The 576,716-nt window shown below is 42.3% G+C and overlaps 12 protein-coding genes and 2 long non-coding RNA genes across 34 annotated transcripts; 4 read left to right on the forward strand and 10 right to left on the reverse strand.

Moving 5' to 3' along the window:
- Positions 1-615: 615 nt before the first annotated feature.
- LOC309352519 (splicing factor C9orf78-like) lies at positions 616-38,493 on the reverse strand. 8 transcript variants are annotated; one of them, XM_081881076.1, is made up of 5 exons: positions 38,392-38,493; positions 13,695-13,789; positions 10,474-10,554; positions 5,290-5,490; positions 616-2,217 (listed from the first exon to the last, which is right to left on the reverse strand). In XM_081881076.1, exons 4-5 carry the CDS (start codon positions 5,298-5,300, stop codon positions 1,287-1,289), a joined length of 942 nt encoding a protein of 313 aa, XP_081737202.1. In that variant the 5' UTR covers positions 5,301-5,490; positions 10,474-10,554; positions 13,695-13,789; positions 38,392-38,493; the 3' UTR covers positions 616-1,286. The 8 variants fall into 8 exon arrangements, 7 of the variants coding, with proteins under 7 accessions (XP_081737202.1, XP_081737204.1, XP_081737205.1 ...); XM_081881078.1 differs by lacking the exon at positions 10,474-10,554; XM_081881080.1 differs by lacking the exon at positions 5,290-5,490 and having other exon boundaries at positions 617-2,217.
- A 10,182-nt stretch (positions 38,494-48,675) lies between these two features.
- Positions 48,676-86,312, reverse strand: RASEF (RAS and EF-hand domain containing). Of its 2 annotated transcripts, XM_081880980.1 has the most exons (18): positions 85,796-86,312; positions 73,919-73,939; positions 72,223-72,369; positions 70,241-70,331; positions 67,995-68,090; positions 66,922-66,999; positions 65,989-66,104; positions 65,816-65,884; positions 64,979-65,063; positions 63,548-63,639; positions 62,146-62,380; positions 60,534-60,671; positions 59,615-59,762; positions 57,078-57,159; positions 55,676-55,790; positions 54,652-54,771; positions 54,176-54,252; positions 48,676-52,027 (listed from the first exon to the last, which is right to left on the reverse strand). In XM_081880980.1, the coding sequence occupies exons 1-18, from the start codon at positions 86,236-86,238 to the stop codon at positions 51,922-51,924; spliced, it is 2,259 nt and encodes a 752-aa protein (XP_081737106.1). In that variant the 5' UTR covers positions 86,239-86,312; the 3' UTR covers positions 48,676-51,921. The 2 variants fall into 2 exon arrangements, with proteins under 2 accessions (XP_081737106.1, XP_081737107.1); XM_081880981.1 differs by lacking the exon at positions 73,919-73,939.
- A 3,934-nt stretch (positions 86,313-90,246) lies between these two features.
- Positions 90,247-137,529, reverse strand: LOC309352470 (uncharacterized protein). Of its 2 annotated transcripts, XM_081880936.1 has the most exons (15): positions 137,434-137,529; positions 131,707-133,829; positions 129,879-129,993; positions 128,318-128,400; positions 127,854-127,979; positions 125,752-125,810; positions 125,304-125,454; positions 116,531-116,700; positions 111,498-111,652; positions 110,923-111,000; positions 99,588-99,777; positions 98,398-98,525; positions 96,128-96,244; positions 93,079-93,189; positions 90,247-90,806 (listed from the first exon to the last, which is right to left on the reverse strand). In XM_081880936.1, the coding sequence occupies exons 2-15, from the start codon at positions 133,712-133,714 to the stop codon at positions 90,686-90,688; spliced, it is 3,612 nt and encodes a 1,203-aa protein (XP_081737062.1). In that variant the 5' UTR covers positions 133,715-133,829; positions 137,434-137,529; the 3' UTR covers positions 90,247-90,685. The 2 variants fall into 2 exon arrangements, with proteins under 2 accessions (XP_081737062.1, XP_081737063.1); XM_081880937.1 differs by lacking the exons at positions 90,247-90,806; positions 137,434-137,529 and adding an exon at positions 91,512-92,104 and having other exon boundaries at positions 131,707-134,487.
- A 5,771-nt stretch (positions 137,530-143,300) lies between these two features.
- Positions 143,301-286,877, reverse strand: FRMD3 (FERM domain containing 3). 2 transcript variants are annotated; one of them, XM_081880996.1, is made up of 15 exons: positions 286,580-286,877; positions 220,033-220,137; positions 208,776-208,818; positions 199,493-199,571; positions 192,225-192,322; positions 190,519-190,642; positions 173,238-173,325; positions 170,512-170,600; positions 165,831-165,894; positions 164,990-165,078; positions 163,169-163,243; positions 161,717-161,785; positions 160,422-160,543; positions 158,647-158,790; positions 143,301-147,276 (listed from the first exon to the last, which is right to left on the reverse strand). In XM_081880996.1, the coding sequence occupies exons 1-15, from the start codon at positions 286,727-286,729 to the stop codon at positions 146,678-146,680; spliced, it is 1,938 nt and encodes a 645-aa protein (XP_081737122.1). In that variant the 5' UTR covers positions 286,730-286,877; the 3' UTR covers positions 143,301-146,677. The 2 variants fall into 2 exon arrangements, with proteins under 2 accessions (XP_081737122.1, XP_081737123.1); XM_081880997.1 differs by lacking the exon at positions 158,647-158,790.
- Positions 182,111-208,765, forward strand: LOC309352556. 3 transcript variants are annotated; one of them, XR_014161368.1, is made up of 4 exons: positions 182,111-182,540; positions 183,598-183,796; positions 183,994-184,094; positions 208,574-208,765. It is a non-coding gene; the product is annotated as an uncharacterized lncRNA (long non-coding RNA). The 3 variants fall into 3 exon arrangements; XR_014161369.1 differs by lacking the exon at positions 208,574-208,765 and having other exon boundaries at positions 182,111-182,773; positions 183,994-184,873; XR_014161370.1 differs by lacking the exon at positions 208,574-208,765 and having other exon boundaries at positions 183,994-184,873.
- Positions 286,878-302,479: 15,602 nt separating the features above from the next.
- Positions 302,480-314,284, forward strand: IDNK (IDNK gluconokinase). The gene is made up of 5 exons (XM_081881106.1): positions 302,480-302,595; positions 310,037-310,067; positions 310,689-310,775; positions 312,908-312,951; positions 313,791-314,284. Exons 1-5 carry the CDS (start codon positions 302,552-302,554, stop codon positions 314,140-314,142), a joined length of 558 nt encoding a protein of 185 aa, XP_081737232.1. The 5' UTR covers positions 302,480-302,551; the 3' UTR covers positions 314,143-314,284.
- Positions 314,285-316,251: 1,967 nt separating this feature from the next.
- Positions 316,252-340,846, reverse strand: UBQLN1 (ubiquilin 1). The gene is made up of 11 exons (XM_081880998.1): positions 340,389-340,846; positions 334,244-334,395; positions 326,896-327,005; positions 324,584-324,846; positions 323,305-323,463; positions 321,642-321,882; positions 321,229-321,371; positions 318,858-318,941; positions 318,494-318,609; positions 318,020-318,218; positions 316,252-317,390 (listed from the first exon to the last, which is right to left on the reverse strand). Exons 1-11 carry the CDS (start codon positions 340,551-340,553, stop codon positions 317,235-317,237), a joined length of 1,788 nt encoding a protein of 595 aa, XP_081737124.1. The 5' UTR covers positions 340,554-340,846; the 3' UTR covers positions 316,252-317,234.
- Positions 340,847-343,211: 2,365 nt separating this feature from the next.
- Positions 343,212-360,633, reverse strand: GKAP1 (G kinase anchoring protein 1). 2 transcript variants are annotated; one of them, XM_081881063.1, is made up of 12 exons: positions 360,399-360,633; positions 357,401-357,667; positions 355,141-355,284; positions 354,499-354,576; positions 353,760-353,892; positions 352,912-352,934; positions 351,797-351,946; positions 347,486-347,587; positions 345,888-345,951; positions 345,549-345,619; positions 345,034-345,111; positions 343,212-343,526 (listed from the first exon to the last, which is right to left on the reverse strand). In XM_081881063.1, exons 2-12 carry the CDS (start codon positions 357,617-357,619, stop codon positions 343,479-343,481), a joined length of 1,110 nt encoding a protein of 369 aa, XP_081737189.1. In that variant the 5' UTR covers positions 357,620-357,667; positions 360,399-360,633; the 3' UTR covers positions 343,212-343,478. The 2 variants fall into 2 exon arrangements, with proteins under 2 accessions (XP_081737189.1, XP_081737190.1); XM_081881064.1 differs by having other exon boundaries at positions 357,401-357,663; positions 360,395-360,633.
- A 1,523-nt stretch (positions 360,634-362,156) lies between these two features.
- On the forward strand, positions 362,157-364,452 carry LOC309352548. Its single transcript, XR_014161360.1, has 2 exons — positions 362,157-362,750; positions 364,313-364,452. It is a non-coding gene; the product is annotated as an uncharacterized lncRNA (long non-coding RNA).
- Positions 362,529-393,241, reverse strand: KIF27 (kinesin family member 27). The gene is made up of 18 exons (XM_081881114.1): positions 393,224-393,241; positions 391,680-392,072; positions 389,259-389,459; positions 385,709-386,691; positions 384,268-384,411; positions 383,286-383,486; positions 381,676-381,851; positions 380,877-381,001; positions 379,753-379,908; positions 378,945-379,150; positions 378,137-378,334; positions 376,155-376,262; positions 373,781-373,957; positions 371,348-371,563; positions 369,169-369,375; positions 367,697-367,895; positions 366,725-366,883; positions 362,529-366,092 (listed from the first exon to the last, which is right to left on the reverse strand). Exons 2-18 carry the CDS (start codon positions 391,975-391,977, stop codon positions 365,656-365,658), a joined length of 4,191 nt encoding a protein of 1,396 aa, XP_081737240.1. The 5' UTR covers positions 391,978-392,072; positions 393,224-393,241; the 3' UTR covers positions 362,529-365,655.
- Positions 393,242-397,435: 4,194 nt separating this feature from the next.
- On the reverse strand, positions 397,436-410,579 carry QNG1 (Q-nucleotide N-glycosylase 1). 2 transcript variants are annotated; one of them, XM_081881070.1, is made up of 5 exons: positions 410,460-410,579; positions 407,964-408,315; positions 406,088-406,347; positions 399,569-399,764; positions 397,436-398,142 (listed from the first exon to the last, which is right to left on the reverse strand). In XM_081881070.1, exons 2-5 carry the CDS (start codon positions 408,298-408,300, stop codon positions 397,910-397,912), a joined length of 1,026 nt encoding a protein of 341 aa, XP_081737196.1. In that variant the 5' UTR covers positions 408,301-408,315; positions 410,460-410,579; the 3' UTR covers positions 397,436-397,909. The 2 variants fall into 2 exon arrangements, with proteins under 2 accessions (XP_081737196.1, XP_081737197.1); XM_081881071.1 differs by lacking the exon at positions 397,436-398,142 and adding an exon at positions 398,579-398,624 and having other exon boundaries at positions 399,538-399,764.
- A 3,789-nt stretch (positions 410,580-414,368) lies between these two features.
- Positions 414,369-432,259, reverse strand: HNRNPK (heterogeneous nuclear ribonucleoprotein K). 5 transcript variants are annotated; one of them, XM_081881054.1, is made up of 16 exons: positions 431,852-431,988; positions 429,935-429,998; positions 429,759-429,831; positions 428,857-428,954; positions 428,156-428,212; positions 426,830-426,873; positions 425,875-425,947; positions 424,742-424,855; positions 421,795-421,923; positions 421,305-421,606; positions 420,938-420,992; positions 418,759-418,809; positions 416,813-416,834; positions 416,651-416,733; positions 416,186-416,355; positions 414,369-415,383 (listed from the first exon to the last, which is right to left on the reverse strand). In XM_081881054.1, exons 3-16 carry the CDS (start codon positions 429,805-429,807, stop codon positions 415,353-415,355), a joined length of 1,278 nt encoding a protein of 425 aa, XP_081737180.1. In that variant the 5' UTR covers positions 429,808-429,831; positions 429,935-429,998; positions 431,852-431,988; the 3' UTR covers positions 414,369-415,352. The 5 variants fall into 5 exon arrangements, with proteins under 5 accessions (XP_081737180.1, XP_081737181.1, XP_081737178.1 ...); XM_081881052.1 differs by lacking the exon at positions 431,852-431,988 and adding an exon at positions 432,185-432,259 and having other exon boundaries at positions 414,916-415,443; XM_081881051.1 differs by having other exon boundaries at positions 414,916-415,443.
- Positions 432,260-432,340: 81 nt separating this feature from the next.
- RMI1 (RecQ mediated genome instability 1) lies at positions 432,341-436,311 on the forward strand. Its single transcript, XM_081881000.1, has 2 exons — positions 432,341-432,498; positions 433,900-436,311. Exon 2 carries the CDS (start codon positions 433,934-433,936, stop codon positions 435,656-435,658), a length of 1,725 nt encoding a protein of 574 aa, XP_081737126.1. The 5' UTR covers positions 432,341-432,498; positions 433,900-433,933; the 3' UTR covers positions 435,659-436,311.
- Positions 436,312-489,567: 53,256 nt separating this feature from the next.
- Positions 489,568-542,309, reverse strand: SLC28A3 (solute carrier family 28 member 3). 3 transcript variants are annotated; one of them, XM_081880991.1, is made up of 18 exons: positions 542,137-542,309; positions 531,972-532,064; positions 530,173-530,255; positions 529,361-529,452; positions 523,562-523,751; positions 520,740-520,884; positions 518,749-518,862; positions 514,174-514,251; positions 511,603-511,683; positions 509,204-509,284; positions 506,950-507,075; positions 506,113-506,243; positions 499,683-499,851; positions 498,187-498,384; positions 496,358-496,439; positions 494,933-495,031; positions 493,185-493,293; positions 489,568-491,704 (listed from the first exon to the last, which is right to left on the reverse strand). In XM_081880991.1, exons 1-18 carry the CDS (start codon positions 542,194-542,196, stop codon positions 491,584-491,586), a joined length of 2,052 nt encoding a protein of 683 aa, XP_081737117.1. In that variant the 5' UTR covers positions 542,197-542,309; the 3' UTR covers positions 489,568-491,583. The 3 variants fall into 3 exon arrangements, with proteins under 3 accessions (XP_081737117.1, XP_081737118.1, XP_081737119.1); XM_081880992.1 differs by lacking the exon at positions 518,749-518,862; XM_081880993.1 differs by lacking the exons at positions 489,568-491,704; positions 493,185-493,293; positions 494,933-495,031 and adding an exon at positions 495,038-495,178.
- Positions 542,310-576,716: the final 34,407 nt, after the last annotated feature.

Raw genomic sequence — 576,716 nt, forward strand, 5'->3', positions numbered from 1 at the left:
AAACTACACAGCTGTCCAAGCAATTAAGATATGATTTTGGGAATTCTCTCGTAAAAATTTGCTAACAGAGCTTCCACTTGTGAAAGTGACATTCTTCTTTATCAGTAAAGTGCATTTCATTACGGTAATGCAATTTCATCTAGCTTAATAGTAGGAACTGCTTTAACCTTATGGCGAGAGTACATAAACATCATAAAATTAATGTCACCCCCATGCATTGTGGGAATAGATCTGCACCATTTGACAGCAGTGATCAAGGGATGAAGAATCTGAACTGCACCTCCCACTTTGATATTTCAGAGATTGGGTCACAATCAGCTATGTGAGCTTGTTGGCTTCCTAGTGGACTCACAGTTAAGATGTTAAAGGCAACAACAGCACAATTCAATTTTCCAACGTCATAGCCAATGGAAATATCGCTCCATTTTAAGCTATGTTGGAAGTTATGCATCAGACCAAAGAAATCTCCAAGGACGAATGAAGAAAGTGATGCAAACCCTTCCTGGTAGATGCTATTTTTATCTTGTGAATCATACAGAATCGCTGGGCATTTTCATTAATGCAATTTAAAACTTTGTTAGCTGAACTCAAGAAAGCCCAAGTTGTTGCTTGCTCCATCATAGTAGTCTATGAATATTCACTAGGATTTAACTACGCACATAAGAAATGCCTGGTGGATTGGGCCAATGGCCCATCTAGTCCAGCATCCTTTTCTCAGGGGCCACCCAGATGCCTTTGGGAAACCCACAAGCTGACTAGAGCCCTCTCACTTCTTGTGGTTGCCAGCAACTGGTACTCAGAGAAGGTACTGCCTCCAGCTGTGGAGACAGAACAACTGGAGAGGATTATTCAATTAGGCATTACACTAGGTGGAACATTGGCAAATTGGCAAGACCAGGGCGAGGAAACTGTGGCACTCCAGAGGCTGCTGGACGACAAATCATATCCTCCTCAAGCACTGGCCATGCTGGCTGGGAATGATGGAAGTTGGAGGGCCACAATTTACACAGCCCTGTAGTACAATACCCTTACCCACTACAGCCACAATGTGGGGCTACAACCTCAATCTTCTTGAATTAGATTATCTATAAAGCCTACCTTTTATAAGAGTTGGTTTAATTTCTTAAAACTTACACACTGCTTGAGTGCAAAGACATCAAAGCTGTTTACAAAAAAAGTTCCCCGTTGCAGGGATGATTCTAAGTGAACCACCACATTCTCAAAGTCCCCTGTGCATTTGCCGTTAATGTCTGAAGAGGAATTTTTGCCTTCCGGAAAAGTCAGCCTCAGTACCGCCGGTTCATCTTCTTGAACTTCTCATAGTGATAGTCGTCAGTTGCCTTCTCATCTGGGAACCTCTCAGGTTCTGGTTTCTCAGTGTCTCCCACCCTGAGGGGATGGGCTTTGGGCTCTTCTTTGTTTCTCCATACTGGTGCATTCAGCTCTTCGTGATAAACTCTGTTGTGCTGGACGTAGTTGACGGCCAGGTTCATTGGGACAAAGGAGGTTCTGCTGTCTTTCTTTTTGTTCTGCTGCTCAGCCAGCAATCGCGCGTTGGCCTCCTCGGTAGAAATGATGTTTTTTATCTTAGCTTCAATTCCGAGGTCCACCTCTGGAATACCACTCAGCATCTGACTGGACAACATCTCCTCAGTCTTCTTAGCTGAAGAGACCTGAATGTTCTCAGGCAGCTCATACAGACAGTCCTCTGGGTTCTTCTGCTTCACTTTCTGTTCCTCATTTTCCACAATTCCCTTCCTTCTCTTCAGCTCGGTTTCAATGTACTTCATCATATCCGCATCTTCATCCCTCCTGTTGGTCTCTGCAGCAAAAGAAGTCCCAAGGTTGAGGTCCTCTTCTTTGCTGATCCTGGCCCTGCCCCGTTCTTTCAGTTTCTTCATGTCCACCTTTCCACCGGTCTTTATTTTAAAGGGATCATCCACCAGAGTCGTTTCTTCTTGTAGTTTCTCCCCCATGAGTACAGCAGCAGCACTCACTCCATTTGGCCTCCCCCTTAGACACTGCACTTCTTTTGCTTCCTCTAGTTTTAGCCAGACCTCCTCGGTGACCTGTGCATCTTCATCATCATCCTCAGGGTCCACCTTCCTCCGACGGAAAGCCTTTCCCGCAGGCATGTCCCCAATTGCGTTGGCAGCAGACCCTTTCCCCCCCATTGCTTGCGGGAGGAACAATAGAAGCAGAATCAAATTCCTTTCCCTGTTAGACAAAAGAGCAACAAAATATTACCACTACTAGTCCACTAATAATATATTGTTTGCCATTCCCCAATTTTCTGGCGATTGCCCGAATGGGAAGATTTAGAAATTTAAGGTTCAGTCTGAAATTGGCCCAATTAACATTGTTAACTTATAGCAAACTATAGGTGACATTAAGTGCATGACTGATTCATGCATGCATGCTTTTTCTTGATTAAATAGCAGCCAATGGCAGCTTCTCTCCCAGGGCAAATCCAGCCACAGAGGCCCTGAGGCACACTGGGACCATGGCAGGGGTTAAGGGTAAAGACACCCTTTCCTCCATGCCCTAGTCTTGGTCCAGGTTGAGGTGGTGGCAGCTGGGAAAGGCTGTGCTTTAGTATAGAAAGGACAAGCATGCTAGGGCCAGTCGCTGGAATAACATCACATCTAGCTTGACCCTTTTCTGGCAGTTTTGTGCATGTTAGCAAGCACTGTGGTGGTTCAACGTGTGCCCAGACTGTGACACAATGAGACCAAAAATATGGGTTGAGCCAGGCTGTGCTGTACCATGGTCAGTCAAAGTACATGCATATCCATGCGAAGTGTCAACTCCTGTTGACTTCATCCAGGTAAAACCAAATGGGATGTGAAATGAGATTCTTACTAAGGAACTGAGAGAGGAGCCCCTGTATTTTCAGTTTCTTCACCGCATGGTGGTCATGATGAGGGCTGTCCGAAAACATTTTGCTAACCGATATACAGAACCCCTTGTGTGTCCCCCAGAAGCCAGCTGGACTAGAAGTTAAGGTTTATTTCAATAGTGGCAATGGGCTTCCCCAACAGCACTAGGGGTCAGCAGGCTAGTCTAGTGGGTAGAGACGGCTGTGTGGCACACAGAGCTCGACCCTCCAACAGAGGGGAACAGCTAAGGGGTTCCAGATAAATGGCGGGGCAATGTCATCATCCCCCCCCACCAAACAGACCAGCATCTACTGTCTGATGTGGCTGCCTCACTCTGTCCAAGTGTCAGTGCTGCCACCGGTGATTGCTATATGCAACCAGTTCACATGCAAATATGGCTGCTGTGTGCTGAGATAAATGGTCATCTCAGAGTACGGTGATATCTGGGGGGGGAAAGGGGGGGTAGAGATGTTGCTGCCACACTATGAGATTGAAAGAAGCTATGGTGACCTTCTGTGATGTCTGAATCTTCCCTGGTCATCTGGTTTTCACACAGCACAGCAGAATTAAAACTGTGGGGCCTTTATTTTGAAGCAAGCCCTTCTGCATTCTGTGACTTATGGCCTCTCGTGACCAAAGAAAACTGTGCTTTTGAGTTCACCTCTAAGAGAAATTTCTGCCATTTGCTTTCAGTCATAGCACACTGTTAAAGCTATATTTCAGCATCAACCAGTTATACAAGGTATCAGTCTGCCTCTTCTCCAATAAATCTACACAAAACATTTTTCTGTCATTAGAAGAAGAAATGAGGACCACTTAATGTTTCGGGCTGACAAGATAGTGCCAGGAATTTTCCCAAAGGGTTTGACAATGCTCTGTTAAGTGTCATCTTAAAATTCACTGAGGAAATATTGTGCAATTTCCAATTCTCCACAGTAACATTTTCTTTATGCATTTTTCACAACTACTTTCCCAATGCATAAAAAAGATAAGTGTCCAAAATTACTCAATTTAAAGTCTTTACGCAGGTAGAAAACTGTCCTCAATAAATGTCCTATCCTGTTTATTGTTTTATTAAAAATGGAGGAAAGATGACTGTAAGAGTGGGTGGATACGAGAGAGAATTTCACAAAATGGTTGGGCATTCCTGCTGGGAAGGCAGAGCCTTGGCAATGGCTACCCCTTTACAGTGGTACCTCTGGTTACGAACTTAATTCATTCCGGAGGTCCGTTCTTAAGCTAAAACCATCCTTATCCTAAGGCGCACTTTCGCTAATGGGGCCTCCCACTGTACGCGCACCTCTGGCACACGATTTCCATTCACATCCTGGGGCAAAGTTCACAACCAGGAGCAGCTACTTCCGGGTTAGCGGAGCTCGTAACCTGAAGCATTCGTAACCAGAAGTGTTCATAACCAGAGGTACCATTGTGTAGTGTTTTCAGGGAGTGATACAAGTGTTCCCTTTTCTCCCCCTTTCCCCTTGAGTGGGGTTAGCAGGAGAGCATTCTGGGATACGTCTCCCAGAGCATCAACATAGCATCACATTCCAGATCACAACAGGTGCAGGAGTAAAAACTTGCTTTCTCCGGAACAAAACGTTGCTGAGTTCCCTGACAATCCCATTTCTCACAGCATCAGCACAGTCTCTAGGCCTGGGATCAGCAAACTTTTTCAGCAGGGGGCAGCAGCACTGTCCCTCAAACCTTGTTGGGGGGGCGGACTATATTTTGAAGGGGGGAAATCAATGAATTCCTATGCCCCACAAATAATCCAGAGAGGCATTTTAAATAAAAGCACACATTCTACTCATGTAAAAACATGCTGATTCCTGGCCCGTCCGTGGGCCGAATCCAGCCCCTGGGCCTTAGGTTGCCTACCCATGCTTTAGGCAAATAGATCTGAACCCTAACCCTTGCAACGACTTACTCATCCCAACTCTGCACCGGTACTACATATTATGAGTAGATGAAACCAGTAGGTTTATTGTACCCGAAAACCTTTGTGCATTCCTGCTTGCATACTCCAAATTACAATTGTTAATACTTATTACTGTTTACAGTGGTGCCTCGCAAGATGAAAATAACCCATTCCGCAAGTCTCTTCGTCTAGCGGTTTTTTCATCTTGCGAAGCATCCCTATTAGCAGCTTAGCAGATTAGCGCTATTAGCGGCTTAGCGGCTATTAGCGGCTTAGCGGCTTAGAAAAAGGGGGGGAACTCGCAAGACTTGCAAGACGTTTTCGTCTTGTGAAGCAAGCCCATAGGGAAATTCGTCTTGCGAAGCACCTCGAAAAACAGAAAACCCTTTCGTCTAGCGGGTTTTTCGTCTTGCGAGGCATTCGTCTTGCGGGCAACACTGTATATTTATGCTGTTTAAAAAACCTCAAAGTGACTTGCAAAACAAATCTTACTGCAAAGACATGATGATCAGCCAGCACAAACATCAAGCACAAACACTATGGGCTGGATCCCAAGATGCTCTTTGATGATGGGACTGCAGTCCAGTAGAGGCTCCTGTTGGAGGAAAAGAGTAGAGCCAACTTTCCCACCATCTTCCTGCAGCTTTCAACCCCACGTCCTGCACTCTTCTAGGTGGTTTACCAACACAGGAGCTGCAACGGAAAGTAAAATCAGCAAGAGCCATTTCCTCCCATTTCCTCCAGTTGGGATGTCCTATGACAGGCATAGGCAAACTCGGCCCTCCAGAAGGTTTGAGACTACAATTCCCATCATCCCTGGACACTGGTCTTCTTAGCTAGGGATGATGGGAATTGTAGTCCCAAAACATCTGGCGGGCCAAGTTTGCCTATGCCTGTCTTATGAGCTAACTCCACTCATGGGAACTCTAGATCCAAGCCCATGAAAGGCATTAGTTTATGGATTTGGGGCAGGGGCAGCTTCCACACAGGATTTGGGGTCATTTAACCTTAGACAATCAGGAGGCAGATGAGTGTGAAGAAATGCAGCAGAATATACCTGTAGCACCTGCCAAAATGGCCAATGTAAGTAAGCCAAGCCACATGCCAAGTTATTTCCAACTGTCTATAATATAACTAAAGCACAGTATCACCCTTCTTTATAATACTGATGCTCAGAAACAGTGTACTATCACCCAATCACCAGTTTTTTTGGGCTACATATGCTACATCACATCTTTACATTCTGCATTAAACCAGAATAATACGATCATTTCTGGGACCATTCAATGATTATTTTTTTTCCTTCCTAGGATGGAAAAGCAAATGGTCACCACACCCCACTCGGGCAAGGAATGCAAAGTTATTTTGGTACCTGGGGCACAAAATCCAGCAAGCACCCACCCACTTCCCAGACGCAAAAGAAGTACAACTATTATTAATATAAATAAATAAATAAATAAATAAATAAATAAATAAATAAATAAATAAATAACTGCACTTTCCTGACACACAAAGTCAGCTGCCTGAGGTGTGCAACTCACACTGCCTACTGGAAGGACTGATCCTACCAGAACAGTTCATATACAAAATTATGAATAGATATTGGAATCTCCAATTCACAAAACAGCGGCAAGAGTCTTGATAGCACAAGGATGGAAGAATGAGGAAATCCCAACGAAAGAACAGTGGCAAGAAAAACTGATGAGTTATGCAGAGTTGGCTAAATTTTCATATAAATTGTGAGACATGGACAAGTGTGACTTTAAGGAAGAATGGGAGCTTTTTACAAATTATCTAAAAAGACAACAAAATGAACCGGACTCCTTGGCAGGTTTTGAATAAACATACACAAATTTATTGGTTGGTAACATGTTAGATAGATAATGTAAGGATATGTACAATTTTATAACATGCAGAGAATAATATGTGCTGAGAAATCAGAGAGAGGAGATGAGGGAAGTCCTTGGGGGGGGAGGATGGAAGGGAGGGGGGAAATTAATGTAAGCGATTATATGGTTTGATAATTTGTTATGTTGAAACTGCTAATAAAAATATTTTATAAATAAATAAATCTCCAACTCACCCATTTGAACGCATGTGGTTTTTAAATCCACACTTTTCATCATTCTACTTGATGGTTTAACTAGGCTATCTATTAACCAGAAGGTTAATAGATAGCCTAGTTAAAACAAAACCAAAAGCACAGGCCACGTGCTAACCTTTGTTTTAAAAAAGGCTTTGTGGTTGAGTTTCCTCAGACTTCCTCAACTAGTTTCTTTCTGGAAACACTTGTGATGAAAAACCTTAATTGTTTTCCTTACCATACCTCAGAAGGTCACACACGGGCAAGAAGCAGGGACATGCCCCGGATTTCTATCAACTCCAGCATTGGAGTGCTGGGGAGAACCCAGGTTGTTGCTTTCAACTCTCTAATGGAGCCACAGAAGGGAGGAGGCAGGGGGGGAAACAATTAATACATCAGAACTCTCTGCCAGGCTTTTATGGCATTACAGGCTTTTTCCGCTATAAAGGAACATATTGAATCTTTAGAGCACAGCCCATTCTTCACTGTTTCAGTTGTCTCCTTTTGTTTACATGTCCCTGCCATCCTTCTTTGTGAATTGAATGCTAAACTATCTCTAGGGAGATGTTAGATTGCTTACAGAATGCCTCAGCAGATGGTGGTTCCTGTTGCAACAGAAGGCTGTGATTACACCTGAACTCTGCAAGAACTCGAAACTTAAACAGAAAAACAAGATAAATGAGGAATCCTTAAAGTTCTCTTTCCTCTCCACGGCGCCTGCAGCAGGGGAGAAAAATAATCCATAGGGTTTATAATAATAATTTTGAAAAGGGACAAGATCCCATCCTTCAGAGTTTGTTCATTACATTACAGGGCTCTCATTATAGAATTGTATTAGTGGCGCATTTCACCATTGGACCTTCTGTTATCAGCAATGTTGGGTAGCTCTTCATCAAGACAGTGAAAGGGACTCCCTTGGGAGGTGGTGGTCTCCCCTTCCTTGGAGATTTTTAAGCAGAGGTTGGATGGCCATCTCTCAGGGATGCTTTAGCTGAGATTCCTGCAATCTAGGGGATTGGACTAGATTACCCTCAGGATCCCTTCCAATTGTACGATTCTGAGGAGATTTCACCCCTCCCATATCCAAGAATCTCCTGACAAGTCTGCTGATTCTCCAGAGAGGAGGAGCAGTGTTCTGCTTTCTACTTATTCAGCTCCAGCACCAAGTCAGTCAGTCAGTCAGTCAGTGTGTTGGAGAGAGAGAAACTGAGTGTTAGAGATCGTGTGTAGAGATAACGTTGCTGCTAAGAGCAGCTGCAGACACTCACTGCAGCATTCATTTATGCTTAGACCTATTTAGCTCTGTATATAGTTTTGTATTATAGTTGTAGTTATAGAATAAAAGAAGATATTCTACAGAGCTGCTCTCCGAGTCGTTTATACACTGCTAGACTCTGCTATACTCTGCTGTGCGACGACTGTATTGTGGAAGTGAATCCGGTGCTCACAACTCAAAGCTGTGAGTCCACAGCACTTTGACCTGTTCCTGTGTAGAAGGTGGTCTCTGGAAGTGCTACCCAGCTTGCCTAGCCCAGTCGGGTTTGAAGTGCATGAGTCCAGTTGGTGACACTGGCTCAAGGGCGATGCTGACAGATTCTACGATTCTATTATTTATTCAAGATCCAGGAGTATTTACTGCACAGAATGATTCTACCACCTCCAAATAAACGTTTTCTGGCTCTGTATGTTCTGGTTTTGTCAAGCACACTTCATCTGTCACTACAGACACAAAAACATTCCTAGGGCCTGAAATCTCCCCAAATAGACATTAGAAATCTCACTGGAGTAGTAAAAATACACACAAAAACCTGTTAGTGTAATTTTTTTGGTTAAGACTGAATGGAGGTTAAAGTGCAACAACATTCTTTATTGTTTATGAATTTCATCATTCATAAACAATAATAGGAAAGACAAATTAAACTTCCTGTCCCCTAAATACTTCTCTGTGTTCCTCTAAAGCATCTCTTGGGAGTTGTATCCTATAACAACAACAAAATTCCTGGACACTTTCGCCATTTGGGGAGGCATAAATCAAAGGCACAGACCTATTCATACGTCAGCTGGCAGCGGATGTTTTATTGTACAGCCCAAGAGGACTGAAAATAGGTAGATCCAATATGGATTTAACATTTCTTGCACTTTGCAGTAACTAGATCTATAAATTAAGAGGGGGGAAAGTGCAAGACAAAGCACTATAGCTGAACACACTCCATTACTCAACTTTGGTAGAAGCACTGAGCTCAGGTTGTTCTCAGCCTATCAAAAAGGAGCCTGTATTTGAAAAGAGAATTGTCCAGGATGACATCATGTGGCTGGTCCAGAAACAAGAGGAAACATCTTTTCCCCTCTAGCTCTTAACACAATTTCATAGCAAAGAGTTATGGGCAAAGCATTACATCCGCTGAAAGGTTTGTTGCTTTCCATGGCAAAGTACATGAAAAACAAGACTAATAAATGACACAGGAATAGAACTTCCTGAACTTCTTTAAAACAGATTATTATTATTATTATTATTTTCTTTGTCCATGTAGCCCCTTAAACCCATGTTGCTGTAGTTAAAAGTGTGGGATGTAAAACTGCAGTCAAGAACAACATTCCTACAGTGGACATGTTAGGGGATGTTTTGTACCACTCAGAAGAAGACCTCCTGTTTCCTCCTAAGCTGGGACAGACTTCCACTACATGTGACTTGAAGAGGAGGTGGTCTGTTGTACTAGCATGGAGGAACACATGGCCTCCATGGTCTGATCAGTGTGTGTTCTCCATTTTGTATGTTGCTGTGTGTTTGAAGAAGTGACTGCTTAGTCGCAATCACTTGGGCCTAATTTCTTTATGGAATAGTACTAGCTGTTGTGGAATAGTACTAGTTGGGGACGCGGGTGGCACTGTGGGTTAAACCACAGAGCCTAGGACTTGCCGATCAGAAGGTCGGCAGTTCGAATCCCCGCAACGGAGTGAGCTCCTGTTGCTCGGTCCCTGCTCCTGCCAACCTAGCAGTTTGAAAGCACGTTGAAGTGCAAGTAGATAAATAGGTACTGCTCCGGCGGGAAGGTAAAACGGCATTTCTGTGTGCTGCTCTGGTTCGCCAGAAGCGGCTTACTCATGCTGGCCACATGACCCGGAAGCTGTACGCCGGCTCTCTCGGCCAATAAAGCGAGATGAGCACAGCAACCCTAGAGTCGTCCACGACTGGACCTAATGGTCAGGGGTCCCTTTACCTTTACTAGTTGTTATGTAACCTAAGCCTGCCTTCAGGTATAGTGTATGTCTGTGAACCTGAATGCATCTGTCAGTAAACTACTTTTATATTAACGCTAATAAGATTCTTGTGTTTTTAAGAGGGATTAGAAGGGATTTTATCAGGAAGGAATCTTTAATAGTAAGACTCAGATGAGTCAGCAACAAGCTGCTCGCTGCGTAATTTAAAAGGGGGGGATGTTTGGAACTCTGCTAGAATATGGAACTTGCTAGCACAAGTTAGGAAGGATATCATTAAATAATATATCCTCTCCTGCCTCCCTAATCATCCCCACAAAATGAGGTTTTTAAAGTTGCAAATTCATGAAGGATAAGACTATCTCTAGCTACTAAACATTTCTGTCAGAGGCAGTGCTGGAAACCCTGGAAGGAAGAGTGCTGTTGCTGTTGAGAAAGATGCTGGACTTGATGGGCTACTGGCCTGTTCTAAGAAACTTTTCTTATATTCTTAGAGTGTCTGTGCTAATTTTTGTTTAAATATTGAGCCAAGTCTTATGACTTTATCCGCAGAATCCTAGCACGAACACACATTTTTGTAGTACTTGAAGTACTGTGCAAACAAGCATATTTCAAATATTACTTACATCAAAGCTGTACATATTTTGTTCTTATTTGCTTTAGATAATAACACATTTCAGGATTTTGAAAGGAAGAAAAAGCACAGCAACACCAGACCACCTTTCAAGATATAAGGTATTATTCCAGGAATCCTTGTCTTAAGTTCTTTCGTCTGATACCTGCAAACAGCAACTGCACACAACATTGTAATGTGGAACATTACAAACAAAAAAGTTCATTTTCTGCAAGTACTGCTTCTTAAGGTTGTCGCGTCTGTCACTTGTATTCATAAAGACATACGTGGAACACAAAAAAGCTTCCATTTGGACATTACGTATATAAGAACTGATCTATTTGTATTTCCTGTCCAAAATGTTGGTCTTTAATTGCTTCTCCTTAATTTGATAATGTGAAAAGAGGTATGTTTATTGGATGTATTAAAAATTCATATAGTTAAACACAGCCAGTTACATTGTAGGTGTTATTGTTAGTCGGATTTACGTAACTAAAGGATTGATAGTGTTGTGCATGAGTTATTCTGGCATGTATTATGGCCAGAATCCTTTTGCGTGCTGTTGAGGGCCCATAGTTTGTGTGTAACTTTCTCATTTGCTAATATGCAATGAGAGTTACTTTCCCATTTCTGGAGCTATCTGAAAAGAAGAAGATGCATGAATGTTAAGAATCTGCATGTTTGGAATTTAGCTCCTGCAACTAGATCGAGAAAATAGGAAGATAAGTTACACTTAAGAAAAAGTTGAAATTTAAGGTTATTATATTTTTTTATTTTAAGGCATAAATATTAGATAGAAGGCACCTTAAAATTAGAAGTAAAATATTTTGAAAGATATAAATAAGATACGAAACAAGGTAATAATTTGCTGATATGTTTTATTGTAAAGAATGCAGGGTGAGGGAGGTGTGGGGAAGTCCAGCTAACAATTTAAAAATGTATTTTGAAAGTTGGAGTATTATTTATTTTTCTTCTTTTTTCTTCTGTAAACTGAAAATGCAATAAAAATGTTTTTTAAAAAATGAAAAGAAGAAGATGCAAGAACGCATGAAGAGCTCGCAGGATTAGGCCAATGGCCCATCTAGTTCAGCATCCTATTCTCACAGTAGCCAACCAGATGCCAGTGGAAAACCTGTAAGCAGAACCTAAGCACAAGCTTGGTGGCGTTAGGAGCATCTTCCATGAGCATGAGTGGCTTGTGGGTAAGACACATCCAGCATGCTCTGCAAATGGGCCAAGGCATGGAAAAACCAAGCAATCATGCTGTTTTGCTTCTGAGGATGAAATGACCAGCCCCTGTTCTCTTAAGATGGTTGTCTGCATCTTGATTTGTATTTTTATAAGTAAAGAAATTTCATTTGTCTCCAGCGCACTCTACCTTCCTCCCTACCCACAAGAAAATAGACTGTGCACTGTACTTACAGCTCAGGCAAAGGGCAGGTTCTACCCACAAAGCCATTTATCACTCTGTTGCAGATTGATCAATCTGCAAACACCTACACCTACAACTCTGCTGTGGAATAACTGCTTGCATCAGGATGATAACGAGTATAATTTTAAAATTTATGTCTCATTATTCTGTTCATAGAAGGGATGAACCACGGAGCCTAGGACTTGCCAATCAGAAGGTCGGCGGTTCGAATCCCCGCAATGGGGTGAGCTCCCGTTGCTCGGTCCCTGCTCCTGCCAACCTAGCAGTTCGAAAGCACGTCAAAGTGCAAGTAGATAAATAGGTACCACTCCGGCGGGAAGGTAAACGGTGTTTCCGTGCACTGTTCTGGTTCACCAGAAGTGGCTTAGTCATGCTGGCCACATGACCCGGAAGCTGTACGTCGGCTCCCTCAGCCAATCAAGCGAGATGAGCGCCGCAACCCCAGAGTCGTCCGTGACTGGACCTAATGGTCAGGGGTCCCTTTACCTTTTATTCTGTTCACACAGCAACCAGAGTAGCTTAACCACAAAAGAGAACTACCATCATGGTGCTAAGTCTATTGTTACATCAGCGCAAGGATATACATTTGTACCACAGAACATTGTCCCCTCATGCACTCCCTAAATCTGTTCCAGGGGCTCCCCCTGACCCTCTGGAGCAGATTTGAGGACAGGGCAGAGAAAGGGAGGCTCCATTACATACATACATGGAAATTCTTGTGCAAATGGGAGAAGATAGTTGAAGTCTGCCCTAATTTTTTGTATTGCAAAAAAATGCAAACAATTAAGAGCATCAGTTACTTAGAAGTCAAATAAAAATCAGCAGCAGAGTGAAACTTTAAAAGGAGGGCCTGGACAAGACCTGCCAAGGAAAATAAAGAACTTATTTATGTCTGCTACAACAGCGGCAAGAGTCTTGATAGCACAAGGATGGAAGAATGAGGAAACCCCGACAAAAGAACAGTGGCAAGAGAAATTGATGAACTATGCTGAACTGGCCAAACTGACATACAAACTGCGAGATAAGGACAACTGTGACTTTAAAGAAGAATGGGAACCTTTTACAAACTATTTAAAAAGACAACAAAATGAACTGGACTCCTTGGCAGGTTTTGAATAAACATACACAAATTTATTGGGTTAATATAGTGAATAGATAATATAAGGATGTATACAATTTTACAATATGCAGAGAACAATATGAGTTGAGAAATGAGAGAGAGGAGCTGAGAGAAGTCTTGGGGGGAAGGGGGAGGGTTTGTTGGGGAGGTGGGAGGGAAAAAAAGGGGTGAATAATGAATATGATTTGTTTTGATAATTTGTTATGTTGAAATTGTTAATTTAAAAAAAAAAAAAATCTTTAAAAGGCGGGCCAGCCCTACTATTAGACAGAATGAGGCAGTCGCCTCAGGTGGGAGATCCTGGGGGTGAGCAACAGCTATGAGCTGTTTGAGAACAGAGCTGTGTGCTTTACTGCCTACCTTGCACCATTAAGCCTCCCTGCTGCCCAGAAGATGCTGTTCGGTCAGCAGTGCTAAAATAAGGTTTAGCTACCAGTCGAGTTGGCTCTGAAACACAGAGTCGAGAGGGTGTCATCTTGGCCTTCGTCAATGGAAGCAAAACTTCTTGGGTTGGCCCTGATGAAGAGCCTGAGGAAATAAAAGCATTCTCCATTTATTTCTAACAGATAGTAAAGAGCAAGGCTGATGAATCTCCACAGGGAGAGTATACCAGAACTTCAGTGCCTTCAGCAAAAACGCTTGGCAAATATTTTACTGCAGATTTCAGGATTGGAAAGGAACAAAGTATCTTTCAAGTGTTCAAATTCAAAACGACCTCAATGGATCAAGAAAGGAACTATATCTTGTTTTTAACTCCACATTTTAGGATATGTGAAAGAAGATTTTATTTTTAAAAATTCAGGAATCTATCTTAGGATATGATGTTGCATTAGTAGAAGCGATGTAACCTGATCCTGTTATAATAAATATATCTTACATTTCGTGCCACCAGTACACTGTGGCACTACACAATACCGTCTCACCCAGTCACACAGCATGTTCACCTTTAAAGGACTAGTTGCAAAAAACAGAAAATGCTGGATTTCAGGACATTGGTAGAACAGCTGGACATGGCACAAATTAACCAGAAGAACCATGGGACATTCTTCCTGGAAGTCTGCATTTTCAAGCAGGAAGAGAAAGATTGTAAAACAGTTGTCATGTGTGGCAACAAACAACAACTCATATTAAATCTGAGAACAAACAGAAAAGCAGAGCTGCAAAAGTAAAAATGCAGGCATGAAGCTGTGTGTAAATAAAGATATTGCTTAGTACCATCACATCCATTTTCCTGCTTAACCACATAGACTAGGGGTCAGCAACCTTCAGCCTTAGAGCCATATGCAGCCCTTGGCCTAATTAGATGCAGCTGGCAAGGAGAGGGGAAAGGGAGAGGGAAGAGAGTGCCAGAAAGAGAAAAAAAGGGTGACAGCCAGGAGAGAGAAGGGGGTAGTCCCTTTGGGTCTGAGCACCACCCAATTTGGGAGTCCTAACACCCCCCACTTTTGACTCCAGGCCTGCCTACTTTTGATTCCAGTCCCAGTATTCAGCCTCTAAGGTACTGCAGCATTCAACTTTTTTTTTTTTTTTTAAGGCTGCCCACCCCTGATATAAGCAATGCGGGTTTCAAATTCAGAATTGCCTGGGCTCATTAAAACTGTAGCAATATATTTCAGTGGGGATGGATTTCAATCTAGCCCGAGTAAATTTATTTTTGTGTATTCAAGAGAGGGTTGCATTCAAGCAGCAATTTGGTTTTCTCCCCCTAAGTTAAAAAAAAAATAATGGAAACTGTTAATTACCGAAATAGAAGAGATTTTAGAAGAAGACAGAAAAAAGCTCTCCTTGTTACACCATGGAGCCTGCTAATAGCTCTTTTAGTGACACCTAGTGCAGTCGGTGGAGATGAGGCACTATTAAACGCTGTGGCTGAGACACACTGCCTTGTTAATGTTACTTTGATTTCCAATAAAATGAGCTAACTCAATAGTGCTGAAAGGCAACCATTTCTTTTAGGCTCCAATTTGCATGCATATTCTAATTCACATTTGAATCTTTGAAAGAAAAAAAGGCAGCTAAGCTTATGGACCATACTGTCTGCTCAGTTCGTCACTTAACTGTTAGAACCACTGGGTCATTAATATCAATAATGAGAGAGAACTGCAATTAGGATCCAAATGAAATATGCCATGCCTCAGTTGATTTATTAGAATGTTTGTCAGTACAAAATGCCGTGGCACAGTAGACAAGGCTGCTGTGCTTGGATTGCTGCCTTCTCTCTAAATAGGAATCAAGAAAAATATTCACAGGGGCGATCATTCCATTACTGAATGGGAATTCAGAATATAAAGCTGAACTTTCTTTTTTTTTAAAAAAAAAAAAAAGCAGCAGTGCCTTGCTAACTCATATTAATGTTGGGAGGCGTATTACCAATTATTGAGTGTTGTCAATTAGCGAGTAATTATTTTCTTGCTGCTGATCTGACCCTTTCACTCTTTCCATTGAACACCTCCCATTGGCTCCTCTTTGCACGGTTAATCAAATCTAAACTACTTGCCATTATTTTCAAGGGCTGGTGGTACTCAATCTCTGACTTACATTTCAGATGGTTTCCCTAATCCCATTTCCTCAAGCAGACTCTCTGCCAGGGAGGACAGACTCATCCATCCATTTAGTTAGAAATTATAGCTAGTGGGTGGGGGAGTCAAAATGGCTGGCAGGAACAAATTTTATACCCAAGGTAATTGGAACAAACTACTGAGGGAAGTGGTGTGTTCTTCCCTGCATGCAGCGTTCATATCAAGGTCCACCCCCACCCCCAGCAGATATGACACATCAGGCAGCCAAATCACTTTAAAGTCACATCCATTTCAGAAAGGAAGAGATAAACACATGCTTATCCAATCCAGTCTACTGTATAGAAGTGGGATATCTGATGCAAGATCTATTTATTTATTCATCTTTATTACATTTTGCGTGGACAGGTGGAAACCCCCCGAACCCCAGGCAACCCCCGGGCAGAATAATGACACCCGACAATGTTTCAAAGCACAATTCAAAGTGTTGGTGCTGACATTTAAAGTCCTAAATGGCCTCGGTCCAGTATACCTGAAGGAGCGTCTCCACCCCCATCGTTCTGCCCGGACACCGAGATCCAGTGCCGAGGGCCTTCTGGCGGTTCCCTCGCTACGAGAAGCCAAGTTACAGGGAACCAGGCAGAGGGCCTTCTCGGTAGTGGCGCCCGCCCTGTGGAATGCCCTCCCACCAGATGTCAAAGAGAAAAACAACTACCAGACTTTTAGAAGAATTGCTTTTTGTTTTGCTTTTAATTAGTTTCTATTGCTTTATACAGTTTGTATTTGGGTTTTTTAAGGGGAGCGGGTCAGGGCTGCCTGGGAGTGGGCAGGTTCCATGTGGGGGGGGGGATGCACTGGGACACCCGATCTCAGTGATCACGGGTAGGAGGAGGAGTTATGCTATGACCAGGCCATGTCATTACCAAGGAGGCAGGTTTAATCGTTGTTTGAAGATTATCCCTGCCTCCGAGTCTGGTCTGGACCGGATGGATACTGGAATCAACAAGGGAGACCCACATGACCTGAAGGTGCTCTTGTGCAATGCCAGGTCAATGATTCATAACACTACTGCCATTCACAACTTGATCATGGATGGAGGACTTGACCTGGCACGTGTGACAGAGACTTGGTTGGATGGAGCAGATGGGCCTGTCCTTTCCACTGCTTGTCCACCAGGTTTCTCGTATGCACAGCAACCCAGGTCATATGGGCGGGGAAGGGGGTTGCTGTGAATTTTAGGAAGTCACTAGCTTACATCGGATGTCCTATTGGGAAGACCCAGTTTTCTGAGTGTATGTTCTGAAAGTTGGGCAATAGGGGCAGTACAGGATTCCTTCTGGTGTACTGACCTCCCCACTGCACCAAGGATCCCCTGCCCGAGCTGCTTCAGGTCATGGCAGATGTTCTCCTGGAGACACCTAGCTAATTCCTCTCTTTTAAAAAAATTGGGGTTATTTTATAATTTAAAAAGTAAATTTCTTAATACAGAAAATAACATCACCAGGGATTCCCCTTTATATATTTGTTTTCTACTCAAGGGTAAGACTAGGCATATCAATGAAGGTGAAGGTTCACAGAAAGTTGTGTGTAGATTGTCCATTGTTTGTGTTGCAGTGTTAGGGTATTATTAACCTTTGTTCATCTCCAGAGAGTTGTTGCGTATGCAGTCAGAGGACAGGAACAGCTGTCATTCGAGACAAGTTCACCTGCTTAATAAGTTCTGCTTGCCATGCAGCAATAAAAGGCACAAAGTGATATTGGGATGTTTTAGAGAAGGTTTTTGCTTTAAAGGTGGTCTTGAGGATAATTTTAGTGGAGAAGAGGGAAAACTTGGCGAAGAGGTAAAATACAGGAGAACTTAAGAACTGACTAAGAGGGGAGAAGGAAAAAGCGTAATTCCATTACTTTTGACTTTAATTTGTTGTTATTCCTTGTAATCTGATAACAATCTAAATCTGAACTAGAGTTATACATAAATGGAGATTTTACATTACAAACTGAATTTGATCATAGTGGGGGGGGGGGTTAAAATAGATGTTCTTTAAATGTGTTGGCAGTTTCATATCTGTTTATTTATTGTTGTCAAGTGTAAATTACCAAATGCCTTAAACTCCCACTTATTAAATATTGTCAGAGTTCCAATAATGCTTGTCAAATACTAAATCCATTCAATGTCAGCTATAAAATGCTATACTGCATGTCAGCTATCAATTTCTGTCAGTTAGAGCTGCAAACTTAAATCATTTTAAGCAGTAGATTAATTATCTAAAACTTTAGCCTCTAATCCTACACACATTTATCAGGGAATCGCTGTTGAATTAAAGGGGATTTGCTTCTGAGTAGACATGGATGGAATTTCACTCTTAGTTGATTAATCAGGTGGGCCCGATGAAGGCCAATTTTAATTGAAAGGGCCAACAGCTTGAAGTGTGCTTGTTGTTGTTTTTGGCATTATTTTGACTGTGGTATTAATTTGACTGTGGTATGTTATTGTAACAGAGAATGGAAGACAAAATATTTAAAATGATGGTACCTTCTGACAATGCAAAACTGTGCAAAGAAATATATGGTTTACTGGGCAATATAAAATGACAGTGTAAATTAAATAAATAAATTAATAGTAGCTTTGTGTATTAAATAGCAAATTATCTCACTCTGCCATTACTGTCTCAGAAAGGTGAATATACTGGGGTTATGGTAATAGGAATTTTTATTTAAGAGATTAATCAGGGGAAATATTCTATACATAACTGACAATTCTACAAATATTCAAGAGTGGATTCCAACATAAAAAATCATTGGATTTCAAATAAAAGGTTGACTAGTCAGACACATGAGTAAATCTTATCTTTCATGCCTTCTTAGGTATCCACAATAGTCCATCATGTGCAAATCCCCATGTATCATTTTTTTCATAGGACAGCCAACAAATAATAATAAAAAAGAAACAGTACCATCAGCTACTTTTGCAATACATTCCAAACAGGAAACAATTTTCAAACATTTCACCTAGACCCAATCCTTTGTATCGTAACCTATCAGTTAATTTGGCTGATTTAACAGGCAACACTGTTAAGGAATTATTTGGGTTGAAATCAAATCAGGGATATCGGTCCATAACATATATGTCATTCCTCTACTGCAAGGTATGCAATGTGAAGAAAGAGTCGTCAGCTATGTTGTACATGAATGTCATGGTTTGCCTCTGGCTTCTTGCCATTTACCCTCAGTGATTTTCTACTCGGAAAGGTCAAAATATCTCAGGTGCTATTCTATGGCCACTGGATAATTCATACGGAGAGGGTGTTTTTATGCTTCGTCTTGTATATTCGGTGTTTATATTTAAAATCAACATTGCATAATGGCCTCCACCACTAGCTGTGTTAGAAGAACCATCAACGTTGGCCAGACAGATCTGAGCATTCTTTTCATGTAACCACCAGGAATGTTCTGCTGCTTATCAAGTTATATTCACTTTTAAAAGTGGTAACCTAGGCTTTATTTTAAAATCAATTTGGTTTATTTTAAGCATTTCTACTCAGGACAGCCTCTGAGACATGTTGTAAACGAGCAGAACAATTCAGTCGATAGTTACCATACGTAATGTGAGTTATCTTAGCATCAGGAGTATTGCTATGTCCTTAAAAAACTCAAAGCAGAGGCGCATGACAGAATTTTCCACAGAACTTCCATACATTATTATTGTTACTATTATTTGTTGTGTTAATACATGATAAAATTTCAATATAAATTGAAAAAAATTAAAGGACATGAATTGGCTAAAACTACTCATCCTGAGATGATGGACTTTTCGGAGCTAGCTGACCTGACTAGAAGAATCCGCGACCAGAAAGAAGAGGAGCTTCAAGAGGACTGGAGGAAATTCAAGGACTATTTGAACAAATATTGTAATATAAAAAATTAGAAATTACTTGAAAGAAACAAATAAGCCTAGGACAAATTAAGTTATAATTAAATAAATGGGATTCAGAATGTCAAGAAAAGATGACTATTATTGGAAATAATGAATATAAAGTGAAAGCCTTTGCAGATGATCTGGTAATAACAATTGAAGATCCAACAGAAGGTGTAATCGAAGTATTGAAGGAGATGGAGCAATTTGGAATGGTAGCAGGGTTTAGACTAAATAAAAAGAAAACCAAAATAATAGCGAAAAATATGGACCAAAATATGATAGAAATAATGCAAGAAAAAAACAGAGATAGATGTGGTGAAAAAGGTAAAATATTTGGGAATCTGGCTAACTCCCAAAAACATTGACTTATTTCAAAACAATTATATTCTGGTGTGGAACGAAATAAGGAAAGACCTGGAAGTATGGGGCAGACTGAAACTATCCTTTTGGGGTAGAATTTCTTCTATAAAGATGAGCCTCCTTCCTAAGATGTTATTCTTGTTTCAGACTATCCCCATAATAAAGGGGGTATCAATCTTTACAGAGTGGCAAAGAGTGATATCAAGGTATATCTGGCAGGGCAAGAAGCCGAGAATTAAATTTAAGTTATTAACAGATGTGAAGGAAAGAGAAGGCTTCGCCCTACCAGATTTGAAACTGTACTATGAAGCAGCCTGTCTCTGTTGGTTGAAAGAATGGATAAAATTAGAAAGTAAGGAATTATTAGACCTTGAAGGTTTTGATAACAGATTTGGATGGCACGCGTATTTATGGTGTGAGAAGAAGAAAATACATAAAGGGTTTGGGAGCCACATATTCCGAGGTTCATTAATAGAAGTATGGGATAGGTATAAAAACCTATTAGAACTAAGAGTTCCACATTGGTTATCTCCGTTAGAGATTATGTCTGTGAAGAAAGTAAATATGAGAAGTAATTGGATTACATATGGAGACTTAATAATTAAAGAAGGAAGTAAATGGAAGATAAAACCATATGAACAAGTTAAGGAACATGTTTATGACTGGTTGCATTATTTTCAGGTTAATGAAATGCTTAAAAAAGATATTAAAGAAAGTGGTTACACGGAAAAAGATTCAAAGTTTCAAACAGTTATAATAAATAATGATTGTAAAATTCTGTTAAAAATGTATAAGATATTGTTAGATTGGTATACGAAAGATGAAGAAGTTAAAACGGTAATGGTACAATGGGCCAGAGATTTTGGATATAATATACAATTTGATGATTGGGAAAAATTATGGAAGGAAAACTTAAGATTTACTGCTTGTACTGCGTTAAAAGAAAACGTCATGAAAATGTTTTACAGATGGTATATTACACTGGTAAAATTAGCAAAAATGTATAAAACCTGTAATAAATGCTGGAAGTGTAAAGAAAAATAAGGAACGTTTTATCATATGTGGTGGGAGTGTAAGAAAGTGAAGGGCTTCTGGGAGATGATATATAATGAGATGAAAAAAATGTTGAAGTATACTTTTGTTAAGAAACCAGAAGCCCTACTTTTAGGCATTACAGGAAAGGAAATAAGAAGGAAGGATTATAAGCTTTTTCAATACGCAGTTACAGCAGCAAGAATTCTACTGGCTCAGAAGTGGAAACAAGAGGAAATACCGACGAAAGAGGAATGGAGGATGAAATTAACAGACTATGCAGAACTGGACAAGTTAACAGGGAAAGTTAGATATCTTCGAGACCAAAAGTTCATCGAGGACTGGGGAAAATTTGTGGAATATCTGAAAAGTACATGTGAAGTACAAACAACGCTAGTGGGGTTTAAAGAAGCACTGTAAAAACTGAGGTATATTGTTAAATGAAAATGGATGATTGGAGGGGGGACTAATGGCAATAGAGAGCAGAAGAAATGCGTAAGCAAGAGTTAAATATGGATGATTGTCAGAGAACTTGAAGGAAGTCCAAAAGTATGGAATTTGTGAAAATTTGGATTAAAACTGTATATTTATGTTAAAAAATTAATAAAAAGTATTATAAAAAAGGAAATTGTTTTAGTTTAATAATGATATTGGAAAGCTGTTACTTTTAAATTACAAGGAAACTCAGAATGGAGGGATTTGACAAAGTCAATCAAGATGTTTAAAAAGTTGGATTTGTGAAGAATTAAGTTTGTTATTATTGTCTATTTGTTTATTGTGTCCCCCCCCATTTCCCCTCCCTTTTTTTCCTTTTTTTTCTCTTCTTCTCTTTTTCCTTTTCTGTTTTTGTGTATTAATTTGCTTTGTGGTTTGTGTTATTATGGTGGAAATTTATTTTTTTAAAAAAGAAAGTACTCATCCTGCAATGACATATAAAGGACAAATCCTACACCACTTCTGTGTGCTATTTTGGGGGTTCTCCTGTCCCCTCAGAGTAGATTTGGGGGTCACAGGAGAGGAGAGGAGAGAAATCACCATTGCACTAGCAGGACTCATTGTGCTGGCTTCCACTAGAGCAACTCTTAAAATGAATAATGCCCATTATTAGGCTATATTTTATCATTTCATTATCTAAAAATGGTATAATATGTTTTGTAATAATAATAGCAACTAATACCTAGTAAAGCACTGGCTTAATATGAAAACAATTTATCACAAAGCTTAGCTCTATCAGCCATACTACAGTTGTGGGTAATCTTTAATAGGTAGGTATTAACAGATATTAATTCTAAATTAATTAGGTACTAATGGATACTAATGAAGGGGTTTACATGCAGTCTCAAGCCCCTTCCAGGAAAAGCAACATTGAAATTTATGGATATCAAAATCTTAGTAACATCCTCTTCCCTAGTCATATTTTCCTCTAACTTTGGTAGAAAAGTGTTATGAATAGAAAACCTCTTATATGTATTTGTTATCACAATAAATTATTGTGTTATTGCTATTGCTATAGTAGTTATATGCTGCCTTTTTCCCTGACAGGGACTCAAGGCAGCTTACAGATAAAATAAAAAGAACTAAAAAGGAGAACTACAATGCCATTAATGATTACTTTGACATTTGAGGGCTTGTAAGTTTCAATAATGTATTGCTTATTTCCATTTAAAGCCATTTTATATAAAATCTGCAGGCAACATTATTGAGCAAAGGTGGTTGTTTTTGGTTTGTTTGTTTGTTTGTTTGTTTTTAAAAATGCTAAACAATGTTTGAAATCATTAACTGGGCAGGAGTGAGGTCTTATATGAGTAACAAATGTCTTCAACCTGGCTTTGGAATCAAGATTGGTAGGAAGGTACGGCCAAACCTCACCCTGAATGTGGATGGCTTCTGAATATTTCAAGTATGTGATTAATTCTTTTGAAGACTAACTCTTGAAGATGGGGAGGGGGCATATTTTCCTTTGTTCTTCCTAGTCAATAGCAGCTACACACCGTCTGTTAATGTGGGCCGCATGATGTTAACCAAGCAGAGAATTCTATTCTGGGGCTAAATCGAAACATTGTAGCCATAGAAGGCCTTTTTGATCAGAGTTAGCAAAACATTGTGCCTTCTCCATTCCCCCACTGTCCCTCCCTTCCATTCTTTCTCAGAGACTCTGCCAAGCATGTCAGATCATTCATGTTAAATTATTCTTGATGGCATTGAGATGTGCAGTACTGTCATCCAAAGACTGGCTTGTGCAGCTGTCACATCCGTTTTCTTCCCGAATCTTGTGCAAGAACCCAGCCATGTTCCAAGCTAGGCTTATCTGCTAATTTATCACGAAAACCCAAACAGACAGGCCTGACAAAGCAAAACAAAGAGAGTCAGAATCAAGGGTTGGAGAGGGAAGGATATTAACCCAAGCTTCCCATCGACAAATGTCTCAGTGCTGTCTAGTGACCTATTGGTGAACCTGTCCACTGAAATAATTTGCCCAGCTTTAGGTTCTTCCTGTGAACAGCCCCAGCCCCATTGGTATAATCTTCATTATTGCATGCATATTAGTGTCATGACCCCCTGGCCTCAGGCGGCCTGTAGTGATGCGGCTCAGGAAGAAGCTGCTTTGGGAACTCCCAGACCCTCCAAGCTCATTGAAACCAGTCGGACGGGGAATAGCCTACACAGCTCCTGAAACAGAAGGCCTCTCTTTGACCCTGAGTCAAATGAGCTGGACCTGGCTAACCCAGAGTTTGCACACTCTTTTCATCTCAGTGCACAAATACGCTTGGCTCCTTCCTTCCCCTGTTAGGCTCTGCTTGATTTGGCATGCAGGAGCCACATGGTAGCATCAAAGTTCAAGGCTCCAAATCAAGAGGTTGCCTCTTTAAGACCCTGTCAGCTGAAGTACTGGCTGGGCAGGCCTATATCAAGATTTATGGAAAGGCTGCAGAACTCCAACTCCCTTCACCCTGGACCATTAACTATGCTGGCTAGAGCTAATGGGAATTGGAGTCCAGCAACCAACGGAGGCCAATTTGTTTTCTGTTCCAAAGTCTGGCCACCCTCTGATACAATGCCTATGTGTTGCCAGCGCAGCACCTATGGGCACACAGGCACTGGGAGGAGCCCTCCCTGGTGCCTACAGGGTCTCAATCCCTGGATGATGAAATCAGGCTTTAAAAAATAGAATGACCACTATAATTGAGGACTGGGGTGGGGGGAGGAAAAGTGAGCACATTGAGGACTGGGGTGGGGGGAGGACAAGTGAGCACAGTTGCATGTGTGCATAATTGCAGTGTGCATGATGCCCACCATAGCTGTCAACGTTTTCCTTTTTTTAAGGGAAATTCCCTTATTCTGAATAGGATTTCTCGCAAGAAAAGGGGAAAGTTGACAGCTATGGTGCCCACAACAGTTTATCCAGTTTCCAAATGGTCAATCCTTCTGAAGAGCTGTCCCAGGTGCTGAAGAGCATTTCTCTGCCTTCACTGCTAGACTGTCATGGGCTAATTACTACCTTGCTCAGCACTGCAAAGGTCAAGAATCCGCCTAAAACATGGGTGGCTAACCTTTTTTTGGCCTGAGGGTTGCCAATGCCCTTAGCCAACATGCCAGGTGTGTGTATGGCAAAAAGTGGGTGTGGTCACCCCCTGCTTTCTCTCTCACGCTCTTGTACAGGCACACACATATGCGGTTGCACTGCCTCCCCAGCTGATTGGTGCAGATCACCTGAGGAAGAGGGTTATTGCCCTATCTGCTCATTAAATGATCAGTCTCATGACTAGGGAAGGAGCAGTTTGCATGCTCATCACAGCACTAGACTCCACTCTTCCCAGTGTTGTGTCTTTCCTTTTTCCCTACCACTGGGGAACCTTTGGAGAGACAGAAAAATGCTTGCGGGTGAAGCAGATCAGGCCCCTGAACTAGGGGTGTGTGTGTGTGTGTGTGGGTGTGGGTGTGTGTGTGTGTGTGTGTGTTAGAACAAGGCAATTCTGCTTTGCCACACTTTTGGTACTTTTTAATTTATGTATACAAGGAAATATGTTGGCAATTGGCATTTGTTTCCGTCTGTTTTCCACTCTCTACATCATACTAAAAACAACCAAGAGTGAACCAGTCATTGATGCCTGCTCAGGAGTAAGTCCCATTGTTCTCAAAATGTACATAGAACTGCAGCCTAACCCTTGTAATAAAGAGATAGTATTTATTTCAAGTTAATTAATCCCCTGCAATGCAGGACTTATACTTGGATATCACCCATCCCTTTGTCTTTCTGGAATAAATACATAAATACAAGCATACAAACGGATAGATATCCACACACACACATTAAAAGCTTTATAGCTATTTGTGTAAATACTTTCCTGAATCAGTGCTAACTCTTTTCCCTCCGACTTGCCACTCAGTCCAATCCGCACACAGATGGAACGGAATCATTTCCAGGTTTTCCCCTGCTCATGTCCCCTCCGCCCATCCTTTGACCGGCAGGCAAATGAAGCCATTCAAATATTTGCCTATCTTGTCATCTGTTCTCATCAGACCTTGCAATTCCTGTCATGCCCCACATGTCATTTTAAAGCATAACGTCATTAATACCTAGAGTGCACTAATGGATGCTTCACACATGAACGCATTAATGAAATGTGTTATTGTTTTCCCTCACAGGACATTAACAATCTCACACACGTCGAGCCCCCAAAGCCCCGCAGTGCTGCTGAAAACCACTAGCTATCAAATGAACCCTCAGTTACACCTCAGTAAGTTTAAGTTCAAGTTTATCACTGAAGCGTCACTCATGTGAAGAGAGGATACAAGCCTCTGAGGGCTTTGGGGTCCAACTTCAATTACCATAAAGAGAAACAGGAGGCAATAGCCAGGGGTGGGAGGAAGAAAAGCAACACAGCAGAAACAAAATCCTGTCAAGATAAAATAGGAAAGATCTGGGTGTCACTGTAGTGATTTGTTTCTTTGTTTCTCCCTTTTGTCTATGGGCTGATGGTTTGAATAATGAAGAGAGGATTGGTTTTCTCTTGTAGTATACAAACATGGGTGGTCTCGTTTTCTGCTAGCATAGCTGACATATTAAGCAAGATTAAAGATTCTCCGGCAAGGCAGCATTTGAATTGGGTTTCTTAAACCTAAAGAAATGTATATGCACAGGCAGAATTGTAAAATGAACCCCCTGGCCAAAAGTAATATAAAATTGCAGTCCTCTCAGGACAGGTAGGGCTTTGATAAATTGGCAGCACTTTGTATTTGGTGTTTCAGGATGCTGGTGGCTTGGCTGAAAGGGAAATAGGATCCCAGTTGTTGTTTTTTTATTTTTTACAAAAGCTTTCTTTAATGACTTGAGCTGAAGTTACCTATACTGTATTGCAAGACAAATATGCATCAAGGCTATTGCTAATTTGTGGGTGGGTTTCAATTCCATAGTGGCAAAGTCAGGTTGTGTGATGAAGGTGAATTTAGCACTCATGCACAATAAACATGCTTTAAAAAAAAACAAGTTTTTGGTGGTAAAGAAAGTTATGGAGAGCTGCACTGGGAAGTATAGAATGACAATTGCTTGATGCAACATTGTATTCTCTCCCCACAAACAAATATTCAATAAACAGTGGAAACTGCATAACACACACACACACACACACACCTGAAATGTTGTGCAAACAAATCCAGATGAATTTTGAGTAATCCTTCAGGAGTCTCCATTTTGTCCTACGCTTTTTATTCCTGGTAATGCACCCACAGGTCACTTTGAGGACAAAAATCATACTTAAATGTGGGTTTAATTTACACATAAGTCAGATACACCAAGACATCAGTTCAAAGTGTTGATGCTGACCTTTAAAGCCCTAAATGGCCTCGGCCCAGTATACCTGAAGGAGCGTCTCCACCCCATCATTCACTGAGGTCCAGCTCCAAGGGCCTTCTGGCAGTTTCCTCACTGCAAGAAGTGAGATTACAGGGAACCAGGCAGAGGGCCTTCTCGGTGGAGGCGCCTGCCCTGTGGAATGTCTTCCCACCAGGTGTCAAGGAAATAAACAACTACAGTAGCTGACTTTTAGAAGACATCTAACAGGCAGCCCTGTTTATGGGAGTTTTTAATGTTTGGAGTATTACTCTGTTTAATATTCTGTTGGGAGCCATCTAGAATGGCGGGAAAAACCCAGCCAGATGGGCGGGATATAAATTAATAAATAATCATAATCATAATAATCAGTGTCCACATGGCAGGGCAGAGTGAATGTGTGTTTGAAGCATTGTAGAGGCTGGCAGCCACTCCAAGCTTGCTTTACTGCAGAGTCAAATAGCATCCAAGAATGGCTATGCTTGGGGTTTATTTATATATTCACCAAAGCTATCTTTATATCACCATTTTGTAGTAATATGACAACCTCTCTTTTGTGCAATAAATGTGCAGTATCACTTTTGTTGCAGACGAAACAAAATTAAAAAAAATTCCTTCCAGAACTGCTAGAGCCCAATACTAAGAACTTGTCTAGAATGTATAATTTGCTGCTAAAATGGAATACACAGGATGAAACGGTTAAATCAGCAATGATTAAGTGGGCACAGGACATTGGACATGATATTATGTTTGCTGATTGGGAGCAGTTATGGACCACAGGCATTAAGTTTACGGCATGTACTGCCTTAAAAGAGAATATAATGAAAATGATCTATAGGTGGTACATGACCCCAGTCAAGCTTGCAAAGATATATCATTTGCCCAATAACAAGTGTTGGAAATGTAATGAATGTGAAGGAACTTTTTATCATCTTTGGTGGACCTGCCCTAAGATTAAGGCTTACTGGGAAATGATCTATAATGAAATTAAGAAAATCCTTAAATGGACTTTTGTAAAGAAACCGGAGGCCTTTCTCTTGGGCATGGTTGGCCAAACAATTCCAAAGAAAGATAGAACCTTTTTTATGTATGCAACTACAGCAGCAAGAATCCTCCTGGCAAAGTATTGGAAGACGCAAGAACTACCTACTCTGGAAGAATGGCAGACCAAGGTGACTGAATTTATGGGGTTGGCGGAGATGACCGGCAGAATTCGAGACCAGAGGAGAAAGTCGGTGGAAGAGGACTGGGAAAAATTTAAAATTTATCTTAAGGACGTTTGTAATATTATGGAATGCTAAGATGTCAAGGGATTAGACACAAGGAATTACAGTTGTAAAATTTGAATTTGATAAACTTTAATAAGAAAGATATTTAAGAATTGGATGAAAGAATGCTAAAAAATTGATAAAATAAGGATGCAGCGAAGGGGAGGTTTGGGGAAGTCAGTTTATATGTTTTTGTTTGTACTTTTGTTTGTCGAAAATTAATAAAAATTATTTAAAAAAATAAAAAATAAAAAAAATTCCTTCCAGTAGCACCTTAAAAAAGGTAAAGGTAAAGGTACCCCTGCCCGTACGGGCCAGCCGTGTCCGACTCTAGGGTTGTGTGCTCATCTCACTTAAGAGGCCGGGAACCAGCGCTGTCCAGAGACACTTCTGGGTCACGTGGCCAGCGTGACGAAGCTGCTCTGGCCAGCACCAGCGCAGCACATGGAAACGGTAGCACCTTAGAGACCAACTAAGTTTGTTATTGGTATGAGCTTTCGTGTGCATGCACACTTCTTGTAGAGATATCAGTTTCCCCTACACCTGCAGAGCTACTGTCAGGTTCTTTTGGAAGAAGTGGTCCCTCGGCAGCCCTTGACCTCTGCTTTCTCTCTGGAATTGATTCACCTGTACCAGCACCACCAGAGACCTCATGCACTCACACATTCGTAAATATGTGTCATGAAAGGCTACGCATTCCCCTGTAAGAATCCCCCCACAATAGCCCACACTTTTTCCATTCCCTGAAACATGACAATCCCCTCTGGAGTAAGGACAACCTTTCTTCCATCGCTTTGGAACTGGGTGTTGGCACTGGAACTAATTGCACTGGATCCAAATGAAATTGCCTGCTTTTGTTACGGAAATGGCCGCCATGGTGCCTGAAATAGAGATCACAGCTCCTGATACAGAAAGTGTTAGGATCATGGCAGCGTGGGGGAAATTAAACTACTCCTCCCTACCCCACACCCCAGGGTTTCCAGGTTGCTATGTAAATAACAGCAAAAAGGAAGAAAAAGAAAAGGGCACATGCATCAATTGTATTCACACATGTCTAGTTTGGCCCTGAGTTCCTGCAATGTTTTTTGTCATATGTAGAGGTCTGAAGTTGAGACAGACTTTCTGTTTCCTGCAGAGCCACATAAGAGCACAAAAAGGATCCAACGTCCCTTCGAGTCCAGCATCCTATTCTCACAGTGACCAATGAGATGCCTCAGGGAAGTCCACTGTACACAGGGCATGAAGCCAATGTCCTCCTCAGAACTGGCATTCAGAGGTGCTGACACTTGAGGTAGTATGTGTCCATCATGGCCTTTGGTAGGTTTATTAAGGTATTCAGATACATTAATGTATCTGAACCCATTTTAAAGTCATCCAAATTCATGGCCATCAATACATCTCATAAATTGGTGCCAACACATATATCCTTCCTTCCTCTTATAGGCTCAGTTGTTCTAGAACAGGCATAGGCAAACTCGGCCCTCTAGATGTTTTGGGACTACAACTCCCATCATCCCTGACCACTGGTCCTGTTAGCTAGGGACAATGGGAGTTGTAGTCCCAAAACATCTGGAGCGCCGAATTTGCCTATGCCTGTTCTAGAAACTGATCCTTCTCAAGAACTTGCAAATTGGCAGTGGAGCACAATTCTTTCTGGTTCAGGTAGCCAACTCTTTTCTGCAACATCATGAACTTTGCCTTTCCTTGCTATTAGCTAATCAATACAGACCATAAACCTGTGACTACCTTCTGCTATTACATGAGTTCCTCAACATAATTTCTTCATGTTTCCAGCCAAGAGTTTTTCATCACTTAGCCCTTTCTATCTCTTCTGAATTAATGGCAGTGTCAGCAGCATGGAGCTACATTTGCAAAAAAAATCACCTTAAATTGGCATGTCTTCTCCATCTCTATTTCTTCCTAAGGACAAGTACATATAGACTTTTTAAGGGATTGTGTGGGCTTTGTCAGCACTCTGAATTTTCACATTATGAGAGTAAAGGAAGCTGCTATCATGCCACACACAAACACACCCCGTTCTATCAGGATCTGGCATGTTTTGGCAGCCGCAGTTGAAAGTGGAGGAAGGAGAAGAAGCTGGGAGGGCTGGGAAAGCCATCTGCTTGTCTCCTTGGAGACCCACTGCCAGTCAGGGTGAACAACACCAGGTTTTGTGGACAAATTAACTGAGTTTGGATCAGGCAGTTTCATTCATACGGTGAAATATGATGCATGAGAGACAATTTATGAGGTGCCACTCATCCCAAACATAACCTATATAACATGCATACTTTTTCAGACCCACAGCTCTGTGGCCTATTGCATTGGGCTATGCCTTTTCTAATGTCTTCTACAAATGCTTCTTCTGTTCCACTGCCAAACAGGAACTGAAAAGCTCTTTTTGTGTCTGTTACATTTTATATTTAATACCTGAAAATTACTACCAGCCCAAATTTAGGAACAGTTCTGAGATGTACACAACTGCTTCCAGCATTCCTGCTTGATTAGCAACTTCATGCCACAAAATACAGCTCTTGGGTTCCACCCCCCCCTCCCAATCTCCAAATTTATGAGCAACTTCACACTTTTACAATTCTCTTTTCCCTTTGGATGGGGAATGCCGTTCTTTTCTGCAGCAGTGGCCTGAAGCTATTCCATTCACAATGTCTTTAGCCAGAGCAGCAGCATCTAGCCAACGTTTTCATTGGAACAATGCCCAGTTGTGCCTCATTTATTCAGGAAACTATCTTTTGCTAGAGAGCATTTAGAGATTATTACCCATGAACCCTGCAGTGCAATATATATTGCTCAAAACGTACCACGTTTCGGCTGATTATGGCTTTACATCACTGACACTGGAGCTGTGAAGCCAGAATTATTTTTACTAGCCAAGAGAGATTCAAGAGGGCAGGCACTTTTTGGTTTCCAAAGGGTATAACAACATCTAGTCATGCTCTTAAGACTGTCATTTGCAAATGTTTTAACTATGTTCAATAGATACAAAGATGTCAGGAGGACAGAGCAGGTCATCTGGGGACTTGGAACCATTTGTTTCTCCAGAGCACTGCTTCTTGCTCTGGAACTAAAGTTGTGCATCTGGGGAAACAAAACCACAGCATCCCACACATGCACATGTACATAGGACCTCTCCTCACACATGCAAATCAGTTCACCCAATACCCTAAGTGTGCTTGTAGCAGAAAACAGCAGTTGCGTTCCACTTCAAATTCTATAGGCCCCATCTATATCAAAGGCTTAAACTGGCTTGATAGGCATTGCATCTTCTGAAAGAACACAGGGCCAATAATGTCTAAGGGAACCAGGCAGAGGGCCTTCTCGGTAGTGGCGCCCGCCCTGTGGAACACCCTCCCACCAGATATCAAAGAGATAAACAACTACCTGACATTTAGAAGACATCTGAAGGCAGCCCTGCTTAGGGAAGTTTTTAATGTATTTTGATGTGTTTTTAATCTTTGTTGGAAGCCGCCCAGCGCAGCTGGGGAAACTCAGCCAGATGGGCAGGGTACAAATAAATTATTATTATTATTATTATTATTATTATTATTATTATTATTATTATTATTGGAAATAAATACTCAGCACTCTCAACAAATGACAGTTCTCAATATTAACTTCCAAGAGAGTGGTCTTATGCTGTTACATAATGGTTACGTATGGTTTTATACCATAAATAAGGCCACAGAATAAACATTTCATCTATCTCATTTTATCTCCAGCCCAAGCTACACATTTCACAGGAGATCCATGACTGGATCTCCCAGTGATTTAATTTTTACTTGTTGTTTTTTTTAAATAATATTTATTAAGAGTTTAAAGATTACAAAAAGAAAGAAAAAGAATTAAACAAATCAATATAATACAATACAAAAACAGAAACAAAAACACTACATAAAACATTAAATTAACAAAACAAAACAAGAACAATTAAAAACACTTCCAATATTTTCAAGCTTATCTTTTATTCACTTGTTTCATTGACTTCCTCACGCCTCCCTTTTTGTATTCCACTTCAATTAACTGTTTCAGCAACTCCTTTCCATCTTCCTCTGTTTTCTGTCCTGTAATTAGTCTTAACATATTCTAACCTTGTTTTTTCCCTTTAATACATTAACAGTCTATCTGTACCTAGTTCCTTATAACATTTCTGCCAAAGCCATATAACTTCATTCCACCATTTTTCTAAAGCTCATTGTGATGAGATATGGGGCTACTTGTGTGTGAGCGCTTACACTCTCAGAGTCTTGTAATCAGTTTCAAAACTGTCCCTCTCCGCGCAGCCATCGGTGCATGGCTGCCTTAATCGCTGGCAGAATCTGTCAGTGGGCGTTTCCGGAATTTCTTCCAACATAAGAGTTCTTTGACAGAAACTCTACGCCTTGATTCTCTACGTGACAGCTTCCTGCGCAAAGTGGGCGTCCCAAGGGGAGGTCCTGAGCTCTCCCCACTGTTCTCACTGGAAGCGTCTCGGAGCTGTTCCTCCGACTCTGTTTCTGCTGAAACTCCCTCTCCCCCTGCTGGTTCCCTCCTCAGCATCCGAGGGTCTCCTAGCATCCTGGAGCCCCTCCACCACTTGGAGCTCCGATGGCAGTTCCCTGACATCCACCTCCCCTCCAGGACCCCCCTCACCCCCCGTTCTCCCCCCTTCTCTGGGTGGTGAAGCTGGGAACCCCCGGAAAGAATTTCCCCCATCTTCGGATGACTCGAAAACTGCCCTCCACCTACTACTATCCCTTCTTCCCGAATAATCTTCCCCATCTGATTCTTCTTCCTCTTCCTGTCCTGATTCCGGGAACCCCTCAAACTCCTCTTCCTCGTCGGTGGTGCCGAATTGCTCCTCCCAGAACCTAGCTACTGGCTGGGGCTTCCTTGGGAACCTGCGGTGAAACTCTCCTACAATCACCTCATCCTGGACGGTTTCTGTGGGTACCCAAGCATTCTCGGACTCCGGTTCCCCTTTCCATGCCACTAAGTACTCCACCTGTCTACCCTTCCACCGAGAGTCGAGTATTTCTGCTACATGACTGCTGCGCTCCCTCTCTTCTACTTGTGGTGCCGCGGGAACTTCACCTTCTCTTCCCCAAATTTCCCGCCCTTCCCTGTGTGGTGACAGTAATGACCTATGAAATATTGGATGTAGTTTCATGTTGTCTGGCAGTCTGAGCCTGAAGGCCACCGGATTGACCTGTTGTGTAACTTCGAAGGGTCCCAGTCGCCTTGGCCTTAATTTCTTGCAACCTCCCTTGAATGGTAACCCTTGTGTTGACAACCACACCCGGTCCCCCACCCTTATAGTCTCTCCTTCCCTTCTGCTCCTATCTGCCTGCCTCTTGTATTCTTCCTTAGCCCTATCTAAACTCAATTTCAGCTGTTGATGTATTGCTTCCATTTCTTCCACAAAATGTTCCGCCACTGGTACGCTCCATCTGTCCTCCCCTTCCCCTGGAAAGGCCCTAGGGTGACACCCATAATTGGCCATGAATGGACTCATGCCCGTGGACACATTTTCTGCGTTATTGTAGGCGAACTCTGCCAGGGCTAATTTCTCTACCCAGTCATTCTCTCGGTCATTTACATAACACCTCAGATATTGTTGCAAAATACTGTTTGCCCTTTCCGCCTGCCCATTGGTTTCTGGGTGCCTGGCGGTCGAGAAATTGACCTCCACGTGCAGTAGGCTCATGAGCTTCCTCCAGAACCGGGACGTAAATTGTTTTCCTCTATCAGAGACTACCCTCAAGGGGGCGCCATGCAACCTAAAAATGTGTTTTACAAACAACCTGGCGGTTTCTTCCGCCGTTACCGCATGTGAGCAAGCTATAAAGTGGCACATCTTGGTTAACAAGTCCACTACTATCATGACCGCTGTTTTCCCCTTGGATTTGGGCAAATCCGTCATAAAATCGATGGACACTGCTTGCCATGGCCGTTCTGGTGTGGGTAATGGTTCCAGCAACCCCGCCGGTGCCGCCCTCTCCCCTTTGGCTCTCTGGCAGCGGTCGCACCCCCTTATATATTCTCGTACATCTTCCCTCACCTTTGGCCTCCAGAACTGCCTGGTGACTAACAACATTGTCTTGTGTTGCCCAAAGTGCCCAGCGGTGGGGCTGTCGTGCAGTTGTTTGAGTACCCTACTCCTCAATTCCCCCTCTGGTATGTACAAAGCCCCCTTGTAGTACAGTGCCCCGTTTCTTTCCTCAAACCCCCCGGGGTTCTCCCCTGCTCTCCGGAGCTCTCTGAGCTTATTTTGGGCGTATTCATTGCTCTCAGTCCCCTCTACCAGTTCTCGTTGTCCCACCAGTGCTGCCCCACACACCCAGTGGTCCTCGGGTATCACATGTGCTTCTTCCGGCGCTCCCTCCCCCTCCATATATTCTGGTTTCCGGGAGAGAGCGTCCACCCTTACGTTTTCTTCCCCCGGTACCTTCCTTGCAATGGGGGTGGGTTTCCCCTGTGCATCCTGAGCTCTCCTTTCATCAAGCCGCGCCGTTAGCAGAGCCAGCTGGCGTTCCAGATCTCTGTTTCTCTCCTCCAGAGTTGGTTCTCCTCCAGCTCCTCCGGCTCCGGTTGGGTTGCTCATGATGCCTTCCTTCGCACAAGTAGCGTCAGGGACTGACGGATTGCTGTGATGAGATATGGGGCTACTTGTGTGTGAGCGCTTACACTCTCAGAGTCTTGTAATCAGTTTCAAAACTGTCCCTCTCTGCGCAGCCATCGGTGCATGGCTGCCTTAATCGCTGGCAGAATCCGTCAGTGGGCGTTTCCGGAATTTCTTCCAACATAAGAGTTCTTTGACAGAAACTCTACGCCTTGATTCTCTACGTGACAGCTTCCTGCACAGAGTAGGCGTCCCAAGGGGAGGTCCTGAGCTCTCCCCGCTGTTCTCACTGGAAGCGTCTCGGAGCCGTTCCTCCGACTCTGTTTCTGCTGAAACTCTCCCTCTCCCCCTGCTGGTTCCCTCCTCAGCATCCGAGGGTCTCCTAGCATCCTGGAGCCCCTCCACCACTTGGAGCTCCGATGGCAGTTCCCTGACACTCATTAATTTTACAATATTTCTGTAAATAATCTTTACATTTTTTCCAATCTTCTTCCACCGACTCTTCTCCCTGGTCTCGGATTCTGCCAGTCATTTCCACCAATTCCCTATAGTCCATCAACTTCATCGGCCATTCTTCTTTAATTTTTACTTGAAAGATGGAAGTATACATCGCGGTGGGATGAAGAGTCTTCATGTGCCCAAGGAAAGGCAGACAAACAATCCAGAGTAGTGTGCTTTTATTTTAAAAACTTGTAGTACCAATACAAATAATTATAACAATTATTATTATTATTATTATTATTATTATTATTACCCCACCCATCTGGCTTGGTTTCCCCAGCCACTCTGGGTGATTTCCAACAAAATATTAAAATACAATAGTCCTTCAGATATTAAAAGCTTCCATAAACAGGGCTGCCTTCAGATGTCTTCTAAAAGTCTGGTAGTTGTTTTTCTCTTTGACATCTGGTGGGAGGGCATTCCACAGGGCGGGCGCCACTACCGAGAAGGCCCTCTGCCTACTGCAATCTTGTGCAGAAAGGGAAAATCTGAAGTAAAACCTGGGCTGGAACCAGCGGCGTAGCGTGGGTTATCAGCACCCGGGGCAAGGCAAGTAATTTGCGCCCCCCAACCCGGGGCAAGGCAAATAATTTGCGCCCCCTAACCCGGGGCAAGGCAAGTACAGTAATTTACTCTCCCAAGCAGCAGCAGCAGCGAGGCTTCTCTCCTTAATTGATTCCCCCTCCACACCGCGTCGTTTCCTGGCTGCTCCCCCCCCTTCCCCTCTCTCTCCTCCTCGCTCTGCTTGCCTTGCCCTGCCCTGCCTGAGGGCACCCTGAGGAGACTCCGCTCTCCTTTTTGACCAGGCGAGGTGGGAAAAAGGGGGGAAAGTCTCTTCCCGCCCCCTCGCCAGACTCCCTGCTCCGCTCGGCTCACTACCCAGGCGGCCAGTGGAAAGAGAGACGCAATTACCTCTCCCTCCGCTTCGCCAAGCTGTCAAAGCCCGGCAGCAGCGGCAACGGCAGCAGCAGGCGCAGCCAGACCCCCGCCAGCCAGCCAGCCCGCCCACCCGCTCGGCTTCTCCTTTTTTTGCCAGCGGCAGAAGGCTTTGCTCTCCCCCTTCTGCGACCTCCTCGCCAAGCCGAGCGAGCGCGGGCTCCCTAACCAGTGGATTTTAGTAGGGGCAGAGAGCTGCTAGTGCGAGTGCGCCCCTGCCCAAGTTGCGCCCGGTGCGGCCGGCACCCCTGGCACCCCCACGCTACGCCACTGGCTGGAACCACATCAGACTCTTGTAAGTTGGAACCATTAGAAAAACCAGTGGCATTCCAAACATTTCAGGGGGCTTCAAAAATGAGGCGCTAGAGAAAGGGGCGTTTAACCCCTTTCCCCCTGTGCCACTTCCCTGACCTAAACCGCATCCTCAGATAGGAGGAAATACAACTGAAGCGAAAGGGCTAAACACACCACGAGATTCACTCACAGGTCCTCAACGTAACATATATTTAGGTTCTTGGAATTCAAAATAACCTCTTACCTGTGCTGTGGCCCTCTTAGGCATTCTAACAACTTTACACCAAGGAGATGACTTCCAGTGAACTTCTGATCACACATCTGAAATTCTCACAACATCCTTCTCCTATGCCAGGTTTAAGATGCGCAACATGTATTACTCACTCCAATAATTCCTCTGCTGTTATCTGAGAAAGAACGAGTCTCCCCGGGATCAGGATCATAATTACAAATAGCTAGAAGGATCCGTTCTAAGAAAATGAGATATTTTCTTCAGGTAGGACAATCAAAAATCAATTAGGGCTTAAACACAAGGCAGCATTGCCAGGCCCTGGAGGTGTAATAAGTAGCACTTGGCTTGCCTCTTCATTACCAAGATAATCAAGAATGACACTGCTTAATTATTTGCAATGATCCTACATAATTTGTTTCTGAAGTGTTATGCTGAGTTAGGTCGCCTTGGTATGCAGCCACCAACATTTCCATTTCCACACTGTTTCTTCTAATAATAAACTGAAAGCATAAATCACATCTTTTGAAAGTTTCCAAACAATCCTGCCAAGAGGCAAAACGGACAATTCAAGGCATTGGGTTTCTTTGTTTTCCTGTCTGAGTGAAACTTTGCCAGGGTGCATTCTAGTACAGTGGTACCTTGGGTTAAGAACTTAATTCGTTCTGGAGGTCCGTTCTTAACCTGAAACTGTTCTTAACCTGAGGTACCACTTTAGCTAATGGGGCCTCCAGCCACCACCACGCGATTTCTGTTCTCACCCTGAAGCAAAGTTCTTAACCCGAGGTACTATTTCTGGGTTAGCGGAGTCTGTAACCTGAAGCGTCTGTAACCTGAAGCATATGTAACCCAAGGTACCACTGTATCTGCAGGAACCCAAAGATCTCCAAGACTCTTAGAGACCAAGAACCGTAAGATTTGTAAGAATGCCTTATTCCATATTGACCAGCCCCTCCTTTAAGAATGGTAAGAAAAGCCTCCTATCTGTGGTAGCTCCTCACATATTGAACCCACTCCCTCCTAAGGTGCATTTGGCCTCATCTCATTACAATATTCTGGGAGGCTTTTCATTAAACAAATATATGAGCTGCTGCTACAATTAGTAATTTCTCTTTAGTGATTTGTTATGAGTTGTGCTGTTATTTTTAAGGATTGTACCTTTTTATGGATTTTTATGTAGGCTTTTGGCTGCCCTTTGCAGAGTTCAGTGAGCCCTTTAGGTCCAATGGATGCTGGCCGAGCACCACGTCTTGCCGACAGGGAAAGACTGTCACTCAATGACAGAGCACCATTCCTGACTTGAACTGACCAACTGGCCACTAGCGTGAGGATGCAATACAAGAAAACCTCCATTTTATGTCCACAATGCTAAAGAGGGAGATGTTGTGCAAATGTTTTTAAGCCATCCCTAGTGATTAAGGCTGTGTACACAACTGGGCCATTAAAGCACATTTGAAGCTCTTTCTTTCCCTCAAATAATTTTGAGCACTGTAGTTTACACCTCACAGAGTTACAATTTCCAGCAACCCTTAATAAACTTCAGAATATCTTTTCTTATATCTATGCTCCTGGGACAGGTTCAAGGTTCTTGTGTTAATTCAAAAAGCCCCAGACGACTTGGGCCTAACGCACCTGATTCCTTATGCTGCACCTCAATCACTGTGATCTTTTCATTGGCCCCTAAGGCTCAGTCTACCCCCACCAGGGGCCAAGCCATTAGTGCAACAGGTCCTGCCCTGTGGAACTCCTTGCCAATTGAAGTCTGGCAGGAGTCATCCCTGCTTTCTTTTAGATGTCTTTTAAAAGTGGACTTTTCAGACAGACTTTGGAATGTGATTTTTTGGGGGAAAAAACCCACCTGTATTTACAAAGGCTTTTTGTTGAGGTGATATATCACCTTGTTTTATTTTTGATGAATATGCAGTTTCTAAATATTTAAATAAATAAAATAAATAACTCTATCTAGTTCCCCCTTTGCAGGCAGATAGTTGCTGATTGTCCAGCCATCAGGCCTACTCATGTCTAGCCCCAATATCTGGCCTTCCCATCCTGAATTGGGTTAATTCTATTCTTATTCAGTGATCTCAATTAAAAAAAAAACTCCATTTATGATGCAAGCAGTAAACTTTATGATAACGGTTTATTAATACTTGACTGCATACTCCCCCAATTACAAATTTTGGAGTTGTTTTTAACAGCGCTAAAGCCAGCATTATCTGTATAATGCATTTGTTTATTTACCATGAATATTTATACACAGTAAACTCTCAATAAATCGGCAGTGTTAACGCCAGCACCAACTGTAAATCGCTACATAGAAATTTACGGTTAATTTGCTAGAATCTGATGCACAGGCAAATGCAGTAAATTAAATGTTATAATCTAAACTAGGTTTATGACTTGCAGTCTTCTAATAGATGTATTTTTAGAATGGAGATTCTTGTTGGGAAGGCAGACGAAGAACACAAAGTCCATAAATAAAAGCATTGGACGCAAAAGGGGGCGGGGGGGGAGAAACAGAGAGGAAATCAAGAGGATTAAAATTAAACGAAGGCCAGTGGGGCTAATGGCAGGAACACAGTGCTAAGTTTGGAGGAGGAGATTGCAGTAATTAGTTAATTACTCTGAAGTGCTTTGAACATGAAAAGTGCCGTATAAATGCTAAGTGTCATTAATAATCAGTTTTATGATTTCCCTGCAGTGCCAACAATATTTTCAAACTCATTCGCGATTCAAGATCTCTTCCCCTTTCTCAACTTCTGCAAAAGGAGGGTGTCTAATTGCCGTATCGAGTACATTTCTCAGATTCTGCAGTCTGTCATTATTTCAGCCGCTGTTTCCCTATCTGGCCTCCAGAAAGGGCAACAAAAACACTGCAATGCTTCAGTCTGCACTTGCCCTCAGAATTGCCGTTCTGACCCAGCTGGCCCAGGTCTATGTCTCCAACAGTGACTGGCAAGATGGCCCTGCTAGAGCACTTGCAAGCAGAGCAAGGGGGTGATTACCATCTCAGCTGTTTGCCCCAGTGCCTGACAAATAAATAGAAGCAGGCCAACTGACTACTGTATTAGGGCTGTGTCCCAGAGTGATGTATGGAAGTGAGAGCTGGACCATAAAGAAGGCTGATCGCCGAAGAATTGATGCTTTTGAATTATGGTGCTGGAGGAGACTCTTGAGAGTCCCATGGACTGCAAGAAGATCAAACCTATTCATTCTTAAGGAAATCAGCCCTGAGTGCTCACTGGAAGGACAGATTGTGAAGCTGAGACTCCAATACTTTGGCCACCTCATGAGAAGAGAAGACTCCCTGGAAAAGACCCTGATGTTGGGAAAGATGGAGGGCACAAGGAGAAGGGGACGACAGAGGACGAGATGGTTGGACAGTGTTCTCGAGGCTACCAGCGTGAGTTTGACCAAACTGCGGGAGGCAGTGGAGGATAGGAGTGCCTGGCGTGCTCTGGTCTATGGGGTCACGAAGAGTCGGACACAACAAAATAACTAAACAACAACAACAGGAGCCACCCCTCCCAATCCACCCTGAGCTAGCAGTCTCCAGTCAGGCTGACCCAACCTAGGGCAACCCAGGGACCACCTACTGCACCCTTGCTTGCAAAGGAGAGCTCTGCACCAGCCCTGCATCAATGCCTCCACTGAGACGGCCATTGATCCTGATTGGTGATGCTTCAAGGATAGGCCTGAAGCAGGAAGAGAGAGCCAATAGCCAGCTCCTCTCAAGAAGATGCAGCCAGCAGTCAGGGGAGATCTTGGCCTTTTGACAGGCTCTCCTGCTAGATGTTTGTCTCGCCAGAGTGGTGCATGCTCTAGTTATCTCCCGCTTGGACTACTGCAATGCGCTCTATGTGGGGCTACCTTTGAAGGTGACCCGGAAACTACAACTAATCCAGAATGTGGCAGCTAGACTGGTGACTGGGAGCGGCCACCGAGACCACATAACACCCGTCTTGAAGGACCTACACTGGCTCCCAGTACATTTCCGAGCACAATTCAAAGTTTTGGTTTGACCTTTAAAGCCCTAAACGGCCTCAGTCCTGTATACCTGAAGGAGCATCTCCACCTCCATCGTTCTACCCGGACGCTTCTATCCAGCACCGAGGGCCTTCTGGCGGTTCCCTCACTGCGAGAAGCCAAGTTACAGGGAACCAGACAGAGGGTCTTCTCAGTAGTGGCACCCGCCCTGTGGAACGCCCTCCCACCAGATGTCAAAGTGAACAACAACTACCAGACTTTTAGAAGACATCTGAAGGCAGCCCTGTTTAGGGAAGCTTTTAATGTTTAATAGACTATTGTATTTTAGTGTTCTGTTGGGGGCCGCCCAGAGTGGCCGGGGATGATGATGATGATGATGATGATGATGATGATGATGATGATGTTTGGCTTTTCTCCCACCCTGACAGCCATAGATTGCTCCTGGCCATCCAGCCCAACTTTGGATGGTTCGTGGCTGTCCATCCCTGACTCTGATTCCCAAGTCCCAAGAATGGCAAAACTCTGAGTTTGTAGAAATGGCAAAATTGACGGCAATTATTAGCAGCCACTCAAATCAGAGAATAATTAGAGAGTGGGATGGAGCGAAGGAATACATGAAAAAACACGGTTCCGGAATTGAAATATTAATAGAGAATGTGTAAAAGTGCAGGGGTAAGCAAGAAAATAATAACAGAATCAATTGAATAATAATTAAATTATAACAACACAACAAAATGGAAGAAGTAAAATATTGAGATCACACATGGGTGAAGGGGAGTGGGGGGTATATGGGAACCTATAATATCATTTATAATGTAATTTGTTAATTGCGTTGTATTTACATATAGCAAAGGGAAGCCTAGAGCAATTAGATATATTTTAATTTAGGTAATCTATGTAATAGTCTTATGTCAGAAAATGAATATGGATTTTGAATTTGATGTTTATAAATTTTTTTGGTTTTGAAATAATATTTTTAAAAAATAAATAAATAAATAAATAAGGTCCAATTTGGCTCAGGGCTCAGCTGAATCTGGGGCACCACTCTACTTACTGTGGAAGCTCCAGTCCTCAGTCACGATGTCTAGCTGATTAGGAAATCAGCTTGTGTTGAGCATGGGTGGGAAACCTGAGGCCATCGCAATATTACAGGGACTCCCAGCTCCCATCAGCTCCAGCTACTATGGCCAGTGGTCAGGAATGATGGACGTTGGAGGCCAGCAACATCTCAAGGGCCACAGGTTCCCGCAACCCTATGCCAGAGCCTTACTTTTTGCCCTCTGACAACTTCTGCCATCCAAATGTGAACAGTTACCCTTTGCCTGTTTGATCCAGCCCTGTGGAATCTTTTCAAGGTGCCAGCAAAGTTATGCATAGAATTAGCAATCCAGAGGCCAAATCTTGCCACTGAAATTAACACTCTTTTTGTGAACGCTTTCAAAGCAAAAAGGCATCATTATTGAATTTTTCTCCATATTTGTTTGCCAATAATTCGCGTTTCAGACACATGACGACGTTTCCACGTAAACAAGATGGTTCAGACTCATATAATTTTATACATTAAAGTGAAAGCCTAATTAGCCTCCAAGTCAAGCCGATTATGTCTTGTTTGCTGTAATATTCATCCAGATACATAAAATATACTAAGCAGTGTTCCATCTGAATCCTATCAAGCAAAGTTACTGAAGCATGAGGCCTGTGCAGGCACTGAAGCAGAAGACCATGCTATTACATGGATAAATGCTCCAGAGTTACTGAAGCAATGCAAAAACAATCACAGAACATGGCTTTTTGAGGTCTCCCATGCAACTCATTTTTTAAAAATAGAGAAACAGGAAAAAGCCATTCACTACCCAGAGGCCTCTGACTGCCCCCATTGCTAAAGAGGAAAAAGCAATTTTCCTTCTTTAAAAATTAAAAAATAATAATCAAGAAGAAGAGCGACAATTAGAAACAAAAGATGCATAGGGATTTTTCTTTGGTCTAGACCAATTGTTCATGGCATACGGTAATAAACCAAGCCCAGACTATGTGCCGAAAAGCAAGCGCAAAACCCGAGGGCGTGCAAATGAAGCTGAAAAATGAATCATTAATTTCAGCTGACGATTCCGCTTGCCAGCACATTCAGGCATTTTCGCAAACAATAGAACGGTCTATAGCCTCTCAACCACAATGTAGGAGATGTTAAATTCTATTGAGGGCTTGGCAGGAAGTGCCTAATACCATAGGGGTCTACCTGATGCTTTAGGCCCTGCTGAGTGTAGCTCAGTGTTTGATGCAGGGTCTTCTTGGTGTCAGCACCAGTATTAAGTGTGTCACTGACAGGGATCCACCAGCTACTTCCATTAGGTATTTTAGTAGAGGCCTTCCCAACCACTCTTAAGTGAATTATTGGCAAGGCTGCTGGTCCGTTTTCAATAATTGCTGCTTGCTGTTTGGCTGTTCCATTTGTTGATTCAGCCGTTGCTTTTCAACCTATTGTAATTGATCTTATTTTCAAGTTGCAGTCCAATTTGGGTCATATATATTAAAAATAATAATAACTGGTCTGTACTTTTTATCAGTTAACAAAGCTTAATATTTGCAATTAATGCAAATACTGTACGTGTGCAGTTATTGCTTGAGAGGTGCCTATGAATGAAAACCTTAGTCATCTTTTACTTAAAGACACCACAAAACAAAGCACAACTGCTATAACAAGGTTGGCCAACAGATCAGCTCATCATACAACTATTGTCTGATCACTATAAAAGATACACACACACACACACACAACCCTCACACACTGCTATACACAGTGCAAAAATGATACTTGTAATCAGTGCTATTTTTCTCGGAAAAGAGGTGCCCAAAACTGACAATGAATGCCTCCCTTGTTCTCTTAATACTGTAATGGCAATGGCACCCACCTGAGTTTCTGCTGGAAAAAAGCCCTGCTTTTAACAGAAAATAAGTGAGAATAGTGACCCCTGGTGGCAAGGAGTTGGGCTCTGCTTTGAGCAGCAAAATGCTTTGGCAGTGCAATCCTCAAAACAGATGCAGAGAATTTGTGCAGATGACTTTCCAGTAATTCATGAAAATACCCTAAAGGTTGATCATTTCAGTTCTCAGTGCTCTACATGCAATTAAAATGAAAAGCAGCCGAGCAGCAGAGATTGGTCAGTTGCGCTACAAGTGACCAGATTTAATTAAAGCAACCTATCAACACTGCCACAATAAGGGTTTTATTATTATTATTAACAGGAATGATTTAACTAAGAAGCCATTACCACATATTACCGACAAGCTACCGTTACTGGGCAATGTGCTTGCAATGTGGAGGCACAGTCAACCACAAGTTGGAACACAGTAGCATTTTTCCTCCAGGGTACCTCCAGATTCATTGCACATTCGTCCTTGAGAGGCTAGGCAAGGTTGGTTGTTTAATGAGCATTCATTCTGATTTGTCTGCAGGGAGGTTAGACGACTTGTCAAAACAAGGGCATTATCCCGCATTTTCCAGTGCACCTTCCTGTCACTTTACCTAAAGCAAAAAGTGAATTTGTTGTTCAAGGCCTGCCAATAAACTTTGCAACCTGATTTTTTGGGGACGTGATTGAATGCCACCCCAAAATAATGAAAGTCTGGAAGTGCCCCCAGCTTCATTAGCGATTCGTCTTCTCACTCCAATATTCAAATGGCTGAACAACAAACAGTTACAACAGCAGTCTGTCCACAGTGTTTTTAAAGCAAAACATGAAAATGCACATTCGATTTCTCTAATCACCCAAGCAACCTGATCAAACAGGGTTACAATAACTACTCTAAGGTTAATATATTATGTGCCAGGCTTTGCCTAGAGCAAAATGTAATTTTTATTTTTAATGTCAAATGGTTAAACAAAAATATCCTCCAGAAGGAGTGCCTGGCAAGACTTTTAGCTTGAAACATTCCTCTGCAATAACCTAGTTTTTTTTTAATAAAAAACGTATATTTTTAATGATTATTTTCCTTTATGCCTATCTGTCCTGAGGTATTATCTTTGTTGGAAAAGAAGGGGTTCAGTTGGGCAATGCTGCCCTCATGTGGTAGCATTTTTATATACTATATTTAAAAATGCACACGCTTTTATTCCATTGAAATTCCTTGGTTGTCATTTGCAGAATTCAGTTCTTTTGGACCACAGGACAACTTCTCTATATCTAAAATTTGAAGGGAGTTTTAGCTTGTATGAGTTTTAAAGGAAGCAAAATCTGCAAATCTGACTAAAACCATGGCAGCAATGTGAAACCAGAGTAAGTGAGCGACACTGCAAGTTGGTCTGTATTTCACAGAATGATGCTAGGAGCTCCTTGTAGGAGCCAAAAGCATATCTCTCTCTCTCTCTCTCTCTCTCTCTCTCTCTCTCTCTCTCTCTCTCTCTCTCTCTCTCTCTGCATGGCTATTTTCATTACAAGCCCTGCAAGGTGAGATTTGAAAGGTTTGATGTGCTGCCTGCATCGCAATGACAGAAAATCATTCTGAATTGATTGCTCTGAAAGGCTGAATTACTCCATGTGGTCGTATATTTGATTGTAAAAGGAGAAAAGAGTTTGTCGCAGGGTGGGGCGAGCAACACAGAAGAAACTGCGTGGCTGAAGATAGCTAAAGATTCGCAAAGCATCTGGGTCGAAAAGAAATTATTTAAGAAAGCATGGAGGGTTGCAAAGACAAACGGGGAAGTGGGAGAATCTGCAAATATCAGTGGCCTGGACCAGCCCACACATGAGGCAAGATGAGGCAGTCGCCTTGGGCAACAGGATTCACAGCTGCAGCAGCTGGAGTGACAACAACACTCCATGGAGGCCGGACCTTCCACCTTCTCTGCAGTCCCCACCCCCAATTCTGCTTCTCCAGGGGCTTCTCTGTAAATAGGAGGCACTGCTGTTTTCCTCCCATCCCTAGAGAAGAAATGGTTGGGGCAGCCCTCTGGGGTCTCCTGGACTTTGCACCCACCCACTGTGGTTCTGACAGCAGCCTTTGATTGTGAGCGGAGGCCCCACTCCGCGCTCCGTGATGAAATAAGACACACAAGTATTTTAGGTTAATGGGCTAAAAAGGGCCACAGCTTTATTGGTTACAGAATGTGAGTGGTATTAGCTTAGGCACTGGATCCGAACAGAATATACTTGACTCCTGCCCGCTCTGCAGGGAGTCACACGAGGGTTAACAACCTGTAGGGGGAGCTTGTTGGTGCAAATCAACTGGAAGCTTTCCCCTAGAGTCACCGGAGGGTCGTGCTATGGCCCTAGCCACCACCTGGGCATCAGACAGGAACCACAACCACTGGATTCCTTTAACGGAATAGCCTTCAAAGGGAGGGGTAGGTGATGGTCACATCCTCTCCTCCGACACACAATGCCATTTCCAATGCCTAACCACCAAACCTTACAAAGTTGTGATTTGCTATGAGGTAGGCGAAAAACCGGGACGCGGGTGGCGCTGTGGGTTAAAGCACAGAGCCTAGGACTTGCCAATCAGAAGGTCGGTGGTTCAAGTCCCCGTGACGGAGTGAGCTCCCATTGCTCAGTCCCTGCTCCTGCCAACCTAGCAGTTCGAAAGCACGTCAAAGTGCAAGTAGATAAATAGGTACCACTTCAGCGGGAAGGTAAACGGCGTTTCCGTGCACTGCTCTGGTTTGCCAGAAGCGGCTTAGTCATGCTGGCCACATGACCCAGAAGCTGTACGCCGGCTCCCTTGGCTAATAAAGCGAGATGAGTGCCGCAACCCCAGAGTTGGTCACAACTGGACTTAATCGTCAGGGGTCCCTTTACCTTTACCTTTAGGCAAAAAACCAAATGGCTGGAGCCAATCTGCCAAGTGGAACAAATTCGTACCAGGCCCCTTGGGCAACTAAGGCGACCAACCGAGGTCCATAGCAAGGTCAGGTGCTGAAGCAAAGCCTAAAGGGCAAGTGGGTGATCTGAGGAGGCCGGGAGCAAGGAGTAGCTCGTAGGGCCTGAGGCCGTTTGAAATGGCTAAACCATGCCCACCAACCCGCCGGATTGGCTTGCTGGAGTGCGACGCAGGCCCAGGACTCCAATGACGCAGGGCGGGCGGCCACGCCCCCACCCCCACAGACATGGGAAGCGATTCCCACTCACACCACCTCCCCTCCGGGAAGAGGAGAGACTTCCCCACTTTCCCACAAACTGTTGATTTGCCCCCTTGTTCCCAGTGTAGGTCTTCACCCACTTATCCCTTCTTTCCTGGCTGGGTGGGGGTGCCATTTTGTGGTTTGCCTCAGCTGCCAAAATATCTTGAGCAGGCCTTGCCAATGAACAAAGGGTCCATTTTGGATTGGGCATCTGTATTTTGAAAGGAGTGGCACCTCTGTGTGCAGTGTGTGTATTTGGGTAAGGAAAGAGCCTTCATGAGGAAGGAAAAAACCTGTCAATTTATTTCCCACCCCACCCCGCCACCCCGCAAAAAAAAGTGCACTGCATAGTACTGGAGAGGACAAAATGCAGTTTAAAAAAGAAAAAATGCCATTTAAAAAAACTTTCTGCTCTGAAACATGAAGCCATTTAGATTCAGAATTATGTCTGTATTGATAATTTTAGTAGGGATAAAAAAATTGCAAGGAGAGAAAAATTGGGAGCAGCCCTGCCTTTAGTTTCTTTGTTCACTCAGGTCAGATTGCCAACTGGTATTTTGTAGTGATTGCTAATAAGTTTTTTAAAGAATATACGCAAGAGGGGGAGAGGGCCAGGGTCACAGGCAACTTAAATCTGCATTCACTGTAGATCAAGATGCCAATCCTCACTCACACATTCGGGTGCATACCCCAACCCACCCAGGGTGTGTTTGTATGTGTGTGTATGTACATGGGATGAGATAGAGGAAAGATAATCACCCTCTTTCTCTCACACACCTCTCCATCCATCCATCTGTGCACACATTGTGAACGAATGAGCAGGACATGTGGAAATATGGTTTGTGGAGGATGAACCGATTCACAGGGACTCCTCCACCTCCAATCCATCCACACAGCTGAGCAGTGAGGAAACAGCTGAGTGTTGGGGAAGAAGGGCTGTGGCAGATTCATGCTATGGCGCAGAGGGGTGGGGTGCTGTTGCCCTCAAGCGGGACTGCTGAGAGGAACCAAGCCACCTGCCAGGTGCCGGCAAAGCTTCTTCAGATGTGTAATAGAGGGAGACCCTCCGCCATCTTATACTTAAAGAAACAAGCACCCTCCTAATTCTCTTGCCCACCCCTCTCAGAAGTCACTGAGCATCCATACACAGAGATACAACTTTGTTGGGGGAGGGGGGAAATATACGGTCCTGTAAAAGTGAAATGAATCCTAATTCATTATTTAAATGAATGAATGAATAAGTGCAAAGACATACACTTAGAATGAAAGAATTTTTAGCTCAGGAATTTGTTCTGAGCACCAGAAGTAGACTGAACTCACAGTCCTATACCAGATAGATAGATGATAGATAGATAGATAGACAGACAGATAGATAGATAGATAGATAGATAGATAGAGATAGATAGATAGATAGATAGATAGATGATAGAGATAGATAATCAATCAATCAATCAATCAATCAATCCATTCCTGATTAATATGTTCCAGCTTCTTCTGTGGTGGGGAGGTCATCTGTTGTCATCATGGTTAAACAATTAGGAGCCAGAAACCAGTGCCAATATACTTCAAATCAACTAGGAAATCCTAGTTGAGATTCTGCTCACCTCTGACTTACAGAACAGAGTTTCACATGGTTTAATTAGGCATGCTTACTAAGATGGCATGCTTACTAGACTGGAGCAAGTCCCATTGAACGCTTAAGAGGATTTAACTTCTGCGTGGGCAAAAACATAGGATCGCAATGTTTGCAACTACCTAACAGAACCATATTAGAAAGACTTCAAAAATGACATTTTCAATAAAGAGAGTGCTCATTCATGTTTTATAGAGCATTTTAATTCTAAGACATTTTGGTGCGGCATATTTTGGCTCATAAAAACTATTGGCATGTGTTTAAAGGCCAGCTACCAAAGCACTTTGCTAGCAGATCAATTATCTAAGGCGGCCAAAACACAAAGATCATTGGCTTTAAAAACAGCATAGTATGTGTTAACATTTCAGAAGCTAAAGACAGTAAGTGACAGACAATGGTATTTAAGTGCTAAATGCATAAAAATAAATCTTATGTACATAATTTATGAGAAACAAAATCATATAAAGATTTTCCATCGAAAATAAATATACATGTGTATGGTAACATGGTCACTAAATAAATAAAGGCTACTTTTGCAGTTAAGACTACATACACTACAAGTACTCAATAAATCAAGAAAATTAGCTGTACAAAGTGGCTGAGCTCTGCTAACCAAACATATGGGCACAAACATATTCAGGACTGACATGTCCCAGTCCAGTGTCCCACATTGTGCAATGAGTTGCTGTGAGTGGAGGAAAAGACCTCCTTGCACTCCAGCAGGGATGGGGGAACCCGCGTCCTCCGGTGTTATTGGCCTCCAACTCCCATCGGCCCCAGCCAGCAAGGGCAACAGTCAGGGATGGAAAGAGTGGTAGTCCAACAACATCTGGAGGGACACAGATTCTTAACAATCCTGTACTACTTTTCATGGCATGAATGGAACCGCCCTTTCCATTGAAATAGACAGGGACTTCTTGGCACGTGGCAGGATTCGTATTTGCACCGCTCCAATCTATAAAGGATGATTTGCTAGGAAGTTGGCAACTTCAGAAATAGAAACTAAAGTTGCAAAAGTGCAATAATGCTGGTTTAAACTGCTGGCTGTTGTCGAGGTAACAAAACCAGTACTTGGGTTTGGCGGCCCCTGCTACTGCACAGGCATTTCACAGACTTACATAAGCCCTGATGCTGAGTAGTTTATACTTATTTTAACACTTCAATTTTTGTTTGCATATCAGACTTGTAACCCATAACCATGAATGCTTCAAGATTACTGCCACTGGTGCTTTAAAATAACACCTAGAAATCTTTAAAATAAATCAACCTGCGAAAACTGGAAATTCTGGGCTAGATTGTTAGGATTTGAGTATAAATGTATGTATAAAAGGAGAACATGCAAATCACTTACGGTGCCCTACTCAGCACAGATTTGCATCCGAGTTGGCTGAATTACAAACATTTGTATTTCCATTTCACCCCAATTTTAAACATTTCCACTGATACATCTGCTTTGAAATATAAGAGTTTTGGTGGTATTTAAGTGTCCCCAATTCTCTGTTTGCAGTTTTTCCTTGGATACATTGCTTAAACCAAGATGGAGCACCTGTCGCCCTCCAAAGGTTGCTATCTTTGGCTACTGGCTGTGGCTGAAGGGAACAGAAGTCCAACAGCATCCCAAGTACCACAGGTTAGCTACTCCTGAACTACAAGTAAACCAGTGCACCCACCCACCCCTCACAACCCAGGCAGTTCTATTGAAACTTGCAGAATTTAGACTAGTTTTCTAGGTTGCTGTAAGTTTCACAGACATGAACAGCTAACAAATGCTTCAATTGCAAACACTTTCCTCACTATGATAAAGCATGGGAAAGCAAAATAAAATCTATACATCTATAAAAATAGACTAGTTTTTATAAATTAGTTATAAGGAAAAAGATATGAACCTATAAATGCAATAAAATATTTAACATGTATATAAAAGAGCCCAAGTTTCTTAGCTCAGTCAACGAACTTTTGCATGTACAAATCTCCACCAACTTCCCGTTCCACAGGTCAAGAAAAAGTCCTCGCTCCAGGTAGTAGTTATCAGTAACAGAGATCAGAATCAACCCTCTAATTTTGTATGTGAGAGCTTTTGTTCTCCATTGTTTTATCTGTTGGGGGCCTTTCCCTTTCTTTCCCTTTAGATTGTTTGAACTCAGGCCCACTGCAAAGTTAACCATTTCCAGAAGAGATGCAGAGGCTTGGATCAGCTGTTTGCCTAAGCTGAGTACAGACTACTTAGGGTGCAGCCTGTGAAAGCTGCTGATCTAAATCAGTTAGCATTAGAGCTCATTATTTTGAAGGTGGGAAGAAAACACCCATATTTAACTCCACTGCATTATGAGACTACTGGCATGTGGGGAGCAGGTCTTTCAACAAAGGGCACATGACAGACAATTCTCACCAGGGTCATGAGCCTGTGCTTGGGCTATACCTCTCGAGATGTGGGATGCACACAAATTAACTCTCTTCAATAACAAAAATTGGACTATATCCATGGTTAGTCCTCACAGTAGTCATTGAAACTGACAGGCATGACTAACTTCCACCCATGAATTTCAGTGGCTCCACTCTGAGTAGAACTTAGTTGGATTTTCTCCACCCAGAACACAAGGTGCCTGAGGGGAAAAGAGGTTTTAGCTTAGCCTTCTTCAAAACCTGCTTAATTTACATTTTACACACACATCCCCTGCAACTGGGAGCACTCCAAAGCTGTACAGCCCAGACACGGGTTTATCACCACAGTGACAGCTAAGACACATTTCATTTATCCTGGTCAACTGACATGTATGGCTTCCAAAAGGAGAAGCAAGCTTGAATGGTTAATTCTTCCCCAAAGTTCCTAAATGACGCCAGGGATACATGACTAGTTTAGCTTCTGACACAGCCACGTTTTCCTTTCCAATGCAGGTTCATTTGCCTAGAAGTTGACTGCCGCCATGTTTCCTTGAGAACCCAATGCAGCACAGAATGCAGCGGGAAGTTAAGAACTGCAGAACTCCACTCAAAATAGACATGGGGCAAGTTTCAGGTCAGGGATGAAATTGCACGAACAGCAGCAAATGTCTCCCAGGAGGTCAGAGAATGAGCTTACATATTTACATGTATATTTCGAGTAAGGAGGATGCCTTGCTTCAACATTTCTTGGGCAGGTTGTCTTTAAAAGGCACAGGCGGTTTGCAACTGGTTCTTGCACACAGGAACCAATGTCTCAGGAGTGTCTGGCTCTGCTTCTGGACTGAAGGTCCCAGATTCCCTGGCTTGGTTTTGCTCAACAGGCTTCCAAAGCACCTGAAGCTGCTGAATGGACGTGGCAACTCAAGAGTAATGGTTCTCAGGTTCTTCTCTACAGAACACTCTATGCCTAAATCCTTCATTACTCCTTTTCTGCCCCAGTCACAGGAATCTGTTTCTTTGGGGCAAAAAGAGGGCTGGATTTTCTCTAAACACCACAGCAGTTTTTGGTGAGAGACGGCTTCTTTAATGATGTCCCAGTCAGGTTTGTCACAGACTTGTCCTCCTCTTTGTCACTCCTTTTTCGCACTTCTCTGAAAAATAATAGTTTGGTATGATTACTAGTAGATCTGACTACAACCCAAAATCTGCATACTCAACCGAGCCAAGTTTGAGTTTGCTAGCTGCCTTTCACATGCCATGGATTCACTATCAGCCAGGATTTTCTCTTCGCCTCTCTCCCCTTGTTGTTTACTATCTAGCCTCATAAAAAGTTCTGGAAAACTCCAACACTTGCACACTATTTTGTGACATTCTGGTTGGCCTAATACAAGGTACTGCTCTAACATGTAGTTGGGTTACCTTTACTTTCTGCAGTCCTGTGAATGGCTTGCTATATTGGGTCTACTTGCTCTTGGTAATATAGGAAGCAGGCTTACACCAGGTCAGACTATTTATCCATCTAGCCTGGCAATGTTTGCTCCAGGGATAGGGAACCCCTTTACCCCTGACCACTGGCCATGTCCAGCAACATCTGGAGGAACCACAAATGCCCCATTCATGTTCCCCATTCATTCCCTGTTCAGCTCTCACGGTCTCAGAGAGAGATGAGCCTCTCTCAATACCTGCTATCTGAGATACTTTCAGCAAGAGAACTCAAAAGATTGAATCTGGGACATTACATGTACAATGGCCCTTGCCGCAGATCTATGGTCCTTCACCATGTAAAAGTAGAGAAATTAAAATGCAGTGTTATAATCTACATGCTCAAGAGGTTGTGGCAGAGGTAACCAATGTTGTGCCTCACAGATCTTGCTGGTACAGTGGTACCTCGGGTTAAGTACTTAATTCGTTCCGGAGGTCTGTTCTTAACCTGAAACTGTTTTTAACCTGAAGCACCACTTTAGCTAATGGGGCCTCCTGCTGCCGCTGCGCCGCTGGAGCCTAATTTCTGTTCTCATCCTGAAGCAAAGTTCTTAACCCGAGGTACTATTTCTGGGTTAGCGGAGTCTATAACCTGAAGCGTATGTAACCTGAAGCGTATGTAACCCGAGGTACCACTGTATTCCAATTCTAATCATGGCTGACATTGGCCATGCTGACTGGAGCCAATGGGAGTTGGTCCAACAATATCTGGAGGAGTCCTTCTCGGCTTCCCCTGGAAACATTATTGGAGCAAGCAAATTATTTTCTTCAGTTTGGAAGCAGTCAGGAAAGATCAACACTAAAGCACCTCTAGAGTTTTGGAGTATGTTTGTTCATGGTCCGCAACCTCTCTCAGATATAACCCCCAGAAAACAGGTTTCCCACTCTAGGATGAACAAAATGGTTAAAATCTCCATTTTGTCATAAAGAGGAGAACATTTCAGGTCTCGAATAATTCATTTAGTAGTCTGAAAATTAGAACTAAGAGGTCTGTTTTCCATCAACTGTTTGGGTTATATAATTGCTCTGTACTTGCTCCCTGGAAATCTCTAATGCACTGCGCTATTTAAAGGGTAGCGCCTGAAAATTCCTGGAAATGAAACATACCACAAGGCAACAATTAACTTTGAATTGATACTTCCAGATAAGTGGATTGTTACACCTCTGCTGCACCTGTTGCCATTGGAAGATAAGGGTTTTTCCGCTGTGCTCCGAATGAACAAGCAGCTTTGCCTCTTTCCAGGAATCCCATACTTATTTTTATTTATTCAAGAAGGGCTTTTGAAAACAAAACAGCTTGCCATAAAATGTAGAAAAATGATTCCAGAAATCCCCTAATTTTTTCATTTGAAAGGCCATATATTTCAAGCAGCATAGGGACAAATAATTTATGTTTGGGTACTGAAACAAACAGCATTTGTTACCATTTGGAAGACAATTATTAAGAGGCTTAGGGTACAGTGTGTTCCTTTGCTTAAGGTTTCAAAAGCCCTTTGAGGCTGCTTCCTAAGTTACAAAGTTCCTGCACAGAAAGCAATTCCACACAGGAATGCATGAGAAAACAGTGTATCACTCAGCACATGAAACAAGAGCACACAGGTATTTCGCACTTGACGTCCTCCTGGGAAGCAGTTCTCCGGGAGACGCCATCGCATGGAATGCAAGGTTCATGTTCATTTTACACAGAAAGAACATCTGTGCAGATTTTTATGTTTTTAAGACGTGACATGCCATTTAGCAGATCTGACTCCCCTCGCCCAAAAAGAGAAACAGCGCAAATGGGGTTAAGAAAAAGTAATTCATATCTTTCAACCTACCGAGCGAGATGAAGTACGGCCTCCACAATATTAGATCCATCTTTAGCACTTGTTTCACAGAACAATGCACTGTAGGTCTAGGTGGAAAAACAAAAGCAGAAGATGCTTATGCACATATGCATGGAAGTTTTCCTTCCAACAAATTCATTAAAAGGCATCAGAACACCGGAGAAGAAGCTAAACTACAGGAGGTGCAGTTCACTTTGTTTCTGCATGCTTTGAGGTACCTATTTGAATAAAGGCTGCCAAAACATGAGCCAGCGACAAACCATAAATTTTCAGCAAGTTTCAAACTAAGCACTTATTAAGTGTCATCCAATACCAATGTTTTTAAGTGAATTACAATCTCAGTTCTTTATGACTTGACTCTCATAAATCTAAGATCTGACACTATCATTTTAATACATTCATCCAATCCTCCACTTCCTACTGCCAAGTCTTTCTCGATTGTGAGCGATGGGTTCTGTAGTTCTTACCATGGCCAGCTTCTCTCCATAGTTTATCGGCACACACTTCTGTCCTTGCTCAGCAAGCACCTGGCGAAGATCGGCTTTGTTTCCTACCATCATGATTGGAATGTTTTCATGAGTTGCATCCTGCAAGAACACAGTTTGTTTTCGGTTTTAGGGGTTGCTGGAGCTTGAGACACTAAGCTCCAATTAAACATTTAAACTTCTGCTGTCAAAAAGTACAAGGTCAAATTTCAATGGACGTCAGTTAGATTATACAGGCACATTTGTCAAGCTATATTGAATAAGGTAGCCACACTGAAATGGAACTATCTGATTATAACATTTAAAAACAAAGGGAGTTTCCATTTTAAAAAGCAGAAAAGAACATCCCACCTTGAACCCTCTGGGTCAATGTTTTATTTAGCCTTTATTAATGAAAGCAAGTGCTTGCCCTACATTGGTCAAGTCAATACATGAATTGGCTGTTTATCCACGGAAGCGAAAGACATTTCCTGTGACTCACAATGGCTCAGAGCAATGCTTGCAGTTACCTGTGTATCAAATCCCTCTTACAACCTAAACCAGGGGTGAGGAACCATGCCCACTTGTCCCACTCCTGATGTCAGGTGTGATTTGAGGTAGAAGCAGGTGTGGCCACAGCTGTGAAGGAACTGATGGCACTGACAGGAATCCCCACTGGGGTCAGTTGAGCATGTTTGCTTTCTCCATTTGGGAGAAGCAGTTTGAATCCCAACCACTTACTCTACAAAGGAGCTTTTCCACCCTCTGCAGACATCAGCAGAGGAGAAAACGTTGCATCTGAGGAAAGTAGTTTGAATCATAGCTACTTCCTCCAGACTTCAAAGGGGCTCCCTGAAATTGCCAATCAGCTTATTGGCTGTTCCAGTGACTTCCTTTGAATTTGGTCAGGTGTCAGTCTACAAATAAATACAGCACTCCAGAAGAAGCTCACTGGATTTAAGTGGGAATCTTATGTACACCGAGTTGGAAGCATGCTCCACAGGTTTCACATGGGCAAAATCCTTACCGCAATCATATCCACCCATTCTCGTACATTCAGGAAACTCTTCTCACAGGTCACGTCGTATAGCAGAAGTACCCCATCTGCTCTTCTGAAGTACGATTTAGCAATACTTCGGAACCTTTTAAGAGAAAGTTACATTTAAAGCCACACTAGGTTTTACCACACTAATAATAACTCTTTTGTTGTTATTTTTTCCAGTCTGATCTGCACACAAGTTCAATGAACTCAGTAGACCAGACCCAGAGACCTGAATCCATTTGTTGTGCAGGCAGGAGAAATATTGGCTCTCATGAGGAAGTCCAATCTGTGGCCAAGTCTTCTAAGATAAGAACCTGCCTCCAAGGAAACAGAAAGCAAAGCATCCCAGTGTCTGGACCCCTGAATGCTGATGGGTAGCAAGAATTCGGTTTGGATACTATTAGCATCACCATTACTGACCTAGTGCAAGATGTACAAACTTTTGTGCTAACTTTTAAACTTAAGGAAGGTGGCACCTCATTTTTTTAAAAAATGCAGATTGTATAAGCTGCAGTTATTAGGCATTGAAAGTAATGGCACGATTCAAACATTGTTGATGGGGAGCCCAGGACCTGGGTGGACTTTAAAGGCTAACATGCCAGAATTATCCTTAAATCGTACAGATAAAAAACCTGAATGGGAAATATATGTGCCCATTTATATTGTTATATAGTTAAGGCTATACTGAAAGCTTCCTGAGTTGGTGCAGAGATGCCATCCTGTCTAAAAATGACTTAGTTATTAATACACCTCCACGGAGTCATATGTGTGATTAATTTGGGGGTCTCCTTCCCTCCCTGAAACATGCCACCACTCATGTTTTATGTATAAATGTATTGCATGGAATGAATATCCTGCGTTGTACAAAATAGTTTTAATATAATGGAAAAGGAAAATTGATGAAAACCACGGCACGTTGCCTCAAGGCATTCAGCATCCAAGGCTGAAGGATTTCAATATAAATGTACTATGATGCACTAGGAAGCCTTTCTGTACATAACTTTCGAGAAATATGGTAGAAATGGCGGAAAAAGGAAATTTGCAAAAATATAATGAATTATATTGATCTTATTGGTTTCCCACCTCCAGATCCTCATAGTAATACACAAGTGGGAAAATGTTTATAGAAAACTTGCAATCTCCCTGTCCATACTGCTAAATTAATAACAATCCCAATTCATTTCAGCTTACCTACTAATGCATTTTTCATATCGCATGGTTATCTTCAACCAGATTCACTGCACAGCAGCAAACTCAATCCACTTTTATGAAAGTACCGGTCAAGACTGAGGCTTGCGTTTTCACAGATTTGAGCTTAATTATTGCTTCTCCCTTTGAAATTTGGTATGAGATCTAACCCCAAGGCACAACCCCAGGTCATACTAACCTCTCTTGTCCTGCCGTGTCCCACAACTGCAGCACTGTAGGTTCCCCATCAACAATGAGCCTCTTCATTTGAAAATCAACACCTTAAAAAAAAAAATACAGAATCCATTATATCCTTTAACAGAGTAGAAGTAAACGAAGGCAGAGGAATAACTTAGTGCACCTTTCCCCAACCTCCAAATATTGTTGGACTCCCAAGTCCCCATCACCCTTGACCGCAGGCCATGCCATCTTGGAGTCTAATAATATCTGGAAGACACTCTGACACAACCCTATGACAATTGTGATGTCAATATTTAATTTAAGTTGAGGTTAGCATCATGGTGTCCTCCAGGTGCTGCTTAACTACAATTCCCATCACCCCTGTCCATGGGTCATGTTGTCTGAGTCTGATGGAGTCTAGAACAGCTGGAGAGGCCCATGTTGGCTACACCTGATTACTTTCCCATTAATAACTATTAAAAGATATACAGAAATAATTACATTAACTACATTTTTCAATACTTGGCACAGGTATGACACCATTTCCATATATTGATGGTACTTATATTTAACATAACTTTTAAGAGAAAGAAACATACAAAAAGCCACTGGCATTTTCAGATTGCATAGATCAGGCACATCCAGCTCCCAAGAGACTGCGATTTACTCACAGTACAAAAAGGCTGCAGAGACCTAGCCATTTATTTATTTAGTTCCAAAGATCGACCAGGGGCACCCCACGATTGACCAGTAGGTTGCAATCGACCTGTTGGACATGCCTGGCATAGATTAAAAACTGCATCACTGATGCAATTACAAGTGAATAATAGAAGGTGGTTTTAGCAAAGTCAATGTTAAGTGCCCCGCCCAAACACTTACTGGTTGACAGGAATGCTGTCTTCCAGCAGTGACTCAAATGAGATTCTCCATTAACAGACCGTAAGTGCATTTTATCATCTTTACAAAATCCACGTGCACAGAATACAGATAACAGAGTAGAAATGCACACCACCTGCAGCAGTTAAAGAAGGACCGGAGTACAGTGGTACCTCTGGTTAAGAACTTATTTCATTCTGGAGGTCCGTTCTTAAACTGAAACTGTTCTTAACCTGAGGTACCACTTTAGCTAATGGGGCCTCCTGCTGCCTCATGATTTCTGTTCTCATCCTGAAGCAAAGTTCTTAACCCGAGGTACTATTTCTGGGTTAGCGGAGTCTCTAACCAAGTGTCTGTAACCTGAAGCGTCTGTAACCCAAGGTTCCACTGTACAGTGGTGCCTCGCAAGACGAAATTAATCTGTTCCGTGAGGCTCTTCGTATAGCGGTTTTTTTGTCTTGCGAAGCAAGCCCATTGACAGCTTAGCGGATTAGCGCTATTAGCGGTTTAGCGGCTTTTAGCGGCTTTTAGCGGATCAGCTGATAAGCGGCTTAGGGTTTAGGAAAAGGGGGGGGGGAAAGGGGAAAACCCCCGCAGGAACTCGCAAGACATTTTTGTCTTGCGAAGCAAGCCTATAGGGAAATTCGTTTTGCGAAGTGCCTCCAAAACGGAAAACCCTTTCGTCTAGCGGGTTTTCCGTCTTGCGAGGCGTTCGTCTTGCGGGGCACCACTGTATATAAATAGTGCCTTTCCCCTTCACAATACAATTAGCCCACAGGGCTGAGAGTGGGGAAGCCTTTATTCATGTGGAAGTCTCACAATATTTGTCTAATGGCAAGTTACTGAGAGGCTTCATTCCCCATCCCCATTCCAACCATGGTTTCTTCAAGTGGTTTTTGCCTCCTGGATGGCTGCCATTTTCCTCCTCTCTCTCTGCTATAGGACAAAGGGTCCAAACTGTGCCTCTTCCTTTCACAATAATGGCACTGTATAGCAGGCGAAATAAAAATACTCTCACTGTATAGCAGGCGAAATAAAAATAAAAAATTGTCCAGTAGCACCTTATAGACCAAGTAAGTTTGTTCTGGAATAAGCTTTCGTGTGCAAGCACACTTCTTCAGATATATATATCAGGCAGCTGTGTACATCAGAGATAGGGAAACTCGGCCCTCCAGATGTTTTGGGACTACAACTCCCATCATCCCTAGCTAACAGGACCGGTGGTCAGGGATGATGGGAACTGTAGTCCCAAAACATCTGGAGGGCCGAGTTTGCCTATGCCTGCATTACATTGTTCTTCCTTAACTGGTGTAGCAGAGCCTGATTCCCTAACATATGTAGCAGGCAGCTACGTTGTACCTTGTTTTTTCTTAACTAACTGAAGGGACAGGGAGCCCAATTTTCACTATAAAGGCAGCATGTCAGGAAGAGAAATTATTTACAGAGTCGAACCCCCTGCTAGTGATTAGAATGGAGGTTGCCATTCTAAGATAGGGAGCTGCCTGCTACATATTACACACATATCTACTGTCTCCATCGGGAGCAGAACACACCCACTGCTGCTTATATTTTAAACCTAGGGTTTGGGCTCAAGCCTCCTTCAAAAGTGATACAATATCACTCCAGTCTGTTGTGACCAGGGTGCTGACACCCCAGAAGGGGAAAGTCCGACGAACATACCTAGAGTTGCGCTGGTGTTCCCTCGAAATTCGTTTTTGCAAAGCCTCATAAGGAAACTAGATTTTCCAACAGCTGCGTCCCCAGCAAGAACTATCTTGTAAGCTTTCTCTGAGCTTGGGTATCTGGAGCTGCAGTCTGGAGAGTCCGACTAAGGGCAAACAAACACACGTAAGATTGACATTCATGAAGTGTACAAACCGCCTCTCGTCTACAGTCAACAATCTCATTCCTACGGCGCCTTGCATCCTCAATAGACAAAAGCACATGTCTATTCCAAACCATCCAATGAAGTGTCGGACTTGTCTTTCTTAAACAGCTGCCCTTCATGTCACCTGGCAAATGTCTTTAGAAACCGAGCATGAGTTTTTAAATTTCATGAGGTAGCAGCGTGACAGGAAGGAAACCTGCCATTTAAAGGAATACTAGTCAAATATTACACTGTTCAAGCCCTTAAAGGTAAAGGGACCCCTGACCATTAGGTCCAGTCGCGGACGACTCTGGGGTTGTGGTGCTCATCTCGCTTTATTGGCCGAGGGAGCCGGTGTACAGCTTCCGGGTCATGTGGCCAGCATGACTAAGCCGCTTCTGGCAAAACCAGAGCAGTGCACGGAAACGCCTTTTACCTTCCCGCTGGAGTGGTACCTATTTATCATCTTGCACTTTGACGTGCTTTCAAACTGCTAGGTTGGCAGGAGCAGGGACCGAGCAACAGGAGCTCACCCCGTTGCGGGGATTCGAATCGCCGACCTTCTGACTGGCAAGTCCTAGGCTCTGTGGTTTAATCCACAGTTCCACCCGCGTCCCAGTTCAAGCCCTTAGATATGTCTAAAGCTGAAAGGGGGGTCTTCAGGCTAAAAATTTCTCCACCCCAGGTCAAAAGTATCAATATGGCTTTCAGGTGAAACCTGTGGAGACATACCTGTGGAGACATGACAGGGAGACATTTCCTTATAGAAGCTCCAGAGCTGCTTCGACTGACTGGTTGGGTGGGCTTCCAGTCCAAGACGGTGCCGACGTCATCAGGACTATATACCTCTTCATCTCGGATATCTGGGACCTGCAGAGACCAGCAAGGGTTACCAACTTCCACAATGACCTCAAATTAGCCTTAGGAAGGGCAGAGGTGGATCAAAGCATACAGCAGTGTCTCTTTTTTGGAAATAACTTCACATTGCATTTTCAACAGAGACAGGATATAAACATTGCAGCATTTTGAAACCAGTGGGGCAAGCCGCACCAGGGGAAGCAGAGCAAGATTTCAGGCAGGGGGTGGTGTGTGAGAGAGGGTTTCCCCCAAAATACGTACAATGCAAGTAGCAATAATTAAAAGTCACACTATTTCAATCATTTTGAAAATCCAAATGAAACAATTAGGGGAGCCAGGTTCTAAGGGGTCATGGAATTTTTGTTGGCTAAAAGGGGGCAAGGGTTTAAGAAAGACTGAGAAACACTGACACAGAGGTAAAATATTAGCAGAGCAGGGAAGGCTATTTTCTGCCTGCCCTCTGATGTCCAGGGCTTGCAACTTATGGATGGCCTTTTCTGCTCAATATAATATATTATTATTATTATTATTATTATTATTATTATTATTATTATTATATTTTTATTAATAATAATATATTTTTATTTATACCCCACCCTCCCTGGCCAGAGCCGGGCTCAGGGCAGCTAACACCAATAAAATTACAATAAAACAAAATAGGGGGGGGGGGGACAAACAAACAAACAAAAAACAGTTTATTAAAATACGTGTTAAAATACAATTTAAAATGCAGCCTCATTTTAATAGAAGCCCATAAATCAAAACCATAAGGGGAGGGAAAAATAAGGATCAGACTGAGTCCAAACCAAAGGCCAGGCGGAACCGCTCTGTCTTGCAGGCCCTGCGGAAAGATGTCAAGTCCCACAGGGCCCTAGTCTCTTGTGACAGAGCGTTCCACCAAGTCGGGGCCAGTACTGAAAAGAACTGGCCAAACAACCATACTCAATGAATGGAGATGAGGGGAGGGCGAGAGACACAGGGCCAAGGAGCTACCTGATCTATGGGATGGGGCACAGTACAGCACCCTTCCCCTTCCATATGGTGTATCCTTCAAACATATGAAGAAGGCTTGCATAATACCTAAGAAGTGGCTTCCACAATCTTGATTTTTGGGTGTCTTTGCGAATTACCATAGATGGTTATCATTCTCTCTGATATGTGGGCCTTGAGCAGATCACTGCCATATCAAACATGCTGTCCTTTGTGGATTAGCATACATTTCATTCATGAATTTTATTTTATTTTAATCAGGTCTCGACAAAAAACATTCTGTGTGCTCACAAATCAGATGTGTGAGCAAACATTCCACAAAATAAACCTCACAGCCGCCACATATTGATTCCTCCCCCTTCTGGTCTGTGCATACACAGTAATAACTCAGACCCAGTGCTTTATTTCTTACTTATATGAAACTGTTGGGTTCGCTCAACAGGTAGCAAATAGTAATTTTGTCTCTTTTTAAAATGCAGCTAAGTCTGGAGCTTACATCTGTATCAGAAGCGTCACCCGTAAAGCTTTCACGCAGACCCTGTGGCCTCTGAGAAATCCTTTGGTGTTTCGATTCCACTTCTGAATCATAATCATTTGAATCTCTCAAGGTAGACAAGCCACTGTCAAAGCAGCTTTCGGGCAGGCTGTCAACCTCGCAGTTTGTCCTCTGCATAGGGTCACAAAGGGCCAGGGAATCGTAGTCTTCATCCATATAGGACGAATGGTATGACCTGAATGGAGAAACAACATTCCGTAACATTGGCTGACAAAGTTCTTTATCTACAGCCAAATAATACTGGTGTGCCCAAGAGCCACAAGACACACATTGTATGCCATTTTTCTGCCTTTCCAGAACAGCCCAACTACAAGTCCTGCTTCCATTTCCCCCACTAATCCTACTCAGACACACACACACAGTCACTCAAGGTGGGCCACTGTTTCGTGTTCTCACTCTGCTACCTTGGAGTCTCTGCTACCACCACCCTCTCATTTTCCCTTCCTCATCACCTCTTAGTTCAAATCTAATGCACATGGTTAATCGTCTCCTAATTTTGAATCACAGAATGGTAGAGTTGGAAGATCGTTTCCAAATTCCCTGAGATACACTTTGCTAAGGAGACATTAAAGAAAGCATAATGGTAAACCACTGGAGGACTGATTAATGTTTTGGCTTCCTGCAGATATGAAAAAGTTATTCCAATTCTTCACTGAACAGGGAACAATGAACGTTCAAGAAAAGAATGTTGCAAGGACCTTGCTCTGAAGTTCAATGAGCATTTACTGTCCTTGAAGCTGCCGCATGATATTCTAGAAACTCTTGCAGTGCCAACCCCAAGTTTGCAAAATTATTCATCAGGGTAGAAATGCCGAGAACAGTTAGTGTATGGGAAGTGCTAACTTTACTCTGGATGGAATCCAAACGAGTTGTTCCTAATAGCTGGCAGAAGCATGTCCCTTGTTGCTCGCTGATCATTAACTCCACTAGAGAGCGGCATGGGGTAAGGCAGCCAATCAATGCGTCTGGATCTACCAGCAACTTTAATCACTTAAAACAGAAGATTAGGGATGTGAGTCTGTGCTCTTTACATGTCTCAAAAAGGCATTAAGCAGTCCTCCTAGATTTAAATAGGGCAAGTTCCAATGAACAGTGGCTTCCCCCATCACACACAAACACAGAATTGATACAGAGGGAAGACGCTTAGCTCTAACTTTTTTCCAACTGTGATGCTTTGCTGGCATTGCAGGCCTCGAAACACAGTAGCTTAGAACCAAGTCTCATCAATTTCAGCGAAAAGTATTTTCAGAAAGTGCTTGTGTTTACAGGATCACTGCCTGAAAGGTCATCTTTAAATTGCTAAGATCTGAAAAAAATAAAGTAACACCTGGATCAGTTCTACCTGTCATATCGTGGATTTTGGGGAGATTGGCCGCCGCTGCATTTGGGACTGCTTCTGGCGAGAGTATTCCCTGGAGAAGTGTTTGTCAGACGCTGAAAAACATAGGTAAAGAAAGCTTTTCAGAACACCTGGCTTATAACATACAGTGGTATCTTGGTTTAAGAACAGCTTAGTTTATGAACAACTTGGATTAACGCTGCAAACCAGGAGGTAGGTGTTTTGGTTTGTGAACTTTGCCTTGGAATATGAACATGTTTCACTTCCTGTTGAGTGTGTTCCATTTGTAAATTGAGTCCCCCACTGCTGTGGGAAAGCACACCTTGGTTTAAGAAGGCTTTGGTTTAAGAACAGACTTCCGGAACGGATTAAGTTCGTAAACCAAGGTACCACTGTACTCTTTAGCTAACAAATGGTAGTCTTGATCCTGGACATTTATTTTTTTGTTATTTTGGAATGTTCAAAACCAAAGGGTAGTATTGAACATTGGGCAGGTAGGGAAACAATCTCCCCCACCCCGAAACTGATTTTGAGGCTGCACAGAGGGCTGTGGGGTGAAGAGAAGAAGGTAACATCCTGCTTTGCAAGCAGAAGTCTGGTCCACTTTGACACTAGATAAAACGCAAAGCAAGAGCTACACTAGCTGAACAGCAGTCAGCCCCTTTTCTGTAGTCCAATCAGGGGCAAAATAGTGTAAATGAAGGATTTCCATGTGAGGGGTTTTTGTTTGTTTTTTGCCCACCAGTTTTTCCTTATGTGACTGAAACATAATTTAACCTATATGGAGAAAAGTTCCAGTACATTAGCTTTGCAGAAGAGAACAACATATACTCTCTGGTGGCAACCATAATTCCTAATTTACCAGGGAGTAAGCTTCATTTAAGGGACGCGGGTGGCGCTGTGGGTTAAACCACAGAGCCTAGGACTTGCCGATCAGAAGGTCGGTGGTTCAAATCCCCGCAACGGGGTGAGCTCCCGTTGCTCGGTCCCTGCTCCTGCCATCCTAGCAGTTCGAAAGCACGTCAAAGTGCAAGCAGATAAATAGGTACTGCTTCAGCAGGAAGGTAAACGGCGTTTCTGTGCGCTGCTCTGGTTCACCAGAAGTGGCTTAGTCATGCTGGCCACATGACCCGGAAACTGTACACCAGCTCCCTTGGCCAATAAAGCGAGATGAGCGCCGCAACCCCAGAGTAGGCCACGACTGGACCTAATGGTCAGGGGTCCCTTTACCTTTTTAAGCTTCATTTAACTTGATGGGACTTGCTTTTGAGTAAAAGTGCACAAGATCACACTGTGAGTTACTTTGGCATCAAACCAGAATGATTACATTATTTCCATCACTATCTTACGGCTTATATTGGTATAACCAAGAGCAAATATTTATATTACTGCACAATTATTTAAACATATTGCTTATGCAATGTCACTGCCTACCAGCGATCTGTTGTACATGCTCCAGCTATTCTCTAATGCACTTCTTAAGCCATCGTTGCTGTCGTGAAGTTTCCTGTTAGCTGACCTAAAAAACAAGCCAGGACAAACAAAATTATTCACATTCAGAAGGTATCAGAATTAGATTGTAGAGTTTCAATCATCTGTCATTTTGAAAGCAACAGATAGCATGGCGTTTAATAAGGTGACCTTGACTTTTGTGATAGTGGCACAATGGATCACTATAAATCATTGCATCAAAGACAGCATAAGGAATCACATTAATGCCATTTAGACTCTTACAGTAACCCCAAAGTAGGGGAGGAGATTTTCCTATATCACGTAATGCTCCCTGAATGGTCCTACAATGGGGGGGGGGGGTTGACTGTTCTGTTATTTTTCTGGGTCTAGCTTGTTCATTTTAACTTTGCAAGTTCCTTTGGCAGGTGGTGCAGCAGCTGATATAAAGGCATTAACCTGTCAGCAATTCGCTAAATTCAAAGCCAAAGCTGATTTCGAGTTGAAAGCAGAAAGGCATAATTAAGATACTGCAGGTCTGAGAGACCCCATAAATGTAAAAAAAAAACCCACAAAACCACCAAATAACTAACTAAATCAATGATTTCTTGATATGTGAACAAACAGCCTTCAAGGAATGCAGTCCAAAGGCTTAACCGTCTGGCCATAATATTTAATATATCAAATGGGAGGGCAGAAATGCAGGTTAGGGAACCAGCAAAACTTTTCATTACAGCCAAGTACATCTGCTTTTCTCTCATTTTATTATGGGTGCTCAAGTATAAAAGTCCATAAATAAAAAGTGATTTATTGTCAGCTTACTGTAGAATGTCTATTTGCCTCTCCAGACTATCTCTGTCTTCCGTGTATTCTCTGATCATTTCTAGTTCTCTGCAAAACAAAAATTTGCACAATTACTTTTCTTTACTGACCAGAGTATACACAGGGAACTAAATAACCAATTTTCTACAAATATGACTACTGAAGACTCTTACCTTTCTGAACTCAAGCTCTGATCTGCAAGATCGCTTTTCAAAGTATCTAACTCGCTCTGAAGGAAAGCGATATTTGTCTGTGCTTCCATAAGATCTTTCTTAAGTTTCTGGTTTTCCTGAAAATAAACCAGGGGAAAACAATATTACTGATTAAAAATCGCTTGTTACATATGTAATTCACGTTCAAAAATACCTAAAAATAAAATATTCACTGCTACTAACTATGAAATGATAATATGAAAATGCTTGATGTGCAAACTCATAGCCCATTTAAAGTGCATAAATGCCTCAAGGCCAGTCTACATGTTACAGTCCTACATGGAGACTCCTCCACAAACATCTGTAGAGAAGACATACCATATAATGCCACTAAGACATGAAAATGTCTTCAGTCACTGCTGTAAGTTCCCATGTCTGCTAATGGTGATGGCAGCATGGAAATTTCATGAAATGAAAAGTAAACACAACATGCACTTTCCAATTAGGTTTCCAATATGAAGAGGTGACTACACGGAAGTTATTCTAGCCGGCCCCAGATCAGTTAATATTAACCCAACCTCACTTAAAGAGCTTGAGGCAATATTTGTTAAGAAACTGGGTCGACAGAACAGAACAGGCCAAAAATATTTTCCGTGAGAAAGAAATGAGAAAGTTATTCTTACTTTGAAAAGCCAGAGTCCTGTAATACCTATACATTCTCCATTGCTAATGTGTGAAAATGACACCCAAGCATGATATACGCAGCTTAAACAGTATAATTTCTTCCCCCTCTGAAATGCCAGTCATCCTTCTTTACAACCTCAACAATTTTCAAGAAAATGCCATCGCCCAACAAGCTACTTAAATATGATGGGGGGTAAAGATACTGATCATATCGAAACGCGACAGGCGCAATGATCACCCCGAGTAGGAAAATTATAATGCAGCTCATACCAAGGTCAGATCATGTATCCTGTTCTTTAATGCCACCAAATCTTCTTTGTGATGAATGTTTTTAGATTGCTCTTCAAGCTGAAACAGTAAAGACAGTGTGATTGATGTAACAAAATAACTTTGATGGACACATTAGAATGCATGAAGAGCAGTAGAAAGGGATCAAGCAGTACAGTGGGGGTTTAAAAAAAAACCAAAAACAGACAAACTACAAAGCATTTCAGTACAGCCTTGAAAATAAGTCAAAAACGACTATCACAAAAACAGTTCCTTGCCAGCTTGCCTGCTCTTAGCAACTTTAGCCCAATTGTGGAACATGGGAAGCTGCCTTCTACTGAGTCAAACCACTGGCCTAGAATCATAGAGTTGGAAGAGACCACAAGGGCCATCGAGTCCAACCCCCTGCCAAGCCTACCTACCTCATTAGTGTCTACACAGACTGGCAGCTGTTCCCCAAATTTTCAGGACAGGGGACATTCCCAGAACTACCTGGAGATACTGGGGAATGAAGCTGGAATCTTCTGCATGTGAAGCTGATACTCGGCCTCTAAGCTACAGTGGTGTGCCAATAACCTACAAAGGCAAGGAACTGAGTGCTTTTCCATTTATGAAAGGAACGTCTCCCCACCTGATTAGCTAAAGAGGATTCACACTCATCACAAGCAGTAGGTGGGTGGCTATTTAAAGTTTGCTTTAGTAACTGTGAACATGAATAATTTTATGTAGTTATTTGGATAATATAAAACAGTAATTCTCAAACAGTTCTCCACACACAGGTGCAGTCTTGAGTGAAGTGAAACCCTTACTGAGACCTGACATCATCGTTTATGAAAGCACTCTGAAAGCAACTGGTTTCTTCCTTTCTCAGAAAGCATGGCTTTGCAGCCCTTCTTCTCCTTCAACTCATAGACTTCAATCTTACAAACAACCTTCCAGCAAGATGAAGTTCCAGGCTCATCCTCTGAAGTGTGATATGCCCTTAATTACTTCAAAGATAGCAGTGAACGTATCAGAGGATCGAGTCCCAATAAATTTGTCACAAATGCCAGACCACAAAAGTCAGTGCAACTTACCATTTTAAGTTTTTTTATTGTCACTTGGAGCTCATCCACTTCAGCTTCGTATTGGCGCTTGAGGTCATTCAGAGCCTCTTCTGTTTTCCGCTTCTCCTACAGGCATGATATATTTGTTAAATTACAAATGGCAGGCTTAAGCAATGTACCATCGCATGTCTGGGAGGCATCTCTTCCCATTACAGTGCAACAAAAATATTTTGGGCTACCCTTAATGTTTCTACACATGGCTATGCATGTGTGAGAGTTGGGCATATGCTTAGGGATCCATGTTTGTGCAACCCACAATATGAAAAGAAGTGCAGGGAAATCCCATGGCACTGACAAGCAAGCACACAACATACAAGGTGACTGTGTCATAAGTCAGCCTTGCATCAGTAATAACTGTGTACATGGTTACCATTAAAATTTATAGTTCGGTACTAACCCACAAAGTAAATATCACCGAAGGAGTGCATTTACATTTGGGGTGTCATGCGTCTTAAAATTGCGAGCAGCAGTGAATGAAGGACAGAGTAAAGAATGATAAGTGAAATAAGTCATCACCAGGCCAGCCTTGCTATTTCTATCTAGGTGGTAAATTGACTGATACTTGGCAAGATGCTTATCAACTCAGACATTCCATTGTGTGTGTGCGCGCTTAGGGGGAAATACTGATACTTTTATAAGGTGGGTTCAAAGTCCATGGTAAGGCCAGTGCTCAGAGATCTGTGGGATCAGCTGTGAATTACCATCTGCGGACTGGACTTCACAAAGAACAGCCTCCACCCCACTGCACCCCCCCCCAAATAATTCAAATGCTTCAGAGCCTCAGGGACATTTTAGAAGTCACATGTGGTCAGGTGTGTAGCCCTGCCATTCCATCGCTGCACACACACAAGCTCTTAGGGCAGGCCTGCACAACTTCTACACTAATGTCTTCTACACTACACACATCGAAAGAGAAAGGTAGTCTGCTACTCAGGTAGTGGGCCCTAACTAGATGCTTAACAAACCCCCCATGTGAAGTTCCTGGAAGACAGCAAAAGGAGGAGGTTTATCAACACCTTGGTATGCATGGCCAGTGGGGTCAATTGCCTAAGCGAGTCACAACTTGGGCCAGCTTGCCTTAGGCTTGGGGTAGGGAACCTGTGGCCCACCATATGTTGCTAGACTTCAACGCCCCTCATCCCTGACTACTGGTCATGCAGATGGGAACTGGAGCTGAGCAGTAACTGAAGAGCCCAATGTTCATCACCTGCGCCTTAGGCGCAACTGAGAAAGCCCTCTCGATTGTGGACACAACCTTTGACAACTCAGAGGCTCCTTCAATGAGTAACTAAGCAATCGAAATGGGTGGGAGGAAGAGTCGCTTGCATGCAGTTTAAAGAACCTGTGCTCTGTTGAATGTGCAGTCTGGAGGTACCGTATTTTTCGCTCTGTAAGATGCACTTTTCCCCTCCTAAGAAGTAAGGGGAAATGTGTGTGCGTCTTATGGAGGGAATACAGGCTGCGCAGCTATCCCAGAAGCCAGAACATCAAGAGGGATCGCTGCTTTCGCTGCGCAGCAATCCCTCTTGCTGTTCTGGCTTCTAGGATTCAGAATTTTTTTTTTCTTGTTTTCCTCCTCCAAAAACTAGGTGTGTCTTATGGTCTGGTGTGTCTTATAGAGTGAAAAATATGGTACTTAGGAATGAAACACAGAAATGCAGCAGCTTAAAACTTCTATATTACTACTAGTCAGAAAGCAACTAGTTCTAATTCTTCTATTAGGGCCTGTTTTAGAGCCACCACATTCAAGGGAACTGTATGCTGACTGCTGCTATACAGCAGGCAAGTTGCGTGCCCATCACATGGATCAGGCAATTTCTCAAAAAAGTCACACACACAAAAGCTGAGCTAAAAGAAAACTCTTGGTATAGATACAACCAGATACAACCAAAAATGTGCATTTAAGAAAAGAAAAGTTCCAATTAAAATGCACATCAGCCTCTATCTGGCCTAAAAAATGTTTCTCACAGGCACTGAAAACAGCACCACCCCAGCCACCCTTTCCTTATTAATGCTCCCCACCCAAAAACTGAGGTGGAGAAAGCTCTGACCTTCATACCTTTCACATCCATGGCAAATTGGGAGGAGAAAGAATGCAGAGAAAGGTTTCATGTATGAAGCCTCAGGCACAGAAGCCAGAATCTCTTCACTAATTTTCTTAAGCAGAGAAGCCAGTTCTAAAAGAAATATTAGGGCTATAAACATCAACTATTCACCTCCTTCTTGATTTTATGCTCTGCAGCCTGTATTCTCTGGTCCATCTCCTCTTCTAGTTCACCAAGCTGCATTGCTGCTTTATCTTGTGCTCTAAAATGTAAGCATTCACACAAGGCCATCTTGAGAAACTTCAAAGAAAATTGAGAATACATGGTTTGTTCCATCCCTAACCTGAATCGGTGGCTCAAGATGTTCCAAGTCAGGCATTTGGGAAAAGGTGAACAAAGACCTTGGTCTCATCTGCAAAGCAGCATCATTCCACTTTACACAATAACAGCTCCCCCCAATGCATTCTGGGGACTGTAGTTTGTAAAGAGTGCTTGAAGTTTGAGATCCCTATGCCAGTAATAGAGCTACAATCTACAGCAGTGGAGTCCAAACTTTCTTCAAAGAGGGCCAGATTTGATGAAGTGAAGGGCCGTAAGGGCTGACCAAAGGGATAACCAAAGTTGTTGAGCTTTTTTAGGGTTGAAGTTGTTGAGGTTGTTTTAGGATTTTACCCCAGGAAATAAACTGCCACAAGGGCTGCATTAAACTGACTGGTGGACCTGATTAGGCCCCCAAAATGGACTTTGGACATGCCTGATCTACAGAGTAGTTCATCAGACAGTACCTCTTTCCAGGAAATTCTGGGAATCACAGCACTTTGGAAAGAACAGAAGGTTTCCTAACAACTCCCAGCACCTCTTACGAATTGCAGTTCTCAGGCAGGAAGCCGTGGCTGTTTAAAGTGGTATGATACTGCTTTAAATATATAGTGCAGATCGGCAACTCCAAATTAAAGTCACCTGATTCTCATTACTGTCATTAAAAGCAACCGAATTATCTTAGCATGGTACATGCTACACAGATATCCCAAGCATTGTAACTGCTTAGGACATCCAATTACCAAGGCTGTGACTGCAAATGATGTGCAGAACTGTATGTGAAGTGGTTTTTCACACACCATTCTGAACATCTTCTAATGGCAGCACAAAGAAGGCAGCTTCATTTTCCGCTTCCCTTTCTGCTGCCAACTTCCTATGATGTGTTACCACAAAAAGGTAGATCAGCTGGGACCTAAAACTGTTGCTTCTCATGGAATAATATTGGATATATACCATCAGCAACAAAAAGTTCAAACGCATTTCACCAGTCCCATCGGCCTGGATGGCATGCTTGAACAGTCCATAACTGATAACTATTTCCTTTTTACATATGTGTGTTCAAAGCTATAACTTTAAAGTAAAACAGACTTCTGAGAGGACATTTTTTTAAAAGTTACAATCCTGATTCCATAAGGAAGGAATTTTGGTTGTGTCCAGCCACGTTACACTCACTGAAATGAATGAACTTAAGTTGGTTGTGTCCATTCATTTCAGTGGGTCTGCTCTGCGGATATAACCCCATGGTTGCAAGGAGAAAACATAGCATGAAAAAGAAAGATATTAGCCTTTGGATCTTAAGCATTTCATTCAGCTTCTCAGAGACTCCAGGATAACCGATGCTAATTTTGACTTCTCACACCCACCAGCCTCATCCAACTCACAATGAAATTTTGGCAGTTGAATGCTGCCATTAACATTATCATGTGACTTTAAACAACACCATGTACTGCAGACAAAAATGGTACAGTGGTGCCCCGCAAGACGAACGCCTCGCAAGACGGAAAACCCGCTAGACGAAAGGGTTTTCCGTTTTGGAGGCGCTTCGCAAAACGAATTTCCCTATGGGCTTGCTTCGCAAGACGAAAATGTCTTGCGAGTTCCTGCGGGGTTTTTTCCCCTTTTCCCCCCCTTTTCCTAAGCCCTAAGCCGCTTATCAGCTGATCCGCTAAAAACCGCTAAACCGCTAATAGCGCTAATCCGCTAAGCTGTCAATGGGCTTGCTTCGCAAGACAAAAAAACCGCTATACGAAGAGCCTCACGGAACGGATTAATTTCGTCTTGTGAGGCACCACTGTAATTGTTTCACTGTGAAGTACAAAACATTTGACTCTTACCTTTTTACAGCTATGGCTAAGTTTTCCATCTCTGCACTCTGAAGCTTGATCTCTCGAATAAAGTTCTTAATAACATGCTCATAAGGTTGAATTAATCGTGGTTCCACGATATTGATGTTCTGATACAGAACACTGACCTGTTCTTGCCTGGAAGAGGAAAAAAATTACCAATTAAAGCATATGCAGATTTTCTCACAAATAATCAGTTTATATCTCATGCAGAGATAGCTGTTGAAATGGCGAAGGAAAAAGCACTCCTATTCAGTTTTCGCGGGTTAGGCTTTTGTACCACGAATCAATTATATTTAACCCTTACAAAATTGTTAGCATTTCTTTGGTTAATGGCATCAACTCAGAAGAGATTTGGATATCTTCAAAACAATATTACAAAATGTTTTGTAAACAGTGTAATTGCACAATAATTAATGCTTTTACTGTGGGGACAGAGGCAACTTCTGCACAACTTTCTGAGGGTCACATGCCAGTGGGAAGGTGAGGTCAGAAGCAAAAGTAGGTGGAGCAACAAATGTAATTCTTTGCCTTTGTACCGAAGGCTAGTTTCTACTCAGACGCATCTCTATCTTCCATCCAGATAAGCAAGAGGTCTAATGGGAGTTCAAAGGCAAATTGCAGCCAGACAAACACTCTTTGGGGTGCAAAGCAGGGCCTGTGAGTGGTGTGGCCTGGGGAGAGTTTGGAGGGCCAAACAGAAAGGCCTGGAGGGCCATATCTGGCTCCCGAGGCCTGAGGTTCCTCACCACTGGCTCATGTAAACTTGGTAGAAAACGGTTTGCTCCATGTAAATGCCAACTATGATACTGGTTTTGTGCCCAGGCATGTGCTGGGATAGCTTAGTTCAGAGGTCGGCAAGGTTTACCTCGCCTGGGCTGGTTCACTCCAGCAGAGATCCCTCCGTGGTCTGGATTGTGCGCGTGCAATTGCCGGCGTCTGCGCATGCACAGGCGCGATTTCCGGCGCCGCGGAAGCAAGTCCCCGCGCCACACTGGGCCGGTTTAGCACAGTGCACAGGGAATCACCAAGCGGGCGGCTCAGTTCGGGGACAGCTTGTGGGCCAGTTAAACGACCCCCATGGGCCGTTTGTGGCCCATGGGCCTTAGGTTGCCAACCCCTGGCTTAGTTGGTAGAGCGGGAGACTCTTAATCTCAGAGTCGTGGGTTTGAGACCCACATTGGACAAAATTCCTGCACTGCAGGGGGCTGGACTAAATGATCCTCGTGGACCCTTCCAACTCTAGAATTCTCTGATTCTCTGTTGATGGCCCCACCTCCTAGGCAGCCATGTGTGGGACCAGATACCTGCTTTTGTGAAGCCTTTGGGTGAGCAGCTCCTTGCTCATAGGCTTCCATGCAAGTGGCTCTCCTCATCACATGGTTGGCCTCCTTGTGTAGAAGACCACACACCCAGCAGCTGCTTCAGCACGGGCTTTGCCAGTTCAGATGTGTGCCCCAATGCATAGGCGCCTAGGGAGGGCCAGGGCCAAAGGGGCCAGCTCTGCTCCCCAATAATTGTGTGAAGAATATATATAGTGCAAGGTTTTAGATGCAGGATAAACTTTAGAGAAGTGGACAGAAACCAGCAAGCACACGCCCATGCACTGTTAGTAAGAAAGGCAGCACGATAAAAGCTTTTCTAGGATGCTGTAACAAAAATTAACTTAACTCAACCGATAACCTACCATTGGATGCCACTGGCGTTCCTGTTGGGATAATTAAAGATAGTCAATATATATGATCTAGGAACTGCAACCAAAATACTCATTGGAATTGGTGGTGGATGAATCGGGCCAAACTGAGGCCAACTTTCATGGCTAATAATAATAATAATAATAATAATAATAATAATAATAATAATAATATACTTATACCCCGCCCATCTGGCTGGGTTTCCTCAGCCACTCTCGGCAGCTTCCAACAAAATATTAAAATACAATAGTCCATCAAACATTAAAAGCTTCCCTAAACAGGGCTGCCTTCAGATGTCTTCTAAAAGTCTGGTAGCTGTTTTTCTCTTTGACATCTGCTGGGAGGGCGTTCCACAGGGCGGGTGCCCAATTTCATTTTTACAGAAAGGTAAGCAAATTTTCAGTGCACCTTCCGTAAAATTGTCCAGACATGTAGCTGTCTTAGTTGGCTGCCGCAAAAACAAAACAAAAACCGTCTTACGTCATCTTAAAAACTAACAGATTTATCATGGCATAAAATTCTGTGGACTAGGGCCAACCTTGTCAGGTGCATGAACTGTTCTCCTCAGTTGGCAAGTATGCACAATGGGAACGGGGGGGGGGTATAAACAGTGGTGCAAAACAACAGCGAGAAGCCCAGTCTGAGACAATTGTATGCAACGTTCAAATGTATATAAGATAAGCAAAGTGGCAATTCACTATGGCAGTACGTTAACTCACCCCTGTAGTGAGAGGGGATGCCATTGTCTCTATTCAAGGCTAAATAAATAGAATCAAATTCCCCGATAAATTCTAGTCCAACAACTTCACACTGTGGTCTCCCTTTGAAGTTCCTTTGTTTTAGACTGACAACTGCCAGCTCAGTGAGCAGAGTGTCCTGGGAGACTGAAATGTTCGCCCACTTGTTGAGTGAATGTTGCCGTTTCTTTATGTCAGATCCGTTTCCCATTTGCTCCTTTGTGCAGAGACTGACTTGCTTGTCCTGCGTTGACCACAGAAGAGCAATGCTGACAAGGACACACTGCACTGGGGAATGACCCTGGATGGTGTGGCTGATATTATGAAGGAGAATAGCAGTGTGGCCTGAGGAGATATGCGAAAAGAACTGGCACCTGGGCTGGATGCAGCAGAGTCTGGCCAAGGCGTTTGGCTCGGCTATTGGGCCTGTTGATACCTTTCTGAATGCTCTGAATAATCAGAGAAAGTGTCTGTGCAGCTTCCCTCACACACTGGTGGACAGGCAATCTCCTGGGCACAACATCCTTCTGGGGATACTGTCTTCCAGACTGGCCTTGTAAGGGGCATCAAATATCCTGACATATCATTTTCAACAAGCAGAGCAGGAAGGTGGGTTCACTTAAAAAAAATAAATCCACACTTTCCTTTTGTTTTTAACAACCTACTTGCATAAAAATCACCACAGCCTTGATTCTGTCCAAGTTATTAGGTACATAAGACTGAATCTCAGGAGGGATAAGGGTCTTTTAGGGGGTTGAGTGCCAAGCTGAGATTCAAAAAAGAGGCTTCCACTTCATAGCTCTGAAATGTTCAGCCTTTGGCAACCTAGGTCCTGGAAGATGTTCTGAATTGCAATAGTGCGCTGTAGCCCAAAATACCTGGAAAGCATCAGGCCAATTTAATGATGATGGCATATAAAAGTTTTGTTTGTTTGTTTGTTTACCACCTGCTGTCAGGCATGTTTAAGCCGCTTTGTGGGTCAAATGCTTTTTATAGATTTTTCTCAGGGGGGAGCAACAGGTTTTGTTTCTGCATAATGGCCCACTGGATGCATGCATCAGAGCTTGTTACTTTATTTATTTATTCTACACCCCACCATCTCAACTTCACAATACACATCTCCCCACAGCCCTGCCCCCTCCCTTTCCATAGAGCCCTTGTAAACCTATCTTCAGGAGCTGAGAAGCCGGCTTCGTGGCCCTATTCTGACAGTGCTACCTTTTGTTCTGGTTCTCAAGCACGTCACAGCTGCTGTTCTTGGAGATTTTTCAGCTTCAAAGATTAAACAAACAAGGAGCCTGAAAGAAGGGAGGTTGAAAGCTTAAGGCTCAACCCCCCCCCCCCCCCGCCCCCAGCCATACTGTTCAGTCTGCGCCTGCTGAGCTCGGCTAGGAAGAGCCGCTGCTGTCACAAACATATGGCGGCAATTGCGGGAGTTTGCTCAGCTTATTTGATCTCAAAAACCACAATATGGTTTCGTTGTTCCTCGCTGGCCCAATTACAACTGTCAAAAGAGCTTGATTCAGCAGACTCCGGCGGCCTACATTTATGCCGTGCCAGTCAGGTGCAAGGAGCGAGAAAACACACCACAGGCAAGCGCAACAGCGCAACTCTCTCCGAAAGCACCGGGAGTCACAAGGAGGCGATGGGGTCTTTTTAAATTAGAGGCGACAGCAGGCACTCATCTGAATGCTTATATACAAAAAGGCTGAATGAGATTTGAAATTAAAAGCATGCGTTGGCAACTGCTACCACCAGCCCCAGAGCCATTTTGGACACAGAGAAGTTTTTTAACTACGGAACTACGGTCAGCTGGGAAGGCAAAGACATCCTTAATCTTCAGTGAAGGGCAACACCACCACTTAAAGGCTTCTGCGAGGTGGCGGCATTGTATGGGCCATTCAACAGGAGCTCCACAGCACCTTTACAGAGGCACAGGGTACCAGAAATAGAGATTTACAAAGCAATAGAGAAATATAGATTAACAAGCAGCCCAGTCTTCAACTGGGTTGGGTCCCACTTTCAGATTGTGGCCTGATCTAAGGTCAGTCACAACAGTAGCACCAGACAAATATATGAAAGAAAGGAAAAGAGTTGGGTTCCCAAATGCATGTTTGGATTAAAGCAAGCATAGGCAAACTTGGCCCTCCTGATGTTTTGGGACTACAACTCCCATCATCTCTGCCCACTGGTCCTGTTAGCTAGGGATGATGGGAGTTGTAGTCCCAAAACATCTGGAGGGCTGAGTTTGCCTATGCCTGGATTAAAGGCAGGTGCTCAAAAATGCTGAAGACTACTGCTCTGCTAGCTAGTCCATGAAATTGCATGGGGCATTTAGAGGAAGGGGCATGTGGAAATCATTCTTCCCTCCTGCAGTTTGTATCCAAGTAGGTTCTTCTCAGAGTAGAACCACGGAAATTAATGGACTTAAGTTAATCATGTCCATTAACTTCAATGTGTCTACTGCTAGTATGACCAAGACAGGATATAACCCCATGTTTCAGATCACTTGAGATTATTGTTTCAGAGCAACCTCTACCCCTGATTATCATTACCTCTTACTGTAGCTCAACTGATTGAAACGGCACCCTGGTAACCTAAAGACTGCAATATTCCAGGAGAAATATGTGCAAGTTGGTTCATCAATGCTGCCGCCAAATATTGTGACCATTTGTTGAAAATGAATTATTAAGGAGCAAAATATTGTGTTCAAAATTCCCATTAACTTTGTCCTTTGCTTCTGCATCAGAGACGAGTCAGAAACAAAATCCAAATACCCCAGAATCACTTAAAGGAATTTCTGATCCACATACACTCAAATACATTTCCAGGTAATGAAATGATAATGAGAAATCTACATTCAGCAGTCAGACCTGAAGCTTGAGTCACCCAAGCTTGAAGAAGCGCATTAAGATTTGGAGTTCCACTTGTGGCTGGAGGACAAAGTCATTTTAAAAGCTGTCCCAAGCAAAGTTCCCAGCCGTCATGGTGGAGTGAGGAGTGGCACTGAGATGGTGAATGACAGAGCCGTGTGCCACGTGACCACTTCTGAGTCCCCTAAGCTAGTCTGTTACCCTCCAGTGCAGGAGAAAACCAAGTTTCGTTGCCAGAGTTAAAACAAGATCCAGCTACCAGCTCAGTCAGCTTCTGGACACGGAATGGGAGCTTGTCATCTTGTTCTTCACCTTAGGCTACAAGCATCTTGGACTAGTCCTGCTGCACTTTTATACAGAAAAAGGACTCAAAACTATGACTAAGCATCCGTGCATCTGCCCCCATTGTTACTACTCTGTGCACAGCCCACACCCAAGGAAGTAGGAGGTGAGCATGTTTGGCTGAAGACAACAAGCAATCCTTTCCCCTCACGTGGGATAGTGAACCTGAGTCCAGATTAGACTGCTTTGCACCACCAAGTACCTAACTTTGTCATGTGTCTCGATTCAGCTCAGCTATCCCATTTTGACCATCACAAACGGGTGGCGCTGTGGTGCAAACCGCAGAGCCTAGGGCTTGCCAATCAGAAGGTCGGAGGTTCGAATCCCTGCCACAGGGTGAGCTCCCGTTGCTCGGTCCTGCCAACCTAGCAGTTCGAAAGCACGTCAAACTGCAAGTAGATAAATAGGTACCACTCTGGGAAGGTAAGCGGCGCTTCCGTGCGCTGCTCTGGTTCGCCAGAAGCGGCTTGGTCATGCTGGCCACATGACCCAGAAGCTGTACGCTGGCTCCCTCAGCCGGTAAAGCGAGATGAGCGCTGCAACCCCAGAGCCGGTCACGACTGGACCTAATGGTCAGGGGTCCCTTTACCTTTACCTTTAGAAGCAAACCACACTCTGCACTGTCACGCCGAACAAAGCTATGGCAATTCACTCTAACACCCTATTAAGCAGCTGGACTGCATTAAAAGTGCTATGACAAACATTGTATCCATGGCATTGCGATAAGGACTAGCTGCTGAAAAGGAGGCAGATGCTTACACAAACTCTCTTTGCACATGCCTCATTCCACCACCAACTCAGCAGTCTGCTATACCTGAGCAGCCTTTGTTTGGCATCTTAGAAAAATAAGAAAAAATTTCCTTTCAGAAAGCAAGACAAATCAAGGACTCCCTTCCAAGTTTAAAAAGCACCTATTCTGCAAACCTTTCTGGTTATGTTGTTTTAAAGATAACACACCCACACAATCTATATATTTAAAAAAAACATACATATATATTTAAGTGAAGACTTTAGGGATTTCCAATCTTTTTTAAAAATAATGTTATAACAATTTTGTAAGATACTGAATAGATAAATGAACAGCCTACAAAGTTCTTGATCATCTGAATTATTCTACATAAGCCCAATATCTCAAATGGGCAACTGCAATCTATATTCAGTTAATATTTTCAATACAGGAGTTTCTGATGCAATAAAACGGAAATATAAATTATGCAGCTCTTGCAAGTTCATATTAGAATCATTACAGGCTACAAAGAGCTATGGCAATACTTCAGTGCTTATCTAACTAGAAGCAGTGCCTAGAACCCTCTAGCCTTTTTATTCAGAAATATAAAGGAAAAGACAAGCTACAGTGTTCTAGTTGATTGGTCAGTAAGAATGAAATCTGAACCAATCTTCCAATCTCCTAACCAATGGTCGCAAAGCTACTGAAATGACAGACAAGTGTGCCGGCAATTACAGCAGCAAGAATATTATTGGCACAAAAATGGAAGTAAGAAGAATTACCGACAAAAGAAGAATGGAGGATGAAATTGATGGACTATGCAGAACTGGATAAACTAACCAGAAGAATTCGAAACCTGAGAGACCAGAGATTCACAGAAGACTGGTGTAAATTTACAGACTATTTGAAAAGTAATTGTGATGACCAGATTATGTTTGTAGGTTTGCAAGAAGTTTTGTGAGGTAAATTATTTGAATTATTGCAAAAAATGGTTAAAGTGGTGGATTGTGAGTTAAGATAATTAAAGGCAATAGGAATTTAAGAAATGCAGAAGAAATGATAAAAATGGTGGATCATCAGAGGTGCTGATGGAAGTCCAAAAAGATTGTATAAGATGTGAAGCTCTGTGGAACGTATACCGTATTTTTCGCTCTATAAGACGCACCAGACCACAAGACGCACCTAATTTTTGGAGGAGGAAAACAAGAAAAAAAATATTCTGAATCTCAGAAGCACAGTGAAAGCAGCAATCCCTCTTGCAGTCCTGGCTTCTGTGATAGCTGCGCAGCTTGCATTCGCTCCATAAGATGCACACACATTTCCCTTTACGTTTTAGGAAGGAAAAAGTGAGTCTTATAGAACAAAAAATACGGTAATAATTGGTATGTTGAAATTAATAAAAATTATATATATATATATAAAAGAAATGACAGACAAGTGTAAGCAGCTTATTTTAAATATTTATATGGCAAATGCATACTAAGCTTAATTAGATTCTTGTTGTATCATGTAGATTCATTCCCAGTGTACTCTTGAGTCCCCTTCACTGCATTTCTAGCACTGAGCATTGCTTGTTGCACATTCACCACTAAAGGTTACTGTTCTTTAGATGGAAGCATAACTTTCTTTGCATCCCTTCCAACAGCCTCCTGGTAGATAATTTGCACTCTCACACTTCATGCCAAAGGAGCATCTTGAACTAGGGGAAACGGTGTTCTAATGTGATTCTGTATGAAAGAGCCAGGGCCTTCTTAAGCCCACTCAGAACACCATGGAAATCAATACATGGATCAAGTTACAGACTCGAGTGTCAAAGTGAACAACAGCAGTGCAATGATCCCCTTTTCCTATGTTCCAGAAAATCAATGATAATTTTTACCTTTGCTTGAAAATCTGACATCTTGGTTCCTTTTCATAATCAACTGCCCCCTCAGCAGCCTCATATAACCAACATGCTTAAATGTAATTAATGCATGAAGGGGTTAAAACCATAGAGTCAGCTGTCCTGCCAGGTTTAGCTAGGTCACACCCTCTCACCTCTTCCACCATGTGAATCCGACTAGTAAGGCTGTCTAAGATGGATTTTCCAAGCTTAGACAACACTGCTTTAGCAAACCATCTTTGTGTTTTTATACAAATAATTTAGAAACTCTTACAATTTTTTAAGCTAAGTTTTAAGCTAAGTACTGCCTCCTTTTTCTTGCTGCTGTCTGGAAAAGCACATAAATCTGACCTTTGATGCCTGGAGATGCCAGGGATTGAACTCAGGACCCTCTGCATGCAGATAATATGCTCTGTCACTGAGCTATGGCTCTTAAATAAAGGAGGCAACAACTATCCAAAGCAGGATATTGGGCCACATCAGGACTGACTAACCCTTTGGCCCTGTTGATCCTGCTCGACTCCCCAACCAGCGGCCATGATGGGAAGTGGAACCCAATATGACAGGTTACCTGCCCATGGCCTAGATCAGCCTTACTCAACTTGTGGGTCCCCAGATGTTGTTGAACTACAACTCCCATCACCTCTAGCTAGCAAGGCCAGAGCTCAGGGATGATGGGAGTTGTAGTCCAACAACATCTGGGGACCCACAGGTTGAGAACCGCTGGCCTAGATGGAGCCTTAATCGAAACCTAAACATCCCTTCCTATGTGGCTAATTAAAATTCTTTAATTGATTGTGTTTTATTTATCTATTAAGAACACTTCTAAGTCTCTCCTTTAGCCTAAAATTCCAGGGTACAGTACAATGATCAATACATAAATAATTCCAATATTATTAAAAGAGCAGGTAAAACAAATCCTTAAAACCACAGTCCATAAAACCACTTAGAGCCACTCACTGACTCCTAAACTGAAGCTCCATACTAGCTATAGTATCCTACAGAAGCCCAGGCAAACAGCTTTACCTGCTGCCAAAAAGGGGAAAAGCTTTTGGGATATATGGAAGGAAGTGCAGTATAAATTATTATATACAGTTGGAAAGAAAGCCCATCTTTGCTGTTCTCTGTCATACAAAGCTCAATAGTACAGCAGAAGCAAAAATGGCCTTTGAAATCTGACAGAAGAGACCTTACTCCACTCACAGAAAATAATCTACTCAGAACAGCAAGCCCATCATAAGCAAAATGATGGTAACCAATTATTGCAGATGAAAGAAGCTTGCAATGCAGAAATGCACAGGGTGGCATTTCTTTAGCATGACCACTCCCTCCTCTGGCATCCCAGGGTGTCACCGTTACTATTTGGTCACTGAGCCTTTCACGTCACAGCATGGTTGGGCGAAATGGCTATCATAGATCAGCTATCACAAACAGAGCCTTCTTACTGCGCAAACACAGGGCCCATCCATAAAGGCAAACACGGAATGTGATATGCTTGTCACAAGACAATTTATCACCTCACAGGACTATGAATGCTAAGCCTAAACCCTCGTTCTTGACAATATCTGTTGCAGGCCCAGATAGTCCACTTCCTATGCGTGTTTGTTATTCAGAAGGAGAGCCCACCAAGTTTAATGGGCCTGAGGATGCAATCCTGTACATAGTTACCTGGAAGTAAGCTCTGCTGAACTCTGCAGGACTCACTTGAGTTGACATGCGCAGGATTGCATTAATAGTCCCAGGATCCCACAGGAGCATAAGAAGCTGCCTCATAGTGAGTCAGACCATTGCTCCATCTATCTCAGTACAGTGGTACCTTGGATAAAGAACTTAATTCGTTCTGGAGGTCCGTTCTTAACCTGAAACTGTTCTTAACCTGAGGTACCACTTTAGCTAATGGGGCCTCCTGCTGCCACTGCACTGCCGGAGCACGATTTCTGTTCTCATCCTGAAGCAAAGTTCTTAACCCGAGGTAATATTTCTGGGTTAGCGGAGTCTGTAACCTGAAGTGTATTTAACCTGAGGTACCACTGTACTGTTTACACAGAGTGGCAGCGTCTCTCCCAGCCTTACCTGCCACTGCCGGGGATTGAACTTGTAACCTTCTGCATGAAAGGCAGATGTTCTACCACCGAGCTATGCCCTTTCCACAAACTGAACTGCAATTCAAGTTGAATGGAAACCTGTGTTATTGTCATACATTTGGGGAGAGGGAGAGAACACAAACCTAAGAAGAGCCTGCTGGGTTGCCAATGGCCCATGTAGATTCCATCCTGTTCTCGCAGTAGCCAACCAAAAGTCTGTGGGAAACCAGATGTAGGGCCCAAGAACAAAAGCACATTTCCCTCCTGTGGCTTCTAAAAACTGGAATTCAGAAGTCTGACTGCCTCCAATTTAAACCATCCATGAGACAGAGAGGAACCTTTGGGTGCTTTGATCATTTCAAAGTTATTTCTGGCCGATAACCTGTACATGTGTGCATTAAAACAGTTACAAAATTCTGATTTCACTGCTCTGCAGAGTGAAGGAATTTGCCTTTATACCAGTGTTAGAAACTTGAGACATGAAAGTTGTAGCTAAATGGCACCTTAAACCGAGGTTATGGGCGCAACAATGGAATGTCTAGGTGCACTTTTTTTATATAGCAAGAATACAAAGCTGAAAATGAATGAACTGTGGCTAAAATATTATGTTCGTTTTCCACATGGTCCAGTCCTTCCCCTGCCCACCCCCCTAATATTCTTAAGAGGGTCTCTTCTTCAGACTTCAGAGAGTAGCTGGAAGTGGAGACACAGAAAAAGGTCCTCCTTTCCTTCCACTCTGCAGTTTTGATCTGAAATCTTAGGCCACGGGTAGGCAAACTAAGGCCTGGGGGCCGGATCCGGCCCAACCGCCTTCTAAATTTGGCCCGCAGATGGTCCAGGAATCTGCATGTTTTTACATGAGTAGAATGTGTGTTTTTATTTAAAATGCATCTCTTGGTGATTTGTGGGCCTGCCTGGTGTTTTTACATGAGTAAAATGTGTCCTTTTATTTAAAATTCATCTCTGGGTTATTTGTGGGGCATAGGAATTTGTTCATCCCCCCCCCCAAAAAATATATATATATAATCCGGCGCCTCACAAGGTCTGAGGGACAGTGCAGTATTGCGCACAGAGTTCATAAACTTCTCACACTAATGAAACTCTGTCACAAAATGTGCCTAGAACAATAGGAGTTTTGAACACTTCTTTATACCAAATTCGACCCTTTCTTTCTGACTGCTTTTCAGCCTCTGCTTTGAAGTCGTAGGAAGTGGCATATCCAGTCTCAAAAAAGGACGCGGAGTGTGGCGTGAGAAGAGCCTGTTCCAAAACTGCTCCTACCCCAGTGCAGAGGGCTGCCATTTGGACAGGCTTGCTATAGCAGATGGATCATCTACAGATGGGGAAGGGGCAGTATTTTCACAAGAGCCAAAGCAGCACAAGGGCAAACTTCCTGCCCTGCCTTAAATAGCCACACAACTCCCCTTGCTATTCCAGCTGTAAATGGAGCCCCAACACTAAACAGGAACAGATGCAATAAAAGATAACGATTTATTTGGTCATTTGTTTGTGTTCAATATTTTCCTTGTAAGCTGCGCAGCAACTGCCCACTCCAAAAATAGGGAGGGAGTGGCAAGGTACACTTTCTTCTTCTTCGCAATGTGTTCTGCAAACTTTTACAGAATTGGGATGCCTTCAGATAACCACTGCTGCTTGCTTTGGGGTTTCTTAAGCAGTAAGAGAAAAGACCTGAAACCCACAAAGAGAGTAGCGTCGTCTGCCTGCAGTAATGGACAAAAAGGAGTCCAGAAGCGACGTGGCAACTTGCAGACTTGTAGCACAGGATATTTCAAAGATATGGATTGCATCATAAAATATTCTCTTAAGGGCCTCTATTATTATTGGTCCCCCCCCCCCTCTCCCATCCCAAAGTCCTATTGCAGCCTGACTGGATTGCCACTGCCTAATGTTTTATCTCAAACAATGCGGGGCAGAGAAAAGGGTGTGTGTTTGTGTGTGTGTGTGTTTTCTTTTCTTTTAAAAAACACACACATAAAATTGTTTATGTGGACAGAAAATGCATCTAGAGTGAGCCGTTGCCACCAGTTAATTTCTGAAATTGCAAGAGGATGCCTAGAAACTAAATGCTTTGACTTACAAGCTTTGTCTCTTTATCCCTTTTTCTTAGAGACAGTGTTGTTCAGTGGCTAGTGCCAAATGAGGAATCCCAGGTTGAAAGGTCCACTAGAATAACTAACTTGGGTCAGTCACACTTTTTCTCCTCACTGAGCCACTGTCACGATAAAATGGGGGGGGGGGAACGACTCTGACTGTTGCCTTGAGCTCCTCAGAGGAAGTGAGGTGTGGGAGGACACACAAATAAAGAACTAATAAATACCGTACTTTTCTGTGTATAAGACTAGGGGTTGTTTTACTAAAAAATAATGTTAAAAGGGGGGTAATCTTATACACGGGGGCAATCTCCTCCCATTTTCTTAATTTTGAGTCCCCCAAAATAGGAGGCATCTTATACACGGGGGTGTGTTATACATGGAAAAATATGGTACATCACAAGCTGATCCCTGACAAAAGGTAAACTGCCTTTAGGGATGCTCCTTTGTTCCAAGCAGGATGTCCCTGTGCACCCTTAAGGTGGGGGAATCTACAGCCCTCCAGATGTTGTTGGGCTACAGCTCTCTGTATCCCTGAGCACTAGCCCTGCTGACGGGGCTGAGAGGCTTTGGGAGTCCACCAGCTTCTGGAGGACCACAGGCTCCCCATCACTCCATCATTCTTGAAAGGCGGACAAGTTTTCCAGGTGCATAGGAATCCCTACCGTTGTCTGCTTTGTAATGAGTCGCTGGCAGAGAGGAAAAGGCCGGCAACGCTACTCGGCACATGCTCAGAGGCCCTTTTACCATTCATAACACCCCAGTGGCGTAGCGTGGGGGGTGCAACGGAGGCCGGCCGCACCGGGCGCAACATCTGGGGGTTAGGGTTAGGGGGCGCAAATCCACGGGTTAGGGGGCGCAAATCCACGGGTTAGGGGGCGCAAATCCACGGGTTAGGGGGTGCAAATTACTTGCCTTGCCCCGGGTGCTGACAACCCACGCTACGCCACTGTAACCCCCCTGCACACCCCAGATGTTCTGGCATGTCGGGCGCCCAGGCGGGTTGCGCCTGCCTGCCTGCCTGCCTGCCTGCCTGCCTGCCTGCCTGCCTTCCTCCCCGCGGTTTTCTCCTCGCTCGCCCCCCAGTCCGGCAGGGGACGACGGCGGGGGTTACCTGGGGATGAAGCCGGCCTCGTCCCCGAGCCGCTGCTCGAACTCCCGCCAAGCCTGGCTCGGCTCCATCGCCGCCGCCGCCGCCGCCGCCTGGCTCAAGACGTCGCGGGCATCTGGCAGCCCCGGCTCGTCCGCCCCGTCCTCGGTCGCCTCCTGCGCGCTGTCCCGCCGCCGCTGCTGCTGCCGCCTCCGGCGCTGCGTGGCGCCGCGGAAGCCGCGGAAGCCGCGGGCGAACTCGGCGAAGGTGATGGCGCCGTCGCGGTCGCTGTCGAGGCGCTGGAAGATGGCCTCGGCCTCGGCCGGCCGGACCCGCAGCTCGGCGCACAGCGCGCCGAAGTCGTCGCGCTCGATCCGGCCCGAGCCGTTCACGTCGCAGGCCACGAAGAGCGAGCGGAGCCAGGACGCGTCGTCCAGGGGCCCCTGCTCTCCCCCGGGGGAGCCCATCCGGCACCCGGAGGCTGGATCCGGCTCGGAAGGGCGATCGCAAGCGGGACGGGCAGCACCCGCCACCCAGCCCAGCCACCCTGCCCGCGCCCAGCAGCCGCGGGGGCCGGTTCCCTTCGGCGCCGCCCCTTCGGCGCTCCACCCCTTCAGCCAAGAAAGTTTCTTCCGAGAGCCCAGCGCCATTCGCCGCGCCCGCCCCGTCCCACCTGGAGCGCCGCGTTTGGCCGTGGAGAGGCGGCCGCGCCGTCGACGCCTCCCAAGAGCAGCGCAGGGCCGGGAGGAGGGAGCGGTGCGCCCGGGGCTATTCCGTCGGAGCGCACGCCTCCGACTCTCTCTTTTTCTTTTCCTCTCGATTTTAGGACTAGCCAAGGGTGCAGAGCACACTGCGGGGACTAGACGCCAAGGCGTGGATTTCAGGGTTTGCTGAAACCGCTTAATCCGGACTAAGCAGCCTGCGGCCATAGATGTAGTCCGTAGGGAATATAAGAAGTAGCCCGCCTAATAGCACGTCCACGGTTGGCCTCTTAAAGCACAGGCTACCTCGTTCCTCTTAGCCAGGGGTCAGGAAACTTTTTCTGCAGGGGGCCGGTCCACTGTCCCTAAGACCTTGTGGGGGGCCGGACTATATTTTGAAGGAAAAAAGGAACGGATTCCTATGCCCCACAAATAACCCAGAGATGCATTTGAAACAAAAGCACACATTCTACTCATATGTAAAAACACCAGGCAGGCACCACAAATAACCCAGAGATGCATTTGAAATAAAAACACACATTCTACTCATATAAAAACACACTGATTCCCGGACCATCTGCGGGCCAGATTTAGAAGGCGATTGGGCCGGATCCAGCCCCCAGGCCTTAGGTTGCCTACCCATGCTCTTAGCTGAAAGTACCAGGAGTTAAACATGGGACCTTGAGCTTTATCACTGAGCAATGGTCTTATAGCACTCCAGCTTAATTTATAAGGATTCTATCCAAAACTTTTCTTGCCCAGGGAGGTTTTTCTGCCTATATAGAGATGGTTTCTTTGAGAATCTCTTTATCTGGGCCAAAAATCACTTACCTGTTTACTGCTTCCTATAAAGCCACCCGTGGAAAACCCCTTCAATGGCGCAAATACACAATGGGCGTTATTTCTCTTGCATACCTGAGGCTGCCGTTCTGCGCTCACTTACCCAGGAGTAAGTCCAATTGCATATGAGACTCACTTCCAAATAAACTCGCAGAGGGATGTGCTGTAAGTTATTTCAGTTGCTTAGCTAAGGCAGCAGACATGTTTTTGTTTGCAGCAATCCTAAGCAAGTTGAACTTACTTCTGAGTAAATACATTTAGGATTATATTGCAAGTGAGGCTTGCTCATACCCAAATAGGCATACATAGGACTGCAGCCTACTCGGGCTTCTTCTACTTAAAATCACTTACTCAGAACTAAGTCCCATTGGGAGTGTGTTAAATACTGGGAGTGTGTTAAAATTGCATGGAATTTTCACCATGAGGCATCTTTTCCATGGAAACATTCTTTTTCCTCCCTTATCTCACTTGCATTTCAGCATTTTGTATTTGTTAAGAGACAGTTTCCTTATAGATATGTATGTGGAGAGTCTATCTAAATAGGTGTGTGTGAAATAGAATTACCTTCTTATGAAAAAAGGACCTGTGGTCCTGCTGCTGCTACTGGACTACAACTCCCATAATTCCTGACTGGGTTCTGCTGCTGGGAGTTTCTGCGTACACCATGCATTTAAAGCACCTGACTTCCCCAAAGAATCCAGGGCACTGTAGTTTACCCCCTCCAGAGCTACAGTTCCCAGCACCCTTAACAAACTACAGTTCCCAGGATTCTTTGGGGGAAGGCATGTGCATGCATCCTGGGGGCCAAAAATGCATGGAAGGCTACAAGCAAAATGCTAAAGGAGCTGCCTTTTAATTCTGTGGCTGACCATTGGTCTAACTAGCCACAGTTTGTAAGTTCTCATATATATTTCCTTTTTATCCTGTAGTCTGAAATCTTTTAGTTGCCTTGGTCAAAAACTTGGTCAAAGGACCTAGTAGACCTTTCCATGTGTTGTGCCACTAAACTCTGATCTTGTATGGATTATTGCTGAATAGAAGGGAAAACTGAAAAGAATCCAGTCTCTATTCCTTAATATAAGGGGTCCTTTCGAAGACTAACTAGTCTAGACTTTACAAGTGTGTGGCTTCTAAACATTAAACACACTGACCTTTCTGCTTGCAGAACAGTGTGCTCAAAATAGATTACCTGAGAACCAGAGAAAGGAAGTGGCATAGACTTGCAACACTGGTTTTGCCAGGTTGGGATTCGCTAAGAAAGGGCTCACTTGCTGAACAGGTTTCTTTGCTCAAACTACAGTTAACAGATATCACTTAGATTGTATTGCCTACATATATCACAAGGACAGAAACCGACTAGGTGTCTGTTGAAACAGAAAGTGTGCCAATGTATTTTCTGAAATATGAGTCCTTAATCAAAATAGAATCATGATTGACTTATTATCTTCACATAATGCTGCTGCTCCCTGTGATTTTGGTTTCTATTCACCTATAGAACAGTTGTGATTTTTTTGCTTCAAGGAACAGGCAAAATAAAGGTCTTAAACCTGCAGGCTTACATTAACAGTAGATGGGCTGGTGAGGGCAGCTGTGGGTGCCCTCTAAGAAAGAGTCTTGGATTCAAAAATGGAACTTGAGAGACATGGGGAGATGTGTTCAATAGCTAGATGAACAGCCCCCACAACCACTCAGGCCAACATACTGCATGTGCAGCACTGGCAAAATGCAGGATTGTGAGGTGGTGTGGTGGCACACAGGGCAGTCTTAAGCATATCCGGCGCCATTGTGCAAAGCTTCCTCCAGCACACTCCCCCGTTTCCCAGAGTTTTTTAGGGAGGACAGCACTGCCGGCGGGGCTGGAGGAGGCGGGCAGTGGCTGGAGTGCGGCTCCTGCAGCAGAGAAGAGGCGGAGGCTCAGCTGGATGCTTTGTGCTGCAGTGGCCATGGCAGAGAGGCTCTGGGCATGGCGCTGCTTCAGCGTGGCATGGCGGAGGCAGGCAAGGCCAGCAAGCTGATGCCAGGAGGTGCCACGTTCAGCCTCCACCTCTTCCCTGGCACCCTCCAGAACTTGGCGGCTTGGCGTCCCACGCCTGTAGCCTCTCTGGGTAAGACGTCCCTGGTGACACATCTTTTGGCACACTCCAACCAAGTTTCAGGAATGGGCTGAAAGAGGGTTACAAACGGATTGAATACATCCTGTCCCAACCATTCAGGCCCTTTCCCTTGGCTCTCTTCTTAAGATCAAATATGACGTCACTGAGCACTGTCACAGAGATGTAACCTGTAAAATGGATAGCACTGGTTGTATTCATTCAGGCTGCCAATGTCCACCTATGAAGGCTTGGCACCACCCAGCCTATTCAAGCAACTGGCAGAAAAGCCACCCAACAAAAGATGATTTATTTTTATGAGCAGTAAGAGTGGGCGTTGGGAGACGCAGCTCTCAGCACGAAAAGAGAAAACAAAGCTTTGTTCCGATATGTCTTATACATTTTTGGGGCGGGGAGGGGGAAGGACAAGAGATAGCAGTTTGAATGCAACCCCAATTAAAATTACTGTAAATGTTAAAAATGTGTCAGATTTGGTCTCTAGTCTACATAGTGCCCTCTTTGAATTCAATGACTGAGGACGAGATGGTTGGGCAGTGTTCTCGAAGCTACAAACATGAGTCTGAACAAACTGCGGGAGGCAGTGGAAGACAGGGGTGCCTGGCGTGCTCTGGTCCATGGGGTCACAAAGAGTCGGACACGACTAAACGACTAAACAACAACAACAATTTAAAATAGTTCTATCACACTTTTCTTTGCACAGAAAGAAATGCAGCTAACGTGAAAGTCATTATTTATTTATTAACCAGGGTGTCAGAGGGTGTGTGTGTGTAAATATTATAATTATAATTAATATAATATAATATAATTAATATAAATGAGTGCATCAACAGAGAAAGCCTTTTCCTTTGTTGAAGCCAAATGTCAGTTTGGAAGAAAGTAGGACCTCTGTAGTATGTGGCAGGCTCATATGTGTCTAGATAGCTTTTCCATTCCTCATATTTCTTCTACACATACTTTTAAATAAAAAATAAAATATGAATTAAGTCAAACGCTTTAAGCACAATTTATGTTTATTGTTTATTGTACTTTTTCAAATTATGTTAAATTGTATCTCTTGAAACAGCCTTGTGCTCCTTATTTCACAGATATTGAAGATACAGTAGCAGCAGAGATAGTATCTGGATTAAAGCTAAGTTAGAGGTAGATTCTATACCTTGCCCAAGTATAAATTTGTACAAGTCTTCTTAATAAAACTCTGAGCAGGAAAAACTAATGTAATATCTCTTTGCTGAATCAAAATTGGGGTTTTTTTGTGAAGTTCCTCATTCAGATGACAATTTAGTAGCTGTCATGTCATGCAGCACTTCAACGTTTTTATTGATTCTTTTAATGGAGTCCAGATCAGGCACAAAGTGGCAACCATATAAATGAAGTATCTTCAGTCTGGGGGGAAAAAACATCATTTGTAAATAGTTCATTAATTTGTTTTACTAGTCATCTGGCAGCCACAGAATAAGTCCCCGAAAATATGTTGCTTCCTTGTAAAAAACGCCAGAGGGCCGTTCCTGTAAGATGCTCTGCAGATAGTAGGATGAATGTGCATTACGCGCCACTGAAACCTCTACCAAGTAGCTGTTGACTTTCTGGGAGTTTATAGAGTTTTATCATCTGTTAATGGGGTTGTCTTGGTTGGGGTGGTGACAGAACGAGTAGACCACAGGCTTTTCATGCCAAAGGTCCAGGTTCAGTCCTCGGCATCTCTAGGTACAGCTGTAAAAGACCCATGAAAAGCTGCGGCTGGTCAGTAAACAGTGGTGCCTCGCAAGACAAAAAGAATCCGTTCCGCGAGTCTCTTTGTCTAGCGGTTTTTTCATCTTGCGAAGCAAGCCCATTGACGGCTTAGCGGATTAGCACTATTAGCGGTTTAGCGGCTTTTAGCGGCTTAGCGGATAACCGGTTTAGCGGCTTAGAAAAAGGGGGGGAAAGGGGAAAAACCCCACAGGAACTCGCAAAACATTTTCGTCTTGTGAAGCAAGCCCATAGGAAATTTGTTTTGCGAAGCACCTCCAAAACGGAAAACCCTTTCGTCTAGCGGGTTTTCCGTCTTGCGAGGCATTCGTCTTGCGGGGCACCACCGTACATGTCCTTTCTCTGACCTGATGCCCTCTAGATGTTTTGTACTACAACTCCCATCATCCCTGATGACTGGCTACACTGGCTGGAGCTGATGGAGGTTGTACCCTATAACATCTAGAGAGTACAATCTGATTTGATTTAAGGCAGCATTCTATGTTCCCTAACAGCTAGGCATATTTTCCTGATGGACTAGGATTCGGCCTTCACTGGGTAATAACTAACAGAGCTAGGAGAGATGGCAGAGACACAGTTTGAAGCCAGTTTGGCAGTTATGAATTTGGAAAGAGAAAACTAACGGGGAGCAGAGGGAAGGAGGCAAGCTCTCTTTCTTCCCTAACAACATAAATGTTTAAAAGGTGCTCACAGAGCGAGCCCAATATCTCTGGAGAAACAAATGTGCTAACTCCTTGCAAATCCAGTGACAGGAGCCTGAACTATTCCTGCTTGAAGGCTGCCAGCACTTTTTGGAATTCTCAAGCTATCACCTTGAGAGATGTCAAACTCTATCCACAAAAAAACTAAAATTTGATTGTCATTCTTGTTGCCAGGTCTCCTTCTGTACTAACAGCTCTTCTTCCGCTGGTAATAAAAACTTACTTGAAGCACTGCAAAAACTAAGAGGTATTTCTACGACCGAATAATATCAAAACCACCTAAATTGTCCTGATCCCCAGCCAGCCAGCAAATAGCCAAACAACAGCAACAAGTGAAAAATAAAAAGGCAGGATAGCATTACGGTATCTCTAAAGAATTTGTTAAATGAGGAAATGTTTAATGGAGGTTTCACCATTCATTTACCTCAAAGGAGACTAAGGTTACTCACACTACAAAATAAAACAAACAATAAAGGTCTGGAATGCAAATTGCTCTGGAATGCAATATGACACCACACTCACTGCCTTTAATCTTAACTACAGGGCATTAAAATCTGCACACACACACACATGAATTCTTCCTAATGCAGGTTTGAATAAACTGAACATTGTTTTGGATCCTTCCTTTGACCATGCCTCTCCCTCAGCAACTTCACATTTGTTTGAATGCATGAAATGGGCCCCTACATGCATATGGCCATACACAGTCTGAAAAGTCCAATTGTATGGAGTTCCTGCTTACATGAACATCAAGGGGCACAAAGCCCTAGGGGTGGATTACATCTCCACTGCCTGCTCATATTGTCACTGAAAATGACAGCTACAGATGGATCAAAAGATCGTCAAATCTACCATTCTGTTTCGGACAGCAATTTCTGGCGACCAGTGGGGCATGAATCTGATAGCACTACTGCTGTCCTACATCAACTGGTATTCATTCTGCCTCTGCACAGGGAGGCTCCATTTAGCCATTATGGCAAACCATTATGCCATTATGGCAAACAAGTGGAACCTATGATAAAACAGTGCAATGGCTTTCTGCTCCAGTCAAGCCATGCCCTCCTCCAGGATACTCCATCCTTCTCTCCAAATACCAAAACCTTTCCTCGTAATTTAGTTCCAGTAGGGTCCTATTGTTGATCCCTTTACTATTAAGTCAATGAAATCATCAATACCTGGATTGTATTAGAGGAAGTCACACTCACCTTTTGCAATTTTTGCATAATTTCACAACTGCATCCAGGGAGATATTCTTGCAGAAACTCAGCTTCACACATTCCAAAGTCCTGAAGCAGAAGCTAGCCAACAGGGAAACCCTGAAGCCCATAAACAAGACACAAGCTACAAGTTAAGTTCTGCTTTTGAAGTAAGATTTGAAAAGCAATTTTGCTCTATGAAGTCACTTCTCGGATTAAGTACACCTATTCCTGATAGACACAGTACTAGGTGAAAAACTATTTCATGCTTTAAAGACCAGCTACTTATTTGCAAGATGATTCAGACATTTTGGGGGTATATGTATTCTACAGGATGTGATACATTTGCACTCCTTAAATCAGCAATGAAGGGCTTTGCTGTAGGAGAAGCCACATTTCACATTTTCTTAACTTTGTTTCATGCTTCTCCATAAAGTATTTATTTTGTCGTTCATTTCTGAAGGTCACATACAAGAGGTTAGCTTCTACACCAGGGTTACCAACCTTTATGGACCAGTTGGTACATTTTGAATTCTGGGAGAGTGTTGTGGGTGCCAGTCACAAAAGAGTTGGCATGGGGGGCATGGCATAACACAGAATTAGAGAGCATTGTCATTGCTGCTTCTACCACCTCAAGAACCTCATGTTTATCATAGGAAGTCAGTTATATCCTGCTGGTGCTGATTGTAGACATACAGCTGTTAAAGTCACAAATGCTCTGCTTTCCCTAATGCCAATCCTAAACCAAAAGCTCAGCTGTCCTCCTGTGCCCAGTTTCCAGGGACTATTCCCCATTAAACCTAAGGAGATTTATTTCTGAAGTAAACAATGCATACCATTGTACCGTAACTTACAGTGACTTCTTAAGGAGTGCAGGGACATCACTTCATGTACAGTAGGAGATATCCCTGATTCTTGTTGCAAAGTTTTCACATTTTGCACTTGCCATTTGGGGAAAGTCCTCTTTTAACATCCATCCACCCATACTTACTGTGTACTAGTATTTGCAAAAAGACAAAAACTTCCAAAGAGTACCTGATCTCAGTCAAAAGCACCACAGGAAAAGTACATCCTGGTTGTCAGGAAAAAGGGAAAGGAAATCATGGAGATTCCAAGGTCTGCTAAAAAAATAAGATGGAAGCAGGGAAAGCATACTAATGGGGAGCAGAAAATAGAAGCTCTTATGACCATAGGCGCCGACTCCATGGGGCCTGAGGGGGCCCGAGCCCCCTCAAAAATTCGTTTGGGGGGGCTCTGCCCCCCCAATAATTTAAGAAAATTATTAGTTATATTATGCTTTGTAAAATCACAAAATTATGTTGGTATTTTTTATTTTCCTTGTTTGACGATAGTTACCTTTTAAAATACATTCAGTAATGAGTTAAAACAAAGCCACTACCGATCTAGAGAGGGGGTGGGGTTGCGGGCTCTCGACCCATCAACAATCTTGCGGGGCTGGTGTCAGCCCCGCGAGAAGCGGGGATTCCCCCTAGCTCATTAATATTCACCGCCCACGGCGGTAGCCAATCGGCTGCCGCAAAGGGCAGGCCCTCACAGGTTCACTTAAGGTCGGGGCAGCCCGGGGCTCGCCCCTTTCGTTCCCCCAGCAGCAGCGGTTTGGAGGTCTTGGGCCCCCCCAATATTTTTTATAAGTCGGTATGGGCCCCCGCCCCCCCAATATTTTTTATAAGTCGGCGCCCCTGCTTATGACCCCAGGGATTTCTACTGTCTGGTATCCAAACAACTCACTTAGCTCTGACTCCACTCATTTGCTTAAAAACACTGACAGATGGGAACAGCCAGACCAGCTCATTTTACCTAAATTGCTTAGAAATTGTTTAGAAGGGCACCTGCACATTTCACCTCATAGCTTTCTTTCCAGGAGGGCTAGTTTAGAGTCTGAGAGCCTAGCCTAGAGGCCCCAGTGAAGGTCTTCATGGCACCCAGAGGATTAAATGTCCAAAACATTCATTAACCATCAGCTTCAATATACTTAACAAGGATGCAGCTTGGGTGGGGAGAGGGGGTTATTGGTTTATTTTTGTTCTTTTTTATTATGCATTTTGTGTGGTTTTGTATCCTGAGATTTACAGATGAGATTTAATAAATTAATAAAAATAATATTATTCAAGTATTTCAGAGCCTGTTGCTAACAAGATACTGATCTGCTTGCAGCCAGTGGGAGTGGAGGGCAATGCAATCAAGAAAGTCCATCAATATTTTTACAGCAATTTAGCTGAATGTGCTGCAGTCTGAATAACTGCAAGGAGGACATGTTCCAGTGCTGTGACATTTAAATCCACTTAGTTCATAGAAGAAAAATAGCTATATGAGAATCAGCTGGAAACATTTCTGAAAATAATGGAATCAAAAAGTTAAAGAGAGCAGACCAATCAGATGAAGCCCGGATAGTCCAGCAGTGCTAGAATGCGTCTAAAGAACATAACGCACTTATACTTATATAGCTGTTGCCATAGCTACCTATGAAACAGTCTTAATGCTCTGCAAATCAGAATGGGAAATTGAAGGGTTCGGGGAAAAGCTCTTAGGTTATTTTGTCTACTCTCCACTCTGGATCTTAATTAGCAGATCCTCAGCTTCTGGGGGTGAAAATCCAGTCATGATGAAAAGGGAGATTACAAATTGCACCTACTGGTAACAACTGGAGCTTAGTAGCCGCTGATGCACACCAGGTTACTTTAGCAACCACAAAAACCACTCTCCTTTTTAAATGTAGATAATAAACTAATCAGAAATAGTCTTTATGCTCTACAACAGCCATATATCTGATAGCCTGTGTCAGGAGCACAAGGTACGTAGCCTGAAAGGGAGATAGTGAAACTCCAAATTTTGCCTGAAAATAAATCAGTTCAAACCACAAATTTGGAGCTGAACTGTCCCGCCCTGCCTCATTCCCCAGGCAGGCTGCAGAAACATAGGTGTCAGGAGGGCAGCTCCACCGTACCATTACTGGCTGCTACTGTTTGAAGGTCAGATTACATTTTTATTGCATATTTCCTTGAACACGTCACTTGCAAAATGTCCTCAAACACCCTACCCTCTTTTGCTGGTTGCAGTGGAACTTAAATCAAGGAAAGAAAGCTTCCGGCATCTCCCCGCCAAAGCTTGAACTCCAATGTCAGTGACCTCTTTACAGCCACTAACATCCAGGTACCTGCAGCAATTAAAAAAAAAAAGAAAAAAGAAAAAACCAGCATCCATATATAGCCATCAGCTGATTATGTAGATCAGAGGTAAGTGTTTAGAGTAGTTACGGCAGCTCCATTTAGTACATGGTTGGTTTTTATGATCCAACCTTGTAGCAGATTAAACTAGAAGTACGCACATAAGGATACTGATTGTGTCATGACATTGTGTCAGGGCAGTTCCTGACAATATTTATAAGTGGTTACAGAGGAATAACTTGAGCTTCCCTTTGTAACACTTCCCAGGTAACATGGGAAGCAAGAATTTGCACAGATGTGCACAGATCTTACACATTTCACCAAAGAGGAGATTCACAAGTTCATGTTTCTTGTGTCACCACTTGTAACACTGAAAATTATTTTTATACTATGAAACTCTCATTTCTTGCAAAAAGGAAATGGGAAAAAAGAGAAAGTTAAATTAAAGTACATTTGTTTCATTTGTGGTCATTGAACAAGCAAATCTCCAAACTTGGCTTTTGATTCTCTTGTCTGCAGTATTAATTTAAACAATTTCATATCGCAAGGTAAAATTATAAAGCTGTAATAAAACACTCTGCTGTAAAGCATCTTGTAAATAATCCATAATGGTTTTAGAAAAGCTTTCTACTTTATCTCTGCCACATGGTATGTTGGACAACTAATTAACCAATTAGGAGATGATGCATAAATTAATTATGATGGTGTGTCTTCAGTCCAAATAAATATATTGAATGAGTTATCAAATAAGAGCACTGTATAAAATAAAACAATGAACTATGAGTACAAGCCAGTTTTATCTGCCCTTCAAACTTATCAACATGAACTCATGAAATTAAAGGCAATCTAAGAATACAACTGGTCGTCAGCCAGGAAAAAGCCAATCTTTCAAGGATTAAGTGGTAATAATGCTGACAAAATTCCATGCTGCTCAGATAACTGACTAACTCTGTCTGTTTTAGAAACAAGATAAATGGTTCCTTAAAAAGTCACTCTACACACACCAATCACCATCTTTGGGCTTTCCAAAGACTGCCATTATTGGGGAATCACTTTTCACCAAAGTCAGTTGAGGAATGGGCTTTGTTATCATATGCTCCATCCTAATCTCTCTCACAAATTTCCCTTGTTAGGCCCCAGCTGCACTATATGTTTAAAGCTGTACCATGGGACATTAAATAATGCTGGGAACCCTAACTGCAGTGCAGATTTCACTCTCAAGTAGCACTCCAACTTGAACACTATAATGAGATTTCCTTTTCAAAAGCTAGCATTTAGAATCTAAGATGCCCTGAAATACTTTTTTAAATCATTAATAATTTTATATTGCCATGCATTTCCAAGTGTCATGCAAACGTGCAGTGTTTTGTTTGGCTACTACAAAATGGCATGCTTCTCTGTAAAATGAATATTTTTATTTTACGGTTGCGTTTTGAGCGTATATGGCATCCACCACAAACACTGAATCATGCCATGCTCCTGTAAGCAGGGACACCACATCACCTAAAGGGTTAAAAATGACAGTGTGGTTGAAAACACCTGAGAACAGTAATGATGCCGCCAGGGCAGGACTTTGCAGGAGAGGTCTGGTGCCCCAGTCAGCAAATTGAGAAGGAGGACCCCCAAACGCAGCAGGGCTGACTTACCACATTTAAAAAAGAAGTGAAGTACAGTGGTGCCTCGCAAGACGAAATTAATCCGTTCCGCGATTCTCTTCGTATAGCGGTTTTTTCGTCTTGTGAAGCAAGCCCATTGACAGCTTAGCGGATTAGCGCTATTAGCGGTTTAGCGGCTTATCAGCGGATCAGCTGATAAGCAGTTTAGGGCCTAGGAAAAGGGGGGGAGGGGAAAAAAACCCGCAGGAATTCGCAAGACATTTCATCTTGCGAAGCAAGCCCATAGGGAAATTCGTTTTGCGAAGTGCCTCCAAAACGGAAAACCCTTTCGTCTACCGGGTTTTCTGTCTTGCGAGGCGTTCGTCTTGCGGGGCACCACTGCAGGATCCAGTATTATAAAAGGATTCTTCATTAGACTATTAAATCTGGTGTGTTGGTGGCCTGTAAGACCTTTAAGCCCAGAATTGAAAGATTGCTCGCGCCATTGAATAACAAATGCATTTACAATAGTTAGTCTCCAAACATACCTGATTGCTGGTAAGCCAATGCTGATTTCTAAAAGGCTTATATCAGTTACTTGGGAGCATGAATTGAGAACCAAACTTTCCAGTTTAGGACATTTCTTCACAATTAAATGTACAACACAATCCCTCACCTGCAGCCCAACAGGAGAGAGAAAAAGGAAACACAACTCTTCATCCTTATTGCCACTGACATGCAGGCCTCTCTATTGCAGTTTCGACCAATTGAAAAGGAAGGAATGCATCAATATATAATAGTCACAGGCCAGCAGACTGGCCAGTTGGCTATGCTAGTTGTGACAGTCTTATCAACCACCGTAGTCCTACGCAAAACAAGAGGCACTTTTCCTGAGTCACTTCAAGATTTGTTCTGCTGCGAAATAAAAACCACCTACTCAAAAAACGTACTCGCATAAGATGGCAAAATAGCAGCTGTTAAAAAAACAAATACTGAGAATACACAGCCATATGGCAATAAACTTTTATATAGCTCACTGCTGTTTTTCTCCTCCGCAGTTCTGACACAATCACAGACAACATGAAATATATATATCAACATGACTTTTGCATTATAGTAATAATTATAATAAACCACCACATCTATCTTCCCTCTGTAGTTTCTTCAACAGACGGAGTCCTCATGCTGAAATACTTCATCCGTCAGCAGGCAAGTTAAATGCAATTAGCCTAATTTGCACTCCATGCGCATGAACATGGTTGATGCTATATCACAGTTGGACAATATGGTGTATTTAATAATAAATCAGCGTTGTGCTGGAATTAACTCAACTTGTGGTGGCAAACTTTGATTTAAACCATTCACAGTTTGCCACAAGCAAATTTCAGTCACTGCTGAATATAGTCACAAGCATAATTCCAATGAAAACTGTTATATCCCATTTGTGGCCCATTTGTTTTTTTAACTCACCCTCTGGTTTAGAAGTCTCCGCCCACCTTGCTATCACCATTTTCTAACCTAACTTCAAAACACTGAAAACTAGAACTTTTTGAAAAGTGCTAAGTGGGATTTCAGATTTCCAGTAAGAACTTGTAACCTGTACATGTGAGCCTTGAATTCATGAATACCCGTGATTCATGTCTTTCTTTTGCCCACACTCAGCACATACATAACAATTTATTCCACACAAATGAAGACAGGGGAACAAGCGGGGGGAGGGGGGGGACTACCTGCTTACCATATTGAGCCCCGTAAGGTTAACACTAGTTAGCTTTTGCATAGAGCTTATGAGTTTCGCCAAGCACTCCTCAGTAATCTTGTGAATTCTGCCAATGTTCAGCACCTCTAGATCTGGACACTTCACAGCCACTGATCTCAAGCATTTGTCAGTAAGAGCATGGCATCCAAATATTTCCAGTTTCTTAAGGCTAGAAAAGACACGATAGAGAAAAGTAACATGGTTTTCTAATACTATCAGTTCAATGATCATTAAAACCACCACTGTTTAAAAAACTTGTCCAGAATGTTTATATATTTTAAAAAATAAGGATGCATATGGGTATCATAACTGTATTGATTCCACAACTCCAACATGAAACAGCTTAAGGAAGTAGTTGATAAAACTACTAACGAAGTTGTATCTCAAATGCTCTAAATAGGTTCATTTGTGCAATTTCACAAATTGGAAGTGCTATAAAAAGAATAACCCTGTGTTCACACCAAGATCAGCAACACCAGCTATTACATTTTTGATGCCATAAAAGTATGAGGCATCCTATGCTATTAAATATACAATATAGAAGGCTTATGTTATATGTTTAGTATATTTTTCCTCATTTATTATTAATAAAAACAATGGTCATAATTACACTTCCAGAAAATGGGGGGAAAGAAGAAATTTAAACAGAATATCTGCAGAATTGCAATTACAAAATGTCTGTGAAATTAAATACAATACTGAATTCTATTTCAAAAGGAATTAACCACGATGAAAAAGGAGGGAGTGAGAGAATCTGTGTCATAACCCTTTCAATAACAGAATAAATCTTAACCAGCCTCACCAAACCTGACTTCAAAACAGAGTAAAACCGCAGTATATTTTCATTAACCCCAAATCCTTGCTAAAGTCAATAAATGGCTGCCCATTTGATTAACATGATCAGGATTTGAAGCAGCTTAGAATGTTAACTGGTGGCAGACCCAAGTATTGGGGTACAGATTGACTGCAGTATTTCAATACCACAAAAATACTCTGCAAAGATTAAACTTCAAGGGGGAGACATTTTAGAACATTAGGGTGGGATGGAATGACGTGTAATGATGTAAAGGGTGTGTTTGGTTTAACCAGGAAAAAAAAATATTTGCTTCCACCTAAACACAGCAGGTTGGCAGGTAAATGTTAGCATAAATAGAGGGAAGGAGGTGAGGGCTAACTCGGGGTGCGGACAACTAGCTTAGGCACCTAGGCAGCAAGAGTTATGAGATGGCACAACAGGATCAGGAGGTTCCAGGGACTGGGTGAAAGCCCAGGCAAGTGCCCAAAGATGCTGTATAGCCAATGCCAGCCCTGCTCAAGGACACGGTTAGTGGGAAAGCAACCTTTACCCTTTAACTATGCCAATGGTTCCCAAACTGTGATCCACAAGCTTCACTCAGGTGGCCCACAGCATGTCTGTGAAGAACGACAGGAGTTGCCACTGCAAACCATGCGTGTGGTTGTTGCTCCTTTGCTCAAGGAACTTGGCAGCCCACCCACAAGGTGAGCAGAATGGAGTAGAAGTGAAAGGAGGAGGGGGGAATCAACTGGAAAGGAGCAGAGGGGAGTAGGAGCACGAGAAACAGAGCAAGAGGAAGGGAATAAAGAAAAACAAATAGAAGAAGCAATCAAAACACAATTGAAATCATACAGCATCTTAGCGCAATTGCTACAGCGGGTGGACAAGTCATCAAGTGGTCTGCCAAGGCCCTCAGCAGATGTCAAGTGGTCCATGAGGGAGAAAGTCTGGGAGCCACTGGATTTATTGAACCAAGCATGGGAAATGACTGTACATTACAGTCATGTGGCTTAGTATCCAAGTTCTGATGTTACAACATAAACATTTTGGTCAAAGCAAGAGCAGGGAGGCAAACAGAAATATTATATCTTTTAACCAAGGGACTCTGAATGAACTCTGGCTTTGCTAATTTGTAAAAAGGTACAACAGTTCATAGTTCATTACTTGAAGGGAGCATCACTTCAGGACTAAAATTAGGAGGCAGCAATAAATGAAAATCATAGCTGCAAACTGTAGCTTCAAAACTTCAGATCTCACAACTTTCTGTGCTTGTGGCCTGTCCCCATATCAGTAAACATATCTGATCAGTGAAAGCTCAGCTGGGCATTTTCCCTCCAGACTTTTGCACTTCAGTGAATATGTGCATTTGCAGTAGAAAACTGGTCAAGGCAGTCCAAATTTCAAGTTTTGTTCTTCCGACCCACAGTTCAGAATTTCCTCTGGTAAAAATGATCTTGATGTGGGTGAAGACATATAACATGGTAGATAACTAACACTGTTTGCCTATCTTCATGAAATTCCAATTATAATATGCTTTGGTAACTTGGACCTTTATCAACAAGAATACTGATTAGCAGAGCAATCAGCTTCATATTTACTTAGAAGTCTCACCATTTTCAATAAGGTTTGCACCTTAATGAATATTACAACTGTGACACCTTTTTCCCCAAACTGAGGCATCCCAATAACTGGACCAACACAGAGACAATAATTTTTTACAAGCTAGATTTTCACCATCATTCATTGACTTGCCAAACACCATGATATAGAAAACCCTGAAAATATCCTCATTTGAAGCTAGAGTCAGGCAGCATGGTATAAGCTGGGCAGAACTGAGACAGTTAAGCTCCCTAACAGTAAATAGCTTGTGTGACATATTTGTTACATGTGCAGCGCCATGAACTTCAGAACAGATATATTAAATCATGGAGCACATGGGGAAAACTGCATCCTATTCAACATCCTACAAAGTGCCAATGACAGCTTTTCTCTCTGGTTGAATAACAACTTTGGGAGGGGGCCATTTTTACCAAAATCAACATGCACAGGACTAACCCACCCCTCCCAACACATCATACTTCTAATTCTGAGTAGTTGCTGTTTATTTACTTTAAAAACCAGATACATAAAATGCATTCACACATTTTACATATTGTCTAGCTTGGCCCTCAGGTGACAGACTGTGGGTTCTGTTAAAAGTGGTAGATTAATGTGAGAACATGTACAGTTAAGCAATTCAGATATGCTGAAATAACGCTTCCAGTTGGGGCTTAATTTGCAAACTGAAATATTGCAAGTGATTGGTTGTCAACAGGTTTTTTTAAAAAAATATTTTTATTAGATTTACCTCAAAGAGGTTAAATCCAGATTAAATGGGTGGGGGGAGAATACAGCCTGACATTTTGATGCCAACAACACCGTGTGGCTACTTTTTAAAAAAAATGTATCTGGGGGAGATCCTGCAATAAACAACTTCCTGGAAGGGCCCAAAGTATGAACCAGCTTTTCACCAGAGAGAAATCCATGTAGGCTGGGACTTCCGGGTTAGCGCCTCTGGTAATGGCGGAATTCCTCTGATCGGGAGGAATTTACTCCGTGGAAACAGGGTCTGGCCGCCACGGCGAAGGCGCAGACCCACTAAAAATCACAGGCGGGAGAAGCCTGTGAACCTGGGATTCGGCTGGCACCTTTTACGCCTCCCCTGCTCGCGGGGAGACCCGGTTTCGGGGATCCGGAGCGACGTGGGGTGAGCGGCACGGTGCTTCGAACTGATTGCTTCTTTCACGGAGTAAAGCCGCATTGCTGTTGCCAGAGAGCGCTGACTTTTTTCTGTGGACAATTCAATTTTAAACAACTACCCATGAGTAGAACGGAAAATTGGACCTATAAATGTTTTAATTTGGCACCGAAACGGGAAGGTTTTAAACAGGAAGTCCGCCTTCCCCTTTTGTAAATAGATTGAAGCAAAGACGCTGCAAGCTAAGGTCTTGGAAAGTCTTCTGTAAAGGATTAAACTTCCATCGATTAAAACTATTAAACCCCCCTTGGAAGCAGGAGAAGAGGGGGGAAATTTTGGATCGCGCAAGCCTGCAGGAGAGAGTGTTGAAAATTAAATCACCACTGCTCCGAAAAGGGTTCTGCCAGTAAGATTGACGTTTTGAAGTTCATTGGCTGTGAATAGAACGTATCTTGACAGTTAACTAAACAAGAGAAATATATTGTTTCCATTGTCCTCTTCTGCATTTAAAAAGGAGGAAAAGTAACTGAAAATTGAAACTATATTTACTGTTTGAACTGTGCTTAAAAGGATTGATACAAATAGAAACTGTTTCCCTCTAGAGGGAGCTTTTGAAACTGTTATAAGAGCTGAGCTGGGGGAACCAGCTGCAAGATAAGAGACTGTGAGAATCAGGGATTGACCTTGGACTATTTGAGAATGTCGACAGAAGAAGCTTTAGTGATTGCATTATGCAAGATAAGTCACTCGTTGGAACAACTCCACAAGAAGACAGATGTCATGACTACTAAAATTGATAACTTGGGGCAAAAAGTGACTAACTTGGGACAAAAAGTGGCTATCAATACAGAAATTATTCAGGATCTGATACAGGAATCTACTTTGACAGGGCAAATTGTTGTGAAGGCGAAGGAGAAAGTTGCTGTTGCTGAACCTAAAGTAATACAAGTGGGAGTCCCAGCCTTACAGAGGCAAATTGAGGACTATAAGTTGAGGCCTTTTATGATTGATCCTAGAAAAAGTCAGATTTTGAGGATCGGAGCCCTGCCTGGACTGGAGAAGGAAAGTTGGACAGATCCCTTCATGCAGGGATTTACTGACTTTTAGGATTTGGACTTGGGTCATGAGGAGATTGGAGCTGTGGAGGCCTTTGGATTTGGAGGAATTTTGAAACATGTCCTGAAATACCTCATGGATTTTAGATTTAACCATGGAGATTTGGTTGACCTGTCGAGAAGGAATAAAAGCATTGCGAGGTTGGAGCTTCCCCGAGATCTGCTCTTCAGTATCAAAGGAAGGAAAATAAGAACAAGATCAGTAGAAGACAAAGTAACGTGCATGTATAAATATGAAGAAGACCTACAGAAGGGACTTGGAAAAGAGTTAAGAGCCTCAGACAGAAGATCACCAGGTTGATGGACTATTTGGAATTGACGAATGACTGGCAGTATCCGAAACCAGGGAGAAGAGATGGTGGAAGAAGATTGGGAAAAAGTTTTAAAGTTTATTTTCAGAAATAGAAATATTGTAAAATTATTGAGTGTTAGAAAAATGTTGGAATGAAATCTTATGGCTTTAGTTGAAATGTTATAAGGAGTTAAGCATAAATAAGCATTATAGTATTAATGGAAAATAAGGGTAAAAATAAGTTAAGATATTTAAATGACAGAAAATAGAGAAAGATGGAAAGGAATTGCTGAAACAATTAATAGAAGTGGAATACAAAAAGGGAGGTGAGAGGAGGTCGATGAAACAAGGGTATGAAAGATAGACTACTGAAATGGTACAATGTATGTTTTTACATTGTTTTTGTTTTGTTTTGTTAGGTTAATGTTGTGTTTTGTATTGTTTATATATTGTATTGTATTGTTCTTTCCTTTTCTTGTTGTTGTTTTTTTTCTTTTTTTCTTTTTTCTTCTTTTTCCTTTTTGTAAGTTTTAAAAGTAATAAATATTTAAAAAAGAGAGAGAGAGAGAAATCCATGTAGGCTGTACCCACAAAGGAAGTTAAAAATATTTTTCATAAAGTGAAAACCTAAGGAAACTCTGGTTAAACAGTAAGAAAAACAAATGTGCGACAGCAAATCAGGCAGGCGACATTCTGATTTATTTATCAGTAGCTCCTGGCTGTGTTGCTCCTGCCATGTCTTAAGCGGCTCTGTTATATTTTCCTGCACTATCGCAGATGTTCTTCGCAGTCATACTTGCACTCTGTGCTGAAACACAAATTCATCGTATGCTTTTATTGCACTCAGCTGGAGTATTCCATATCATTAAAGTGCATCTGCCATGTGTAAACACATCAGCAAGAAGAATCATCGCACTACGCCATGCTCTGAAATTTTGCAATAAAAAGAACAGTCAAATTATGATGGGGAAAGAAGCCCTTGTTGAAATCAGTCATTGTATGAGAGCATCTTTTTAACAATCAAGGCAAGAAGCCAATACTGATTAAGCCACTTAAAATAAGGTATTTTGTGTCTTGTTTGTTCTGCTCTAATTTTACAGCCCTGACAATCAAAACGTAACTTCTCAGCAGATTATATTCATGTAAATCTGACGCTGGAGATATCAAGGAAAACTCGTTTTGGCTCTATGTCACTTCACATAGCTGCTGGTGCCATGTTAGGTCTGAAGTCAGGTGCTACAGTATTAGAAGGGACCAGTGTCTTCCCTAACATTGGGCCCTGGGGTTCTGGTTGCCTGACCCTATGACTACTGGCACAATGGCTTAAATGGCAAAGTCAGTGCTGTTTTTCTAGAAAAAGAGGTGCCGGAACTCACCATGAACGCCTACCTTGTTCTCTTATGGTGGAAATGGCGCCCACCTGAGAGGTGCTGGAACTGAGTTCCAGTGAGTTCCTGCTGGGGGAAGCCCTGTGCAAAGTAATGGTTGAACAGAGGCAAAACTAGGCTTCATTTTACATAGGTCAAAGACCTCCCTTACACATTTGTGTACACACATACACAGGCTGGGAGCCTTAATGGCACCCCTCTGGAGGCTTTACCTGGGGCAAAAAACCTGGCTAGTCCCGTCCCCCGTCGCTACAGCTTGAACCAGACATAACATATTCAAAACATCTTTACATTTAATGTGAATTTTAAAAATGAATATAGTAGCTGCTGAGGGGGGGTTATAATTATCAAGATTGTAGCAGGCATTGATGGAGCATTTAATTTTTCCCTCCCCTGCTGTGGTCCTGATGAAAATCGCTCTTCTAAGAGCTGCTATTTGCATTGGGTTGAAAGCTCCCATTCCTCAGTTTTGAAATACCTTCTTCTTTAATTTAAAAAGATAAACCTCCCGTATTTTGTTTTGTTGTTGTCTTTGCTATCAGTTGCAGTGAGTAGGTTTTTAAAAATAGGAACTGTTACTCACAGGAAAAAAAAAATACAATTCTTTAAGCATAAATTATCCAAAGTGGAAAAAAGAGCCAGCATTCTGAAAATATTGAAGGAATTAGAGCAAATCAGTACAGATTAGACAGAGAAGTACAAAAAGCAATTCCCAGACAGTCCTGTACAGAGTCTCAAATAAACAGCCCGGAACATCAAGTCCAAAGGCTTCAACAACAAAAGAATCTCTTGGATTCAGATACGTCATACATATTAAGCAGAATGAACCACCTAAGTAGAATGACCCATCTAAATTAAGATGCCTCTTAATGGAAAGAAATGGGGTTTTGGTTTTTTTCTAATGCAGAAGTATACGTGGGCATGATCTCATACAACAAATAATTGGAGCAGCCAGATCTTTACAGACTGTGTATAATGATGGTTTTGTTTCTAACCATTATGAAAAAACTACTATGTACCTAAGATATAATGAAAGACAAACAAGCTAGAATTACGTGGGGGAGGAGGGATGGGCCCACAACTCGTATTTCTTTATTTATGCACATATATACAATAGCCTAATAGTCCAGCCTTGGCATGTCTTATCTTCCAGATTTCACGGTATAGGATGGGTTATTCCTTATTGATTTGTTACTGAACCTGCTGGGAGTTGCACCTTCATGCAAATACTAAATGTTTCTATTTTTGGATGCCATAGACGATAACATAAATCCTGTAATTCATGGACCCAATTACACATGCAGGACTGCCAAGTAACTGGAAACAGAATTCTCCCACCGTGACTTTGCCAACATGATTTTGAAGAACACCTGAATAGGGCTCATATGATGACAAACATAGGCGTAGGAATGATTTGAAGGCCAGAGGTTAATACTAAGGGAAATATTTATTGCACATTCTCTTTAAAGTTCCAAGACAGCACTGGGTGAGGCATAAAGTAAAAGGGATTGTAAGAAAATTGTAATTACAGAATATAGATCCTGACTAGCTTAAAACTGGCAAAATGAACAGAGGTTGAAGAGAGAAAGAAATAAGCAAAGCTTTGACAAACGGTGGCTACCATTTGTTAACAATGGTTTTGCATTGTATTCATTTCCCATGATATTACATGCCTTTTAATAAGTTTATTGTCTTCATTTGTCTTGTTAGCACACCTTGGATAAAATGCATCATAGGGGTAAAATTAATTTTAAAGCATTAACCACTAAACTTTTTGTTGCCCTGGGCAGACACCTGCTGTATAGGAGTCGTAGCCAGCCTGAGACAGACAGTATTTATTGACTAAAACTTTCTAGGCAAACACACAAGCAAATGAAAACTGTACCTGAGAAGTTAGCATGAATTTTTTAAAAAAGAAATCCTGTCTTTTTCATTTTTATAACTAAATACAGGTTCAGAACCCCAAAACCTTGTACATACTTTCAGCTTTAATAATTTGGCATTGAATTAATAATAATAATAATAATAAATTTTATTTATATCCCGCCCTCCCCAGCCGAAGCTGGGCTCAGGGCGGCTAACAACACTAAAACAGTACAACATTATAAAACATTATAAAAATGAATTAAAATCAAAATTGATGGCAACCATAAACTAAAGTTTTGTAAAGATTGCCAAAGGAGGGAGTCAGGCTGCGCCCTGACCAAAGGCCAGGTGGAACAGCTCTGTCTTGCAGGCCCTGCGGAAAGATGTCAAGTCCTGCAGGGCCCTTGTCTCTTGTGACAGAGCGTTCCACCAGGTTGGAGCCGCAGCCGAAAAAGCCCTGGCTCTAGTTGAGGCCAGCCTAACCTCTCTGTGGCTTGGGACCTTCAAGGTGTTTTTATTTGAAGATCGTAAGTTCCTCTGTGGGGCATACCAGGAGAGGCAGTCCCGTAGGTACGAGGGCCCTAGGCCGTATAGGGCTTTGAAGGTTAAAACCAGCACCTTAAACCTGATCCTGTACTCCACCGGGAGCCAGTGCAGCTGGTATAGCACCGGATGAATGTGATCTCTAAGCAAAGACCCCGTAAGGAGTCTCGCTGCGGCATTTTGCACCCGCTGGAGTTTCTGGGTCAGTCTCAAGGGCAGCCCCACGTAGAGCGAGTTACAATAATCCAGTCTGGAGGTGACCGTCGCGTGGATCACAGTGGCTAGGTCAGGGCGAGAGAGGTAAGGAGCCAACTGCTTAGCTTGGCGGAGATGAAAGAATGCCGCCTTTGTTATAGCCGCCTTTATTATAGCTGCAATCTGCGCCTCCATGGAGAGGGAGGTATCGAAGATTACACCCAAACTCTTAACGGACGGTGCTGGCACTAATTGCACCCCCGCAAGAGATGGGAGTTGCCCCCTCAGCCCCATGTCGTCCCGTCCCAGCCAGAGGACCTCTGTCTTCGAAGGATTTAACTTCAACCGGCTCCCACGTAACCATCCAGCCACAGCCTCCAAGCATCTGATCAGTGTGTCTGGGGCCGAGTCCGGGTGGCCGTCCATCAACAGATAGAGTTGGGTGTCATCAGCATACTGATGGCAGCCCAGCCCAAAACTCCGGACAAGCTGGGCGAGGGGGCGCATAAAGATGTTAAAAAGCATCGGGGAGAGTATTGCACCCTGGGGCACACCACACACCAAGGAGTGGCGGGATGACAATTCCCCCCCAAGCGCCACCCTCTGTCCCCGACCAGAGAGAAACGAGCGCAGCCATTGAAGGACTGTGCCCTGGATCCCCACGTCGGCAAGGCGGTGGTCCAGGAGTTCGTGATCGACCATGTCGAAGGCTGCTGACAGGTCTAGAAGAATCAGCAGCCCCAACCCGCCTCGATCCAGCTGCCTGCGGAGATCATCTGTTAGGGCGACCAGAGCCGTCTCAGTCCCATGACCAGCGCGGAAGCCAGACTGGAATGGATCCAGAGCCGATGTTTCATCCAGAAACCTACCAAGCTGTTCAGCAACCGCTCTCTCAATCACCTTACCCAGGAATGGAAGATTCGAAACCGGGCGGTAAACCGAAACCGGGCGGAAACCGAAATTGGCTGCCAAATGACTATTTCAAAGGAATAGCTCAAAGCAAAATGTAAAAAGCGGTTACTTTTGCAACTGAAAGTTTGTGCTAATTTAAGGCACCAGCCCTCAATAATGCAACACTGTTCTGAGGGCAATTAGAAAAAGGGTATGAGGGAATGTGATGCTAACAGCCAACACCAAGATGAAGGTCTACCAGGCTTTGCGCGTTGAGCACACTGTTTTATGGAAGTGAGTCATGGGCAACTTACAACTGTCAGGGGTGATGCCTCAGATGTGCTGCGTCAGGAAAATTTTGGGCATCACATGGCAGGACAGAGTTTCAAACAAAGCTGTGTTCTCCCAAGCCCACTGCTGGTCATGTCCAAAGAATGGAAGATGGCAGAATCCTCAAGGATGTGTTCTATGAGGAGCTGGCTTCAGGCACTGGGCTAATTGGCAGACCAAGTGTGCAACACAAAGATGACATGACATGGAAGCTGGCAACACGAACCTTGCCATGTTGCAATCCCCTGCAGATGACCTTTATGCCTGAAGACAGACAGCCCAGGCATGTATTTATAGCAGTGACCAGAGGAGGAAGGAGTGCTGGAAGGAGTGCAGATACAGTGTATCTGTATCAGCACAACCAGAAGCCTTCACCTGCCACAGCTGCAACAAAGCATGTCTCTACAATATCAGCTGCTTCTTTGATAACGATTTGTAAATTATGGCATGCTATTGCACTCATGCCTGTTGTCTTTGTCCATGGAGTTTTCTTGGCAGGGATACTGGAGTGGCTTGCCAGTTCCTACTCCAGGTAGATCACGTTTGGTCAAAACTCTCCACTATGACCTGTCCGTCTTGGGTGGCCCTGCACGGCATAGCTCATAGCTTCTCTGAGTTATTGAAGCCCCTTCGCCACGGCAAGGCAGTGATCCATGAAGGCTCCAATACTTTGGCCACCTCATGAGAAGAGAAGACTCCCTGGAAAAGACCCTGATGTTGGGAAAGATTGAGGGCACAAGGAGAAGGGGATGAAAGAGGACGAGATGGTTGGACAGTGTTCTCAAACTGAGTTTGACCAAACTGCGGGAGGCAGTGGAAGACAGGAGTGCCGGGCGTGCTCTGGCGTGCTCTGGTCCATGGGGTCACGAAGAGTCGGCCACGACTAAATGACTAAACAACAACAACATTGCACTCATATTCTATTTTGAGCCATCAACATCTGGTTGGCTACTGCAGGAACAATATGCTGGACTAGATAGGTCTTGGTCTGATCCAGCAAGGCCCATTTATGTTCTTATATATGCCAACAACAGCAAATAAATAAAATGCAGTGTTTTCAGAGAGAAAATGCACAACCTTGTGAACCATATATAGCTATGGTGATGAGACAAGCACTGAATACTCGTATTGTGGTGCAGTTACTGCTGGTATATGAATTACCTTTTCCCATGCTTTTCAATCAAGGCAGTTACTGCATCATCTGTAATCCGGCATCCATTAGTAGAAAGGCACTGCAATCTAAAAACAGAGAGCAACAGCAATTCTCTTCTTTTATTTGAGCTATTAAGCAATATGCAGCCCAGATTTAAGCTTATGTTATGATTTCTCTACACAGATATTCTACCTACATAGGAAGACACCTGAAAGCATGAAAGGTAGTATAGATCACGGGCAAATGGTAGACTAGTAGATTTCTCAAAGACCTGAAATAGATAGACAGGGTTTCTGACTCCCAACAGTTTAACAACAGCAAGTAACAACAACAACAAAACATTTACTATGGCTGGCATTTAGTTAACTAATTATTTGCTATGGCTAGTCATGTATTTCTCAGCCTCCATGTTCCATCCTCACCTGTTAAATGCAAAATATGTTGCAATATACACCCTCCAAAAAAAACCCCTAGTCTGGAGGACCCCTTAATCTCCTTGTTTCTACAGATCCATTCTACAGAATGGTACCCAATTGTGCACAACAGTATGAAGAACAACAAATGTTTCGGTTTTTAATTGTACCTTATAGATGATGCTACTAAGGCAATGAGTCCTGAATCAGTAGCTCCTGTCCAGCTAATATCTACAGTTGTCAGGTTATGGCAAAAGGTGCTTGCATGAAGCAGAACTTTGTCCCCTCTAAATCCAGGACCACTGCAGTTTTTTATATTCAGTTCCTATGTGCAAAAGAAAATTCCAAGTGTGGGTTCATTAAAATGACTTTTCTTCTTTGATATTATTATTATTTATTATTATTATTATTATTATGCTTTTTAATATTGTCATAACATTTTCAAGCAACCTCATTTAGGGGTTAGGAATGTCAGAATCAAATAAATAAAAGAGGGGGTGGTATTCAGCCCCTACTGGTATTCAGCCTCCTACTGACAGAGAGTTCTATCAACAGAAGAGGGAGGCAAGCCATTTTAATTCATCCCCTTCTCCCCACTGCACCTCCCACATTGTTCCAAAGAGCCTCAGTTCTCTGAAGCATATTTGTGAGAGATGTGGTTGGGCTACAGGAGTGAAGGGGAAATTGGCACACGCATACGCACAGATTCCCAACCCAACACGGGCCTCCAGGTCCGACTGATGGAAGCCTTCATTGGATATCAAAGTGCCTTCCATCAGTATAGGGACATACTGGATGTAACCCAACATATTTTATACAGCACATTTTCCTTTTAACCCTAACCCTAGGCAAAGCTTTTATGAAATCAGGCTTTATTTGTTTATATAATGCTACCAAGGTAGAATACATAGGGTTCCTAGTTTGTCGCCACTGACCAGCTCTATACCTGCTTAGTTTCAGAAAGGTAGCTGTATCATGTGCCTTCAGACCGTGGCCTTATTATAAATGAGATGTCTGCAAGGTCAATGAATATTACTGAGATTCCTACTGCACTAATTTCAGCCTCAACTCTGAGTTGCAGCAAATATTCAGCACTTTCATGGCTCTTCAGATTTCACAGAAAACAAAGTAATCTTGTTGGCTTGCATATCAAATTGTTATCTCCTGCTCTGCTTCGGTCATGGTTCATTTAGATGTTTCCACTACAGACGCATGCAAACACACTCCTTGCCCTCATTTGAGCTAACAATAAATAATTCTTATGTTACGGATCAGGAAAATACTATATTGTAAAAAGCATAAGAAAATACAAAACTGGGATCCTTCCAATCAAGAAGTAAAACATCATTTCCTTTGGTTTGCTTTTATGCTAGCTGGAGCTTCACTCATTTCTTAGCAGGCAGCTGTGGATCCAGTGATTTCACTGTCAGTAGGGATGGATGAATCTGTCCACTTTGGTTTTTCTCATTTTCCCATTATTTTTAAAATAATAATTATGGAAATTAATCAGCACAAATTTATCCCAATATACACATTTTTGCAAAGCATATTTTTTCTAATATTTCTAAAATGAATTTTTGTATGTGATTTTCACTAATAAATGCAGTAGTCTGCACACTTTACCTTAGTCACATGCCACCCTGGGTTCTTTTGTAAGGAAAGGGAGGATACAAATCTAATAAATAATATAAATAGCTTATGCATTTTCTACACATTTTCTTGGCTGCAGAACTATACTGCCAAATTCAGATAACTGCAAATTTTGAAGGATATGTTTTGGTTAGTTTATTGTTCTGGAAATTAAGTAAATTTGCTTTTAAATGCAAACTTAACCAAATTTCTCCCCTAGTGTTAGCTAATAGTAATGTTTCCTTAATGAAGGGTATTAGGCTCTAACTTTTAATAGCTAAACCAATATTCATAAAACTTCAGAGTGCTTATGGTGGAAATCTGTGTGGCTACAAATGAGTCAACTTTAAAACTTTTAAAATTTACAAGTAAACATCTATGGCACGACCAGTATAAAATCTACAACTTTAAAAATATATGATAGAAAATATCCACATTGAGCTTTGCATTCATAAAAAACAAAAAGTGTGTTATGAAATGTTGCCATTCATTTTTTTATATTCCTTCAGGTGTCCCTATGTCAGTTTTGACATGCCAGCAGCCTTGCAAGTTACATCAAGGTGTTTTTGCCAAAATTGGTTTCTATTTCCAACTATTGTTTTAATGCAGATGTAAATTCATGCAGATTTAATAAATTAACTAAACTCCTTTTGTTACTCAGCTACACTTTTTAAGCAAGTGAGGTGCCCAATTACTAATATTATTATCTATGGTTTCAGACCAACAGGGCAACATCTAACAATGCTTTTAAGTGGTATATATTGTGGGGAGTGAAGAGCTGTTTCTGGAATCTACATTTTCAGTAACTTCTTCATTTACAATCGGGGTGGGGGGTCAGAGACAAAATGAGGCCAGGTTCAAAGGCACAACAAAGTAGGCTAAGCAGATGATTCTTACATTTGTACAGTAGGCTACATTCTAGCTGTAAAAGTCATAGGTTAGGGTTTAAAAATACATTTTTAAAAACCCCACATTATTTACTTAGAACAGCAACAACAACTAGACCCCCACACAGCACAAAGTTGTAAGTAAAATGGACATTACTCAATCCTATGAATTACTCAGCTGTATGTGGAGCGTACATATTTTGCTCAATTAATATGAAGAGTTTATGTACAGTATTATCTATCATATGGCATTATGAGCTCCCTCTTGTGGGCCCTTTTCATTCTCTTTCTCAATTTCTCTCTTAAAGTATTCAAATGAGAATTGGATTCATTCAGTAAAAAACAGAATTAATCATTTTGATTTTTCAAAAACTGAACAATATATTAATTGTTCATTAATCTGTAGATATAAGCAGCCCACACATCTCATTATAATGCATTTGCTTAAAATCTACACCACCTTTCCTCCCTCTGGGATACCACTTCTAGGCTCAGTAGGAGATGGCCTGTTCCTGCAGTTCCTCTTTTGTCTAATCCCACCTCCCAATTTCGAGTCTGCTTTAATTGCCTGTCCAGTGCACCTGCTTCTGTGCTCATTTCCACAGATCTCACAGAGTCCTTGGATTCAGCTTGTATCAAGATTTGCTCAACTAAACCTTTATTTTATTCACTACTGTATGAATACGGGACACGGGTGGCGCTGTGGGTTAAACCACAGAGCCTAGGGCTTGCCGATCAGAAGGTTGGCGGTTCGAATCCCTGTGACGGGGTGAGCTCCCGTTGCTCGGTCCCAGCTCCTGCCAACCTAGCAGTTCAAAAGCACATCAACGTGCAAGTAGATAAATGGGTACCGCTCCGACGGGAAGGTAAACGGCTTTTCCGTGCGCTGCTCTGGTTCGCCGGCTCCCTCGGCCAATAAAGCGAGATGAGCGCCGCAACCCCAGAGTCGGCCACGACTGGACCTAATGGTCAGGGGTCCCTTTACCTTTATCTAATGTAGCATAAAGTATGGCTTTTCTGATTATTTGCCTTGTCAAGTGAGTATCCAGAATGTGGCTTTGTTTTTCTAAACTGAAGCAGTAAATATTTTACAGAAACTAAACTTCAGAGCTGTAGAATATTTTGTCCTCTCTGATATAACTCCCAAATATGATGGAATATGCGAAGTGCCTGGAGTGATATCCTTTGTCCTACTGCCAAATATTTGTAAACTGTAACTACTTATTGAATGTAAGGATGCAACTGTGTATATTCAACAGGGAATATTATGTATTCCCTTACTATGTAAGATGCTGTCACACTCTGCAGTTAGTGTCACCGCCAACATGCAGCCATGCCAGCTACAACATGAGGGACAGCAGGAAAGACCAGGGAGAAGAGTCGGTGGAGGAAGATTGGAGGAAATTTAAAGACTATTTACAGAAACATTGTAAAATTAATATCTGTTAGAAGGATGTTGGAAAAATATCATATGATTTTAGCAGGAATGATATAAAGGATTTGGGAATAACTGACTGTTAATTGGTGAAAGGAGGAAAAGTAAAGTTACATTATATTAAGACAATTTACAGGACAGAAATTTTAAAAGAGGGAAAGGATTTGCTGAAATGGATAATTGACCTAGAATACAAAAAAGGGAGGTGTGAGGAGGTCAAGGAAATAAGCTAATGAAAGATTAGTAATGAGGAGATCTGATTTTTTGTGTGTGTGGTTCTTGTTTTTGTTTAATGGGTTTCATTTCTCTGTTTTTTTCTTTTTTTATATTGTGATGTGTTGTTTTGTTTTTGTTTAATGTGGTATTGTTACTTTTTCTTTCTGTAATTTTTAAAACTTTAATAAATATTATTTTTTTTAAAAAAAGCAGGAAGGACCAGACAAGCTATTTAATGGAGGGTGGGGAGGCATTTCTTACAGCATTTCAGCAAGCCACTGTGTGGAGGACCTCTTGCCCCTCCGGGAAAACATGCCTTTAAAATGTGGTGGGGCTTCCATTAGCCCCGCCAGCCTGACTAATCGTCAGGGATGATGGCAGCTGTAGTGCAGCAACATCTGGGGGGCCTCTGGTACCCTACTTTTGATGTAAATAATAATAATAATAATAATAATAATAATAATAATAATAATAATAATTTATTTATACCCTGCCCATCTGGCTGAGTTTCCCCAGCCACTCTGGGCAGCTTCCAATCATGTACAGTGGTGCCTCGCAAGACGAAAAGAATCCGTTCCACGAGTCTCTTCGTCTAGCGGTTTTTTCGTCTTGCGAAGCAACCCTATTAGCGGCTTAGCGGATTAGTGCTATTAGCGGCTTAGCGGCTATTAGTGGCTTAGCGGCAAAGCGGCAAAGTGGCTAAGCGGCTATTAGTGGCTTATTAGTGGCTTAGCGGCTTAGGAAAAGGGGGGCGCAAGCGGGAAAAAATCAAGCCCATAGGGAAATTCGTCTTGCAAAGTGCTTCGAAAACGGAAAACCCTTTCGTCTAGCGGGTTTTTTGTCTTGCAAGGCATTCATCTTGCGGGGCACCACTGTATAGGTTCTTATTTCTAAAGGTTTTTAAAATTAAGTTCACATAGAAGTGCCCAGTCCAAACTCTTAGTAAAATACTACTAATAATAAAATGTTATTCATTAGTAACGTTTTACGGCAATTGCAGAGACAAAATGACGTTTCTCCAAAAGCAGAGTGCTACCTTAAGAGATTCTCCACAGTGCTGGAAGAACTGCTTTAATCCCACATCAGTAATTCTCTGGGCTTCATCGTGGCAATGATCAAGAGTGAAACATTGGGGGTGGCGACTCCCCAAACTGATCAACCACTCATCATTCAAGCAGTGGCAGTTCGTCAGGTGGGTCTCCTTCCCTGGGGACAGAGAAGCCAGGTTTTTTAATCTGCATACTGATACTTATAGCATTTTATTATTATTACTTTTTAACTAAACAACAGAAATAATATTGAGGCAAACAAAGGCTTTGCCCCGAAAGTGAAAATTAAAGACAAGTCAAGAGTTAAGTATGTCTAGAAGAATAATGTGTTCCTGGAATATGCTATCAATAGTACAGTACTTACTATTTAGTCAAGTAGCCTCCAATGCCAAATCTTATTACTCCTAAGGATTTAGGATCAATGGCAAATACACAATCACATCATATGTTCAGAAGCATAGCCACAACAGCTTGATTTTTAATTCTACTTTGCTCCAGCACATAGATTCAAGCTAGTTTGAAAACCTTAAGAGGGCTACACACTAGCATGCTGATTTAAATCAAAACAGAGGTTCTCACAGTGCTAAAGTTGATGCCAAAGGCCTTTGTTTGTGGTGGTAGTGCAGATGAGCAGAGGATACAGAACTGTGGAAAGCACTCCTGGAATTGTGGAGAAGCATAGGGAATCATCCCTACGGATAACCTGCCCCTTTGCATGGGATACACTACAGCAACAAGGTGAGGTAAAGGTAAAGGGACCCCTGACCATTAGGTCCAGTCGTAACCAACTCTGGGGTTGCGACGCTCATCTCGCTTTATTGGCCGAGGGAGCCGGCCAACAGCTTCCGGGTCATGTGGCCAGCATGACTAAGCTGCTTCTGGCGAACCAGAGCAGCGCACGGAAACGCTGTTTACCTTCCCACCAGAGTGGTACCTATTTATTTACTTGCACCTTGATGTGCTTTTGAACTGCTAGGTTGGCAGGAGCAGGGACTGAGCAATGGGAGCTCACCCCGTCGCAGGGATTCGAACCGCCAACCTTCTGATTGGCAAGTCCTAGGCTCTGTGGTTTAACCCACAGCACCACCTGCGTCCCTTAACAAGGTGGGGAGGGGAGAATAAAAAAGGGACAGAAGGTATGAAAGGAGACGTACGCCATCCTATGTGATCCATTATTCATTCATTCATTCATTCATTCATTCATTCATTCATTCATTCGATGTTTGAGACCCTTTTTATACATAAAAATGGATAAACCAATGAAAATAGTTTTTGAAAAGCACAACATCTAGCAGAGAGAGAGCAGACAAGCCATACCTATCGTAGAAACTTAACAGAAAGCACGTGGGGGAAACAAAAGTCTTGGGCGAGGAGGAAATTCTAGTGAATGCATTTTAAATATAATAGGCAGCAGTGTAAGAATGCAACAATATACATTTTGTCATAATAAAAAGAGATTCTCTACTCCAGATAAAATGCCATAAACAAAACAAAGTAGCATATGAGGACCAATGACTCCAGGATATAAGATAATATGAAATATAACTAGCAAACATACGGAGCCTACCTGGTCTCAAACCCAGGAATTAGGAAATGAATTCCCAACCTTAGCAGCTCATATTATTAGGGAAGGGGGAGAAATTCTTAACTAATTCTTACTTCCCATAACAATCTGCTACCTGAGATGCATCTATTCTTCAAAATTCACATTTATCTGAATTTTGTGGTGCAGTTCTCAGACAAAATGTGTACAGAAATTCATATACTAGGGGAAATGTCCATAGCAATAACAAGCACACAAAATATATTAACATTAGGGAATTATTTGAAGAAATGTGCTTATTAAGAAAAAGTGCAAACTAAAGTTTATTTGAACAATTGTGCACTAAAATGCTAGTGAAGTTTTGTGAAGGCTTTAAAAAAAAGTTGATATGGAAATGTAGCAATATGAACTTAACACTGGAAAAGTAAGAAACAAAAACTGAGGAATTCTTACTTTGTACATATTAATGGTCTTTCCCCTATGCCACCACTGTTTTCACATGAGGACCAATACATCTTAAGAGCATTAAAACATTTTCTTTATTACATTTTACTGCTGCTTCTAAAATTCTTCTGTTTTTGCATGTTGTGGCTTACATTGTTTTATTGTAAACTAGTCTGGAATCTGTTTGATGAAGGCTGGTATATAAGTTTGTCAATGAAGTAGATAAATAAAAAAAGGTGAAGTGTCCAATTAGTACAATAGCTACCTTTGTTTCCAGCCTAACAGACTAATCAGATTTGAGGAACTTGAGGACCACTGCTCACAACTAGGTCCAGCCTTGCATGAAGAATAGCTGAGCCGTCGGTCATGCCCGGTTTCATTCCCAGAATCAGATTGTGCCGTTCAGCTCCCTTGTATCAACTTCCTCCAGCAACAGCGCTGATGATGTCAGCTAATTAGTTCTGCACTGCTTGACTCTGTGCGCAAGACCCAGCTTATTAGCCCCAGCATTAAAAAAACCCATTAACATCCAAAGAAAAGAAAAGAATAAGCACCTGAAATTATATGCACATATTCACGTAGCCTCAGGCTTGTTAAAAGCCCAGCATTTCTGCCAAATACAATCCTGGCAGTATCCAAAAGTGTTTGTCTCCAAGCCTTCCCCTGCCCACCACCCTTCTTGGGGGAAACAGCTTTTAATCCTCAACTGGTGAAAATGATTTTGTTCCCTGTGGTTCACTCCCAGCTGATACCTCCTTTGTTAGTTCCCTGGTCTCTTTCTTGTGTTTAAGAACCCAGCTCCTTCCGTCAGGATATGTTAAGCTACAGGTGACTGACTAGCAGCCCCCACATGTGCTGTGGCCAAGGAAAGAGAGATAAAAGTCTCAGGCCTTAGCATCCCTAGCATGAAGCGGAAAGAGCTAAACACTTTGTTTTAATGAAACTGCTTTAATGTGTGTGGGGCAGGGAGCCATTTGATTCCTGTTGTCAGCAGTACTGTGGGAAGAGGTTCTCAAGAACTGAGTAAGTCATCTAGATGTATTTGCAAGGAAAGGGCTCTTTGAAGGGTTTGACTCTCCTCCTGTGTGTCCTGTTATCGTCACTCACTAGTGTACATAGCAACGGAATTAGCATTCAGCTGTTGGGTAAACTGTTAAGGAGACTTGGCCAAGAAACAGTGCAAGGCGGTAGCAAAAGTTTGATGAAAATCGCTACGTACCCTACACATTTAAAAACTCATAGATCAGTTTCCAACATGGATGTAGCTAAGGGGGGACGGGGGCGGGGAGCTGCCTTCTCTAGAGCAAGAAAAACAATAGAAATACTTAACTAACTGACCAATCACGTCAGTTCTGTCCCCCCCAACAAAAGTCCTGGCTACACCCATGCTTCCCAACAGTGACTAATCACCCGGCACAGCATTTGACCCTGTCTATTTCAAAAAAGGAAAAAAGATAGATGTTTTATATATTCATAAATAAATTGAATATGAATCCCAGGGTTACTGGTATGGATTGGTACAAATAATAATAATAATAATAATAATAATAATAATAATAATAATAATTTATTATTTGTACCCTGCCCATCTGGCTGGGTTTCCCCAGCGACTCTGGGCTGCTTCCAACAAAGACCCAAAAATATACCAAGATATCACACATTAAAAACTTCCCTGAACAGGGCTGCCTTCAGATGTCTTCTGAATGTCAGGTAGTTGTTTATCTCTTTGACATCTGATGGGAGGGCGTTCCACAGGGCAGGTGCCACTACCGAGAAGGCCCTCTGCCTGGTTCCCTGTAGCTTTGCTTCTTGCAATGAGGGAACTGCCAGAAGGCCCTCGGCGCTGAACCTCAGTGTCTGGGCAGAACGATGGGGGTGAAGACGCTCCTTCAGGTATACTGGGCTGAGGCTGTTTAGCGCTTTAAAGATAAAATGGTTTGGTAATATGCAGTTTGAGATTAAACCATTTTCTGTATATTTTTATGTTCAGGAACCCAGTTTGGAGCCTTGAAACTGGCTCTTTTCAAGAGCTGGGACAGAGCCGTGTTATTTTGGCAATGGTCTCCCATATATCATGTATCTTATTGGCTCCCCCTCAAAGCCTCAACAGCTCTTAATTTATCCATCTTCACCCTTCCTGGTGTGTGGCTGATCACACTACCATATAAACACCCCAGGAGCAGCTGTGGCTCTACAAAGGGATGCGGACTCTCCACTGAAGTTAGGATGTTTTAATATCACCCTTCATCCAAGCTCAGAGACAGCATTCATAGTTTTTCACTGTCCTTATTTTCTCCTCTTAACAATCCTGTGAGGTAGGTGAGGCTGGAGTGAACATCTCAAGTTTACCCAGTGAGCTTCACAGCAGAGTGGGGATTCGAATGCAGGTCTTCCTCTTCCCAGTTCAACACTTTAACTACTCCATCACACTGGCTCATAAAACCTGGTTCAGCTTGACCTCTAGGATGGTCATGCATCCTCAGTACTCTGTTTCAATGGCTACCTGGTCTAAGTCCAGTCTAAAGATAAATAACTATAAGAAGGAAGAGCAGGGGCCTTGAAGTTGTCCATAAATAATTAACAGTTTGACAAGTGCATTAGCATATACAACATTTGTAAAAATTTATGCCTTCATTCTGATGTTGCATTCCTCTCTCTTTTTTTCTTTATTGTGCGATATTTATAAACTGGCTCTCCAAATGACTTTCCACGTGTCCCTAGAGGAGAGGCAATTTAGAGCAATAGTGAAATGCTGATGTTTCTCGACAACAGATGTGTTTAACCTGCGGCTTGCAGCTGTTGTTGGGCAACAACTCCCATCATCCCTGGCCATTGGCCATATTGGCTAGGAGCGGGAAGTCCAGTAACATATGGAGGGCCACAGGTTAGTCACCTCTCCTCTACAGGAAGCAAAGATAAATACAGCAGTCTAAATAAGGATAATACCACCACCACTGCCAATGAACACAGAGAAATTTCAAATACTCACTGCATGAATGAACATTATTCTATGAGAATCAGTACCATTTTTAGGGCTGCAAATCATGCATCTTCCTGTGTTCAAGAGTGTTTTACTTAGGGGTGAAGTTTTGCTTGGCACAAACAGCTCACAGATCAAGTGCTCTTTCAAAGCAGAGTCATCTGTTATAAGCTGTGCAAACAAACTGTTACCGATTTATTAGTTTAACTTTTCCAAAACAAGAAAAGATGAAGAAGGGAAGGTATTCAGTCCAGTCTTAGTGTGGAAGGTGGAATCAGGGGACATTTTTTGTACACTAGCACCCGCACCCTCTGAACACCCATGTATGACAGTTTGGGGGTCCTTCGGTTTTTTTATATGGTCTTCAACTCATAGTAGCCTCCTCCTTTTCCTGTCCCATTTATGGCTGTTTCCAGCACTGCTTTTTTCCATGGTAGAGTGCTCCCCAAAGCTTCTCTTTGGCCCCACTCCTAGCCCATGAAAGCACAAGCAACCCTCTGTACAGTAGCCTGTCCATTGCCTTGGCTGTTACTGCTAACATTTTATGTTCTGTGAAAACATTCAGAATCTGTTAATCAAGATTCACTTGTTAGAAAGAAGAGTGCTGTTTTAGGTACAATTTAGGCCACATGTGCAAGGGACACAGGTGGCGCTGTGGGTTAAACCACAGAGCCTAGGACCTGCTGATCAGAATGTTAGTGGTTTGAATCCCCGCGATGGGGTGAGCTCCCGTTGCTTGGTCCCAGCTCCTGCCAACCTAGCAGTTCGAAAGCACGTCAAAGTGCAAGTAGATAAATAGGTACCACTCTGGTGGGAAGGTAAACAGTGTTTCTGTGCACTGCTCTGGTTCACCAGAAGCGGCTCAGTCATGCTGGCCACATGACCTGGAAGCTGTACGCCAGCTCCCTTGGCCAATAAAGTGAGATGAGCGCCGCAACCCCAGAGTCGGTCACGACTGGACCTAATGGTCAGGGGTCCCTTTACCTTTACCTTTAGGCCACATCATCTGCACCACACATATAAAACAGTATTACACTACTTTAACAATCATGGCTTCCCTATTCCCCTCACAGAGCTACCATTTCCAGACTGGTTTAAAAACTGATCCGTCTTCCCATGGAACTCTGGGAACTGTAGCTCTGTGAGAGTAATACAGGTCCCCTATCAACTCTCAGCATCCTCAACAAACTACAGTTCTCAGGATTCTTCACGGAAAGCTGTAACTATTGGAGTAGTATAATAGCGTTTTAAATGCATGGTGCCACTTTGGCCTCAATCTGAATGCCCCACCAAAAGTGGTGAGTGTTCAAGAAGGTAAGGCTCAGCATGTATTCCCAGCTTCACGTCAGCCTCTTTGGATCCTGGTAATCATATTGCTTGAAAGTTATATCCTTGTTTCCTCCTGCTCAATCATTATTTCCTTCAATTTTCTTCCCATAAAGTTTAAACCTTGTTTGCAACACCAACCATGCAGAAAGCATTCACTTCAGAAAATCAAAAGAAATAAAAGATATGTCGGGCAATCCTGGCTGAATCCAAGTCACCGGAAAGTTCACCACAAAGGTCACCACAAAGAACTCTGCATTACCTGCCCTCTAGGAAATCAAACTTATTTTATTGTTGGCTTATTTACTGAAGTTCATACATAAGTTCACCAATTCCCTCCCCTTACTGAAACTTTTGCCACAAATTTGCTCTTTTCTCTCTTGTTTGCAAGCTGCTTCAACCACAAAACAAACCAGAAGTTTTCTGTAAAGATTCAAAGATCAGGCATAACGCTAACCTTGGTTATTAAAAACAAAGCACAAAAAGGCAGGAAGGCATTCACTTCTACAACATTTATGCAGCATTAGTGAATTGCAGCACTTGGCTTTGTCTAATTGCCCACCTTTGTTTGCCCAAGGTGTTCAGTATTTGCTTTGGAATTCAGTGTGGGAATGTGACACAAGCGCAAGTGTACCTGCTACAGCAGTTGACCTTCAGTTTGTTTTCCTCCCTAGCCACAGCACTAAGCACGCTCCTTTTCTCAGAAATTTGCCAGAAGGAGCTGGCCCACTTTCATGCAATGGGATCTGGCACTTTAAACAAACATCGTTTTGTTTTTGTTTTTCCTATTTAAGGAAGGAAGTAGTAAAATGAGAAGCTTAATTTCTCTGTAGAAAAATTACAAGGCCCCTTCATTATCCAAAGATAAGAAGTCATGGCTCTGTAGCCAGAAGTGGCTCATACAGTGGGGGCAGAGCTGCTCCTTCCTAGCTTCTGAGAAGGAAAGTTGCTCTTGCCTACCAGTAGCAGCAAGCGGTAAAGTGGCAGGAAGACTGGCACAGTGCAAACACACCAGCAGGAGTGCTGGATTGGCTTCATCAGTGCATTTGCACCACTCCAACCTCACCCCCTGCCTCCTTGGATGCAGTAGCAACCCACCTGTCCAGAAGGTAGTATAGCAGCTCTGCCCCACGTGGCAGGTTGGATCCAGACCTTCTGTAAGCAGAAGGCCTCCTTCTGTTCATAGAAGTGACTTGGATCCATCAAAGGATTCTGCTGGATTCTTTGATGATAGGTAGACGATAGATAGACGTGGATTTACTATTTTGTGAGGCAGGAAAACATACACAATATGTATAACTGGCTGTATCACAGTGCTAATTCTTTTCAGAGTAAACCCACTGAAATTAATAGACCTAAGCTAATCATGTCGATTAATTTCAATGGGCTCACTCTGAGTATGACTGACAATGGATGCAATGCAACAGGTTCCAGCAGGTATCACAAGCATTGCTCTACTAATGCGATGCCTGCTCACACCATTACAGTATGTGTTCCAAATTGGCAGAGAGCAAGCACCAGGAAGAGGCAATGGGGTGGAGGAGGACACAGAGCTGTGTGCACCATGTAGGCTGCCTGGCACCCTGAAAGCAAGCCTTCTGCCCTCAGATGTCTCATCATCACCACTGAAGTAATTTTCATCTGCCCATACAGTCAGTTTCTGTGTGTAGAATTGGGAGGGGGGATTTTTCTGGACCAACAGGCATATATGAAATTTTGAGGGTGTGGAGGCGCCAGTCAAAAAATAGCTGCTATGTGGGGATGTGACATAACAAAATGGCTGCCAGGGAGTGTGTGGTGTAAGACAAAATTAGACAAGACAGCCTCCCTGACAATCTTATGCTTTCCGTACTAAGTCAGCTATGTCCTACTGGTCCTGATCATTGACTGGTCCTGAATATTGATTTAAACAAACATACACTGATGCTGTTGCTATCTAATAGCAGCAAGGAACATTCCTCAGAACTAGTACAAGATGCCCATACATGATCTCATTTCATAGAAATTGCTTAGAAGGTGCTTTCACATTTTGCTCAATAACTTTCTTTTTAGGAGGACTATAGAATCATAGAATTATAGAGTTGGAAGAGACCACAAGGGCCATCGAGTCCAACCCCCTGCCAAGCAGGAAACACCATCAGAGCACTCCTGACATATGGTTGTCACGCCTCTGCTTAAAGACCTCCAAAGAAGGAGACTCCACCACACTCATTGGCAGCAAATTCTACTGTCAAACAGCTCTTACTGTCAGGAAGTTCTTCCTAATGTTTAGGTGGAATGTTCTTTCTTGTAGTTTGGATCCATTGCTCCGTGTCCACTTTTCTGGAGCGGGACTCCCCGCTCCCCATGAAACCTCAGAACCTGGGTCACCCGCCCAGGGCACCAGTGAAAGGCTTTGCAGGCACCATGGTGCCTGAATTTGCCAGGCTGGTTACCTTAGGATTTATCCATTCCCAAAGGTACTTACAGAAGGACTCATCTCCTGCAAGCCGATGAAAACGTTGACAAACTTGGGAAACCCGAGTAATATCTTTATGAGTCAGCAGCGAGAAGATGCAAAGCCACAATTCATCAGGAAGAAGGAGCCATGGTAAGAGCTTGCTGTCACTATGCCATTCCTAAAAATCAAAAAGATTCCTGTGTGTTGTGCCAAATAATTGGGGGGGGGGTAGGAGGTGGAAGAAAGCCAATCAACTTCAAAGTAATGGCACACACCTGAGCAAGACAGCAAGGAAATAAAACTCAGTTGATCCAATTTCAAAATTGTTTTTTCTTTGTCTCACTAGCAACTGTGAGGAGCCTATTCTTGATGGGACAGAAACACGTCAGTCTCCCATCTTAAAAAATTGTTTCCAAAACTTCTAACTTCTATGTTATTCAGCACACAAAATATACTTACCATAAAATATACTTACTGTATTTATTTCATCATATTCTTTAACAGCAGTTTCATGCTCCTGTCTGAGTTCTATCCCTGTAGAAGCAAAAAGATTTTACTTGGGATCCCCTAAAGTTGCACTAATTCGACAAACCTTTCAGAATCCTTTCGATCAAAATATTGCATAACTTGACCTTATCTGAATTTCATTGTGTCTCAAAAAATCTGTAGCCTGAATATTTTTTAATACCAGCCTATAACAGACATAAGTCTATAAGAATTACTGCATAGAAATGGGTTCCGCTATAACTGCAAATAGTGAAGCTCTCTTAAAAAATCCCGGTATTCAAATGGGATCACGTCATTTTTTGCATCATGACTATATATACACCGTATTTTTCGCCCTATAGGACACACTTTTTCTCCTCCAACAATGAAGGGGAAATGTGTGTGCGTCCTATGGGGCCAATGCAGGCTTTTGCTGAAGCCTGGAGAGCGAGGGGGGTCGGTGCGCACCGACCCCTCTCGCTCTCCAGGCTTCAGGAAGCTATCCGCTAGCCGTGGGAGACCCAGCTCTCCCAGGGCTAGCGGAGAGCTTGCCTGCACCCAGAAGCTTGGGGCGCGCTGAGCTAAGCATGCCCCAAGCTTCGGGAATAGCGCAGCGCACCTGGGGGGGGGGATAAAAATTGTTTCCTTTATTTCCCCCCCAAAAAACTAGGTGCGTCCTATGGGCCAGTGCGTCCTATGGGGCGAAAAATACGGTAGTTCATCTATTGACAAAACAAAATAAAAAAATTCCTTCCAGTAGCACCTTAAAGACCAACTGAGTTAGTTCTAGGTATGAGCTTTCGTGTGCATGCACACTTCTTCAGATACGACTATTCATCTATTGAATTACCTGCATTGGCCCCATAGGACGCACACACATTTCCCCTTCATTGTTGGAGGAGAAAAAGTAATTCATCTATTGAATTACCCTGTGAGGAAAAGAATAAAATTGTAAGCCTTTTATCTAAAGAGAGGTTTGGGTGTTGTTGTTTTTCACATGACGCCTTCTGCTTGCTTCAGGAGCTCATTGGCAGATCAACTCGGCTCTGGAAAGCAAGGAGGAGGAGGAACTGACAAGCTCCAAATCAATCAATAAATAATCAATTAATCAATGGAAGTGCTGGATGCAAAAACACCCTCGTGCTCCACATTTGTCTCCATTTAATTCTCCATGCAGAATTGAGGATCACAGAATAATATTCTGCAAGTATGTCACCCACTTCCACAAAATGCTCAATGGTAGAGCACTTACTGGATTTTGCATACCCCAGGTTCAAACCATGGCATCTTCGGGTAAGATGGAGAAAGGAAGATTCGTGTTCAAATTCCTGGATGGCTGCTGACTGTCAACAGACCACATGAGCTAGATAGACCCTTCATCTTGGTATAAGATGGCTTTTCATGTTCCTGTCCCCAGAGTGCAGCTTCTCAGCCTCACCCTGAAACCTTTGTACATGTATGCCCAGTGCTTTTTTCCTAAAAGAAATTTTTAGGGGTACTCTCATTTTCCAACATCTACCTCAATACACAAAAAAGGAAATTGTGATGCCACAATTCAGATATTTCTTACGGGCACAGAAGCTGAGATGTGCATACAAAGTTTTCCTATCTAATTCATTGGAAATAAGTAAAATTCCCCATTGAAATAAATGGAGGAGCTTGCACAAGCAAGAGAGCTATGAGGGCAGGCAAGTGTTTTTTCTTTGGACTGTAGATTTTCTGAATGCAGTTACTCTTCCAGAGAAATTAGAAAATACACACTCATCATATTTTCAACAGATCAAAAGGCACTTTACTTGTCCAACTGATTCACACATATACATCTTCCTTTTCACTAAAGTGGACAGTGCAGATTGCCCAATGATGGATATCACATGCTAAATGTATTAGGACCAAAATCTACTGAGTTGTTTTAGGTGAGGCCCAGAAGACTATGCATACCCAATTGGGGTTTGGTTTTTTTTCATGTATACACTTGGTTTCTCTTCTATGAAAAAACAAGAGATATGCCCCCCCCCAAAAAAAGAAACCCACAGAATGATTGACAGCTATATCTCAGTTCACAATATATATATATAGGCATTAACTTACATGCATTTGCATTTTTAAGAAAACTTTTCCTTGTCTTCTGATTATTAGATGTTTTCTTCTGATCTTTACATGGTACAGTTGTTTCAGAGACGGAATGCATACTGGTCTGTTTACAAGGGTTGCAGCCTATATTAAAGCAGAAATGTGTAACTGGGGGGCAGGGAAGCTTATTGGAGCAATATATCCTATTCTACAAACATTTAGGTACAAGATTAAGAAAAATATTCTGAGCCAAATCATCCAGGATGTCTGACATCATCTGCAGAAATTACAGCAGACACATGTCTTCCTGCCACTCATTCTGAAGCCTCCCACAATGCAAAGCATGAGGAAACAGGGTGGGGGCAGCTCTCATTTCTTGCAAAGACAGTGCCAACTGCCACAATCCTGTACCCCTTTCACATGGAAACAAATATGAGAAGAGAGGCTTTGACACCAAGTAGGTCACTCCAGATTTCACACACCTGAAGACGGATGGCTCTGAGACTTATAACTTCCTTTCCTTGTTCTTTCACTGGTCTGTGCTGGTCTTTGAGTATGTTGTGATCTATTGAAAGAAAAACAAACAAAATTAAATGGGGGAAAAATACTCCACAAGAGCCAATATGGATGGATGGAGTGTTTGACTTAGAAAAGTATTCCCCATGCCTGGGACCCTCTAAATATTTTGCACTTCAACTCTCATAAACCACAGCCAGCATAGCCAGTAGTCAGGATGATGGGAGATGTAGTACAAAATGAATATGGAGGGCACCAGGTTGGGGAAAGATGACATCTATGTTGGATATATGGCTTCAATTCCTTTCTCATTCTTGGGTAAGACAGTGACACAGTTCAGACATAAACCATGGCTTATCATTTGCTATCAGTCAAAGAATGAGCTATATCATCACATCCCCCTTCCTTGTTCCTTCCTATATGAGTCTATTCTTGCTTCTCACATCCAAACCAAGAAACCATGGTTTAGTTGGGACTTACAAACCAGAAGATAAAACCAGGTTCAGAAGTTACAGGAAACTGTAATCAAGAGATAGACGTGCCAAAGCAAAGTACTGTTTTATTGTTAAAATGATGGTTGTTTTTTTAATTGTGTGTGTAGGTCACCCGGACACATTCAAATTAGGCAACAATGAATATGCAGGAGAGGATGGAACACACAAGCACATGGCCAATAAATCAAAGTTTAATCAGCTCAAAATTATCATGCCTAAACTGAGCCACTGTCCCCTCTAAACTATCTAAAAGGAAAGAATAATAGCAACCTTTCTCACAATATTTTTGTGGAGAAGGACTTTCAGTTGGGCAAACTACAGATTAAGAACACACATGTTTATCTTTGAGGGGTTATTAAATTTTATAAGAAAATAACAAAATATTAAACATAGCTTTGCATAGTAACAGGGATTAGATTGTAAGTAGATACTTTACACATCCTTAATGATGGCAAAAGACACCCAATATTGCTGTTTTGGTAAAACACAAACTTATTTAAATTATAATTAATCAGTTAAAAGGCAAATAATGTATTTTAATTGCTTAAATTAATTCACACAAAAGATATTCCAAAAGAAAAAAAAATCAGCTAATTTCTCCCTATGTAAGCACAAAACATGATGAATAAATTCATCACTGATGAAACCCATACATTTTGATAACACATAATTATGATGCTGAAAAAATGTACACATAGGTGCAGAAAGTGATTACAACTATTATTAGGGTTTCTTGTATCAGCTCTAATGAAACTCTTTCCCAATTAGCCTTTTAAATTAAATGAGAAGAGGCCTGCAGGGAAAACCACAATAAATCAAAGTTCTCTTAAAGACATAAACCATTGTTTTTTAAGGGATGGTCTATTAGTTTCTTTGTAAAACTTTAATCTTGACATCATGGGAAATTAACACAGACATTTTACTTAGGCTACCTGCAGGGAATCAGGGAAACTCATCCTTCTTTCAAAAGCCAACAAAATACATTCAATAACACATCACTGGATGGTAAATATTAAAATATAAAAGGGCAAACCTTGGCTTCAGCTCTCTCTGTGTGAAAGATGCACATACAGTGCTAGATCTCTCAGAACACCTCTTAAAACCAACCGTATCTGTGCCAATTTTCATGGCCCCCAAAAGCTTCTTGCCTACAAAAGACAATGCAGTCACAGGTAGTTCCATAGTCATAACAATAAAAGCAGACTCAAGGGTTATGACATAATCATCTACAAACATGGATGCCAAAACAGATATGGTCTGTGAGATCCATAGTCAGTTCTCCCAATATTTTCATAAAACAAATTAGAAGGTCAAGCTCAAAAACAGCTGTGGATGCTTTGATTTTGACAGCAGAGGTGGTGCTAGGGAGATAATGTTTAACTCTTCTCCCCTACTTCCACAATCAATCTCCCCTCTCCCAACTGCTATTAGCTCTGCTTGGGAGCTGAAAACAGGCATGATAAAGGGAGTTGAAGAGAGATTCAGTCACAAAATCACCACAGAAAGGGAAAGGGTAAACTGTACTGTACTCCCTTAGAGGTCACCTTCTGTTCCAATCGAAATTAGAGCTCTGATCCAGATGCTTTTTGATTATGATGAAGTGTTGGAAGAACAGACCATAGAGTTCCCACATCACACTTGTTTTGGTCCAGGAAACGTAGAGCAGTGTCACATGCTGAGCTTCTCCTTACATGAGTGACCAGAAGAGGACTTCCACCCCTACTCTGTTATCAAGAGCAGTGTCATAGCAATTAGACCAAGCAATAACCTGTCTGGCTTGAAACCAGCCTTCCTATGCTTTATGTTGATCAATGTAAACAGTTGTTTTGGCCATGCACTCCTGCTTGTTCTTTGCCTTCTTTTTCTGCCCAGGCATTATTGCAGAAGCATAGGAGCCATATCCATTATGTGGATGAACATAGAGCTGGCAGTGCCATCTGGTTCACCCCACCCAATATTGGTTTCACGTTATAAACATTACTAGAATCGCATGGGACCAGGTCACTCAGAATTCTTCTAATGTTATTAAGTAGAATCATAACAAATATCTAATATATTGGGAAAGATATTCATTCATAATTCCTGGCATTTCCTAGCCTTTTGCTAGGAATGGATGCATCAGTCTATTTACAGTGTGTCTCAGTTCTGCATGTGTCTCAGTTCTCCATATTATTGGTTGTTTCTGAAAATCCACATAAAAATGTTGAATTTTAAATATTCTTCCATTATTATGAGGTGGTCAAAGGGCTGCCTTTTTTAATGTTCTCCATCTTTTTTGTGAAGGTCCAAGCCACTCCAAGTGGCCAGAAAGCCTGGGAGCTGGTGAGTACATTAACAGGCAGGCATCTCTTCCTCCATACAAAGTCCCTGAGAAAGGAGGCACGTCATCATTAGAGCAATTTTCAAACTCATTTTGCACACACATAGTAGCCTCTGGGTGCTACAGAAGCTTAACTGAAGGCACTTAAAAGTTTGACGTGCAACATATGAAAAGTGCAATCCTATATACATCTTCTCAGAAGTGTCACTGTCTTCAGTGGTGCATGCACTCACGTAAGTGCAGCCTAGGTTGTTTAATACAAGCCTTTGCATTGGTGCAGGCTATGAGTTTTAAAACAATAAATCATATTCTGTGTGTTTATGGGTTTACAAACGGGCTGAAGGCTATGTTCGTAACACAGAAAACTGAGACCCCACAGCCTGTATAGAAATAAAGCCATTTCCATGAAATTTGGCAGATATCTACTTATATTCCATGTTCACAACAATGTAGCTATTTTGACACATTATTTTATGCAAAAGGGGGGGGGAATCATATATATACATCACAATCCTGCTAGACAACATCAGTCTATTTTTACCTTTCAAAATGTGTCCATTCTCCAATTGTTTCTTTTCCATCAGTAATAGACTAGATAAATGTTCAGGGCTGTTACATGAAAAAGAAGACTTTGATTCCTGTTTTTCAAGAAGGCTTTGCTGTTTTATAACCTCAGAACTTTTATCCTCACAGTAGCTTACATCATTGTTCGTATATTCAGTAGCCTTAGGCTCATACATATTACCACCCTTATGGTAGTCGAGTGCGGATATTTTTTCTTCTTTAGAAATTCCAAAATGTTGTTGACAAGAGAGAAGATTGCCACCAACCTCTTGCTGAAGCCTTTTGGACTTATTGAGATAACTCAAATAGAAGTAATATTTTGCCAAAACGCTATCACTGTGGTTGGAATCGAACTGGGATTTGTCATTCCAAAATAGCTTCTCATCACCATCAGCTTTTATTCTTGGGACAAGAAATTCTTCTGTATTCTTTTTAGAACCTACTACTGATTTTGCAACACCCTCAGAAACATTTTCATGAATATCACCGTGCACATATACTGGAACTGTATTGGACTTATGTTCTACACTATCAGTAAACTGGAGAAGCATGTCTAACAAAACGCAGTCACTACTACTGCCCAAGCAAGTGCTTTTATAACTGTGATTCAAATAGACTGAAGTACTGTTTTCTGAAGGGTTCAATAATGTGTTTCCACAGAAACTCTTAATTTGCATGGCTGGATCTTTCATCAGGAATTTAAATTCTGTTTCCCTTTCTTCTCTGTTACATTGGTTTCCATTAGATGTACTATTTGCTTGTTCTTCTGTGATATTCTTCCTTTCTAGAGTTTTAACCATCCCTAGCATATGCTCAGATTTAAATGCATTTCTCTGATCGATGCCTTTCTTTAGAGGCTGGAAGTCTGAACTCCCATCCCTTAATGCATCTTTTTTTACTTTGAGATGAAAAGGGATGTTTCTGTCTGTAGTCTCTCCAACATCATTGGTCCCACTGGAAGCTTTAGGCTTGAGAGTCCACATGAAATCTTTGCATTTGTTTTCTTTGATCTCCAAGAGCTTTTCTGTTCCTGGATTCCATTTTTCACAGATGTCAGAACTTTTTGTGAAGGAGTGTCTGCCTTCCAGCACAGATAAATCAATGAGTTTAATATTTTCTGCCTCAACATCACTGTTAAGAGGGCTTGTGTGTTCCTTGCTCTCTGGTAGTTTTAGACAATCAATCTTCACATCTGCAAATTCCTCATCTGAACTATCATTGAGAGGAGGCCAAAAAAATGTTTCATTTTTGTGCAGGTCCACTGTAATTGTACATGAATCATCTACATTATGAGCATTTAAAGAACTGGCTTCTCTTGTGCTACTATGCATGTCATCCTCAACTTCACATTCTTCTGAAATGTTGGTGGAAAGCATAATATCCCTTCCTTCTCTCTCAGGCTTAGTTGCTTGAGCAGAACTCTTGCAAGGATGAGGTGACGTATTACAACATAAAAAAACAGGAGGAGTACATCTTTCAGCACGCGCCAAGCTATTTTTAGAGGCTATGAAAGGATTTAAAACATGTGCATGTAATAACTTCATTTCCAAATCGTCAGCATTTTTATTTATGGCATCTTCACCACTGCTATTTTGAACCACTGTATCATAATCCAAGGTAGATTTTCCAGTTTCCAGCAGGTTGTCCCAAACAACAGATGTATCATGAAACAATTCTGCCCAGCTTGCAACCATTCTCAGTTTCTGTGTCTCAGGAATTCTTGCATCCTCAAGTAGTTGATTATCCAATTTTGATATGTAGGTACTGCTTAAACATTTTCTGTGTGGTGGTTCATTTGTGTTACTTGTTTCTTGTTCCGTTCTTGGATAGCTCACGCTAGAGAGTCTCTGAATTGAATGATTTCCTCTGCTTAGCGACTTGTTGGGCTGCTGAAAGCCCATGCTAGCACCAGCTACAGAATGTAATGGGATACCTTTGGCCTTGACTGAATTTGGGCTATTAGCATCACCAACAGTGCCAGACATTGTCCTTCCATAGAAAGTTAGCCGCTTAAGTCGTGAGAATGTCAGATTCTGTGTATATGCCGTATCAATTTCACTTCCAGCAGAGTGATTCTACCTTAGGAGACAGATGCGCAATCTGCTGAAACAAACACAGTTACACATGAAAGCTATTCTAATTATTTATTGGCAGTGCAAACAGGATAGTCCACATGAGTAAAATGTCTATTCTGTCATAAATTTTACATTCAGGGCCACCTTCTTAACCTTTGCATTTGTCTAACAGGTAGGGATCACCAACAAGATTGTAGCAAAAACCAGCCCACTGAAGTGTCAAGCAAAATCAGGTTAATATAAGAACAAAAATTTGTTGTTTATGCATTTCAAATGGTTTTAATATCTTGTAGTGAGATGTCTTAAAAACATAGTTATAAGATGGCTTATCAATACCATGCATGAAAAAACGAACAATATGGTGGGAAAGGGCCTAATAAATTATTTGTACAAATGTTGTGGTTTTGCTGAAGCTAAGCAGATCTAGTCCTAATTCTTACCTCTATAGCCTCAACTGCTATCTATATTGCTGGAACCCCATGGGTCTTTATTGGACTGCGGGGTGTGTGTGTGTGTGTGTGTGTGTGTGTATTTGTTGGGAGACTCCTTAGATATGCAGAATTCTCTGCTACTGAGTTTCACTGCTAAATGTATAGGCACTCAGCCACCAAAGATCGTTATTAGAAGGAGCAAGTAGGCATGAAACAAAATGTTTCACTGAGTCACCTATTGAATAGTATAAGCTAAGAGGAACCAGGACATTCCACTATTGTCTCTCCCCTCCCCACATTTTCTTTTCTAGCTGACAGTCACATTCTGGGGCAAGTGAGCATGACCAGTTCTCAATGGTGGGTTTGGTTTTTGTATAAGGGAGGCTTTGGGGGGGCCTTCAGAGGTTTCTCCAAAAATATTTCTGTCCTTTTCCAAGAATCAGGAATTCCCAAACAACTCTGTATCTCCCTCTTGATTCCTAGTAGTCCCGATTCTGTTACAATCTTGTCAGCATTCAGCACCTGAGCTCACTACTAGAAAGGGTATGATAAAAACACTGTATAGGCTGGCTGCAACATGAAAGCTTCATATCTGAACACACCTTTTTCAAGATGTGAGGCCCAAAAATTATTTCAAAGAAAACTAAGCTACTTCAACCACATAATCAAGAAGAGAAAGACATCAGTACGGTGCAGTGGCAATTTGAGCTATGTGGAAGCTAAGTTCAGTTATGCACTTGGCCACAAAGCCAACTGGGTCATCTTGGGCAGGTCATTATCTCCCAGTTTAACTGACTAATTAAGGCTGGTTGCCTTGACCTAAAGCACAGGTCTCCTTTTCTTGAATAAAGAAAAGGTGGGCTGTAACAAATCAAAACTGGACACATGTCTCTCATGTCAAATATAGTAATTACAGATGAACAAAATTGTGTATTCATTTTCAAAATAAAATATAGTCTCAAGCTGCCACCTAAAGGTGTAACTTGATTGTACTCTTGTTTTAATATAATATTGTAGACAGGATATTAATTCAGTTCACTTTCAATATTGCTTCAATATTGAGAAGGGCAGCCCATATGGGAAATAAATGTTAAGTCTAGGAGGAAGAGACAAAGATGAGGAAACAAAGGCATCAAGGGGTGATTTGGAGAAGACAGGCAAAAAATAATGCATACAGCTTGTTTTTTCATTTCCCAGAAGGCACCAGTGACTTTTCAAAAAGAGGGTTAGATGAACTCATGTTGTCGTGATTGCCTTACGCTAATTAACAACCGAAGGCAATGAGTCCACTGTTACTTGGATCTTAAGACAGAGGGGAAAACATGTCTCACAGCATCAAAATTCCCTGGCAATGAGGCCATTGTGTGCTGTGTAAAGCCTTTCCATATGCCAACATGCTGCTGTGTGAGGTTATATATATAAATACAATATGCTGCAACTCCATAACATATAAACAGGGGGTTTTTTTAGAGCCGGAGCTCACTGGAGCTCAGCTCTGCCATTCAAAGAGAACAAGGGAGAAGTTTGTGGCCAAATCCAGCACCTCTTTTTCTAGAAAAAGAGCACTGTGGTGCACAAATATATCAAAGTTCAGCGAATGCACTCAGGCAGGGCCGGATTTTGGTTTGATGAGGCCCTGAGCTACTGAAGGTAATGGGGCCCTTTATATGTCCAGCTGCCCTTTGTCAACAACAAATTGTCGCTGCTTTTTGTGTTGAATATATGCTATATAGCAGGCATGTCCAAAGTCCATTTGGGGGGCCTAATCCGGCCCGCTGGTCGTTTTAATCCGGTCCCTGTGGCAGTTTATTTCCTGGGGGAAAATCCTAAAAAAAAAACCTCAACAACTTCAATCCTAAGAAAAGCTCAACAACTTTGGGGTAAAATCATAAAAAAGCGCAACAACTTCATGGCCCTTCACTTCATCAAATCTGGCCCTCTTTGAAAAAAGTTTGGACACCCCTGCAGATGGTAATTTATGGACCTAATAGCCATTTGCACATAACAAAATATGTATTTTATTAAAGTAATTGTTGAACTGAAATAAAAATTAAGAAGTTGTTTTTTATCTTATATTTTGGAAACATACATCCAGGTCCCCCCCCCCCCGTTAAATTTTATACATAAATCCAGCACTGTTTGTTATTTAAAGGCATATATAAAATCCTGTTTGTTATTTAAAGGCAGCGTTTCTAGGTCTCAGGCCCAGAAGACCCGATCTGGCCCCACGCGGGTCTCCCTCGCCGAGTTCACCCCTTCACAAAACCCGTGAATTTCTGGTGAGGCGTGAGAGACTCCCGCCCAGAAAATGCTCGGGGCTTATGGGAGGTTTATTTCTCTTTTTACTGTACAGTGGTGCCCCGCAAGACGAACGCCTCGCAAGACGGAAAACCCGCTAGACGAAAGGGTTTCCGTTTTGGAGGCGCTTCGCAAGACGAATTTCCCTATGGGCTTGCTTCACAAGACGACAGCCCATAGGGAAATCTCCGGGACAGTGGGGAAGCGCAGCTCGTCTTCCCCGCTGTCCTCGGACCTCCTCCAAAGCCTGGCGGCGGGGCGGGGACACCTCCTCCCGCCGCCGGGCTTCGGAAGGATGCCCCGATGCCGGGCGGCGAGGCAGGGAACGCCTCCCCCCGCCGCCCGGCATCGGAACGATGTCCCGAAGCCGGGCGGCGGGGCCGCGAAGCCTGAGGAGCGCTCCCGCTGCTTGCGGAGAGGTCCGCGAAGCCTGTCCTGGACCTCTTCTGAAGGCAGGCGGGGGCAAAAGTCTTTGTCCCCCCTGCTTGCCTTCCCAGGAGCTTTTAAATCGCCCGGACAGCGGAGAAGTCCTCCGCTGTCCCGGGCGATTTTAAAATGCCGCCCGCCAGAAGAGGTCGGGGGAAGGCGGTTTCCATAGGAACGCATTAATTGATTTTCAATGCATTCCTATGGAAAACCGTGCATCGCAAGACGAAAAACTCGCAAGACGAAGAGACTTGCAGAACGAATTAATTTCGTCTTGCGAGGCACCACTGTACACGAAAGGGTCGAGATCCGCGGAAGGAAAGGCCCGCTCGCCTCAGCAAGTGCCCGAGAGCGGGACGAGCGAAGGCGGGACGAAGCGGGACGATGCCAGGGCTGCACCCGGGGCTTCTCCTCTGAGGAGAAAAACCTCGAGCCAGCCGCGTCCCCGACGGGGAGCTGCGAGTGGAAACGCACCTCCTCACCCAGAGGCAGAGGCCAGACTCCCGGGGCCGCGTCTGGGAAGAGCGGGATGCTCCTTGTCGGCGCGGGGAGAAGGGCGCCCCGGTTCGCCCCGTCCCGCGCGGCGCCTCTCCAGCCCGGACCCGCAGGAGTGGCGCCTCAGCCGCCTCCTTCTGCCTCCGGCGCGGGGCTCTTGTCCCCGTGGAAACCGGCCGCTGGGGGTGGAGTCGGCAAAGCGGGCGGGGAGGCGGCTTGGCCTCCGGAGAGGGACGTCGGGTTTTCCCCCTCAGCGCTTCTCGTTTCAGGGGCGCCAAGCGGCTCTCCTCGTTACTCCCCGCGCCGGTTTCGTGCGGTCGCCAGCTCGAGCCCGCTCCGGAAAGGGGGTCCAGCTGCCTTGGCATAGGGCGCAGGGGAGCCGCCGCCGCCGCCTCCGCCGCCGCCGGGCGTCCTGTCGCTTCCCTGCCGCCGGGGCGCCGCCAAATTCCCTGGGAAGACATTGGACTTTCTGGCGAGTTCGACGCGCTGAGGAGATGGAGGCTCGAGGGGCTTCGAGGAAAGGGAACAAAAACCGGCCCAGGCCTGCTGGCTCCACTAGGAGGCGCCGTGACCCTGACGAAGAAAATGAGCTTTCTTCTTCCACTTCGTTATCGGTCATAGCAGTTGGGTGAGAAAGTTACAATACGATAGGATAAGGCAGTGGGCGATTTTACTTTCTCGGGCTCCATGATCACTGCAGATGGTGACAGCAGCCACGAAATTAAAAGACACCTGCTCCTTGGGAGAAAGGCAAACCTAGACAGCATCTTGAAAAGCAGAGACATCACCTTGCCAACAAAGGTCCGTATAGTAAAAGCCATGGTTTTCCCGGTAGTGATGTATGGAAGTGAGAGCTGGACCATCAAGAAGGCTGATCATCGAAGAATGGATGCTTTTGAATTCTGGTGCTGGAGGAGACTCTTGAGAGTCCCATGGACTGCAAGAAGATCAAACCTCTCCATTCTGAAGGAAATCAGCCCTGAGTGCTCACTGGAAGGACAGATCCTGAAGCTGAGGCTCCAAGACTTTGGCCACCTCATGAGAAGAGAAGACTCCCTGGAAAAGACCCTGATGTTAGGAAAGATGGAGGGCACAAGGAGAAGGGGACGACAGAGGACAAGATGGTGGGACAGTGTTCTTGAAGTTACGGACATGAGTTTGACCAAACTGCGGGAGGCAGTGGAAGACAGAGGTGCCTGGCGTGCTCTGGTCCAGGGGGTCATGAAGAGTCGGACACGACTAAACGACTAAACAACAACAACAACAATCATTATTGTCATTGTCCCATACAGAACAACGAAATTGGAAAAATCTACATCGGACATTCAAAAACCCACCAGCCTGCTATCCCAGCCTGGTCAGCCCCTAAAAACTCTGATACCCCATAATTGAATACAATATACTCACATAAAGACTACCTTACCCTGCGTTTAAAACCAAAATCGCATTTGGATAGAAACTGTTTCTCAGGCATCTAGTCCTGGTCTTTATAATCCTGGACCTTCTTCCAGAAGGCAGAAGCTGAAAGAGGTAATTTCCGGGGTGTGCACTTTCCTGCGCTATCTCTGCAGCTTTCTTATGGCACCTGGAAGCATAGATTTGATCCAAGGTGGGAAGAGTGCACCCAATTATTTGCTCTGCAGTCTTTACAACCCTGGACAGCATTGTTTCCCCCCTGGCCGTGCAGCTCCCAAACCACACACAGAGACCATATGTTAATACACTTTCCACAGTACAGTGGTGCCTCGCAAGACGAAAAGAATCCGTTCTGCGAGTCTCTTCGTCTAGCGGTTTTTTCGTCTTGCAAAGCAAGCCCATTGAAGGCTTAGCGGATTAGTGCTATTAGCGCTATTAGCGGCTTTTAGCGGCTTATTGGCTTAGCGGATAAGCGGCTTAGCGGCTTAGAAAAAGGGGGGGAAAGGGGGGAAAAACCGCAGGAACTCGCAAGACATTTTCGTCTTGCAAAGCAAGCCCATAGGAAATTCGTTTTGCGAAGCACCTCCAAAATGTAAAACTCTTTCGTTTAGCGAGTTTTCCGTCTTGCAAGGCATTCGTCTTGTGGGGCACCACTGTACAATGGTAAAATGCCATCAACAGGTCCTTTGAGAGATTATTTTTCCAGAAGATTCTCAGAAAATATAACCTCTGCTGTGCTCCCTTCATCTTTTACGCCTTGCATAACTTGTCTCCACCTGTAACACGTGCGCACACACCCCAACTAAAAAGCCCCCAATGCCTCAACCCTTCATCTAACACCTTGAGTATTTTGCTTACCCTGTTCTGAACCTTTTCCAGCTCTCTGGGCAAGGCAACCAGAACTGGACATGGTTTTGTTGCACCATTGACTTGCATATCGGCAGTATGAGATGGAGAGCTTTTATTTTCGGTCTTGCCCCTGTAAGACTTCGTCTAATATCTCCAAATTATTAGGAAGCATGAATGGGAGAGGTGCTCAGAGTGGCTCAGTTTTTTTTTTACCTTTGATTGCCATTACCCCGCGGTGGGGTGCGCTCCCGTCGCTCGGTCCCAGCGCCTGCCAACCTAGCAGTTCGAAAGCACCCCCAGGTGCAAGTAGATAAATAGGGACCGCTTACCAGCAGGAAGGTAAACAGCGTTCCGTGTGCTGCGCTGGCTCACCAGATGCAGCTTGTCATGCTGGCCACGTGACCTGGAAGTGTCTGCGGACAGCGCTGGCCCCTGGGCAATAGAGTGAGATGAGCGCACAACCCTAGAGTCTGGCAAGACTGGCCCGTATGGGCAGGGGTACCTTTACCTTTTACTGTCAGAAATGCCTCCATAGACGGCTGTGCTTCTTCATTTTGAACCCAAGGGCCCTGGAGTCCTGTATAAAGACTGGCTGCAGTAGTGCACAAATACTTAAATTAATTAACAGGGCTAAGTTAAGTCTGTTAATTTCACGGGGTCTCTTCTGAACAAGCCTTAGCTGAACACCCCTCTCCAGTTTCTGTTTATTTCTTATGTGGGAGTTCAAGCTTCAGCTCAAATCCCAAAACAAGTATTTTAGTATTTTCCTCTGACTTTATATAGTCTACTATAGACTAAGTAATCTGTGTGTCCAATATTTCCACAGTAAGATTACCCTTTGCAATTTAAGCCATTGTTGCTAGTTGTCCCAGCATCAAGCTATTTTACTTTAGTTGTTCCACAGGCATTTCAGTTGCGTATTTCTTTTACAATCCTGGAGTGGTCTCTCTGTGTGTGTTTGTTTTCTGCCTTTTTAAAAGCTTGTTTCAAAATAATGTTGGGGCGGGTAGCTTTGTTTTTCTCTTACTTTTCTAAGTGGAGAGGACCCATCACTCAGGGGTTCAGCCCATGTTTTGCATATAGGTTTCCCAGTCAACCCCTGCATTTCCAGTTAAAAGGATCACAGGCTGCAGGCCTGGAGAGATTTCTGCTTGGGTCCCTGTGAAAGCCTCCTTGAGCACAGGCAAGACTGGGCTGGACTGACCCGCTGTCCCTGTTTAAGGCAGTTTCATGTTCCGTACTATCACTGGACAATGTTTTAAGTGTGTTAAAAGTGTGGCACTTCACGGTGAGTACCGGCACCGTTTTTTCTTTAAAAAAAGCACTGATGGTCAGTAGCAAATTCCATATGTGCTGCAGCTTTTGTGACTACGATGGTACCTCTGGTTAAGAACTTAATTCGTTCCGGAGGTCAGTTCGTAACCTGAAACTGTTCTTAACCTGAAGCACCATTTTAGCTAATGGGGCCTCCTGCTGCTGCTGCTGTACCACTGCTGCACGATTTCTGTTCTCATCCTGAAGCAAAGTTCTTAACCCGAGGTAATATTTCTGGGTTAGCGGAGTCTGTAACCTGAAGCGTATGTAACCCAAGGTACCACTGTACGCCAATTGCTGCTGACCAACTGCAGTTGCCCAGTTCATGCATTACACTTGTTCATATCAGCCAGTGCTTCTTTTTTTTAAAAAAAAAAAATAATGTTTAGGGGTACTCTCATTTTCCTACTCATATTGAAATACTGCCTCTCAATGAGGCCAAACTTAGATTCACAATGTTTAGGGGTATGCGTATCCCTGTGTCCCCCCCGCCCCAAAAAGCACTGATATCAGCACATATTTATGCATGCTTAGAGCCGATCCTGCAGAGAAAAATGTGTTGTACGAATTAACTCCAAAATATAAAATGTCAAAATTGTATGTGTACCAAATGACTAAACAGAGGGAGACCAAACTCCAGTTCAGAGACATTAAGGCTACAAAACTATACCCACTTGGGAATAATTGATCTCAACGGGAATTTCATTTAGAATAGACATGAATAGGATTGCAGTTAGCTTATTATGGTTGCCTAGTACTGGGTGATCTGGACTGCCTCTGTTCCATCCCTTGCCTTATCCCTATCACCGTTGCGAAGCCGAGGGAAGGGTCACAGTTTATTGGTGGAGCATCTGATTTGCATGCAGGAGGTCCTGGGTTCAATCCCTGACATCTCCATCAAAAATCATCCAAATCCTAATTTTCAAATTAGCCATTCTTTTTTATTAAGGGTTTCCAATTGCCTAATATATTAACCCAGGATGGTTCTTGGTACTGTATTCATAATGGATGTTATGTTAGTCCTGTGACTGTGATCTGTTATACCCTGCCCTGGAACCTGCTGGTGAAGGCTGGGTAATAAATGTAATCAGCATCCATTAGACAAGGATTATGCTAAAAGGTCAGAAGATGGCACTGACTCATCATTGTTTGGTTTCACTTACCATCTGTGTGATGCTTTCATGAAACAAAATTCCTGAAGTGGAACCATCCCCATTTTACAAAGACATATTCTCTTGATTTTTCTCTAAACTTTTTAAGTATGATAAGTAAAACCATGAGTGGTTCATTGTTAGGATGCCATTGCCAAGTATACCTAACTCTCAAATACATATTCCTTTTAGCATATTTTCTCCTAAGGCACCAAAGATCGACGGGAGGATAGAATGCATGCTATTTAGAAGAAAGTCTGGATGTAATAAATATAAATAGGTATCTACTATATATTTTGGAAAGTGTTGTTTCTTTGCCTGTTCCCGGTGGATTTTCACACCTCTTAAGCTATCAAGCAAGTTTTGCATGATAGTTCCTGAGATCAAGGAGCAGGTTTTTGTCATTGTTTGGATGCCATTTTGCATCAAGATGATGGACTGAACCTTTAAGAGCTGCACAGATTTTAACCACTGGTTTCAAAATTGCACTGATTTTCTTTCTTGTTAGAATTCCCAAGCAATGCTGGCCACTGTCTATTAGTTATAAATAAAGAAGGTACCAAAGCGAGTTCCTCTTACATGCTATACATAGGGCCAGCCCCAACATCAGAAGCTCTGTGCAAAGATTTCCATTTGCGCAATTGAGTTTTCCTTCCTCTGCTCCCCCCACCAGCCCCTCACAGCCCCCCAAATTGGCTAGGGGTGTGTGTCAGAGGAACCCCCAAAGGAACACAGGGGGAGGAGAGGGGGAATCATTCTACCTGGAAAGCGCTGATGGAATGATTCGAAGAAGTTGGGTGGCTGTTTCTGAAATATAGTAAACATAATTGCAGTGAATAATATGGTGTGAGTTTAATTTCATTTAGGTGTAGATTTATTACGGTCTCACTCTAAATACTGCTGTTGTATCTTCCAGTAGTGACATCATTACATGGGCTGTTACAACTGTCAGCACACCTAATCCTATGCCCTATGCTAGCATATCAAGTCTGAGGACTGTGCCATTAATGTGTTTTCCCCTCTAAATGTGATGATTATGATGTAAGCAATAATAACGCAGCGACTCTCCTTCTGCAAAGAACTTTATTGCACAATAAGGAGCATAACATTGAAGAATGGCTTTTTCAACATACTTTTATTAGGGAGTCCTGTCATTATAGTAACATATAAAACAATCAAGATGTTGACATAGAAATGTGAACTTTACAAAGATAAGGCCCAAGTTTACAGGTACATTTCCCCCTAGATTTTTTGTGTGTGTTTGCATTTAACGAAATAAACCCTATTTAATTCTTCCCAGAGTTGCGTTTATAAATATTAGACAAATCACAAAATAGATTTCAAGTACATAACGTTTTACAATATATTCCAAGCACAGACAGAAATACACAATACTGTACCTATGGACTCTTCATATGCCAGACACTTCCAGTACTGGAGACAAGACTTTGCTTCGGTCTATGCAGTACATGCTGTTGATTATATACACACTCTCTCCCAGCTTCTCGGTTCTCTCTGTTATGTAGAAAAGGTGTGTCCATTAATTCTGTAGAATTCACCTGGGAAAGCTCTACAGGATCAAGGATGTGTATATACATCTAGACATCCATGTACATGCACTTGCATCTTAACCCTACATGTACCCTTATTGCACAGTCCATTCTCCGAGGTAATCTGTTCCTCATGCAACCCAACCCTTCCCTAATTAAATCATACAAACAAATGTTTCTAATGTTCCTGGAGCTCTATGACATCAACAAGACTACATTTTAGAAGCCAGGAACCTAAGTGATTATAATTAAGGGGCTCAGTAAATTTATATATCTGTAGGACTCAGAATAGAACTTGGTTTTATTTTAGTACACAATATGCAAAGTCTGTATTGCCTAATTCTATCATCATAGTGCCTAAAATGCAGGTGTCTGTTATCTTTGTTTTGGGAACCAAAGGCAGATGTGTCCTAAGTGGATTTATGTTTCAATTGAAAGGATTCAGCTAGGAGTTGTTAAAGAATTAAATATGCAATAAAAACTATTGATCAGCAACTGTTTGCAAGGGAACTGACGGTTTAAGAGAGGCAGAGAACAGCAGATAGTTACTGTTGAGAAAAGGTTATTCTAAAAAGATATCTGGTACCTTTTAAAGGGATAGGAGGCAAGCAAATGTAAATTGCCCCCCCCCCCAATTCTAAATTAGCCAACTGCTCAAAAAGAGGAAACAAATTGCAGTTTTACCTCCTGATCCAACAGCTACTTACATTCTCTAGAGCTAGAGAATATACATGAAGCTTCACCAGAGTGCCTGATGTTTCCCCAGGAAAGAATTGCTAAGCCTTCATTGGGCAAATTACAGACACAATCTGATGTGCAGTTGAGCATCTATGGGTTGCAGATGAATAAGAAGGGCTTAATCACGTTCAGTTGTGACTTAGATTGTGCTGCTTTCACATGTTAAACATGATTCACACTCCTCATGGATGAAACACTATGAAGGCTCAACTGGTTAAATGATACACAACAACCTTATAACCTTACCACGATAGGTTGTTGTGAGGGGAAATGTTTTTTTTAAAAAATTGAGTACTTTATACACTGATAAATTCCATAAAAATCATAAATAGCAGCAATTCTTACAGCAATAATGGAACGAATGTTGTGTTTTTCATACTGGCAGAAAATCAGTCTATTGGCTTTAAGAGTCCTGCAGTTGATACAGTTAGATACAGGGGGAGAATAATCCTGTGTCAGGAAATCCAAACTGGAGAATACAAAGTATTTTTGTTTTGTTTTTTCCCAAAGTTGGGCACTGGGACTTACTGATCTTTTCTACACACGTGAGGTTTTATGCATTTATAGCCTCTTAGAAGTACTTGGAGCTACACAGGCACAAAACCTCCAGCACATCAAAGACAACAAAGATAACCACACACCACTGTCATAGGGACACATTTATGAGCGAACTATGTGCATCCATTGTCACTTATATTAGGTAAGAGAGTTAGCATGCACAAGAAATAATAACATAAAACGGTGACTCAGGATTTATCATGATGAAACAGTAATGAGTGGAATCAAGAACTAAGAAACTCTGGGATACATCATGATGAAATAGTAATAAAAGGTATCAAGAACTAAGAAAATCATCTTTAGATACTTGGGATTCAGGGGGTAGGATGCATTTCATAAAGTCTGTCTCTGTTTTTAGAGACCAGTGTATTTTTAAGTTCTATATATTTAAGTAGGCCTACCTAGACTTTTTGTTTTTTATATCTGCATGTTTCTATGTTATGTACAACAATCTACAGTTAATCCGAAAACCTCTTACAGAACCGTACTTCCACTGCCCTGCAAAGACCTTTCATTACCATTGAGTCAAGTGGTGAACCACAGGAATAGCTGAACTGTCATCTTATGAAAAGTACTCACCTCTCTTCAGCTTTAGAACTGCCAGGACAGAACTACACATTATATGTCATGCATTTGGAAAGCCAAAATATCTGGCAGTTGACGTGATTGCAGGGGCGATAGAGATTTGCTGGGCAGGATCAATGAACAGAAAGAAGAGCTTAATTAAAGATTCTTTCCTGCATATTTCCCCTCTAGGCTGTTTTCCCATACAGCTGGGCATCTCTAAGTCTTGGAGCCTACCAAGGTGGGAGAGCATTGGAAAATGACCATGGTAAAAGAGAGAACAGTTGGGCACAAGAAGGCTTAAGCACTTCTTTCTGCCAGTTAATTCAACCCTGCAAGAAACCCCTACATCACCATTGTAAGGGAATTCCATGTTTGCTTTGCAATGTGTAGTTTGGACCTTAGAAACATGGTATTGTCATTTCAACTCTTATCTAGCAGACCCTGCCTAATTTCCCCCTCATCTACTCACCATCTTGTGCAGATGTCTGAGAACCCCATTCTTCAATCTTTAAAAAAAACTTTACTAAAACATTTTAAAAAACCAAGACATGCCTTTGTGCATTTATTTTAGTAATCTGTACACTTCAGAAGTTGACTTTGCTAAAAATTTACCAAAATTTTGTAAACACATAAAAATATTGTTATTTTTTTAATGAAAATTCAAACCAAGAAAGAAAACCTCAGCAATCAACATTGCTTGTATAGGCATTGGTTAGTGGAGATTGTTTCACTAAGGAGTATATTCAAACGCATCACCCTCTTTTTGTTGCCAATTAAATTTAGTACCGGTACATCATGGCTTGTAATGGTAGAGATGATAAATTTCTGTTCTATTCAGTCATTGATAAAAACAAGCAAGCAAGAAAAAAATAACTGCTTTTTGGTTACTGAAAGGCCACCATGTAGCTAAATCAATAATTCAATTATGAAAAGGAAACTTAAGAACTTCATAGGTCCATTATGGATTAAAAATGAAGAACTACTTGCTGATGGCCTTAAATATGTTTATGAGCACCTAGCACTGACTGAAATTCACTAGTTTTGAATATAGCCCTTAGTCATGTCGCATATTCTTAATTTTTAGGAGCTGCCTAGCAAATGGCTAACAAAGTCTACTTTGCAGGCCACCCACTGCCTAAGAGGACAGTAATATTCAATGTGAAACTGCCGAAACTCTGGAGTCTGGCGGATTTCATGGAGGAAGGAGATATCAAGATCTGATTCCAAGAGCACAAGTAGAAGAGGGAAAACAACCAGCATTATTCCAAGCCCAACAAGAAGAAGTCTGGAAAAACTCTTCAGGACAGCATTTATCTTCATGTTGCCCATCAAAAAGTTATAGCTCCACCTAAGTGCTTTCCTGGCTTCTTTCAGCTCCTCCTCTTCTGCAACCAAAAAGGCATTTTCATCTGCCTCCAGTTCCTCAAATGAATCTGTATCTTCTTTTTCATGATCTGCCCTTGGGGAGGTTTGAAAAAGCAGATCAATCTCCTCATCATTAACAGGAGTGGGGAGCAAGCTGCTGCTTGGATTGTACATCAATTCTGATATTGTTAAAGGCTCTTCCTTGATTTTCTCATCCTCCTCGATAGAGAGATCTGAACTATCATCTGCTTCCTTAGCAGGAGAGTTAGATATCATAGGTATTGATACATCATCTTCTTTGGGCAGCTGGATACCTATAAAATAGATTTAAAATACACTATTTAAGCTCTCAGTGAAACATTTCAAAGAGATATTAACAAAATAGTACAAGAAAGGTTCCAGAAACAAGTGCTCATAAAATGAAAAATTACTGAACTCAAAATTCAAACTGACATGAATGGAACTTCTTAACTTTTCAACTCAATCTATTGTGATATGTATATATTAGTATATTAAAAAAATTAAAATGCAAATCTACATTTTGCAAACTTTGAAGGTAATGTTAAGTTACTGCACAGTTTGCAGCAACCATAGTTTTGAAATCAAGCGGTTCTTTGTATTGTCAGATACATTCAACATGTATCTGCTGAAAAATGTGTAATAATATGCAGCATTAGTTTAACATCTGTTGGTTACAATATATACATATAAAAATAGATATTCTCCCACCTTTTGATACTGTTTCTTAGGATAGAATAATAAATCACTGTTCCATGTGACAAGATACTACATAATACAGTGTTGTGTGCAATAAAATATTAAGGTCGTACTTCTGTCTTTTAACTTCAAACCTGACTGAAAAGAGTTTTATGAGTAAGGGATCTGATAAAAAGGCTATTAAAAAACTTCTTCCCTCTTATAAGATTATTATAAGACTATTGTTAGGAGAGTACCTTAAACATGAAAAAAAGATGAATCAAAATATGACATACCGGTATATTTTTCTTAAAGAACACATGTATGAATGAATGTAAACCTGAACTCTGACTGAACTTTGAAGGAGCAAACACTGTTTTCTGTATTTGGCCACCGAAGAAGAATGTGTCTGCCAATCTGTTTTAATCCACAGTGCTTACATTTCAGTGTGATCTGTAATCCTGCTAGCAATGTTTAAAATGCAGCAATACACCTCTGCTGCAAGAGTTTTACGGCAAATTATTTGTTTATAATTTTGTAAATATTTCAGTAATTGTGAATTTAAATAAATCTTTATAGAACTATTTGATATCGACACATTTTGGTTATTTTTCATTTTGGCTTTTACATTTCCCCCTTCAACATTGTGTCTGCATCATGTCTTAGCTATTTTCATTAGTACCATGAAAATAGTAAAGGTAAAGGTACCCCTGCCCATACGGGCCAGTCGTGTCCGACTCTAGGGTTGCGTGCTCATCTCGCTCTAGAGGCAGGGAGCCGGTGCCGTCCGAAGACACTTCCGGGTCACGTGGCCAGCGTGACGAAGCTGCATCTGGTGAGCCAGCACCAGCGCCGCACACGGAAACGCCGTTTACCTTCCCACTATAAAGCGGTCCCTATTTATCTACTTGCACTTAGGGGTGCTTTTGAACTGCTACGTGGGCAGGAGCTGGGACCGAACAACGGGAGCTCACTCCGTCGTGGGGATTTGAACCGCCGACCTTACAATCAGCAAGTCCTAGGCACTGAGGTTTTACCCACAGCGCCACCGGCGTCCCGATGAAAATAGTACTCATCCCATATACCTTCCCACCCCCATCATGCCCTCTTGCACATTAGGTTATACAATAGAAAAGAAGAAGAAAGCTCAAAGGCAAAGTTCAAGAAATCAAAATTCATTGAAAGCTCTGTTTTTGGTATCAAACTTCATAACACTGCTCCATTTGAATTAATTATGTAAGAGAAACATTAAACTCAGATAAGCACTAATAGAAAGCACACCCAAAGCAATTAAAAATCTCAGCTTGTATTATCTACATTCATTCACTAGTCATGAACTGCAGAAACACTGTCCCAATCTCAGCTTCTGCAAAAGAAGTATTTAGACTCCAACTGCGGAAAACAGGATTTTTTTCAGATGGAACTGAAGTGAAGCAACTGCATGACCAACTATGTTGTGCACAAATTTGGCAGAATTCCTAGATCCTATCATCAGTTACCATTCCTAAATGATTAACATGAGATTAAGGTTACAAATGTGCCCCCACATAAACATGATGAATTATTGTTCTTCCAAATCAGTTATCTGAGTATGCACAGCACAATGCAGGGGAATAATTATTTTCTGTTTTGTTAGGCTCAGAATGCCACTTATACAAACGCAGCTATTTAGATGGCGAAAGAGGAGAATGGATAGTGAAACAAATAAACTATATGTGAGATGTTGCAGCTCCTAAGTCAAAATCACACATTCTTTTTCAAGTACTTAATGGTCACTTGAGAACGTTTTCTCAATGTACAAAAGCTATGCTTTTCAACTGTTTCTACATTTTCTTCAGCTGTAAGAAGAGAAAGCACACTTGTCTTCCGTATTGCCCTGTGACCAAAACAAATCATGAAACTTTGGTTACAGCTCATGGTTTGTCTGGATTGAGATAAACCACAAGCCAGGGTTCCGTGAGTGCACTATGCCAAACCATGGCTTAAAGCACAGCACCAAACACATTGCAATGTGACCACACGCTTCTCCCTGAAGCCTACACATTCATGCTAAATCATGGCTTGGTTTAGTGTTATGCGCAAACTGGTTCAGTGTGTATCACCCTTTCTATACTACCAGCCCACTCTTCTCCTTGCCATTTCCCTCACTGTCCTTCCACTCTAGTCTCTGGGGTGGAGACAACTGTCAATTTCATTCATGTTCTTCTTTGACCTGTGGGTGAAACTGGCAAACTCCAAAGAAAGCCTCATCAGCGTTTTCCCCCAAAAGGATAGAAATATGTATACCAGTGTCAGTGTGAATATATAGGCCCACATGTCCATTTCAAGGGCAAAAACACACTGCTACAAATGATAATAATTTTTTCCAACCACATTGGTTTCAGGAGACCAGAGCAAGGGAGAGTGAAGGAAATAACTGATGTATTTAAAGCATATAACTGATGCTTTCCAATGACGTGTCAAATTTACAGAGCCACAGCTTTCCCCAAATGTATACAGTTCTATATGGAGAAAGAAGCAGAGAACTAATAAAGCATTTCAGGCAGAATGCATCTGTTCAAAGGTAAAACTGCAGTAGGAAGATTGAAGTGGAACCGTACATGCATTTTTCTACCTGCAATACCATAAATTAAAATATTGTGCAGAGTCATTGAGAATTGCATTTCTGTCTTACACACACTACAAATTCATCAATCATTTAAATGGCACATGTGAAACTGAACTTATAAATTATCTCAGAATGGCTGCTGACCTAGATGTAAATTCTCCTGCTATCATTACATCTTCTCATTGTCTAAAACATTTTCTGTAGTCACACTGGTACTTGGTGCAGCAACAGTTTCATTTGGCTTTCATCTTGAGATTTCAATCTTTTCTGTATCTGATAAAGGCATATATGCATTCTCAGCTGTTTCAGCTGTGCAGCGAACCAGCAATTCTTAATTCCCTGCATAGTAACATAGTTGATGAAGTATTAATAACCACCATGAAGTGCATTCTACCACCAACACTGCTTTTCCGTAGATGAATTAGCAGAATCGTGCTTATCCAAACACCATTTCCTATCAGTTGAATCCCGACTTAGCATGCATGATAGTCCACCTCCTTATGGGGATGTGAGATACTGGCGCTGAGTGGGCAACGTTCTCCATCAGCAACCAGCAGTAGTGTAGCATCAGAATTCTCCATCTTTCTTACCTTATCTAAGGTGTGAGTGGGAAGCAATTTACTGCTGGCAGTATATGTGAACGGGACCTTAGCTAGAGATCTTTTCTAAAGAGATACTGACAGCTGCAATAGGATGCCATGTGTACTTGCTTGACTCATGCAACCCCAGTAACTGTACAGTGGTGCCTCGCAAGACAAAAAGAATCCGTTCCGCGATTCTCTTCGTCTAGCGGTTTTTTCGTCTTGCGAAGCAAGCCCATTGACGGCTTAGCGGATTAGCGCTATTAGCGGTTTAGCGGCTTAGCGGATAAGCGGATAAGCGACTTAGCGGCTTTAAAAAAGGGGGGAAGGGGAAAAAACCCGCAGGAACTCGCAAGACATTTTCGTCTTGCGAAGCAAGCCCATAGGAAATTCGTTTTGCGAAGCACCTCCAAAACGGAAAACTCTTTCGTCTAGCGAGTTTTCCGTCTTGCGAGGCATTCGTCTTGCGGGGCACCACTGTATATGCTTTGATGGGGCCAGATATCAGATGCTGGAAATACCTGTGTGATTTTTAGTCAACAGCAATGGATGGATAGAGGATTCTAGACACAGAAACTGAAGAAGAGGCTAGCTCCATCTGACACCCCAGACATCTTCCCATCAGAGCAGCTCTGCCCAACTTCCACTCATTGAGTCCTTTCTGCCTGGGATCTTCTCTCAGCAACTGATGCTTTGCTTTCGACTTTGATGATCTCTCTAAAACAGGCATAGGCAAACTCAGCCTTCCAGTTATTTTGGGACTACAATTCCCATCATCCCTGACCACTGGTCCTGTTAGCTAGGGATGGGGGGAGTTGTAGTCCCAAAACAGCTGGAGGGCCAAGTTTGGCCATGACTGCTCTAAAAGGAGCTTGAGTTCTGGGACCCAAACTGAATTGCCCTCCCTAAACTGGCCTTCAGAGCGTCAGCACTGAATATGTTTAGGCACTGTTAAGAGCCCTGCTTATATTGTAGCCTTTAGAGAGAGTTGAGGATTGCTTGGTTGTGCCTTCTCTTTTGATATTATTATTATTATTATTATTATTATTATTATTATTATTCCCCTCCCGCTTTGCTCAAATGTTGTTTCCTTTACTTGGAGTGCTGCTGCTGTTGTTTTTATTATTTCAAATATGCTTTTATTGTTGTAATATGGTTCTGTGTTACTGTAAACTAATCTGGGTTCTGTCTTAAGAAGCAGCAGGTGGATTTTATTTAGTTCATAATAAACAATATTTACAACCCTGATATTTTAGGCTGCAATTCAAACCTCCCCAGCCTGGGTTTATGGGATGGCGCCCTGCCACTCATGGAAACAGAGGCAGATGGCGGGGGCAGTAAGACTGCTAAGACAGTCTAGAGCTGGTGCAACAATCAGATGGGCTTAATGCTGTCATGTGATGGCAGTGAGACTAGTTTGGCTCCTCCCCACCTTCAAAATGCCGTTTCAAGATCTTCTGCTGATAAATATCTAGTGGGCATCTCACTGACGGCACTCCTGCCTGCATGTTTCGTGGGCCAAAAGGGGAGTGCAACTCTGTCAGTGATATAGGGATTGATCCAGAAGAACTGGAGGAACACCTCCAACCAATCTAATATCAACACCCCTAGCCTGCTGCAAAGGAGGCTGGATTACATAATAACAAGAAAGAGCACCAGTGCTTTAATTTGACCTGCAAATTTGTTGGGTTGGATTTTTTAAAAAATAAAAATGTGTTGCAATTAATTAATTAATTAATTAATTAATACTTTCTTTCTAAAATATCTATTAGCTTTGGTGAACTACATTTGACAAAATCTGAATTTTGACTAAGATCATGAGCTGCCTTTTTTTTTTAACAAAAAAGTAAAACATCACAGTGATTTTAATATTGTTCCATGGAGAATAAAACATCCTAGAATTCATCACAGTGCTGTATTTTTTCCACACAGAGACTGTAATGTTTTTGAAAATATTTCTCAACTCAAAACTGTCTTCTCAATGTCATGCAGTTTTAAGAAAAGTTAGTATTAATTAATGCTTTCAGTGAGAGTTTTGTTTTCAGCACAAAATTAAAGTTTATAACTCTTTGTGCTTGGTTGTACATAATTCCAAGGCTAAACATTAAATGCCATGGGAGTGAACCATCTGTAGTTCATAGTTTGTTGAATTCAGTTTCTTAGATTCATAGTTCTGTATGTAAATTTCAGAAATAACTTTTTTAAAAAAACCAAAACTTTACATCAATAGTTTCTTTTCCTTTGTCAACTCAAGCAGTTGGATGGAATGATGATTTCATTTACTCCTGAATCGCCTCACTGAGAAGCAATTACTTCTGAAACTTTTGGGCGATATTTTAAGTCAATTGATTTCAATGTGTCTACTCTGAGTATGACTTTTATATCACCCTTCCCCACCCCCTACTTCTCCTGTCCTATTCTGTGTCAGGGGTTTTTTTTGGGGGGAGGGGGGTGACTGTTCAGATATTAATACTATAGCTTACTGCACACAAAATGTGGACCTTTATTAGTATGACAAACTGAAAGCAGACCTTTCTGTCCATAAAACAACTAAGCAAAATCGCACTTTAACTTACCAGCAGTTGTAGCTGTGATCCTAGACCCATGTCTCAGCAGGCGAATGCACACATCTTTGCTACAATGGTTAACCATTCGCAAATGAATACTTCTCCTGGTCTGGATTTTTACTAGGCATTTCACCATATTGAATAATTGCTGTTATTTTTCTGTGGCAGCCGTATGAACTAGTCACCCATACTGGCTGTGACCTTTCCTAAGTTTCCACTGCGTTCAGCCTGGGAGAGTCCTGCTGAATGAATCAAATAACAGGCTTCGAACACAGCCAATAGAAATAGCCCACCAGAGAACAGAGTAGAAGGCTATTTTTAGAGCTTTCCAACTGTCTTATAATACACAATACAATTAACTTCAAATACCAACCATTTCCTTAGCAGTTGCTAGTAAACAGCTGCACCGCACATCAAGCCTTTAAACTAGTTTACTGCACAATCATGCAGAGTAGCGGATCAACAGGCAGTAGAACAACTCTCATATTTAAGTAAAAGCAAATTGTATTGACCTCTCAAGCATTCTAACTAAGCAGCAGGCTCTTCCTTCTCTTCAATTCTTACTTCAAGCTTCTAGTGGTAAGGTATAACGAACGAAGAAATTAAAAGGTTGCATTTAATCACTAAAATGTCAGAGAAACAATTGTGACTTGAATATTTGCAGGTTTTCCATTGTTGTGATTTTCGGCACAGTAACCATATTTAAGGGTTTAGAGTGGGGTGTGCAGTGTTGACTGTTTACTAGCAACTGCTAAAGAAAAGGCTGGCACCTGAAGTTTATTATATTGTGCAAAGCCAAGAGTGATAGCAAAGCACATGGGACATGGCTGCAACATCTGCTACATTTCCTAGAGCAAACCCATTCGGCATTGTAGAGAAAGAACTAATCTGCAACAGACAGAATTCTGCTCTAGTTCTTGTTGTCAGGCCAAACTATTGACCACAAAGGGGTTGGATATGTAAAAGTAAAGTAAACGTAAAGGACCCATGGATGGTTAAATCCAGTCAAACTTGACAATGGGGTGTGGCGCTCATCTCGCTTTCAGGCCAAGGGAGCCGGCGTTTGTCCACAGACAGCTTTCCGGGTCATGTGGCCAGCAGGACTAAACCACTTCTGGCGCAGCGGGACACCATGACGTGTGCCAGAGCACATGGAAACACTGTTTACTGATATGAACATCTCTTCAGCATGTGACACTCTATATGTGAAACTAACACACAAAGAGTGACAAGCACACCAAATTCCAAACTGCACAAGTTGGAGGGTGAGGTTCTGAAGGTAATCATTACCAGAGGACCTCTGGTAATCACGGATGTTCCCTGTGTGATTAAGAACGCTGGGCTCCAAATCTCTATGGGCAAGGGTTCTTCGACCCTCCCAACAAAATATTTGAACCCCCCCCCCCCCGCAAAAAAAGTTGATGGGCATTGCTATTCAAATACTGTGTGTGCACTGCATCATGTGATTGATTATGGGGGAAAGGCTTACCTGCCCCCCTCCAATATTTTATTCAAGTTGGCACCCCTGGTTGTGAGGATGAGGGAGAACCATGTATGCCACCTTAAGTTCCCATGAAGAAAAGTGGAACATATAAGCAAATAATAAAATAATAAATAAATAAAAGTTTGACAAAAGATAAGACATTAGGAAGAAAGCACACTCTGAAGAGTTGATGCTTCTTGAATAGCTGAAGGCAAAAATCTGGCCGGGGTAAAATACAGCAGAATCTGGGGCGATCTGTGTGTCCCATCTGTCAATTGTTATGCTGAGTCGTTGAGAGTTTTGGGAAAATGCAACTAAGAGTGCAAAAAGAACAGAATGAGCCTCCTGGAGAGGATTACAGCCCCATGATAGGATACAGGTGTTGTGCGTAGGGATGGGGGAGGAATTTGAACCTACCTAATTTACACTTTCCAAAACAATATGCAAACCGAAATGCAGCCATCCTTCAAGATTCACACTTTTTTGAATTTTGCAGTGCAGATTTCCAGCCAAGTAATGCGTGCAAAAATGCATGTACTAGGGTAAACAATAGATAAAAATGCATATATTAGTAATATTTAAAATGTGTTACATTAGGAGATATTGCCTGGTAAAAAAAAAAAATGCAGAGCAGGCAGAATTGCTTTGAAAAAAATGTGTATATTAGGAGGAATTTGCTGAAGTGTTTTCACAAGGACTTTAAAAGAAACTGCAATCTTACATGGAAATGTGAAGAGCCAAACTTAAGGTTCTAAAAATGAAAATCTTGCCCATCTCTAGCTTCATGCAGAAAGTCTGGGGTGTAATCACTAGAATCTCCTGAAGAAACTAGAGATAAAACCTAGAGAGCCACTCCCAAATAGTTTAACAGGACAATGCCAGCTTGGAATGTGGCAGCTTCCTATGTTCTTATGAACGATTCTATCTCAAAAGAAAAGTTAATAAGGGTCAGGTTGGATGTAGAATGAGGAGAGGTGGTTAATGTTGGACTCAAAATTATCATGCTGTCCACAATGCATCAGACAGAACCAATGCCATTTTTGCAAGTCAGCAGAAGACATGTTGACTCCCACAAATGGCAATTTTGTTTACTATGCATACCATGTTCCATTGGAACCTCTGTTTCTACTAGGGAACCTTATAAGTAAAGGCACAGACAAATTTCAGAGTGTACATGAGCAATTATGTTGATTTCATTTCCCACTCGAGCATTTCAGTGGATTCTCCATTAACTGTCTCTTTCTGGGGAAGAGGAACAACTGCTTTGGACTGTTGTGTCATATTTTCAGACACAGCATCCCTGTGTCATCCTCTGATGCAAAATACACCCCTTGGAGCAGTTTCCAGGATATAAAAAGCAAGCTTCTAACTGCCAACAAGTGGTGCTGATGTGCTATTTTTATAATGCATAAAATCATAAGGGCCTCACCAAGTTATTAACATGTTCCCTAATTCATAGACAAGCCTCCCGAGGTGAGCAAATGAATCGATGAAGGTGGTGAATTATGTTCAAGGTCAACAGATACACTTGTGTAAAATAAATAAATAAATCGCATCATATTACATGGAAAAACCCACATATGGAGGGCTGAAACGTATAGCCTGAAATCATACAGCTGAGTCAGCCACACACATTCATAGCCATTAAATCAAACTGTCTACAAGCAAGAAACAGATCCTTTCTCTTCACAAATGCACTCCTTGTGTTGAAAATCATTACTGCGGTCAGGTGTCAAAGACATTTCTGGTGACTGAATTCCAGCCGTCATCTGCGTTCAGGCCTGGTTGCTTCAGTGACACCAAACATACAGAAAACAATCCTCACTGAAGCCACGGAGCTAAAATAACCTTAGCTCTCATTCAGAAACAACAGCCAACAAATCTGTTGTTTTAGCCTGTCTCTTTGGAAGATGTGGGCCTCTGTTTTTAGTTAATGCTTGTTAATGATTTCTCCCACTTTCTCTCTCTATTTTTGGAAAATTCATATTTTTGAAAATTCACTGCTATTGGCACATGCATGTGTCTGCATGCGCACACATGCACACACCTATAATTTTGCTCCCTTCAGCAACTGGTATGCAGAGGCATATTGCTTTGGAACATTTCTGCTCCATTTAGCTATTGAAAGGCTTGCCTTAGTATCTTGCTGGTTAAATGTGGCTTCTTTGCAGCGGAAGTGCTTGCTTTGCTGAATACATATAGAGCTCTCCATAATGCAAGCTCTATTTTTGTGAATGTCATCTAGATCCTTAACAACAACTGCATTAAACCAAGGCTACACGAGCACCAACTTGCAGCAATGCCTACTATTTCAAGAACATTTCCTTATGTGTATTGATGGTTGGGGGTGTCCTTTGAAATACACACTTTGCTCCCACTCTCCAGAATTAGAAGTGCACACCTTCGCTTTTTAGAAGAGGCAAAGGCTATTCCTATTGCTGCAAGGCATCCCAAGGCATCTGTACAATTAACTACCACTTTACTTTTGCAAGAGTGGGGCTAACCCACCATATAACTGAGAAGGGGCGGGGGTACTGCATATCTATGCTATGGACCAGCAACAAAGTCCCTGTCATCAGGACAGCAACCTTTTATAAGGAACATGAGATCACAGAGATCCAAGGTGATTCCAGCAGCTTCGTGTGGACTGTATTAATAGTTCATGACTCACAGAATCCTCTTGGATAGAGATTTCAAAAGCACCAAGCCCTTCACGAATCTAATGACTAAGGGAGAATATACTGCCAATTTATTCATGGCAGTCTGCAGAAGTCGATATGGGAACATAGGAAGTTGCCTCCTACTGAGTCAAACCCATCAGCTCCATCAGCTCAGCAATGACTGGCAGCAGGTCTTCAAGGTTTCAGACAGGTTTCTCTCCCAGCCTTAGCAGGAGATGCTGGGGGATGAACCTGGGGGTCTTCTGCATACGAGGCAGATGCTTCACCACTGAGTTATAGCCCTCCCCTCTGGACCAAACTGGAATAAGCGTGATAGCAAGGCCAGAATGCAGTATGCCAAAAATACTGTACTACTCTTATTCCTCAAATGACCAGGGTTTAAACCCAAGGAGCAATCTTCAGAGAAAGGTTCAAGGTTCTGGAAAATGCCACTGTGAGTAATCCATAAACCCAGTCCCCAAATACTACTACTACTACTAATAATAATAATAATTATTATTATTATTATTATTTATTTATACCCCACCCATTTGGCTGGGCTTCCAACAAAATATTAAAATACAGTAATGCATCAAACATTAAAAGCATCCCTAAACAGGGCTGCCTTCAGATGTCTTCTAAAAGTCTGGTAGTTGTTTTTCTCTTTCACATCTGGTGGGAGGGTGTTCCACAGGGCGGGTGCCACTACCAAGAAGGCCCTCTGCCTGGTTCCCTGTAACTTGGCTTCTCGCAGTGAGGGAACCACCAGAAGGCCCTCGGTGCTGGACCTCAGTGTCCGGGTAGAACGATGGGGGTGGAGACGCTCCTTGAGGTATACTGGGCTGAGGCTATTTAGGGCTTTAAAGGTCAGCACCGACACTTTGAATTGTGCTTGGAAATGTGACCATGTTTCAATGAGGAAGACAGTGTACACTATGTCTGCCTGATTCTTCATCTATCACACAAACAAATGCATTTTTTAACCCAGTAGTCACACACATATATAAACCTGCAATATATATACAGTAGTTATTTAGCCAGCCCTCCTCTAGCCACCAAATGCCCAAGACACCCCAAAGCATCACTCACCGAGACACCTGGGGGCACGAACACAGGAGGGAGGATCATGCGGTACGGAGAAGGAGCCAGATTCCCAAGCTGCCAGGCTTCCAGGGAGGAACACAGGGATGGGGTCATGCTGGACCAGGTGAGAACTGATGGCAGGGTCTTCCCCTGCCAGAGTATAAAAGGAGCAGCAGCAGTGAGAGCAAGATCCCAGCTGGAGAAGCTTCTCAGCCACCCAGCTAAAGAAGCTGAAGACTTTTTAAAGTTTAGGAAGGTCTATGGAACCAGTAAAAGAAAAAAGCCAAGGAGGCTTTCAGGATAGAAATAATATCAGCTGCATGCTCTGAAGGAACACATTAAAAAGAAAACATGAGCTTTCGTTAAACTGTGCATTTCATGTAGGGACAAAGGTAGAAGATTGGGGAGAAAGGAGGGAGGACATCATGAAAGCTGGAAATAGGGGATGTTGCCCAGGAATAACAAAATAATGGGAGAACTGTGAAGTTAGCACAATAATATCACCACCTATACCACCCTGTGAAACAAATAAGTTTAGATGTTGCAGCTCCCCATTAAAGAAAGAGAAAGAGATTGAACAGCACAGTTCCACTCTGATGGTGCTTAGTTAATATCAGTTCACATACAAACCTTCCTCCCCGACCATCTTCAGTAGCCTATGCAAACTCCTATTGCTGCTTCTATCACACGCTTACTAAAGTAGCCCTAACTCTTTCTTCCTAACAAACTAATAGTAGCTTTCCTTTGATACTGCAAACAAAAGAACTTAAGAAGAGCCTGCTGAATCAGGCCAGTGGCGCATCTGGCCAGCACCTGGTTTTCACAGTAGCAAACAATATGCCCATGGAAGCAAACAGGAGCCCAACACAAGTGGTTTCCAGCATCTCGTACTCAGAACTAGACAGCCTCCAACAAAAGGAAGACACTCTTGTGCCACCTGATATTCCAATGGACTTTCCCAATTCCACCTGGGCCTATTAGGTTTCTAAACAGAATCCACTTAAAAGTACACAAAATCCAGGCTATTTGTAACCATATGAGTAAATGTGGTTATACTGCACTCTCACCATGAGGCTTTCAACAAGAAAAGTCAATGCGTTCACTGGACAATGGAAGTCTCAGATTCTGGGTTCAAATCCCAGTTCAGTCATGAGACTCAATGGGAAGCCTTGTACAATTTGTAATCCCTCAACCTAAGTGCTGCCTCTGTAGAATGAGGGTTCTACTTCACAAGATTATGATACAAATGAAGGAGTCCCAGTTCCTACTCTTCATGTTAGGCCTGCAGCAGCATCTAATATAAGCAAAAATAGCTGAAATGTTTCATTTTCAAACACAGAATACTAATTTTATGTCAGGTTCCTGTTGGAAGACCGGACAAATGCTAGAACATTAGCAGTGGCAAAGTTTTTATCGGTGTTTGCAAGAACCAATGATCCCTATATTCTGAACAAAATGCTTGTTTAACCTGGAGGTAGGCTGTATGAATTGTGTATTGCTTTGTAACGATTTATTGGGTCTCTGGACCGTAATAAAGATTGTTGTTGTTGTGATTTTAAAAGTGGTGCTGCTGTTTCCTGTTACTCCAAATGAAAAGGATCCTTCAGGATTGCTGTACATCTCTCAAAAGTTAAATTAGAATTCTATGCACAAAATCTGGTTTGGACTATTTTTTGTTTGCTCTGTATGTGTGTGTGTGTGTGAGAGAGAGAGAAAGAGAGCGAACAAACAAACAAACAAACAAACAAACAAACAAGAAGCTGCATCAGGAACAGACTTGCCTTCATCAGAGAGGACATTTTCCTGATCATTTGAGGCTGGAAGGAGAGGTTGCAAAGGCTCCATGTTAATTATGAGCTGTTTGTTCAAAGAGTGAGAGCTGCGACTCTGAGTAATGTTGGTTCTGAGAAGAAGCGGGGAATGAGACCTTATTCACCAATAAACACTTGACAATAAATAAAACCCCAATATTTCAAAGCATATAACAAAGGCATGGCAGGGCCAGTTGGTGCCAGTCTATTGTCTTCATAGCGTTTCTTTGTTCAGAAACACTTTAAGAGCATTTAGTAAAGGTCTACCTTTCCTTATTTTACACAGTCCCTAGAATATTATTGTGTGATATTTGGTCAGCAGGAAAATGAGGTATGTAAAATGTGAAATAATGAAAAGCAAGGAAATAGCAATTGGGGGGGGGGATTCAATGGTGAGCCCAGTCTTCACTGTATAGATTGTAGTGAGATCAACTATGCTCACCTTATTTTTACACCTTCCGAGCCCAGGCAGTAAAGAGGTTTATGTCTAGATTCATTTCACCACCTTCTGGCCAATGCAGTGTTTATAGAGGCCAATGATTGTGGCTCTGCTCAATTATTATTTTCTTGTTTGGGGAGAATTGGGATTTTCTGAAATAGAAGCTGGGCTTCCAAGTTACGAGGTTGTGCTTCCTTTGCAGGCATGGGCCAGAAAACAGAAAAAGAAACCTTATAGTTGCTTTCTGCTTTCCTTACAACTTCCTACCCAATGAGTCAGCAAACTTGTGAGAAGCCAAGTTACAGGGAACCAAGCAGAGGGCCTTCTCAGTAGTGGCACCCACCCTGTGGAACGCCCTCCCATCAGATGTCAAGGAAATAAACAACTACCAGACATCTGAAGGCAGCCCTGTTTAGGGAAGCTTTTAATGTTTAATAGATTATTGTATTTTAATATTCTGTTGGAGGCTGCCCAGAGTGGCTGGGGAAACCCAGCCACATGGGCGGGGTATAAATAAATTATTATTATTATTATTATTATTATTATTATTATTATTATTATTATTGTTGTTGTTGTTGTTGTTGTTGTTATCATCATCATCATCATCATCATCATCATCATCATCAAATATACACTGTGTGACTTCTTCATTTGGGAATACCTGTCAATTTTACTTTAGTTCTTTGGTCTAGAAGGTATAGGTGACATTGGCAATGCTGGCATGAACTAGGATGATGACCAATTTGGCAGCCAAGAGCAAGAGCTCTAAGGGCTTCTCTGGACATTCACAGTCATTTTTGCTAGTGGAATTTAGATGACAAAGTACCTGTTCACTTCCGGTGGCTCCCTCCGAATTTTAGAACTTGCTTCAACAACCTCTTTTGCAACTTTCCCACTATAACAAAACACAAAGTTTAACATATGAGCTATTTGAAAGACTGAGATGTTATGTGCAGTAAGGTAACTGAATACTTCAACCAATCAATATCTATATTTAAAGGATATTAGCCTATACAGTTGTACCTCGGGTTAAATGCGCTTCAGGTTACATACGCTTCAGGTTATAGACTCCGCTAACCCAGAAATAGTACCTCAGGTTAAGAACTTTGCTTCAGGATGAGAACAGAAATCACATGACGGCGGCGCGGCGGCAGCAAGAGGCTCCATTAGCTAAAGTGGTGCTTCAGGTTAAGAACAGTTTCAGGTTAAGAACGGACCTCCGTAACGAATTACTGTAAGTACGTAACCAGAGGTACCACTGTATAATGGTGATCTATATTTAAAAATTAATTCAACTCATTTGAAAGAATTGCAGCTAAAATCCCAGCTTTATTTACAAGAAGAATATGGAAACTTCAGCCTTCCAAATGCTGTTGGACTCCCCACTTTGATCACCCCCAGTGAGAGTGGCCAGTGGTTCAGGGAGTTGCTGACCAGGAAGATTTAGAAGACCACAGCTTACTGATTTCTGATTTACAGCAGAGGTTCTATCTGTGGTTGGTTCCAATATGGCCCTTGCCCACTAAAGACAATGTGCCTTCATCTTCTCAAACATTTCATATGAATAATTGGTGAAGGAATGTTTCCTCAGAAGCAAGTCTCTCTGAGTCCAGCAGAACTTAAAGTAAAGGGTAAAGGGACCCCTGACCATTAGGTCCAGTCATGGCCGACTCTGGGGTTGCGGCGCTCATCTCGCTTTATTGGCCGAGGGAGCCGGCGTACAGCTTCCAGGTCCTGTGGCCAGCATGACTAAGCCGCTTCTTGCAAACCAGAGCAGCGCACGGAAGTGCCGTTTACCTTTCCGCCGGAGCGGTACCTATTTATGTACTTGCACTTTGACGTGCTTTCAAACTGCTAGGTTGGCAGGAGCTGGGACTGAACAACGGGAGCTCACCCCGTCGCGGGGATTCGAACTGCCGACCTTCTGATCGGCAAATCCTAGGCTCTGTGGTTTAACCCACAGCGCCACCCACGTCCCGCCAACAGAACTTACTCCCAAGTAAATGTGTGTAGAATCACAGTCTTGGTCTCCAAGTTCACTCCCCCCTTCCAATATTTATATCATCCTTCAATCATCTCCCTAAGGCAGTTTACAAAAAGGAATAAAGCAACTAAAATGTAAATGCCTCCAAAGCATAGGTAAGGTAAGTTAGGGTAACTTACCCTAACTAAGGTAAGGAAGATCACAGATGGAGAAAGTTTCCCATCATATCACTGGCAGTTCCCATTGCCCCATCATTGCCCCGAGACATTGCTACAAGGATAAGAAAACACTTACTTGTATCGAAATCTGCTGCCTTTAAAAAATATTTTGCTGCTTGACACCGTCTTGATTTGGCTTGATTTTGCATACCTTCAGGGGAGGAAAAGCAAAGCAGATGCAGTTACATTTCCAGGAAGATGGGGGGAAAGGGATGCATTAATACACAAATGTTAGCACTATCACTTGCAAACTCCTTGCTATGTTGTTTCAATTTCCAGAGAGGTAAGAAAATCAAAGCAACCTTTACAGAGTACATGTGCTTTGAATGATGTTTAATAATATGTTTCATTATAAACATGCAAGTTGCCACCTCCCTGCCCCCCATTATTAGAGGGAGGGGTATATAAAAGCCAGCATGCAGACAGTCTAGTTCGAGTTCAATTCCTGTTCTGCCTTTCAAAATTGGGTTCAGTCCTCTGTCAACCAAATCCACTCCATGCACTCAAACATTCCAGTTTCAGAGTCATTACATGCATTTCCTAAGTGGAAGGTCTTTAGAAAGAACAGCCTTGTCTCTTGGTGGTTAATAGTGACTTCTTGCTCAGGTACGTTGCTCAGTTACTTTTTGCAAAGATACACATGCATTTACAGTCAGGACATATGTAATTCCATGTAGGTATGATGTCCGCAAGCCTGGGGAGCCCGGCAGGAGTTCCTGCGGGCTCCCAAAGCTTGCGGATAGCAGCCTCCAAACCCGACCTGGTTTGGAGGCTGGCGGTGGGGAAAGCAGTGCTTTTCCCCACCGCTAGCCCCACAAGCTCGGGGGACAGCGGCCGCCTTCCTGCTTTTCCCCGACCTGGTCTTTGGGGCTGGCGGTGGGGGAAAGCAGCGCTCCCCCCCCCCCGCCAGCCCTAAAGAGCAGGTCGAAAGGAACCCAAAGCCTCCAGAGCCCAGCAGGTGAACGCACCTTGAACGCACAGAACGCACCTTGACTTAGAGGGGGAGAACAAGGGAGAATTTTTTTTTTTCCTGTTCTCCCCCTCCTATGGTCCGGTGCGTCCAATAGAGCGAAAAATAATAAGGAACTGAGGTTACACAAACCAGAAGGTATGGTTTGCATCCCAGAAACTTGAAATGGCCAGTGGCCCACTGGTTTCCCAGGCTGCACCACATTTGAGGAGAAAACCATGTCTCTGCTTTGCTCATTTCAACTGCATGACTTACAACAGTATATCTCATAACTGTCAGACTTCCTTGTACTGACTTCATTTATAGGCACAATGGATCTTTAGGCAGAGACTGGTGGTGCTTTGAGGCAATGTACAAATGCCAAGCCTAGTATTTCTTGTATTTTGTGTAAATACTGCTTAGCCGTCTCCTGTCTCCAATGATTTCCTTGCTTTGATTATCTCCTTTTTACCCTTTCCCATGCTAATGTGTGCCATAAATCCCCTTTTTCCCAGAGTTTCAGACACAGAACAGCACTGTGACAGTTCTGGGTGGCAAATGCTAAATTGTTGCATGTGTGAGGTGATCCTTTAAAAATATCGCTTTTTTATAAAAACGAAAACTTATTCTGCTTTGTGTCTAAAGAACATGGACTGAACATGGACTGAATATACCTATTCTGCTTTGTGTCTAAAGAACATGGACTGAATTTACCTAATCAAACTTTAGGTTATTTGAAAGGAATTTCTTCACTTCCAACATCAAAGCCACCGTACCAATTGATGTAGATATCACCTGAGGCTGGACCATCACTAAGCTGATGTGCAAAACAGTCAAAGTGCTTTTTGTTATTATAGCATGGTCACTGAACATGAAAGGAATCTCTCACTGCTCTCTGCTCATCTACACATTCTGCATTATAACCTGGGATTACATAGATTTGCTTACTTGTAAAAAGCCTGGTTCTCCACTCCACACTTCCAGAGATGTTTGCAGGCTGCTGGTGTAGAGGTATGGAATGACAACATAGCCTTTTTCTATGTGTTCAAAGAAAAATTAAACAAAAGTAGATAAACAGTTGACTTCTTCAAGCTGGGGAAGGGCCTACAACTTAGAAAATTTGAAGTGTGGGCTCTCTGATCCACTAGGTCTCTTCTCTCCCCCCCGCCCAAGTCTCCAAATCTAAGAGTTCCATGATCTATACCACAGACTGCTGATGCCTTTCAATCTTGCCTCCATGTTTACCCAACATGGAGCCTGGTTGCCTTCTGCTTTTTCTAGACCCGCTTCCTAGAGCAGGTCTAGGGTATATCTTGGTAAGCCCCTGGCCTCCTGCTGTGTCACTTTGTATACATTTCCCAGTTGGGATTATTGAAACACATAAAAAGTCCAGATACAGAAACTTTGAATCGGCAAATTTGTAATACTGCTGACATGGTTTCATTTCTGAAGATTTGCTACTAATAAGATTATTGTCCCAACTCTTCTTATATGAAGTGTAAGTTAAGTAATGAATATGCATAAAAATAAACAATAAAGAAGAATCCTTTGCAACAGGCTATATAGATTTCCTAAGTTTTTTTCAGTTGAATTTTTCTCTGTCTAAAACTAGGCTACATTTTATAAGAGGAAATTCTATATTTAATTAAAAGCATAAGTTGACTGCTTCACATATGCAAGGTAAAAGCTTATTTTGTAAGATCAAGAACAAACATGCTTGCTATCCATTAGAAATGCACAAATGTTAAATTAAAATATTTTAGTATTCAGGGAACTTAAAATATCCAACCTCTTTCTGAATTCCAATCACATAGAAGGTCTTTCCTTCAAACTTTAATTTGCAGACATCACACCTATAAAAAGAAAGCACTTTAAATAAGGAAAATACATTACTTTTTTTTTTTACAATTGGCAGTTTCATGAAACTATAGCCAATTCATAAACATTCAGAATAAGCTGCTGTGAAATGAATTATTTTCAGGGGGTTGGACTCGATGGCTCTTGTGGTCTCTTCCAACTCTATGATTCTATGATTCTGTGACAGCTTATTAAAACCCATAGCATAAGACAAACTGAACAGTTCAATATATTTCTTAATGCTGTGCATTCAATAAATTGGATTGAAAACTTGTGAGTAGGGGCATTATTTTTAATTTTTGAATGGTTCCAAGGAGAATAATATCTATAGTGGCTTATATCTAACCCTGCACAGAGTTCTGCTTGCATAACTAAACTTCCCCATATGCCCCCAAAAGCTGCTCCAGGGGGGCCCTAAACCACCTAAAACAGATGTTTAAGGTGTGCAGTGGGCTGCAGGGAAGAGAAGGGGGCGATCTTCATTGTAGAAGCAGAACAGCAGCAGCACTGGCTACAACTCGAAAAGAAATAATACATGGGAGAAATGAAACCAAAAAAGAGCAAGCAGGGTTGGGGAACCTTTTAAAGGGACATATTCTGGGGGTGGTCAGTGCCAAAGGCAAAAGTGGGTGGAACAATAGATGTGGCTCTTAACCTTTGTACATTAGGCTAAATCCCAGCCATGCAAAAGTCAGAAGGTTCTACACACATGTACATCGCTCTATCCTCCCTCCAGGCAAGGAAGAAGCATTGTCACAATCAAGCACTCTAGGAGGAAGAGCAGAGCGTTGCCAGTGGAGAGTCCCAAGGGCCTTATGAAGAGGCCTGGAGGGCCACATTTGGTCTCTTCTGGTTTTGAAGAGATTAATTTGGGGAACAGCAAAATATGTTAATAAGGTGCTCTTCCCACATCAGGATATTTTTAATTCTTGGGAGGCAGATAGTTGGAAAACGAGAAGTAATGTATTATTTGGAAGCAGATGGTGCACAGACAGGTATAATACCCTTAAAACATTCAATTACAGATCTCTTGTATTGGTTAAAGCTTTATACTTAAAAATGGATAGAAGAGCATGCCTGTGTTGGGTTTGGTATTTTCAGTCCAAATATGGACAAGTCATCAGAAATTTCATGGACTTACTAATAAGCCTGACCTGCTGAGTTCACTGAGACTTAATCACAGGTACAATGGAAGCCTCATTACTTAATTAAGTGTATATCCATATTTCATTTGCTGTATATCCACATTTCAGACAGAAGATTGAAATCAACCAGAGATAAAGGAAAATTACAGAATTTGCACCTAATTAATAAATTGCCCTACTGCCCTTGTTTACAAACTTTCACACCAATGCATCGTATTTATTTGTACAAATCATGAAGTCATAACTAAGTTATATATTTTTATTAGCACACTTCAGCTTTAATAGCTCATGCTTCAGGACCCTTAAATGCATGGAATAAAACATTAAAATAATAATATTAATAAAAAAATATTATTTATACCCTGCCCAAACTGGCTGAGTTTCCTCAGTCACTCTGGGTGGCCTACAGTACACATAAAAACATAGGCAATTAGTGCATTTTAACAAAGAAGGTGTGCTACAGTATATTTGAAACAGGGTAGAATCATTAGTGATGCAATCTAATAATTAGTGATGCAATCAAATGCTTGAATCGTATTCAACTCAATGAGGGTTCTATATAAAGAGGTAGCACGTGTAATTGAAGGCAAGGATTGCATTTGCATCAAAGTTGTGTCTAACTGCAGTATCGTTGGAAAAACCAGGTTTGCAGTCATAAAAGTGAACCTGCCACCTTTTAGGTTTGCAGAGAGGGTGCAACCACACTGATGTTGTGTTGCATTTGTTGCTGGATTCATGCTGTAGATCTGTCATGGGGTGCAACTGCTAAAGTACTGTATGCATTATGATTTGGCTTGGCATTATTGGGAAGAATGTAGCTTTATATACACGCACACCAAAGAAGAAAAAGAAATATCTGGGGATGAACCAGGAGGCTAAGGAGGAATTGTGTAGGTTGTACAACCTGGAACTGATGCTACTTGCACTATCCCCTGGGTTGGAGGCCGCACTTCTACAGGACTGAGAGGCAGAAAGAGAATACCTGTCAGTTTTGTAGGAGTGGACTAGATTTACTGACATTATTGATGTGGAGAGTTTAATTATTATTGAGTTTTGGCCGCTTTATAATTGTTATTATGGCTGATGTGTTATGTTGTTGTTGTTGTTTAGTCGTTTAGTTGTGTCTGACTCTTCATGACCCCCTGGACCAGAGCACGCCAGGCACTCCTGTCTTCCACTGCCTCCCGCAGTTTGGTCAAACTCATGTTGGTGGCTTCGAGAACACTGTCCCACCATCTCGTCCTCTGTCGTCCCCTTCTCCTTGTGCCCTCCATCTTTCCCAACATCAGGGTCTTTTCCAGGGAGTCTTCTCTTTTCATGAGGTGGCCAAAGTATTGGAGTCTCAGCTTCAGGATCTGTCCTTCCAATGTGTTATAAAACATTGAAATAAAGCCCTCGTAATGGTTGTGTATGTGGGTGAGAGTGTTTGATGAAAATGACAGGTTGTGACAGCCATGATGTGAGTAGGATGTTTTTGAAAGCTAGATTATACACATTTTCTCTTTTTTAGAATTTATATTATTGTTAAATATATGTTAGATCTATTGACTTAGATTTTCTCTTTTCTTAAACAGTTGCGCATATATTTACTGCATACTTGTGTACCAGGATGTATTTATTTTTTATGTAAACCACTTTGATTGTAAGTGGCCTATAAAGCATTCAAATAAATAAAAGGAAATCACTGAAATATTGTTCAGAATACAACTTCCGTGTACTTCAGTCCTGTGCCGTGGCTCCATTTGTACAGCAAGGTCACTTTCACAAGCAGAAATTAAGACGAAGCCACTTCAGTGCTTAATCTGAGAACGGATTTGCCGGGGCAGTAAATTGGAATCAGCTTCAAAAGCTAGCATAATGTTGCACTCAATCTAGTATGAGTCTTGGGCATCTCCTTCCCCTGGAGTAATGCCTGATCCATATTTGAGTCACATTTTTAAAATAAAGGATTTCCTTGTTGTAGAGAAACCCATTCTTTCTGGGGATGAGTCTGGAAGTCAGGGAGAAATTATGTTTGTATATGTAGTACTACTTCTCAGTGTAAGAGATATGAAAGATCTTAAGACTTGTGGCATGTTGATACAGACTCTCCTCCCTGGAAGAGAGGGGAGTGGTTGTGGGCGGGAGCCCGAGCACCGCCCCTAGCAGGGGGCGTTAGCCCCCTGCCTCCACCTCACCTGGCTGGCGCCCACGCCCCTCTGTAGGCATCCAACCAGGTGCCACAGAGTGGGCATGTTCGGCAGCCTTTTGCTGCAGCGCCAGCCTCTCCCCAGCCTCATTCTTTGCCGTCGTCTCGTCGCGAGTCACCCACCCTCCACTCCCTTTGAGTTAGGGTTAGGTTATTGGCCTTGCTATGGACCTTAGGTTGGTGACCCTGGTTGCCCAGGGGGCCTGGTAGGAGTTTTTCCATTTGGCATTAGGCTTTTTGGTTTTTTCGCCTACCTCGTAGCAATCGTCACAACTTTTGTGGTATTGGTGAGTAGGTTAGGCATTGGAATAATGTGTTGTGGTGTGTCAACTATGCCTTCAATTTTTGGGTATTCCGTTAAAGGAATCTGGCGGTCGTGTATTCTGTCCGATGCCTGCTTGGCGGGAGGCCATGGCACGACCCTCGGTGACATCATGGGTGAGCCTATAGTTGGATTAGCATCAACAGGCTCCACCTACTGATGAATGAACCCACTTGTTTTAGAGATCCAATGCCTAAGCCAATACCTTTTCACTGCTGTAATCAATAAAGTTGTGGCCTTTCCTTGCCCATTAACCTTATATCACGTGTCCTTGTGTCTTCATTTCACATTGCGGGGGTCGGGTCCTCGAACCACAATTAAAAGTAATGCTTTAACAAACCCTGAATCTCACCCGATACATCAGGCATGTCCAGCTCCCAAGAGACTGCGATCTAGTCCCACTATAAAAAAACTGGCAGTGATCTAAATATTGGACTGACCAAAGTTGTTGACCTTTTTTGGAGGAGAATTCACCAAAGCTCTTGAGGTTTTTTTGGGGGGGGCGATCAATCAGGATCACGCAATCGACAAGGATCAAGCAGGGACGCCCCGCAATCAACTGGTAGATCACAATTGACTGGTTTGACATGACTGTTATACATGCATGAAGTCTGGAGATGTAAGTGCTTCTCTGAATGTATGGAAAGTGTCCGTTTCTTTTTGCTTAGCTCCCACAACGTGGATGACCTCCTTCTATCTCTCCTGGCGCTGAGTTTTGGAAAGGCTCTGGCAGGGTCCTAGAGAACTCCCACCTCCTTCTCAAATGTTGCCAAGAACCACCAAAAAAATGGATCACATGGTTTAAATGTGGACTAATAATCCTGGTTCTCTAAAAGCGCTTTACAATGAATATATAGAAAAAATAGCAAGACTTTCCAACATACGTTTTTGGAAGGGAAGAAACCAAGACATGTTAGAACATTAAAAATCATATTCAGTTAACCATTTTTCAGCTCACCATTTTAGCAAATGTATCCTTTTATTTCCCTGGAAAACAACAAAACCTGTGGCTGTGAATCCTAAAAATGTTGTGGTCCCTGTTGAATCCTTGAAAGAAATGGAAAAAAGATAAAACAAATTAAAAACTGTAGGGGGGGTGTTCAAACATGCAGAAAATTCAATATTTGGCTACATATATTTCCTCATATTGTAGAAGATCCTATGAATTTGTTTTTAAGCTGGCGTTCCAGCTGTTTAAGAAAGCCAGCTTGTCGCAGTTTGCCAGAATATAATCAGGTTTAGTGGGCAGCACAGGAGGATTAACATAATGGTCATGTATAATTGTTAGCATAAAAATGTAATCTAAGTACATTTAAATGATAGTCCCTCTTGCTAAGTTTTATAGTTTATACCAGTGCAAGACACTTTTGTAGCAATGGAGAGACACATAATACTGAAGAATGTTTCAAATTTTACCGAGGCACTACACTATTATGCAAAAATAACAGAGCAATTTCTCCCCTAACTTCAAACCCAAGCATGGGTGTAGCCAGAATTTATGTTAGGGGGGCAGGATATATCTTGGGGGTCAGAACTGAGCTATCTATGTTGTCATTGGTCAGTTAGTTTTTCTATTTCTTTACTTGATGCGGGGGGCAGCTGCCCTGCTGCCCCCCCCTTCACTACGCCCATGAGCCCAAGGTAGTACTGTACTATATTCCTAATCAGCTCCACTTGGTCTATTCAGGAACCTGTTTTTGAACCTTTCCTGTCATTTTCCATGTTGACATCCAGCTTACATCAGTTTGGACTCCAACTGAGGTAGGTTTTAGATGCACTGGGAGCTGCTTTTAAGTGATGCACTCCTCACTTACCTGAGGGTCATCTCAGTTGTTGCATGCTGATGTCATTTCACTCAGTCAAATATTGGCGCAGAATGCTGATCTGCTGATTCTGGCTTTTGAATGAGTGCTAGGTCTTATTAGGAAATAAGAAGGGACCCCTGAGTGTTAGGTTCAGTTGCGAACGACTCTGGGGTTGCGACGCTCATCTCGCTTTATTGGCTGAGGGAGCCGGTGTACAGCTTCCGGGTCATGTGGCCAGCATGACTAAGCCGCTTCTGGCGAACCAGAGCAGCGCACGGAAATGCCGTTTACCTTCCTGCTGGAGCGGTACCTATTTATCTACTTGCACTTTGACGTGCTTTCGAACTGCTAGGTTGGCAGGAGCAGGGACCGAGCAATGGGAGCTCAACCCATTGCGGGGATTCGAACTGCTGACCTTCTGATTGGCAAGCCCTAGGCTCTTTAACCCACAGTGCCACCCGCATCCCTGGTCTTCTTATTAGACCTACATCAATGTCAGTAGTTTCCTTTGCTGAAATGGGCTCAGTACCAATTTTATAGTCTACTTCGGAGGGCTACTCGCAAGAGGGCATTTGCAGGAGAGTAGAGGAGGGCTTATGCACATTGCTCCTACCCACAGATTTTCCCCTGCAAATTTCTACCCAGCCCCCAAATTAGAATGGCAAGGAATAGTCTATGTTGGCCATTAGACTGCAACTTGAAACACAATTTGCAGATAGATAGATAGATAGATAGATAGATAGATAGATAGATAGATAGATATAGATAGATAATGTCTGGTACTATGTAATTTTTGTGGGATAAACAAACCACTTAAACTAACACTCAAACTGGCTTAGTAACATTGAAATTGATAGGACCAAACTGGCCTTTGTTGTCCGACGCCAAGTATGCATTTTTAATGCCTTCATACGGTTTGCCTTTAAAAGCAGTTTGGAAATATATGAAGCAAAACACAGTAAGATAAATGCTACAATTTCTTTCCCAGCGCTTCTGTCCTGTAGAAGACACCTTACAGTTACAATGAAAGATAAGTTTAAGTGTACTCTGTTATCATACAGAAAGAGAAAATGCTTAACGTACTGCATTGCGCAATGTATTGCATACATTTCTTTGTTAAATTTGTATATTGCCCTTCATCTGAAGATCACAGGGTGGTTCACAACATAAAAACACACAACGAGAATGCAAATTACATAACAACAACAATACACAAAAGTAAACCAGTGCCCTCCTCTCACAAATACATTTAAAAGGCAATACATGGCTCTTTATTTACTATTATAATGATGATCAGGCTCCCAAATTGTGCTTGACTGCAAGTGGAGGTACCTACCACTGACGACTGGCATTTTTACCATATATAGAGAGCTCCACCCATGGTAAAAAAGGTAAAGGTAAAGGACCCCTGACAGTTAAGTACAGTTGCGAACGACTCTGGGGTTGCGGCGCTCATCTCGCTTTACTGGCCAAGGGAGCCGACATTTGTCTGCAGACAGTTTTTCCGGGTCATGTGGCCAGCATGACTAAGCCGCTTCTGGCGAACCAGAGCAGTGCACGGAAACGCCGTTTACCTTCCTGCCGGAGTGGTACCTATTTATCTACTTGCACTTTGACGTGCTTTTGAACTGCTAGGTGGGCAGGAGCTGGGACTGAGCAACGGGAGCTCACTCCATCACGGGGATTCGAACCGCCGACCTTCCGATCGGCAAGCCCAAGGCTTAGTCTTTTACACCACAGTGCCACCCGAGTCCCATAGTAGGGGACCCATCCATGGTAGGCCAGTACGTATTTAATGGCATAGATAGGGGAGGGATTGAACAGGCACTAAATATGGAAAATGCTAATTGTGATTAAAACAATAAAATAAATACATTACCTTGCAAGGGTGGGGATCAACACCATAGGTTTCTAAAGAATGTGCTTTCAATAATAAATTAAACTCAGCAACAGCTGGACTCTGACCCCTAAAAAAAAAAAATAATGAAAAAAAAATTAAAAATACAAAAAAATTGAGCCAAAGGTATCTATCATGAGAGGGGAAATAGGAGATCTTTCATATGATTCAGCTTGTACTCTCTCACAGCACCTAATCCCTTTGGATTAAGCCTAGATGCTCTTGACATATTCTCGGGACTCCAGTGAGCTGTGCAGTTAATCAGGGGCTATCAAGTATCTTTCAAATATTTGCTCTCTCCTGGTGCACATGGGACAGTTGGAGCTTAGTGAGAAATAAGCTGCAGTCTTGGTTTCCAATGACCTATTTCCTAAATTCATTTTAAAGAAGCACTCCTATTAAGATGTGTTTCTTTCCTGCTCTGGAAATAAACAAGCAAATAAACAAGGGTATTTTGGTCATGGCTGCCTCTCCAGGCCTAGACTTGAATTCTTGTGGAACACTCCACTTTACGATGCGTGCATCCAAATCACGAACATGATCCAAATGATAAACCATGTCATGCATACCTGCTGATCTGGCACCAAGGTAGTGTGTTTTTCCAAGCAGCAAGGATTTACATACATACTTCAGATAAATCTACTGCACAGAGTGTCTGCATAAATGCTTTGTGGCGGTGTGAATATTATCAAAAGCCGTTAGCATTAGCCATAATTAAGGCTATGCTGTGCAGTAATCCATGATCCATGCACAGAGAGCAGAGGCGTTTGTAACCTCCAGCCTCCTGACAAACCCACGGGGAAGGAATCCCCTAATATGCCCCATCAGCGGAAGTCCTGCACCATCTTCCCCCTGCCCCATCTTTTCCTCCCATGCCCTGAGTGTGTGGGGATGGGGTGGGATCATGGGGAAGGGATAATTCCACCTGGGAAGCTCCCCTCCACACGCCATGAGACCCAGCAGTGTGGCAAGATCATTAAAATTAATGGTAGGAATGAGTTTGATCCTGCAGAACTGGTTTGGCCCCCTCATCTCTGGTTTCCTTTACTGCGCGACCTTCAGCTTTTTGCCCTGGGGCAGGTGGAAGTGAATCTATGAGATGGAAGTTTCTCCTTCATTTTGCTCTCAGTGAGCAAAATGCTTAATTAAGCCGTGCTTAATTTCAAAGTTATTTTTCGTTTTGCTCTTCTTCTCCCTGGGACAGAGTGACCTCTTTATGGATTTGCATTGGGGAATAGGATATTGGGGAAAGCATGGGTCCCTTCTCCTTCCATGCTAAACTATCTAAAGTAGGCAAAAAAACTACTTTTTCAATGTGTGAGATATTAAACCCCATCTGCTTCCCACCTACAGTTTAACTGAATTGTAAATCAGAACAAAGGTAAGTCTTTCCCAATTCCCATCAGCCCCAGTCAGCAAGCTCAACAGTCAGGGATGATGGGAGCTGTTGTCCACCAGTATCTAGAGGAAACCATACAGATCACTCCTGGCTTTGCAGAATGATTCACCAATATGCAGCACAGCATTTGTGCAGAGCAACTGCAGGCAGATGGGCCCAGATTTACAAAGCACGGATCGACATGGATCCTCGGGATTTTTGCATTGGGCCATCCCAAATTCATCACCAAATCACATAGCATTTCTATGGCTACAGCCTGCCCCCCAAAAACCATGCATCCACTGTTTCATGGGGCCACAATGGTGCAAAAATGTGGTTACAAAGCACAGATCCACATGGATTCTCAGGATTTTTGCACTGGGCTACCCCAAACTCACCGTCAAATCACATGTCTGTGACAACAGCATGAACCACAAAAATCATACATCCACTGTTTCGTTCAGAATTTTTTTCCTCTTGTTTTCCTCCTCTAAAAACTAGGTTCGTCTTATTGAGTGAAAAATAATGCAATTGCAGGATCTGCAACTGAGAAAAAAATTGTGCCCCCAAACTAAGAAATGTCTTCTGAACCTCTGGAGACTCACTGCCAGTCAGAATGATCTGTATGTTTTAGTAGAACGTATTTATATATTATTAATGTTAAACTGTTTTTAATAATAGCTTTTTTTCCTATGTTTGTAGCTGCTTCTCTTTTATCTGTAAGTCCCCTAAGTCCCTGTCAGGGAAAAAGGGTGGGATATAAATACTACTACTAGACTAGTTGAGCCAATAGTCTAAACTCAATATTAGGTAAAGGTAAAGGGACCCCTGACCATTAGGTCCAGTTGTGACCGGCTCTGGGGTTGCGGCGCTCATCTCGCTTTACTGGCCGAGGGAGCCTGCATACAGCTTCCGGATCATGTGGCCAGCATGACTAAGCCGCTTCTGGCGAACCAGAGCAGCGCACGGAAATGCTGTTTACCTTCCTGCCGGAGCGGTCCCTATTTATCTACTTGCACTTTGATGTGCTTTCAAACTGCTAGGTTGGCAGGAGCAGGAACCGAGCAACGGGAGCTCCCCCGTCGTGGGGATTTGAACCGCCGACCTTCTGATCGGCAAGTCCTAGGCTCTGTGGTTTAACCCACAGTGCCACCCGCGTCCCAAAACTCAATATTAAGTAGCAGTCAAATATAGAATTATCAGTTTAACAGTAGTAGATAGAATTTATGTTATGCATTTGCACTGTTTTAAAGTAGTCATGCCTCCCAGATTTGGAAATGGAATGGGGAGAAAGCCAAGAAAATGAAAATATATTAGTAATTATTAGTTTTGGATTTAGAACAACTAAAACATTTTAACCAAGGCAAACTGTAAAGAAATTGGCCACTTCACAAGCAATGTCACATGTTCATGTCACAAATGAGAAAAGGAGTCTGGCAGAATCCGGGACCAGGGAGAAGAGTCGGTAGAAGAAGATTGGAAGAAATTTAAAGACTATTTACAGAAACACTGTAAAATTAAGGAATGTTAGAAGGATGCGGGAATGAAGTTATGTGGTTTTAGCAGTAATGTTATAGAATTAGGTAAAATTGGATTATGAATAGGTAAGAATGTAAAGTTATAATATATTAAGATAAATTATTAAGATAAAAGCAAAAATGGAAAGGATTTGCTGAAACTGCTAATTGAATTAGAATACAAAAAAGGGAGGTGTGAGGAGGTCAGGGAAACAAGTAAATGAAAGACAAGACATGGAAAGATTGAAATGTTTTTAATTGTTTTTATTTTTCTGTATTTTGTATTTTTTATATATATATAAATATTTATTAAGATTTTAAATACAAATGCAAAAATAATAAACAATGTAACATATATCATAACATAGTTTCATAGCTTCTTTGGACTCCCTCACGTCTCCCGTTCCCACTTACATCATTATAGATTTTTACCAGCAATTTATCATCTTGTTTGCGTTCTTATGTCCCGCTCATTTAAATATAATCTAATAATTCTCCAAAAAAATTATATTTTCCTCAATCTCACTTGTCATCCTAATTCCATCTAATTTAGTGGTGCTCAATTATTTATGATCTGGCATCCTTCTTAACATTCAACCAAATTACAGTATTTTTGTAAATAAATCTTGAATTTCTTCCAGTCTTCTTCAACCTTCTCCTCTCCCAGGTCTCGGATTCTGCTGGTCATCTCAGCCAGTTCCATATAGTCTATCAGTTGCATCTGCCATTCTTCCAGTGTGGGTAGATCTTGAGTTTTCCAATGCTTGGCGATGAGTATCCTTGCTGCCGTTGTTGCATACAGGAAAAGAGTTCTGTCCTTCTTTATCACCCTCTGGTCGACAATACCCAGGAGGAAGGCCTCTGGTTTCTTAGGGAAGGTATACTTAAATACCTTTTTCAACTCATTATATATCATTTCCCAGAAGGCCTTCACTCTAGGGCACGTCCACCAGAGGTGAAAGAATGTTCCTTCATTTCCTTTACATTTCCAGCATTTGTTGTCAGACAAATGGTATATTTTAGCAAGTTTAACTGGGGTCATGTACCATCTATATATCATTTTCATTACATTTTCCTTCAAAGCATTACATGCAGTGAAGTTCAACCCAGTGGTCCACAACCTTTCCCAGTCCTCAAACATGATATTATACCCAATATCCTGTGCCCACTTTATCATAGCCGATTTAACCATTTCATCTTGTGTATTCCATTTTAACAGCAAGTTATACATTCTTGAAAGTACCTTAGTCTTAGGTTCTAACAGTTCTGTTTCCAATTTCGATTTCTCCACCTGGAACCCTAACTTTCTGTCATTTTTAAAAACTTCTTTAATCTGAGCGTAGTGTAACCAGTCTCGCACTTTATCCTTCATTTTCTCCAAACTCTGCAATTTCCAATTGTCTCCATCTTTTTCTAGTATTTCCCAATATTTTGGCCATTTGGCCTCCATATTGGGTCTTTTTCGGGCCTTAGCTTCCAGAGGTGAAAGCCACCTTGGAGTTTTGTTTTCCAATAAGTCTTTATATTTTGTCCAGACATTAAACACTGCTTTTCTGACAATATGGTTCTTAAAGGCCTTATTGATCTTAACCTTGTCATACCATAAGTATGCATGCCAACCAAAAGCATTGTTAAAGCCTTCCAGATCCAGTACATCAGTGTCTTCGAGAAGTAGCCAATCTTTTAGCCAGCAGAAAGCTGCGGCCTCATAGTACAACTTTAGGTCTGGCAGGGCAAAGCCCCCTCTTTCTTTCGCATCAGTTAATATCTTAAATTTAATTCTGGGCTTTTTGCCCTGCCAGACAAATTTAGAGATGTCTCTCTGCCACTTCCGGAAGCACTCCGTCTTGTCCACAATCTGTAGTGTTTGAAACAAAAACAACATTTTTGGCAATACATTCATCTTGATAGCAGCAATTCGGCCTAACAAAGAAAGTTTCAATTTTGTCCAACTGTCTAAGTCTCTCTTGATTTCTGACCAACATTTTTCATAGTTGTCCTTAAATAGACTCAGATTTTTTGCTGTTATGTTTACCCCTAGGTACTTTACTTTTTTAACCACATTTAATTCTGTCTCTCTCTGAAACCGTCCTGACTCTGTATCTGTCAATTTTTTTCCCAATACCTTGGTTTTCTGTTTGTTTAATTTAAATCCCGCCACCCGACCAAAGTCATGAATCAATTGTAATACTCTTTTCATACTAGATTCTGGCTCCTGCAGGGTCAAAACTAGGTCATCTGCAAAAGCTTTAAGTTTATATTGTTTCGCTCCGACCTGAATTCCTTCCACCAACCGGTCCCCTCTAATCATATTCAAGAGCACCTCCAGAACCGAAATAAATAGCAGAGGGGAAATAGGGCAGCCTTGTCGTGTTCCTTTTTCGATTTTAAACTCTTCTGTAACCACATTGTTGACTATCAATTTAGCCTTTTGTTCTGAGTATATTGCATCAATCCCATTCTCAAAACCCCGTCCCACTCCCATTTCTTTTAAATTTCCCTTCATAAATTTCCAGGAGATATTATCAAAGGCCTTCTCCGCATCTATAAAAATTAACACTGCTTTTGTATTTATATCTGTTTGCAAAAGTTCCAAAATGTCAATAATGTTCCTTGTATTAGCAAACAAGTGTCTACCTGGGAGAAAGCCTGCCTGGTCCTTGTGGATTACTTCATTTCAAACTTTTTTAAATCTACTTGCCAAAATGTCTGCAAATATTTTGTAATCCACATTTAAGAGAGAGATGGGACGATAGTTCTTAAGTTGTGTCTTTTCAGCTTCCGATTTTGGTATCAATGTGATAAAGGCTTCCTTCCACGATTCCGGCGCCCTCTTCCCCTCCATAATTTCATTGCTAACCTCCATCAGTGGTTGTATCAAATAGTCTTTTAATGTCTTATAATACTTGGAGGTCAGCCCATGTATTTTGTATTTTTTATTTTCTTTTTCATTTTCATTTTTGTAACATTTTTGAAACTTTAATAAATATTATTTTTTAAAAAAGAGAGAGAAAAGGAGTGAGGACAGTAATAGAAGAAGACATTAAATAAAGGAGGGAGTCGTTTCTGAAATTCTTAGAGAGAAAAATACAAATCTGCCTTTGTACCAGGGAGGGCTGCACTAACAATGTGGAGGAAAGAGAAGAAAAGTAAATCTGCAAACTCCACTAACTCTCAAGACAAAAAAACCCCCACACCCCACCCAATTAAAAAAATGCAGTAAAACATAGAACTGAATGTGGGTGGGGAAAGAATTCTGATGCTGGTTTACATCACACAGTGCTTTTTTCTGGGGGTACGCAAGGGCAGCACGTTAAATTGGGCTATTAGATTGTATTCTTGTCAAACTAAGCAAAACAAGAACCAACAAAAGCACCAAGTAGACTAATTGATTTTCATCTAATAGCCCAATTGAACAAGCTACCTCATTAAAGCACTGACTTATGGGATCAGTCATGCAGATGCCTGTCCTGGTGTGTGTGGGGGGGTGTTAATTTACTCACATGCGCGGAACCTAAATCCAGTAAAATTTCTTTTTCAGTGGAACTCATGGAATACTCTCCAACCTCCCTCAGATGAAAATAGGGGCATTTCTCACTCCCCACCCAACTGACCCTCCTCAAACCTCCTCAAGGTTAGACACGGCTGCACAAAGCATTTTATTATTTTTACAAGACTCCTTGCTCTCTGCTCCGCTCTCGCTTTCTTCGCAACCAGGGTAGCCCTGCTCTCTGCCTGCACTTCTGAGATGGTGCGTCACACAAGGCTGGGCTCGGCAGCGACAGCAACAGCCTCTCCTCCTCTTCACCTGCTCTCCAGCAGCCACTACAAGTTGCCCAAGCTCGGTGGCGGTGGCACTGGCAGGGAGAAATGGGCACATTCTTGGATCAAATCAGAATCTGGGATGGGTTTCGTAATTCCAAGACTGTCCCCGGAAAATAGGGACACTTGGAGGGTATTTCATGGATATTGTGGCAATAGAGCACTTTCCCTGCTCTCTTTGAAGTATCACTGCACAATACTACAGGGAACTTTGGGTGGCCCTATGGCGATCACACAGGGTCCCTGGACGTTTCACCGTCTATTGATCCCTGTGCCACCATTTTATTTCTCGCTGCCACCACCCAGGCCCTACCTGGTACAATACTGAGTCCAGTCAGGGTTAAATTGGAACATAAATTAGAACATTTATTTATTGCAGTTTAACAAGCGTGTGGTTTCATAAACGGTATCGGTCAATTACATTCATGGGGTGCCTATCCAGACCTATAACTTCCGCTACTTGCTCTCACTCACTAAACCACCTCTCAGATATTTACTCGTCTTCCTAGCCCCTAACTGTTCCTGACTCAGCTTATTCGCTACACTAACTCAACCTACCCACAGACTCTATCCCAATCCACTCCCACTCCAACCGACCACCCAACTCCCAACGAAGTCTTCCTCTCCGCCCTTCCCAGAGCTGGTTTTATAGTCCCTCTGACTCCACTCCCCTGGGTTCTGATTGGGTAACCTGATTAACTATTTCACCTCCAGCATTCCCATATGTTAACGTCACAGACCCCTTCAAGACCACTCCACTCCCCTGGGTTCTGATTGGGTAACCTGATTAACTATGTCACCTCCAGCATTCCCATATGTTAACGTCACAGACCCCTTCAAGACAGCTTATTGAAATTGAAATTGAGATTGAAATTGATGGACTTTGCAGAACTGGATAAACTAACAGGGAAGATTCAATATTTGCGAGATCAGAGGACTGGGGAAAATTTACAGATTATCTGAAAAGTATATGTGATGAACAGGCAATGCTTGTAGGCTTTCAAGAGGTTCTGTGAAAATATGAGGAATATTGTAAAAAAGGGAATAAGATTGGGGAGGTTATATATTAAAGGCAATATTAAAATCAGAAAATGTGTGAATAAATAAACAAAACGGAAGATTGGCAGAGAAACTGCGGGAAGTAAAAAAGAAAGAAGATTATGTGATAAATTCTGATATTGGTTAAATAAATTTGTATTTGAAAATGAATAAAAATATTATAAAAAAGACAGCTCAACATCTAAAGGTAGTTTTAAAGGCCCAAAGATGGAAACAGCTAAACAGCCTTGAACTATTGTTGCTGGAAGCAAAGGAATTTGCAGGTAAGTCTGGAAGAGCAGAATGCCTTTGCCCACTTAATAATAATAATAATAATAATAATAATAATTTTTTATTTATACCCTGCCCTCCTCAGCCAGGGCCAGGCTCAGGGAGGCTAACACTGAATATAAATTACAATAAAATGTAATAGGAAAAAAGAAAAAAGAAAAAAAACAGTTAATTAAAATACGGCTTAAAATACAGCTTAAAATACAGCCTCATTTTAGTAGTAGCCCATAAATCAAGACCATAAAGGGAGGAAATATCAGCTATTCACCCGAGTCAGCTATCCATGCTGGTCCTACATGGGCCAGCAAAAAAACCAAGGGAAAATTTATATACCAAGTCCCATATAAGGGGTCAGAGTGAGTCCAAGCCAAAGGCCCGGTGGAACAGCTCCATCTTGCAGGTCCTGCGGAAAGACGTCAAATCCCACAGGGCCCTAGTCTCTTGGGACAGAGCGTTCCACCAAGTTGGAGACAGTGCTGAAAAGGCCCTGGCCCTAGTTGAGACCAAGCTAACTTCCTTGAGGCTCAGGACCTCCAAAGTGTTGTTATTTATGGACCTTAAGGTCTTCCGCAGGGCATACCAGGAGATGCAGTCCCATAGGTCCTTGCAGGGGTTAAGGCATAATTTTACTTACTGCAGTGTCAAGTAGTTATGGCACTGGAACAACTATTGCCTGTGCATCTCATTTGTACCAGCTTGATGCCAGCAGCATACGGGCTACCCGTGTATTGGGAGCCAACTTGTGTAGCAAGCAAGAGCAACATGGCACAATAGTAGGTGATGGAACTGCTATAAGAAGGTGCCACTACAGAGACACACAAACAGCCATGAGAAATTTCCCCCCGCCCCTCATTTCTAGGGGAATATCCCTAGGAAACCATTCAAGTAACGTGAAAAGGACAGAAAGTTATTATCTTGTCAGCGTGAGTCATTGTTAAGCCAGACCTTGATTCAAATGATTTCAAACTAATACAATGAAAAGATTTCCCCTAGGTCATGGGAGGGTCTAAGCAATTCAGTCCAAAAGCTAGATTTAATATCATGCTTGCTTATAGCTCCACTGAGGGGCCAGCGGCTGAGCAATGATCTTAAGTGTGTCATAATAGTGTGAGAGGGGAAATTCTGTACAGTCTTTGCTGACGGGCTTGGAATCTGGGACAGCTGCTGGTCTCACACTTGAATTAAAAACAAATGTAGAAGTTGCAAGGATCAAAGCAGAAGAGCTGCAATCAAACCCGGGTAAGTGGAATTTTGAGGAGCGGTTGTAGCTACTATGGACTGCTTAAATAGCACACCATCCCAATACGTACTCTTCACATTAAGTACATCTTGCTGAGAGTATGAACTTTGCAGAGATATTTTTCGAGAAGGATAAGCAGAATTTCAACAAGCTGAAATTACAGAACCTCCACGTTGATCAGTAAAAAAGAAACGCCATTTTACAATCTGTACAGCAAGCTACTACAGAAGAGGTAGGAGGACTAATTTCTCACAACCCAAGTTACAAATTGGGGTCATTATCTGTAGAAAGAGACATTCTAGACTTAACACCGCTATTTTTCAAATGGCATTTGTAAATTTATCAAACCTTAAAACAGAGAATACAGCAGGACTCTAAACAACTTAGGAACAAAAATCCTTTTCATATTTATTGACACCTTCAAATTTAACACCCTCTTTCACATCTCCTCAGCAGGAAAGAGACATTATAAACCAATAGCTGGATCGCAGATCTAGAAAGAAAGTCCACATTATTTAAAATGTGCGCTTTTAATACTAAATGACTCTAATGTTCCAATGTGTATCCAGAAAATAAAACCAGGATTTTCAAAGCACTTACTGTACACTTGGTGACTAGTAGCCAAGTGTATGAGCTGACTATATTGAAAAGCATTGTGTGAAGCGAACAATCTGTCTGAAGTTAGATATGTGATGGCCCATGTACACATTGCTGCTACTAATACAATTGTAAGGATTTCTATCCGTCTCTTCTAACGAGTCAGACAATGCTCTGTAAAGAATCCCAGAAGTGGTTGAAACCATGCCATGCAATAGTAGACAAATGTGTTAGCCTTCCATATGACTCCTATGTTTGTTGAACAGACAGTGATGGACTAGGACAGGGCAGGCCTTCGCTCAGCCATGAAGCTCACCAGATGCCTTTGAGCCACTCACTCTTTCTCAGTCCAACCAATTTCATAGGGCTGCTGTAGGGTTAAAATGGGAGGGAAGAATGGGTTGTACCTCAAGATCGCCTAGGTTAAAGTTTTCTCCTCTCATCCCCCTGGTAACACAGCCCAGGTTGTTTAGCATAGACCCCAGATCGTCTGGAAAATATTGAAATGGAGCCGCTGGGGTGAGAAAAGGAAACATTGTTGTAGGATCGAACCGCCTATCTCTGCCTTGAGCTTCTTGGAGGTAAAAATGAATGAAATACATATGAAGGTTCATCCCTACGAGCAAAACTACATTAGAACCAGCATTTAGCCACTATGGTATGTATGTATGTATGTATGTTTGCTCCCTAAAATTGCTGTTGAATAAACGTGAATTGTACTTTCTTTCTGATAAAAGTTTAAGGTGGTGCATTTAAAAGAACGACAAGAAGCACCTCTAGAAAGCACAGCTAGAAATCTGACATCTACTTCAGACAGAACAGCCTTCAGACACCAATTCTGTTTGCTTTTCACAGAGATTATGCTCCACATTTTGATAGATCTTCATGAGGAAGAAAACGGCAAATGTTCTTAGACCTGAAAAAGATGCCTCTTCCCCACTTTGGCACCTGTCACTGTGAGTCACCATTTCCCTAGCAGCTCATGCATGTGATATGGAGTTTGTTCACTGATAATTTGTTTTGCCCTGCTGTATCCAAGGGCCCCATGACAAATTGTTATCCTAATGCTGCCACAGGAGGTTTCTACAGTATGTTCAATTAGCAGAAAGAAATTTAGTACCTGGGATTTTTTTGACCACCAGAATTAAATACTACATTATATTATATCATTCTACTGAGTCTTAATTCACGGCACTCGACTATTTATTTCAACAGCTGGTTACTGATTTGCTCTTTTCACTCTGTCACAGATATGTCATACTTCTTAAGGCAACATGAAAACTAGTAATGCTGAATATCTGCTTAAAACTTCCCTCATCACACAGAAATTTAGCACCTGGTAGTTTCTAAGTCAATTAGAGTAGCATCCCCTTTGTTCACTATGGTGGACAAACTGATGAAAAGCTTACAAGGCTTAATCACTGTCCTCTAAAGCTACCATGCCTTCTGTCAGCACCTTCTTAGGAGATTCCGTTGCAGTCAGGCTCAGAGATCAGCATTTCCATAAAACTCAACCATTGCAATGATGGTAAAGGTAAAGGACCCCTGACACTTAAGTCCAGTCGTGAACGACTCTGGGGTTGCGGCGCTCATCTCGCTTTACTGGCTGAGGGAGCCGACGTTTGTCCGCAGACAGTTTTTCTGGGTCATGTGGCCAGCATGACTAAGCCGCTTCTGGCGAAACCAGAGCAGTGCATGGAAATGCCATTTACCTTCCTGCAGGAGTGGTACCTATTTATCTACTTGTACTTTGATGTGCTTTCGAACTGCTAGGTTGGCAGGAGCTGGGACTAAGCAATGGGAGCTCACCCCATTGCAGGGATTCGAACTGCCAACCTTCCGATCAGCAAACCCTAGTCTCAGTGGTTTAGACCACAGCGCCACCTGCGTCCCTTGCTGTGATGGTATTCAGGGTTAATTCTTTTAAAAATACATTGAGTATCATCACTGAATTGTTAGAATGCTGCCATAAACAAGCACTGAAAATGTGCATAAGACAATTTTTAATCATTCATTAGCCACCTGAAACATGTTACCAACAGCACGTTAAGAGTAATTAATATACAGAAATGAAGGATATTGAAACTGCACTCTGTAGCGTGGACTGATAATTCTAATTTGTGATAGGATTTTGAACAGAGAGAAAGATAGGATGACAGTATTTACTAATGTGTATTGACTAATGTGGAATAAAAGAGTGAGATCTTGCAAATGTTCTCAGAGACACTTTATGCTAATTTAATATGGCACAGTGCGCTGAACAAACAAAAATCACCAGCAGTGAAATAACATCTGAAAAATGTTTTGAGCTGGCAAGACCCCATGACAGTCTTTCTAAACTCACAGAGGATAGAAGATGGAAGCAATATTTTATCTGCCAGTAATGAGTATGTGGCAATATTACAAATACAGTACTGAACATTTAATTCAGGCTTTGAAGTGTAGAATATGTGACAGTTATACTAAGCACCTATGGATCCCCTGCGGAACTAGAATTAAGCATCCTGTATTAAGTAAAAATGTTTCTATGCCCCTTCTACCAATCACAGGATTTACCTTTGGACTACCTGCAGTCTGATGTGACTTCACTTGCTGTTTTGTGCAGCTTGTTTTCATTTTCATTTACTATTTCCTGAAATATATGCTTATCTATAGCACTACACAGATTGTCTTGCTTTCACCTGCCTATCAGTCAGTCTTGCAATGAGACAAATATCAGCTTCCATTCCAGGGGTAGCGTCAGCTTTGGGGACGGGTGCATTTTCAACAGGACTATGACGCAGAGGGAAAGCATTACCCCTCCTTGCATAGCACAATCCTGATCCTAAATCCCAACCCCAAACAGGCAGCTGTTTTTTAAAAAATAAAAACACGTTAGGTAAAGGTAAAGGTACCCCTGCCCATACGGGCCAGTCTTGCCAGACTCTAGGGTTGTGCGCTCATCTCACTCTATAGGCCGGGAGCCAGCGCTGTCCGCAGACACTTCCGGGTCACGTGGCCAGCATGACAAGCTGCATCTGGCGAGCCAGCGCAGCACACGGAACGCCGTTTACCTTCCCGCTGGTAAGCGGTCCCTATTTATCTACTTGAACGCAGGGGTGCTTTTGAGTTGCTAGGTTGGCAGGCGCTGGGACCGAACGACGGGAGCGCACCCTGCCGCGGGGATTCGAACCGCCGACCATGCGATCGGCAAGTCCTAGGCGCTGAGGTTTTACCCACAGCGCCACCCGCGAACACACTCAAACATTTATTGTATCAACTTGTCTGGCTCCATAGTTCCTTTTTTAAAATTCACTTTTCCCACTTGCTCAATTTTACCCAGACATTATTTGTGTGTGGGGGGGTGTCCCCTGAAGTAGTACCTGAAGAGATCATAAGCAACCTATTTACACTTAACAGAAGCTGACAGATTTGTGTGCATATGTGTCATGGTACTGACGGAGAATGAAGGGGAGGAGGAAAGACAGGCAGAGGAGGGGGGGCAGGAAGTGGCGATGGAGGAAAGAAGGGAAAGGCAGGAGGAGGGACAGTTCACAGATGTTGGACCAGAGCCTCAACACCGCACAGGAAGTTCTGGCACAGACAGTGAAACAATGCCTGTTCCATATGCCAAGGAAAGGAGAGTGTTAAAGAGGAGGGGACAGAGACATCGCGTGAAAATTCCACGCCTTTTCTGTTGGAGAAGGGGCGGGCATAAGGCACTCCAAGAATCTGAGCCGGAGGATTCGGATGCATGATTGTAACGTGCTGTTTGTACATATGTGAAATGTACAAGACTGTATATATGTATCTCTGTACATATGTGAAATGTACAAGACTGTATATATGTATCTCTGAGTGAGCAGAGGCATTTCTTGCGGAGAGCATTCACAAGCCATCACAATATGTTCCCTAGGAACACAGGACTATAGCAAGCTGCCTCACATTGAAACTTACCACTGGCCTGTCTGACTCAATACTTCTCTATACGGAATGGCGGTGGCTTAGGCTGGTGACTTCCAAGCCCTACCTAGAGAGGCCCAGGATTGAAAACCTGGGATCTTCTGCATTGAAAGCAAGATGCACAACCACAGAGGCAGTTGCCCTATGCCTGGAATTTCCTGCTGGAAATATCGTCTGGGGGAATTTTAGCAAAATGCCTGGGATTTTGAAACAAAGCTCAACTTGGTTTTTCCTTTAAAAAAGCTCATCGGCTGTGGCAACCCTAGTTGTGTACCTATATCACAGAGACCAAGCTTGTCATTTTGTGCAAAGCCCATCCTGCAAAAATGCACACTAACAGGCGCTTTCTCATGCTGCAGATACTGTTCCCTGCATGGTCTTGTGCTGGCCCATTGCCTTCGGATACTGCATTCTGTTTGTTGTTGTTTAGTCGTTTAGTCGTGTCCGACTCTTCGTGACCCCATGGACCAGAGCATGCCAGGCACTCCTGTCTTCCACTGCCTCCCACAGTTTGGTCAAACTCATGCTGGTAGCTTCGAGAACACTATCCAACCATCTCGTCCTCTGTCGTCCCCTTCTCCTTGTGCCCTCCATCTTTCCTAACATCAGGGTCTTTTCCAGGGAGTCTTCTCTTCTCATGAGGTGGCCAAAGTATTGGAGCCTCAACTTCAGGATCTGTCCTTCCAGTGAGCACTCAGGGCTGATTTCCTTAAGAATGGATGCGTTTGATCTTCTTGCAGTCCATGGGACTCTCAAGAGTCTCTCCCAGCACCATAATTCAAAAGCATCAATTCTTCGGCGATCAGCCTTCTTGATGGTCCAGCTCTCACTTCCATACATCACTACTGGGAAAACCATAGCGTTAACTATACGGTCCTTTGTTGGCAAGGTGATGTCTCTGCTTTTTAAGACGCTGTCTAGGTTTGCCATCGCCTTTCTCCCAAGGAGCAGGCGTCTTTTAATTCTGTGACTGCTGTCACCATCTGCAGTGATCATGGAGCCCAAGAAAGTAAAATCGCTCACTGCCTCCATTTCTTCCCCTTCTATTTGCCAGGAGGTGATGGGCCCAGTGGCCATGATCTTCGTTTTTTTGATGTTGAGCTTCAGACCATATTTTGCGCTCTCCTCTTTCACCCTCATTAAAAGGTTCTTTAATTCCTCCTCACTTTCTGCCATCAAAGATGTGTCATCTGCATATCTGAGGTTGTTGATTTTTCTTCCGGCGATCTTAATTCTGGCTTGGGATTCATCCAGCCCAGCCTTTCGCATGATGAATTCTGCATATAAGTTGATGAATTCCCTGCATATAAGCAGGGAGACAATATACAGCCTTGCTGTACTCCTTTCCCAATTTTGAACCAGTCAGTTGTTCGATATCCAGTTCTAACTGTAGCTTCTTGTCCCACATAGAGATTTCTCAGGAGACAGATGAGGTGATCAGGCACTCCCATTTCTTTAAGAACTTGCCATAGTTTGCTGTGGTCGACACAGTCAAAGGCTTTTGCATAGTCAATGAAGCAGAAGTAGATGTCTTTCTGGAACTCTCTAGCTTTCTCCATAATCCAGCGCATGTTTGCAATTTGGTCTCTGGTTCCTCTGCCCCTTCTAAATCCAGCTTGCACTTCTGGGAGTTCTCGGTCCACATACTGCTTAAGCCTGCCTTGTAGAATTTTAAGCATAACCTTGCTAGCGTGTGAAATGAGTGCAGATGTGCGGTAGTTGGAGCATTCTTTGGCATTGCCCTTCTTTGGGATTGGGATGTAGACTGATCTTCTCCAATCCTCTGGCCACTGCTGAGTTTTCCAAATTTGCTGGCATATTGAGTGTAGCACCTTAACAGCTAGCACAGTTTATCTCTCCCTAAATGAACTTCTGACTACTTCTAGGTCTTGGAATCTGCTGGTAATTGCAAGTGTTACATAAACAAAGCCAATGGTTTTCTAGCAACATTCCATGACACTTTTCACATCGACTGCAGGATAATTTAAATTATGCTCTTAATTCTTCAGTTGAAAAGTATGCCTGAAGGGGGCAGCCTTTCCCAAAACAACGTTTATCTCCAAAATAATAAGATGCCGCAAATGTCTATAGAAAGAGAGAAATGATTTGTCCTCTCTATTCTGTTTTGTTATCAAATAATATGTCAATGGAGAGAAATGTTCTACATATATATGATGATGATGATGATAAACTATTAATATTCATTACATTTATAAGTTGTTTTACATTGGAACAGTCTCAAAGGAACTAGAATAGAAATTCAAACTAATAAAAACCAAACAACAATGTTTACAAACTGTAATGTACATTAAAAGTGCTCATCCAACAGTAATAAGAAAATATCCTTCAAAGGATAATTACCACAAAATCAACAGAATGGCAATTGAAATGAAAGCAGTAACGAAACCTCTCATATTATTTTCTTCTAGAAAGAGAACTATAATCAAAGTAGACTTTTAAAAATAGAATTGGGGGGGGGAATTATTGACTATTTGAAGACATATTGTAAACAAATTAAAACATTAGCAGGACTGATATAAACATGTGCAGTAAGAGACAATTAAGGGGAAGATTTGGGAAAATTTGTTAATATATTTGAATTGGAAATGCCGTAATAAAAATATATGAAATAAGTAACTGCAGAAAACAGCAGAGGGAAGTCAAGGGGAAGGTAATTTAGATTTGTAAAGATTTTGTTTTTCTTGTCAAAATATTTGTAAAATCTGAAAATGAAAAATAAAATTATTATTTTTGAAAAAAAAACAAAGAGGTAGACCCTTGCCTGTGAATATGTTGCAGTAATAAACAAGTTAGCTTTTACTGCAAGGCACCACAAACTAACATAGCTGCTCTTTAGGAAATGGTAAAATGTTTAACCAGAAAGTAACTGAACACCAAAGTATGTTCTAAACCTTTAGATAGCAACCATGTTCTTTTTTTTAAAATTCACCACAAAATCAAAATTACCGCTTGTCAGTAGCAGTGACATTCATATACGCTAGCTCAGTATTTGCTACATCCAGGTAAAAAATAGAGAAATATAAAACACTATGTATGTTGTGATTATATGTTACTTGTTGATCTTTTGAGAATTTATACTGTGGTACCTTGGTTTACAAACTTAATTCATTCCGGAAGTCCGTTCTTAAACCAAAGTGTTTTTAAACCAATCAGATATGGAGTTGCATCTGTGTTAGCTCACTGAAATCAATGAGCTTAATTGTGGCCTTACCATGGTATCTGCTCAGTTTTGGATCATAACATATTGAGCAGATCTGTTGACTTGCAAAATTTTATATTGCATTATCATCTACTGACCCCTTTAAAATACAGATTTTTATTTTCTACCTGTGCAAGTTACAACCTGCAGAAAGCACTAGCAAATAATAGTTAAATAATCCTCTTTTAATACATCTTTTAATCAGCTTTCAAAATTACCTGAATTCGTTTTTATGTATATCAAGTATTTTTCTCTCCAGCTTTTGGGATTGTTTGGGGAAAATCTTAAACTCGCTGACATAATTGTCCAAGTGTTCATCAGGATCATAGTCACCAAACTCAGCTGCACATATAAAAATGCAAAGAAAGATTAGGGAAGAAGTACCAAATATGTGAGCAGTTAGCTAAATTGAATCCCTAGTCACAAAAAATAAACTGGCAGTGAATTATTTGTAATTAATATATGAATAGACCTCCACATATAATATTGAGACACTGGTGCTTACCTTTAAAGCCCTATATAGTTTGTGACTCAGGTGTCTGAATGGTTCTTTCTCCTGTTAAATGTCATTCAGAAAGCCTTTCTCTGGCAGTTTCAAATCTTAAGCAGATGACTACTGAAGGCACGGCCTTTTTGGTTGTGGTACCTATGGAACGCCCTCTCCAAAGAGAAACAGAAAAAGCTACACGCAGCCTGTTATTTCAGCTACATATTTATTTATAATTTGGATGGCTCCAGAGTAAGCCTGTCATGCGTAAGTCCCACCGAAATTAATGGGGCAAGTTTGTCAGGATGCATTTTAATCTAGTTTTTAGCTTATCGTTTATTATTTTCTTTTAAATAATCTTATTATTTCATTCTGTCAGAAATCTGCTTTGAGCTTTTATTTCAATGAAACAGTACACAAGTTCTGTGAAAAATAAACAAACGAATGAATAATATCTAGCTGGCAGAGCTGCAATGGTTTCTGCAGTGGATGCCACTGCTTCCTGGTACAGTGGTACCTCGGGTTACAAACACCTTGGGTTACAAACACTTCGGGTTACAGACTCCGCTAACCCGGAAGTCGTACCCCAGGTTAAGAACTTTATGTCAGGATGAGAACAGAAATCGCACGGCGGCAGCAGCAGTGGGAGGCCCCATTAGCTAAACTGGAACCTCAGGTTAAGAACAGTTTCAGGTTAAGAACGGACCTCTGGAATGAATTAAGTTCTTAACCAGAGGTACCACTGTACTGAGATAGGGTGGGACAGTGTGAAATCGCAAGTGGCCTTATTCCAAGTGGCCTTATTCCACCCCAGCAAATGTAACACTGCCATTGCCAGGAGGAGACTGCGCCCACATAAGGAAAGGTAAAGGACCCCTGGACGGTTAAATCCAGTCAAAGGCAACTATGGGGTTGTGACACTCATCTTGCTTTCTGGTCAAGGAGCCGGCGTTTGTCCATAGATAACTTTCCAAGTCATGTGGCCAGCAGGACTAAGCCGCTTCTGGCACAATGGGACACCTTGACGGAAGCCACAGCACATGGAAACACTGTTTACCTTCCCACCACAGAGGTACCTATTTATCTACTTGCACTGGCCTGCTTTTGAACTGCTAGGTTGGCAGGAGCTGGGACAGAACAATGGGAGCTCACCCCGTCATGGGGATTCGAACCGCCGACCTTCCATTCGGCAAGCCCTAGCCTCAGTGGTTTGTACCACAGCGCCACCCGCATCTCTGCTCCCACATACAGCCCCAGCAGCTGCCGCTATTGCTAACTAAGATCACATCAATTTCAATGGGACTAAACTATGACTAACTAAATCTGGACCCAAACCCAATTAGTCTATAAAATTTTCATAAAATTTTTGATATTGCAATATGTATATCTGGTCAGGATTCTGAGAAAAGGTCTGAAGATGCTGTTGTCTACACTTACCTTGGACAATGCATGCGCCCAGGAAGGCAGCGTCAGAAAATGAACACAGCAAGCGGCCATGGAAAATGTCTCTTTTGATTTGTAGGTATAAAAGGTACCTGCATGGTGTAAGGAAAAATACTATATATAACACACATAGAATCATAGAGTTGGATGGGACCCTATCTTATGAAGATTCTGTTTCTATATTTATTTTGCCTTTATTCTCATTTAATCAATGTACATCACAACATTAGCTAATGTAATTGGCCAGAGAGCCAATGCAGAAGTAAAAATCAGGTTGCTGGTACGAATATATTTTCTCCTTTCTAGCAACCGGGCCATGTGTTGAAAAAGAAAGAATGACATTAAGCATGCTGCTTATGAACAAAGCTGAGATGCAATATTTAATTTATACTCCTTTTATCACAACTGTGCCTTTAAAAGATTCCAATATATTCTTGGTTCTCAGGACGACAGCAAATGCATTCATCCCCCCCCCCATGTATAAATCTACACAGGGTGGTATTTTACTCAAAGTAGACCAATTGGAATAAATGACTAGGTTGGGTTCATTTACTTCATTGGGTCTACTCTTGAGTCAAACCATGCTCAGTGTTTCTGTTCCAGCCATCAGACTAAGGCATTCAAGTGGAAGTTTGCCATGCAATTCTAATCAAAATGCTAAGAAAAAGTGCAAGGAGAGAAAACACATTTTCTAATAATAATAATAATAATAATAATAATAATAATAATAATAATAAATTTTTATTTATACCCCGCCCTCCCCAGCCAAGGCCGGGCTCAGGGTGGCTAACAAGCAATAATAAAAACAAGTTGAATGTTTACAACTTAAAACAAAATTAAAATACAACATTAAAATATTGAAACATAAAAATATTAAAATGCCTCATGAAAATGCCTCATCGCAGGAGAAGGAAAAGAAAAAAGAGAGGGAGGGAATCAAATTGGCTCCAAGTCAAAGGCCAGGAAGAACAACTCTGTCTTACAGGCCCTGCGGAAAAAAATCAGATCCCGCAGGGCCCTGGTCTCATGAGGCAGAGCGTTCCACCAGGCTGGAGCCAGTGTTGAAAAGGCCCTGGCTCTGGTTGAGGCTAATCTAACTTCCTTAGGGCCCGGGACCACTAGGGTGTTGCTGTTTATGGACCTTGAGGCTCTCTGTGGGGCATACCGGGAGAGGTGGTCCCGTAGGTACAAGGGTCCTAGGCCGTGAAGGGCTTTAAAGGTCAAAACCAGCACCTTAAATCTGACCCTGTACTCCACCGGGAGCCAGTGCAGCTTGAAAAGCACTGGGTGAATATGCTCCCATGGCAGAGACCCCGTGAGGAGCCTCGCTGCAGCATTCTGCACCCGCTGGAGTTTCTGGGACAGCTTCAAGGGCAGCCCCGCGTAGAGCGAATTACAGTAGTCAAGCCTGGAGATGACCGTCGCATGGATCACTGTGGCCAAGTCAGGGCGGGAAAGGTAGGGGACCAACTGCTTGATGCGGCGAAGGTGGAAAAATGTCGCCTTGGCTGTTGCTGTAACTTGCGCCTCCATGGAAAGGGAGGCGTCAAGGATTACACCCAAACTCTTGATGGAAGGCAATGGCACTAATTGGGCCCCCACAAGAGAAGGGAGTTGGTCCCTCATCCCCATGCCATCCCGACCCAGCCATAGGACCTCTGTCTTCGAAGGATTTAGTTTCAATATGTGGCTGGACCCACTTCATGTTCAGATATCATGTTCCATGACTTTTTTTTTAACCAAAAGCAGGTGAATCTTGGGAGGCTGAATCTTAAATAAAAGACTAGGAGAGGGAAGAAATGGGCTGCTTGACCTTTTGCCCTCTGGCCATTTTCCAACTCAGAATCATTCTCCCAGCCGCTTTCTTCTCCCCTTGCGGGAAAAGGTAGGGGCATCTGTATGTTTTTTCTCCACAAGTGGAAAAAGGAGTTTGGGGGAAGGGACTGTTTTGTGAGCGAAGTGACTGGAAAGGCAAGGGTTAAGCAGCCTCCTTTTCTTAATGGTCTTCTGCTCAAGATTTCTGCCTCCTGTGGTTACTAAAAACACACAAGAAAATATATTTGCAACTGTGCACCACATACATTTTTTCATAGGTTATTAGAAAACTACATCCCTAGACTAGGATCTGAAGATCTGTGTAACTATTTCCACACACATACAGTGGTGCCTCGCAAGACGAAATTAATTCATTCCGCGAGTTTTTTCGTCTTGCGATTTTTTCATCTTGCGAAGCACGGACTTTGGAAAAGCTTCAAAAATCACCAAAGTCTTCGAAAACCTCAGAAAAGGCTACCACACCACGTGCTATGAGTTGCTCCTCGAAGTGAATGCACGGTTTTAAGAAAAAGGAAAGAAACTTGCAAGACAAAGGAAACAAACTTGCAAGACGTTTCCGTCTTGCGAAGCAAGCCCATAGGGAAATCCGTCTTGCGAAGCAACTCAAAAAACGAAAAACCCTTTCGTTTTGCGAGTTTTTCATCTTACGAGGCATTTGTCTTGCGAGGTACCACTGTAATGGGGAAGTTTTGGACGTTTGTTTCTCGACAAAACAACAACAACCCACACCCAGTCCTCTAGTAATTTGGATCCCAGCTCTACTCTGAAATCCAGGGATCTTTAATCGTTCAAAAAGTTGTTTGGGCGTGGGGTCCAATAAGGAAGGTTACTGCAGAATTCATTATTGTTGTGCTTCATTCATAATTGCCCTTTTTGTGGCATCTTCCTAATGTAATCTTTGGCCTGTCACAGTTCATTCAACTCCTTTGAAAAATTCACATTACATAAGTGCTACTGGTTCTCGAGAGAGAAAATTTGTTCCACTATAGTGAACAGATACAAAAAGTCTTACTTCACAAGGCAATGTGCTAAATAAGTCCACAGTATGATTATACACTAGCCTCTAAATGAGGGGGGGGGTTTAATAACACTTCCTAGTTGTGTAAATCAGTTTGCACTACCTTGGGAATTTGCTCTGGCTAAAGAGCACATTTGGGGAACTGTTTGCATTCTGGTGAGAACTGATACGAATTCCACAGAGAGGAATTTAATGTTTTCATCTCAGTACAGCGGTACCTCGGGTTAAGTACTTAATTCGTTCCGGAGATCCGTACTTAACCTGAAACTGTTCTTAACCTGAAGCACCACTTTAGCTAATGGGGCCTCTTGCTGCTGCTGCGCCGCCGGAGCACGATTTCTGTTCTCATCCTGAAGCAAAGTTCTTAACCTGAAGCACTATTTCTGGTTTAGCAGAGTGTGTAACCTGAAGCGTATGTAACCCGAGGTACCACTGTACATACTACGCTGTTCTATAAAGAATATACATTGGATTCCCCTATCACTATAAGTTGATGTTTTCAAAGGCTGAAAGAAAGGATCAAGTGTGAGATAGGTTTTTAGGAAGAGATCAGTAGTGGTGACATAATCATTTAGTGTTGCCTGTTTCCAAAACCAAATTCTTATCAGATGACAGCTCATATTTGTATACAATTTGAACCATAAGTTGGACAGTATGCCTACATCTATTTCCTGAAGCACACTTTGTCCTTCATCTTCACTCACAAATGAAGGCAAACATACCCATATTCCCTCACAACAGAAATCACCCACAATTCAAAAAGTATATTCATTCAGCATTTAATGCACTGCAAAACACAGTAGTGTGATGAGTATCTACATTTTATTAATAGTAGTAGTAGTAGTACTGCAGCAGCTCATTTTGAAACATTAAAAATGCATATTATGCATATAATAAATGGAAAAACAACAACATATCTGAAGAAGTGTGCATGCACATGAAAGCTCATACCAATAACAAACTTAGTTGGTCTCTAAGGTGCTACTAGAAGGATTTTTTTATATTTTGTTTCAACAACATATGTATAACATCTTATATGAATTGAATCTATTTCCCTAAATTGCAGGTTTTACCTCCAAAATAGACAGGAACAGCAGTCCAATCCTTTAACAGTTGCTTTCCATGTGCAATTAGCATGCAAAATGCATGGATTACTATCTGAAGTGGGTCATTCATCATAACTGTTGCTTCAACCTGCCGTTAGCTTTTAAAACCTTTTGTTGCCTCTCAGTAAGTACCGTATTTTTTGCACCATAACACTCACTTTTTTCCTCCTAGAAAGTAAGGGGAAATGTCTGTGCGTGTTATGAAGGGAATGCCTACGGGTGGCGGGGGGATCTGCTGCAGTCGTGAGCAGAGGATCCATGGTTTCCCTTCCTTCCCTCCTCCGTGGCTCGCTTTGAAACAGCAAAGCGGGAGAAGAGCCGCTGAGTGGGGAGGAGAGACGGACAGAGAGCCTGCTTCTTTAAAGGAGCAAAGCGGGAGAGGAGAGGAGCCGCTTACACGAGTGTAAGTGGCTCCTGTCCGGTTGGCTCCTTTAAAGCAAGCAGGGTCTCTGTCCCTCTGTCCTCCCCACTCAGCTCGCTACATAGCAGCAAAGTTTTTCAGCTCGCTAAGCCGGGGATGAGCGGGGAGGAGGGAGAAAAGCAGAGCCTGCTTGCTTTAAAGGAGCAAAGTGGCCACAGCATGAACCACAAAACTCATACATCCACTGTTTCGTTTAGAATATTTTTTTTCTTGTTTTCCTCCTCTAAAAACTATGTGCGTGTTATGGTCGGGTGCGTGTTATAGAGTGAAAAATACGGTAATTGCTTTGAAGGCTATTATAGCAGCATTTTGGATTCATTTTTATGTTTGCTGTACATTTTTCTAGCATCCATCGGATGAAGAGCAGTTTAGAAATGTTTCTCTTAATAATGATAATACTAGGCATGTATGCTGGTATTAATTTCCGAGTCCCAAATAAAAATGTAGTATACAAAGCAGCCCCCTGTGTTAAAAGGTTTCCCTTGCTTATCTGACTGCTCCAAAATTTACTTTGCCAATGTCTCATCATTACGACTTTAGGGACAACTAGAAAGCTGGGAACAAAGGATTCTTCAGTAACAAATTCCAAAAGAACATTCCCAAAAACTGATAGAACACACTAGCTCTGTAAAGGATTTTGCACACTTTTAAGCTTCGCCAGCAATGCTGCATACAGTGCAAAAAAAGAGGAGAGAGAGAGAGAGATAAAAATTAAGGTGATTTTGATTTTGCTAAATTTGTGACTTTACCATAGCTTTGCTCCCAGGTGTTTAACTATTTCCCCCATTGCTCAGTGAAAGATCTTTACAACCTATGGAGGAAAACACTTAATTGGCAATGTCAGCCAACAGAGCAAATTGCTACACACAGTGCGCTGTCAAAATAAACAAACATCATTTTCACACAGCCGAGTCTCCCTAGGGTTGTCAATGTTTTCTTTTCCCAGACAGACTGACGTTATTTCAAATATTTATGCCGCTGACAAAAATAATTTATAATGCCTCCTGCCAATTCGTAGTGTTGTATTTTTTAATAAACTACATTTTCATTTATGAATAATTTGAACTGCTCAAAATAAACAATTACCAGTTTGCAATGGGCAGCATCTAAAAACATTCATCAACATGAAGGTACCATGGGCATAGCCAAGGGGGGGCAGGGGGGCAGCTGTCCCCCTTAGATCAAGTAAAACAATAGAAATACTTAACTAACTGACCAATCACATCAGTTCTGTCCCCCATAACAAAAAATCCTGGCTATGCCCATGGAAGGCACAGCAGAAAAATGAGGGCAAAATTAGGGTTCTCCGCTCACTGCCATGATGGAAATCTACTTGCACAGTGAGACTTCTCCCCACCGCCCCGCCCCAGTTACACACACTTTGCCAAAATGTGTCTGGGGGTGTCTCCCAGCCCTCTGGAATGCAGGAAGCATCTACCAGCCCCCCCCCACTTGTGCAAGCAGATCTCACTCTGTTTTTAGCAGAGAGAAATTAGGGATTGAAAGATGTAGGGAAGCGCGTCTTCCAGAGTTTTCCACAGATTGGTGTCCTCCAAATATTTTGGAATACAATTCCCAGCAGACCCAGGTAGCACAAGTCTCATGGCTACGGCTCTTGGGAGTTGTAAAACTTCCGTAAAACATCCCAGGAAGATCCCAGTCTGGGCAAGGCTTTTTTACTGCAAAGATCTACTGTTGTGTTTACTTAGCTCCATAATTTCAGCTATAAAGCAAGTGTTCCTATGAAGCACAACTTGGTAAAAAACAAAAAACGCAAAAACCAGTTCTCACCGTGGCCATTTTCATTTTGGCTTTTTGTTTCTGTTGGCGGCCACAGTTTAATTATTATTTGTTTTTTACTTTTTTTTACAAAGTTAGCACTTTCAGGTTGTTCATAGGCAGGGCTGGCAGGCTTGCTACAGAACCTAGAGAAGCGGTCAGCAAACTTTTTCAGCAGGGGGTCAGTCCACTGTCCCTCAGACCTTGTGGGGGCCGGACTGAGGGACAGTGGACCGGACTATATTGGGGGGGGGGAATGAACAAATTCCTATGCCCCACAAATAACCCAGAGATGCATTTTAAATAAAAGGACACATTCTACTCATGTAAAAACACGCTGATTCCTGGATCATCCGCAGGCAGGATTTAGAAGGTGATTGGGCCAGATCCGGCCCCTGGCCCTTAGCTTGCCTACCCATGACCTAGAGCTTTTATTTCTATGTACTCTGGAACTGTCCAAACCCATAGCTCTTTTTTGAAACAGATGAATACATTGAACTGCGGGTTGTATGCAACTATGTCACCCCCCCCCCCCAGATACAAGGGCTTCCACCTGTGCAATGGGGCTTCCTTGCCCTCTCCTCTCTCTGCGGCCCCCACGCCCATCTGCCCCAGAGAGTTGTAGGGAGCACACAGGGCACACAGGGAAAGGAGAGGAGATCCCATTGCACAGGTGGGTGTCCTTGCCCCAACAGGATGAAACTATGAACATTTATGTGGGTGTGAAGCCTACTGAACCCAGTGGGACTTACACCTGAGTAAGTATGCCACAGATTAACCCTGCAGGAATTTCAAAAGCAGCAGATCACAAGAGGCCTACTAGGCTAGAGGAGAAGAAAAGGAGCCCAGGAATCTAGATTCACATCCCAATTTCTACCAGTGCCTCACCATCAAGTGCTTCATATAAACACATTTACTCTGTTACTAATCACCGGTGACCCAATTTTAGCTCCCATAAGCAGTTTTTAAAATTTCCAGCATATGAGTGGACAATTTTAGTTAGCTAAAGTGTAGAAGGTTAGCATATCATAGGTGACGATAAGAGTTAGCCATGCTCCCAAAATATTGACTAAATGAACAGACAGGGATAAAAAAAAAATACCTGGTGAGCTCTTCTTTAATCTTCAGTGGTTCATGTGGGTAGAATTTCACTCTAAAGCACATGGTATATGGTGGATGAGCTGAAACATTATAAAGAAAAAGCATGAGAAGAGCAGCATAAAACATGGCCTCTCTTGCACTGCAGGAAATGTTACCATTGGTTTCTCAGGATAGCTGTGCAGCAAATTAAGAAGAGAAACAAGCAAAAAGCAGATCTAATGTGTGATAAGCACAATATAGTCAGTCTAAACTAGAGAGGTGTACCATGTCATTTTTTAATTAAAGAAAAAAAGCCAGAGAAATTCCACCATAAAGATTTTTTAAAAATCCTAATTATTGGTTGTATCTGGGCTGGACCAGGGGCTGTGCAATGAGCCGTATATGAATAATGTGGTTTATAACATATGTTTCTGTAGTCTAGAGACATTCAGTAGGCAGAAAGTTCTGTTTTGTTGTGCGGAGAAGGACAGAAGGCTAGGCTCTCAGTACTTAGACAGCCCTTGCCACTCCAGAGATTTCAGATGATATTGCTTAGGAATTACTTGTCCCAGCAACCTGTAGCACCTGTAAATTCACACACCAGTTTTGCAACTATATCATGAGAGCAGGGGCACCAGCTCCTAGGGGCCAAGCCCTTTTTCAAACACACACACCCCAATATTTTTGTGGTTTTGGCTGCCCCACTATGTATAAAAAGCACAAAGGTGAATTGTGGAGCTGAGCATGGCATGGCTCCAGCGGCCAGCTCCTTCTCCTCTTCCTGCTGCTGTGGAGAGGAAGGAGGGTCGAACCAGCCCCCCACTGGTGGCAGTGTCAGGAGGAGGAGGAGGAAGCCACTGAAGTCACATGGCTGCTGTGTTCAACTCCACCCCCAGCTCCGCATGATGTCAGGACATTGACATCACACATGACATCATGCACACAACGTTGGCTCCCCCCAATTGCCCTCACAAGCTGGCACCTCTGCAGATTTACCGTATTTTTCCGTCTCTAAGTTGCCCCCATGTATAAGATGCCCCTTATTTTGGGGGACACAGATTTAAGAAAATGGGGGGAGATGTATCCGTGCATAAAACGCCCCCTAATTTTTAACATTATTTTTTAGGGTGGTCTTATACACGGAAAAATATGGTACTTCATGTGTAGCGTAATCTAGACATGCAGGTAGGAAAGACATGGGAAATAAAAGACTGCTTGCATTATTTATTTACGTAATTGTCTTTAGTGGTAGAGAAGAATGTAGGTTGCGATGGAATGAGAAATGCAAGGTACTTTCTCAAGCGGCAATAAAATTCCTGGTGTCACTGTGTCTTACTGGGAGGGGGAGGGGCAAGGTGGTGATGAGGTTGGGGTCGTGCAGACACACCTGTGGACCTCCCCCGACACCCCTGCCGCTACGCCCTTGCAGCCGCGTCCTCGCCAATGCCTCCCCTCCCCCACCCGGTAAACAGCAGCTCCTGCTGTAATTTATAACATGCAGGTTTGTTCAGAAGCAAGTCTCTGAATGAACGGGCACTGAATAAACTGGCAGGACCAGCACCGTTATGGGCGCCACATAATACCTTTTCCACATTTGCAAAACATCAATCCTCTGCATATTGACACCAGGCAGTGCCATTACTATAGTTTTTCCCGGCGCCTGCTAAAAACGCTTTTGTTTAGACAAGCCTGCCCAGATATGTAGACTGTTTATATGTGTTTTCTGTTTTTGGTTCATTCCTGATTATTAAAAACGTGTTAAATGATTGTTTTGAACTGTTTTTACTGATAATTTTATTGCTTTATTCTCTTTGTTAACTGCTTTGAGATTTTATTATATTTACTTGATCTTGGAAACTTGTGGCTTCTTGTTCCCAGGAACTGGTACAGTCTTATAATGTAATCCTAAGCATGCATACTCAAAAGTCTTGTTGCATTCAGTGGAGAAAATGTATGTAGGAGGACTGCAATTTTATGTCTACTTTATTCCACATAAGCCTCGGAGATTGAATAAGCATTCATAACAGGATTGTGCTATTAATTAAATATATTCTCTGTCAAGCCATCCCTCACCATAATAAAACACAACATCCAGGCTCTTCTCATAGGGGCAAAGCTTCTTCTTTTATTCTTTTGTATTTTTATGTTTCACTGTGATATGCATCATATGCATTCAAGTTTAAGTATTTCTATGAAGAAACTGTAAGTCTTAAATACATTGACAGTCAAACAATGATTGGGTGGGTCAATATGGCATCATTACACATAATTTAAAAACCAGTTAGGCAGCTCTTGTGAAACCAGCAATGTTTCTTATAAAGTTCTCAGTTTCATCTTTTGAGGACCCGACTTACTGTTATGAAGCAAATAATTGACAAATTGTAAAATGGACAATGGAGGAGGGTTAAGGAAAAACAGTGCAAAGCGGGGAGGGTGGGAAGCAGAGTGTGAAAGTCAGCCGCAAATGGATAAATAAGATGAAGGAAGCAAGTGGCTGAAGAAAGAAAAAACAATGTAATGTATTCAGACTGTTGTGTAAATTTTAATTCATTTTGCTAGGTCAGTTCATTAGGTACAGAAATACTGTTATGTACCAGTTCTCACCCTGGACCAGCAAGGGGATACTGTAGATAATTATGCAAATAAGGGATCGAAAGTGACGTTCAGTGATTGGATTAGTTTTAGAAAATTGTTACAGTTACAGTACTGGAGCTCTATATAAGCAGGCTGACTGAACCCTTCAGTTCAGTTCTGTCCTGGCTTGTGAATAAACAAGAGCTGTTTGAAGAATCACTGTGTCGTCTGATATGTTCACCCACAACTTAACAAATACGACAGTATGTTTCGGATCACTGGTTCCCTTGGTATTGGCCAAGGATACCTCAATGTATGAATATCCATGTTACTTGATCCTAAACCAGGTCTAAGACTATTAAAGTGTATGGAAAGACTCATCTGGTTTTAAGAACCAGCTCCCAGCTGTCAATGAAAAATCGCTTTCTGTCAAGGGCAATTATGGTTCACTTGAAAAGGGCAAGTCACTATATTTTTGAATTGTTATAATCTACTGGGAGGCGAGAAGTGGACAGATTAATGGTATCAGCTTCTTAGGTACAACAATCCTCTCTCTGACCCTCTATCCCTTTCAATAAACATTATCTGGACTTTGCAAACATGGCAGATCCTTTAACACTCAACACATGACATCAGAGCCACTCTTGCATATTTTTAATCTCTCTATTCTCACAGTAAGGATCACTTGCTCGGAAACTCCTTACACAGAAGGAAGGGAGCGGGGAAGGGAAGGAGGGAGGGGGTGTTGATTTCCTTTCACATTTCTGAAGCTCTTTTCCACTGTCTGCATGTTAAATTGACTATAATCATTAACTTGTAATTAAAAAGCATAACAATATTTACTAGAACAAATACTCTCACACTTATATTGTTGTATAGTAGCATCTCAGACATATTCAACAATATTTAATATACTATGTTCCCAAGAAGGCATATATAGTGCCAACATTTTAGTATTTTAGAATATTTATGGTTCAGTTTGCTTTTTAGTTTACAGGTTTTCATTTGTTTTTGCCTATTTTCATTTTGGAAAAAGCTGTCAATTGAACAGAAATTTAGTAAGTCATAAGAGCCAGAGGAAAATAAACTGAAGCTATACTCTATCATATCAGACCCTGGCACAGATGTCAACTTTCCCCTTTTCTTGCGAGGAATCCTATTCGGAATAAGAGAATTTCCCTTTAAAAAGGGGAAACGTTGACAGCTATGGCCCCTGGGGATTGTGGACCACATGGTCATGTTCTTCATGGTAAGACCAGTACAACAGGTAACATGATAGAGGTTTTATAGTTTTGTGCTAATTCAATGGATGATTTTTGTTTTGTTTTGTTTCTAAAAAACCTGGGACAGGTAAGGCCAAGCACACATTTGCAAGAATGAAGAAATGAGTTAATGAAGCTGTGTGGTGAAATTTTGCAGACAGGCATTGTTGGGAAAGCCAAAGTTTCCATGGGATTCTCAGGTTTAGCAGATGAAAGAGAATATTTCTGGAATAGAAAAACCATCTTGAGGTGTAAGATTTATAGAAGAAAATGGTGGGAATACGTAATAAATCATTGGTCTCATTTCAATCTCAGACCAAACTGCTGTAGACATACCAAATACAATATTATCTGCTTGTTCTGATTTTTGGAGTAGATCGCAATAAGCTAGTTGGACAAGGATATAATGGTTGTTCAGTAATGGCAGGAAAAGAAGGGAGGACTCAAGCACAAATCAGGACACTCAGTCCTCAGGCAACCTTTGTCCACTGCTCATCCCATAGACTTAATCTAACTGTAAATTATCTGAATAGTGTAATCATGTGTGTAATACAGTTGGCACAATTAGAGCCATTATAAAGGTTTTTTTCCATTAGAGCATCTAAAGATGGCATCCAAAACCTAACGTACCAATGAAATGTGAAACACAGTAGACTCAACAATACACAAGTATCCCTATGTTTGCATAAAGTTACCCAAGTGTTGTCTTGCATCTCAAACAATAAGCAGGATCAAGTAACACCAAGACAAGACAACTTTTGTACCACTTATTGTGTGCATCATGGACATCTATTTTAATTGTTCATCTTGTGACCATAAGCAAATATTCTTCAATGCTAGAACCAGACATCCAGTTTCAGTAATCTAATCAGTTAGATGTAATAGAAATGAAAGCACATACACAACAGTTTTGGAGAACAATGGAACAGCACAGGGAAGCTAAAGAGGAGACATTTAGCACAATAATAGAGAAATTGACAGATGAAGTGAACGTAGAACTTAAAGCACTTGGACAAACCAAACAACAGAAAAAGCCATGCCAAATATCCCAGCTAATCCACAGAAGAGTTCTACCAGTGCATCAACATTCCCTACCTGAATTCACTTATTACCTCACTGAGAACTTGTTTCAGGGATGAAATGATGAAAACCAACCAACTCACAGTTTACTGAAACTACTTCCATCTTACCTCTACCACACTGTAGAAAAAAACCTTTCAAGCCCATGTCAGTTTTAAAAAATTGAAAGCTTTGAGGATGAATCTGTTACTTGGCATGAGTTGTGGGCAAAAAGGCATACCAAAGATATTAAAATACTGTAGCTATATTATATTACTATAATATAGAGTGTTTGACCAGCACTGTGGGTAAGGCACTAAAATGACCTATCAATTCCGTTTGTCCATTGAACAACAGTAATGTAGGATCCTAAAACAAAACAAAACAAAAACTCTAACGCTGAATTTCACACCTTTTACACAGAATATGCCTTGGCTTTGGTGAATGCCAGGCATAAGAGCTGAAAGCAGTCAGGCTTTTTTGTTAATGGTTGCCCATCCATAACATAAAGGGAAATATAATACACTCTTTAAACAAAAACTGGAGTCTTCAGGGGTCTTGACCAGAACAGGCAATAACCTTTTCTATAAATTTCTCATTGGGATAGCCTTTTCTCTATGGACACTCAACAAACACAAGCCATTATCGAACATGGCCTTGTCTTCACCCTGCATAAAGTACTAAAGGATCATTCAGTTGTGCATGTTGTAATTAGGACGGAAAGTGCTGCAAGGATTGCCATTTTAATAGCAGGGGACAATAGTCCAATAGTTCAGTAGTCCTATTGCATATGTTTAGTGGACTTCATTATGAAGGGTTTGAAATTTTTAATGCAGCACTGTGGCACAAGACTATGGAACAATAAACAAAGGTTAGTGACTCATGAGAATGGCCTCAGCCCAGTATATCTGAAGGAGCGTCTCCTCCCCCATTGTTCTGCCCGGACACTGAGGTCCAGCTCCGAAGGCCTTCTGGCGGTTCCCTCACTGCGAGAGGACAAGTTACAGGGAACCAGGCAGAGGGCCTTCTCGGTAGTGGCGCCCGCCCTGTGGAATGCCCTCCCATCAGATGTCAAAGCGATAAACAACTACCTGACATTCAGAAGACATCTGAAGGCGGCCCTGTACAGGGAAGTTTTTAATATGTGACATTTTAGTGTATTTTTCATCTTTGTTGGAAGCCGCCCAGAGTGGCTGGGGAAACCCAGCCAGATGGGTGGGGTACAAATAATAAATTATTATTATTATTATTATTATTATTATTATTATTATTATTATTAGAAAAACTGCACTGGCCAGTAAATTACACACATATACACAATGCAACAGACCTATTGCCTAGCAGTCACTCAAAGAACTGAAAAGGAAAACTGGAACAGGAAAAGAAAAATAAGATGTCATTTTGGTTAAAGGATTCTCATGCAAAAGAAGCATAAATAATCAAGTTTATTGTAGCAGTGAGTCCTTCCTTTCAGAACAGCCTCTTTATCTGTCAGATAAGGCCCAGCTGGTAGACTGGAGGGCCCAAGATTTGTCACAGGCTTTCCTGTCATCTGAGGCACAGCTCTTTTGCTGAAATGGATTCATAATCATAATCGTTTAAAAGGATTTTACACACCATGCCATGAATTCAGTGCAGCATCTTTAAAGTGATGCTAATAACTCGCTGGCTTACGCACCAAGAGTATTCAAGAGACAAAGGGAAGGGAAAGATAAAAGCTTCCTATAAGATGCCGATGTCAGCCCCCCCCCCCCCCCCCCCCGCTCTGCCAAGAACTGGCATGGCTTAGTAGCCCCTGACGGAAGAGGAGGAAGACGAAGGAGCAGGTGGAGGGCTGGGAGGATGGCACCCAAGGTGGGAGGATGAAGGAAGATGTCAGAGAGGGGGAAGCAGATCTGCTAACTCTCTCCATCACCCCTTCTGTGGAGTGCAGAGCCTCATCAGGGAGAAGGGAGAACTTCAGCCAGAGGGAGATGCTGAACCAAAGGAGGGAGTGGCAGAACTGGAGGCAGAAAGGCAGGAAATTTTTATCTCCAAGAATCAGGCATCACCTTCATAGGTGGGCTCAGATCCACAGGGTGAGAGAGTCTTATGAGTCAGCTCCTCCTCCCTCATCTTTAAAAGCTTGCTGGAAGGACTGTGTCAACTATCAGGACATCTTTGTAATTTCCATTCAGTTATGAACCTCTTGTCTTGCTCTTACAAGTTGGAGTCTTGACTTCTGGACCTTGCGCATGTAATATTACCCCAAATAAAGATCTCTTCCTTACTCTCAAGTAAGAGTCACTGCAATCGTATTTTGGGATGGTAGCCTGACCGCCATACACAAACTGTTAACGGCAAGGAATCCCACGTACAAGGGCACCACACATTAGAGGGGTTCGTAATATGTTCAACAGAATTGAATTGCCACTGAATATGAAAAAAGCTGGTTCAGGATATGAATTTGAGCATCCCATAAAGCTTGAATATTCTCTGACCCAGAGCCATTTTTCAGCCGGGTTCACCAGTACTTGGAAGGATATTCCCCCATTTCACATTTCTGTTAAACTTTATGGGCTTTCGCTTCTGGTTCTATCATTCTCTTTGCTACGACAGTGGCATTTATTTATCAGTTTGCTTATTTAACTTCACTCTTGCTTCTCCTTCAGAACGCTAAGAGCAGATTGCACAGGTTTCTTTGTGAGGGGTCACCTAGAGACTGATAACATCTATTCACACTTAATTTCAACAAATTATAGCTAATCAAACAGAATTCATGAAAGCCACTAAAAACAGAAAACCTTCTTTTAAAAGAAATATCATCATACTGTACTAGAAGGCCATCAGGAAAATTGTGGGCAGACCCCCCCCCCCTTTGTATAATGGATATATGTGACACATTGGCCTTCTTATGTTGTCTTTGTCTCTTGTGCACCTTGTTTTAAAATTATGGGTTTATACCTTTACCTTTTTAAGGAAATGAGGAGAGCATTGAAGACTCCTCTGCACAACTAAAAATAGATAGTTCAATTCTATACGACGCGGGTGGCGCTGTGGTCTAAACCACAGAGCCTAGGGCTTGCCGATCGGAAGGTCGGCAGTTTGAATCCCCGCGACGGGGTGAGCTCCTGTTGCTTGGTCCCAGCTCCTGCCCACCTAGCAGTTCGAAAGCACGTCAAAGTGCAAGTAGATACCTTCCAGTGGGAAGGTAAACGGCGTTTCCGTGTGCGGCTCTGGTTCGCCAGAAGTGGCTTAGTCATGACCTGGAAGCTGTCTGTGGACAAACGCCAGCTCCCTTGGCCTAAAGAGAGAGATGAGTGCCGCAACCCCAGAGTCGTCCGCAGCTGGACCTAACAGTCAGGGGTACCTTTACCTTTACCTAAGTGAGTATAAGATTGCAACCTCAATTTTATTCATTCTGATATACATGTCTAAATTCTGTCATACACTGCTAGCTGCTGAATCACTTATGCTTCTATTGAAAATGTACAATGCTACTAAAGGGACAGAACTTCCCTCCTTTTCATAAATTAACCATGTTGACAACAACCTACATAAGTAAAACAAGCAGCAGATCTCACTATCTAAAGTCAAGTCTTAAGATACTGCAAACTGAGCTTTCGTCTCAGGCATCATATCAAATCACTAACAAATGACAGTAGTTGCGGCCATTTAGGAGGGAAGGAAGGAAGGAAGGAAGGAAGGAAGGAAGGAAGGAAGGAAGGAAGGAAGGAAGGAAATATTTAAATAGAATCACACAACTTTTATCCTTTACAACCGGCTTCCTCAACCTCGGCCCTCCAGATGTTTTTGGCCTACAACTCCTATGATCCCTAGCTAGCAGGACCAGTAGTCAGGGATGATGGGAGTTGTAGTTTCAAGACATCTGGAGGGCCGAATTTGAGGAAGCCTGCTTTACAATCTACAACACAATCCGATATACCTTCTCTAGCCTGCTGTCTTCCAGATGTTTTGGAATGGAACCTAAGAGCCTGCTAGATCAGGCTGCAGCCTATCTAATCCCACATCCCATTCTCTCAGTGGCCAATCAGCTGCTTTTAGGAAGCCACACCTTTGGGCTAGACCAGAAACTGCACAGCTCTTTCTTGAAACTGGGCAATATTTCCCAGTAAGTCACTTTTAGCACTTGCATAAAGTTTGTGAATACCAAAACAAAAGGGTAGGAATATGGCGCTCATTTCTGTATTTTACTCAACACTTCACAGCTCTCTATGAATGAACTGAGGTGCTCCTTTGGATCTGGGTTCAAAATGACTACAGTCACGTGAAATGGCCCGAGAAATCCAGCAAGAGTATAGCAGGTATAAAGAAACCATCTCGTACAGTGGGGAAGGGGATAGAAACATACTACTACATGGCATTTTTAAATTAGCCCGCCACATTTTAAACTCAGCTATCAACACTTACATTTCATTTGCTTGGAGATAGCCTTGTTGGGCTCTAGCCAGTGCTGAAGGAAAGAGAGGCAGAGATAAATGGTTAGAGCGTTGCAAAGACATCACTTTTATTTACTGCCACAAGGTCATAATAAACTGACAAGCCGTTTTCATAACAGCTGTGATTTCTATTGTGTTTTGTGTCAAAGAGCTTCAAAGGGATGCTTATACTGGTGGAAGGATAATGAAAAAGAATCAGTTGAACGTGAAAGGCATAGCTAATGCAGTAAGAGTATACACAATGGGCGTATTTATGTTTGTTCAAAGTCTGGACCTTGGGGACAGGAATGGGAAGAAGTGAATCAACTATGAAGCAAGCAGGGGTTTTCAGTAGTGGAACAGAAATATATTTATAGGGTAGCATTCAACTAAGTTAGATAAACAAATTAGACCCATTTATATTAATGGACCTAACTTAGTCAATTCAATTATTCTACTCTGAGTAAATACCACCCACAACTTGTTAATACAGGGAGCTAGAGAAGGCTCCTTAGAACAAACTTAAACCTCTAGATATTATTATTTCTTATACACCATAGCTTCCTCCAAGCAACTCTCGAATGGTTTACAGGTTCTTTCTCTCTCATTTTATCCTCAAAAATAACCCTGTAAGAGAGGCTAGGATGAGAGCGAGAAACTACTGTATTTTTCAGTGTATAAGACTAGGTTTTTTCCCCTAAAAAACAATGTCAAAAATTAGGGGGCATCTTATACACGGATAGTGCTGAGGGTGAATTGGCAGTTGGTGAGTCCCCCAAAATAGGGGACGTCTTATACATGGCGGTGTCTTATAAACGAAAAATATGGTATATTTGCTAAGAAGTATCTCTACAGCAAATTGTGGTTGCTGGTGGTAAGTGTGCATAAGATTGGTGGCTTTGGAGAGGGTGAGGTGTGGGTGAGAGATTGTCGGCAATCCCCCCCCCAAAAAAGCTTAACAACTATGGGCAATCTCCCACCCCCCATTTTTTTAATTTGGAGACCCAAAAAATAGGGATCATCTTATACACAGGGGTGTGTTATGCATGGGAAAATATGATATATTCTGATTTTATCATGTGAACCGCTCTGAGACCTACGCGTTTGGGAGGCATACAAATTTAATAAATAAAAATAATAGAATAAAATAAATTAGCAGGAAACTAGGAAACCGTTTTCCCATTTAAATTTGATGTCACTTCTAAATCCCCGCTGTGAAAGTTAGTCAAGGCTGATTTATAGCAGTATTTTCAGAAGACAAATATTTAATGTAAAAAGGTAAGCTGTGCTATATTTACACTGCATGAAATAGAAATATAATTCTTATAATTGCTTATATATACTGCAAATTCCCACCAACTATGCATTTCCAGAAAGTCAGACAGATTGTAAATTGTTCACAAAGGAAACAGAAGTTTTAGCATAAGCAAACAAACAATCAAATAAAAATTTGCTGATGGTAATAATGTTGGTGATTAGATTTCACAAAGCCATGTCTAAAGAGGTCTGCTTTCCGCTGAAAGCCAGGTTAAAAAAAATAGCTGCCTCATACAACCACAGACATAATCAAATACGCCAGCGTAGCTAACGCAATACCCTCCAGATTTCTGGCCAGCAGCTCCCATCAAGCCCAGCCAGCAATAGTCAGCAACAGCAGGAAGTGCAGTCCATTCTGCAAAACACTATGCCTGTCCAAAGGAGTGAGTCCAAAGGAATGTGAGCAAAGAACAATTTTTGCATGATCCACTTACAACGTTTCTATTATCATTACATTTGTTACTGTTTTTCCCTCAAAGAAGCTTCAGGGCAGCATGGATGCTTCTCTTCTCACCTATTTCATCTAACCTTGTGAAATAGATTAGGATCCCCAACGCAATGCCATGATGCCCCCACCCCCAACCATCTCCTGGTTGCCCATCAAGGCCCTCTGTCACTCCTTCCCCCCAAAAAAACTTTACTGAAAAATTTAAAAACTGACACCAAAAACCCCTTTTAAAAAATCAAAACAAGATGGAGGGTGCCTTGAGCTCATTTGTTTTATAATATAATATAATATAATTAATATAATATAATATAATAAATATAATATAATATAATATAATATAATATAATATAATATAATATAATATAATATAATATTTTATATCCTGCCCATCTGGCTGGGTTTCCCCAGCCACTCTGGGTGGCTTCCAACAAAATATTAAAATACAATAGTCCATTAAACATTAAAAGCTTCTCTAAACAGGGCTGCCTTCAGATGTCTTCTAAAAGTCTGGTAGTTGTTTTTCTCTTTGACATCTGGTGGGAGGGCATTCCACAGGGCGGGTGTCACTACCGAGAAGGCCCTCTGCCTAGTTCCCTGTAGCTTGGCTTCTCGCAGCAAGGGAACTGCCAGAAGGCCCTTGGCCCTGGACCTCAGCGTCTGGGCAGAACGATGGGGGTGGAGATGCTCCTTTTTACCTTGTGCAATGACTATGCTCACTGGAAAGTGAAGAGCAGGCCTCCAGCCACGACAGTCTCTTCCATTCTTTTCCACAGAGTGTTTCTGGTTGCCATGTAGACCCAGAGCCATCTTTCATAGGCTGGAAGAGGACAGGGCAGCTAAAACTGCCAGATGTGCCAGGAGGCAGTGAGGGGGGAGAAGCTGGCAGGCATTTGGGTTTTTTTGAAGGGGATATTTGGATATTTTTTCAGTTGGTTTTGAGGTGCCTATGTGTGGTGTTTATTTGTGTTTCTCTGAACGCCACCAGTTTTCCTTTTGCAAAATGCTTAGTTTGTTATGCACTGGTGAGAGGATAGCGGTTTGGTATTTGGAACTCAGACCCAACCTCTGCCTGCTACTGAATTTCATGGACAAGTTATTTGCATCTTGTGACTACTTGCTAGGCCATCACTTTGTCACTAGACAAGCTCCCCATGGCAACCATTTTGTGGCAGTGCACACAATAGCTTCACAGATCTCCTCCAAATGATCTCCCAGGTGAAAATAGTTAGGGATTTCTGGATTAGGCATGTGACTGACCAAGATCACCCAGCAAACTATGAGGCTTGGCATTGATTCAAACCTGGGACTACACTCAACCACTGCAATCTGTCCTCTTTTGTCCTAGCTTCTGGCAAAAGAGGTTATATTCATTTCACTTATTATTTATTACAACTGTCCCAGAGAAGCTGGAATTTTGCTTTTGGGGTATGTGATAAAAAACTGGAATCTTTCTATCACTTCCGCTTAATAATTCATTAAAATGCTTATTAATTCATTCCTATGAAGTTTCTCCTACTATCAATCTGCACTCATCTCTTCTTCAAATACAAATTTAGCAAAATTGAAATGCATGAGCAGGCAAATTAAATTATTAGAATTTAATTAAATTATAGCAACAAATGTAAAAGGTGAAAATGAGTATCACTGACAGGGATCAATACATTATCTGCTATATTAACAAGCATGGAACCAAAACCTTCATATGCTGAAGTGATTTGAAAATGTCAGGTTTGCATCCTGGCTCAATTAATTAACCATGGTGTTTACGGTCAGAGTGGACAAAATCAAACGGCATAAATGCAGTATTATGAGCTAATTTCACTATCTGTGAAGGTGTCAGACTGAAAATATTTAGAGAAGTGTTTTTTAATTGCTAAAGCAATGTGACCTCTCTATCTTCTTTTCCTAGGGAGGCAACTGCACCTGCAATATGGTATCCCATTGCTTGTTGTGCGCTGACCTGTAATGTTCTTCACTTTCTAAGCACTGTATTAATCCTGGATCAGCATTTTGATGTCCCTGAGTCGCCATTTCCCAGGCCAGGTGCCCTTATCCACAATGCTGAGTAGGCCTATATGTTATGCATGGCTCCACGGCAAAAAAAGCGTCCGTGTTGGAAAGGTCATTTCACAAAGCTCAAAATACATTTAAAGGGGGGGAAACCCAAGTATTCTTTACCAATATTGTCAAATGGCCACTTCTCCGTATGTGCCTTTATATGCTATCTTGGCATCTAAATTAGTCATACTTTGGGTTGTTCCTGTCGCTTACATACAGGTGAAACTCAAAAAATTAGAATATTGTGGAAAAGTTCATTTATTTCAGTAATTCAACTTAAAAGGTGAAACTAATATATGAGACAGACTCATGACATGCAAAGCGAGATATGTCAAGCCTATTGTGATGTTTATGGTGTACAGCTGATGAAAACCCCAAATTAACAATCTCAGAAAATTAGAATATTAAATGAAATCAGCAAAACAAAGACTGCAAATAGAGCAATATTGCACCTCTGAGAAGTAGAAGCATGCATATGTACTCAGTACTTGGTTTGGGCCCCTTTTGCATCAATTACTGCCTCAATGCGGTGTGGCATGGATACTATCAGCCTGTGGCACTGCTGAGGTGTTATGGAAGACCAGGAAGCTTCAATAGCAGCCTTCAGCTCTTCAGCAGACAATCTGCATCATCGTTGCCTCATCAGAAACTAATCCGGGGGGTGGGGGGATATACATGGATATTTTTGTGTCTGGTTACAGACTATTTAGATTCCATCAGCATATATGTGAAGATTACACTGATGTCGCTGATGTGCAGCACTGTGTACCTAATGTGGAATATCATCTGCCATTTTGCTATCTAGTCAGCCAGTTTGGGCAGAACCTTTTGGAAATCTTGAGTCTGCTTGAAAAGTTACTTTCCTGAATCATTTTGTTTCACCTCCAGGCTTTGCTACCTCACTAATTTACAGATCTCTTAAGTAGCACCAGACCCCCTAAAATAGATCTTCTATTTGTTTCCCTGCTTTATCATCACTGTTTGTTTAATCCTGTCTTCTCACCTGTTATTATTCATAAGAGGACCCATTTCATATCCCATAATAGATAGGCTCATTTCAATTAAAATGTATTTGTTTTGTAGAAGTTGTTTCTTCCTAGTTTTTAGGGGGTAGCAGTGAGGCTGAACATGGCTTCATCTCTCCTTTCAATAAGGAGGTGAGATGTTACCACTTCTCCCTTAAGAGAATGGGGAGCAAGAATTTCCTAGCTGAACTGTAACTGAATATAGAATCACAGAGTCATAGAATTGTACAATTGGAAGGCTTATCTTCCAAGGGTCAACTCCCTGCAATACAGGAATCTCAACTAAAGCACACAAGACAGATGGCCAGCCAATCTCTGCTTTAAAATCTTTAACGAGGGAGGGTCCACAACCTAATGGGATCCTCCTTAATGAGGGTCCTGGTTGCACGTGGACCCCTAAGGCACCCCCACTGAGAGAGTTGTGGCTGGGCATGGCCCAAGCCTTAACCATTGGGCCCCAGGGTCGTGCCAGGCTGTTTGGGCCGATCAGGGTGGTTGGCGCGATTCCTGGGGCCTATAAAAGTGGCAATGCGGCGTAACTGGGGGAACTTGCATAATGCTGGCGAACACCCACCCTCCCTCCCTAATTTTAGGTGGTGGTGCTTTGGCCTTGCTTTGGACTGGGTCGCCTGCTTTGGAGCAGGGGCTGGGTAGGAATTTTTTCCATTTGGCAGAATGGATGTAGCCACTTGGTTTTCGCCTACCCCCTTAGCAATCGTCACAACTTTGTAAGGTTTGGCGGTGAGGCATTGGCTTATTGAAGTGTGTGGGAGGGGAGGTGCGGCATCACCTGCCCCTCCATGAATAAGGGTATTCCGGTAAAGGAATCTGGGGGTCCTGAATCTCTTCCAAAGTCCGCTTGAGGGGCTAGGGCCATGCCAGGACCACAGGAACCCCGGGGTGAGCTTCATCGATGTAGCTCCCTCATTTGGTGTTTACCCTTTCGGACTTCCAGCCAGAGAGGCAGGAGTCAGTTATAGTCTGTTGCCAATGCCTAAGCCAACACCTCTCCATTCTTAAGGAAATCAGCCCTGAGTGCTCACTGGAAGGACAGATTGTGAAGCTGAGGCTCCAGTACTTTGGCCACCTCATGAGAAGAGAAGACTCCCTGGAGAAGACCCTGATGTTGGGAAAGATGGAGGGCACAAGGAGAAGGGGACGACAGAGGATGAGATGGTTGGATAGTGTTTTCGAGGTTACCAGCATGAGTTTGACCAAACTGCGGGAGGCAGTGGAGGACAGAGGTGCCTGGCGTGCTCTGGTCCATGGGGTCACGAAGAGTCGGACACGACTAAATGATTAAAGAACAACAACAACAACAACAAAGCCAACACCGCTCACTTTGCTGTAATCAATAAAGTTGTGACCTAAATTTCGCCCAATAACTTAAACTAAAATTACGTGGCAGTGTAAAGTTATTTTCAGGGAAGGGGTTGCTCGAAGCGCAACCAAGAGATTCCATTCCACTGTCAAACAGCTCTTACTGTCAAAAAGTTCTTCCTGATGTTTAGCATGATTTAGACAACTGGATTACTAGATACAGGATGAGCAAATAAAGATGCATAGTGGTTGGTTCAGCTGAACGAACACCTGCATGGTGTGTGGTGCAATCCAACAATGTCTGCCAGCAGAACAGCCACCCTTGGCAGAATGAACACTTCACTGAGTGGCCTTGGGCCCATAATCAGCCTAACCCACAGGGTACAAGGGAAGTACATAACTCTGTAAAAGCTTGCAGAAAATCCAGGTATACGGTTTCTGCTCAGTCGCCACATCTACAGTTTTGTTGACACCTCCAGAGAATTCTGCATTGTCAGCACATATGTACCAAATGTGCTTTGGTGTTATGCAAAAGGTGCTGTGTGGCATGAATCATATGAAGATAACAAATATAGTAAAAAAAAACTCCATTGCTTAACCTTCCATTCATGTTTCATTTTCAAAGATACAAGTTCTATATTAAATAAATTTCGAAGTGCCAGAATGTTGCAGTGCTGAATGATTTGTTTCAATATTCAGTCAAATAAAATGGGGTGGGGGTGGTTGTTTCAGGAAGGTTTGCTACAACTGCAAACAATGAGATAGACTTTTATGGCAGAAGTCTTAAGATTTGCTGGGATTAAATGGAATGACTTTTAAAATTCTTTAAAATTATATTGTTCCTGTCATTTCATGCAGTCAGAAAATTTGTTTGCTTTGTTTGTAAAGCTCTAAACATAGCTAAGTACCTAAAGAGGTTTCTGAACATCTAAGAGTGCTACCCACCTCCAAATTAGAAAACACAAAATAAACTGAATTTCAAAATGTTCCCTAGACCCAGGAATGCGGAAGCTATGCAGAAATACTAGCACTATTTTTCAGAAGCGAAACATGCTTTAAGCCATGAGAGGGTGCATTATAGAAGCAAGGAAATCCCAGCGTACCAACTTAACAGCCATCATAATAGATTTGCCACTTGGTGGGAACTAAATATTTAAAAGCCTTGTTTATTACTGCCAGACTTACTTGAAATATTGCCAGCATTACTCACAGGCAATGCCACTCACAATCTGCTTTGCACTGTGCCCTTTCAACAGAAACACACACACACACACACAGTTGCTCAACTATAGCTCTCATCATCCCTGACCATTGGTCATGCTGGCTGTGGCTGATAGGACATGCAGTCTAACAGCACCTGCAAGACCACTGGTTTCCCACCCCTAATTTAAACAGAGTCTTATAGCCTCTTGGATATGAATAGATGTATTGTAACATAGGCTGTCATGGACCAGAACCCACTTCCGATATATGTGTCTGATGAAGACTCTGGTCCACAAAAAAATTGGCCTTTGTTTGGAAGACCATGTGACCTACTTTACAGAGGACACACCTCTATTTTAGGGTCAGTTGCTCCAAGCTCAGTTTCAGGAGGAAGAATCATAAAAAGGAGATCAGGCCTTGAAGTTCCCCATCCACAACTAGCATTTGGACAGCAGACTGAACAGGAACAACACACACCTCCTGGTTGTAGTTTTTCCTGCTACAGTGAGATGCCTTGTATTTATGTTTAAACTACATGCCTTCTAAAACAATGCTTTCTGAATTTGCATCTATACAAATAAATCGGCATATGCAAATTTTATATTAGTCTGCACCCTCTTTCTACCTCCTTTTTGGTGACTTCTTTCATTCTGTCCTTCCTTTCTTCCTTTCTCTCCCCCTGCCTCTTTTTTGGGGAGGGACATGTGTAAATGGTTACCTTAACCACAGGACATTTTTTTAGATGTTTACTTTAAAAGTTTCTTTAGAATTGCTAAAGTCATCCTCAACTACTAGCCAATCTGGCAAAGTGATGGCCCAAGCAAATACACACTACAAGGGAAATTTGGGGTGAGGGAGAGAGAGAATCTTCTACATGGTGCCCATTGTGATAGCCTACAATTCCAGCAGCACTTCCTTTGTGGCTACAATTTGTAGGTGTTCTTTTCATTTGGGAAACTGGTAAAAGAAGTAAGATTGTTTGCTCATAGACAGAAATCCGGTGTTCTCACTTCTGTTTTCTGCAGACTATTCTCCTTTCTTCCTTCTAGCTACTCTGCAGGAGTCTTCCAAAATTACTGGTTTGGGGAAATTGCACATGCTGTCATTTCATCCTTAACAGTGCCACAACTGCTGCGTAAAAGCAGATAACGCATCAGTTGACTACATAAATTCAAAAGCTATCCCTCCAAAAGGTTTGGTCCAGATATAGGTCACAAACAAATACTTTTCACATTGTAAGCTGTTTTGAAGTCAGCTGTGCAGGTGAGAAAGCAAGTCGTTCAAGTTATTACCAGTCAGTGCAACAGTGCAAAGGATTATTTTCCTGGGCTCCTGTGTGCATAATTCTGTAGGGGTTTTTGTCAATTTTACTCCAAACCAAGACATTCTTTTGTATGAATTTCATAAGGAAAAACGGACAAACCGTAAGAAAAAAGAGGCAAACTGGACGAGAAATAAAGCTCTGACAGAAATCAATTCAAAAGAATAAATGTTGCCAATGATATAAAAATATTATTGAGAGGCAATGCTATCCAACCAAGTGTGCTTGTTAGCTCTTCCATTTGAAGATCCTTGACTTTTGTGCAATTCAGCAAACAACTAATGCACTCATAAACATGATGAGTCCTTTAATATGAGCAATAAATCTGAGTTTGAGCCACATGGTTCTGGAAGCAGAAGCAGCTGCACAGACTGCAATTAAGCAAACTCGGTTGTATGCAAAACTCAGGCAGCAGAAATCAGAGATGGTGGGCAGGCTGGCGGGGGCATCAAACTACTGAACCAGCAAAAAACTTTAGTAGCCTCAGGAGACACTACCAGTGTGTTTAAAAATCTGTTTTTAAATTTGCCGCTCATCTCAATAATATCACCAGTTGCTTCTGTAGTGATCATTTAAAGGAAGGCAAGGGATATGAGTCTTTGTCACCTAAAGCATGCATGTACATCTCCGTGTATTGTTTATAATGTTTATTGGCATGGGGGCCTCTGAATCATCTTGACAAGCATATTGCTTTCAACCCAATATGCATAGCCATTGCCATAGCTCAATGTATTTTTGCCTTTTTTAAAAAACAGAACAATGCATTCCTAATGCTATCTTTATTCATCTATTTACAAATTTATATCCCACTTTCACCATGTTGGTCTCAAAGCTGCTTACAGCAGTAAAATATACATTTCCAAAGAGTAGTTAATATAGTGTTCAACATACAATGGGAATTTAAGCGCATAATGTATGCAAAACCAAGCGACAAAGTCCACACGTGTAAACCTCTTAAGTTCATTTCCCAAGGCGGGGAGGTAAAAAGTGTTTCCAACTAGCAGTGATTGATATGTGTTATGGTTTGAGGTAGACAGATGTAATGGACATCAAAACCCTATACAGAAGATTTAAAAATTTACTTTTGCAAAATCATTAAAAATTGAAGTAATTTTATTTCTTCATTTAAAATGAATAGGATGTTAAGCATGAGAAGATGGAGTTTTTCTATTGCTATTTTAAATCCTTAGCAGGAAGGGTGCATCAACTTCTGTGATGCACAACAGTAACACTCAGTTAGAATTTTCCCACTCACACAGTATAAAACTAAATGTTTGCCTATTAATACACAATATTAATAGTCATTTACTGAGGTCACTGGTAAACAGCTCCCATTGTTATAATTCTAAACTAGGAGGCTTCCTTCGCTGGAAGATTTATAGTTTTGAAAAAGGCTTTGAAAGCTTTTCTAAGGATTCTATTGTTTGCAAGTTGAAGACTTGCAACAGCCACTTGCCAGCCACATCTTCCAGCCTTATTGTTCCTGTGATTTATTTGCAGTCACAAATCTTGCATTACATTTACAAGCTTCTAGGATGTAGCTTCTCAGAACACAATTTATATATTCATAACCCCACTATTATAATCTAAGAAGATTAACCCAGAGCAGTGGGGAGGGAATGATTTGATTTAAAATGTGGAGCAATATGCAAAACTTAAATTCTTTAATTCACTAATTCTTTGAATGTATATTTTTAAACCATTATCTTAGTTTCAAAGGTACCCAAATACCAATGTGGCTCTAACGGTATGAACTATAGTGAAAACAACAATAATAAGACTCCTATATTTATATAGGAGGCTGGATTTAGGTCTGATGAGGCCCTAAGCTACCGAAGGTAATGGGGCCCTTTATATGTCCAGCTGCCCTTTGTCAACAACAAATTGTCACTGTTTTTTGTGTTGAATTTATGGACCTAATAGGTATCTAAAGCAATTTGCACATAACAAAATATGTATTTTATCAAAGTAATTGTTGAACTGAAATACAATTAAGAAGACGTATATTAATAGTGAAATGGGGGGGGGGGAGTGGGGCCCTAAGCTATAGCTTGTTTAGCTTATACGTAAATCTGGCACTGTTTATATATGTTCCAGACCATGAAAAGGCTAGCATCAAAACACTGTGGTACAATGTGGAAGTGGATCTTCAGCTTCTACAGTTGTGGTTCCCCTGGTCATGCTATAAAAAGGGTTGACAGATCAACAGGGAAGAGATACAGCTAGGCTACACATTGTAGCCACCACAGGGATACCGATCCCCATGGCAACTGTAGTATGTATCTCAGCTCAGAGACTGGCAGGGTCCTAACCATCCCACACAGGAGAACTCTTGCACTTGTCCTAGTATATTGCAGATTGCTCATCAGCTCAATAAATGGGGATTTAACACTTACCCCTGACCCTTACGACATCACAATTTGAGGAAGCTATACTAGGGCAATGAAAGACCAGATAGAAAATGAGAAGAAATTCTTGGTTCTGCTTGCCAGCTTAGAAGTTTTACAGACCTGACACAAATTGACAAATGCACTCTGTTCAGAGTTCATATACATACCCGCTGTTTTTCAGGATCCACATAGCGAATGCCAAAGTAGTCTTTCTCCAGCAAACTGTAATGATTGCAAACATGATCTATGAGAAACTGGCCTTTGGTCTCTCTCTGAAAAGGAAAAAGGACATATATATATAGTAAGGCTATAGGTTATTTCTACATAATTATTATGCCTAGCTTTTGAAATTAATGTTTAAACACACTTTAGTATATTAATTATGTTGCTTCATGAAGTGGGGATTCTATTCCATTAGAAATATCTATTCTCTCCTTCAATCAGCACCACAGTTTCACTAGTCTAAAGTCCTTCTCAGGCATTACAAAGTTTTAAGAGTGAATGGAGTGTACGGCTGTACACACTGATTCTGTCCCTTCCACCTCCCATCTTGTTGGGTACAGACACAAGGTCTGAAAAGGGCTTGAATGTGTGTTTGCTTAAGATCATAAGAATGTGAATAGCCTGCTGCATCCACCATTGTGAAAAACATTTTAGCAAAGTGTCCAATTATTAAATTAGCTAAGAAGCTAAAAAGTCCTAGAAGGAAAGTATCATTTTTAACCAAACATCTTACAAGCACAACACCTGGAAACGGCATTTCTATTACAAAAAAAGATAAGCATGAAGCCAAGAACAACAGCGTTCAAGGATTTACCCTCTAATCCATTCATTTTATTGGATTATCAATCTTCCTGATCCCTATACACAGAGTGCTTGAGTTAATTAGTACCTGATCAAAGGCTGAATAATGCAATCATTTTATTCAAACCAACACCAAAGCTCTTCTTCTAAACCAAAAGCTATACGCCGGGACCACATAACACCGGTTCTGAGAGATCTGCATTGGCTCCCAGTACGTTTCCGAGCACGATTCAAAGTGTTGGTGCTGACCTTTAAAGCCCTAAACGGCCTCAGTCCTGTATACCTGAAGGAGCGTCTCCACCCCCATCGTTCAGCCCGGACACTGAGATCCAGCGCCGAGGGCCTTCTGGCGGTTCCCTCATTGCGAGAAGTGAGGCTACAGGGAACCAGACAGAGGGCCTTCTCGGTAGTGGCGCCCGCCCTGTGGAACGCCCTCCCATCAGATGTCAAAGAGATAAAGAATTACCTGATGTTCAGAAGACATCTTAAGGCAGCCCTGTTCAGGGATGTTTTTAATATGTAATGCTGTATTGTTTTTAATACTGATTGGGAGCCGCCCAGAGTGGCTGGGGAAACTCAGCCAGATGGGCGGGGTATAAATAATAAATTATTATTATATTATTATTACTAAATAGGTACATGAGCAACAGACGAGTTTGAACAAAAGATACGATGACCGAGATGCAAGTTTGTTAGTATCACTCATTTTGAGAATCTCATTCAGTGGAAATGAAGTTGGTATATACAGTAACCAGTACCTGGATCTATAAGCAGCTAGGCAGAAATGAAATCAGATAGCTCCTTTACGCTCAAGTACAGGGGTAGCCAACGTGGAGCCCTTCAGATCATCTTGTTGAACTATCAACCACAGATGGCCAATGGTCTATTGCAACTATAGTCCATAATAATAATAATAATAATAATAATAATAATAATAATAATTTCTTATCTGTACCCCGCCCACCTCTGGGCAGCTTCCACAGAGACCAAACATGCACTAAAATGTCACACATTAAAAACTTCCCTGAACAGGGCTACCTTCAGATGTCTTCTGAATGTCAGGTAGTTGTTTATCTCTTTGACATCTGATGGGAGGGCGTTCCACAGGGTGGGCGCCACTACCGAGAAGGCCCTCTGCCTGGTTCCCTGTAGCTTTGCTTCTCGCAATGAGGGAACCGCTAGAAGGCCCTCAGCACTGGACCTCAGCGTCCAGGCAGAACGATGGGGGTGGATCAAGAGGCCAATGCAGCTATAGTCCAACAACATCAAGAGGACAACATGCTGGCTGCCCCTGCTCAAGTACGCATTTGAAGAGCTATATGAGCTTTGGCGTTTAACTCATGTCTGGTTGCTTGTGGCAGGCAACTGAATGCCCCCAATTCCTCAGCAGCAGAGTTGTGATCGGGCCATACAGTGCTGCCCTGTGATGCACTGCTATGTGAGCTGCCTGTCTGGTACTATGTCAGTCACAAGAGATGATCATGACAGATAAGGTTCACTAGCAGCAACCACAGTATACGGATGGTGAGGGGGGAAAGAAGCAGAGTGAAGCAAAGACTGGAAGACCTTTCCTCACAAAGTCATAGCCACATCCAAGATGCTTAGTAGATGTTCAAAGTCTCTTGGTAAGGTATGGTATGTACATCTTTCTTAACTTAGGAAGTTCCCCACAGCAGCAGTTTTTAAAAAATATGTCTAAAATGAGCAGCCTTATACCTGGTGTTGCTCTGAAATTATAAGAAACAAACAAAGAAAACTGTGCAATTTTGAAATCGGTAGTTAAAATCAGTGCAGTTTTAAACGGTTCAGTCTACCATCTTGGTTCAAAATGGTACATAATTAAAAACTGCTCCTTGATCTCAGGCATCACCACGCAAAATGGTGTCCAAATGCGTAGCAAAAAGGCAATCAAGAAACTTTCCCAAACACACAATAGACTAGTTGAATCAGTACACAGTGTTGGCCAGCAATTCTAAGGAACCAAAAATAAATTTTAAAAAATTGAGATTTAGAAATAAATACTGCACTCTGTTAGTTTTATGGCTGTGCACAGTCCAGCCCCCAGACCCAGGGATCCAGCCTGACCCAGGGAACTCCTGACCCACAATCAAGCCCCAAACCACCACAGGAACCCTCATGTCAAATTGGGTGGAAATATCTCAAAAAGCATCCAGATTCCCAGAGAACAAACAACTTTCCAGAATATATAGTAGATACATGTAGGTATGTATATCCTGCATCTACATCAGCTCTCAATAGACTCCATCTCAGATTATTAAGCAGATCCATACTTGATTAGCTTCTGTAATGCTACAGCATCTTGTGTTCTAAGACCACTCACTGGACCCCTCCTCAGAACATTTGAGAACCTTAGCTCTAAAGCAAAAATCACCAATATTGAGCCACAGGTAGGGAGTAAAAGTAAGAAATGTTTTCTTCTTTGGATAACTATTATGAAATTTCCTCTCTCTCTTTCGGTAAAAAGTGTTGAGAGATAAAAGTTTTTAATCTGCTTTATGGAAACTGTTATTCAGAGTAACCTTTACGTCCATTACAATATGAAGTCATTTCTTTTGCATTTACATTTACATTACTTCAGTTTAGGATTAAAATACAGCATGCTTCCAAGCAAGCATAATTAAAGAGTGAACTGAAATATGTTTTCCCAGAGGTTCATAAGCACACAGGCAATTTCAGTTATAGATCACCATTTCAAGTAATGCCAATAGATGACCCCTAACATCTGCTCCTCACCAATTTCCTGTGAGATACTTGTTTACACATGGGAGCAGTAGAGGCAGGCGGGTTAATTGCATTTCTTGAATAATCTCACTGAGTCAGTTGAGTGAGATTATTCCTAAGTGAATAATTCCATAAAACCAAGCCATTGGTGCTCTTCAGTTTCTATGGTCACCAGTTCACTGACTAAATCCTGCTTTCAAGCCAGAAGTTTGCTTGAACTTTCAGAGCTTGCTTTGAACTTTCAGAGCTTGCTTTGAAAAAACAACACCACGATTTTGCACAAGAGAAAACTTTTACAAACTTAAGTCTTTTCATAAAATCCCTTCTATACATTTCTTTTGGTTCCCCTAGATCAGGAGTAAAGGAACCTCTGGTCCTTCAAATGTTACTGAATTCCATCAGTCTCAAACAAACACAGCTTATGGACAGAGATTTGTTATCCAGCAAAATCTGGAGGGCCTCAAGTTCCTCATCTCGCCTCGCATATTGTAGTAAACAGCCCAACCTTGACATGCTGCTTAGTGAATTTAATGCCAAAGAAAACAAAATCTTTTTGTCCCATGGCAGTGAATGGGTAGGAGCTTTTCACAGATGTAAAGGTGGGACGATTGAGATTTGCTTGGCATGGTAAACCTGTTCATTGGGGGGGGGGTTTACTCCTGGCATAAATGAAAAGATGCTCCTCATGTCACATAGGACCTATGTTCAGCTCATTTGTGTATTGTCTTCCTCACCCACTTGCAGGCAATTTAATGTTGCTAACTTAAAAAGGAAATGGCTGAGTGTTTGTTCTAAAGTGTCATCCCTCATGAGGCAGCTTGGAAAAAATATGGATTTTTTTTCCTAATGCGTCATTCCTCGGGAGACTGCTCTGAAAGTATATGAGGTATATACAGTTTCTTCCCACAACAAAGTGCCTCATCTCATAGATTTGCATCTACAAATCAACAATAGAGAAATAATTCCTTTATTCCCCATGTTGGAGTTGAGCTGTACAATTTTAAAGGAACGCTTCCAATTCAGAAAATACATTTTTAAATAATCCAGCTAGGGCTGGGAACCCTAGTCCAAAACCCTGGAGAGATGCTGTCAGTAGTGTAGATGACAGTGAGCGAGAAGAACCAAGAGACTGACTCCGTAGAAGGCAGTTTCCTACATTCCTATAAAATGAAAGAGGGGGTGAGGAAGAGGGAGAGGCATGAAAGTAAAGAAAGCCTTCCTCATTAAACAAAGAAGGGAAGTAGAACTCTTAAGAGTTCTAATTCAAATCCAGTCAGAATGAAGCTCTTCATTATAACGCAGGGTGCACAAAACCCAGTCCACTTAAAACGGATGATATAGTTAGCTCAGTAGCAAAAAGTATCTTTAGTTGAGCTTCTTCATCATCTGAACATACGCAGATAAAGCGCATATCAATCTACTCAGAAGAAAGTCCCATTGAATTTAATGGAGCTAATTCCCAGGTTAAGTGGGAATCGCAGCTTCACACACTATTGTTTATTAAAATGTCAGAATGCCACCTTTCCATCAAACGCTTTAGGCATAATGCAGATGCATGCATGAGCACAATTAGGCTTTTAGCACCAAACAACAGATCCATATGCCCTACAACAAATTTTGAAACTCTCCCAAGCTGCTGCATGGTGAGGGGTGCTGTTGTTCAACAGAAGATGAGGAAGGATGAAATGTCTGCATTGCATTCCTATGTCCTTTGAATCTTGACTAGGCGCTCTGGGTCACACTTTCTGCAGTCCATTTTAGTATGGTTGCAATGTTAAGAAATACGGGTGGCACTGTGGGTTAAACCACAGAGCCTAGGACTTGCCGATCAGAAGGTCGGCGGTTTGAATCCCCGTGACGGGGTGAGCTCCCATTGCTTGGTCCCTGCTCCTGCCAACCTAGCAGTTCGAAAGCATGTCAAAGTGCAAGTAGATAAATAGGTACCACTCTGGCAGGAAGGTAAACGGCATTTCTGTGCGCTGCTCTGGTTCGCCAGAAGCGGCTTAGTCCTGCTGGCCACATGACCCGGAAGCTGTACGCCGGCTCCCTCGGCCAATAAAGCGAGATGAGCGCCGCAACCCCAGAGTCATCCGCGAGTGGACCTAATGGTTAGGGGTCCCTTTACCTTTAATGTTAAGAAACTCAGTTCTGTGTTAAAATGAAAAAAAGGGCCAAAGCTTGCTTGCTTGCTTGCTTACTTACTTACTTTGCATAACTGGTTGTACAATGGACAGAAGAAAAGAAAATGTTCGGGAAACCCGTTAAGGACCAACAGCTCCTCACAGTACAAAGTAACAGCTTTGCTCTGGCTTTGATGTATTAAATTGTGAATATGACTAAGGGGCCCAAGGAGAATGATTGGAGTTTCAGTTGATATAATGAAGGATAGAGAGGAAGAGGAAACTCAAACTATGTCCCAGTCAACTTTTAATGAGAAGAGCCTGCAGGTGAAATCGGGGGGGGGGGGGGCTCAAGGGAACTGTCAATGGGATAAGGACTCTGTGGCAGAAGAGTGGGCAGAAGAATGAGACACAAGAGGAATAGAATGTTGGGCTGAGTTACAGTGAGTGACAGGTAAACAATGGTTGGCCTAAAAGGCATTGTCCCATTAGGGGCTTTGAAAAAGACAGTGGCTGCAAGAGACAGAGGGAATGCAATGAGAAAGTTAAAGAAAGCATATGTAAAGGAGTTAGCATGGTTGTGAAGAAGAAGACTTAGGAATGAGCATTCTGTATACAGTGACTACTTGTTATGGATGTTATGTTCCTTAATTAGATGTTTATGTTTTAACTAGATGCAGTCTTGATAGTGCACTTTGAGGAAGCTCTGTAGAGGTTCATCAACCATTCTGTCCAAACCTGAATGGAGTTTGGCCTCCCCACCAGCCTGATGAAGACCAACATTTTTGTTTTGTTTTGTTTTTTAATAATTTTTATTCATTTTCCAAACAAATTTTATACAGTCAACAAATTATTTTGCACTCATTCTTCAATTTTTGACTTCCCTCAGTTTCTCTGTCAATCTTTCATAAAATTTCTATTTATTAACGCATTTCTAAACATAATATTGCCTTTCCCAACTCCTTTTTCTCTTACTCTCTTTTTTGCAGTATTTCTTACTATCTCACAGAGTCTCTTCAAAACCAACAAGCCTTGTCTGTACATCACATATATTTTTCAGATATTCTGTAAATTTCCCCCTGTCCTCAATAAACTTTTGGTCTTTCTGATATCGAATCTTCCCAGTCAATTTGTCCAATTCTGCATATTCAGTCAATTTCCTTCTCCATTCTTCCACTGTTGGAATTTCTTCCTGCTTCCATCTTTGGGCCAGAAGTATCCTTGCGGCAGTCACTGCATATTGAAACAGTTTACAGTCTCTCTTATTAATTTTGTTTCCTACCATTCCTAATAGAAAAGCCTCTGGTTTATTAACAAACGTATATTTCAACATTTTTTTCAATTCATTGTATATCATTTCCCAGAAGTCTTTCACCCTTTTACACTCCCACCACATGGGATAGAAAGTACCTTCTTTTTCTTTACATTTCCAACACTTATTGCATGTTTTATACATTTTAGCCAGTTTAACTGGCGTTATATACCATCTGTAAACCATTTTCATTACATTTTCTTTCAACGCAGTACATGCCGTAAATTTTAACCTTTCATTCCATAATTTCATCCAATCATCATACTGTATATTATAACCAAAGTCTCTTGCCCAATGTATCATTACTGCTTTTACCTCTTCATCTTTTGTATGATGAAGAGAAGACCAACATTTTTGGTCAGGACATCACCAGCATCAGCATTGCTGACCACATACTTGAGGTGGTAGACAATTTTGTCTGCCTGGGCTCCACCATAACCAGCAACCTTTCTATTGACACTGAGCTGGGCAAGCCTATTAGTAAGGCAGCTACGGAAATAGCTTGCCTCTTGAAAAGGCTATACAATAATGTGATGCTAATGACCAATACCAAGATGAAGGTCTATCAGGCGTGTGTGTTGAGCACACTGCTTTATGGAAGTGAGTCATGGGCAACATATACCCGCCAGGAGCAAAGCCTCAATGTTTTCCATATGCGTCAGGAAGATTTGGGGCATCACGTGGCAGGACAATCTCAAACAAAGATGTGCTCTTCCTAGCCCACATGTTCACACGTCTGTCCCAGTCTACGTTGACATGGGAAAGGGCCATAGCTTAGTGATAGAGCATCTGTCTTGCATGCAGAAGATCCCAGGTTTAATTCCCAGCACCTCCAAGTAGGGCTGGGAAAGACTTCAGCCTAAAACCCTGGAGAGCTACTTCCAGTCCGTGTAGACAATACTGAGCTAGATGGACCAATAGGATAAAACACCTTCCTGTGTTCCTATGATCCTCCTATTGTTCCAGGTACTGAGTTGTGTCAGAAGTGGAAGAAAAATCACAAAAAGTATCAAACTGCTATGATATTTCACTTTATACAATGGAAGAAGAATGATATATGCAATATGAATTCAAAGGGCATGCAATGCAATATCCCTGTCTCCCATTTTGCCATCTTATGTAGTTTATCCACTTTGCTAATACAAGATGCCGAAGAACAGTCATGGCTTCCCCAAATAATTTTGGGAACTGAAATGTGATGAAGGGCTGAGTTTTCTAGTCCTCTGCCCAGAACTATGGTTGATATAACCTCAGTCTCCAAATTTTTTCCTTTCTGTGACAGTTATAAGAGAGTTGCTTACAGCCTGGCAAAATAGGGATGGGTAAATCCAGTCCATTTCTATTGAATGCCAGTTTTGCATCAGTTAATACATAAGTTCACTATGTGTGTTCATGCTTAAAAAAATCAAATCCATCAATCACATTCAAGTCCTCGAAATCAGTGGTGAAATAGTATTCTGTTAATGATTCTATCAGACCATTCAGCAGCTAGAAAACACAGCACACTTTAGTCCCAAACAGAATTCATGTGGTTAAAATCCTCTTTAAATTAATTGCATTCATATAAAAAGGAGAGTCTGTTGACCTCGAAAGTACCAGATTATATTTCTTCCCATCTGTAACATTTAATCCAAATTACATAAACTAAATGTGGTCGCTATTTTAAGATCTAGCAGTGAAAACCAAAGTCCGTTTGGGTTCTAATTCAATACACATTTACTTGGGAGTAAGTCCCACTGAACTCAGTGGGATTTACTTCTGAATAGATACACAAAAGAATGTTGCTCAAGAGAATGACCATTTTTATCCAGGTAAGAAAATGGAAATAATATCAAAATTTTATTCGAAGTCCACATAAGTTATCAGCACAAGACATAGACATCTTGATATGTCAGCCAGGCAGCATAAACCTGGAGTAGTCATTTGTGAGAGCCTGAAAGAAGACGATTGAATTATTTCATTGTACAAGAGTTACCGTATTTTTCGCCCCATAGGGCGCACCGCCCCATAGGACACACCTAGTTTTTTTTGGGGGGGGGAAATAAAGAAAAAAATATTATTTCCCTCCCAGGCGCGGGGCTGGCGCGGGGGAAGCCCGAGCTTCCCCCAATCCCAGCCCCGGGAACAGCCTGCTATCCGCAAGCCTAGGGAGGCCAGCAGTAAGTCGTGCCGGTCTCCCCAGGTTTCGGAATGCAGGCAGCTCGCCCCAGGACAGCAGGCAGCTCTGTGCAGCCATCGGGAGGCGGGCGTGACTTTGCGCCCCGCTCCGGATGGCTGCGCAGAGCTGCGCTCGCCCCGGGACTGCAGGCAGCTCTGCGTTCGCCCCATAGGACGCACACACATTCCCCCTTCATTTTTGGAGGGGAAAAAGTGCGTCCTATAGGGTGAAAAATACGGTACCTTTCCTGGCCATCTGTAGGCTATGAATCTTACTCCACAAATGAGCAGATATGTGTCCGTTTTGAACTAATATCATGACTATATCCTCTGGCTCTCATAAGCTGTAAAGTAATTGGTTTGATTTATCAAGACATGACACCTTTTGTGAGGCAAGAGAAACATGCTAGTATATGACATGCCATCTGAATTCCTACTAAAACACCTTTAACTGCTACAATATCTTAGGTGTACTGAGTTGCACTGAGACATTTAGGAATTCCTAAATGATGAATACAGTATTTTCAGTCAGTGAGAGCTTTGTAGTGGACAAGGTTTCCTATGTGGAGATAGCCTCTGTGTAACGGGGAAGGGTTGGGGTTTTTTTTACAAATCTGAAAGTCAATCAGAAAACATTTGAAACTTGTTCAGAAATCACCCTCATGCTCCCATTCTGCTTTACAGAATACATTCATTTTTTCTAGCATGAAAAATATTAAGACTGGACCTTAGTAAAAGCATTCAAAAGAAACTATATAATGAAGATGGTATGCAGTTATCTGTAGAACAATATTCTGAAGACCACGTCATGTGACATCTATTATTTTTAAAGCCGCTTCCATAAGAAAAACACCAGTACTAATGGAACTGAACTATTTTTCCAAAACTGAACATTATAAAAAAAAATTCATTTGGAAATTTACAAACACTCAAAAATGTTATTTTCTAGGCACCTCTTTGGAACTGATGGGGCCTGACAGCTGTTGTACACATAAACCACATGTAGGAACATATTGGCAGCTGTTTTCCAGTGGTCCATCTATCTCAGCACTGCCTAAACTGACTCACAATGGCTCTCCAGAGTTTAAGATGGGGGGCTTTCCCAATCGTACATGAATAAGCCAGGGATTGAACCTAAAATCTTCTGCATGAAAAGCAAATATGCCCTTTCCCTGCTTCAAATCACTATACTGTATCCTTAAACTATGCCTGTTCACTGCACCCAAAAGATTTTTCACACAATATTGTAAAACCTTCTAGAATAAACTTCTGTTCTGCATTTTCTTTACTGATGGTGAACCATTAAAAGTGTACCAGAGAAAAATACCATATTTTTCGCACCATAGGGCGCACCGGACCATAGGGCGCACCCAGTTTTTTGGGGGGGAAATAAAGGGGAAAAAATTATTTTCCCCCCGGGCGCGGGGCTGGGGCGGGGGAAGCTCGAGCTTCCCCCGACCCCAGCCCCCAAACAGGCAGCTCTCTGCAAGCCGTGGGAGCGCTCCCGCTGCTTGCGGAGAGGTCCGCGAAGCCTGGGCGCACTGATCTCAGCGCGCGCAGGCTTCGGCATGCTGGCAACTCTCCGCAAGCATCGGGAGCCCAGCACTGGCCTCCCGCTGCTTGCGGAGAGGTGTGGGAAGCCTGGAGAGCGTGAGGGGTCGGTGCGCACCGACCCCTCTCACTCTCCAAGCTTCAGCGAAAGCCTGCATTCGCACCATAGGACGCACACACATTTCCCCTTCATTTTTGGAGGGGAAAAAGTGCGTCCTATGGTGCGAAAAATACGGTAATTAACTATGCCCACTTGAGATCTGTAGAGCTTATAATGCTCTATTCTTGGAAGTTACAGATAGGTAGCCGTGTTGGTCTGCCATAGTGAAAACAAAACAAAGGAAGGAATGCTACTGGAAGGAATTTGTTTTGTTTATTCTTGGAAGAACTACTTAGGAAAGGAGCCATGAAGACTTATGTAATAACATATTCCACACACAACTTTACAGAAGCCAGTAGAAAAGCTGAAGTGTCCTAAACATCTAAGGAATTTTGAAGGGACTAGATTTGAGAAGCCAATGCTACGTAGCTTTAACTCCAGATGATAATTGCCAGAACTGTTTATATTTTCTGCTCACAAGAGTTGGGGCAATATTGATGAAATAATACCTTTTTCTTTCTGTCTTTCAGGTCCTCAGTATCATGTTGGTTATAAAACATTTGTAAGATCAAGCATTTGAGCTTAAGATAAAACATTTTATCTTTTCCATAGTCCATTTTGCACTGGGTGAAAATGACAGCTAAGGAAGCGGAGCTGGGATGAAAGGCCTCCCAAATCGCTCACCTGTAACGACGATGCAGCGGGGAAAACTGATTTGTTTCCTGACTTATCAGGAATATTTGATGCTATGGAGTAATAGAGCGACGGGGGGGGGGCTGGGGACTTTCGTTCCATTGCTTTTCACTGCCACCAATCAGCATTCAGTAGGTATACAATTGGTGCCACCCCAGAGTTTGGCGCCCATGTGCCCTGCACCCCTTGCACCCCCAGGTAAAGACGGCCCTGGGTACGCAACCAATGTATCAGAGGCGTTGCAGGGTCTTGAAGCAAAGTACACACATGGATACACAGCGAACCCATTCAAACCCTCAGGAATTAATGTCTACAACCATCTTACCAGAATAAGTCAAGGAAACTCCATTTTCTGAAATATAGAAATTCACCCAAAATAGCTGAATAAATCGTTTCATTTAGTTGTAAAGGTAATAAAGATGCTGTACACAGGTAAAGGGGAGAAGACCTGGGTAGCCATGGGGGTGTTGGTTTCTGCTCTCTTCACTGTGCAGCGAAATGCTTGTCACAAGACAATGTTTACATTCCACAGTCAATTGCTGTTGGAGTTTTTCCCACGGGAAAGGGAGACTGGATGTGACGTACACTGGTTTCCTGTTTTTCACTGTTCTTTGCAGTTCAGTGTGTGTTGTTCTCTCCGTACTTTAGAGGAGAGAGGATGCTTTTCTCTGCTCCGGCAGAGGCAAGATGTTTTTCTGTAACATACTAGCTTTGAAGTGTAAATAAAGCAATATAGAGTATGTGGCACGTACTCCTCATCCTTCCGCTGTGCACGGGACACTGCATATCACCAACATTTGGTTCCGGGCCCAGAAAAACGCAGTCATCTTAAGAATGGGCTCCAGACAGTCGAATCGGAGTGCCGGCAAAGGATCGGAATGCAGAGGGACGGATCGGACGATATCTCTGCGCATCAAGATGATTGATGAGGTATGTGCTACTGCTCCGGGCAGCCTGCCAGCTTCTAATTAATGGCTTTATGGTTGGACTTTGAACTTTTAAAGCCGTTTGCCGGGCAAAGTTACTATGCGGGGAAATCGAAAGTAACTTTTAAAAGTGCTCTTGGAGTAAAGCAGCTGCAATAGTGACGCAGCATGGATCTAAGGCAGCATAGAGAAAGCACTTTAGAACTTTCCTTTTGAACTTGCCTTTGGAATAAGGTTTGAAGCAGCTGCAGATAAGCAGAGTGGCACAGGCTCACAGGCACAGGCTGTTTTGAACTTGCCTTTGGAATGAAGCAGCACAGACGCAGCTTGTATAAAGCAGCATGATTTAAAGCAGCAGAGATGACGCAGAAGGCTAATGCCAGAGTCATGATGGCTAGCTGCAGAAGGCTGGCTGAGGCAAGTGGGGAATTTGATACCACTGATCAGCCAAATGCTCAACTCACAGTAGCCAGTGATACTGCCATGATTCAGAATGAAGCAGATCGCCGGGGTGCTAGCTGCATGGGCAAGGGGGAGACTTCACAGACGTCATCCCATAGTGCAGTGGAACCACCAGATGGCGCCAAAGCTTTGAAGGCAGTGAAATGCTACTCGTGTGGACGTCTAGGCCATATGAAGAGGGAATGCAAATATCCCAGGGCCAAGACAGAGCAGCGCAGCGGAAGCTCATCGCGTGGAAAAGGCCGAGGCAAAGGCAAAGGTCCGGTGTCCAGGACAATGCAGCACAAGGCAATGGTCTCACGCTTCACTCCAAAAGTTGCAGAGGTCCAGAAGACGTCTAGATCTTTCTTCGTTGTTGATTCAGCGGCGACCCACCACATGTGCAACGATAAGCGACTGTTCGTGTCTTTTACACCGCAGGAAGGTGCGATTCACCAGGCGGATGACCACACAATCCCCAGTAAAGGCTACGGAACTGTTGTTCTTCACAGTTTGGACTTATCGATACAGAATGTGCTTTATGTGCCGGATGCCAAACATAATCTGCTCAGCATTGGACAGCTGAATGAGCGGAATATTGACGTTTCCTTTAAGAACAAAAGGTGCATCATCACAAAGAAAAATGATTATGTATTGTATGCTGAATATGTTGATCGTTTATATGTTTTGTATTATGATGATATTGTGCAGGATGACACTTGTTGCATTGCAGGTACTAACAAAAGTTTGCATGCAGAATGTATTCATGATTTTCACAGGAAATTTGGTCATTTGCATTTTGAGGCAGTATCTAAGATGCCTGCCTTGGTTGAAGGTATGACTATTAAACCCTGCAGGTACCACATGAAGTGCAAGGCATGCGCAGCAAACAAGGTGAAAATGGCTGCGAAAGGTAAGGTGTCTAGTAGGCAAGCTACAGAACCATACCAAATTGTTCATGCTGATTTGGTTGGACCACTAGCACCCTCTTTGGGTGGAAACAGGTACTTCATGGTTCTCATTGATGCATTTTCCAGGTATATTTATGTGTACAATCTCAAGCAGAAATCAGAGGCTTTTCCTAGGTTCAAGGAATTCTGTGCTTGGTTGGAAAATGTGCATGGTAAGAAGGTAAAGACTCTTTTCAGTGATCGCGGGGGAGAATTCACTTCTCAGCAGTTTGAAGCTTTTCTGACTGAGAAAGGAATTCAACACGATTTGTCTAGTCCTCGCTCGCCATGGCAGAATGGACTTGCGGAACGAGCAAACCAGACTTTGCTTCAAGGGTTAAAAACCTTGCTGCATGATGCTAATCTTCCAGAGAGTTATTGGGCCGAAGCTCTCTCATGTTTCACTTACAGTTATAATCGCAGGTTATCTTCAGCGATTGGTTGTACCCCCTATGAGAAGATGTTTGGCAAGAAGCCATACATCAAACACATGAAAATTTTTGGTTCTGACATGTGGGTTCACTAACCACAAAACTCCAAGTTAGACAAGCGTGGATTGCATGGTATCTTTCTAGGTTATCAGAAAGGTTCTTACAGAATAATGATGACTGACTCAAAGGCAATTAAGCTCACAAGAAGTGTTGAGTACAATGCCAAGTGGGGGGAGAATGTGGGAATTTTCCAATGTTATCCTGAAGACAGTGATGAGACTGAGGATAGTCAACAACAAAAGCATCCGCAACAACCCACACCCACTGATGAAGGTTCTGATTCTGAGTCTGAAACTGAATCGGGTGATTCAGAGGATTTCAAGAGTGCGAAAGCCTCTATGCGACCCTCTGAAAGCTCTGATCAAGAATTGGAAGAACCATTGTTCACAATAGGTCACTTTTCTCCTAAGAAGGAAGAGGAGAGTGTTGAAGACCTAAGGCTAATTCGCAGGTCACAAAGAGCCACAAAAGGCAGACCTCCAAAGAGATTTGCTGATGAATTTGCTAAGATAGCAGTAACAGCTGTTAAAAGCTCCAAGAAGGTATTTGAACCTTCAAGTTTCCAAGAAATCCAGGATTTGGATTCAAAGGAAGCTGAGCCATGGTTAAATGCAATGAAGGCTGAGCTTGATTCCTTGGAAAGGAACAAAACATGGGACCTAGTTCCAGTAGTTCCAGGAATGAAATTGCTTGGAAGCAAATGGGTCTTCAAAGCGAAGACTGATCAAAATGGCAAGATAGTCAGACACAAAGCCAGATTGGTAGCCAGAGGTTTTGCACAAGTACCAGGTGAAGACTATCACGAGACCTACTCACCCACAGTGAGGTATGAGAGCATTAGGCTTATGCTCAAGCTAGCTGCAGAGGAAAATCTACACATTAGTCACCATGATGTGAATACAGCTTTTCTGTACGGATCTCTAGATGAATCACTTTATATGCTTCCACCTGATGGCGTACAGGTAAAACAGGGATTTGTTTGTGCTCTGAAGAAGTCCCTTTATGGTCTCAAACAAAGTGCAAGGTGTTGGCACACAAAACTCACTGAAGTATTGTTTTCTCTAGGTTTTAAGCAAGGGAAAGCTGATCCATGTGTATTTGTCAAAGAGGAGGGGCAAAAGAAACTGTATTGTTTGTTTTATGTTGATGATCTTTTATTCTTTTGGAAGGATGTCACAATGTACAATAACGCCCTAGCTCAACTGAAAGAGCACTTTGACATGAAAGATCTTGGTGAGGTAAACAACTACCTATCTCTGGAAATAGAGAGAGATCAAGATGGTAACATTCTAGTACACCAGTCACGGAAAATTGCTGATGTGTTAAGCAAACTAAACCTGATGGATGCTAACCCTGTAGACACACCAATGACAACAGGTTATCAGGTAGATGACACTGAAGAAGCATTTTCTGACACTACACTGTACAGAAGTGTGCTAGGCAAGCTAAACTTCATTGCCAGATGTTCAAGACCAGACATTGCTGTTAGCTGTAATTTGCTAAGCAGACAAGTCAACAATCCTACTGTTAAGGATTGGAAAGCTCTGAAACGCATAGCGCGGTATTTGAAAGGCACTATGCATTACAGACTGAGATTTAACAATCAGAAGTCTGGTGGTCTTGAAATATTTGCAGATGCAAGTTTTGGAAGTGACACTACAGACAGGAAAAGTACGTCTGGAGTTTGCTACATGTACAATCAGGGTCTATTTGATTGGTCATGCAAGAAGCAAACAACAGTTAGCTTAAGTACTTGTGAAGCTGAACTGAATGCACTGTCTTATTCACTTAAAGATTGTGAATGGTTGTTACAATTGTGCAAAGACATGAAAATTCCTGTCAAATGTCCAATCCAGGTTTACCAGGACAACAAAGCATGTTTGGCTTTGCTGAATTCTGAAGGTTGTAAGCAAAGCACGAAGCACTTGCAATTGAAGTTGCAACATGCTAGGGAACGTATTCAGAAGGGACTCGTAACGGTGTCCTATATGCCAGGTGATGAAATTCCTGCTGATGTATTGTCCAAGATTGTATCAAGGGATCAACACTGTACCTATGTGCAGAAGTTGGGTTTGTACTGATATTGTACGAACACGCTGCCCAGTGATGTTCACAGAAAGGGGGAGGATGTTGGTTTCTGCTCTCTTCACTGTGCAGCGAAATGCTTGTCACAAGACAATGTTTACATTCCACAGTCAATTGCTGTTGGAGTTTTTCCCACGGGAAAGGGAGACTGGATGTGACGTACACTGGTTTCCTGTTTTTCACTGTTCTTTGCAGTTCAGTGTGTGTTGTTCTCTCCGTACTTTAGAGGAGAGAGGATGCTTTTCTCTGCTCCGGCAGAGGCAAGATGTTTTTCTGTAACATACTAGCTTTGAAGTGTAAATAAAGCATTATAGAGTATGTGGCACGTACTCCTCATCCTTCCGCTGTGCACGGGACACTGCATATCACCAACAGGGGGTGGGTCAGGGTGAGACATAATCACCAAATCCCCCTCCTGATGGGCAGATTGGGCAATATCACACATGACAAAGAGCCAGACAGAAGCCCATCAGACTCACAATAAATGTACAGAACCCATCTCAGGATAGGTGCATCAAGAATAGATGATGTCAACTGATTCAAGATCAAGGAAACTGCAAACACTTTCTTTAGAAGATGAAAGACAGGTGTATAATCACTGCCTTGAGTGACGAGGGGCATGCATGGGACTCAGATTTCTACCTGTCATCGACATGTTTCTGACATTTTTATGATGCTTCTTGAAATGTATTGTGGGAAATTGTGGTTGTTTTTAAAAAGTTGTTGCAGCCTTTGTTCTGGCTTCTTCTTCTTTGCTTGCTTAGGAGTTGAAACATTGTTGTGACAATTAACCATCAGGCTTAACAGCTGCTCTTTTGCTCTTTAACTTGGCTGCCGTCTCTTCTTGAATCTGACAGTTTTTGGACCCACAGAACCAGATCCTAACAAAGTTGGGAAACCCTTTAAGTAGGGTACTCCAATTTTTGTTTTCTCCTTAACAGTTGTAAAAGAAATAAGCTATGCCTGTGCAAAGGTACAGCAACCCCCTGTTTCTTAGCAATGTTTATTTACAACAAATAAAGAAGAAAATAAACAAAACAGTTTATTTAATTCATGGATTCAGTTGAGGAGAGGGGAAGAACTATCTCCTTATCCTTGAAAATCTGTGAGAGAGCATTTGTCCTGATCTCCTTGTAACTTGGCAGATTGTGGTTTGTTTCCCCACCAAAATCTTCATCCAGAAAAGCCTCAAAGAAAATGCCCAAAAATCTCATTAAAGTTACAGATGGGCCTGTGGCATATTTAAATCTGTCAGTGCAAAAACTCTGGGCATCTTTGCTTCAATAGTTCTTATTTCAGTTTTAAATCTTTTCAATACTAAATTCCTCCTTCAGAAAAGACAGGTTTTTCTTATATACTGTGTACAGCAAGTACATCATATTGTAAGGTTCTGCTTTTGCCCTCTTGTGGGAAGGAAGAGGTCTACAGTGACAAAATTCTCAACACAAAAGAGACATCTGCATTGCAAAAACTCGCATAGAGTTGCACACTATTTACATGTCGCTTCATATGCTTTTTGTAAACAGGAAAATGCAGGCAACTTAAAAAGGAAAAAGCATCAAATCTCACTATTACATACAGATGCTGTCCTCATTTAACATTTGTTAACAAGTTTGTTCATAGGTTGCTTTTTTAGGTGCAGGAAAGCAGATTTCTTTATTTTGGTATTCAGTATATCTGCATCCAAAAAAGTTATTAAGAGAACATAGCAACATCTTTAAGAGATGGAATCCATTTGAGCTGCAAGAATTGTTCTGTGTACAAAGGTCGCAAAAGTATATTTATCTTGGTCACCTTTGCAAGAGGTTAGAAGGGCATATGCACTGTAACTGAGTATCTGGCATATTCAGCAAAATATCTGCCATTGCAGAGAACTGAATCAGGTACTTATGCAATGGCACTTGTGAAGGGTGCAGAAAGAACAGGGAAAGAGATAAGACATTCAAGATGTGGCTCTATCATAAAAGGTAGAGGCAGGGTACAGGGATTCTGTAGGTTTTATAAAGAGCATTATCTTAAGATATTGCCCACCACTGATTCAGCTTCCCTATCCTATCTAATATTTTAGTTAACCTAGAAATGTGAGGCTTCATAAATGTATGTTGGTCAGGAAGTAGTTATTCCTTGTTGTTATTGTTGTTGTTGTTGTTTAGTCGTTTAGTCGTGTCCGACTCTTCGTGACCCCCTGGACCAGAGCACGCCAGGCACTCCTGTCTTCCACTGCCTCCTGCAGTTTGGTCAAACTCATGTTAGTAGCTTCGAGAACACTGTCCCACCATCTCGTCTTCTGTCGTCCCCTTCTCCTTGTGCCCTCAATCTTTCCCAACATCAGGGTCATTTCCAGGGAGTCTTCTCTTCTCATGATGTGGCCAAAGTATTGGAGTCTCAGCTTCAGGATCTGTCCTTCCAGTGAGAACTCAGGGCTGATTTCCTTCAGAATGGAGAGGTTTGATCTTCTTGCAGTCCATGGGACTCTCAAGAGTCTCCTCCAGCACCATAATTCAAAAGTATCAATTCTTCAGCCTTCTTTATGGTCCAGCTCTCACTTCCATACATCACTACTGGGAAAAGTAGCTTTAACTATACGGACCTTTGTCAGCAATGTGGTGTCTCTGCTTTTTACTCCTTAGAAAAGACAAACATTGACTTATACACTGACTGTCAACAGCAATAGCAACAACAAACTCACTTTGTATGAAATGTGTTCATGCAAACCATCTCCTAAATGCATTTAAGGCCTAAAAAGTTTTAATCATTACTTTAGAAAAAATTACATGCAGCAGTTGTCAGACTTTGTCAAAGTGGGATAATCTCAGCAGCTGGAAATACCACACTTCAAAACAATACATGGGTTAGATTTTTGTTATTAGAACTTCTAAAACTAATTTGGACTGTGTTGTGTAAAACAACACCAGTAATAAATTTTAGATGAGGAAGAGTGATTTGCAGAATATCAAAACACAAGGAACTCCAAGGACTACCTTGTATTAAATATTAATTTTGTTACCTAGCTACATGAAGAAAATTGAAGAAAATTCTGAATCCTGTTACTATTCAAATATTGAAGATATATGTGGCTCATAATTAATTGGACAGTTTTCTTTTTAACTAAAGTGTGAAAAATAGGGGGGAAGCCAATTAAATGCTTCTTGCCATCTGTGGCAAACTTTATTAATTCGGAATTTAAATAAATACACTTCATGAAATTAATATACAGTTATCAGTGAAAAACCAGTTTAGATGAAAAGAGCATTAACAGCTAAGGCCAAGATTTTCTGTCACATTGTATAATTAATTCATATTAATGGGAAAGTTTGCCTTGAAGATACGTTCTGCTCTTATTTAGCTGGTCCCAGTTCTTATCTTAAATTTAACACTCTGAAATAATTTCCCATGACTGCAGTGACTCAGAGAAAAGGGTGAGGGGAGATGCACAAGCTTATTACTATGAATAGTTGTGCTTTGGCTTCTTTATGAGAGTGTTTTAAACAAGTTTTCTAAAGCTCGTTTTTTTTAAAGAGAGAGAAAGCTTTTCATTCTGCTGTTTCCCTTCTTATTTCAATTGCACATTGCCACTATGATAGTAATGTGCATTCCTCCACATGGGATAGCCTGGTTTATGTGACTGACCAGCAACTGCTGCAATTTCTCACCTAACAGAAAGGTTGCATTAAATTGCTGCCGCATCTGAAACTGTCTTGTCATGTGTAAACACCACATGCCTCTGCAGGCAAATTTATCAATTGACAAATATGAGAAATTTATCAAGTAGCAAATAGCTTCTTTGCTAAGGCTGCCTTAGGATGGGAGTAAATTCCATTGACCTCAACTGGACTTACTTCCGTGTAAGAATGCAGAAGATTGCACTATAAAGCATCAGACTAAATCCATGCAAAGAAATCATTTAATTAGTCCACTAAACCAGTTCCTAGCTCATGCTATTTGCGGAGACATGCACCATACTTCAGCCTTGGTTGAATAATATTACCCCAGTGGCAAAATTATTTTTACAAAGAGGAAACCATTTCAAAATTACAGTCCCTTTCCAGCCATCAAATGCAGAACTGGTATCTTAAAATATATATATATATATATAGAAACCACATTTAGCAGGTCAACATCTAGAAATTTCAGAACAGTTTTAAAGGAAACAGTTTTAATGGACAAAAACATAATGGTTTGCGGGTATGGGCTTGTTTGGGTAGGAAAATTAGCTCTCATTTAATAGTTTTAGCATGCTTTTTCTGAAGAGTTAATGTTGGTGTTGTAAAGACAGAGGGTGCCTTTGTGGCCTTCCTACTCTCCGTCTTCTTTTGGATACTTTTTCAAAACACATTTTGAACAAGATATGATGTTACTTTAAATGAGGGGCTTTTCATATTCTTATGCTTATTAAATTACTGGAGATATTTGCTACACTGAATTCGGAGCTTCTTCTATGTATTTTTTTTCCTACAGAAACAAGCTTATATAAATGCATTGTTTATTCCTGGCCAAAGGGACCATGAGACCTTAGTTATGCTACTGATTATTATTATGTGCTGTTTATGCAAATTCATCTCTTTCTCCTTATCACAGTGGCCAGTTCAGCAGAAGGGTTTTGGATTTGGATTAAGTCTTTTATCTGAAATGCTGGCACAAGAGTTAATACACCAGAGGCTAGAGTGGCTTGAAGCTCAGGTGGTGGGGGGGGGGGGAATGTTGTATATTTTCCTCTTATATCCACTTTTCAGATCATATATGATTCCCCAGTGTCTCTAATGTCAGTTTCAAGCTTAGAAAAAAAACAGGAGGAAATGGCTGTGACTACTCTCACGTACACTTGGTTTATCCCAGAGGCTATGAACTCAATCACAGAAGTGCCTTCTCCAGTCTTCTATAAATTAGGAAGGGGAATTTACCCTCACTTCAGAGACCCTTGTTTGCACACCTGCCCTGGTAGTCAGGAATTGCAAAAGTTGCAGCATATTCTCCTTCCTAAAAAGAGAAATCATTTTATTATGAAGTTACCTACTGTTATCCCCTAATAGACACCATCCTTAACATTGCTGAATGTTTTTAGTGTTAAAGGTGAAGCTATGGGTTTATTTTAAATTTTTAATTAAAAATTAGGGAAATGCAGCAAAACTACTCAATCTCTAGAAAGGAATTGCTTAAGCAAATTCATAAACTGCCAAGATTGCAAAATAATCACACTAGAGGGGTTCATGAAAGGCTAAGATATATTAGATGCATTTAGTCATATTTTAGTTACATTATTATTTCAAGACATCTTGACTTATTTTAATGCTTTAAGAATACATCAGGATTAGGAAAACTGGATACTGGATAGCGGATTTAACAGAGCTGCAATCCTTACCTGGAAGTAAGCCCCATAGAACTCTTTGGGGCCTACTTTGTAAGATTGCACTCTGAGCAATAAATTCTAACGCTAATTTACAATTTAATGGTGTGAACTATCTCATTTCCCCCACATTTACTCAACAGCTTGCCAAACTAGAATATCATCCTATTTACAGAGTAACAATAAGAAGCAGCTGATTAGGTAAATATCAGCCTTGAACCAAAGGCAGAGAATTTCACACTGTCCGAAACAGAGGCAAGTCACAGTGCAGGGTATATCTCCATGCCTTCTGTTAAATGATGTTACTGACTACAGTAGTGCAATCAGAAGATTTGGTACATGTCATTTGGCACATGTCTTGATTTGGTACCTGTCTTGGCCTCAGTCTAACTGACTAAGATATTAGGCAAGTACATTTAAGTTCCATTCAGTTTCTACCAATGTTGGGGAGCTGTCCTGGGTCCTGCAGTTCATACTTACAACTCTGTTACCAGCAAGCAGCTACAGCACCTCCTACTTGCAAAGGCTGCCAGCCAACTCCATTATTCCCAATCAGTGCCCACAGGTCATTGCCTGGCACTCTCACTTCAGGGTAGACCAGTGCCCAGTATGAACAGGATGCCAAAATATGATTGCTGCTCATTTGTACCAACTAATACATTATCCTGGAGCAAAACCTGCAAATATAATCATTTAGGTAAGGAAATCCTAGGTTGCATGGCTTAGTAAAATGTATTATAAGTGTTTGTGGTTCGAGGACCCGAACCCCGCGCAGTGGAATGAAACACAAGGACACGTGATATAAGGTTAATGGGCAAGAAAAGGCCACAACTTTATTGATTACAGCAAATGAAAAGGTATTGGCTTAGGCATTGGATTACGTCAGCTGACTCCACCCACTTGGAGAGGGGTGAGTCTAAAAAACAAAGGGGGGTTTATTCACCAGTAGGTGGAGCCTGTTGATGCTAATCCAACTATAGGCTCTCCCCTGATGTCACCGAGGATCGTGCCATGGCCTCCCGCCAAGCAGGCATCGGACAGAATACACAACCGCCGGATTCCTTTAAGGGAATAACCAAAAAATTGAAGGCGTTGGCCACACCAAGCCCTTCGACACCACAACACATTATTCCAATGCCTAACCTACCCACCAATACCACGAAAGTTGTGACGATTGCTACGAGGTAGGCGAAAAAACCAAAAAGCCTAATGCCAAATGGAAAAATTCCTACCAGGCCCCCTGGACAACCAGGTCGACCAACCTAAGGTCCATAGCAAGGCCAAAAGAAAACTGGAAACCCTGCTCTAAGGGAGTGGAGGGTGGGTGACTCGCGACGGGACGACAAAAAGTGAGGGCTGGAGGCTGGCGCCGCAGCAATTTAGGCTGCTGTACACGCCCCCTTGAAGGCACCTGGTTGGGTGCCTGGCCGAGGGCGTGGGCGCCAGCCAGGTGAGTGGGAGGCAGGGGGCAACGCCCCCCTGCTTGAGGCGGAGTCCGGCTCCCGGCCACAACCACTCCCCTCTCTTGCAGGGAGGAGAGTCTTTTCCAGTATATACTCAGTACTTGAAATAACATTACACACACACACACACTCTCTCTCTCAAATGTACTGGGTATGTAATACTGTTCTGTTAAAGACACATTCACACCAAACATTTAAAGCACTGTTATACCGTTATACCACTTTAACAGTCATGCCCCCCCCAAAAAACCCCTAATCATTGGAACTTCAGTTTGTTACACATGCTGAGAGTTATCAGGAGTTTCCTATTCCCTTTTCAGAGTTACAATTTTCAGAGTGGTTTACGAACCAATCCCTCTCCAAATGGAACTCTAAGGCTCATGTGTACATGTAGCAATTTTACCAGATTTAAATATCACATCACAATTACCTGATTTTCTTGGTTGCTAACCACTGTTTTCTCTATTCTTCAAACCAATGGGGCATGGTTGGGTGGCACCTTGGAGATCTCTGTGAAAGCAAAGTGCTACAACAAAAAGTGGAGGCTGGCCGAGGTCATATAAGTCCTCCTGCCCCAATCACAACATACATTACATTACATTATATGACATCCATACGATAAAGCACATTGCTTTCCTTCAAATAATCATAGGAAGCTGTAGTTTGTTAGGAGTACTTAACAAACTAATTGTAGCTCTGTGAGTTCCCAGGATTCTTTGGGTAAAGCCAAGTGCTTTAAATATGCTATAAATTGTATGGAGTGAGTGTGAGGAGTGTGCCTTTTTAAAGGGGTATCCTCTGGCCTGGAGGTGACTGCCTCTATACCCTTTGTTTCTGAGAAATTGTTGTAGATCAGAGTTTCCTAAAATATTATGTGTTACTCATTGTGAAGCCCTGAATGAATGCAAGCCTCTTTTTTCCACTCTGAAACCCTTTTTTAATGTCATGTGCATAATCTGAGTTGCATAATGTATCTAAAAATGAATATAAACAGCAGGGAGATGAATATGAGGGGAGGAGAATAATATGTAGTACATCATCATTCCTTGCACAGCTCTGTTGTTTCAGGAAATATCTGCTGAGGGAATCTCACAACGGTTTCACCTCCCAGATTCAGGCACATCGCATGGTTTATCCATTGCTACATGCAGGCTGCTGAATGAGGCTTCTTGAAACAGTAGCAAAACCACTGAAACATTTCCAATGAATTACTACTACAAACACAGCAGGGAATGCTCTGTTCCACTGATTGAAAGAAGGGAAGAAACAAAAGCAAAATTACAGAGCTGATTTTTTAAAATCGCTCTTATTCATGCAGCAAGCATCCATTTGATTTCAGCGTATGTCTAGTGCTACCTGTCAAGATAAAAGCTTGCTGAGAAATGTCACAAAGTTATTAAAGAGACTCTTCCCCAAAACAAGTTGATTAGAGAACTACCCATTTATGAAAAATCCTCAAGGGTAAGAAAGAAAAATGTACTTTGAGAAAATTGTTGAGAAATATGACCATTTCCTATATATAAGAAAAATGCTGTCTTGCTATATATTTCTATAATTGCTTACTAGAACAAGATAGGAGAGACAGAACAGCTTACAAATGTTTGCTAAAAACATTTCCATTCAAATGGTTCATATTTAATAGTTTTTTTCAAAAAGAACAACTTTACCAGCAAATAAAGCATGCTCAGAAAATTAGGCCTCAGTACAAATGACATCAGGTGGGATTTTCAGATTTGCAAACTTGTGTGGCATCGAGATGCACTCACATCATTTAATGTGTAGACTGTGCCAATTACATAATTCCGTGGGCTAGAAACTATGTGTAAGCCTCGAAGCTGGCTCAAGACTTTTTGCTGCCCATCCATCCTAATATCCCTTTGCAGCTTGCAAATGACAGAGAGCAATTCCCAAATTATGCATGATCCGATTGGGCATGATCCGATTAGTGTAGTCTACTCCTGAGTTTTACATATCACATTGTGTGACTATGTAAGCAGGAATCCAAATATTGCCATCCTGGCCAACTGCTTTGGATTCTTGTACAGTTGGGCTCATCCTGACAAGTCCCACTGACACGTGTAAGAAAAGTACAATGTGAATTGCCAACAAACAATGTCATTTATTTCCATGGGCTAAAGTGTGCTTCACTCTGATGTGGATTGTGGCCCAAATCTTCAAGTTAAATTGCACAAATGTACAAAGCTGTCTCGAAAGATAAAAACTCCCCTGTTGTTTTGGACCCCAGCAGAGAGATACACAATGCAAGAATTTGGGTCAACAGCTGTGACAAACTGTGAACAAACAGCTCACCTTTAAAAAAACAACAACCCTGCAACACTCTAGAAAGCATATGGTCTCGCTTTAACTATGGAAAATAATGAGAATACCTCCATCACAGACAATGTATCCCTCTTTTATAACCGCAAGACAAATTTATGTATTAATTGTAGTTTGGCTCCAAGGCAGGAAGACAGCCTACGGCTACAACACACAATTTTCCCTGATGGAAAGATGGTAGGAAGATCCAGACTTGGTTCCTCAGTGTTTATACTGAGAAAAATTAGAAAGCTTTTTCAACTTACTGAACAAAGCATATAATAAGGCAGGCACGGGTAAACAGCAAACCATTTCAACTCAGTATATCCAATAAATTATACCCCCAAAAAATCTTATGTAAGAAATACTTGGCAAAAGAATAAGGCTGTGTCACATTGTCATATGACAGAGCCAGTCATATGTTCAGTGTAAAATATTTAATGCATGCAAAAGAATACATAAATATAAGCATTCGACTTAGTTTTGTTCTTGCTACTGATACTGGGTCGCAAGCTGGAAAACCACATTAAATTCTATACCTTTTGTAGAGGTTGGTAGCATCTGGAAAAACAATTTGGCAGTGTACCAGGGGAAATGGCCATTAAAAAAATAATCACTGGTATACATACATAGATGTAGCATACTTAAAGTAGCTATCTGGCTTGTGGTAGCAAGAAGGAGTAAAAAAAAAACCCACATTTATTCACGAGTGGTCTGCTGAGCAAGTGGAAATAGCTGTAAAGCCTAGAGTCTAAAAATGTATCTTTTCAGCATGAAAATTTATTATTATTATTATTCATTTCAGTTCTATACCACTCTAATTTTTTGTAAGAAAAAATCTCAAAGTGGTTTACAGCACATTAAAACATCAAATAGAACAACCCAGAATGAAACATTACTGAAGAAAGTAAAATATAAAGTATACAACCAAAGCAACCTAATAATGAAAATGGTGTCACAGAGAAAAGCCAATAGATGCCCATTCATACAATTGGATTCCATATGCTCATCCTAACTGCTTTATAACTATTAGCTGACTGGATGAATTGTATCTTTTGCAGTAATCGCACATTGACATCTGAGTGCTGTGAACATGTAACATCCAAACAACAGACGCTTGGGTTTGCATGACTATCTATCACCAAATGCGCTCCCTACCCCTCAGCGAAGCGGCCCTATATACTCTGTAGCAGTGGACTAGAGTGAAGCCTTGCTCCCTCTAGTCCATCACTGAAACCCTGCTTTCCCAAAAGGCCACTATTGGTCCATTTGATTTACAGTGGTGCCTCGCAAGACGAAAAGAATCCGTTCCACGAGTCTCTTCGTCTTGCGGTTTTTTCGTCTTGTGAAGCAACCCTATTAGCGGCTTAGCGGATTAGCGCTATTAGCGGCAAAGCGGCTATTAGCGGCAAAGCGGCTAAGCGGCTATTAGCGGCTTAGAAAAAGGGAGAAAAAAAGCGAAAAAAATCACAAGACTCGCAAGACGTTTTTGTCTTGCGAAGCAAGCCCATAGGGAAATTCGTCTTGCGAAGCGCCTCGAAAAACGGAAAACCCTTTCGTCTAGCGGGTTTTTCGTCTTGCGAGGCATTCGTCTTGCGGGGCACCACTGTACATTTTTGGTTGGTCATTCCAGTTCTCCCCTGCAGCTGGCTGAGGCTGGAGGCAACAAGACCTGGGCTGGGCTGCAACCATCACCCACCCTTGGAATGAGTGAGCAATCTTTATAATTAAGCAACTAAAAAAACCAACCTTTCCATAGTTCTACCCAACTGCAGGTGCTGCTTCACACTTTATACCAAGGAAATTATTCCTTTGCACATGTCATTTATGATGGGAACATATGTAAATAAATCATGCTTTTATCTGCCGAATGCATGCAAGGCTTCACCTTTAAAAAATGACATTTTACATGCCTATTTTGTAACATCTGAAGCAGCCCCCCTACAGCAAGGCAACATCCAGCATATAGATTAGTGAGGTGTTATTCTCTGTTTCTTTTTCTAGCGTGTGGCATTGCTAAAGATATGTGTTTTTTGCTTTGACAAGGGAAGGCTACAATAATTTCTAAATCATGTCTTCAGAAACAAAAAAACCCTTATGACTAGGTTCAGAGGCGGATTTAAGGTAAGGTTACCAGACGTCCCCATTTCCCGGGGACAGTCCCTGGATTTACAAATCAGTCCCCGTACAAAATCCATTGAAGTTGAAAAGTGTCCCCGGATTCGAGACTTCCGGGATAGCGCGAACGGGTAATGGCGGATTCCCTCCGAGCTCCGGAGGGAATCGGCTCCGTCGAGGACGGGTCTTGCCGTGCCGGCGACACGGGGACCCTTAAAAACCGCAAGCGCGGAAGCTTGCGGACCTGGTAACTCGGTGGGCACCTCAAGCGCCCTCCCCGACCCGCGAAGAGCCTTTTTAAAGGCTGCGGAGTGGACTGGGGAGCGGCGTGGTGCTGAGAGTTCAGCGCTACCTCGGCGGAGCGAAGCCGCGAGCCATGACCGTAGAGCGCCGTCTTTCTTCCTGAAATTGGGACTGAAAAAAGCAACCCGTGAGTAGAAGGAAATTTTGGCACTAAAAGTTTTTATTCCTGAATTCGAGTACGATCGGGGGACGTGTCAAAAAGGAAGTCCACACTCCCCCCCCCACCAAAAGACTTAAAGTAAGGAGAGGAACACTAAGTCGGAAAAACTGTGGTGTTTAAAGAAAAAGCTTTCATAAATTGGATTAAAAAGTTAATTGTGCTGGAGTGAAGAGAGGGGAATTTTAGAGGGTTTTTTTCTTTTGTTTTCTCTGGCTGACCCCCCCCCCCCCGAACCCGGGCAGCGCCCTGTGTGTGAACCCGAGAGAAAGAATAAGGAGTTTGACAGCTGTCAAAAGAGCTGTCAAACGGATAGTTAAAACCTGGAACTGTGCTACAAATATATTTTTGGATTAAAAGTGTTACATTAAATTCACTGGAAACAAACTAATTTTGAACAACAAAGTAACGGACTGTTGGAAAAGAACCATGATGGAAATCCCCCTGGAGGGAACTAAAGACATTGCAATGGCGGCTGAAGGAAAATTACTGGCAGAGATAAAAAAAATGTTTTTTTTGGTGGGAGCTCTGCAAGAACAGAGCTCGGCTATGAGTGAACAATTGATGACCTTCAATCTTAAACTAAGCAACTCTGTTGATGGAATTAACCGGATGGAAAAAGAACCTGCAGCTGCAGAAGAAGAGATAACTTTAGAACTGGGGGAAAAAGAAGAAGGAGAAGAGGGAGTTCAGGAGGAAGAGAGTAATCAAAAGTCTGTAACTTTTGGGAACAAAAGAAATGAAGAAGACAACCAAAGGATTACAAATCTGCAAAGAAAGATGGAAGTCCCTGGAATAACTGGAATATCGAGCTATAAAAGAATGAACAAGTTTGATGGGGACTTATTCTTTAAGCTGCAACAGGGGAGATTTGTTGATCCTGGACAGAAACTGTTTCTGTTTGATTTGGAAGGAGGAAAATATGAGGAACTGGGGACAGAATTCCTCCGAGAAGAGAAGACCAACAAAAAGGACTATAAACAAAATTGGTGGAAAGAGACTAATTGGGGCCTAAGGGCCTCCGATGTGAGAAATCCGGGTTAAAAATATGGGAAGGGGCAAAAACCGGGGTAGGGGAGGGAGGGGAGTGTAGGGTGGTAAGACTCTGGGATCTAGAACTGAAATATTATGATTTTTGGTTCAATATATGATTTTTGGTTTAATATAAAGACCGAGGAATTTGTGGGAGAGAAATTAGGCCGACCTTAGAGAAAGGATTCAATGTATATAATGGGATATGATAAGTAAAAATGGAAAAATGATAAATTTTAAGAAAGATATGAACAATATTTAAGAGAAATGAACAAATAACTTGCTGAGATACTTAATGAAATTGGAAGGTGGGTAGGGGGGTGTGGGGAAGTCACTGAAAGAAGGTAATGAATGTAAGACTATGAAATTACAGATGTTTTGTTTTGTGTTTGTTTTATATGTGTGTGTTTGTCTGAAAAAGCTGAAAACCCAATAAAAATTTAAAAAAAAAAAAAGAAAAGTGTCCCCGGATTCATTGGAAAAAAATCTGGTAACCTTAATTTAAGGGAACGCAACCAGTTTGGTCAGCTATGATGCAGAATGGATGGCAAAAAGCTGGGAGTGCTGAATTTGGGAATCACACAGGGTGCTGTTGAAATTTGAGACCCCAAAGACCACCAATGCTAGGTTCTTTTAAGCCAATATTACGCTTTTTTGTGTTCTCATGTACTTACCTATGTGAATCTGTACATCACTATTTCCACACTGCAATGAGCTTGAGGATATTGTCTATTTCAGCTCACCCATCCCTAGGCAGGAAAGAAGCCGATAGAGCTAAGCTGTCCAATTTACTTAAGTCTATGGAAGCATCATGGGAGTGTCAGAACTAAGAGTCCAGACCAAGTGATGGAAAAATTAAAAATACATCAAATCAAAAACTCAAGTGATAAGATCAAAGATATATCTTTTTGTTTTCATTTATATTCACAGAGGGGGTCCCAAGATACTTTCAATATGTCAAGCCTTGTGCATGTTGTGATTTAATGAATATTTATTTCTTGCAAACATGGAAATGAAGCATACGTGTATACAAGCCCTGAGGCACAAACAAGTCCTCTGAGGAAGCTGTGGAGATGTCACACCAGGACTCCTCCATCCAAAGTGTACATTTAATTCCCTACCAACGGAAACTGGGGAAGCTTAAGAATTCATCTGTGCTGATGCCAAGAGTGGTGTGCTATGAAAACACCCTCATTTTCTGTATGGGGTTGTTTAATTTAAAAACATAAGGAGAGACCTGCTAGATCCAGGCCAAGGACCCATTTAACCCAGTATCCTGTTCCCACTAGAAGCCTGAGTGCAGCAGCACATTCAGGCCACGGATCGAGGGCATAATTTATCTCTCTACTTGTTTGTACCTGTGGCAAAGATGAAGAGAAGAGCGAAATACAGGACAGCAGAAATTGCTTACTGACAGATAAAAACAGACTGGCAATGGATTATACACTAAGTACGTAGATCCATTAAAAGCAAACTGACAATAGCAAAACTGAGTGAGCAGAAATAAATAGGAAGAGGCATTTGATATACCTGACTGGGTTCAGATCAGCTGCTGAAATTGAGCCGTGTCTCTTGTCAAATTCTAAACCTGAGCCAGATAACATGATACCTCCTGGGACAGCATTGAACTATAGACACTGTAGAGAGGAGTGTGCTAAAGAGCACAGGGAAGCATATGGAATTTAAAGGCTGCAAGAAGAGCCCCCCCCCCCCCGGAGCAATGCTGCTAGAAAGAACAACAAAGGAAAAAGGAGTGCAAGGTATTAAAGGATTTGGTGACGGAAAGTGAGATGAGGCACTTATTGATGCCGGCCAACCACCAGCACTTCCATTAAGCAAGGAGGCTGAAGTAAGCAGATGATGTAATACAGGAAAGAAAGTGGGGACTCATCATCCAGAGAGAACATATGAAAAATAAGATTAAGTTTCTGGTCAGTTCAGAAACATATTGTATCTCTGCTGGCTATGCCTCTTCGAAGGGAGGAGAAATAATAGCAGAGTTTGCACATACACAAAATACTCTTACAGCAGTTTAAAAGCACAAAGGAAAATGCATACACAGAAAAGCAAACATGAAATATGTGTACAGTGGTACCTCAGGTTAAGTACTTAATTCGTTCTGAAGGTCCGTACTTAACCTGAAACTGTTCTTAACCTGAAGCACCACTTTAGCTAATGGGGCCTCCTGCTGCCGCTGCGCCGCCAGAGCACAATTTCTGTTCTTATCCTGAAGAAAAGTTCTTAACCTGAAGCACTATTTCTGGGTTAGTGGAGTCTGTAACCTGAAGCATATGTAACCTGAAGCGTATGTAACCCGAGGTACCACTGTATCTGTTATTTGCATTATAGTATCTGTTGTTAACAGGACCCATGGTTGCCATTTTAAAGATGTCATATAAGATTTTGGATAGGTTTCCCCCCAGAAAGCATTCCTAAATTAAATTGTCTTGTAGGAACTGCAGTAAGAAAGCAAATAGGATGCTGAATCAGTAATTTGTCCTATGGTTTATATATTAGTTATAATTATATCACTTCATATAATAAAAAAATTCTCTAAGTGGTTTACAGAAAAATACAAAAAAATCAATAAAATATCCTAAAAGCAAGATAAAAATGAGACAAAAATAAAACACGTGTATATAACAAATAAAATTTGAGTAGTGTACAAAACAAGAATTAAAAATTGAGGGTCAGAGTCCAGGAAAGCTTCAATAAACTGTGTTTAAAAATCATTACAATCTCCACTTATAAATTACCCAAGGGAGGGCATTTCAGAGGGTGAGTACTATCACTGAAAAAGCCTACTTCTGTGTTGTCACTAAGTGATAATCTTCTGGTTATGTAAAGCTGGATATCCTCGGAAGACCTTAAAGATTGGTTTGGTCTGTACTGGAAGTATCCTGGCAATATCTGGTCCCAAATTGTTTAGGGCTTCAGATGTTAATAAACAAAAACCTTGAACATGGCTTGATAGCTGATAGACAGCCATAGCAGATCTTTCAGCATGAGTAACTTGACACAATCAGGAGTTGGAAGGGTCTTGTAGGCCATCTACTCTAAGATGCCTGTCCAGCCTCTGACTGAAGATCTTCAGCAAAAGGAGAACCTGGTTCCACTGTTGAACTGCTATTATTGTCAAGAAGTTTCTCCCGATCTTCAACTGACACCAACCTTTCTGTAACTTAAGCCTAGCTGATTTAGTCCTGCCCTGTGGGGCAGCACAGAAGTCTTTGCCCTCTTCTATCTGATGGCCCCTTGGGTATTTGAAGAGGCCTGTCATGCAGCCCCTCTGACTACTAACAAGTACATCCTCTTGCTCCCTGTGTTGGGACCCGATCCGCCTTTTTGTTCCTACTTTGTAAAAAGTCATGTAAAGAGCTACAGAGTGACTACAACCATAGAAGAGCTGGTAATCTCCAGCATCCAGCCACACAGTGAAGCTAGTTTTATCCTGTCTCCATGATATGCAACCTTGGGTTTTACAGTAAAAATTCTGGCCTCCACTGGAGACAAGTGCAAGGCTGGGTGGGCATGAGGCATCAGACACAGAAAAGCAATTCTTATGTTTTTAACTGAAGCATTTAGAGATTATATACTGTTATTTGTTCAGGTCCCAGAATTGGTGGGTGCAAAGGCATCCATAATTCCTAGAGTTAGCAAATGTCAGAGATTATTGAATATTTGGGATTACTAAATGCTGGGAGTCTTCACCTGGGTGCCAGACGATGTAACAGTGTAAGAATACAGGCAGAGCCTCTGGACTGAGGCATTGCCTAGGAGATAAGCCATTCAGAGGAACAAGGGAAGAGTTTTGGGGGGAAGTTTCCAAGGTTACAATGGTCAATGATATAGGCTGTAGGAAAAATTGTGGTCTTTTGCAAGAGGCTTGAAAAGCAGGGGAGAAGGAGGAGAGCTGAGGAGATAAGCTGAGGCAGAGACACAATGATGGCATTTTGGCTACCCTAGAATACAGTGCTGCACTCCTACAGGAAGCAAGCCCTTCTTGAGATGTGACTGCTCTGAACTCTCTCCAGATTCAGGTGTATATATGGTGTAAATAAAACCATATATCTTAAAGACACTACAGTCTCCGCTGTGCACCTTTCCCCCCCCCCCAAAGGAAACACAGATCCCAGGGTTACAAGCCATCTGCAATCTCTGACAAGTGGTGACAAGATTCCAGGGAGTTCCAGAAGTTCACCCTAGGGTTTGTGTTTCCTTTGGAAATTAGGCACAGCGGAGACTGCAGTGTCTTTATGAAATATGGTTTATTTCCATATATTTACAACCTGCGTCTAGATGAAGAGAGTTCAGAGCACTGACATCTCCAGAGGGGCTTGCTCCCTGTATCAGCACAGCAAAGAATTCAAAGGCATCCCAAGCGCCAATCTCCATCTCTCTGTCCCAACAGAAATTTGACAGAATTACAAGCCTGGTAGATGAAGGGAACGCAGTGGATGTAGCCTACCTTGATTTCAGCAAGGCATTTGACAAGGTGCCCCATGATATTCTTGTAAAGAAGCTGGTAAAATGCGGTCTTGACTATGCTACCACTCAGTGGATTTGTAACTGGCTGACTGACCGAACCCAAAAGGTGCTCATCAACGGTTCCTCTTCATCCTGGAGAAGAGTGACTAGTGGGGTGCCACAGGGTTCTGTCTTGGGCCCGGTCTTATTCAACATCTTTATCAACAACTTGGATGATGGACTCAAGGGCATCCTGATCAGATTTGCAGATGACACCAAACTGGGAGGGGTGGCCAACACCCCAGATGACAGGATCACACTTCAAAACGACCTTGACAGATTAGAGAACTGGGCCAAAACAAACAAGATGAATTTTAACAGGGAGAAATGTAAAGTATTGCACTTGGGCAAAAAAAATGAGAGGCACAAATACAAGATGGGTAACACCTGGCTTGAGAGCAGTACATGTGAAAAGGATCTAGGAGTCTTGGTTGACCACAAACTTGACATGAGTCAACAGTGTGACGCGGCAGCTAAAAAAGCCAATGCAATTCTGGGCTACATCAATAGGAGTATAGCATCTAGATCAAGGGAAGTAATAGTGTCACTGTATTCTGCTCTGGTCAGACCTCACCTGGAGTACTGTGTCCAGTTCTGGGCACCACAGTTCAAGAAGGACACTGACAAACTGGAACGTGTCCAGAGGAGGGCAACCAAAATGGTCAAAGGCCTGGAAACGATGCCTTATGAGGAACGGCTAAGGGAGCTGGGCATGTTTAGCCTGGAGAAGAGGAGGTTAAGGGGTGATATGATAGCCATGTTCAAATATATAAAAGGATGTCACATAGAGGAGGGAGAAAGGTTGTTTTCTGCTGCTCCAGAGAAGCGGACACGGAGCAATGGTTCCAAACTACAAGAAAGAAGATTCCACCTAAACATTAGGAAGAACTTCCTGACAGTAAGAGCTGTTTGACAGTGGAATTTGCTGCCAAGGAGTGTGGTGGAGTCTCCTTCTTTGGAGGTCTTTAAGCAGAGGCTTGACAACCATATGTCAGGAGTGCTCTGATGGTGTTTCCTGCTTGGCAGGGGGTTGGACTCGATGGCCCTTGTGGTCTCTTCCAACTCTATGATTCTATGATTCTATGATTCTATGAACCTGTCACAGCTAGCTTGCCAAGAGTTCTGCTGGCCCCCTGCTCCTCTGCTTTTCAAGTCTCAATTTTTCCTGCCTCCGATGTCATTGCCCACTGAAACCCTGGCATTGCCTGATCTTTCCCTGATGGACTGACTGCCCATCAGTACCTTTGTTCTTCTTAATGGCTTCTCTCCCAGGAAAAACAGCTTAGCCTGCATTTTTACACTACTCTTTTGCACCCAGGTGAAGACTCCAAGCATTTAGTAGCATTTACTAACTCTAGGAATTATGGGGAGAATCAAGTACCCAAACTCATAACAATGTTTAACTGCTAAGCACTAGTAGGCACTTAGGGAAAAGAAGATTTACAAATAAATGGGTGCAAATTTTGGCAGCAATTTGTAAGGACTGAACATGACAATCAAGGTTTTTCTTAAGCTCTAATCTGATGTTCTTTATAATAACAAACAGGAAAAATCTGAAAGCAAATTACTGCTCAAGATCTCATAATAAGCTAGAAGATGTACTTTGTATCTTCCACGAGGCAATGACTAAGATAAATTCCTATCTAGAGCATGCCCTTGGATGATGTGTTTACTAAAAGGGAAAAAAATAAGAGTTCATGCCAAATACTGCCTTCTTTGTTTGGTGAACTAACAGTTGCTAGCTCCTTTAAGGCTTAGTTATGCATGACAATTCTAGTCAGGGAATCCTATTCTTCATGTCACAATTCCAGTCTCCACTATCTTCTCATACATATTTTTGATGGGCAAACATCACCTGCCTTAATTCTAATTCCCACCGCAAAGTGTTTGCATGCAACTGTGTGTGCTGAATGAAGTGTGCTGAACAGTTATTTCCCTTCACCAAATGTACATGCCTTGCCAGCTTTATAATACAGTACTGCTCTGTATCAACTCTATTGACATCAGAGTCAGATGGAAAGAGATTCAAAGGTTTCCAATGCTTCAACTGAGCATTAAAAACCAGCTAAAATTCTGCCCAGTCATCCAAAGCTAAAACAGGAAAACGGAGATAAAACAATGGGCAGAATATGACCTCAGCTTGTACTAAAATAATTAGACATTAGCCAACCTAGAAATTAGGAGAATGCATAACTGCCACCAAATAGTTTGAATGTCTAGGTCCTCCTTACCCTTCATAATGTGACTAGGGTTGGGGCAGGAATTCATTCAGTCCACTTTTCAGAGCAGACCAACCCAATCTGATGTTCCTGAACTTGCTTGTGGATTGGAATGCAACTATCAGTAAGATGGGACGCGGGTGGCGCTGTGGGTTAAACCACAGAGCCTAGGACTTGCCGATCAGAAGGTCGGCGGTTCGAATCCCCGCGACGGGGTGAGCTTCCATTGCTCGGTCCCTGCTCCTGCCAACCTAGCAGTTCGAAAACACGTCAAAGTGCAAGTAGATAAATAGGTACTACTCCAGCAGGAAGATAAACGGCTTTTCTGTGCGCTGCTCTGGTTCACCAGAAGTGGCTTAGTCATGCTGGCCACATGACCCGGAAGCTGTACGCCGGCCAATAAAGCGAGATGAGCATCGCAACCCCAGAGTCGGCCACGACTGGACCTAATGTCAGGGGTCCCTTTACCTTTATCAGTAAGATACCACACTTCTCTGGATTTGAGCCAGCTTTGGTCCCAGATAGTGCCTCTCAAAAATAATACTTTATTTTAAAATGCATATAAAACATGAACTTTAAGGGGTAACTGCATGGAAATATGTACAACGGAGATGTGTATTTTAAGTAACAAGTACACACTAAATGTGTCCAATTTACAAGCATATCTTTCAGGCATTCTCCAAGTCAGTAAAAAGGGATGGACTGGATCTATAATTCAGAGCCAGTGAACTTGACACAGAATGGACTTAGACTGGTCAGTCCATCTCTTGCTGTGACATCAGAATGTTCTACATAGATAAGGCTAGGAAATATAAATTGAGGGAAATCCTGTTAGACATTATGGATGAGAAGATAAAATGAGCAGAACAGCAGCTTGAGGGAAGGGATAAAGCAATATTTATCATAATTCAGTGATAGGGGATTTGTGGCCCTCAATATGTTATTGGAATACAACTCCCATCATTTCTGACCATTGGCCATGTTGACAGGGGCTGGTACAAACTGGATTACCACAGCATCTGGAGATCACAAATCCTCCACAGACATCCACAAAATTATGTAAGAACAATCTCACTTTTGCAGGATATGATGTTTAATACTACAGTGAAATAAGTATCTGCTTACAGACAAGGTATGGTATATTTCATACTTCTTAAATCTCCACATTGAGGCACACTTTGACCTGTAAATAGCCCCTAGTTATGTATATAACAGTAATTACCATTACTAAATAACAAACTGGGACTTTTTTTAGGTTCCAGAACTTCTTTGCAATTTTAACTTAGCTCTCTTCCACAGGAAGATATTAACCTTGATGTAAACCCAATCATAAATTTCTAAGCAGTTCAGTAAAACATAAATGATGTATAATTGGTGCTTGACAACAATCTTTTGACTGAAAAAGGGGGGGAAACTAATCAAAAAGATCTGTTATCCACTAGTAATGTGCTTCGGCTGTTGACTATTTCTTGACTCTTTTGTACCATTTTTATTCTTTTAAAATCAGCATGGACTTGTTATATTATACAATGTAGAGATGAACTCTAGTAACAAATTTGAGCAGAAAGTAAAAAAGCTGAACTTGGAGAATGAAGACATGAGACACTTTCTTCTTCTAATCTGTAGACTTCACTCATTTTTAATACACATTAAATTGGCTCTTCATCACTAAATTCATTTAATCATACATACAATCCTTCAGATTTATGTTAGTTATCCCTAAATAATCAACTCATTATTTTTTCTTCATGAATGCTAATTTCAGTGGGAGAAATGCCAACAAATAAATAACAAGTGACAGTTTTGAATCTCAAATTGAGATAACTTGATCAAAATATGCTGTATGACTCAACCAAATTTGTTGCTTAAAATGAAGGGAAGGTAAGCTTAAGACAAAATGTTATATTATTGTGATAGATATATCACTTCACAGAAGGGGTGGACTTAAGAGAAACTGGCAGAGCAATATGTCATGTTACCTGCAGACACACCAGGCAGTGAGAAGCACCACATAGGCCACCTGAACCTCAAGCAACACCTCTGTACCCTCCCAATTTGTGTGCCCTCTCCTTCAAAGGGACTGTAATCCCATCAAGAGAAAGCCATCTCCCATCTGTGCAGTCTAGGGAACCACTCACTAACAGTACCTCAGTCTTATCTAGACTGAGCTCTAGTTATTGGCTCTTATCCAGTCCATTACTGAGGCAAAACAATGGTCCAGTACATCTACTGCCACACCTGCAAATGTAAAGAAGTAGAGCTGTGTGCCATCGGCACATTGATGACAACATACTCCAAAATTCTGGATGATCCAACTCACTGATTTCTTGTAGATGTTAAACATCATGGGGGAATAAAATCAGACCCTGAGGAGTACCATGCTGAAGGCTCCATGGGGCCAAAGAGCATTCCCCAAGCAAATGATCCCAACGATCACCCAAGTAGGGCAGGAACCACTACAAAGCAGTGCTATGCACCCCTAAAATGGACAGCCACTCCAGAAGGATACCATGGTCAATAGTACTGAAAGCTACTGAGAGGTAGAGGAGAATTAACAATAACACATTTCCCTTGGTTCTCCCCCAACAGAGGTCACCATAAAGGATAGAGGTGCCAGCCTGAAAGGGTGATGGGGGGGATGTCACAGGCATGACGTCAGGACATTGGGAGCAGCCAGGAGCAGAGCTGAACATGGCGGCCACACCATGGTCAGAGGCTCCTCCACCACATCCTCTTAGTGACGCCACTGGCAGGAGGCTGCTTTGATCCTCCTTCTTCTCCATGGCAGGAGGGGAAGGAGTTGGCCACTGGAGCTGTGCCACAATCAGCTCTGCACTTCACCTCTGTGCTCTTTGAACACTGGGGGGCCTGGCTCCTGCCCAAAAAATATTGGGGAAAGGGCTAAGCCCCCAGAATACAGGCCAACCAAAGCCATTTCTGTGCCAAAACTGATCCTAAACCCTGATTGAAATGGATTTAGAAAATCAGTTTCCTCCAAGAGCCCCTGGATCTGGTCCACAATTGCCTGTTCTGGAACCTTGCCTGAGAAGGGGAAACTGGCAACTGGCCAGTAATTAGTTAAGATTTTCCAAATCCAGGGAGGGTTTCTTGAGCAGTGATCCCACCACTGCCTCTCACAAGGAGGCATTAATCACTCCACTGACCCAGACAGCTGTCCCTTCCTCTGCTAGTTTTTATTAGCCAAGAGGGACAAGGGTCCAGAGCCCAAGTGGTCGTCCAGACAGATCCAAGCACCTGGTCCGCATCCTCGAGCCTTACTAACTGAAACTCATCCAACATAACAGGCAGGGGTGCCAACTTGAATAAAATATTGGGAGGGGCAGTTAAGTATAATTGATTACATGATATGGCACATACACACCATTTGAATGGCAATGCCCATCAGCATTGGAGGGTGGCCCCCTCAAATATTTTATTGGAGACCCCAAAGACCCCCAGCCCCTAGGAGTTGACTGTGCTCTGGACACCCCTTGAGATTCATCTGCCGTAACAGTGGAGTCAAGGTCCCAGCACACACAAGTAATTTTATCCTCAAAATGCTTTGCAGACAAGTCACAACAAGCTACCATCTGTCACCTCCATTGGGCCAGACTGTAAAAGGCCCCACAGTACCCAGAAAGTTTTTGCCAGACAGCACAATTAGAATGCAATGGAGGCAGGAAAATATGCATTCTTTGCTGCTTTTATTGCCACTACGTAGGCTCAGTTTGACTGGAATTTTTCTCCATTCATGTTTGAGCATCTCTCAGCCTTTTTCCTCATAAGCTCTGGAGGCCTGAGCCATTCAGATGTTCCAGGTTGGCCAGGGCTTCAACAGGAACACCAGTCATGTCACCAGTCCTACACATGAGCAAGTCAAATTCTGCTCTCTCTCTTAGCTTCCAGTTTCTACATTCCAACTGTTATGTACTGAGTTGAATAGGATCCAAAATGCAGCAGTCTGATTGGTCCTGGAACAATAGGATTCAGAATACAGCAGTCTGATTGGTCCTAGAACAATGCAGCAGTATGACTGGTCCGCAGGAGCCACCCAATCCAGCTCCAGGTGGAAGTGAATCCACAACCTGATTGGCCTACAGGAGAATCCCAGAATTAGCCAATCACGTGCAGCCCATTGTGTAAATAATGTATATAAAGCAGATATTGTGGGGGAACTTCCATTCCTCCTCACCACTATGAGCTGAATAAAGAGCATGAAATCCACTCTCGACTAAGAGTATATTTCACTAACCATTAAAATATTCTCCATTGTCACGTGTTTTCTTTGGCTTTCAGTTATGCTAACATGCCATGCCACCCCCTTCCTGACTGCAAAAAAGAAGTGCAAATCATGGGAAGGTGCTGGTAGTTGACCGCGTATTTTTGTTAAAAATTGTATAATTGAATACTGTATCCAATCTCACTGGGAAAGTTGACCCAATTATTCTGCGGGCGTATTATTTGATTAGTAACTTTGTTATCTTCTAACCCTTGGCATATTCATTTAGTATGCTGTGAGCTAGCTTGTTGGTAACAATGTACCACAAAAGTCTGTGTAATGAATTCTTTTGCATTTTTAGGAGAGAGTTGCTGATTTTCTTTAATCAGAAAATTGCCATCTCAGACATAGTACTTGACTAGCAAGCTCTGATTTGCTGCTTTAGGCAGAGTGAATCAAGTGTTATGTGTCTTACAATTAAAGAAACCAAGCTATTGCTCTTGCAGTAGCATTCATTCCTTTAATGATTTTTCTTTTCTTACCCCAACAGCACATTTTAACCTGCAGTTGATTTGCTCAGAGTGCCTCATCTCATTTCAAAGGTTTTCACTAATATCTGTCAAAAGAGATTTCACTATATCATATGCTCTTTGTTTGGAAATGATTCTCATTCAAATGCCACAATTATTAAATATAGGCAAGGTTTGCATATGTGTGCAAATAGATTGTTGGACACAAAAGGAAGTAGAAAAGGCAAACACTCCAACAAACCTCAAGCGCTAGAACAACTATATACTACACCCCTGCATGTTATTTCTTGCAGCTGTTTCTGTGAATTAGGGATAATACCCATTTTAACACAAAAGGCTTGAAAAGTGAAGTGGTATGAGTCAAGTCCAAAGAACAAGCCCAACTGTAAAATAAATGATAGTAGATATCCAGCATTCCTATACTCCCACGTTGTGTTCTAACAGTCAGACTGCAGTCCAGGCAACACAGAGTGACCTCAAAATAATGTCAGTTAGTGTAACTGTAATTATACTGCAACAGACCAAGCACTTCATGAAGAATTATTTCTCAACCTCTTATGGCTTGCCCCCATTCCCACTTGTCTCATGCTTTCTAAGCACGGGTCGAATAGGTTTTTTGTTTGCCCTGTTGCTTTCTCCTGTTCACTGCTGAATCATAACAAATGTCAATCAGGTTTTCTGCAAATTGAAGTTTGTTCTGACTCTGTGGTAAGCAGTGGGGTTTCCCAGGGGAAATGGTGGAGCAAAAGAAAAAGCTCTTGAAAGCACAGGACAAGCAGAAGAAAGTGTGGGACAAGTGCAAGTGTGAATGAGCCATTTCTTTAAGTGGAAGGCACCAAAAATAGGATACCCTTCTCAAGTCTGTTTCTTGCAGCTTCTAAGGTCTCTTTCCCAGCCTGATGCACACTATTTACTAAGATAGTTTACAGAGTTTGACTAACATAAAACTGCCAAATATATTTCCTTTATCGTGGAAGAACAAAATAAGCAAAGCAGTAGAAAGTAAATTATTGTGTGCCTCCTTGCCACTCAAGTAATATGCTGGGGGTGGGGATACTGCAGTAGTCTATAGAGCGGGCCCTTCAGCAAGCCATCCATGAGTCAGAACTCGCAATTTAAAAATGACTGGATTAAAGCAACGCTGCATCCTCTTAACACACAGGTGAGCAGAAGGCAGATCCTAGGGTGATTTTCAGTAGATTACCAAGGGTTTCTGTCTTCCACTTATTTAACAATAACATCAATACTTTTCCCACCTAAGTTGGGCTGCCAAAGTGAAGAAATTGAATCAGTAGTTGGCTTTGGGGTGAAATAACTGTAAACTCATTAGTCCAGTTCTGATACTGGAAACAAATTGCTAGGCTCAGAAGGTGCTCAGAAGAATCCTGTTCTTTAATGCTGTCTTTTGCACCTTACTCTAGTTCAGCCTTTCCCAACCATGGGTCCCCAGATGTTCTTGAACTACAGCTCCCATCATCCTTGATGACTAGCCATACTGGCTAGCAATGATGGGACTTGTAGTCGAACAACATCTGGGAACCCAAGGTTGAGAAGGGATACTCTAGTTGATAGATAAAAAAGTAGATGCAACATGACTGAAGTCTGGCCACCCATATCTTCACAGCTACTTGGTTTTTTTTACAGCTTTTAACAGCTACACCCATCACAGCATAACTAATAGCGAGTGTGCCAATTTTCAGGATGTAAAACATGTTAGAGCACTAAGATTTATTCTTGGCAGGTTTCTACATGATGCAGAGAAAGTTCAAATTAATCACCTATACAATACTTTAAAGTTGATCCAAAATATATTTCCAAACAGTTTCTTAAACATGGAGTCTCTGTAAAGTGCCTGCTGTAGTTCTGAAGCCAGCAAAATATGCAAATAGATTTTTTTATAGTTACGCTTTTAGATCAGATTTCTGAGTTACTTTTGCCATGCCATTTTATAGTAACAGGCTACCTTAATATCTATAACAAGACAGAAAAGAGATCCACTTAGTACAACAGACCTGACATGCACTGCTTATTATGTACTGACATTGCTCTGAGCAGATGCAACTGCACCTTAGTTTTGGATAACTTATTGAGCTGGAAGAATTAAATAGCCTGTATGTATTGCTTCACTTTTATTTTTATTTTAAATGGTAGCTATACCCCAGATTTTCATTTGCAATGCAGATCATCTTCAACTAAAAACACTACAGGCCAAATTTTAACTTGGTAAAATATTTTTACATTTCACCCTCTCATTATATGACAGGCAGTATATATTTCAGGTGAAGAGAAATGGTGGTTCTTGCTAAAAATAAGCAGTTCGCTAAATATCTGTTTGCTTTGTTGGAAGCAGTATAGACCACTGGATTGTTCAGATGTTTCCACATGCAAATGTTGTTTCCTCCCAGCTATTTTATTTTGTAGAGGGATGGGGGCAGATGTGTCAGGAATGCTTCACAAACAGCTTTTTTTCTTTTTTTGAACTAAGATATGATCGGCCCTGCATACAGTGTCAACTCCAGAGGCAAAATCTAACATTCATTCTAAGGTGTCTCGACGTCATTCAAGAATATTTTCCCATTTCAGTAACTGCATATCAACACCATTCACAGCTTAAAAGTTTCCCCACTTTATATATCACACATTCCAGCTAAAGTGAGAGAGAAAAGTGTCCCTCCACTTGCCTGCCTTAGATGTTGGCCCAATCTGCCCTGCACCGAAGGCCAGCAAGGAGTAAGTGATGATGTGTAACCACCTCTCTGCCTGTCTACGTTGTCTCCCTCTGCCAATATCTTCTCCATCCTTCCTCCACTCCACCCCCCACTTGCTTCTGGTACTAGAGGTCCTGGATAAACTCCTTGTCTGTTTCTCTTCTCTCATGACCAGCTTCTCCATTTACGACCGAGGTAGGAGCAACTCCTTGCCAGTTTATTTTTTAATTAAAATATTGCTGGGTGTGTCATTAAAGCTGATATGCATGCTCTTTTGAAGGAAAATATAGTCACAACTGCGGGACGTGGGTGGCACTGTGGGTTAAACCACAAAGCCTAGGACTTGCTGATCAGAAGGTTGCAGTTTGAATCCCCAAGACGGGGTGAGCTCCTGTTGCTCAGTCCCTGCTCCTGCCAACCTAGCAGTTTGAAAGCACGTCGCAGTGCAAGTAGATAAATAGGTACCGCTCCAGCGGGAAGGTAAACGGCATTTCTGTGCGCTGCTCTGGTTCGCCAGAAGCAGCTTAGTCATGCTGACCACATGACCCAGAAGCTGTCTGTGGACAAACGCCGGCTCCCTCGGCCTATAGAGCGAAATGAGCGCCGCAACCCCACAGTCGGCCACGATTGGACCTAATGGTCATGGGTCCCTTTACCTTTACCTATAGTCACAACTATAGGAGAACACACACACACACACACACACACAATAGCCAATAAATCCAAAGTAGTCCAGTGCCTTGGAAAAAGAAGCTGGCTAGGAATGCCCTAGGTCCAGGCAACTGCAAAATGCTATGCTGGGTGGAACACTTGAAACCATTAAGCTTCCTTCCTTCAGACTGGCACTTACTCCTTCACCAACTTATCTATGTCTGTTTGTATGGCATTTCCACTGGAGACTGTTTGTCCATATATTTTGTAGGAAGGTGCAAGTGCCATCTGTCCTGGATTTTGGACTGCAGGTCTGACAAAGTAAAGCTACGATCCCAGCTACTCCACCTTCCTAAAAGGTTTTATAGCTTCATTTTCCTCCCTAGGCGTTTGTAATCCCGCCTCAGGCTAAGCAAGTGTATGCTCCAGTTCCCACAGCTGTTGGGAAGCAAATAACAGGTTTGTGGCACTGTGTTTGGTTTGTGCTTCCAACATAACCGTCAGGTGTTGGCAATTAAACTAATGTTATTTCAGATTTCTGGACCAAACACCACCTAAAAGCATTTCCATTCGATTAAAGTGCCGTTCTTGTTAATGGTGCAAAGACCTTGTGCTGGTACATCTGGTCCACTGTAATTCTTTTCGGGGGGAGGCAACATTCCTACATCTTAAAAGCTATTGTACTCACTTAGAGTTCTGAGTATCCTGAAGATTTTCATTTGGCAATGAATGCTTGCTCAGGTTTTCATGTTCACTTCTGGTGATATAGATCAGTCAGTAAAGCTATGGGAGAATCTCTTGCAAATAAGCAAATTGCTTTCATAATTCATGAATGCCACATTAAATTTAATACATAGTATCCTAGAGTGGGATATGAATAATGGAACAAGCAGGAAACCAATTCCCTTTATATTTTTGATCTCTGGGATTCAATCTGGTAGCATTCTTGTCCTTAATCATATTAAACTATGCTTTTAAAAATCAACTGTAAAAGTTTCATTAAAAAACATTTACATTCCTCTGCTCATTAAATGTCTAATAGGGAAGATTTACTATACTGTACTGTATTACACAGAAATCGTTTATTTCTCTTTTAGCTCCAAGTTGGTAAACCTTTTCTTCCTTTGTGCACTTGTCTAATTTTGGAAACTGCTGCTATAAAAGACATTTTTTAAACAACATTTCTTATTTTCTCTCTTCTGCCCAAATCTATCTACTTCCTGACCTCAGCTGAAAAGAGAGATATTTCCCCATGCTGTCAGTCTGCTTCATTTGCCCTACAATTTCATTCCAAACAAACAAATTCAAAACTGAGCATGTTTGATAGCTGCCAATTGTTCTCTATTTTTACTCCTAGAAACTATGTTTACAGAACCCTTCTTTCCCAAGAAATTTGTCAACAGACTAAGCAATGACACCTATTCAGAGCATTAGGAACTTTTAAACCAACACCCTTACAACCTTCACTTCTTATTGTGCAGTGAGTCAGCACTTGGCTGGTCAGGACTGAACAGTAAGAATCAAAAGTGTTTCCAGGATCCAATTTAAATTACACTTTCCCGCTACAGCAGATTTTTAACAATAACTTTTTAAACATCCTTTTTTCTTTTTTCTTTTTAAATAAATTTTTATTAAGATTTTAAAGGTTACATGATATATATATATATATATATATATATATATAACAAAAAAACCACCAAACTAAGCAAAGAAAAGAAAACAAGACAATGCCTAAAAACAAATCGCATCCAAAAAAAAATAAGAGAAGAAAACAAACAAAGAAGAAAAAAAGATACATAAAATTAAAAAAGAACAAATCAAACCTTTACATAACTTTCTTTCCTTAGCTCATTTCCTTGACCTCCTCACACCTCCCTTTTTTGTATTCTAGTTCAATTAAATATTTCAGCAAATCCTTCATCTTTGTTTTTATCCTAATAGCTTATCTTAATATACTGTAATTTTACATTCTCTTCTTTCACCAATTAACAATCCATTTTTACTTTATTTAATCTTATTTCTCATTAAAACTAATATATTTGAACTTAATCTCTTAAGACATTTCCCCTAGGGTCATAAAATTTCATTCCACGATTTTTCCATCCCTCATTAAATTTTTAAAGTCTCCATATATGCACTTTAAATTCCCAGTCTTCTTCCACCATCACCTCTCCCTGGTCTCGGCCCCTGCCATCACTTCCATCAACCCCCAACAGTCCATCAACCTTTTAAACATCCTTTTTCCATGCTTTAAATGGTAATGTTCACACCAGAATTGTTGTACTTTCCAGTAATTTTAAAGCAAATTCATGGAAGAGCTCAAGGGACTTGAAAGCAGATTGGGGCCAAATATTCCCTCGTCCCATCTGGGCATGGTCATTAAGTGTAAACGTTTTTACTGACGAAAAATGAGTTTTTGTGGAGTCTGCTGATAGTTATTTAAGACAAGGCACCAGACAGCGTTGCCCTTTAAAAAAAAAAATAAGTAAAAGCTTTGCTGCCACTGAAGGGGCCACACTCAAAGCAGTGTATCCTCATTTACCACACCTGTGTATCCTCATTTACCACACCTGTAACATCATTTCCAAGGCTGGTGGTGCTGACAGTCCTGGGGGGGGGTGCTCACACCCCCAGGCTGGGGGCGTGATCTGCAGGTGCATCTGTTTCGCGGCCAACCCTTCCTAAAAAAAAGCTCAACAACTCTGGGCAACATTCCCAAAAATTGCAATATGGGGGAGGGGTTAGCAAAACTTGTTCCCTTCAGATATTTAAAGAGGGCCGTTATATCTCCTCTCAGTCTCCTCTTTTCCAACGTAAACATATCCAGCTCCTTTAATTGTTCCTCATAAGGTTTGGTTTCCAAACCTTTCATCATCTTGGTTGCCCTCCTGCACATGTTCCAGCTTGTCAACATCCTTCTAAAATTAAACCAAGGAAGTTGGGTTCCCCCAGCCCCCCTAAACAGCAACCCCCCTCTCCCAAATGCTGCATGCCAAAAATACTTTTGCAAGTGAGAAGTTCTTTGTGTGAACCTAAATGAAGTGAGATTCTCCTCTGCTGTATTGTTTGTTTGCTTCATATAATTTATGTACCACTTGATTGAAAAAACAAAACAAAAACTCAAAGCGATTTACAAAAGATAAAACAGTAAAATAAGGGAAAACCCACAGCCCTACTTTCAAAACATACAAAAGGTTTTTTGTTGTTGTTGCTTTTTAAGAAATTCCCTCAACTTTCTAAGCATCTGGGTAGATCTCTCTAAACATGAATGTTTTTAGCAGCTGCTGAAAAAGAGTACATATTAGCAATGTTATTTTACAAAGATGAACTTTGCCATTTCCTAACATTCATCTGAATAGAACATCCGTTACGATGTCATGCGTGTTTTATGTCTTTATCCAAGGTAAATGAGCCAGTAATGTCTGAGCATTACTTCCAGACTTTAAAATAAGCGCTGTTCCTTAAATGCGAAATGTGTGGTTTTTATTATGTTACGATAACGATCATTTAAAAGCTAGGAAGTCAGTATCACAAATGGCGCACTTTAAGAAGTTCCTATTTAATCAGGAAACATTTTGGAATATGTTACAGATAGGTAGCCGTGTTGGTCTGCCATAGTCAAAACAAAATAAAAAAATTCCTTCCAGTAGCACCTTAAAGACCAACTAAGTTAGTTCTTGGTAAGAGCTTTTGTGTGCATGCACACTTCTTCAGATACACTGAAACAGAAGTCACCAGACCCTTCTATATAGTGAGAAGGTGGGGAGGGGTATTACTCAGGAGGGTGGTGGGAATGGGTGATTGGCAGATAGCTGTGATGAGCCTGTTGACGACTCTTAACGACTGCAATAGGTCTTACAGGAAAAAGCAATCACCTCACCCCTTGCTTTTTCCTGTAAGACCTATTGCAGTCGTTAAGAGTCGTCAACAGGCTCATCACAGCTATCTGCCATTCACCTTCTGCCCCACCTTCTCACTATATAGAAGGGTCTGTGACTTCTGTTTCAGTGTATCTGAAGAAGTGTGCATGCACACGAAAGCTCATACCTAGAACTAACTTAGTTGCTCTTTAAGGTGCTACTGGAAGGAATTTTTTTATTTTGTTTTGATTTTGGAATATGTTAGACCTCCATGGAATCCAAGCTTTTAGCACTCTGGAAACATCACTAAGTGGCAAGAGAGAGCAGTGCGTTGAAAGAGAGTCTACAGCACCATTAGCGGAAAGGCATCATAATGACTCTGCTTTATGTATTTATGCCATCTGTGGCCCTGCTCTTCGTGCAGACGTGTTCCGGGTGGATGCAAGGAACAGGTCCCTTTGGATGGTGGCTCCGTGGTGACGGAATGCCTTTCCCAGAGAGGCACACCAGGCACCTACATTGTGGTCTGTTTGGCACCAGGCAAAGGCATGTTATTTTTCCAGCCTTTTGAATCTTAAAATCTTCTCCTGCCTTTTAATTATGTTATTTTCTGCCGCTAATTTTGTTTGGATTTTGCTGTCTTTATGATGTTTTAGATGTCATGTTTACTAATTAACTTTGTATCTTACGGATTTTATTTTTACTTGTAAACTGCTCAGAGAACTGTCATATGAATATAAATACTGTAAATAAGATAAGATAAACAAAGCTATGTAGAGCTGGTAAGTCTAAGGTTATTAGCAACTGTGTGGTTATAGCATTAAGCAATGAGTTGTGGTTCAGAGCATGCAAGTGTCCCTGTTTTCCAGCGACAGTCCCAGATTTACAGAAGCTGTCCCGGTTTCTGATTTGATCCACTTTTCCACTTTTCCTTAGGATGTCCCTATTATCATTGGAGAAATGTTGTAGGGTATGGAGTTATGTGACACCCCCCCCCCCCGCCAAGGCTATACAACCTTTAGAAGACATCTGAAGGCAGCCCTGTATAGGGAGGGTTTTTTTAATGTTTAATGTTTTATACTATTACAGTGGTACCTCGGGTTACATACACTTCAGGTTACATACGCTTCAGGTTACAGACACCACTAACCCAGAAATAGTACCTTGGGTTAAGAACTTTGCTTCAGGATGAGAACAGAAATCGTGCTCCGGCAGCGCAGCGGCAGTGGGAGGCCCCATTAGCTAAAGTGGTGCTTCAGGTTAAGAACAGTTTCAGGTTAAGAACAGACCTCCAGAACGAATTAAGTTCTTAACCAGAGGTACAACTGTATTTATATGTTGGAAGCCTCCCAGCGTGGCTGGGGCAACCCAGTCAGATGGGTGGAGTATAAGATAATATAAAAATAAAAATAAAATCATAGGACGTCCCTATTTTCATTGGAGAAATTGATAAACATAGAAAGCAATGATATGTGCTATAGTGTCCACTAATGGAAAGTAGAGAAAGTTGAAACTATCTAGAAACCTTTGTTAATATTCACCTTCAACTATCTTGTAACTATGAATGGGAGCTGAGAACTCGACTATAGTGGGTATAACACAAATTTTAAAGAAAAAACCCCAAAGCAAAGCTAAAGGACAGTACTATAAAACACTAACTGGACCCAAAGATCTGTTGGAGAGGCCCTGTAAGATGAGTGTGTGATCCTAACCCTACCCTTGTTGGTTACATCAGTGAAGGATGTATTTAATCTTATCTATGATGAGGGTGGCGCTGTGGGTTAAACCACTGAGCCTAGGGCTTGCTGATCAATCCTCGCAACAGAGTGAGCTCCCGTTGTTCAGTCCCAGCTCCTGCCAACCTAGCAGTTCAAAAGCACACCAGTGCAAGTAGATAAATAGGTACCACTCCAGTGAGAAGGTGAACAGCGTTTCTGTGCACTGCTCTGGTTTCGCCAGAAGCGGCTTAGTCATGCTGGCCACATGACCCAGAAAAACTGTCTGAGGAAGCGGACAAATGCCAGCTCCCTTGGCCAGTAAAGCAAGATGAGCGCCACAACCCCAGAGTTGTTCGAAAAGAATCCGTTCCGCGAGTCTCTTCGTCTAGTGGTTTTTTCGTCTTGCGAAGCAAGCCCATTGACGGCTTAGCGGATTAGCGCTATTAGCGGTTTAGCGGCTTTTAGCAGCTTTTAGCGGCTTATCGGCTTAGCGGATAAGCGGCTTAGAAAAGGGGGGGGAGGGGGGAAACCCGCAGGAACTCGCAAGACATTTTCGTCTTGCGAAGCAAGCCCATAGGAAATTCGTTTTGCAAAGCACCTCCAAAACGGAAAACTCTTTCGTCTAGCGAGTTTTCCGTCTTGCGAGGCATTCGTCTTGCGGGGCACCACTGTATATTGATTATCAGGTGCCATGCAACCTGGTCTTGAGTTTAACACTGCCGCTACACATGCAAGTTGTCGTCACATTGTTAAGTTTTGTTCTCTTTTAGGAACACACAGTCTGGATTGGGTAGCTTGATTTATGAGGAGCTGATGAAGGGCAAACAGCGCCCCCCCCCACCCCCACATTGGGATCAAACAGCTAGAGCAGTGATGGCAAATCTTTTAGAGACCAAGTGCCCAAACCGAAAAGCAAAACCCACTTATTTATCGCAAAGTGCCAACACGGCAATTTAACCTGTATATCTCATTTTTTCTGTGTGTTTCTCGTTTCTTCTTTATGACTGCTGTTGTAATAAATATTCCTTCATAAAAGTTATTGCATTGCATTCTTCATTAAATTATCCTTCCATTGATATATAATTTTATGGTATAACTCAGTGCTTTTTTTCTAAAAAAATGTTTAGGGGTACTCTCATTTTGACTCAAGAAAATCGCCACCGGGGGGAAATAAATACAGTTCAAATCAGGAAAAATAAATATAGTGAATTTCTTGTCCCGTTAAATTCACAATGTTTAAGGGTCTGCGCCCCCACAGAAAAAAATCACTGGTATTACTCGAAAAGAAAGTAATGTTATCAGCCATCAAACCTTGGAAATATATTTTTTCCAGCAAGTTCCACAATTCTGGCCACTAGTGTACATTGGAGGGCTGTACTAAGAGCCACCCTCTCCCAATTTTTAATATGAGATAATAATGATTGCATGCACACATACATATAAATATAAAGAAATAAATAAACTTAGCCAGATGGGTGGGGTATTATTATTAATAATAATAATTATTTTGTTGTTGTTGTTGTTGTTGTTGTTGTTATATTTTGCCATTTCTTTGGCTGCTGTTTGTTCACAGCCTCCACGGAATGAATTTCTCTGTTGGCTTGCCGTCTTTATATGCTTACTGACCTGGGAGTTAAGGCCTGCTGAACTCAAGGCGACTTGCTCCTGAGTAGGAAAAAGAGACTGGCGGGAGGCCCTGGCGCATCGAAAGTCAATGCCTGCTCAGCCCCTTGATGCTCGACAGGCTCTGGTGCCGCAGGCTTTGGACAGCGTGCACGAGCCTTCCTCTCCTCCCCCTCCCACCCCTGTCATGGAAGCTATGGCCCTGCTTGGGCGATGGCGCACGTGCCCACAAAGAGGGTTCTGAGTGCCCTCTCTGGTACGTGTGCCATAGGTTCGCCACCACTGAGCTAGACTCACTAACTACCTGGCCTCTTCCAGTCAAATGATCCTATCACGTTGACACGTCCTATGACCCAACCTCTCTGCTTATAACAAGAAGTGTTTAACTTTTCTCTTCACTGGGCTGCTTCAAAAATGGCACAATTACGCTCTGAAACACATCTCTAATTCCCAGCAAAAGACGCTGACAAATCCTTTGGAAAGAAACAAGCAAGAAGGCAAAACAATCAGAGCCTTGGCAGTTCTCAATGTTCTAACGAAGGAAACTCTTTGTCTCATATCAACAGGAAGGACAGCATGATAAAATAATGATTAGCACTATCAAATAATAAATATTTCATTAAAACTACAAGTATCCAGCCAATCAAATTGAATTGCTGGCAACCATTTCCCAGTCTGTGTGAGGCTGCTTCAGCATGAAGATTGCTTGTCAGACTAAGACATATTGCAACACTTTGCATTAGAGTCGCAACCGCCTGTAAAGTTCCCATTCACTGGACTGGATTTCACAAGCTGATATTCCACCATTTAAATCCAATGAAGTCGGGGGGAGTTTCTCAGTGGACAAGCCACACTTGGCAGGGAGGAGAAAGGGAACCTGTTTTTGTATCACAGCATAACCGGTTAGAGAAATCATTAGTTGTTTATCATTTACTCAGCCCTAGATACAGTGGTACCTCAGGTTTCATACGCTTCAGGTTAAAGACTCTGCTAACACAGAAATATTACCTCGGGTTAAGAACTTTGCTTCAGGATGAGAACAGAAATCGTGCTCTGGCGGCAAGGCAGCAGCAGGAGGCCCCATTAGCTAAAGTGGTGCTTCAGGTTAAGAACAACTTCAGGTTAAGAATGGACCTCCGGAACGAATTAAGTACTTAACCTGAGGTACCACTGTATTGTTACAAATTCTGATTTGTGGGTTGTGTGGAAGGAGAGTTGATTCACTGGAGGGCTGGGACTTGGCAATGCTCACTCTCATCATTTTCAGCACGTGTGAAAACCAGATTCTCAAATAGGCCTTGTCAAGAAATGTTATAAATTCTGACTGTCTGTGTTCCTCTCTTAGGACTCCCCCTGTACCACCTGAAGGGGCAGTCCGGCTGGGCAGATTTCTCTTACTGCAGATAGGACATCATTCATGCTTACAGACTCTCTGAGGGCTTGCAAGCTATCAGCTGGTCTGAATCACCATAGGAGCCTATACCCTTTGTCAATAGTGATCTTTTTTCTGTAAAAAGCGGGACTTGGGTGTCTCAGGAAGTTCAGTTCTCTCTTTCTCTCTCTCAAATCAAGCTTTTCCTTCTGATACCTAGGTAAAGCGTATGGTTTGCTTGAAGAATCAGAGAACAAAAGTACTCCTGGAGCAATGGAAGTTTTGAGTGCCCTGCTTGATGTTTCATCATTACCAGCCAATGCAGGAAGACACTTGGCTAAAAGAACCTTGCTCTTTTTCTATTTTTCACATGTTTCGGTCAGTTTTAGAAGCATCTTCTTCCTTTCCTTTTCCACTGCCATGTGATCTCTGATTTCCTGTAAAACAAATTAATTTATCTCTCTTTCTTCTTTGATTTTCAGCACTGTTTTTCAGATGCATACTGTCTTGAAGCTCATCTCCATTGCAACTCTGCTCAAATTATGCTACTGGTGCCCACATAATTAGGGGATTTTTTTAAAAAAGAATATTTATTAAGGTTTCCTAATTAATACAAAAACAAGAAAAAACACAAAAAATAACAAAAATACAAAAATACAAAATTAAAAACGATTAAAACAAATACAATTTCCATTACTTATTTCCATTAACTTGTTTCCCAGACCTCCTCTCACCTCCCCCTTTTGTATTCCAGTTCAAATTATTAACTCAGCAAATTCTTATTATAACTTATTATAACTTATTTCTCAACCTTTACATTACAGCTGATAACCACTTAATTTCTGTCCAACATCATTCTAATGTCCGTTAATTTTACAATGCCTCTGCAGATAGTCTTTAAATTTCTTCCAGTCTTCTTCCGCCGACTCTTTTCCCTGGTCTCGGATTCTGCCGGTCATTTCTGCTAGTTCCATATAGTCTATCACCTTCATCTGCCATTCTTCCAGAGTGGGTAGTTCTTGTGTCTTCCAATACTTCTCAATGAGTATTCTTGCTGCTGTTGTTGCATACATAAAAAATGTTCTATCCTTCTTTGGCACCAATTGGCCGACCATGCCCAGGAGAAAGGCCATAATTAGGGGATTTTGAAAGAGAATCAAGACGTCCCCAACTGCATATAGGTTTTATAAATTCTCAGACCTGGGTAGGGTTCATATAGGAGAAGCCACCACTTTGGACACCCAGCTTCCACTTTCTTTAGGGATTTAAAGTTCAAATCCAGTTCTTTCAATTGTGCCTAGGAATATATTTCTAGTCAGTGAAGCAGTGGAGTCTCATTATCCTAATAACTCACCCAGCTGAAGCTTCCGAACACTCATCAAAGGCATTCTTACACAGACCATGTTACAGTAATCCAGAAGACATGTTCTACTATGGCTGGGTATGATAATTCAAGGGATGGGCAAGCCTCAGCTGTACTGCTGTAACCTGGGCATCCAAACTCAAAGTTGGATGCAGAAGCACACATAAGTTGTGAACCTGTCTTCAAAGGAAGTGGAACTCCACTGAAGGCAATGTCAGTCCTTTGGGTTGTTACCTTAAGGAAGGAGCAAAAGCTCAGTGGTAAAACACACTGAACGTTAAAGATCCTGAAGGCTGGGGTGTACTTTTGTAAGCCAAGGAAATCTTTAATAAAAACATTTTTAGAAAAAAGAAAAAAAAGAAAAGGATGTGATTGTGAGCTGAAGAGCTCTACCCGTCTGGTTGACAGTACTGAATGGTTGACCATGAAACACAATGCGAAGCAATTTCCTATATTCTTACAATAACCAAAGTGATAGAAGCTGGATTTCCAAAAGAAATTTCATGGTGACGTAAGGACAACAGAACGGCATATAATCAAATAGAATGTACTCTAGTCGCCTCTCTTGCACCTGCAATATAATGAATTTGACTACGAGAGGTTTTTGTTGCTCCTAAGAAGAATTAAACCGGTGAGAAGGTTCATTTTTAAAACTGATTGAGACTGAATGCTCTGCAACTATGCAATTTACACTTCACATTTCACTTAGCTATTCTGCCTCTTTTTCTCTAGGGATATTGTTATGCTCAGCTGGGTAGGTTTTGTTTAACTTTGAACTGATTACTCTTATCCTTCAAACCTCAGCAGCCCCCAGAGTTGTCTCTGCGATACAAATAGTCATACCAAGAATGAAAATTAATTCAAGGATTCAGGTGAAGTAATTAAGTTTTCCAGCGAAAGTATAAAAGAATCTGAACACAGAGAAAGCAGCTGAACTGTGGTGGGAATGTATATCCAGTTTTATGTTACTATGAAAGTCTCAGAATATATGAGATTAACAAATCTATCAAAGCAACAACAACAAAAATAAAGAGGTTGGTACCCACTAGCAAGAAAACCAAAAAAGGAAGGCACAAATTACACTGAAGGGGGGAGGGATAAAATATCAAGGATGCACCAAAATGAAAAATAAATTGGCCCAATACAAACAAATATAGTTCACGAAATCACATAGTGATGTGCTTCTTAAGTGTCCAAGAAGAATAATTTTAATTCAAAGTGTGCTGGCCCCAAACAGTGCTATTTTTCTAGAAGAAGAGGTGTCAGAACCGATAATGAACACCTCCTTTGTTCTCTTATAATGGCAATGGCACCCACTTGAGAGGTGCTGGAACTGAGTTCCAGTGAGTTCTGGCTAAAAAAAGGGCTCTGGCCCCCAAAATCTTCTTTCCTGTCCACTTTCGGGATTTCATCCTCCCAATTTATTCCCCAGACATCAGCATGAGTCAGAAAACAAACAATGTTATACTTGATTGTACAGTGGTACCTCAGGTTAAGTACTTAATTCGTTCTGGAGGTCCGTTCTTAACCTGAAACTGTTCTTAATGTGAAGCACCACTTTAGCTAATGGGGCCTCCTGCTGCTGCCGCACCGCCGGAACACGAGTTCTGTTCTCATCCTGAAGCAAAGTTCTTAACCTGAAGCACTATTTCTAGGTTAGCGGAGTCTGTAACCTGAAGCGTATGTAACCCAAAGTACCACTGTACATGATTAGATAGCTGTATTTCACAGGAAAAGTCCCATATTCCAGACCTGAAAGCATAGCAAGTCCACCTGACATTCAAAACAATAGGCAAGTCAGTTTGAGAATAAAATCAAACAGTAATAAATTAAAATAAACGTATTTAGCAAAAAAGATATCTTGAAACAATGCATATTTTAACGTCCAATACAGTAGACCAACTTCAGTCCTTATTTAAACAGGACACTTGCCTGTCTAGGTGTTCCCCATGACCAGTTTTTCACTTAAAATTTATTCAGATTGCTTATCACACCTGCAGACCAATCCATGGGAACAGTAAGCAAACCAGCAGATGCACCACTGGAACAACAACAATTCCTCTGCAAACTTAGCATCTCCACCAGCACCATTTCCTTATTTCTTTACATATCAAATTTTGGGCCAAAGGCCCCCAAAGCAGCAGAAAATATATTAAAACAAAATATTCAATAAAATGCCATTTATTGAATTACATTTATAGCCTGCCTTTCCTCCTGAAGGAACCCAGGGTGGGGAGAGAGAGAGAGAGAGAGAGAGAGAGAGAGAGAGAGAGAGAGAGAGAGAGAAACAACACAACCTATGGGCACTATATTTTTCAGAGCTCAAGAATTTTTTTCTCACTGGCTCTGGGACATTTTCAGCTTGACCAATTCATCCTAAAATATGGCCTCATGTGGAGCATCCTGTTGATAAATATAAGTTATAAACATGCAGGCACTAAAGCTGGACAAGAGGAAATGCTGTACTCCGTCTGCTGTTTGAGAAAAAAAGTGGGGTCTGAATTCACAGAGTCTAGCAAAACATGCATCAGCAGAAATCTTTAAATATGTCCACTCTAGGTTCTTATATTGCTACTATTTATGAGCTAACTGTCACAGCAGATCAGAGCTCTTGTTTATCGAGGTTCTGACATCACTTGCAGGATAAATATAAATTCACTAAATCTCCTGCCTGCTGTGCTGTCTGCATAATCCTTTAACCTTTTGTTTCCCATGTCCAAGGCACTTTTCTGCACACATACCCATGGGCCCCATAGGTCTCTATTCCCATTATTGTCCTCCTATTCTTTCTTGATTCTCAAGCTGTCACCTCTTGACAGTGGGGTTCATCTCCCAGCCCCCACTGGCCCTGTGCCTCAAGGCTGCCGTCAACATATGCTGCAATGAAGCATCACAAGGGGAGAAACTTTAAATAAGAGATTCTGGAGAAAGGGAACTAATTTTAAAGAGAACCTATCCATAAGATACGAAGCCTAGCACATACTACTAAATATATATTTTTTTAAAGAGCATATAACATGAATGCTGAAGGTCGGGGAAGGGGGAGAGACTGGGAGTCAAGAAATGACACAATTATTGACCATCTGAATAGGTGATTACAATACTGTAGTAACTTTGCAGATGAAAATGATAGAAGTCAACTGTGTCATTGCCTGCATCTTGCCCGTTGCAGTAAAGGGCTCACGGAACACACGTAATAAGAAGTTCCGTTTTGCAGATAAATAACTTGGCTTTTGAGTGAACTCTTCAAAGGTACACTAATGTCAGAAACAGAGTTCGATGCCACCAAAGGTCATCATATTCTACATTTGCCTCCAAAATAGTTTCCTGCCCAGTAGGATACCCTGCAAGCTGAAAAGATCAGTCTATGTGCAATTCAGAGCACAGTGTACAAGCAGATATCAGGTGCACTGTTTACAGGAAATGGTTCTGAAAATGTACCATCAAATGTAATTGATTATATGATTTGTGTTTTTTTTAAAAAAATGAACATTTAAACAATTAAAATCTGTGTAGAAAAGATAATATTGGCACATAACTGCATAAAACCAATAGAAAACTAGTTAATCTCACATTAATTGTACAATAACTGGCAGTATATCAAAACAATATCCTACATTTTCATTTTTTACACCATAGGTTGCTCCTAAGGGAAAACAATTTAAAAATACAATCACAGCAGAATGAGTAGAAATAACCTATAATGAACCTATAAGAATGTTAAATACTACTGCATTATATATATGAAAGCACAACTCTGGTGCAACATCTCCTACTGAAGGAGGTCAAGAGAGTTTTTACGTGTGTTTTACAACTAGGCTGGCATACATAAACCAGGCAACCTACCTCAGCACACAGAATAATTGCTACAAATAATCAAGCAAGAAATAAAGTTAGGCTTCAATATAAACATTGAAAACATGATCTATGATGATTTAATAAAATCTGATTTCACCACCACCACCAAGAGTCTTACAAAAATGCCCTGCTCTCTGTAAATCAGTCAGAGTCACTTCTTAACTTACTTCAGTTAGCCTTGGAAAAACTCACACACACACACACACACACACACACACACACCCCCCAAAGAAAACCCCTTTCATTGAAGTATTACTTTTAGTAGATATTTTCATTAGAAAATGCAGGTTTCACACCCTGGCATGGAACACAGACCTGAATGAGAAACTAGAGGAGGAAGTCTGGAAAAAAGAGCTGGGTGGTGAATGCCAAGAGGCTGATCTGCATGAAGAATTGCCAGAACGAGCTGCTAAACCACTGGTATACAACACCTGTCAGACTGCACATAATCAAAAAGACATTAAGTCCCCTTTGTTGGAAAGTGAGTAGGCAGATTGGATCACTCTACCATCTGTGATGGGAATTCCCTACAGTCCAGATTTTCTGGAGCAAATTTATTAACTACTGTGAGGACATCCTCCATTGCCAGATGAAATGTGATCACAACAGGGCTTATTCTCCTGAACCACAGATACTAATGGTGCTTTCGAATTCCTTAAGAACCTCTATTTCAAATTTGGTGATGGCAGCTAAGCTGTGCATTCCCAAAACAAAACAAAACTTTTCTTCGCACACAGCCATAAGACGATAGTTTAAATTAAGTATACAAAATGAGAGAGGAAAAGGAAAGAAAACTGAATTGCAGTCCTACAATGCAAAAAGCTACATGATTTTGAATTATTTATATGCATGGCTGTGTGCATTTTGCAGTTCTGGATCCCTTCATAAACACAGAAGTTGGTACTGACATGGAATTTAACTTTCTGAAAATCACAGCTTTTATTTAAAAACAAACAAGGCGGTGTTCTTGAAAGTGTGTTGGACGGGGCTCATGAAATCTCAGAAGCCTTTCCCTGAGATTCAGCAGCAGCTGATTAAGTTGTGCAGAACAAGCAAACATGGTCACATTTTCTTAATCTGGGTAATGAATATAAACCACAAAATTGAGCTTTGAGGGTACCGTTGTGATATTTTTAAAGTGCAGAATCTACACAGCTCTGTTGTAATTTCTAAAGTGCATTCCTCACATCCCTCCAAAAAATAGGGCAACATTAAACACCAAGCACTGAAAGCTTTACATTTAGTTTGGTGTTCTTTGATATTAAACTACATGCTAAGAATTTGCCCTCCTTCACTGTCAATGTCAGGATCCCTTCTTGGCTGGCCTTAGTGGTGGGACAAAGGGCAGGAACTCTTCAAAAGAGCAGTGAGACTCAAGGGCACTCCCAGACTGCCACTTTTGGGGGGTAAGATTGAGTCACAAATTCAGGTTGATTGGGAGGACATGCACAACAAACACGCTTCCCCCAAAAGTCAGAATTTTGTGATAAGAAAAGTGATGGGGGGTGCAGTGGAAAGTGTGGGATAACACTTGCTTTGATTTAACAAGGTCTTGCCTTCCTGCAAACAAATCAGACTGAATGTTCACTAAATCATCAACCTTGTCTAATCTCCCTGCAAACAAATCAGGACGAATGCTCAATAAGCAAGTCTTCGACCTGGAAGCGAACTAAGTATTTAGTCCAAATCTAAATTAAAAGCCCCAGGAAAACGAGTAGAATGACTGTAAACTGTGGTACTAAAAACAAATTCCTGGGCTAAGCACGCAGAATATCATAGCACAGAATCATGGCCAGAGGCATTCTGTTTCTTAATTCTAAGTGTACGCCTGTACCCATACCTGGTGTACCAGCTGGGGGGGGGGGATGAAGCATTTTGCCCCCCCCCCCACCGTTCTTAAGGAGAGGACTGAGAACCCCTCAATTTTCAGTGGTGATGTCAGCACTTCTCACAATGTCACGTGACATCACCCCCCTCCATAGCGTCTTTGGCACACACACCAATTACTGCCGTGCACCTGGTTCTAGTTGGCAGACTTTGGGCCACCATTTTATTTTTATTTTTAAAAAGAAAAAGATCCTACAAGTTTGAAGACTGCCCACACTAGATTAAGGTCTTTATATTACAGGCACTGAAATATATGTATTCTCCATGGGTTTGGCAAACTTACCATCCAGGTATGGGGCAGTATATAAATTCAATTAAGAAGAAGAAGAAGAAGTCTCTGATTTGTTTTTCTATAATTCCTGTATTTGCAGACATGGACTATCTATCTGCCAACCTGACTGGAAAAAATCCTCCACTGCTTTAAGCTACGTCTGTCTACAATTGCTCTTTAAATCTTCACTGAAATCCTTTCAGCTTTGCGTTTGGTCAGGCAGGTCAACCATCTTGTACAAAGAGTCTGCGTGTTACAGACTGTGGCCGTTATGATTTCAGGTTATTTTCCATTCTACTTGTCTCCTTTTTCTGCTGTGCCATTGCAGTTTTACTCAACGATGCTGCAAAGCAGCTGAGTCCCAAGGGGGGGGGGGTTAAGAAATAAATCAAACACCAGGGCAACTATGTCATCAGAAAGACTGCTTATGTCTTGCCATGGGTCTTGACCCTTTCCACTGCCACTTGCCTGGTTCACCTAATTGCTAATCATCAAGTCTCATGTATGAAAAAACAGCATATTGAATGTTGACCTTTGTTCATGAAATCTAGCCCTAAGCCATGCAATAACCTATATGATAATGCTTCTGCCTTTTAACCAGCTGTTTAGAATCTGTAATAGCCTGATTCATTTGAGACATTCCTCAGCCCACTCAATGATTCCACAAAGGGAGTTCTCATCACCCGTGTTAGGCACTACGTTCCTTTTTGAGTGCCTAAGATACAATTTTCAAAGAACATTAGCATTCCAGTGCTAGTGCTACTTTCACAGGAACACTAAAAAAATTACACCGGGGAAAGAGGGCAAACTATTGTTGCTGCTTTTCAAAAAAAGAATAAACTAAAGACATCCCACGTAACCAATAATGTCCTTTCTGGTGTGTTTAATAGCCTGCTACTTTGATTTTATATTAGAAACATAGAATTGTAGAATTGGAAGAGACCACAAGAGTCATCTAGTCCAACACAGGAATATTTTGTTCAACTTAGGACTCAAACCCATGACTCTCTAAGATCCAGAGTTTCATACTCTACCAACTGAGCTATACCTCCTTATGCTGCTGTAACACTTTCTGTAATGTTGGAGAGGGATTGTTTTGAATAAGTGTTTATCTGGAACTTCACATGCACTACAAATAAGAGTCATTGCAGATGTTTGGTTTGAAAGATTATTGGTATAGAATGCTAAACGACAGCATAAGGGTGCTTTGGAAGTTAGTCGTTTGTGGTGCTTCTGGTTGGAACGGGTAAATCAAAATCTTAAAAGGGAAGTATACTCTGAAGCAGCTATTGGCTGCTGTCCCTAGGTTATCGCAGAGGCTTTGAAGGGCACCTGAAAGCAGACTGGGTAATTCAGAATATTTCTAACCAAAGAGCACCATGTACTATAATATCAGGTTTCACAGCTCTCCTGCTTCTTCTCTTTTTAAAATGACTTTGTGACTGTGAAAGTAACAGTTTTCTATATTTAACAACACACACATCTAAGCAAGATGTGCATAGGGATAATATAAGTCTGCACTGGATGGAAGCCAGTCACTTCATGCTCATTTCAGCATATGTCTCCCTTCGCAGCTCCCAGAGACCAAATCCCATATTCTCTATGTGCATCAACATGAATTTGCCCACAGTCTAGTCATATGCAATGCCAAACAAGCACAGCTGAAAAGCTGGTTTCAAATCCTATACTTAGAGACTGCTTTACTTTATTTTTCTAATAATGCTTCATTTAATGGCATTATGGAGGAGACATTAATGCTCACTTTCTCATGTAAGCTTTGAGATCATCACTATAACATTCCATTATGAAATAATTGTTGATATACATACAATGTCTCAGAGACTGTTCCTCCTATTGCTTGGCATTCCACTAAACCTGAGGCAGGTTCCATACTCATTTAGCCTCTTGGCAGCCTGTCAGTGAACACATGCCAGCGCATGATGCTTCACGGCACTATCTGCAGAGAATTTAGTCCACATGGAACAGAACCAGCTGGAGCTACAAGAACATGAACCTCCTAAAGTACATGTCTTTTCTTCTAGCATAAAATGTCAGGAAGTGTCCTCAAATGACTCCACTAAGGTCATTAGATTCATACGGGCAGCGTAAAGAGTGGATGTTTACACAAGCCTCCATGGTTGTTTTATCAATAGCAGCACACAAAAAGTGGCTTACAAAAAGAATAAAACAACAAGATTATTAGTAACAACAATTAAAACGTTCAAAGAATTAAAAACTAGCAATAAACTAAAAACACATCAGCATTCTAAACATCTGGGTAGGCTGGTAGAAACAAAAATAGTTTTAGCAGTTTTAGAATAAAGTGAAGACACCTGCCTGACGTCAATACGCATGGAGTTCCAAAGTGTAGTTTCTGCCACATTAAAAGATCGATGTCTTACGACTGCAGAACAGGTATTACGTGGCACCTGTAACAGTGCCAGTTTCACAGAGCAAAAGGGTGTGAGGCAATCTCGCAGACAGATGGGTCCCAAGTTTTTAAGGGCTTTACATACCAATACTAACCCTCTGAACTTGACCCAGTGCAAATCAGCAACCAGTGCAAATCTCAGAGCGCGGGTGCTACATGCTGACAAGATCTCGCTCCTGTCAGCAATCGTGCTGCAGTATTCTGCACTAACTGCAGCTTCCGGATCAATAATAGTAATAATAATAATAATAATAATAATAATAATAATAATAATAATAATAATTTATTATTTATACCCCGCCCATCTGGCTGGGCCTCCCCAGCCACTCTGGGCGGATTCCATAGAAACCAAAAATACACTAAAATATCACAGATTAAAAACGTCCCTGAACTGGGCTGCCTTAAGATGTCTTCTGAATGTCAGGTAGTTGTTTATCGCTTTGACATCTGCTGGAAAGGCGTTCCACAGGGCGGGTGCCACTACCGAGAAGGCCCTCTGCCTGGTTCCCTGTAGCTTTGCTTCTCGCAATGAGGGAAACGCCAGAAGGCCCTCGGCGCTGGACCTCAGTGTCCGGGCAGAATGGGGGTGGAGACGCTCCTTCAGGTATACTGGACCGAGGCCGTTTAGGGCAAGGGAAGCTCCACATAGAGCACATTACACTAATTCAGTCTTAAGGTAACCAGTGCATGAACTACTGTGGCCAAGCCTTCCGGGTCTAAGCAATGGGTGAAGCTGTTGTACCAACTGTAGTTGGTAAGAGGCACTTCTAGCCACTGAGGGTACCTGAGACTCCAGTGACAAAGCTGGATCCAGAATCACCGAGAACTGCAAACCTGCTCCTTCAAGCGGAGTGCAGCTGCATTCAGGATAGGCAGTTGACTAAGTTCCCAAACACAGGAACTACTGACCCACGGTGCCTTCAACTGGTGAGGAGTCAAGCTCAGCTTATTTTTCCTCATCCATCCCACCACCATTGGCCCAGGCACTGCACAGCCTCACCTGATTTGGATGTTATGGAGAAATAGAGCTGAGTGTCATCAGCCTACTGGTACCACCTTGCCCCATAACTCCTCCTGCTAGCAATCTAATAGAAACAACTTTTACACTCAGAGTAACCAGTAAGCATTCAACTGGTATCAGAAGCCAACCAAAGCTGCATCCCATTAGCTTTGTTGGCCCAACACCAGACGCAGGTCCTCAAATCCTGCCCCAGGGTTGAGAAGTGTTCTGGCAAAGGAGAATGAAGTTCCATGGTTATGTCTTCCTGGCCATTGCTGCTGTACCAAGTACCCAGGCTGGGTCATCCACTCCACCATGTTATGAGCATGACCCAGATTCTACCCCATATTTATAGATATCATGGTGCAGAATGACAACAAATATGAATAGGAGTATATGCTTTGACTCCCGCCTCTCAACTAGGCGTAGTGTACAGATAGAAGCCCATTTGCTGCTGTATCACATAAATATGATTCCTGACTGGCCATAGCAAAGTATTGATTGCATACCTCAACCAGAGTGTCCAGCAACCAAGGCTATTCCTGCCTGCAGTGTGTACAGTAATTAGTCCACTGGCAGTCTAAGCAATTGGGGGTTGGTTTGTGTGAGGAAGGGATACTGCAGGTTCATAGACCTGATTGGGGCCAAAGCTGAGCAGAGATTGATGCATGTGGGTGTGTACTTTGGCCAGCCAGTGTAGACTCTGGACTGCAGGTCAATATATCCTCACCCACTTCTCCATCATCCAGAATAGGGTCTTCTTGGCCTCCTATACTTGATCATCCAACTGTGATGAGGAAACCTAGGAATGGTCCATTCCTTGCAGTTAAGCCCATCTTTATGTACAAAGGACCGGATCAAAGCCTATGCTTTGGCATCAGCTTCTTGGGTCAGTACAACAGTTGATAGCCCCCTCCCAATCAGTGTACTCAGCTTTCTTTTATTTGATGTACTAAGAAAACTCCAAGGTGCTAACTGTTACTTATCTGCTATAAGTAAATTTGCTGTCATAACTGCAAATTCTTTCTTTTCTGCCCTATGAAAAAAATGCTATCAAACATAGACATTTATATATACTCACAAAAACAAAAGTTAGTGATTTAAGTTATATTGCCTCACCTACTTAATATCTCCAAACCTTTGCAAGTAACAAAGAAACAACTATCTCTTTCAAAATATTCTTCCGTGGAAGCAGAAAGACTTATTCAAACTGCTTCAAGTATCCACTTGTGCTAAACCATCTTGAACATTATCAGATTTGTACTCTGTTATTAAATGACCAATATATCAACAACTCCACCACTTCATGTTACAATTCCCTGGCAATCTATCAAATCAACATTTCTGTAGTAAACATATATCAAATGAATGTTTTCCTACTACAGGTAAATAAATTCCTCTACACCACACACACACACACTCAGTCAACCATTTCTATATAGTGCATAGTGGTTCACTAATCTTTTCCCCCCTTGGGGAACTAGATAGTAGCTTTCATATTCAATAGATTTCAGCCATTCCTGTATTAAATGAAGCCTGCTACTAAATCCTCCAGTTAAAAGCCATTGGGGTGTGTTAACAGTACAACATACTGGAACAAAATTCCTGGCAGTTGGAAATAAAGAGAGAGGAAGAGGTTAATAGATTCTTAATTGTATTGTCCATCTCCACTTGTCAGAGAGGCATTGAAAAATGCAGTCTACCAACCACTCTCAGCAGAGGTTATGTTTTTCATACATTCCTTCTAGAATAGGACCGAAATCTTTCAGCAGTTAGGCTAGCAGATTAATCAACTGAATGTTTTGTTGATTAATAAGGGATAATTAGTTTTAATTTGCTGGGATATTTATTTTTCCATGCTATTTTGGTTTTCATGTAAGAGCTCATGAAAATGAGAAAACTAAAAATGGCCCTTGCACAGCGAGTGTTGGCTTTCCTTATGTTTATTAATTAATAAGCTGTACAGTATTGTACTCCTTTCAATATCTCAAAAAGGAATAATATTCAAAATTTATTTCCATGTGATCAATTCATTAATTGATTTAACCTGCCAGGAATCAACTATACATTCTCTGTCTGGTTGCCAGCCCTGATCATTCTTTTTGTTTAAGTCCCACAAACAGCATAAATATTTTTCTATTACCCAACACAGCTAGAACTGCTGCCCGGGGGTTCCCTAGCTCCTAATTCAGTTGCTGGATTGTGTATTGGTCTGAGATTTATTTATTTTTAACCACACAGGAAAAAGAGAAAGCTGCTGCACATACTGTTAAGCATCCTGATATACAGATGCAAAATGTAAATATAAGTAAGCATCTAAAGGCTGAGGATTTTTGTGCTGCAATATACCTAGTGACACCATACATAGATACCAAGAGCCTTGTTTTTCTGAAACCTCCTCTGCAACAGGACCAGCCAACCAGCACCCGGTTGAATTCTATGTCCCTAGAAATACCATACACTATTCTGGAGCATATAAGGAAAGTATAACAGCAAGAGTCCACCTCTATCCATAACAGCCTGTTTTCAATGAGCAAAAATTGTCGGCACACTGTTTCATCACCAGAATACTTTAGTCTTCACTTGTGGTGCTTACGTTTTATTTATGTCTTTCTTTCAAAGGACTACATGACCACTCCCGAACAGTATTTGAACAACACAGTAAAGCAGTGCTCAACTCTTAAAAAATAAAAAGTGCTGACCGCCCTGACTCAGAATCATCAGTACCACCCAGACAGACCATGAGTCAAATTCAACATGCACAAGTTTCTTATAGTAGAAAACACAGCACAACTAATAAATGGTGAAGAAAAGTTGCTTCTCCTGTCATCTGCATTGTCACGGGCATCACCCAACCAGAGCTGTGCCACCCATGCTATCCAGAGAGCACCCCAACTCACAATGGCCCCTCTGAGTGGGAAAAAGGATCGCATCCCCTCCCCTCCCCTTCCCCAAAAGCAACGATATCATGCAGCTTTTGCTATTGCGGAGCTGCAGCCTCTGCAAAGCAGAAAGGCTTTCTCGAGGAAGCACGTCTGGATGGCACGCAAGGAATGCGCAGCAGCTCTGGAACCGCTGCGCTGCAAAGCAGTAGTAGCCTGGGAAGGCCCTTCCTTGGTTAACTTCCCAGGTTTTGAGCACCAGTTTTCCATTTCTAAGCGCGGCTCTCCCACCCACCCACCCACCTGGTGGTACCCAGCCCTTCGCCTGCCAGCAAGTTCTCCCTGCGCTGATGCGCTCGGGGGAATTGCGCGCGGGAGAGGGAGAGTTTGCGCGGCGCCAGCCAGCCCCCTTTTTTGCAATGGGCGCAATGGGCGCAAGGGGGTGCCTGCCCCAGAGCCCCTTCCTCGCAGCCCAGCCGGGTAGAAGCACCTGGATGTGGCAGGAGATCTCGGAGTCGTCCAGCAGCCGGATGGTGCACTTCATCTCCTGGCTCAAAGACCTGATGCTCGAGCTCCGGAACCGGATCATTTTCATGGTCCTCCGGCCGCCTCGCCTCACGCACTCGCAGGGCGCGAACATGCACCGCAGTCCGGAGCGGGGGGGCGGCCCGGCGACCAGCCCTGCTGCCTCGGCCCCTCCTGGCCGGGAGGGGAGATGGACGGGGAGGAGGAGGAGGAGGAGACCCCGGGAGCCGAGGAATGAAGGAGGGACCGAGCGCCTCCCTCCCTCCCTCCCTCCCTCCCTCCCTCCCTCGCCAGGCGGCGGGCGCCTCAAGCCCGAGGAGGAGGCGGCGGCGGCGGCGGCTCCCGCTGCTGTTGCTGGGTGAACATCATGCTGAGGAAGAAGCGGGGCGGGAGGAGCGGAGACGAAGGGGAGGCGGAGGCGGCTGCTGTCCTCCCTTTGCCCCCCCGCCGCCGCCCTGCCCACGGCAGCTCCTGTCCCGGCCTAAAGGGGGCCGCGCTGGCGCTGGCGCCGGAGGCGAAGGAAGAGCGCCCGTGGCGCGCTCACAGCGGCGGGCGGCGGGGGGGACGGCTCGGCTCACGGCGCTGCTGCTGCTGCCGCCGCTGCGTCAGGCTTCGCTCTCGCGCCTCCCTCTCTCCCTCTCTCCCTCCCTCTCCTTCTCTCTCTCTCTCTCTCTCTCTCTCTCCCTCTCTCCCTCCCTCTCCTTCTCTCTCTCTCTCTCTCTCCCCCCCTCTCTCCCTCCCTCTCCTTCTCTCTCTCCCTCCTTCTCCCTCTCCCTCTCTCTCTCTCTCTCCCCCTCCCTCTCCTTCTCTCTCTCCCTCCTTCTCCTTCTCTCTCTCTCTCTCTCTCTCTCTCGCCGTTGCCCCTCCCTCGGGCGCCTGCCCTCCCCTTCGCCGCCCCCCCCTCCTTCTTCCCCTTCTCGCCCTCCTATTCCCTTCCTTTTGCGCCGCCGCTCTCCTTCAGCCTCCTCCCGATTCCCCTTCGCTTCCTGGCCCTTTCCCTTCCTCCTTTCCTGCTCCTCTTCGCGTCCTTTCCATTTCTGCCACCCTAGCCTCGGATTTATTTCCTTCAGCCTCTAACCAGTGGCGTAGCGTGGGGGGTGCAGGGGGGCCCGGCCGCACCGGGCGCACCATCTGGGGGTTAGGGTTAGGGGGCGCAAATCCACGGGTTAGGGGGCGCAAATTACTTGCCTTGCCCCGGGTGCTGACAACCCACGCTACGCCACTGGCCTTCGCCATTCATGCTTTACCCCTTTCCTTGCGCCATTTCCCATTTCCCTCCCTCAACTTTTCTTTTCTTTCCTCCCCTCATTCCTTCCGTTTGTTTTCTCCACTTCTCCACTTTCCCTGCTTCGCATATTCGCTTCCTCGCCTTATATCGTCTTCAGCCCCTTCATTCCCTTTTCCCTTGGCGCCCAGGCAGAGACCCAGAGGGGACCCCGTCGCTTGGGGGACACTTCCCTTGGCTACTGCGTTTAGAAAGCAATAAGGAAGCTTTGGCGAAAGCAGGGGTGGGGGTGACCATCAATGGGGCTTGTGCATTTCACAGAATTGTAGAGTTGGTCCAGCCCACTGCAATGCAGGAATCTTTTGTCCAGCAAGGGGCTCAAACCCACAAGTCTGAGATTGAAAGCCTCCTGCTCTTCCACTGTCCCCTGAGGGCTAGTGCAGGACATTTTGCCCCCTGAGGCCAAGGATAAGAGTTCACTCTTCCCATCCTAGGTATTTAGTAATTTGTTAGGTTTCTACCTCGTCTTTCCCATACATGTCTCTCTCCCCCATTATCTGTGCAACAGGCCTATAGATGAGGCTAGGCAATGGGTAGGCAAACTAAGGCCCAGGGGCCGGATCCGGCACAATTGCCTTCTAAATCCAGCCCGCGGACGGAGCGGGGATCAGCGTGTTTTTACATGAGTAGAATGTGTGATTTTATTTAAAATGCATTTCTGGGTTATTTGTGGGGCATAGGAGTTTGTTCATTCCCCTCCCAAAATATATATATATATAGTCGGACCCCCCACAAGGTCTGAGGGACAGTGGACCCCTGCTGAAAAAGTTTGCTTACCCCTGGGTTAGGCTAAGAGAGTGGGCCTATGAGTGGCTTTGAACACTGCTCTCCTTGATCCTCTAACCACTAGACCACACTACAGAGGCCCACCAGACTGGCAGGTGAAATTTCACTGCAACAGGTTGGCCTAGTGGGCACAGGGCAGGCTGCATGGCACAGCTCTGCGGAGCAGGCAGGGAAGGAGCATCACTGCTTATTTCACAGCGAGTATGGCAATGCTCTCTGTGCCAAATAAATAAGCTTTTACTCATTCCTCTTTTTCCTTCCAAAGACTTTTTTTAATCTCCCCAGGCTTTATTAACCTCTGCCTAACCCCCCGCATATAGATCATTTTCGGTACTGCCTATTACTGTTTTTAAAGTGATTTGTATTAGTTCTTATAAACTGCCTTGGAAATTTTGACTGTAAGGTCAGGTGCATAAATACTTGAAATACAGTGGTACCTCTACTTACAGACGTGATCTGTTCCAGGGTGCCATTCACACCCCGAAAAACCTGTACGTGCACGTGACACAATAGAGCACTCCTGCGCATGTGCAAAGCGCGCAGAATGCTTCTGTGTGCGCGCACAGCGAAACCTAGAAGTATACACTTCTGGGTTTGCCGCGTTCGCAACCCAAAAATCCGCAACCTGAACATAACACAACTAGAGGTATGTCTGTAAAATACAACAAAAAGTGTACCGGTCATTTTCTTTTGCACCCTCTCCGTTTTCTCCTACCCGTCCCCTACCCCATCCTTCATCTGATCTAGTTGCTTTGTTGCACTCGAGTAACAGCTAGACACAATAGGTTTGGCAGCTGTTGGGGGCCGGCCTTTCCCAGTTCCTAAAAACGACTTGTTCTGCCAAGTGGAAGGATGTAAATCTTGATATTATTAGCTCCTTGGCGCCTTTCTTGGCACCCAAATCAGGCCTGGAAGAATGGGGTCATGGCTTCGTACTGTGAATCTTCAGCTGTTACCTTACCAACCTGTGGGAAAGTGTCAGGAAATAGCATAAGGATGAAGAGACGCACTTAATTCAGTGCACTTCATTGATGTGATAAGCAGACAACTGTATAGTAAAGTAATTAAGAAAGAGAGAGAGGAATGTACAGTTAAACCCCCTTCCCCAGTAAACAATTGATACAGTAGTATATTAATCAAGACCTAACCATGTCCTGGTGAATTCAGGATAGAGTGGCAAAAGCAGAGTGGAAAGGATAAAAAGCTAATTACCTCTGCTTCTGTTAATATTTAATAAAGTGCTGGTTTTACTGTACATGATCCCAATCATATACAAGAGTTAATTGCATTAAGTCTGGAGGAGCAATTTAAGATCTCTAGGCTGTGGCTGCTCATCAAGGCTTTCTCTGAACAATCAGAATTGCTGGACTGTGTGCAGGCCTTGAGAAGATTGCCCAGGGGGTCAGATATGGGCCAGAGGCCTGACATTTCGTGTATCTGCATAATTAGCGGAACAGACAGATACTTATGAGAAAGATCAGCTGACTCCTAAGACCTATACTACTAATAGGTGCAGTTTTAAGGCCTGCTCTCCACTACAGTGGTACGTCTGGATACGAACGGGATCCGTTCCGGAGCTCTGTTCGCATCTAGAAGCAAACGTAACTAGCGACGGCATGTCTGCACAGGCACGTGTCGCTTTTCGCCGCTTCTGCACATGCGCATGACATCATTTTGAGCGTCTGCGCATGCGCAAGCAGCAAAACCCAAAAGAAACGCGCTTCGTTACTTCCGGGTTGCCGCGGAGCGCAACTCGAACGCTCTCAACCTGAAGCGCATTCAACTTGAGGTATGACTGTACTGTATAAGCATAACCAGGAATCGGTTATTACCACTGTGCTTGTCTAGAACTACATCTGGAAGATCCTATCACAATTATTATTCTCCTTATGGTTCTGCAAGTGTATTCTTTCTGCCTTCTCATATGGATGGATTTAATGCATTTTTAGAATCTTATATATATATTTTCTTTTTGTTTTCTACACTGCCTCAATATTTTCAAATGGTGCATCGTTTATGAATTATTTAAATAAATCAGTAAGTATACCTTGGTCATTCACAGTTTTATGGAGTGTACATATCTGTCTGCCTGTCTGTCGTATGTCTTTTCCTACTTTTTGCCTGTGCCAAAGTCGAACTATCAACAAAACAAATTTGCACTGAGTCACTGACTTGTAGGACTCACATTGTGGAACTCCAAAACCACAAGATTGCTGCTAATTACAGTGGCAATCAAGATGTTAATGGAGTAATTTGAAAGCTGTCACAATCACATTTTCCCAACATCGCACAAGTGCACATCTGTGCAATTCTGGCAACGTAATAAACATTTGAAGGGAGGATGAAGCAGCAAATTCCTTATGCTCAGACAATGTGCATAATATAGGAGCCCAGGAAGGAGTAAACAAGCCCAAATATGCTATATGCAATGTTGCACGAAATCAAATATGTAAACCATGAAATGAGGCATACTCTTAAAACACATGTGCACCATGCTAAAATCATATATACCATCATGCTGTATCTCATTACTACAGTCCACAAACACTGGGGCTTCAATCCTCTTTGGTCCTCTAACAGACGTCAACATCAGAATTCAACTAGAAACATTAAGCTTCTCTGCTCTTAGCATGAAACTTGAGTAGACACCTGAGCACTTAATAGTTATAATGTAATGCAGGCATAGGAAAACTCGGCCCTCCAGATGTTTTGGAACTACAACTCCCATCATCCCTGACCTCTGGTCCTGTTAGCTAGGGATGATGGGAGTTGTAGTCCCAAAGCATCTGGAGGGCCGAGTTTGCCTATGCCTGATGTAATGGCATTTTTAAAAATGCATTTAAAAAATAAAACTGTTGCGAAGGAGCACAAATATAAATGTAAGGCATTGATTTGAAAGGTTGCATTACAGAGATCTAATTCTCTCAGCAGATGTTTCTTACCAGTAGAACTAGACGGTAGGGAGGAACATTCTAGTCCACCCCCTGCAGTGCAGGAATATGCAGCTTTCCCATACAAGGATTGAACCTGCAAACTTGGAATTCTCAGCACCATGCCCTAACCCACTGAGCTATCCATGCACTATGTAGATGATAATGTCAGGGAGAGGATTTTAATCTAGCCTAGCATGACAGTTTAATATCTGTAGGAATGCCCCCCCCCCATCAAGATACAGGTTTACCACCTCATTGCTGTCTGTGAGAATTAGACTGCAATCCTATACAGTGGTACCTTGGATTTATAACAGCTTAGTTTATGAACAACCTGGAAACAGAACGCTGCAAACCCAGAAGTAGGTGTTCCAGTTTGTGAACTTTGCCTTGGAAGGTGAACATGTTGAGGGTGTTCCATTTGTAAATTGAGTCCCCCGCTGCTAATCAGAGGCTTCCTGTTGAGTTTGCTGATTGTTGAGTCTCGAGCACCCACGCAACACAGAGGTGATATTTGGAGCTTTTGCTTTTGCTATTTTTTTGCGTTTTTGTTTGTGTCGCTTTTTCATTTTTTTGACTGTGACTTCTTGTTCGTTTTATGGGACTGACTTGTGACTGTGGCTTGTGACTTCGTTTTTGTGACTGTGTGGAACCCAGTTCAGCTACTGATTGATTGATTGATTGATTGTGTGACTGCAGAAATGGATAAAAGCCCCCCATCCAAACAATGACTATCATCAGTGCACGTAAGAAAAAAATTAATTTTAATTTTTATCATCTACAATACTGTCTTATTTATTTTAGAGTACAGTCCATTGATTATTGCTTTCATTTTATGGATTAATGGTCTCGTTAGATAGTAAAATTCTTGTTAAGTTGCTGTTTTAGGGGTTGTTTTTAAAAGTCTGGAACAGATAAATCCATTTTGCATTACTTTCTATGGGAAAGCACACCTTGGTTTTAGAACACTTTGGTTTTGGAGCAGACTTCCAGAACAAGGTACCACTGTACACATTCGAGCCTCATCTGCGCTACACATTTAAAGCAGTTTCATTCCACTTTAAACAGTCATGGCTTCTTCCCAGAAGTCCAGAACAAAAGCAGCACATTACTTACTTAGGCAAGGCAACATCCAGAGTGCCGCACTTTCGCTGTCTCTTGCAGGGCAGGGATCTGCTTGCTCTCATTGAGGCTTCTCTAATGCATGGACAGCATGGAGCCAAAGCAGTCTAAGCACTTTAGAGGAAACATCATCCCTTGAGCCTGCCGCAGACACGTGCCAAACCTCAAGACCAATTTAAGAATGTTTATTAAAAATATTTTTAAAGCAGTAATAGCACCCATTATAGTGGGGCGAATATGAAGCTGCCGTCCCAGTAACGGCATTGCAGCAACTTAGCTGAATAGCATTGGGTTGGAGCAGGGCAACAACAACAACAACAACAACAATAATATTTATATCCCTCCCTCCCCAGTCAAAACCGGGCTCAGAGTGGCTAACAACAGTAAAAATAACACAGTTTTCATAAAATCACAATCAATTAATTGAAATACATTCTAAAATCAATTCATTCTAAAATTAATTCAAAATCAAATTAATGGCAACCATTGGGCCAGAGTGCTATGAGGATTACAGAAGGAGGGGGTCAGACTGCGCCTTGGCCAAAGGCCTGGTGGAACATCTCTGTCTTGCAGGCCCTGTGGAAAGATGTCAAGTCCTGCAGGGCCATAGTCTCTTGTGACAGAGCATTCCACCAGATCGGAGCCACAGCCAAAAAAGCCCTGGCTCTGGTTGAGGCCAGCCTAACCGCCCTGTGGTTGGATCTCCAAGATGTTTATATTTGAAGACTGTAAGGTCCTCGTGGGATATACCAGGAGAGACGGTCCCATAGGTACGAGGGTCCTAGGCCATGAAGGCCAGGCATATGTAGGATTGCCAGATTGACTTCAGCAGTGCACACACACACCCCAGCCCTCATGTCATCCCTCACAGCCTCACACCAGCATAGTGCAGATAAGCTGTAGCGATGGCAGTGTCAGGAGCATGGTTCCATGGCTCTGCTCCACTCTACTGATGGCTACTGACATGGTAGGATGGTACTTTGAAAAAGCAAACAAACAGCCCACCTTGGAAGAATGGCAGATGCAAGTAATAGACTACATGGAATCGGCAGAAATGACTGGCAGAATCCGTGACCTGGAAGAAGAAGCGGTGGAAGAGGACTGGAAGAAGTTTAAGAACTATCTGCAGAAACACTGTAAAGTGTACGAATGCTAAAATGATGTTGGACATGAATTAATATGGCATCAGTGCTACAGTGTTAAAAAATATGTAAAAACTGTAATAGAAAAAGGGTGGAAAAATAAGGTTATATTATGTCAAAGTAAACAATATGTTAAAAGTGTTTAATTATAAGGAGGAAAGATTGGAGACATAATAGAAGTGATTACAATAACCAGAAATGAGTTTTGAAGAAGGGTAAGGATTTGCTGTATTTGGTTGGACAAAGAGGAATACAAAAAAGGGAGGCGTGAGGAGGTCAAGAAAGAAAGTTTTGTAAACATGAGTCTGAAAACTGGAGTTTTTGTTTTTAACTCTTTCTTTTCTTTTTTACTTTTTTACGTGGTGTACTGTTTTTGTTGTTTTGTGTTATTTTGATGTTTCCTTTGTTTTTGGGAAAATAAATAAATATATTTAAAAAAAGAAAGAAAAAGCAAACAAACATTGAAGGTTTGATGAGGTTATACAAGTTGGGTCACTTCAAAAGTAAGGCAGCATGTTGTTTGGGACTGACTGAATGAATAAAGGCACTGCATTGTAAGTCACATCTACACCATGCATTCAAAGCACTTTTAAGAGTCACAACTTCTCCCAAAGAATTCTGGGAAATGGCTACCCAAGCTGCCCACCCTAATAGGAATAGAACGGATCTTTCTAACAGAAGGATTGGCTGAAACATTATGCTAACTATCACCAAATGGAATAAGTTTTACTTCTCTGGAAAACATCTGAGGAAGACAGAAGTTCCACCAGAACATAATCTCTCATCACAATGCTGTGTTGGTGGGAAAACGTGCTAGATGCTGGATTCTCACATAGGTAAAAGGAGCCATGGGGTGGGGCTGAAAGAGAGTCACTGAATTCATTTGAATTAATGTGGTGCTCTGAGAGTATATGAGACAAAATGAATGCAAATAACAGGCCGGTGTCATGTGTTATATAGAGATAATTATTTTGTACATGTTTTCTGTACCAATTAAATATGCTTATCTCACAGGAGTTATTCTGTGCTATCGAGCCACTTTCACAATACTCAAATCTGGCTCAACATTCTCTTTCTCAGATATGGCAGGAGTAACACTCTCACTGTAATGCAGAGCACAGGTCCTTAATGTGTACTTTGCAGGGAGGGGAATATACATTAACGCAGAGAATTTAAGAACGGTCAAAGTGAGAAAAAATTATACTTCTGGCCAGAGTTAGGCTTCCATTCCTGCACTCCTCTAATGTTTCTGGACACCCTTGGCAGATGATTGTAAATTTAATCATATCCACAAAGATTTACCATGGAAAACTGCATTTAGGAAACAGTTACTCTGTTGTATGCTTTAGGTAGCTGATATGCAGCTAGCGGCATATTTTGAAGAGGCAGCCATCCCGACTGATGGAGGCACGGGAGGAAGCTGGAGGAAACATGAGGACATTCTAACAGCTTGCATAGAACATCTTCTGTATTCAACCAGCGGCGTAGCGTGGGTTGTCAGCACCCGGGGCAAGGCAAGTAATTTGCACCCCTAACCCCTAACCTGCCGCCGCTGCCAGCTTCTTCTTGCTGCTGCCTGGGCTGGGGTATTTACGGTAAGGTAGCCACGGCGGCGGCGGGGGGTCCGTGTCAGGTGATCTGAGGCGAGTTGCCGCTGGCGCTGCCGCCCAAACGACGCTGCTTGCCCGGAGGAGGAGGGCACAGAGGTGAGGAAAATGCAACATGGCCCAGCAGCGGCGGCGGGGCTGTGAGGAGGGGCTGCCTGGCGCGCCCTCCGTGGCCCTGATGCGCTGGGACCGCGGCGAGCGCTGAGAGCCGCTGCCTGCACAGCTCGTCGGTTCCGCGAGACATGGGGCTCTGCTACAGCCTGCGCCCGAGGCTCTTCGGCGACTCCGGAGGCGGCGAGCGCGCCCCCCCCCAGATGTTGCACCCGGTGCGGCTGGCCCCCCCTGCACCCCCCACGCTACGCCACTGTATTCAACTAACCCAGACTCAACAAGTGAGAATATAAATTGCATGGCTTCAGCTACCATTGATTTTAGTACAGAACATTTGTGCAAGATAAGTATCAGAATAAGGGCCATTCTGAGTTTATATGCAGCAAGTTGTAACCAACGGTATCCCTGCACTCATGGAGGACTCTTGGGCGCAGTGGTTTCCATGAATGGAAAGGGATGAGAGCTTTTGTCTCCCATGCCACCACTCAGGGTATTCAACAGTGTCTTCCAATCCTCTGGAGCAGACTGGGGGGTGTGTGCATTGGGCTGTGAAAGGAAGGGGAATCAGCAAAAAGAAATCACATCCTCTCATGGATCACAGAACCCCTCCATCTGTGAATGAGACCCAACATGCGAAAGGGAAGCCTCAACACATCACCCAAGTCTGCTGTGAAAGGTTGGGAGAGAACCCGCCAGAGCAAATTTGGAGGAGAAAGAACAGAAACTGGAAGTTGTGTTGCACAGGTGGATTTCCGTTTGTCACTTTTCATTTTTAAAAGGTACTGTAATTCCAAGTGACGTTGAAATAAAGTTGTAAGTTCCAGCTAGTAAAACAGAAGATCAAAAGATAGGATTAATTTTGTCGGGGAGACTGTATCTTAGATGATGTTGGAATGCTTCAAAAACAAAATCTGGTCTTTCGTCATAAATTTGTTCTGGTGTAATTTCTACCAGTCATGCATTCCCCCCTCGCTTCTTTTATGCTACATATTAAAGTTTAATTAACAGCAGTGGCACAGTGTTGGTGCCTAGAGGCTGGCATTCTCATTAAGCACTGCCCTCGGAGAACTTCCCTCACCACGTTTTGCATCAGTGGCATCAGGGTTCCCATAAGATTGCAGAATGTGTTTCCAGGGTGTTCTGATGGAGGCTGAAGATAATGAGGAAGATTTATATATCTATGTATAGAGGAATCTGAAAGCAATTAAGGCCTTTGGGAATATTGTATTACAGGAATCTGTTGCATTTCAAGAATATTCGGGTGTGAGAATCTAAATTATTCCTGTGTGATTTACTGGGAATCTGAAATATTTTTGAAGAAATGCACAGTCAGAACATCAGTAGTTCATCAGCAACAGTGATGTTTACGTATGTATGTATGCTTTAAGAATTCCATCCTGCTTTTTTCCACTATGCAAACTCAACAGGGATAACAGCCTAGAAATGGAATTCATAAAGACAGTACCAATATATGTGGTGGAGATTACGAAGCAATCCCATGTTTGTTTATTTGGAAGCAAATCTCATTGTATCTAATGAGATTTACTCCCTGGTACATGTACATAATTTAGGGTTGCAGCAATCAGCACATACTAGCCGCTTCCCCAATCGAAACCCATGCCAGTTGCACTGTACTCTTTGCAACTGGAGCTTAAATATAACTTCTTAAATCTGAAAGACGTACAACTGCTTTTAGTATTTTATAATTTTTAAGCATGTTAGGTGATATATAAATCATAAAAATAGTGGAAGATGCCCAATATATTAAATATATGTGCCCTTCTGGGTCATTTGATGGGTGAAAGATACATTCCTAGCAACTTTGAAATGATTAGTTGTGAGGGTTTGTGGCTCTTTTTCAAAGTTTGTAAATGTTCTTTTTGTGTTTAAATGCTTTTAATTGTTTGAAATGTGTTTTCTTTTATCAGAATTGTATTGCTTTTACTACTTCCTTGTCTGCCACTCTGGGCTCCTTTGGGAGAAAGAGCAAGATAGCTATTTCATAAACAAACAAATACATCTGTGTGGGTTGGTAGTCAGGGCTCCAGTTTGCAGTGGTTCCACTCCTACATGGCAGGCACTTTTGTTGCTCCTCCTGAGAATTATCCTGTTGGCTGCCTCCAGAGATAATGTTGTCTCTCGTGGTTATAAACAAGTGCCATTATTATGCTGATAACACTCACCCTATTTATCTTACTATTATGAGATCCAGGAGGAGCTATGGCTTTCATTAAATAGTGCCTGAAGTCAGTGATGGCTTGAATGAAGGTGACTAAACTGAAAGCCAGTCCAGACATCAGATCTATGTTAGATATGTTCATGCAAAATTAGACTATCAGTATTGTTTCAGGCTGAAGACAGCTCAGCAGCAAATTCCAAGACTTGACTCCTTGGACAAATGCTTGTTCATCTATAGAAAATATAGGTAAAGGTAAAGGGACCCCTGACCACTCTGGGGTTGCAGCGCTCATCTCGCTTTATTGGCCGAGGGAGCCAGCGTACAGCTTCCGGGTCATGTGGCCAGCATGACTAAGCCGCTTCTGGCGAACCAGAGCAGCGCATGGAAACGCCATTTACCTTCCCATCGGAGTGGTACCTATTTATCTACTTGCACTTCGACGTGCTTTCGAACTGCTAGGTTGGCAGGAGCAGGGACCGAGCAACGGGAGCTCACCCTGTCGCAGGGATTAGAACCGCCGACCTTCTGATCAGCAAGTCCTAGGCTCTGTGGTTTAACCCACAGCGCCACCCGCGTCCCTCATAGAAAATATAGCAGACCCTAAAAAACTGAGGTTCCAACCACCTGAGAGTTCTTCCTTTCCTACTAAGCTTCTACAGAGTGCCTAGGATGCCCATGGTCAAGGCCAGCCTAAAGGGTTGAGGTGACATAAGCAAATTAAAATGTTGCCACCAGCTTTGTGTCTTCTTCTGTGCTGGAGTGCATTAAAAACAGCACATTACAGGATCAAGTGTTTGCTGGGAGATTAGTTCCATTTTTTCATTTTCATTCTTAATTCCTGTCACTTAGTTATTGCCTCCCCTTTACAACCTTGCCCCCACCCTGGCACCTGATGGAGCTGACGAAGCTCCAGAACATATTTCTTTAAATGTATCGGATATCATGCAGCAGCTGCTTGTTTTTGTTTTGTTTTGTTGCTGAATTTCATGGAGACTGGGAGTGGGTGAAAGTTGGAAAAGAAAATCAATCTGGAGGAGAGATTTTGGAGGCTGAACTGTATAGGAAGGGCAGTGTCAACTTTTTTTATTTTAAAAAAGCTGTTTTTACTTCAATATAATTTTTAAAATGCAACTTCAAGTGGCACAGGACATTGACAGTCAGTGGTCATCTGGACTGCCATGCTCCCTCACAAGGTCTCTATTATTTTTCTTCAAATCTTGTTCTGTGCTTTAATTTGATACTCCATTTGCCTATCTATGACCATAGTACAGTGCCCAAAAAATTATCCAAAGTTGTCTTTGACATCATGAATAAATATACAGATAAGCATTCCATTTCAGTCCAAGATTTTTAAAAAGCCAAACCCCAGGTATTATCACAAGCAAGTCTGAAAACAAAAGGGAGTGCTTTGTCATCAAGGCAGCAAAATTAAATTTTCTCCAGCTATTGCCTGAGCATCATCCAAATGGGGGGAAATTATGAGCTTGCTTTAAATCTTCCACTGAAGTTCATTTCCTGCAAATTTGATCAGGAGTGCAGTATTGCCAGAGAGAGGATCTGTTCTATTCTTAGGATGATATGCAGCTTTTCCTAGATAAACCTGCATATAATCCTAATAAACGGTGGCAACTGTGGAAATTGTAAGAAACTGTATATAAGAAACCACAAACTGTAGAAATTATAAGAAAAGTAATTAAAATTCACTCTTACTTTTGATATTATTAAAAATTGCATCTTAATATAAATATAGTTGTGAGTATAATTTAACACTACATGAATGATTTCATGCATAAAATGAGTCAATGTCTTAATCTCTTCCATTTTCCTTCCATTTGAGATATATTACTGCCCTGCAATATAATCCGTGCAACAAAAGCAAATAATTTTGTTACAGTAATTACTCTGTGGTCAAGCCTTAAAGCAGCCTTCACCTGGTGCTGTCTCATGTTTTGGAATGTACGTAAATATTAATGTATTTTAATGTTTGGTTGGAAGCCACCCAGAGTGGCTGGGGAAGCCCAGCCAGATGGGTGGGGTATAAATAATAAATTATTATTATTATTATTATTATTATTATTATTATTATTATTATTATTAAAAAATGCTGGCTGGGGCTGATGGGGATTGTAGTCAAACAAAACATCTGGAGGGCACCAGTTTGGAGAAAACAGCTTAAAAAATATGTTTTAGCAGCCAGTCTTGGAATACTCTTTTGTCAGCGTTGCCTTCCTAGTTTTTATTTTGTCATATGGTAATGATTCCAACTTAACATATGAAACTACTGCAAAATGTCTCCTCCTTGAACTGATATTGGGTTTTTTCCTCTGGGCTCAAGGGGCTCCAAAGTGGGTAGGATTATACCCCTAGTATAGGAATGGAGACCCCGAGGTCCTCCAGATGCCAGCAGGCCAGATCCTTATCTCCCTCACCTCTACTAAGCTCATTTGACAGGTAGGTGGGTGGGGCGAGGCCACCCACTTCTCAATCACCTGTTGTCAGATGATGACCGCTGGGACTTTGCTGGGCAGGCTTCAGGTCACCACTTATCAGTTGATGGGCGGTGACTTCCAGGCAGCTTTGTGCTCCAATCCGGTTCTGCAGTCGATCCAGTCTGGTCTCTACCTCCTCTACTTCATAGGTCTGGTGTATGTGTGAGGAGAATCAGAACTTACAGGGTTAAACAGTTCTGTGTGACGTCTCACATTCTGAGGCGTGGTTATGTTCACATACGGGAATCCTTCTTTGTGTGTGAGTTTTCCTTTCGTTTTTGGCTGAGAGGCGAAAGGATGTCTGCTCTTTCGCCGGGCTGATTTATGATGTTTTTCTTCTCATTAAAAGACTGTTGGAGATTAGCAAGAAGCCTGCATTCAGTCTGATTTATTATCCACACACAAGGCAACAGTTTCTGCCGCTGCAAAAACTCTGCTAAGGACTTTGCTAGGAGAGCTAAGGGAGCTCAAGTTTTCTATCGGCACAGACGTCCATCGGTGCAGCAGAAGCGTACTGGGCGCCATCTTATCTCACAGTGTGGCGAGTGGTTAGGGGGGAAAGGCCTCATGCCCCATTGAGACTCATGCCAGACCAAAACTGGACCCTTTCCCTCGCTGCTGCCCGTTGGGGCTGAGGGGAGCTGGGGTTCAACAGGGAAGGGAGGGGGGAATCACAGGCTGCCCCATCCAGGGCCTAAGGAATTGCAACAGGGCCCCCAACCACCTTAGAATCATAGACTTGGAAGGGACCACAAAGGTCATTTCATCCAGTCCCCTGCAATGCAGGAATCTTCTGCCCAATGTGGGGCAATCCTGACAACAAGTCTCATGCTCTACAGCTATCCCTTAATCCAGCCTTGTGTTTGCCTATAATTGCAGTGGTTGCTAAGGTTGCATTGCATGGCTTGTTTAGAGAACGGAGGGAAATTTTTGCAGCCCTGTATCAGGCAGTTTTTAATGTTTGTTATTTTGCTATGTTTTATATACAGCCTTACCTAGAGTTAAAGTCGCTTCAGGTTGAGCGTTTTCAGGTTATGCTCCGCGGTGACCTGAAAGTAACGGAATGCATTACTTCTGGGTTTCGCTGCTCGCACATGAGCAGACGCTCAAAATGACGTCACGCACAGAAGCGGCAAATCGCGACATGCGCATGCGCGGACATGGGTTGCGTTATGCTCAGGATGCGAACGGGGCTCTGGAACGGATCCTGTTCGCATCCAGAGGTACCACTGTATGCTGTAAGCTGCCCAGAGCAGCTGGGAGAAACCCAGCCAGATGGGCGGGGTATAAATAATAAAATTACAGCCTTACCTAGAGTTAAAGTTGATTCAGGTTGAGCGTTTTCAGGTTGCGCTCTGCAGCGACCCAGAAGTAATGGAGCATGTTACTTCCGGGTTTCGCCGCTTGCACATGTGCAGACACTCAAAATGCCGTCATGCGCATGCGCAGAAGTGGTGAATCGCGACCTGCTGACGTGGGTTGCGTTCTCTTCAGGATGTGAACAGGGCTCTGGAACGGATCCCTTTTGCACCCAGTAGTACCACTGTGTTGTTATTATTATTATTACACAGTATTATTATTAAGGCCTTGGCACCCTTTGGGCAACCGTAGCTGGCAGGTAGCCATCCTTCCTTTCAAGGGGGGCAGGGAGGTCTACTTGAATAAAATATGGGGGATAGGTCAGCCGCGCCCCACACAATCGATCACATGATGTGGCATGCACACACTACTGTATTTGACTGGCAATGCTCAGTGGCGTAGGGTGGGGGGTGAGGGGGGGCGGCCGCACGGGGCGCAACATGGGGGGGGGCGCTCGCCGCCTCCAGAGTCCCCGAAGAGTCTCGGGCACAGGCTGTAGCAGAGCCTTAAATACCCCAGCCCAGGCAGTAGCAAGAAGAAGCTGGCAGCGGCGACAGGTTAGGGGTTAGGGGCGCAAATTACTTGCCCCGGATGCTGACAACCCACGCTACGCCACTGGCAATGCTCATTCACGTCGAGGGGGCAGATCCCTCAAGTATTTTATTGGGGCGGCCGAAGGGACCCCTAGGAGTTGGCTGCTGTGAGGAAGGGCAAGATGCACACACACACACACACCCCGCCCCAGGAAAGCGGAGCCCCTTCGAGTCCCCCTGAGGCGCTGCTTGCGCAGCCCGCCAGGGCGAAGCGGACAGGTTTCGCGCCCGCCAGGTTCGCGGGGCGGGGCGGGGCGGCGAGGCGGGGCCGCGCCGAGCAGGCGGCGAGGCGGGAGCGGGAGCGCAGGAAGGAAGAGCCGGGCGCCTGGGCGTGATGGCGCTGCAGCTGGTGGTCATGGGAGTGAGCGGCTCCGGGAAGTAGGTAGAGGGCGCGGGGGGCGGCAGGGGCGGCGGGGGGGGGGCGCGGGAGGGAGGAGGGGGAGGGGGAGGAGAGGCTCGTTTCGCCGCCTCCCTCCTCCTCCTCCTCCTCCTCCTCCGGGTCTCCGAGAACTTCCCTCTCGCAGCCTTGCTCTCTTCAGTCTTCTCTATCTGCACAGCGTGCTTCTCCTTTCCCGACCTTCGCCTTCAGGTCCCCGGGGCGGAGGGGGGGGGGTTGCAACGGTGGGAAAGCGCAAGATTAGAAGAGGCGAGGCGCGGAGACAAATGTGCCACCAGGCTCCCGTGTACCCCGTCCTCACGTGCCTCGTCTTGCTGGGTTCACGCTCGTCTAGGAGCTGACGCTGGAGGGGACGCCCAGCAACGCAGGACACGTGTGTGAGTTCCAGGCACGGGGAGATTTGTGCCCTCTGGAATGAGCAGCTGAAGGAAATGGTCCCTGGTGGACGAGCAAGGAAAGAAAAAGGGGGTCGAATGCCTGCTTGCTAACTGAGCAAAGTCCTTTTCACTTTCCTTTTGCTCTGAAGGAACAGGAATGGGGCCATTTAAAACATAAACAAAGGTGTGTGAATAGAAGAGCCGGCTAATTATTGGTTTTTTTTCAGCTGGAGATTAAAAACCGGTTTGGAATATATTTTAATTACAGCTGTTGCCCTGGAAGAAGGATTTGAGTTGACAAACTGTGGGAAAGAACTGCCTATGCATTCTCAGCTGCCAGGAGTTGGGGAAGTTGCCAGGTTACCAATTTGAAATCTTTAAAATCTTGTCTGGTTTTGTTTTTTAAAACTACTTCTATACTGCTCTTCGTCAATCATTCTAGAGCCATTCACAGCAGTACAAAGATATTTTCTGTAAAAATCAGCACATTAACATGCCATTAATTACACAGGTATCCACTCTGAACCAGTTCCATATTAATTGCAAACATATAACATATCTGTCTTTAGCCAGCTTCAGAAACTCATTGGCATCAGTTATTGCCTTATTTCAGAGCTTTCTTGATGGGAGGAGAAAAGCTCCATTCTTAGCCGTCTTCTGTACTTTGTCCTCCCACCCAAACCCCACCTCTCACAGCAGCCCCATAAGCACTTTACCTCAAAAAAATTCACTGGATGAGCAAAGCTTCCATTCCCCACAGCAGTTCTCTTGCTCAGGCAGTAGTGACCGCCAGCATGTCTTTTATCTCACAATTAACCCAGTTTAAACGGGTGCAAGACACTCGGTCTGCTCTCCTGCAAGAACATGTCAGCATTTTCACTCCACTTTCCCGGCAGTGTTGCCAGAGCAAAGCAGCCCACACATTACCCAGCCAAACTGAGAGGGACAAGAAGGCACACATACTGCGGCTGTAGCTATGAATGCTGCTGTAGTTGGAGGGGAACGTAGATGGTAAACGAGTGCCGGCAAGGGCATTGGTTGCAGGAGAACAGAGGATATATCCAGGCATCCAGTCATGTTTGCCAGTCTGTTCTACTGTATTGGTGCTACCACAGAAAAGGCTCTGTCTCTTGGGCCCACTCGCCATACCTGTGGAGAAAGGGGAACATGAAGCAGGGGCTTTGAAGGTGATCACAAGAAATAGCTGGATTCATATAGTTGCAGATACCTTGATTTGTCAGCCATGCTAAAAACTGCTGCTGTTCTGCCCTTTCCCAAATAAATGGCACAGGGAGGAATTCCACATTGTGCTAGGCTGATGGTTCCATCAGGATGAGCGTTTTGGCTTGCCAAATGTCATGATCCGCTCTCCTCTCCACCTGTGGGCTCTTCTGAGGATTCTCCTGAAATCCCACAAAACATTTGGGGAACACGAGGGAGGGAAAAGCCTCATTGTGCAAGCAGAGGTCCTTGTGTGCAGGGCTTTGGCAGACAGGACTCATTAGTTGAATCCTGCCCATTAAAATTTGTGCACTGAATTCTCATATATTTACATAAAATGTCTTGCAGTTAAACAGAAGGCTCCTGGATTACACACACTTAACTGCCACATTACATCATACCTCACTCTTTGTATATGTATTTAGCATAGACATCTCAATCCATTTCACAATTATTGTTGCTTCACTGTGTGGGAATCCTATATGAACCTCTTCCCCAAATGCCCCTCCTTGTTTGTTCTTCCATAGACCGCAATGTCCCCCCTTCTAAAACAGAGCAGCTACTAAAGTTGTTTTTCTTTAATCCAAACCCTATTCTAATCATTCTTACTCTAGGGAATGTCCAATGTGGGTTTATTTCAAGCACCGTGGCTTTTAAGGGGAGCCATTAAAATATATACTGACAGAGGCTATGTTGCTGGACAGGCAAAAAATGGCAGCTTTTCTGTCTCGCTGCAACTCCATGCTAGGGAAGCCATACCCTCGTGAACATCTGCCTGTCAGGTTTAAGCCACAGAGCCTTGGTCAGGAAAAATGGTGGCAAGCAGCCATTTGTGGGGAGGAGGGATTTTGTTGTAAGCCCTGCAACAACCATGTTGTTCCCCTTGTTGTGGTGAAGTGTCTGCGTGCCCGGCAGTCCTGAGAGTTACTCTGAGGCAGAGATGAATCTAGAATCAGGTCCCCAGAACTCTCTGAAGGCCAACCTATAGATTCAGGTCATAATTATGCATACTCTTCCAGGAGTGGAAACGGTAGGCTGGCAGGATTGATTAGGTAGTCCAATGAAGGCGCCTGCAATCCTATGCACAGTTTCCTATGAATAAACCACAAGGAACACAATGACCTTTTTCGTAGACGTGTAAGATTCCACTGGAAATCATACGGCCCTTACTCCTTATTTTCAAACTATCACCTACATTTCAATAATACACTGTTTTAATCAGTTAATTAATGGATAGTGATAATCTGTGTGTGGAAACTGGGTGTTCCTCCAGCTTTGCTAGCACAAGATGGCAAAACACATTATGTGGTGCTGGCAACATCACAAGCTAAAACAGCAGCGCTTAGAATGACAGTGAAAAATGTTTTGATTGCAGAGGTCTAGTCGTTCCACAGCGAGCTCAGATACCACCAAATGAACCCGCATAGCTGCATGCTTTTGATATGTGCACTTAAAGCAGCTTTCTTTTCCCCCAGAGTATGTTGGGGAGCTTGTGATGTGAAAACTTAATTCCATCCTGCATGAAGAAACCCTTGTGGGCGTGTTCAACACCCACACATGCATGTCAAAACTAATCTGATAACCTATTACCAAATATTACTTTGGAAGAGACAGTATGTATTTTAATAGGCCTTCTTGCCATAATTGTACTGTTCAAATTGCACGTTGAGAGAGTGTTGCTTCGCAGGAGCAACTCTTTGTACATCAGTTTTATATATAGAGTTATTTACTAAATGTGAATAATTGCTGTTTGTTTTGGGATCTCCTCAAAGCAAGGCTGGCCAAATACTTCACAAAGAATAAAAGAAAGTGCAGGGCTCAGTGAGAAGAGAATGTAAGCTTGCATGGAACTGAGACTTGCTTCGTTGACCTTTAGTACTGAAAGTTGATGTAGCAATCCTCCGTGTTGTACTGATTCTGCAGGGCAATGCTAGTCCTATTGAAGCATACACCAGAATAGGGTAGACGAAACATACAGCTCCCCTCAGTCATGTTCATGTGTTGAAAACCATTGGCTATTGGCATGGCCATTCACAGTTACACAGCTATGGAACTATAGGATTTTACAGATCTCGTCAAATCTTGAAGCATATGTACTACCCGGACACTGAGGTCCAGTGCCGAGGGCCTTCTGGTGGTTCCCTCACTGCAAGAAGCCAGGTTACAGGGAACCAGGCAGAGGGCCTTCTCGGTAGTGGTGCCCGCTCTGCAGAACGCCCTCCCACCAGATGTCAAAGAGATAAACAACTACCAGACTTTTAGAAGACATCTGAAGGCAGCCCTGTTTAGGGAAGCTTTTAATGTTTGATGTATTACGGTATTTTAATATTTTGTTGGAAGCCGCCCAGAGTGGCTGGGGAAGCCCAGCCAGATGGGCGGGGTATAAAGAAATTATTATTATTATTATTATTATTATTATTATTATTATTATTATTATAGATAGTGGTGGCTAGTAGGGCAGAAAGCAGAGAGAGGAGCAGTAGGCTGAGTTTGGCCAATAACAGGCAGAGCCAACAAATTCTAATTTTGCACCCATCCACCTCCCAGCTGAGTTATGCAAAGGCAGCGCTGAGATTAGGAATCTAAGAATCATAGAATTGTAGAGTTGGCAGTGACCCCAACGGTCATTTAGTCCAACCCCCTGCGATGCGGGAATGTCAGCTAAAGCAAAATTCAGCTAAAGCAGATGCCAGGCAGTGCCGTACCCTGGAATGGATGTAAGGAGGAAGTGGAGGCTGGCTGACACTGGTGGGGCATTGGCCCATTCACTCTTAAGGACCAGCCTATTCAACATACAGACAGAAGAACCCCTATTGTACAAATCATGTCATTGCCTAGGTTAAGTATTCTTCTTCAGAAGACACGGCAACCTCTTGAAAAAAGTTCGGTTCGCCGCAGTAGCAAAAGGAAGACTATAAATGATCATAACCTGATAACAGCACTGACACTTTGCATTGTTCAAGCTCCCATTATGTAGAATTGGGGACAGAGATCTAACCTTTGATTGGCTTATACAGGGCATGTTGAAGGAGATCAGAGGCAATATCCTCTATCTGTGGCAATTTGCACACTTAACAGCGCAGTCCTATGCATGTCTAATCAGGGAATTCTGTGGTCCTTGCTCCCAGGTAAGTGTGTATAGAGTTGCAGCCTCAATGATGCAGATACAATCATCAGTTTTCACTAAAGAGTGCAAAAAAGACAATATTGTTTATTTGTTTATTTAGCATTTGTTTCCCACCAGAATACATAGTCTCCTTCCTGCTTTACTCTCACAACAACCCTCAGAGACACAGACTTGTCCAAAGCCACACAGCAATCTTCACAGGAATATACTGTTGCAGAAAATGTGCTACCGCACACTTGTTAGAACTGGGCAGGAAAGTGCTTTCTCTTCCTTTTAATGTAAGGGACGCGGGTGGTGCTGTGGGTTAAACCACAGAGCCTAGGACTTGCCGATCAGAAGGTTGGCGGTTCGAATCCCTGTGACAGGGTGAGCTCCCATTGCTCGGTTCTTGCTCCTGCCAACCTAGCAGTTCAAAAGCATGAAGTCCAAGTAGATAAATAGGTACTGCTCCGGCGGGAAGGTAAACGGTCTTTCCGTGCGCTGCTCTGGTTCGCCAGAAGCAGCTTAGTCATGCTGGCCACATGACCCGGAAGCTGTATGCCGGCTCCCTCGGCCAATAAAGCGAGATGAGCGCCGCAACCCCAGAGTCAGCCACGACTGGACCTAATGGTCAGGGGTCCCTTCACCTTTACCTTTACCTTTACCTTTACCTCACTATTCTGGGAAAGAGTGCCAGTTTTTAGCAATCTCTAGCGCAGATCCCATAAGCATGAATGCAGACACCAAGAATGACAATTCTTTGAGGTTATGGGGGTTGACTGTGGTGCAGCATAAACTTTTCATTCAGAAGCTCCCAGGTTCAATCCCTGAAATCTCCAGGTACAGCTGGAAAAGACAGAAGTCTGAACCCCCGAGAGCCATTGCCACTCAGTGCAGACAGTACTAAACTACATGGACCAATGGCTTGACTCAGTATAAGACAGGCCTCGACTACCCAGTGAGCTTCACACCTCCAACAGAATTTGAACCCAAGTTACCTCTGTCTCCAACACTCTTGCTTCTGCTCTATTTTAGTTCAGGATTAAGCACCAACCCGAAAACTGGCTAGCATGCACCCAATCCTATGCATTTTCCCCCCTCACAAAGTTTCCTCCCTTAGTTTCAGTGGAGTTTATTCCCAAGTGTGTTTATAGGACTTCAGCCTGTAGACTCTTCAGATGTTAAGTCTCTCTGTGAAGCGTCTTGACTCGCCTGTCTCAGCTTTTGGGTCTGTGTGTGACAATGTACATTATTCTTTCTGTGCTTCAGCAATGAGAAAATTGAAATCGGTTTGTTACGGTTGAAAACATTGCTGGGAGCCTCGTGCAAAGCGGTATTAACTAGAAAGACGGGCTTCTGCTTTTGGGTGGTGGAGAGAGGGAAAAGGTGTGGAGACTTTGAAGTTTACCAGAGGTGCTGCAATTTATAATGTTTCCTCACAAACTTGCAGTGGTGGAATGGATATCTATTCTAATAACAATTCACAGCATCTATTCAGTGTTTTTGAGTGTTTGAAGAACTTCACAGAAATTATGTCAGTGTGCCTTACAAGAACCCTGTGAGGTCGGTCACTCTTATTTTCCCCATGATATAGATAGAGGCTGAGGTTGGAAACATATGGCTTGTTTTAAGGCCACCTGGAGAGGTTGTGGTAGAGTCAAGATTACAATTACGGGCTTCTTTGTTCCACAGATCAGCCATGATTGTACATCTCTCATGCTGGGAGTGGTGGGGGCAGAGAGACTAAAAAAATTTTTAGGGGGAAACCATGGCATCACAGCTGGCGACTGGCAAGAGTGATAAATAAATTTAATTTAAAATATGACTTTTGGGGGGAACCTAAAAAACCAAATGTGGCTCATTGACCTTGTTTAGCAATCACTGCCTTTACATTTCAAACATTGCTACATGGACAGAAAGCTTCCCAGGCCTGCCACTTGAACACGAGTTGCCTCGCTGAAGGGGTTTTTTTCAGGGGAAACTTACCAGAACTCAGTTCTGGCACCATTGCCATTATAAGAGAACGAAGGAGGCATTCATGGTGAGTTCCGGCACCTCTTTTTCTAGAAAAATAGCACTGCGGTAGCAAATACCTTGCTTTATGATGAATTATTTCTGTTGTATTTTCTGCATTCTAGCATCCCACCCATGACTTTCACAAACTTTGTATCAGCTCAGCTTTTCACTGCTACTGCCATTTTTGTGTTTCTAGCTCTCTCCAGACCTCACAAGTAGCACATCTCAGGACTAGTTCATTCTTCTTCTCCCTCAGGAATGGGGAGCAAGATGATTCCGGTGCCTTATGAGGAGACCTGGTCAGCTCCTATATTCTGCCAGCATCGTGTGAACTGCCCTGAGATCTATGGTTATAGGGCTGTATACAACTTTAATAAATAATAATAATAATTTGCATTTTACACTCATTTCTGTTTCAGCTGGGACATTTGCATTTGTTTAGAATAGTAACTTCAGTTAGGCTGATTGAAGTGAAGGTTCTGTGAGTCACCCACTTACATATATTACTCATTTGTAACTTATATCTGATACGTTTATCTCCAGATAGCCAACATAATTCTCCCACTTGAGAGTTTCCACTTTAGATTTATAATAGTCCTCTGGCATTTATAGGCAGGATAACAGATAGAATTGATTGTTGATTTTATCTAGTGAATTTATTCTCCAGATACAGAACTTACACTTCTGCGTGTTGTTTTACAGATCAACTGTGGGCTCCCAGCTGGGAGATAAGGTACAGTTGATATATTACTTTTCATACATGGGTTCATTGTCTGTTGCTACGCTTTCCAAGTGTTTATGAAGGGGTGAAGGACCTCAGACCCAGGGGCAAAGGACAGCCCCCCAGGCTTCTGCCTGATCCTTGGGACTCCCTGCAAGGCACACCCTTTCCCCAGCCACTCCACTCTTCTTAAATGTTTTGGCCTGGCTGGAATATGCCCTGTAACTCTGCCTGGATATGCAGAGAGGGCTGTGAGTGTGTGCATACAAACCAGCTGACTGTGCAAAGGCATAATTTACATCAGCTGCTCCACCCTTTTCTGTCTTTAGCCCTGCCCACCCTGGGAGGTTGCCTGGAAAGGAATGTGCACTTTCTTTTTCCAGGACTGTAAATCAGCCCCTCTCAACCTGGGTCTCCCAGATGTTGTTGGAATACAGCTCCCGTCATCCCTCGCTAGCAGGACCAGTGGTCAGGGATGATAGGAGTCCTACAACTTCCCAAAGTTGAGAAAGGTCGATATAAATGGTGACTCATTTTGTGACATAAGGATTGTGTAATCCTTATTGTGTGTTTGCTAAGATTTGTTGCTGCAAAACTAAGATGAAGTAATCCCTAATTTTAATTCCTATTTAGCTCGGATGGAAGTTCTATGATGGCGACGACTATCATCCAGAAGAGAACAAAAAGAAAATGGCAGCAGGAATACCTCTGAATGACCAGGTATGGCATATATTCCAGAAGCCAAAGAACTCTTTGAAACAGTAAACCCAGTTAAATGGATTGCCGACTAGCTGCATGGACACATGCACACACACCATTGTCGTTTTTCATGTAACCGTCACTCACTATGCACCATGAATACAGCATCTATAGACAGCTGCCTGTGAACAAGCAAAGCGTTTACAATTAGGGGGAACAGGAAGTCTGTATGCCTCCCACATGCCAGTCAACCATAATCTGCAGGTTACTTGGGCTCTGATAGATTGCTGCTGTGCCAGTAGATCAAGAACTCTCTTTTTCTTTTGTCTGTTGAATTGAGGCTGCAATCCTGTGCACACTTAACTTGGAAATGAGCTCCACTGAACACAGGGAGGCTTACTTCTGAGTAAACATCCCAGTTACATTTGAATAGGTGAGCCGTGTTTTTCATCTTATACAACTCTGGGTTGCATCCAGCTAAATTGCTGTGCACGCAAAATGACTTCCACGAGCCACGTTCTCCTGCCCTTGCACGCCACCCACATCCCTTCCTAATCTGCTTTGGGGGGGCTAGGGGAAACACAGAGATTTGTGGGGGTGCACAGAGGAAGTAGAGGGAAGGCAAGTTTCACTGAAGTTGTGGAAATTGTTCCGCATGTCCAGTGATTTAGTTGGTTATAAAAATTCTTAACTTCTAGCAGTGCAATAATTGCATATGTTTAACTCTGTCATTGTAATCAGTAGGATTCTAAAATTTATTGACAGCATAATCTTATGCACATTTAACTCAGAAACAAGTGGTGATTACTTCCCCAGGTGTGTATAGCAGGAGTGTGATGCCCTCCAGATGATGCATGGTCAATGATCAGGGATGGTGGAAGTTGTAGTCACATTGGCTACCCCTAGTGAATAGGATTGCAGCCTTGCTTTGGTTGGATGAGCTGTGACAGCAGACAAAAACACCCACTTATTACACAAGTGCAAACCCAGTGAAGTAAAAATGTTCTCACTGAAGCTGTTTCCGAAGGCATGGTCTATAAATCTTACTTCTTTGGGTTTAATGCCTTTGAAGCCGTTTTGACTACACTGCTAGACACTGTCTGTGAATAGTCCTCTTTGCAGGATACTTTTACCAACCAGAAATAACTAGAAAGATCAATCATAGTGGATCTTCCTTCCTTCCACTTTATATCAGTTAGTGCCTGTGCTTTTTCAATCGACATGCACAAGTTAACAGGAACTGTTGGTGAAAATCAACTAAAAATGTTATATAACATACCAGCACAGGCAACATTTTAAAGGAAACTGAACATATGAATATCAGCCACTGTTTTGGAATGTGGCTGGCTAAAAGCAGACTCCACTTACACCTTTGCAATCATTTTTATAACACGTAAAAATGCAACCATTTTCTTAATACTGTATACGGAAATAGCTACCTTGTGTAAGTGGATGAAACGATTATGCTACATCCAGCATAGCTCATGTGCACATTACTATACAATTTTCACATGGCTAAACTCAAGATTTACTAAGGATGTCATTGCAAGGAGCAGTATCACCCTCAAAATAACAGTTCATAGGATACACCTAAGAACATCTTTTATAGGTGTCTCTTTACTGGCCTTTGCCAACACTACGAAGCTTATGCCGGTGAAGGAAGCAGATGCTTTCTGATGAATGAACTGGTGGCATGAAACTGTGAAAGCCGCCTGGAAGACAGGAGTGTGCTTCATAGTGAATGAACAGTCTCCCACCTCCTTCCCAGCCCGGCAGACTTTCAAGCTGTCATTTATAAAACTTGTCTTAACACAAGCTAGACAAAGGTGAAGCTTTAATGCTGAGCAATTACAAAGAAATCTGCAGGCAATATAAAGCTTAAATTGGATTACGTTGAGAAGCTGATCAATCATTTTGATTGTATTTGCCATACTCATTTGAGCCAAGTGAACTAGCAGGCAGAAGTTAATCCCTCACTAAAGATTCATATTGAAGCAGATGTAGCTATGGTGATGATGATTTGTGATTGCTGTTAATATGAAGAGGCTATGATGTACTTCTGGCAGAAAACCCGAGAGTATTAGGCGTTATTATTTCAGGTAAAATGGCAGAATTTGCTTAAGCCTGTCTGTTTTGTCTGTCTTGTTTCTTAGGACAGAATCCCATGGCTTTGCCACCTGCATGACATATTAATGAGGTATGAAAGTGACTGCATCTTAAGAAACTTGAAACCAGTGTTGTGCATTCTGCTGTAGAACCCACACAATTGCCAAAAACTGCTGCTTGAGTATGGAGCTCATTAAGTTTTGTTGAAAGAAAGATTTCTAGCCCCTCAGACTATATAGCTGAATAGGATTTCCAGTAGTCAAGAGCTCAGTCTTAAATGCCTTACTTAGCTCTGCTTCCATGTCTAGCAGGACAGATTTCTGTAACACACATTAACCGCTTATAGTGAGAGCTTATAGTGAGAGCAAACTATTAGAAAGCCAGTAGGTAGGAATATAGAAAAGGAACCTCTGGGCCTCCAAATGTTGTTGGCCTCCAATTCGCATCAGTCGCACCCAGCACAGCCATTGATGAGGGATGTTCTGGTCCAACAACAGCTGGAGGCCCAAAGGTTCCCCAGCCCTGCCAGAGGTCTTGGAGAGCTGGAATCAAAGCTTAGTTGTGCCATAACTTCTTGTGCAATCTAGCAAACTGACAATAAATGGCTTAACTGCAGAAAGGATTACACAACATAGCCCTAATGGGGATGAGACCACTTGTGTACGTGAGGGGGAATACATGTCTAAATGCTTCCCCATGTCAATATTTATTTATTTTTGCTTGTGGAAAAACTACTATACTCTACCCTAGCTTCCTTTCTACATTCAGGGGACTTTTTGTATGAGGGAGAATTTAGAAATACTGAGTTTGAAGGTAGTACAAACTAGGTAGGCTGTTCCTTAAACTCGGTCCTAAGGAAGCTTAATCACTAAGTGCATAATATTTTCCTGAGGTGTGCAAGTAATAATATTTTTTTATTCCTTTTTGTAGGGAACAAGCATCAGGACAGAATGCAATTTTAGCCTGCTCAGCCCTGAAAAAAATGTATAGATGCATTTTGGAGAACAGAGGGACTGGTGGCGACCGTGGTCACCTAAAGGAACATGAGGTGCCTCCACCAGTAAATATCCTTTTTGTCCATTTAGCTGGCCCTATGAGCCTAATTGCTAAACGGCTGGAGAAAAGAAAGGGACATTTTATGCCACCTGCTCTACTCCAGTCTCAGTTTGATACTCTCGAACCTCCATCACCCCCAGAAAAGTCTATTACTGTCAGTTTAGAAAAGTCTGTTTCAGAAATTGTATCTGAAATCGAAGAATATATTAAAAACTTGAATTGTTAATTGTACCAAGTTGGTTCCTGAACTACAATACCATCTCAAAACAAAGACATCTCTCCTACAATTTCTCTTTAATTAAGAAGTAGAATTTTATGCATTGGCTCCCCGCCCCCCTTGTGAAGAGCACAAAATAAAAGACATTTTAGTCATATGGTACTTTAATTTTGTACACAAGCTGGAATTGTGAGGACTTTGGAAAGCACTTGACTAAAAAGTTCAATTGACTCCAGGAACTACAACAGAAGAGGGAAGCGCAGTTCTACGTGTCGGATGAGGCAAGGCTTATTTCTGACTCTCTCTCTCTCTCTCTCTCTACACCCACCCACCCACCTCCTTTGAGCCGGCAATAACCACTGTTGTCATCTTTACAGTGGTAGGAAACTGGCAGCAGAACAGATGGGAGAATAAGGTGGAATTGGGAAAGTGCTTGGTCTCTAGTTCTGCAGCAACAGCAGAGATATGTGCAAAATAAGTGGCACAAGTCAAAACACTTGCAGTTAAAGGGATAGCAGACTCATGTTTACCACCTCCACGAGTTAAGATTGCAGAGAGTTCCACAAAGACTGGAAATAGCAACTGACATGTTTAAAAAGTCATTCTAGTAGGGAAGCAAAGGATGTGGATGTAGTTTTAGTTCCCTCTCTCTCTCTCTGTGTGTGTGTGTGTGTGTGAGAGAGAGAGAGAGAGAGTGTATTATCTTGACTGTACCAAGTCAGACACCAGTCACAACAACAGAGATGTTCATAATATAGAGATATTAACACTAGAATCATCCCATCATCAGTTGTACTGATCGTCAGCTATGAAGGGAACTTTGGCATTTTTTCTCTTTAGTAAGTGTTTAAGTTTCTAAGCCATAACTATTTTGCCTCCAACAGTTCTAGAGTATTCCAAGGGCAAAGTGTGAAAAGTCTCTGATACTGCAACTCTGATAAGGTACACAATTTCTAATCTACAAGCCACATTCTTTGACATGAAATTGTGCTCCATTACCAGCTGAAATTAACCACTGACTACAGCCTATGACTCACTAACTTCAATAGAACATTAAGAAATTTCTGGAGCACACACTTTTAATTTGCTTTTGGGGATATGGGGGTAGCCAAATAAGTCATACTCAAGTAGACCAAATACAATTGGTTTAACTTACTTGATTCCAGCGGGTCTACTCTGAGTCACTAGCAATGGATACCACCCAGTGTGAAAATCTAACCAGAAGATTTTTTTTGTGCCAGCAATTTGGGTTAAGAATTTATATTCGGGGGGGGGGGGATCTACATGCATGAAGTTATGTATTAAATGTTTTTAGCCAGCTGCATACAGCTGTTTAAAACACACATAAAACAAGTTAAAACAAATTGAAATACATGACCTCAGTACTTATAGCAATAGAGGCGCTCACATTTGTAGAGCCATTATGTCACCAAAGTAAAATTGGGAAGGGATAAAAAACCCTAGAGGTGATACAATATTTGCTTCACTTGAGCCTGCCTCATGGAAGCAAAGGTAGATTTTTTTTATTATTGAGAAATCTGAACATTTAACTCCCCCCAGCTACTATTATAACAATTGCTTCATGTTTTGACTACTCAAGTCTCACAAAATTCAAATAAAGAGTGCCCTCTTGTGGTATAATAACAGGCAAACCCTAAAATGCAAGTCCACATTTTTCTATTAAATGAACCTAGATGCAGGGATGTAGGTTAAAATGAGTAATTTACATTTTTTACATGAATTTTTTCATCTCAAGTGAGCCACTTCATGATGTTTATCATTCTTACAAGAAGGGTTCAAATAAACATCATCTTCCCTGTGGTTTAGGGGTCTCCAAAGAAAAGGATTCAGGAACACATCTGCTGGTATAGAGTATCAGAAATGCCTACATGGAGCCCTTAGTAACAGTTTTAAAAAATGTTTGACAGAATGTTAGGAGCTCACACCAGTGAGAGAGGCCTGCTTTATGACAATAATCTTCATCATTGCATATTGAAAAGAACTCCAAATGCAAGCTACTGTTAAGGGCAAGATGAGCAAAGATGGTCCCAGCCTTAAATAAGGTGGCTTGAATATCTGCCGCTAGGGATAAAATGACTGCAAATAATTGCTCACAAAGAAGTTTAATTCATTTATTACCTGTGCACAAGAGAAATAACTACCAATAAAAACCCAAAAGATATACAGTATTTTTACATGGTGGTTAAAAGTAATTAGAATATCACATGACAGTGTCAGTGAAAGTATGCGTCCAATTACAAATCATAATGCAAGTTAGAATCTCAAGGGGGAAGCCAAAGAGCTTTAGGCAAAAGCAGTTTCAGAGCAAAAGGCTGTGCCCCTTCAATCTGCACAAAGACGAAGGTAATTTACAATCAATCCTTGTGAATATTTGAGACAATGTTACAATGCAGGTTTCTGTACAGTTGTAAAGATCAGGTCAGCAATCCTAGTATTTTAAAAGAATTTGCCAAAGCACTTCTGCTAAGAGATACTTGCTAAAGATGCTGTAAGATTCTGCTCCATTGGCGGTGTCTCATGTCTTTCACTTATTCTGGCTTTGAGATGAAGATTTGCTTGGAAAAATATTGTTTCCGTGTTATACATTTTTTTATAGAGACAAAAGAGCAAGAAAGTAGCTAAATCAAGTGGTATAAATCTTACAGCATTTTCCTAGCAAGAGAGACATGCCAAGTCACAATAAGCAATATGTACCCACAAATCATAGCTTCAATTAGTTTCCTCTTTAATTTGTATTCTACATAAATTACTATCAAAGGCTAATGTTTAAGAAGCAACTAAATTGGACAGTTGAAGGTCAGATAAAACCTGGTCACCCAACTGTATAAGCAATTTCCTTTTTAAAAAAAAAATCACAATAAATGCAGAATGAAGAAGTGTTTGATGCATGCAACAACCAAGTGAAAAGCATTGATTCCCACTGTTCGAAGAAAACTACTGCACTCCACCTTAATGCATCAGACTGGGTTTAGTTAGAACAAGACAATTCCCAAGAGTCAGAATGAAATAAAGCTGGTATTTTAAAGATTTAAGAGCTGTTATCAAAAATAAATTACATTTTTCAAGTTTCAGAAATGTTGCTATGATGGTTGGGAACCCAGTAGCCTTTCAATGGCTGCATTGATATCACCTCCTGTTGCTATTAGAGCTTGTAGGTTTGCTTCACGGTTCAAAAAGCCCATTGCACTGAGCTGCTCCAGTTGCTGCTGAAATCTGATTTCTGGATTTTGTAATTGCTAAAAAGATAAAAATACAAATTGGTGTTATTTCTGTACAAACATGTCTACCCAACATGCAAAACTAAAGAAGGAGCCAAAGTTAGATTTTTGTTTCAGCCAGTCTTTTTGCAAATAACTATTTTTCTAAACAGGCTGAAATGAAAAATGTTGAAGCAGTTGCTGAACGATGGACAGGTTTCAAAGTTATAAGGATTCAAAGGTTCCCCCCTATTCTGAGGACACTGACACTGATATTTTCACTGGGGCTATCAAGTATTTCAATTAGTTCCTGAATCTGAGGTTTTAGGGACCAGACTTCAGATATGCCTATCTATTTAACTCAAGGAATATAATGCTACTTGGACTTTATCAGCAAGAAGGAAAGTCCAGCCATCTCATGGGAAATGGGGACACATCTTTCAGGGAGGTGGTCAGGGTCCTAGGATACTTGTAGAACCCAAAGGTTAAGCAGAATCTTGAGCAAAGGGTCCTTTACATAGGACAGTGGTTTAGAAAACAAAAGGTATTGTTTCTTCAACAAAACTTGCAGCTTTCTCGGTGAATAGACTTGAAAGCTGTATATGCTGATTGCTTCTTTTAGGGATACAATAGGAGAGAAATAAAAACATAACAATCTACTATGTTACCTGAGCGTTGGCTCCAGCAAGAGCCTGCAACATCTGCTGAACAAACTGCTGGTGTCCAGTTTCACCAGTTCCTGATGCTGGACTTGTCGTTTCATTTGGGACGGAAGTGGGCACGGCTGTTGCAGTAGGAAGGCCAGTACTCCCTAGTCCAGCACTTCCTAAGCCAGAGTTTCCTAATCCAGCTATTCCAGCATTAAATCTGCACAAAATAGAAGACACATTCAAGTTATTTATACCCGAGAGGTAAGAATCGTACCTCAGTTTACCACAAACAAGAATTTTATTTGTAACACAAATAAGGAACACCCAACTATCAAATTCTTCACGAAATCAGAATCTCAAATTATTCCTTACTAAAAATTAGTTACCAATTCAGAAGCCAAACTCTTAAATTGCAAGCAGCTTAGTACATTAATGTTATGGGTGCAAACTTATAGTCAGACTATGAAAATAAAAAATCTTGCCAACTCTTACCCAGGTATAAGTCCTGGTGCTTCTGTTGCTAGAGTCTGCAAACCTTGCTGAATCTGTAGCAAAGCTTGCATAGCTCTAGGATTTGACATTGCAGATAACGTATCTGGGTTCTGCATCTATTAAGAGAAACACGATGTGTCATACATGTGCAGACATGTCAAAATGATCATTTGGTAACAATTGGTTATGGAAATATGTGCAAATGCATGAACCCCTGGAGACCAGTAAAATACTTTGGGTGGTTGCATGATGGTTCTACACCTTTGCAACCACAAAGTGGTTTGCAACCTTTGTAACCATTTAGGATTAAGAATGGAATCATTTTAAGGAAAGAATTGTGATAAGAAGCTAATAGGTGGCTTACTTGTTGAAGGAAAGTTGGAATTTGTTGTCTCATTTGCTCTTGAAGCTGAGGATTCCCAGCAAACAAAGGGTTATTCAGCATCATCTGTAGGGATAAGTGAGTATTTTATCTGTAAAAAGCTGCAGAATTATAAACTCCACCAGAAATTGGCAGCCTTACAGGTAGGATCAAAGCTTGCTTATTCTCATTCCTCCATCCAGCCCACCCCTCAAATTCCCCAAGCAGCCACACACACCCTTCTCATATTGACACATGCCTCAGTCAACTTAAAAACTTTCCCTTCCATCAATTAACTGCAGCGAGCAGCCACACTTCTCTCTCCTCCATAGTATCCCCAGGCCTGCTAGCCATTTCGGTTTTCCTTTTCCGCTCCCCCTAACTGCCCCTAAACCAAGCCAGCAATCTGTTTTCCTCTCCCTACCACTCTGCTCTGTGTGCCACTAGCTGCATTTATTCAGTGGTGAGACATGCTCACTGGGCATATACTCAGAAGCATTATTCTGATACTAGTGCTTCACACATGCTGGTATTGAAAAGCTGGTTTCTGATAAAGGCTTTCCCATACATACTCTTCAAAATGATGGGTGTCTGACAGCATTTTACAAAATTAAGCACAGCCAAAGAAAAAGAACAACAAAGGGGAGCCAGGGGTGCAGAGGGTGGGGTGAGGGTTATGTACCAGCAAGGTTCAGCTTTTGTTCCCTCCAACCTGATCCTTCAGCACATTTTGCTGCCTCCTCAGAAAGACAAACATCCAACCACCAAAAATGAGCTACAGGATGCAGTTTTGAAGTGCAGGAGAAAAGGCCCCCAAGCAGGGCAAGATGTGATATTGCTTTTGAGTTTTGTAAGCTACAGGTGAAACTCGAAAAATTAGAATATTGTGGAAAAGTTCATTTATTTCAGTAATTCAACTTAAAAGGTGAAACTAATATATGAGATAGACTCATGACATGCAAAGTGAACCAGGTTTTGGTATTTTTGGCAGTGTGGGCAGGTGACAAAGTCCTGCTGGAAAATGAAATCGGTATCCCCATAAAGCTCATCTGCAGAAGGAAGCATGAAGTGCTCCAAAATCTTTTGGTAGATGGCTGCATTGACCCTGGACTTAATGAAGCACAGTGGACCAACACCAGCTGTAAAAACACCAGTACCAAAACCTGGTTCAATGCCCATGGGATTACTGTGCTTAATTGGCCAGCAAACCCGCCTGACCTGAACCCCACAGAGAATCTATGAGTCATTGCCAAGAGAAAGATAAGAGACATGAGACCGAGCAATGCAGAAGAGCTGAAGGCTGCTATTGAAGCTTCCTGGTCTTCCATAACACCTCAGCAGTGCCACAGGCTGATAGCATCCACGCCACGCCGCATTGAGGCAGTAATTGATGCAAAAAGGGCCCAAACCAAGTACTGAGTACATATGCATGCTTCTACTTCTCAGAGGTGCAATATTGCTCTATTTGCAGTCCTTGTTTTGCTGATTTCATTTAATATTCTAATTTTCTGAGATTGTTAATTTGGGGTTTTCATCAGCTGTACGCCATAAACATCACAATTATAAAAAATAAAGGCTTGACATACCTCGCTTTGCATGTCATGAGTCTATCTCATATATTAGTTTCACCTTTTAAGTTGAATTACTGAAATAAATGAACTTTTCCACAATATTCTAATTTTTTGAGTTTCACCTGTACTTTGTAAGGAGTTATCTTGAAAAGCAGGATAGATTAAAAACAAAAAACCAGTTCACTAGACCTGCTAGAAAAGGCAATTAGTAGCAGTAGTCCCAAGAGCAGCTAGAAGTCAGGAGCAATGAATCATAAGTTGCCAGTCACAGGATAGTCAGAGAATCTGCACAACTGTGTTGATGTTATAGGGTTTAAAACAGGACGGACTGACCAGCGGGATCCACAAGGATCATGTCTACAATCTGGAAGCCAGTGTGGCTGTAGTTTTTGTTGCTGGTGGTGATCTGGCTATGTACAAGTTTATCTTGTTTACAAAGCTCGTCTACATCAATTTATCCAAGGAACAAAAAGCTTTGGAACAGCCTCCAGCTACAACTAATAATCCAGTAACATCCCATCAGTATGTTGGAACACAGGAAGCGCCTTATACCAAATCAGACCATTGCTCAATCTGGCTCAGTTCATTAGCAGCCACTTTTCAAGGCTTCAGACAGGGGACATTCCTATCCTTACCTGGAGATGTCAGAGAGATTGAACCATGCTCTCTACCTGAGCTACAGCCCTTCCAGAATGACAATTTGGATAAAATGACTTGGAAAAAGGTATTTGTAGATGTCCAGGATAGGATACCATACCAGCAGCAACACTGCATTCCAAATCTTTATGCACTTCAGGACTTACCTGGGCCGCAAGATCAGGATTCTGGCTCAATGACTGCATCATGCTTCTCATGTAGGGGGCAGACAACATGTTCTGCATCAACTGTGGGTTTTCTGTTATTTGCTGCAACAAGCTCTGCATTCCGGGTGTGTTGAACATGCCAGCTTTAAAGAGGAGGAGACAACTTTCAGCAATTCAGGGATGTGGTACCAGTTGTGAGTTAACAAAGTGACACACAAGTCAACAGCAAAAAGAAAAACCAACAAATTGTGGCTGCTTTGTAGTGGACAATAGCCATTACTCCTTGAAAAGTTAAATTTAACTCATAATTGAAGTTGAAGTCCAAACCGAATTGAGAAAAGAGCTAACAGCCATGCCCTTGGGGGCTATCATTTTGCAAGGAAGCCGATATAACTGCCATGTAGTGAACATACCTCCTAGACCTGGTCCCAAATTCGGCATCGTTGAGCTTTGCCCTGTGTTTCCAGTGCTGCTGCTTCCAACACTGCTGCCTCCCCCACTGTCTCCGCTGTTGCTGCTATTGTTTGGGGAGCTCTGTGTGGTGGACGGAGGAGCCCAAGGATTTGGCAGTGGGTCTCGGTTTTCTGTGCGAGATGGCTGGCTGTCTCCACCTGATGAATTGCTTACTAATGAAGCAAATGGGTTGCCCCCAAACTACAAAAGAAAAGTGCTTATGGATAAACAGGATTAAGGAGAAGCATTCTTATTCAACAGAACTTGCTTTGGAGAAGTCCCTGAATACACACTTAGGTGCATGAGCATGATTGCACTGCTTTGCTGCTTGTTAAAGAACTGGGGTCCTTAGAAGAGTTGCCAACAGCTTGCTCAAGATTTTGCAGTGGCCATGGTCAAGATTAGCGGTCCCGTTATTTTATAATTCCTACAGCACACCGTAAGCAGCCAATAAGGCCTGTAATGAGTTTTCTTCTTGTTTTAGAGTCCTACTATAAGCTACCTTTCAAAACTAATTTGGGACACTTCCTTGCCTGCTGCAGTTTAAGTTACAGGTGGGAAACCTGTAGTCCCCAGATGTTGTCCAGATGGAGCACCTTACACCATCTCTTTTTTTTATCTGAACAAACAAATGAGGAGCAGGGCATGTATCTGAAGGCAAAACATTCAGCAACTTTTTCAGTCATTTTCAAGAACATCCAATGAAGGCCATCCAAAGAAGCTGAAAGTTGAAAGATTCTGCCCTCCAGAGATTAAGCTATAGCACAGCACGGAGTTAAGCTATAGAATTCAGTCTCACAAGATACAGTCATGACCATCAGCTTGGATGGCTTTAAAAGGAGATTAGACAAGTATATGGAATATAAGGCTATCATTACTAGCCATGATGGTTACTTGCCACCCCCACTGTCAGAGGCAGTTGGCCTGTGGGTGCCAGTTACTGGAGAACACACGTGGGAGAGTGCTGCTGCACTCATGCCCTGCTTGCAACTTCCTACAAATACCTGCTTGACCACAGTGAGAACACAAGGCTGGACTTTTAGTCTGACCCATGATCTGATGCAACTTAAGTGAATCACTATCATTTTTTTAAAGCAGAATGTTATACTCCAAAGCTGTTGAAGCACCAAGAAAATAAAATACCAGATTTAAAGCTGAACCATTTCTTCACCTTAGACCAGAGCTACTGGGCTGTAGCTGAAAACAGTGGCCTTGTGATTATTCTCCCCCATCATTTAGACACTGTTAGCTGTGTCATGAAGCTTCCTTACCTGATTGGTTTTATTTTTAACTCTATTGTTTTATCACACGTTGGTCACCCTGGACTCCTTTGAGAGGAAGGCTGGGGTATAAATTTAACAGATAATGAAATCATGTCTTATGTTCTCCCATCCCCAGTCCACAACACTGACTGTGGCTGGCAGGGAAATGGCAAAGGTCAAATGTACTGAAATATTACAGGAAGTGGGAAGAGCACTCAACACATGGTTGCTGTTTTTGGCAGCAGCTCTGAATGAAACAAAGGTTTTTTAAAAAAAGAATCCAAGCAGGGACAAATCCTTATTTGTACCTGAGGTAAAACACTTTAACTCAGCTTGGGCCCTCACCACCAGTCCTCCTCACCTGCTCTTGTGCTGCATTGAGCATTGGCTCCTGAATATCTGTATACATGCGTCGCAAAGCATTATAACCACCAGGTATACTTTCAAGGTTGCTCAAGGCACGGTCCTGGTTTCTCATCATTTCCTGCATCATTGCAGGGTTTCTAGCAAGTTCTAAAGTCTGGGAAATAAAATAGTTCACATTAGAAATACAACTATTCTTAAAGGTCTTAAGACTGGAGTCCAATGAGCTACTTTAGGGGTGCTCAAAGGCTTGCAAATGTAGAGTGGACTTATTTTTAAAGAAATGTTTACAACCCAGCTGGTATTAAGCTTTTCTTTTCTTTTTTAATTAGTCAGTTTCAAAAGTATTTGAGCAAAATTAAGTCCAAAGCTCCCCTGGAAGCATGGAATTGGCTGTGTGGCTCTTCTGATTGCTGAATATAAAAGTTTTATAGAAATATAAAGGTGCCCCTGACCATTAGGTCCAGTCATGGCCGACTCTGGGCTTGTGGCGCTCCTCTCGCTTTATTGGCCAAGGGAGCCGGTGTACAGCTTCCGGGTCATGTAGCCAGCATGACTAACCCGCTTCTGGCGAATCAGAGCAGCACACGGAAACGCTGGAGCGGTACCTATTTATCTACTTGCACTTTGACGTGCTTTCGAACTGCTAGGTATGCAGTGTAGTTAAAATATAACAGGCGCTACCTCAAGTTTGGCACTTTACACTCCTTTTTGCCACGTACTAGCAGTGCAGACACTACCTTGCATTAAGCCAGGGTACTCCACTATGTCTGAAGTGGACAACTCTCTCTTAAAGTCGATAAAGAAGCTAAGAATATTAGCAGGGGAGATGGAGGAGTGCACATTCATGGCACTATTGTTTAGGAACTCATAGATGATCATCCACCATGGTCAGGATGAATGGTGCACCATGGTCAGGATGAATCTGTTTAGTTCAAAGACAGAGCACATGCTTTGTATGAGTTTCCAGGTTCAATCTGTGGCAAATCCAATTAAAGGATCTCAGATAGGCAGACCTGGAAAATGCCTCTGCCTAAGAACTTGGGAGAGCCACAGCCAGCCATAGTTGACATTACTGGGCTAAATAGGCTAATGGTTTGAAAAGTCAATTGAAAGTAAGTTTTTAATTTGGGAAAGTGGCAAAAACAAGAAAAACACTCTTAGTGTTTCAGCAGTTATGTTAAACATAGTATGTCACAGAATTTGTTTGTAGTGTGCAGAGATGAATCAGATTACAAACTGCAAACACCTTCTTTATAGATCAACTATTCACATACCTGTCTCATTATATCTGGATTATTAAGCATATGGCTGATCTCTGGATTTCGCTGTATCAACTGCTGCATCTGAGGATTAGCCATAATTAACTGTCGCATTAGGTCTGGATTTGAAAGCATGCTCTGAACAAAGGGATTCTCCATAATCTGAACCATCATCTCTGGATTGGACATGAGCTGTCGTTGCATTTGACTCTGTAATTCTGAGAAGTTTGATGTGTTCAGGCCTAGGCTACTCAGGCTTGCAAGTCCTCCAAGACCACCTTGGGGGTGGGGAGAGAGAAAGAAGAAAATGCACTTTCTAAACATGTTCCTAGATCAGTTTCTATTTGTGCAAATGTTTCTCGTATCATAAAACAACAGAAACCATTTTCTAGCAGCAGCACCCCCAAAATACTCTATCCCGGTGTTAGTTTTCACATCCAACTGATTGACAACTTGCATTATGAAGTATTGGATAACTAATAAATCTACTGAAAATAAGGACTAGAACACTGATAAAACTGACTGCATTCTAAGTATCTGAATATTTCAATAAACCCTATAAATGTTATCTACCAGAAGTTTTTTTAATCAGAACTAATTCTGGAGAGGGGAAGTTTTGCATAGGTCCCCTCCAGCCTGGTCTGTATACCCATGATGCAGCAATTTTGCTGAAGCTAGCCTAAGTCTTGGTCAGTGACTGCACGGAAATGCCAGTTTCACCAAAGGAAACAAGGAAAGAAATGTAATAAAAATAAATAAGGGTTCCCCCCCTCCCTAATTTTACTGTGACAGCAATTTGCTTTTACCCACATTTTATCTAGGGTTGCAATATTCAATACAACACATTTGTTTGTTCAGTTTTACATGAAGAAAAGGAGTTGCTGTTCTTAATCTTCTCTCAATATACAAATATATTAAAAGGCATATTCTGTTAGTTTTAAAAAGCAAGCTCCAATCCTTTTGATTCAGAATGTATCTCTTGAAGGGTTAAATATTGAAAAAACTTCTAGTGGAGCTCTCTTTCCCTCCACAAAATTCCTGTTTTAATTTCTATCTTTTCTTGGACATTCAATACACTCTCTCCGTTATCAAACAGAACATCTCAAACTAACTGAATGAAGCCAAACATTTGCACCAAAGTTTTGTTCCGCCTACATTAATTGCATGTTAAGAAGTTACAGCACCAATTCTTTCACATAGCACTGAACTTACTTTGGCAATGAAGTAAATCAAGGTGGATTGTACAAAACTGCCAAAAATTATACAATTTATTCCAAACATACTGCTGCTCTCTGATTTTAGTACTCAGATTTGGGGCACTGGTATATTGATGCCTAGAATAACTTGGTAATAACTAGTCTGACCCTAAGCTGTATTAAAAGCAGTTTACCACTGATATTTTGAACTGCTAATCAGATCCTCCTCCTGCTTGTGAGAAGATGCAGCGTTTATTATTTGTTTTCCTTTATTCAGTGAAAAAGCTACACTGGGCCATTCAGTACTATTAATTAGTGCTTTACAGTTGTCTTGACAACTCAAAAAACTAACACCTTTTTTTGAAACCTGATATTCACTAGTCCTGTTCGCACAGTAGCAAGCTCTCCCCTGGCCTAGGGCCATTCCATTGACTATTTGGAAAAGTACAGCCTGAAACATGTACAGTTGTATGTGCACCTCCAATGTTGTGCAATCAGACCTCCACTCGTACAATGGGGTTTCTCCTTCCTCTCTACTCTCCTGCAGCCCCTGTGCACTCTGAATCTGTTTATTGTTGTTTATATTTATTTGTGACTTTTAACAAGAAGAAAGAAAAACAAACACCCCAGAAGACCTTCTGGGGACGGCCTTAAGAGAGGAAATCTCTTCCAATTGCAGTGTTTGATCAATTGGTAGATACCACTGGATTTCACTACAGACTCCAGGAAGGCATTCAACTGATCCTAGAACCATTTATTCCTAGGACTACACACATCTATTCGCTCAAGAGAACACATGTATTTAGTAATCCAACAGTATAATCATATTCAGCTAGAGCTCAATTGGAAAACACCCAACTTCTTATTCTCTTAAGCTACCCAGCAGATTTTTCTACAGCTCCTTATTTAAAGGTGAGAAAAGATTACCGTACGTTCAGTCTCACGGCTACTCACTAAAAACTAGTAAGAAAAAGCTTCTATAAAACATACAAATATAAATTTTACTTGAAAAATATAGCTACAGCAAGATAAATATGTTTGAAAAAGTTATTTGTACGATTGAAACAACCGAACTACGTTGGAAAAGCAGCATTCTTATTCAAGAAGCTCTAAAACACTATGGAGCCTTACCCAAACCAAAAGGGCTGGTGTTTGTTGAATTTGTAGAGCTACTGGTGGATGCTGTTGTGGTAGCAGTACTCCCTGCAGTAGTTGTTTGCTGAGCTGAATTGTCATGTGATCTAAAGACATACAGAACAAGAACACTTCAACAAATGAGGAAATTTAAAGGAGATTCAAAACAAAAAGATTATTGGAAAGGCCAATTTACAAATATCTAGCAATTCAATTCTCTCATTTTACAATTATGTTAAACATGAACTATTAAACCAGAACTATTCATTCATATTTTAATAGATCACTTCAATACTATTTCCTGAACATAAAATTAAACACAGGGCTCTATTTTTTGCCTATCACGGGAGAAGAAATGCACTACAAATGAGGAAATGATATGGTAAAGTGTCTTCTAGTAGTAGGGTGGTCTTCAGCGGGTGGGTCAAGACCAACATGTAGATTGTATTCCAACCTAAAACAAGTCACACAAGTTAAGTACCACCAACATTTTGTTTGCTGTTAGGGTTTTTCCTTAAGATGAAAGTGAAGGCAAAAACAAACAGGGATAAGGTAGCCATATGCAAAGGAGACTACAGCTAGTTTACTTTTGATCATTGCACGGAGAAGATTCCATTGTTTGCGTGTGGCCCTACTACAGAGAGGAATATACTTAGTAGTTTTATTTCAATATGTAAGAGTATACAGTCTGGTGCTGATAAAGAGAAGTCCTTGGTCTGAAAAAGTTAATGACTATTGTTCTAGTACAGCACATGACACACCAACCCAGTGGTTTTCAACCAGTGTGCCATGGCACCCTAGGGTGCCTTGAATGATGGTCAGGGCTGCCGCGGGCAACACTGGCCTCTGTCCCACTTTCCTCCCCTCCCTCCTCTGATGCCTTCTCGTGTCTCTGCCTCCCAAAGGCTTGTACAGCTTTTTGTTGCAGCAGCCCTGGCCTCAAGCTAGGCAGGCGAATGGTGCCTCTGGGCTGGCCAGGGGGTGCTGGTTACCAGGACCTGAGGCAGCCTTGGAGTAAGCAAGCAAGTGGGCAAGGGAGCCCAGCCAGCCATTCCACCAGCCCTTGTTTTGGGGATTGGATGGACAAGTGGAAGGCTCAACAGGCAGGCAGGTGCCACGCTGGACTTTCTTGTGCTTGCTGTGTGCAAGGCCTGCCTGGGAGCTGAGTGCCTGGTGCTGAAGGAGAGCCTTTCCGCCATGCAGGCCTGGCAGCGTCCGCCGCTGCTGCCTCCCTAGGTAAGGTGCTGGCCTTACATCCACTTTTGGCCAGTCTTCGTTGGGTCACTAAGGTTGGAGGGCAACCTCTTCCCAGGCCCCTATGGGGCAGTGTGAGGTGGCACCTCTCTTTGGGGCAGAGGGGTGCAGCTCAGAGACCAGGAACAGCAGCAGCTGGTGCCCAGAGGACTCCCAAGAAGAGGAGAGAGGAGGCCGAGGGAACACTCCACAAGGTGTTCAAAAAAAAGGTGAGAGGCTGCCAGGTCTGCAGGCAAGGGGTGACATAACTGGGCTCCTGAACCCCACAGGGGTGCTGCAGACGGAATGTAGTTGGTCAAGGGAGCCATGGACTAAAAAAGGTTGAAAACCTTTGCACCAACCCATTACCAGCTCTTAATAACCCATGGTTAAATGAGAATATATCAATTTTGCATGTAGTTCAACAGGCATCTGTAGTCTGTAGTTATTGTATTAAAGGCCTCATACTTTTATATGCAAGTAGCATATACTGGCCAGAAAAAGAAAGATGAAAGCAAGAGCACTAAAAACTTAGATCAGCTCCTACTGAACAGGCTGCTTGCCAGGTCTCTGTAATGTTTATCAGAGGTACAGGGCTGGAAGACAAATAGTATTTGCATTCACGTAATCATCTGCACTATTTCACAAGCTAGTTGAAAAGTCATTGTTACCAAACTCAAAGTTACATGCTAAATAGCTCCAATATTCTCTTTTCATTACTGGATTACCTGGCTTTCTCTTTTTGATACAATCTGGTTTGGTGACAGCAGGAAAAAAATTACTTAACCATTCAAATTTAGCTAGAGAAACTAAAGGATGATTGTGAAATCAACACTGGCAAAGGAAATCTAGCACTTCAGTTAGCCACTTTCCTCAACATGCAGGGAATGGTGCTGCTACAGAATCAAAACACTATTAAACTTACAAGCAAAAATACGTGGCAAATTTCCATGCTATAAGACTAATTTGTTGTGTCCTACTCAGAGTAGACCTGATAGAATTAAGAGACCTAAGTTAGCCATATCTAATAATTTCAATGGGTCTACTCTGGGTACAGCCAATGTTTGCTGCAGCTCATTGCTTAATTAATTAATATTACAATTGTTGGAATAGCTGTGACATGATGCAACAGCAGGAAAGGATTGCTGTCTAGTCAGCCTGCTAAGAAAAATACTCCAGAAGGATTCTTGCTCCTGGGGCTCATTTCTCATACAGACACAGCAAAGCTTTTAAAAGGCAGTAAACACAGAATGGAATATATCCCAGGCTCCTGATTCTTTCCATGTGGAAAATGCAAATTCCTCAAAGCCCAGATCTGCTTTTTGAAACATCAGAGGCATTTTTTCTCAGCTAACTCATGTCCAACATGAAAGAGGCATTTTTTCTCAGCTAACTCATGTCCAACATGAAACAGCTTGGGCTGCTTGCCGTTCTTCCCTAGATTCATGAATTTAGAAGCCCTTCAATCTGTCTTGATGCTACTCTTGGACCAGTAATCTTTCAAACACAAATGCTTCCTGGTAGTCAGATATCTCGTCGTGAGTCGAGCTGACTCACAGAACTGCATTTGTCTGACAACCCAGTTCTAAATATTTACCAGGCTTATTGGATGCATTTGCATAAAATGGGCTTTCAATCAGCATAATGAATGCAAAATATTTTACATATCAAAGGAAGTATGTGCTATTTAATTACAAGGCTGAGTTGTGTGACCATTAAGTGTTGGTAGGAAGGACAGAGAAAAACTTGTGTCTTAAGAACCAAAGCTAGTGCTGTAACTCTCCAACGTTTTGACTCGTCCACTGTCTCTTGAGACGGATGGATGCCAACAAGAGACTGGTGAATCCTTGTGTGGGTTTTAAAGGCCTAGTTCAGATGACCCTAGCTAGGTTTTAAATATTAGTGAACGAACCACAGTCAGCTTTGGGTTTGTATGTTCCCCTTCCCTCTCCTCCTCCACCATGTGAGAAGAGGAAAGGGTCTTGCCCAATTGTGTCCACAAGCAAGTAGACTCAATTTCTGTGAAAAGGGGGGTGGGGCTGGAGAAAGGAAGAATAAATATTGTTGTGCAAGTGGGTTTCCACTTGTGTGACACCAGACTTTTTATAAATTATTTTTTCCTACATAAATATGACCAACTGTATTGGGGGAAAGTACAAATGATGCATATAGTGATTTTGTGCTATTTATTACAAGCACATCTCCTGATGATGCAGATGATGATAACAGGATGTCACTACAAGTGGCCTTCCTGTAGTCTTAATCCCTTCCAAGGTACACAATCTTTCCAACACGATATTAAGTGCTTGTGTTGGGGGGAAATGTGGAAAAGTAGCTCTTAATGTTGCTGAAATCCTGGCCATTCGTGATTGTAAGAACTCTGCTGGATCAGTCCAAAGGGTCACTCTAGCATCCTGTTTTCCCACAATAGCTAGCCAGATGCTTCTAGGAGGTCCACAATAAAGAAAAGGAAACAACAGCTTTCTCCCACTGCCTCTCTCCAGCAAATCCAGAGGTTTCATATAGGCATCATCACTAACAGCTGTCAATAGCTATACATCATCCCTTTTAAAGCCATCTATATCAGCGGCCATCATTACATCTTCTGGAAAGCCAAATAAATAATGTCTGCAGGATCACCCCTAACTACAGGTTTGCTGACACTTTCAAAGTGCTCCAAATGCATGGTGAGCGAGGATTTCCCTCTGGACAAACCATGCTGATTCTTCCTTAGCAAATCTTGTTCTTCTGTGTGTCTAAAAATGAACTGTTAATAATTCTTTCCACCAATTTGCTCAGTGCTGATATAAAGCTAACTGGACTGTTGCTTCCTTGATCTGCTTCTAAAGATCAGTGTTTCATTGGCTATTTTCCAGTAATGTGTTACAGAAGCAAATTTTAGGAGAAACTTGCAGGTCATGTTTTGTCCATGTGAACTCAAACAGATTATACAAAACAAATTCCTTCCAGTAGCACCTTAAAGACCAACTAAGTCAGTTCTTGGTATGAGCTTTCGTGTGCATGCACACTTCTTCAGATACACTGAAACAGAAGTTTCCAGACCCTTCTATATAGTGAGAAGGTGGGGAGGGGTATTACTCAGAAGGGTGGTGGGAATGGGTGATTGGCAGATAGCTGTGATGAGCCTGTTGACGACTCTTAACGACTGCAATAGGTCTTACAGGAAAAAGCAAGGGGTGAAAAGGTGAAAAATGGCTTTGTCATGTATAATGAGATAAGAATCCAAGGTCTTTGTTCAGACCAGGTTTTTCCATGGTTTTGAGTTTGGTGATAAGTTGTAATTCAGCAGCTTCTCTTTCCAGTCTATTTCTGAAATTCCTTTGTAGTAAAACAGCTACTTTGAGATCTTGTATAGAATGTCCTGGGAGATTGAAATGTTCTCCTACTGGTTTCTCTGTCTTGTGATTCCTGATGTCCGATTTATGTCCGTTTATTCTTTGGCGTAAGGTCTGGCCTTGACAAACAGGCCAGACCTTACGCCAAAGAATAAACGGACATAAATCGGACATCAGGAATCACAAGACAGAGAAACCAGTAGGAGAACATTTCAATCTCCCAGGACATTCTATACAAGATCTCAAAGTAGCTGTTTTACTACAAAGGAATTTCAGAAATAGACTGGAAAGAGAAGCTGCTGAATTACAACTTATCACCAAACTCAAAACCATGGAAAAACCTGGTCTGAACAAAGACCTTGGATTCTTATCTCATTATACATGACAAAGCCATTTTTCACCTTTTCACCCCTTGCTTTTTCCTGTAAGACCTATTGCAGTCGTTAAGAGTCGTCAACAGGCTCATCACAGCTATCTGCCAATCACCCATTCCCACCACCCTTCTGAGTAATACCCCTCCCCACCTTCTCACTATATAGAAGGGTCTGGAAACTTCTGTTTCAGTGTATCTGAAGAAGTGTGCATGCACACGAAAGCTCATACCAAGAACTGACTTAGTTGGTCTTTAAGGTGCTACTGGAAGGAATTTGTTTTGTTTTGACTATGGCAGACCAACACGGCTACCTATCTGTAACTCAAACAGATTATGATACCATCTGGACATGGTAGCTTATTAAAATTTGTCAGTAGGTGCAAGAACTTAGAGATAACAAGACTACGTTCTTGCATTTACAGTGGTGCCTCGCAAGACAAAATTAATTCGTTCCGCGAGTTGTTTCGTCTTGCGATTTTTTCGTCTTGCGGAGCGCGAATTCCCTGGGTATTAACGGTTTTAAGAAAAAGGAAACAAACTTGCAAGACGTTTTCGTCTTGCAAAGCAAGCCCATAGGGAAAATCGTCTTGCGAAGCAACTCAAAAAACGGAAAACCCTTTCGTCTTGCGTGTTTTTCGTCTTACGAGGCATTCGTCTTGCGAGGTACCACTGTATTGACAAACTTGGCTATTTCTTACACATACAGTGGTGCCTCGCAAGACGAAATTAATCCGTTCCGTTTTCGTATAGCAGTTTTTTCGTCTTGCGAAGCAAGCCCATTGACAGCTTAACGGATTAGCGCTATTAGCGGTTTAGCAGCTTTTAGCGGATCAGCTGATAAGCGGCTTAGCGGCTTAGGAAAAGGGGGGGAAAGGGGGGGGGAACCCGCAGGAACTCGCAAGACATTTCGTCTTGCGAAGCAAGCCCATAGGGAAATTCGTTTTGCGAAGCGCCTCCAAAACGGAAAACCCTTTCGTCTAGCGGGTTTTCCGTCTTGCGAGGCGTTCGTCTTGCGGGGCACCACTGTACTCTAAAATGATGGCTCAGGTATGGGTATCTGATCCACATCCTCTGTGCAGTAAAGACACTCAGAGGGTTATATACAAAGCAGTGTTAGAAACTCAGATATATAAACTAGGAACCAAATGGCTCCTTAAGCCAAGGTTACAGTTGCCAAAACAGAATGCCTAGTTGCCACTTTGGGGCCAGTCAGTTCCTAAAATTAATTCTGATTGTGCAGATAAAATATAACAAATAGAATTCTACAGGATGTGTTGCTAGTGTGTGAAAAGAGTCAAGATCCAAGGATCCCCAGGCATGCACCTCCAGATGGTGGAAATGTCAGGTGCCATCCCAGTGCCCAGGTTGGTTGCAAGTGGCCAATGGGCGCATTTTGTACCTGGCTGACGTATTTTGAAGGCTTATCCAAAGTTGTCTGCTTGTGCAACTGTTGTATTTTGCCCAGTTTCTCTGGAATCTGCCTCTCCTTCATCACACTTTCACTCGTTGAGCGAAAGTAACATAGACAACAACTTGGCAGATAGAGAGACTGAGACTGACCAACCCCTTCAGTTCTACAATGGGACATGAGTGGTGAGAAAGCATGACTTCTGCAGGAAGAGCCAAACGCACCTGGAAATTTTACACAAACTGCCAAGAGTTCAGACTACACAGGAAGCACACACAGATATAAGATACATAAAGATACTTTTGCCATTTGCAGCAACCCAACCTTTTACTGGCTTTGTTTTGTTCTATTGGTTTAAATTAAACATACTGTATTTTTCGCTCGATAACACGCACCCGACCATAACACGCATGTAGTTTTTAGAAGAGGAAAACAAGAAAAAAAATATTCTACACAGAACAGTGGATGTATGATTTTTGTGGTTCATGCTGTGGCCACAGACATGTGATCTGATGGTGAGTTTGGGGTAGCCCAATGCAAAAATCCTGAGGATCCATGTGGATCTGTGCTTTGTAACCACGTTTTACGTGGGGAGGGAAGGAAAAGCACTCAAGGGACAAGGAGCACGCGTGGAGCAAGCTCTGCTTCTCTCCCCCCCCCCTTAGCGAGCTGAAAAACTTTGCTGGAGGGACAGAGAGCCTGATTGCTTTAAAGGAGCCTACCGGACAGGAGCCGCTTACTCCCGCTTTGCTCCTTTAAAGAAGCAGGCACTCTGTCCCTCTTTCCTCCCCATTCAGCGGCTCTTCTTCGCTCCGTAACACGCACAGACATTTCCCCTTACTTTCTAGGAGGAAAAAAAATGTGTGTAATGGAGCGAAAACTACGGTAATTCTGAAGCAATTCAACTTGACCAAGGCTGCCACAGATGGAAGTAACCACGAATAACTGAACAGGAGATAATACCCCCCGGCCTACCTGTTTTGTGTTTTGATGACAAGGTGAACGGTAAGCCCATCATGGATCCCATGCTGGGTCAATGTATCTTGATCTTTTAAAATTTTTCCAGCAAATATCAACACAAGTTGGTCAGTGTGGGCTTTGAAACGCTTCGAGATTTCTTCCTTGAACTGGAAAAGAGTGCATAATTACATTCTCAGGATTAACTTATTCAATACACTTCTTCTTAGCATTACCAATGTACCAGAATAGTAGTAGTAGTAGTAGTAGTAATTATTATTATTATTATTATTATTTATGATTTATACCCCATCCATCTGGCTGAGTCTACCCAGCCACTCTGGGCAGCTCCCAATCGACTGTTAAAAACAATACAGCATTAAATATTAAAAACTTCCCTAAACAGGGCTGCCTTCAGATGTCTTTTAAAGATAAGATATGTAGTATTATAAGTATGCACACATACGTTAAGGAGATAACACATCCAACATTAATCCAGGGTTGAAGGAAATCTTAGAAAAGATTGGAGGAGGGTGTTTGGGAGAGAGGAGAAAATTCCAATTGTACAAGCAGAAATTATTGTACTGTTGGAGCAATAGCCTTAAAAGTACACTGGATTTCACCCCGAGTGTGGAATAATTTTACTGACATTTTCTATATATATATTTAAAGATAACACCACATTAGCTATAAGTTATTGCTGCTAAATACTTAAGAGATGGTTTATACATATCAATGGGAATGTAGAGAAACAGATTACTCCAGTAGATCACCACAAGTCTGTTATCGGCTGTAGAATTCGGTTTCCAGAAAATCACTATTCATTTAATTCTTTTTCCGATTTGGCAGCGAGGTTAGAGACTGAGCAAACTTTGCAGTAATTGGGGGCTTTTCAATGGGTCATTCCATGTCAAGTGATCCAGGGACTTTTACCTCACCATTTTATATTGCTTTCAGTTTCAGTTTTTATCTCATCCAGTTTTTGAGTTATGAGGGTTTAAAATGTCAAAAAATGACATTTTTGGCCTTGCTGGACTACACAAAAACCTCAAAAGCTCAGTCCGTATTTTAGATATTTCAAAACTAAAAGTACCAATCTCTTTAGAACTTCATAGGCTTTAATATGAAATGGCACATGATGGACTTCCTCTCCCCCAAAACTGCTTCAGACAGTTGGAGGAATTGCTGCTGTTGTTCTCCAGAACATATTTAGGGAGTGCATGGGGAGAGGACAGGGAAGGGAAGTTTAGTTGCACAGCTAAAACTGCTTGTGCCAGCAGAACTGTGCTGGATACAACCTATTGAAATCAATGGACATCACTAAATTTGGTCCATTAATTCCATTGGGTCTACTCTGGGTATGACTTAGTGGGATACTTCCCAGTGTGTTCCCCCCTCCTTTTAACCCCTATTGTCTAACAAAACCAATATGCGTGCTACTTCCAGGTTGGCCTAGTTAACAGGTCCAATCTTGGGCCTTCTTGGGAGAACAGAGGGGCTTTGGATCAAACACATCCAAGGCTATCCAGCCCAACTTGTGGTGTGGAAACCGGTCCATAAATTCGTTAGTAAAAATGAATGGATGCCAAATGCAAGTATAACATTAGGCAAGGCTGACAGCTTCAAAACTTTAAGTAAGAAATAGCAAGCAGTGAGTAGTAAGGAATGAGATAGGTTTTAGGTTATGCTATGCTTCTAATAGGTTGTGTTATATTCTGGATTATGTATGTTTTAATAGATTATGTCTGAATAGGATGAGAGTGTTGGAGATACGTGCAAATGTGTATGTGAATCCGGTCTTGGGTGTTTGATTTTCGTTGTTGTGTATACTGTGTATATACGGACAATGACAATAAATTTATCTAAATCTAAATCTAAATGAAAATCTAAATCTAAATATTGTTCTGGTTTTTAATTATTCTACATTTGCAACTATTTATTATTGTTTTTATTTATTTACCGCTGTCCTATCTCCTTTAACGTATTTAACGACAAATTTTATCATCCTTAAATAAATCAAATAATTAACTGAAACCACCTCACTGGCTATGCAGGTTAAATCAAACCAGTCTTATTTAGCGTCAGACTGCTAGTGAAAGTGAAAGTAAAATGGAGATTCATTTTAATTTCACTTTCAGTGAAGGCACAAATTCCTGAGCATTATATAATTTCTTTTTTTGAGCTGGAGAAGATGAAAATGCTTGCATAAAATCTTTTTTTCCCCTCTCTTTTTTTTTTGGTGGTGTATCTGGTTACCGAGTCATAACAATGTTCAACTAGGAAAAAACCTAGTATTTGGCATCATCATAATGAAGCCACTGAGAAGGGAAGCTATGTTGTGAACTGCCCTGACATCTGAAGGTAAACAGCAGTATAAAAAAATTAAAAAATAAATAGTTGTAAATATTATTGGAAGGAGTCTGCAAACAATGAAACAAGAATGTGGAAACATTTAATAACATGTAGAAACTGTCCTGGAAAAGTACAGTGGTACTGGGACAAAAAAAAATGAACACAAGATACTTTTATTTGCTATATATAAAATAAAGCAAACATGCTTAATTAGATCACTCTCTAAAGCATCAGATGATTTTTCTGGTTGCAATTGCCCTATATTACATTCAGACAGCAGGTCTAGTGGTTAGGATTACTATTAGTAGATCAGGATTATACCAATGTTGCCAAGGACACCTACTATTGCAACCCAAGCAAACCAGTCTTTGTTCAAACAAACAAAGTTTTTAGCTTTGAATCATCCAATGGAGACTGAAATAACTTGTTCTTTACTATAATTTTGCTTAGCTGGATGTGAAAAGTTACAACTCCAGGAAATCATGATTGTCCTTTTCCCGCCAATAAAAAATAGAATTTTCTTGAAGAAAATGGAATCTAACTTTGGCCCTAGCACACAATTCTATTGGTCCAGGAGCATGAATTAGATTTTTGCTGAAGGGGAGTACTGTATGGCTTTATTAGGAGTCCTACCTATACCACATCAAATAGCAAATAGGTCCACCCACATCAACATGTAATGCATTGCACCATACTGTGGAAGCAAGGAAAACACTGACCATGCTACACTGTGGCCAATTACACAATGCTCTATTTGTGGATTCCTATGGGCTTGTGATTTTGCAACCACAGACAGACCTCATGACCATCAATTTTCCAGTAACTTACACCTGTCTTCACAGGTTAAGCAAAGAAGAAATGCTTCAATTTCTGTGAAAATGACTGTATTGTGACTACAGTTTGGGTTTTCTGAATGGAAGCTAACAATACTACAGGCAACTCTCTGTTTGTGCATGTCAGCGGTTGGACATAAGCCTGTTCTGCACCCTTCCAGGGCAGAAAGCGGTGCCCGTGTTGGCAGTTGTGCATGCCTTGGTAGTGTACAAAATGGTTGTTCCTTGTACAGGCTAACCAGGCACCCTGAATATTGGTGGTTTTGGTTCATAGGCATAACACAAGCTCATCTCCAAAATACACTAGCAAATTTCATCAAAGTAACTATCTAATCTATTGATTGGTGGCGTCACCCTTTCTGCATGAACTGAGTAAGACACATTTTTAAGAACTGTTTTTAGATAAATCAATATAACCATTCTCGAGCTAGTCGTGGCAATATGAAAGGGCGCTGAAATTATAGGCAAATGTATCAATGTATCTCCAATTATACATGAACTAAGGATCCTGATTACACAGAAATTGTTTAAATCCAAGTACTTCAGGCTCCACTCCTGTGCTAGTGCAGTAACCACCATAATTTAAAAGATAGCTGAGACCGGAACAGTACCCCAAGGTGTACAGCAACTGAAAACCTGGAATAACAGGATTACGGCTCTCAAGTATTTCTCAAGATTTTATTCAAAGATGTGTCCCAAAGCTGAACTTTCTCATGGTTTTTCACAAGTACTCTGATCTAGATTTCATATTTATGTTATTTTTCCTGCTGATGCCCCACGTTCTCCCCCTGTTCGTCTGTACACATCCAATAAACAACTGCAGAAGTTGTGCATTGTGGCTGGAAGGATTCTGGCTCAGCAATAAAATTCTGACTCAGTAACAGAGCATCTGCTTTGCATGAAGAAGGTTCCAGGTTCAATCCCTTGCATACCAAGGTAGGGCTCCAAAAGTCCCATTTCATATCCTAGAGAGCCACTGCTAGGCAGCGTTGACAATATTGAAATAGATGGACAAATTATCTGACTTTTTACAAGGCACCTTCATATGTTCTTACTTACAATGGGGAGATTGAAGGAAGCGATTCCCAAGAATACACAAAAACTGGGTTATATGCCAGAATTCAGAGGAAAAGTTGAATGCAAACTGGCTTCCAGTATCATTAATTCAAGTCTTGCAAGTGCTTGCAAGAAATAAAGTAATAGTAAAGCGTTTATTAAACTGGACAAAGTACTTGTGATAACAAGCCTTAGTTTTTCAGGTAGAACTAGTTTTAGCTTAATTAAAATAGCCATAACCAAGATATACATCCTGCATATTTTAAGTAGGGAAACTTAAGTAATTTATAAATGCAAGTCATCTGTGGACAAGTTCATAAATTCCTTCTACATCAAGGAGTCAAACAAAGTTTACCGCTTTATACCTATTACAGGGAGTCCAGTGTTAATAGCAATGGAAGAAAACTAAAATCCACAAGCTCTTTTTAAAGACTTGCAAGACTTTATTTACTACCAAGTGAGAACATAAAATGACCCTATACTGCAGTTACTTACAATTTAAAAATTCCAACTCCAGAGAGAACAGAGGTACCTGCATTGTTTTTAAATATTAAATGGCCTATTCCTAGAAGCAACAAAACTTCAGTGTTTTAATAAACTGAATGAAATGACCAGAACTGACTGGTGTAACTGTTATTATTGTTTGGGTAGTAGTAAATTAGTGTCATCCCAATTGCATATTCTTGCTCTATGAGCCAGACAGTAACCAAGGGGGCAGAACCCTAGACAAAGGTAGCCACTCTACTACCAAGTGTCAGTTTGAGAAAGTCTTCTCACACCTGTAAAAAATTAAGATTTCAGATACATACTATACAATGTCCTTAGCACATTCAAATGACAAGCCTCATCATCTGCATGATCAAAGGATTGGCTACTCATCCACACCATGTAAATCTTGCTAGCATATATCTTCTAGTCTCTGAAGTTTGTCTTTGAGCTGGTATGTAATTTTACAGTAGCCTTTTGTTACCAAATGACCCGGCCTAGTTAATATGACTCGTCCAAGACATTAAAGGCTGAGAAGAAACGAATTCAAAGCACTGAAGTAGTCATGCAGATGACTCGGCAGCTACCATATTCAAGTATAATGACACACTGATTTTTCAGTAATGCATATACACAGAATACTGTACACAATCAGAAAAAACATACTGTAGTGCTAGTTTAAGTATCAAGTAATGAAAAGATACAGAGGACCAGTTAAAATCTGTCAGAAAGTACCGTCATGTAGGGAACAGCATAGAAGCCATATCCTCTACCACATTTAACCTCCTAGCGCCTAGCTTGTACTTTTGTGTTCTATATAGCAGTGTTACACCAAAGTACCAGAGCACCTTCTATGTTTGTGGAGTCCACATTTCCCCCCGAGGTTCCCGTTTCGCACTTTAAAACCGGCTTGCCCGCCTTCCCGCCTGGCCGATCTGCCTGGCTCCTTTGTGTGTCCCCTCCCAGACAAAGCCGCCGCATCTCCGGGGCTTCCCCAGCCAGGCTCTCTCTCCGCCTGCCACCGCCAAGACTTCCTCGGCCGGTTCCATCCTACGCGCGCCTGCTGGGGAGTCCGCCTCTCCGAACCGCCCGGGCCTCGCTTGCAAACGGACACGGCGTCCAGGACCGGGCTGCGCGCCATCTCGCCGGCGGCGGCGGCGGCGTCGTTGGAGGAAGCGCACCTGGAAGAGCGACGAGAGCGACGCGCTCCCTTTGCAGCCGAGTCACTCCGAGGCCTTCGGTGAGGCAAGAGCTCCGCCCGCCAACCGACTACGACGCAGGGGCGCCGGCCGGGTTCCGTCGTCGCCTCTCCCGGGGCGGGCGCGGAAATAAAGGAGACGCCGGTTCCCCCCCTCACACACACACACACACACATCCCCCCCCGCCCACTCGCGCGGTGGTACCGGCCACGCCCCTCCCCCCGTCCCCGTCCCCACCTGCCGGATGCTGCTGGTCTCCGGGACGGCGAACTCCTCCTTCTCCTTGGGGGTTTTGACGGTGACTTTGATGATCCGCGGCTCCGAGGCCGAGGCGGCGGCGGCCGGGCCGGGGGTCTCGTCGGGGCTCTGCGGCCCAGGAGGGCTCTCGCCGCTCTCAGACATGGCGCGCGCGCGCGGAGGGGGGGGGAGGGGAGAGGGAGGACGGGCGGCCGAGGGGCCTCCGGGACTCGTTAGCCCAGCCGCGCGGGGGACGCTGGGAAAGGCAGACCCTCCCCTCGCCTCGCCTCACGCTTCGCGGCCTCCTCTCTCTCACTCGCTCCGCGACGCCGCCGCCGCCGCCGCCACAGCTCTCGCACTCTCGGAGAGTTCAACGGAAACAGCCCGGCTCAGCCGCGGCGCCTGATGATGACGTCAGGAATCGGGGAAGTTACTAGAAAAGAGGAACCGACTTGGCCGGCAACTGAGGAGCTGCTGGGACTCGGGAGCGTGTTGCGCATGTGTAAAAAAAAAAAAGAACTGGTGGGGGGGAGGGGAGAGAAGAGGAGCACGGTGCGCCTGCGCACATCGGAAGCCCACTGCGCAAGCGCAGCTGTCACGGAAGGCCCAGGCTGGCATTGTTAGGCGAGCGCTTGCTAACGACACCGTAAGGAGGTCTCGCGCATGCGCGGACACGGTCTCTCTGCTGCTCACGTGACGGTGGCGCTGCTTTTTACACTGCACGTGGAGCCTCGTCCAGCCATTTGCCTTTTTGCAGCCTCAGCACATACCGGCCTCCCACCTTTTATGGGGAGGAACTGGTGCTGGGATGCAGTCCCAACTGGACGGAGCAACGTAAGGAGGGTTTATGCAGAAACACGTCCCTCTCTGGGCACCTCTGAGGACAAGCAAGAGGCGTGGTCATAGTTCAAAGGGCGCTCCAGCCAGCCAGCAGCTGTCTCGGGGCACAGATTAAGGACTGGGGTGGGCCTGGCAAGGCAAGAGTCCTGCAGGCTGGATAAAGAGCCCTGAGCGCAGTCCCCTGGGCTGACGCTCCCCACCCCTGCCTTGTTTCTTTTTCTGTTCAAGCCTGTTCCTATTCAGTTAACCTTCAAGAAAAGGGTATTTGCTTGCATCTTACAGCAGCGGCAGCTTGTTATCTGTCATTGTCATCCAGCTTCACTTTTTTAAAGTTCCAGTTACAGATAGGTAGCCGTGTTGGTCTGCCATGGTCAAAACAAAATAAAAAAATTCCTTCCAGTAGCACCTTAAAGACCAACTGAGTTAGTTCTAGGTATGAGCTTTCGTGTGCATGCACACTTCTTCAGATACACTGAAACAGAAGTCACCGGACCTTTCTATATAGTGAGAAGGTGGGGAGGGGTATTACTCAGAAGGGTGGTGGGAATGGGTGATTGGCAGATAGCAGCGATGAGCCTGTTGACGACTCTTAACGACTGCAATAGGTCTAACAGGAAAAAGCAAGGGGTGAGAAGGTGGAAACAGAAGTCACCGGACCTTTCCTCACCACCTCCTCACCCCTTGCTTTTTCCTGTTAGACCTATTGCAGTCGTTAAGAGTCGTCAACAGGCTCATCGCAGCTATCTGCCAATCACCCATTCCCACCACCCTTCTGAGTAATACCCCTCCCCACCTTCTCACTATATAGAAAGGTCCGGTGACTTCTGTTTCAGTGTATCTGAAGAAGTGTGCATGCACACGAAAGCTCATACCTAGAACTAACTCAGTTGGTCTTTAAGGTGCTACTGGAAGGAATTTTTTTATTTTGTTTTGACTTTTTTAAAGTGTTATTCATGCGGTAGATGTCCATCGCTGACAAGTTCAGGATTGTGTTCAATAAGAGGAGGTGTTGCCAACTTATATGCAAAGGAACAGGCTGAGCCTTGCATACTAATCATATCTTCAAAGCTACTGCTTGTCCAGTATGTAGGTGGTGTGAAGAAACACTTGGGGGTTGGTACCTTCTATGAGCCGCATAATCTGATAAACTGATGTTTGGTTGATGTATTTTAAAGAAAAACTAAATGAGAGCTGCACTAAAATTAGCAAGGGAACCCAATTGTCCTCTTAGGTTCTGTTCAAGCCAATTTGTAGGAAGAACTGGAACAGCTCCAATGTTATGTTGCAACTTGTTTTTAATGTTGTCTTTTAATGTTGTAACCTGCCTTGGGACTTTAAAGTGAAAGGTGGCTGAAGAAAAAGTATGTGTTGGGCACTGAGGATTCCTTGCTGCTCTACTCTAAGCAAGCCCTTGCTGAGAGTATAAATATATTTACTTAAACATGTTTGTAAGCCATGTTGAAGAATTGTAGAATTATAAACCTGTTAAACCATGAGATTTAAAAAAATATATATTTTCTATGTGGCAGGACTGGAGTAAGGGAGAAAGGTTTTATTTCTTTTTGGAAAGAACCGTACCGCATGGGGTTGCCATATCTTGAAGAGCAAAAAAGAGAACACAAAGCAAATAAATGCACATGACAACCCTAGCTTAAGGAATCTTGTTTATATATAAGACTAAAGGTGAAGTGACAGCATTAATCATTTAAAGTTCATTACATAATTACTGAACCCTTCGAAAGAGTGTTGGCAGGAGTTTTTGTTGCAGACCCTGTGGTCTGATGTTACCCTCAGAAGGCCTTGTCCAGAACCACTGCTTTCCCCTTTTTTATTATGCCCTCTTCAGTACTAGGTTAAACAAGTCAAGCACCCAAAATTGAGTGGATGTGTGAAAAAGCAGAAGGTACAAAGGATGGAAACGGCATAGAAATACAGTATGGGCCAACAATTTCAATAAGGCTAAAAACATTAAACACACCAGGGTCATAAAAATGACAAAAACTTTATTGAGTGATGAAAAACTAGGTGTAGCATTAGGACAAACAAGGTTTGAGCATCACTGTAACATTAGTTTCCAGCTTCTCTTCTTTATACTAGAAGTGCAATAGATTGAATATTCAGAACATTAGTCAATTAAACTTCACTCCCAAACCCAGAAAACTGCATAGTTAAGCAGTAGTACAAATACATTTCTGCAAAACCCCTGAAGATCAAATTTATTTTTTGCTCTGATTTTTGGTACAAATGTGATCACCTGCACTGATCAGACTCTGAATTTCTTTTCCCTTTTCTTCCAGCCTATAACAGAGAAGGAAAAAAGCTTGTGTTATGAAAACCTAAGTATCAACAAAAAAAATGCTAAATTTTCCCCCAAAACAGGGCTTTTGCAGAAAGCACTAGCTGTGCCTCTTCAATACTGCCACTTCCCACAAGATCCCTCTGGGAAGGAGAGAAACACTCCTGAAAGAATGGGCGGATTCTCTCCCTTTTCACAGGTTATTTTTTTCCAGGAGGAATAGGAATCACTTGTCCTTTCCCTTCTCAAGGTGTGATTCATCACCCATAAGCAGCACTTTCTTTAGACGGATGCTCATTGTTGCTGAAACAAGTGAATACGCTTGTGGATCCTGAGCATAATACTAGGGAGGAGACTTAATAGTATCCTCAAGTTGCTGTTTATTGCACACTGAAGTACAACATATACACAAAGAAAGGATGTGTGTGAGAGGAGAATTAAGAACTCCCTGCCCAGGTCTTCATAGCTGTATTATGTGACCCTGCCTGTCCTGGGTGGAAGTGACTCATGTCTGGATGCCTCCCTCACACAGGATACATACTGTATTGGCATGAATATAAGCCTCATTTTTTTTTCCAAATTCTGTTTGTGAAAAGTTAAAGTGTGGCTTATATTCGCAACCTTACGGTATCGCTGCTGGAACAGCTGCCCACGAGGGCCGTCGGGGGGGTGGGACAGCAGCGCCCGTCCCAACCGCATCGTCCAAGCCTCCCCGAGCTGCTGTAAGGAAGGGGGAAGGGGTGGAGGCCACCGGCAAAGCAGTGCGGCGGCTCCTCTCCAGAAGCAGCCCGAGGCAACAACCCGCAGCCCGCCCACTGCTCCCAAGCCTCCCCCGGCACCGGCTTGGGGAGGTAGTGCTGGGAGGCGGTTGTGTTGGGAGGTAGGTGAGCAGTGCGCTCAAAACCAAGCGCCGGCTTGGGGAGTGGGGCGCCGGCTGCCCCCATTCAGGGCAGTAATGCTGGCAGGTGGGCCGCACCTGCAAATAAGCCTTGAATTTTAAAGGTGGGGCTTATCTGCGGGTGCGTCTTATATTTGGGCTGATACGGTAATTATTTTTGTGTGTGTATCTATGTATCTACAGGTGTTTCTCTTTCTCTCTCTCTCTCTGTGTGTGTATAAACTGCTAATTAGAGATAACAGGGTAATAAACAATTATGGTGATGGGGGAATTGTGCAGATCACTAAGCAAAGAGACAGAAAAGGAGATTCACTGAATACAGTGGATCCAGAGGAAATATTTGTAAAGTCTGCTTTAAAAGCTCCTTTTTAGAGCAAACGGACACAAAGTTAGTATGTAAACAGGCTTGGATCCTAAGTAAGTTCACTGAAGGAAAAGTTTCTTGTCCCCCTTCCTCTAGCAGCTCCCATTGCTTCTCTGACACTGTTCAAGACCTCCAACCTTCCTGGAGAGGCTTTTTAGGAGTACAGGCAGCTGCAGTGGTGGGATGGGTATAAGAAAAGTTTCTCTTGTGAGTTTCTGTTTACTTATGAAGTAGCTAGTAACGTTACCTGATATTTTGTTAGCTCTGCTTGCAGTAACTTCACTTTAGATCGCTCTTGTTCCAGAGCAGCATGAAGGCTGGTAACCTTAAAAAACAAAATAAAAGCTCAACAACTACTGCCTTGTCTCTTAACAAAGTGACATTTTGAAGATAATAAAGTTACATGCTTATGACAGCACTAATGAAAAAGAAAATCAGTATGTGCTATTTTGCCTATTAGCTGAGTTTCAAAATTCTTGCCTGATAACTTTCCCTGGAAATAATGTGGCAACATGTATCATTTCTGGCAGCAAGTTCACAATATTTTGAGAATTACAGGAAACTATATAAAGTTGCTGTTGCAAAGAGAAAAGATAGAATTGCATCTTACTAATTTTTACTCACTGAAATTAATCCATCTAAGCTGGGTGCAGAGGGAAGGTCCTGTTCCATGAACATAACACTACTCATAGTTCTTCCAACCCAGTTGTTCTGATATTTTGATTTAATATGCTTTTAAAAATATACTGCAGAAATGTTTACCTGTAAAGTCAGCTCATTCTTAATACTCTGAGATTCATCGACCTGAAGCAGTATTTCGGCTTTATCTTTCACTAAAGTTTTAAAACAAAACAAAAAAGATTAGACTTTCTATTTTTAAAGATGTTGAGAATAGTTAGAGGCACATTTTTTCAAGCACCACGAAAAATGTCTGATGGGCTGCATTCAGCCATGCAGGGTCACAGATTGCATAGGGCTGCTATGAAATAAAAACTGAACAAGCCTATTTGTCTTAGCACCGTCCAAACAATTTGCAGATAGATTTAAGGAACATAGGTTTTTCAAAGAATTTTAATATTTAACAAACGAAGCAGTACTTACTCTCTCCTTCCTGCAGCATTTTCAACAGCTGTGCATTTCGTGCTTTCACTTCCTTATACTTAGCCTAAACGTTTTAAAAGTTCAATTAATGCAAATGCTATATTTAAACAATATGGACATTAGCATATTAGTTGTACAGTGCAATCTTATCCATGTCTATGTTCACTGAAACTTACTGCCCAGTAAGTGTATTTAGAATTGGTGCCTTAACATTTCAAAATCCATCTCTAATCAATAGGACAAAAGGAAAATATAATAACACAAGTACACTCAAGATCCCCCAAATTCCATTTCTGATAAAAGTGTAGGTGTGGGTGAGCTTCAAGAATCAGAGGAGAGGATGGCAGCGAAAAAGAGAAATATATTTTTGAGCTGGAAATTCACAAAATTGCCCCATTTATATAAGGTTGACTGTTGCCTTCAAAGATCAATTAATCTTCCTTGATCCCTACTGACAATTAAACAGATGAGGTGGGCAATGTGCTAAAAATAATTACTCTTGGCAACATTCATAAATGCAACAAAAATATCTAATAAGTTACAAGAAAGGAGATTCTGACTAAACATTCTTAAAAACTTTCTGACCAGTTAAGAGCTGTTCAACAGTGGAACAGACTCCCATGAGAGGTGGTGGACTCTCCTTCCTTGGAGGTTTTTAAGTAGACGGTAGATGGCCATCTGTTAATGGATGCTTTAGCTGATATTCCTACATTGCAGGGGGTTGGACTAGATGACCCCTGAGGTCCCTTCCAACTCTTAAGATTCTAGTAAACACATACCAAGTCTGTGGTTATTCCCCCCCCCCCCACTGAACCAAATTCTTCTGAACATTAACAAACTGTTGACAAGTAGTTAATTATTTATAAATGTGGACTTTTAATGCAACATGTCCAACTCTCTCATGTGGTAGAAACACCTATAATTACTAAGTTCTCTCCTTACAGCAGCATTAACTGGTAGAATAAAGAATATATATGAAAGAAAACAGTAAGAAAACGGTTGATTTACAATTACTATGTCATCATGTGGACATTCTGAGGCTGGGGATGGAGGGCTGACAGCGTACACTGAAAGCCTTTACAGTGGTGCCGCGTAACACAAAATTAATCCGTTCCGCGAGTCTCATCTAGCGGTTTTTTCGTCTTGCGAAGCACGCCCATTGACGGCTTAGCGGCTTAGCGCTATTAGTGGCTTAGCGGCTTTTAGCGGCCTAGCGGATCAGCTGATAAGCGGCTTAGAAAAGGGGGGGAGGGGAAAAAACCCGCAGGAACTCGCAAGACATTTTCGTCTTGCGAAGCAAGCCCATAGGGAAATTCGTTTTGCGAAGCGCCTCCAAAACCCTTTCGTCTAGCGGGTTTTCCATCTTGCGAGGCATTCGTCTTGCGAGGCACCACTGTATATGATAAAATATTTTTACTTAGTAAAATACGCTTATTTACTTCTGAAATAATAACCTTATCTAGATGCCAACCTCTCCTACTTATATAGATTAAATGTAATTATTATTTTGAAAAGCAGTGCTTTGAAATGGCTAATACAATAAATATTTTCAATCTAAACATTTATTTAAATGCTGCATAAAGAAACCCATTACATACCTCCCATTGAGTGATTACACTCTTTAATTGCTGGATTTCTGCATCTTTCCTCTCAAGTTCCAGCTTTAGTCTCTCTATTCTTCCGTCTTTCAATACAAAATCCTCCAGATTTTAAAGAGAGAGATGCAATGTAAAATTAATGAAGTTGAGGAGATGTGAACTATCATTCAAAATATTTTCAAAAGTAACAAATGAACATAGGTATGCTTTAAAATGCTAGCAATTTAAACTTTTCGTATTTCAAAAACACAGTGGAACTTACTATATGGTAACATATTCTATGGAAACTGACATATAACACTGATTGGTCCAAAATGTTTCCTCATTCAGGAAGCTATTACAGTTGGTCAAAAATTATTTCACTACAAAGAAATTTCAGTCATTACCCAGAGGGTAAGCTGCCCCTGAAATTCAGAGCAGCATTAAAAGTTGACCTGTCCAGAGTTCAGGTAGGGCAGGTATAGGGAACCTGTGGTTCTACACATGTTGCCAACTACAACCCACTCCCAGGTGAGGTCCCTGCAGTCTGAAAGCAGGCAAATCTTGTCCCCATCTTGAAAAAGGGGGGGAAAGAAGACCCATGTAACTACTGAACCGCTTGCTGCTGGTGTCAGGAAAGGTCCTAGAACATATAATTAGACAGATAGTCTAGGGATACTTAGAAAAGGATGCTGTGATGACTAAGACATAGCCTGGGTTTCTCAAAACAAGAAATGCCTATTGAAATCCAATTTATTTTTTTGACCGAGTTACAAGCTTAGCGGATCAGGGGGATGCTGTGGATGATTTCAGTACCACTTTTGATAAAGTCCCCCATGATATTCTTGTGCAGAAACTGGTAAAATGTGGGCTGGATGAGGTAAATGTGAAGTGGATTTGTAGCTGGTTGACTGACTGAACCCAAAGGTACTCATTAATGGTTCCTTGTCATCTGGGGGGCGGGGGAGAAGTGGGGTGCCATAGGAATTGAGGGGATGTTCATCAAATCTGCAGATGACACCAAACTGGCAGAGGTAACCAATGCTACAGAAGACAGAATCAGGATTGAAGATGACATTAACAGATTGGAGAACTGGGCCCAAACTAACAAAATAAATTTCAATAGGGACAAACGTATCGTACTTAGGCAGGAATAACCAGTTTCACAGGGTACACCTGGCTTGCCAGTAATACATGTGAAAAGGATTTAAGGGTCTTAGTAGATCACAAGCTTAACATGAGTCAACATTGTGGTGTAGCAGCGAGAAAAGCTAATGCTATTCTAGGCTGCATCAACAGAAGAATAGTGTCCAGATCTAGGGAAGTAATAATATAAGTAATATTCTGCCTTGGTCAGACCACACCTGGAATGGTGTGTCTAGTTCTTAGTGCCACAGTTTAAGAAGGGTACAGTGGCACCTCAGGTTACATACGCTTCAGGTTACATACGCTTCAGGTTACAGACACCGCTAACCCATAAACAGTGCTTCAGGTTAAGAACTTTGCTTCAGGATGAGAACAGGAATCGTGCTCCGACGGTGCGGCAGCAGCAGGAGGCCCCATTAGTTAAAGTGGTGCTTCAGGTTAAGAACAGTTTCAGGTTAAGTGTTTCCGGCGGTGGAAAATGGCTGATCCCACACAATCGGACCTCAGCTGTTCCGATAATTCAGGGCTGATATGGGGGTAATTAGCCCTGGCAGCCTACCCAGGGCAGGGGAGAACTGTCTCAACGACCCGCGGTCTGCCCCAGATTGCTGATGTGGCAGACGACAGGGGCACTGGGTCATGGAGCTAGGGACGGCTGACACTTCTGCAACGCCACCCCATAGCCGGACGCATCTGTTTGGGAAAATATAAAGATGTGGAAAACAAACAGACACGCTCTGAATTGAAGAAGCTGGAAAAAACCTGCAGTATGTACAGTCTCTGGTGCAAAAGATCGAACTTCAAAGAGATCCTCATCATGACGTTTGGAATGTGGAGGGGCTTGGTATGTAAAAAAACATTATTTTATCCTTAATATCAACAATCCGTAATGCATGCCAAGCCTCATTAAGAACTTAAATTGCTCTTCAGAAAGTGAGTTCAGATGGACTTCTCTTCTAAGACCGGAAATGTCTGTTAAAGACGAAAACAAAGGACAAAGGACAAAATGGCTTCTCTCACCACATCGTTATTGAATATCTGAAATACTTCCCTGATTAAGAGAAACAGGAGCCAACGGATGGTTGGTTATAAAGACTGGAAACAATATTACATATACAACTGTTTGCAAAAAGATGGTTTTTTGATTACGAGCGAGAGAGAGGGCTAAATGGATGTCTGGCAGCCCCCCTCTAGGGCCCGGAGCGAGGACTGGGAGGATTCCAAAGGCCAATTGCTAACTGTCTGATATATGGCTACATTGCAAACAGTCTGTTTAAGATAAATCAACAAGGAGGTTACAGAAGGAAATTTCTCTCTGTTTCTTTGATAACACCTGGACGGGAAAGATTAACGATCTGGGAGCTGCCAAAATAACAACTCTCAAAGAGCTGGACAGAACTTTGAAATTGGATGCAATTAAATGAAGCGGTGCGATGAAAAAACAGGTGAAGGAGTACAATATACGGACAAATCTGCACTCCATAGGGAAAAAAAGTATCTGTTTTCTGACATGAATGAGGATCGTAGAACCAGAGTCAAAATGTGGAGGGGGGAAATCGGACATGGAATTGTGAATAACATTGAGGATGATGAGAGGCAGGACCATGATGTTGAATGCGCTTCGAAATTCAGACCGTAGGAAGTCAAAACAAAATTATTACAATTTGGAAAAAAATTGGACCTTTTTTATTTTAGTTTTTTATTTTTATTGGATTTGATTTGATATGTTAATTGGATGTTTTTATTGGAAAATTAATAAATGTTTTTTTGTTTTTTTTAAAAAAAGAACAGTTTTAGGTTAAGTACGGACCTCTGGAACAAATTAAGAACTTAACCCGAGGTACCACTGTACAGTGGTGCCCCGCAAGACGAATGCCTCGCAAGACGAAAAACCCGCTAGACGAAAGGGTTTTCCGTTTTGGAGGCACTTCGCAAAACAAATTTCCCTATGGGCTTGCTTCGCAAGACGAAATGTCTTGCGAGTTTTTCCAACTTTCCCCCCCTTCCCCCCCTTTTTCTAAGCTGCTAAGCCGCTTATCCGCTAAGCTGATAAGCCGCTAAAAGCCACTAAAAGCGCTAATCCGTCAATGGGCTTGCTTCGCAAGACGAAAAAACCGCTAGACGAAGAGAATCGCGGAATGGTTATTTTCGTCTTGCGAGGCACCACTGTATTGACAAGCTGGAATGTGCGCAGAGGGTGACCAAAATGATCAATGGTCTGGAAACCAAGCCTTATATGGAACGGCTGAGGAAGTTGGGCATGTTTAGCCTAGATAAGAAGAGAGTGAGGAGATAGCCATCTTCAAATCTCTAAAGGGCTTTCACAGGGAAGATGGAGCAAGCTTCTTTTCTCCTGCTCCAGAGAGTAGGACCTGAACCAATGGCTTCGAGTTACAAGAAAGGGAGGTTTTTAAACAGAGGTTGGATGGCCATCTGTCATGGATGCTTTAGTTGAGATTCTTGCATTCTAGGGGATTGGGCTAGACATTCAGGCTCCCTCCCAACTCTACAGGGATGGTGGGAGCTGTAGCTCAGCAACATCTGGTGAGCCACGGGTTCTCCACTCCTAGGGTAGGTGAACAAACACACCAATTCCTGTGGCACACATTATTTAAACCACTTTTACTCAACTCTTCAGCTAAAAAGATGAATCAAAAGTAAAAACAAGGCAATCCATGCCAGGGGCTTACAATCCAAAATGAAAAATGGAAGAGTAAAACAGGGGAACTCAGACACCCGTTCTTAAAGTTAGAGTTTCCTTGTCAGATATTTCTCAGAAGAGGAAATTTAGTGGCCTTTTCATACCTATATGCACTTTTAAGCAGCTACTCAATTTCACCTTCTCTATTATAATCAGTGAGTGCTCACTGGAAGGACAGATTGTGAAGCTGAGGCTCCAGTACTTTGGCCACCTCATGAGAAGAGAAGACTCCCTGGAAAAGACCCTGATGTTGGGAAAGATGGAGGGCACAAGGAGAAGGGGACGACAGAGGACGAGATGGTTGGACAGTGTTCTCGAAGCTACCAGCATGAGTTTGACCAAACTGCGGGAGGCAGTGGAAGACAGGAGTGCCTGGCGTGCTCTGGTCCAAGTGGTCACGAAGAGTCAGACACGACTAAATGACTAAACAACAACAACAATTATAATCAGGACAGTATACTGTCAGGAATGTTCATTTAACATACATGTGTGGGATCACGTGATGTACTATTGTCCATTCCATTATCTGTGATATGCTCTCTTCTTTTCTCCCTAGTAATTATTTTGTGCACATCGTCTTCCAGTCTATTGAAGAATTCACCATCATGCAAGACAGTATGTGAAGAGCTCAATTCCTGCCAAGAAACTATAATTAATCTCTAGTAAAGCAATTCAGCAACTTAATAAGTAATTCTAAGGTTTATATATAAAATTCCAATCTAAATATGAAATTTCAGCTTTAAAGCAAATTACAATAATATATTTTTTTCTAAATGCCCTCCATCCCTACAATAGGTCTTGGTAACTGCATCAGGCAAAAAATTAGCACTGTTTTAATAATGCTTAGATACTATTTTAATCATGTTCTAAATTTGCTGGCCTTGTAATGCAGCAAACATGGAATACATTCATGTCTTTCAGAATCAACCAAGTAACCATTCTCTTGCTACAATGCTTTCATTCTTTGCCTTCCCAGCACAGCAAGAAAGCATTGCATCATTCAGTTTGAGGGTAAAAGCCAAGGCTTAATTTGCCCAAAGTGATGTCATCATGTAGTACACTTAGACCGACTACTGAGTACTATGATGTCATCGCATTCACTACCTGGACCATGATTAGCTGAGATCACATAGTCATTCAGAAAGAAGCCAAAAGAGAAGCTAGAAACAAAAAATTATAACAACTAAACAACCAAAGATTAGGCTGTGAACAGGTACAAGAGAGACAGCTAATAAGAACTGATTAGGTTTCTCAAGGGACCATTTTGAACTTTCAAGAGCCCACTTTCCTTGTTAAAAATATATAGTGTAAAAAAATTGGTGCAGCCACAGAAATTATTCACTGAGAAATCTTTAAAAAGCTTGTGCTGAAATGTTAATTTAATAGCACAATCTTTCATATACAATTTCTTCACAATATCCAGGTTCCTGCTGTTCACTTAAGTCTCCCCAACAGAACCAGAAACAATATTTTCATGTGACTTATTTAGAACAGAGCATGCACTAATGCTTGCCAAGAAAGTGGAAAAATCAACAGTGCCATTTAAAGAATTCCCTCATTAGATACTTCAAGCATTATTTTTGTTTGATCAGGTACTTACCTCCTGCTTTTTGGGAAGGTGATCTGAAACAACATGAAAAATGTAAATTACAGATTAAATTTAATTTGTGGACGAAAACCCTAAAACTGATTATCTAGGAATATTTCAGTGCCATACTCTGCTAAATTATAAATAAGATTCTCTAAGTTTAAGCTAAAATTTCCATTCATGCTTTAAATTCCTTGTATTCTGTTTTGCCAGATTTATAAATCTAGTAACAAAGCACCACTTGACCCACCTGAAACTAAACTACTGCACCTGAGTATCAAATTTGCCACAAAGTGTGATGAAGTGTGTGATTTCCAAAATGGCCCCTGGTTTTCTGGGATGAAACCAGTTTAGAGGTCCTTCAAAGTAGTTTTTGGGCTGGTGTTAAAACTAAAACTCCTTTAGCTGTCCTACTGGACCACCTTTTCTGGGGAATAGAAGGAGAGAGTCCAACTATGCTAATTCTACTATATCCTTCTCTCAGCAGTATTTAAACATAAAAGATCAAAGCAGTGTACAGTGTCACTTTAGCTCTTTGTACAGGCATTCTGTCCATGGGAGACTTCTGATTAAGCAGAAAGATCTCACTAACCAAAGGGGAAGAATCATATTTTGCCAATTCTCCACCCACCCCCAGGACACAAACACTTCCCAGATTGTTTCAATCAATCCCCCAATACTCTGGAACATATCTGAGGGTACAAAGGGGGAATTGGCAAAAGCCCCCCCTACTCACACTGTTGGCGATGGAAGTGAAGTCTGAATCCTGAATCTGAATTCCTAACCTGACAGGTGTCTACATCTTGTGACTCTTTAACAGACCTAATGATTCTACGAAACATTTAGCACTAAAAACTTACCAATGTTAGTATCAGACTGGAAATCTTTTAAAGACACAGTGAGAGGTTTGTCTTTTCCCTGCTGATTTTTTCTTTTCTCTTTCTTGTGCACAGCTTTTGATGGAGGAGAAGCACTTTCAACAGTTTCATATTCCTGTAAAGAAAAAAAACACCTTATACATCTGTCTTTGAGAGACTAAATCATAGAACATTATGGTTAAACACTGCCAAAGGGAAAACAAGTTACGCAAAGAAATATTTTGAAACAATATAAAGCATTTTAGTCTCTTGCTTCGTATTTTGAATCCATGTCTATGCAACTGGCCTCTCTAAACAAGTAAACCACACATCCAGGATTGTACACAAAACTACATAAGAAATAATTCTGTTTTCACCACTACTATTACCATAGGCAATATTTTCTTGATCTGCTATTAACTCAACTGAATCTAGCAAAAAAACTATAGCTGTATATAGGCTCATAAAAAGTGCATTGTTAAGAATACAGTGGTACCGCTGGATACGCACACCTCCAGTTCTGTATCCTTCAGGATGCGAATGCGGCAAACCCGAAAGTATTTTTCCGGGTTTTGACGCGCGTGCCTGCGCAGAAGTGGTCTAATGCCGTGCGCACATGCGCAGAAGCAGTCCCTCCAGCTGCGGAAACCTTGGGGTCTGACTGGAGCTCCGAAACAGATCCTCTCCGCAACCGGAGGTACCACTGTATTTGTGTTTTAATCATATTTAGAGAAGGGAATACCTTTTTGTGTTCTTCATATTCCAGTTTGCTGAGAAGTAAAGCTTTTTCAAGATCGGCTTCAAACATTTCAGAAGTCAACTGAAGAAACAAGATCAAAAAGTGTACTATGTGGCAGGGTTTTATTCAAACATACACCACCCTCTTAGTATCATATGTCAGTTACTTATCAGTCACTTCTTCCCCAAAAGAGGTACATCTAGCATCTTCATTATATAGCTTCGGGAAATTGCTGAGGACACACCTCTTTTGACGCTAGAGATGTATATTTTTAGGATCCACCTTATTTGATTGTTGGTTGTTTTAAACAGCTTTTAGCATTGTGTTTTAATTGTTGTAACCTACCAGGAACCAAAGGGTGAAGGGGTGGCTATAAAATGATATTATTTGGCACCTTGACTAGAGAATAAATCTCAATGAACTAAATGTAACTTTTTTCTCAGAACACACGCTCATGATTGCTGAAAGTTATAGCCTGATCATTTGCACGTTTATGCAGAATTAAGTCCTATTGTGTTTAATAGAGCTTTCTTTCAAACCTGACCCAAATGCCTGCCAATGCTAATGCATACAAAGCAGGTGCAGCGGTTAAAATGAAGAATCACAAACACTTAAAACTTTAAAATAACATATTTGATGAATTACCTGTTCATCTCTTTGTCTCCACTCTTGCCAGTTCTCTTCCTGAGAATCTTTCCTTGCTGAATTATTTAATGCTTGCTCGTGCTGAGACAAAGAAGCTCCATGGGAACTTTTCTGAGGGATTTTCTTAAAAGCGAGATTTCTGAGCTATAAAAACAATGAACATAAATAAATATTTTTATAAAGTATCAAACACTGTGACAAACACTGTGTATCAAACACTGTGAAACCTCAGTGTAGGTTTGCTCTTTAGTGCCTTACATTATTCTGGTGATTTGATTAAGAAGAAACCCTCACATAATGTTGGTGGTCTCAACTGGCTAGAACAATAAACACGTTAGGTTCCCTGTGTACAAATGGCCAGAGGAACAAGGAAAGATCAGTTGGGCCCAAACTAAGTGCAATATACAATTCACCACATCATTCCAGCATTCTCAAACTGACCCCCCCCCCACCTTTCCCTTTCCCCTTGTAAGTACCGTATTTTTCGCCCTATAAGATGCACTTTTCCCCCTCCAAAAATGAAGGGGAAATGTGTGTGCGTCTTATGGGGCGAATGCAGGCTCCTTGGCTTCAGCAATAGCAACACGAAGCCTCTGAAGCCTGCACTCCAGAGGCTTCGCGTTGCTTCCGCTGAAGCCAGGAGAGTCTGCTCTTTGAGGCTGGCAGTGGGGGAAAGCAGCGCTTCCCCCATCGCCAGCCCCAGAGGATGGGGGGCAGCGGGAAGGTGCGTGACACCTTCCCGCTACTCTCCAACCCGGCTTTGAGGCTGGCGGTGGGGGAAAGCAGGCTTTTCCCCAAGGAGGGAGAAGGGACAGACTGTCTGAGTCCGTCCCTTCTCCCTCCTGTGGGCTTTTGCAGGAGATGGGGGAATTCCCCCACCTCCCGCAAAAGCAGGCAAAAGCCGCGCGCTCTTTAAAGGGGCTGCACGGCTTTGCTGGCTTTTCTAGGAGGTGGGGGAATTCCCCCACCTCGTAGAAAAGCCTGTAGGAGCCGCGCAGCCTTTAAAGAGCGCGCCGCTCTTGGGGGTTTTTCCCCAAGGAAGGAGAAGGGACTGACTGGCCGTTTCAGTCCCTTCTCCCTCCTGGTCAAAAAGCCTGTGGGAGTCGCGTGCGGCTCCTGTGGGCTTTTGCGGGAGGTGGGGGAATTCCACCACCTCCCGCAAAAGCAGGAAGGTGGTCTTGGAGTAGCGCACAGGCTGCGTGCAGCTTGTCCGCTGCTCCCAGAGCTGGGGGGGGGGATCATATTTTTTTCCTTGATTCCCCACCCCCCCTGAAAACTAGTTGCGTCCTATGGGCCGGTGCGTCCTATAGGGCGAAAAATACGGTAGTAAGCACAAATGTATCTCTTTTTCATTTATGTATTGCGCCTACCACCAGAACTATACTGAATTATTGAATGACATGACGCTTTGGGAGACTAGTTTTCTCTGAAAATAGGAATAAAAGTATGGTATTTTAAAATATCAATAATGGTGGGTTGTAGCCAATGGTGGTTTTATGTAAGCTGAAGTGCTTCTCCTAATGTAAAGCTCAAAAGGTAAAGTTAAAGTGAGGTGCCCCATTGCCACAAACCCTTCCCATCAATTCCAGTCCTCTGTGCCATATCCCACTGTTCCACATGGTCACATAACCTTCAGGGGCAATCAGTGAAAATCAGGTGCCCTGCCTGAAGTGCTTTTGCGAGCACAATTTGATATAACCTGACATGAATTACACAGCAACAGATGCATTACAAATATCATGAGTAGCTACAATATAGTAAGATAGGAAGCAAAACTGAGGAAGTCTTCCATGTTCAAAATAATTCATAGTATGTTCTAGAAGTACTGCTAATTTAGTATTTGTTTGAAAACTGAGTAACACTTAATACTACTCAATAATATTTGTATATAGGCATTGTCACCCACAAACAGTATTTTTTTTTAAACTATCTGAACCATATGCACCAATATATGCTATGAACCTAGACACCTAGATTAAAGAAAAGAAGCACTCGAACATCTGCCCTACCTTAGGGCAGATTTCTTCAGAAACATCTCCTTCCAAAGATAAACATTTTGGATTAGGATGCCATTCTAGTTTTAAAAGAAAGGTGTTTAGGATTCACCTGATCATAAACACCTTCCCACTTCTAATCCCTGCTGGAATCTTTACCACATCTCAAGTATACTTAATTCTTGATCCCTCACTTTTTGACTTTTCCTTTGCATGTATGTGGATACCTGGCCCAACTGAGTACTGAAACATAACAGTCACACCACCTCATTGGCTTCACTCTGCTGCTGTTCCTTCTTTTTTCTTCTCTTTTCTTTTTTCTTTTCATTTGTGGTTGACTTGCTGCCTGAAGCTTGGGACTTTCCACCATTTCGACTGTTTCTTCCTTTTCCAGATTCTGAATCGGATCCACTGCCACTATCAACTTGCAAAAGAGCAAACCGTGATGCAGTAGTAGGAACCGAACTAATAACTGCAGAGGCCATTTTAACTTTGGAGGCGTCTAGAAGCAAGCCGCTGTTTCAAGAAGCTACCTGGATAAGTAACAGCAATATAAGGATGGGGTGGGGGAAGAAAAAAGATCCACAATTTTACTATAAGAGAAGTGGTACATTAAATCACTTTTTAAAAAATGGATTACAGAGTTTTATATAGTAACCAAAAGACCTCACAAACAAAACTACCATATTTTTCTGAATCAGGTTTGATAAGTTTTTTTCCCCCATTTTGCAGAGTTATGTAACCTAGAAATACCATATCCCGTTAAGCTCTAGGTGCATTAATCAATGTGGTGACTGAGAGCATGCCCAAGATTAATAGGCCCAGAAATAGCTGGCCCCTTTTTGGACAACACCCTGAATAAGTTGTTCAAGGGACAGGGTAATAATTTTTGCAAGAAAGCAGAAATAGTTTTGATGAATGAGGAATTGCAGCCCCAAAGTACTTCTTTAATAACTATTTTTAATTGAAATAAATTAATTTAAAAAAATTGTCCAGTAGCACCTTAGAGACCTACTAAGTTAGTTCTGGGTATAAGCTTTCGTGTGCATGCACACTTCTTCAGATATTTTTAATTGGTAGCTTTTGTTGAATTTCTTGTAGCAGCCTTGGATGACTAATTTATACTCCTACTTTCTGTGCAAAATATAAAGAATGGTGATAAAAATAAAGCAAAAAAAATTAACTTAATACTATAGGGTTTTGGGGGGGGAAAATAGATAACTAAATAAATACTGTTATTCACTCTCTAAGCTTTGTGCTTATTAAACACTTCAGATGACAGAAAGGTCACTAATAGGAACTATTACTGACAGTGTAGCTGTCATTTTATTCCTATGTAGGATTGCAAAAGGGAAGCTCATTGATCTTTTGAAAACACTGGCACACAAGCATAGTCTTCAGAAGAAGATTAACAAGGATTTTCTAAGAAAGTATCATGTACTCTTAAGGATTAAGTTTAGGAGTCTGTGGAACTATGGTTCCCATCAAAGGAACATGTTTTGAACAAAAAGAGCTATATAATTTCATGGAAGTGTAACTGTGAAAAAGTATCAGATGAAATGTTTATAGTGGATCTTTGCTGCACCACTGTTGGAAGCTCCAAGGTTCAAAGACAGAACTAATAGATCTTTTAATCAAGAGGAATAAGCATGAGGCATCTTCCCTGCTTTCTAAAGAATTCAATATGATAAGGGTGTCTCTTCTTCCACAAGCAAGACGGCCCAAATAATACTATCTAACAAGAAACTATGGATCAAAATGTACAATGCTAATATTCCATGTTGATGTTTTCTGAACAAGGTGCAAGTTTTTTCAAAAGGTACAGAGATCTTCTTAAAACAGACTTTCCATCTTCTGCTTCTAGGCATGTACTTATGAGAATCAAAGTTTTGACAAAATGTATTAGAAAGCGGATGAAATTGCCTTCTGTGATGCTAAACAGGTTGCAATCTTATTTGCAGTAGCCTGGGAATGTCCCATTAATGTACTGAGCAGACACTGCTCTATAAAATGGATTAAATAAACACAATTTCAGAATGATAAATATATGAAAATGAATATGTATGCTTTACGTGTCTGTAAACATGGCAAGACATGCAGTTAAACTATTACTTATAAATTACTTATGTTTGGGGACCCGTTTTCTAATTCTGCCCCACATAAACGAGTTGACACTGGGTGGAGGATGGCGCTCCTGAAATGCCATATATCCCGCCCAGTTCTGGGTTCTGCCTTCGAGTAAGGGGTGACTGAGAGACACCCCAAGATTAATGGGCCCAGCAGTAAACCCCCCTCCCCCTACTTCTTGGAGAGGACCCTGTAAAAATAAAAAAGTACATGAATGAAAGCTAAGGGGATGATCAGAAATTGTGGGGTGAGCTTACACCTTTAGCCCCTCTCCTCGCTCGTTCGTTTCAGCAGAAAGTCTCCCCAGAGGGTATAATGCCCCCCCCCCCGTTTGAATAATAATAATAATAATATAATTTATTATTTGTACCCCACCCATCTGGCTGGGCTTCCCCGGCCACCCTGGGCGGCTTCCAGCGAGGATTAAAAATACATAAAAATGTCACACATTTAAAACTTCCCTGAATAATAATAATTGAAGCCCTAATAATAATAATAATAATATAATTTATTATTTGTACCCTGCCCATCTGGCTGGGCTTCCCTAGGCGGCTTCCAGCGAGGATTAAAAATACATAAAAATGTCACACATTAAAAACTTCCCTGAATAATAATAATTGAACCCCTAATAATAATAATAATAATAATATATTATTTGTACCCCACCCATCTGACTGGGCTTCCCCGGCCACCCTGTGCGGCTTCCAGCGAGGATTAAAAATACATAAAAATGTCACACATTAAAAACTTCCCTGAATAATAATAATTGAAGCCCTAATAATAATAATAATAATAATAATAATAATATAATTTATTATTTGTACCCTGCCCATCTGGCTGGGCTTCCCTAGGCGGCTTCCAGCGAGGATTAAAAATACATAAAAATGTCACACATTAAATACTTCCCTGAATAATAATAATTGAACCCCTAATAATAATAATAATAATAATAATAATATATTATTTCTACCCTGCCCATCTGGCTGGGCTTCCCTAGGCGGCTTCCAGCGAGGATTAAAAATACATAAAAATGTCACACATTAAAAACTTCCCTGAATAATAATAATTGAACCCTTAATAATAATAATAATAATAATAGCACCCCCCCCCCCAAGCAAACCGTTGGTCGGCACCCACCGCGGAGGGCGCCTTGCTGAAGCCGGGCAGCAGCCTCCTCTGAGGGGCTGGAAGGAGGCAGGCCAGGCTCCGGGTCCCCCTTCGGCGAGGCCCCGTCTCGGCCGGAGAGAGAGAGAGAGATGGCGGCCTGAGGGGTGCGGAGAGCGAGGGGCCACGGAGCCCGCCTCACGGACGGCGGAGGGGCTGAGAGAAGCTGGCGGCGGCGGTTCGGGAAACGGTTCGGGGCGTCGCGTGAGGGGCGGAAGGAGAGTTTGTTTATGTCTCGGGCTCGAGGCGGGAGGGGGTGGGTCGCGAGACGCGGAGGGAGGGAGGGGAGAAGGGGGGCGCATGCGCAACAAAGTGGGTTTGTGACGTCTGACGTGGTCGCCGCGGGCGGGGCGGGGGCGCGAGAGGGCGACGCCCCCCCCCAAAAAACTCCGCAGTCTCCCTCAGGTGCGCTGCCGCCGCCGCCGGCGCCGCTTTCTCTTTGCGTCCCCCCCCCCCCGCAATTAAGTGCGCCCCGTGGGCGGGGGAAGGTCCCGCCCCCCGGAGTCCAAACGGTTCTGTTCCGTTGCTCTTTGGGGGGAAACACGTGGTTGACCTGCTGTCGGCGTTGACTGCGCACTTGTGGCTTTATCAATTTAATTTATGCTCTTTTACATTTTCAAAAAAATCAGGGTTAGTTTCTCCGGAAAGAAACACTGTATATATATGTGTGTGTGTGTGTGTGTGTGTGTGTGTGTGTGTGTGTGCATATATATCTATACAGTATCTATCTATGTATCTACTTATACCTATACCTATACAGTATATATATATGTGTGTGTGTGTGTGCATGTGTGTGCATATATATCTATACAGTATCTATGTATCTACTTATACCTATACCTATACAGTATATATATATATATGTGTGTGTGTGTGCATGTGTGTGCATATATATATCTATACAGTATCTATGTATCTACTCATAGGCGCCGACTCCATGGGGCCTGAGGGGGCCCGAGCCCCCTCAAAAATTCGTTTGGGGGGGCTCTGCCCCCCCAATAATTTAAGAAAATTATTAGATATATTATGCTTTGTAAAATCACAAAATTATGTTGGTATTTTTTATTTTCCTTGTTTGACGATAATTCAGTAATGAGTTAAAACAAAGCCACTCCCGATCTAGAGAGGGGGTGGGGTTGCGGGCTCTCGACCCATCAACAATCTCGCGGGGCTGGCGTCAGCCCCGCGAGAAGCGGGGATTCCCCCTAGCTCATTAATATTCACTGCCCACGGCGGCAGCCAATCGGCTGCCGCAAAGGGCGGGCCCTCACAGGTTCACTTAAGGTCGGGGCAGCCCGGGGCTCGCCCCTTTCGTTCCCCCAGCAGCAGCGGTTTGGAGGTCTTGGGCCCCCCAATATTTTTTATAAGTCGGTATGGGCCCCCGCCCCCCCAATATTTTTTATAAGTCGGCCCCCCCTGTATCTACTTATACCTATACCTATACCTCCTGCCCACCTAACAGTTCGAAAGCACGTCAAAGTGCAAGTAGATAAATAGGTACAGCTCTGGCGGGAAGGTAAATGGCATTTCCGTGCGCTGCTCTGGTTCGCCAGAAGCGGCTTAGTCATGCTGGCCACATGGCCCGGAAGTTGTAAGCCAGCTCCCTCGGCCAGTAAAGCAAAATGAGCGCCGCAACCCCAGAGTCGGCCACGACTGGACCTAATGGTCAGGGGTCCCTTTACCTTTTTTATACCTATCTAAAGATAGGTATAGATAGGTGAAGACAGGAGTGACTGGCGTGCTCTGGTCCTTGGGGTCACAAAGAGTCGGACACGACTAAACAACAATAGGTAGGTAGGTAGGTAGGTAGGTAGGTAGGTAGATACAGTGGTACCTCGGGTTACATGTGCTTCAGGTTACAAACACTTCAGGTTACAGACTCTGCTAACCCAGAAATAGTACCTCGGGTTAAGAACTTTGCTTCAGGATGAAAACAGAAATCGTGCTCTGGTGGCGCGGCAGCAGGAGGCCCCATTAGCTAAAGTGGTACCTCAGGTTAAGAACAGTTTCAGGTTAAGTGCGGACCTCCGGAATGAATTAAGTACGTAACCAGAGGTACCACTGTACAGATAGATACACACACACACACACACACACACAGGCTAAATTAAAAAGCAAACTTTATTAGGCCAACAGTGCTGCTTTACATCTCTGAAATCAATTTAGACATGCCTACTTGTGCGCTGCAATGACTTAAGACATTTTCTGAACAGGTGGTGGTGTCCACATTGGTTGCCTAAAGCAGTGAGAAGATTAAAACACCTTTAAAGTTACTATCCCTGCTCCTGAGACAGAGCACACCTACCCACAAACACACCTTGCTGTGTAAAAGTCAGAGCCGAGAAAATTAATAATGATCCTTGAAAAGCACATAAGAGGCTTTAAGGAATGGACATCCATGGAAGACCTCAAGCAAGCCATAGTGTCCATGTTGGAAACCCATGCTTTAAAATATGATTATTAATTTAGTATATGGGTACATGTTATGAAAGCTAAGACATTTGTAATTTATAGCAATTAGTTGATAATACTGTTTCAACAGTGGAACCATGCTGAAAGGTTTCCTCTCCAGCATCAAGTTAAGGGTTAAAAAGAAAAAAGAAAGCTCCATACTTTTACAGCAGCTGTTCACTGTGCTGATTAGCTTTGTGATGTTGTGAACTGACCAACCCACACAGCCTCCTTTGCTGCACCTTTTTAAAGAAGTTGCATACTGTAGGAACCATTTACTGTACTTCCTTTTGTGTTTTAGAATGTATTTGTGTTGTATAAGTACATAAACAATGCAGGGTTAAGAGAGTGAAATATTTGAACTTAAGACCACACCCCTTTGCAAAACTCAAATCACGATTCAACAAAGCAAAAGATAACAAATGCAATTAAAACAATTATTTCCGTCTTGAGAAATTGTAAAATATTTTAGCAGTTTACAAATAAAGCAGTTGGACACACTGGCACAGAGTAGGATGAACTATGGTTTTTAGCATGTTCACAGCCTATCTTAAAACATGATATCCTGACCAGAAAGGGTTCTTCTTAAGAATCACTACTGGAAGTTAATGATGCCTACAAGCGGATAGCAACTGTGTAAGATATTATCCAGTTTTTTTTAAAAAAAATGCAACCTAAGCAAAAAATAATTAAAAGGAATGGGCTGGATCCAGACTCCTATGGAAAGCAACAATATCCAGAGGAGGCTCCCATTGGAGTAAGGAGGATAGAGGTGGGTTTCATTAATTAATCTCCTACACTCTTGAACAGAGTTCCCTGCCACTCTGGCAGGCAGAGCAGGGGAGGGAGAAAAGGCCAGAATTGACAACTCTTCTTCCAGCAGAGTGCCGTGTACTCAATATTTTGAAGTGCAAAGATTGATGTGCCCAAATTTGCAAAAATGGCAATTAACTATCCGTAAAGTACATTTGAACATTCACACTCACGACAAATATTTAATGCACAATAGTCTACCCCAAAGATCAGTAGTAAAGGTTTCATCCAGGTGCTGAGAGAGTCCGGAGAGCTTCTCACCCCCATAATTTCCTCCCTTTTTATGTCTCCCAACCCTGCTCCAGAAGGCTAAAGGATCCTCTGGAACAACATAGAAAGAATGAGAGAGCAGGGGGAATAAGGGAATTTGCCCAAATCACCTTTGACCTCCCACTCATGCAAGCATCTACTGGATCAAAAGTGTCTTTTATTGGGAGAGGGACAGAGTTTGATACAATCCTGTATTTTATTTTATTTTTTTTTAAGAAACTAGGCACACATTGGCTTAGATTTTAGAGGCCCCATGAAAGGACTACCACTTGGGATGCTCCAGCCAATGGAAAGGGGGGTGGTGGAGGCAGTTTTGCTAGTTGACCGTTCTGTGTCTTTCAAATTTACTGCAGGAGGCTGGGGAACAATATGGGAGAAGTCACCCGTCTTTGGCCAGTAGGAGCCTCTGCTGGATTTGGAGTACCTTCCGTGCACAAAACACGTCCTGTGCACAGATAATAAACAACTTGGGAAGCAGTGAGAAAAACAAAAATTTAGAAGTGCCCCTGGAGTCATTTTATCTAGAACTAACAATGACCTTATGTACTGAGAAACTGGGGTCAAGGGAATTATCATAGGAAGAGTGAGTATATATGCTGCAAGTCTGCTCCTGGTCCCTTTATCCACAGTAAGTGTTATGTCTACACCAGGTTGAGTAGACAAAGCAGTTTTCTAACTTATCATGTACTTCACGCTAAGAGATACACAGCTGTGCCCTTCCAAGCAGGGTAACTTTTTATTGCCCTAGTTCACTGACAGCACATCTACATCTATCTCAGTGATACGTGACACAGCAGAGAGTAATTTCCCTGGAGCCAATAAAAATGTTTCTTTTCTATTATGGAAAAAAACTTTCTCCCCACAGAAAGTTTCAAAGTCACATAACAACAGAGTTAGTTATAAGAAAGAGAAATTGATGTTTGAGAGCATATTCATTTAAAATATGAGTTGGGCAAAATAAATTTCCTTGCGAAAACATTAATTTCTTAGAAACATTGTAGTCGTGTTTTGTTTTTAAAGGACATTCACAACCCAAGGCTTTGGTCAGTCACAAGTGCTTTGTCACACTTCAGCATAAGTATGCCTGGACTGGAAACCAAGTATTGCTGATGTATCTATGAAGACCTTTATTACAATGGGCTGGTTCACACCAGATTTCTTTTTTCCATGTGAGTGCTCCAGGCTGTCACCACCACCATGTTCATATGGACCAATAATGTGTAAAAATAACCAATCATACAGTCAGCAGCATTTAACCTAATGTGATTTCCACCCCTCACAGCTATACAATAAGACTGTAACTGTGATTGCTTTTATACATTGTTTGTCTTCATAAATATGCACTCAAGAATGATCATGATAACTCATGCAGCTAAAAATGTATTTTGTGAACCAGCCCTAAGATTCTTTGCGGTATAGAAGAATGCATTTATGAAGACGTGGAATAAAAATCCATCAGTTACTCTAAAGGAGAAATCAGTACAAATAAAATTAATTCTTTAAGGACAAAAAGTCCTTTGGCTTCAACCCCTGATATAATCACTCTGCTATTAAGGCCTCCGATTTCTATGGGGCACAATAAATGATCAGCAGTGTGAGACACGCAATGTGAAATAACGCAAATATCGTAGCTGCCTGAAATAAACTGGAAATAAAAGGGAACTGTGTAATTGCTTTCAAAATATTACAAGGATAATTATATATTATAGTCAGATTTTCTAAGCATTTCAATAGAATCAGCAGGAGCAGAATTTATACCAACTGCAAGGCCGGAACGCCTTGATGAAAGCTCAGAAGCAGGGATATAGCGCAATTCTTTACGAGGAAGTTTTACTGGGGTTACTCCTTGAAGCTGTGTCATAGTCTCTCTTGCCTGAGAAGGGCAACACACTTGTGGGTGAGATTTTGCAGGCTGATGTCCTTTTCCTGCTTGCTCTTTGTGACTGTTGGATGTGTTGGGTCCCAGTTCTGCAGCTTCCTCTTCAAATCTGTATGAATTCTGCTGTGCTCCTAAATCACCCCTTGGGGAGTTTATTTCTTTTAATTTCCCTGTTGGTGTGGATGTCCGTTTGAATTCTTCTGACAAGGTAATTACTTCTTCTCGATTCAGTATCCCATCACTGGAACAATTACCTAAAAAGAAATATTTTTTTAAAATGCAGTTGGCTTGGATGCTTTGAGGGAACTATTATGGTTTGTTCTGTTTTGTAATGTTATGAATCTAACTTGGTTCAACTGTTTGCTGTTATTACAGTATCCCTTGAGGGTGTCAATTAATAAATGATAAACACTGCTAGCTAAAAAAATTAAAAAGAGTAAAAACAGAAGGGCTCGCTGCATTCATGGAAGGAAGTGTAGTTTAGCAGGGGCTCTTGCTGGAGGAAACGGCTAGGAAATTATTTTTGCCCATTTCCCCTGCAGCCCCCAACACCACCTCTCCAGTTGTTGCAGAAGGCTCCCTCCCAATAGTGGGAAAATCAGGGAGCATGGGGAAAATCATTGAAAATTGTCTTCCCTCATCTCCATTTCTGAGTATGAACTTAATGATCCAAGTCAGCAAATGTTAAAGGGGTAAAATGTTTTTTTTATGCATCTGAAAGCTACTAAGGAAATTAAAGAGACCTGAAATCTAAAATATCCTCTATACTGATAATTGTAAAATAAATCCTACTTCATTGTGATTAATAGGAGTTCTGCTACCAAGCTGAGTAAGAGTTACATTGCAGCTATGTATGTTTTAGAATTACAATACTTCTCATATTTACTTTGTGTCAAAGGATGGTGTATTGATTCTGCAACCAGTTCCTTTAATTTCTTCTTTAATTCACGGCTAGTTTTCTTATAGAAGAACAAGTCTCTTTCCAGTTGTTGGACTTTAGTTTCATACGTCTTAAAAGTTTCTGCAATACTCTCCCCATCTTCTTCTAGAAAGACAGAACTAAGTTTAGATTCAAACTTCATTATAGCATGAACAGAGTTCCAGATCGTGTATGCTGCATCTCATTTGTAATTTGTCTCAAAGTGTAAATGTTAAGCGCTACAATATGTTTAAATGTATAAATCTAGGAATCATGTTTAGTAGAAGTGCAGCAGAAATATAGGTACTGTTCTTACAAATGAAAACAGATTAGCAGTGGGGGGAGGGAAGGAGAGATGGGGGAAAGAAAAATAATTGAAGCTGTAAGGATGAGAGAGAAAAATGATAATCATAATACTAATACTTCAGCTCAAAGGAAGATAATCATTAACAAGTTTAAGATGTGACTTATTTGAGTAGTGGGGGGGATATTAAGCAAATCTGAACATTTGCATTCTTATAGATTAGGGATAGGGAACCCAGACAAGTTTACTTTCAATACTTCTGCTTGTTACAATTATGTTTTGCATCTTAAAATAAAATCCAGTGCCTGGTGGGCCAGGCACTGTCTGGCTGCCTAAATCTGGGTAGGAATTTGGGGGGATGAGCATAAGATTCTTGGACATTATATCCTTGGATTGCAAGAGAGTGAAGTGATAATGGAATACTTGAAATGAAATTTGTAATTTCATACCACTGTAAAATATACAAATCTTACATGTCATATGAACGTTTCTGATGGAATTACACTTTTAGTAGTGACTAGATATAATTTCAAATTTAGGAACAGTAGAAGAATCCTGTTGGATCAGACTGACATCCTGCTTCCCACGATCATTATTAACCAGATGTTACTTCAAAGTTCTCAAAGCCAAAATACCTTTGCAATGAAGCAATATTAATTGCATCTTTTGCTCATGTTCTTTCTGTTGGAGGGTCAGACGCCTGTCACACTGAAGCATGAGGTGCTCAAGTGCCGATTCAAGTTCTCTTACTATGTTCTCTTTTTCTGTTACCCTCATTCCCATTTCTTCTGCCTGAAGTTGCAATCTGCGTTCAGTCTCACGGAGACCGACAACCTAAAAAAGAAACAGCCTTTCCTTTTTCCAAATCAAAGCTTGCCTGGCCATGGAAATCAGGCAATCACACTTCAAAAAAATAATGAAATATGGAGGTCATATTTGTAACGAGTCAAAGTATGAAATAATATGGTGGAAAGCTAATACATCACTGTACATCTTTCACCATTTATATAGTCTCACTAATAAGATATTCTGAGTCCCATACTGTACTTGAGTTGAAAGTCAATTGAATCATCCAATCCAAATGTCCCAGGAAACATATATAATTTATTAACTCCATCATAGATTCCACAACTGTCAAACTTCCAAAAAGAAAAACAAACAGAAACAAAACATACTGGGCTTTATCTATGGCTATGCTACATGTTTTTTATCAAGAGGACAATATCCAATCAGTGATTCTCAGAGTGGACCTGCTTAAGTTAACAGATTTAAATGTGCGTACTCTGAGTATGACACAATGGATATCACTCACAGTTTGCAAGGTACAGTGGTGCCCTGTAAGGCGAATGCCTCGCAAGACGAAAAACTCGCTAGACGAAAGAGTTTTCCGTTTTTTGAGGTGCTTCGCAAGACGAATTTCCCTATGGGCTTGCTTCGCAAGACGAAACGTCTTGCGAGTTCTTGCGAGTTTGTTTCCTTTTTCTTAAAGCCGCTAAGCCATTAATAGCCGCTAAGCTGCTAAGCCGTTAATAGCCGTGCTTTGCAAGACAAAAAACCCGCAAGACGAAGAGACTCGCGGAACGGATTAATTTTGTCTTGCGAGGCACCACTGTAATCTTTTATGATGGAATGGGGAACCTTTTCTTCTCTCAAAAGCTACATTGCCTCAGAGATAATCTGTTAGGGGCCACAGCCAGTGGTGGGTAGGGCCAGAGTTCATGGTGGCATTACGTTTTTCTGACATCCCTATTTCTCACGCTTGCTCACAGTGGGCTGCCGGGACAGGGCAACATCACTCTTGCCTGAGCTTTTACCTGATCGCTTGCAGAGGTCTTCCCCTCTTTCCCCTTCCACCCTCAATTGCTTTCTCACTACCACACTTTTCTTCTTCTGGGTTCCTACCACCAGCCCATGAAAAGAGAAGAAGGGCTTCACACCCCTACCAATGCTTCAGAATATACAGTGTGTATGAAATACACCCTATTTAGAATTAAATATCTTCACAACGATCACTAATTAACAAAAGAAAGTGCTCCATGAAGCCATTTTATGCCAACCGAAAGAATGCTCAGAATTTTCTCTGTTATAAATTGTTCAAATAACAAACCTTATTAAAATACTTTAAAAGAATTGCTCTCAGCTCTGTAGCAGACAAGGAAACCAGCTTTCCCATCACGTTGGCCTCACTCTGTGTGAGGATTTGAGAGGAGGCTCTGATGGAGTCCTGATGATTCTGGATACTTTCATTCTTGTAAGCGATGGCAGCTTCTAAGGTTTCAATCCCTTCTTCAAGCTGAAATAAAACATGTTCCTCCTGGCAAGGGAGCAGAGATTATCAAATCGTTACGGTTCACAGCAGAAGGCTATTGGAAAAGGTTTGAAATATTATTAAAATCTGTCAACGTTAAAAATACATTCCAAACAACATGCATATGACCATGTTTTCTAAATGGCATATAGAAGATTTTGCTAATTTTTTAAAAGCAAAAAATGTCGTCTTTTACATGGAAAAATACAGTATATAGTTTAAATTAAGCTGTGTAAAGGAATCCCCAGTTCTTTGGCTCAGTTTAAAATTTTTACTTAGGATTCTGGGTGCAGGCTGTTGGGGAAGACTAATCCATTAATTGGTCCATTTTGCCACATGTGTGAGTGCCCCATGCAAGATTGTGTCCAGATCACAATGACTGCGCTGAAATCCAGAGTAGCTGCATTGTCTTCCAGCATGCACACCCTCTAATGCTAGGGAAATATGCCCCTGCACCCTGATTGGCTAAAGGAAAATATAACCTTCTATATCCAGATCTTTTTGACCCGGATCTAGTGGCCTTCAATCAGATGAAGGATTATGTATTGCAACAGCCACATGTGCCTGAAGCAGCTTGCTTTAATGGCTGTGATGAGGGTGAGGCAAGCTACCGGTAGCTTTGTTATTTTGTTCTGTACTTTAATTCCCAAAAGTGTATTTACATGGTGAGCCTTCCTTAAGTGCCTTTTATTGGTAAAGTGTTCTTATTCTGTTGTTTGTAACCTCAATAAAATATTTCATTTACTCTTCGTGTGGCTTTTTAAGGTAAGCCTGGCTCTGAATCTGGTATATGGCTGCTTGGCCATACGCTACTGGACTTGGGGCTCAAAAGACAGTGGCCAGACTGTTGGGATTCACAAAGACAAGAGCCAAAAGAACCCAGAAACAACTTGGGCTTCCCCTGCCTCTACATTTGGGGGCTTTAGAGGTGGTGGCAATACTATTCGATAGGGTTGCTTTCCCCTGGGATATTTTGCAATATAATGAAAAATCCTTCACATGATTAATGTCAGCATGAAATAAGAGTTCTCTTACTGCCAACCTGTGGTCAAAAGTCCCCAAATTGTTTACATGTTTGCAGCACTAGGAAAATCAGCCTGGAGATACAAGTGGTAATAGTATCCATTCCTCATGTAGGTTCATTTCAGTGTCTTTTTTTTATATATATAAATATTTATTAAAGTTTTGAATACAATACATAAATAATAAACAACATTACTTATATCATGACATAGTTTCATCACTTCTTTGGACTCCCTCACGTCTCCCGCTCCCACTTACATCGTTATAAAATTTTTACAAGCAAATTATCATCTTGTTTAAAACCTTATATCCGCTCATTTAAATAAAATCTAGCAGTTCTCCAAAAAATTTATATTTTCCTTAATCTCACTTATCGTCAAAATCAAATCTAATTCAGTGGTGGACAATTATTTATGATCTAGCATCCTTCTTAACATTCAACCAAATTACAATATTTTTGTAGATAAATCTTAAATTTCTTCCAGTCTTCTTCAACCCTCTCTTCTCCCAGGTCTCAGATTCTGCCGGTCATCTCGGCTAGTTCCATATAGTCTATCAGTTGCATCTGCCACTCTTCCAGTGTGGGTAGATCTTGAGTTTTCCAGTTCTTAGCGATGAGTATCCTTGCTGCCGTTGTTGCATACATAAAAAATGTTCGGTCCTTCAGTGTCAGACTTCTAAAATTGTGCTATTAAAGTACATCCTGGTGCTCTGAATGCTTCCCGAGAATTAAGTCTCATTGAGTTGAATGAACTTACTACAATGTATGTATGCTCTGAATTCAGTGTCATTTAGATATGTATCCTCACAATTATTTTTTAAACTATGTTTTAAAAACTGGGGTTCATTTCTATTTTAGCATTTCCAAACACTAGCTCTTTAGCTACCATTAATATAAGAGAGTCATTCCGATTGGTTGATAATTGTGCTTAACTGAATGGAAAAGTTTACTTACTTCTGGTGACAACACTCGGCCATTCTTCAGTTTCTCATCCACACTATTCCTTCTGTTCAACAGCTGATCCCTTTCCTTTTGTAGAGCCTGGATCTCTCCCATAATCTTTTCTTGCTCATCAGTGCTGCTGCTCTGAAGCTGCATATTTTTGTCACACAACTCCTGATTCAGCATACTCAGACGAGTCGATAGTCTTAAGCTGTCTTTATTGAGGGCCTATAAAGCCACAATTGAAAACAAAATCTATTTTAGGATACCCCTCCCCGAAATAGAACATAATAGCCACTTTATTAGAGAGTGCTTGATTACAAAACAATACAATGAATATGGTCTATATCATGCCTATGGAAACTCTGCACTTGCAGAAGTTTTAGCAACTAACACACAAATCCTTCCAAAGTTCACTGACAGTATAGGGTTGGATCCAGAGCTAATTGAATGCAACAGGGCTGGATTCCCATGGCTTCCCAAGGTCAGGGGACTGTGCTGGATGGGGCTGAGGGAGCGATCCCAGCGAGCTGAGCTCCTGCTTGTGGAAGCTGCCTCTGCTCCATTTTCAGAGATCTTCCTTCCCTTCAACTTGTGCTGCAGAACTCCCTAATCAGAAGGGTCCTGAGGTGGAGCATCTTTGCAATACATTTGAGTTATATAAGGGTTTCTTAGAAAGCCATCACCTACTGAAAGGAGAGCACACCAGGGAAGAGAGGGAGGAAAGCAGGCAGGCAGACTTCCTCAGCTGGCTGTTCGGTGACAGATCCAGGGGGAAATTTCTGCAGGACTCTCTTTTCATTGCAAATAAAAAGAGGTAAGCATAGAGAGAGGTGTGTGTGCATTGGTAAAGAAATACCTGCACACCTGTCCAATTTGGAAAAAAATGGTAATGGAGGGTGTGTATGTACAAAGCACATTTATCCCCGTCAAAGAGTGCCCACTAGCGTGGATGTGTGGTTTAGGAATTAGGCAGAAAATGTAAAAAGTCCTTGCACCAATGCACACATTGAAAACCAGATCTGAGCTAGCCATAACGTGAGATCTCACCCCGTATGGGCGTAGCCCAAATTTACAAAAAAGGGGAGGGGAGAGTTATGTATATTTTGCCTGAACCTCAACCTCTTGACCATAGCAGCAGAGTGCTGTTTTCACTAACACCATGTAGGGCAGGCAAACCCAACCTCGGCCCTCCAGATGATTTGGGACTACAATTCCCATCAACCCTGACCACTGGTCCTGTTAGCTATGGATGATGGGAGTTGTAGTCCCAAAACATCTGGAGGGCCGAGGTTGGGGATGCCTGTAGGGGAATGGCAGGATGCTGCCGAGGGGAGAGGGGCTGGAGTCTGGACAAGTGATCTGTGTGGAACTGTACCAGCCAGGTGGCAAGAGCTGGAGGCAGGGGAAGCTTCAGAGCAGTAAGGTGGAGCACAAAATAGGTCAGAAGAAGAGGAGCCAAACCCTGGCCAGGCAAGTGAAGTGGGTGCTTTACAACTGTCTCCTGCACTACTGTCTCCTAGAACCAGGAGATAAGTGGGAAGAGCAGAAGCAACTTCCACGCAGTCTTAGGCTGCATGCATGGCATCTTTTGGGGAAAAATACATACCGTATTTTTCGCTCCATAGGGCGCACCGGACCATAGGGCGCACCTAGTTTTTAGAGGGGAGAAATAAAGAGAAAAAAAATTCCATCCCGCTGGCTGTCTTGGCTTCCTCTTTAGCCACGAGCAACCTCTCCAGCCAGTAGAGGCCTGGCGTGGCTTTGGCAAAAGCCAAATGGATCCCGCTCGCTGTCTTGGCCTCGTTTTTATCCACAGGGCTAGTGTGGGGGAAGCCTGAGCTTCCCCCGACCCCAGCCCCCAAAACAGGTCCAGGAGCGGCAGCAAGATTGCGTGCAACCTCGCCTCCGCTCCCGGAGCTTGCGGGGCTGGGGAAGCCCCCAGAACAGGGTGCTATCTGCAAGCCTTTGGAGCCCGGCGGGAACTCCCGCTGCGCTCAGAAGGCTTGCGGATAGCTGCCTGAAGCCCGGGGAGCGCAGCAGGAGTTGGCGCTGCGCTCCCCGGGCTTCAGGCTGCTATCCGCAAGCCTTCGGTGCGCACCGACCCCTCTCACTCTCCAGGCTTCAGCGAAAGCCTGCATTCGCTGCATAGGACATTTCCCCTTTATTTTTGGAGGGGAAAAAGTGCGTCCTATAGAGCGAAAAATACGGTAAACTGATGGAGGGGAAGTGGCCTCCTGTTGCTGCAACTGCTCCATAGAGCACAGACCTGGGAACAGCTGCCTACATGCAAGACTGGTGTGCATGAGCCATAGAAATGACTGTAAGTGGTCAGCTTTGACAATAAAGAATCAACTATCTGCCATGTGCATTCGTTTTGCTGGGGAGTGTCCATGACACCTCTTCAATTAGACAACAGCAAGCATTATTACAAAAATAAGGCACCTGGCTGGATCTCAGTTTTTTAATTTCCAAATGGCTCTTCTCTTGTGTCAGCACTTCTTTCTTGGAAATGATAGCTTCTCGTCTCTTTAAATCTTCCTCCAAATTTTTTAACTCTTGCCGCTGATGCAAAACTTTCTCTAGCTCTTCATCCAGCCATTTCTTCTTCTCTTCTAATTTCTTTATCAAGGCAAGGAAGAAAACAGAGGAATCTTGTATATGTTCATATTCTCAGATACATGGTCTTCAACAAAGTCACTTTTCCCACATTAAAAAAAAAAAAAGCACAATCTCAGATTTCTTGGACAAGACCTAATATTGACATGTCTAAAAGGGGAGGAACTAAGACCAGACAGTTGTTTGGTTTCAGTTGACTAAGTACTGAACTGCCATCTAGATATTTAATTTAATGAAATAAACTGATAATCAATCAACTCTACACATTGGAAAACCTCAGTAAAAGGACAGTTTCATATGAAACCTTTGTATATAGATCAAATTACAAAAAAACCCAAAACACTCAGTTGGATCCAGACTTACAGTAGGGACATTATGACCTTATGGAGTCTCTTTCTAGAGGGTCATTCCATACCTGATTTTAATACTTGACCATGCTCTCACGACTCAGTTTTTCTTCATTTTTTTATTTGTGTGTGTGTGTGTGTGTGTAGATACCTATCAGATAACCTCAAATTAATTTTAAAAGAATTTTTGGTCCAAAATTGGGCACAGGAGAATTTTTTTAAAATTTCATTTTTTGCATGATTTAGGCTAATGCAATTTCTGCATCAGTTTAGAAAAAAACCATCCAGTTTCGCTTATTTTTCAACCGACTGGGCTTATTTTGGTATCAAAGTAAAGCTAATTGTGGTCTCTTTCAAAATAAGGTATAAAAATGGAAAAGCGTCACTGACCATTCAATGTGATTTTTTGTCATTTTATTCCCGGTAGGTTCGATAAGCCATAGTGCGCAAACTACAACTAACACGCCTATCATACTTTTGTTGTAGAATGGGCTAACCATGTACTTGTTATGTTTTAAAAATAAGGAGGGTGTTTTTGTGGTTATAAAATAAATAGATTTTGAGGTGTGTTTTACAATTTGTAATACTTTTTTTGGACAGGTTTAAGGGCTCTTTGAGCCTGAAATAACTCACACATTTGTGAGAATAGTTAAAACTGTACCCTATTATGTTACAATGTCATCTGAAGTTATTTTAAAAATTAAGTTTTATTGATTATTTAATAAAAACAAAGTACGTCTCAGAGCCCTTGTTCATTTTTGTGTGTAAAACACTTCTGCAATGATATAGTCAAAGCTATTTTGTTTCCCATACAGTGGTACCTCGGGTTAAGAACTTAATTCGTTCTGGAGGTCTGTTCTTAGCTAATGGGGCCTCCTAGTGCTGTCATGCCGCCGGAACATGATTTCTGTTCTCATCCTGAAGCAAAGTTCTTAACCTGAGGTACTATTTTTGGTTTAGTGGAGTCTGTAACCTGAAGCATCTGTAACCTGAAGCGCATGTAACCTGAAGCGTATGTAACCCGAGGTACCACTGTACATGTAATATGGTCAGTGATGCTGTTTTGACCACTGTATGCAATATGACCTTTCTGAATCAGCAAGAAAAAAATGTATTCATTTATTTTTGTACTTTAAAAATGTCTTAAAAAGTTTCTTGTGAATGAAACCAAAGGATTTAGGCAATAAGTGTCAGACTCGAGGCTCCAGGTGATTTGGTGTGGAATGACCCTAGAGCAGCAGGAGTGGCAACCATAAAAGGCACCCTGTACTATATCCCAACCCTTTTCTGTTGAAAAGGTATATATGAGTGACTCTGTTTTAACAGAGGAGGGGAGCATAGAACATTGATGCAGATTACTTTGTAAACATGCCCACCTGTACGTCCACACAGCACAAATAGCAACTTTTGTGTTAAGCAACATTATTGTCAGAAGGAATGCACCTTTGCAAAGTGTTATATATAAAAGCGCTCTGCAAAAAAAGAACCCTGCTTATTTCAAGCCCTACATGTCAACATAGTCTCCATCTGTGTGGCTTGCAGGGCAGTGTACATGTTAAGAATTGCATCTCAAGCTTTTTAGTAATTGCTTAATCAACCAGAGGGTTTTTAATGGTACAGTTAAAAATTGGTTGATTAAGCACACCAAATAACTGAAACACTGTAATATCTTGTTGTTGTTGTTTTCAATTAAAGAAGCATTTTTTCCTTGTGAATTTCTATTAAAAAAATTAAGTTATTAAGTTGCAGCCCTTGAGCTTTACAGTAAATCCTAGCAAAAGACGATGCTTCTGCCACAAAAATCAGTCAGTAGCATGCATTTCAACTTGCCAACTTTACAAAATATTGCATACCTGCAGTTGCTGAGTGGTTTCAGATGAGTTTTTTCTCTTAAATGCAGCAATTTCTTCATCTTTTAGTTTTAGAATCTTTTCCTGCTGCTCTGTCTTTTGCTGGAGCTCCTGTAAGTAAAGGAAGAATCCTTTTTACACATTAGCTCAGTTTTTGAAAGGAAAACTAAAGTTTAGTTGTTATTCTATATATATTTATTAAATTTATATCCTCCTTTTCCTCTCAAAGGAGCCCAGGGCGGAAATCAGAGAAGCAATAAAACAATTAAAATATCCAAAAACAATTCCAGTACAGTTGCAGCTTGGGAAAGAAAAAGGCTGGTTTAAAGAGGAAGTTCTTTAGTGGGTGCTGAAAAGATAACAGAGATAGTACCTGTTTAATATTCAACAGAACACTAAAGGTCAAAAGCCAATATTGTGTGGAACGGACCTCCTAATAAGATGGTATTTGCAGGAAACCCTCTCCTGCAGAGTGCAGTGGTTGACCGGACATATAAAGGATGTGACTATTCTTTTTTTAAAAAAAATGATATTTATTTATGCACAAAAACCAAGAAATAAAAAAGAAAAAGAAAAAAGCAAAAAAGAAAAGACAAAGTTAAAAAAAACGTTCAACATTTAGAATCCTAATTTTCAATAATTTCTCCCGCGACTTCCCCTCGCCTCCCCTTCTTGTATTCCATGTCCAAATATTTATTCAACAAGTTCTTATCCCTAATTTTTAACCCTAGTTTGTTATTATACTTAATTCAATTTATATATCAAATTTTGACTTATATACATTAATCATTATGCTTGAAGACTTTTACTAAGGTCGACCCAATTTCCCTTACACGAATTCCCCTATAACGAAGCAAAAAAGAAAAAACAGTAAAAAGAATCAAAATATGTTTGTACACCCTTCGGATTCCCAAACCCCTCCCTCCCTTTCCCAGTTTCAATCCTTAAACCATTGTCCATTAGTCCACCTGGTATCAGCCTGGATTCCTCACGTCAGAGGCTGGATGTGACTATTCTTTAGGTATCCTGGTCCCAAGCTGTACAGGACCTTCCACACCAGAACCAGGCCCTTGAACCTAGCCTGGTAGTTAATGTCTGTTATTTTAGTAACAGAAAGTATTTGTTACAGCACTGGAAGTTCTAACATATGAGTCTTAAAACAAACTGATGGGTTACAAGTATTTCAAAATATAAATATCAGGAAAAGTTGTGCATGTATCGCTTCCGAATCTTCAGAGTTCTTTGGATGCAGTAATCTTTACAAAGAACACTGTAAGGCAGGTTTTTATTACTTCATACCCAGGGCGGGTGGGTGGTGATCCTGAGAGACAGCAATTTGCCTAGGTTACCTAGTGCATTCAGAGCCGGTGTGAAATTTGAACCAGGGATTACCTGGTTTACAAATGACACAAAAATCATCTTAGTACTGCATGATGTTCTACAGGAAAAGTGCCAAAGATATGTCTCACAGAAGGCTATGAAACTGGTACAGTGGTGCTTCGCAAGACGGAAAACCCGCTAGACGAAAGGGTTTTCCGTTTCGGAGGTGCTTCGCAAAACAAATTTCCTATGGGCTTGCTTTGCAAGACGAAAATGTCTTGCGAGTTCCTGTGGGGGTTTTTTTCCTCCCCCCACTTTTTCTAAGCCGCTAAGCCGCTTATCAGCTGATCCGCTAAGCCAATAAGCCGCTTATCAGCTGATCCGCTAAGCCGCTTATCAGCTGATCCGCTAAGCCGCTTATCAGCTGATCCGCTAAGCCGCTTATCAGCTAAGCCGCTTATCAGCTGATCCGCTAAGGCACCAAGCCGCTTATCAGCTGATCTGCTAAGCCGCTAATAGCGCTAATCCGCTAAGCCGCTAATGGGCTTGCTTCACAAGACGAAAAAACCGCAAGACGAAGAGACTCACGGAACGGATTCTTTTCGTCTTGCGAGGCACCACTGTGTTACAGTTTTATTAGGACATACAGAAATGAAATCTCTTGCCTTTATCTGCAGCTGGCCCTGCTGAATTTCTGCCTCCAAGCTTTTCTTTTTTTCACTCTCCTCTTGCAATCTTTTCTGAAGCTGGGCTTGTTGATTTTTCATGTGACTGACATTCTGCTCCAGTTCAGTTACACGTTTCTCATTCTGGGTGGACAGCGATGCCAGTTTCTTAGTGTCCTGCTGTTTTCTTTGCAAGTCCTAATGCAACATAGCCAGTTTAGTCCATATTGCTATACTGTATTGAACTATTATTGTGTTGTTTATAATTGTAAAGTGGACCACTTTAATATGTTTAATTATGTGGCTTTTGTTAAGCTTCCTTGGAGAGTTGTTGTTTTTAAGTAGAAAGGCAAGCTGTACAAGATATATTTTACTTTAAAGAAAATCAGGTAGGCAGAACATAAACCAAGTCTTGCATGGGGTGGGGAGCAATGGGTACTGTGATGTATAAATATAATCAACCATGGCCATGGGTATTTGCCTAGAAGCAGAATTTATTAACACTGCATATTCACAAAAGTAGTCCATTGCCTGGGAAATAGTTTAATTTGCATTGCTGGTTTTATACGGCACATACACCCCGGCTATACAAGAAGAATTACCTGGCTAATAAAACAAAATGCACAATAGATGGGAATATGCTGCAAGTCTGAAAGAGATTTGTGGGTGGTACCAATACAAGAAGTGGTATGCATAGGTGTTGCCTAGTAATTCCAAACCAATGACTTCCTGATCAATGGCTCCATAAGATCCTACGTTAACTTGCCATGTAGGGAAATTGGAAAATTAGTTTCCCAACTACACATACCTGTACTTTTAGCTTTGCTGTATCCATCTTCTTTCTAAATTCTTTTTGTAACCTGGCTTTTTCAGCAATGTCTCGTAGTTCCTTGTTCTCTAGCTCCTGCAGTTGCTTTTGTGTTTCAGCTAAATCCATTTTGGCCTGCTCTGCTTCGTGCTCAAGTTGTGTTACTTTCAGTGAATACTGCTTACTTACAGATTGGGCATCATTACCTTAAACATCCACAAATTAAAAGCAAAGGCATCAGTTGTAACTTTTGACAATGTAGCAGCTCACTGGTCAAAAGGAACTTCTTCCCTTTTTTAAAAAAACCCACAGACCTATTAATCTTTATCTCTCTCTCTCTGTACACATATATATCACCACCCTTTCCTCCAAGTTGTGGTTGTGTCCTCCCCACCTACCACTTTATTAGACTGAAATGGACTTACTAACCCACGGACATGGGGCGAGGAGAGGAAGTTCTGTTGCATAAGTGGAACTCCTTGTGCATATGGATGATTTCCTTGAATAGCGTGCCAAGTTATCAATTCTGTGTTTTGGGACGTTTTGGCTCCCAAAAACCAAAAACTTGGAAGTGTGTGTTCTGGTTTTTGAATGTTTTTTGGAAGCCAAACATCCAATATGGCTTCTGCTTGAGTGCAAGAAGCTCCTGCAACCAATCAGAAGTCTTGGTTGTCGAACATTTCAAAAGCTGAACGGGCTTCTGGAACAGATTACATTCGACAACCGAGGTTTGACTGTTACAGTAATTAAGGTATCATTTTTGACATGTTTCCAGTTTTATAAAATTCAACTTGCAAAAGCCAGTTACCTGTTTTCACCAGCTCTTTAATAAGTTCTTCCTTCATTCTGATATTAAGGGCCAGTTCACTCATTTTTTGCTTAGCAGCAATAAGCTTTAGTTCTGAGTTCTTCAATTTCTGCCTATTCAGTATTTGACTTTTCTGAATACATTCAATATCAGCACCTCGGGGAAAAAGAATCATCTTTTAAAGAATGTACAGCTCATTTCAGAGCTTAAAGAGATTTTTAGCTACAAATCTGCTTTAGCACCCATGGAGCAAAAGTAGATTACATATTTAGTAAGTAAAATTAATTTATATTTTTGAACAAGAGAGGACACTCAGATACCACTCACTTGTCAAAGTAGTCTACAGAGGGTGAACCAACTCAGAATCCAGCCCTCCAGCCACATCCACTTCCCCACACCTGGTACAGACCTTGGTTAACAATTTGTGCCACATTGGTTAATATGTTTGTGGTAGTATGTTGTGCTAGAACATGGTAAAAGGCACATCCAATGCCACTCGCATTTGAACATGAGCAATCAATGTTGTGAAGTAGATACTGCAATCCTTAAATGAAGGGTGGTATAGAAATTTACCCCTTCATGGATCACTGCCTTGTTGTGGCAAAGGGCTTGAATAACTCAGAGAAGCTATGAGCTATGATGCCGTGCAGGGCCACCCAAGACGGACAGGTCATAGCTGAGAGTTTAGACTAAATGTGATCCACCTGGAGAAGGAACTGGCAAACCACTCCAGTATTTTGCCAAGAAAACTCCATGGACATACATAAAAAAGGAACTTTGAGAAGAAAGTGAGAGTTTCCAAGGCATGCTCTGGTTCGTGGGGTCACAGAGAGTCAAACACGGCTAAGACGACTAAACAACAACAGAAAGTTAATAAATAATAATATGATGGCAACTTCTATTCCTTTTTATGTATTTTTTGCTGAGTTTTGAAAAGATTACAATAGGTTAGCACCCTAGGGCAAATGACAACACTCCCAAATTAATCTTACAGATCCTGATCAATGCTTCCACACTACAAGACCAATGCTACTCGTTGGACCCTAATGTCCCTAATAATTATTAGTAGAATGCATGATACATGAAAATGTTTTTGCATCGTAGCATCCATTTCCTTTCCTTACCTGTATCAGTTTCCATCTGTAAAATGTTTTCATTTTGTGAAATGGAATTGTGCTGCATCTCTTTTGGTTCATGTGTAGAGCTGGGAGGAGCTTGTTTTCGTGTCCATGTACGATTTAAGGAGCGTCTAGAGTAAAATTAAACCACGCATTTTAATTGATTAAACCCTACAAATACAGTTTTGAGACCACATGTATGAGGTGTTTTTCTCTGGCAATGCTTCACATGATTGCCAAATCCATAAGCAGGGAACCAGGCAGACGGCGTTCTCGGTAGTGGCGCCCACCTTGTGGAATGCCTTCCCATCAGATGTTAAGAAGGTGAGTAATTATATAACATTTAGCAAACATCGAAAGGTAGCCCTTTATAGGAAGTGTTTTATAGTTTAATGTTTTACTACATTTTTTTATATATGCTGGAAGCTGCCCAGAGTGGCTGGGGCAACCCAGTCAGATGGGTTGGGTACTACTAAAAATAATTACACTGAATGCTCTGACGTTCCTTTGTAGCCAAGTTGCCTTCTGGTTTGTTCTACTGGTGCATAGCTAGAATTCCACTGATTCTGCCTTATACCCACCTCAATGCCCTATGCTAAAAGACACATATTTAACAGGCCAGCCCTATTTATTCAAGTACATCTCTGTTACAACCTGGAGCTACTCCAATGCTAATCACCTGTACATTCAGCTTTGTATGAATGCCTAGCATAACACTGATATGCATTTACATTTTGACCCAGGTTTGTAGTAGGTCAGTATTTCCTCCTACATACACAGGCATAAAACAGGACAAAACATGTACCTAAATAGGGTTCTCTTTCTGTTCTTGGCATTTCTTTCATCTTCATCACTGTGATCAGAAAAGCAGCAATGAAGAACTTCATCTTGTTCTTCTACATGATCCAACACTATTTGGCTACGGGTTCGAAATCCAGCCATTACTCTGTTGAGCGAATATGTTGGCGGGCTTGTGTGTACCTTTAGAGACGTAAAAAAATGGTTCCCAAAGAACTCAAAGTGGGGTATAGAATGAATGAATGAAACTTTATTTGCGTCAGCCATCGGCCGTAGCAGCAAAAGAACATTGCGATATACACAGAACAAAATGAAAAGTGGGGTATAGAGTTCTCTTCACTTACCCATCTTACTCTCAACAAACCTGTGAGATAGGCTTGCCTAAGTGGGTGTGACTGGCACACGTACCCTGTAAGCTTCATGGTTGAATGGGGATCTGAGCCTAGGTCTCCACAGTCCTAATCATACATACTACTGTAACCAGATATTGGCTTGAGCAGTGGTGGTGATGGTATTAGCAGAGCCTCCAGAGCAGTGAGGATGGGGAAGTGGGGCGTTGTTCCATCTGGCAAGCTGTAATGCTTGCGCTGTCAATATGTTCACCATAGCGCAATACTGAATTCCACCCTGTATTTGTTTGTTACTCTTTATGAGCTGTCTTGGAGGCATTTTTTGGCCAAAAGGCAGCCTATGAACAGTAACATAGTGTAACATAAAACATAACATAGTGATGGCCACCAAGGTGGATTGCTTTAAAAGAGGACCAGATATCCATGGAGAATAAGGCTATTGATAGCTTCTAGCCATGATGGCTTTGTTCAGCCTCTACTGTTGGAGGCTGTATGCCTCCAAATACCAGAATACTCTGAATTCTGTTGGGAATTGCAGATGGGAAGAGTGGTATGAGACTCAGGTCCTGCTGGAAGGCTTCCTATAGGCATCTGGCTGGCTGCTGCAAGAACATTATTGTGGACTAGATGGGCTCTTCTAATGTTTTTAAAAACCTTCCAAATGAATCAGGAGATCTGCCGTCTTTGCCCTGCCTCTTGAATCCAAGGGGAGGAATTCTGTTCTAGGATGGTTTTCTTCAATTAAAGATGAAGCTGCAAACCTGCAAGCTACCAGAAACTTTCTCAATATGGTTGGAGAAGTGGCATTCAAAAAGTCAGATATACCAAAACAAAGTAAAAAAATTCCTTCCAGTAGCACCTTAAAGACCAACTAAGTTAGTTCTAGGTATGAGCTTTCGTGTGCATGCACACTTCTTCAGATACCATGCACACGAAAGCTCATACCTAGAACTAACTTAGTTGGTCTTTAAGGTGCTACTGGAAGGAATTTTTTTATTTTGTTTTGACTATGGCAGACCAACACGGCTACCTATCTATAATCAGATATACCATTTACTGTGGTGGAGAATGGTCACTTTTGTACCGTACTTATGTATTAGAAAAAAGACGGTAATTTCCATACCTACATTTCAAATCATCTTTTGAATGTTTTTAATACCTGTTTTTAACTATTTGGCAGTTTAATGTTTTATTTTATATTTTTCTAAACTGCTTAGAGGCTTTCTTACAATCAAGCACTATATAAAACTTGTTAAATAAAAAATACCTTTCGAGAATCCAGCCCCACGGTAGCATTAAAGGATTGCACCAAACGTTTAGTTAGAGGAACACTGTATGGTCTTTTTGAAGATATTACACCAGCTGGTCCATCTCCACAACCACCACTGGAGGCCGAGGCATTTGTAATTTTCTCTAACTTGTCATTTAGCCTGTCAATTATAAGCTGCTGCTCCACCATTTTATCATTCTTAAAACAAAACAAAACATGTATTTATCAAACATCTGACAAAATTGCAAAACTAAGTAATTTGTGCCCTCACTGACCAATACATAAGCCTGAACAGTTCTTGCTACTGAATTCCTTCCTTCCTTCCTTCCCTCCCTCCCTCCCTCCCACAACAACACTGTGAGGTAGATGAGGCTGAGATACTGAATTTCTCTTGTATTCCTTTCTAGTGAATCGATACATCTTGGGAGTTAGTATAATAAATAGAAGTTCTGATTGCTCTAATTGGTAATTAAATGTTGTGAGGTGTGGTCAATTTAAGCACTAGAGTTGTTTGCCTGTAAGTAAACAGAACTCTGTGAGCTTAACATCATTAAGAGTTGCTATATAACTTAACAAAACTCAGGCTAAGAATTAAATAGTTGGGATACTGTAATGCTGAGATTCATTCAAGTCAAATCCACCAAAGCGTTAACAGTATGATGACTGGGAATGTAATATTTAAACTTTTATAATAAACATAGTTCAGAAACCAAAATACACCCTTTAAAAAATAATCTAGAATGATACTGTACAATTCGGACACAGCATAACCCAAACTTTGGTTGCAATCCTACACATACTTACATTTTAAAATGAAGATGAATATCACTATTAAGACTTTCAGATAACGTCCATTGCAGATTACTTCCCTTGGGTTAAGATTATTTCCACTATGTTGGTTTAATCATTTATATAAGATTGACAACTTTAATATTACTTCATACAGCCTTCACCAATAACCAGCACAACGGAAAGTTACCTGTAGCCTATTTGTCTCTTGGGCCTCCTTCAGCAATTCCATATAGTCTTGATTCTCCTTTATCAGCTTCTGTATTTGATCCTGCAATACTTTTATCTCAAGCTCTCTCTCACTAAACACTTCTGCATCGGTAGCAAGAGCCTGCTAGGTAATAAGGGGTTAAAAAGAATACCAAATATATGAAATGGAGGGTCTTGCACAAATTGCACATTGGAACTTGAATGTACTTACTCCTCCATTAGTTAGATATGTTTTATTCTACCACCTGAACAGAAACTGTTAGAAAGCAAAGCTACTATATATATAATTTAAATACAGCCCTTAGTATTTGTTACAATCTAGGACAACAGCAAGTTAAAAGAGGGATGTTATTGGTTATTAATGCTTTGCCTTTGATTACAGTATGTGACTTTCAGTCACAGTAAGCAAAAACAAGGGTTTTTTCCTACGAAGTAATCAAAACTGGCTCAAACAACAACTATATATATCTGTGTTTCATGTGGGATTTTTTTGGCTGTAGGGACTAGAATGAGAACAGTAAACCTTGGCTGAAATGGGAAAATGAGTTTCTCTTTACAGGTTTTGTGTCTAGCACTATTATGAAGTGTAGACCAACAAGGTATGTGTGACCTAGCAGAAACAGCCGTTCAAAACTACCAGCATGGGAGTTGCACTTTCACCTTCCCTTGTATAACACCCCTGCTGAGAATTTTTAGTTTTTCACTCAGCGGCAGAATGCAGAGAGATATACAGTAGTTTGATTCCTTCTGTCACCACAATACATAACAAGGAATCATGCACCAGCCAAGCAGCGATAAGACTGTAAATATAAGGCAAATTGGCAACACACAAACAAAGATGCCCCACAGAACTAAACAACTATTAATATTTCAGTTATTTTCAATGAGATTCTGTCAATGAATTAGGAGCCAATTTGTTATTATTAAGAAAAGAAGAAAATAAATGTAGCATATTGTGTTTTATCAGTGTTCTAAAGCAAATTCTGAATAAGGTAAAGGCAAATTTCCTCCCTTACAAACAGGTATCACCACATCAATCCATATATAAGACATCATTTTGTATGAGATAAATATTTCACTCTTATGTCAGACTCTCCCAATACTTCAGTTTTGCTGTGGTATAGTATTGTCTGTATTCAAGCTGCAGAAGAATATAAAAAATAAGGAACTAATATGTAATTCAGCCATGTAAAGCTGATGCAGATTTTTATTCCTCCAAACCTTACAATTCTGCTTAAAATATTATCCCAATGAATAAAATCTATTTTTGGACATCTAGCAAATTTGATTTGCCCTCCAGATGAGCAAACAATGTATGTGCAATTTACAAAGAACCTAGATTAAGAATGGATAAACTTTCGTTACAGCATAGATTTCCTTTTTATGTAGTCTCCACTTGCATTAAATTTACAGTAAAATACCTGATACTTCTTCAGCTCTCTCTTCAGCTGAAGAATTGTGATGTGATGTGGTCCTTCTTGGTTACCTCCACTTCCACAGTTTACCTGGGGAATGACTGAAGAAGCCTCTCTCCTGAGTTCCTGAGCCACACATATCCAATCTTGCAATCTTTCCTGTTGACTTTTTGATAGGCCGGCAATATTTTTTAATTCGGCAAGGAACACATAGGCTTCTTCCATGCAATTTCGGTAGTTAAAACTTTCTACCTGAAGCTGGGCAAGCTGCTCCTCAAGAGAGCGGATTTTGTTTCTGTCCCGAAATGAATCCTGTGACCCTTGACTGCCAGGAACCTGTCCACTAATCTGCTGGTTTTGCACAGTTTCACGGAGTATCTTGATGGCAAACTCCATTTCATCAATAAGGTCCCAGTCTGGGTTGTAGTTGACAATAGGTTTGTTTCTAATATTTTTGGCTCTGTTGGCATATTTGATGGAATTTAGTGATTCATCAAAATCCGAAGATGATGGGCTAATACAAGTTATCATGACGGTCTTGGCATTGCCTCCTAAGGAGTCCTTAAGAATGCGTGTAATTTTTGCATCCCTGTATGGAATATGTGCACTTTTTCTCTTTGGGTCCCCAAGCGCACTTATCACATTTCCCAGAGCCAATAAGCCACTGTTGATCTGAATTGATTCTTTGAACCTTTCACCAGTGTTCCCAGTTTTTGTTACTCTTTCAGAGCCGGCGAGATCAACAAAGTGGAACTTGGAAGCAATCAGCTGGCTTGAACTTTGAGGTGAATCTTGCGCAGAATCGGTGTCCTTCTGAGTCTGACCAGGTTGTTGTTGTTGACAAATACTGATTGTAAAAACCGCATGAGATCGGCTAGAATGCTCATTCATTTGGGTTGTGCCTGTATGTCGAGCGGCATTTCCGGTTTCTAACAAGCTCATTACTTCATCCACGTTTTCAACCTGGCAGTCTTTGGCACCAACAATTACTTTAAAAATAAAAACACATTTTTAAAGAGCAAACCATAAAGAATAGGAAACAAAGCTAACCGCAAAATATAGACTATTAAAAATCATATGCCTCATTCAAGAAGACATTTGACATAAATTAACTATGGCATTAGAAAGTATGCAGCTGTTAATTATAAACATTTGAAGAGGGGATATTTGAATGGGGTGTATTCTATGTGTGTTTGCCCCACTTTGTTCATTTACCTTTTATGGGGCCCTCACACAACACCATCATCCAGTCACTGTCATACTAGATTTCCCTATTAATCTAACTTCAGAAAGTCCACCTGTTTTCAGAAGCACAATCTCCACATTCAGTCACTTTTTATACTACTCTTCCAGGATTTTAAAATGGACAATGTTTTGACAGTGGCAGTGATGTATTGGGAAAATGAACCTATCACCACACAACACACATTGCAACATTTGTTGTGGGCAGCATTTTATGACCCTGATTTGTTTGTTCAATCTACCTATTGCCAATGCTTCTCTGCCTACATTTTAAAATGCAGTATAGTGTTATAGCACTACAGCAGTATTCTTATAGCACTATACCTCTTTAATTTTAAAAAATAACAGTGTGGTTATTAAATGACACTCTCCACAAGGGAATGTGTGCTGAGCTGCAACTGATCCTATCTACAGCAAGTCTGTCACACTCACTGGTGTAAACAGAAAGCACAATGCTCCTAACAGCAGGGAAAATCAGTTGCAATTCCACTTGTAGCTTACAATGGAAAAGCAATAATTCAGAATCACTAGGAGCATCTGGAAGAGTGTTGTGAGTGTTATGTACTGAATTTCTCACCCTGGGCCAGCAGGGGGAATACTGTGGATAGTTCAGGTCCACATATGCAAATAAGGGATCGAAAGTGACATTCAGTGACTGGATAGTTACAGAAAGTTGTTACAGTTACTTTCTAGTGGAGCTCTATATAAGCAGGCTGGCTGAACCCTTCAGTTCAGTTCTGTTCTGGCCTCTGAATAAACAATAGCTGTTTGAAGAATCGCTGTGTCGTCTGATATGTTCACCCACAACTTAACAGTGAGTGTGCACACACACACACACACCATAGCTGATCACACAAAGCGTATTTAATCTCAGGCATCTCAGGGCAGCTGGGAACAAATCCTGTCTAAAACTGGTGAGCTGCTGACAAGACAGTGTTGACAATACTGAGCTAGATGGAGCAAGAGTCAGACTTGGTAAAAACACACTAAGTTTCATACTATATCTTTTTTCTTCTGTATATAGTGACTGATCAATGTAATAAAAATAATATTTTTAAAAAATGGCATAAAAATTGGGATTGGAATTAATGGGAGACAAAAGGCTGACAATGCTGCTCTATAGTTATATTTTATTTATTTATTTACAACATTTATACTCTGTCCTTTAGCCAATAAAAAGGGCTTTCATAGCAGTTCACAAAAATCAGTACTAAGACTGGCCCTGCACTCAGGCTCACAGACTAAAAAGACACAACACACAAGAAAAAAAGAATAGGAGGGAGAAGGGAAAAGCAAGTTCAAGCACAGGTAATTTGCTTCCCAAGTTCATAGCTGTATGTTCTTGTGACCTTTAAAAAACTCTGTGTCACTCTCTCATCCCTGTTCATTTCGGAACAAGCATCGGCATCCGTAAAACCAGTACACCAGGGGTGTGGGGATAGAGGGGCCTGGAGGGCCAAATGTGTTCTATGAAAATTTCATGAAATATTACAACTGGAAGACAGTTTAGGTGGAGAAAAATTACTCTAACTAAAAAATATAGGGTAACAGTGGACATGTTTAAGCTATAAACAGAATGTTATTACGTATTAAAACAGCAGGTTATCACATCTGTTTTCAAGACTTGCCTAATTTCAAGCATCTACTTAAACCACAAGTGACATTATCATCAACAATGATGCCCAGCATAAAGAAGTTGCTTCTCGGGACCAGCTTTACAGGGGACACATTGGGTTGCAGGAGAAAAGGGAAATCAGAGTATACTGCCTCCTCACTTCCTCCAGCAGGAGAATTCTCGTAGCAGAGTTCTACCCATGGGCAGTCTTGCTCCAATCCAGTATATATTTTCATCTCTGGTAAAGACTTGAAGTTACGTTCATTATTAGCAGTAGACTTTTGACATCAATACTTGTATGTTTTAAAAAATCATTTTTTTATTTTTGAGCACGTGGATTGATAATATGGACGGATTAGCTACATACGAACGAATTGCATGTCGACACAAAATAAGAATGGATAAATATGAAGAAATCTGGAACGAATATTTAAGCGATAAGGCGGAGAGTGGTGGGAAGTAGGTGGATGAGAGGTGGGAAAATATTGTTTAAAAAGGTATAGTCGTAGGTCTATCAAGTGTATTCAAATCTGAATTGTCAAATTGTGTTATTGTTATTATGGTTTTTGTTGTATGTGTCTTTTGCAGTTGATGTTTGTATCGAAAAAACGATTAAACAATTTTTTTAAAAATCATTTAGAACATTACTTACTGCCAAGCAAGCAAGAGCAAACAGACAAATTAAGTTTAAATAATTACCTGTGTTGCCCTTTTCATCTTCTCTAATTTGTAGATATTTCATAGAGGTTTCTAGTTCCAAAAGATCTCTGAGTTCCTCTTTGTAGACCTCAATGTAAGAAACTTTCACAGTGAAATCAATATTATGGTTTTCTGAAATAATCTGAAATATTTCCTCAATTGCACGTGGAATGATTCCTCTCTCTTCTTCTGCAACTGATGCTAAAATGAAACAAGAAAACAGCCTAAACACCCAGCTAAAATTTTGTACATTCAAATGCTAAAGATGTACACATGGAAATTCCACAAAGGTTCTGAAGGCTTCTTAGCTTTTATGAATACGAGTCATTTAATCCTGTCAAGGTCACACAAATAAATCTTTCCTCTCAGAGATAACAAATAGTTGGTTACAAATTGAAAAAAGTATTTGCCAAATCCAAGAGCGGAAAGAATTGGTCAAAGCCTACAGAGCACATTGTGCACATCCTCATGCCCCCCAAACTGAAAATATCCAACAATGTATAAGACCAAAAAGAGCCCTCAACACCCTCAGAGAATGGCCTGAACCAAATATGAAGTCCAGTTGTAGGTAGGTGATGGATACCTACAACCAGCAACCATGATTCAAGAGATTAAATGTGATCCCGGTGGGGTGCCATCGCGGCTGCCCCCCAGGACGTGTGCCACGCCCCCTGGATGTGTGCCCATCACACTCCCACCTGCTCTCTGCCCCTGGAGCCGGAGCATGAAGCGCCGCCACTGTTTCCGTGTATAAGACTATTTTTAAAAAAATTCCAAAATCATGTTCAAAATTAGGAGTTGTCTTATACATGGGTAGTGCATTGTGGGGCCATGGGATAGGTTGCTGCTGTGAGCTGGAGATTGTTACCGGTGGCTGCTGCAAGGGCTGCTTTGGCGACGAGTCAGTCTGGCGGGTGAGCGTTTTTATGCATTTCTCCCTAAAAAAACGCTCAACAACAACTGTTGGGCAATCCTCCCCCCAAAAAGCTCAACGACTTTGGGGAATTTCTCTCTCCCCCCCCCCCATTTTCTTAATTTTGAGTCCCCAAAAATAGGGGGCGTGTTATACTTGGAGAAGTACGGTAGTTCATTATAATACCTAGTTTTGATGTTATAATCAACCTAAGCCCAGGTCACTGGAAACATAAAATAGCTCCTTTCCTATACAATGGAACAGCCTATCTATTGACATCATCAATATTTGAACAGCAGGAGTCTGATTTCAGAATTCTGCAAACATATTGGAAGCGATACAGTACCCTGCTATTAGAATTGTGGAGTCAAGCCACGCTCTGAACTTTAGCAGGAAGTAAAAAAGAAAGAAGAGAAAAAACACGATGTTTTGTTTTTTAAAAGGCCAGCATTTCTGACTTTGAGTCATAATACAAAAACAACCAAGACCCTTAGCTTAGAGCAGTGGTAGAACACTCTGTATAAGGCAGCTTTCTATATTCCTAAGTCTGCATTCAAGATCAAATTGGTACTATCCAAATCGCCTGCAGATGTGTAGTTAAAAAGTGAGTGCAAAAGTTATGGCTTAGTTTAACAGAATTTAATCTGACACACTATGATTTTCCCCAGTTTCTTCAGCAAATGAATAAATTGCTGAAATGTACAAAGTGGGTAGTGTTCATTGTTATATCCTCTGGGAGGAAGGGAGATATATAAATTTAATAGATAAGTAAATTGTGGTACTGCCAATGCATTTTTAAAAATGTCACGTGACACCATAGCACAGAATGACCTGACAATGACACTTCCTTCTGCATCCTTATGGACAATGACTGGCACAAACACCATTTTACTTTGTGGTCGTTACCTATGGCACAGCTTCACATCAGCACAACTTGAAATCTTAATATGGAAAGCCAGGAGGTAGACCACCTATCACAAACACATTGTGTTTTCTAAAATCCAACTGATAATGAGTGGCTAATAGATTTTTTTTATTTTATTGGGAAGTACTGTACCAAAGTGAATCCCTTACTAAGAAAGCGCTGTTTCATAAATTCTATTTTTAGCTACTTTGAGAGTAACCTAGATTAACCCTCTGTTCTGGATAGCTTCTGTATTCCATGTTTCAGCAGAAAACTAAGATTAGAATAGTTTGATACATTTTAAATACTTTGGCTAATTAAGAATACTTCAATATGGCAGCAATTAACATAAAAATGCTGTTAGGCAGACTGCTCTACTCTTTGCACTGCATAACAGAAAAAGCACATTTTAGTGAAGAGTTTTGGCTACGTCTTTTTTCAAGAGGAAGAGAAGTAAAAAAACAACAACACAACAGATATCAACAGATTATGCAGTTTATGCAGAAGTTTCCTTGTTGTTTATTTACCAATGGTGAGACATAAAATAACATTGCAAGAAAACTATAATTAAATCATCATAAGATATAAGGTTTCAAACACATACCAACATGACCTCCTCCAATAGTGTAAGTTTTTCCAGAGCCTGTCTGTCCATAGGCAAAAACGGTAGCATTATACCCTTCTATCAAAGATGCCACCAATGGCTTAATACATGTTGTGTACACTTCATCTTGGGTTGAATGTTTTCCAAAAACAAAATCAAAAGTGAAAACACGGTCCTTTCCGATAATAATCTGCTGAGTATTTGGGATTAACCTCACACATACTTGATGGTTGTGAAGCACTTCTTTTGAAAGTAGAGGTCTTATTCTTACTGCTACTTTAACTGGAATCTCTTCCATTGCAGTTTGTGTGTGAAACAATTCCCGCTTACTTTGCAATCTTCACTTTGAGTTTCTTTTTATTTCTGTCCTCATTATATTCTCAGTCTTCAGCACTTAAGGGGGAACAAAGAACAACATTTTAGAGATTACAGTGGTGCCCCGCAAGATGAATGCCTCGCAAGACGAAAAACCCGCTAGACGAAAGGGTTTTCCGTTTTTCAAGGCGCTTCGCAAGACGAATTTCCCTATGGGCTTGCTTCACAAGACGAAAACGTCTTGCGAGTCTTGCGATTTTTTTCGCTCCCCCCCCCTTTTTCTAAGCCGCTAAGCACCGCTTAGCCGCTAATAGCGCTAATCCGCTAAGCCGCTAATAGGGGTGCTTCGCAAGACAAAAAAACCGCTAGACGAAGAGACTCGCGGAACAGATTATTTTCGTCTTGCGAGGCACCACCGCTAACCCAGAAATAGTGCTTCAGGTTAAGAACTTTCCTTCAGGATGAGAACAGAAATCGTGCAGCGGCAGGGCAGTGGGAGGCCCCATTAGTTAAAGTAGTGCTTCAGGTTAAGAACAGTTTTAGGTTAAGAACGGACCTCTGGAACAAGTTAAGTATGTAACCAGAGGTACCACTGTATATGCTTTATATCTGCAGAAACGTGCATCTCTGTGTGGTCTATAAACTGTTTCAAAATCGTGCAGCAGCAGGGTAGCGGGAGGCCCCATTGGTTAAAGTGGTGCTTCAGGTTAAGAACAGTTTCAGGTTAAGAACGGACCTCCGGAACGAATTAAGTACTTAACCCGAGGTACCACTGTAATGGGAAAAGGGATGCAACAGAACCACGCAAAGAATAAAAGACAGTTTGCAAAATACTTCCTTTCACAAGTCACAAGAGTCTTCCACAGCCTAAAGATCCTTTACAGCCAGAACCTATCTAGGCCTTTCCAGTAGCACCTTAAAGACCAACTAAGTTAGTTCTAGGTATGAGCTTTCGTGTGCATGCACACTTCTTCAGATACACGTGTGCATGCACACGAAAGCTCATACCTAGAACTAACTTAGTTGGTCTTTAAGGTGCTACTGGAAGGAATTTTTTTATTTTGTTTTGACTATGGCAGACCAACACGGCTACCTATCTGTAACTATCTAGGCCTGTTACTCAGAAGTAAGCCGCCCCCCCCCTCCCCAAAGCGGCCAAGAGGGCTCCCGTCCCAAGCAAGCGCTTCAGATCTTGCTAAATGACCCAAAACACAAGTTGGGATAGTTGCCTCTGGCCGTCGGGCTGCCCGTCAGAGCAAAGCAGCCGCTGGGCTTTGCCTGCAGGGAAGGATGAACTCGGAAACTCTCCGTCCAGCGAGGCGCGCTTCTCCTCGCCCGCCCCGGGAGCGACCCCTCGCCGCCCGCCGCCGCCGCCGCCGCCGCCACGGAGCCTGCGCTGCTGGCGGGACGAGGAGGAGAGGAGCGGGGCGCCGCGAAACCGCCCTCCTTCCCTCCCTCCCGCCGCAAAGATCCGCGGCTCCCGCGCGCCCGCCCCGCGCCCCCGTTTGTTTACACCCCGGTCGCTAGGCAACCGAGCGGGCCTCTGGCGCTAGCGACGGGCAGCCGGCGGCTCCCTCAAGAGCGGCGCCGCCTCCGCGTTCTCGCCGCGGCCCTCCGGGGCGCAGCGCCCCCTGCAGGCGCAAGCCGCGATTCCCGCCGAGGCCGCGCGGTTTGCCTTGACCGCAGCAAACTAAGGGCCGGATGCGGCCCAGTCGCCTTCTCAGTCCGGCCTGCGGGCGGCCCAGGGATCCACGTGTTTTTATTTTCATTTTCTTTCAAAAAAAGTATTGCTTTTCACAACATTATAAACAAACAAACACATAAAACAAACAAACATAAATCATAGCCTTATTAAAAATTACACTTAATAGCATTGTTAAGTGACTTCCCCGCTTCCCCTTGGTTGAATTTCATTGCATGTCCTTTTAACGGTTTTCCAAATCACAGTTCTTAAAAAAAAATTAACTTAAACATTAACATCCTTAGATCTTCACATTATGAAATTAAACATATTAATTCATCACTTAAATAAAATCCTAAGCCAATTAAGTATCTGCAAGCTGTTTTCAGTTAATTTAACTTAACATATTTAACTAAGTAATCATTAAATTTGATCCAATCTTCCTGATACTCCTCCTCCTTCTGGTCGCGGACTCTTCCGGTTAGGTCTGCTAGCTCGGAAAAATCCATCATCTTCATCTGCCATTCTTCTATCGTTGGTAATTCTTGGGTTTTCCACTTTTTAGCTAACAAAAAACAAAATTTTGTGGCATACAAAAATAATTTAACATCTTTCTTGGGCAATTCCAAACCTGTTATTCCAAGAAGAAAGGCCTCTGGTTTCTTTATAAATGTATATTTCAACATTTTTTCCAATACGTTATATATCTTTTCCCAGAAGTCTTTCACCCTCAGCATGTTTTTAAATGAGTAGACTGTGTACATTTATTTAAAATGCATCTCTGGGTTATTTCCCTAGAGTAGCTGGTGAAACTCAGCCAGATGGGCGGAGTATAAATGATAAATAATAAATAATAATTATTATTATTATCATCAGTGGGGCACAGGAATTCGTTCACTCCCCCAATATAGTCCGGCCCCCCACAAGGTCTGAGGGACAGGGGACTGGCCCCCTGCTGAAAACATTTGCTGAGTATTGGAAGACACAAGATTTGCCCACTCTGGAAGAATGGCAGATGCAAGTGATAGACTATATGGAATTGGCAGAAATGACTGGCAGAATCCGAGACCTGGGAGAAGAGTCGGTGGAAGAGGACTGGAAGAAGTTCAAAGAATACCTACAAAAACATTGTAAAATGTTTGAATGTTAAAATGATGTTGGATATAAAGATAATATGGCATTAGTGACATGGTAAAAAGAAAAATGCAAAAATGTTTTAAAAGAAATTGGTGTAAAGGTCAGAGTAATATTATGTCGAAATTAAACAAAATGATATAAGGGATTAAGTTATAAAGAATATGTAAAAATGGATTTAAAAAGAAAGGGAAAATCGAAGACATAATAGGTTGAAATGTATAATATTGATTAAGATTTGAAAGAGGGTAAGGATCTGCTGAATCTGATTGTGTAAAGGGGAACACAGGAAAGGGAGACGTGAGGAAGTCAGGAAAGAGGGTTATAAAGAGAAGAATCAAAAAACTAATTTACTTTATTTTCTGTATTTTCTTATTACTTTGTCATATGTTCTTTACTGTGTTTTTTAGTTTTGTTGGATTATGTTGTTTCTTATTGTATTTCTTTTTTGTTTGTTTTGTTTGATTGTGATACCTGTTTTATCATATAAAACCAAAATAAATATCTTTAAAAAAAAAGAAAACGTTTGCTGACCCCTGCCCTTACTGCTTAGATTCTCCTTTCATCATCATCATCATCATCATCATTTTATTTGTATGCCGCCTTTCCATAGTTAAAACAATGCTCAAGGCGGCAGCCATCAAAAAGTATCGAAAAGCATGAAAAATGCTTCATTAACTGAGGTTCTCTGCCCCCCCCAGCAGAGGCCTGCCCCCTAATCTCCGCCAAAAAAGCTCAACAATTTTTGCCGCCCCCCAATAAAAACACTGGATTCGCCCATGGAACTGGCCCAAGCACTTGACCCTGGCCGTCTCTGAGGCAACAGGAACGTTTTGTGGTGTCCACGGATGGCCATTCACACGTGAAGAGCTCAAGTCCAGGCTAAGAGGCTTTGGTACCCAAGGCAGACCCCCAAGTGGGTTGCCCAGCAGGGGAGAAGGCGTGAGGGACGACCCACATATCGGGAACAAGGGCAGAAGATTGACAGTGGGATCTGCTGCTGCTGCCCCTGTGGATCTTGCCACCCGAGTCCTGACCTCCTTACCTCAGGGGTGGGCCGGCCCTGGCAGGACTTAACTGGAGTCATTGCTGGATGTTTATGGACCACTAGGCCTCAGTCGCCCCCATTCCAGCTTTGGCAGGCTGCCTTCCTCACCCACCAAAAGAGGAAACAGTGTTGTGTGAAGCTGCCATGACTTTCACAACTCTGCCAGCTGCGTGTTTAGCCAGTGTGTGAAGTGGCCGCACTCCTGTACAACCAGACTATGGGTTTACTGGTTCCAGGGGTGGGGGGCTTGCCCAGGATCCCCCCACTTTATGTGGAGATGCTCCAGGTAAAGGTAAAGGACCCCTGGACTGTTAAGTCCAGTCAAAGGCAACTATGGGGTTGCAGCGTTCATCTCGCTTTCAGGCCAAGGGAGCCGGCGTTTGTCCGCAGACAGCTTTCCGGATCATGGGGCCAGCAGGACTAAACCGCTTCGGGTGCAACGAGACACCGTGATGGAAACAAGAGCACACGGAAATGCCGTTTACCTTCCTGCTGCAGTACCTATTTATCTACTTGCACTGGCATGCTTTCAAACTGCTAGGTTGGCAGGAGCTGGGACAGAACAATGGGAGCTCACTCCATTGCGGGGATTCAAACCGCCAACCTTCTGATCGGCAAGTCCTAGATGCTCCACGTAGGCATATGGCTGCTCTGATTCACATGTGCCATGGCAGCAGGTGTTAGAATTCCTGCTCCAGGATTGCAGTCATGGGATTTTTGTCTATCAGATGACGGTGTATGTTTTGACTCCACAAAGTGGGAAGTAACGGAGACAGGATGTTTGTGTTACTGGGTTCCCTGAAGTGGGACTATTGTCCTTTGCTTTCTGTCTTTGCTGTCTGATGCTAGAGAGAGAGGGAGCCATGTTGCAGTGCTCCGTGTGTGTTTATATGTAAATAAAGTAGATTAGCCAAAAGGCTGAGTTGCTGAGGTCTGTTACGCAAGCTGCAAAGACTCTGCGGATCGCTAAGTGTTCTGTGTCTGTTGGCATCAGCTGCTGACGTTTGGGCTGAAGAAAGCTTTTGAAGCTCCTGAACAATCGACCAGGAGGGAGAGAACATGCCAGTTGGGCATGTGTCTCTACCAGGGTCCTACTCGAGTGTAGGATAAGCTCCTGACAGCAGGGACTTCTTCAGGTCTCAGAAGGTATCCCTCCGAAGCCCCTTACATACAATTGTCTTCATTTTGTGTGCCTAGATTTGCATCCTTTTAAGGGTGAGTCGAGAGGCTATAAATCATGGGGTAGAACACATGCTTTGCATGCAGAAGGTATCAACTCCTATATCTTTAGGTACCATGCCAAAACCTTTTCATTAGCTTTGTCTTTAAAAGTCAAAAGTGCTGTTGACTGCTCCTTTTGGTTGTTGGTCTCACCCTTTATGTAGTTTTATTATGTATATTTGTATTTTTTTAATAAACAAAATTATAAAGCATCCTGGAATCCACTGGGATAATGGGCAAAAACAAACATGCTTTACATAAAAATAAAACTTGGTGGCTTTAGTTCAGCAGATATGTGGTACAAGAAAGTATATGAGGCATATGTATATATGCATATATGCACAAGCAGACAGGTGATTAATTTGAAGACGCATTTACTACGATGCCGTATTCAGCTTACTGGTATATTATGAGATATAATCCAGAATTATGTTTTATATAATTCCACACCATTTTCTTCATTGAACTGAATACAAAAATATTGCTGGAACAGAAATAGAAACTTTATCAATTACAGACTCAGGGGCTCTTGAAACAAAGCAATCAAAGCAGCGAAGGAATGGTGTAAACATTACGAGAAAAGACCTTTCCTGTGATACAGACAAGTGTGCATAATAGCTTTTAAAAGAGTAGATTCTGAAAAATACATGATAAGTGCTCTCAATTTACTCTTTGCAAGTTTTTATACAAAACCATTATTGGGTAACAAACAGGAATTAAATGAGTCATGACTAACTTAAGTCTTACTGATTTCAATGGCACCACTACTTGGCACAACTCAGCATCTAGATTTTTGATACTATACTTTATCCTCAATTATTAAAACAGTATTCAGTAGTATATGCAACGTGTACGATGGAAAGGAACTCCCTTCATATCTTCCCGATGGTCCCGTGCATAGTCCCATAGATAATAATCGAGGAGAACGGCATTGATCTTCTCATCCATGTTCTGGCCTTTCTTTTTGTAAAGCTCCAGCAAGTGATTGCAAATGAGATCACAACACCAAATAGAGCAACCTCGGATTTCCACTTCCTGATAGTCTCCAGATGGAAACATGTGTCCTACAGGAGAGTAATATAAATTAGTAAAACAGAAGAGGTAGGACACTCAGAATATTAAACCTACCTGCGGTACACAACACTTTTATATATATATATATAAAGATGGCATTTCTAATGCTTTCAACTTTAATCAGGATAATTCAGGTTATGTATATTCAATGGTTTAACCTGCAAACCTGACAGGAGCTGTGTACACAATACGGTTTGCTCTGGCTCTCGTGCACCCCCAACTGCTGGTACATGTGTGGTGGTGGTGGTGGGGTGTGTGTGTGTGTGTGTGTGTATGCCTGGGTAAAACAGATAATGCACATGAGAAGGTGCCTCCTTGCTAGTGTGTACAGCGACATGCCAATGTAACTTGAAATGCAGAAGGGGAAACAACCTTTCTTCATTTTAAACCACTAATGTGTACATAGCCTAAGATAGGTGGCGATACATTTAGCAAAAGAGGTTAACAATTTGGTCCATGTCTAAGAGCCAACCTGGTCTTCTCCTTATAAATAGCACCAATCTTAATTGCAACGTAGTAAATGAAGTTGGTCCTGTTAGCTAGGGATGATGGGAGTTGTAGTCCCAAAACATCTGGAGGGCCGAGGTTTGCCTATGCCTGATTTACACCTAACTAGTTAATTAGCCTTACATTTAAAAAAAAAAATCCAATCACTTCTGATTCCAGTAAGGAAAATAAAATATTAAAGGCCTGTAACAGGTAATTTTCTTACAGAAATACACTGTCATGGGTTTGTAAACTGACACACTTTCTTCCTCTCTACTATTTCATTATTGAAGAAAAATGAAAAAAAACACACAGCTGTGACTGAATAAACCACAAGTGCACATGGTATGAGTAAGAAACAGAACCGCAAAGATATGTGTACACCCTTTACAATGCAAATCTCTTTACGCTCATGTTTTGCTAGAAATACGTGAAAAATATGAAAACTTTCACTCCTTTGCCACTGTATAAGAAAATAATTCTATAAATGAAATCCTTAGACTATATGAGATTTTGCAGAAATAATCAGTCTTATATTTTTGTCTGTGTTTTTCTTCAATAACAAGAGTAGCAGTTACAGACAGGTAGCCGTGTTGGTCTGCCATAGTCAAAACAAAACAAATTCCTTCCAGTAGCACCTTAAAGACCAACTAAGTCAGTTCTTGGTATGAGCTTTCGTGTGCATGCACACTTCTTCAGATACACACAAGTAGGAAGAGTAGCAGGAAAGAAGATGGTACTTTAATTACAGATTCAATTTAGTAACTTAATTTCCATGGGCTGAAAAAACTTGTCTGTAATAGGACTTAGCCTATATTTTGAGCACCACTACAAAGATTTGTGTCCCCCATCCACGTACAGTCAACAAAAAGCTATTTCTAAAAATTCTCAAATATTACATTTTTTTGATAATCCTGAATGGTTTCATACCTTCCTTGAGTTTTTTCATTAGTTCATCAGAATATTTCATTGCTCCCAGATGAACAAGCACCTGTGGTATTCTATAATCAGCAAATATAGTCACACTGGAAATATCACTGAAGCAGCCGTCTCCTTTTCCTTCCAGGACGCTCCAAGTGTCCGCCACAAGAATCTGCGCTCGTTTGTAGAAAGCCACCTTTCTACCCTGATAGGCAAAGGAAAAATATACACCATTATGATACTTCAAGGTTCTTTTCGACAAGTTACAGCACAGGTGCATGTTGAGACCTCTCTCTGAAAACAGCCTGGAAACTTATGCAACAACGGCAGCAAGGATACTCATCGCAAAAAACTGGAAAACTCAAGATCTACCCACACTGGAAGAGTGGCAGATGCAGCTGATGGACTATATGCAACTGGCCGAGATGACTGGCAGAATCCGTGATCTGGGAGAAGAGAAGATGGAGGAAGACTGGAAGAAATTCAAGATGTATCTACAAAAACATTGTAATTTGGTTGAATGTTAAGAAGGATGCTAGATTATAAAAAATTGGCCACCACTAAATTAGATTTAAATTTGATGATAAGTGAGACTAAAGAAAATATAAAATTTTTTGGAAGAAGTGCTAGATTATATTTGAATGAGTGGACATGAGATTGTAAACAAGTTGATAATTTGTCTGGGAAAAATTTTTAACGATGTAAATGGGAGCGGGAGACGTGAGGGAGTCCAAAGAAGTGATGAAATTATGTTTGTGACAGAAGTAAGACTGTTTATTATTTGTGCATTGATATTTAAAAACTTTAATAAATATTTATAAAAAAAGAAAGAAAGAAAGAAAACAGCCTGGAAACTTCAGCGACTCCCAAAGAGGGGGGCTAGATTATCAACTAGAACTGGACGATTCACTTGCATTACAACAGCACTTGGTCATGTACACTGGCTTCTAATCTGGTTCTGGAGTGCAATATAAACGTTACAGAATCATAAGAGTTGGGAGGGACCAAGAGGGGGCTTCTAGCCCAGCCCCCCGCCATGCAGGAATCTTTTGCCCAGTTCAATAATAAAGAAATCCTCTTCAACAGTAGGAACTGCTGCTGAAATGCCCTTCCAAAGCTCTAGGTGCAGGTGAGGATCATAGACTTTATGCACACTTTATACCAGGCATGGCCAAACTTGGCCCGCCAGCTGTTTTGGGACTACAACTCCCATCATCCATAGCTAACGGGACCAGTGGTCAGGGATGATGGGAATTGTAGTCCCAAAATAGCTGGAGAGCCAAGTTTGGCCATGTCTGCTTTATACATTGATAAACCTATTTACTTCAGTTATTTCAGGGATTTTGCATTTTTGGCAAAGGGTTGTGCTGATATACTAATGTTTGCATCTGTGCTCTACACTGGATTATTTTTGTAAATCTCCAAACATCAGTATATTTCCGGATTCTATATATATTTCTATACATATATTGGATTTCATTTGAAGCAACATGTTTCTGGAAAATTTCAAAGGTCAGATTATCTATTTAGATCTGCACACACATTCTGATCTGAAACGATCCTTTCATTACCTCAAAACTCCAGTGCCATATCAAAATATTACACTTGCTAAATTATTCCCTGACCTGTGTGTTTTCCTTAAGGCACGAGACAAGATAAGAGGCCTTTCGTGTACAAAAATAGGAGGCAGATGATGCTTCTTCATTGCAGAATTCTAGCTGTAACCTGATACAGTGGTACCTCGGGTTACATACGCTTCAGGTTACATAAGGTTCAGGTTACACACTCCGCTAACCCAGAAATAGTGCTTCAGGTTAAGAACTGTGTTTCAGGATAAGAACAGAAATCGCAAGGCAGCAGGAGGCCCCATTAGCTAAAGTGGTGCTTCAGGTTAAGAACAGTTTCAGGTTAAGTACAGACCTCCGGAACGAATTAAGTACTTAACCTGAGGTACCTCTGTACTTGCAAACATACAGTAGAGACTAATCGGTCTGCAATCACTATATTCAGAATGAGTATAAATGCAGACTTCAAGGCTTTAACATCCAGCCTATTTTTTTTAATGGATTTTTCCTTCATTCACCCAACTTCAGCTTTGTGTAATATCTACCTCGGTGAAGAGTTGTAAGTAACTTAAAAGCTCAAGCACAATTTTTGCAACATTGTGAGTGCTCCTACTAAAATGCATTGCCCAACTGTGGATTTCAATTATTATGTATGTTTTTATTGCTTTTTGTTAGTGTGCTGTAAAATTTACAAAAGTTCCCATCTTTAAAAAACTATAATGAGCAGTGTAATAAGAAACAACTCCAAAACACTTGTGCCCTGATGCAGCTCTAATCAAGAATAAAAGCAGAATTTTTGTTACAGTATTATTTAACTTCCATAATTTATGTTTCACTTTTTAAATTTTAATTTTTTTAAAATTATTAAATTATCTTAAATTTTTAAATAAATTAAATTTTGCAAAATAGCATAGGGCAAACTAACCAAGCCATCAAATGTGTACATATCACCAAAAGTAATGCAGTGCATATGGTCAAAATGCATGATTGATTTATACCTGACATTCCAATTTAGCAAATAACACTTCTGTGTGTAGATTTCACTGGGGCTTCTGCACTGGGGCTAACAACTTCAAAACTATTACTGGTTTAGTTATAGATGTGGTTAAGATATATTCGGCACAACTGTTAACATTAGTACGTCACCATACTATGTCACCAGCATGAAATGATTCATTACGTTGCTAACTGTAAACATTTTCATATCTATAATTAACAATATAAAAGTACCGTATTTTTTGCACCATAACACTCACTTTTTCCCTCCTAGAAAGTAAGGGGAAATGTCTGTGCGTGTTATGGAGGAAATGCCCACGGGTGGCATGCCTACGGATTTTCCTCCTCTAAAAACTATGTGCGTGTTATGGTCGGGTGCGTGTTATAGAGCGAAAAATATGGTAATAGCTATCCCTTGACTAGGATGCTTTGAGAAGCAAGTTCATTGAAGTAATATGCAAATCAAAATTATACACAACCCAAATTACATATTGAAACTAATACTTAATTTTATTTTTTCATAGATCCCTCGGGTGAATAATAGTTTTTAGCTGCTGTCACAGGCTGAGATCTCATATAGCACCTTGTAAAATGAGCAGAAAATCTATGGCTATGTCTCAAAACAGATACATAGAAATCCCATGGAAATCAACAGAACTCACTTCAATATGATTATGTTTAGGATTAGGATGCAATTCTAATAAATTTACCATGTTCTAGTATGCAGTTTTACTAAAGTGGTGAAACCTAATTCATTTTCACCACTTAAATCTCGTCTCACACCCCTTCTTGGTACTGCAAATCTCTGCAATATTTCAATCTGTTGCCAGGGCAACTGTGTTGACAATGTGAACAGATACTAGCATCCATCTTGTAAGAAGAGTGGTGAAAATTTGGTCTTCCTTCAGAACATGTAACGTGGTAGGATAAAATAGCCAAGGACTCTCTCGTAGAAAGTTACAGTCCAATTGTATAAAGATGAGAGGACTTATTTCTATTACAGAGGTTGTTGTTGACTACTGTTGCTTTTAGAGAACACTGGATTTTTAAAAACCCTTAAGGGGCCTTAAATTCTGCATTTTAAAAAGATCTAAAACTTTACAAACGAAAAGTTCAGACCAGTGTTTCCCAACCGGTGTTCCGCGGCACACTAGTGTGCCGCGAGACGTTGCCTGGTGCGCCGTGCGAGGGAGGCGGGCGAGTCTGGCGGCGAGAGGCCTTAGGCGCCCTGCAGAAAGGCGTCCTCTTTGTGGGTGGGTTCTCCCCCCTCCCTTAGCGCATCGTATTTAGTTGGGGATTCTGGAGAGGGGGGCGGGGGCGCGCTGGCCCCGAGCGGAACAGACGCGCCGTCGTCCCCACCTCCCTCTCCTCAGTAGCTCCGAGCCGACTGACTGAGGGTGGGACGCAGCCAGCGGCGTCCTCTCTCTCTCTCTCTCTCCGCCCCCAAGCACCGCTTTTCCCGAGGCGGGTGCGCGCCTAAGGCTGAATGGGAGCAGCCTGGAGGCTTGGCGGCCTCTCAGCGGCTCATGACGGGCGTCCCCGAGGCAGGAGGTGCTGAGCAGGGGCTCTGTGAGAGGGCGCGAGGGATGCGTGGTGGTGCCTGCGCGCGCGTGACTTAAGAGGGCGACCTGCTGCCTCTCCTCTCTCTCCCCTCCCTCCCCTCATGGGCACGGAGTCCCCGGCACAGCTTGGCGCTACTACAGCTACAGCTGCTGCTGCTCCTGCTTGGATGAAGGCGGCTGCTTCTTCCTAACGCCCAGCCTCTGAGGGACCGCAGTCTCCCGCCCTCTTTTTTTTTTTTTTTTTTTTTTGGCGGGATGTTGAGGTAAAGGATCCCCTCGCGCGCGGGCGGGCATCTCTTTGGGCAGGGCGCGTGCGGAGGCTTAAGGTGGGGAGTGTGGAGGGGTTGCCGCTTGCGAGGGGAGGGTTCATATTGTATTGGGCTGCGGTGTGGGCGACACGGCTCTCCAATGGCCAGCCCGCGGAGGAACATTGAGTTGGAGCATTTCGAGGAGAGGGACAAAAGGCGCACTGAATAAAGTATTTTATAATTTTTCATATTTCTGTTTACTTACTATTTCATAATAAAGTAATTATAAAATACTTTCTTTGTGTTTATTTGATTCCTATTAAAGAGAGTTACTTTATATATAGTCAATATAGGCACAGAGTTAATTTTTTAAACATTTTCTAATGGTGGTGTGCCTCGAGATTTTTTTCATGAAACAACTGTGCCTTTGCCCAAAAAAGGTTGGGAAACACTGGTTCAGACAGTTCAATTGTAACAAACTACTATGCAAATAAGTAACAACTGCATACATTTGGCAGAACGAGGATTTTGAACTGACATTTCAAGTCTCAAGTTAAGTAATACATGAATGACAAATGATATTGTAGCTGAATACGCAGCAGCCACAGTCAAGTGTTCAAATCCATGGACACTGAAAACAAATTACTACAATTTAATATATTATGTTATTTAGCCAAGATCTTCCAAGTCACATGGTAACCAGAATATACTATACAACCCATGTTTGCACACTGAAGTCATATCTGTCTATCATCTATCTATCTATCTATCTATCTATCTACCTATCATCTGTAAATATAATTAATAGATAGATAGATAGATAGATAGGTAGATAGTTGTAAATGTATAGGTAACTGGCTCTATTCAAAGATCACACCCTGGTTAATGGTGCTTATGGCTATAATACTCCACACACTTACATGGGAGAAAGTACTTACTTTTGAGTAGACATGCATAGGATTGAATTGTAATTATGTTTAAGTGTGAACTAACAAACCAGAGTTTGTGATCCACTAGCAAATCAGAAAGCATGGTTTAAAGTGAGTTTTCAAAACACCATGGCTCAGTTCGCATGTTAACACTAAAGCAAGCTGCAGCTTAAAGCAAACATACATGCAGAGGGGCTCTCAGAGAAGATATTGTTAGTTCTTTGCTTCTACTGTTGCTGAGCTTCTGTGAGCTATGCCATGGTGCGGCTTATGGTGTCATCTGAACCAAGACTTGTTTTTTGACTTCTCCAAACAAACCATGATCTGTAAACTGAGAACAACATAGCTGACAGCTTATGGTTTCTCTGGAGCAAGAAAAACTGTAAGGCAAGGTTCAGACAACACACTTTGCTCATAGCAATGCAAGAACAGCAAAATAACCAGAGGAAGAACAACGCGGCCCCAATCTCCTCTCTCATGCTAAGAGATAGTTTGCCCCTATTTGCATGTGACCATAAACTGCTTTATGACAATAAACCAGATATGGCTAAGGCTCCTAGATACAAGACTGCTGAGCAGACAGAAAAGCAAAGCAAACAAGCAGTTCTAAACCACAGTTTCCTGACTATCTGAAAGCCCAAGCCATTGTTTGGGTTCTAAACTACATTTGGAACATGCCATTGCCTGGTGTGATGTCTGAGGAGAGACACTGTTTTGTGAAGTCAATGAAACACCAATCCATAATATTTAACAGTGTTTGCATTTTATTTCCCCAGAGAAGAATGGTGTCTATTTGCAATGGGAAGTTATGAATATTTAGAAGAGAAAATTTTCCACACTGAAAATTAGAGTAGATCCATAATATATTCCCCCAAATGGGTGATGACTGCCTCCCTGGCAAGAGACAGGTAAGCGTAATTCTCACAATATTTAGGGGTGTCCTGTCCTGAAGTGGTTTCCCTTCAGTTGGCGGGATGTTTTAATCCTGTCTTTTAATAAATCTGAATGCATAGCTGTCAACTTTTCCCTTTTCTTGTGAGGAATCCTATTCAGAATAATGGAATTTCCCTTAAAAAAGGGAAAAGTTGACAGCTATGCTGAATGTGTTTTTAGCTTTTACTCTGTTTTAGTTTTGAGCTGGTTGGTTTTCAATGTAGGTTTTACTTTTGTAAACCACTTTGAATTACAATTTATAAAAAAGCAACTATAAGAAAAATAAAAATAATACCTGAAATGAAGCTTCATCCCTAAAAGATGGGAAATTTTCTACTATTAGCTGTAGTAATGTCTGAGCACTTTTCCCACTTTTCTTAACGCACGAGAGGAAAGAGCCTCCAAATTTCTCCAGGAGAACTGTCCCGGTCTCATTCAACACCCGATGTCTCTCCTCGATTAAAGGCATGGCAACCTCTGTGTCCGAGCGAAAGACATGTTTCACTTGCTCCAGGGTCATAGTGGCATAATATGAAGCGCTGGTAATGGGTATTCCTTCAGAAAGCAAAAACAACAAGGAACAGTAACAACCATACAATAATAGATGAGGCTCAATTTATTTATATCCCAGCTACAGAATTGCAAAGTTTACTGTTGCGCGCATTATTAAAGCAACTAAACTGTTTACTTCTAAATTGCCCAGCATCCTGCTCCTGCCAAACAGATGCCCACAGAAAGCCTGAAAACAGAACCTGAGTTAACTTATTATTTAATTTTTTAAAAAAACTTTATTTCCCCCCTTCACATTGTGTTCATTATTAGATGTTTTTCTAACTTCAGCTCCAGCTTCTGAAAACACCTAACTTTAATCACAATAAATACATAAAAACAATATAAAGCAGAACTTAACTCCCCTATGCACATCTACCGAGGAGGGCGATACATGAGTGGAAGGGGGCTCTAGCATACCCAACCCACCAAAATATTAATTAACCCAACACTTAGGCCGTCTATGCAGCCCCCCGTACTGGATTTGAAATGCCACCTCGTAGAAGGGAGGTGGAATCCCCACTCACAAAAAGTCCCCACAGGCTAACAATATTATTTCATTACAGTGGTGCCTCGCAAGACGAAATTAATCCGTTCCGCGAGTCTCTTCGTCTTGCGGTTTTTTCGTCTTGCGAAGCACGGCTATTAGCGGCTATTAATGGCTTAGCAGCTTAGCGGCTATTAACAGCTTAGCGGCTTTAAGAAAAAGGAAACAAACTCGCAAGAACTCGCAAGACGTTTCGTCTTGCGAAGCAAGCCCATAGGGAAATTTGTCTTGCGAAGCACCTCAAAAAACGGAAAACTCTTTCGTCTAGCGAGTTTTTCGTCTTGCGAGGCATTCGTCTTGCGGGGCAACACTGTATTTCCAAATGAATCCTCAACCCTACTAAAAGAAATATTGCTTATATTTTGTTTAGATTTGTCCTTGATTACAGGAGCAACTGGTTTTCTGGTGATCTCGTAATGATGGTGATCTAGTAACCAGGAGCTGCTTTTTCTGTGATCTAGAAAATGAGGCTGTTACCTCTCTCCCACCCAACTAAGCCCTTGCACTCTCTGCTAAGTAGGCTTCCCAGAGGCAATCGCCTCTCTCTTATAAATACTTTGTTCATACCACAAACTATCATTTCTCTTTGCTCTCTCACCTCACCCATTTCTGTCATTCACCAGAGTTCTCCTGTGTCGGATTGTAGGATTCAGGGCAAGGAATTTAAGATAGGGAATTTAAGAATGATCGCTGCTGCCCAGTCTCAGCAGCTCCCTAACGTACCAGCCTGCCTCCAGGCTCCTCAAGCTACCTAAAGACCACACAGGCAGCAGTAGTGTTCAGGTTTATCCCAAAGGTGCAGAGACCAGGGGAGGTAAATCCTGTGACTTATTGTTAATTCTGGTCCTTTGGTACTGGAGTTCTGAAGCATGGCAAGTTAGGTATCAAGTGCCCTGCTTATTTAAAATAATGATGAAACTCACACCTGTGACTCTGGGATCCAAACCTAAAGTTGCAGCTTTATGAGTAACACAAAGATTTCAAAACTGGCTTGAATGGATCTTTGCATTTCCCCCCAAATTAAGGTTATTTGCCCACAAATTCTCTTCTTTGATTTTGAAAATTAAGAACTAACCCTCATCAAGTGCTCTGTTGATGGCAGCACAAAGAGACCAGTAACCACTGTATGTTTTGCCTTTATACTTCACCAGACATTTGTGATCTTCACGCTCGGACCAAAAGGAAAAATTGAGGGTATCGGCAAGGAACACCCAGTTCACTGCATCTTCATTTGCCGCTTGAGGGTTCAGCTCATGAGAAGACTTCCAGCCGGCCACACTGAACTCTTTCTCCAAGACCTTGTCAAATAACATCTCTGCAACTTTCCGTACACCATCGTCTTCAATGTACACATCTTTACTGTGTTCTGCTATGAATTTGGCAGATTCTTTAGGGTTCAAGAATGGCTCCATGGTCTTCTTACGTTTCTAAGTAAAGATAATATTGCCTGTTAATCTGATCTGGGTGAAATCCAATTATTGTGCAAGCAGAAACATTAATTCTGCTTTCTCTTCTCCCCAAGCATCCCCAAATCCTTATTCTCCTCCCACCATGGCCCCCTCAACCTTCTGTAGCAGATTTTCAGGCTCACCAAGGGCCATAGCTGTCAACATTTCCCTTTTTTAAAGGGAAATTCCCTTATTCTGAATAGGATTCCTCGCAAGAAAAGGGAAAAGTTGACAGCTATGCCAAGGGCTGCTGGTGGCAGGGAGAGGAAAAGGACGCTCTGCATGGAAGTCTGTGCCACCCTGCACATGGACAGCATTAGTGTCACCCACTGGTCAGTTTTCCATTCAGTAGGCTGTGCATGTGGGCGCTTTTTGCTCTGGTATCTGTATGTTGAGTGTAATTGTTTTGGAACATCATAAGTGGAACACAGCACTCCAACCTGAGCTGATTTTGTGGACAGCAGGTGCAGGGGAAACGAACATACTTGAAGAACAACAAGGGAATGATTTCTGAACTGCATGCTTGCATGCTGTCAGTAAAAAAAGCAGCACATGCATTCGTTGTTCCATGACTAGGAATGTGTGACTAACAGACACAAAGCTTTCCAGCACACTTTGCACCACTGAGTGGAATATGCATGAATCAGCTCTCATTTATCTAATAAATGAGCTTCTGATTGGATCCAAGAGTCTCAAAGGTCAAGCAAATAACCAGCCAAGCCTCTCCAAGGAAATAGCCTATTGCAGGCTCAGCTTGCTGGACTATCTAGCTATCAGCTCAGACCACAGGAACCAAAGCAGGGCCTGTGATTTAGAAGGAGGCAGAGGGCAAAGCTCTACAAAAGCAGGAAGCAGGTCCCTTCACTGGCCCACAGCACCTGCAACTCCGCAAAGAAATCCAGGGTCCCCCACAGAGATGCAGCCAGATGCCTGAGGAGGTGTTACTTCTTCCACAATTGTTGCATTTATTGCCAATAGCCCCATCTTGCTCCTTCTGGGATCACTCTCTTCTGGGTATAACCTGCCTCAACAAAAACTGAATGAACATTGCCTACAACAGCTTGTTTCTCCTTGCACTTAGGGAAGCTTTGAACTTGAGGGAGCTTATGTACGACAAAGGGACACAGGTGGCGCTGTGGGTTAAACCACAGAGCCTCGGACTCGCCGATCAGAAGGTCGGCGGTTTGAATCCCTGCGATGGGGTGAGCTCCCGTTGCTCGGTCCCTGCTCCTGCCAACCTAGCAGTTCGAAAGCACATCAAAATGCAAGTAGATAAATAGGTACCGCTCCAGCATGAAGGTAAACGGCGTTTCCGTGTGCTCCTCTGGTTTCGTCAGAAGCGGCTTAGTCATGCTGGCCACGCGACCCGGAAGCTGTACGCCGGCTCCCTCGGCCAATAAAGCGAGATGAGCGCTGCAACCCCAGAGTTGGCCACGACTGGACCTAATGGTCAGGGGTCCCTTTACCTTTTATGTACGACAGTTTCTCTTGTACAATATAGTACACTTCTGGCCCATTTAATAATCTGGGAGGAGAGGAAGAGACAGCACTGGGAGGAGAGGAAGAGTTGGCTAGCTTCCCTGGCCAACTTATCCCCATAGGGTTCAGCATTACCGACACTGGCCGGCAGGGGCTCTCCAGGGTTGCCAGCAAGACTCTCTGCAGCACCGCCTGTTTCAGATTAATGGTTTCACTCATAACTAGGCTTTCCAGGTGACTTTTCACTTCTCATTTTATCCTTTTTTCTTTTTTTATTAAGCGTTGGTCTAACATCCTGCCGTCTTGTGCAAAGCGGCCTCCGATTTCCGGGGATTCTTACAAAGCCAGGCATTTCAGATGATACCAAAAAAGGCGCCGTTCCCTGCCAACCCGCTCCTCCCTCCCTCCCCCTTCCCCAATCGGATCCCAGTGGAGGGTCTCCGCGCGAGTCGGGGGGGGGGCAGAAGGGAATCGGGTCCCCTTCTCCCACGCACGTGGCCGCGCCAGCAGCGCTGCTCTCCCGCAGGCCTGCGGAAAAGAGGTGCAGGCGCGGGATTTGTGACTTTTTGCAGAGTTACAGCGCCGCTTTTCTCTCCTGAACCAAAGATCGCCACGCTTCCGCGCGCTCAAAGCCCCCCTCTTACCTCCGCAAGCGAGCAGGTGTTACCACGTTCAGACGTTACCTGGACTCCGGTTGCAGGAAAGGCAACAAGATTCCTCCCCCCCGCTTCCGCGCGCGCAAATGCCTTCCTTCCCCACCTTCGTACCAGACCTCCCACTTTCACGCTCCAATCAGAATTAGTCGTATTTGCAGACGGGAGGGCCGGACTCGGAAAGCGAAAGTAGCTGCGTGCAGCCTCGCAGGCCTCGTGGCCATCAGGGCCGAATTTGCTTATAAGCTGAGCAAGCTATAGTTTAGGGCCCCACTGTCTTGGCCTCCCCCCCCCCAAAAAAAAACTAAAGGGAAAAAAAACACCCTGTATGTACATTTAGAAATATAAGATAAAAAACGAATAAAATAAAACCTACATACAGCAACAGTGTTTTGTGTTGTGTAGGCTCCTGTGATGTAAGTAATGGGCCCCGCCTGCTAGACTGCTCCCTAAAATAACACTGGTTTTAGATACCTATTAAGTCCATAAATTACCATATAGCACATAAAAAAACCCAATCCTTCCAGTAGCACCTTAAAGGTAAAGGTGAAGGGACCCCTGACCATTAGGTCCAGTCGTGGCCCACTCTGGGGTTGCGGCGTTCGTCTCGCTTTACTGGCCAAGGAAGCCGGTGTACAGCTTCCGGGTCATGTGGCCAGCATGACTAAGCCGCTTCTGGCAAACCAGAGCAGCACACGGAAACGCCGTTTACCTTCCCGCCAGAGCGGTACCTATTTATCTACTTGCACTTTGGTGTGCTTTCGAACTGCTAGGTTGGCAGGAGCAGGGACTGAGCAACGGGAGCTCAACCCATTGCGGGGATTCAAACTGCCAACCTTCTGATTGGCAAGTCCTAGGCTCTGTGGTTAAACCCACAGCAAAAAAAACAAACAAAAAAAAAAAAAAACCAAACTTCCTTCCAGTAGCACCTTAGAGACCAACTAAGTTTGTTATTGGTATGAGCCTTCATGTCCATGCACTTCTTCAGATACAATCTATCTACAATCTATCTACAATCTATTTAGAAGTATCTGAAGAAGTTTGCATGCACATGAAAGCTCATACCAATAACAAACTTAGTTGGTCTCTAAGGTGCTACTGGAAGGAATTTATTTTTTTGTTTCGACTACAGCAGACCAACACAGCTACCTACCTGTAACTAGACATATAGCATATATTCAACACAAAAAAGTGGCAATTTATTCTTGACAAAGGACAGCTGGACATTTAAAGGGCCCTTTTACCTTCAGTGGGATGCGAGTGGCGCTGTGATCTAAACCATTGAGCATCTTGGGCTTGCCGATCAGCTCGGCGGTTTGAATCCCCACGATGGGGTGAGCTCCTGTTGTCCGGTCCCAGCTCCTGCCAACCTAGCAGTACGAAAGCACACCCAAAAAGTGCAAGTAGATGGGTACCGCTACGACGGGAAGGTAAACGGCATTTCTGTGCGCTGCTCTGGTTCACCAGAAGCGGCTTAGTCATGCTGGCCACATGACCCGCAAGCTGTATGCCAGCTCCCTCGGCTAGTAAAGTGAGATGAACGCTGCAACCCGAGTCGGCCACGACTGGACCTAATGGTCAGGGGTCCCTTTACCTTTTTATTGCCTTCAGTAGCTTAGGGCCTCATCAAACCTAAATCTGCCCTGCACCCATCAAAGGGGTTTGGGGCTTCCAGTCCCTGCAAATCACTTGCTCAGCTTGACTTTCTCGAAGGTTGCTGGAATTTATTTAAAAATCAGCTTAAATAGCCTGTGCCCAACTATGCACATTACTTGGTGGCACGTTTAAGAACTCAACCCCAATCCCTTGCACTGCCAAGTGCAGTGGGCTGTATTCCTCGAACTGCTAATTCCTAGGCCAATACCCCCCGTCCTTCCTGCAATCGGAAAAGGGCTTTGGAAGGGATGATCCCCTTTGTTTTACTGTTCCAAGGGGAACTTGCTGCATTTGAGCAAAAGCTGAAGCACGTCAGTTCTTAACATGGGGGAAGCCCTACTGGAAGTGGAAACGATTGAACAAGTACAGACTTATCGTCGAACCTATGTCTACGGGATAGTGGTGGGATGTCAAATTTAATAATATATGCATTTAATAAATGAAAAATGACGATGTCTAAACAGCCTGCAAGAAAACAGGCTCTAGCTTATTCAGTAGTGTGACTTTGCGAGTCCGTTTCACACTATAGGCTTCACTTGTAAACTCAAGATTCTTGCCTCCTTTCGTGAGAAAAGTATCACTCCTCTGCAAACCTTTCAAAAGCCTGGTTGTAGGGGCAAGGAAGAACTCAATTCTTAGTAGAAAGGGATCCCAACCTGATAAATGATTTTCTTTTTAGAAGTACTGTAGTTGCATTTAATGAAATATTAACCTTGCCATCAAACTGAGTCCTTTATTATGATGGTTGCAAAATTCCTACATTTTCGTTTCCTTTACAATTTATTTCCTTAGAGCAAGTCAGCAGACTTCAGTCTCGTAGGATCTAGGTTGGTTTTCACTAGAACCCAGGTCACCAGCTGGAACTCAGGAAGGGGAACATAGGAGAGTGGGGAGGTACTATTCTGAAGAGGTTTCAGTAGCTGAACTAGATCTCACATTTACATGTTTTTCTCCCTTTCACAATTTCAGCAGCCCTATTTAGGAGGGGCTACCAACCCATTCCAGTACTCCAAAAATACCCCTGCCCACCCTTCCCCTAAAGGAAGTTTAGAAGAGGCAAAATATTTGCTTGCAGCATCCCTTCCATACCTGTTGGGACATAACTGTTATCATGAAAACACCGTAGGACAAAATAAGCATCTTGACAAAAGTACCATCCCTGGTCAAAAATCATCTTTCCCTTAATCACACTTAAAAGGCAACATAGCCAAAGGCTACAGCAAATACAGTGGTACCTTGGTTTAAGAACAGTCCTGTTTACAAACGATTCGGTTAACAAACTCCACAAAACCGGTAGTGTCCTGGTTTGTGAATTTTATCTCTGTCTAAGAGCGGAATCCAAACAGTGGAAGGGCACCAGTGGTGGTAGGCCTCATTAGGGAAAGCACACCTCGGTTTAAGAACTGTTTCAGTTTAAGAATGGACTTCCAGAACGGATTAAGTTCGTGAACAGAGGTACCACTGTACACTGGGGCCTAAATCTTCTGATTAAAGACCCATTTACTCAATGTTCAGAAATAGGACACAAGAGCCTCAAATCCTGATGCATAATGCAGGATGTGACCCCTCCCCCCTCCATGAAATGCAAACACCCAGCGCTAAAGGCAGCCTTTGGTTTTAGGTGAATTTCACCAGAGGTATTAAAAATACACTCTAATGCAAGGATGTTTCATTTTCTGTGAAAACCTAAAGTTCCATTAATCAGAGCTTAGTGCAAATGGCATAAAACTTAATAGTCCAAAAATATCCGTTTGAGTACCAAAACTGAATGGAGCTCTTCTGTACTCCTGAAAATCCACTTTCGATTAATCCAAGTCTTCATTTCACCAATGGGGTATCAAGTATCACTGCCGATCCGCTTCATATTCAGAGATCTGCCAGACAATCCAGATCTACATTGTTCTTTTTGCTCTAAAGCACTCCACTGCAGCACAGCTTCCTCTCCACTTGCAACTTTATATGCCATTTTTTAACTTTGACATAAGTAGCACTTACATGATCAGGTTCTGCAAAAAGCTCTCATGAAGATGTTCTTCCTTAAATACTAAAGGTATCTCAAATGAAGGAATCTTTGGCAAATGTTCTTCTACAACTTCTCAGTGTAGCATTCAGAGCTAAGAAAGAAGGGCATGGTAGATTTCAATTTATCTTTTAATTTATTGTGAAACACAAAGAGGAAAATATTTTAAGTCTGTAGAGAATTAGACCTAGAGTAAATATTGAAACCTCGAAGTTACATGCAGCTGGATGTTATTACAATGTTTATTCGAGACAAATAAACTTGTAAACTATTAATACAAATGCTGAGATTTTTACATGAAAATATCCAGGTTCTTTTGATTCCACACACATTTTCTATGCAACTCAAACAGTGAGATACAATTGTTTTGTCATTCAGTTTTTATACAATAGAAACATTTTAAACAAGTTACAGTTGGATATGGGCAAGATTGCCAATGCTAGAAATGACTAAAATTCCAACAGCCTCTACAGTTAATTGCTATTCCATGACAAACCAAGTTTTGTGAAATTTTATTCAAACCAACAAGTTGCAGTACAATAATTAGGGGCATACATTTGGAGTAACAAGAACGTAAAACTGTTTCAATATTTTTCAGTTTCTTCACACATCAAACTTTGGAGTCAGTGCATTGTCAATACTCCCAATTTGCCAAAACAATGAAATTGGGTGTTCTGCTTCTCTGGTATAGGGAAAAAGCCAAGCTCAATTAATGGTGTAGAGAGTGTATTTTAGCTACAGAAGTATGCATTAAAAAAATGACTGCAAGAATTGGTTCACTAAATTTATTTTTAAAATCATAAAACATCTTACAAAAGAGCATGACATTCTGCACACTGCTTTGAATGGATGCCAGGGATAGGTAAGTGAACTACCAGTACTCTTCTCCCTCTTCAAAACAAAAAAGGTATAAAGCAGATGGTTCACAAGTGACAGAAAAAACATTACAGTTTACAACCAACATAGAACAAAAATAAAATCCACCTTCTCTGCTGCTGTTTCAAAATACCAATGTTAGTTTTGCAAGCCACCCCACTCCCACCCACCTATATGTAGAGAACTAAAAACATTACATCTGGTGACAGCAAAAAAAATTCACTACACCTCAAATGCAGAACACCTATGAAGCAGAGGAATGTTGGCTTTTTAAACAGAAGCAGATTTAAGAAAAAAAAAAGATGCAGGACTCCTTCAGTTCTTCACTAGTCTTAGAAAAACTTTCCAGAATACTGCTTCACACTATAAAAAAGAAAAAATATCTTGCATTAGAATCCTTCAACATCTGCATACTGCTTCACACTATAAGGAAAAAGAAAAAAAAAGGCATGTATTAGAATGGTTGAACAAACAACTTGAATCAATATTTGCAAATACATTTTACACAATTATAAATATTAGACAATACATACTGGTTAAAATTTTACAGTTTGTAATTAGTAGCTATCTACTTTCAAAAAGACAAGTTACACATTGCAAAAATGCTCACTAGACAGCTGATGTTAGAGGAAATAAAGCAAGTACAATCTAGAGCTGTTATACATGGCAGAAAAGGAAGCAATGCCAGTGAGGTGTGAAATGCTGCATTAACAGCACCAATAGTTTTCAACTTGTCCTGTAGAGGCATGGTCTGTGCCATATGGCAGACTGCGATTTGTTGTCGATTTGGTTATCTAAAAACAACAAAATCACTAGTCTTCCACACAGAACTAGACCAACATCCACTGAAATCTTCTATATTTTCTACAGGCTCTATGTAATAGATTACAAGTAGATTTTTTGCAGCAGTTTTCACCAGAGAAATGAGGACTGCTTGGTTAAGGTCGCTTCCAGCAAGATTAGTTTTGAGGGTGTCTTCATAGAGTAAGAATGGAAAACAGAAGAGAAAGGCATACTACGAAGTGCAGAAGTTAGTATACACTAACAGCATAAAGGTGTTTTTTGTTTTTAAAATAGCTTTCTTTAAAAAGGCATACCATACAAGAGACAAAGTTCAGTAATGATTTACACATTTAGTTTACAGCTGCAGTTCTATGCAACTTGCCTGTTTTGCAGTAAATACTGTGCATTTTGAATCTGGTCCTGTGTGCCTGTGATAGTTATTATCCGATCTTCTGAGCCCTCTAAGGGTTCATCAATTTTGATTGAAGCTCCTGATTCATGGCGTATCTGTTTGATCCTCTGGCCTCCTTTTCCAATAATGGAACCAGCCAGCTAGAAAAAAAGTGAGGGTTTTTTTTTTAGCGGCAGCTAGTAATTGCAATATCACAACATACAAAGTTATTACCAGAGTACAAAAACATACCATTACACAATATGACAATTTATTAGGCAGCACCCCAATAACAAGTTGGGGAGGAAATTTTCAACCCATTTCCTTCAAAGCAGAATACAAGCTTAACATATAACCCTGAAGATAACAGTAAGTCTAACATACTGCACAAAGATTAAAAAACCGTATGTCACAAGGCTTATTTGAAAATATTTTAACTACAGGGAATATACTTACATCTTTGGGTATTGTTACTTGTGTTGTAATTATGGGTCCACCAAGATCACCGTAAGAGCCACGGCCCCCTGCATAAGAATAGTCTGATTTAAAACGTATGCATCTTGCTCTTTTAATGACTGAACAGTAAATTGTATATAGTACACATGCATTAAAGCTTACCATATCCTGATCCACCCTCGAACTAGAAAAAGGAAACAAAAAGAAAAAGTCTTAGCAGCTTTTGTTTCATGTAACATGGAAGCTAACGAAAGTATTCTACACAGCTGATATCTTTATCTGTATCTATATCTATATCTATATCTATATCTATATCTATATCTATATCTATATCTATATCTATATCTATCTATCTATCTATCTACCTACCGTATTTTTTTGCACCATAACACTCACTTTTTTCCTCCTAGAAAGTAAGGGGAAATGTCTGTGCGTGTTATGGAGGGAATGCCTACGGGTGGCATGCCTACAGATTTTCCTCCTCTAAAAACTACGTGCGTGTTATGGTCGGGTGCGTGTTATGGAGCGAAAAATACGGTATCTATCTATCTCCTGCCAACCTAGTAGTTCGAAAGCACACAAAAGTGCAACTAGATAAATAGGTACCGCTCTGGCGGGAAGGTAAACGGCATTTCTGTGCGCTGCTCTGGTTCGCCAGAAGCGGCTTAGTCATGCTGGCCACATGACCCGGAAGCTGTACGCCGGCTCCCTTGGCCAATAAAGCGAGATGAGCGCCGCAACCCCAGAGTTGGTCACGACTGGACCTAATGGTCAGGGGTCCCTTTACCTTTATATATATCTATATAGCTCCACCTATATATAACTGGACCTCTGCCATAAAACCATAGGTAAAATCTGTGCATTTCTGGATTTCAAAAGAGAACAAGGGCCTTTCACCACCAAAGCACCAGCATTGTGGAACTCCTTCCCCAATGAATCTAGGTAGCTCAACAATCTCAAAATACAGTGGTATCTCTGGTTATGAACTTAATTTGTTCCAGAGGTCTGTTCTTAACCTGAAACCGATCTTAACCTGAGGTACCACTTTAGCCAATGGTACCTCCTGCTGCTGCGTGATTTCTGTTCTCATCCTGAGTTTAAGTTCTTAACCTGAGGTTAGCAGAATCTGTAACGCGAAGTGTTTGTAACCCGAGGTACCACTGTACTTTCCAATGGAGAACACCAAATCAGTAACTGACCAGGCATATTTTATGCAGCATGATTCATGCAAAGTCAGCGATAGCAATTCTAGTGGAAATGTTTAGATTCCAATACCAGATAATGACTAAACTATATAGCCCTCAATAAGTCTATTACCCCTGAACCCTATTTAACATTCTGACTACCTTGTACAAAAAAGGCAGGCAGTAATGTTAATTACATTCCCATCTACACTCAAAACATTCTCATTTCTAGTCAGAGGTATGTTAGAAATTCAGCTCCACTAATTTAACATGTGATGAAATGCCTTCCTGGTGCACTGGCAAGCTCTCCCTCCGTCCCCACCCAGCTTAAGCAGCCTATGCACACACATGGGTATGCATACATTTATCATGGCAATGTGCGCACACAGGTTTATAAAAGTTTTTGAACATTTTCTGTTAAGGCCTATCAAACACACAACATATTAAGAGAAAAAAACATTTTGGAATCTTTCAGGTCTTCAGTTGCCAACTTAGAGGCACACACATTTCAGGAGACATTAAGATAAGGAACTCAAATCACTGCTTCGGGTATTTTAATGTTTCATTCATCCCATATTACTTAACTATACAAACAATATGTTGTAACATTTCTGGGATTGAAAGAGTATATGAGAAGGAATTCCACAGTACAAATTAAGCAGTAGGTGGGAAATTTTGCATCATCCATACTTAAGGCAACTGTTTCCTTTGCCTCTACAAGTATTTGAGTTTAATCTAAACATATCCATTTCAACTACAAGCTTCTAGGAGAAGATGTAGGAGATATTACTTGCTTAAAATCCAGCAAGCCCCCAAATGGAAGCTTTTAGCAATGGCAGTTTATGCGCAAAACCAGTTCCTTATTGCCTCTCTCCTATCATCAAGAACACCAATCAAAGCAGGCTTTTTAATTAGTGTACTCACCATTTCTGGCGTTTCTATGTCATCGCAAGCATTGACATGACATTGCATCATCTTGCCAAAGAGAAGAAAGAAAAAATACATTTGAAACAAGTTATTTGGGACTTTATAGACTCATAAATCATAAAGCTTACATGCCTGTAAACCTATGTGATACAGACTGCATAAACCAGTTTGCATGTTAGAATATATGCAAAACAAGCTTGATAGGTGACAATTTAAGGCAATTTCCATATGCACTACTTATATTATTCTGCAGCCAAGTGCAGCTCTTAAGCAACGCGAGTGAAGTCCATATGCAAGCAGAATTGACTTTAATCAGATGCAGAGAATGCTCCTTTATCCATACCTTCCCTATGCAGACCACCCCATTCTGTTACAAAGGTTGAGAATCCCTAGAGATTTGGTGGGGGGTGCAGGGAAAATCCAATTGTGTGAGAAGTGAGCAGTGGCCACCACTTATGCATAATTTACTTACACAATTGTGACCTTGGGAAGACAGTCAAAAAAGAAATAAAAGAAGGGCAGGGAAAACTCACTGCTTACCAGCCTCTGGGAAGGATGTTCAAGGGTTATGGGATGCCTCCAGGGCCTTGCACAGCCTTCCCAGAGCTCAGAAAGCAAGGCAGAAGCCAAGGCCTGCTCTGGACAAGTTTGGATGACTGCGCAGGGTGAGGGAGTAGTTCTGGGGGTTTCCTGGGTTTACGTGATTTTGCCTTTGCACATGGACGCCAGGAGCTGAACCCTCATTTAAGTGGCAGGCCCTGTACATACGCAATATTGGATACTGCTCTTATTTTTTCAATTACCTACATAAATTCTCTCACAATGCCCCGAATAAAAAAACATAAAAAATAAGCCTGGGGCGCAGGTGGCACTGTGGGTAAAACCTCAGTGCCTAGGACTTGCCGATCGTATGGTCGGCGGTTCGAATCCCCGCGGCGGGGTGAGCTCCCGTCGTTCGGTCCCAGCTCCTGCCCACCTAGCAGTTCGAAAGCACCCTTAAGTGCAAGTAGATAAATAGGTACAGCTTTATAGTGGGAAGGTAAACGGCGTTTCCGTGTGCTGCGCTGGTGCTGGCTCGCCAGAGCAGCTTCGTCACGCTGGCCACGTGATCTGGAAGTGTCTCCGGACAGCGCTGGCTCCCGGCCTCTTAAGTGAGATGAGCACACAACCCTAGAGTCGGACACGACTGGCCCGTACGGGCAGGGGTGCCTTTACCTTAAATAAGCCTGACTTGGTTCAATGTATCAAACAGTTATTACATGTTTTAAGTTAAAATACAGTTTGGGGTTTAATTTAATTTGTACTATATTACTATGTAATTTTACTCTATTAAATTTTATACTGTAATTCATTTGCTTCTGAGTCACTCAATGAACTTGTGTTATGGGCATGTTACTGAGTTCATTTCCCCTCTGGTAATTCCTAAGAAAGCGTAAATTCTGATTTAGGCATGCAGGAAAGCAAGCATTCTGTACATAGTAAATTAGGCTGAAATCTTGTATACACTAAGAGCCTTGCAGTGCAATTCTATACCTGCCCACCCAGATATAATCCTACTGAAGTCAATGGGCCTTTTTCTCAGGTAACTGGTAGCAGTAAAATATAACTTTCATACTGCAAACATAAAATACTATGGAACTACAGCCCTACATGATTCTGACCTAAATAACTTGGTCAAAATACATTTCTTCCTCATCAGAACTGTTACTCATTTTGAAAAAGATGACCCACAATTAGAATCATGTTCCTAACCCTGAAGGTTAAGATCTTGTAAGTCAGAGCTTTCCAAACCTCTCATGCTGGCAACACACTTTTTAGACATGCATCATTTTGTGACACAGTAATTCAGTTTTACTAGCAAACTGGAGGTAAAACTAACCCCTTTCCAGCCCCAGGAAAGCCTACAGACTGCAGCCAACACATTAACTGTCGTGACACAGTTTCAAAAGCTCTGTTCTAAGTACACAAGTGCCAATGAAGAGAAAAACTTGAACTACAAATACTATTAAAGTCTCCAAATACTCAAGATTCATGAACACTTTCCTAAAGAAAACTGAAAGTTAATTGTGAAAGGTAAAATTGTAAAAGGTCATTGATATCCTAAGTCATACAAAAAACAATGCTTTCAAGATACCCAATTACCGAAAAACTGTATTTGGAGCTCTCCATAACTTACCATTCCATCGTAGCGATCACCAGGTCTGCCCCTTCGGTCGTAAGACATAAGGTCCCTTAAGAAAACAAATTATATAATTTAGAGTGTTTACAAGTTAAAGTCTCACATAAAGACATTGTCAAATACATAAATAAGGAAACTGATTTGGTGAAGATAAAGCAATCAGGGTTTTTTTACTTTTAGACTAATATGTCACAAATTCATGTTTTATAAATCTATCCATCCCACTCCCACTTAAAACAAACATAAAATCCAGTTCCATTTATTAACTACTATGTTCTCCCCCAAGCACAAACCTTACTCTAAGCAGCTGTTAGCTCAAGACTGCTCTATAAAAGCACTCTGAATCATTACAATGTTGACGTACCCGCCTCTGGGAGGAGGAGGGGGAGGAAGAGGAAGATTGCGAGCTCTGCTGCCACCTCTACCACCACGGCCTGGAGGAGGGGGAGGAGGTCCTCTGCGAGGGCTCATGTCATCATAATCTCTTCGTGGAGGCATTGGACGACCACGACCTGGAGGCATTCGATCAAAGCCTCCTCTGCCACGCATTGGAAATCCCACAGGACGCCCCCTTCTGTCATCAAACATCATTGTAAATCCACCATAGTCGTACGTTTCATCATAAAAGTTTGGATCGTAAGGCTGTGCACGTCCTTTGATTGGTGACTAATAAAAAAAGGAAAACAACTTTAGTCTTCTGAACATTTCCCACAATTATATTTTAACACATGTATTAAAAGACTACCAATTATTGAAGTTACATGTATAGCTTATTTCAAGCAAAAATGCAACTATCTTTGCACAAAAAAGGCGTGGGGGGGTATGAAAACAAATTATTGTAAAGATTAAATTACCTCTGATATAAGATCCAGTATTATTTTGATGCATTCCACAACTCTATCAGGCTTTCCACCAATTAGCACCACTCTGTCAGAAGAATGAGGACAGCATTCTTGGAAAAGCTTAATGGTGGTCTGAGTGTTCTGCCAAGAAAATTTTAAGTAAAAAAATATTTAGAATCCACTCTAACCAATAAGAAAGCTGAAAACTATTTAACATAGTTTGTTTTTGAGATTTGTATGCTGAACAAGTAGCGGCACAAACAATACAAACTAAGAAAAGCTAAGAAAACTCCATTCTCAAAATGCACTCTCATGGCTTGTACATACAAACCATATAATTACACTACTTATGGTTCACCTACTTTTCACTGTTTGATATCTTTAAAATTCAACAATACAGGAATGATTTATGGTCCCACCCCTATTGAGTTTCCTTCCTTCCTCCCTAATTCAAAATAGAAATTTGTAAAATGCATTTAAAAGCAGAAGTGATGTTTTTTCACATGCTTGGTTCCAACCCAAATGAGGGGCTACACATGTCACATACTCCCTCCAAAGATTATTCCTTAAATTTAACCATTTATGATATATTAACTGCATTATAGCTTGATATCTGGGCTTAAATTTGGTCTGGTGGAAAAAATTCTTGCCAGAAGAGCACCAGCAAATTATTATTATAAGCTTCTGTCAGCTGACATATCTAACCAACCAAGTAAAGTTTCCAAGTAAAGGTTCCAAGTTGCCGCACATTACCGTGGTCCAGTCAAGAGGGTATTAGAGCCTGCACAAACCTTCTTTAGCAGGCATTCAAACCATTGGTACATTAGCCAAAGTCAGTAGACAAACACTCCTGGCTACCAACTCCACCTGATATAGAAGGCCTGGACATAGGAACACTCCCAATTGCGTATCTGCTCTTTTAAGTGTAACATGACCACATCACAAAGCAGTTTTCCTGAACTACGTCTGGGGCTACCAACAAATCCTGTTCTTCTAAATTGGACATTTTACTGACATCATGCTAAGCATAGTTGTACCTTGGTTCTCAAACGGAATCTGTTCAGGAAGTCAACTTCCGAAAATGTTCAAAAACCAAGGTACAGCTTCCGATCGACTGTAGGAGCTTCCTCAATTCAATTGGAAGCCACAGAAGCTGTGTCAGACATTTGGCTTCCAAAAAAGATTTGCAAACTGGAACACTCACTTCCAGGTTTGCAGTGTTCGGGAACCAAAATGTTCAACCAACAAGGCGTTCAAAAACCAAGGTACGACTGTATTACTATTTAATACTAGCATGCTACATTATGCTAAGTGATTCAAGGAATATTGCCACAAATGCTTCAGAATAAATTGAGCTGGACCATCATGAATCCGCTCCAAAATCCAAGATGAACTTTTTCAGCAGTTTTAGTTAGGACAAACCCCAACAGAAGTCCACAGGAGCCAATGACGAGAAGTACATTAATGTCCCAACGAAATAGAAGGAACCATTGCAAAAAACCTCTAACTCAGGGTTGAAATAAAGTGTGGTGATATTTTTAATATTCTCAATAACCTCAAAGCGTGCAAGACACTCAACAGGGCCACATTCAATTTCTCTCCTACAAAGATGCAGAAAGAAGATGAAGCCAAAGAAGTCCCAGCACCAAACCCTGGTCTTTAAATGTCTAAATAATTGAGTGCTCAGCCACCACAGCTAGCAAATGGTTTGACTTTAAGTATTTAATTAATTGGGGATCAAGCGAGTGAGCTTCTGCAACACTGGTCTTACTATTGCCTCCAAGAGTAGATGAAACAATGTCCTTTATTAATAAAATGAATAAAAGAAAGTCTTCACAATGAGTCTAAAGGTTCAAAATTTTCCAGTGAAAGATCGCCAGGCTGCCAAAGCACTTCAACAGTCATAAAAAGGTCTGCTGAACAAAACTGTGCAGACACAATTGTGGCAGACCTACTTGCTTTTATCATCAACTTTAAACACATTCGTAAGTTGTATACAAGTCATGTTTACGGTGGTAGCTTGGGTTAAGAACTTAATTCGTTCTGGAGGTCCGTTCTTAACCTGAAGGGCCACTTTAGCTAATGGGGCCTCCCGCCGCCGCCACACAATTTCTGTTCTCATCCTGAAGCAAAATTCTTAACCCGAGGTACTATTTCTGGGTTAGCAGAGTCTGTAGCCTGAAGCTTCTGTAACCTGAAGCCGAGGTACCACTGTAGTTGGATTTGTCCCAGTATTCCCCATGAGTGCTCAAATCAAAGACAGACTTTTTAGCCTCAGAACCCTAATTTATAGAGAGGCCTGCACTCCAGAAACTGAGTAAATCTCTAAGGAGCTATTTTGTCAGCAGCCCAAGTTGGTTCCTTATACCAGGAGTGAAATGTGATTAATAAAGACCACTGTGAAGTGTTTGACAATTATTAGGCTATGTTTTCACTCTATAGATTTCGTATTCCATTTTTACACTTAGTGACGCTACTACACAGGCTCAGATTTTGGTGAACCTCCAACTATGGTGTACAAATTATGTGGACACCACCACCTTTGCAGTAACTGCTAAGAAGTTGTTTCTCTAGAATCTCTGGAGTACAAGTTCCATCAGGGGATCAGGCACCCACAAACCTTTTGCGCTAGCCATTTCAGCTGTACAATGAGAAACAGCTTCAGATACTACAGAAGTATTAGAAACTGTCACCAATTTCAGTAACCAAAGTTAAAACCAGAATAAAACTGATCTCTTTCTCTACACTTTCTTTTACTGAAAGGAAACTCTGTGTTTGTAAATTAATCACATATTTGGGTTTCTAATTCTTTAGCAGCACAAGATGAATAAATTCTAGTAAGGTTGAGGCATTCTTGCCACCCAATGAGTAGTAACAACTATGAACTGAACATCATCTTCAAGAAAGTGATTATTTTTAAGGCAACTATGCTTATATCAAAAGACAAAAATTATGTTACCTCTCTGAGTTCTTTGATTTTAGCACCCTTGACACCAATAATTCCTCCAGCCAAACTCTGGTGAATCAACAGCCTTAACTCACAGTCGAAGTCACTTCCCTTGTAATGTTGATACTATAGACATATTCGGGGTGAAGAATAAGAAAAACAGTCAGTAAGATGTTTGCTTGAATAAGTACCCATTTACTACCCAGTACAGTACCATACTGTTACTTTTTCTGATTTCCAACTTCCAGTACCTATCACCCACTAAATCCAGACATCATTCTCCAAACAGTTTATATATTACGATTTAAATGTTAAAGTAGTACCATTATCCAAGAGTTCAGGGGCCTGATTTTACTCTAACACAAGTTTATGCAGTCCAGCCAGCTGCTTTTAAAAATCTAAAAGGTGTTTCAAACACAGCTGTGATATTGTAGTGGGGGGGGGGGGCAGGGGTTCCTAATGTTCCAAGTAGAAAATCTCACTGGAAGGAGTGCATATGTAAGTAGACCAGCCTAAAATACTTTCCCAGCCAGAGATTACCATTCTTAGTGGGTTTTATTTAATTTATTAAATTAATTAAATTAATTAAATAAATAATTAGTGGGTTTTATTTTATTTATTTATATTCAGCATATAGGAAAAATAAAATCACCCCCTACTATCAAGGTCTATGACCACACACAGTGACCTTGCTATTGATAATGCACCCCAAGAAAATAAGGGGCCACAGCTCAGTGATAGAATTTGTATATAAAAAGCTCCCAGGTTCAAGCCTTGGCATCTTCAGAAAGGGCTGACAAAGTCCCCTCTTAAACCTTGGAGAGCTGCTATCAGTGTAGACAAGGTGATGATGATGATTTATTATTATTAACTGAATATATATACCACCCTATACCCAGAGATGACAAGACGGTTCACACAATAAAATCAAAATACAAAACAATACTGAGTTACATGGACCCATGGCCTGCCTCAGTACATTAAAATTTCAAACTTAATTTTATTTGGTGCGCTATACACAAACAACTCTTGCTGACACTCCAATTAGGACATATACCTGGATTTTAAATAGAGGGCAAGTTAGCGACAGAAAACAAGAGCATTTGAAGCTCGCCATTCAGATGTATACACCCAAATACACTTACCTCTTCCAAAGTAGGGATAATTTTCTTCAAGATTTCTCCAATTGTTTCGATATCTGCACTTATACTCAGTATGCTGTCAAATAGCATTAAGCATCAGGTGTCACAAATAAGATAGGGGGAAAGGTAAAGTAAGTTGTGTATTCATAATTTTATGTGTTATAAGTCAACTTTACAGAGCTGAACTTACGAGTTAATATTCCCCACTTAAGTAAACCTTTTACTGAAGATACAGCACATGCACCTTTGTTTATGCCCAATAATATAAATGATACAAGTTTAAAATAAGGTTTTGGAGATAAGAGAATGAGTTTCTTGGAAGGAGTCAGATTAAGTGGACAAGAAATTAACGAAGAACTGAAAGCAGGAGTGAATACTCATGTTCCCCGCCACCACTAATTTAGGATACTCTCACTATTACATTGTTAAACTGGCACACCTTCTCATAGGAAACATGGGAATATGCAAGTGGTGAACATTATATTTGGAATAGGGTTATGAGACCAGTTAGAAATTAGGTTACTAATGGGCTCTGCAAGAAAACGAATACAAATGCAAGACAAAAAAGACAACACAAATGAGAAGTGAAGGAGAGTGAACCAGGAGTTAGCATTTCATCAGAAAAAATTATGAACAGGCAATGCTGGGGGAGCAAGGTGGACCACAAAGACAGAGCAGAGCGAGAGACTATTTTGAAACAATCTGATTTACAATGCAGCAAATATACAACAATTGAAGCTGTGCTCCTTCCATTGAAATAAAATTAGTGGATTGTTGGGTGGGCAACTCACGTAAAAGTTCAGTGACAAAAAAGACTTAATGGGGAAAATAAGACAGAAAACTTAAAAAAAACAATACACCGTCTACGGGGATACTATTTAATTATATAAAAGGCAGGTAATAATATACATTTCTCTCTTTCTAATCAGGCAGTGAGGCATAAACTGTTGGGACATACCGCTCGGGGCCACTGCTGTCTGGGACTGAAACACTGGCATTGTACTGCATTGGTCATTGGCGTTCGTGGATGTTGGCATTGGGCATGGGCATTCAATCAGAAGTTGTCAAGTAAGGCACCCGTTTGGCAACGAGCACATTTTTGGGCATAGCCAACCAGGGTTTTCACATGGGCGTTCAGGGGCGGATGGGCCAACGTCATGGTGGGCAACGCAGGGGCATGTCGATCCAGTACATGGGCAACGGAGAGATATATGGCCAAAAAAACAAGGAGAGGGAAGAGGGGGAAAAGCAATAAATTTTAATTTAATACAAACTATACTCATTACTCTCAATGAAACAAGCTTAAGTTGTTCTGAAGACTAACACAATAACGGATAGCTACATTGACTGTGGCTTAACAGTTATGGACCGTAAAAATGAGTTACTTGGCCTAAACTACTTTTAACATTAGAAGTTGCAGTAGCAGGCTGGCTCGTGAGGGTAGACACAAAATCTGTAGAGATTCAGATTACTGAAATTCTGGGAAAATTGGGAAAGCCACTAATCCATGAATTATATGTATGGAATCTAGATTTAGGCAGGTGAATTTTTAAGTACACTAGCTTCAGAAAGGTCAGTTAATGCACATGTGATTACTACCCAAGTTCATTCTTATACCTCAGATCTAGTAACCAAAGTTGACAGTTATAACATTCTGCAGGCATTTTACAATATAATGAAAATATCAAACACAATGTGAAATGGTATCGTGCCAAATATTTCATTAAATACCAATATCATACTTTCAAAAACTGAAGACTATGCACAATATAAAAAATTGCTTTTTACAAAGCATAGTGTTTAACTATTGAGACTTAATACTGAAAGTGTCTATTCACAGGAGTCAACCCACTATAAAAAGGTAGGTATATTTACTGTGATGTTCATGAAAAATTCATTCCAGATTAAATGCAGCTAAACGATTCTGTACATAGTATCATGCCAGTCTGAACACTTCTCTCCTGAAGAGACAGACTGTTTAAGCAAAGTTAATTCTATAGCTGGATAAAGAATGGCCATCCAGGTTTGAATTATTTTAATTGGAAGCTTAAGCTCCCTGGTATTGCAAGTCAAAGCAATGAAATACAGTTTAGTTTAATGCTTTGTAAAATAAGGGACAGGAATTTTTCCATATGAATTATTCTGTGTTTTAATTATATGAATGGAATATCCTGACACTTAAGATTTTTTAAAAAATCAATACAAGTGGCTTGTACTAGACACCTATATAAAATTTTCACAATAGCTATGCAAAATTATTAGTGTTTAACTTGTAAATACTCACGTCTGTACGAAGTGCCTTAATGTTTTTGCCACCTTTGCCAATCACTGCTCCAGCATTCTATAAAAAAGAAGAAGTCAAAATTGAAATTGATTTTCACAAATACAATTATGATAATAAGGCTGTGATTGGACATGGAAGCTGACACTAACACTCCTTTTAGTAAACCTCTCAGATAGATTTTTAAAAGTGGGTAAGGCAAATAAATCCAACCTAAACACAGAGCTTTAAGTTATTATAGCAAACATAAGAGACTTGCCTTTGGTTTCCTGATAAAAAACAAATTCAAACAATTAATGCAGATTTGCTCAAATTTAAATACTAATGATATGTTTTAATACGGTACAAGTTATGACAGAATATTGTAATGCTTAACTAGGAACCAGCTTTCAACCCTACAAATGAGCTGCCGTTTCCCAAAATTCAGAAAAGCAGGTATGTCATACAGCTTAATCTTTTCTTTAAAAAATGTCAGGTCCTTCTTAAAATCAGGTTTATTGTCTCACATGGCAGAAACATTTTGCTGTTTCTCCAAACAGAAATCTGTTAGAGTTCTGTGATATAACCCCTGGTATGCTTAAACTGATTATCAGGTATTCTCTTTATTCTGAACACTATTAATCCTCAACTGTGGATAGTAAAATTATTACAACAAAATACCACATACTCAATAACTTTTTTTGCAATTATGTAACAGAACATACTTTGCTCTGAAGCAGAATGCGTAGTTCCACCATCTCATCCGTGTTCCTTGATCTTTTGAAGGCCTGTTCCTCTTCAATATCTTCAGCTGGACGTTTGCCTAATATTTTAGAAAACAGAGAGGATTAACAATCCAAATTTTTAGCTTCTACAAGCTGTAGGGCACAAGTCATTTTATTAAATTGAATAAGGAGTCTTTTAAATGTGGGGATTTCAAAGTTTAAGCCAAGGCTAATTAGGTATAAGCAATTACTATCCTAACAGCATTAATAAAAGTAAGCTTGGCAAATCCATATTGTTCAATACTATTTTTAGCTTTAATGAACAGCCAGACAGTAAGTGCAATAGAAGAGACAACAAAGCAACCTTATTGTCCATTTCTACTGAAAGCTCTAAAAAACCTAACTATGTCTGTATGTTTGTGAAGATAGCTTTTTAGTCACATTAACAGTAACAATACCAATTAGCATCTAACCCATCAAAATGCTTATATTGGGATTATCAATTATGGAATGTAAAATAACTCACTATGGTTACCATTTTAAGTACACCAAGGTTTTTTTCATCATTTATGTAATAATTTTAAGTATCTACACTGGAAATGTATTCAGTCCATATAACATTTGGAAATCAAAAACCCCAGGTGATTCAAATGCCCTCAGAAATCTGAGCGATCCACATGTTAAAATGACCAATGAATAGGACCTGGTTGCAGCATTTAATTTAGGTTTTTATTAAACCAACATCCATTGTCTACGGTGGCTGCAGTGCAGATTGTAAACGAGATTTTTATTCACGCCTGGACATGGCATTTATAAATTCTGAACCCTTGACAGATATTCCATACAGTTACTACTTTCACATATAAGAGCTGTAATTTCTGATCACATACAAGATAGCTTACCATTAGTTTCTGTATTAGTGAAGGTCTCTTCTTGCTGTTCAGTCTCCATTATTTTTAGCCTCGCAGATACAACCTGTCAAATAAAAATAAATAAAACCCCATAAGTGCTTAGAAGAGAGCAGCCAACTCTGCAGCTTGCTAAAGAAATGAAGTGATATTTGGTTTCCAGCACTTACCAATATTATATAGCTTCGCCAAGCAAACCTTAAATGTTCTGGGCGGGATCAAAGATCAGCCAGCCTATGAAAAGCAACATACAGCCATTTTGGTCTTGTTCATTATTTTACAGTTCAGTATTCCAGAATACAGAAAAAAATTGAAACATATCAAATGTCTGTCCAACAATGCCTCTTTTCTCCCAAGTTAATCTCTCTGAAGAATTGTATAAGAGTACATACTATATCAAATATCTTTATTTGCCGCCCAGTCATGAATTACATCTCATGCAAAATCTTGACTTCACTCTAGTTTTACAGGAAAAAACACTAATGCCCGTTCACTTTTCTTGCTGAAGCCAAGTTCTCTCAGTTTCAGGAACTAAAGCAATTCCTCTGAATGATTTCTCAGATCTGATTAGTTTTCTCAGCTAATTAATGCCACCTTCAAATTTTTTGCTAGTTGCAACTTCTATCCTAGAAAACTTCAGAACTTATTTTCACATGAAAAACATGCCCTTTGTCCAATTTTTTGAAAGCGCTATTTCTTCTTAAAGCAACGCAACAGTGAATAAAGCTCAATATAAGCCAGGGACTCCTATACCAAAGTGAAAGAAACTGCATTCATTTCCATGGTATTGCAACTGATGATAAACTGTGTGTGATAAACTGCAGAAAATAGTTGTGATCGTTCGGAAGTAGTGTCTTTACTTCCATAAATTGGCTATTGCTTAAAAAAAACGAAACAAACAAAAAACCCCTCACTAGCACTGCACCTTGGTTTACTATTTCATCTTTGTGTTCGGTGCAAGTCATTTGATTTGAGGAAAACAAGATAAACCCCAAGACATACAATCGCAATATACAAACGGATTTCGGGATCTACCATAACGTAGAGTCCAATTAAAGCGATTTAACGGTGTTAGCAAGAGGGAAGGTGCTATTGTACCAGGTAGGCAGTGCCAAGCAAGAACACGATCTATGAACACTGGCTCTAGGGGGAGAGCAGGGGGGTGGAAGGTGTCACAAACCCCGCATAAACAGCTTTCAACAAAAAGGGATTGCCCCGTTCTCCTCCCCGTCGCGCTGCGGACAAGGCGGCCCACAGCACAAGACACTCAAGTACTTCCGTTAGGGACCTCGAGGCTTCAGGAGGGCCCAATTTAACCGCCACAACCCGTCAAAATAAAGCTAACAAACCCCCAATAAACGGGTCGCGCGGGGAGCGAAGGAAGCTTTCCTCCAGTTGCATAAGCTTGATCTGCCTTTACTGGAGAGCAAGGCGACTAAAAATGGCGGCTCTCAAGAGCAGCTTCGGCTGTAATGGCGACCACGAGCTGCTAGGAGGAGCCGGGAGCGGAAGGAGTAACGCCACGCGGCGGCGGCGGCCCCGAGCGAAGGGCCCACCCGCCCGACAGGCAAGACACACAAAAGAGGCCCGGCGCCGCCTCGCTCCGTTCAAGCGGGAAAAGCCTACAGGGAGCGCCGGGGCTGCTGGGCTCCGCCAGGGGAAGGAAACGCCTCCCGCCGCCTGCCTCTCCACCCACCGCGGCCGCCATGATTTCTGCAGCAGCAGCAGCAGCAGCAGCCGCTGCACAAAACCCGGGGAGCTTTGTTTCCTCGCGCCGCCTCCCTTTCCCCGGGCGGCTGCGGGCGCCGTGGCGCTGAGCGGGCGGCGCCACGTAGCGCAACGGCCGAAACGGCCTCCTCCCCCCCCCTTCGCCGCCATTAGCGGGGCCTCCCGTCGCCCCTCCCCCACAGCCTCACCCGCCCCTCAGGCACAAGCGCCCCGAAAACCTCCTAGGCCCGACGCGGCGGAGACCCAGCAGACGGAAATATTTTGAAACACACACACACACACACACACACACACACCCCGCCACCGCCGCAAACGGAAAATCTCTGAGGGGGAAAAAAAAAGCCCCCTCGGCTCCTTACCGCGCAGCGCACTAACTCCGCCGTATCCGTCGCTAAGGAGTGCGAGAGAAAAGAGCCGAAAGGAGCCGTAGCGCGCGCGCACACTCACACAAGCCACGGCCGCCCGCTTATTGGCTCGCCGGCCCCGCCGCCGCACCCCTATTGGCTGACGGCGCCGCCCTTCTCGAAGCGAGGCACGCTGTGGTGCCGGGGCCCGCCCTCCGTGGCGGCTGCCGCGGCGCCAACCCCGCAAACGGGGCTCTGGGCCGGCCGGGTGGCTGAGGCGTCATCCCAGTCCTCTTATATCCCCTGTCCGTTTCCATTTTCCCTGCTCACATACTGCTTGGTACTTACATTTAAGATATATATTACGAAACAAAAACCAGTCCGAATATCGTTACGGTAAATGACAAGGGGGGCGAAGGGCTTCAAGGAGAACGGAACTGATCCGAGGTCGCGCGTGAGGGGAAAGGGAGCGAGAGAGAGACGGAGCGAAACAAAATGGCGCCGGCGCAAACTCCGTCTCGTCCTCCCGCCGGGTAGCCGGCGGGGCGGACTTCTCGCGAGCCTGGGAAGTCCGCTTTGGCGCTCAAAACAAAAGCGGGGGAGGGCGGAGGGCTCCCGAGGACCCGCGTGTGGCGGCAGGACGCGAGTCGAGCGCTTCTCACGTACGTGGCGAGATGGCGGGGGAAAGGGGCAGCCTTGGGTTTCTCTTCTCCCCTTGCTCTCGGGTCCCGCGGAGTCCGGGGATTGAGAGGATGACCCACCCCATGGGCTAAGCTTTCTTAATAATAATAATAATAATAATTAATAAATAGCTGAGCTTAGGAAACAAAAAGAGTGTTAAATGTTCGCTGGTTGGAAGTAGTCCAGTCTTAATTCGTTTATGGAAATGTTGGCTTGTGGGGAATCCGTATCGCAGTCAGATTGCAAAGGCCACGAGGTTTGAGAACCTCCCCTGTAATAATATTTAGCCCATTCTCGCAAATTTGTTAATAAAAAGGAACTAAGGGGGGGAAACAACCACCATCTTTCCTTAGCTTGCCCTTCAGATGATTTGTAGAACAAATGAAGAAAAAAGCAAAAAACTCCACCAACCTTGAATTTCCTGAGGGCAACTTTCACCTCAAGTGCTTAATTTCGCATTTCAGGCTGCTGTGGAAGGCAAAAAAGAGGTTTAAAAAAAAAGTTAGAAAACCGCTACTTTTTAATACAATGTTAGGAAGGGTTTTCAAGTCAACAAAATGTGACCATTTCGACAATTTTTATGTCCCCACCCCAATTCTCCATTGCTTTGGTTCCTTTAAAATTTTTGTTGTGCGTGTTTTCATTCCATGGTTCAGTTATTTGCATAAGATTTGCACATGTGCACACTGTGACCTGGTCATTCACACATCATTCATCTTGCTCTACCTCAAAGTAAATGCTTTGTGGATTGATTTCTCTAATGCTTCACACAGTCTTGCTGATAGAGCCGAACCCCTTAATTCAGTTGGGGTAACATCGGAATATATTTAGGATAGAACTATACATATTCAGATGGTTTCATAAACCTTGCTCTTCTTTCTGTCTTTTGCTTCTCCGTTTTCTATCCCTTGCTTCTTCATTCCTTCTCTGTTCTGCAGTGCTGGATTATGTATGGCAGTGGCCAACCTACTATCTCTGTTGTCTAGAATTAGCATTGGGTGTTGGAGAAGTATAGTTCTGCACTAAAGGAGTAAATTCTGAGGAAAGTATGCATAGGGTTGGGCTGTTAGACACTGCCTAAAATCCTGGCAATAAATTGTGAGAAAGAGATGGTCTTTGGGTACCATAACTCTGTTTTTTTCTAGTCCGGTAAATGTAGTAATCATATGATAGTGGGTTTTTTTGGGGGGGGGGATACTTTTAGCTGCTCAGTTGCTGACCTAAGAACAACTTACTTTCACTAAATGAACAAATTACTTGGCTAGCTTACCAGATAGGTTGTGATTGGTTAAATTTTGCTGCATGAGTTTCCAATAGGTTGTTTAATCAGACATTTAGTAAAAACTTAGTTAAGTCAGCAAACCTATTTTGTTTCATTCCAGGGCATTCACAGTTTTCCTTTCACCTCAAAAGAAAATGACTGCATCAGGTCTGGCAGCAAGAGTGGAAACTTGGCTTTCATCTACATGGCATGTGAAGGTTCCTGCACCATGGCTAGAAGCGTGTATTGATTGGATTCAACAAGAAAATGGCAGTGGCAGTTTGGCTCAGGCTTCTATTAACAAGCAAGTTTTTGAGCAGTGGCTTCTTACAGATCTCAGAGATCTCGAATACCCAGTTCTGCCTGACTGCATTTCAAACAATCCAAAGGGAGAATTGAACAGCTTTTATTCCATACAGATTGATTCACTTGTTGATGTGAGTCAGCCTGCCTATTCCCAACTGCAAAAGATAAGAAAGAAAAATACTGTAAATGAGGAAATAACTGCTAATACACAGGGAACATTGAGGCCCTGGGAAGCAAAGCCTACTCGAATGCTGATGCTGCAACTGACAGATGGCATACATGACATTCAAGGCATGGAATACCAGCCTATCCCTGTTCTCCATAGCAATCTTCCTCCAGGGACAAAAGTTATGATACAGGGGAAAGTTGCATATCGCTTAGGTGTTCTTTTGCTTAAACCAGAAAATGTAAGATTGTTGGGGGGTGAAGTGGATAGCCTTGTAGAGGAAAACTCTGAGGAAAGAGTTCTTGCTAGGCTTATTAGAGAAGAAGACAGAAATCCTGATACTGAGAAATCAAATGCTGCTGAATGTGACATTTCAATACCTGTTGGTGAAGTGGGCCCTTCTGATGAAGAGCTTCTGGCAAGTCTTGGGGAAAATGAAGAATTAATGATAAATGAAGCCCCTTTTGAAAGTAGATGCTGCACCAGAAGTACCAGATTAAATTCCACCACATCTCTGCTTCCCACTACTGAAAGCTGTTTGCAGCAAGACCCTGCAGCATTCATTGCAGAAAATGAAGAACAAAGTGTTCCAGTTCTGGGAAACATGGAAGGAGATTTCTATGAGTTTCCATTGGAGGATGATTTACTTTTAGAAGAAGAGAGCATGCAAGAACAGATACAGGCTCTGAATAGAAGCTCTAGCATAAATAGTTACCTTATCAAAGAAGGGGAATCTGGTGAAACAATAATGTGTGATATACATGAAGAAAGCACAGGAGATTTTTTAATGAAACATAATGCCCAGAGAAGCAAAAACATGGAAGGCCGTTTTGGAAATATGGTGGTACAAGAGAAAAACAATGAAAAGCCCTCCAATAATTCTAACAATAGGCTTACAGACATTAATGTAGAACTTGAACAATATCCTCAACCTGAACAGACTTGCAGAATACAAAATAAGTGCCACAAAGTTGATTTAAATGCCCTTCCCTTCACATATTTATCAGTTTTATTAAGTAACAAGCCCAAGGCTATTACAACTCTGAAAATTAGAGCATTCATAGTAACTCTTACCAGAAATCTAACAAGCAGTGGTGGCTTTTCAAGTTTATCAGCAAAAATATCTGATGGTACAGCTTATTTAGAAGTTGATTTTGCTGATGAGATTCTAACAAGCTTGATCGGGTTTTCAGCACCTGAAATGAAACAACTAAAGAAAGATCCTGTCCTAGGCCCAAGAATTAAGGAAGGTTTACAGAATTGCCAACTAGCACTAATAGACCTCTGTTGTTTGATGACCATCAAATTTAACCCTTCTCAGACAAAAGCAACAGTAATAGTTTTGCAAGACATTAATGCAAATGATTTCAGTAATTTAAAAGAACGCCTAAATACATGCTGCATTTAAGTAAAACTCTTGTTTGCGATCCCATAAAATTGTTAAATCACAAATCATATTTAGTTATTAGGTGAAATGCCGTTTTGTGGGTGCTTGAATTCAGAAAAAAATCAGTGGGATAGTAGGAAAATACTTCAGTACTGTGGCATGTTTCCATTAATACTTGTCTATTTTAACAAAGGTTTGTGCTGGTTTTTTCAAAAATACTTTCTCATGCTATCAGGAAAAAACAAGAGTTATAGCTAGTGATAACAGTGTGAAGCAATATTCAGCTATGCCCTCACCCCACATCTGCCTTGGAGGGTCCTTCAACATTCTGGAGTGGATTTAGGTGGTGGGGGCTGCAAGAGGGAGGGGGAATCACTCAAAATTGCTTACCTTCTGTTCTGTTGATGAGAGCCTTACTATCGGCTAAGCGACACTGTTGGACATAACTGAAGGTTTTGGAAATACTGTAAGTGAAAATCCAGTATTACCGGAGCTCATTTCTAAGACTTCATAAGCTTTCTGAAAATAAATTGATGCTTAAACTGTTGTGATGGGCAAGTCAGAATTGTTCAATTTGCAATGTGTTTTTCTGCTACTTTTAAGGTATTTGTGCATCATGTCATTTCTATCTTACTCATTTTGAAAAACCTGAAATAAAACTATTTGTAAGCCTAGTGGACCAATGTCTTGAGCTGAAACACAAAAGACAACCAAGCTAGCCTGGAATAGAGGACTAGGCTCCTGTGCCTTTAATTTCAGTGGGTATAATTTGCACAACAATCTGCACCTATGGAAATTCCCTTTTCTACACAACTATTCGAGGTGTAAGAGCCCTCTTTTCTTCCGTCTGGTTCCCGTAGGATTTAATATGGCCCCTGTGGCAGTTTATTTCCTGGGGTAAAATACTAAAAAAAAACTCAACAACTTCAATCCTAAAAAAATCAACAACTTTGAACTTTGGTCGGCCCTCACGGGCCTTCACTTCATCAAATCTGGCCCTCTTTGAAAAAAGTTTGGACACTACTGCCCTAGGAGTAGAGAAAGCAGAAGGAACTAGCAGGATAAACCATTGCTACCTGATCTCCCTCTTTGCTAAGGTTGTTAAAATCTTTGTGGCAACAGTGTTAGGACTTATGTGCCTTTAGCAGATCTTATTTATAAACTGATTAGTCAAACAGCTCAGATAATATCTAGAATCTTAAAATAGCTGATAGTTGAGTTTATTTAATCATCCATTGTGAGTCAACCCAGTTGGATCCAAAACATTTTAGGCAATTATTTTTTGTGCAATAATTGCAGGTTGTGATCATTTGTTGTCGGGAGATCCAGGCATCTCTCAGGATGGCATTTCTGATGCAGATATTTTGCATATCCCCCATCATTCAGGTTCATCATACCTTTAGTGATACAATACAGTATGTAAGTTCTTCACACTGAGTGATTGCATTATTTTGTAAGCTTGTCAAAGTCATAATTAATTGGGTTGGTTGATCCTAATACTTTTGGAATACTGCTTTTCAGCTGGCGCACTGGGAGCAACAAATGAGTCACACTGACCTAAAGTGGGTTGTAGTGGTGGCATCTTCACCATTTTCAATCTTTCATTTAGAAAAAAAGAAAAGATGTTCAGAAGCAACTTTTACCTTTCTTATACCTTTTAATACAGTAGTTTTATAGAAGGGAATTTCTACAGACACCCTCTGTATGATAACCAATACCTGCCCCAAATCCTGCTCCTACACAACTGATTCCACTATAGGAGCCCTGTCTTTTCTTACACCTGCTCAACTAAGAGAAAGACAAGAAAAATGGTCACATTTGAGTAAAAAAATTAGATTGCAGATTGTAGTTCAAGATACGTTCGAGGTCTGAACCTTTACAGAGTTATTCTATGCTAACAGGAAAGTCAGCTGAGAGGCCATTGTATTCTGCGGACCTCATGCTCCACAGCCCAAGAGAAAGGCTCCAGGCATCCCCAGTGCTGTAGCAAAAAAACTTCTTGCTAATCTGCCTTGTAAAGAAAAAGAGAGAGGGCATGCTGAGGAATGCTGAATAGATTGGTGGAGGATTTGAATCACAAATAGCCTTAATAAACAAAAAGAAAATACTATGAGCACGTGCACTTAACTCATCATTTTCTTTGCTCGCTTCCTACCTTGGGTCAGTATCCTCGCATGGCTGTTTTTTGCCCCCGAACCAGCTTGGCTCTGCAACTATGGGTGCCCAGGGCCGTGGGTGGCATGCAGTGTGCATGGTTCTGGCACTGAAATGTGTGAGTGTCCAGTCCCTTCAAGGGGAATTTTGTGGGTGCTTGGGGCCCCAGGGAGTTGGAACATATACCCTTTTTTAAAAAAAAAGAATCTTCAAAAGGCAGATTGGCCTTTGGGTGCAGCCACTTCTACACAAAATCTCTTTAAAAATTAAGGGAGATTGACTGAAATAATCAGAGTGGGTGGGGGAAGGGACCTTTTGACTTTTGGAACTGCTCCGCAGAACAATATATGAAACCTGCGTTCCTGACTTCAGGAAAATCCATTTCTTTAAATTTTTCACATCATCTAGGTCTCAAAGGAGCTTAAATAAAATGCGCATTATATAAAATTTAAAACAGAAATTAAAACGTGTCCTTGAACTCTGATAATAACTCTTGCTTGTCTGAATGGAGAATAGAGAGGGATGTGTAAGTGTGTAGACACTATCCTGCTGCACTAACATGAAATTCACATTCATTGCTCAACCTGCTTTTTCTGGCCTCAGCCATCACTGCCGTGTGGCCCCTAAAATGTTGTCAAGAAAGGAATGTGGCTTGTGCGCATGTGATCTGTGGATTAGGGGGGCTAGGCTAGTCCCCGAAGTGTTCTGCTGGTGCCCCCTTTCCAAAGCCAGTGAAGCTTCTGCTCAGCTTAGGGAGGGAGGTGTGATGCTCTGAGGGGTCCAAGAGCCCTCCCACCACCTTCCCAAAGCCCACCCAGCTTTGGGAAGGAGGGAAGAGGGGTCCAGCATCCTGTAAGAGCCTTGGAACCTCCTTCTCAAAGTCAGGGAAGCTTCTGCCCAGCTTAAGGAGGGAAGTATAAAACCCACACGCATGATATTGCTGTTGCCTCTGGCCCTAACTGTTCGTGTGTGTGTGTGTTATAAGAATTTTTAGGTCTTATATATAATAAATGTTCTTTTTTCCACATATAAATTTTTATTAATTAACATCAATAGATAAAACAAAACAAAATACATTAATTTCACATCGTTTTTCACAACTTATTTCTCTTTTGGACTTCCCTCAGCTGTTCCGTAAATCATCCATAGTTATAATTTTAATTACACATTTCTCAAATTTATATTGACATTGTTTATCTCTTTTTTCCTATTCCCTTTAGACAATACTTCTTACTTTTTCACAGTGCTTCTTTAAATCCCTTAAGCGTCATCTGTCCCTCACTTAAGTATTCCAGATATTCCACAAATTTCCCCCAGTCCTCGATGAACTTTTGGTCTTTTAAGTATCTAATCTTCCCTGTCAATTTATCTAGCTCTGCGTAATCTAACAGTTTCATTCTCCACTCTTCCACAGTCGGTATTTCTTGTTGTTTCCATTTCTGGGCCAGTAACACTCTTGCGGCTGTGATTGCATATTGAAAAAATTTACAGTCTTTCCTTTTTATCTCATTTCCTACTATTCCTAACAGAAAGACTTCTGGTTTCTTTGTGAATGTATATTTTAGAATCTTCTTCAGTTCATTGTATATCTTTTCCCAGAAGTCTTTCACTTTCTTACATTCCCACCACATGTGATAAAAAGTACCTTCTTTATCTTTACATTTCCAACACTTATTGCATGTCTTATACATTTTTGCTAATTTTGCCGGTGTCATATACCATCTATAGAACATTTTCATCACATTCTCTTTTAACGTCATACAAGCAGTAAACCCTCCTTCCATAATTTTTCCCAGTCCTCAAATTGTATATTATGACCCACATCTCTGGCCCAACGAATCATTACCGATTTAACTTCTTCGTCTTTCAAATTCCATTCTAACAACAGTTTATACATTTTGGATAGATTTTTACCATCATTATCTATAATCTCGCTTTGAAATTTGGAATCCTTGTCCGCAAAACCTCGTTCTTTACCATCTTTCTTGAACATCTCATTTGTTTGGAAGTAGTGCAACCAGTCATATACATGTTCTTTAACCTGCTCATACGGATTTATTTTCCATTTTTCTCCTTCTTTAAATAGCAATTGACCATATGTTATCCACTTACTTCTCATATTAGTTTTCTTTACACTCATAACTTCTAGAGGTGATAGCCAACGTGGCGTTCTAGGTTCTAATAGGTATTTATACCTATCCCATACCTCAATTAAAGGACCTCGGAAGATGTGGTTCTCAAAACCTTTATGGACTCTCTTTTTCTCGTGCCATAGGTACGCATGCCATCCAAATCTATTATCAAACCCCTCTAAATCCAGCAATTCATTATTTTCTAGTTTAATCCACTCTTTCAACCAGCAAAGACATGATGCCTCGTAGTACAATTTCAAATCTGGCAGATTTGAAATTATATATAATAAATGTTCATAAATGTACCAAGCAAACACATATATAAATATATAAACCACATGTCCAAAACCCACTGGAAAAGTCCTAAAGCCATTCTGACTCTTTCAGTCACCTCAAATATTTCTCTACAAGGTTGAAGGAAATGCAGAAACCTCCCCATTGTCTCTGTCCTCACAAATCCTGCCTTAAGGGCGCATTTAAGGTGTGAATAGGGCGAGCCTGTGACCTGGCTCAGGAATTAAGTATTATCATTACAAAAGAATGGCCAGACTCTCCAGGTAATCCAGTCAAGTGACCATTAACAGGTAACCTGGCAGGCAGGGTAAAAACGCATTCAGATTTCTGTTGTAAACTGCCTTTTCTGTGATGTATGTATGATGTTTCTGGGGGTGGTCTTGGAGTCCAGGGCAGGAAATTTAAAATGTCTATATAAGGGCTTGTACACATGGCTCGGGGTCCTCCTCCTCTCTCTTGTGTGTGGGGGGGAGCACCCTGTTGCATCAGTTAATAAAGATCAGGCTTACTAGCTGCTTTGCTTCTCAATATTCTCTGGTTGGTCTCTTGTTATTTTCTCCTACCGATAGAGAACCTACAAAAGGACTCTATATGGGCTCTTGGGTACCCCATAAGGGAAAAGGGGCAGGTTTTTTTTACTTATATATATATCATTGCCCACCACTGAATGTGGCCCTCAGACTGAAAAGGGTTCCCAACCTCGCCATAAGAGAAGCAATGAAAACACAGAAACTTGGAAGAATTGTAAATTTGAATGACTGACAGGGAGACCCTCAGGAAAATGATCAAAGCTAGAGACAAGATGTTATCAGCCACATTGATCGTCTCAACACAAACCTATCGGGATCTGGATTCAAGGCTACTTTCCAACTAATACCACAGTTCTTACTGGGTAATTCTAGAGTTGCCATATTTTGAAAATGGCCTTCCCGGACAGACCTACCCTTGACGTGAAGGCCGCAGCCAAGCGGACATTTTTTTCTCTTGTTGCCCGACTCCTTTCCTGCACCTGCTCCTGGTTTGCAACAGGGCTCCTGCTTGCCAGTACTGGGAGGTCACTCTGAGCCACTGATCGGACTCCGCTATGGAGCCACCTCTCCCTCTCAGGCCTTCGGCCTCCAAGTGTCCATTGGCAAGGTTGTGCCTGGGATCAGGCCCAGGCAGGGAGGCTCATCTCTCCACTGCCTCTCTGGTCCTGCCTGACCCTTCCCCAGTTGCGGCAGAGTGCCCCAACGGCTGCTCAAGCCACATCAGATGGGAAAACCCAGGAAGGACCGGAGAGGCCATGAAGTCGCCGCTACCAATGCAGCCGCCGCTACCCACGTCCCCTCTGACGCAACCTGAGTCACCATATAGCCGGACTTCCCCAGCTATTCCAGCGATTTCCACCCGTACACTTTCCTACAGCCAAATCCCGGTAGTGTCTGGGAAATTTCTGGCATATGGCAACCCCAGGTAATTCATGTGCCGGGGATGTGCTAATTTATTAGGGCAGAGTAACTACTTGCCCAGGGACGTGGGTGGCGCTGTGGTCTAAACCACTGAGCCTCATGGGCTTGCCGATCGGAAGGTTGGTGGTTCGAATCCCTGTGATGGGCTGAGCTCCTGTTGCCCGGTCCCTGCTCCTGCCAACCTAGCAGTTCGAAAGCACGTCAAAGTGCAAGTAGATAAATAGGTACCACTCTGGCGGGAAGGTAAACGGCATTTCCATGCGCTGCTCTGGTTTCTCCATAAGCGGCTTAGTCATGCTGGCCGCGTGACCTGGAAGCTGTCTGTGGACAAACGTCAGCTCCCTCGACCAGTAAAACGAGATGAGTGCCGCAACCCCACAGTCGTCCGCGACTGGACCTAACTGTCAGGGGTCCCTTTACCTTTACCTACTTGCCCTAGACCCTCACATTGAAGTAGGGATATGAAATATCCAACAAGTGTTTGGAGTCCTAATAGCACCTGCTACTTGCAACATTGTTTTCAATGTACCGTATTTTTCGCTCTATAAGACGCACCAGACCACAAGACGCACCTAGTTTTTGGAGGAGGAAAACAAGAAAAAAAATATTCTGAATCTCAGAAGCCAGAACAGCAAGAGGGATCACTGCGCAGTGAAAGCAACAATCCCTCTTGCTGTTCTGGCTTCTGGGATAGCTGCGCAGCCTGCATTCGCTCCATAAGACGCACACACATTTCCCCTTACTATTTAGGAGGGGAAAAGTGAGTCTTATAGAGCAAAAAATACGGTACTTTTTTAAATAGGTCAATGGGATACCTTTGGTTTTAGGTCCAATCTTATCACAATGGCATGGACAGAATGTTATTTGTTCAATTTCTCAGATATCAAAAGCAATGATACAACCAGTTCTGTGATGACGGATTTATCACGTGGAATCTGGAGACATGCCCAACCCATGTGGTACCAAAATCCTGCTGCTGGCAGCTCCTGGCGGCTACTATCAGTTCTGCTGTAGAGGTACATTTAAAGCAGGCATTGGCAAATTATACAACAACTTCCATTTTCTGAATATGGAAGCATCTGTCTGATAAGGGAACTATAGCTAGGAAAAGGTGATTATATTTGACACTGAATTTTCCCATGCTCCTTTTAAAACAATGTATTCCTCATTTTAAAGCATCTTCTCCCGCTGTGCAGTTATAATTTAAGAGTGTTATGGACTGTCACTTCTCCATTTGTAAACACCCAAGACCTGCTGAGTAATTACTGAATAACCTTCTAATGAAATGCAGTAGAGGGTTCTAATTAAATTGTAAAGTTGCTTAACAACTATACCACTTAAAATGAGATTTTTGCCAAGCATGAGTCTTAATGAGTTCTCGGAATACATTACAAACATGTATAAATGCCAAGGTTAACACAGAATATAGCCTCCTGGGTGTGTGAGAAAAGGTTTTGTAAACAAAATAAGTATAATACACAAAAATTAGAGTGATATTGTTGGAGAGAGAAATGGGAATTTCTGTAGTACACGTCAGAAAAGCTTACATTTGAGACTTAACATGTAGAGACTAGTTACTATCACAGCTCTAGAAATAATAAGTGATTTTTAAAAGTGAAATGTACACCAAATTCCATATTCATAATTAGCAACTCAAAGTGAGTAATAAACCAATTACTAACTAACACACATGTTAATATTAACCAATTTGTTACTTAATATTTCCACTAGTTTGGGGAATACTTCCCATGTGACTTTTTTTTATACTGACAGGAGTCTTGTTTGTTTTGCATAATTCACTCATGTCAGGAAATCTCCCAATGAAACCGTTTTGTTTGGAAATCTAAACTTGTCCAACTTTGATTTCTCCTTCTGAAAGGAAATTGTATTTTCATGCCTTAAGAGAGAATATAATGAAAATGATATACAGGTGGTACATGACACCAGTCAAGCTTGCAAAAATTTATCATTTGCCCGATAATAAATGTTGGAAATGTAAAGAGGCTAAAGGTACATTCTTTCACCTTTGGTGGACATGCCCAAGGATTAAGACTTTCTGGGAAATGATCTATAAATTATAATAAAAACTGGGAAAGATGGAAGGGATTTGCTGGAATAGCTAACCGAACTAGAATACAAAAAAGGGAGGTGTGAGGAGGTCAAGGAAACAAGCAAATGAAAGATAAGTTATGGGAAGGTTTGTTGTGTTGTTTTTTTTAATTGTTTCTATTTTTCTGTTTTTTACAAGTTTGTGTTTAACTTGGTGTGTTTTCTTTTTCTTTTTGTAACCTTTAAAACTTTAATAAATATTATTTTTTTAAAAAAAGGAAATTGTATTTTCTTTGTTCTGTTTCAATCCAATCTTTGATCGGCTCATCTTTTGTTTTCACTTTACAGTAATCCCAGTTAAAGGAACTGCGCAAAAAACCCCAAAACAGCAGGGGAAGCCTTCTCTGGCATCCTGCAAAGGAAGGGGAAGCTTCAAGGAGGAGTCACCAAAGAAGATTCTGGACAGATGCTCGTACACCATAAAAATTTAAGGACACCAACCTTCATTAAGACTGACGCTCTAGATCAGGGGTCCTCAAACTTTTTAAACGGGGCCACTTCACTGTCCCTTAGACACAGTTGGGGGCCGGACTATAGTTTGAAAAAAATATGAACGAATTCCTATTTTTAGCGCACAAAAAACAGGAAAAACAATAAAATATTTAAAATGAAGAATGATTTTAATCAACATAAACTTATAAAATTAAAAATAAAATTAATTTTTTTTAAAAAAATTGACTGTGTCAGACCAACACGGCTACCTACTTGAACCATAAACTTTTAAGTATTTCAGTAGGAAGTATGGGCCTGCTTTTGGCTAATGTGATCATCAATATCCGGTTCCATATTTGTCACTGCTAGTCGTAGCAAGTGATGCAAGTGTCCACCAGTTAGTCTGGATCTGGTTGGAGATTTCAGATGTTTTATTTGGGAAAAAGTCTGTTCACAGACCTAGGTGCTGCCAAAGATGGTTTGTAATTTTGAGTGCATGGTTTCTGAGATTAAGATATGTCTCAGAGGGGAGAGATGCACAGAAATTAGTGAGGCTGCTTGATTTGAATGCATCTCACTGGGGGTTGTGGGGAATAAATGTGGAGGGTGAAAACCACAGACCTTGAGCTCCTGGGAGAAAAACTGCGGGCTGAAAATTCAGTAACTGCTCAGTCCCACTTCTGGGGGTTGGGGGATTCAGATGAACCCATACCCATTTCTATTCTATTCTATTCTATTCTATTCTATTCTATTCTATTCTATTCTATTCTATTCTATTCTATTCTATTTTTTAATGAATTTTACAGAAAAAGAAAGAGAAACAAAGAACAATACATAACACTGTAAACACATTTATATACATGTTTTCCAAAATGCAAACTAGAAAAAAGACAAAAGACAAAAGAAAAGAAATACTTTTCATAACCAATAATATTACCAAATTCATGCTTCAAACCTTACAATATATAAATCCTAGTTAAAATATTATAAAAGACTTTCACCGCATTCATTTTTTATTTTATTTTCAAAGCCTGCCTCCACTTAGGCTCCTCTTGGATGGCAGGCAGACGTTTACTAGCGAGCAACCCGATGCCGAGGGGGATTCCTCGCAAGCACGTGCTCCTTGGATCCTCGCGAGCAAGCGCACCTTGGATCGCAGCCCAGCCCCCAAGCACTTTCCCCAGGACAAAATCTCGCTAGGATGATGGCGGCCGTCTTTTCCTCGGACGCGATCCCCAGTGACCCCAAGGGGGCTTCCTCACGAGTAAGCGCTGGAGCCCTGTGTTCCTTGCGAGTGACCTTCTTCCCCCTTTCCCTGCCCTTCTTGTGTAGCTCACCATCAGTGTGGAGGCCACCACAGGTGCAGGTGACGTAAGGTGAGCCTGGCTGGAGGAGGAGGTGGCTGGGGCCTCTGAACTGGGCTGCAAGGACAACAGCGGCCCGGACTGGATCGGGCGGAGCGCATGGTGCAAACAAGCAGCATGGTGGCTGGGGATCAAGGGAGGCGGACAAATCCTGACCCACCTCTTGCCCTCCTGCCTGCTCTGCTTAAAGGCACTGCGGCGCCTCAACGGCTTCGCAGCAGGTTCTGCAATGGCTGAGTGGGCCGGATTTAGGACCCTAGTGGGCCGGAGACCCCTGCTCTAGTTTGAAGACCCCTGCTCTAGATTCCTGGTCAGCCACAAGTTTTATTGCAGCCCAATCCTCTCCAAAGTTCAGGGAAGGGCTGTAGGTCAGTTGTAGGGCATTTGATTTGCATGCAAGAGGTCCCAGATTCAACCCCCAGCATCCCCAGGTGTGGATGGAAATATTACATACAAAACAGGATAAACAAACAAACTGTTTTGTATGACTGGGTAAGGTATAGTATGAGACTGATATTTTCTAATTTTTATGGTTTACCACACATTGTAATTGGAGTGCTATTTTGTATCATGCAGCTTTTCGGACTGATGAAGCTGTAGCGAAACCTGTAATATATCCGGAGAACAGGTCTCCTTTTGCCCCCACTTACGTTATTCTCATCAGGGTGGTGGCTTTGATTTGCCTTCCCATGATTGATCCATGCATACGGCTTTGTGTTTCCAACTCAAGACCCATCGAAGAACATCTCGTCCAGTTCAATCTTTGAAAAACAGCTTTGAAAAGCTTTTTCCTATTCTCCAGTGTGCTACCCTTGCCATTGTGGCGGCACGGGGTTGCCGTTCTGTGATTGGACTTACGCTACTTGTTGAACGGTTCATTTATCCAGTCTGTATAACGTTTACTGTGCACGTAACATGTTAAGATAGAGTTGTACATTTATCCACTCCATGTTTACAATATCTCCAGCCTTTGTCTTGCACATGGCACCTTAGTATGTTTGTTGTTTAAATGGTTACAAGCCTATCTCTATTCTAGCTATTATTCTAGTAAATTTGGTTTTATACTTATAAGCCAGTTTGTGGTGTTGTTGTTTTGTTGTATTATTATTACTGTCACCACATTTGATACTTAGGGAATATTTTCATCCACAAAATATATACACAATCTGAAACGCTGTAACTGCATAGGAGAGGGCTGTTAGTGGGTCACTTTGAACATGGAGTGAAGATGAAAAGACCAAGTTCTGAATATCAGCCCTCATCTCTTGTCGCTGCAGGCATAATTCCCTCCATGGGCCTTTCCCCCCTTTAGACTGGGAATTAGGGAGCCAAACGTGGCTGAGCTATATTCCGTAAAGTCCTATGTCTGTGCCGTTTGCCCCTTCCCTTTTGAAGAACTGGCAATCTTTGCTTTCTGCTGTTTCATAGAATCGTAGAATTGGAAGGGACCCTGCGGATTGTCTAGTAGTAGACATGGGTAGGCAAACTAAGGCCTGGGGGCCAGATCTGGCCCAAATGCCTTCTCAATCCGGCCCACGGTCGGTCCAGGAATCAGCATGTTTTTACATGAGTAGAATGTGTGTTTTTATTTAAAATGCATTCTGGGTTATTTGTGGGGGTATAGGAATTCATTCACTTTCTCTACTCCACAATATAGCCCTGCCCCCCACAAGGTCTGAGGGACAATGGACCGGCCCCCTGCTGAAAAAGTTTGCTGACCCCTGAATACTAGTTCAACCCTCTGCAAATGCAGCAATATGCAACTGTCCCACATGAGGATCAAACTTGCACCCTTGGCATTATCAGCACCATGCTCTAACCAACTGCGCTACTCAGGCTCCATATGCAAGTGATGGTGGATACCTGTCTGCACTGCTTGTCATAAGATCTCTTACAGTGGGCAAGTCCCACTGAGCGAGAGCGGGCTTTCTTCCTCATTGGTGTGCTTCAGGTTGCAGCTGGCTCCACTAATGTCCCCTCCCCTCCTCCCTGCTGCTTTCACTTAGAGACATTGCTCTGTGTGTTCAAATGCTCAAGGGCAGATAGATGCATGTAGCAGAAATGTCAAACTGTAATCCTACATGGGTAGTCACTACGCTCTTGTAATAGAGGAAATTTTATTTTCTGCTCCTGAAGATGTGGGTTTATTAGACCTTTTATCAAACAATTTGGTCTGACAATGCATTACCAGGAATTAGTGAGATTGGTTAGGACCCTAATTATGTCCCCCCCCCTAAAAAATGTTCTTGGTCTGCTCTGAAAATTTTTAAAGTGGGCCTCTATTATAGTGGCAAAATTGTATAAAAGAGCACTGCCCTCATAAAATGAGGGTCACAGGTGGAGTGTGGCAGGGCTAATAGGAAGGGTAAATAGAAAAATCCACTACTTGTGTGCCCTACTTAAATGACATGGTTGGGTAAATGGATTTCTCTACTTCCTAGGAGTGTGCTTCTACATTAGTCTAGCAGCAATTAGAGAAAAGAGGTTGCTCTGCAAATTGGCTCTGCGAACCCTGGGAGCTCATCTTTTTATTGTGCAAAACATAAAAATTGCTCCTAATCAATCCACTTCAACTTTGAGTCTAAAAATTATTTTTGATCCCTTTCATCCTAGGGTACTTTGACAATGTTTCCCCTAAATTAACTAAGGGGAGGGGGGAGAGACATTTGTATCAATAAGTAGATTATGGCTGTGCAGCATAAATCTTACAGGGGCAGGAGTAAAGAGATCTGCATTATTTCTTGAGAGTTCTTAACAAATTGATTAATGCTTTTTGAGTAATTAGTCCACATTTCAAGTGTAATCGTACTTAATTAATTGAGGCGGGGTGCAGTCCTCGATGCACACAATGCTAAAATGATTCAAGTTATTTTGAAAAAAAGGACGTGCAGTGTGATAAACTTTCTATCACTAACAAATGGTTAATTTGGGATTTGTTAACATTTCTTTTATTTGAAGAACTTCTCTAGACAATAACATTTACTGTGAATGTGAGTTAACAAATACTGCAGCGGCAACCCAGAATGTGGGTACATATATGTGCTGAAGTTTCTGCATGCTGGTGCCACATATGCTATAGGAGTTGGGGGCTGCAGCTGGACGAGCACTTAGACCTAGAAGCAGGGATGGGGAGAAGTCAAATTGGTTTGCTTTTAAAGGCAAAACTGTATAATTCACACTTTCCAGTGCAAACTGACGCGCAGCCAACCTTCAAAACCAAAACTTCTTTGAATTTTGCAATGCAGCGCTCTATCCAGTGCCATGTACAAAAATGCATGCGGTAGGGTAGGGTGTGCATAAAAATGAATATATTTGTGAAAGCAGCATAAAAATGTATTATATTGGGGGAAATGGCAAAAATGTGAATATTAGGCAAAACTGTATACAAAAATGTGTATAGGAGAAATTTGAATTTCTAAAACGCTCATGAATTTTTTAAAAATCCCAAACTGATGCGGAAAATGTGGAGAACTGGACTTTAAGTTCAGGAAAATGAGAAGCAGAGAGAATTAAAAATTGACAGATTCACCCATTCCTCCCTGAACACAGTGGAGCTTTTCCCCCTCAGTAAACATGCATTAGATTTCTCTGTGGGAATGCCTTAGTGTTGTCTTTGTTGTAAACCACCTCTTTTAAAACTCTGTGCAAGTCAAAGGCCTGCTTTATTTTCCTGGGAATATTTGATCTGCTTCGGTTATTGTAACACGCTCAACGTGGAGCTGCCTTTGGAAAAGGTTTCCAAACTTCAGTTCCTCCAAGATGCAGTAGCCAGGTTGCTGGCAAGAGGGAAAAGAGAAATTCCTTGTTACAGCAGCTCCACAGCTAGCAGACCATTTCTGGGCACATTTCCAACTGTGGGTCATGACCAACAAAAGCCTATATGGCTTGGGTCCAGGCTATCTGAAGGACCATATCTTACCAGATGATCCTGCACAAGTTTTGATATCTTCTGACAAGACCTATCTCTTGGTCCTGCCATGGCCACTGCCAGAGGCACATTTGGTGAGAACATGAGAGGGAGCTTTCTTGGTGGCTACTCCCAGATTGTGGAATTCCCGTCCATGGAAGGCCACCTCTCTGCTTTCCTTTTGGCCAGGTGTGCGTGCAGGAGCCAGGCCCTGTGACCAATAGGACTCTGCAGGACTGGGGCCTTCCAAAGTTTGTTCTGAAGAGGCAAGGTGCGACCTTACAGGTGAGGCTGATTGGTAACGCATAGCACTTGGTGGCAAGAGCCGGGAAGGGATATAAGGGCAGCATTTCCCTTAAGCACTTTGCCACAGCAACACGTTCCCTGCCTTGCTGTGTTTGACTTCGTGACTCCTTGCTTCCTGACCCTCGGACCCTTGGCTTCTTGACTCCTAGCTCTTGGACCCTCGGACTCTTGGCTTTCTGACTTCTGGCTTCTAGACTTCCGTTCCTGCTCCCACCCCGCCATCTTGCCCCCGGTCCCGACATCCCCAGCCAGGACTTCGATCGCCCGTGAACCGGACTGTGACACTTATTGGCAACAAAAAACAACAAAAACAAACAACATGAAACAGTGGGATGAGGAATAATCAGTAAATATGGGATAGTGTTGTGTGGACAGATCTGATAAAATCCTGTGTTCACAGGAAAAAATAAAGTTGAAAGAATTTGCAATCCTAAACACATTTACAAAGAAGTAAATCTTGCCACATCTGGTGTGGTCTTTTCCTAAGTGTGTATAAGATTGCAGAATCAGCCTCCCTATATATTAAAATAGTTAGCTAGGTCACTGAGACTTTGGGTGGTATTCAGCAGTTAATCATACTCAAAGCAAGATACATTGAAATCAATGGATGCACATTATATGTCTATTGATAGCCGTGGGTCTTCTCTGATTTGGTTGGATAACAACCTTTGCACTGAAGAGCTCAGTTTTTAAATTGGCCTTGAGTCATCCTTTTATCATGTTTTTATATATTGTACTGTCCTTGAAATTGAAGAACGGGAAATATTTCCTTCAATAATAGCAAAATATCTGAGAATAGAGGGGTTTTTTTGTATTTGTGATGTATAGTCAAGGGACGCAGGTGGTCATTAAAGTTTCTTTAGTTTTCAAGGACTTATAAAAAGGCAGAAAATCAGAAAACTATTACTTTAAAGACCCAAGCAAAGTCAGGGTGGGCTGCTCCGCTCCAGAAAATGTAGTTATGAGCAGCCAATGACATTTATGCGTCGTGTTCTGTATTGATTAACAACATTTTTCTGATGTTCTGAGACATCACCCACGCACAGTAAAAAAATAGGAGTGATTCTGGGACCTTTCCATGCGAACCATGTACTCTACCACTGAGCCTTTTAAAAGGATTGTAGTACATCCTGCGTAATGGTCACGCATCCCATTACAAAAACAGGAGAAAGTTTTCTAGTACTCTTTCCATCTCATCTTGATCTCCTTTAGTTTTTTATTCAAAATGCATGGAAGTTCCAAACCTAAATGTACTTCTTCCTCAGCTGATGGCAATAAGCGGAAACAGGAAAAGTGGTTGTCTGAAGAGATTTCAAACCGATAATCCGTTTATGCACATATGTGATTTGTGTGTGTGTGTTTTTAACAACACATCTAGTGGCAATGGAAGTACCATCTGCTTTGAACATCCTGGGACCCCAAACCACAATAACCACACACAGATGGTGTTTTCGTTGACATTTTTGTAGCAGTAGCTCTTTCAGCCCCCAAGGTTGAAAGCTGTTCTTTTGTTTTAGTGTGCATTTTATCTTAGCACTAGCTTGCCTCTTCATCTGGTGGAGTCTGGCAAAACCAAAGCCTACTGCGTGGGCTTTCCACCCTTAGACACCATATCTCTTCTTTGGATGACAGCCAGTGTTTGGATGATAGGGATTAACAGCGCCTTGCATCACCTTGAAGTCTAGCAGATTGGTTATGACATAAGCTTTCATGGACTAGAGATTACTCTGATTAACGTAGAGATTAATGTCGGACCGTTGCTGTGTGTTAAACAGAACATCCTTCTTCACACAAAGGAATGGATTAGGGCTGCTTCCCCACGAGTCATTTTATCTGGCATTGACATCACTTATTCACTCGGTTGCAACAGGCAATCCAGATGACATCATTACCAAATAGTTGCATTTCAGGGTTTCCTTTTTTCAGGCCTGGTTTGTGATGATGGAGGCATATGATTAAGTAGCTGTGTAGGAAAGCATCTGCTTACATGCAGAAAGCACCAGGTTCCGTCCTTGGCATCTCTAGGCAGGGCTTTGGACGTCCACTGCCTGAGACCCTGGAAAGTCAAGTCAGTGTAGATCAGCTGCATGGAGTCTCTGGTCCATGGGTGTAATTAAGCACACCAGGTTGCCCCATTTGGCTTGCAAGGCTGTTTTGGCCAAGCCACACCAAATTGCCCTACAGACATGACTGGATGAGAAGGGGTTTCATAGGCACTGTCCGCCAGCAGCATCTGCAAAGCCCTGCGCAAAGCCCCAACCATCAGGCAATTATCATGGCTTCCACAGTCCTGTGCACAGATGCCCTGACAATCAGCTGATCACCGTGGCTTGCATAGCACTGCGCATGGAATCCCTCATAATCAAAGCAGCCTGTTTTAGATTTCAACCTATTAGAATGATATATAAAGAACAAAGTCTTTTCCAGTGGTTACTGCAAGATTAGCACAACTGATGGAACCTTTGGTCACTGCACATGTATCCAACTAGACCCTGGAAGAGTCTGCCAGCTGATCTATATGAATTGGGCATTTACACTATTTGGCTGTGGTCTACTATTCTAACTATATGGAGAGGCTTCTCTTGCCTGACATAGCGTGTTCTCCAATAAATGAGAGCACGTGTTGCGGTGTGGGCCACCAGGCCAGGCCTCTTGTTGCCAGGCAGGTTAATAATTGTTGCCTGGCATCATGATTGGGTAACCAGGTTGCTGGGGCAAATTGTATGTTGCAAATTGGGTGGGTGGGACCATAGTCTTTAAATATTGGTGCACTCTGGTTTCTCTTTCTCTTTGCAGAGTGCATCGGATTACCCGCCCGCCCTCTTTCCGGTTGACCTTGCTTTGCCTGTCATGGGGTCGTCTGCTTTGGAGCAGGGGCCTAGTAGGAATTTTGCCATTTGGTGATTGGCTGTGCCATTTGGTTTTTGCCTACTACTCAGCAATTCGTCACAACTTGTAAGGTTGCGGTTAGGCATTGGTTATAATATGCTGGTGGTAGAGGGGTCAGGCTGGGCCTGCCCCTCCTATTGCGCTGAAGGGAATTCCGTTAAAGGAATCCTGGGGCTTGCCATGATTTCGTCCAATCCCTGTTATGGGACCAGGGCCGCCCAATCCCTGTTATGGGAATCCTTGTTATAGGACCGGGCAGGCAAGCTTTCGGGGAGCTGCTGGGGTGAGCGGCGTGGGTCCGACGCTTAGCTCAAATGACTCCCAAGTTTGACTTTCTCTTCTACTGGCTACCGATCGGACCTCGGGATGTCAGTTCTGTCCCAGGCGGGGGGACAGATAGTCATAACCAATGTCTAAACAACCACTCACTGATTTTGTATTTTAATAAAGTTGTGGCCAAAATAGTGCCCAAAAACCAAAACTAAAATTACGTGTTATGTGTGAAGTTATTTGAGGGGTGGCCTGGGGACCTACAAATGCAAGCACTGTTGCACAATCAAAGAATACCGGTACTTTTGTTCACTTTGGCTTTTTCAAGGCAACTCATGACCAACAATGCAAGCCATTTTATGGAAATAAAATTCCAGTAATTCCAGGCATCATACAATTTTTGTTGTATTAACACTAGTCCTCACTACCCTCAAGTAAACAGTGAAGCAAAGAAAGCCATATATCTGAAACAGAATTGCTCTTTCAAGCTCTAGGTCACCACTGCAAATAACCACTGGATATAGCCTGGCTCACAGGAAGACAAACAAAATTCCCATTCCAACCAATCCTTAGGCAAGAATCTCATTACAAAGTGGCCTAACCTGGAAAATGTTGCCTCTTCAGATTATCATGTGGGATGAGCGTTCCTATAACTGGTGCAATTCAGAGCAGGAACAACCATATTGAGAGAGAGAGAGAGATGGGAAAAGGGAGAAAAAACAAGGAAGAAAAACCACAGCAGACTCAAATACTGTACAAGGAAAAAACACTTAGATCCACATGGAATACTTTGCAGAAACTGACATCTCCAAAGTTCATCAGCTGAACTTTATCAGAACTATCTTGTAAGACAGAATAGTTTCTACTCAAACCCTCATCCACTCAGGCTGAATTGTTCAGAAACTTTTTACATGTAGAGCTGAGTGACCAAATACGTGAACAAGCAAATGTTTCAGCTGTGCTGATTTATTTAGTTATTCCTTTAAACAAAACAAAATGAGGTAGGGAGGTATGGATGGTTTAGTCACCGGGTGGAATCAGGAGTTTTCTGTGGCTATTCTGTTATTTGAAAGATAATAACATTTTTGTCTAGCCCCCTGACTAGTATGTCTTAATCTTCAATGACAATAGGTATTCATGCACATATGAGATCAATATGGGGTTAAATAGCAGACTTACACAGAAATACTTTTAAGAGAGTTAAATGAAAACAACAAAAACGAATGCAAAATGCAAATACTCGGTCTTGGTTGAAGAAGAACACATTCTGAAAAGAGTAGGTACAATAAATGAAATGTTTATGCCCATGATAGCAGAGTATTTACCTATATAAGAGAGTGCTGTTTGTATAATCAAAATGAGATGTACTTCTCACTTGAAAGAAAACTGTTTCCATGGAAACCATGTAACAAAAAAGAATGAATTGTGTATGGATGAATCATGACATTACCTGCAAGACGAAGAATGAAGTGAGTCCCCACCCCCATGGACCGGCTTTAAAATTATAGGAAATATGTTAATTAGGCTTTTCTTAATGGCATTTTTTAAAAAAACTGGGCTAAACCAAAGGGCATCTGTAGGATGGTAAACCGATGATCTGTTCCATAGAAAAGCCTTGTTCATACTGAGAGTGAGGATCTGAGATGTATCTCTGTAGAGCAGGAATAATCCTCCCTTTCAACCCCTATTTCACTATGATCTTTCCAAGGGTAGATTCTCAGAATCAATTTATTAGTCATTATTGCCTGGTACATTTATCACACAAAATTCTCCTAAAAGGCAAAAGAGGTGTTTTTAGCTATTGCATAAATTAATTTTTGATTTTTTAAAAAAGTGTGTGTGTGTGTGTGTGTGTGTGTGTACGATTAAATATTTGTTATATTGGCCCATCAGTAGTTGCAGGGCATGGTCTGAGGGCTAAACCAAACAATACTTGGTTTTAATATAATCCATTATCACAGATCAATAAAAGTTGATGCCAAGGGTATATATCGCAGCAATACAAATTTAGATAGGTCATATAGAAGCCAAAAGGGTTTACTTTACTATATGCATCTGAAATTGTATTGAGGATTGAAATAATTTAGCTTCATTTTCTGTAAGTTAAAGTCATCACTCTTCCTAATAAAGAAAGAATTGTTACATTAATAGTGTGATTGGCAACCCACCTGGGTTCTTAAAGGCCCCAACCCCTATTTTCATCAGAACCACAGCATGCAGGAAGGTTTAACCTTTCCTCCCCAGAAGCAACCCTGATGGAAATAAGTTCTCTCTGTGTTGCAGTTGGCCTTCAGGAATGATGGGGGACTCCCACTGAGTGTATATGGGATTCTTTTTACTAAGGCTTGTTGCTTTCCCATCCCACAGTTTTCATTGGATCATGTCTGGATTAGAAGAGTTAAATCTCCTCTCCCCATGCTCTGCAGTCCAGATAATAATTGGGGCTTCTGCACTATATTTTTGTAATGTCTGCTTTGATCCTGAGTCACTTGCTGAAGCAGGTTTGGGTCGGGTCACTGCTTGAATGGCAGACCACCTAGAACTCTGTGTACATTGTTTCAGTTCCATAATGGAAGAAAGGTGAGCTAGAAATGAACTTGCTTTTCTCATTAAAAAAAAGTTAAATCCAAAAGTATTCATTTTTAATTAACTGGCTCTCTGTCTGCAAAATTCTTAACTACATTAAACAAACAGCAAAAATGCTATAAGTAAAGGAAGAACTGGAGCAAACAAGATAGGCCTCATGGGCTTACTAAATCTTGTCTTTGAAAGCTTTCCAGAACCTCTGTCCTATTCTGTCTTCCTCGCCTTGGTTACTGGTGCAAGGTGACACACCCTGATGGCTGGGATTGGCTCTTTCCAGCTCTGGCTGGTTCACCAGCTATGTTCCATTTTGGACAGAGATGACTTGGCCATGCTCTTGTGTCGTGAACTGGCAGGACTTCAGGGGGGAGGAAGAAAAGGAAGAGGATCCTGGCAAAGGGTGCAGCTGGGAGTGGGTCACACGGGAGCAAGCTGGGGATGGGGAAGGAGATGTTGGTGTAGGTAGTACCTCACAGGGTGACAGGGGATGAGGAGGGTGACAGGGGCTCGTGCACATTAAGCAGAGCAGTGGGACCCCTCTCCAGAGCCAGAGAGGCCCCCATCCCCATGAACACAGCGGGTCCTAAGATGTAGGGCACTCCAGGAAGCAGAGGCAGGCAAGGGCCTGCAGCCCAGTTCACTAGCTGGCCAGGTGGGGAAGGAGGCATGTGATTCCTCAGCTGGGGCAAGCTGAGAGCAGGTGAGGGTCACAGGCCTCATCAAGCCCAGGTGCTGCCATCAACAGGCACAGTATCAGAAGGCAGCAGAGCTAAGGTGCTGTGTCTGCTCAACTGCCCATGTTGAGGGACCTCGCCTGGGGATTCTCCTTGGACTTTCACAGGTTTCTACTTCGAGATTGACTCTGAACTGTATCCTGAACTCCTATCTTGGTTTACTTGGACTGACCCTGGACTGCGTTTCCTGATCTTTGGACTTGGCTTGTGTGGATTGGCTTCTGGACTTGGAATTTCCTTTTGGCACACTGTCTGCCAGGTAGGCCAGGGGATCAGGACATCTGATGACATCTAGATTGGATTTTGCAATGTGCTTTAGGTGAGGCTGAACTCAGAAACTTCAACTGGTCCAAAATGTAGCAGCCAGATTACTGGGGTTCCCTTATATATCCCCTGTTTTAAAACAGATGACTTGGCTGCCAGTTCGTTTCTGAGGATTGTTCAAGGTGCTTACACTAGTGTTGAAAGCTCTAAATGACTAAGGCCCCAAATATCTGAGAGATCTCCTCCTTCCATTTGTTGGGAGCTGCCCAGAGTGGCTGGTGCAAACTAGTCAGATGGGTGGCATTAAATAATAAAATTACTACTACTACTTCTATTAGTTAAGATCAGCAGAGTGGGCCTTCTGGGTAGTTCCACGACTCTTTTTTTGAGGGGGATAGTGGCTCAGGAAAGGGCATTCTTTGCGGCAGCCTCTAACATAGCTGTCAACCTACAGATTTGAAAATAAGGGACCAGCAGCCTTGAAAATAAGGGACCAGCAGCCAAAATAAGGGACCTGCAGCCTCACCTGTTCCAGGCACTCCAGTCTTCCTGTCCTCCTGCATTCTGGTCAAACTCATGCTGGTAGCTTCAAGAACACTGTCCAACCAACTTTGTAACCAGAGGTTCAACTGAATAGAATCTGAATCACATGCACCACAAGGCCTATGCAGCCTCAACTTAAAATGGCTCCCCGGCCTGGCTTTGCACTGCAAAGTTTGCAGCAGCACGTGCAACAAAATGGCGTCCAGCATTCAAAAACCTCCTCAGCTTGCATTAGCTAGCCACACACAAGGCATGCAAGCTCCACCCCCTCAGTCGTTCTTAGACTTCTTATTGGGTGAGCAACACAGCCAAGCAACACAGTTGGAGCCTCCCTCCTCCCTGGCCGGCAGGGAGGGAGGGAGAGGAGCTGCTTCCTTTGAAGTTTAAGGGACATCATTTAAGGGACATTTAAGGGACATCCACCAATAAGGGACAGCAGCGGGACATGGCGCTGGAATAAGGGACTGTCCCTTCAAATAAGGGACACTTGACAGCTATGGCCTCTAAACTGTGAAATTCCCTCCTCACAGAGGTGTGTATGGCTACTTTAATATACTGCTTGTGGCTTACACTAGTCTCTGACACCTCAGATGTGCGTTTTCATGACCCACCACATTCCTGTGACTAATTTAACTGTTTACTATATGTTTAAATTGTTGGGACTTGCCTTGGGACCTGCTGGTAAAGGGTGGCTAATAAATTTACCACAGCTGTGCCAAATATACAAGTTTAGGGGGGGCGTGAAATTCTTGGAAGGGCAGAGATGTTGCCTACCTTTATGACAGCAGCATGGCACTTCTATCAGAGATACAGTTGTATTTGCCGGTAGAAAATGTGAACAGTTTCAATGTCATTTTTTAAAGTGTAAAAACAGCAGAGACCTGTCCGTAACGGTGAATGGGGCACTGCCCCACCAGCCTGAGTTTGTCCTCTGCCAGCCCCTACCAGTCTGCCTTCTTACAGACAACCAGACATTGGCACTGCCTGTTTGCTTTTTCCTTCTCCGAAGCCTCAGTGTTGCCCTTATTCAACCAGCAGGGAGATGGCAACACAACGAGTAGAATTGGTTGGCTCTTGCTCCACCTCATATTGGTCTCCCTGGCACTGGCCACCACCGCATAAAAGCCACAAGGTTGCTTTTTTTAGGGGTTGAAGCTGATAATGGTTCTTTTGCAAGTCGCACAAAAAGCTGCAATATTTTGGATTTATACTTGTAGAAAAAGGCTGCTAGCCAAATGAAATGGAACTCTGGGACAGCACCCAAAGATCCCTTGTTTATTGACGAAATAAATGGGAATCACATTTCTAAGAAGAGGTCTTTCTTAACCCGTTGCCCAATCTCCTTTGGTGCATCTGCTCTATGGATAGCACTGCCTTCCAAATCACTGAAAGCCAGTTCTGGACTGGATAGTGTTCCAGTGCTTGGCTATTTCCATTCTTGCTGCTGCCAAAAGGAACAAAATAATGTCATTATAGATGAGCTGTGCAAAAAGATCTCATAATATGAGCTTCTGTCGTCATTTCTTTTCATGCTCTCATCTTTCCAAGGGCTGCAGTCCTGAGCATAGGTGTGCTCCCTTTCTCTTGACCAAACCTAAGTGCAGCATTGAAGCTGTTATTCGGGATCCAATACCCAGCCTCTTCATGTGGCAAGGTTGACGAGGTTCCTGGAGAGGCACTGCCCGAATCCTGAGTGGGCAACTTATAAAGTAGCTATTTGTTTTGTCCCAATGAGTAACATAAAATAGAGCGGGGAGTGTTTCCTTTGCCCTTTGGAATTCCCTGTACTAATATACCACAGGGACATTTGTGTTTGTATGTTCTTCATCAGTTTGAAATGTACAGGACCAACATTCCATTTCCACTACCAATCTATTTCTGATCCTTGTAAAATGTGATCTATCAACCGCCTGTAGTAGCTTTGCAAAGTTAATGTTCAGTTTCACAATCCCTAAATATTAAGCTGCTTATTTTTGTTGTGTGGCTTCCCATTCCCCACCCTACTAACAAAGGGAAATTGGTATGCTCTGTGGGGTCTGTTGGGCAATCAACATTAATTCAGAAGGGAAGCAAACAGCTATCTCACTTTCCTGATGCCAGGTGTTCACTAATTGTAGAACTGAATAATGGATAATAGCACATCCTAGTGTATTTATCAATGCACATATCTTTTTACAATGCAAAAGAGGTCATTTGAGACTGTATCATTCCACCCCTCCCTCCCCAAACTATTTCTATTCATTAGCAAGGAGCTGTTTGTAAAGGCTGTTGCTTTAAAAAAAAAAAAGAAGACAGAGGCCACATTACCTGGAAACAATAATTGAGTGCAATACTGCATGAAATTGTAATTAGGTTTAACCAGGGCCCGGCTACAGTTGCTATAATCAGTATCACTCAAAATTCATTTCACACTTATGAAAAGATGTGAGGTGAGATTGATTTAATGGTGACCAAAGCTACCCTGTTTCCCATAAATCCACAACCTTTTGAAAGGAAAGACAAATTTTTGAGAGAGAGAGAGAGAGAGAGAGAGAGAGAGAGAGAGAGAGAGAGAGAGGATCACTGTATTATTAGCACCATAGTCAGCATCCTGTTGCTTTCACGAAACAATGTGCTGCCATTTTAATGAGCACTGAGGGAATAATAATGTGCTGATTATCATCTGAACTTTCAGACTTTTGTATTACCCTTTAGGTTTCTAAGACGCTAACATCCAAAGTGGAATGTTAGATTTATTTATTTTTACCTTCAAGTAAATTTCACATTTAATAAACAATGTGATGTGTTCTGAAAGCAGCATTTAAAATTTAGGGCACAAGTGACATTGATAATGTTGGGTGCCTGCATACACCTGTCTGGAGACAGCTTCATAAACAATCTAGCTGTATGCCCCTTTGTTCTTTGAGCAGGGAATAAAAAGGAGGCGTAGAGCAAGAAGAGAGCAATTTGTTGACACCTTGGTATGGCATCATGAGTCAGAGCAAGAGCTATGTGTTGACTGTTCCATAGTTCATATCTGAACCCAGTCATGAACACACTAGTTGGCTGTGGGCGAGTCATTATCTCCCAGCTACAGTCCTACAGCTGTAATATAGGGATTGAAAGGAGCACTGCTGTAATCATTTAGTTCTTTAAGCATTGAGAGAAAGTGCTATATAAATAAGAAGACAAGGCTACTTTGTGCATGTCTAGTTGACTTGTGAGCTTGCGGAACTTTTTTTTACAAGCATAGGCTGCAACATTTGAGACTTCATTGAGAAGAAATGTGGACATGATAGAGGTATATACAATTATACAGAGAAAGTAGATAGAGAATTTACCCATCCTCTCTCTCATGTTATGTTAGAAACTGGGGTTATCCAATTAAGCTGAATGTTGGAAGATTCCATACGGACAAAGGAAGCACTTTGCAACTGCATAGTTAAACCCTGAAAATTCACTGCCACAAGAAGCAGTGATAGACACCAACGTGGATGGTTTTAAAAATTCATGGAGGATAATAATAATAAGAATAAGAATAATAAGAATAATAAGAATAATAATAAATTTTATTTATATCCCGCCCTCCCCAGCCGAAGCCGGGCTCAGGGCGGCTAACAATAATCAAATAATCAAACAATCAAATAATCACACATTCAAAAATATTTCATTATAAAAATTAATTAAAATCAAATTAATGGCAACCGATTAAGCAAGATTCTGTGCAGGTTGCCAGAGGAGGGAGTCAGGCTGCGCCCTGACCAAAGGCCTGGTGGAACAACTCTGTCTTGCAGGCCCTGCGGAAAGATGTCAGGTCCCGCAGGGCCCTAGTCTCTTGTGACAGAGCGTTCCACCAGATTGGAGCCGCAGCCGAGAAGGCCCTGGCTCTAGTTGAGGCCAGCCTAACTTTTCTGAGGCCTGGGACCTTGAGGGTGTTATTATTTGCAGACCGTAGGTTTCTCTGTGGGGCATACCAGGAGAGGCGGTCCCGTAGGTACGAGGGTCCTAGGCCGTATAAGGCTATCAGTGGTGATGGATGGGAGAGACCTTCAATTCAGTTCCCATTTAACCACAAACTTAATTTGCATTTTCTGGGGGAAAAACGCACATGAACCAAAACATAGCCAGCTTTAAAAATTCACACTTTGCTGAATTTTGCATACCATTCTCCAGTCAAGTTACGTGTTATGGATATACTAGGGTACAGTGCATATATTTGTGAAAATAACACAAACTGTGTTATGTTAGGGAAAACATGTGCATAGCAAGGCAACATTGCATAGAAACCTGAGAAATTCACACTAAAATGTGAATGACTTTTTAAAAAAATCATAAGACGATAAGGAAATGTGGAGAATTGAGGACTGGAAAAATGAGAAACAAGGAAACAAAAATTGACATATTTTCTCATTCCTTTTGGATTCTAGTCATGTTGGCTTTGTGCTGCCTCCAGGGTTGAAATCAGTATGAAATCACCAGTGTGGAAGGCGTCATGAAATTCTACTCAAAATTGAACCAAAGCAGATTCCAGCATATAGTTAGAGAACACCACACCAGTAGGAAGAGAGACAGAAAGAGACAGTGAAACCCAGGCTCCTTCTGGCCTTGCTATTCTAGTCAGCATGACCTTGACAGAAAGAGATAACAGAACCAGTTTAAGCCAGCTGTACTCAGCTTCTCTGAAGGAATAACCCAAACACCATGAACCTTCTGCCTGTTTCTTTCACAAAGAGAAGCTTCCAAAACCCTCTTGAATTAATTAGAATAGAAAAGATCTCCACACATCAGATCAATGCAAACTGACAGAGGGTGCTGTTGCACTCATATATTCTGCTTGTGGGGAAACTGGTTGGCCAGTGTGAGAACAAAATGCTTGATTGGCTTTTGGTTGGATCCAGAAGTACACTTCTTATCTACTTACCAGCCACTTGTACTGTTCTTTGGATCTCAGCCAGTTGTTTATTATTTAATTAAAAATAGTTATAGTCACTCTTCATCTATACACATATCACTGCAAGATGAAGAACGCGAATCAAATAATAACATGCCGAACTATAAAATACACCATTCAAACTAAAATGAAGGCAACTAAAGAGGGAGCAGCCTATGCTGTGCAGGGGGTTACCTGTTTGTTTTCATCTCCTCTAGGCTCTTTCATCAAGTTATAATTTCTTCAGTATTGGGGGAAACTCCTGAGCAAGGCATGTCACAAGCTGATGATAACAATGCAGGACCCAGCCTGCTGGTTAGCTGAGGAAATGTCTGTTCTTGATGAGAATCACACCGTCCCTTAAGGTCCAGAACTGCAGCTTGTGGGCACCTGCAGACCTGGGTACTTAGACAGCATCCTTAGTCCTATTCATATGCAAATCACATGAAAGGAGCCATCACACAATTTCAAAGGCCTGATGATGTGCAGCTCACCCTTCCCCATGTGTTGGGTACACTGCTGGCCCCATCCCTGGATGTCCACATGTTGGTATGAACATCTGTACTGAAGAACCCAACCCACGAGCAGGTGCTTGTGCAGAGACTTCCACACAGTTGGGATGCCCAGTGGTGTGGAGACTCTGCTTGTGTCAAAGTCTCTGGGCAAGCAGCAGCTCACACAAAGCCTTCTTCAGTGTAGACAGGCACATCAACGTTCAGTTGTTTGGGGAAATGATGCCCCCTCTGTATGATTCACCTGTGAAAAGCAATTGTATTCAAAAACAGGTCCACACAATCTTATTCCTATCAATTATTCTCTACACCAGGGGTCAGCAAACTTTTTCAGCAGGGGGCCGGTCCACTGTCCCTCATACCTTGTGGGGGCCGGACTATATATTTTTTTGGGGGGGGGGGAATGAACAAATTCCTATGCCCCACAAATAACCCAGAGGTGCATTTAAAATAAAAGCACACATTCTACTCATGTAAAAGCACCAGGCAGCCCCCACAAAAAACCCAGAGATGCATTTTAAATAAAAGGACACATTCGACTCATGTAAAAACACACTGATTCCCAGACCGTCCACGGGTGGGATTGAGAAGGCAATTGGGCCACATTTGGCCCCCAGGCCTCAGTTTGCCCACCCATGCTCTACACTACCCAGGAAATACTTTGCAGTGACATATTTTGCTCCACAAGCTCTTGTAAATCATGTGAGCATGATTGCTATGGAAAGGGACTGCTTTTGCTAGAGGCTTTAAAGTTGTTGTGTACAATGAGCAGGGTAAGCACATTTTTTGGAACTGTGCTGTGATGGACTGTAATGAAATATTAAATGATCTGATCTTACAGATGGCTGGGACACAATCTATTTCACACAATTCCTGTCCTAGGAATATATCCTTGTAAACATGCATCTTTGGATTGTATGACCAATTTGGATTGTAAACTGCCCTGTGATCCTCGGCTGAAGGGCAGTATAGATTTAATAAATAACAAATGATAATATGAGCAATCATTGATTTGTATGAGTCAAAAGTAATTTTTTAAGGGTCATTATAGGTCAGGAGTTGATTTAGCGTATGTGATTTAGCATATCTGAATCTGATCTCCAGTCAATGCCTAATGGACCCACCACAGCCTTGATGCAGATGGAAGGGATTCTGTGTTGCTGTTTTTTTTATTATTATTAATTTTTTTACAAATTTTTATTTTACAAATTATTCAAACATTACCATATTCACCAATTTACAATTTTTTTACTTCCACCAGCTCCTCCCACAATCCTCATATTTTATATTTGTTACACATTTCCTTTATAATATATTGCCAGTTAATAATATCCTTTCGTCTCTTTTTCTTTTTACAATACCCTTTAGCATCACAAAGCCTCTTTAAAACCAACTAGCGTTGTCTGTTCGTCACAAATATTTTCCAGATAAATCGTAAACTTTCTCCAGTCCTCAGTGAACTTGTGATCTTTCTGGTATCTAATTTTCCCAGTCATTTTATCCAATTCTGCAAAATCCATAAGTTTCATTCTCCACTCTTCCACTGTTGGTAATTCCTCTTGTTTCCATTTTTGGGCCATTAAAATTCTTGCCACAGTCACTGCATATTGAAAAAGTTTATAATCACTTCTGTTAATCTCTCTTCCTGTAATTCCTAACAAAAAAGCTTCTGGATTCTTTACAAATGTGTATTTAAACATCTTTTTCAACTCGTTAAAACCCTTAACTTTCCTACATTCCCATCACATATGGAAAAAAGATCCTTCCTTTTCTTTACATTTCCAACACTTATTACATGTTTTAAACATTTTTGCAAGCTTAACCGGGGTAATATACCATCTATATACCATTTTCATGATATTTTCCTTTATCGTCATACATGCATGGGATTCTGTGTTGCTGAGTGACTCAGATCAGCGGCTTTTGAGTTTCAAATATTTTCACTGGCAGGAGCAATGTAAAAATTACTTGTGACTATCAAGAAAAGAGAGATCAGTAATGACAGTCATTACTTCCTGATGCCCGAGTGCCCTTAGATAAGCAAAACCGTTATCCTTAAAATTCAGAAACAATGTAGCTGTGAGCCTTTTAAAACACTATGAATCTGTAAACACTCTGCAAAGTTACATTTAAAAGAAGAGGGGGAAATCTGATATTTTTGTTCTGTACTTCAAGTGGTTGAAGTTGATAGATGGTCTCCTGTATTCAACTTTGAAGATGAATGAATAGCCTACATGGCGATCAGCAGTAAATACAGTGTTTTCATCTAATTCATATCTAATTATGGCTTGTCCTAAAAGAAGAGTATTGTGCTGCATTTTACCTTTCTGCATCTCTCAGTGATGACAAACATTTTGGTAATTTAAGAGAGCGAGAGAGTAGCTTATCTTGAATTTGGATTGTGCATTTCTCCCAGGAATTCTTATTATGTTGCTATCTCAAATTATGATGTAGGTATGCTAAAAGAGGCCACACATGTTTTAATTGCAGAAGATTAGTTAGCCACAACACACTAGATTCATTCTAATTGCTATACTGTTGTTGTGGTTGTTTTCTGTTACAACTTTGATTTCTTTTAATGAAGTATACCATGAGCCATTTCAGACATTTTGTGGGTATGGACTAATTGTACAGTTGCTGCTTAGATCAAGAGGACCCAGCAGTCAAATAACAATATTTTGTTCCTAAGAAATTGTGATCCTTTCCCCTGGCAGAATGTGCATTGTGGCTGTTGTGAGCACTGCTGAGTGACATGTGATTTCATGCCGTGGTTTGTGGCATTACAGAATGATTGCCTATGACATTATTTTTATTTACTTTTATGTGAAGACTTACATACCGTAAAAATGATGAACATCTACAAATAAATAGCAAGTAAGCTTAAACCAGTATAAAAGCAGTACTAAACAGTATGTAAAATTTCTTCATAATGTAGCCGCAGGCAAAATGAATAACAGTGATTCAACAAAACAGTAGGAATCAGAAACAAAGCAGAAGGTACCTGTCTATAATTTTCTGTGGATTTCCACAAAGCTGGAGCAATCTCAGTGAAGTCTCCATGGCTGGATGCAGTTGGGTATCGGTGGATGCAAAACCAGGTAATGGCCCCTTAAGAAATAGACAGCTCCTTAGAGGTAGAGGAGTTAAGAGCAAGCCCAGCCAAGCCACCTTTCAAAAGGCCTCATCATGCTGCTGTAACAGTAGCTCTCCATTGGTGAGTTCTGGGCCACACCTGCCACAGTGAGCTGTCCAGGGTCCTGACAGACCGTGGTTTGCCTTGCTTGTTATAATGCTTGTATATTGACACCACTCTATCAGACTTGACTTTGTCTGACTGGGAGTGAGCTGGTCTTTTGGATGAGGCCTTGCCTTTCCAGCAAATACCGCTGCTTCAACCAAGTCTTTCCTGGGAGCCTCAAGCCAAGGTAAAAAGGTAAAGGTAAAGGTACCCCTGCCCGTACGGGCCAGTCGTGTCTGACTCTAGGGTTGTGCGCCCATCTCACTTAAGAGGCCGGGGGCCAGCGCTGTCTGGAGACACTTCCAGGTCACGTGGCCAGCGTGACGAAGCTGCTCTGGTGAGCCGGCACCAGCGCAGCACATGGAAACGCTGTTTACCTTCCCGCTATAAAGCGGTCCCTATTTATCTACTTGCACTTAGGGGTGCTTTCGAACTGCTAAGGTAGAACCAGACAATAGTTATAGTTCTATGGTGTTTAGCATCTACTTCACTGCAAAACTTTGCATTGTGATGCTTGCTTAGTGAAAAACTGAAGGTAACATACATTGGCATTACTCTCTAAAACACTGTGAGGTATTGTGCTGTTTTCTGACCAGTCTACTCATTCACTGAGACCAAAAGCTCATAATCAGCCAGGTACTCACTGCTTGAAGGCTCATCTGAGTGACCAATAAATTTCTTCTCAGGCAATAAGGCTCTTGCCATTTTGAAACTGCTGCCCCAGTTGAAGTACTTGTAGAAAGTAACATACTTTATTAGAGACCTGGAAGTTAACCCAACGGTATTACTTTCAGCATAGATCTCTTCTTGTTAGGAGCTTTTCCAAGACGTAACACATAACCTTAGTTAAGCATCAATGACATGGAACAGCACCTACTGTTGGCTGGAGGTGTAACCTATTAGTATATACGGTTACCAGGTTGCTTGTCTTGCAGGTGCAATGTACTATAGTGCAAATATACATCATGTTTTCATGGTGAATGGGTGGCAAACGGAGCTGCTTTGTGAGGCTGAAGTGATCCCAGCCTCACAAAGCAGCTTAGGTAGGGAAGAGTGAGCAGCAGCCCCCCCCCAACACACACTATGGGCAATTAAAATAAGATTCACTATTTGACTATTGATTCAAAACCCTAAAATGTATTTTATATAATTGACTTTTTATTTCTATTCTTTGTATATCGTATTGTTGTTTTATTGCTGTGACCAATGGCTGACGCAAATAAAGATTCATTCATTCATTCATTCACTCTCTCACACACACACACACACACACACACACACAACGCCCCTGGCAAATATGTGAAGGCATCAGTTACTTTGTTCCAGAAACTGTCAGGTGAGCCCTAGACAAAGACCAAATGATGTCAGTGGGTTTTCTTACTTCCAAGCCTAGTCTAGGGCACTGTCCAGCACAAGCAAATGCCATCACATCCACAACAACCAGTAGAATGGTCTCATGGCTGCCTAATGTAAGCAACCAGTTTTATGACATCACCCAAAAACTGCAGGTTCTTTGAGCCACCCTGCTTTTGTGGATGGGTGTGCATATAGTTATCTGTTGCAGGATTGTAGCATTTGTGAGCACACATTTGCTTTGAGAGTGTAGCAAGGTCTCCACATCAGAGGTGGACTGTGCAGAAGGTGTTGGAAAAGGTAGCTGTGACAATCATTCTGATAGGAGGTAAAACAGTGATGTTAGCTTCCTTTTGCCTATTTTAATTTTCACAAATGCTTTATAATTTGACTACAAAAATGTGGTTTCTGAAGTATTAGAGGCTTCGGGAATTTTGAAATACTAAGCAAACAAAATATGTCGCCAAACTACAGGGTTTGCAAGTTTCCTAACATTCTTGCGAATACTTTCCTTACAAAAGAGGCCTAGACATTTTGGGACCCTTCTGGTAGCCACTAAGTTCTTCTTGAACAGTCACTTTATAGCCACACTCCTGAGTTTAGACTAAAGTATGGTACACAGCATCATAGAAGAACCACTGGTGGGAGGGGTGTGTGTGTGTGTGTGAACCTAAACTTGCAAACTGATTTTAAAGCTGATACCTTGTATTTCACAATTTGCTGTTGACTGAATATCCATTGTCTGCGCTTTGCTACAGAAATATTTACAGTGCTTTGTGTTTAACAGTGCTTTATTAAAAATTACTCTCAATATAGGTCAACTTATTTCCCTAATACATTTCTAGCATGCACACTTGTGATGTGCAGCCATCGAAACCTGCCACCTGTATAGTTGCACAATGAGTATTTTACAAGCCACGTTTACTTAGGAGGTAAGATCCCCAGGTAGTAAATATTCATTAGGGACTTAAATGATTGTTTTAAAGCTGCTGCTTTTGTGATGTGGAGAGCATAGTGCTTTTTCTTCCCTCCCTGTCAGCTGCTCAATATTTATTTTAAATGTATTAAACTGCCTCAGAAATATTCATTGCACGAACCCCCTTTTTATGTTTGAGTGGATTAAATTTACAAGTCCAAATTAATGCTATAAATTGCATTTGCATAATTCATTTTCCACAAAGCAGCATTTGTTTCCCATGTATAGCTGTTAATATATGCATCGGAGAAGAAAACACAGAGAGCTGTATTGTTGTCCACATTTATAATTTGTCCTAAACAGCGTTTATAAACCATTTCTGTGTCTGGCTGAAGAATCTCCTCTGGCGCCCCCCCTCCCCCTCTGCCAGGAACCTTATTTCACAATTAAACAGCATGTACGTTCATTATCAAGCATGAGGATCTTGGTCAGGGAGGCTGAAGCCTCCATCTCTACTCTGAAGCATAGGAACATAATGTTTTTGTTTTTTTGTTTTTTCAAAAAAATGTAATAATCTATTATTAGTGCTTTTTCTTATTAGCATAAACAAGAAAAGGCAACTGGATAAACACATGACAACTGAGCACAAAGGTCGGGCTCTAATGCCTTTCCTTGCTGATGTTATTAAGCATCTTAATGAGAGAGAGAAGCAAAATGGTGCAAATAGACTATTGAAACAAGCGAAGAAAAACAGTCAGAGGATTTTCCCGTTTTACCACTGGAAAAGCACACAATGAGGGTCACAAGTAATACTTCAGATTACAAATTGATGAAGGCTGGGAAGCACAGCTGGCTCCAGATACTGGGAGCGTCTGCGCTCCTCTTATTGGCAAACTCCCTTAAATAATGCATCCAGAGTCCGGGGGGAAAGTCCTGATAACACTTTATTGAGAAACTGAGCGAAAGCAGTGTATAATTTGAGGAGGAAAAAGCAAGTGGGTTTTTGTTTCTCATAGCACAGACCTTGCACATATAGCTGGGTGAGATACAACCAAGCATCTGGAGGGCAACAGGTCTGTGAAGGCTGATCAACACAAATACACAAAGACATACCCTCTTGTGGACTTCCTGGGACATTCATCCATCACTGTGTTTTCCTATGGAATTGTAAACACTGCCTGCCGGAGATATTAACAGTTATATTATTACCGTGAAAGAAAAATGTATTAAGAGCATTTGGTTTTGCAAGGACAACTGTGACTTTAAAGAAGAATAGGAACCTTTTACAAATCACTTAAAGAAACAACAAAATGAATTGGACTCCTTGGCAGGTTTTGAATAAACATACACAAATTTATTATTGGTAACATATAGATAGATAAATTAAGGATTTTTACAATTTTATAATATGCAGAGATTAACATGTGCTGAGAAACCAGAGAGAGAGGAGGTGAGGGAAGTCTGGGGGTGGGGGTGAGGGTGGGTTTCTGGTTTGGGGATGGGGGAGGGAAGAAAAAAAGGGGAGAATGAGGATGATATGTTTTTGATAAATTGTTATGCTGAAATTCTTAATAAAAAATTATTTTTAAAAAGAGAGCATTTGGTTTTGCCAGCTGTTACCAACTTTTGATGCTATGGCTGTCGGTTCGCTTTTCAACCTCTGACTCATCTCTGGAATGTTTAAACCAGAGGTGGGCAGCTTCAGACCCAGAGGCCAGATGTGTGGCCCAATGGTCCTTTCCACCTGACAATTGGTACTATCCCCAGGCCACACCCCTTCCCCCAGGCCACACCCCCTCACCAGCCCTGCTCTTCCCCCTCCTTGATTGCTTTTTGCCAGGCCGAATTGTGTCCTTTTACTGTGATAATCCCTCTTGTTTGCCTGAATGGAGGATGTACAGAAATGTCCCTATATGCAGAAGCCTGACTTTCACTTGGACCTATTGTAGCATATAAGAGCCACATCTACTGCTCCACTCACTTTTGCTTATGGCCCCAGCCACTGCTGGCATGCAGCTGTTGGAAGGAGGTCCAAGAAGAAATGTACCCCTTGGGCTGAAAAGTGTTACCACTCCTGGTTTAAACAACTAGGGCTGCACTCCTATGCACACTTTCCTGGACGCAACAGGACTTACTTCTGCATAAGTGTACATGGACTTTCACTGCAGGCACCAGAGCCAATTTTGATAAACTGTATGCCAGTCCTGCACTCGAAGATCAAACTGGCTTGGAAGCAATTGGGTTTAAAAATGCTCTTCTGCATGGCTGAATTGGTAGCACATGCCTGATAAAATTACAGGAAAAGCCTACATTTGTTGTAGCACATGGGAAGATGCATAGATTAAAAATACTAATGAAAGTTAGACCTTAAATGGCTGCACTACAATACTTACAGTATTTCTTTCCCTTCTACAGCTGCTATTTTGCCTGCTCACATTCCCCTTTCTCCATTGATAGCCAGCTATTGATCTAGCATGATGAGTGAATGTCACTGCAATTTCAAGATTCTTATGCACAATATGAACAATATCTAATTGTGAGCAAACAGAGCTTTCTAGGGATCTGTTGTCCTTCATCCCAAATGATGGGCTTTTCCCTTTCTCCTTACAACTTGGGATGCCTCTTTCTGATTGGCTGCCTAGATCTTCCATCTTGACTGACTGATAGAGTTTATTTCTATGCCACCTTTATACAGTGAGCTATGTAAGAGGCTTAAAACAAACACTTAGGAAAGCATTCTGGGAGAGGGAAGAGAAGTCAGTTAACAAAGCATATCAATAAATGCAAGTAGGACAAAAACCAACCATTTAGAAAAATAGAAGAACTGCATATACTTGAAATTGTGCCCAAGCATTTTCTGTGTGCTGTGCTTTACTTCTGCTTATGTTGTTGGCTGCTAATTACTTTCAGCTATGATATGGTGATCGTCTCATGATTCTACGTCTTCATAATCTTCAGTGCTCTTGATTTCCCCCTATAATTAATCTAAACACGATTGATTAGCTATATATGCATTTTACTCTCTACAGTGTTAAGGTTGTCATGTGCACTAAAACTGCTTCAGAACACGCAGAGGCACTTTATACACTGTTCCATCAGCTAGCATGAGGCCCTCGGATAATTAATAAGCTCTGAACCTTGTGTTTTTCACTCAGCAGAGCCCACCATGTTTATTACCTCTGACATGCTCAGCACCTGTGGCTGTTTAGAAGCTCCCGTGAAAAAAACTATCTAGCCCTCCCCTAACACATAAAGGAGCCTTTCTGGGGGAGGGACAGGAAACTTAGTTTCACAGACTCTTTGGAACGAGCCTATAACTATGGTAGGTGGGTATTTTGCATAAACTTTTGCATATAATGTGTAGTTTAGCCCTACAGTTCATAGGGATGGGAGGTTGGGGAAATGTGTAACACACACAAACACATACACACAGAGAGTCTCCATCAAATTGTATGAAGGGGGGCACCATGATTAGCAGGGTGGAGCTGTACTGCTGGCCCTGCCCCCAGACACCCAAGCACTGCTGTGAGCTGTTTGCATTGAGATTCTTAAGTGTTAACAGCTGTTTACATATAGGCTTCCACTAGATCTGAACCCTGGTATGATCTTGACACAGATGGTTTTCTAGATGTAGATGTCCAAGGGATGGGGTTAATGTCACACAGTGGGGTCTACAGCACAGCCCCTCTGCCCGCTTCTCTATGCACAGTGTGACTAAGCTTACCAACACAGCAACATGTGCATCCTTTCAAATATTAATATGATCCTGAGCGCAACAACATTTAGGGTAGTGCAGGTGGTTCCTTGTAGTCAAAGGAGGTTTAGGACTGGGCCATTCAGTCAGGCAGCTTGCTTTGGATCGCTGTCAGCTCTGAAACAGTGTTAGACCCTTCCTTCTTGAATGGTTGCCTCATGTGTGTAGACGGTGGACAAAATTGTTTCCTTTCATTGGTTTGCTTCCTTGATTCCACCTAAACATTAGGAAGAACTTCCTGACAGTAAGAGCTGTTCGACAGTGGAATTTGCTGCCAAGGAGTGTGGTGGAGTCTCCTTCTTTGGAGGTCTTCAAGCAGAGGCTTGACAACCATATGTCAGGAGTGCTCTGATGGTGTTTCCTGCTTGGCAGGGGGTTGGACTCGATGGCCCTTGTGGTCTCTTCCAACTCTATGATTCTATGATTCTATGATTCTATGATTCTATGATTAATGCCAGATCCTCTTGAATATCTCTTGGAGCTTGACTTCAGAAGCACATCAAGAAACTAAGTTTACTTATATGCTATGCACATTCTACATAGGCACACCATATACACAAGCACATCCAATGCACATTTAAAGCACCCTAGGATATGTAGTTTCCCCCTCATAGAGCTACAATTCCCAGCACTCATAACAAACTACAGTTCCCAGGATTCTAGTAATGAGCTTTAAATATAATTGAATGTGCTTTAAATGTATGGTGTGCAACTGCCCATCAGTATAAGGGCACAACTGGTGACCTTGTGTTGCCAACTGGGTCTCAATCTTGCAGAATCTGTCACTGATGTTCCAGTGAGGAAGCCCAACCGTGGGTCTTGGAAGAGGTACTAATGCCCAAGTCTGCTGTGAGCTTGTGCAATTTGTGGCTGCTACAAATCTGTGCTAGCCATTCTTAGCCTAGGCCCATCAACTAGAAAACTAATTGCTTGCCATTTCAACTCTGTTCCTTACCATTGCCCTGCAGACGGGTCCATCCAGCAGTGGTGGATAAGTACTGTGTGCACAGTATGTGCAGAATTGGACCCCCTGCAGCTAAGGCCCCTTCAAATTACTAGCAGACATTCTTCACTGAGAGGATACATTTGCAATGTGACTTGTTGGCGTCTGCCTGTCTTGAGAGCCAGTGCCAGGGTGTGGGCTGCTGTTACCTGCTGACAGCTTCTAGGAGCCACAGGTGAGAGCTGAGTGCAGGGTGGACAAACGACCCCAAAAGGAGCACAACATGTTGCCCACCAGAGATGCTACCCTTCCCATAACACCCCAACATGACTACAATGAAATGCCTAAAATACTCTGGTGTTTTAGTTCACTTCATTGTTTCTGCTCTTTTCTCCTTCTCTCTGAAAAAAGTCAGGGGAGTTTGATCCATTAGGGCAACCAGGGCTTAGCTCTACCAAATGAAATGATTTTTTGTTGTTGTTTGCAAAATCTTCCCTGCCACTCATCCTTCCATACCCCATTTGAGCTTAGAGAGGCTAAGGGTGGCAGTTCTGCCAGTCTCCTGTTCTCTGGCCAGTCAGTCCAGTCAGCATCAGTGTCATAGCTGTCAGCTTTTCCCTTTTCTTGTGAGGAATCCTATTCGGAATAAGGGAATTTCCCTTAAAAAAAGGATAAGTTGTCAGCTATAATCAGTGTATGGAATGGGGAGACGGCACAATCTTGCCTTTCACTTCAAGTGGCAAAATGCCTTGGACTGGCCCTTCCAGCAAAGGAGCAAAGATGCCCCCCTAAAGCAAGCACATAAATAGGGCAAATGTTATGTGTATTTAAAGGCAGAGCAAGAGCAATAGAAAAGTTCCATTCACACTTAATATAAAGGAAGTAACTTTACAGCAATAAAGCCTGTAGGCTCGTTCTTGCAGATGCACACTTTGTAAGTGGCAGCCTTAATACATATAAAAAAATGTATTCCTTGACAAGCCACCCATGCCCCACATATCCAGAAACACAAAGGGATAATTTAGTAAAAGCACTAGATGAGCAGGCCATTAATAGATGAAATAATGGATAAACAGCTGGCCTGGATGGCTTCCCATCGCTCAAGAAAATTCTATGCACTCTTTAAAGAAACTGAAGCCCCCATTTTATGTCCTGTATTCAGAGTCTTCCTTTGCAGAGGCCAATTGCATAAGTCATTCTGAGACATTTTAATTCACTAGGCATAGTTCCTTTAGCTTATTATTGCATACAAATTGCCAAAAGGCCGGATTAACTTCCCCTTCATCGCACAGCACATATTCAGATGAAGACCTGTTCAGCTGTGATTAAAGGGCAGTTTGGCAATGAATAAACTATGTCTTGATCTTAAAAAGTGGACTTTTATACGCATGCACACACACACACACACACACAGAGAGAGAGAGAGAGAGAGAGAGAGAGAGAGAGAGAGAGGAGTGATCATTTTTGCTTTCTTGTTAAAGGTAGATAACATAGATTGCAGGCGTAGAGAACCACAGATAATGGGGAGGTTTCTCACTCGACCTCTTGTCAGGCCCAGTGTCAGATGGTGGGGCCCCCAAGAGATGTGGCTCTCTGGGCATCTCCCTGTCACCCTTGGGACTCTCCTCAGACAACACCCCTTTTCCCCAAGACTTGCCCCTCTCTGGCCCTGCTTTGCACTCCAAGTGTTTCTGTCTGGTTGGATGCATCCTTGGACTCTGAGAAGGCCTTGTGCTTCCCTGAAGGAAGGTTCGAGAGGAGTTTGTTAGTGTGTGTAGAAACCAACCTGCTTTGCAGAGATGAAACACGCACCCGTTGCTCCACCCGCCTGAAATAAAATCAGTAAATAACTCTTCAACTGTATAATTCTATAAAGCCCTATAGAAATAACATTAATATAATTATGTTAACACCTGGGCACAGCAAAAAGTAAAAAGTACACTTTCCTTTCGATTGTTGTTCTCTTTATTTGGAACTTGGGACCAACTTGGTCATTTTGCTCAAGGATGCTACCCCAGGTGGCCCTCATGACATGAGAGATGTAAGAATGAAAGAAGTGCTCTGCTGTATCAGGTCAAGATTTTTTTTAAAAAAAATCACATCTCATTTTAGTTGTTTCCCCCCTATATGGAACACCTTCAATTTCCTTAGTCATTTGAAGATGTTGCAAGTTCCACTTGGGCTATGAAGAAAGGAACTTGCAACAAAATTATGCAGTGTGGCAAGCAGTGGCGTAGCGTGGGGGGTGCAGGGGGGGCCGGCCGCACCGGGTGCAACATCTGGTGGTTAGGGTTAGGGGGCGCAAATTACTTGTCTTGCCCCGGGTGCTGACAACCCACGCTACGCCACTGGTGGCAAGTCCTTTTCAGGATTCAAGCCAGCTAGTCATGCTCTTTTGCAGGATACTCCATTCAGCCACCCTTGGCCCCCATCCCCGGCTTCCTATTTCCTTCCTACTTCCTCAACGGTAAGGTGGTATTCAATGGCTCCTGAGCATTTTGACTGAGTTCTTCTGTAAGCCTTGAGGTTTCCCCAAGCCTGTTGGTTCTGCCCGCTTATTCATGGATACCGGCCATTCTGATTGCATAAGGATCCATACTTGGGGAATAATTTCACGATTACTGTGCCATATAGACATTACTCCCTCCTTTTTTTTCGAGGACAGCCTACTAGTCAGATGCTGTGGGAAGCTCGCAGACCCTGTTATTTTGTCTCCCGCACCTGCTAACCAGAAGTATAGTACATCAGAAAATGAAGGCTCCACTTTTCGCTATTAGAGTCATTAATAGACCCATATTTCCTGTATTTGTCTAATCTCTTTTAAAAGCCATCTCTCAGCTTGTGACCATCACAACATCCTGGGGGAAATGAATTCCGTATGTTTAATTGTGTGTTGCTTGAAGCAATAGTTCCCTTTATTTGCCCTGAACTCACCTTTTGTCCATTTCCACTTGGGTGCTGGTGTTTTGAGAGAGAATAATTCTCTGTCTTTGTTGTCTTCCTGTCCACAGCATTCATACTTTTATGAATATCTATTGTTCCCCCTTTCATTGCCTTTCGGCTTAAATGAAAAGCCATCAACTTCCTCCTAAGTTCCTCCTGGGCTGGATCTAGACACATCAAAGAAGCGTTTCAGTTACACACGTAAATTTAAACAGGGAAATCCAGTAGGGAAAAACGTGACTCCACATCGCCATCTGGTGGCGCAGTGTTATATTGCATATACAATGCATATAAATTGCTTTTTCTTTACCAATGCAGCTGAGTCCCTGCTCCGATCAGGATTCTCAAGCCAATAATTTTACTTGGTCTTTTCTCTACCTTCTTCAGCTCTGTGATATCAGTTCTATGATGGAGTGACTAGCACAACGCACTGTATTCTGAGGATGGGTGCCCCATGGAATTTCCACAGAAACTTTATAATAATTGGTTTATTTTTAGTCCCTTGAATCTGCCTTTTTAAAAAGTGGGTAGTGTCAGTGAGCTTCTCTGATCATGACTTCACACATTGTTTCCTGTGCAGTTACAGCCACTTTAAGCAACATAGGTATTCTGTGGTTAGGACTTGTTTTCCCCAATGTGCATAACTCTTAATTGCATTAAATTTCCTTTTCCATTCTCTTCTTTCTTTGTCAGATATCCTTTCAGAGCTCCTCACATTCTGTTTCCATCTAGACTGTTGTGATTCCTGGGTGTGGTGTAATTTCATACCACCAAACTCGGGCTGTGCAATATGTGGCCCCGTGTGGCTGCATTTTCACTGTTGAGACAGAATATCTTGGGAGTTGAATTTGGTGTCATGTGCTTTCCATCTCATTTCTGTCCAAAATGATAAGAAACCAGCAATGCTTCTCTCTTATCCAGCCTCTCAAGGTCAGCCTGCGTCAGAGCAGCAAATGGTATGGAAAGCTAGTCAACTTATTTTGGTGTCCATGGCAGAAAATCCCACAAGCACTTCTCCCTCCTCTGGTAGTAAAAACACAACAATAATAAATTTAAAAGCACAATTTTTTTTTGCCCTTTCATGATACCCAAACTCTGCTGCCTGAGGCAGTCACTTCACCCCACCCAACAGTAGGGCTGGCTCTGCAACCACTCCCATGGGACAGAAGTCAGCCAGAAAGCTTTTGAGATTCAGCTCAGCTCTGTGGAACAGCTAAATCTGCTTTTTATGCCTGGGTAAAAGACCAGCTCTCTAAATATTGAAGAATATTAAAATCTGATACCGAATGCCTCTGACAAAAATGGATTAAAAACCCCACAACTCTTTGTTTACATTACTCGTATGAATGTTCTGGACTCCTTCTCCTCTCTCAGAGGCCATTATAACCAACTGTCCTTTGAGAAGCTGACAAAAATGAAGCAAACTGTCACAATCACCATCTTTTTAAAAAGCCTTTTTCTGTTTTAAATGATACGTTTTTCTTGTTTATCATACATATGCTACCTTGTGATCTCATACGTTCTTGTGGGCTGAAAAACAGACTAAAAATGTTTTAATAAGTAAGGAAATAAAAGGTGTCCAGTCGCAGTGGAGAATGGATTTATAGGCTGTTGTTTGCAGTGGTGAATCTCACTGTTGTGGTACAGATTACATCACCTACCTGACCTGAATCCTTGAAAATAAACAGATATTACTGAAGACCGCTGTCTCCATTCTGCTCTTTCCTTTAAAAGAAAAAGACCCTTTTCATTGATTGCATGTAAAACAATATTTTTTATGAGCGGGTTTTCTGTCATTGTGGAGTTTTACCTTCACAGGCACCATCTGGCTAATCTGAATGTAGAAATAATGTTTGAAAACTGATGCTTAAACTGAGGCCCAGAATAGATTTCTGAGTTTCTTCACAGGTGGGTCTAGATCCAAAAATTATGTCTGCCTAGCCAGGGCCATCAAAATATCTCATGTCATGAAAGAATTATGTATACCAGTATCTATTTAAAATACATTTTACACGGCATCAAAAACAGATGAGGACAGATGATTTAATAATTGAAGAGCTGTAGCTCAGTGGCAAAGCATCTGCTTTGCATCCAAAAGGTTACAGGTTTGATCCCTGGCGTTTCACGATAGGACTGGGAAAGAATTCTGTCTGAAACCCTGAGCTCGGTGGGCTAATGGGCTGAATTGGTGTAAAGCAACATCTATGTTCCTTCCTCCAGCCTATTCACTGAGATTCATCCTGATTTGCATGTACAATCTTACACAGAAGTTAAATTATATCCAGTTCTTTATTGAGCATATGTTCAGATTTGTTTGTGGGAAAGTTATACAACAATGAGCATCCCTCCTGTGACTTGCTTGCAGTGTGTTTATACATCTTGCCATTAATTACTTGTCCATCACACACTTTTCAATGCATTTCCTTGATGGTTTCCTAACTGCAAAAAGTCAATTTCTTTTGAAAGTGGATTTGTTGTGCTGGGGTGACTTAATACTTTAAGCCACGTGGACTGGAGAAGCCTAAAATAACAGAATCCTTGAAATATGCATGTTTGTATGCAGTTTTGCTTAATGTACCTCATTTTTGCGGTACAATCTTTCTCAGTATAAGGCATTGCTGTATGCTATTTCCCCTAATATGTGAATTTTTATGCATTTCCCCAGATCATGATTTTTTTTGGTACATATTACTGGGGGGGGGGGGCTTGCAAAATTCAGAGAAGTGTGAATTTCAAAGGGTGCCTGTGTTTCAGTTCATGCACTGTTTCAAAAAGTGTAAATTAGGTAGGTTCATCTTAAATTAAAATGCAAAGTGAACGGAATATCTTCCTTACTAACAGTACATATGGGGCTGGGGAGGAAAATGAGGAGCAGAACGGTGAGTCAGAGAGGGTAGGGAAAACCTGGGTGCAACAAACAAGGATGCAATAGCTTTAAGATAAGTTGTCCTAATTTATTAACCTTGGAGAGGCACTTGTGAGGCCCAGATGTTCTTTCTATGGCTAGATATATAGAAAGATATAGATATAAAACCTCTCCGAGAAATTGTCTATTATTGCGATGCCCTCCAGTGAATGAAAAACAACTATTGTTGAGGGAAAGATGGAGATGACTTGAAAAGGAGACTTCATGTCTCTTTTACATTGGGTCGTTCAATGTTTTTCAATCAGACCAAGAATTTTGATGAAGAAAGCTGCTCAAGGACTGTTCCAGTTCAAGTCCTTTCAGAACATTCTGTTTGGTAGCTGCATTGAAATTAATACATGTCGTGCGGGGAAAAGCAAAATTACTTTTTTTAGAAGAGAGAAGCACGAAGCACAATCCTTTGTTGGGCTCCCTACCAAGCAAGTATGCATAGGATTCCAGTCCTACGCTTATTTCTACTAATAACCAAACTGAAGAACTCAAAGTAGTTTTTATTTATGACCTATCTACATCAATAGCAAACTCCTCATGAAAAAGGTATATAGGATCTTAGGCAGATGCTGTAGGAGTCAGAGAGCACAAATTCATTAAATCAAGGAGTGACTGGATTCAATAGCCACTTCTCTGCATTGTGAAATGAACAGTACAGTGGTACCTCGGGTTACAAATGCTTCGGGTTACAAGCGCTTCGGGTTACAGACTCCGCAAACCCAGGAATAGTACCTCGGGTTAAGAACTTTGCTTCGGGATGAGAACAGAAATCGTGCGGCGGCAGCAGGAGATCCCATTAGCTAAAGTGATACCTCAGGTTAAGAACAGTTTCAGGTTAAGAACGGGCCTCCGGAACGAATTAAGCTCTTAACAAGAGATACCACTGTACTTCCTAAGAAATTACTCCTCCCTAGGTTTTCCATTTTTGATTACATTTATTCCCCAGGTTCTGCACTTTTGAACACTTTCCTAATGTTTGGACACTGATATTGTGAGGAATGTTTCTTGGCAAGAAAACCTGGAAGTGGAGCTCTAAGCTCTAAGGAACGACTCCACCTGAGACGTGAGATGGACATTTAGTCTTCGTCCGGTCCACATCAACAGGACAGGAACCCCTGAGCACAGAAAACAGGAGTGTTAATTCAAAATACATTGCAAGTCAGTACACAGCCCCATAGCATTCCTCACCCATTGAGCCACATTGAGGGACCTGGTTGTGCAATATAGATTTAGCTTTGAGAGTGGTCCTGTGTATATATAACCAGGCTCTCTGTTATAGACATGGCCCATTTGACAGGACTGTAGCCTGAAAACAGCCTGGAGGGTTGTATAGCACTGAGATTTGTTGAATAATTAGTATTATTAACATCTGTTTTCAAATAATTTGTATATACAGTGGTACCTCGGGTTAAGAACTTAATTCGTTCTGGAGGTCCGTTCTTAACCTGAAACTGTTCTTAACCTGAGGTACCACTTTAGCTAATGGGGCTCCCACTGCTGTCACGCAATTTCTGTTCTCATCCTGAAGCAAAGTTCTTAACCCGAGGTACTATTTCTGGGTTAGCGGAGTCTGTAACCTGAAGCGTATGTAACCTGAAGCGTATTTAACCAGAGGTAACACTGTATATAGGACGCGGGTGGCGCTGTGGGTAAAACCTCAGCGCCTAGGACTTGCCGATCGCATGGTCGGTGGTTCGAATCCCCGTGGCGGGGTGAGCTCCCATCGTTCGGTCCCTGCTCCTGCCCACCTAGCAGTTCGAAAGCACGTCAAAGTGCAAGTAGATGTATAGCGGGAAGGTAAACAGTGTTTCCGTGTGCTGCTCTGGTGCTGGTTCGCCGGAGCAGCTTCGTCACGCTGGCCACGTGACCCGGAAGTGTCTGCGGACAGCGCTGGCTCCCGGCCTCTAGAGTGAGATGAGCGCACAACCCTAGAGTCTGTCAAGACTGGCCCGTACGGGCAGGGGTACCTTTACCTTACCACTGTATATACAAATTATTTGAAAACAGATAATAATAATAATTATTCAACAGTGGTACCTCGGGTTACAGATGCTTCAGGTTACAGACTCTACTAACCCAGAAATAGTACCTCGGGTTAAGAACTTTGCTTCAGGATGAGAACAGAAGTCATGTTCCGGTGCCGCAGCGGCAGCAGGAGGCCCCATTAGCTAAAGTGGTACCTCAAGTTAAGAACAATTTCAGGTTAAGAACGGACCTCCGGAACGAATTAAGTACTTAACCCGAGGTACCACTGTATTAAAGGTCACACTAAGTAGATCCTAAGCACAAAATCTCTCTGCAAGTTATTTAAAAGTGCTAATGGGTTTTTTATTAACTAGCCAATACCATATGGTATTTTTGAAACAATTTCAATGGGAAGCCCATTTCATACAACAGATGAGTGTTTCAGATCCTTGAAAAATAGAGGCTACTGAGAGGGTTAAGAACAGTTTCAGGTTAAGAACGGACCTCCGGAACGAATTAAGTTCTTAACCCGAGGTACCACTGTATGTAAAGTAAATTATAGCTGTATGTTTTACAAAACGTTTTACTAAAACACAGGCCTTCCCCAAAAAGGAACAAGATGGGGAACATGGGGAAAAGAGGGTTAAAGAGGAGACTAAGAGAAGATATGATAGCCATCTTCAAATATCTAAAGCAGGGGTCAGCAAACGTTTTCAGCAGGGGGCCAGTCCACTGTCCCTCAGACCTTGGGGGGGGGGGCGGACTATATTTTGGGGGAAAAATGAACAAATTCCTATGCCCCACAAATAACCCAGAGATGCATTTTAAATAAAAGGACACATTCTACTCATGTAAAAACACGCTGATTCCAGGACCGTCTGTGGGCCGGATTTAGAAGGCGATTGGGCCGGATCTGGCCCCTGGGCCTTAGTTTGCCTACCAATGATCTAAAGGATTGTCCCTTGATGGATAGAGCAAACGTAGTTTCTTCTGCTCTGACTAAACATCAGGCAGAACCTTCTGAAAGGTAAGAGCTGTTTGACGACGGAACAGACTCCAATGAGAGGTGGTGTGATCTCCTTCTTTTGAGGTTTTTAAGCAGAAGTTGGATGGCCATCTGTCCTGTAAGATCTAGTTGAGATTCCTGCAATGCATGGGGTTGGACTAGATGACCCTCGGGACCCTTCCAGCTCTACAATTTTATGATTCTATAATTCTATATATGCCCTGTTTAATAAGTGGTAATAGATGGGAAATGGAGAAATTTCCAAATAACTTTTCAGTAAACAACTACAATGATAAAATGAAACAGAGCTGCGTACTGAACTAGAGAACTGTTCTCCCCTTCTCATCTTTCATAAGACTTTTATTTTTTTTTTAAGAAAAAAGCTCATTTGGAATCTTTGTTATTATAAATCTACAGCTCTGAACTGCACTCCTCAATAGCCACCTTGGAGTATGTGCTTTGCATTGATTTTAATAAATGGTGCTGCCATTCACTTCTAAGCTAATATGAAATTGTTTCCACGGGAGATTTGCCTGTAAAACAGCCTTCTTGAATGGGTAGGATTTGCGCAAGTGAAATTAAGGAAGCTTGGTTCTCGGTTACCATAGCGATGAACCTGTCTTAAGAACTGAGGCAGAAGCATGAAAAGTTCACAAATGGAAATTTAGCATAAGTGTGGTAAGTCAAGTGAAGAGGAAGGTGGCCTGGGCACTTCAAAAAAAGTGAACAGAAAGGTAATTTTTAGATCCTTAGTGTGAAATGTTCCCAGGGAAGAACACAACAGACATTTGCTCCCGTCCTCTTTCCCTGTTATATGTTGCAATTGAGGGGGTCCAGGAAGAGAACGGAGCAGAGCAGCACAGCCTGTTTTCGGCCCACAGGTCTGTGAGTGTCCTTGGGTTTGTTGTTTCTCGCGCTGAGGTCTGGGTTGGAGCAATGGAAGGAAGTAACTGTTAAGTTGTGGGTGAACATATCAGACGACACAGCGATTCTTCAAACAGCTCTTGTTTATTCACAGGCCAGGACAGAACTGAACCGAAGGGTTCAGTCAGCCTTCTTATACAGTGGTGCCCCGCAAGATGAATGCCTCGCAAGACGAAAAACCCGCTAGACGAAAGGGTTTTCCGCTTTTCGAGGCGCTTCGCAAGACGAATTTCCCTATGGGCTTGCTTCGCAAGACGAAAACGTCTTGGGAGTCTTGCGAGTTTTCCCCCTCCCCCTTTTTCTAAGCTGCTAAGCTGCTAATAGCCGCTTAGCCGCTAAGCCGCTAAGCCACTAATAGCCGCTAAGCCGCTAATAGCGCTAATCCGCTAAGCCTAATAGGGATGCTTCGCAAGACGAAAAAACCGCTAGACGAAGAGACTCGCGGAATGGATTATTTTCGTCTTGCGAGGCACCACTGTATAGAGCTCCACTACAATGTAACTGTAACAATTTTCTAAAACTATCCAATCACTGAACGTCACTTTCGATCCCTTATTTGCATAACTATCTACAGTATCCCCCTGCTGGCCCAGGGTGAGAACTTCAGTACATAACAGTAACCATCTCCCACGACAACACAGTGATTGGGAAAGGGGTATTGACACAGAGACAAGAAGAAGTGGTGGTGGTGGTGGGGATTGTTGGACAAGGAGGCATATTTCTGTTTAGGGGATTATAACACCACAATAGCCATGAAAGCAAACCCACCATAAAGAAATGGTCTTCTCCCAAGGGTGTATATGTCCAGATCTCATGAATAATAAGGTTTTTGGTTAGAATGCAATCACCCTCCCCCCCCCACTCCCCCTTGTACAGTACTGGCTCTGAATCCTATCACACAAGTTACTAAGCCCGGGAGTGGATTACAATGCTACATTTAGCCCTAATATGTAGCTAAGTCTGCGTATAGGATTTTCAGCATCTTCAGGGGATAAGGATTTTCTTTAGCGTTGTGCACACAATACATAAATAAAAAGAAACGTGACCATTAATTTTATTTGAAATATGATTTTACCATGCTTGCCATCAAAGAATTTTTTTCTTTTTTAGGACTGAGCACAAATGACCTCCTAACAATTCTCCATCCTATTTGTGGTTGGCGAAATGGGTCTGCAGGGTGTGTGTGGGGGGGGCATAGCTGTCAACTTTTCCCTTTTCTTGTGAGGAATCCTATTTGGAATAAGGGAATTTCCTTTAAAAAAAGGGAAACGTTGACAGCTATGGGTGTGTGTGTGGATCAACTGAGATTGCTTCAGACCTAGACTGATTCTTTGTGTTTGACCCTGAATCCTGCTCTTTTGGAGAAGCGTTTCGGTAAAAGGCTTTTATCTTCTGGGACTGAGGCCTTCATCCCTGAAAGCACCCCCTGGTAACCTACCTCACAAAGCTTTTGTAAGGATAAAATGGAGGGGGGGGGAGAGAGAAGCATGCATGCCACCTCAAGTTCTTTGGATATTAACGAAAGTGAGTAAATAAACAAAATGTCACCCTAGAAGCCCCAATATGATGCTCTAGAAGCCACCAGCATTCAGATAGTCGACAGATTATTTCTTTTGCAATTTACCAGCAAGGATCATTTCTTTTTGGAATGTAAGTGGAAAAGTGTTATCATGGATTAAGAGGTACACACATCAAATTATTTGGGACAAAATCAGCAAGCTGCACTTGTTGCAGGAATTGGGAGCGTGAAAAAAATATTTCCCTGATGAAATTCTGCCACCTAGTGCTTCTTTCCTGAAACACAGACAAAGTGTGTCTAGAGAAAAAGTAAAGACCAACCAGCCATCACAGAGTATATTACAGTGCAATTTTGTACATGTCCACTCAGAAGGCAAGTCCATTGAGTTTAAGGAGACTTACCCCTGGGTAAGTGTGTTTAAGATTGCAGTCAGTTACCCGTGAGCTTTTATCAACTTAAGTCAGGAACGTCATCTGTGTGACAAAGTTGCTACAAGGTTCTCTTTAGTTAGATTACAACAAGTTGAGAACTCCTTTATGAATGGGGAGATAATAATAATAATAATAATAATAATAATAATAATAATAATAATAATAATAATTAAATCTTATTTATACCCTGTCCACTCTGGGCAGCTTACAGCATATATAAAAGCATCAAACATTAAAAACTTCCTGATACAGGGTTGCCTTCAGATGTCTTTAAATAACAATAATTTCAGTACGCACAATTAATAATTCTTGGAAAGTTAGCTAGTATAACTGTTTGTATTTGTATCTGCTCCCATTAGATGACAATTTTCACAAATGTTCCAAGTTTATTTTAAACTTCAGTAGCTCAAATAGTTTTGAATAGTGTGTCAGTTTGGACCCTTAGCTATTTCCCACATTTTCTTTCCCAAGTAATGAAAATAAAACTGCAAACTTCTACAGTATGCAAGTCAATGCTTGCTCTCTTTTAACAAACTAGAAGGCTGTGCACCTTTTATTTCATATAGCTATTTATATAGCTTTAAATGTCCTGCAAGAGTTTCCTCTGCCCCCCCACACTGAGCAGGAAGGTCTAAAAGGGGCTTCTACATGGAGTTGTATGGATGCCCTTAGAAGCCTCTGCATGTCTGAGAACCCTGAAAATATAAAGTTATTGATGGCGTGCAAGTTTCTCACCCATGTGGTAAGAATCCCACTTATCAAAAGTCTTCCTCTGCTGATTACCTGATCAATCCAGCAGATCCCTGTGGCTGCTTTAAAAGTAAACGTGAAGTTGTTAGGACTTCCACTCCTGGATCTCCTATGGTCTATGTAGTTTGGCCCTTAGTAAAATTAATATGGAGCAGGAATTTCATAGAAACATAAGGTTGGAAGGGACAGCAAAGGTCATCTATTCCAACACATAGTGCTTTTTTCTGGGGGTACGCAGGTGTACGTATACCCCTAAACATTTTGTGAACCTTTGTACTTCTGTCCATTTACTGTATTTATTGTTCCCTGTTTGAACTATAAAATGGTGATTTTATTGAGTCAAAATGAGAGTACCCCTAAACATTTTTTTTAGAAAAAAGCACTGAACCCACTGGAATGAAGGTATCTTTCACCCAACATGGGGCTTGAACTCACAACTCTGAAATAAAGAGTTTCATGTTCCAATGGCTTTCCAGTTGTTAGGACACAATTCCCACCAACCCTACAAATGGCAACACTGATGAGCCTGCTGGGAGTTGGGCTGCAAAATTTGGTAAGCCAGCTATGGAAGAATAAATATTCATGAGAGCCAGTGTGGTGTAGTGGTTAAGAGCGGTGGACTCGTAATCTGGTGAACCGGGTTCGCGTCTCCGCTCCTCCACATGCGGCTGCTGGGTGACCTTGGGCTAGTCACACTTCTCTGAAGTCTCTCAGCCTCACAGAGTGTTTGTTGTGGGGGAGGAAGGGAAAGGAGATTGTTAGCCGCTTTGAGACTCCTTAGGGTAGTGATAAAGTAGGATATCAAATCCAAACTCTTCTTCGTGGTTTTGGCCTCATGTACCTAGTGACCAACGTCTGTTGGTTGCTATAGTGAATTCCTGTCTCTGGCAATATGGAAAAAATAGCACACAAATGTTGTGGCATTTGCATTTTATTTATTAATGTGTTTCCAAAGGCAGTGTAAAATGGCAAGGCATCCTGCATCTCCACTACTTAGCTGGATGAAAGAAGGTCTAACTTTATTTAAACCTATAGCTCATGGGTAGGCAAACTAAGGCCTGGGGCCCGGATCGGGTCCAATTGCCTTCTAAATCCGGGCCGCAGATGGTCCGGGAATCAGCATGTTTTTACATGAGTACAATGTGTCCTTTTATTTAAAATGCATCTCTGGGTTATTTGTGGGGCCAGCCTGGTGTTTTTACATGAGTAGAATGTGTGCTTTTATTTTAAATGCATCTGGGTTATTTGTGGGGCATAGGAATTTGTTCATTTCCCTCCCACAAAAATATAGTCTGCCCCCCCACAAGGTCTGAGGGACAGTCGACCACCCCCCTGCTGAAAAAGGTTGCTGACCCCTGCTAAGCTCATCTTCTTACTTTGTACACATACACACATACACATTTGTTATTCTGCATTGAATCAACTGTGCTATTCTTATAGCATCTTTGGTCAGATCTGTTTCAGTACAGTAATACCTGCGGCGAATGTCCGCGGCAAACCTGGAAGTACCAGAATGAGTTACTCCTGGGTTTGCCACTCGCACATGCACAGAAGCGCTAAACCGTGCAGAAGCACATGCGCAGAAGCGCATACCGCTTTGCCCTGCGTCCTTTTCGGCTAGCAGCCGGGGCTCCGGAACGGATCCCGACCGCAAAACAAGGTACGATTGTATTTCCAAAAATGAGACATAACAGTTTTGGGCTGAGAAACTTACTGTATAGTACTGTATGCCTCTCTACTCGGTGGGACTATATTCTTAGGTAACAGGGTACAAGCAAGAACCTCTTTAAGCTGTAACTGTAAAAACAAAAACATTCCCTTGATATTTGACTCGTTATTGTAAGAACTTTTATAAGAGCCAGGGAAAGTAGAAGACAAGTAGACCATTGAGAAATTGAGTGATTTTGTTAGGTACTGGAACATGGAAATACAATATGCTTTATGTCCTAATGCAGTTGTAGGTGTAGTTGATAGTTTTATGAATTGCATTGTTTAGTAAATAAACAACGCAATTCATAAAATTATTTACTGTTTTCGGCTCAAGGGCTGCTTTATTGCATGAGCACCCTTCTGGGTGCCACACACCAATGGTGGGTGCTGCAAAACCGACTGTGACCAAACACACACATGCATGTGCTCCATCCCCACAAGATGTATTGTCATCATTCAGGGACACATTCCAGCCAAGCAAAATCAGCAGCAGAGCAAGGCCAGCAATTGGTTTTTCCTGGAGAGGGTGTGTGGCCTGACCAGAGTCCTAAAAGCCAGACAGAGACCCAGACAGTTGCATTTGGCTTGAGGTTTCCCGCCCCTGATTTCTTAGTTTATATCCAGATTAGGAAATTAATAAGAATTTATTATTTTTGCACACTCCCCTTCTTTATTCTCCTTTGAATAGTCTTAAATCTATGTAAATTAATGATTATTTTGCAAAAGTGTAATGACTGATAATTTTTCTTCTTCTCAATTACTAAAATAAATAAGGAATTGCAGTCATGACTGCTCAGTTGCTGAAATACTCCAATTCATAGCACTGCTATGTTGTTTTTCAGTTTATTAGAAGTTCAGATTAGCTTTACACCCCCTAATTCCACTTTTAAAACTCACACATTCCCTCCACAGGAATGTCTTTACCAAGGACGTGACCAAGAAAGCTGTACGTGCAGCCAGAGAAAACATTGTGTTCTCAGACAAAGGCTTCTTTTCATTACTACATTTAAAAACATGCCAGTCAAAATTACCTTTGCTATTAACATGTTTTTCTGGAAGTAGGAAAGGTGTACTGCAAAAATGTTTCCAAGCATAAGAAAACCATTTCAATATTCTTGTAACAGGGATTTTTTAAATATATTTTTTGTACGAAGACAGAATTCTATAAGAAACAATGTAGTTTTATTGACTCTAGACAATAAATAGATAACCAGTTCTTAAATTTTATTAACACTTGACATTCTTGCAAGAGTAATATTTTTGCAAACTGTAAAAAGGTTTGAAGGTTGTTTGACTCTGCAGTGCAACAAATTCCGAGATGTGAAATGAAATTGACAAAAAGTATTCAAAAAGGTTCAAGGGACGCGGGTGGCGCTGTGGGTTAAACCACAGAGCCTAGGGCTTGCTGATCAGAAGGTTGGTGGTTCGAATCCCCGCGACGGGGTGAGCTCCTGTTGCTCGGTCCCTGCTCCTGCCAACCTAGCAGTTTGAAAGCACGTCAAAGTGCAAGTAGATAAATAGGTACCGCTCTGGTGGGAAGGTAAACGGCATTTCCGTGTGTTGTTCTGGTTCGCCAGAAGCGGCTTAGTCATGCTGGCCACATGACCCGGAAGCTGTACGCCGGCTCCCTCGGCCAATAAAGCGAGATGAGTGCCGCAACCCCAGAGTTGTCCACGACTGGACCTAATGGTCAGGGGTCCCTTTACTATTAAGGAGGTCCACACTGCAGTCCTCTGCATAGTTACCCTGAAACAATCTCCATAAAGTGCAATGGATACTCCAAAGTGCAGGGCAGCCATCACTGTGCCCTCTAGAAGTTGATGAACTGCAGCTCCCATTGTCCCTGACCTTTGGTTGAACTGGCTGGGGCTGATGGGACTTGTAGTACAACATCTGGGGGACACCGGGTTCTCTACCAATGGTTGACTTGTGGCGTAACAGAATAATCTTATGGAGATGTCAATGTTGGGGAGAATCCATGGCAGAATGACCACCACTTCCTGTGTCCGGCTGGTAAGATGCAGCCATCGCAAGAGATGGAATGCTGATGATTTTCTCAATGTTTTTCCTTTTCTTCCCCCCCTCCCATTGACCACATTGACCTCAGCAGGAGCTGGCATAGTTTAGGGACCTATTTAGGGGCATTTCAGAAGGTAGGATCCTACAGATCCAAGGCCTGTCCCAATACACCACCACCATCTCATTTTGCCCCCCACCACCAGTGGGACATCTACACCTGCAGAGCTTTCTGTGGGCATTCTGGAGTGGTATGTGCTGGCAAGCCACCATCTCCACCTGTGGAACAGCAGCTTCCTATGGCCCCTCGGCCAGCCAAATGCTGGTGGTAGGATTCCAGCCTTAACATCTTTTAATATTGTAAAATAGGTACCAGAGGAGTGCTTCCCTTATCTGGCTCCACCAGAAGTGATAACAATGTAGAGTTACCGTATTTTTCGCTCTATAAGACGCACCAGACCACAAGACGCACCTAGTTTTTGGAGGAGGAAAACAAGAAAAAAAATATTCTGAATCTCGAAGCTAGAACAGCAAGAGGGATGGCTGCGCAGTGAAAGCAGCGATCCCTCTTGCTGTTCTGGCTTCTGGGATAGCTGCGCAGCCTGCATTCGCTCCATAAGACGCACACACATTTCCCCTTACTATTTAGGAGGGAAAAGGTGAGTCTTATAGAGCAAAAAATACGGTAATTAACCTCTGGTGAAGTAAATAGCACCAGAGTATTGTTACTGGTCATGTAAAAACGATTGCAGTGAGACCCATGGAGTTCTATATTATGAAGCTTTTCTTATATAACAGTTGGTGGTCACATTGCTAACAGGAGCTCATGCAGTTGGTTCAGAAGAAAAACCCTGCTGTTTTACAGTAACCAGGCCTTAATTTCTAACTATTTATTGACATTTTTAATTTAATTCGCTGCAGATTTCATTAAATCTTGCCCCGCTGGCTGAAATTGAAGAACTGTTGTTGTTTTATTGGTCATGTGGAATATCATCCCTCATTTGCCACCTGAATCTAAAGACACATAACTTTCCAGGAATGTTCAATATCGAAAGAAAACCAGCTAGATTTCCAACAGATCCCAAGTAGTGATTTGTCACCAAAATAAGTCAGTATTTTAAAAAATAAATAACAATAATAACTAGTTTAGTCAAAGTGATGTCCTACAGATGTTTTTAGACTACAGCTCCTATCATCCTTGACAGAACATGCTGTCGGGGGTTGGAGGCCAGCAACGTTTGGACAGCAGCATATTGGCTTCCTCAAAGGAGGTCATGTTTGGTATGGAGAAATACGAGGGATGCTTTAATGCAAGGCAAATACAAAGCTAGTTCCAGATCAGATCTCTTAATCCCTATAACCACAATTATATCAGTGAAAATCTAAGTGTAAGACAGATGGCAAATATTAGCAGATTTAGTTGGAGAAAGTCCTATTGAGATATATACTTAAGATCACACTTAGGTAATTTTGCGTTAATAGAGCAAGACCACAGAAGGGGCTGTAACTGAGGAGAAAGGTCATGGGGGGGGGGGAAGCATCTGCTTTGTATATAAAGGGTCCCGGTTTCAGTCCCCAGCATCACCAGGTAGGACTGGGAAAGTACACTGTCTGAATCTGTAGGATGTGAAACACAAGAGCAGTCAAGTACAACATTCCTAGAGTGAACATGTTTACACATGGGGAGGAATGTTTGTCCAGCCAGCAGGTAAACTTCCTGTTTCCTTCTGGGCTGGGACGGACTTCCTCTGCATGTGACTAGAGGTAGGTGTGGTCTCACCTGTGCAGGTAATGACAAAAGCACAGGGCAGGGCAGCCATCTCTCTCTCTTTCACCACATGCATCGAAGACACAACATCTACTAAGCCAAAGATGCCCTCTTGGCTTCCAGCCAAGAGAGGACAAAGGGACGGTCTTCTTATGAAATAGATTCCAAGTGTATGTTACTTCACTAAGCTAAGTCTGCCTTCTGGGATCCGATTGTGAACAGAATGTGAGTAAACTCTTTTTATACTTTTGTAAAAGACTGTGCCGTCTCTTATATTTTATGAGGGAATAAGGGGAAAATACCAGAACAGTTATTATAGAGGCTTTAGCGAGCCTGAGCAAACACATCCATTGCAAAGTTTAAAATAAGAGGAATGTTACTCTGCTGAAATTGTGGAACTTGTTAACACAAGTTGGATAAGGATATAATCAGACAATATATCCTCTCCTGCATCCCTGAACATTCCCACAGAATCCCTGTAAGTGTAGACAATATTGTCAGTGTAGACAATATTGAACAGATAGACCAACGGCCTGACTTGATATATAAGGCAGTTTTCTATGTTCAGTGTGAGAAAGATCTTTGATTGAAATGTCTCTACCTGATCTTAAAGAGAGTTGGGAGGTGTAGGCAAACATGGCATTTGGAACAATTTTACATAAATATTTGAAATAGCATTTAAAAAGTTTAAACATGCCCTTCATCATGACCAGGCACTTATAGCAGGACTTAGGAGCTCATCAGAGATATGGAGTAGATACTTACCCAGTAGCCCCAATGAAACTGCAGCATTTACACAGCTGCCAATCTACTTAAGCTGGGAAACAAGATTTGTCTTGTCTGCAACAACCACCAGACAACTCCACTGTCCTTTTGTCTTCCTACCAGTCCATCAGTGAAGTAAATCCCTATGCTTGTCTCTTTACATAAAGTGCCCAGTTTAAAATTCTGGAGTCATCCAGGAACAGTTAAACGTAGACGGGTTCAGAAGTTTGCAGCATCCATTCAAGGACCTCAAGGTGTTGTTTGCTTTTAAAAAAGTCTCTGTGGAACTGTTCGCACTGGTGGAGAAGGGAAAATAAGTTTTAATACTGTTGTAATAGTAATTTAAGTGCTTGTGTATAAATTCTATGGGTTCCCTAACCTGAGCCACACCACTACATTCCCTGTGTTTGAAGACTGTCAGTTTTAAAACTATTCTAAAAGAGTCACTGCATCCATGAGCTATTATTGTTGATTTCTCCCATCAGTTACTCTGAGGCTATTGGGCACATCTCAAATATCTTTTGGACTTCAGGGTACCTATTCATCACTAGATGCACTTAATGCAGGAGGCTGTTGTGATTTACTGTTGTACTTGTAGCTGAGAGTATGTTTTGTGTTTTGTTCTACTTTTCTTTTAGGTGTTGTATTCTAAAATGGTTATGTGCTCTGCTCTGGGATGAGCAATGAGAGGGGGTAACAAAACATCTGAAGCCAAAGACATAGCAGGTTCCTTAAAATAAATAAATCAGTCTCTGGGTTGGCTTAGGCTGTGTACCAATGCACAGAGTTTGAGTGGTGAGCCCAGTGTGGATCTGCTACTCTGTTTTTGGCCAGATGTACTCACTTCCTTAGGGATGCGGCTGGCGCTGTGGTCTAAACCACTGAGCCTAGGGCTTGCCAATTGGAAGGTTGGTGGTTCAAATCCCCGCGACGGGGTGAGCTCCCATTGCTCAGGCCCATCCCAGCTCCTGCCAACCTAGCAGTTCGAAAGCACACCAGTGCAAATAGATAAATAGGTACCACTGTTGCAGGAAGGTAAACGGCGTTTCCATGCGCTGCTCTGGTTTCGCCAGAAGCGGCTTAGTCATGCTGGCCACATGACCCGGAAGCTGTCTGCAGATAAACATCGGCTCCCTCAGCCAGTAAAGCGAGATGAGCGCCGCAACCCCACAGTCGTTTGTGACTGGACTTAACTGTCAGGGGTCCTTTACCTTTACCCTTTACACACTTCCTTACAGAATCAAGCTTAGGGCCAACAAGTTCTTTCTGTTTCCAGAAGACGTTGGCTGTGCACAGTGCTGATTGGCTGGTCCCTGTGACAGCCAAAAAAGCTTAAATTGTGGTTTCTTGCTGTGCTCATGGTTTATCATAGAGGGAAAGCCTTAAATAATGCATTTGGATGTCATGATATGTGAGCCCTGTTGTGAAGGGAGATGTGAAGTGGGCATTCTTGGGTTTAGCATTCACTTTGTGTGCAATATGGCTTACTAAATGATACTTCATGGGAGTGCTATTTATGAATGTAGCCTTTGTTTGTGTGTAGCTAGTGAGAGGTGATGTGCATAGAAACCAACCTCAAATTCTAAGATTAATAGTTATAAAATGATAGCTCGACAATGTTCATGAAGTCTGAAGCATTAACCTTTGAGCTACATTTTCATTATCTTTGTATTATCTTTTTGCAGTATTGAATATAGTATTCCTGTATTCTGTAAGAGAAATAATTGAACTTCAGATGCGATTCTCTGAAGTGAGCTTATGCCATTCTATAATTACCTGTTAAAGAGGTTTAAGCAGCAGCTAACTATTTCTGTGCTATTGCTAGTCATATTGAAGTTGTTTTCAAATAAAGCAGTGCATGGATCTCCTGCAACAGATAATATTCCTGAAAATAAAGAAGAAACCCTCCTTTATTAAGTAACAACCATATTTCTTGGTTGCATTACAAACTTTCCCCCTTTTCAGAGCTTGATTCAGAAATTTAAATTCTATTTGTACTTAATGTGATGCTTCCAAAATCCCCACTGAGCTAGAATATATGGGCTGCCAAATGTTAACAGAACCTTTTGTCTTTGGAAAGGGTGGTTTAATGCATACACTGATTTTAAAACAACAAAGCAAATTTGATCCCCAAACAAGCTTTTTATACGATTTTTAGCCAATGAGACAGACTTCCAACAGGGGGTGCTACCACTGAATTTACAAACGGTCAGGCAGATCTTACATATTGGCCAGGACAGTTGAGAGAGCATTTGTCCTTTGTTCATCCTGATAGAAAAGGGACATATTTGGCCTTGTAGGTCTTTGCAGGGTGCTCACAGTTGGATTGGCAGGTGGGCTGCCTGCAGGCTTGCCAGAGGCTGTGAGGACAATTTGCTGCCCTTTAATTGGGCGCAAAAATAAATCAAATCTCTGGTTAAAACATCCAGTCCAGAGTGTATCAATTTGAAGTTTCTACAGATAAAAGTCCACAGTTTTAGCTGTCAAGGAACAAGCAGCCTAGACTGATAAACACCACATTTTCGCAGTGCTCAGGTCTCCAAAATGAAAAGGATAAAACAAGTTAAGTCCAATTAAAAGCTGTATTAAAACCAAGTTAAATATCTCATTAATTACAGAGCACTGGTTTCAGCTGCCTCCCACATCACCACTCAGTAAAAAAAAAAAGCTGACAGGACAAATAAGCTCCAGGCCTGTTAATTGCTATTGGAATCGCAGCTCCACATTCTTCTGTCCTCTGATTTTCAAGATAAGATAACTGATCTAAAACACGTTAAAACCAATTAAAATTGTGTGACCTGTGGAGCTTCAGAGGCAGCTGTCTGCCCTGTCACCATCTTAACCAGAAGTCAAAGTTTCACTGATTTTAGTGGGAATTCCAGCCACCCGTGTGTGCAATACAGAAGAGCTTGAGCTGGATGGTAGGTTCATTAGTACAAAACTTTCCTCTTCTTTCCAATTTGAGAATGTATGGTGGAAGTGCAGCGTTGGAAATATTATTTTCCTTTTCCTTTACCCCTTTCAAATAGATGCACTGCCATCAATTTGCATGCCTGCTAATATAGATCTTTAAAATTACTGATAAGAGTTAAAGGGAGAAAAATTAACCTTAAAATAATAATAATAAGGAGATGAACACAGAATACATCCTTGCAATGAAGTTTAGCACCACACCAAAATGTCCTGGAGCCAGCAGGGCCTGTTGAAGGACACAAACCAAAACATTGCGTGGACAGGCGGAGGAGCCAAGTGAGGATTAACAATTAAGATCCACCCTCTATTGTGTGGGCAGGTAATCCCTCCCCTTACCTGGCCTGGTTTCCCTGGCAACACTTCCCCCAGGTGGGATTGGACAACTCGCTGGGGTAGGCGGGGACCTCCAGGTATCCCACCTGGGGGAAGGCAAAGCCTATGCTGATGGGGCCACTCCAGATCCAGGGCTGCACGCGTCCACGCAAAAGGCGCCCCCCGTTTTAAGTGGGGAGCGGTCACTGCCATCCTGTGGTAGAAAAAAAATATAGTACCTGCAATGCAAGCTGTCATGAAGCAGGCCACCGTGCCAGCAATCATGGCTCTCAAGGCCCCGCTGGCAATGTCTCTCTTCCGGGAAGGAGCCATGGATGCTGAGGAAGAGATTTGAGGAAAACGACATCCACTATCAGTTCTTGCATTCTGGAATGTGAAGCAGTTCCAGTCAAGGTTTTCCTGAACCCTCCAACCAGTGCCGGATTCACGTATAAGCTAAACAAGCTATAGTTTAGGGCTCCACTCTCTTGGGGCCCCCAGAAAAATTTAAAGGAAAAAAAATTGGATGTACATTTCCAAAATATAAGATAAAAAGCAAATAAAATAAAACCTGCATACAGCAACAGTGTTTTGTGTTGTGTATGGCGTATACTCAGCACTAAAAAGCCAGCCACAATTTGTTGTTGACAAGGGACAGCTGGACATATAAAGGGCCCCATTACCTTCAGTAGCTGAGGGCCTCATCAAACCTAAATCTGGCCCTGCCTCTATCTCTGCACCAGCTAGACTTGACCAAGCAGCCAGGAAAGAGTCCAATAGCCTCTGGGCCAATTTTCACATTAAAGGTAAAGGGACCCCTGACCATTAGGTCCAGTCGTGACCGACTCTGGGGTTGCGGTGCTCATCTCGCTTTATTGGCTGAGGGAGCCGGCGTACATGTGGCCAGCATGACTAAGCTGCTTCTGGTAAACCAGAGCAGCGCACGGAAACGCCCTTTACCTTCCCGCCGCAGCAGTACCTATTTAGCTACTTGCACTTTGACGTGCTTTCGAACTGCTAGGTTGGCAGGAGCAGGGACCGAGCAACGGGAGCTCACCCTGTCACAGGGATACGAACCGCCGACCTTCTGATCGGCAAGTCCTAGGCTCTGTGGTTTAACCCACAGCGCCACCCGCGTCCAGTGCAGGACACCTTTGCCTTTTTGGTATGACAATGGCTTCCTTAGGCATTAGCACCAGGTTGATGCATTCTCATGTATCATCCGGAGCCCATAAGTTCTGGCTCCTCTTTGTAGATAGCCAGAATTGGTGATTTTCATGACCTTGAAATTTCCGCACCTCAGGAGAGAGGTGCAGAATGTCTCTGACATCACATTGAGCTAGAGAGATGCTTGGAGGACCTCCACAGTACAGCACAATATCAGATGTTATTGGGATAGAGAGGGGAGGACATACTGGTGGTGAGGCCTGTGCGGTTCAAACACATCAGCAGAGCCAATCCAGTGCTCCTGCTGCCACCGCACAACCTTGCTGCCACCACACCCCGCCCCGTCTCTGCAGTGACTCAGCCAGACAGATGTCAGGTCAGCAGTGCAGTCCTGCCAAGCCATCTGCAGCTGCATTTATTGCAGCAGCAGGAGTGTTTGGGTTTGGATTATTTTTGTCCAATACTATGCCCCAAACAAGAAGTAAACGTTTTCTTACTGAGTCCTCCAATTACGAGTCCCAAAGAGCCAAAGTTTGCAAATCCACAGAGAGCATAAGTGGCAATGGTTTCGGATCGAATCTAAAATTTGAAGAAAGGAAAACATCTTGCTAGGTTACATCATCTTACCCTTTGAAATGGCAAAATCTTCCAAAATATGATTTAACCAGCCTCTCTGCTGTGTGCCTGTGGAAACTGCTGCCTTTCTTTAAATGATTCTCAGGGCCGTCTTAAGCATATCCAACGCTGTGGTGCAAAGATCCCTCTGGCATCCCTCCTCCCTGTTTCCCAGACCTTTTTTGGGGAGGACGGCGCTCCCGGCAACGCGCCCAGGTTTGTGAGGCTGGAGGAGGCAGGCAGCGGCTGGACGGCAGCTCTTCTGGCACGGAAGAGGCGGAGGCTGGACGCGGCGGCTCCTGGCTCAACTGGCCGCTTCATGCCATGGTGGCCACAGCAGGTGGAGGCTACAGGCATGGTGCTGCTTCGGCATGGCATGGCGGAGCCGGGTGAGGGTAGCGAGCTGATGCCAGGAGCTGCCGCGTCCAGCCTCCACCTCTTCCCTGGCGTCCTCCAGAACTTGCCGCCCTGGCATCCTGCACCACTAGCCTCTATGGGTAACACACCCCTGATGATTCTATTGGGTATATACTGTATATACACATTGTTTTCCAACTGCAAGAGATACAACTACGAGCATATCTTCACTCTTCCCACCCACTGTTCCCTGTTTATAATAAAATTATACAAGCATTTCAATTGATTATATGCTTATGACTGCCCCCTCATGTTTTAAAGCAACAATTTGTAGATATTTCTGGTCGCTTCTTGCCTATGTAGAAAAACACATTTCAAGGTCTCTTTTGTCCAACCTTTTCCTGGAAATGTTTGAAAGCTGGGAAGCCTCCTTGTTGCAGGCTGTGGGGGTGGACATGTAGCAGAATCAACTCTACTGGAGATATATACCTGTATCTAGACTTATTAGAAGGCTCTGAGAAAAATTAAAAGTTAAAAGTGAACCTTCCAACCTCTTTTTCACTATGCCGTCATGTTCTTGCTGAATAGTTCTGGAATTACCAAAGCAGAGAACCCTTTATGATGCCTGGCATCAAACCAGGAGACACAGGTTCAAGCCTAACCACAACGATTTCTGCTAAAATATGAAGTGGCACAAAAGTTAAATAAATAAATTAAAGTGCTTCATTGCAGTGACAGCACAGGCTCTCAACTTGCTCTCACAGCACAGCTGTGGCTCAGCACAGGCTCTCAACCACTTCACCATGAACAGAATGGCAGCCTAGACCACTGGAAATTAGTTCCTGATACTCCAAAATGGCAATGAAAATGGACTGTCAGTTCAGGTTCAGTCTGAAATGGTTCACTCTGAAAGAAAATGTGGCATTTTTAGGCAGAAAGTCTTGGATTCAGAACTCTCAAAGTACTTCCTAGGAAGACGCACTAGCCGTAAAGAAAAATATTCTGCCACTGTCTTCAGATCCCTAGGGAATTGTATTTTGTACCATCCCTTATTGAAACGGTTCCTGGAGATTGGGGCAGCAATCAGAATTAGCCTAGTCATCTTATCCCCCTGCCTCCACATTTGTGCCCTGCTCCCTGTTGCTAAATGGGAGATTATGCTGCTTAGCTCAGTTTGGGTGCTGTGAGGTAACAGAATTAAATGGGCATTAGAAAAATATTCTGTGTTGCTATAATAACCCATGCTTAACCAAAGTGGTTTTTAAATCAGAAATCAATTTTATTCGGTGTGACAATTGGAACCTCTGTGAAGGCTGGGTCAAATAAAAGCAAAGAACTGTGGAAGGATACTCACACTCAGATATTGGTTCTCTCCACCAATGTACTTTTCGCCTCCTGCCTTTCTCAATTTGATCAGTTCTGAAAGATCTTTATAAGCCACAAATTCATTGAAGAAGGTCTTATAGCCTAGAAGTCTACCAACAAGAAAACTGTCTTCCCAGTCGACTCCCATCATGAATGAAAATGGCATAAAGACATAAGCGCAAATGACCTAAAGAGAGGGGGGGGGGGAGAGAAGGGTTGATCTAAAAGCCAATAAATACATTAACCACATCTTGGTATTTCTCAGGGCTTTTTGTTTACATAAAACCAACCATCGCCTCCTATGTTCCATTGCTTTGCTGTGGTAACCAGGCTGGTCAGGCTCACAAATGCACCAGTAGGGCTTTAGAAAGCAAGTCAATATTAGCCAAGGCATTTCTCCCCCACCTTTTCTCATGTGAAGCCATTGGCGCCAGTGTAAAGCACGCATAACAATGAGAAACAGAAAGGAGCAGGTAATTGGGCAGTCCATTAAACTCCCCTTCCCTAATCACCGCCACCCACCCACCCCTCTCTGGAGTTGTGTTTTAATAAAATTTAAAGACAGAAAAGGGGGAATGTGATTATGGATCTCCACTGTCTCATACAGTCCAAGGACACAAGTGACGGAGGAAGGGGGCAACACCCTCCACTGAGGAACTGAATAAAGGACTTTGCTGAATGAATGGTGCTTTAAAAAAAAAGAATAAATAAAAATTATTGATATAACTGCAGACTATAGAAGGGTTGGTTTAATGAGCAGCAGCACTGAACCATAGTTGGAAGAGACCTCAAAGGTCATTGGGCCTCACTCAGTGCCATGTAGGAAGTCCAGCACTACAACATCCCTGAGAAGTGGCCAGTCAGACTCCCTTTGCATCGGCTCAATGGGCTTCATGTGAAAATATAATTATTTTATTTTATGTCAGGGGTGTGTGTGAAAGAGAGAGATCATGCCTTAGCTAAAAGCTTTTAGGACATGAGTAAAACTTAAGCATGTTGTCCTTGTTTCTTATATTATGTACAAGCAAATAACCTTTTACAGTGGTGCCTCGCAAGACGAAAAGAATCCGTTCCGCGAGTCTCTTCGTCTAGCGGTTTTTTCGTCTTGCGAAGCAAGACCATTGACGGATTAGCGGATTAGCGCTATTAGCGGTTTAGCGGCTTTTAGCGGCTTTTAGCGGCTTATCGGCTTAGTGGATAAGCGGCTTAGTGGCTTAGAAAAAGGAGGGGAAAAGGGAAAAAAACCCGCAGGAACTCCAAGACATTTTCGTCTTGCGAAGCAAGCCCATAGGGAAATTCGTTTTGCGAAGCACCTCCAAAACGGAAAACTCTTTCGTCTAGCGAGTTTTCCGTCTTGCGAGGCATTCGTTTTGCGGGGCACCACTGTATAATCTACTGTCTTTTTCATCTACCACGGCTGTACTGAATAGTGTCAACAACAACAACAACAACAACAACAACAACAAAGCTTATAGCACTTAATACCTCAAAGCTCAACTGTGAATAGTTGAACATATTTCCCAGCCAGGAGAGGACTGCATTACAGAAAGAAAGCAAGGCAAGGAAGGCAATCAGATTTGCAGCAATGTTTGCCACCAGAGGGATGGAGGCAGAAGCCCCTTGGCTGGCTGCTTCCAACAGGTTTTTGGAATCTCTTCACCGAAAAAACAAGAACAAAAGGTGCAGGTTAATGTGGTGTGTAAAAGAGCAGGTGTAAGAACCCTTGTCACCTGCCCGCCCCCATGACAACAGAAATCACCCTTTAAAAAAACACCAACCAGAAAAATGATCAGAACCAGTACAGTGGTACCTTGGGTAATAAAATAATAATATTTGGTTAGGGCGCAGCCTGACTCCCTCCTCTGGCAGCCTGCACAGAATTTTGCTTAACGGTTGCTATCAATTTGATTTTAATTAATTTTTATAATGAAATGTTTTTAAAATGTTGGATTATTTGATTGTTTGATTATTTGATTGTTGTTAGCCACCCTGAGCCCGGCTTCGGCTGGGGAGGGCGGGAGATAAATAAAATTTATTATTATTATTTAATAATAATAATAATAACAATAACAATAATAATAATTAATTTGTACCCCGCCCAATCTGGGCAGCTTCCACAAAGACAAATAATACACTAAGATGTCACACATTAAAAACTTCCCTGAACAGGGCTGCCTTAAGATGTATTCTGAATGTCAGGGAGTTGTTTATCTCTTTGACATCTGATGGGCGGGTGTTCTACAGGGTGGGCGCTACTACCGAGAAGGCCCTCTGCCTGGTTCCCTGTAGCTTTGCTTCTCACAATGAGGGAACCGCCAGAAGGCCCTCGGCACTGGACCTCAGTGTCCGGGCAGAACGATGGGGGTGGAGACGCTCCTTCAGGTATACTGGGTTAAGAACTTAATTCGTTCTGGAGGTCTGTTCTTAACCTGAAACTGTTCTTAACCTGAGGTACCACTTTAGCTAATGGGGCCTCCTGCTGCCGCCACACGAATTCTGTTCTCATCCTGAAGCAAAGCTCTTAACCCGAGGTACTATTTCTGGGTTAGGGGAGTCTGTAACCTGAAGCGTCTATAACCTGAAGCTTCTGTAACCCGAGGTAAAACTGTACTTATCTTGTTAACAATATTTAGCATTTACAGAGCCCTTTGGACCCTTGGAAGCATTTCACGTGCACACTTTCTCGGGGCCAAGCAGCACAAGATGCAAGCCTTGACTGAATGTCCTGAGCTATAGCTGCCCCTATTGTTAGGCAAAGTGAGACGGTTATCTGAGGACCAGGCATTTGGTTTAAGGTGTTGCGAAAGGGCAGGAAATGGCTTGTTATGCAATTTCCTGCAACTGTATTTTTGAATGTCTGCATAACAACTCTATATATTGTCTTTTCCCTAGAGTGGCAGGACTCTATCTGAGAGTCCTGTTCAAGTCCAGCTTAAAGATAAAGAACCACAAGAAGCGTAAAAAAGGTTGTTAGTCACCCATCCACAATTAGCACCAGGACAGCCATCCAAGCTGCCACAAAGGCCACTTGATCACAGTCTTCTCCACTAGATGAGTTATATTCCTACTTATAGAGGACTTCCGGGTTAGCGCCATCGGTGAATGGCGGAGTTCCTCCGATCGGAGGAACGGGCTCCATGGAAACTGGGTCTTCCCGCCGCGGCGAAGGCAGGGACCCGCTAGAAATCCCAGGTGGAAGAAGCCTGGGAACGTGGGGTTCGGCGAGAGCACCAGGAGCGCCTCCCCTACTCACGGGGAACCCCTTTTTGGGGCTCCGGAGCGAAGTGGGGTGAGCAGCGCGGTGCATCGAACCGACTGCTATTTTCACGGAGGGAAGCCGCGCAGCCATCGCCGGAGAGCGCTGACTTTTTCCTGATGACAATTGGACTCTAAAACAAGTACCCGTGAGTAAAAACGGAAGATTGGATTAATGAAACTACAAAATTTACGAATTAGGCACGAAGCGGGAAGGTCTAAACAGGAAGTCCACCTTCCGCTTTGTAAACAGACTTAAGCAAAGATCTTATAAGCTAATTAGCCTGGAAAATTGACTTAAAGACTGAAATTTCCTGCATTCATAAACAACAAAACCCCCCTTGACAGCAGGGGAAAAGGGGAAAATTTTTTTGATCTCTTAAGCCTGCGCGGAGAGAGTAAAGGATCGTAAGTCTCCGTCGTCCCAAACCTGGGGATGGGGTGTCAGGGCAGAAAGTTTTGGAGATGCCCATCGATTGAAAGTGGTTTTCTTGACAGATAGTAAAAAGAAGAGAAATAAATTAACTTTAATGCCGCTTTCTGCATTTTGCATGTTAAGGAAACAAAGTATCTGAAAATCGAAAGTAAATTTTCCTTTGTTGGATACACTTCAAAAATGGATGTGAACTGAAATTGTGTCCCCTAGAGGGAGCTTGTCAATTTGTTGCTGCAGTTTATAGTGAAATTCTACAACTCTGGGAATTAGACCGTGGGACCAGCCGCCTGACCTTGAACAGCAATGGAAGAAACCTTGTTGTTTGACCTTGGCAGAATAAATGCTAAGCTACAGCAGCTGCATGAGAAAATGGACTTAATGAACGAAAAGCTAGACTCTATATCTGTTGTAGCCAGTAAATATGAACTAATAGAAAATAAGGATAAAGAAGCTCCACAAAAATTAACTCAGGAAACTGGCTTGACAGGGCAAGTTCAAGGTCAGATGATGTCGGAAGAGGTTGTGACTGCACTTCAAAATATACAGATGAAGAAACCTAATGTCCTGCATGACCAAAAGTTGCAGTACTGCAAGATTGAATATGATGTGTCTCTGGAAGTGTTTGGAGTTAAGGAAGCTTTCAGCTCTGGCGGGACTCTGGAATGGGTTGACAACTACTTCTGGAACAACTATTTTTTGGATTACAAAATTAACTTGGGGGAGTGGGACTCTGGGGAATGGGCTACCCTGATGAAAGAAAACGGAGACTATTATCGGTTTGAGTTCCCCGGAAACCCACCTCCCAAGGAGAAAGGGAAGAAATTACGGAAACCAACAAGGGACAGGGAAGGGTGTAAGAATAAACAGGAACAAGAAAATCTGCAGAGGGGGCATGGAAGTGACTTAAGAGCCTCGGATATCAGAACACCAGATTGATGGACTGGACGTGAGACTGAAAGGACTGACATAACCCGAAACCAGGAAGAAGGGACATTGGATAAAAACTTGAGGAGAACTTTTTTTTTTTAATCTTTGGAATTAGTTTGATATTAATGAAACAACAGGGAATTTGTTGGAAAGGAAATAATTGGCGTTAGTAGAAAGGTTTGAAGAAGTTAAGTATAAATATGGTTTAAATTTTGAAATTTTATGGGAAGAAATTTAAGGACTATTTGCAGAAACTGTGTAAAATTAATGGATGTTAAAATGAAGTAGGAATGAAATGAAGTGATTTTTAACAATAAGGTTAAAAAGAAATATGCAAAAATGGCTTGATAATTAGACGAGAAATAGAATGATATAATATGTTTAAGATAAAGAACGAAGATAAAACAAGGAGGGGAAAATTTGCTGAATTAACTATTTGAATGGGAATACAAAGGAGGGAGGTATGAGGAAGTCATGGAAATAAGTAAATGAAATATAAGACAGAGAAAGAGGGATTTGTTTTTAACCTGTTCTTATTTTTCCTCCCCCCCCCCCCGTATTTTGTACTTTTTTCTTTTTTTGGGACTATGTAATTTCTTTTTTCTCTTTTTTCTTTTTTCTCTTTTTTCTTGGAAATTCCAATAAATATTTCAACTTTCCAATAAAGGTTTCAACTTTGCAGTCGCCCCGAGACGCATCCCCACGGAAAACATCATATGCGGAGTCGAAGCTAGCCTAACCAAAATCAACCCAGATGAAGCCAATAAAATCAGACTTGAAGTCACCAACATCCTCTGCTCCAGCAAACCACCCAGAAGCAATTTACACAAAGAAGAACAGAAAGCACTCACCAACCTGAGGAAAGACAACAACATAATCATTCTCCCAGCAGACAAAGGTAATGCCACAGTGGTGATGAACACATCGGACTACCAAGCAAAACTATCAAATCTACTCCAAGATCCTGCCTACAAACCTATAAAAACAGATCCCACCACCTACCTGGAAAAAACCACCAAATCCAAAATAAAAGCCTCTCCTATCAGTGAAGAAATCCAGCTAAGAATCATCCCCAGAGAAAAATCATCCAGATGCCCCAAACTCTACGGCCTCCCCAAGATACACAAAGAAGGAACACCACTCAGACCAATAGTCAGCTCCATAGGCTCACCTCTACAAAATCTCGCTAAATTTCTCGCCAAGCAACTTCAGCCCTATGCAGAATCCATCTCTTCACACGTACCAAACTCCTTCCAGTTCATAGAAACAATAAAGAAGCAAAACCTACATCCTAATGACCTACTTGTGAGCTTCGATGTTGTATCTCTCTTCACACAAGTGCCCATTAATGAAGCCTTGACAGCTATTCAAAACAAATACAATCCCCCCGAATACATCTTGGACCTGACCAACCACTGCCTAACCAACACGTACTTCATCCACAATGGACAAAGATACAAACAGATAGAAGGAGCACCTATGGGATCACCCCTCTCACCGGTCATCGCAAACCTGTACATGGAACACTTTGAAACCAATGCTTTAGACAAGTCAGAACACAAACCCAAACTTTGGCTCAGATATGTTGACGACACCTTTGTAATTTGGCCACACGGGAAGGAAAAACTGGATAGCTTCCTCACACATCTCAACAACTTACACCCCAAAATACAATTCACTATGGAAATAGAAGCCAACAACCAACTTCCCTTCCTTGACGTCCTAATCTACAAAAACCCTGATGGCTCCCTAGGACACACTATCTACCGGAAAAAAACACACACCAACCGCTACTTACATGCACAATCACACCACCACCCTGCACAAATAAACTCCGTAGCCAAGACTCTCATCTCCAGAACCAAACGCCTGGCTGACAAAGACCACTTGACAACTGAGTTACAGAATCTCTCAAACGTGTTAATTGCCAATGGATACCAGCAAAACAGGATTACGAAGCTAATCCAAAAGGAAACACCCCCCAAAAACCAAGACACAGAAGAAAACAATGGCATGGCCCTCCTTCCTTATATCAAGGGCACTACAGATAAAATTAGCAAAATCCTCCATAAACACAATATCAAAACAGCCTTTTGCACCAACCAAAAAATAGCCAATATCCTCAGAAACCCCAAGGATAAAATCCAGTTGGAAAACCAAGGGATCTATGAAATACCCTGCAAAGTCTGCCCAGCCACGTACATTGGACAAACAAACAGACGAATAAATGCACGTATCGCAGAACACAAGAATGCCGTCAAAAAAGAAGAAAAAACTTCCTCTCTTTTCCAACACATGAAAGAAACAGGACACGAAATTAATTTTGCAGATTCCAAATTGCTCTTTAACATGGAACATCACCACAAGAGAATAATCATGGAAGCCATCGAGATAGAGAAACACCCTCACAACATGAACAAGCGTGACGACACATCCCGCTTGCCAGACATCTGGAAATTAGCCCTCCCCACAAAAACTGACACCAGATCCAGAGGCACACAGAACGCCAACACCAATCAACCACACCAGACCCAAACCCAGACCCTCTCCACAGATGAATTACAGACACCATCCAGTAGCCAATCCATGGTGGCACCTCCGGATGCTGCACCCCCCTGCAATCCCTACACAGATCTGGCTGACACAAGCCACAAAACCACAGCTCGCCCCTGTACACGAAGCCAAGCCAGAGCACAACTAAGTACAGTACAGCCATCTTCTCAGGAAAACTCTTCACAAAGTTCAAGAGGTCAAGACACAAAGACTTTAACAACTAATCCACACCTAATGACCCACCTAAGTGGTACTCAGGATATCACTCAAGAAATCACTCAAGATATCTCTCAAGTAATTAAGGAACAAAAGAAGAAAAGGCACACTAGCCTGGGAACTTCCTCTCTGCCCAGAACATTGGAGGCTATACACCACACCCCCTCTACAATATTTATAGGAACTCAAACACTGAGATCCTGCTCTGTTCCAGTAACAAGAAGCCGAAAGCACCAGCCTGAAGATGACGAGTGAGACCTCGTCGAAACGTCGCCTAGACACCCCAACTTTTACACGGGAAGACACCCGAGGACACCAAAACCTGCATATATATATATATATATATATATATATATATATATATATATTCCTACTTATAATGCATTTGAAATTTGCCTCGCCCTATAAATCAGTGCATACACATTTTATGCAAATTGACGTCCTCTATTTTTGTGATGAGAGAGAGGCTACTCTACCCTTCCCAATTCTGCCTAAGCCTTTGCACCGTGCTAGTATAAATCTTCTTACCCTTTCTCCACTTTTGCACCCTGCTGTGCAGTTATCTGGGGATGTTCGGTCTCTGGCCAAAAGAGCTTGGCAATAGCCAAAGCTGCTGGTGCTGACATCACGGAAGCTGTTAATAAGTGGGAGGCTGGAATCTGAAATGTCAAAGGTGAAGAAGGACAACATTTAATTGGGCACAAGATGCTAAATATCATTCCTGTGGTAACCCTGCTGAACATAGGCACCAGGCTGCCCCCCAAGATTGAAGGGGCCCAGAACACACATGTGATGTCACATGTGCATTGTGTGATGTCATGCACACCTCCCAAAGCCATGCAGGCCAGTGTGACCTCGTGCCAGGCATGCTGGTCCCTGTGGCATCTCCTGACACCACACAGGCCAGTGCAGCCTTCCACCAGCTGTGGGAGGGCCTGACAGCTCGGCAGGCTGTGGAATATTGAGGGGGGGCCAACCCTCTCTTTGAAAATTAGGCTCAGCTTCTTGCCCTCCCTAGATGGCACCCCTGCTGACGAAATAAATAGGTCAAAAGGTATGAGTGATATCTTTTTAAAAAGATTCATGTATGCCTGAATCAAGATATATGCATGTCTAGCTGCAAACACTAACTGGTTTAAATGTAATCAGGATAGTCACATTGGTTTGCAGCAGGAAATCTGCCTACTCTGAAGCAAGGCCTACCGAGTTCAATGGAACCTTCTCCCAGGAAAGTGCTGTTAATGAAAGATTTGTCTTCTAGGAATCTGCGTGGTTAGGGAGAACTAATTCCCTTTCACGCTCTTTGTTACTAGTCGGGTGGGGATGGAAAACAGTAATTAAGAGCTAGCATGTTTCTATACTTACACCAAATGAAATATATGCTCCTAAGACACTTCCAGCAATGGTGGCGAATCCTGCCGTCATGACAGCATGGAGTTCAGACCTGGTTATATAGGGCAAATAAGGCTTCACCAAGAGTGGAGATTCTGTCTGGTGGAAAAGAAGCAAAAAAGCAAGCCAGCACGTATTAGATGCTGCCTCATATTGCTATATTTTATCTATAGTATGAAATTACACTTGAGTACATTTAAAACCATCTCCTTTTTCTTTCTGTAAGCTAGAAATATTGGGATAGGCGCAGTTTCCAAAGTGGTAGCCATACCAGTCTATTTCAGCAAAAACAGCAAGAGTCTTAAAGGCAATGGCAAAAGATCTTCAAGAATGACAAATGTCATTATGGCATAAGCTTTTGTGGACTAGAGACCCCTTCATCCAATGCACTTAGGGGTATCTGCAGGAGTGTAAAAGGGTGAAAGTGTAAAGGCTGGTGTTAAGGGGCAATGGAATGCAAAAACGGTCAGTGACAATCCAATTAGAGCTTTGTTGTTTAGTCGTGTCCAACTCTTCGTGACCCCATGGACCAGAGCACGCCAGGCACTCCTGTCTTCCACTGCCTCCCGCAGTTTGGTCAAACTCATGCTGGTAGCTTCGAGAACACTGTCCAACCATCTCGTCCTCTGTCATCCCCTTCTTGTGCCCTCCATCTTTCCCGACATCAGGGTCTTTTCCAGGGAGTCTTCTCTTCTCATGAGGTGGCCAAAGTATTGGAGCCTCAGCTTCACGATCTGTCCTTCCAGTGAGCACTCAGGGCTGCTTTCCTTCAGAATGGAGAGGTTTGATCTTCTTGCAGTCCATGGGACTCTCAAGAGTCTCCTCCAGCACCATAATTCAAAAGCATCAATTCTTTGGCGATCAGCCTTCTTTATGGTCCAGCTCTCACTTCCATACATCACTACTGGGAAAACCATAGCTTTTACTATACGGACCTTTGTCAGCAAGGTGATGTCTCAAAAGTAGGCAAATGATCATTTTGCTTTCATTTGTGCTCTAACGGAATGATCACAGTCAATCTATTTGGTCAGCTGAAGATGTGAATATATTACACAATGTAACACAATAGCTAGCTGTAATGGGATAAGGGGTTGCTTTTGCCTAAGCGCCAAACCGCTCCAAGTTGAGTAGTTGGTTAAAACTCTCCCTAGCCGGACAGCCCTCACTTCGTGACTGTCTTAATCACTGGCAGGATCCGTCAGTGGGCGCTTCCAGAACTTCTTCCAACATAAAAGTTCTTTGACAGAAAGTCTCCTCCTTGATTCCCTGTGCGACAGCTTTCTGCGCAGAGTGGGCGTTCCAAGGGGAGGTCCTGAGCTCTCACTGCTGGTCTCGCTTGAAGCGTCTCTGAGCCTTACCTCCGACGCTGTCTCCTCCTCCCCTCCTTCTTCAGCGGAAGCCCTCCCTCTTCCCCTGCTGGTTCCCTCCTCAGCATCCGAGGGTCTCCCAGCATCCGAGAGCCTCTCCACCACCCTGAGCTCCGATGGCAGTTCCCTGACACTAGCTAAATCTATGGGATTAACTTTTCACATCATCTATACATCTAGATCTAGAATCTGGCCATTTGTTTCTCTCCCCTGTTTTGCGTGCACAAGTGATGCTCTTCAATTGCTCTTTATGGAAGCAGACTTTCCTGCACCCAAGTTTTCCAAACTGATGTAAATCAGCGCCATATAAGACTGAATACCTGTTGCATGGAAGGTAAAAAATATGTATTGGGAAGCACTTGTGAAATGGTGGCTAAAATCTGCCCCCAGGGTTCCAAGGTTTTGCCTGTTCTCCAATGTCCTTGCCAATTGCAGACCGTTTACCGTATTTTTCGCCCCATAGGGCGCACCAGCCCATAAGGCGCACCTAGTGTTTTTTTTTTGGGGGGGGGGAAATAAAGAAAAGAATTTTTATTTCACCCCCAAGGCGCAAGGCTGGGGCGGGGGAAGCCCGAGTTTTCCCCGACCCCAGCCCCCAGAACAGGCTGCTTTCCACAAGCCGTGAGAGCTACCCGAAGCCCCGGCGCGCCGGGACTTTGGGATAAGAGGCAGCGCTGCGCAAGCCGGGGGAGCCCGGGGGGAACTCCCACGGGTTCCCACGGCTTGCGGATAGCTTCCTGAAGCCTGGAGAGGGAGAGGGGTCGGTGCACACCGACCCCTCTCGCTCTCCAGGCTTCAGCAAAAGTCTGCATTTGCCCCATAGGACGCACACACATTTCCCCTTCATTTTTGGAGCTTACCTGTCCCACAAATATGTTGCCAGCTGCAACCAGAGATTCAACTGGACTCGTCCCGAGGGTTATTTGCATTACCCATCCAACCTAAGAAAAGAAAGATGCAACACGGAAAAATAAATTCCTGGTGTTCTCAAGCTAATCCACATTTGTGAAATTCTAGAAGTGTCATCGCCATGTCTAGAGCAGTGTTTCCCAACCTTTTTTGGGCAAAGGCACACTTGTTTCATGAAAAAAATCTCGAGGCACACCACCATTAGAAAATGTTTAAAAAATTAACTCTGTGCCTATATTGACTATATATACAGTGGTGCCCCGCAAGACGAATGCCTCGCAAGACTGAAAACCCGCAAGACGAAAGGGTTTTCCGTTTTTTGAGGCACTTCGCAAGATGAATTTCCCTATGGGCTTGCTTTGCAAGAAGAAAGCCTATAGGGAAATCTCCAGGGACCTCTTTTAAATGCTGGCGGTGGGGAGCAAAGCCTTCCCCCCCCCTCCGGCCTTCAGAAGAGGTCCAGGAAGGCCGGCGGGGGCCAAAAGGCTTTGCTCCCCACCGCCAGCATTTTAAAAGCAGTCCGGGATAGCAGGGAAGCGCTTCCCGCTATCCTGGACGGCTTTTGAAGGCAGGCAGGGGGAGCAAAGACTTTTGTTCCCCCGCCCGCCTTCAGAAGAGGTCCAGGACCTCTTCTGAAGGCTGGCGGGGGGTGAAAGTCTTTGCTCCCCCTGCCTGCCTTCCCAGGAGAGCGTAGAAACGCAGCACGTTTCTCCTCTGTCCCGGACGGCTTTTGAAGGGGGGGAGCAAAGACTTTCCGCTCTCCTGGGAAGGCAGGCACGGGGGAGCAAAGACCTTTGCCCCCCGACCGCCTTCAGAAGAGGCCCTGGACCTCTTCTGAAGGCGGGCGGGGGGCAAAAGTCTTTGCTCCCCTCTGCCTGCCTTCAAAAGCTGTCCGGGACAGCGGAGAAACACGCTGCGTTTCTCCGCTCTCCCGGGAAGGCAGGCAGGGGGGAGCAAAGAGGTCCTGGACCTCTTCTGAAGGCGGGCGGGGGGCAAAAGTCTAATTCTAATTTCAATGAGTGTGCCCTCCCACGGCACACCAGGCAACGTCTCGCGGCACACTAGTGTGCCGCGGAACACCGGTTGGGAAACACTGGTCTAGAGGATGGTTACACATCTTTCCCAAAGTAACTATTTTCCAGTGTCAAACAAGGAGAGGTCCTTTTGTCATTCCATGTAAACATAATTTTACTGCAGTGCAAGAAATCACAATGCATGGGGCAGAGATGCAGACAGTGGAGATCCTGCCAAAGTAATCTAAGCAATACTTTGGAAATTGTCAAGTTGTAGTGTGCTGTTGCAGCAAATCTAGAAATAAGGCTGAAATCCCAAGGTGTGGTAGGGAAATGAAAGTGGTTTAGCTACCTTATCGATCACCTCCCTGGACTCTTTTCAGCAGGAATTGGGAGGGCAAGGGCTATGGAAGTTTGTGGCAGTGGAGGGGGGGGGGCATCTGACAATGGATCTCCCTTTACAGGGCTAGAGCTTTCTCTCTGCTCTTGGCGAAGAATATCTGATGGCCCCTAGAATCTTCTCCCAGGGAGCATAGGTTTGAATAATAAATCTGTGTAATGTCACAGGACCACATAAGGCACATTACGGAATTCAGATAATACAGCTTGGATAACGTATCTTACAACTTATGAATATAGTAAGAGATTCTCTAGGGTACCCACATCTGCTAATCTCCCCAGAAACAACAGGCTAAGAATTCTACCCCAACTTTACAGACTTAAAGCTAACCTATCACAGTTATGCCTGATCCCTTTTTCTTCAAGCTATGCAAGAAGTTAGTGCTTGAAAAGAAAGTTTGTGCTATCCTGTTCCCATATTTGATGGGTGGGCCCAGCCAGGCAGGTGTTTACCATTACAGGTTGAAAGCTGTACAATTTGGGTTGGTGGGATTTCAGAGAAGAGAAGACAAAGAAATTTGAATGGGGAGCTCAGTGGTGAGTGGGGAAAACATGGAGTAAATTAAAAAATAAATGGAAGTGTTAGGAATATAGGAAGCTTCTTTATACTGAATCACAATGTTGGTCAATCTAGGTCAGTATTGTCTACACCAGGGTTTCCAAAACTTGGTTTTTGGACTACAACTCCCACCAGCAAGGAGGACCAGTGGTCAGGGATGATGGGAATTGTAGTCCAAAACAGCTGGAGACACAAGTTTGGAAAACTTGGTGAAAAGTATTAAGTATTAAGGTGAAAAGTATTAAGTTGTTCAAAAGCCACAGAATCAGACTCTGTTGGCACAGAGTGGGGCCCTCTTTGTGTGAGAGACAGAGTGGAAGAGAGGGGTATTCTACAATTCACCAAAAGTATTAGAGAAAGTACCTGGGGGCTTTGTTACCTTTTTAATAAGCCACTGCATGAATCCAAGGTGGTAAAGCATAGACATCACCATGCTGAAGAAAATGACAATAGGCAGCACCTAATTAGGAGAGAAAAATCAAACCATGGTCAAGGACTTTCTTTTTTCTAAACTCCCAGAGAGAAACTAGAGGTAGGCACTTCTGAAATCAGAGGATATACCTATGCTACAGCCTTCAGACAAGCCGAAGACCACAAAAGTACATCAAGAACAAACAGAAATACAGACCAGAAAATATTCACTGGCTGCAAAAACTCAGAAGCCTGGGCGGGGAAAAATAGGTAGAAAGATGTGTCTGACAAGGGCATTCCACAGTGTGGGTGCCACAACAGAGGAAGCCCTGTCCCCGGTAGTCACTCGCCTCATTTCTGAAAGGGAAGCACTTGCAACAAGGCTTCTGCGTATTATTTTAAAACACAGGCAAGTTCAGACAGCTGAAGATGTGGTTTTTGAGATAACCTGGGCCTAGACCATATGGGACTTCAAAGTCAAAATCAGTACCTTGAACTGCACAAACAGCCAATGAAACTCTTTACTACAGGCAAGATACAGTCAGTTCTATAGGAACCAGCCAATCATCCGGTACCATATTTTAGCATTCTTTCCAGGGGCAGACCCATATGCAGCAGCCTAACTGGAAGTTGCCCAAGCATGGGTGATTGTGGCAAAAGGATCATTTTTTGTGTGTGTTTTGTTGTGTTCTTTAAGGAAGGGAGGCCCACAGCTGGTGCCCAAAGTGAAAGCCACGTTAGGCTACAGATATATCTGCATACTAGTAAAGGGGTGAGAGAATGAATACTGAATGGAGCATCGAAAGGGGATAGAAGGGCAGATGCATCCAATATGATGGTTTAATGGTTGAAGACGCTCCCTGGCACAAATTTGCTAGATGTATATGCAGGCTGGGATTATCAGGTCTTGGCCCATTTTGTCTCGCTGACAATAATCACATCAAGGACGCTTGAGCAGAACCTCTCCATCTAATATTTTTTGCCTTTTAATAAGCCACATAAACAATGCTTAGTTCCTTTGTCAATCAAGGCCAGCTGCTCTCCTCAAGAATGCCTTTGATTAGTGCACCAAAGCAATGTATTCCTGGGCTGCGCAAGGGTGTGCAGGAACACCGAGTGCTTTGAAAATAAAAATCTGTCTGATACATTCCATGCATATTACTGGGACAGAGTCAAGAGCAACTTGGTTGAAAATAAGGTGGAGAAACGTGTTTGTGGCCATCAAAACAGCGAGTAAGCAGGCAGGCCCCTCTCCATCCCCCTTGAATCACATATGGAACATGCATTTGAAAAAAACAGACAAACAGGAATCCACCCCTTTGGAAAGAATCCTAACCGAAATCCCAGGTGGTAAACTGGGGGTATGAGTTACATTTAAAGGGGCAGCTCTCGAAAGCAGCAGATTTCAATACATTTGCCAGCCGATGAAAAGAGAGAGTAATCACAAACAGAAATAATGAACAGGGCTGGGGGATGAGTGGGGGACTGGGAACACTTCATTCTCAGAATGAAGAATTCTTGAGAAAAGTTCCAGAAGGGTTGTAAAAAATGCAGATGAGGTGGACATAAGTGTCTTCCAGAAGGCCAATTCTCCAGCCTGACCTATCTCCTCAATCCAATGGAGAAAGAGCTGAGAGAGAAATGGAATAAGAGAGAATAAGTCCTTGTTGCCTGCTCTCATCTGCTCAAGTACCAAAGAAATGGAAAAAGATTGGTTGCTGGGCAACATCCCCTTCCAAGGAGGTCAAGTATTGCTGGGCTCATTCCTGAGTCTAAGAGAGGAGAGGGGAGCTTGGAGAAAGATTTTATTGATTCCTTTTGTGAATTAGAGGGCACACTTAGGGTGAAGATTACCTCCCCCCCCCCTTTTAAAGCAGCCTCTTGAGAATCACCCAATAGTTTCAGATTCCTCTTTTGAAACTTATCATTAAGAAAATTGTACCATTAATTAAGGAAATCAAAAGAATGTGTGATAGGGTTATATAAGGGTTATGTAAGCAAAAAGTCTAGATTTATGCTGGAGGCTGTGCTGTTGCAGATCATTAACAAAATTTGCTCCTCTCAGCAAGGATAATCATATAATTGTATAGTTGGGACAGACACTGGGTGTTTTTTAGTCCAACTCCCTGCAATGCAGGAATCTCAACTAAAGCACCAGTGCCAAATCCCGTTCCCATGGCTGTGGTTTCACCAGTTAGTAGGAAGAGAGAGTGGGAATCTCATTCATGCATTCATGTGTGTCATTAATTAGATTAAGTACAGAAATATATCTTGTGGGAAGCTGGACCTCTTTCCTCCAAACCCAACACTCTGATCAGTGTATCACACAGTTTCAGCAGAATAGAATTGCCTCCATTCCATTCCTCAGCAGAGGACTTGCTTGAAGGGGAATGACTGGCTAAGCCCTGAACATCAATACAGTACTAAAATGAGAAACACACTGCAGCATTTTGTTGCAGATACTACTTGTACATTTTCCAAATTTACATGGCTTTGTGCAGTTGACACTATACCAGAAACATAAGGAATAACTATTTACCTTGAAGGCAAAGAAGTGGTCAGTGTATTTATCACCAAAGACAAACTTAGAGCCAGCATCTGTGTATTCCAAGAAAGTCTTAAAAGAAAAGGAGAAAAACTGTTAAAAACAAAGCAAAACACTGGCAAAAAATATTTCCTAGACAACAATGTGCTACAGACGATCGACACACTAAGTGTGAAAATTTGTCAGCATTTTAGTGCAAAATTCTTCCACTATACATGTGTCAGGGAACTGCCATCAGTGCCGGAGGGAGAGAGCAAAAGCCAGAGGGATTCCAGAGAGCATCCAGGGATTGGGAGAGGCAGCCCATCTTCTGGGGAAGAGAATCAGCGTAGCACCAGTGGAGAAGGGGGGCAGCTGGGGGAAGTGGCGAGGCGGTCTCATGACTCCTTGCCTGGGACCAGCGGGGAGAGTAGGGGTCCTCCGTTGCCCACGCCCTCCTTGCGCAGAAGGCTTTCGCGCAGAGAGAGTAGGAGGAGACTAGGTGTCAAAGAGCTTCTTTGCTGGAAGAAGTTTAAGAAACGCCCACTGATGGATTCTGCCAGCGATTGAGTCAGCCACGGGTGAGTGGCTGTCCGGACAGAAAAGGTTCACTTTGGCAACCCAGCCAGGTGTTTGCACCCAGCCGGGGAGATAAGCACCGGCTTACGCACGAGCAACCCCTAGAACCATTACAACATGTTATATGTAATTTCCCCTACTATATAGATTTTTGCAAACTGGTATTATTATTATTATACCCCGCCCATCTGGGCAGCTTCCAGAACATATAAAAACATAAAAAAATGTCAAACATTAAAAACTTCCCAATACAGGGCTGCCTTCAGATGTCCTGCAAAATTCTTTATTTCCTTGACATGTCATGGGAGGGTGTTCCACAGGGCGGGCACCACTGCCGAGAAGGTCCTCTGCCTGGTTCCCTGTAACCTCACATCTCGCAGTAAGAGAACCGCCAGAAGGCCCTCGGAGCTGAACCTTAGTGCTGAATGATGCAGGTGGAGATGCTCCTTCAGGTATACTGGACTGAGGCCATTTAGGGCTTTAAAGGTCAGCACCAACAATTTGAATTGTGATCGGAAACATACTGGGAGCCAGTGAAGATTGTTTAGGACCGGTGTTATATGGTCCTAGTGGCCATGACCGGTGACCAGTCTAGCTGCTGCATTCCCCTGATATTGTGCAGTTTTGCATGTTACTTTCACACTTTGCATTAGTGTACACATCTCTTGGGGGGAGAAATGCATTGCAAAAAATGGATAAGTGTGTATTTTGAGGAATTTTGAAGGTGTGTTTCAATGCACATATTGTTTTGGAAAATGTGAATTGGTAATTTTGCTCTGAGATGTGAACTGAATCGAATTGCCCCCGTCCATCCCTAGTCCCATCTGGTCTGCCTCAGTAGGTGGATCTGTTGAGAATAATACAGTGGGACTACCTAGTGGAGCCAGAGATGTTGCCAGAGATTATACATGTGGGTGAACTGATGACTGGCTAAGGATGCAATCATAGACTTATTGTGTGCCTATCCATACTTGCGTTTGTCTCGTGATTTCCACTCACAAAGACAGGTGGGTTGTTGTTTTTTCTCCCACCCATTTCCCTGGAAAACCCACTATTTAGTGCTTAATCAGAACAAATATTGATCCACAGAAAGCCAGATTGGCATTTGTTTCGATTTAGCAGTAAAGAGTGAGTTTTCCTGGGGAAAGTGGCAGGACAAAACAAACAAAAAACCGCCTCTTGGGCTCATGACTTGAAATCACAGGACAAACAGCGTATGGATGGGACCTTACCTGGGAGTAAATCCTATTGAGCTCAATGAGGCTTTCTAAACCTGCAGGCAGAATCCTAATCCTGCTCCTGCTCTGCATCCCTGCACATGCAAAGCCAGTTGGAAATGATGCTCAAGTCTCTTATACAGCATTTCCATCACATCAGAGTACAAAGAGAAGTGGCCATCGTCATTCTTATTTTGTGTTAAGTTGGCCTGAGCTTTTCCTGATCCAAACAACAGTGCTTTAAATGTATAGTCATTGTGCAGCCTCAGTGTTTGGACCTGGGTCTTCCAGAGAGTTGCTGGTGTGTTTGCAGTGCTTTCCACTCCCTTCCCACAAAAGCAGCTGCTAGTATAAAAGGTAGAGGACTGATGGTTTTAAACTGATGGAAGCATTGTGAAGCCGCCAGTTAAATGTCAGTGTGGTTAGCTTACTGCTTTTAGAAATGTAACAGAATGTACTTGTTCTGAACAGCAAATGGAAAATGTTCAAGAGTTGTAGAGCTGCATTGTTATAGGTCTAGTAGTTTGAAATAAATGAACATCATTCACCATAAACAACTCCTTCAGGTACTGTATCAATTTACACAGGTTCATGTCCAGTACATTTCCTTGTTTCCTAAAAATAATCTATGCTGCACTTCCTGCACTTATTTCTTCACCTGACTTTTTTCCTGGCAGGAGAGAAAATATTTCTGTATGTTTAATTTATCCAAATGGTTACAGGTGTGAATCCAGACCAGTGAAACTGTGGGCCTCAAGACACTGTTGGACTCAAGCTCCCATCATCCCCAGTCATTGGTCATGAAGGCTGGGCAGCAAGGTCAATGGTTGTGGATGATGGGAGTTGTAGTCCAACATACAGTGGTACCTTGGGCTACAGACGCTTCAGGTTACAGACTTCGCTAACCCAGAAATGGTACCTCAGGTTAATAATAATAATAATAATAATAATAATAATAATAAATTTTTATTTATACCCGGACTCAGGGCGGCTAACAACAAATTTAAAACACTTAATTGATGCTACAAAGAAACAGCATAAAATATGGTATAAAACATGAATAACAATAAAATAAAAAATCAATTTAGGGGGGAAATCCATCCAATAAACATTAGATGATCACCAGGTCTAGCTGGCTAAATTAGTCCTACTTGGGCCAGCAAGGAGACCAGGGGAGAATTAGCTGTGGGATCCCACAGCGGGTAATCTTTATAAAAAGAACTTTGCTTCAGGATGAGAACAGAAATCACACGGCAGCAGCAGGAGGCCCCATTAGCTAAAGTGGTACCTCAGGTTAAGAACAGTTTCAGGTTAAGAACGGACCTCCGGAACGAATTTAGTTCTTAACCTGAGGTACCACTGTAATTGGAGGGCCAAAGGTTCCTCACTCCTAGTGTATCTTAGTTTCTGTTTTGCCACTGTGGAGCTGCTTGGAGTCACAGGACTCTGTTTACATTCCAGACACCTTCCAGGCTGTTGGAAGTCTCACGGGAGACGGATGTGACGTTAGTGCTTTCCTATTCCTTTGTTCCTTTGTTCAGTTGCTCTCTGCTTTCATAGAGAGAGGATGTGTTTTTTGTCTGCGTAGCTTAGAAATAAACTCTTTAGCCATGTAGCCATAAATCTCATCACTTTGATTCTCTGCTGGATGGGAATGTGTCTGAGGTCTCATCAAAGTGATCTACTTTGCTGCTTCCCTTCAGAAAACCCCTCCACTGTCCCACTTTAAGCAGGACACCTTGGAATTACAGAAGACATCCTGGCGTCCGATTGGATCCCAGGGTATCCTGTTTTGGCTCCCATGAGAATAGGCCCCCAAAAGACACACCTTTTGGGGGCTTGCACATGTCACCTAGCTCCTTGAGCGGCAGTGTGATATCAGGTGGTGAGCTCCCACCGCGGTGCCACTGCTTGTTCTAAGCTTACTTCTGGGTTTCCTCAGTCAACCTCCGCTGATGTTTGGGGTTGCCCCACTGAGCTAGTGAGTGTTGTTGGGATGCGTCCAGGGAATGGGGGCAAGTCACAGGCCCCCAGCTGGCTCCAGCCCACTGGCCGGCAGCCGGGCGAACTCTGGTCTCCCTTGGAACAGCATCAATCAGTGACTCATAGCTTCAGAAGCCTTCAGAAACTTGAGCACACTCTAATCAGCAGTGTGAATAACTCTTCATAATGGAAGTAGCGGACAGAGGCATATGTAAAGCGTATTTGCAAGCATTTTATTCAGCATAGTTCAGGACAAAGAATACATGTCTGCTCTCTTTCGTGTCCAAGAGCAGGAAGCACAAAAACAAAAGCTATGCACACGGAGGTTCCCAGCAGGCTGTGCTGGACTGTAAACAGGCATGTGACACACAACAGTCTTGCCTGTTCCTTTTAAGGTGGAATGGAACATCAATATCCTAACAAGATTATCTCTTCCCCACCACCATCACCCGCCTTCTTGTCCACCATGGGATGGATCACTTAGATCTAGGTCTCTCTCTTTCTCTGTCCCCCTTTAACGTGACCAGCAGCAGTCACTCTATCACCCAAAAGTCACAGCCCCAAAAGACGTGTGTTTGAGGGGTGGGGGTGTTCTCATGTGAGCCATGTGACTTGCATAGCCCCCAAAGATGCACATCCTGATTTTCTTCTGCAGCACGTTGGAGAGTATGCTTCAGACCCCAGGATGTGACAGATAAACCTACTTCGGGATAGCTCCTCATGGAGCCACTCACATGGGCTCTCTTTCCCCTCCCGCAGCCACCCACACAGCTCTTCTTGCTGATGCATATAGGTAAAAAAAATGGCTTACCTGCACTTGACCACCAAGCCAGTTGAATGCATCGAATCCTACTTTTGTCCTCAAAGTTATTAGTCCAAGAATAAACTGTAATCCTATCCCCCAAATTACTGGTCTCCAGACAACCTAGCCATGCATCAAAACAAAGAAAGCAAAAAGAATGACAGGCACTGGATTTAGAATGCAAATTTGACCAATCTAATAGCAATCTCAGGTGCTGAGCATGAACAAGGTTACATCCAAACAGGGCCACTAACAAATATGAAAGCAAAATGTACAGATACAGGGAAACTCCATGATTTGCAGAAGTACCAAAAACGTTTTAAAACTAAGGGGACCAGAAGAAAACACCTTCCTAAAACAGTTATTTGAAGATTGAGCATGCTCAATAACAACGCTGACAATTGGAACAGGAGAATTAAGGGAGGGGACTAGAATGCACTTCTTGAACTCCTAACACCTTGCCATATATATCTTATATATTACGGCTTAAAATTTCTTGTATAAGGGAAAAAACCTGTTAAAGGCACATGTGTATATTCGTGTTTTGTGGTTCTGATACTTGACCACTTGGAAGAATTTTACAATCTAAGCTTCCAGAACATACTTATTTTAGAATATGAAGTATCCCACTATGAACAGTTCTATCCTCTGCTTTGCGATTTTCTCCCAGATTATAAATCTCAACTATTTTAAAGCTAATGGGGTCAGGTTTGGATTTCATTGTAACAGAACTGACCCATTAGGGGCAATAAGACTCATGGGAAAACACAAGATGACTGGCTTATTATCACTTGGTGTTTTTAGGAATACTATGTGGAGGATTATGGGTTACAATCGAGACATTAATTGTTCCAGAAAAGTGGTTTAACTATCAGAATTGTATCTGTATGCAGTTCCTCTTCTATGTTGCTTATTTCCTCATATACAAAGAGACTTAAAAATCTTAGGAAACAGCTCAGTGACTTGTGGTGAACTAGGGCAGTGGATTAAGGTTATGATTCCAATGAAAGCTTTGGTTCTCGGTGCGAAAATCAGAGTTAACTGATCTTCTTTGGTGATCAAAGAACAACCTTCTATTGTCATCATAGCAGAGATGATTGTAGCAGATGATGTATTCCCCCCCCCCCAAACCAGAACTCTCAAAAGCTGGGATCTTCATAAAACAAGGTGAAGAGGACACTGGATTCTATTAAAGATGCAGTTTGGCATTTCTGGGTATGTTGGTGAACCTTCCGCTGTGTTCTTCATTGTGGCTTGTTTCTATTTATTTATTTTATGCTTTATTGTTCATAATTATATTTGTACAACAAAAACTCATAATCATCTTTACCAATCCGTCAAAAAACATCAATCACCACAAAAAGTACATACTTTTCAAGCAATAAATTTCCTTCACGAACATCTGACTTCCCGTCCCTTCCATATTTCTTTCTTTTAATATTGCTTGATTTTGTTTAGTTGTTTCATAACACACTATTTAGTGTTTCATATCTTTTTTCTTAATATAAATTTCCAGAGTTTACTCGAAAGCTATTACCGTATTCAGATTGCAGCAACTATTTTAAAAGTATCTCTTAATGATCCCATTCTAAAATGAAGTTTTGCCTAGGTTTATCTCTAATTCTTCCAGAAAGATAGGCTAACTCTGCATATTCTGTGGCTTGTTTCTATATGTTTCCGGAGCCCTGACTAGGTTTAGGGTATTTTCAGCCCTCTTAAACTTAGGCTGCATCTTCAAGATTCTGGTGCAACCCAATCTTTTCCTTCTGAGTGACCTGGCCCAGTTGTGACCATAGGAGATAAAAGCATCTGCCTAGAGTGTTTTTTAATAAATTGTATCAAAAGTACTCACATCAAGCCTTTGACTCCCAAACTGGGTATTTGTCGGCAACAGATACATAATTATTTAGGAATCTTGCTGCAAGTAAGCTCATTCGCCAGGGGTCCAAGTCTGTAGTGTTAGTACATGAAGCCACAGACAAAACAAATGTAGGACTCACCTTCGTTGGGTACTTGGAAAAGATCAGCATCAAGAAGACATACATTATAAGGCCGCCAAAGGAAATGAGTTGGTTGGTTCCTTGTCTGGCAGTGTCAAAGACAAGCCAGCACACGATGGCAGCTGCTAGTGATATCCACACTGCCCTAGGTAAAAAGATTTACAACCATCATCTTGGTCGAAATTTCTTTTCCCTTCAGCTTTAGGCAACTTATTTATATAAAAAATGGTTACATGCCTTTCACCATGGGGCACAATAAAACTACCGTATTTTTCGCTCTATAAGACGCACCAGACCACAAGACGCATCTAGTTTTTGGAGGAGGAAAACAAGAAAAAAAATATTCTGAATCTCAGAAGCCAGAACAACAAGAGGGATCGCTGCGCAGTGAAAGCAGCAATCCCTCTTGCTGTTCTGGCTTCTGGGATAGCTGCGCAGCCTGCATTCGCTCCATAAGACGCACACACATTTCCCCTAACTTTTTAGGAGGGAAAAAGTGAGTCTTATAGAGCAAAAAATACGGTAAATCTGGAACAACCACAAATCACTTTCAGTAGCAAAACAGAAGCACTATTCTGGTACCACCCTTCCTCACAAAGCACATACGCTAAGCCAAATGCAGCCCGCCATCTCTGTGAACAGCTGCCCACCACAGGCTCAATCACTCTCCTGTTTCTGCTACTTGCCTTAGGGTGTGACAGCAGGAGGGTTGTCATGCAGGTCACAACAGATGGCTGGTTGAACCTTGCTCAGTTTTTTTTGGGTCAGCATAGGTTGTGCCATCTTCACAAGAGACAGAAATGTATGCTTCCCAATTCTTACTTGAAAGGGATGGGGTTAGTTTGGCTCTTTCCCAACCAATGAAGGTCTGAGTTGAGGTTATTTCCAGGAAGGTTAAGAAAGCAATAAACTCCACCAAAAATACAACTACGCGTTTTTATGCATAGCTTAGGATGCTTACATCCCATTGAAATCAATGCAGATTAAGAATATAATGCCATGCATAGTGCAATAAGTTTGGGGTTAGACTAAATGGATTTGGGGGCTTCTTCAAGCTTGTGTTTTATATCTATAAGATAGTATTTCTGCAAAGACTGTTCAAATAGTCAAACCATGCCCTTCAGGTGAAAAACCTGGGTGCATATCTTCTAGGGTTGCACTCCCACACAAGTCATGTGACCTGCATAAGATCATGGTCTCAAGAGACCATGCACAAGAGCACAGTGCCCCAAACCACCCATTTTTGGGCACTGCATGAGATTGCGACCCTGAAAAAGTCATTTTTCAGGGTGAGATAGTGGCATGAGATGACTATGCCCAAAGTGGGCGCTGGGCTCTTGCAAAAAAAAAGGGACATCCCAGTTTTGCCAGGACAGTTGAGGGGTATGGTCAAACTGCTTTCTTTGTTAAATTAATGCCACTATCTAGGTCTGTTAAAGATTGGCTTTGTTACGTAAACTTGGTCCAAAGTTTCATTATCATAGCAGGTGATGCTTAGATGAGGGGCTAGGCCTCCCTCCCTCCCCTGGCAAGAGCACGTGTCACACAAAGGCCTCATTTGCTGTCTGTGAGAATCCAAGGCTGTGGTATTGTTGCTCCACCTAAAAACCTAATGGTGTGGCAAGGTCTATTAGAGTGTCAGTGCTGTGAACTTTCCATCTTATGCTCACTCTCTATATATTTGAAAATAAACCATATGTCACAAAGACTCCATAAGGCTTCAGTGACCTCCTTTCCAACAAAACCCAACCCAAGGCTGGGACTCCTGTGAATTCCTTCTGCTCATCAGTTGGAGTGTGTGTAACAATATGTTCTTAGGATTAAGGTCTCAGTGGGACTTGCTCCCAAGAAAACATGCATAAGATCAGAATGTTAAGGCCACCTGCAGGTTTGCGTGAATATAGGCATTCATCTTTCAGTGGTACATGACCTTTGAGAGGCATGCCGACCTCTCGGGTTATGTTTCATCCCACATAAATGTTTTTAAAATACTTTACAATTACCTTAAAACAAATAAACAGATATAAATCATCAACACACAACCCCCCCCCTATATTTCCTCCCTGTTTACCTACAAACAAGACAAGGCATACGGTATATTTACGGCTGCCAAAAAGCAAGGGAAAACTAGTCTGGCTTACTCTTGCTAAGAACGCAAGAACTTGAGAACAGGCTGCGGGATCAGGCCAAAAGCCCATCTAGCCCAGTATCCTGTTCTCACAGTGGCCAACCAGGTGTCTATGGGTTGCCCCAAAGCAGCACCTCAGCCAACTTGTGATTCCCAGCAGCTGTCATTCAGAGGCATACTGCCTTCGACAGTGGAGGGCGGCGGCATCATCCTGGCTAGTAGCCATTGATAGTCTTATCGTCCATGAATGTGTCTTTCAAAGCTATTCAAGTTGGTGGCCATCACTACTCCTTGTGGGAGTGAATAGAGGAGGTTCCCTCCTAGGGGGACTTTGATAACCTTTCGATACCAATGAGCTAAACACTGAAATCTGCTAAGTGCCGCACATCAAACTGCTGTGAAAAAAGACAGCTGCAGAGGTGGCTTCAAATGTTGCCATATCTTGCCTACCCATCTTATGGCTATATATATTGAATTAGACTTCTGCAGGGTTAAGAAGGCACTAACATTTACCAAGAACTAATACCTAAAGGTCCATCCTCGGTGTTCATAAAGCTGCATTTATATTCCCTGCCTCTTTAAAAATTAATAAATCAAAGTGGTTTCAAAGTGTGATTTCAATGAATACATTATGTGATGATTATTAGCTAGAGCAACTAACTCATCTGCAAAGAAAGGAAACCAAAATATTTACCATTTCAGCCAAAACCATTGGGTATCCAGAAACTTTCCACAAGGGGAAAGCGATTCTGCGATTCTGTCCTCATATCTGGCCATCAAAAAGTCCCAGCAGATGAAGAAAATGCCCAGGATGGTGAGTACAAAAAGGGCCAAAGCTCTGCGAAAATTCAAGATACAGGCCGCAATTACCATGGCCAGATAAGCTGTCATGGAAACAAGCATAGTCATAAATCAGATATGCCATATATGAGGCATGCCCACTGCATACAATTCCTGTCCTCCTTTGTTTCCTCTCCCAACAAAATCCTCAAACATCTTTGCTATAATTATCCAAGCCTTTGTTTGGAAAACAGCACTTCAAACAGTGCTACTTGCATAAGCCAGTGCACTTATTGACGCAATTTTCCTTTCCATTTGAGATAAGCAAATGCTTGGGGAAGCATTCAGTGGAAGAGCAACTGCTTTGCACACAAAAGGTTCTAGGTTCAATCCCTGACATCTCTAGTTGAGGCTGGGGAAAGAATCCTGGAGGAAGCTGCCAATCACTGTAGGCAGCATTGATCTAGAATCTAGCTGCTAGATGGACCCAATTCATCTGGCTTGGTTTAAGGCAGCTTCTTATGCTGGAATGCCGGGGAAGAGTGAGGTCCAGCTCCGAGGGCCTTCTGGCGGTTCCCTCACTGCGAGAAGCGAGGTTGCAGGGAACCAGGCAGAGGGCCTTCTCGGTAGTGGCACCCTCCCTGTGGAACGCCCTCCCATCAGATGTCAAGGAAATAAACAACTACAGTGGTACCTCCGGTTGCAGACGGGATCCTTTCTGGAGCTCCAGGTGGATCACTAGGTTTCCGCAACCTGAGGGGCCGCTTCTGCGCATGTGCGTGTGTGGCGGCAGACCACTTCTCCGCATGTGCGTAGCATGGTAGAGCGCTTCTGTGCATGTGTACGAGGTGAAACACTTCCGGGTTTGCCACTTTCGCAACCTGAAGTTTACGTGTAAGCCGAGATGCTACTGTATCTGACTTTTAGAAGACATCTGAAGGCAGCTCTGTTCAGGGAAGCTTTTTATGTTTGATGTTTTGTTGTGTTTTTTAATAATCTGTTGGAAGCTGCCCCAGGTGGCTGGGGAAACCCATCCAGATGGGCAGGGTTTAAATAAATTATTATTATTATTATTATTATTATTGAGGAGGGAGGATGGTGGAAGCATCCTTACCCATCAAAGCAGAAAGGACCACTCACACTATCACATCTAATGTTTAACTAAGCCAAATTTCCATGCTTCACTGACAAAGAAAATTAGAAGAAGACTTGCTCACATTACACTTGTTGATATGTGTGTATCTATTTGAAATTCTCTGTTGCTGATCAGAGAAGAGTTGAGAGCTTCACCCCAAGTGCAACATTTTCCCATCACCACATACCTTCATATCACACAAAAGGTACATTTTAAAAAGGACAAAAGATTCTCACATGCTAATTTATATATATAGATGCACATTTGGAAATAATTACTATAATTTACCGTATTTTTTGCACCACAACACTCACTTTTTTCCTCCTAGAAAGTAAGGGGGAATGTCTGTGCGTGTTATGGAGCGAATGCCTACGGATGGCGGGGGGATCTGCTGCAGTCGTGAGCAGAGGATCCAAGGTTTCCCTTCCTTCCCTCCTCCGTGGCTCGCTTTGAAACAGCAAAGTGGGAGAAGAGCCGCTGAGTGGGGAGGAGAGAGGGACAGAGAGCCTGCTTCTTTAAAGGAGCAAAGCGGGAGAGGAGAGGAGCCGCTTATACGAGTGTAAGCGGCTCCTGTCCGGTTGGCTCCTTTAAAGCAAGCCACTTAAAACAAGGTTAAAAAGCACGGATCCACATGGATCCTCAGGATTTTTGCACTGGGTCACCCCAAATTCACCATCAGATCACATAGCATGTCCATGGCTACAGTTTGCACCAAATAAATCACGCACCCACTGTTGCCTGGGGCCGCAGTGGTGCAAAACGTGGTTACAAAGCATGGATCCACAGGGATCCTCAGGATTTTTGCATTGGGCTACCCCAAACTCACCGTCAAATCACATGTCTGTGGCCACAGCATGAACCACAAAAATCATATATCCACTGTTTCGTTTAGAATATTTTTTTCCCTTGTTTTCCTCCTCTAAAAACTATGTGTGTGTTATGGTCAGGTGCGTGTTATAGAGCGAAAAATACGGTAAGTAAAAACAACACCACATCTACTCTGAATAAAACTTAGTTGAATTCCACTCATAGTGCTTCAGTCTCTGTTCTTGTGAAAGGGAGAGGATAATGCAAGAACTGTAGATTATCAGACTATCATGAAGTATTTCAAGGAGACCTGGCCAGTCTAGGGCAGGCCAGCTACCTGTTAGACCACAATCTGTATTCTGGTCCAGGGTAAAGGTAAAGGTAAAGGGATGCCTGACCACTAGGTCCAATTGTGGCCGACTCTGGGGTTGCGGCACTCATCTCACTTTATTGGCCGAGGGAGCCGGCGTACAGCTTCCGGGTCATGTGACCAGCATGACTAAGCCGCTTCTGGCAAACCAGAGCAGCGCACGGAAATGCCGTTTACCTTCCCGCTGGAGTGGTACCTATTTATCTACTTGCACTTTGATGTGCTTTCGAACTGCTAGGTTGGCAGGAGCAGGGACCGAGCAACGGGAGCTCACCCCGTCACGGGGATTTGAACTGCCGACCTTCTGATCGGCAAATCCTAGGCTCTGTGGTTTAACCCACAGTGCCACCCACGTCCTAGGTAGGTCCAGGGTAGGTTCAGTCATTTGAATGGAAGCTATTTTGAGGTTCGTGGAAGAGCTTTGGAAGAGCCAGAGGCTCTAATGAAAGAAAAGCCATGACTTAGCAAAGCCAGTCTTTATTCTGTAATATAATGTGATCATTTAAGACAGAATTGGCTCCCATTGAGGGACTTTCATGATTTGGTAAAATGGATACATTATTGGCTCATTTCCTCCCATGGTATATTTAAATGAGGAAGTCTCTGCGATCACCAGTAAAATAAGGTCTGTGTTTCTCCTTTGCACACAAGTGCCCAAGTCCCTCAGACAACAGCAGAAGTGCTGATGAAAAGGAACCAATTATTTAGAGAGGCCTTTTCACATATATTTCTCACTATTTGCCCCAGAGCTTGTGTTATGCAAATAGCTAGAGACATGGAAAGTGAATCCTTAAATATTAGCTCCCATGGTCAAAAATAAAAATAAATAAAGTGTGCTTTGTTGTGCACTGTGAGGCAAGTGCCTACATGTGGGGTAATGTGAGATTAATGCATGGCGTTTCTGCAATCCTCTCTTCGTTGTGTTTTCATTAAAGATTAAGGTGGGAGGAAACACCTTACTGATCCAAGTGCAAAAGGTAGGAATGAACAGCCAGCTTTGATAACTTCATTTTACAACTTACAGTGTGAACATGTATTTGCTCCAGGAGAATTATTACAAAAAGGGGTTTACAAAACAATATTGCTGAAACATACCGTATTTTTCACTCTATTGGACGCACCGGACCATAGGACGCACCAGACCATAGGAGGGGGAGAATAAGAATTTTTTTTCCTGTTCTCCCCCTCTAAAACAAGGTTCAAGAGCAGGTCGGGGAACAGCGCAAAGGCTGAGTGCAGCCTTGCCGCTGCCCCCCGAACTTGTGGGGCTGGCAGTGGTGGGAAGCGCTGCTTTCCTCCACTGCCAGCCTCAAAGATCCCTGAAGCTTTTGGAGTGCAGCTGCACTCCAAAGGCTTGAGGCTTCAGGGACATCCTTTGTAGCCTCCGCTGGGCAGCAGGGTGAAGGCACCCCGTTGCCCTGCGGAGGCTTTGCGCAGCCACCCCGAAGCTAGTACAGCGAGACGGAGGGCTGCGCAGCACCCCGTCTCACTGTTTTGGCTTCAGGGACAGCCTTTCAAGCCTCCGCAGGGCAGCGGGGTGCCTTCACCCTGCTACTCTGCGGAGGCTTTGCGCAGCCACCCCGAAGCTAGAACAGCTTCGGTCTGCAAGCTGCTATCTGCAAGCCTTTGGAGCCTTTGGAGCCCGGCGGGAACTCCCACGGGCTCCAAAGGCTTGCGGATAGCTTCCTGAGGCCTGGAGAGCGAGAGGGGTCAGTGCGCACCGACCCCTCTCGCTCTCCAGGCTTCAGTGAAAACCTGCATTCGCTCCATAGGACGCACACACATTTCCCCTTCATTTTTGGAGGGGAAAAAGTGCGTCCTATAGAGCGAAAAATATGGTAAGTTCATTTACCCATCATGATATCAATTCCAGTATGGCTTCATGTTGAGTTAAAATTATTACAAACCAACTGTACTTCTGAACGCATGAACATTTGGGGGTTGACCTCTGCTGAGTCAGACCCATTGGTCCTTGTAGCTCAATATTGTCTACTCAGACTAGCAATGGGTCTCAGCGTCTTAGACAGCAGACATTCCCTTAGACAGCAGACTAGAGAGAACATGAATTGAACATGGAATCTTCTGCATGCAAAGCAGGTGCCCTAACAATGATTCTCAAAATGTGGGAGGTTCAGGGAGCCAACAAGTTTTTCCAGTGAGCTTTTGGGGTAATTTAGATAATTTAGGTTGAAATCCTGTACACACTTGGGAGCAAATCCCATCAACAGGACTTCTGAATAGATATGTGTAGGGTCACACTGTAGTAAGTTTAGAAGTAGGTGGTAGTCTCTTGAAATCTTACAAAGAGATTTCAAAGAATCAAAGTACAGTGGTGCCTCGCAAGACGAAAAGAATCCGTTCCGCGAGTCTCTTCGTCTAGCAGTTTTTTCGTCTTGTGAAGCAAGCCCATTGACGGCTTAGCGGCTTAGCGCTATTAGCGGTTTAGCGGCTTTTAGCGGCTTATCGGCTTAGCGGATAAGCGGATAAGCGGCTTAGAAAAAGGGGGAAAAAAGGGGAAAAAATCCACAGGAACTCGCAAGACATTTTCGTCTTGCGAAGCAAGCCCATAGGAAATTCGTTTTGCGAAGCGCCTCCAAAACGGAAAACTCTTTCGTCTAGCGAGTTTTCCGTCTTGCGAGGCATTCATCTTGCAGGGCACCACTGTATTTGTACAGTTGGAAGGGACCACAAGGATCATCAAGAAGTTCAACCCCCTGCAATGCCGGAATATTTTGCCCAATGTGGGGCTCAAACCCATGATCCTGAGATTAAGATTCTCATGCTCTACCAACTGAGCTATACTGAAAAGATGTATATCACATCAAGCCAATTTGGTGCAGTGGTTAGAGTGTTGGACTAGGACAGAGATGGGGAACCTGTGGCACTCCAGATGTTGTTGAAGTCCAACTCTCTTCATTCCTGATCTTTGACCACACTGGCTGGAACTCATGGGACTGTGGACTAGGTCTATCTCTGGACTAGGATCTGGGAGACCAGGGTTCAAATCCTCATTCAGTGATGAAACTCACTGGGTGACCTTGGGCCAGCTGCAGTCCCTTAGCCCAGCCTACCTCACAGGGTTGTTGAGGGTGGGGGAGAAACATGTATGCCACCTTGATCTCCTTGGAAGAAAGGTAGGGTATAAATGTGATGATGATGATGATGATGATGATGATGATGATGATGATGAAAGTGTACATCATATCTTTCCCTCTGTAGATCCTAATAATAAGTAGCACTACTATTCCACATGGTATGCAATCGTCAAATAAGTTTTATTTGCTGTCTAATAAGGTTATTCCATTTTGTGTAATTAATTTCGGACTTCAAACAGACACACACACATCCTAACTCTCTATAAAACTAAGAGATTGTCATTTTCTGTGATGTCCAGTAAATACCTGCTATTAGTATTCCATAAATAACATATCGAATTCTGGTTTTATGTTTCCTGAAAAAGTGTGAGGCTGAATCGTATTTCTTTTCAAAACACCTAGAAGGACAAAAGAGGGTGGATGAAAGCAAACAAAATTGAAGACAAACAGAGGAATAGGAATACCGAACTGAAGCAGGCTACTTCTCCAAGCTGAAGCGGGACTTTCCTGAAGCAGCCCAAAAGGAAGAAGACTGGACCCAAAGCTCTGGACCCATTTCTCAGATTTGTAAGGTGCTGTCTTCAGAGTACAGCCACTCAAAAACGTATTGGCACACTGATTCTCAGCCTTTTATCCAGGCAGGCAGGAAGCCTTATTACAGTTCAAGGACACATTCCAGCCTGCGGTGAGTGTTGTGGTCTGGAGATTGGAGAGAGTCCCAGGGACTAGAAAGGAAGTCCCAGAGGGCTGCATTTGGTCCTGAGTTTCCCCACCCCCTGATCTCTGACATTCTGTATAAAATATGGGGCCTTAAATGCTGGAAGTTCTGGCTTTGGGAAAGTCGTTATCTCTCCAAGTCTCTTCCTCCCAAGATTTTGTTAGAATAAAATGGGGCAGCCCTGTATACATCCCTCTGTGTTACTTAGAGGAAAGAAACAATAACAGTTTTGGCTGAAGTTCAAGGTCAAGTGATGATCTCTGGAATAGGCCTCTGCACATCAGTGACACCTTTGGAATTACGGTGTTGAATGTTGATTTGGCAAACAGAACACATCTATGTGGTGACATTTCACTTGAAGAGGAAAGTGGTAGTGGGAAATTCGGAATGATTTTTTTACCCTTTGCACCCAGAGTCCTTGTTTTCTCCTGAGTCATGTTTGTCCACTTCCTGGTCACCTTCAATACCGATGTCTGTGTCAAGCTGGATGGGTCGGGAGAGGTGGGAAGAAACAGAGAAGAATCCTGAACATGTCACCCTCAGCTACTGTTTCTTGCAAAACTGAGTGCACAATCTGAAGGATAATTACCATGCAATCCATATCCAAGAGGTGAAAATTAAGATTTGTCTGCTTCAAGATGGAAAATCAGGTCCTACCTTAAAGAGGGCACGTACTGCGGTGAGACCTGGACAACTGACACCCTGTGTTGTGGGTGGGAACATTTGGTCAGCCACAACACCTGACTGGTAGGTCCCTCGAAGCTGGGTTCAATCTGACCAATGGGGCGCAGTCCAAATGGCTCGAGGGACCTATTTATGCCCATGCACATGACCCAGAGCTTCCTCTTTCAGCGCGTGCATTGGAACACCCACCTACCTTTCCCTACTTTTAGGGCTTTGCGCTTGACCTTGCTATGCCGTCGTGTGTTGTCTGTCGTTGGGACAGGGGCACGGCAGGAATTTCCCCCACTTGGCTGATTGGCTGTTGCCATTTGGGTTTTGCCTGCTGCGTAGCAAATCATCACAACTTGTAAGGTTGCGGATAGGCTCTGGTGGGAGAACGCACTCGCCATCCCTATGTGAAGGGTATTCCATTAAAGGAATGCAGGGACTCCATGGTTTGGTCAACCCCTGAGAGGGGGCTGTGCCCATGCCTGAGTCCAGGGGGACATCTGGGTGGTGGACATAGCCTGTTCCTGGCTTTCTGCTTATCCAGGTGTTCACCCTTGGCTGACCTATGCTGGTGCCCTGGGTCAGCGCTACCTGCAACAGTGCAGGGAGCTAGTCGAACCAGAGCCTATGCAACCACTCACTTGCTGTAATCAATAAAGTTGTGGCCTAAATTCTGCCAAAAACCAATCCAAAATTTTGAGTCGTGTGAGAATTTATTTAGGGGGGAGGTTTCTGGGTCTGAACACACAAACAAATGAAATTCTCTTCCATTCTTTCCTGCAGACCAGTCCCAGGCATCTACCTCTGCTCACATATATGACCTTAAGCTAGCCTAACACTGCCTAATATTGTGGGTTTAGGGCTGTTATATTAAAAACACCATCACCTTTAAGTGTTATTTTAAAAAGGAAAAGAAAGCAGCAGGGGATCAGAATCATGATCACAGGAAGAGGTTCCCCTTGCACCATGGTCCAAATGAAAATTCTCCCCCCAATAGCAATTGCAAGATGGAAGTTGTGTGTGAGTGTTGTCAGGACTGTGGGGCAGGTGGGAATGGGTAAACTCCTCCTGGCCCCACCCATATTTTTTTTAAACCCAGATTTTTTAACACTGCTTCCCCCAGCCTGGTGTCCTCCAGATGTTGCTGAACTCGGAGGCAGATTTGAGGGGTGTGTGTGCAACTGGTTCACCTGCACTGGGGGCCAAGCCATGAGGGTGTCGCAGAGAACACTGCAACAATAACTGAGAGTGAGATGTGAGAGGAGGGGGCACATCGGATTTTGGTGTTGCACAGGGCACCACTGAAATCTGAAAGCCCAAAGCCTGCCACTGCTGGACCAAGACTCCTATCAACCCTGACTGTTGGCCATGCTGGCTGGGGCTGATGAACGTTGGAGTCTAACAACATCTGGAGGAAACCACATTGAGGAAGTCTGCTATAACAAGAAGTGTAGCTTGGCCCTTAGCTTGGTTGGTATTCAGATTCAGAAATGCTTGTAGTAAGTGGGTGAAATAAGTAGTTCTTACCTGGTTAGGATTGAGGGGGTTGCCTTTTTCCATGTTCCTGTGTCTCATTGCTATATCATTCTTTTTGTTTGTATCATCACTTTCGATTTCCTCCTAAAAGGCACAACAATTGAAAACAGAGGATTTGTTCCGATTGGAAGTTAATAACAAACTTTTATCAGCCCATTGGACAACAACAGTGAGGACATCCCCACTGCAATGCCTTAATAAGAAGATAGCAGAGTTAAAGAAAGACAATAGACACTTTCAGACATTCATCCTCAGTGAAACACCATACTTGTCTACGTGAGAGCCTGCAGTTGTATTGTCTGCTATTACAACGTTCAAGTGAGCTCTTGTAGGGCATAGAATAGACAGTGCTGTCGACCCTCTGCTACTCATCTACACAGCTTGACCTTCTAAAAAGGATGATTGTGAATTTTGGTGAGCAGGTTGTTGTTGTTTCAATTTATATACTGCCCTATACCTGGAGGTTTCAAACAGCATTATAGGAACCATGGGAGGCACCTAATGGATGAAGCGGGAGCTGCAGAATTAAGGATTCCTAGTATTTAGTACTGACTTCATAGTATTCTGGTCCAGTTTAATTCAGTTTCCCCATGACCCATCTCAAAGATTTATTAGTTGTCCCACAACAGGCGTCTAGACTGTCCACAAAAAATACTGAACTAAACTGTGGGAGAGATAAGGAACCTGTGTTGTTGGACTCTTAAGAGTCCCAAATCAGCATGGCTAATAGTCAGCGATGATAAGAATTGTAGTCCCAACATCATCTGGAAGGCCACAAGTCCCCATTCCTGTGTTAATGTCTGTTAATGTCTACATAACTGCTGTTAAAGGCACAACTCCCATGGTTGTTTGGAAAGTTGGCAGCTGTACCAGATTCCAAATAGGCCAGAGCTCATATGCATATAATATTTTACTGACATAAATTTTGACTGATGCAATTTCCCCCCGTTTCTCATAGTTCTTCACAAGTGGGTAAAGCTATACTTGTAAACTTAGATACTAAAACCCTGAACTACATAGTATCTGGCAGCTGTTTAAAGTTTAGTCTTAGATTGTGGGCTTGTGTAGTCTAAACAATCATGTGGTTTTGTTATATGTTGCCCTTTGGTTATAATTTCTCCTTGCTTACAATGTTTTTTCAAAACCTGTGGTCTCCAATTCACTGTAAAGATCACACTAGCAATTTTGCCTAGAGCTTTTGTGGAACCAGAACATTTGGAAGGACGCCTTCTTATCTGGCTAATGGGAGTTGTAGTCTGGAGGGCACCAGGTTTGTGAAAGCTGCAATCATAGAATCCTAGAATCATAGAGCTGGAAGAGACCACAAGGGCCATCGAGTCCAACCCCCTGCCAAGCAGGAAACACCATCAGAGCACTCCTGACATATGGTTGTCAAGCCTCTGCTTAAAGACCTCCAAAGAAGGAGACTCCACCACACTCCTTGGCAGCAAATTCCACTGTCAAACAGCTCTTACTGTCAGGAAGTTCTTCCTAATGTTTAGGTGGAATCTTCTTTCTTGTAGTTTGGATCCATTGCTCCGTGTCCGCTTCTCTGGAGCAGCAGAAAACAACCATTCTCCCTCCTCTATGTGACATCCTTTTATATATTTGAACATGGCTATCATATCACCCCTTAACCTCCTCTTCTCCAGGCTAAACATGCCCAGCTCCCTTAGCTCCCTTAGCCGTACCTAAACATGCCGTAGCTCCCTTAGCCGTACCTTTATGGGTGACCATAAAAGAACAAAGGAAGGTGATGTTCTTCTTCCATTTCATCATATAGAGCAATTTCAACAGATGCAGCTGTTTATCACATCCGCATGATGAGTTGTGCATGCCAAAATGTCCAACATGACACAACTGGTCAAGGTATAGGAGCCCTGCTCTCCTTTGTGTTTGATCACACTTCTCAGCAAAGATGGGTCCTAGACATAACCAGGCAATGCTTGGATTCCTTGGTGCTTCTTTAGAATCTCTCTTTGTGACTGAAATGAGTCAGTTCTCTGTTCTGGATCAAGGCCATGAAAAGAAGCACTGCTTCCTTGGACCCAATCTGCCATTGTCACAATGGCAGCATGATTATAGGTCTGACTTCACTGCTATGCCATATGCAAATACTTTTTCTTTCTATCCCGAGGGCAGGAGTGGCTTCTGAATCATCAGCTCTGACATGGCCTTCAGGAAATGAAAATGTAAAGTTCTTAATGAAAACAGATCCTGCCCAGGTTAAAGAAACTGCTTGTGTCAGATGCATGTTTTAAGATAATTGCATGCCACTAGTCATGTAGGCAGGTATGCAAAAATGATACAGAAACAAAAAGGGAAGGGATCACCTAAGGTTCACGGATATGAATATCTGAGAGGGTTTCTTGGGAACTTGGGCTAGTACACACCAGTGGCTTAAAATGTAGTACTTTCCCTGTGCTGCATTTTGTTAAAACAATTTTAAGTAAAATTTTTATGTTGCTGTACACATCAGAGGGGACAAGGATGCATTACCACAGATGTCACAAATGTACACACCTCAGCTTAACTGTGTCAGTTTGCATTTCTTGGTGCAGAAAGTGTTGATCTGATGTGTAGAGTTTCTTCCCCCTATTCTACTTAATTCAAGAGGGTTCTGGAAGCTTCTCTGTGTGAAAGAAGCAAACAGAAGTTTCCTGAAGTTTGGGTTATTCCTTCTGGGAAGCTGAGTACAGCTGATTTAAACTGGTTCTGTTTTGTCTTTCTGTCTTTCTTCTTCTTCTTTGGCGATCACCTGTAGCTGAGTAAGATTGTCTTCCATAAACACGGTTTTAACAATGAGTCCGTAAGTGACTGTGGAGGCCAATTCTGGACCCACACGTCCCTCCACAGTGGGGACATTGGTTCCCGGGCTGGAGTTGATCACGGTGTGGATTTGCCAAGTGTGCCTTCCTCCTAGCGCGTTTCTCCCTTGCATTCTGAATTCGAGTCTTCAAAGTCCATGACTTTGAAAGCATGGCTTTCACATTTTCTCTTTCTGTCTCTTGTTCTGGTGTGGTGTTCTGTACATAGTATGCTATATGCTTATTATAAGTAACTTGTAAGTTTAAGTTAAGTCTGCTGCAACTGGATTTCTTATGGAGAGTGCCAATCCTGATCGTATTGGATTTGTGATCATTATGCTCATTTGCCTTCAGTAGCAGTAAAGCTTTGCTGGATGGAATACAATTGCCTCTGGTCTATTTTGGGGGATCCTGCAATGTGTTTAAGTTTTCACTCTGCTAACTATACATTGGAATCTACTCTGGATGACTATTGAGTAGACTTCCAATTGACAAACTGCAGCTTACATTTTCAAAGCAGATGGAAGCTTGTTTGAGGGGGGAAATGCTAAACAGCAGCATTTGTCAAGAAACTACTTGATAGGTATGGATTGTGACTAATGCGCTGCTTGCTCAGCTTCGAACAATAGCAGTGGGGGCACACTGGAGCCAAGGTAAACAGTAAAGTGTAAACAGCTTGGCTTTTACTGAAGAGGTTCCTGGTTCAGAGTTCATGCCAAAGCATATTGCCATCATCCTGCCTCAGCTGTAGGATACAGGAGAGCAATTCTGAGCCCTTTAGAGATGCTCATTCAGGTTCAATGAATTCTGTTCTTTGGGCAACCATCTCCACCTCTGACCTACTTGTTAGAAAGTCTCTATAGAGCCTTCTCTGTGCACACTTGCATTTGTGTGAGAAGCCTCTTAGGCTGTATTGTTTAAATGAGGGATGAAACCTGCCACTACAGAGGTTGCTGTCATTCCTAACCATTGGCCATGCTGGCTGGGGCTGAAGATAGGCTTGGGGAGTACAGCAACATCTTGAGGGTCACGGCTTCACCAACTCTGCCTTAAATGTACAACAAATGTATAAAAGCAAAACAAAACAAAAGCATTGAAGATACTACCCAAATAGGCAGAGTGATTCACGGGCTCTTTTAAAGCACATTTGATCTGGAATTAATTGATAATGTTATAATTTGGGTATTATTGAGAGAATATTGGAAAACGAATAAAACTTATTTGAAAAGAAAGCACATTTGAAGCATGTTCTTTCCCTCAAAGAATTCTAAGCACTGTGGTTTATCCCTCAGAGTCACAATTCCCAGCAACCCTTATCTGTGTGTGTTTGTGTGCAAGGGCGGAGGAAGGGGGGTGCTGTGGATGCGGTCGGCCCCAGATGTCACCACTGAGGGGGGTGACAAAATGCAGGGTGGCAGTCATGGTGGGGAATGCGGCGCACCAGAGTCATGCATCTCTCTTGGGAGAGATGCGGTGGCTTGGGTGCACCAAGGCTCCGCGCTGCCCAAATGGTCTGCCCCCTGCCTCCCCCCCCCCAGCTGTAGGGAGGAGGCAGGAAGTGGGAGGAGGCAGGAAGACTCCAGAGGCCCCGCAGTGCACCCCACACCTATGGGTGACTTGCCCCAAGCCCCCGAGCGGCTTCTTCCGCTGCTGTTTGTGTGTGCATTTAATATGTTTTATAAGTACAGTATAAACCCAGTGTAAACCGCGACGCGGGTGGCGCTGTGGGTTAAACCACAGAGCCTAGGGCTTGCCGATAAGAAGGTCGGGGGTTCGAATCCCTGCGATGGGGTGAGCTCCCGTTGCTCGGTCCCTGCTCCTGCCCACCTAGCAGTTCGAAAGCACGTCAAAGTGCAAGTAGATAAATAGGTACTGCTCCAGCGGGAAGGTAAATGGCATTTCTGTGCGCTGCTCTGGTTCACCAGAAGAGGCTTAGTCATGCTGGCCACATGACCTGGAAGCTGTACGCCGGGTCCCTTGGCCAATAAAGCGAGATGAGCGCCGCAACCCCAGAGTTGGCCATGACTGGACCTAATGGTCAGGGGTCCCTTTACCTTTAAACCCAGCCTAAGTTTCTGACTCTGGATCAGGAATGGGGAATTGGACCTGGCCCCTCCCTGGCAGGTGAATGTGTTTGCACAGCTCCTGTTTTGCTCCCTTATTGACTGTCCCCCCACCTGCTAAATTTTAACTGTGCACTCTGATAATGCTGATCATGCTGCTTGTATGTCTGGATAGAGGATATAGAGGGTTGTATGAGTGTGTGTAGGAACTAGTCTGCTGTTCAAAGGTAAAATACAGGTTCATTGTTCTGCCCATGTTTGCCTCTGCTCCTACCCATCACTGGCATTTGACCCCAAGGAAAATTGCCCAGAAGGAAATGCAGTTCCCTGTCTGTGAAAAAAACAAACAACCCTTATCTTTGATGTAGTCAGAAATCACTCTTTTGCTTAATTGTATGCTGTACTCTGGATTATGAGGCTTTACTATTCAGGAGGTTGACATTAGTTCAGGATTTGATATATGGGCGGTCCTATTTTGGCATCAGAGTTTAAGCCAGAGAAACGTGTATTTCCTCAAGAGATTTGCATTGCCCAGTTGCTGACGGGAAAGGCACATTTGTGAAAGAAGCCACAGTTCCGCATAGCAGAGCGGAAAAAAAAACACTACAAGTGTAAAAAAAACACTACAATCCCCACTTGAAATTTCACTTCTGGTGTGAGCTTCCTGCATGGTCTTAGGCAAGTCCCTATTTGAAAAATAATTACTTATTTACTCAAATATTCCACTCCAGCCTTTCTGTGTCACTTTTGTGAGTCAAGGCAGCTCACGGCAAAGATTTGTTTAGAAAGAAAAAGAACAATGAATACTATTATATCACAAGAGCAAAATCCACTGAGAAATTATCCCTCACAACCCCCATTTGAAATGAATAGAGAACCTCTTACTGGAATGTTCAAATATCTGCTATGCCCTAAGGGAAAGTCATGCTGGAAAGTCTCCATATTTCATGTCTGTATGCCTTCAGAGTGTTGGAAATGACATAGAAATAATAGAATGAATGGTGTCTGTAATGCTTCAAAAGCATGCAAAACCTGCTCTGTGAGAGATGAGCTAGGGGACATGAAGAACAGGGGTGTACACCATGGGAAAAATTACTTATCATATATATTACCAGTGAGAACATTCTCTGAGAGCTGAACCTTAAGTAACCAGAACAGTATGACAGTATGATAGATACGCAAGAGGAAAGGTATAACCAGGTTTAGGGGAATGCCAGCTTTGCATCAAATCTCCAAAGTAGCTTACTTAAAGGACTGCTTTCGTCTTCTTGGGCTCACAGGGTTGGATTCAACTAAGTTGTTACATGCATGGAACAAGGTCTGCTCATGCAATGAGACTCCCACCCCCAATGCACCTCACCCCCTAAACCTGCAGTGGGTGCTTGGAAGGATTCCCGAAACAGGTTTAAGGTGTGTGCATGTGATACAAGGGAGGAGGAGAAGGGAGGAAAGTGGACCATGTTGCATGAGTATTCTGTGCATGCATTCCTTACATAGAGCTGCATTGAATTTCACACCTAGAATTGCTGTGGATAACAACCCCCTGGCCCAAATTCTCCATTCTCTTTGAGGCATTATAGCTGTTCCCATCTTCTGTGGCTGTAGCTTCCTCATTCCCTATTCTGCCCCAGGACTGGAGGTCTTCTCACTGTTTCAGAGCAGAGGGGGAGAATTCAGATGCAAGAGCCTTTCCTACTATAGTGGTACCTCGGGTTAAGTACTTAATTCGTTCCGGAGGTCCATTCTTAACCTGAAACGGTTCTTAACCTGAAGCACCACTTTAGCTAATGGGGCCTTCTGCTGCTGCAGCGCCACCGGAGCCCAATTTCTGTTCTTATCCTGAAGCAAAGCTCTTAACCTGAAGCACTATTTCTGGGTTAGCGGAGTCTGTAGCCTGAAGCGCATGTAACCCAAGGTACCACTGTACTGTCAACTTTCAGTCTCTCTCTCTCTCTCTCTCTCTCTCTCTCTCTCTCTCTCTCTGTGTGTGTGTGTGTGTGTGTGTGTATGTGGTAGGGAAGCCAACCTATGCTGCCTCAAATTACTCATGATAGCCAACTGGCTAGAATTAACATAAATAGCCTGCCATGTGTATCTGTGTTTGAGAACCTTTTGCTGTGCAGAAATGAGTGTGTGAAGCTTTTCTTGGCTTGGAGCTAAAGCAATTAACCACTTGTTAATTGCTGATGGTCTTAGAAAAGCCCTTTCCAAACATAGAGGGAGGGAGGGAACAAAGACTGTCACTGCAAGGCCACTCCCATTAGTAGCCTAGAAAGCATTCCTATTATGACCTTTTGACCATTGGGAAGTAGATAGCTGTATGCAGTTGATATAAGCTGATAATTCACTTATTTACACTCTAGAATGAATGAATGATGCTCTTTGTTTAAGCTTAATGATTAAACTCTTAGTGCATCCCTAAGGTGTGAAACTTGGGTCTAAACACAGCAGGATACAGGAAGTCTGTGATTGGCTAACTCCATATTTTTTAAAAGTTAAAGTAGCCACAAGGCACACCGGTTTTGATCACTGGCACTGGGAAATGGGGTAAAGGTAAAGGGACCCCTGACCATTAGGTCCAGTCGTGACCGACTCTGGGGTTGCGGTGCTCATCTCACTTTATTGGCCGAGGGAGCCAGCATACAGCTTCCGGGTCATGTGGCCAGCATGACTAAGCTGCTTCTGGCGAACCAGAGCAGTGCACGGAAACGCCGTTTACCTTCCTGCCAGAGCGGTACCTATTTATCTACTTGCACTTTGATGTGCTTTCGAACTGCTAGGTTGGCAGGAGCAGGGACCGAGCAACGGGAGCTCACCCCGTCACAGGGATTCCAACCGCCGACCTTCTGATCGGCAAGCCCTTTGAGCTAAGGTTTCTATCAGCCAGCGACAAACTTTCTCATTTGTTAGATTTCCGGTTCTTCCGTTGAATGATATGCTCTCAGAGACTGTGATTAATGTGTCAATCTTAATTACCTCACTGGGCTTGCCCCATGTGTGGCACTCCCCTAGTTCTCAGCATAGCTGTCAATGTTTCCCATATTTAAAGGGAAATTCCCTTATTCCAAATAGGATTCCTCGCAAGAAAAGGGAAAAGTTGACAGCTATGGGTCTCAGGTTGGGGCTCTGAAATATCAAGGTCTGGGATGCTCCTGACCTGGTAAACCTAGAGAGGATTATGTCATGATATGTACTACAAACTATTAGAAAATAATCCATTTTACATTGGGTTTTTTTTTAATGGCATATTGCTGCTACATTAAAGATAGCATACTTTTGAGGAAATGGGGGGGGTAAGGAATGATGGGTTTATTTAAAAAGCAGGTTCTGATCCTTGCATCTTAGAATGTTAAATCCCAAAATACTTTACAAACATTTGTATTTCTTCTCACTGTTATGAAGGGTTGTACCCATTTGGTTTATTTATTTAACAAAATTTGCATACTGCTTAATCATAAAGCCTGTTTTTTTAAATCAGCACAGCAGATAGGCAATTGTTCCTGGCTTCTCTTTCCTCCTAGAGCTCAACCTGGCTCATTCTCTGACCATGCAGATTATAGTATAGCTGGATAAAAGGGGAAGGAAAACCACATCCTTCCTACTTATGCCTTCCTATCTGCCAGTCACCCCTGGTTTACACGGATGGGCTGCAGTTGTTTGCAGTTTCAGACAAGGCCAGTGGTGTAGCGTGGGGGGTGCAGGGGGGGGCCGGCCGCACTGGGTGCAACATCTGGGGGCCTCCGGAGTCGCCGAAGAGCCTCGGGCGCAGGCTGTAGCAGAGCCCCATGTCTCGCGGAACCGACGAGCTGTGCGCGCGTCCGGCAGGCAGCGGCTCTCAGCACTCGCCGCGGTCCCCACGCGTCAGGGCCGTGGAGGGCGCGCCAGGCAGCCCCTCCTCACAGCCCCACCGCTGCTGCTGCAGCTGCAGCTGCAGCTGCTGGGCCATGTTGCATTTTCCTCGCCTCTCTGCCCTCCTCCTCCGGGCAAGCGGTGTCGTTTGGGCGGCAGCGCCAGCGGCAACTCGCCTCAGATCACCTGACACGGACCCACCGCCGCCACCGTGGCTACCTTACCGTAAATACCCCAGCCCAGGCAGCAGCAAGAAGAAGCTGGCAGCGGTGGCAGGTTAGGGGTTAGGGGCGCAAATTACTTGCCTCGCCCGGGTTAGGGGGCGCAAATTACTTGCCTTGCCCCGGGTGCTGACAACCCACGCTACCCCACTGGACAAGGCCTTTGCTGTTCCTACTCAGAGATGCCAGGAATTGAACCTGGACTTATGGGGTGCAAAGCAGTTGCATTGTTACTGAACTCTATGGTACAGGCTATGGCTATTTCTCTTGACTGGGTAGCAGCTCTACCTGAGGGAGAAATGGGTGTACCCTATCTCTACCTTCGTAGGATCATGTAACCACTTTTCTCCCTCTCCACACTTCATCTTCATCACAACCCCATGAGGGGTAGGTTAGGCTGAGAAGTGGTGACTGCCTTGTTTGGGGTCACCCACATAACTCCATGGTCCCTAATCTGGCACTCTAACCACTTTAGGTAAAGGTAAGGGGACCTCTGACCATTAGGTCCAGTCGTGGCCGACACTGGGGTTGCAATGCTCATCTCGCTTTATTGGCCGAGGGAGCCGGCGTACAGCTTCCGGGTCATGTGGTCAGCATGACTAAGCCGCTTCTGGCGAATCAGAGCAGTGCACAGAAATGCTGTTTACCTTCCCGCCAGAGTGGTACCTATTTATCTACTTGCACTTTGACGTGCTTTCAAACTGCTAGGTTGGCAGGAGCAGGGACCGAGCAATGGGAGCTCACCCCGTTGCGGGGATGTGAACCGCCGACCTTCTGATCGGCAAGTCCTAGGCTCTGTGGTTGAAACCCACAGCGCCACCCTACCACACTACCAAAGCAGGCGTAGAGCCAAAATGACCATGATAATTTGCTGAGCACAATTTCAGTCAGTGAAAGGTAGCAGGAGGCAGGAGAATGTTTAAAATCTGTAAGCAAAACTCACAAGGCTCCAAAGTTAAAACAAAAAAAATAAACATGCCAAGAATTGTTCTGTCTGCTATAGTGATACAGTAAGTGACAAAGAAAGCAGTGACTGAAGCCTCTGTTCACAATGCCCCAATTGTATTCAGCCTTTTGGTCAAGAGCACAGATAGGATACATTTTGGCAGGTGTACCAGGGATTGCAAAATCCTTTGTCCCTGTTGATCAGATAAGCTCCCTAAAACCATACCGTGCCATTTTAGCCTTCCACAGAATGAAAACCTTTTCATCTTACCTCAAATGCAGGGTTCCTGTAGCTATTGGCAAAGCTGCCATTTCCTTCCCGTATAGCCATTGTTTCTTCAGGTAGAGCAAGGCTGTTGCTGCTGCTTTTTTTTTTTAAAAAAAAAAACTTCTCAAAGCTGTGGCTGTGGTCCTATGCAGCCACCAACAATATCAAGTTAAGCTGTGTGTACAGTAGCTCGTCTTACTACTAGAAGTTTACCTGACTGTAGCCACTCCCAGGGTTCTTATGCTGAATTCATTGCTCCACCTTCCTGCGTCTCTGAGGAGTCACTCACTCACACAAACCAGTGTGAAAACCCAAGCTTGTGAAACTTTTGAGATGATGATTAACACATGGCTTTGAACCCAAAAGAGTTTCATATGATTGTTAAATCATTACCCCTCGATAGCCAGGGTTGTAGATCCCCAGTAAACCTTCCATTATGAGCTCCAAAATAAACTGAATACTTGGAATTTTGCTTAGGAGTTCCCAGTGAGAGGGGTTATGGTGGATATATGCTAAGCTAGAGTCACTGAATTGGGGTGAATGATGATGAAGATGATAACAACAACAACAACAACAACAACATATTTCCTACCCACCCTTCACCACCAGTTCAATAGCAGGTTCCAACCCTAATCTGTGGGTTGCCATCTGATTGGATTTTATTCTGATCCTGATCTGATTTTAGGATGTACTTTAATTGATTGCCTGATTTTATGTTAATGTGTTATACATTTGATGTTAGCCGCTCTGAGCCTGGTTTGGGCCGGAAAGGGCGGGGTATTTTTATTTTTATTTTATTATTATTATTATTATTATTATTATTATTATTATTATTATTAACATTTTAGAAAACATTTTAGAAAAACAATATTAAAATAAGTTAAAACAAATTACAGTCACGAAAATAGGGTGGGTTCTAAAATATGTCTCCAGTGTCAAAGGCAGGGTAACGAGGTACATTTTCAGCATATGACAAAAACCCAAATGATGAAGGTGCCAGACACACCTCTTTGGGATGGGCTGCCACAGAGAATGCCCACTCCCAGGCTGCCATCTCCAGAACCTCTTGAGGGTGGTAGAACTACCAAGAGGAACCCCTATACCTACCTGAACACTCAACAAAGTCTGTAGGCACATGTGAGGCTCTGATGTGCACTTTCTTGGAGTTTCATACAAGCAGAAGTTTCTCTATATGTCTCAGTGTTGGCATCTGCCCAGTGCACAAATGCAGAGGTACCCTGTGCATGTAGAAGACCCACAAACTGTGGTTCCATAGCTGATTACAAAGCAGATGTTGGGGAAAGCATATTTAAGCTTCTATTTGTGCATTTATTGCACCATATGTTGTGTACTTCTATCAATCAGCATAAACAGTGGGAAACATACATAGGATTGTCACCAATGGAGTATAAAAATGTTTAATATTTACAATATTCTTTGTTACCTCTAAAAATTCAGTGCTAAGAACAATAAATGTGTACAACATACTAAAAATTGTCAAACTTGAGATGGATCCTTTACTATTTGAATTAACAACAAAGTGTCCTGTGGCATCTTAAAGGCTAAGACATTTTTATGGCATAAGGTTTTGCAGATGGAGGTTCAGTTCATCAGATGCATTAAATACTATTATGAGTTGCAGGTTTATATACACAGGGCTGGGAGGAAGATCGTAAACCAAGAAGGGGAAAAAATGGAGAAAAGTACACACAGTGACGTTTTAAAGCAATTATTAACACTGGCCATTTGTACATACTCAAAGAACCAGCTGTAATAATTAACACAAACAACCAATTAACACATGTGGTATGAAAAAAAATCCATTGTGGTGATTCAATCCACAAGAGGGAACATTACAATTTCTAACAAATTTTAAATCAGCAGTTTCATGCTGCAGTTTCCCTTTGAAGTTCTTTTATACAGAACTTTTTTATACAGTTACAGGGTGCCCTATGAGGCTGAAATTTGCACCCATTTATTCCTTTGCATAGAAGCTAGCCTATTTTCCCTGTGAACCATGCAAAATTACATATTGCATATATTGCATTGGTAAATGAGCAGCTGAATAATCCCCTGATGTTGGGGATGATATAATTAGTAGTGTTTCCAGAGTAGAAATGGGGGTAGCATTGAAGTCTATATATGCCACAGGTGCTGGTACCTGTGTCCTTATCTCTGTCACGTGCCTTTTTGTTACCGGTGAGTAACTGTTTTGTGTTGGGAGGTTGCCTATAAGCAAGTACAGGCCTGCCGCCTAAGGTGTGTGAGAGGGCAAATGTCATTGTCTTGGCTTGCGGCAATATTGAAAAAAGGATTAAGGGAACATTTCAACCTCCCAAGACACACTGTCAGTAACCTTAAGGTGGCTGTACTGGAGCAAAGAAACTTCAAGGAGAAACTGCCGTTGCAAAGGCACACACCATAACACACTTGAGCAACATTTGGCTATCAAAACAACAGCCAAGTTCCAGTAACAGAAACTCTGCTTCTCTCTGGAAGACCATTCAAAACAATCAGAAAGCCTTATATTCTGTTATGAAGGTGAAATAAAAAAATTAAGGTCATATATATATAAACCACATGTCTGCATATAACTGCATATATAAACCACATGTCTGAAACCCCACAGAAAAAGTCCTGAAACCATTTTGTCCCTCCCAAATTGACCTCAGATATTTCTCTGCAAAGTCAAGGAAAATGGAAAAGCCTCCCCATTGTCTTTTCGTTCACAAATCCTGTCTTAAGGGTATGTCTGTGTATGAATAGGGTGAGCCTGTGACCTGGCTCAGGAACTAAGTATTTGTCATTACAAAAGACTGGCCAGGCTCCCCAGGGTATCCAGTCAAGTGACCATTAACAGGTAACCTGCCAGACAGGAGATAAACAACGCACTCAGATTTCTGTTGTAGACCGCCTTTTCTGTGATGTAGGTATGATGTTTGTGGGGGGTGGTCTTGAGTTACACCCCTTCTGTGATGTATGTATGATGTATAGAGGGGTGGTCTTGAGCTCCAGGGAAGGCAATTTAAAATGTCTATACAAGGGTAGGCACATGTTTGTTCTGGGTCCTCCTCCTTTCCTGCGTGTGGGGGGAGCACCCTGTTGCAACAGTTCAATAAAGACCAGGCTTACGAGCTGCTTTGCTTCTCAATATTCTCTGGTTGGCCTCTGTTATTTTCTCCAACGAATAGGGAACCTACAAAGGACTCTGTAAGGGCTCTTGTGTCCCCCATAATAATAATAATAATAAAAAATTTTATTTATATCCCGCCCTCCCCAGCCGAAGCTGGGCTCAGGGCGGCTAACAATAATCAAATAATCAAACAATCAAATAATCACACATTCTAAAAATATTTCATTATAAAAATTAATTAAAATCAAATTAATGGCAACCGATTAAGCAAGATTCTGTGCAGGTTGCCAGAGGAGGGAGTCAGGCTACGCCCTGACCAAAGGCCTGGTGGAACAACTCTGTCTTGCAGGCCCTGCGGAAAGATGTCAGGTCCCGCAGGGCCCTAGTCTCTTGTGACAGAGCGTTCCACCAGATTGGAGCCGCAGCCGAGAAGGCCCTGGCTCTAGTTGAGGCCAGCCTAACCTCTCTGAGGCCTGGGACCTTGAGGATGTTATTATTTGCAGACCGTAGGTTTCTCTGTGGGGCATACCAGGAGAGGCAGTCCTGTAGGTACGAGGGTCCTAGGCCGTATAGGGCTTTAAAGGTTAAAACCAGCACCTTAAACCTGATCCTGTACTCCACCGGGAGCCAGTGCAGCTGGTATAGTACCGGATGAATGTGATCTCGCAGCGAAGACCCCATAAGGAGTCTCGCTGCGGCATTCTGCACCCGCTGGAGTTTCTGGGTCAGTCTCAAGGGCAGCCCCACGTAGAGCGAGTTACAATAATCCAGTCTGGAGGTGACCGTCGCATGGATCACAGTGGCTAGGTCAGGGCGAGAGAGATAAGGGGCCAACTGCTTAGCTTGGCGGAGATGAAAAAATGCCGCCTTTGTTATAGCTGTAATCTGCGCCTCCATAGAGAGGGAGGTATCGAAGATTACACCCAAACTCTTAACGGACGGTGCTGGCACTAATTGCACCCCCGCAAGAGATGGGAGTTGCCCCCATAAGGGAATAAGGGCAGATTTTTTGTTTATTACAAGGAATTTAGAGAGACCTTGCTAGAGAGCATTTCCTAGGGCTTCAGGGTGATGGCCAGAAAGACCTGCTCTGCCTTGCAAAGCCTTATTCTTACGTCTAATGTGTGCATGTTTGTGGGGGAGGCTTTGTGGCTTTGTGGCTTTGAGCTGGCTATCCTTCCATAGAGTTCAATGCTTCCACTTGTGACTACTATTCACATACTAAAAGAAGCAATACCAGCGAAACACTGTAATGGTAAGGAAATTCTGTTGATATCATGAAACACTTACAAGTCCTCGTGAACAGTTACAATAGTTGTGTGCTCCTTTACGGCTGCTGGCTTGTGGACACGCAGTCATTTCCTGCTGTATAGTAATAGGTGTGATTCTTGCTAATGAACGCTTTGGTGCTTGATTATGTAACTATTCCAGAATGAGTCATGCTAAGGTCACAACTTTCATCTGAAGTTGTAACTGTGTGTTTTCGATACCATCAAGAAGCAAAAGGCAACCAGATCAAGACCCAGGGCATAGATGCTTTTTAAATATAGTGTGTGTGTGTGTGTATATATATATATATATATATATATATATATATATATATATATATAAATGGCAACCTATATATATATATATGGCAACCCACAGCAGCAAGGAGTGGTGCAGAATGCACACTATGTACACTAAGCTGTTATGAATCTGTGTCTTGCTAATGCTCAGACTCATACAGAATATGCCGCAAAGTGACTAGATGAAGGACATGGAACATTAACCGCTGTGCAGTTATGTCCTTTTCAGTAAAGTAAAGGTGGCAGCTTGACTTAACAGTGTTTGTAGTGAGTGGGCAGCATGGTAAAAACAAGGAAAGATAACTTTGTCTTAAATTTAGGCTCAGAGGGAATCAAAGCACATATTACATGGAGTTCTGCTATTCTTTCCTCCGTATGTTTTTTTTAAATAGATCAATTTATTTTAACCATTAACAAAACCAAAAGGCTATAAGCGGGGAGTCTGTTTTGCAGCATGTACAAGACATACATGTGATGGTTGAGATTAGAAAAATACAACAGCTTTCTTCCAACCTTTGATTACTTTGGAGTTTTTCAAAAAGCCTTCTTGATCAGCTTTCACCCTGATTTGCTTGCACGGAGATTATACGATGCCTGCTCTTTATTGAGCGTTTGCTGTCATTTGCCTCACACTTTTTAGTGCAATTCCCCATAACTTTCCTTACCTCTGAAATCCCTTTTTTAAATAAAGCAGATCTGTTTCACCAGTGATTTAATACACTCTGATTGAAATAGTGACACTGGGGAGTTAACCTGAGAAAAAACAAGGTATTTGATTACATCAAAGGGCTTTTTCAAAAGGAATCATGTCAGCTGGGTGGTCTACTATCCTCTGTTTACAAATGAGATAAAGGAAAGCCTTACGCCTCAAAGGTTCCACTTTTGACTAAATCTTTGGTGCAAATGTGGTCACTGCCTCTTATTCAGTGTAGGACATAACCAAACCAAAGAGTTTTTGTAGCTTACATTATTTTTATTCGTTGGATTTATATCCCACCCTTTTTCGTGTTTGAGCCCAGAGTGGCATTAATGGGACAATTCTCAGTCTGTATAAACTAAGTTTTATTAAGTCCTGTCCTCACCTTATTCTATAAGCATCAGTGACTACTTGAGAGCTACAGGGGCAATTTGGTCCTTTTGCATAACACTTGGGTATGTTTAATTCCTTGCTATGAGCATCACCACCAGCACTAAGCCCGCTGAAGGCTGCCCCCACCACTGCAAGGCCCGGGCCCTCAAGATGGGGGGGGGGAGGGGCTCAGCCACATCCCAACAGATGGGGGTGTGTGTGTGTGTGGGTGGGTGGGTGTGGGTGTGTAAAGACACACCAGTCCTATAGAATTGGTACCTATGCCTGGAAATGCTGATTACTAGCTAAATTACACACGAGAACCATGAAAACTTTGATCAAATCTACCACTATTTATTTTTTTTAAGATAAATGTAGTTGCAGGAGGAATTGGGCTGGGGCTACAGCGTGGGAACAGGGGAGCTAAACCTCCACCCAAAATACCATTTTCCCAATTTAAATTGCCCCTCAGCTGTCATTTGCCTCACTGAAGACAACATACAGGTAACTGTGTTTTTCACCATGAGGCAAATGCTAACTGGGAAGGGGCCAACTTAAATGGGAGAAGCGGAAAGAGTTAATCGCTTCTCCTGCAGCACCATGGCCCAAATCTGATTTGCACACCCTGCAACTCAATTCACTTTTGGAAGAAAAAGCATGGGAGACCCAGTCATGGACCTGCTGTCATTATTTCTAACTTGAGCCAATGAGAGACTTGATGAAAAGGAGCCATCTTAAGAAACTGCCGCATGCTCCAACACAAGTTAACTTCAAGAGGCCATGTCAAAGCCTCTATAGATCATTGTCACTGTGTGATTCTGGGATGTTTGTCAGCAATAAGGAATGGAAACCAGAGGTGCTGACTTGCACCCCAGATTGGGGGGGGGGGCAGTGTTGCATGTGTGATGCTCACACAATGCTGTGCTCTGTGCTCTGGAAGTATGTCTGTGGCTGCAGCAGGCCTCAATGGAGGCCTTGTGGCAGAGGCAGAAGCTTTGTCCTAGTCGCTCTCACGGTGGCAGAGAGATGGTGAAGGCAAGGTGGTGGACAGTGAATGGATGGTTCTGGTGGTCTGAGGCATTCTTGGCTGCATTTCTAGGCAAGGAGTGGCATTGGTGGCATGTGGCATGCAAGGCGCACATCGTCAGGAGGCCAAGGAGGCACGCATCGTCGGGAGGAGGCCTCAATATTGGGGCTTGGCCCCCTGCCTACAAATATTGAGGGAGCTGAGGTGGCCTCAGCTCTACAGAGATGGCACCTAGGATAGAGATACCACATTTTTAGGGCAGTGTGATCACAAAAGAAGCACCCTCCATTGTTTCCAATTCAGCACTCTCTTTTCTCACCAGAGGCAGGCCTGAACAGATAATTTCTCTTAGTTTCCCACCAAAACTGGTTGTGCATGGCACGGATTGGTTAGTGTTGATGTCATGAAGAATCTGTCCTCAAATGCTGTAGGATGTTTGCCCTGAAAAAAACAACAATATTTTAATTATTAAGAGGGTAGACAGAAGTGCACATTTTGCTTTTTTAAATGTAGGAGGCACAAGACTAAACAAACCTCAGTTTGCTAGCATGTATACAGGCCACTTGAGTTATAAAGCCAGAAGCAATCTTAGCTCGCTCCATAGCTCACTATCGCCTCTGTTTTTATAGAAATTGTCAAATGACCTTCAGAAGCCACAGTCCTAGCCTTCTGCTTCACAAAGGGTGTGGAGGAAATGTTGAAAGTTCATGATTAATTGTAGAAAGTTGCTGCAATGGTTCCCTTCCATCAGGAAGTTCGAGTCCTGAGCCTTCTAGGAAGAGCTGGGTGTGAAATTTTGTAAATATTGCAATTCCTGCATTGCAGGGGGGGGGGGTTTGGCCTTAATGGCCTTCAGGGTACCTTCCAACTCTACAATTCCATGATTCTAGGAAAGCTTTGCCTGTCTAGAATTTGTTTTAGCAAAATAGTAGCATGCTCCCTTATCCAAAAACCAGTAAGAAGAAACAATCTGTTTAATTAAACCGGATTTTCCAAATTTGCTTATTGTGAATTTTGAACTTTTAATTAGTGACACTTCCTATTTTTGCATTTTCTGGCTTGGAAATATTATTAGTGGCCTGTAATATTATCCTCAATTATGAGGCAACCAGGGTGCCAACTTGAATCAAAGATTAGGTGGGCAAGGGAAACCCTGCCCCACATAATCAGTCACAAGATTTGTACACCATTTGAATGGCAATGCCCATAAACTGGGCAGGGGGCTCCTTAAATCTTTTTGGGGGGGCAAGGGATATTGGCCCCTAGGAGTTGGCGCCTATGTGAGGCAAGCATTTCATCCTGGAAAGTTAGAAGTTGATGTGAGCTGGAGAAGAAGTCAAGTCCTCCCTGCCCGTTGGTCTCCCATCCACCCACATGCGTTCTTTGCCCTCTGGTGGTCCTCCATGTCCTCCATGACATCTGGTGTGTGGACAACTGAGCCAGACAGATGGACAGGTGGTGCAGTGCCTCAGAATTCCACCCGAGGGCTGGAGCCTGTCTCTGATTGGTTATCAAGACAGAGCGGGGTGGAGCCAGCACTTTGGGAGGGAAAATAAAAGGAGCCGTTTCTGAGAGAAGGTTCAGATAGTTTAAGAGGGAGAGAAGGTGTTGGTTCTGGTCCATGGGTAACATTCGCTCTGAGGAAAATATCTGCAGCTAGAGAAAAGAGTCTCTGAGCTTAGATAGAATGACAGTGTTAGGGTCTTGTGGGAGTATTTAAACAGCAGCAAACAGGAAGGCAGAATTTGAACAGAAGTAGAAGCTGTGAGGAGACAGCCTCCTTGGGTCTCATTTCTGTCAGGAGGGGAGAGATCTTCTAGATAGAGAAGACTCCCAAACCAGTTAAGAAGAATTTGGGGATCCCCTGGGCCTGTTATGCTGCTAGAAGTATCCCAAGAGTGTGATTGAAAGAAGGTTGGGAAACTGACAGAGAAAATACCACCTTGTTTAAGAACCAACGTTCTATGCTACCACTCAGTGGATTTGTAACTGGCTGACTGACCGATCCCAAAGGGTGCTCATCAATGGTTCCTCTTCATCCTGGAGAAGAGTGACTAGTGGGGTGCCACAGGGTTCTGTCTTGGGCCCGGTCTTATTCAACATCTTTATCAACGACTTGGATGATGGACTCAAGGGCATCCTGATCAAATTTGCAGATGACACCAAACTGGGAGGGGTGGCTAACACCCCAGAGGACAGGATCACACTTCAAAACGACCTTGACAGATTAGAGAACTGGGCCAAAACAAACAAGATGAATTTTAATAGGGAGAAATGTAAAGTATTGCACTTGGGCAAAAAAATTGAGAGGCACAAATACAAGATGGGTGACACCTGGCTTGAGAGCAGTACATGTGAAAAGGATCTAGGAGTCTTGGTTGACCGCAAACTTGACATGAGCCAACAGTGTGACGCGGCAGCTAAAAAAGCCAATGCAATTCTGGGCTGCATCAATAGGAGTATAGCATCTAGATCAAGGGAAGTAATAGTGCCACTGTATTCTGCTCTGGTCAGACCTCACCTGGAGTACTGTGTCCAGTTCTGGGCACCACAGTTCAAGAAGGACACTGACAAACTGCAACGTGTCCAGAGGAGGGCAACCAAAATGGTCAAAGGCCTGGAAACGATGCCTTATGATTAACGGCTAAGGGAGCTGGGCATGTTTAGCCTGGAGAAGAGGAGGTTAAGGGGTGATATGATAGCCATGTTCAAATATATAAAAGGATGTCACATAGAGGAGGGAGAAAGGTTGTTTTCTGCTGCTCCAGAGAAGCGGACACGGAGCAATGGTTCCAAACTACAAGAAAGAAGATTCCACCTAAACATTAGGAGGAACTTCCTGACAGTGAGAGCTGTTCGACAGTGGAATTTGCTGCCAAGGAGTGTGGTGGAGTCTCCTTCTTTGGAGGTCTTTAAGCAGAGGCTTGACAACCATATGTCAGGAGTGCTCTGATGGTGTTTCCTGCTTGGCAGGGGGTTGGACTCGATGGCCCTTGTGGTCTCTTCCAACTCTATGATTCTATGATTAACCTGTGACACCTCCACAAGTAAGTTTTATGAGACTGAAGTAACCCACCTCGAAATAAGCTGAACATGTACAATCTAGTCTGGAAACCTGTAGCATCTAACTGAAGAGTACTCACTGAATATAAGCAACTGAAGTTTAAAAGAAGCTGTGCGTTTACTCATTTAAAAGGCTGTAGCATCCACTAAATTTATTATAATTGTAAATAAGTTAACTGTTTCCTAAACTTTGTCTCCTGTCAAATCAGCTGTTTTACCAGCTTTGTCCTTTAAAACAAATCTTTATTTGTTCAGCTTCTTCCCGAGTTTCCAAGTGTCAAAGCTGTACTTTGTGTAAAACCACAAGATAGCCTATATACATAGCGGTGGGATATCTGCTTCACTAGGATTGTGAGTTGGGTGCAAAAAGATCTGGAACTCTGCCTGTGAAAATCCATTGAGGGAATCACATGGAGCAGAACAAATGTGGTTAAGGGAAAGATTACACTGGGAAACAAATTTTTTGTTGCATTGATACCTGCAGTTGTTCTAACCTAATTTCGACATGCTGATTTCATATCTGAAGTTGGTTTTGTTCTGTAAGCTCTAGTTTTTTTTTGCAATTCATGTTTTTCACTTTTCACCATAATCTTTGTTTTTCACAATGCAAGAATTCAATATGTTATTAAACACATAGCCAAAGTAGTACAATATGAGTATAAATGTAAGGGACTTATATAGCATTGAACATGACATGTATAACATGACATGTACAGTTAGAGGTATGCAAAAAAATGTATTCCCTTGGAATACGCAGTATCTACAAGCTGTTGTTATTCAGGTAAGAATTTGAGCTTGTAGCTCTTGCATTTGTGGACTTGCACAGGGGATTCTTGTTTGATGGTCCAAACCACTTCTTTCACCCCTTTTGGTGACCCTTTGTCTCTGGTTCCTGACAAGCAACTGCGGTCTCTTCATTTATTTACAAGTGGGAGTGCAACTTAATGTTGCAGTGTGGAATGTCATTTCTGCTCCCCGCCTCCCCCCAGTTTTCCATTTCCCTCCATCAACACGGACTCAGCCTTCTGTGGCTATTGAGCATGTTCAATCTTCATTGGGTTGTTTGAGAGGTTTTCCTTCAGTTCCCCTAGAGTTTCTGGGCTTCTGCAAAAACTCTGGTGTTCCTCCATTCCCTAATAAATACTTGCTCGAGTTTTGCTTAAATGTGTTTTTAGACAAGGCTTAGGGAAAGTGGTCCTGTCATCTCTGGCTATGGTGCCTGTGGTTGATGGTAGTTGAAGTCCAACATCTTTTGCAGAACCACAGGTTCTTGGCAGTGCCTTCTCCATATGAACCACCCCTTCCTTTTGCTGTCAAGATAATTTACAAGGTGTTGTTCTATCTGCTGCTTTTGACAGAGGTTAATTGATGGGCACCTGAAGCAGGGTCTTTTCAGTGTTGGCACCACTGTTGTGGAATTCCCTCATAGGAGGCCTGTCAGGTTCAATACTTTGCAGTTTTTAGGAAGTTTGTTGAAATATTTTTGACCATCCTTTGTGTTGCATAGAGTATTTTGCACTTGCTGATTCAATATGTCTTTGTAGTTCCTGTAACCATTTTTATCTGTAAACTACTATGAAGGTTTATAGCTAGAAAAGCAGTCTAGACATATTAAAATAAATAACAAAAAATGAATACACACACTGAATGCTATGCCACCTGAAATCACATGATAGGTTATATTAGAAAAAAATATTGAAAAATCTTGAGGGCCAGCTAGAGATGTCTTGTTCCTGGACCTGAGGAATGTGAGTTTCTTTATCCTGTTATAAGCAAGTGTTAAGAAGTTAGAGAAATGAACAAGGCTTATTTGTTTCGGACTTACTGACGCCTTTAGGGGCACCCCTCATTATTTATGATTGATTATCAATTTTATTCAGCTTTACACTTAAGTACCTTAAAATATATTTCACAATTCCAAATGGAAGCTGAAAGAAAATTACCTTCCAAAGCTGCCTAAAGCAGCTACAGAAAAGATTAATTGTCAGCATCAAACTATAATGGATGAGAATCGTATTACGGCCATAATAGTGACTGATAGGGAATTATGGGTTGAATTTGGCTCCCCGCCCTTACACTCTAACTGCAAGTATTATATGGCTTAGAGGAGATGAGATTATGGTTCCAAAGTCACTTGAGGAAAGTCTCATCTACCCTAAACTGGTGCAAATGTGAGGCAATTTCACTGATTATGCTGAACACTCTATATTTATACTAGCAGAGATCTGAATGTAATTTCAGCTTATTTCAGAGTAACAGACTGCAGCTTTGCAATCTCTGTGGCAGTCTAGAAAAAGACACCAGTGCACATTTATGCAGGAGCAGCCAGTTATTGTAGTATTTTTTTTTTTTACTATTTTACACTTTAAGGCAGGGGTGGGAGACAATTTTCAGACTGAGGGCCACAATCCCTCATGGGGCAACCTTCCAGGGGCCACATGTCTGTGGTGGGTGGGGCCATAGGGAAAAGTAGGCAGAGTAATGGATGTGACTCTTACCTTTATACTGTCAACTGCATGTCATACTGTGCATACTGCTGGACTTTCTTTGCCAACCAAGTTTGCGCAGTGGCTGGGACGATGGAATAAAAACTTGCCCGTGATATCTTTGCTTGGCTTTATTTTAAGTAATAATCAAACAGCTGCAAAATACCCCTTCTCACCACTACACACTCCTCCAAATTCTTTAACACTACCCTAGTCAAACAGAGAGTATAAAATAAGAGAGTAAGATAGCAAGATATGATACAAAGCATTTGGTCAACTTAAATACAGTATTCAAAATAATCAATTATCCTATCACATCGCTGCATTCAGTGCAGCAGGTAAACTCCCCCTGCTATTGCTAACATACCGCAGGTATGCTAAATTGTTGACAGCTCACAGGTGTGCCGCCATGCAGGCTAAGATTACAAACACACACACCTCTCTGAGTAGAACCATTGACCACATTAATATTAAGAAAACCTAGCACATACTTCTTACAGGTAATAACCATTTTGCACACGTTCAAAGCATACAAGGCCATGCATGCATGCTTCGTTTTTGGACCTGGAAGAGGGTGGAACGGGGGAGGGGCAGGTACAGAACAAAGCAGGGTGGGTCTATGTGGACTCTGTTGATGCATATGATGACGCATGACACAACCCCCACACAAATTGGGGTTTGCCTATACAACAAATGCATTTTTCTATATAATTTCCACTGGTGTGCATTTTATGCACACTTTAACCTAGCATATACATTTTAATACACATTATTTGCACAGAGAACAGTACTGAAAAATTCGAGTAACAGATTAATCCCCAAAATTTTCAGAATCAATAGAATTAGCACGGGCTTGAAAGTCTCTTTCTTCAGTGTGGGACACCAACAAACTGTAAACGGGCTGGTTTTCATCATAGAAACGGGTCCTCGAGATGATGCTTGTAATCACAAGACAAACAATAAAAATGGATGTCTGTGAGGCACATGGACAGAACATTTGATGCAGCGCAATGCTGAATTCAAACCCAAGTGTTTATTTCATGACTTTCATCTACTTTGGCCTCATTGCAATCCATGACATAGAACTCAAAACATATTTTCACATTTTACAGATGAATAACACTGACACCGGGGACGCGGGTGGCGCTGTGGGTTAAACCACAGAGCCTAGGACTTGCTGATCAGAAAGTCGGTGGTTTGAATCCCCGCGACGGGGTAAGCTCCCATTGCTCGGTCCCTGCTCCTGCCCACCTAGCAGTTCGAAAGCATGTCAAAGTGCAAGTAGATAAATAGGTACCGCTCCAGCGGGAAGGTAAACGGCGTTTCCGTGCGCTGCTCTTGTTCGCCAGAAGCGGCTCAGTCATGCTGGCCACATGACCCGGAAGCTGTACGCCGGCTCCCTCAGCCAATAAAGCGAGATGAGCGCCACAACCCCAGAGTTGGTCATGACTGGACCTAATGGTCAGGGGTCCCTTTACCTTTAACACTGACACCAAGGCTAGTCGCATGTCACAGAATTCAAAATGTGCCCAGGACACAACATATGGTAAATCAGAAATGGAGAGCCTCCTCCCTGTGGAGCCAAGTGTGGCTCTCCAGGCCTCTCTGCCTGGTTCTTGGCACTGTCCCCAAGCCATACTCCCTCCCCAGTCACATCCTTGGCTGGTCCTGCTTTGTCCCCTGCTGGAGTGCTTTGCCTGGCTGGAATGTGCTCTTGAACGCTGCTCACGCCTCTTGCTCACCTGGATGGAGGATAAAGAGGGATGAAAGAGTATGTTTAGAAACCACTAGCCTTGGCATCCTTTTAGGAATTTTAAATGATGATATTTCAAAAGACAAAACTATTTTTTTCTTATACGCAACGTCTGCAGCAAGAATCCTGGTGGCTAAGTACTAGAAAGGGAATCAGCTACCCACTAGGGGAGAGTGGCTATGTAAGCTCTCAGAATACTTAGAACTAGCCAAATTGACAGATACAGTGGTGCCTCGCAAGACGAAAAGAATCCGTTCCGCGAGTCTCTTCGTCTAGCGGTTTTTTCGTCTTGCGAAGCAACCCTATTAGCGGCTTAGCGGCTTAGCGCTATTAGCGGTTTAGCGGTTTAGCGGCTATTAAAGACTTTTTTATTTTTTATATTTTTTTTTATTAAATTTTTCCATAAAATCTCCAATCATACAAATTTTCACATCACATATTTTAACTTATTAGACCTCCCTCAACTTCTCTGACAATCATTCGTAGTTAAATTTCTATCTTCACATTCCTTAATTTTGGTATTGCCTTTAAATACAATATTTCTGTCCTCATTTACATTCTTGCAATATTCCTTATTTTTTCACAAAGCTTCTTTAAAACACACTGGCGTTGTATATTCCTCACATACAGTTTTCAAATATTCTCTAAATTTTCCCCAGTCCTCTAAAAACTTATGGTCCCTTTGGAATCTAATTTTTCCAGTTAATTTATCCAGTTCTGCATAGTCTGTTAGTTTTGTTCTCCATTCTTCCAAAGTTGGTACTTCTTCTTGTTTCCATTTTTGAGCCATCAATGTTCTCGCTGCTGTTATTGCATACTGAAAAAGTTTACAGTCCCTCTTATTTATATCCGTTCTAGTTATTCCCAGCAGAAAGGTTTCTGGTTTCTTTACAAAGCTATATTTCAGCATTTTCTTTAACTCATCATATATCATTTCCCAGAACCCCTTTACTTTCTTACATTCCCACCACATATGCATAAATGTACCTTCTTTCTCTTTACATTTCCAACATTTGTTACAAGTTTTGTACATTTTTGCTAATTTAGCTGGTGTCATATACCATCTATATACCATTTTCATAACATTTTCTTTTAATGTAGTACATGCTGTAAACTTCAAGTTTTCGTTCCATATTTTTTGCCAATCTTCCATATCTATATTATACCCTAAATCTCTGGCCCATTGAATCATTACCACAGCGGCTATTAAAGGCTTAGCGGCTAAAAGGCTATTAGCGGCTTAGTGGCTTAGAAAAAGGGGGGGAAAGCGGGAGGGAAATCGCAAGACTCGCAAGACGTTTTCGTCTTGCGAAGCAAGCCCATGGGGAAATTCGTCTTGCAAAGTGCCTCCAAAATGGAAAACCCTTTCGTCTAGCGGGTTTTTCGTCTTGCGAGGCATTCGTCTTGCGGGGCACCACTGTATAAGACAAAAACCAAAAAGTGAAGTAAAAAAAGAATGAGAGTGCCTAAATGAATACCTCAAAAGTCAAGGTTTGAGGGCAGAAATCTGGCTGAGTCTGGAATAACCTTGTGAAGTGAAAGGATATGAAAGAAGGATTTATATCTACCGTAGATGTTAGGATAGAGAGGATAAAGAAAACAGGAAAACAGGAAGACAGAATGAGAGATAAAGGAGGTGCTGTGGGATTGGTGGAAGTCAATGTCTTCTTCTTGTTGTTTTAGTGTTTATAATATTAACTTGTAAGATATGGATTTGTTTGTTTTTTGTTTTGTTTTTGTTGTCTTTTTTAGTTTTTGAATGTTGATTTTTGTGTGTTGTGTATTGTTATCTTTTGATATTTTTTGTGTTGTTGTTGTGTGGAAAATACTAATAAAAATCATTTATTAAAGAAAAGAAAAGAAAGAAACCACTAGCCTTCTGCACAAAAGTAAAAGTCATTTGTTGCTCTTCACACTTTCACCTCTGGCCCCAACCACCACTGGTCTATGGCTCCCAGAAGGTTGTCCAGAAGGGAATGCGGCTCTTAGAATGAAAAGATTCCCTACCCCTGAGGTAAAGGTATTATTAATAATGCATCTACAAAGCATCCAACCATTTCATATTTCTCTCTTCTTCAGACAGACATAGATAAGAGAGAGAAATGAACACACACGCTCATTGGACACTGTCCCACTGGCCAACTGCTGTCACATGCTCCTCACCTCTTCTCCATTGCCGGTTGACCTGGGCCCTACTGGGTCCTCACTAGTTGGCTGCTGGTAATGCCAATCTGTAGTGTGAGCCTCAGCTAGCCAAGCCAGTAGGTTCCTCCTTGCCGGCATTGCTGCCCATCCCTCCTTCTCTGCCTGCGATGACCCAAAATAGTGAACAGACAGCTGCCTACCAGGCCCCTGCTCACCACCCACTTGCAGTGGGGAAATCTCAGGAGCCGGGGGCTGCAGTGGGTGGCTGTTCTGAGTTTTTAAGCCCTTACACGCCTGGCCTTCTCATGACTCAGTACAGTGGTACCTCAGGTTAAGAACTTAATTCATTCTGGAGGTCTGTTCTTAACCTAAAACTGTTCTTAACCTGAGGTACCACTTTAGCTAATGGGGCCTCCCGCTGCGGCCACACAATTTCTGTTCTAATCCTGAAGCAAAGTTCTTAACCCGAGGTACTTTTTCTGGGTTAGCGGAGTCTGTAACCTGAAGTGTCTGTAAGCTGAAGCATCTGTAACCTGAGGTACCACTGTACATGGGTGTGCATGCGGCAGTGCGTGCAAAACAAACAAAATAATTAAACAGAAAAGAAAAACTGGAAAGGAGTAAGGAAAAGGCTCACTACTCTCCACACCATTAGGATATGTTTTCTGCTTTATTATTAATCTTACTCATCAGTTTCACCAGAAGTATTCGCAAAGTATTGACAATGCTTTGGCTGCATCTATTAAAGTTCATTTGATCAGCCCTTGGCCCTTATGGATAAAGGAAAATTAATGCTAGGCTGCCTGTCAATAAGAGGCTTTGCAGAAGCCTCTGGCTGTGCCTCACTTGTTAGGTAGAGGGCGCTGCTTTTAGCTGTGCCAGAACAAGTAACTGTACCACAACAGCTAAAGTGGATACATAGGATTTGTTTTTAATTTCCAAACTACTTTCTGCTCATTTATTGCACACTTGCTCTAAGGCAGGGGTTCCTGACCTTTTTGTGGGGACTGAAAGCACATCTGAAAGCCTAAGAAATATTGTGGGCATCACACAACATTAATTCCATGAAATAAAAATTGGCAATGTTCAGAACCACCACCTTCCCCCCAAAACACAAATCATTCCCCAAAACACAGACTGAAATGTAGCTATTAACTAGAAATATCTCTGAAAATCAGAGCACTCTGGAGGAAGATCTGGGTGGAAAGCCGTTGCACATCATACTTACTACAGCCGTATTTTGGATCAGCTATGTACGCTGATGAAATTTTCTCTCAGCAATAACACTTAGAAAACACTTGATGGCAGTATTCTACTTGAATTCTTTCACTTTTCATTCTGTATGGACAGGAGTTTTTTTTTTTTAATTCACACACACACACACACACACACACGGGGGGGGGGGAGAAGAATTAAAGAAAATATATCTGTATCTCTCTAAAGCTACAGCTGTTCCTGCACAATCAGGTTATTGAAGTTATTGTCCCTTGTTCAATCATCTATGATTTTAGGAATTAATATTTTTAAAAAATCAGGGACACATTAAGGCCCGCCCTCCCAGTCAAACATACAACAAACAATAGCGCCATTATCTTAACCCCTTTCCTTAGCAAACATTACAATATATTTTGGACACACACTTATAGGAACATATTTGAATACAGTGGTACCTCGCAAGATGAATGCCTCAGAAGACGAAAAACTCGCAAAACGAAAGAGTTGTTCGTTTTTTGAGTTGCTTCGCAAGACGGATTTCCCTATGGGCTTGCTTTGAAGACGAAAACGTCTTGCAAGTTTGTTTCCTTTGTCTTGCGAGTTTGTTTCCTTTTTCTTAAAACCGTGCATTCACTTCGAGGAGCAACTCATAGCACGCGGTGTGGTAGCCTTTTTTTGAGGTTTTTGAAGACTTTGGTATTTTTGAAGCTTTTCCAAAGTCCGTGCTTCGCAAGACGAAAACATCGCAAGACGAAAAAACTCGCGGAACGAATTAATTTCGTCTTGCGAGGCACCACTGTATACACAAACTCTTCTAATAATGAAGTCACTAATATTAACCATGTTGGGTGTGGGGAGCATGCAAATGAGATTGGACCAATTGATGAAGATGAAAGCAGTGAATGAGATCACACAATTAACTAGAAATTCATCTCTCCTCACAGCAGTGGTAAAGGAAAGGGGAGGGGAAATTGATTTGGTGATTTGGGAGAGTGGAGTGCTGACAGGAGTGGTGGGAACTTCTCAAAACCAGGAGGATAGGTTTCTGACACTTTTTGGTTAGGAACAGGTGATCAGAGGCAGATTGAGGCCTTTAGAAGACGTAAGCACCAAGTGCCTTTTTTCAGGGGGTACTCAAGGGTTTGCAGAAACAGCACCTCTATTTTGTTGTTAAAAAGTGTGACACTTACAATAATAACTTCCTGGTGAGTACTGGCACCTGTTTTTCTAGGGGGGGAAATCACTGGTAAGCATTGAAAAGATGGTGCCCTCAATATGTTGTTCATAATAAAAACAATACTAAACTGTAATGTAAAATGTTAAAATAATAAAACAAAACCCATATTTATTGCAACACAAGACAGGATCTGATTTCCTCACATTATTTTGATATACATTCCTAGGACACTGCCTGGTTTAGGTGGGGATGAGCAATAAAAAGAGAATAGAAAGATTGGGGAAGACTGTGTAGTGGGCAACAAAGAAGGCTAATGAAGTTCTGATTTTCCCCATTTTAACTACTTTGATGCATTTTTTAAAAAACCCCAGATATCACATTCTTAAAACAAACCCCTCATATTGTTGTATGCCTCTGCTTTGCTGGCCTGCCTGTGTTACATATTGGGTAATCCAGCATTGTAGGTGTTATATAATGGAAAGAATGAGGTAGATTGTCTACTATAGATGATTAGCAAATAGGCAAGACTGGTGCTGTTGGAGATCTGAAACCTCAAGACAAGTCTCAGGAGACTAATTATACGGGTGGAAATAACGACGAGCTACTTTCTATGATTCACACCATGTTAAAAGTTTGGAGGGCTTCAATGAGAGCTCATAATCACGTAATAAGTACAGTGAGAAGGTACCCCTCCCAACCATGACATACTTATGGAAGAAGACATTGATAATTTAGATGAACATATTGCAGAAGTGTCAGGTGGAAAATATCCCTCTGTGACCTAGAAGAAGATATATCTGGAATTAGATCTTTTTTATTTTATTTTTTGAGGGAAGTGGATCAAAATTTCTTGAAATGATGTTAGAAGTGGTTCTGGAGATTAACCGTGCAATCATATACATGGATTGAAGGGAACGGGTGGCACTGTGGTCTAAACCACTGAGCCTCTTGGGCTTGCTGATCGGAACATCGGCGGTTTGAATCCCCATGACAGAGTGAGCTCCTGTTGCTCTGTCCCAGTTTCTGCCAACCTAGCAGTTCAAAAACACGCCATTGCAAGTAAATAGGTACCACTGCAGCAGGAAAGTAAATAGCATTTCTGCTGCACCAGCAGAGGTTTAGTCATGTTGACCACATGACCCGGAAAGCTGTCTGGACAAATGCCGGCTCCCTCAGCTTGAAGTGAGATGAGCTCCGCACTGCAGGTTGCCTTTGAATGACTTAACCTTTGACCTATACATGGCTACTCAGAAGTAAATATCATTGTTTTCAGCAGGGCTTACTCCCACCAGGAAGTGCATATAGGATCACAGCTTAAAATCATTTTTAATCAGTGGCTTGAATGAAATAATAATAATAATAATAATAATAATAATAATAATAATAATATAAACAAACAAACAAACAAACTATATAATGAGATGAAGACGCAAGAGCCATTCTGAGGCAGCAAGTAGAAAAAGAGGAAGAAGAAAATGAACAAGGTCAAAGAGAAAATTTGTCTTCAGAACCAGAAGAAAGAAATGGTGAGAAATATGAAGAAACCAGCAAACTTCAGAAGATGATTTAGAGATGAAAGACATTTTGAATAAGACTAAGAACAGGAAGGAAAGTTCTGTGAAGGGGAAACAGCATTTGTGAGACAAAAAAACCCAACAAATTAAGACAGGTTTCTCCAGCCTTGAGTCCTCCAGACGTTTGGGGCTCCAAAAGGTTTAAGCAGCAATTCTGGCTAATGGCTGTTGGGAGGGGAGTCCATCAGGCTAGCAAAGGTGGAAATAAGGCAAAATAAATACAGTGGTACCTCAGGTTATAGACGCTTCAGGTTACAGACACTTCAGGTTACAGACTCTGCTAACCCAGAAATAGTACCTCGGGTTAAGAACTTTGCTTCAGGATGAGAACAGAAATTGTGCAGCAGCGGCGCAGCGGCAGCTGGAGGCACCATTAGCTAAAGTGGTGCTTCAGGTTAAGAACAGTTTCAGGTTAAGAACAGACCTCCGGAACGAATTAAGTACTTAACCTGAGTGTTAATACTTAACACTGTATTAAAGGTCAGACTAAGTAAATCCTAAGCACAAAATCTCTCTGCAAGTTATTTAAAAATGCTAATTGGTTTTTTATCAACTAGCCAACACCATATGGTATTTTTGAAACAATTTCAATGGGAAGCCCATTTCATGCAACAGATGAGTGTTTCAGATCCTTGAAAAATAGAGGCTATTGAGAGGGTGGAATTTTAACAAATAATTATCCGACTTGCCAGAGTACTATTAGGAATGAGAAAATAGCTGCCAGGAACTTTCTTCAGTGACTTTTTAATATCAGTGTTAAGAGGACTGCAGTTAACAGGTTATTTGTTCATTTAATTCTTTGTCCCCTGTTAGAATTCAAGATAAAGGCAAGTCAGAGAAGGAGCAGCTCATGAACGCTGATGATCTGGATTTGTCTGGATGAATGTAACACAATATCATATCCACAATTTATCATCTTACCTCTCCAAAGGCACTATATGAAGCTTGATATTGGGAGGTTCAAATGGAATCAGTAAGTTCTGGAAGTAACTGAAGCTTTACAGCAGACGTCTTTCACCTGAGGCCCTCCAGAAGTTTTGGACTCCAACTTTTATGAGTTCCAGTCAGCTCATGTGTGTAGATGTGTATATATATCCTTAGAGCACCTGGGGGGAATTTCTGAAAATTGGCAAAATGTCCAGGATTTTGAGGTTGATTTCCCAAAAGAAAGTTTCATTTCCCAGAAAAAAGCTCAACAACTTTTGTGTCTGAATTTTAATTCTAGAAACCCTGCACAAAAGACATATACTCAGAATCATAGAATTCTGAGCCCAGAAATATCTTTTGAATATCAGCAGTGCACAGAGCTTACAGTTCTTCCACACAAAAACTCTGTCCGGATTACCCTAAGCCCTAATTTCAACAGTATGATTTAGGGCAGTGGCAGGAGGGGTATTATTTTGTTGATGCTATTGGTAAACCATGGGGAGTTAGAATCCTTGCCAGTGGCGTCGCAACAGGGGGTGCGCCCCGGGTTCCATGTCTGCGGGGGTGACAAGAAGTCACCCCATGGGGGCTCGTGGCGACGCGAGCAGCCACCGTAGCCTCATGTGGAGGATCCTTAGTTCACGGCTAAAGCCGCAAGCAGAGGTTCCCTGCACCGCTGCTGCCAAACCTCTGAGTACAGCGCATGTGCGGCGTTGCACACATGTGCTGTATGTAGTGATGCCGCAGATGCGCTGTATAGCAGTTTGCCGGTGCCACCGCTCCAGCGCCGTATGGATGGTGCTGGGATCCCTCTGTTCCTGCTACAGCTGTGAGCAGAGGATCCCGGCGCCGTCCGTATGGTGCTGGAGCAGCGCTGCCAGCAAACCGCTAAGTACAGCGCATGTGCGGCGTTCCTACATACAGCGCTCCTACATACAGCGCATGTGTTGTATGTAGCGACACCGCACATGCGCCCTACGTAGCAACGCCTGCCCCGGGTGTCATGCCACCTTCCTTCGCCCCTGATCCAGCAGATCCAGAGCTACGTTTTGTCCACCGCTGTACTGAACAATGTGCATCAAACAACAACATCTCTTCCACCTGCCCATTAAGGGAGTGTTCTTACTTGGTGAACAGGTCTTTCCCACAAGGAATTTCTGTGTGCTTTTTTAAAAAAGAAGAACAGGACAACTATTTGGCACAACTCTCGTTCCACTTGATCCATAGGGCAAGGCTATATAGCCTCTCGTATCCTGATGCCACCTTGCCAACAAAGGTCCGTATAGTTAAAGCTATGGTTTTCCCAGTAGTGATGTATGGAAGTGAGAGCTAGACCATAAAGAAGGCTGATCGCCGAAGAATTGATGCTTTTGAATTATGGTGCTGGAGGAGACTCTTGAGAGTCCCATGGACTGCAAGAAGATCAAACCTCTCCATTCTGAAGGAAATCAGCCCTGAGTGCTCACTGGAAGGACAGATCGTGAAGCTGAGGCTCTGTTACTTTGGCCACCTCATAAGAAGAGAAGACTCGCTGGAAAATACCCTGATGTTGGGGAAGATGGGGGGCACAAGGACAAGGGGACGACAGAGGACGAGATGGTTGGACAGTGTTCTCGAAGCTACCAGCATGAGTTTGACCAAACTGCGGGAGGCAGTGGAAGACAGGAGTGCCTGGCGTGCTCTGGTCCAGGGGGGTCTCGAAGAGTCGGACACGACTAAACGACTAAACAACAACATCCTGATGCCACAGATAAAGCAGATCCTGCGCTGTGCTGAATATGAGCAATATTGTCTGCAGTTTTAGTGGGATACTTCTCAGAACACACGGGATTTGACTTTGGCTCTGAACAGAGGCACCACATGTTCAGAAGCGGTTACTTTTTCAGGCAAGTACTTTGCAGATGTTACCAGCGTGGCAAGAGTGCTCTCCTCGCTGTTGTCATGGCATATCACTCTCTTTTTAAAAGACTTATGGCTCAATCAGTCAGCTTTGGCAAGAGCTGAATGCCATGTGCAATCAAATTATGAGCTCAATTTCTACAGTTTCCAGCATATTGGTGCCTTACATTAAAATAAAATAAAAATCATGACATCGTAGCAATAGGGAACAATGTTGACTAACATTGCTCGTGCATGTTTCCTATTGGGGGGAAGTAAGTAGTGTGTTGCATAGCATATGTGCAGTGAAGATATGAAGCAAACCTCTTGCTCAGTTAAGCACTAAACTGGAAGGCAAAGGATGCCTGCCAGTGGCTATTCTCACTAATGTACATCAAGCATTTACAATCCTGAGAGCATTTATATGTTGAAGATAATCAGAATAGATTGGCTACTGGCCATGTTAGGTTTTATACCAGTGGTGGCTGGGGCTCAGTGGGACACCCAGGGGAGAAGAGGAAACTGATATCCTTGACTGGATGCAAGCAAGAAGGCAGACCAACTCCCACCGTTAATAGCTTGTGGTTCATTATTCAATGGAAGTACCAAAATAAGCACAAACCCCAAATGGACTGATGCCCCATCAGAATCTTCCAAACATTATACCACATCAGGTTGGCAAAAGCTCCCAAATGCCAGTGGACTTTAATCCAGATTAGAGTAATTATGTATTTGCTAGAGACAGGTGATTTAGAAAAATTATATTATGGCCTAGTTTCATAAAACCATTTTCTCTCTTGCCCTCCTATGCCACCCCCACTACTACCTAACCTGTCCACATGTACCGAAGAGGCTCTGTTCACAGTTAAAGCTGCAAGGATTTCAGGAACCGCTTTCATGAAGCTTGACTGCATTTTCTGTTTTGATCAGCTGGGTTTACAGCAGCCAGCTCCACTTAGCATAAATTATTAATTTATTACTGAGCATTGCAAAGGAGGATAGAGGAATAATTCAGTGAGATAAAGACATCAGCTGGAACACTATAGGCACTTCTTGTCTGCTTGAAGTTTATTGGACTCAGGCTTTCTGACTTTTAGCAAGAGACCCCACACAACTAAACTTTGTAGTCAAAACTTTCATTGGGTGTTCATTGTTGCTCTGCGGCTTGGCCTCTATCTCTTTCCCTACACACAGGAAAACCCTAGATTTCTTTTGCTGGTGTAAAATCATGTCGCTCCATTGACTTTAATGAAGTTGTGTCAGTTGTTATCCGATAAAAAAATAAAGAAATAAAATGTTGGAGGGTGGCTGGAAAGTTTTACGGAGGGACTCAGTCATGAAGCCAGCAGTGGACAAGATGTTCCTTGAGGGCACGGGGCCTTACGTGAGGAGGCTGGGGGAAGTACAAGTTTGTTGACGGATTTAGCTGTCCATAAAAAGTCAGTACATGCAGACTTCTTTCATAATTTTGATGATGACAATGATATCCGGTGAAATTCAACTTCCTGCTGTGCTAAATACCTAAGTTTCTTGTAGAAGCAAACTATATTCCTAACAAAAGATAGGAAAATGTGAATATTGTCTCCAAGCCATGAAAGAGCACTTTGAAATGGCCAAAGGTGGTTGAATAACTAAACTCCCCCCTCACACATGCACAAACAAACCCCATGCAGCCAACCAAAGACAATCAACCACACCCAAACATCTCTCACTACCAAGGAAACATAAGTGAATAGAAAGAGAATCTACCCAAGTGACACTGACACAAAACCCCCACACATACACTAAGTAAAAGAACATAAGCTTCCCCCCTCCTGTCCCCCCTCTTTTCTTCCCAACCCTATGCTGTATATAACACCAATGTCTCACAACAAATTTAACTGATCTGAAAACACAACCTGAAGAAAGAGACAATGCATGTGCTTTTGTAAACAAGGAAAATCTTTAATAAAAATTATTAAAAATAAAAAACATAATCAAAGGAGATCTAGTTCTTCATTGATTCTTGCTGAGTCTGTTGTACACAGCAAACTAAATGCTAAAATTGATTATTTGACACACACTGCTTAATATTCAAATATAACTTTTATCAAGCCAGAAAAGCATGGACTTAAGATTCTAAGAACTATAGATTTCATTTTTGTAAGTGTCACTACAGTGTATGCTGAGAAAGGAAAAAGCAAACAAAAAAGCCCCAAACTTGCATTACAAAGTCCTGCCATTCTTGCTCTTAAAGAGAGACTCACCTGACAGGATTGGCTCCCCTAGTGAGCTTTCAGTGTTGGAGGTATCAGCTGTTCTCTAGTAACCACCCAGTGGTCACTAGGCCTGGGGAGTGGACTTTCAGAGGAAGACCAGGATGAGACTGTACTGTTCAAATCCACTTCCCATGATTTTGTATTAGGAATTTTTAAAATCATAGGTTTGAAGATGCAAAATAATAAACAGTCCCTTGTTATTTTTGGTTCTGCAGTGGATGGGCAAGTATCTCCCTGTTATTTATATAAGCTTTTTTCTCATACTTTTATATTTTGTTTGAGCTGCATTACATGTCCTCTTGGATTACATGATTACATTCAACCATGCTCAGAAGCCATCACTAAAGGGAGTCAGGAAGACAAGAACCTTGGAAGAGAGCTTAGCTTTCCCCAGCCTTTTGGGGTGCTGCTTCCCTTCCTCCCTTTGAGATGAGTTGGAAAGGGGTGTGGTGAAGTAGAACCAGCAGACAAGAGGGCTGGTGGTTATAGAGGGCTGCTGCCAAGCTGCTACAGGCTGAACCAAAATTTAAGGAAGGGTTGTATTTGGCCCATAATGGAAACACCTTTGGCAAGATCATGAAGGCATGAGAGCAGAGCATTATACAGTAGTTCCTACATTCAAAGCAGGTGATAAATCTCACCCCAGGAACGATCACCCAGTTAGTTTGGTACCATTTCTGAATTTCACTTGTTATTGACCAAGTTAGGAAAATGGGCTGAATTTTAACTTGCATAATCTTGGAAAAACATGCCAGATTTAGAAAAGTTAATTGTCTAGGAAGCAGTTATGCATTGTTTTTGCCAACAATTTGAAAGCTACCATTTTATTTGGTAGCACACACCAGGAGACACTAGGGGTACCAGTGTTGACAGACATTTACTCTGATCAGGAGACATTATATTGATACATATGGCAAAGTCAGTGGCCATATTTAGTTGACCATGCTGTTGTTTAGTCATGTCCGGCTCTTCGTGACCCCCTGGACCAGAGCATGCCAGGCACTCCTGTCTTCCACCGCCTCCCGCAGTTTGGTCAAACTCCTGCTGCTAGCTTCAAGAACAGTGTCCCACCATCTTGTCCTCTGTCGTCCCCTTCTTCTTGTGCCCTCCTCTTCTCATGAGGTGGCCAAAGTATTGGAGCCTCAGCTTCAGGATATGTCCTTCCAGTGCAGCTTAATAAACTTGAGATATGAATGAACCTTTTGGCTGAGCACACAACCACTTTTCTCCTTCATTAGTGTGAGAGACTGAACAGACAAAAACGTGTTCCATTATTTGTAGTTTTGCACATATTTCAGATTGGGAAACTATGGTAAATGGTGTGACAGAAAGACTTTAGACCTGCCTCCTGGTGACCCAGCAACCATTAAGAGCTGGTGAGACTGGCAGTCAACCAGGAGAGAAGGTGTAAAATTTAAGCAAGCTGCTGACAGTTTAATGAGCAGATAGGAATTTGATGCTCAGTGGGAGAAGGAATGACAGTGATGGCAGTTGGGGTTTTGAACTATCTGAGTGGGGTTAGCCAGGCAAGGCAACCTGGTTTTGATTCCCTGTGGGCAAGTTAAATATTGGAAGGGGCTAAATGGGGGTTGCTGGTTTGAACACTAATAGCCATTCTGTGTAGGAAAGGTCTACCTGCAGAGACATTGTGTTCCGCCCAACATTGGGGGGGGGGCCTTGTTGCGTGTGCATTATGTCACACGTATCAGGAAGAGGCTGTGAGGCCCAGCAAGTCCCAACCCCTCAAGATGTAAATAGATAAAATGGAGTTCGACAGTGGAATTTGCTGCCAAGGAGTGTGGTGGAGTCTCCTTCTTTGGAGGTCTTTAAGCAGAGGCTTGACAACCATATGTCAGGAGTGCACTGATGGTGTTTCCTGCTTGGCAGGGGGTTGGACTCGATGGCCCTTGTGGTCTCTTCCAACTCTATGATTCTATGGAGGGGGGGCTTACTCATAAAGTGTTAAACCCTTGTGGAGTGTAATTTAAATAAGCATATAGTTCTGTTCAGTGCTTTCCCCCCTAAAAAAATATGTTTAGGGGTACTCTCATTTTCCTACTTATATTGAAATACTGCCCCTCAATGAGGCCAAACTTAGATTCACAAAATGTTTAGGGGTAGGTGTATCCCTGCATCCCTCCAGAAAAAAAGGTTCTGTTCCATAAATGCTTCCTCATACTTTGGACCTCTGGGTGGGAAATGAATGGTCACCGGGAAGCCTTCACAGAAATATAATGCTGCTGTTAAACACAAATGCTACTGTAAAGAGTTAACTTTAGACTTTCCTGGCGTAAGTGACAGGGAGAGATTTATCTATGGACACACCCATAAAATCAATCATGTTATTCAACACCCATCTTTAGTCTGTCACAAACGGTTTTGAAACAGGACAGGATATGAAGCCACAGTTTGAAGTTGGCTTAATATTCTGTCTTATTAAGCCAACATATGATTGTCCAAATCAGCCTAGAGTCATTTTGAAGGTCAACTTTCAGAAGTGGTTTCTATTATCAAAGGTGTTCCAAAGGGTGTCCTATTGACTCTATCCCTGTTTACCAAGCGTTTCAGAAGACAGTTTGCTTACCAGTCCCAGTTTTATTCCACAGACTGTTGATGCTAAAGTATGCAGACAATATGGTTCTGTTGTCAACTGTGCAATAAGGGTTACAGTTGCCGAGGGATTTCCAGATGGTGTGCAAAAGAAAGCAGTTAATGGTTAATTACATTAAGACTCGGAGTTGTGGTTTCTAGCAATTGTCCTGATTACCACAAATAGCTTCTTGATGGTCAGGCAATTAAAGAGGGTTTCTATTATTTGGGTTTTGTTTTTTTACGTTTTCAGAAATATGGAATTAGACTTTCTGCTTGCTGCAGCAAAGGTGAAAGCTTCAGCATGCAGGGTTTGCAAGAAGATTTGAGGAGAAAGATAATTTAGAATATTTCTATCTAATTTGGATGATATTTATAACAGTGTTTATTTTTTTAATTTAACAAGTGTGTAACAACCTCAGTTCTGCATTTCGCTGTGACAGCTCAGAAGTTGATAATACATTTTGTAACAACTAATATTGATGATTGTGGTGACCTTTCAACTTTTTTTATTCCATTGGTTCTGGGAGATGTTATTGCTATAAACAGAAACTGGTGGTAATGCCATTGTTATAATATTAGAATCTACTATTTTGTGATCACCTAATTGGTTGAACAGCAACATTTTGACTTGACTATGCTCTTATTTTTTCAGTGAGGGCTGAGTAAGTGAAATAGGCAAATCTTTTCATCATTTTTTTATTTCATTTGCTGAGCAAGATGATGATAATTTAGATTTTTATCCTGCCTTTTCTTCCCAATGATCCAGTGAAGTTGGTTGTTGAGAAAATGATTAATTTCAAAAACTGATCTATGCTTTGCAGCTGAGGGATTGGAAGCAGGCTGTGGGCAACCTCAAATCCAGATAGGCTGAATTAAAATGGGCTCCTGCATCATTCACTGTTTCTTCTTAACTCCTCTTTTCAGTTGTCAATTATTTCAAACTTTTTCTTGACCTTATTAATTCCACTGTTTCATCATGATCCATCCAAATGTCAATTGATTTCAGTGGGTAAAAGCCAAAAGATTATGTTCCATGATTGACCCACCAAACCCCATTTGTTTTCTTTTATGAAAGACAAGGTTGGGACTTCTATATGAGGAACAGGGATTTAGTCCTTTCTTGCTACATTGTTTTCTCCCTGAAAATCAAAACTGGAAGCTGTTATTTTGCTCAACTAGGGGAAAATAATAATAAGGGGACAGGGATTCAAGAAGGTATCTTTTTCTGTTCTGCTCTGTATTCACTGCATACAGCTCTGTTTCTCTTCCACTGCAGGTCATCTTCTACAAAAAATGTAGACAAATTACATCACATTATTCCACCTCATTGATTTCAGTGCAAAGGAAACATAATGAAAATGGGGAGGGGGCAAAGTACTGTATTTTTTGCTCTATAAGACTCACTTTTTCCCTCCTAAAAAGTAAGGGGAAATGTGTGCGCGTCTTATGGAGCAAATGCAGGCTGCGCAGCTATCCCAGAAGCCAGAACAGCAAGAGGGATTGCTGCTTTCACTGCGCCGCGATCCCTCTTGCTCTTCTGGCTTCTGAGATTCAGAATTTTTTTTCTTGTTTTCCTCCTCCAAAAACTAGGTGCGTCTTGTGGTCTGGTGCGTCTTATAGAGCGAAAAATACGGTAATCAATTGCATAACATTTGCAGGCTGAAAGCAGGAAAAGTGAATGCCAATCAACATTGGATTTATTTCTTTTCCAAACGTGGGATGAAGAATTGAACATCGGCAGTTTCCGCTCCCATTTCTGTTTTAATCAGAATTCTTTGACATCCCTAAGATGAGATGAACCACTCTCCCTTATCCAAATGCTCCTCCCATGACTACTTGTAAAAGAAAAACCATGGATCATTCAAATCACAGAACTCCCACATTTTGTCTACTATGGTCTGTAGTAAAAGCTCCTGCTTACCTCTTTTCAGTGAAATCAATGGGACTAAAAAGTGATCGGACTTTGTCCCATCATGCCATTTGTTTCTGGCTAGATATACCTTGGCAATTGCTGTTTCTTGTCTGTAAGCTCTTATGCCGTTTAACATGTTCCCAGACACATTAAACTTTGCTGTGTCTTCCCCTGCTGCCGTACATTCTCTTTTAATGAAGTCTATAAAAACCATTATCTGCAGAACTAGTCTACGGTTGCTCCAAGCTGTTATTCCCATTTAGTTTATAGACTGGAATTATGACATCTCATTGATTGCTTTCAACATGACATATTTCAGAAAAGAAAAATGGGTGGGGAGAGGACTTCAGTGGACCCAGAGTCTGTGGCGCAAATGGAAACAGACATGTGAATGAAGAAAGGATCTTTTAACATTCTCTTAGACACTTTGGCAGAGTGCTGGTATTTCCTGCACTCCTTAAATCAAGAATAAATGTCTCCATGCAGATCATACTTGGTGCATGTAACTATCCGAGGTTTCACTTTGCAGGCTGCTGGTTGGTTAATGGGTGGTTTCACCTCCTTTACTGGTTAATCAGTTTTAAATATACATGCGAAATATTTATATACAATTGGGCTGTAAGTCATCATGAGAGAAAGACCTACTTTGGGATCACTGGGGAAAGTGTGTTGTGATCTAAGATAGATGTTTGGTTGTGGGGCCTTGTGCAAAATTCATTTCAGCCCCCTCCAGTTTTTGCTTGATTATACACCATTATCCAGTTACATAATAAAGTAAAGTAAGGTAAGGTAAGGTAAGGTAAGGTAAGGTAAGGTAAAGTAAAGTAAAGTAAAGTAAAGTAAAGTAAAGTAAAGTAAAGTGAAGTGAAGTGAAGTGAAGTGAAGTGAAGTGTATTTTAGGAAAAACACACTGAGAAGGACACAAAAATGCATATCTGATGGGAAAAATAATATAAAGCACATATTAAATGAGTACAATTTAGCTGCGTTTTGCACAATTTCTAGAATCCACAAAAAATTAAAGCAGGATTGTGTGTGACCCCAATGACACAATGAGTACACATCATCATGAATGCACAATAAAAAGGATGTCTAGAAGGGTCCATAGTTAACTCCAGCTCAGCAACAGAAGCTGGAGGACCAGAGTTCTCATTTTCCTCTCTTCTAAAAGACTTCAACTTGTCCACATTAAGTGTTGGACAGGATTCGAGTGCCTGACAGGTGACAGCAGAATTAGCAAAAAGAAAGGCAGGAAAAAGGCATGCCAGTATAGGCTGTCCTGTCCAGTATCTGAAGAAGTGTGCATGCACACGAAAGCTCATACCTATAACTAACTCAGTTGGTCTTTAAGGTGCTACTGGAAGGAATTTTTTTATTTTGTTTTGACCATGGCAGACCAACACGGCTACCTATCTGTAACTGTCCAGTAGCTAAGCCATGGCTCTTGTTGCTCTGATGCACCCTAACATCCCAGTGTCGTAAATGTATTGCCCAATATATTAGTGTACATATCTTAGATTCAACATTGAATATAGGTGCTTTGCTTGAAGAAGTGAATTCTTAAAGTGTAGATGCACACAAATACTATCCCAGCCGAGTAAACCCTTCTGTATGATCAGGGCCCCTGAGAGAGCAGAGCCAAACAAGCATGAGTAGAAGTCTAAAAACCTTCCCTGTGCAATACAGAGAAGGTTGGTGAAGACGCTGGAGGTGAGCCTTGAGAGCCCTCTCCTACCCCATCTACACTGCATGTGCATCTTCAGAAGACTGCCTGAATAAGTGTGTTGGGGATATATTGTGGACTTTAATGGATAACAAACAGCTGCATCCTGCAGAGGAAGAAAAAATGCACTATACAATTGCCATCTTACCAAATGTAGGTTGAAATGCAAATTGGGTGTGTGGTGTAGCCAATGGCATGGTCACGTCACAATAGGTCGCATTCAGAATGCAGTCTTCAAATCACTCTCTTAGTAGGGGCCACCACAATTTATACAGATGAATTCTTTCATTTTGCTTCTTTTCTGCCTGAGAACCTTATCATTTTCTCCTGTGCAGTCAAGATATATTGGCTCTGTTCATTGTTTGCCTGTTTATTGTCTCCTGTTGAAACTTTACAGTAATATATATTTGTCAATTTTCAGTTTTTGACATTTCCCCCCTGGCTATTAGGGAACCGTTTATTCTGTGTCAAAAGGTTAAGAGTGCACTTTCTTTTTAAAATTGAAATTTGGTCAATAAATTACTAGCCCATTTGCTTCTTTTATAAATGTCAATGTTCTGATTTATTTTTTAAAGGAAGATAGTTAATGTGTAGAAATCTTTGATACACATTAAAGTGGAGACTTATATTCTGATGCTTGGTATCTCTGCTTCAGACTGATAGGTACTCATATATTACACAGTCATCTATTATTTACTGTGCAGTTACCATAAACATAAAGTTTGGGCATTTGCAGTGCCTATGAGTAATTGACAATGTACACTACCAATAATAAATCACTGCCTAGGAGACAGATTCCTCTCCAATCCCATATGATGTATTTATCATTGTCTGCTTAGATGTGGCAGATGGGGATTGAAAATTTGGGTGTCTGTCATCTTGCATAGAGTTTGGATAAAACAAAAACAATTGCAAAACATAGCTTGGCCTCTGTTTAAGAACATTCTTAATGTGTGATTGAACTTGGGGTGAGGCTAGAAATTCTGACTTGGGGCTTATTTTTATGCATTGAGGACTATTAGAATATAGATTGCATTCACACGTATTGATACAGCCCATAAAGTCAAGGGAATTAAAGGTTCTCAAACAAAAAAGAATTAGATTTCAAATGCTCATGGTTTCAGAGTTAGGAAGACAGTTGTAGTTTTAAATTACAAAGCATGTGGCGTTCTTAGAGAGTGATGATTTCATGGAGCTTCTATAGCTGTTGCTTTCTGGATTCTTCATCTTTCTTCCCCTTCCCTTCCCCTTGCCAAATTCAGCTCAGAGTAGACAACCATGACATTGTTAAGGACAGGGGGCTGAGGGCACTTGAGTCCCAGGTCTTTTGTGTTGGGCCTCCAGATCACCTAATTTGCATGCAAAAGGTCCCAGATCCAATCCCTGGCATTTCCAGGTCAGGCTGGAAGAAATCATGCTCTAAAACCCTGGAGAGATTCAGCCAGTCAGTGAAGACAATGCTGAGCTTGATGGACCACTGTGGCTTCTTACATTCCCAACTTTTGAAGAACTTTGTTTACAGGGCTGCGGCATGTGCTGTAAAGCAGTGCTGCTGATTCACATCCACCCACCATCTTAATTTGCCCAGGATGCTAAATGTGTATCTCTACAAATGAAGTTACTATATGTAAATGCAATGCAAATTTACGCCATGGCCTTTTTAAGTACCTAGCAATGCACCTTACTAAATACATCTTTAATTCTGAAGAATTTGACATAGAGAAGGACCCAAACCATCTGGTTCTTTTAGAGTCTCTTCCCTTTTATGCGATCAGTTCTTGAACTGTTTGCAATATCTGGACAAGCCTTTGAAATCCCTTGAGTTTTATGTTTTCCATCTGAAAGACAGAAGATCTGAGACAAATGGGGTAGCGTATGAGGTTATGCCTCTCTGGCAACATATAATTTAAGCAAGTCTTGACCCTAAAATCCTAGAGGAATAATCTGAGACCACTGGTGTAAAACAGCTGAAACTCGTACTTTTAAGAAGACAGCGGGCATCATGGCAGAACCCAAGTCCCCAAAATAGGGGGAAACACTGATGTGACCTGGCAAAGAGGGCAGACCCTGGAAAAGCCACCTGCAAGACAATTAGAGATTTCTGACAAAAGCTAGGTTTTGTCAGAAATCTCTAACAGCACGAACCCATAGAACAGTGGTAGGGAACTTGTGTCCAGCTCCCAACACTCAGTCAGCATAGCCAATGGTGAAGGATGATGGGAGTTGTAGTCCAGCAATGTCTGGAGGGCCACACCTCACAGGTTCTGTTGTAGAACATACATTGGTGCATTTATTTAAGTTACTCACCTAGCAAGTCATTTGCAGTGCAATCCTGTACAGAAGTAATTTGCACTTTCTTCAATAGAACTTACTCCCAGGTGTATGCGCACAGAATTTCAGCCTGAAAGGGGAATGCTTTACTGATTGAAATGACTATTGTTTAGTATGGAAATGTTTCCATCATGTGGACTGATGCAGATATTGCTCTTGACCATATACCGTAACAGGAACAGTTTCGATTTCATATTGTACAGATACTGTTCTAAGTAGACACAAGAAGCCTAGTTCAATGGTGACCTGAGTGTTTGAACCTCAAGGTGTACGTATGACACAGCTCTAACTCACACAGAGACCTCCCTTTCACTTCCCTGCACATTTTGATGCTGAGGACTTCATATTTTCAGGGAAAATAGTTCTTACTGGGTATATTGTGAAGCTTTGAATCAGGATCATTTGCTGCACATTTCTGATTGCCGGTCTTTGCTTAGAGGACCTGGCTTCTGAAACAACAACAACAACAACAATTTATTACTTCGCCGAAGGTAATAAATTTATTACCCAGAGGTCTCAGGGTGGGTGACAAAAATGTAAAGCAAAGTTTACAATAGTTTTACAACGTATAATTTAAAAATGCAATCAGAAAAAAAAGGTGGCTACATCTCGGGTGTTAAAGGCCAGAGTATTGTCAACTTATCTTATTATTTTTCAGAAGAGCTTCTCTTATGGGAGAGAGAATTGTGTTTTGTTGTGAATAACTGTTGGCTGTTGGGTTTTATAAGCCCTGATCACTTGTGCTCCATAGA

This window comes from Podarcis erhardii (genome assembly GCF_964252035.2).
Source record: "Podarcis erhardii genome assembly, chromosome: 11".
NCBI lineage: Eukaryota > Metazoa > Chordata > Lepidosauria > Squamata > Lacertidae > Podarcis > Podarcis erhardii.

Bases quoted from the DNA above. Each gene is read 5' to 3' on its own strand.
- GKAP1 (XM_081881063.1), bottom strand. From the start codon at position 357,619: ATGGCCTCTGCAGTTATTAGTTCGGTTCCTACTACTGCATCACGGTTT. The intron at 355,285-357,400 runs GTGGTGTGACTG...TTGTTTTTATAG, and splicing joins AGCAGAGTGAAGCCAATGAG to CTCAGAAATCTCGCTTTTAA. The intron at 347,588-351,796 runs GTATGTTAAATG...TAAAATCTGGAG, and splicing joins CATCACGTGATCCCACACAT to GATTTTGTATTGAAAGACGG.
- RMI1 (XM_081881000.1), top strand. From the start codon at position 433,934: ATGACTGCATCAGGTCTGGCAGCAAGAGTGGAAACTTGGCTTTCATCT.
- KIF27 (XM_081881114.1), bottom strand. From the start codon at position 391,977: ATGGAAGAGATTCCAGTTAAAGTAGCAGTAAGAATAAGACCTCTACTT. The intron at 381,002-381,675 runs GTACATGTTTTG...ATTTTACTCTAG, and splicing joins AGAAAGAGAACCCTATTTAG to ACGCTCCTTAAATCGTACAT. The intron at 369,376-371,347 runs GTAAGTAAACTT...CTCCCTTGCCAG, and splicing joins GCCGAGTGTTGTCACCAGAA to GAGGAACATGTTTTATTTCA.
- UBQLN1 (XM_081880998.1), bottom strand. From the start codon at position 340,553: ATGTCTGAGAGCGGCGAGAGCCCTCCTGGGCCGCAGAGCCCCGACGAG. The intron at 327,006-334,243 runs GTAGGCCGGGGG...GTATGTCTTTAG, and splicing joins GTCATCAAAACACAAAACAG to ATCACATGACAATTCAGCTC. The intron at 318,219-318,493 runs GTAAGAGTTGGC...TATTTTGTGCAG, and splicing joins GCACCAGGACTTATACCTGG to ATTTAATGCTGGAATAGCTG.
- QNG1 (XM_081881070.1), bottom strand. From the start codon at position 408,300: ATGGAGCCATTCTTGAACCCTAAAGAATCTGCCAAATTCATAGCAGAA. The intron at 406,348-407,963 runs GTTAGTTCTTAA...TGCTTTCTGAAG, and splicing joins CAACAGAGCACTTGATGAGG to GAATACCCATTACCAGCGCT. The intron at 398,143-399,568 runs GTATGAAACCAT...ACTCTCCTGTAG, and splicing joins AATGAAAAAACTCAAGGAAG to GACACATGTTTCCATCTGGA.
- RASEF (XM_081880980.1), bottom strand. From the start codon at position 86,238: ATGGGCTCCCCCGGGGGAGAGCAGGGGCCCCTGGACGACGCGTCCTGG. The intron at 65,885-65,988 runs GTAAGAGTCTTC...TTTGTTTTGCAG, and splicing joins CAGAGCTTGAGTTCAGAAAG to AGAACTAGAAATGATCAGAG. The intron at 54,772-55,675 runs GTAAGGATTTTG...GTGTTCTTGCAG, and splicing joins AATGGGTGGATATGATTGCG to GATGCAACTCATGAAAACAT.
- HNRNPK (XM_081881055.1), bottom strand. From the start codon at position 429,807: ATGGAGACTGAACAGCAAGAAGAGACCTTCACTAATACAGAAACTAAT. The intron at 416,835-418,758 runs GTGAGTACACTA...TCCTTTTTCTAG, and splicing joins ACATAGAAACGCCAGAAATG to TTCGAGGGTGGATCAGGATA. The intron at 416,734-416,812 runs GTAAGCTTTAAT...GTTTTAAATCAG, and splicing joins CGAGGGTGGATCAGGATATG to ACTATTCTTATGCAGGGGGC.
- SLC28A3 (XM_081880991.1), bottom strand. From the start codon at position 542,196: ATGGCTATACGGGAAGGAAATGGCAGCTTTGCCAATAGCTACAGGAAC. The intron at 529,453-530,172 runs GTAAAAAAATCA...TTGTCCTTCTAG, and splicing joins AAGGACTCTGGGTGCAAAGG to GTGTTTTGAAAAGAAATACG. The intron at 518,863-520,739 runs GTGAGTCCTACA...ATGCATGGCTAG, and splicing joins TTTCCAAGTACCCAACGAAG to GTTGTCTGGAGACCAGTAAT.
- FRMD3 (XM_081880996.1), bottom strand. From the start codon at position 286,729: ATGTTCGCGCCCTGCGAGTGCGTGAGGCGAGGCGGCCGGAGGACCATG. The intron at 208,819-220,032 runs GTATGTATATGA...TCTTTCCTTCAG, and splicing joins TGGATCCTGAAAAACAGCGG to CACTGGCTAGAGCCCAACAA. The intron at 165,895-170,511 runs GTGAGCTGAAAA...TTCTTTTTATAG, and splicing joins AGGATACATTTGCTAAAATG to GTGTGATGTCTGCAAATTAA.
- IDNK (XM_081881106.1), top strand. From the start codon at position 302,552: ATGGCGCTGCAGCTGGTGGTCATGGGAGTGAGCGGCTCCGGGAA. The intron at 310,776-312,907 runs GTATGGCATATA...CTTGTTTCTTAG, and splicing joins GAATACCTCTGAATGACCAG to GACAGAATCCCATGGCTTTG. The intron at 312,952-313,790 runs GTATGAAAGTGA...TCCTTTTTGTAG, and splicing joins CTGCATGACATATTAATGAG to GGAACAAGCATCAGGACAGA.
- LOC309352470 (XM_081880936.1), bottom strand. From the start codon at position 133,714: ATGTCTGGCACTGTTGGTGATGCTAATAGCCCAAATTCAGTCAAGGCC. The intron at 127,980-128,317 runs GTGTGTGAAATC...GCTTTAATATAG, and splicing joins TCAGAGCCATCCGTCTTCAG to GCTGCAACCCTTGTAAACAG. The intron at 93,190-96,127 runs GTAGGGTGTTTG...TATGGGCTTCAG, and splicing joins ACTGCAACCAGCAAAAGAGG to GGTTTCCCTGTTGGCTAGCT.